General features: G+C 43.0%; 3 protein-coding genes across 13 annotated transcripts; all 3 read right to left on the reverse strand.

Moving 5' to 3' along the window:
• Positions 1 to 351: 351 nt before the first annotated feature.
• Positions 352 to 73,523, reverse strand: LOC140738483 (sodium- and chloride-dependent GABA transporter ine-like). Its single transcript, XM_073065809.1, has 13 exons — positions 73,107 to 73,523; positions 60,484 to 60,618; positions 35,637 to 35,847; positions 32,956 to 33,088; positions 29,578 to 29,712; positions 26,228 to 26,331; positions 23,912 to 24,036; positions 19,835 to 19,947; positions 17,349 to 17,489; positions 15,253 to 15,352; positions 11,993 to 12,093; positions 8,246 to 8,416; positions 352 to 3,917 (listed from the first exon to the last, which is right to left on the reverse strand). The coding sequence occupies exons 1-13, from the start codon at positions 73,321 to 73,323 to the stop codon at positions 3,777 to 3,779; spliced, it is 1,827 nt and encodes a 608-aa protein (XP_072921910.1). The 5' UTR covers positions 73,324 to 73,523; the 3' UTR covers positions 352 to 3,776.
• A 71,008-nt stretch (positions 73,524 to 144,531) lies between these two features.
• LOC140738485 (rabphilin-3A-like) lies at positions 144,532 to 411,579 on the reverse strand. Of its 11 annotated transcripts, none has more exons than XM_073065818.1 (20): positions 411,467 to 411,579; positions 307,805 to 307,911; positions 263,694 to 263,837; positions 260,997 to 261,126; positions 241,604 to 241,687; positions 226,837 to 227,005; positions 216,032 to 216,064; positions 201,125 to 201,286; positions 195,020 to 195,103; positions 192,156 to 192,218; positions 191,834 to 192,031; positions 190,599 to 190,678; positions 189,689 to 189,763; positions 188,113 to 188,222; positions 176,150 to 176,276; positions 175,117 to 175,173; positions 170,904 to 171,058; positions 166,367 to 166,448; positions 163,589 to 163,685; positions 144,532 to 153,566 (listed from the first exon to the last, which is right to left on the reverse strand). In XM_073065818.1, exons 2-20 carry the CDS (start codon positions 307,879 to 307,881, stop codon positions 153,436 to 153,438), a joined length of 2,058 nt encoding a protein of 685 aa, XP_072921919.1. In that variant the 5' UTR covers positions 307,882 to 307,911; positions 411,467 to 411,579; the 3' UTR covers positions 144,532 to 153,435. The 11 variants fall into 11 exon arrangements, with proteins under 11 accessions (XP_072921919.1, XP_072921916.1, XP_072921921.1 ...); XM_073065815.1 differs by lacking the exon at positions 411,467 to 411,579 and adding an exon at positions 408,027 to 408,047; XM_073065820.1 differs by lacking the exon at positions 411,467 to 411,579 and adding an exon at positions 353,688 to 353,707.
• A 9,518-nt stretch (positions 411,580 to 421,097) lies between these two features.
• On the reverse strand, positions 421,098 to 492,092 carry ptpn11a (protein tyrosine phosphatase non-receptor type 11a). The gene is made up of 16 exons (XM_073065824.1): positions 491,875 to 492,092; positions 486,892 to 487,014; positions 484,342 to 484,536; positions 475,396 to 475,588; positions 463,696 to 463,812; positions 461,746 to 461,859; positions 459,339 to 459,435; positions 457,627 to 457,706; positions 456,921 to 457,079; positions 455,495 to 455,626; positions 455,226 to 455,380; positions 438,701 to 438,768; positions 437,171 to 437,322; positions 431,334 to 431,449; positions 427,517 to 427,621; positions 421,098 to 424,396 (listed from the first exon to the last, which is right to left on the reverse strand). The coding sequence occupies exons 1-15, from the start codon at positions 491,886 to 491,888 to the stop codon at positions 427,552 to 427,554; spliced, it is 1,785 nt and encodes a 594-aa protein (XP_072921925.1). The 5' UTR covers positions 491,889 to 492,092; the 3' UTR covers positions 421,098 to 424,396; positions 427,517 to 427,551.
• Between the last annotated feature and the right edge of the window lie 31,619 nt (positions 492,093 to 523,711).

A 523,711-nucleotide genomic window follows, 5' to 3' on the forward strand; every position in this document is an offset into this window, starting at 1 on the left:
GACCTTAATTCAGGGAAGCAGAATTAGGCCATTCATCCCATCTAGTTTGCCCTTCTGATTTATCATCCCTTTCAGGTTGTATCCTGCATACATACTTCGATAGTAAGTAAATCTGTGAACTCCATTCTGCTGGCTTCTCCCTGTAACCTTTGATACCCTTACTATTGAGAACCTATCAACCTCCGCTTTAAATATACCCAATGACTGGGCTTCCACAAATGTCTGTGGCAATAAATTCCAGATTCATCGCCCTCAGGCTAAAGAAATTCCTCCTCACCTCTGTTCTAAAGAGATGTAGCCTGAGGCTTAATGCTCTGATACAGCCATCAGTGACTATAGAGCCACAAAATGTATGTTGGAAAAGAATTTTTAATAAAAATACAATTCATTAAATATTCACATGCATGACTGCTTACATGGTACACATGTGACCATAAACAAAGCATTTCATTGGAGGTCAGTTTTGTTCTGGAATGTAAAGAAATATATAGTAAATACAGTCACTTTAAGCACAAAGATTATTTCGTGATTTAAAAAACTTGCACATTAACCAATCTGCTTCATTCCCACTCAAAAATAATCAATATGGATGGTGCCAACAACATAATTGCTAGTGTTTCCCCAACCATAACAAACTATCAAATAGATTATGGCAGAAAACATTGCTGAAAGCGCTGAAATAATGGAAAACGTTGGACACACTGAACAGGTCAGGTAGCATCAGTGAATAATGAGATGGTTAGATTCTCTCACAGGTAAGCAAACTAAAAAGCTAACTTTGATTTGCTCTCCACAGGTGCTGCCTGACCAGCTGAGTATTTTCTAGTTTCTGTTCTATTCTGAAAGTAGGAGTGTAACTTAAACGTTTTTTAAAATTTAAAAGAACTGGTGATTCTCATGTTGGAGATTTCTAATGTTTCACAAGAAAGCATGGAGACAGAGTAGACCAGGTGACTGTTGCGAAGCACCTGTGCTCTATTTGCAATTACCATCCTGAGCTTCTAATTGTATGGCGCTTTAACTCCCTTCCCATTCCCTCACCAAAAGGAGAGGCCAAAAGGAAGACTGGAAGACCATTGCATTTCTGCTTGGGCATCTCCTATCCCATTGGTGTGGATAGTGACCCTCTCTATTTACAAGTAACTCCTGCCTCCCCACCAGTGCTCTCCTCACGCACACTCACCTGTCTACCTAGGTGGCTTCTCCTATTCATCCCTTCCTCCACATGGTCTCATTTGCCCATCATCCCCTCTTCGTCTGCCTCCACCTATCTCCTACCAGCCTGTCATAACACCCCCCACCCCAAACCTAGTTCCATTTTACCTTCAATTCCTCTCCACCTAATTCTCCCTCTCAACCACTACCCTCTTCATACCTTCCTTATACTGAAGTATAGTGATGTATACTGTATATGTGTATTAGGTACAGAGTGGAACCTGGTAGGGGCTTCTACTGCTGTAAACCATCCATTTCAAGGTTTGACACGTTTCGCACTCAGAGATGCTCTTCTGCACACCACTGTTGTAACGTCTGGTTATTTGACTTACTGTCAGCTTGAACCAGTCTAGCCATTCTCCTCTGACCTCTCTCATTAATAATAACATTTCACCCACTGCACTGGCACTCACTGGAGGTTTCTTGTTTCTCGCACAATGCTCTGTAAACTCTGGAGACTGTTGTGTATGGAAACCCCAGGAGCTCAGCAGTTCCAGAAATACTCAAACCATCCCATCTGGCAGCAACAATCATTCCATGGAGAAGGTCATTAGATCACATTTCTTCCTCATTTTGTTGTTTGACCTGAACAACAAGTGAACCTCTTGACCATGTCTGCCTACTTTTATACATCGAATTGCTGCCACATGATTGGCCGATTATATATTTGCATTAATGAGCAGGCGTACCCAATAACATGGCCATTGAGTATACAATACTATATATATCCATCATTGTCTCCCTCAGTCCCGATGCAGGGTCTCAACCTCAGGTGTTGACCTTTTGCATTCACAGATGCTGCTAGATCTGCCAAGTTCTACCAATGCTCTGTTTTTGTTACACATCTGCAGACTCTTCTCTCCCCACCCCCCCCCCCCCTCCAACAGACTTCACCTGGGGAATCAGGTTTATAATGAAATGAAGGTGTGCTCTTTTGTTTACAAACCAAAGATACATATTCTTATATTCCATGTTCTTGATGTCTTGAAAATCTTCCAATTTTCATGAGTTGCAGGATGATTTCCGCCCAGTTTGCTCTAAGACTGAGTGACTGACACCTGATCCTTCTTCACACAAATCACTAACATCCTTTGTTTCCCATTCAGCCAATGCACACAAAAGTGCACAATTAGAAACTCAACAAACTAGTCTCCCACTAACCTGAACTTTCATCAAAGGCTCAGAACAGAATGTGGATTCACCTCACTGGATCAGAAAATAAAAATCACAGCGTTTGTAATTCAAGACAGCAAACACAAGTAGATTCTAGACAAAATTTAACAGAGATTGCATTTGATTTTTCAAATATGACATTGTCAACCAAACTTTTTCAGATGCCCATTGAAAATCCATTGAATGTAAGACACAGGAGCAGAAAAGGCCATTTGGCCCATTGAGTCTGCTCCATATATATATATATGAAAGACGTTGAATTGAATTGATTTTATTAAAAGGAGTTATCATAAATAAGCTGACAGGGTAAAGGTGGAATCAACAAACAGACAACTCTCCCATATTCAGAAGTTTTGCTATCATTGTTAACTATTTCTTCTTGGGTGTTAATTTCCTACGAGCCTCAATTTACTCAGTGTAAGGTCACCTCGGCACCATTCTAAAGTTGAATGGCAGCATGAAGTGAGAACAACTGAATTCAACGATGTTGAAACCAGTAGTTCTGGGCTGGACCCATTAATGTTAGAGATTGGTTCTTCTGTGTAGTTGCTTCTCCTTAATGGTAGCCAAGTTCCTCCCCACACCAACCTGGTGCATCAGGCGGCAACTTTTCCACTTCTCTAGCATTTGTCTGTTTTACAAGGCAGAGGTGCTAGTTTGATGCTCAACCCAGCACAAGTAGAACTCGTGCAAGGAGCCGGCTGGATTCGAACTCTGAAGTCTGGTGTGCATGCCACTACACCACCAGCAGAGACTAATGATAACCAGTGAAAACATTTCTATACCATCACACACAGCAGCTTGTGAAGCAGCAGGAGGTATCAGTCAGTAATAATGGTGAGTCTCCGAGCATTTTCAATAAGGCTTCAAATAACAGAATGGCAATTCTACTTAATACATCGGGACACTGGGTACCGCATAGAAAATCAGTCATCAATTTTGAATGTAGATTCCTTTCACTGCAGCATATCTGATAGTGAATTTTTACAAAGTATTGAAATCAGGCAGTTGGACTGGTCATGGTGGTCTTTAGTGGTGATGCAAAAGGCCGCTATTCTACCCACATGTTTTGTGTGATCATCTCCAATACAACTTTTCAAATAATCCCAGCACCAACATAATTTCATCAAACATTGATGATGCCCTCCATTCCTTGACATTGACTGTTACCTATTCTGACTAAGCTCTCTGCCTGGGTTACTTAACATTCTGGAAACCCTTTAACACGGGGACAGAATGGTTAATTAAACACAATTAAGATAAAGTGATAGTCTGTCATCAGGAAATTTTGTTTCAGTGTCACTACTGAAAGCAAAATACAATCCCATAAAACCAGTTTTCCCAATACTTCATCCATAATGGTTCTTTCATTTAAATATATAATTATATTATGCTTCTCCAGCAAGGTTAATCTTGTCAGTGTAGATGGAATGTGGAGGCGTATGCATTTCACATTTCAGTTTGATCACCTGGTCCTGGCTTCCTGCTGGCATCATCTCATTGACTGGAGTAACTGAAGATCGAAGACGCTGGAAAACAAAAAATGAGAATCTGGTTTATTTGTGTTGATGGACCTTGCAGAAATTTCCCAGTACAGTGGATTCCGGTTAATTGGAGCAGCCATTTACTTGGGACAACTCTTAAAGAATAAAAAGCAAATTGAGTAAATAGCTGGAATTCCCTTCGTTTATTTGGGACATTATGTTGTGTAACTGAGCTAGGCGACTGCAACCAAATAGTTTCTAGCTAGCATCAGTCACACGCACTTGAGTGGCCGTTAGACACCACACCGTGTTTAGAGTGAAGTTCTTTTAAATAGCATCAACTGTGTGTTTCTGTTCAAAAAGCGGTGATTTTGTCACTGATAGTTGGCAAGAAATAAACAGTAAGACAATTCAGAACTGTTTTGCTCTCTGCAGTTTCAAGCATTCAGGCTTGGAGATGCCAGAAACAGCCGGGATTGCAAATGAAATGATTTTACTGCTCAAACAAGTTAGGAATTGCAAAGAATTTGAAGGTATCAACAATAATCTTGAATGTTACAATGAAAATGAAGATTTGAAGGATCCAATCATCAAAAGTATTGTATGAAGGCAGTCCATTACCTGCACTGATTTTGTTGATTTCAGACAATCAAATGAACACGGCAAGATACAATGGATGTTTTAAAAAAATTCTCTTTAACTACTTCCATGAAACTTCAGCTATTTGGGGCAGCTGCTTAATTGGGCCCAAATGTACTGGTTTCCAATGTGTCCCAATTAAGATGAATCTTCCACATTTGTGACCTGGATTTTCATTCAGTTGACTTCACCTAATGTCATATAATACCCAGAAAGTTGGTGAAGCTCCTGAATAAGTGCAGTGAAACAATATTTTTGGCCATTACACCATTGCTGAGGGAAGGTGAGATTGGAGGCCGCAGTTTGTCATGGTATTCCCATCCTCCTGTAATGGAGGAGACACCAGATCACTTGGAAAAGTTGGAGGGAGAGAGCTGGAAGAGATTTGTAAAAAGCACATTTGGTTTGACTAATATTAATACATAACTGTGAGAGAGACGGCAGTAGAAGCAATGCATTGGATTTTATTCATCTTGATTTTCAGAAGGTGCTTGATAAAGTCTCACGTAAAAGGCTAGTTTTCAAAATAGACTCAAGGAACAAAAGGATCAGTAGCAGAACAGGGTCAGAGGCAAGAAGCGAAAGGTTTTGACAAATGCTAGTTATTTACACTGAGTGGTGTTCCCCAGGGACACTTCTGAGGTACTAATGTTTCTATGAATGGTAGCTTCACATTATTGGCCCCTCAGGCAAGCACACACAGCAAATATCTGAATCTATGGTTTTTCTTGTACCTTAAGGCTTGAATGTGCAGGGTAATGTTCCCACACTTGGAATTACACCAAGCATTGACATGCAGTAAACCGTGATAGACTGCACAAAGAGGCAGGCTGGGAGAATGGGAGGACAAGTGGCAAATAATGTTTATTAGAGAGGCTAGAAGTGATACACTTCATCAGAAAGAACAATGAGATACAAAGGAACAACGAGAGTAGTGCATAAATTATTGAGAACGGCAAGGTAAGTACAGAGCGATTGCTAAGGTAAGTGACGTCCTGGGATTCATAAGCAGAAGCACAAGACAACACGAGCTGTAAGATTATGCCGAATCTGATTAAAATACTGATGGCTCACCAAAGGAACTTCACTTCCCATTCTGTTCACCTTGTTTAGGAAGGACAAGTAGTTTCCAGAGAAGGTATGGATAGGATTTTCCAGAATGGCTTCACTGCCCCGCTTCGTGTTACTATTGATGATGAGGACGTGGATGTGGTGAGGACCTACAGGTACCTGGGGGTGCACCTGGATGACAGACTTGAGTGGAGCACCAATACAAAGGCTGTGTACAAGAAGGGCCAGAGCCGCCTCTACTTCCTGAGGAGACTGAGGTCCTTTGGAGTATGCAGGCCTCTCCTTCACATGCTCTGCCACTTTATTGTTGCCAGTACAATCTTCCGTGCGATGGTGTACTGAGGCAATGACATCAGCTAATAAATTGATTAAAAAGGCTGGCACTGTTATAGGAGTCAAATTGGATACACTGGAGACTGTGGTAGAACAGAAGGACCCTACGGAAAATCCTGGCAGTTTTGGACAATTTTTCACACCCTCTGCATGCCACCCTGGCTGAACAGAGGAGCACTTTCAGTGAAAGACTAAGACAACTGCGCTGCTCACTATGTGAGGTCATTCTTACCCTTGGCCTTTAGGCTCTGTAATGGGTCAACCTATAGCCGGGGAAATGATGACCCCCTTCTGTCAAGGTAACTTGTTATTTTTTTAATTCTTTCTACTTCTAATATTTATACCTGTGCACTTGAAATGCTACTGTGATACTGTAACTTCCTTTGGGTTCAATGAAGTATCTGCCTAATAGAGGGATACTGGCTACAAGGTTAGACTGAAGGAGGTGGATGGTCCTTGGAGCAGAGGAACCCAAGAACACGTGGTTTGGGTAAGAGAAACAAGGGGAAGCAGTCCCCATTACTGTGCGCTTCAAGAGCCAGGTTCAATCCTGTCTATATAGACTGGGCATGTTCCCCTGGTGGGCTGTTTCTGCGCTCTATCACTTCCAAGGACACAGATTTACAGTCCTGCCCACATAAATGTCAAGTAATGCAAGGAACTGCATGAGCTGTTACAATTTGGAAATGTTTGCCTGTGAAGGGGCTGGAAACATGGGAATTGTTTAGGAGCTTGGAGGGAGATAATTGGCTGGGATCCAGAGATAGAGGAGAGGTGATGTCCTTCCTGTATCATCAACTTGATAAGTTGCTTCGCCTCCTCCAGCGCTGGAACATGATCTGACATGGCAATTCGAACAGGCAGGAAAATAAAACTCGGCAGAGAGCTGTAGACTCAACCCAATAGCCAACAGGCACACTTCTCCCCAACATCGGAAGTACCTAAGAATGCACCACTGATCATCAAGATCCACACCATCTGGGTCATGCTGTCTTCTCGCAGCTGCCATCGTAGAGGAGGTACAGAAGCCTGAAGTCCCACATCACCAGGTCCAGTGACAACTACTTCCCTTCAACTGTCATCACTACATCAATACAGTCACACTATGACACTTTGCTCTGTAATAAATTTCTGTTCTAATTGTGCTCTCTCTTGCATAACCTGCATTTTTCTAGTGAGTGTGATTGATGCTGCTACAAGCAAGTTTTCTCATCGTACCTCTGCTTTTGGGTAGGACAATAAACAAATTGACTTTTGAAGAAAAAGTCTCCTGCAGACCATTGACAAATAAAACCTTCCCTGTTCATCTCATCTCTGCTGCAACTACACAAGTGAATTTTAATTGAGCACATGATTTTCTGCCCTTTTGGTTAGGCCATTCATACAGGAAGATAGTCTTTTATGAAAAATTTGACATGAACACCAGGGAAGGGAATGTAATGGCAGAAAATATATTTTAACTGCAAGACCATAAGACATAGGAGCAGAATTAGTCCATTCAGCCCATCGAATCGACTCTGCCATTTGATCTATTATTTCTCTGAACCCCATTCCCCTCCAGGTGGGTCACAACCTTGTCGTAGGGTTTGGAGGCTTGTGTGCCTCAGTGACCTGGAGAGCTATGTTGGCTGGAGTCCGGGCTTTATGCTTTGGCTCTTGGTAAGGTCATCCGTGCCAAATAGGCCAAAGGGTACAGGCCAGGGTAAGAGTGATCCACCAGCTTTCTAGGTTCAGCTCAGGGCTAACAACCCTGACCGGTCAAACAAAATTGTTATGGAAACAGCAATGAAGAATCCTTCAACATCTGAGTGTGACGGTATTCCTGAGTCTCCAGCCGGGACTTGCTTAACTGACAGTAGTGAGAACTGAGAGGAAGCTACTGGCATGATGAAGGAAGCCCTGGACACTGGAGGACTTAAAACAGCAGCAGTGTAATGGACAGTAAGTAATTAAAAACTCCATGTCTCTGCCTTCTCCCTGTAACCATTGATGGCCTCGTAAACCTCCGCTTTAAATATACCCAGTGATTTGGTCTCCACAGCCACCTGTAGCAATGAATTCCACAGACAGACCACTAGCTAAAGACCACTTTCTTTTCCAGCTAAAGAAATTCCTCTTCATCTGTTTTAAAAGAATGTTAATTTCTTTATCCTGGTCAAGGTTAAATCTGCCAATTTATACTTTCATCTGTACAGAAAGGTGGGTAGGCTAACGCTGCAATTATGATTTGAGAGCATTGGTTCAGTTTGATCAGCTTCACAGAAACTGTGAACTCTCACGTGGGCAGCACACTGAAACAATCTCTTCCCCCCTTCAACCATTCCTCTTACCTGAATGAAGGAGCCTTTGCTGGTGTACAAGGTGTGCACAGCTCCGAGTGGGATCCAGATGATGGAGCAGAGGGAGATGATCCAGCCAAGGCCCTCAGCCCAAGCTGGATACGTGTATGTTTTACCATAGCGAGCAGGAGTGTAGTGGATTATGCTGGACACCAGGATAACCTGCAGGGTATCAACACAAAGTCCACTTGAAAAACAGAAATAAAAAATTGTAAATGAAAATGTCACAACCATTTGTATGAATTGCACTTTTTTGGAGAGATGTAATTCATGATAATCAAGATGCTGGAAATCCAAAGCAACACACACAAAATGCTGGAGGAACTCAGCGGGTTAGGCCGCATCTATGGAAATGAATAAACAGTTGACGTTTCAGGCTGAGACCCTTCAGGACTGAGAAGGAAGGGTGAAGATGTCAGATTAAAAATGCGTGGGAGGGGAAGGAGACTAGCTGGAAGGTGATTGGTAAAGCCAGGTGGGTGGGAAAGGTCAAGGGCTAGAGAGGAAGGAATCTGATAGGAGAGAAGAGTGGACCATAGGAAGAAGGGAAGGAGGACTGGACCCAGGGGGAAATAATAGGCAGGTGATAAGAGGTAAAAGGTCAAAGGGGGAGGAGGGGGGTATTTTTCCCCAGCTCAGAAGAAATCGATATTCAAGACATCAGATTGCAGGGTACCCAAAAGGAATATGAGGTGTTGCTTCTGTTACGAATGATGAACAACTCTGATGAGCAGAAGGGTACAGAATCGCCAATGCCCCCCCCCCCCTTTTTGGAGAATCGCAAATCGCTACTATTCCGATGCTGTTATCAAGGAAATGAGAGAGACACAGGAAAGCTGCCAGGGCAGTTGTTATTGATAACAGCTCATGTCAGTTAATGAGAGAGAGACAGCTCAGAGATACACAAGGTGGAATGTCTCCAGCTAACAAAAGAGAACGGAACCATTGATTACTGCTATTGTCTTTTGGAGAAAGTTTGTGTACTAGGTACTGTTCTATTCATTAAAACCCCTCAGGGGGCAACCAGAGTGGGCTGGTTTGATGGGTTGCATCATCTCAACCTGATTGACACCTGAGACCCCGTGAGTGGGGATAAAAGTGAGGTCTGGGGAACACCCCTCAGACGCACCAGGAGAGACACTACGAGACCGGTGGGGGCTTGTGTGTGTGTCCACCATAGAACGGTCTAGCTAAAGGATGGAGGGGTCATACGTGAATGGCCACAACAACAACGCATCGATGGATCAAGATTGTAAAGGAAAGTCGGCAAGTCAATAACTGTTACTGTTCTCTCTCTCTCCAACCATTGAAACACCGCGACCAACAACTACCGCAGCCTGCATGAACTGAACTGAACTTTATATTTCCATCTGACAATTCATTATCCCCTAGACAACGATAGAGCTTATTTCTTATTATTATTATACCCGCACTTTTAGGTTTAGTATTGATGACGTATATTATCTGTATATTTGCATTGATATTATTTTTGTGTATTTTTACTAATAAATACTGTTGAAAATATTATCACCAGACTCCAAAGGACACTTCTATCTTTGCTGGTAAGACACCCAGTTACGGGGTTCGTAACACTTCTCCATCCTGACAGTGGCCTCATCTTGGCTCAAAAGGAGGCCACAGTATGGGATATTTTCATTCACTAATTTTTGCCTTTTTAAAAAATATTCATTGTCCAGTGGTGTCTAAGTCCACTGAAGTCTATTCTTACAATGTCAAATAAGAGAACAAAGTGAATTTCATTTTTCTGTTAAACCTGAGTGCAAGTTACGGTAATTGGCTGAACCCATCTGTGTAGCTCGAGCTTAAGCAGTGAGCGAGAGACAGAGAGAGAAAAAGAATCTGAAAGTCTGGTGGAACAGATGCCGAACAGCGTTAATCCCAACATGATTCAGCTCCAACCATGCATTAAGTAGCTCGCTCCAATAATACCAATCATAATGACTCGTCTATTGAGTGCAACAGATGGAACAATGGCTCTGCCCAAGCAAAGCTTGTCTTGGACCACTAGAAGAGAGTTTGGATCCTGCGGCACCCCTCACTCTGAGGACAGTTAAGTGCCAGACCAAGATGCCTGCCGGTCGTTAATGATTCGTCTTCATTCCTCAGAACCTCACCACGTCACATCACCTTCCCAGGAAGATTGGCTACCACCCAGTCACTCACCGTCTCTGTATTGAGACTGCCAGTCCCCAGGCCACAGATGTATTGTTCTTTACAGTCCCAATCTTTTAAATTTTTCCACCCCATGCCATCTAATTCTAAAATCCCATCAAACACAACATCAGTCCTGATACTTATACCCAATCCTTAGTCCCCATCTATCTCCTTCTTTGACTCACTGCCTCCTTCAACATCCATGCTACCGACAGCAGAGGGCCATCAACCAAACCAGGTTGTCCACTGAAGGTACGCCAGAACTTCAGGAACATTCTTCAAATTCTAATCCTCTCAGCATCAGCTTCTCCACACATCAAAACACCTCTGGTCAACATTCATGAGGTGGTAATACCGTGTCTCCCGTAGGGTTATATTCACAAAGTGCACACAATGTCAGGAAGAACAACAAATTAATTCTGGACTTTGGGAGAACACACAACAGTCCTCATCGAGGAGTCGGCAAAGGAAATCCATGTGTCTATGGGGAGAACACAAACTCCTCACAGGGAGCGGTGGGAATATGCAACATCAGCTAAGGACCCACAATGCAGCCCGAGTATGGCTGGAACAAGGCTCCAGACACCAGGGGTTGGGATTGTGGATGGGTTCCTAGCGTGAGCCATGGCATAGGATATTTTTGCATAAACGTTTATCCAGATTCACCGGGGTTTCTATTCAGATCTTCTAAATAAACTGCTACTTCTTTCTAAGTGCTTCTCGTGAGATCAGTCGTTATGTGCCATGTCGTATGACATGCATTGCCATTGGCTTCTTCTGGGCATTGTCTTTACAAGGTGGGTGACCCCAGCCATTATCAATACTCCTCAGAGATTGTCTGCCTGGCGTCAGTGGTCACATAACCAGGACTTGTGATATGCACCAGCTGCTCAAACGACCTGCTCCCATGGCTTCACGTGACCCTGATCGGAGGCTAAGCAGGTGCCCAAGGGTGACCTGTAGGTGGCGGAGGGAAGGAGCACCTTACACCTCCATTGGTAGAGACGTATCTCCACCCCACCACTCTGGCGAGTGCATGATGCTTTCGTATTCTCATTGCAGCGACAGGAGACAGGCAGGATCGGAGCTGCAGTTTTAGCAGACAGCTGGGCACGCCCTGTCCCACTTTTAACCAGCAGGGACAGGGATGCCACTGAAGATGCCCAGCATACCGAGGCAGGAGAAACAAGCACTCTCTCCCACCTGCAGAAAAGTAAGGCGGGGCTCTACTTGCCAATTCACTTCAGTGGGGCTAACAATCGACGGTGGGGAGTTTCCCAGTGTTGTGCTGGTTTGAAAGCAGCAAACTCCAGCAGGCTTCCAGTGTGTGTTGGGGAGGGACGGAGGCCTGAATCCAAAGCCAGGATTTGCAATGTCCACGTCTCCTCCGATGGGCTTCAGCGATCAGCCCTTCATACCCCTTGCATTCACCAAAAGTTAAAAGTCAATCCCTCAGGAGCTGGTTTTATCAGAGGATAAGGAGCCAATTTCACTGTGACCCCTGCCTCCCTGAATTTTCCTTTCTACCACAGGCAAGAAATTTATTAGAAAACCAATACTCACTGTGACAAGTAGCGGCGAAACAACCCACCAGCACAGCTTGAAAAAGAAGTTTAGAGGAGTCCCCAGCATCTCCTTGTAGTTGGCAGATAGTCTCTGGACACCTACAACAGGACCCAACATACAAACCAGTGAGGACATTGCTCCGTAAACAGACGTGGGCTCATAAATAGTGTCTTGTTTTAAAGAGGGCTTGTAGATCACAAAATTATGATGCAAATTCATTTAAATTCATGTTTTTTTTATTTCCCCTAGGTTTCTAGCATCTGCAGATCTTTGATTTTCACATTGAGTGGATGCTGTTAAAGTTTGTTGTGAACAAACACATTCTGTTCTTGATGTTCCTTCCAGTATAAATTTACTTGACTAATTTGCCATTTATTGCTATTTATTTGAAGAAAACACTTTGTAAGCATTTCAGGGGATTTCTACAAAACGTTGTGTTGCTTTGGTGCAATGTATATCAGATTTTGTATTTATAAATGCTGCATAATGTAAATTAAATCACTTATGAATAATACTTGAGTGGCAAGGTAGAGATATGTCTCTACCAAAGGAGGTGTTAGGCATTCCTTCCCTCTGTTTGCCTGCAGGTCCCCCTTGGTTAAGGTGTAGCACCTGCTCAGCCCCTGATCAGGGTCATGTGAAACCACGGGAACAGGTGGTGGATGGTCGTATGAGCAGCTAGTGCACATCACAAATCCTGGTTATGTCTCCACTGACACCAGGCAGGCAAACTCTGAGGAGTATTAATAGTGACTGGGGTCACCCATCTTGTAAAGGCTGTGCCCAGAAGAAGGCAATGGCAAACCACTTCGGTAGGAAAGTTTACCAGGAACAATCATGGTCATGAGAGCATGATCGCCCATGTTATACGACATAGCACGTGTGATATTGAGGAATGATACTTGCACTTTTCTTCCTTGCCCAAACCAGTGAAAGTTTGTCAAGAGCAACACACTATGCTGGAGGAACTCAGCAGGCCAGGCAGCATCTATGGAAAAGCACAAAGTCGACGTATCGGGCCGAGACCTTTCTCAACTGTACATTTTCCCCACAGATGCTGCCTGGCCTGCTGAGTTACTCCAGCATTTTGAGTGTGTTGTTTGGATTTCCAGAATCTGCAGATTTTCACCACATACACAATCCTCCACCCGTTTGAATAGAACGATGACTGGCTGGATGGAAGCACTTAACAAACGTTTATTTATTTAATGACTGAGATACAACACTGAGTACACCCTGCTAGCCCCAACAGCTCCCACCCAACCGATTTACCCTAACCTAATCATGGGACAACTTACAATGACTCTGTACGTTTGTGGACTGTGGGAAGAAACCTGAGCACCTGTGGGGGGGGGGGGGGGGGGGCAATCTCACGTAATTCACGTTCAGACGTACAGACTCCTTACAGAATGCCGCCGGGACTGAACACCGCTACACTACCGTGGCCCTGTGACACTAGGATTGGGAGTAACAGACTGAGGAGTAAACTGCATCCTCACTCCCACTCTGCCCTCCTTCACTAGTTTGAAAATCAATTCCTTTGGATGTAGATGCTCCTGGAATCTAGGAATTCTGATAGCCAAACAGCACACAGGCTCTCTGGACAAGATATACTTTTAAAATGATGGGAGGAAAGTATGGGGGGGGGGGGAGGGAGAATGTTAGAGGTAGGTGTTCCTCCCCCCCCCCCCCCCAAGAGAATGGTAACTATATGGAATGCAGTGCCAAAGGTAGAGACAGATACATTAGGAACATTTAAGACAGGCACATGGATTATAGAAAAATAGAGGGCAATGTTGGATTGATCTTGGAGGTTAGCACATCATGGGTCAAAGGGATTGTACTGTGCTGTACTGTTCTATATTAATGATGGTCAGATAATCGGCATTGGTGAAATCTATCACTGCCTGTTAGCCACTGGCATTTAGGATAACAATGAAGGTCTCCATCTCTGACAGTGTTCAATGCTTCCTTCATCATGTCAGTAGCTTCCTCTCAGTTCTCACTACTGTCAGTCATGCAAGTCCCAGGTGGAGACTCAGGAATACCATCACACACAGATGTCTCTGGAACAATTACCATTCAGGGTTGTTGGCCCTGAGCTGAATCCCCAAATCTGGAGGACCGGTGGACCACTCTTAGTCTGGCCTCTACCCTTTGACCTGTTTGGCATGGGTGACCCTAGCAGGAGCCAAAGCATAAAGCCCCAACTCCAGCCGACGTAGCTCTCCAAGTCATTGAGGCACACAAGCCTCCAAACCCAACAACAAGGTTATGATGCTCTTGGAGGAATGAAATCTATGAATTGATAAATGTTAGCCAAAAAGAACAGGGAGAACACAATCAGTTCTTTTTTAAATAGTATCAGTAGCACTGGGGACTCCTGTTTTAGGTCCACCTCAGGAGGTAGGCAGCTCCATAATGTAATACTGCATCAGAAAACCAACAGGACAGCACACACCACTGGCTCTGCACTTCAGTGTCAACCTAAACCCTGCAGCACAAGAGGCAGTTGCCAGTAAAGTGTTCGGTACCGACTGGCGTGTAGGACTGTTGGATCTTCACACAGAGGTCGGTGGGACAAGGTCATAAAGGAATTCATGGGTTATGGACCATAGTTTTGACAGATTCTGGATCAATGTCTCCTTGTGCTGTGCTGTTGCTTGCATGGTGGGGGGGGGGGTCAATACTTTTGCAAAGGGTGGAGCTTCAATGTTTCTACCATTCATTCTATGAGGCTTCGTGGATGTCTGTGAAGATTACAAATTTCAGGTTGTATACTGTAGACATTCTTTAATATTGGATGAACCTTTGTACAGGAAAGGCCCTTCAGCCCACATGTCATGTACATCCCTTGCCTTCCACTCTCCAACTGTCTGAGCCCATATTAAATCTTGTCACAGTGTCTGTCCACCATAACAATGTTGTGCTCCTCTCTTGGAATGAAGATGGTGCAAAGATTATACCTGGAGTCCAGCACATGCCCACGCTCGTGCAATGGGATTGGTTCAGGGCCAGGCAAGGCTAGAATACACGAGAATTCTAATGACGGATACATTGCTGGTTTAAGGCTTGCTCACAATTCATCCTCCTCCTTCATTCTAGGACAGTAGCTCATCTGTGCTAGTGTAAAGCGCTTGAGGCAGAAAGAAGAAACAGTGGAGCTAGACTGAAACTGGTTGAAGCTGAGGGCATGAGCAAGGGGGAGAGCGCGGCAAAGGCTTATCGGTGTCAAGAAGATAAAATGGAGACTGTACCGTAAAGCCAGCATATGGCAATGACTTCGAAAAAAGCCAAAAACATGAGGGACACGACGGCTGTGTAGTGATCCATTAGTTGGAAGAAATAAATTCCACCCTTTAAAAAAAAAACACAAGCACAAGAGTTAATCTTTTTATTTAGAGATACAGCACGGTAACAAGCCCTTACCACCCAATTACATACAGGTGACCAATTAACCAAATAACAGTTACTACCCCTCAACCATCAGGCTCTTGAACAACAGGGAATAACTACACCCACTTGCCCATCATTGAAATGTTTCCCCAACCAATTACCTCACTTTAAGGACTCTTTATCTCATGTTCTCATTATTGTTTTGCTATTTATTTATATTTACACTTGTACAATTTGTTGTCTTCTGCACTCTGGTTGATCTTTCATTGATATAGTTACTATTCTATAGGTTTGCTGAGTATGTCCACAAAAAAATTAATCTCAGGGTTTATGTGGTGACATGTGTGTACTTTGATAATAAAATTACTTTGAACTTCTGAATGTTTAACCCGTACGTCTTTAGAACGTGAAAGGACCTGGAGTTTCTGGAGCAAAGCCACGCAATCAGGGGGAGAATGTACAAACAGCAGTGGAACTGAACCCGAGTCACTGGCACGGTAATAGAGTTAAGCTAAATGCTACTGAGCTGTTTAGTCGTACAAAAGCAAAGTTTAACACACATTTCAGCAATCTCACAGCTACTACACTACAAAAGCGAAATAGGAGAAGACTGGAAATACAATGGTGTATTTGGTAGTTTCAGTTTTCAGTCTGGCCAGCTGCGTATGGATCACTGCACAGCTGCTACCTGCACCATTTGTGAACAGGGTGAATTCCAGCTTTGCCGCTGGGGTAGAGCTACATTAGGTAGCAGGACAGTGTCAGAAAACACACGCAGGATTGAGGACTTAATTAATACAAGAACGGTACACAACCAAATAAGTTTTGTGAATTAAAGACTGGTTCAGGCCCAATGTTGGCCATGCACTTCAGGACAAAAAGACATTTTTTTTTCCCTTTTACACAGACAGAGGTCGTTATCTGGAGCCAAAGGTGCTGTTGAAATAAGATACAATCTCTAGGTTTAAAAAGGCAGTCCAACAGGCAAGGTGCAGAAGGATACTGACCTAATGCAAGAAAAAGGGATTAATGTAGATGGACAAATTGGCTGGCATGGAGATGGTGGGCCGAATGGCTCGTTTCTATGCTGTACAGCACCATGAGTGCGAAGGACAGGGTGGCTGCCTGGCCAGCCAAGCACAATGGATTTATGCTGTGCTGGCATGGAGATGGTGGGCCAAATGGCCATTTTCTATGATGTACAGCACCATGAGCGTGAAGGAGAGCCCAGTGAATTTATGCTGTGCAGAATCACAGCCAGGAAATAAAAGGGGAAAACTGCTCTGTTGCAGATGAGGCTGGAAAATGGAACAACCTGAATTACTCTTACAAAAATCCAGCAGTGTATTGATGGGCCAAATAGATTCCTGTTCTGCAACTGTTCCAAAAGCTCTAGACAATATGTGCCGTTCTGGCCAGAGTATAGATTAACTGCTGGTCTGTGTGGATAAAGATCGCATCCAATATCCAATCCCAGCAGATTCCCTGCACATCTACTAAAGTAATCCATTTTATGATTGTTATTGACAGCAATAACAATTCTTATGTCTCAACCATCAGGAAGAAGCTACAGGAACCTCAGGACTCACACCACAGGGTTCAGGAGCGGTTATTATCCCTCAACCATCAGGTTCTTGAACCGAAGGCAAGAACTTCACTTGCTCTATGACTGAAATATTTCCACAACTTGTGAACTCACTTTCAAGGACTATTGATCTCATATTCTGTATACTAATTGTTTGTTTATTTATTAATTATTATTGTTTCTTTTTGTATTTGCATATTGTTGTCTTCCACACTCTGGTTGAACACATCAAGGTGGTTCAGTCTTTCATTGATTCTGTTATGGTTATTATTCTATTATGGATTTATTGAGTATGCCCACAAGAATCTCAGGATTGTATATGGCAACATATGTGCACTTTAGTCTTCATGAATTTTGAAGAAAGAACGGTACCTTGGTGACATTCGGAATCCCAAGCAAAAAGGCTACAAAACAGACAGCAAGAACCACCAATTCTTTACGTCGGAAAAAGCGGAGAAGACTCTTTCCCCAGCTGTCCATTAGACTGACCACCATCACCTCCACCATGGCGAACTACGAGGAAAGAATAAAGAGGTTTATTAACACAAAGAAGATGCACAGATTCAAAAACATTCACAGCAAAGCTGTTTACAGCAGGAAGAATCTGCATTAAATCTACAAACCAGAACCCTCTGCATCTCTGTGTTACACTCGGAGCACTCTGCAGTTCAGATATGTGGACATTTTGGTAAACGGAAACGTCTCTGCTGGTTTACATACAGAAAACGGCCATGATGATAATGGCCTGGTTACCATGGAATGACATTCCCAGCTTGTCTTCATGGGATCTCTTGGCTTAAAGCTTCAGTGGTAAGATGTGTACACTAAACAGGATGCCCGAGTTTGATGCTCAGGTATGTACAGTGGGTCACAAACCAAAATACTTAGATTCCAGGCAGGAATGGATGGGCTGATGCTCTGATGTTCACCTGTTGGACTGGCATACTGCACTTTGTCGTGGCCCACACAGAAGTGAGAGTCTGCCGCTGATGCATGTATGGACTTGCGTCAACCGGGGGAGAGAGGGCAGTCGGTGCCAAAAGATTACTGACTTAAACTGGCATCACCATAAGACATAGGAGCAGATTTAAAACAATGGCCCATAGCCATTCCATCATGGCTGGTTATCCCTCTCAACCCCATTCTCCAGTAACCTCTGACCCCCTTATCAACCTCCACTTTAAATAGACTTGGCTTCCACAGCCGCCTGTGGCAATGACTTCCACAAATTCACCATCCTCTGGCTAAGGACATTCCTCATCATCTCTGTTCTAAAGGGACATTGCTCATTAGAAGGACATCTCTCTGTATCTGCCACCTGTCCCACTGAACAGCCTGCTTATAAAAGTGATGAATAATTTATTGATAAGTTCCAAAGTGAATTCCGCACTCATTAATCTGCCATTGTTTTCTGACCATTGTCAGCAAGGGGAATGGAAACAGTAACATGCAGCTACTGTATCACAACACCAGCATCCTGGGTCCAATATTCACTTCCAGTCTGGTCTGTGCGGAGTTTGCACTCTCTCCCTACGGATCCCTGTTTTCCTCCAAGTCCTCTGGTTTCTTCCCACATCCCGGTCGTATGGGCTGGTTGGTTCATTAGCCACGGTAAGTTGCCCTTTTGGGTGGCGAGGTGCAGGTGCGTCTCTACCAAAGGAGGTCCTTCCCTCTGCTAACCTGCAGGTCTCCCTTGGGCAAGGTGTAGCACCTGTTTAGCCCCTGATCAGGGTCAATTGAAGCCATGGGAACAGGTGGTGGATGGTCGTATGAGCAGCTGGTGCATATCCCAAGTCCTGGTTATGTGACCACTGATGCCAGACAGACAATCTCTGAAGAGTATCGATCATGGCTGGGGTCACCCATCTTGTAGACACATTACCCAGAAGGCAATGGCAAATCACTTCTGAAAAGTACAATCATGGTCATGGAAAGACCATGATCACCCTCGTTATATGACATGGCACATAATGATGATGAAATTGCCCCAGTGGCTGAATCTGGGGCGGGGGGGGGGGCAGTTGAGGAATACTGCTCTAGATTCACCAAGATTGCTCTAGATATTTGAATTTGCCTTGAACAATCATGGTCACGTATAGACCATGATGGCTCATTCGTACTGTAATGATGATGATGAAATTGCCCCGAGTGCGTGGGTGAGTGGCAGAATCTTGGGGAAGGGGGCGTGGGGGTGGAATTGAAGAATACGGCTCTAGATTCCCCCGATTCACAGTTGTGAGTCCTTCTCCGAGCTGTACGCAGCAACGAAGCAAGGCCTTTAGTGTAACGCTTCACAGCACCAGTGAACGGAAGCAAGGCCGTTAGTGTAACGCTTCACAGCACCAGTGATCGGAAGCAAGGCCGTTAGTGTAACGCTTCACAGCACCAGTGATCAGAAGCAAGGCCGTTAGTGTAACGCTTCACAGCACCAGTGATCGGAAGACCGGGGTTCAAATCCTGCCACTGTCTGTAAGGAGTTTGCACGCTCTCCCCGTAACTGCAAGGATTTGATCGTGTGCTCCGCTTTCTCCCAAATTCCAAGGGCGTACAGATTAGGATTAGAAAGCTGCGGGCATGCTATGTTAGTGCTGGGAGTGTGGTGCCCTCAGCTCATCCTCAGGCTGTGTTTGTCATTGACACAAAACAACCCATTTCACTGACAAAGGATCTCGGCCCGAAACGTTGACTGCTCATTTCAACGGATGCTGCCCGACCTGCTGAGTTCATCCAGCTTGTTTGTACGTGTTGATTTGACCACAGCATCTGCAGTGTACTTTGCGTTTACGACCCATTTCACTGTATGCTTTGGAGTACAATACTTGTGATACACAAATCTAATCTTTATTCAAGAATCTTACCTGGCTGTCCACTCCTAAGCAGAGAAGCATGAAGAAGAAGAGTGTGGCCCACATTGGGGCAATGGGCATCGTTACAAACGCTTCCGGGTAAACGACAAACACTAGTCCCGGGCCTGCGGGAGGCAGTAAGACATGAATTAGACAGAACATTGCATCACAGACACTCCCAAACATTGCCTGCTCTTTTGGCATTAATGTAACAGCTACTATATTTCTCTGCCCAACTACAGTGACCATGAGGCCAAGAAGGCTTGTTTAAAAATCCTGCCAGTCCTGCAAACGGAACTTTCCCTCTGACCCTCCCTGAAGGTGTACACTCCCTCCTACCTTGGCCTGATTACCAAAAATCAGCCCCAACTGACCCTGGTTTTTCACCTGTCCTGTACCTGCATCAGTTCAGTGAACCAAGTGTCAGCAAAGCTACAGTCTGAGTCAGGTTACAAAGTTACAATTGTCGTCATGGAGTTAAACTTTTAAACGTTAACTCCCAACACTTTTCCTCCCTGCTCTCTCCTCCTGACTCTATATTGTTGCTGAAGTGGTCAAATTCCACCACATTGTTGCTACTGATGAAGTAACATTCTAAAAACAAAAAGACCTTCAGATATGGCAGGAAAATGAAGTGGAGTTATTCTCTGTTTACATACAGCTCTCATTATTACCTGACAGACTTTTAATCATTTTGCATTTTCATTTCATTTTTAATCTTTTTTTTATTAATTTTATTAATTTTTATTAATTTAAAAATATATAAAGACAAATACAAATCAGATAAGTTATATCAAATACATATTCCAATGGAAGTACAAACAACAAAAAAGGAGTGTACACTGTCAAAATCATATATAGTATAATACTGAGCTCCTCAATATCCACAACTCCTCTTAACAATTCAAAAAAAGATCAAAAATTACCATTATTAAGAAAAAGGAAAAAACCTACTAAACTAACCTAAAACAAAAAAAAAGACTGGACATTCCATTTGAGGATATAGTTACAAAAAAAAGGGGAAAAATCCTTCTGGTCAAATCTGAAAGGTCACAGAGAAGAAGAAAAAAGATTACCTAAAAAAGTGAAAAAAAAGTTGAAAAAAAAGTTGGAAAAAAAAAAGAAAATTTAAATCATATGAAAATATTGAATGAAAGGTCGCCAGGTTTGCTCAAATTCAAAAGATGTATCAAACGTCCGATTTCTTATTTTCTCCAAACTTAAACACAACATAATGGAGGAGAGCCAATAAAAACAGTAGGTGGATTAGGATCTTCCCAATACAACAAAATATCTCTCCTAGCCAATAAAGTTGAAAAAGCTATAATACATTGAACAGGAGCAGAAACATTTCCTGCTTCCTTCAGAGTGATCCCAAAGATTGCCGTAAGTGAATTAAGTTGTAGGTCCAAACCGATCACTTTTGATAACGTTCTAAAAACACCCCTCCAAAAGTTATTTAATTTTATACAAGACCAAAACATATGAGTTAAGGTAGCCAGCTCAGCATTACACCTATCACAGGTGGGATTTATATTAGAAAAAATATGCGCTAGTTTATCTTTTGACGTATGCACCCTGTGAACCACCTTGAACTGAATCAAGGAGTGATGGGCGCAAATGGAAGAAATGTTGACTAAATGATAAATTTTATTCCATTGATCATCTGAAAGTGACTCCCAAAGTTCCAGTTCCCAAGCACGTTTAACCTTATCATTAGATATCATTCGTAAATTCATTAGCCATTTATATATAATGGCTATCAATTCTTTTTGCGATGGTTTAAGCTGAAAAATAACATCTATCATATTTGGTAAATGAGCAAATGGATAGTTTGGTAAATCTCGTAAAAAATTCCTAACTTGTAAATATCTAAAAAATTGTGCGTTAGATATATCTTATTTATCCACTAGCTGCGAAAAAGACATTAAACGGTTCTCTAAAAACAAATCTAAAAGTTTTTTATTCCCTTAGTTTTCCATATTAAAAACAACGTATCCAGAATTAATGGTTTAAAAAAATAGTTAAGATGGATATTAGAGAGAACAAATTTATTCAAATCAAAAAACCTGCGAAACTGAAACCAAATATTTAATGTATGTCTAACAATGGGACTAAGACCTTGTCTACCAATGCTAGAAAACAAAAAGGGAAGAGGAGCTCCCAGTAAAGAAGCCAAAGAGAACCCCTTTACCGAGTTCTCCTCCAAGTCCAACCATGAAGGACAATCTTTACCGTAAATCCAAAAAGTAATATAACGAATATTAATTGCCCAATAGTAAAATCTAAAGTTTGGTAACGCCAATCCTTCATCCTTTTTTGATTTTTGCAATAAAAGTTTACTCAATCTGGAACTCTTATTATTCCATATATATGACAGGATCATAGAATCGAGTCTATCAAAGAACGTTTTGGGGACAAAGGACGGAACAGCTTGAAACGTAAATAGAAATTTAGGTAAAATTACCATTTTTATAGCATTTATTCGACCAACTAACGACATCTTCATAGGCAACTATTTAGAAAGCATTTGTTTTGTATATTCAATTACAGGAAGAAAATTATACTTATATAAAACCTTAAATTTTTTTTGTAATTTTAATACCAAGATAGGTAAAATAATTTTTAGCAATATTAAAAGGTATTTGATTATAATAATCAAAATAATTATTAATAGTTAATAATTCACTTTTATGTAATTTTTTTATATCCAGAGAAAATACCGAACTCAGTAAATATGGATATCATAGAGGGAATAGATTTCCTAGGGTCTGAAATATAAACTAATAAATCATCTACATATAACAAAACCTTTTACGAAGTCATTTTCAAAGACTATATATTGGCAGGTGGCGGGGTGAAGATGTGTCTCTACCAAAGGAGATGTAAGGTGCTTCTTCCCTCCGCTAGCCTGCAGGTCACCCTTGGGCAAGGTGTAGCACCTGCTCAGCTCCCCCCCACACCCCCAATCTGATTAGGATCGTGTGAAGTCATGGGAGCAGGAAGTGGATGGTCGTATGAGCAGCTGGTGTATATCACAGGTCCTGGTTATGTGACCACTGACACCAGGCAGACAATCTCTGAAGAGTATTGATAACGGATGGGGCCACCTGTCTTGTAAAGACACTGCCCAGAAGAAGGCAATGGCAAACCACTTCTGTAGAAAAATTTGTCAGGAACAATCATGGTTGTGGAATCATGATCGCTCAAGTCAAACGAAAGGCACAAAATAATGATAGTAAGATTTGTTTTATGAATTTCAGTTTTTAAAATCGATTGTCAAGAATCACAGGGGATCTGTGATAGTTACTTTTTATAAATACACATCTGTCTTCTCACACCTTGTTCACTTCCAAAACCTTGAGTTCTCACATCTTAATTTACTAACACCACTGGCCCTCCATCTCTGTCTGTCCTTGGCCATCTTCTCTACTGACCCCCAGGTGTGGTTCAGGGTCCTCACTTCTGCCTGTATGGTACGGTGCCCAGCTGTCTTTGGTCTCCCGTGTTTCTAGCTTGCTAGTGTTGTACATGGATCGTACATTCCAGGAACCAATTTTAGTCTTGGTCTTGGCGGTGTTCAGGGCTTCCTTCACAATGCCAGCAGCTTCCTCTTGGTTTTCACTGCTGTCAGCCGTGGAAGACCCGGCTGGAAAACCCATCGCGCTCAGGTGTAGAAGGAATCTTCATTGCTGTTTCCGTAACAGTTTTGTTTGACAAGTCAGGTTTGCTGATGAACCCCCAAACCTGGAGGACCAGTGGACCATTTTTGCTCTGTTGTCTACCCTTTGAGCTGTTTGGCATGGCTGACCCTAGCAGGAACCGAAGCATAAAGCCCAGACTCCAGTAAATCTAGCTCTCCATGTCACTGAGGCATGTACGCAACCAAACCCAATGACAAGTTTGTGGGCCTCTTGGAGGTTAGTTCTCACATGGGATAGACTGGAATATTAAGTTGGCTTTGGCCCCCCAAATGCTTATATAATAAATCTATTTAGCCTCGTTAATGTGGATGAAGTCTGCAACCTATTCTACTGCAGATAACGCTGCACGAACAATCCGAGACCCAGGGCTGATCTGGAGACTCACCGTCAGTGGCAATGTTCTCAACGGGCAGCTTGTGAAGGTGGCTCATGTATCCAATAGCAGAGAAAATAACTAATCCTGCAAAGATACTTGTCAGCGAGTTTATCACTGCGACGACAACTGTGTCCCTGGGAGCAGAACAAAGCCAAGTTCAGTCATGTAATGCATGCACGAGGAGAAATATCCATGAAAAATAATTTCCCATCTGTTGTTATGTGCAGAGCTGGCAATTAAAGTCACAGCGTTGTATCAATTCAGAACTGGGCAACTCTTACAGGTCCTCACAAGTCGCCACCCCTGAAAATGAGTTCCCTCTGGATGTTCTGAGATGTTACTATTCTAATATTATTGAAATATTAAATACTCATTGATACTCTTGATGAAGGGTCTTAGCCTGAAATGTCAGCTGTGTATTCCATAAGACATAGGAGCAGAAGTAGGCCATTCGGCCCATCGAGTCTGCTCCGCCATTCAATCATGGGCTGATCCAATTCTTTCAGTCACCCCTACTCCCCTACCTTCTCCCTATACCCTTTGATGCCCTCATCTACCTCTGCTTTAAATGCACCCAATGACTTGGCTTCCATAGCTGCTCGTGGCAACAAATTCCACAGATTTACCACCCTCTGACTAAAGTAATTTCTCCACATCTCTGTTCTAAATGGATGTCCTTCAATCCTAAAGTTGTGCCCTCTTGTCCTAGACTCCCCTCCCATGGGAAATAACTTTGTCATATCTAATCCGGTCAGGCCTTTTAACATTCGGAATGTTTCTATGAGAACCCCCTCATTCTCCTGAACTCCAGGGAATACAGCCCAAGAGCTGCCAGACATTCCTCATACGGTAACCCTTTCATTCCTGGAATCATTCTTGTGAATCTTCTCTGAACCCTCTCCAAATAAGGAGCCCAAAACTGCACACAACACTCCAAGTGTAGTCTCATGAGTGCCTTATAGTCTCAACATCACATCCCTCCTCTTATATTCTATACCTCTAAAAATGAATGCCAACATTGCATTCGCCTTCTTCACCACCGACTCAACCTGGAGGTTAACCTTTAGGGTATCCTGCACAAGGTCTCCCAAGTCCCTTTTGCATCTCTGCATTTTGAATTCTCTTCCCATCTAAATAATAGTCTGCCTGTTTATTTCTTCCATCGAAGTGCATGATCATACACTTTCCAACATTGTATTTCATTTGCCATTTCTTTGCCCATTCCTCTAAACTATCTAAAGTCTTTCTGCAGGCTCTCTGTTTCCTCAACACTAGCCGTTCCTCCACCTATCTTTGTATCATTGACAAATTTAGCCACTAATCTATTAATCCAGTAGTCCAAATCACTGACATCCACAAATCCAACAATCCCATATTCCTATCCACAGGTGCTGTCTGACATGCATATTGTGTGCATTGTTCTAGATTTCCAGCATCTGCAGTACCTCTTGTGTCTATGTTCTAACACCACTGAATCTCTGCCAATTTATTGTACACTCATTCCCTTGTCTGTTGTACCTCTTCAAATGGATGCTCTCATACATCTTTGGATTGAACTAAATTGCTCACATTTCTACCCAAGTGACCTGCAGATTACAGTCCCCCCCAAGTCAAATGCTGTCTCCTTTCTTCATTAAGTGTGCTTTCAATTATCTTGTGCATACACAATCCATTACAGAATTGCAAATCGATTTCTTGAACCCAATGTTTGGACAACGATTTAAGTGGCGGGCCAAATTGGGCAGGTTGGGTTCAGGCTGATTAAGGGGGTGGGGTCCAGGCCCCAGAGCATATTGAAGCAGCTGAGCCTGATGTTTGGACCACGATGATTCAGGCGCTGGGCCAGATTGAAAAGGTCAGGGTGTCGGGGCCCAAGGCGAGAGATGGATCTCACTGATCTGCTCTGTGCTGAACTGAGGGTCTGTGGACAGATTGACTTGCTTTGTGCACTTCAGTTCAGAATGCTATTTGCTTACATTTATTGTTACTATGATTCATTCTTTTTTCTCTCTGCACATTGGGTGTTTGAAAGTCTTCTGTTTTTTTAAAATCGGTTCTTTGTTTTATGGCTGCCTGCAAGGAGACAAATCTCAAGGTTGCGTAATGTAGACATACTTTGAACTTTGGTATCATTCACTGTTTAAATATTTAACTCTGCTGTCAGAACCCCTTCAATGGCTGCAAGTTCTGACTACTTTACCCATTCATTACTTGTGAATCCCTCACAAAGAAGCTTCTTTCATCACATTTGACTCTGCTGGTGTTCCTAACATACAAATGCTACCATTTTTAATATAAGCACTGATCAGAAATTCAGTTTCTTACTTAAGGATGTTGTTATTGAACTTGTTGTAACTGGCCAAAGACACCATGCTACCAAACCCAATGCCGATCGAGTTAAAAACCTGTGCAGCAGCATTCACCCATACCTGTGGCAAGAGTGCAGACAGTTAAGATATATAAATATATACAGAATATATAATACAAACAACAAATTTCACGACATTTGCCAGTGATGAGAAACTCGATTCTGATTCTATGGAGAAAGGTGGTGGTACATTAGCATCAGTCAGCAATCATGGGCAAAATATTGCAGATGCTAAAATTCTGACATTAATTTTCTTTCTTTCTCCATGAAGGCTTTGGCATCTGCCAAGTCAACATAGGAAATAAAAACAGGCTATTTGGCCCTTTCCTCCAGGAGGTCCAGATGTTGTCGTGAGGAACCTTTTTGGAGGCTTGCATGCCTCCACGATCCAGAGAACTATGTTGGCTGGAGTCTGGGCTTTATGCTTTATCTCTTGGTAGGATCACTCATGCCAAATAGGTCAAAGAGTAGAGGGCAGACTAAGAGTGGTCCACCGGTCCTCCTGGTTCAGGGGTTCAGCTCAAGGCCAAAAAGCCTGACTGGTAAAAAAAATTGTTATGGAAACAGCAATGAAGAATCCTTCTACATTTGAGTGTGATGGTATTCCTGAGTCTCCACCCGGGACTTACATGACTGACGGTAGTGAAACCCGAGATACTGACATGATGTAGAAAGCCCTGAACAACACAGAGATGTAGGAATTCCATCACTGCCTTAAACACCAGCCACATAATGGGCAAAGAAAAAATCCTGCCCTTCAAGCATGCACTGCTATCAATACGATCAAGGTTGATCTGGTTTCTGTTTCCTGTTCCCTGATCTCTTTTCAAGACATTCATCTGCTTCCTGCTTTAATATATTCAGCATCACAGCCTCTGCTGTCCCATGTGGTGTAAATTCCCTCACGTTACCACCCTGTGCTGTCCCATGTGGTGTAAAATCCCTCACGTTACCACCCTCTGTTGTCCCATGTGGTGTAAAATCCCTCACGATACCACCCTGTGCTGTCCCATGTGGTGTAAATTCCCTCACGTTACCACCCTGTGCTGTCCCATGTGGTGTAAATTCCCTCACGATACCACCCTGTGTTGTCCCATGTGGTGTAAAATCTCTCACGATACCACCCTGTGTTGTCCCATGTGGTGTAAATTCCCTCACGTTACCACCCTGTGCTGTCCCATGTGGTGTAAATTCTCTCACGTTACCACCCTGTGCTGTCCCATGTGGTGTAAAATCTCTCACGTTACCACCCTGTGCTGTCCCATGTGGTGTAAAATCTCTCACGATACCACCCTGTGTTGTCCCATGTGGTGTAAAATCTCTCACGTTACCACCCTGTGCAGTCTCACTTGGTGTGACATCCCACACATTACCACCCTGTGCTGTCCTTAACCTGAGACTGTGGCAGCTCATTCCTAATCAAAACTAACCCCATTCCTATCCATAGGGAATATTCCCTGTATCTTGTCAAAACTTAGCAGTATTTTATAAACTACAAGGGAATGTCTCTTTTTGATCTAAACTGAAGTTCATGCTGAAATGGTCAACCCAGTCTCTCCTCATGCAAAACCCCTGCCATATCACCAAATTTCTAAGCACAAATTCTTTTACTACCAAAACCAATGTTTTCACTTGACATAACCCTCATTAGGAAGGTGCACCTAGCCCGAAGTGTTTCATGTGCCTTGTAAATCGTCCTGTTATTTGATCTGCTCACTTCCCTCCTGCATAACATGAGATGCGCACCAGTTTTCCTTTCCTTCTCTCTCATGTATCCAACTTTCCTTCTCCAGGGTGGAAGGCATCCACAGACCAAAGGGTGACGAGGATGCAGCAGACAGTGACCTTCGTAACTCTAGTAACCAGGTTTGATCCTTACAGTGCACAGTTTGCATGTTCCGGCAGCCACTACACTTCCTTCACGTTCTCTAGTTTCCTTTCAAATGCCTACAGCGTGCTAGTTGCTAGGTTACTCGGCTACTGTACATTACTCCCAGGGTTCAGTATGAAAGAGAGTGGGAACAGAGTATGGGAATACTCAGTGAGTTGGCACAGGGCAGCACGGCTAGCACAACGTTTTACAGTATAAATGATCCAGGTTCAATTCCCACCGCTGTTTGTACGTTCTCCCCGTGACCGCATCGTTTCCTCCGGGTGCTCCAGCTTCCTCCCGCAGTCTAAAGGCCTACGAGTTGGTAGGTTTATTGGTCATTGTAAATAGTCCGTGGTTAGGTTAGGGTTAAATCGGGGGTTACTGGGTGGTGCAGCTCGAAGGACCAGAAGGACCTGTTACGCACTGTATCTCAATCAATCAATAAAAGATTCATGGCAGACTGAATGGCCCCATTCTATAGAAAAAAATATAAAAGAAAATGAAATATAAATGAAATATATGGTCTTCTACTAAAGTCCTGGTCCTGCCATTTTAAAATACAGCTGTTCCCCGCTTTATGAAAGTTCACTTTACGCCAATTCGCTTTTACAAAAGTCCTACATTAGTACCTGTTTTCGCTAACCGAAAGAAATCTGAAGAGGATTTTCGCTTTTAACTTGTGTTTACCCCGAGAAAGACTACCATGACAGTGAAGACTTGCGTGGGCAGGTGTGTGCGCATGCGTGTACAATTTTTTTCTACAAATCGGTTTTGGCTATATCTTCCCGATTCTGGTAATTGAAACTACACTGTACATACATTATTTCTACTTCATATAGTTGTGTATTTATCATATCATTTCTGCTTTTACTATATGTTAGTGCTATTTGGTATGATTTAGTAGGTTATATTTTGGGTCTGGGAACGCTCAAAAATTTTTCCCATATAAATTAATGGTAATTGCTTCTTCACTTTACGCCATTTCGGCTTACGAAAGGTTTCATAGGAATGCTCTACCTTCGGATAGTGGGGGAAGCCTGTACAGTATAGGCACCATTGTCCTCCACACTTCCTTCCTCCTCACAACTCTGAAAACAAAAGTCTACCGGAGAATAATCAGAATAGGGGCCACAAGGTCTTTTGGATGGACAAATGTAATCACAAGGCTGCAGCAAACCGCACAAAATGTTGGAGGAACTCTGCAATTCTGGCAGCATCTATTGAGGGGAATAAAGAGTTGACGTTTCAAGTCAAGACCCTTCCTGGTAACTCTTTATTTCCCCTTCATAGAAGCTGCCCGACCTGCCGAATTCCTTCAGCATTTTTTTTACATGCCAGCATCTGCAGAATCTGTCAAGGCAGCAACCCAGTGGACAACTACAGAGCTTTCTAGTGCTGGCAATATCAAAATGCAGCGATCACTCTGGTAGGTACCTGGACATCTAGCAGCCTGCTCCAATTAGGTCTGAGGAAGAAGAGGATTCCATCCTTGGCTCCTGGTAGTTGGACGTTGTTGATCAGTAGGATTATTAAGATGAGGTATGGAAAAATAGCCGTAAAATACACAACCTAGGAAGATAGAGGATAGAATAGGTTGGTTCTAACCTGATTCACAACAGGGTCCTACATTAATAATAAAAACACTTAATATCCTTTTACATTCATCATCACTATGTGCCATGTCAAATGACATAGGCGATCATGGTCTCATGACCATGGATGTTTTTGGCAAATTTTTCTGAAGTGGTTTACCTTTACCCTCTTCTGGACAGTGTCTTTACAAGATGGGTGACCCCAGCCATTATCAATACTCTTCATAGATAACCAGGACTTGTGATGTGTACCAGCTGCTCATACGACCATCCACCACCTGCTCCTGTGGCTTCATGTGACCCTGATCTGGGGGGGGGGGGGGGCGGGGGGGGGGGTGCTAAGCAGGAGCTACACCTTGCCTAAGGATGACCTGCAGGCTAGAGAAGGGAAGGAGCGCCTTACACCTCCTTTGGTAGAGACACATCTTCACCCCATTATACATTCCACTGTATTTAACAATTAGATTTAGCTTAACGAACTAAATTGAATACTACTGGCAATACACACAAAATGCTGGAGGAACTCAGAAGTGCAGGCAGCATCTATGGAAAAGAGTACAGCTGATGTTTCAGGCTAGTCCTGCTGAAGGCTCTTGGCCTGAAACGTCAACTGTAATCTTTTCCATAGATATTTCCTGGCCTGCTGAGTTCCTCCAACATTGTGCGTGTTGCTTGGACTTCAAGAATCTGCATATTTTCTCATTTGTGGGTGAGCACTACTGGTTTGATTTGTGATATTCTATGTGTTATTTGCTTGCTTTTTGCTGTTGCTGTGAATTGTTTTTTTTTCCTCTGCATGTTGGGTTTTCCTGAACAGGTTCCATGGCGTTTTTTGTTTCGTGGCTGCCTGTGGGAGGAGGAATCTCAGGGTTGTACTCTGTACGTACTTGGACAATGAATCTCTGAAAGGTTGGGATTAGATTTTTTTTGTATAATAAAATGATCACATTTCAATATTACGATTTAATTTAATTTACATGAATATAGGGTAATGAGATTACAAGTGTGATTCAAATATAATGTATTCGATAATATTTAATCCTTTTCTTTGACTTGTATATCTGATTGTAATCTGTATTCTTCTACATAGAAAATTAATAAAAATATTGAAGGAGAGTCTCTGAATGGTAGGGTCATTCCCTGGTGTGCAAAATGTTGCTCTGCCAGCATGCGAGAATATTCATTCAGCGACTGTAGAACGACTGTTCAGTCCATATTCCTGACACAGGAGGTTCCTCCAAAGGGAGGAGATGGTGGCTGGAAGCAGACAAATTCCAAAGGAGAGTAGGGTAAATGAAGCCAAAGATTAACGCTGCTCCCTCTCCTGAAGGGCCAGCCAGCTTACTCAGTGAACAGGTATGTTGGGAACACGAGGAAGCATCCACGGTCAGGGTCTTAGTATGTGCTGCACTAGCTGCCGCAGGAAAGGGCACATTTGCAGCACCAGCGACCCAGGTTCAACTCCCACTACTGCCCGTATGTAGTTTTGCTTGCTCTCCCCGTGACCGCATGGGTTTCTTCCGGGTGCTCTGGTTTCCTCCCACAGTCCAATGACGGCTGATAGGTTAATTGGTCATTGTAAATTGTTCTAGGATTAAATGGGGGGATTGCTGGGCAGAATGACTCAAAGGGCCGAAGGGTCTGTTCTGCACTGTACCTCAATTTTAAAATAATTTGGTCTGAACCCAGTTTCAACAGTTCCTAGGGATGCTAACTGATGAATTTGCTTCAAGGGCTGTTCCTATCCCAACACAGATCTTCAGACATTGCTTGAACCCTCTCAAGACTAAGCTGAAGATTGCCCAGAAGCTCGAACAGCAGCTTTCCTGAGAGTTGTCATCCCAGGTGACCTGCCCACCCCACCACCCCAGGTCAACCACAGACCACTTTGGGGAAGGGCTAGAGTTAGCTAACCAGGAGGTTAAGCAGGTCATGAAGATGATACAACATAACTTCACGTTAAAAAGTCAGTCAATGGGAAATGATGATTCCTGAAAAAACACTTTAGATGAATACATTTTTACCAAGTAAACATCATTAACACTAATATGCTCATTTCCATACAAATTTGGAATATTTGGGGATCGTACAATTTAAAGAGTTAAAAAAATGCAACTTTCTGCCAATTTTATTAGGAGTTTGCTGTGGTGTGTTGACTTACCATGGAACAAAAAAAAACACCATCATTACGTGCCAGGTCGCATGACAGGAGTGATCACAGTCTCAGGACCATGATTGTGCTTGGCAAATTCTTCTTACAGAAGTGGTTTGGCATTGCCTTCTTCTGAATAGTGTCTTTACAAGGCCACAGGCATTATCAATACCCTTCAGCGATTGTCTGTCTAGTGTCAGTGGTCGCATAACCAGGACTTGAGATCTGCACCAGCTGCTCATACAACCATCCACCACCTCCCCCAATGGCATCACGGGATTCTGAGCAAGGGGGGTGGGGTGGGCTAAGCAGGTGCTACACCTTACCCAGGGGAGACATGCAGGCTAGCAGAGGGAAGGACCGTCTCACATCTCCTTTGGAAGAGACATATCTCCACCTTGCCACCCAACAACAGCAACATTCCACTTATAAAGAATAAATAATTATATAAAAATAAAGTGAGAAGGACGGGTATGGTATAAAATGTGTATAAACACCAGCAAGTATTTACAATGTAAACAGCGTTACACAGAGTGTTTTAAAGTGTTTACATTGCTGTGACTGAGGTAACTGTTAAACGAGAGTGGGGGAGCCAACTAGAATATTTGATCAGATTAACTACCTTTTAAGATGGGGGTGACATTTTTGTTTTAATAGCCTGATAGCACTCTCCCGAGGGGAGCTTTTGGGAAAAGCACTTTGCAGGTTGGGTAGTACGGGTAATGATCTTTCCTGACTGCATCACTGTCCCGGAGGCATCCAAGTCCGACAGCGATGGCAGACTGCAGTCCTGACAGCTCACTTAAGTTTTCATACGTTGCGAGAAGATGCTGCACCAAACCAGACAGTAACGGCTGGCCTGTTGACATTATTTACCTCTGTGCTATTTAAGCCCTTGTTTATATAATGAAGATTAAACAGAATTGCTGGTCACACAGTAGAGTCAAATTAGACGTGGGACGATGGACTTTCACCTGGCGTTCAAATAAAGAATCACTACTTTCCGTGAAATATTCACTTGCAAGCTTTTAAGTTGAAACAATTCCATTCTCTTTAGTCCTTTCTCACCTTTCCAGTTGATTTCACTCCTTTGAATATACAGAAATAAACAATGATCCAAGCCACGAGCAGGAGACCAAACAAGTTCCAGCGGATGCTGCCAATCTCTTCAATCCCATTACTCATCTCCAGCAATCTGTAACTGTCAATGTGTGGAGCTTTTAGTTAATTCTGTGGCATTCATTTTAACATGTGACAGCATATTTATTGTTCAGGACGTTGTGATGAACCAGCCTACCACAGAGACAGAATAGGAAGGTGTGTCACACTTCACACACAATAAACACCATCTAGGAAATACATGCCACTATTTTAGGAGTTACAGTGGAATTCTGCCATACACGACCTTAAGAGTTTGATGACAAAACAACATCTTAACCCCACTTTAAACTCCATGGCCTTCAGCACCTTGATAACGAGGCTCAAAGCAAGCTTCTGATACAAACACCTTATCCTCTGCCTGGAGATCTTGTAGCCTAGAGGATTCACTATTAAATTCTCCTACTTTAGGTAATTCCCTCTCATACCTTGGGTGGTAGAGTGCATTTCTGTCTCTACCAAAGGAGGTGTAAGGCACTGCTTCCCTCTGGTAGCCTGCAGGTCACCTCGTAGAAAGACAATGAACAGGCAAAACAAGTAATATCGATAATCTCTGACAGAGGGATTGGATTATAGGGAGAGGCAAGTTTTCACAAATATGGAACGTGGAATATCTATGGAATGAGCTGCCAGAGAAAGGTACAATTTATTTATTTGAGATACAGTGTGGAACAGGCCTTGCTGGCCCCGTGAGCCACATCGCCCAGCTTAATCCTGCCCTGTCCATTTACAGTTAGTCTACCAACCAGTAGGTCTCTGGACTGTGGGAGGAAACCCACGCTATCACACAGGGAACATACAAACTCCTTGCAGGCAATGGCAGGAATTGAACCCAGGTCGCCCATACTGTAAACCATCATGCTAACCACTATGCTACAGTGCAACCCCCAACTTATAGGAAACTCATGGTCAGGGACACAGATAGGAAAGGTTTAGAGCAGGGCTTCTCAACACTTTTTATGCCACGGACCCCTACCATCAACTGAGTGGATTCCAAATTGGGATCCCCTGGGTTTAGAGCATATATGTCAAAATGAGTTTGACACCCCTGGTTTAGAGGGCTATGGGCCAATGCTCGCAAATGGGACTAGCTTGAATGGCACAGATTAAGTTAGGCTGAAGGTCAAGCAATAGCAGGGACAATGAGCTGGTACAATTATCAAAGAGTAACTAGACAGATCATAGATGGCACTATAACTGTCCAGAGTATTTGCAAATAACATGGGATAGAAAGTCACCAATCCAAATTTGTAAATCACACAATTATAATTTTTTAAAAAAGTTATTGAAAGATTACACAACTGGCCAAAACAGATCACAATGTAAGTAAAAGTAGGTTATCCACTTTGGATTTATCAGGATCAGGTTTAATATCACCGGCATATCTTGTGAAATTCATAGTTATGCAGCAGCAATACATTGCAATACATTATGATAAAAACTAAATTACAGTAAATTTATAATATATATATATATATTAAACTAGTTAAATTAAATATAGTAATGTAAAAAGAAGGAAAAAAAGTAGTGAGGTAGTGTTCACGGCAGAGGGAAGCTGTTCCTGAATTGTTAAGCCTGGAAGGAACTGTACTCTGTCCAAGTGTCCATGTACATTAATTATTGAAATAAAAGAAATCCTTTCCCCTTTTATTGTGCTTTAGTGCCCTGTACCGTTGAAAGTCCTCACATCAGGGTGATTGGTAGGTGTGACGCCTTGTGTTCAGGACAAATACACACTGGCATTCTATTAGCCTTTCTGATTATTAAGCATCAAGCACAGAAAGTAATCAATGCAGGCAGGAATATCATGGTTCAGAAAATAAAGTTCCTGTTGCTTCTAGGTTAATTGTTAACTTTTAAATTGGAGATTGATAACCAAAGTCATTATAACAATAAGACAGATATATGGATATAGGTCACAGAGCTATAACTACTTCACTGAATAATGGAAGTGCGAAGGTCTAAATTCTCCGTCTCTTTCTATGCTTCTGCAATGGGGTTTGCCACCAGGGGTCTGTGGACCCCTTGATAATGGTACTGGTCCCTGTTCCACATGAAGCTTATACACATACACATGTGTGTATCCAATGCAAAATAGTCATCAAGATGTCAGATTCATGGAACAAAACTGCACGGAACAGTCCCTGAGGCCCACTAAGTTCTTGCCGAACAGTCATGGAAGTGGGAAATCGTACTGGAGATTTGCCATTCCAGAACCTTCCGAACATCCACAATGCTATTCTTAGAAGTCAAGTGTTAAGAAGACAGATAGAAGGAAGAAAAGAAACAATTGGAAAAACATAACTATTGGCGATGTCCTGATTTAGGGGGAAACAACATTGCAGGCTTGTAAGGAAGTCAGAAATGTCTCTAAACAACATTGAGACTAATGCTGGTGCCTTGGTGGCAGACATTTGGGTGGGGTGAATGAAAAGAAGAAAGGAAAGTTGAAGCAAGGGTCACTCCCATGTTGGATATTTATTCAGCAGATACATTATAATGAAAGACACACTCATAACTGGAACTACACATCTTACCATAGTCAAACAGTTCCTTTTTTCCCTACTTTAACATTTCTGTGTTGTACTTACTCAAAAAATTGTTGACTGGCAGATTTGAGGTAGGTGGCATTCCCAGGAAATCCATTGGAGCAATTTTCCACCACGTTCCATGTATTGTTGCAGCTTTGCCAGGGCAGTGTTGATTGAAAGGAGTTGAAGAGGTAGTACAGAGCCCAGGTGATAATAACATTGTAATAAGTACAGAGCAAGAATGAAATGACAACTGTCGCCACGCCGACACCTGCACAACATTAGAGAGAAGGTTATTAACAAGAATGGCACGTTGAACATTTGAGTCACGGTGGGCTTTAAGTTCCAATACGGAGCCTTGCTCATGGATGAAAACCAACTTCATTAACCACATGAGGACTGCGTGGCTTCTCCACACCTAAATGTTGTTAGTGGAAAGCAGTACAGGTAACAAACACTCCAAATGAAAGCTCTCCTCCCCCTTTTCCACCCATGGCGGATGATGAAAGGAGATAAAATAATTTAGACAATACTTTTGAAATGTCTGTTTGGTCTTCTTTTCTCTCATGCTCAACTGTCCTTGCCCAAAGGCAATCTGTTCAGAGGTTTTCTACTGAAAGGAAGTGAATAATTGTAAATTTTAGTGAGTCTAGTTCAAGTTATCATCATCGAATGACTGCTTTGGATAGGTCCAACTGCACTGTGCTTTCAGATCAATTCCAATTCTCAAAATTTGGCTCACTTGGATCACAAAACAGACACTAGAATACCTCAAATATTCAGCCACGTCTAATGAGCCTGTCTTGTACATTAGGTAGTAAAACGGTCAAGAGACAGAGCAAGTGTCAAATGAAGCATCCATGGATTGGTGTCACTAATAAATGAAGACTCAAATATATGCAAAGCTCAAATGAATCATGCACAACCCTCAACAAATCAATCAAATCTGTCTTGCTACAGTAAAACAGGGTTATGTTCTTCCAAAGCAACACACACAAAATACTGGAGGAACTCAACAGGTTAGGCAGCATCTATGGATAGGGAATAAACCACCGGAATAGAAAGGTGGGGGGGAGGGGGGGGGAAGGGGGATACATGTTCGAGAAGTTGGAGAGCAGCAGAGATGACAGTGGGGAGTAGTGAGAGAGGGTCTCATTGAAGAGAAGATTTAAATTTCTTCAGAGTAGGCATCCCTCGAAGAGAATCTTCTCTTTAACGTGAGCTCAGTGAGGCCCTCTCTCACTGCTCCCCACTGTGATCTCTGCTGCATTCTGACTCCTCGACCATATATCCACCTTCTCCTCCTCCACCTTTCTATTCTGGCATCTGGCTCTCCCCTTCCTTTTCAGTTCTGAAGAAGGGTTTCAGTTCGAAATGTCCACTGTTTATTCATTTCCATAGATGCTGCCTGACCTGCCGAGTTCCTCCAACACTTTGTGCTGCTTTGGATTTCCAGCATCTGCAGAATTTCTTGTGTTTATAATGTTCTTCCATGGACTTTTCAACAGGGTATGCAAAATCGGTTGGATCATTGTTGCTTGAAAAAATAGACATGGGCTTTTCTTCTATAACCATGACATTGTTTTTGACATATTCTGATGAGAGACCATAATTCTGGAATTCTTCCTGGCCACAAACACATTAAGAACAGAGCTCTGCTCCACGTCAGAATGAACTCTGTCTTGGGTAGCAAGTGCAAGGGAATGCATTCTCCAGGAATTTCTCAACATTGGAGGGCACAAGGTTGGGATGTGCTGCCACTGCCCTCTACAAGCTACAATGGAAGTGGTCAGATCTGGAGGTTCAATAACATGCTGGACTCTGAGGACAAAGATGCTCTTGGAAGTTTCTCCTCCTGTAGTTCACTTACTCATCTACTGTACAACATACATAACTTAGACCAGGGTTTCTCAACCTTTTCTATGCTTCAGACCCTAACATTAACCAAATGGTCCATGGACCTCAGGTTGGAAACTTCTGGTCTGGAAGCAGGGTCACAGATTTGTAAGACTGATTAGCTATGTCACATTGGTCCCACATTGACAGTTATACAAGACCCTCCTTTCTCTTCTGTACTCTTCACTGAGCACACAAGTTCATGGAAATGAAGTAGTGATTCATGTATGGCAGGTCCTGCTTTTGGGTTTGAATTCTTGAACCTGTTCCTTTGATCCTACCAGACGTAGCAGTAATGCCACACTGCATGGAGAGAATCGCTCGTCAGAGTACATGACCTTATATCAGTGAGCACTGTCATGTCAGCGACACATACCACTGCTGAAAAGGACAACATCTACAATAGGTAGGTTATGAAGGTTTCCAACTGGTTTTTACTCTGTTTTAAGCAAAATCGAGCAGCAACAATCTCAAGGATTTAGCTGGATCAGGCAACACTAATTTCAACTCCCACATAATAAAGGAATGCTGATACACTTCTGAGATAGCACAGCAGAAATGAGTAACAATGAGAGACAATCAATACCAACAAATCTCCAATTTAATGCAGGTCGTTGGTTCTTCCATCAGCTCTCTTCACATGGAAGATAAAAAGGTAGCCAATTTTTTATTTCCATTGATCGGCTGGATTCTGCTTCACATTTCTTAATAAGAGCATCTTACTCTCATTACAGCAGCGATATAATCATTTAGATTGCTTACAGAACAATCCATGAACTGACCACAACGGCAGTTACAAAGTATGGCCTTTTGGGGTTGATCAGCATCAGGCATTCAAACCCAGCGAGATGGTCCATCTTTACCCGGCATCTTTATGGTCCTCGGCATCAGAATCCCAAGTCACAACTAAATTAGCAAGTTCTTTGAGATATAGCTTCAACAAAAGTTTTTCCATGTGATGGCCTTGTTCCAGTCATGAAACACATTCTGTAAGATATTATCAGTATCATGGCACATTTCCTACAACACAGGAGACCAGATGGACCATCAAATCCATGCAGTCCCATTCTCCCACTCATTTCTACGTAACTCACTCTCTCTTACATCTTAATCACTGACCACTACATCTGCTCCTGCCACTGATTTGCACTGGACGAATTTAAGTTAGTTACTGCCTGTTATGCCACTGGTGTTTAGGGCAGCAGTGAAAGTCCTCCATCTCTGGTGGTGTTCAGGGCTTCCTTCATCGTGTCAGTAGCTCCCTCTCGGTTTTTACTGTCAGTCACGCAAGTCCCAAGAGGAGACTCAGGAAATCCATTGTACTCAGATGTACATTTTGTTCCGTAACAATTTTGTTTTACCAGTTGGGTTGTTGCCCCTGAGCTGAACCCCCAAACCTGGAGGACTGATGGACGATTCTTAGTCTGGCCTCTACCCTTTGACCTGTTCGGCTTTGGTGACTACCAAGAGCTAAAGCATAAAGCCCTGACTCCAGACAACATAGCTCTCTGGATCACTGAGGCAAGCGAGCCTCCCAACCCAGTGACAAGGATGCGGTCTTCCTGGAGGGGGGTAATTTAAGGTAGCCAACAATTAATGTACTAACTTGCATATTTTTGAGATTGGAGGAAAATGGAACCCACAAAGTCAGAGTGGGAACCTGCAAACTCCACTCAGAAAGCACCAGCAAGTCAGTACTGAATCTAGATCACTAGAGGTGTGAACTACAGCACCATTCCGATGTTACGACCAGCCAAGTTCCTCTTTGACCTAGTGATGCCATGAAATCTTATAGAAAGCAGCGTCAGGCTGCTTGGTCATCCGCTTGGACTTTCATTATAATGTTAGAGTCATCGATCTTTTGCAGTAAGCACCGCTTTATCTCAGAAATACTGGGCAGCGTACAAGGTTTTCTTGGAGAGGCTAGAGCAGGACCTCCACCTGCTTCAGTGCAAAACCCAGGCACTGATGGCTTGGTATCGTTTAGGAGGTTCTCCACCAAGTGACAAGAGATCAACAGAGATGGAAGACACCTAAACAAGTCCCTTAGGCGTCTGAGGTTCCCCCTGTGCCTGCCAGTAATTGTGCATTAGGCTTTCATTCTGAAGCATGAGGAAATGATTAACCAGTTGTTGGCAAATGGCTTCTCTCCTTAGTCAGATTTCCTGGGATCTGGAGCTAATGTTAAGGTATCCCATGAGCCATTTGCACCCGAATGGTGTGCAGTCCAGATTAGCTCAGTAGCTTTGACTATCTGAATGCATCAAAGTTCATTGTGCACCGTGTTATATGCCACAGTTGATCATGGTCCTCTATCCGTGAGCATGATTGTTCTTGGCAAATTTTGCTACTGAAGTGGTTTGCCATTTGCCTTCTTCTGGGCAGTGCTGACACCAGCCATTATCAATACTCTTCAGAGATTGGCTGCCTGGCGTCAGTGGGTCATCTGACCATCTACCTGCTCCAATGGCTTCATGTAATCCTGATTCCGGGGAGCTAAACAGGTATTACAGCTTTCCCAAGGGTGACCTGCAGGCTAGCAGAGGGAAGGAGGGCCTTACATCTCCTTTGGTAGAGATGCATTTCCACCCTGCCACCGCATCGAGTAATACTCACAGATCTCCCAGATTTGACAGCTGTCCCCTGAAGTTGCTTGGGAGAGATTGCAGGTTCAACTCAGAAAGATAGGCCTTAAAAAGACCCAATAAACCATTCACAGTAGAGTAGTTTGTTTTGAATCTTCTTATTCTTTCTTGTCGATTGTATGCTAAATTACTTTCAGAGTATGATTATTCACCAGGAGTGTTGGTATGAGACAACAGGCCAGGGAAGATGTCTGGTTTCTTCTTAAAGAACAGTAAAGAAACTGTTGAGATTTTAAATCATCAGAAGGCATTCTGAGAATTCAAAAAAATTATGTTTGATGGAATGAGTCAAGTAAAATAGAGAGAAATCTCGGCATCCACTGCTCTGTACTTCGGAATTAAAGCTGGATCTTCAATTTGAGCTTCACTGTAGTCGAACATCAAACTGGCAGCTCCAGAGAACTCGAGGCTTAAAAAGAAACAACACACAATTTGCTGGAGGAACTCAGTGGGACAAGCAGCATTGTTGAGAAGAAAGAAACTGCAAATGTTTTGGGTCGAAACCGTTTCTCAAAAATAACTTCAAATTCCAGCATCTGCAGCCTAGTGCTTCCTTCCTAAAAAGAACTTTATCACAAGTTTACAACAGATCCAAATCAGATACACAACAGCTCTCCAACTGATATCAACTGACACTGCCCCAAAATAATGATAAAACCTCAGAGATCAACATTACATCCACCCTCCTGGTGGTTTCCTATCTAGCTGCTCAGTTACTTTAGTTTTTAAGCAGATTTCTCAGTGGCATTTATTCCATTTCTGAAGCTTCCCTGTCTATGACAGAAATTCACCTGTACCCCTGCCAGCTCCTCAGTTTCTCCCAGGAAGTTCTGTTGTAAGCATTGTGCTCCTTGCCGGCAGCCCGCGCTCCGCCTCTCATCATTCCGAACTCCAAGAAAACTGTATAATCTCTTCCTTATTCCAATGGAGCTTCCATCACAACCATCTGCATTCATCTCTATGCTGCTTTCCTCACTGCGCCCTTACCCCAGCAAACCCTTCCCACACTTGGCCATCAAAACCATTACATGAACATGCTTTGGTCCAGTACACTCCAGCAGTATTTGAAAGGCTGGTTTGCTTAATGTTTCACTAGGATTCTGACCCATCTAAAGCTGACTACTACAACTCTGCCTTCTTCCCACTCCAGATTTCAGCTTATTCTTTGCCTTGCTCAATAAAGTTCAAAGAATTATCTCTCTCCAGTCACCACTTTGTTACAAGCTTTCCATTCATATTCTATCCCTCTTTTTGAAGCTACAGCTGAGACACTCTTCCTACAACCTATTTGCATTGGCAGTGTTCTGAGGATGAACAAATGTAAATCAGTAAGAAGATCCAGTCTTGTCTTCTGGGCGACGTTCTTCCCTTGCCATCTACTTGATTCATCTGAAATAAAAACGTGAAGACTACAAGCAATGATTTTTGTATTAAATTGAAGCCGAAATCGAACTCAGTACACCACTCAATACTCAAAGCATTAAATGAAATGAAATAATTTCTGTTTCTTTTCTCAGGCTTGGGGTTTTCCTTATTTAGAACTGTTTTAAGGTAGCTATCATCCTGTTTACCAACCAGAGATTGATAAAATAAAGCTTTTCAGATTCAAGTAAATGTCTGCTTAACTGATTTAAAAAGTACCGAACAATGACATAAAGACTCAGTTATAAGCCGAGCTTCCCCTTTCATTCTAAAGTAAGGAAATTCTGGATGAGAAACAGAAATACTTCTGATTGGCAGTTAACAAAACTCAAATTGCTGAGGTCTAACATGGTCCACAAAACTCTGTCACTCACTATCAGGAAATGGATTTAACTACCATTTCAAACACAAACAGAAAGAAACACCATTTACTGAGGTTACAGTCCAGGTCCAGCTGATCTTGCATCCAACCTCATTTCCTAAAATGTGTTGCGAGCCTGCCCTGATAAAATTTGGCAGCTGTATTGGTGTGGTAAAGGAGAGAGAAAGAAAGAATCAATCAATCATTAGGCTGCAATGGAAGCCACAAAATATTATCAGCACAATGCAGATGAGAAAGGACAAATATGTACTCTTTCAATAAAGAACAGATGCTTTCTAAGAAAAAAAATTAACAAATGTAAACAAATCAAAGGGGCACAACAGTGTATAAATAGCTAAACCATTGATATATCACTGGGAATGCAATCGGTATCATAAAATCAAAGAATAATGCTGTGATGTCACTCAATATTTAAGACAAAATACATTAAGGTATCAACAAGCTATAGACAATTAAAAAAGTTCAATTATTAATAAACAATTGAAAAGCAAAAGACAGAATGGCTTTGTGGCAGCGTTTCCCCCCACATAGATAACACTAACGATTACACCCTATTAGTAACAACATTTAGTGATAAAAGATTTCCACGAGAATCACGGGTATTGGCAAATTCTTCAGATCTTTTTTTTAAATCAATAGCTGAAGAGAAATGTATCTTCTCTACTCAATAGCATTTTGGCAAAGGGGTAAGGAAATGCAATATTCTCAACATCAAATAGATCTGTCAGGAAACCCACTGAAAAAAGATATCAGAAATAGAAATAGATCTGTTTGAGATGTTAATGCGTGATTGAAATGATTTCATATCTAAAGATGAAATTGTAATATGGATATCAAATTATAAAGCAAAGTAAGAGTTGCTCTTTTTCTCTCACCCAGGTGACACTTGTTTGAAAACAACTTGCATCAGATAGAAAATACAGATATTTCACATTTTCATTGCTTCATTTTTGAAAATCAGATCATAAGACCATGAGATATAGGAGCAGAATTAGGCCATTTGGCCCATCAGGTCTGCTTCACCACTTCATCATGGCTGATCCATTTCTCCTCTCAGCCCCAATCTCCTGCCTTCTCCCCATATCCCATCATACCCTGACCATCCCATCAATTTATCAGCCTCTATAATAAATATACGTAAAGACCCGATCTTCATAGCTGCCAGTGTTGATGAATTCCACAGATTCACTACTCTCCAACCTAAGAAATTTCTCCTCATCTCCAGTTTAAAAGGACACCCCTCTTTACTGAGGCAGTGTCCTCTGGTCTGAGATTCCCCCACCATAGGAAACATCCTCTCATGATGAGCTTGGAAGCAACACCTCTGAAACTGGCAGGGTTTGCAGCAAGAACATGGAATGCCAGTTGACTGAATGACATTGGACCAGAGTTTTCTACCATCTGGCAAGTACTTGTGGATCCATTGGCAAATGGCATCCCCAATCTTAAACAGCAAGGCCCTGTGCAGAGCAACAAGTTGCATAATGTAATAATGTCCACGTTGTAGGGGTTGGCTATGTGGAAGGAGCATACTCTACACTGGATAAAAAACAGAAGGAAGAACACATTGAGAGCATGCTCAGCCATATCCCTAATCTTAACTGACTGTCAGACCTATCTAAGGATTTTGAATGTTTCTGCACATCCATTCAAAAGCCATTTAACAAATTTCATTATATAATTAAGCATAAAAACGTAACAGCTTAAAAGCACAAAACCATTAAAATCATTGAAAAAAAAATCATTAATTCAAAAAAAACGGAACTCCTTAAGCCTCGTCCCTTGCTGGCTATTCTTCTATTCTTTTCCATTGACAGGGAGCTGATTCTCCATCTTTGTGCTGGGGTTCCTACCCTAAAGCGCAGTCAGCAACACCCCAGGGAATGAGAGGCCAGCAGGTTTAAGACTTCCACCACTGTACAGATATGCCAAATATAAGAGTGCATACACACAGAAATATCAGGAGTTTTGCACAGCACGACAGCAATTTCCCAGTACATTCTGGCTGGTATTCCAGAGAGAGGATTGCCATGGATTGGAACTCAACTCTCAAGCCAAATTCTTCCTGTCGATTGAGTTATAATGAGAATTATTTAAACCACATTAAGGGATTTGGGTTGAACAAGTGGCCAGCTCTATTCTGTAACATCTCCATGGTTACAGGGTAGTCAGGGCAGGGGATTTACAGAGAAAATATTTTAGATGCAATATACAGACCCAAACAAATTTATGCACAATCTACCACAACCAAAATATCTAGTCGTTCTCCGAGTCCCTCTCACCTATCATTTCAGTCTTTGTTGACTATATCGGCTTCTGATATACTGAGGATCAACAATTTAAAACCTTGTCACGTTGGTTAATCCTTCTACTGAATGATCCACGTGAAACATCTCAATTTCATGCAGTTATACTGACTGCTGCTGTTCACCCAGACTTCTCAAAGCCCCCTTTTACCTGAAAGACATTTACGTTACAGGTTTTAACTCAATTTTGACCCTTTATTTTATTCAACTATTAGAGACACTTGCTTTCCACATAGGGGACAAGGATCTCTTGTTCCTGCTATCTTTGGATTTTCCTTGTTTTTGGTGTATTTAACTGAAGAGTCCTCTAAACATGCAGATTGTTGTGTCAAGAGATAGACAATATTTTATGTAAGTGATTTGGTTAACCTGATATGTTCCACTTCTGCGCGCTTGCATTTTAAAACCAAAGTTTAAAGGCAGATTTCATTTTTTGATGCCTGAGACAAAGAATTCTGTCATAGGCTGTGTGTTTAAAAGTATTCGGCTGCTTCCCTGTATATTGTTATGAACCAACAAAAAATAGCTGCAAAAATCTATATTAAAACATTAACCAAAAAATACATTAAAGACCAGTGATCCTCAACATCTTTTGATACAGTGGTGGGGGGTGAATAATAACCACTTTAAAGCCCAAATCCCCGATCCTCCATAAAGTGCATGAATACAGGTGTCAGCTCATTGTGTGTATGCGTTTTGGAGAAGGCACCCCTAACCCCAGGTGTTCAGTTGCTATCCTCACGTCATGATCTAAGTGGAAGGAATGCAAAGATATACAAGCGATAAGAAAAGGAAACACCACTTGCAGATTTAAGATATCTAAAGAAACAAACTTCAAACTTTCCTTTTTTTTTGGAAAATAGGGTGAAATGCTGTGGCAAAGTCAATCCCACACAGATTTGGAGACAGTAAATATTACAGATTGGTTGTTAACCACTGAGACAGAAAATTCTGCTTCATCTTCAGCACGCTTTAAAGATTTAATTTAAAAGATTTCAACACAGGAGCAGTAAATATCATTTCACTTGAGAGGCTGTTTAAAAACCTCTGTTTAAATAATCAGGATAATCCTCTGCCCCACTTCTTCAAAGAAAGACACACACCTGTTCCTGCCCTTCCCATGAGACCAGAGAGCAGATGCGTGGCCCATCTCTGGGGTAGTCACAGCAATACCCCAGGTTGTTGGGTCAGATCAATGCCATGATAATGGTATCAGCACTTGCTGATATACAGGGACCACATACACCATCGCATGGTGGAACCGTTGGAAGTTACATCATGGCGTTAAACTCAGATGATCAAACTTTCTGAGTAACATTGAGGATGAGAAACAAACAAGAGTTTATTAATTCAGTACTGTCTCTTTGGTGACTAGTCTCTTAGGAACACATTACCAATCTACTTCTTTATTGAGATGCACTGGAGAATAGGCCCTTCAAGCTGTAACCCCCGATTTAACCCTAGCCTAATCACAGGACAATTTAGCCAACCAACTGATATGTCTTTGGACTGTGGGAGGAAACCGGAGCACCCGGAGGAAACCCACGCAGTCACGGGGAGAACGTACAAACTCCTTACAGATAGTGGCGGGAATTGTGAAGCGTTGTGCTAACCAACTACACTACCCGTGTAAGCAAAAATAAATGGGAGTTTTTTTTAAATCTGGAAGGACGTACATCAGCACAAATATTGGCTAATTCCACCTAAAAACAATGGTGATTTGAGCGAGGTCTGAAACTGGCTGCGGAAGGTTCAAAAGCGATTAGTGGCAGCCAGTGGTTAGTATGGGGCATGGGTAACACATGATGAACCAAATGAGGTGGAACATACATACACCACATGGCAAGCTACACAACCCAAGAACAGATACAACAGAACAATGAGGCCAAAAATGAGAAGAATTGGATGGAGATGGAGCCAAGAGACATGGAAAGCTAAGGGAAGAACATCAGGAAGTGTAGCAATGATGTCATCGTGGCTATCCCTCGAGGTGGAGAATGATGGTCTTCATTCCATTTCCACAGAGTGAAGACGCCTGTGCGTGTACTTGTTTAACGTGTGCTTAATGCTGCACTCCAAGAAGCACAAGATACTTCACAAATCAACCAACTGATTCCAGTGACATGGAAACAACGATTAGAGCTGATGGATTTGTTGCAGCCTATTCCACCGTTGAGGTCTTGTTTGGATTATTCTTTGTCAGGGACCTCACCCTCGACCTTACCATGATGGATGACCCTACCAGCAGCATAGCTCCAGACGGCATCACTCTCGGGATCTCAGGACCACACAAGCTTCTCCACCACGACAAGGTGACAATCCACGGAGAAGCATTTAAGATGGAGGAGCTCCAGCAATAAAAGTTACACTATGGTCACACTGGGAAACTGTTTGAAAATTTATACTGGACAATACTATGGGATCACAAAACAACTTCCACTTGTTAAAATGAATGAAAAATTCCCACAGCTGACTAGATCTCACCCTTTCTGACTGTAGGATCTGCCAGATGCTCATCAAGGCATTAACATCCACCCAAACAGGCAGACAGTCTCAGAAGAACATTTCAGTCTTCTATGAAATCAGCAAGAGTTCATCCCTGCAGTGCACATCAGCTTACATCAGACTCCAGCACTCTGGGATAAGACCATGAGAACTTAAGACACAGGAGCAGAATTAGGCCATTCAGCCCACTGGGTCTGCTCCACCATTCCATCATGGCTAATCCCAGATCCCACTCAACCCCCTCTCAAGGCAATAAAACCCTGAAAAGTTATTGAAGGCAGAGCCCAAGTTTTCAAAACCAGCACACAGTTTTTGTTTTCCTTTTATTGAGTCTTATTCTCTGTATTTCAAAATGCTATGCACATAATACTAGTAACAATTTAGTTGCACTTTATTTTTAATTATATTAAAGCTTCTAATTATTCTCAGTTGGAAATTATAATCCTCTTTCCAGACTCTAAAGTCTTAATTTTACTTTACAATAAGCTCTTTACTCCTGGTGGAAGCTATGTCCTTGGAGATAAATAAACCTTTGCTTATTTTGAGGCAGAGAGCTGTTAATTGAACAACACAAATGGGATAACATTACTAAAGAGATGTCCTGATGTTAGGGTATTGGGAATAAAGTACAGGGGAGGATGTCAGTGGTCTTTTTTTATACACACGGAGTGCATGGGTGCATGGAACACTGCCAGGATGGGGGTTAGAGGCAGATACATGTGGACATTTAAGAAACTCATAGATAGGCACACGGATGACAGAAAAAATAGAGGACAATGTAGGAGGGAAGGGTAGGATAGATTTTAGAGTAGGTTAAAAGATTTGGCACAACATTGTGGGCTGAAGCCATTCTTCAAAAGGTGCCCGAAAGACATTATTTTGCATTTTGGAGCTGCTTAAATAAACCCTCACTGAGTAGGCTGCCAAACTTCACAGGTTCAGAACTGTTTGTGGCTGTGAACAGTGATGGGGGAGGGAAGAAGAGGAAACGGGACTTGACAGCTGTTATAAACCCAAAATAAGCATTTCTAAAATTTTAGGTCATTAAGACAAAATGCACGGCAGATATTTCAATTGAGTAGTCTTGCTACTAGTTAACTACCACATTCAGGAATAATTGAATGCAGAAACCACTGTTTGTTCTCAAGCATTAAAATGACAAGCAACTCCTCCAGATTTGCTAATGTGCATTGCAGTCACATAACTTGTAGAGTTAAAGTCTTTTTCCCCCCTCCCCCAGCAGATTTGCAATTCTGAAATTGCTTCACACTGGCCCCCTGCCCTTCTGCAACCTACATGGTTCAGCCTCTGGGGTAGTAAACTGAAGCAGCCTACTACTACTGACTTCCCTGTGGGGAAGAGACTGGACCTCAATCAGCATGTCAATTCTCTGAAAGGCAAGTTTCAAAATACACATCCAATTCAATGTAAGAAAAAAAACTTCAAATTGAATTAATGTTTCTTAGTTCTATTATTTCAGTGGGGGGGGGGGTGATGGGAATAGAAAATTTCTACTCAAAAATACTTCAATCCAGTATACAAGAAATTCCTGAAATATCTCAATCTCATTAAAACTAGCCTCAACTTCTGAGCAAACATTGTAGGAACTTTGTCCATTGAATGAAGAGAGAATATAATATAATGATTATAACCATATAAATCAGGGGTTTCCAACCTGGGATTCATGGACCACTCGGTTAATAGTAGGGATCCATGGCATAAATAAGGTTGGGAACCGCTGTCATGGATGAAGGTAACAATGTCAGTGAGCAGGACCTGGTGCTTGGAAATGTGGACTGGACAAGTATGGATTTTCACCATCAGGAGGAACTTGTGTTCCTTTGCATGAAACACTAAGATGCACTTTTAGCATATAGCTCATCAGAAATGGGGTCAAAATCAGAACTATTGAACAAAAATAAACAGTGGTTTCACTGAGAACTGAGTTGTTTCAGATAGTCTGTTCTGACTGACAATTTGCTGAGCCTGAAGCGAAATGGGGCTACTTCACTGAATTCGTCAATATGGGTCACATGCAGGAGCCAAAAAAATCATGGGAAATTTAACAACAGTGTGACTTGCAATCGGGTGAGAAAAAGATGTGGTTTCACTACCTGTCTCCCTCTGTCCAATTAGCACAGACGTGAATGATCAAGCGATTAACAGATTTGATCGGGTAGACTATCTCTGTCTCAACAAAAGAAACTGAGGAGAAATTCTTCAGGTTAGAATTGGAAAATATAGCAGCAACCCCCTTGAGAAAACACAATAAGGTTAAAGATAAAAATCAGTTTCTGCCAGTGACTGAAAACCAGGTCCTTTTGCTTCCATTGTATTACTTAAAAACTCAGAACAGGGAGATTTCCAAATGATTAGGCTCACTTGGGGCCAGAACCCAAATTTGATTTCCAAGCAATACATAAAGAAATCATTTCACAAATTTATTAAAAACAAAGCTGAGGAACTTCACCTGGGAAAGGTCTGTTAGTTATCCAAAGTAAGGGAATCTTGGATTTTGAGAGAAGCTGTGAATTCAGGCAAGAAGAAAGCATAAGGTTCAGGAAGTTGAAATCAAGCAGAATCCTTCAGGAAAATGAAGAAATCGGAAAAACAAACTCTAAAATAGAACAAGCAAAGCCAGTGGAGTCTATGAATCAGTGGGAAGTAGCTTAAGGAGAATTCAAAGGCCAAGAGGATAACTAGGGAAAGGATAGGATCACTCAAGGACATGTGCTTCGAGGCAGAAAATATGGGTGCGGTTCTAAACATGAACTTTGCATCAATATTCACAAAGGAAATTACTGCTGTCAGCATGGAGCATGCCAAAATGCTAGGACATTGAGATAAAGAGTTCTATTGAAGAGCAAGGTGGATAAGTCCCCAGGGCCTGATCTCTTTGCCCTCTCTAGCACCCAGCACTCTCCTGCAGATCTGCCAAATCACTAATCCTTCCTTTGTTTAAGTAAGGAAAAGGGATAATCCTGGAAATTGTAGTCCTGCGAGTCTCAAATCTGTGGCACACAGAACATAATAAAGGAAAGACAGTGCCAGGCAACTTCTTCCAGTTCATCCACGAAGCAGCTTACATCTCTCCTTGTATCTTTCTTTTCAGTGTTTGTAGTTCTGTTGGAGCCCATGATCTACAGTTCAAGCTACGGTTCTTTGCAAGTGGTGGGTTTTCGGGCCAACCGTGTGGCTTACCACTTTGCTGTCTTCGTGAGAGGCCCGTGCTCTTGGAGCTGGAAGGCCAGACGCCAGGGAGCGGTCCTGTTGGTGACCTGGTTCCTCACCGGTTTTGCCAACTGAAGTGAACACCGAGACAGCGGGCAGTGTGCTTGCTAAGCGCCAGCTGACAATGGAAGAAGGGCGCTGTACTCCAGCGATCCCTCTCTCTCGCTCGATGGAGAGGGAGCCTGATGGTCCCCAAGATAGGGGGTTTCAGGTTGTATACACTCATTAAAGGGAACCATTTGAATTTGAACTTCCTGTGATGAAAGGGCGAGTACAGAAAAGAACAACAAAAGAGAAAAGGGCCCATTTTAATTAAATGTCAAATGTGCGCAAGTTGGAGCTCAAAGCTTCTCCATAGTCACTGATCCTCAATCGATCTCACCCTTGGCTTTGTTGAATCATAGTCCCGCCCTGGGTCGAATCCTATTACCTCTTCTCTTCATCTCCTCTTAAACAAAAGCCCCAAGCCCAACCATAGTGTCCCTCACCAGAGAAACTTCCCCTTAATCCAACCATCCCAATGGATGGCACACATTGCTCCTCATCTCTTATCTTCAACAATAACCCAAACAGCACTACATCAAATACAGTTAACTCCAAAGAATAAAGAAAAACTTGTAGGGGCCTTTTATGTTGGTCTAAAGATCATCCACATGTTAGTCAGGGTAAAAGCTATACTAGCATTCACTGGCAATTCTGCCACATATTAAATCATGCTTTAAAGCTGCCATAGGTTCCATTGGCAATGGGGAAAGAAGTGGAGATGTGGAGAAGACACCCCAGGAGGTGGAACAAAAGGTGACAGCCCAAGCAATAGAAAGAATAGTGCAGAAAACAGAATAGAGATCAAATGTAAAAGCTGATGAGTGAACAGTTGATTATCATTGTAATACCTCCTGTTGATCTCATCTGCTGAATTGATTTTAGACAGAGTGCTTTCAGTCACTGGCAGTGTATAGAATAAAACAGGGATATCAAACATCTTTGCAAGTATGCATCTTTTTGCCCCAGTACCACCTGTAGTTAACCTCAAAACACAAGACAACATTAAGTCCTCAGAGGCTGAAATTCAAGTGTTATTTTTAGAGTATGCAATATTAATACAATATTTTAAAATTAGCATTAAATGCTAATTAAAAAAGATGACCAAACGAGCTTTTTCCCCTCTTGACTGCATCAACCAGCTTGCTTACAAAAAAAAGGTTCAGGAAATAACCCCACAAGGGTTAAATTACTCATTCAATTCAATTCATGAACAGAAGAAATTCAGAACAGAATTTTGAAAAATTTAATCTGTACTTGACAGCAGAATGATGGAAAAAGATTTTATTCCAAAACAAAAAGTTGCTCATGGAGACTGTCACAGCATGTACCAGTTAACCATTCCTGATCCACCATTGTTTATTAACAATTGAGAGTCAGGGCAACAGGTTGAAATCATTGCAGAACGAGTTTCTTCCCTGGAGATGTAGAAGAGTAGCAGAGTTTGTTATCAAAACATCAGTTCAAATCACTACCTGTACCTGACTGAAAATCTGGGAAGAGCGTATTAGGCTCTGAAGTTCCAATTGTTTCCAAGTTTGAACAGGCTCTAGAGAATTATTGAGCACTCAGCTTCTGAAAGTGGTATTAATGGGGTATTGCGAGTGGGGGGTGGTAAATGGACAGATGGAGTGGCTGGATAGGTACCAGGTGCTGAATAGTTTGCTGTGTTTCTATTTCTTATGAGCTGACCAAATACAATTAATGGGAAAAAAAAGTATATTCAGCTGAACCTTGTAACGTCACAGGGACAATATCTATCAGTCAATACACAGATGGTGTCACTGGATTTCTACAATTTTCCCCACTGTGGATTGACTTTTCTTTTAAAACGCACCAAGAATTTTACAGGGATCACTTACACCTTCAACTCTCTTCTCTTCAGAGAGAAATGTGCAGACCAGAATTGTGGTACTTCCAATTAAAGCGCTTCTCCATCCTGGATTATTCAACACAACCAGATCAATACCCATCAGCTGGGAGGAAAAGCAGGCTGGAACAGTTTAAAGCAATGTCAAAGGTGAAAGGTACAACTTGATTTCAAATACTGCTCCCTTTAAGTAAATCCAGAAAATAAAACTTCTCCAAACAAAATCCAATTTCAAATGAAGACCAAGCCTGAAGAAATTCTTCTGGTGCCTTTGTTTTTGCCTCCCCATTGCTGGCAGCATCCTTTTATTGGTGTTTAGAGGCTGGAAGTGTAGTGAAATCTGCTCACAAGCAACAGAGTAGTGGTCATCTACATTGCTGTGTGAATGGTGTAATGGTAGAGCAGGACAGACAGAAAGGATCACATCAGCCGAGATTATTTGGTCCTGCACTACCCTTTTCCTGGCCCCGCCGGGCACATACTGAATTAGAATACTTCTGCAAACTTTTAATTTAGTCTCTTTTCTTGGGCTGCTCCGCAGATTTCACTTCAGCACCGCTGGTTCCAAGGTGGCTGGTTGGTGTAGAATCCAGAGATTGGTGGGAATGGGGCAAGTCAGCAGATGGGCAGGAGGCTATCAGCCTGCTGGGTAGTGCTCCCCATTCAGTTTACACTGGATTGAGAACTACCATCACTTGATTCTGGATTCCTTCCTCACTGAGTGGTCACAGGAAGGAAATATTAGTCATTTTCCAGGCAGTTTTGTGAACTAATTCCCCCTTCCACCCAACAATCGTTTGCCTTCAGAAGAGCAAAAGCCCATTTTGGGAGATGGGCACCAGGAATGCCACTGTGACCACTAAAGACAAGTGAAAATAACTAGGGCCTCTGTGCTGGACAGGGGAAAGATGTCAACCTTGGCTCATCCTGCCAGAGAATGGAAGATTTTTCAGAGAAAATGCCAGAGCTACCTCTGCAGTGCTTGCCTATCATTCTGAAGTATCTGTAGAATGGTGGGGATCTGTGAAAATGGATGCTGTATTCTTCATGATGGATGAAATGGCCTGTGCTGTTCTATGTCCCAGTCAGGTGACCAAGCAGTTTGAAAAACTCAAACAAATAAATAGAGGGGTAGCTCAAGTGGAGCAGCCTGTGGAAAGTGACCAGCAAGTTGGTGGGCCAGTGAAGGAGTGGAGATTTGAGGCTTCGACGAGAAGAGGCTGAGGACGAGCTTCACTCCAAGTGAGGTAAGGCAGGGTAAGTTCCTTTCAAAGGAGAAAGTTTCAAAAGTTGAGGCAAGTATTGGGTAGGTCATGGCAGCTGAGATCGGCCCAGTGGTTTGTTCATCCTGCAGCATGTGGGAAATCAGGGATACTTCCAGTGTCCCTGACGACCATGTGTGCAGGAAGTGTGTCCAACTGCAGCTTCTGGCAGACCGCATTGAGCGTCTGGAGCTGCAATTGGATTCATACTGGAGCATCTGCGATGCTGAGAAAGTCGTGAATAGCACATTCAGTGAGTTGGCCACACTGCAGGTAAAGGCTACACAGGCAGAAAGGGAAGAGGTGGCCACTGGACAGCGTAGCAGTAGGCAGGTAGTGCAGGAGTCCCCTGAGGTAATCTCCCTCCTAAACAGATATACTGTTTTGGATACTGTTGGGGGAGATGTCTCATCAGGGGAAGGCAGCAGCAACCGAGTTCATTGCACCATGGGTGGCTCTGCGGCACAGGAGGGAAGGAAAAGGAGTGGGAGAGCTATAGTGATAGGGGATTCGATTGTAAGGGGAATAGATAGGCGTTTCTGCGGCCACAAACGAGACTCCAGGATGGTATGTTGCCTCCCTGGTGCAAAGATCAAGGATGTCTCTGAGCGGCTGCAGGACATTCAGGAGTGGGAGGGTGAACAGCCAGTGGTTGTGGTGCACATAGGTACCAACGATATAGGTAAAAAACGGGATGAGGTCCTACAAGGTGAATTTAGGGAGTTAGGAGATAAACTAAAAAGTAGGACCACAAAGGTAATAATCTCTGGATTACTACCAGTGCCACATGCTAGTCAGAGTAGAAATTGGAGGATATTTCAGTTGAATACGTGGCTTGAAAAATGGTGCAAGAGGGAGGGATTCAAATTTCTGGGGCATTGGAACCAGTTCTGGGGGAGGTGGGACCAGTATAAACAGGACGGTCTGCATCTGGGCTGGACTGGAACCAATGTCCTGGGGGAGTGTTTGCTACTGCTGTTCAGGAGGATTTAAACTAATGTGGCAGGAGGATGGGAACAAGTGCAGAGAGACAGAGGGGTGTAAAATGAGGGTAGAAGCAAAAAGTAGTAAGGTGAAAAGTAAAAGTGGCAGGCAGGCAAATCCAGGGCAAAAAGCAAAAAGAGCCACTTTTCAACATGATTGTACAAGGGCTAAGAGTGTTGTAAAAACAAGCCTGAAGGCTTTGTGTGTCAATGCGAGGAGCATTCGTAACAAGGTGGATGAATTGAATGTGCAGATAGTTATTAATGAATATGATATAGTTGGGATCCCAGAGACATGGCTCAAGGATGGGAGCTCAACATCCAGGGATATTCAACATTCAGGATGGATAGACAGGAAAGAAAAGGAGGTGGGGTAGCATTGCTGGTTAGAGAGGAGATTAACGCAATAGAAAGGAAGGACATTAGCCTGGAGGATGTGGAATCGATATGGGTAGAGCTGCATAACACTAAGGGGCAGAAAACGCTGGTGGGAGTTGTGTACAGGCCACCTGACAGTAGTAGTGAGGTTGGGGATGGCATTAAACAGGAAATTAGAAATGCATGCAATAAAGGAACAGTAGTTATAATGGGTGACTTCAATCTACATATAGACTGGGTGAACCAAATTGGTAAGGGTGCTGAGGAAGAGGATTTCTTGGAATGTATGTGGGATGGTTTTCTGAACCAACGTGTCGAGGAACCAACTAGAGAGCAGGCCATTCTAGATTGGGTATTGAGCAATGAGGAAGGGTTAGTTAGCAATCTTGTCGTGTGAGGCCCCTTGGGTAAAAGTGACCATAATATGGTGGAATTCTTCATTAAGATGGAGAATGACATAGTTAATTCAGAAACAAAGGTTCTGAACTTTAAGAAGGGTAACTTTGAAGGTATGAGATGTGAATTAGCTATGATAGACCGGCAAATGATACTTAAAGGGTTGACGGTGGATATGCAATGGCAAGCATTTAAAGATCGCATGGATGAACTACAATTGTTCATCCCAGTTTGGCAAAAGAATAAACCAGGGAAGGTAGTGCACCCGTGGCTGACAAGGGAAATTAGGGATAGTATCAAGTCCAAAGAAGAAACATATAAATTAGCAAAAAAAAGCGGCACACCTGAGGACTGGGAGAAATTCAGAGACCAGCAGAGGAGGACAAAGGGCTTAATTAGGAAAGGGAAAAAAGATTATGAGAGAAAGCTGGCAGGGAACATAAAAACTGACTGTAAAAGCTTTTATAGATACATGAAAAGAAAAAGATTGGTCAAGACAAATGTAGGTCCTTTACAGTCAGAAACAGGAGAATTGATCATAGGGAACAAAGACATGGCAGACCAATTGAATAACTACTTTGGTTCTGTCTTCACTAAGGAGGACATAAATAATCTTCTGGAAATAGTAAGGGACCGAGGGTCTAGTGAGATGGAGGAACTGAGGGAAATACATGTTAGTAGGGAGGTGGTGTTAGGTAAATTGAAGGGATTAAAGGCAGATAAATACCCAGGGCCAGATGGTCTGCATCTCAGAGTGCTTAAGGAAGTAGCCCAAGAAATAGTGGATGCATTAGTGATAATTTTTCAAAACTCCTTAGATTCTGGATTAGTTCCTGAGGATTGGAGGGCGGCTAATGTAACCCCACTTTTTAAAAAAGGAGGGAGAGAGAAACCAGGGAATTATAGACCGGTGAGTCTGACATCGGTGGTGGGGAAAATGCTAGAGTCGGTTATCAAAGATGTGATAACAGCACATTTGGAAAGAGGTGAAATCTTCAGACAAAGTCAGCAAGGATTTGTGAAAGGAAAATCATCTCTGACGAATCTTATAGAATTTTTTGAAGATGTAACTAGTAGAGTGGATAGGGGAGAGCAAGTGGATGTGGAATATTTAGATTTTCAAAAGGCTTTTGATAAGGTCCCACACAGGAGATTAGTGTGCAAACGTAAGGCACACGGTATTGGGGGTATGGTATTGATGTGGATAGAGAATTGGTTGGCAGACAGGAAGCAAAGAGTGGGAGTAAACGGGACCTTTTCAGAATGGCAGGCAGTGACTAGTGGGGTACCGCAAGGCTCAGTGCTGGGACCCCAGTTGTTTACAATATATATTAATGATTTAGATGAGGGAATTAAATGCAGCATCTCCAAGTTTGCGGATGACACGAAGCTGGGCGGCGGTGTTAGCTGTGAGGAGTATGCTAAGAGGATGCAGGGCGACTTGGATAGGTTAGGTGAGTTGGCAAATTCATGGCAGATACAATTTAATGTGGATAAATGTGAGGTTATCCACTTTGGTTGCAAGAACAGGAAAACAGGTTATTATCTGAACGGTGGCCGATTAGGAAAAGGGGAGATGCAACGAGACCTGGGTGTCATTGTACACCAGTCATTGAAAGTGGGCATGTAGGTACAGCAGGCGGTGAAAAAGGCAAATGGTATGTTGGTATTCATAGCAAAAGGATTTGAGTACAGGAGCAGGGAGGTTCTACTGCAGTTCTACAAGGCCTTGATGAGACCACACCTAGAGTATTGTGTGCAGTTTTGGTCCCCTAATCTGAGGAAAGACATTCTTGCCATAGAGGGAGTACAGAGAAGGTTCACCAGATTCCTGGGATGGCAGGACTTTCATATGAAGAAAGACTGGATCGACTAGGCTTATACTCACTGGAATTTAGAAGACTGAGGGGGGATCTTATTGAAACGTATAAAATTCTAAAGGGATTGGACAGGCTAGATGCAGGAAGATTGTTTCTGATGTTGGGAAAGTCCAGAACGAGGGGTCACAGTTTAAGGATAAAGGGGAAGCCTTTTAGGACCAAGATGAGGAGGAACTTCTTCACACAGAGAGTGGTGAATCTGTGGAATTCTCTGCCACAGGAAACAGTTGAGGCCAGTTCATTGGCTATATTTAAGAGGAAGTTAGATATGACCCTTGTGGCTAAAGGGATCAGGGGGTATGGAGAGAAAGCAGGTACAGGGTTCTGAGTTGGATGATCAGCCATGATCATACTGAATGGCGGTGCAGGCTCGAAGGGCCGAATGGCCTACTCCTGCACCTATTTTCTATGTTTCTATGTTTCATGAAGTGGATAAGATGGAGAACAGTGGAACATTTCTTTAAAAAAATCTGTTGGACCACAGTCTTTCAGTTAACAGTCAAAAGGTTTAGAGATGTGAAAATAGGAGTAGTGGTTGGTGCTGATCTTTTGATTCTATTTTGAGCTTCAGTGAAATTCAAATCTACCAACTCTGTGGAGTCTATACTATGATCTAAAAAGCAGGTCTTCCAAGTCACTGGGAGGAGGCAGTAGATGAGAATCCTGGTGATAACATTCCCTGTTGTAGACAGAAGGCCCCTCTTAGATTTGTCTCCATTTTAAAAAAGACAGATATGATTCGATCCCTGGAATGCCCGCACTTGGATGAAGAGGTCATGGAATTCTCCACCTATGCTTCTAAGAAGCAAATTCATCTCTTATGCAGCTGAATATAAATGGTATCAGTGTCAGACTAAGCACTTCACATGAACAAACAGGGTGTTAGCTATAACAAGGTTGCTGTATTTGTACTAACAAGCAAGTCTTACTATGGCCAAAAGGCATTTTTGTTGGGTTTTTTTGGCGTAAAAATGTGTATAATTTGTTGTACTGTGGGGGGGAGGGCCACTAGTACGTCTCTAACAAAAGAGGCAGAAGGCACTCCCTCCTGCAGGTCACCCTTGGGCAATGTGCAGCACTGCTTGTTTCATTTATTCATTTGCAGGGTGTGGGCTTTGCCTGCTAAGTCAGCATTTACTGCCCATCCATAGTTGCCCTTGAGGAAGTAAGTGGCAATGAGCTGTCTTCTTAAACTGCTGCAGGCCCTGAGGTGTAGGTACACCCACAGTACTATTAGGGAGGGGATTCCATGATTTTGACCCAGCGACAATGAAGGAACGGCGATATGTTTCCAAGTCAGGATGGTGAGTGCCTTGGAGGGGTGTTCCCAGGTATCTGCTATCCTCATCCTTCTAGCCGGTGCTGGTCATGGTTCTTGCCACCCCCCTCCCAAATTCAGGGTCACATGAAGCCATGGGAGCAGGTGGTGGATGGTTGTATGAGCAGCTGGTGCACATCACAAGTCCTGGTTATGCAACCACTGACGCCAGGTAGACGATCTCTGAAGAGTGTTGATAATGGTTGGGGTCACCCATCTTGTAAAGACACTGCCCAGAAGGCAATGGCAAACTGCTTCTGTAGAAAAATTTACCAAGAACAATCATAGTCGTGATCACCCACATCATAAAACATGGCACATAATGATGAGCAAAAGTCCCAGGTCAAGACTTTTGCGTAGTACTGTATGCCTGCAGGTCCCATGTCAAGTCATGGCATGTCCTCCTAGACCACAGGGGAAGTTGCCCAAATGCCACACGAGCTGGTGCTCAGCTGCATAGAATTAGAATCAGGTTCATTATTGCTGACATATGTTGCAAAATGTGTTATTTTGAAGCACAAGAACAGTGCATATTAAAATTATAAGTTACAATAATATAAAAATAGCGCAAAGTAGTGAGTAGTGTTCATGGATCATTCAGAAATCGGAAGGCAAAGCGGAAGGAGCTGTTCCTAAAACTTCAAGTTCACATCTTCAGCCCCTGCATCTCTTCTGATGGCAGTAATGAGAAAGGTCCATCCCTCATGGCAAGGCTACTTAATGATGGACACTACCTTGAGATATTGCCTTTTGTAGATGTCCTTTATGGTGGGGAGGCTGATGTCCACAGAACTGGTCGAGTCTTCAACCTTTGCAGCTTTTTCCCGATCCTGTACATTGGCACCTCTATAGCAGATATTGAAGCAACCAGCAAGATTAATCTCCATGTTACATCTGCAGAAATTAGCTCGAGTCTATGGTGACTTACCAAAATCTTCACCAAATTCTGAGCACTGTCATTACATCAATATGTTCCACTCAGGATAGATCTTTTGAGATGTTGACACCCAGGAACTTGGAAGGCGACAGCTTCAAGGTCATGACAGCTGACTAAAGCAGTTTTCCTAATTTGCTCTGCCGGAAGCGGCATCTACTGCTTTGTTCTTTGAACTGGGGTGAGAAAATGTCCTGGTGCCTGGGTGATGACACCAGAGCAACCTACATCTGTTGCCCCAGGGGGCCTAGAATTTCTAGTCCTGAACCTCAAAGCAATGAGTAATTGCAGTTACCATGGGATAGGTTTTAGCTAACTACTGGACAGGCTTTCAGAGCAATGTCTTGGTCCTATGGCAGAAGTCTAAGACAGATAAAGACTAGGCTTTGCTGAATAGATGCTAAAAACATACAAGTAGTTAAGAGTTTATAAAGGGACCTAGACCAGCTTGGAAAGTAGTTCAAGGAATGGCAGATGGAATTTGTTGCAGACAGGAGAGAGGCATTGCAAGTTAAATTAGGGCAAAGCTTGTACCTGAAAGTAGAGGCACAGGAAGACAGAGAGACTGTTTGGTATACTGGTCTCCATCAGTCTGGGTATTAAGTATGTCAGGGATATTATGTTGCAGCTGCACAAGATATGGGCACAAGACAAAGGAAATGGGATCAGCTCAAGTTTAAAAAACAGGTCAGCATGGAGAAGTTGGGCCAAATGGCCTATTTCAATGTGGTGCAATTCTAAATGAACACATGCGGTGGAATGTCATGGCAGGGTTTCCCAACCTGGGGTCCACAGACCCCTCTGTTAACAGTAGAGATAGATGGCATAAAGATGGTTGGGAACCCATGTTAGAATTTACAGAAAAACACCTGGAGTCTGGCCATAAACTGCAAAGGAATTACACCACTTAGGATTGACTAAAAGTGTCATTAAGCCGAGAGCACAAGATTAAAGTGTGTTGATGCTCAGAGTTCTACTAGGAAAGAACTAAGCAGCTTTATCCTCAAACTTTAGCCAGGAAGAATGCAAGTGTTCCATTAATGGAGCAAGTCACTGCAAAACCCCATCAACCTTATGCTAACCAGCTCCTGTGGCAAAATAACCAAGTTGCTCCCTGGTTCAATATGTCAAATTACAAATGATGGCTCAGTGATTTGGTGGCACAAGGGACTCGCTGCAAGAGCAAATTATTGAAAATAATGTTGACCAGATCAGTTATGAATAAATGATTTTAAAAAATCATTGACAAGGTATCAGCTGGCTGAGCAGTTGAGCTCACTCCCTCTGAACACATTTGGAACCTTTTATACTGAAGGAGGCTTCAAAATACTTCATGGAATCAGCTGTCAGAAGAGAGTGTGCATAACTCTACAAATAAGACTGAACCACGGTTCACAATTTGACTTTTAGTCCAACTGAGGAGTTTCAGTGATCTGCAGTAATAATTATCTACAAACCTTTCAGAAGAGGGCAGAGTTTAGCCAAGGCATGCACAGGTCCCATACTTGTATACTGTCCAATAGTGTATTCCAGGAGGAGCAGTGGGATTCCACACAGCAAGATCATAACCAGATATGGGATGATGAAGGCACCTGTCAGACAAAAAAAATAAAATCATAATGAATAATAAGAGGAACATTCTTCTCATACAGTGTACAAATTCATCTTGAATTATCTTTGGATATTATAGGATGGGGGAAAAAGAAAAAAAAAGCCAACTAGACTTCAAGTCTGCCTTGTTATTTAACAGGGTCACAACTGAGCTAATTTCAGTCTTGTTTCTTCAGTCCTGGCAGCTCCCTACAACCCTGACCTCACCTGTAGATAAAAGCCCAAAACCCTGCTCATCTCACCCGTGATTACAAGTTGAATTGTTATTCAGCCATACACATGCATACAGCTAAATGAAACAGCATTCCTCTGGGAGCAAGCTGCAAAAACACAGTAGCAGCAGTCATACACAACACATCGTTACGATAGCAGGGACACATCCTAGGCTCATCAACACAAATGAGACATTTCATTGTGCGTCTCATTGTGATAAATAAAACTCAAGAATCTTGACATTCTAACAGTAATTATTACCCTCCCCTATAATCTTTTCATAAAACACAATTGGCCAGAATTAAAACAGCCTGTTCATTAATTCCATGATGCAATGCTCCAAGACTGTCTCAAATGCCCAAAGGTAACATTGAACCAAGGTGACGGGTAGTCTACACATCTAGGCAAATCATTTTAGTATGGTTTAAGATGGTGCTGTGACTTCTGGCTAGAGGATAACAAAACAACCAAATGTGTTCACCACTTTTTCTGGCAAATGATCATCGTAAGTGTGTTGCCTTTATGGCATTTGTTTAGTTTATAATATTTTCGCTTTAGTAATTCGTTTGTTAGCATTTTTTAGTTAAAGTTAGGATTGTTTAAAGTAAATTCGTTGTCTGTGATATATCGCGGCATGCGATGACGTCACATCCGATTTCGCCGCGTCTTGTGGGAAAATACCGGTTTGGAGAAACGGGAAGGAGGGGGCTCACATGTGCAAGATCAGCGCAAGAAAAGTTGTCTTTCTACGCATTAGAAACATAGTGAAGCAACGCCGTAAGTTCATGAGATAATCGATATGTTGAATTAAAATGTTAACGCTGATTCTGTTAAAAGTAATGACGGTTGATAAGGTTTATGTTTTCGTTAGTTAAAGAGTTTCGGATAGTTTGCGTTGAAGTGTATTTAAAGCAGTCAATGGCGTAGGTAGATTCTGACTGCTGCATTTTAATGTAATGTAGTTGTTGTAGTTTACTTTTACAAGTATTTACGATGTAAATGTGATATCAAGAAGGAAACAAATACTGTACAAATTTTGTATTGTTTTATCAACAGTTTTCACCATACGTTAATGTAGAAGAGTGAACAGTAAACGGTTAATCTTACTGCGATCCTGTTTTCATTGACTACGGTTTATCTCGGTGTTTAGTTCAACGTTCTCTTACACCTGAGCAAGAACACTATAGTAAGCAATAGTCTGCAGTTTCCCTTTAGACTTGGAGGCAGTTTGATGTGGCAGAGCCGAAGCAGCCGGCCCCATTGCCAAGAGTGAGGAAGACCAAGGTTCAATCAATTTAAGCACTGTGTCAAATCAGAAAGGTCAGGTACGGGCCAGATCGAGGCAGCTGGGTCCAGGCCCCAGAGCACATCAAGGCAACAGAACCTAATGTTTGGACAATGATTTAAGCACCAGACCAGATTGAAAAAGTCAGGATGTTGGGGCCAGAGGAGAGGGACATGCTGGTACAGCTCGGTGCTCCACGATGTTTCAACTCTGCACTCAACTCAGACTCTTTGGGAAGTTCAGTTCAGAATTGAATTGAATTGACTATTTCTTACATCCTTCACCTGCATGAGGAGTAAAATACTTTACATCTAAATGTGCAATCATAGTAATTTATAATAGATAGAACAATCAGTGTAATATAGAGTACCCTCAAATTCAGCACAAGTTCATCAGTCTGATGGCCTGATGGAAGAAGCTGTTCCAGAGGCTGTTGGACTGGCTTATGCTGAAGTACCATTTCCTGGATGGTAGCAGCTGGAATAGATTGCAGTTGGGGTGACTCGGGTCCCCAATGATCTTTCGGGCCCTTTTTACACACCCGCCCTTGTAAATGTCCTGAATCATGGGAAGTTCACAACTACAGATGCGCTGGGCTGTCCGTACCATTCCAGCAATTTCATACAGTTATTATTTGAATTACTTTTTTTCCCTTGCACATTAGGTGTTTGATGGTGTTTTTTTTTTAAAAAATGGGTTCTTTTGGGTTTTTTTGTTTTGTAGCTGCTTGTTAGTAAATGAATCTCAATATTAATTTACTTCGAAATTAAAGTCACCCGTGAATATTCAAGTACAAGTACATATTCAAGTCAATAGCAAATCTGTAATCTCCCAGGTTTGCTGCTCTCAGCATACTGTAGACCAGCAGTTCCCAACCTGGGATCCAGACTTCTGTTAATGGTAGGAGCCCAGGGCATTAAAAAAAAGTTAGGACCCCTGTGTAAACTATTCCTACCAGTGGCTCAGTTCCCTGCCTGTCATTTCCATCAGAAATAGACAGAAAACACCAATACTCACTGGATTTGGCAGCATCTGGAGAGACACTAAATTTGATGTTGGATCCAATATCATACCCACTTACTCTTTATTGGCAAGCTCCTCGAGGGTCAGTTTGCAAAGCATCCTGGTAACACTGTATGCCAGCAGATTGCTTTCCCAGCATGCTATTCACCACTGCAGTTATCTTGCCTCTAACCAAGGGGAACGTTAAAACACAACCTTTCCTATCAGCTCTATACAGTCACAGGCTCAAGTGAAAACAAAGAAAAACTGATGATATATGACCTGAAGTTTGGTTCCATTCCATTTTCCAGCCATCTTAAACAGAATCTCCCTCCCCCACCCTGACAACAACATAGAATCTCCCCCAACAAAGTTTTATCTTTAGATTCAATTATTCCATGCTTGAATAACTGGACTCCCGTGTCAAGTTGCAGTTGGTCCCAAATTTTGCTGCTGCGACTTAAAAAGTATCAACTCTTCAAATTCTTATTCTGCTCTTCACTTCCCACCCAAATGGATCCCAGCTTCCTTAAACATTCCAGGCTACCACCCTCTATTACATCTTCTCTTTTATGTAGTAGCTCAGGGTGCATTTTGTCTCCACTTTGCACTGTGTCCCATCATTCAGAGTTCCTCATGGTTGTTATACGGCTTCAAAAATTTCCTCAGAAACATCTTTCCGGTCAACACTCCTTTAGAATACCACTTCTTTCCTCGTGCTTCTCACACATATGCACATGACCATTTTTCCCCTCAGCCAAAAATATTAATGGCCACCTCTGGGAGTTTGCTATACACAAGTTAATTGGTATAATTATGAAATGTAGCAATCACCACACTTCACATTTAATTGACTTTTCAAGAAGAAACAATACAATTGAATGATGTAGATGCAAAAAGATTGTGATTCACAATTAAAAACATGGTGTTTTTTTCCCCTCCCCAAGATACATTTAGCTGAAAAAGTTCATGTGCAGTTTTTGTTGCAGGGAGGTTTCAATGATAATTCCCCATTATTGAACAGACACTTTTCCTAAAAAAACACTAAAATTGGGAAAGGTGCAGGACAGTTACCAGAGCATAAGGGGTATAAATTGCAGAAAGTTGAAAAAAAACAGTTGGGTCATTCACGTGTTGAAATAAATAGGAATTCAAATTTCATATTAACAAAGCTTCAAAGGCAAGAGTCCTCCCATTATCATGAAGTGACTTGGACCGGAAAGGTAACTCTCTCCATAGATGTTAGTCAACCTGCTGAATGGCTCCCATGGTTTTCTATTTCATTTCAGATTTCCAGGAACAGCAGTTTTGAGATTTGAATTAATTTACTCAGGAGCCAGCCAGCGGTGTAGCGGCATCCGCACCCGTCTTTGAGCAGAGTTTGAATCCTGCGGGCTCCTTGCACGCCTTCCATGCTGGGTTGAGCATCGAGCTAGCAACTCTGCCTTGTTTAAAAAAAAAACGAGAAAATGCTAAGAAATGGCAAGATGCGCCACAAGAAAGGAACAACTCAGGAGCAGGACGACAATCAAACCCAACGACTGGCTAGCAGTCCAACCTCAACTTCCACACATACACTCAGAGGCTACTTTACCAGGTGCACCTGCTCATTCATACAAATATCTAGCAACTCAATGCACAACAGCAAGCAGACATGGTCAGAGGTTCAGGTGTTCAAATGTAACATCAGAATGGAGGGGTGGGGTGGAACAAATGTGACCCAAATGACTTTGACTTTGTGGAGTAATTATTGATGTTAGAATGGGTAGTTTGAGTAATCTCAAAAACTGCTGATCTCCTTGGAATTTCACACAGGCCAGTCACTAAAGTTTAGAGAGAATGGTGTGAGAAACAAAAAAAAGTCATCCAGTGAGTGACAATTCTGTGGGTGAAGTGACATGTTAATGAGAAAGGCCAGACTGGTTCAAGTTGACAGGAAAGCGACTCATAGTATACAAGAAAGTCAGAAGCTGGAAACCCAAAGCAACTCAAATCACCACGTGTTACAACAGTGGCATCCAGAAGAGCATCTCTGAATGTAAAACACATCAAAGCTTGAAGTGGACGGGCTACAGCAGCAAAAGACCATGAACATACACTCAGTGGCCACGTTAATAGGTATAGGAGACACCTAATAAAATGGCCACCGAGTTTATCTAGGAACGGATTACTCCCCAAAACAAAAGACCAAATCTCAGGAGATTATGATAATCTTTTAAAAATCACTTTGAAAACAGTAATACTGAAACCATTACCCAATGCAGTATAAAAAGCGCATCATCCTTTCTGAATCAGTCTCCCCTTTCACCCACAATCTACATCAAGGGAAACTTTAATATATTCATGCACCATGAATCACAGTTCATTTTGCAAGTCACTGTGGGAGTGGCCATTTCATTACTAACAAAACACATTACACTTGTTCCTGCAGAGATACTCCAATCTTACATGTATTTGTTGGAAAAAGTATGTGAATTTTGTTTTCAATAACTGGTGTGAACCCTCCCCCCTTGTATGGCAATACCTCCCACCAAACATTTCCAGTAACCATTGATCAGTCCTGCACATCGGCTTTGAGGAATTTTAGGCCATTCCTCCTTACAAAACTGCTTCACGTCTGGAATTTTGGTCGGCTTTCTTGCATGAACTTCAGGTCCTTCCACAATGTTTCAGTAGGATTAAGATCAGAACTTTGACTCGGCCACTCCAAAACATGAAATTTCTTCTGCTTTAACCATTCCTGGATAGACTGACTTGTGTGTTTAGGATCACTGTCTTGCTGCTTGAACTGAAGCTGAAGAGAAAGTGGGTCATGGACAGATACACTGACATTTTCCTTTAGAATTTGCTGGTACCATTCAGAATTCATCGTTCCATCAATGATGTCAAGACATCCTGAAGTAGCAGAGCAGGCCCAGACCGTGTCACTGCCACCACCGCGTTTCAGTTGGGATGAGGTTCTTATGCTGGAATGCAATGTTTGCAGAATGCTTCTCATTTAAGCCAAAGATTTCTATTTTTGACTCATCCATCCACTGAACATTCTTCCAAGAGCTTCCTGGCTTATCCATGTGGTCTTTAGCAAACTTTAGATGGGCAGCAATGTTCTTTGTGGGAAGTAGTGGCTTTTTCCTTGCAATCTTGCCTTGCACACCATTGCTTTTCAGTGTTTGCCTGAAGGTTGATTCATGAACATTGATATTAGCCAATGCAAGAGAGGCCTGTAGCTTCTTAGATGTTACCCTGGGGTTCTTTGTGACCTCCTGGAATATTACATGCTCTGCTCTTGGGGTGATTTTTGTTGGTTGACCATTTCTGGTGTCAGCAACAACAGCATTGAATTTCCTCCATTTGTACACTATCTGCCTGACTGTGGATTGCTGGAGCCTAAACTCCTTAGAAAAGGTTTTGTATCTTTTTCCAGCTTGGTCAGCATCAACTTTTGCTCGGAGGTCCTCAAATCTCCTTCGATTGAGGCATGGGACACTTCCAAAACCCCTGTGCGATGAAGATCAGACTTTGATGGCGAAGACCAGGTTTATGTTCTTTAGGACTTGCGTGAAGATCTGATCACATTTTAGGTCACATTTATGCAGAAATAGAGAAAATCCTAAAAAGTTCACAAACTTCCTAGCACCACTGTAATAGACACCAGCAACAAACAATTCAGAGTGCCTCAGCCCTTTCACGGAACGTCTTCCAGAGTAGCACTGCGCCTGCATTTTTTATGATCGCACCAACTTACATAATGCAGGTCCACCTCATCAGCGAGTTGCTTGTTGGTAGCGAAAATGAAGGAGCTGTGCGTCGTGCTGCTGCCTGTGTCAAAAGGACATGTACAATCTAATAGCAAGTAACCATCTAGGCCACTTTTCTTGTGATCACAAGACCCTTTTAGACATTGTTAATGTGGAATGCCACAAGTTTGATTCACTGATTTATTGGCTGAGAGCAGGGGAGCTGCGTGGTCTCGGTCATAGGGAGGATTAGGCCTCAAGCTATGGTTTCACCTATCTACAGCCACCAGGAGAGAGGCGAGCCTACTGTGCTCCACCGGGAGCAGTGTGGTGTTGCATCTAGGCTGGTGACAGAACTGCCACCCCCCTCCTCCACTCCCAGTGCTCACTTGGCAAAAGACAACCTCTGTCTTAGTTGACTGCAGATTTTTGCCACAATTAATGGACTCAGGGCTTTGAGCTGCAGTGTTGACCATTGACAGCTGCCACTGGGGGTGGCCAGGTGCTGACCCCTAGTGTTCATTTGGCAGAAGACAAGCTGCATTGTGGTCAAAAGCAGATCTCTGCAACTCAAGTCTGGACTACTTTTTTTTGCACAGCTGTATCTCACTGATACCTTTGTGCTTGCTATCTTGTCCCTGCTGTGCGCTTTGTGCTGGGTGATTGTAGGTGCTGTGTTCTGCCTCATGGCCCCAGAGAAACACTATCTCATTTGGCTGTATTCATGTATGGTTGAATAACAAACTTGAATTGAGATCCAACCCTTACTAAAATGTCAAACCAGATGTTTGAAATAATGATTTAGCACCATAGTTACAAAGTAGATTATATAAAGCAACTCATCTTGTGCAAAAGAATGTTGCATATTATACTTCCACAAGTCTCTGAATTACAGGTAGTCCCCGAGTTACAAACGCCCGACTTACTGACAACTCGTACTTACGAACTGAGGAAGGAGAACGCCATCCGCCATTTTAAGTTGTTGCCGTTGACACTGTGTTGAGTGTTTAACTTTGTACTTGGCTTAAATTTTTCTTAGTAAGATACACCCTGACCCCACCCCCCTGGTGGCGCAGTGAGATCAGCGTCAGGCTGGAGTTCGATCCAGTGACAGACCACTCCCGTGCCGGGTTGATGTCAATCCAGTGACTCCCGTACCATCCGTGCCGGGTTGATGTCGAGCTCGAAACTTGACCTCGTAAAAAAAAACACTGCCACCTCCAGTTTAAATTCCCACGCGGAATATTGTGGAGGATCAAATACCCAAACCCAGCACAGCCCCCACTTGTCCCATTTAACCTGTCTCAGTGCGGTGGTCCTTAGGACCCAGCGGACTTTGGGAGCTGGAGGAGCTCGGGACCCACCGCCCGCAGTGTTTCTGTTCCGTTGACGGGAAGCGATAGCAATTGAAAATAAAGTGGAAATAATAAAGTGTTTGGAAAGAGGTGAAACGCCACCAGTCATTAGAAAAGCATTAGGCTACAATCCGTCAATGATCGGAATAATTTTAAAGGATAACGGGTAAAGTGAGAATAATGGAGCATGTGAAACACCCTGCCCCGATGAAAGCTACAATTATTACTAAGCAAAGCAGTGGTTTAATTATTGGAATACATACGTTTAAGTGTTTTATATGATAGAAAGGTAAACTATATACTAAGACAAACGTTTGACGAACTGACACTAAATATGTACCGATGTACTTGTTCCGACTTATGTAAAAATCTGACTTAAAGACGGATTCAGGAACGTAACTCGTACGTAGCCCAGGGACTGCCTGTAAGTCCATCTAGTTTTGTGCCAATGATACAACAGTGCATTACATTGTTTCCATAATTACAGTGTAATTGACCAGGCACTAGTATAATCACACAAGATTACAAACATTGAAAGCCAGAAGACCACCAACAACCCCCCACCCCCACCCCACACATGGTGCACGAGGTCGGTTTGCCCATTGTTAATATCACTATTTGATGTACCTCACTTTGCCATCCAATCACAATAAGGTGGACATAGGCCATGTTTTACAAAGTTAGCTAAGAATTGAAATAACTTTAAACAAGCTCTGGTTAAATCAACCCATAATAAGCGTAACAAATGAATACATGACCTTAGAACTCAGTCTGTTGGACCAGTTAGCTCAACAGAAGCAGCCTGAATTCTCCCAGAGAACCAGTATCAGTGGTTCTGCTCTCTCCACTGTGGACCTACCTAAACCCTTCCAAGTCTCTGCACAAGAGGCAGTTGCAGAGTAGGGATCTGTACAGTAGAAGTGGAGTAAGTTGGCTGCCAGCTTACTATGTCGAAAAAGTTTTTCATAAAAAGCAACAACCACTCATTACACAGTCTAAAATAACATCTGGCATGATTGAGATTGCAAGCCCTGCACAGTGCCCTCTATGGGATTTGAGTGAACATTACAAGCATCTGTGCATCTCTAAATATAAAGATCAAAGTTACATAGATTGAATAAAATCTGCAAAAACAAATTAAAATACGTAACATTAAATTGAGACCAGAAAGCAGAAAGGCAAGCCTGCAGAAATTCACTAAGGTGTCAACAGCTGCAATGCTAGACTAGATCTTCTTGAGATAGCAAGATCTCTAGTTGACTTTTTTTTGGGGGGGGGAGGATGGTGTTTCAGGAATTGGATACTCACAATCCAATTGGTTCACAATGTATCACTAGGTCATTAAGGCGTGGGCAGATTAAATTATAAATTTACCTAAAACTTGGCCCCTCCACCCTTCCTCCACACTGTCGAAGGAAAGCAGCATCCAAAGATCCTCACCACCCAGGCCATGCTCTTTTCCCACAGCAGTCATCAGGTAGAAGGTACAAGTGCCTCAGGACTCACCACCAGGTTCAAGAACAGTTACAACCCTCAACCATCAGGCTCTTGAACTAGAGGATAACGACATTCATCTATTGAAATGTTCCCACAAACAATTTTTGCCCTTTAAGGTTTCTATCTTGTTATTTCATGTTCTTATTATTTATTGCTATTTATTTATATTTCCAGAGTTTGGCACATTTACTATTCTACAGATCTGCTGAGTATGCCTGCAGGAAAAGGAATCTCAGGGTTGTATGTGGTGACATGCATGTACCCCAATAAATTTATTTTGAACTTTTCTTGTATCAGTTCATGTTGCCTTCCTCCCAATCCCAGCCCTCCCACTTTGCAGCACCTGTTTTCAGCCACCCAATACCAGTTGCAGCCTCGTTTAATTCCTGGTATCACATTTCTCTAACCCACTAATTTGTTATTAAAATGAGATTCTGTAGCTGCTGGAATTCAGAGCAATACACACAAAATGCTGGAGGAACTCAACATGTCAGGCAGCGTTTACAGAAATGAATAGGTATTTAAGTTGTCTCAAAAAGGATCTAGTGCTTTCCTGGCGATTATGACGAATAACTCTTCTCGGGTTTTCAGCTGGGTACAGGTATTGTTACGTACCCCGTAACTGGGTGTCTGACCAGCAGAGAAAGAAGAATCCGTTAGAGTCTGGTGGTACCAAACTAAAGGTGTTTATTAGTAAACTACACAATACAATATCAAAAATGCAAATATACATATAAAACAAGTTAGCAGTAATAAACCTAAAAATGTAGGAATAATAATAATCAATAATAAACAAGCTCTATCGATGTCTAGGGGTAAATGAATTGTCATAGAAAAGTATAAAGTTCAGTTCATAAATGCTGAGGTGGTTATGGTTGTTGTACTGAAATCGTTGGAGAGAGAGAGAGCGAGCGAGCGAGATGTAACAGCAACAGCTGCGGCAGGCAAACCTTTTGTGGCTTTCTTAATCCATCGTGTCGTTGTGGCCATTCAGTTATGACCCCTCTGGTCTTCAGCTAGACCGTTCGTCTGTGGTGGACTCGTCACTCTGGCATGAGTGGACACACACACAAGTCCCCACCGGCCCTGCTGTAACACTGTGAGCTTTACTGACCGATCTCCTGATTCGGTCTCCGAAACCCCCCACCTTTCTGTGGGTTCACAACACTCAGTCAGTGTCCACTGGTGTGTCTGAGGGGTGTCTCCCCAGACCTGTCTTTTATCCCTACTAATGGGGTCTCCGCTATCCATCAACTCTGAATGACTGTGTCCATCACATCAGACCACTCCTGCTATCTCCTGAGGAATGTTAACGAGCAAAGTAAAGTCCTTGTAGTGGAAGATAAATAATCCAGGAAGAGTCAAAATACAGTAAACCAACAGTCTCTCTCCCCCTCTTATCTGTAGCAGATGTTCTTGCCTGGGCTTTATCTCTCTCCCTCATGAGCAGCATAACAACAGCAATAGTTCGCAGTTCTCAGAAGGGGGGTTGGGAATGGTTAACTCTGCACCCCATTGTCCATCAGGTCTGTTCATCACTCATAACAGTATCGATTTTAATTGATGTTTCGATGGCAAACTCTCATCTTCATTACGGAAGATGCCTGAGCATGTCTAGTCTAGTTGTCCCTCCCAATCGGTTAGTCCTCATCCAACAGGTGTATTTTCCACAGAATGAGGACCTTCGTTAGGTAGATACTTATGCACCACAATTCTTTTTTTGGACAGCATTTCAAACAACATGCCTCATGATACAGAATACCTACAAAAACCCCTCCATTTTGGAGTAATTCACTAGCTGAACTCCACCGCTCCCAACACCATTGCTTTCCTTTGGCACAACCCCTTGTGGTTTAAGTGCTGATAAAGTCCGATCTGGAGGGACAACTCTCCCTCAACTGCCTAGTTCTCTTAGAGCAGAACTCAAAGTAATTTATATCAAAGTGTGTCAGAAATGCAATCTAGAGATTCATTTTCTTCTGGGCATACTCAATAAATCTATAGACTAAGCTCCATAACAGAATCAATGAAAGGCTGTAGCAACCAGTGTGCAAAAGACAACTATAAACTGGAAGTGATAATATTAAGAGATCATCAACAGATGAGATGAAGAGTCCTTGAAAGTGAGTCAATTGGTTGTGGGAATGTTACAATGATGGAGCAAGTGAAAGTTAACTCATGAAAACTGCCTTAGCTATTTAGTTAACTTGCTGACAATTGAATGTTTCCAGTACTATTGCATGCAGCATTCAGAAATCAAGATTAAATCAAAGTAAATACAAAGTCTGGACATCTGACATTTATCAGAGTGTGGAAAGGATTGTTAGTTATTTGCCTGTTTTCTGTCAAGTTTTAAATTCTGGTGGATATTGTCCCATGATCAGGCTAGCTTTTTTAAAATTTTGTTGAGACAAGTGCAGAATAAGCCCTTCAAGCCACGCCACCCAGCAATCCCCTAGCCTAATCATGGTACGATTTACAATGACCATTTGTGGAACGCTGGGCAGCGTGGTTCAAAGGGCCAGAAGGGACTGGACCTCAATAAATAAATGCCCAGCTCATCTGCTACCAGAGTCAGTTATAGCGCCATTAAACACCTGCTCGTGTTCATTTTCCATTATTATTGAAGCATTCAGCATTGCCCTACCAAGTATGGGCAGCTTTAACCATTTTGTCAATCTTCCAGATTGATAAAACAGAAAAACAAAGCTGGAACAGTTCAAAGCTTTTGAGTTAGATACAACATATAAAAATTTTAAACCCTGCCGTTTCCCTGGTGGCCTTATTTACATAAGGCCTTCTTCCATACACCCTCCAAAGCACAAACATCTATCTCGTGGTTAGTCTCTACCCTGATAAACCAACTCAAGGCTCTTCAGATGAGGTTATTAAACAAAATTTGACATGCTCATTGTAAAGAGATACTGGAGGAAATATCTAGAAAAGGCTAGTTTTTAAGGAGAAGGAGAGGATGGGAGAGAGAACGATCGTGTATCTAATTCAAGGAAGACCACGAGGCCAGAATTGGAGGAGAGCAGATGGCCTGGAGGTCTGCGAAAGGCCGGAACATAAAGAGTCGGCCAGTTCATCCCCCCGCCCCCACCGCACCGCTTTCAACCCCACGTACACATGGTTGGTTCAACTCCCAGCCACTTTAGTGATTGCTTCTTTGATACTAGTCATCACAATACGGTGGATGAATTTCTATTGGTGTTCGTGTATTTTCTAATTTATAGGCAAAATCTACTTAGTCACTGCCCGGGGTGTGTGTTGCTCTGAATTTCCAGCATCTGCAGATTTTCTCATCTTTTGGATCACAGACTGTACCTCTGACCCAAAGGCCTCCGACCCGGCCCTTCAGCCCGCAGCGCCGTGCTTACCTCCGCCACTCCTGTAACACAGATAGGGGAATCGCCAGATGTTGCCCAGTCCCACCGCATAGCCGACACAGGCCAGCGTGAACTCCAGCCGGCGGCCCCAGGTCTCCCTGCCCCGGCGCAGCAGCCGGGGTTTGATGCCCGAAGTCTCGGCTCCCCACTCGCTCTCCACATCGACCGGCAGCGGCTCCTCTCCGGTGATCTGCGCCCCGACCCCCATGCCTGCGTTTGCTCGCTCGCTGTGTGCTATAACCGCTTGCTGAGCCTTTTATTCATCGATCGCCTCGTTCAGCTCCTCCCACGGCTCCCATCACCTTCCAATGCCCTCCTCAGAAATCCTCCGATCGCAATCCATACTTAGAGCTAGTCAGTTATCGCTTTCCGCTCACTGACTAACTCCACCCCTCCCTCCAAAAGGCGGGCGCCGGTACGGGTGCAGCCGATTAGATCATGTGTGAGTTCTTCAAAGCGTTTCCCCGTACCGCTGAGCTCAACGTTATGTAAAACATTATTTTATAACATTACATTACATAACGGATGTTATGTAAAATCGGCAGGCCGGGGGCAAGGGAAGTGACAGTGATGTGGGATTTCTGTAGAAAGGAGATTGTGGGTGCTGGAATTTAGGGGAAACTCGCAGGTGTGCCCAACCCTTTTTAATCCACATGGAGCAATACCATTAAGCAAGGGTCCGTGGACCCCAGGTTGGGAACCCCTGACAGGGACCCAGGAGGTCAGGCAGCATCTGGGGGGATGGGGCAGAACCGGACAGTGCAGGTTTCAGGCTGAAGACCACACACCTGAATGAGTCCAGAGGCTAGTAGTAACGGGGTGGCCCGAAGGTCCGCCTTCTGCGCGGGAAGATTTTATGACTGCAGCTAACATCGCAGGTAGAAGGCCCTTGGTTCTGAGGGCGCTCGACCTGAAACTACGCAAGCCCGCATCCGGATGAGGTTTCTGCTTGTGTTGGTTTGGTCCGTGATCGGAAAAAAACACACCAGCCTCTCTGGAAATGATAACCACCACGCCCCCATTTAGGCATCAAAGTCACCCAAGACTAATAATTACTACAAGTGGGGAGAGGAAACTAACTTCGTCTTTCGTAGGAGCAAGCTATGTACAGACTTTACAATTTAATACTATGGGAGTTTGTTGGTCTGTAGGGGCGTCCATAAACAGGATGGTTGTAACCACGGAATAGCCTATAATCCGGCTTTCTAACTCCGGGTACTGCTGGGCACTGGACTGTCAACCCGAGTTCTGAATCACTTCACACGACTTTAACTTGCACCAAGGCAGCTGCCCAAAGTGCAGTAATATTCTCGTGAGAAGGAAATCTCTGGTGGGTGCCTAGTCTGGCTGGCTTGTAGCTCCAGGTCCATGAACTGAGGCAATCAGAACTGGAGTAATAAAACTGACAACTGGTGAATGCTTTAGAAAAATCAGGTGGGCTAGACAGGCAACTGCACAGCTTGGGGCCATGAATCTGAAAACACTGCAGTGAATGGAGCCCTGGAGAGAACAGGAGTCTAGAACTTGAGTGCAAAGATCTAGAAGGGTTCTAAGGTTGAGTCCTTGGAGGGATTTTAAAAGCAACACACACAAAATGCTGGAGGAACTCTGATGAGGCAGCATCTATGGAAAAGAGTAAACAGCCGAGACCCTTCTTCAGGACTGGAGAAAAAAAGACGAGGAGTGAGAGTAAGAAGGTGGGGGAGGGGAGGAAGAAACACAAGGTGACAGGATTTTAAAAGCTAAGGATGAGAACCTTAAACATTAATGGGCGAGTAAGAATGTTGAGGATTTTCTTTTCCTTGTGTTAATTTTACTTCTGATTTCCAGCCTCTTGTTTCAATCCCTTTCCTTTGTCATAATGCCACAATGTCTGGTTAATGAATCATTTTCCCTCGCCTGATCAAAGACCCTGGCAATTCAGCATTCTGCATTGTTGTTGTTTCTCTCAGTGCGTTGTGGCACATCAGCAACCTTCCCGTTTCTTTAGCATTTGTCTGTTCTTGTTCTGCAAGGCCAGGTTGCTAGATCGATGTTCAACCCAGCACACAAGGAGCTGGCTGGATTCGATCCCGGGACTACTCGCCTCAAAGATCGGTGCGGCTGGCTAATTCCGCATCAAATTTCCTCTTATCCCTGCTCAAAGTACAATGAACTCGATGCAGCGGATGTCTAATCTGATACTTATTAAGCTAGCTGATCTTTCTTGCACTTGTCCTGATCTTCAATTATTTAAGGACTCCAGGATGCTCATGTGTGGAGAGTAGCAGCTCTTTTGTTTAACCAATCAAAGGTCACATCCTTCACCAGGATACTGGAAATAAAACAAAAACGAACAGCAACAGACCTTCCTTGCTTGCTTTGTCATTCAGATTAGGAAATGAATGTATTTACCACTCAGTGACTCAGCACATTTCTCTTCTAGGCAACAGCACAAAAGCCTGTGTACCATAAAGCATTTCATAGATTATCAACAAGATAGGTAAACCACTTTTTAAATTTATCGTTCTGTTTTACATTACAGAATCATATTTTTCTTGCCTTGTCCTCTTGTGATTTAGATTGCCTTATTCTGCAATACAGAATTATTTCTAATAATTCCTTGGTGGAGAGTTTTTATGAATTAAAATGAGTATTTCTGTACATATCTGTACAATGACATGTTTCACTATTTGTTTCCTTTACATTTGATCGATCTATCTGAATCTGAATCGATATGCAGATGGGCCATCTAGAGAAGGGGTAAAATTCGATCTCTTCTTGGGAAACAAAACGCGGACAAACTACTTGAAGTGTTAGTGGGGGAGCGTTTTAAGATCAGTGACCATGACTCTATTAGTTTTAAGCTTGCTGATGAGACTACTGTTGTAGGCTGGATCAAAGGTGGTGATGAATCAGCATATACGAGGGAGATTGAAAATCTTGCTGAGTCATTCCACAACAACAACCTCTCACTCAATGTCAGCAAGACCAAGGAGCTGATTATTGACTCAGGAGGAGGAAACCAGAGGTCCACGAGCCAGTCCTCATCGGAGGATCAGAGGTGGAGGGAGTCAGCAAATTTAAATTCCTCAGTATTACCATTTCAACAGCTTTATCCTGGGCCCAGCTTGCAAGCACTATTATGAAGAAAACACAGCAATGCCTTTAATCCTTAAAAGTTTGCGAAGGTTCGGCATGTCATCTAATTCTTTGACAAACCTCGATTATATGTGCAGTGGAAAATACATTGAGTGGTCACATCACAGCTTGTTATGGAAACACCAAAACCCTTACCCTATCACTGCACTGTTTTCACAACCTATGGACTCTTCATCTCATGTTTTTGATATTTACTGTTTATTTATTTGTTATTATTGTTTCTTTTTGCCTCTGTGTTTGCAGTTTGTTGTCTTTTGCACATTGGTTGTTTGTCCATCCTATTGGGAACAGACTTTCCATGATTCTATGTTGGTTCTTGGATTAACTGAGTATGGCCACAAGAAAACGAATCTGTTGTTGTAAGTGGTGACATTTATGTACATTGATAACAAAATTACTTTGAATTTTGAATTCTGGAAAAGATTAGGACTGACTGATCCATATGTTAAAGTCCCAACCAGGGTTAAGGTACTAGATAAGAACTTTCAAAAGTTGATTGTGGCTGGTTTTACAGGTGGCAAGTGGGAGGCTTTTAAAAGTAAGTCAGCGGGAGCTCTTGTTTTCGTTGGAGTGAAGGACAAGGGTGTCGGGAGTAGGGAACTCTGGTGACAAGAGGTATTAGGTCAAAAACGAGAAGGAGGTTTATGTTGTATCGGCAGCTGGGATAAAGTGAGTAGTAGAGGGGGTGCACGAGTACCAGAGGGCGGTCAGCAGGGGAAGGAAAAGAGATATAGAAACATAGAAAATAGGTGCAGGAGTAGGCCATTCGGCCCTTCGAGCCTGCACCGCCATTCATAATGATCATGGCTGATATCCAACTCAGAACCCTGTACCTGCTTTCTCTCCATACCCCCTGATCCCTTTAGCCACAAGGGCCATATCTAACTCCCTCTTAAATATAGCCAATGAACTGGCCTCAACTGTTTCCTGTGGCAGAGAATTCCACAGATTCACCACTCTCTGTGTGAAGAAGTTTCTCCTCATCTTGGTCCTAAAAGGCTTCCCCTTTATCCTTAAACTGTGACCCCTCGTTCTGGACTTCCCCAACATTGGGAACAACCTTTCTGCATCTAGCCTGTCCAATCCCTTTAGAATTTTATATGTTTCAATAAGATCCCCCCTCAATCTTCAAAATTCCAGTGAGTATAAGTCCAGTCGATCTAGTCTTTCTTCATATGAAAGTCCTGCCATCCCAGGAATCAATCTGGTGAACCTTATTTGTACTCCCTCTATGGCAAGAATGTCTTTCCTCAGATCAGGGGACCAAAACTGCACACAATACTCTAGGTGTGGTCTCATCAAGTCCTTGTACAACTGCAGTAGAACCTCCCTGCTCCTGTACTCAAATCCTCTTGCTATGAATGCCAACATACCATTTGCCTTTTTCACCGCCTGCTGTACCTGCATGCCCACCTTCAATGACTGGTGTACAATGACACCCAGGTCTCGTTGCATCTCCCCTTTTCCTAATCGGCCACCGTTCAGATAATAATCTGTTTTCCTGTTCTTGCAACCAAAGTGGATAACCTCACATTTATCCACATTAAATTGCATCTGCCATGAATTTGTCCACTCACCTAACCTATCCAAGTCACCCTGCATCCTCTTAGCATCCTCCTCACAGCTAACACCGCCGCCCAGCTTCATGTCATCCGCAAACTTGGAGATGCTGCATTTAATTCCCTCGTCTAAATCATTAATGTATATTGTAAACAACTGGGGTCCCAGCACTCAGCCTTGCGGTACCCCACTAGTCACTGCCTGCCATTCTGAAAAGGTCCCGTTTACTCCCACTCTTTGCTTCCTGTCTGCCAACCAATTCTCTATCCACATCAATACCATACCCCCAGTACCGTGTGCTTTAAGTTTGCACACTAATCTCCTGTGTGGGACCTTGTCAAAAGCCTTTTGAAAATCCAAATATACCACATCCACTCTACTAGTTACATCCTCAAAAAATTCTATAAGATTCGTCAGACATGATTTTCCTTTCACAAATCCATGCTGACTTTGTCCGATGATTTCACCGCTTTCCAAATGTGCTGTTATCACATCTTTGATAACAGACTCTAGCATTTTCCCCACCACCGATGTCAGACTCACCGGTCTATAATTCCCCGGTTTCTCTCTCCCTCCTTTTTTAAAAAGTGGGGTTACATTAGCCACCCTCCAATCCTCAGGAACTAATCCAGAATCTAAAAAGTTTTGAAAAATTATCACTAATGCATCCACTATCTCTTGGGCTACTTCCTTAAGCACTCTGGGATGCAGACCATCTGACCCTGGGGATTTATCTGCCTTTAATCCCTTCAATTTACCTAACACCACTTCCCTACTAACATGTATTTCCCTCAGTTCCTCCATCTCACTAGACCCTTGGTCCCCTACTATTTCCGGAGGATTATTTATGGCCTCCTTAGTGAAGACAGAACCAAAGTAGTTATTCAATTGGTCTGCCATGTCCTTGCTCCCTATGATCAATTCACCTGTTTCTGACTGTAAGGGACCTACATTTGTCTTAACCAATCTTTTTCTTTTCACATATCTATAAAAGCTTTTACAGTCAGCTTTTATGTTCCCTGCCAGCTTTCTCTCATAATCTTTTTTCCCTTTCCTAAAAAAAATGAGATAGATTAGAAAGATAAAGAGAATCCAATGAAGTTCCAAAAGTATATTAAGTGCAAAAGAGTATCTAGGGAGAGAATAGGATCCTTTAAAGATCAGTGAGTCCAACTATGGATTGAACCACAGAGGTGGACAAAATCTTAAATAAATCTCTCTCATCTATATTTATTGTGGAGAAGGTATGACTGCTGGGGAACTTGGGCAACTTGGAATGACTATCTCAGTGTCTATAGACTACAAGTGTGTTTGGAAGAGAATGTTAGTCCATGAACTATCTGAAAAAGTTTCTCTCCACAGGTGCTGTCCGATCTGTTGAATATTTCTAGTTTCTTACTTCTGATTTCAAACCTCCACTGCATTTTTTCATTGTAATGACTTGCACAAAATGTGTGTAAGGTATAAATAGTTTAAAAATTAATGTAAGCAAAAAATGCAGGAAGTGCACGAGGTATCTGTGAAAAGAGAAGCAGAGATCCAGTATGTTGTCAGGCAGATGATTGAGTCATTGGGTAATACTACGTCGACTCTTTGTCAAAGTTCACTTGTACTGAGCCCTTGTCTGAGTTCACTGGCACTGACCCTTTGACCGAGTTCACTGGCACTGACCCTTTGACCAAGTTCACTGGCACTGACCCTTTGTCCAAGTTCACTGGCACTGACCCTTTGTCCAAGTTCACTGGCACTAACCCTTTGGTCAAGTTCACTGGCACTGACCCCTTGTCCAAGTTCACGTGCACTGACCCTTTGGTCAAGTTCACTGGCACTGACCCTTTGACCGAGTTAACTGGCACGGACCCTTTGTCCGAGTTCACTGGCACTGACCCCTTGTCCAAGTTCACGTGCACTGACCCTTTGGCCAAGTTCACTGGCACTGACCCTTTGGCCAAATTTACGTGCACTGACCCTTTGTCCAAGTTCACTGGCACTGACCCTTTGGCCAAGTTCACATGCACTGACCCTTTGGCCAAGTTCACGTTCACTGACACTTTGTCCAAGTTCACTGGCACTGACCCTTTGGCCAAGTTCACGTGCACTGACCCTTTGTCCAAATTCACGTGCACTGACCCTTTGTCCAAGTTCACTGGCTCCGACCCTTTGTCCAAGTTCATGTGCACTGACCCTTTGGCCAAGATCACTAACACTGTCTCTGCATTCCCATCAGTCCCCCTACTCCGTATCCTACACACTAGGGGTAATTCACAGTGGGCATTGCATCAGTCTGCCTGCCTTTGTTCTGTGGGAGAAAACTGGAGCATTAGAGTCAGGAAAAGTTAGAAATGTAAACAGTTGTGTGTTGCAGACCCTGAAGGAAAGTTAGAGCATACAACGTAGAACGCAAAGGCCTTTCAGCCCACGAGGTGTCAACCTTTAAAACCACCTTCAGATCAACCTAACCCTTCCCTCTACATACCTCTCCATTTTCTATCATTCATGTACTTGTGTAAGAGTTTCTTAAAACTCTCTAGCGAACCTGCGTCTACCACCACCCCTTGCAGAGTGTTAGTATTAATATCAGCTTTGCTTCCATGCTTTGGATGGGCATTTCAAATCTTAAAATCTTCAAAGGTAAAAATAAATTTATTATCAAAATGGAAACATGTCAGCATAAACAAAGCTGAGATTCATTTGCCAGCGGGAGTACACAGTAAATCCAAGAAACTCAAAAGAATCGATGAAAGACCACATCCAACAAGACAGCAAATCCCCCAATGTACAAAGGAACTGTCCTGGGCCCAGCACGTTAGGGCAATTCTGAAGAAAGCATGGCAGTGTCCGTACTTCATTGGGAGTTTGCAAAGATTCAGCATGACATCTAAAACTTCGACAAACTTCTATAGACGTGTAGAGGAGAGTATATTGACTGGTTGCATTACCTCAGGGTTGTATACCTTGACAGATATGTACGTCGATGTCAAATTCCTTTCGTCTTTCAGTTTTGTAAAAGGTTAGGACTGGTCCATATGTTAAAGTTCTAACCAGGGATGAGGTATTAGGCAAGAACTTTCAAAAGTTGATTGCGGCTGTTATTTTTGCAGATGAAGGAATGTGTGGCAAGAGGGAGGTTTTTAAAGGTGAGTTAGTGAGAGCTCAGGTCTAGCTTGTTTTGGTGGGAATGAAGGACAAGGCTGGCAGGGGTAGGGAACTCAGGGTGATATTAAGGCTCTGGTCATGAACAAGAATCTCGTAATGGCAGCTGGAATCAAGTGAGTAGTGAAGGTGGTGCTTGAGAACCTAAGGGCACAAAATAGCGAGATACTAGATATTGAATTGAATTGACTTTATTACTTACATCCTTCACGTACATGAGTAAAAATCTTTACGATATGTCTCCATCTAAATGTGCAATCTGCAATTTATAGTCATTTATAATAAATATTATGTACAACAGGACAGTCAATATAACAGAGAAATACAATTGTATCAGCTTGAATTAATCAGTCTGATGGCCTGGTGGACAAGCGGAGCTTGTTGGTCCTGGCTTTTATGCTGCAGAACTGTTTCCTGGATGATAGCAGCTGGAATAGTTTGTGGTTGGGGTGACTTGGGTCCACAATGATCTTTCAGGCCCTTTTTACACATCTTTCTTTGTAAATGTCCTGAATAGTGGGAAGTTCACATCTCCAGATGCTCTGGGCTGTCCACATCACTCTCTGCAGAGTCCTGCGATTGAGGGAAGTACAGTTCCCATACCAGGCAGTGATGCAGCCAGTCAGGATGCTCTCAATTGTGCCCCTTGTTAAACAGGTGAGAAACTGCTAGAAAATCCAGCAGTCTAATGAAAAAGGAGGCAATTAAAAGAGAGAGAGGACTCTGACTTGGTTTTGATAACACTTTTAATTGTGACCTTGAGAGAGAGAGTACGGCGCCAGCTGAGACACGAGCTGGGAAGTCGCCATGGTAACAGCTCAGAGCGGTTGAGCTAACGGACGGCTGGAATTTCAAATGGATTATAAAAAGTTGAGGCTGTTGGTCTGATAACGGCAGAGGAGACACGACATGGGAGAATTGCAGAAGTTACCTACGAAACCACTGGTAGAGTTTAAGACCAGCATGAGGGTGGAGGCCATGGACCGATTAATTTCAACCCGTGATTACCAGTGCGGGTAAGAGCTTGCCTGTGGGGGTCTTCTGGTGGTGAACTCGTGCCATGGGTTAGTAGACCGTTCCCTAGAAGGGGCTCTGTCCATCTGTGTCTGTGTGGGGTTCATACGAAGTGACTCTAAAGACTTTGGAAGCAAGAACAACTAAAGCTGCCAACTTAAACATCAACTCAATTAACTCTCCCACTCTCTCCATCAATTCAACTTGACGCAACACAAAGTGAACTGAACTGCTTAAACTTACCTGACACTGTAAGACTGATATCTACCTCCGGGACTATTATCTTTGAATCCACACACACATTTACAGAGATATATATAATAGTTTATAACCTGTATGGTATTATCCGGTTTTAATGATTCGTAGTAGTAATAAATATAGTCTTAATTTATAGTAAACCAGACTTCAGGTGTGTTCCAATTCTGCTGGTCCTTTTCAACTTGTCACGGGATTCGTGACACCCTGTAGAAAGTTCATAGGATTTGGGTGCCCACACCAAACTTCTTCAACTGTCTTGAGGTGAAAGAGGCACTGTTCTGCCTTTTTCACCACACAGCCGGTATGTACAGACCACGCGAGATCCTCAGTGATGTGGATGCTGAGGAACTTAAAGCTGTTCACCCTCTCAACCCTGATCCATTGCTGTCAATAAGGGTGAGCCTGTCTCCACTCCTTCTATAGTCCTTTGTTTTTGGGACACTTGAGGGAAAACAATTCTTGACACCACTGTATCAGGGTGATGACCTTTTCTCTGTAGGCTGCCTCATTATTATTTGAGATTAGGCCAATCAGTGTAGAATCACAGCAAATTTAATTAGCAGATTGGAGCTGTGGGTGGCGACACAGTCACGGGTATACAGGGAGTAAAGGAGGGGGCTTAGGACACAGCCCTGTGTTGAGGGGCGGAGGTGAGGGAGCCCACTCTTACCACATCCGGCAATCTGACAGGAAGTCCAGGATTCAGCTACACAAGGCAGTGTGAAGACCAAGGTCTCTGAGTTTCTTGTCAAGCCTGGAGGGAATTATGGTGTTGAATGTTGAGCTGTAGTCCAAGAACAGCATTCTCACATAAGCATCCTTATTCTCCAGATGTATAAGGACTGTGTGTAGAGCTGAGGCTATTGCATCATCTGTTGATCAGTTGTGTTGGTAGGCAAATTGTAGGGAGTCCAGTGTGGGTGGCAGCATGCTGCAGATGTAGTCCCAGACCAGCCTCTCAAAGCATTTGCTTATTATTGAGGTGAGTGCGACAGGACACCAGTCATTCAGGCATGATTTTGCAGGTAAAGTAAAGGGAATCCAATGAGAAACTACAAGTATGTTAAGGACTAATGAGTAATGAGGGAGAGAATAGGACACTTTAAAGATCAGTGAGATCATCAATGAGTGGAACCACATAGGTGGACAAGCTCCTACAGAAATATTTCTCGTCTGTATTTAGTGTGGAGAAGGCATGAATGCTGGGAAACTTGGGGAAGTTAATTGTGATGTCTTGAAAAGAGTCCAGATTATATAGTAGGACATGCCAGATAAAGGTAGGTAACCCCACTCCCCATCCTGCCCCAGAACCTGATGACGTGCATCTTCTACACTGTGGGAAGCCAGAGAGGACATTGAAGCCCCTACCAGAAGCCTTTGTATCATTGATGGTTGTGTTTGAGGTGATGGAAGCCTGGAGGGTAACGTGCCTTTATTTAAGAAATATTGCACAAAAATTCTTGGCAGCTACAGGCTGGTGACCTGAATGTCAGCGGTGTGGAAGCTAGCTGAGGGGTTCTGGGGGACAGGATCTCCTGCTTTTGGAAAGGCAAGGACAGATTAGGGATAGTCAGAGTGGCTTTGTGTGTGTGAGTAACCATTGTCACGAATTTGACTGAGATTACTGAAGAGACAACCAAGAAGAGAGATGAGGGCACCACAGTTGATATTGTCTACTTGGATTTTAGCAAGGCCTTTGGCAAGTGACTGTTTGGTAGGCTTATTTGGAAGGTTAGATTATATGCGATCCTGGTGAGCTCACTAGATGGAGATGTAATTGGCTTGAGAGAGGGAGACAGAGCAAGTGCTGGAGGGTTGGGGAGTGTTGTAGAACAGAGATCTATGGGTGCAGATTCATGTTTGATTGGAAGTAGCAATTACAGGTAGACAAGATGGTGAGGAAGACACTTTGCACACTTGCCTTAATCGCTCAGGCTTGTGGTGACCTTATGGAAGTTTATGAAATCACAAGGGGCAGATAAGGTGAATAATAATCGTAGCCTTTTCACCAACGTACGGAAGTTTAATAGGCTAGTACTGGACGTCAGGAGAGAGAATTTGTAGAATGTCTAAGGGATGGCTTTTTAGAACAGCATGTTCTGAGCCCACTAGGGGATGGGGTGTGTTGGGTTGTGTGGTAACTTCGACTTTACAAAAAGACCATTCGACAACTTGATGGCCAAAAGAGCATCTTTATCTGGGACGGCAAATGATATTTACAATACAGAGGCTTCCAAGTACCTCGTGCGGCATGGGTGGAGGAACTATATACAATGCATACTGGGAGTAAAAAGAGCAGAAGTAAAGACCCCACCAACCCCGGATCCCGCCTCTTGCTACCAACAGCTTCCCGATTAGTACTAACTTACTTTTAATAATACTCACATTACAACACTTCTCCCCCTTTAAAATCCAACATTCCCCAAATATAGAACTGGGAAATAAAAACAGTGGTATCATTAGCACCAGGTTACCAATACAAAAACACCTAAAAAAAACATGGCAAATTCAACATTCAATCTAACAACAAAAGAAACTATCCAATCAAAGATTCAGTCTGTTAGGAGGTTTGCGAGGGCGCTGCGATCTACGCACTACCCCCTGGTGACCCAGCAGGCACCGCTGGTGAGGATGTTTTGGGTGGATCTAGTGTTGGGGACACGAGAGGGGTCTGTGTGTCTGTGTGAGAATATCCATCCTCTTCAGGGGACTCTGCCCCCTCTGCCAGTGTCTCTCCCTCTAGCAAAGTCACTGGTGGACATGCTTTCCTGGTATGCATTAAGTGGTCATTGCTCCTTAACTGTTTTGGACTACTGAGCTTCTTTGAAATCGGTGGCAAGCTATTCTCAGCATTCTTGGGATAAACGGCATCTGCAGGTTTGCCACCTGGCTTGGAACGCACTGAAGAAGGAACTTTGGTTTTTGAACCATCGTCACGACCGTGGCTCAGGATAGACCCAATTGCAAATTTTTCATAGAGTTACTTGTTATAACTTGGAACTATCTGGAGTTCAACAGCAGGAAATCACAATGCATTTCGGAAAACCTCTTGTGCTTGAACAAAGGACTTGTCTGTTAAATCACAGTAATTGATTTTGATGATACATTCATTCTCCTGGAGCAGGTTCTCTTTTCTTGAACGGCTGTTCTCTTCAATACCACGAATACTCAGGCCAAGGAATCTTCCACTCAGCGTAGAGTTAAAAGGCACCACATGGATTCCCGGGGGCCACCACCTCCAGAAAATTCTACTTTCTTTGTCAAATCGCTTTCTGAGTGCTTGTCCGGTGGTCTTGGAGGCTCTGTTCTTACATTGTCTGCAGGTGCCCTGTTTGCTACTGTTACGATTGGCTTCACATGCAGGTTCCTGTTAGCGGGATCATCAGGCTGAGATGCACCTTGCTGTAACTGGGCAGGTGGTACAAGAGCTGGGTCACTGCTTCGCCATACTAGAAGTGGCGTGCTGGCTTTCAGTGCCAAGGGGGTAACTTCAATTGCTCCTGTGATAGGCTGAAGAGCCGCAAGCTGCGCTGCGAGCTCACTCTCAAATGTGTCCGGACTATGTCTGTCACTCACATTGCCATCGGTGACTTCATCTGCACGCTGCACCTCATGCTCTTCCGTCATGTGTGCATATTTAAATTCATGCCAGTTGAGCCGGATTTTGTGAAGCCAATCGCGGCCCAGAAGACTGGGCCCACTGCCCTTAGCTATCACCAGCCTGGCTTCAGCCTTCTGGCCCCCGGCTGAAATATCCACATATAACACCCCTGAATGAGGTATGGGCTGCCCCATATAGGTCCTGAGTTGGAGCTTAGATGGTCTGATTGGAGGCAGGTTGGATCCCCATGTCCTCCCGTAGGTTTCTTCACTAATGACCGATGCAGTAGCCCCTGAATCAATCTCGAACTTAATGTCATTACCCTTGACAGTGACTGTGGCATAATTTGGTTCAGGTGGTCCCTCATCCATTTCCACCCCAAACACGTTGTAGGCACACGCTGCCTCTTCGTCTGCTTCTCCTAGGTGGTGTGTGGCTGCCTGAGTCTGTTGAGCTTTCCCCTGTCCAGGCTTAACCTTACCCCTTATGCTCCTCACGAGGAAATCTGCAGATGCTGGAAATTCAAACAACACACACACAGAATGCTGGTGGAACACAGCAGGCCAGGCAGCATCTATAGGGAGAAGCACTGTCGATGTTTCGGGCCGAGACCCTTCGAGGAGTGAGGTTGGAATTGGAACAGGGTGTGGTGAAGTCGAGACGGTTGATGTCCCGTCGGCAATTAGCAATAAAGAGATCCAGAGCAGGCAGAAGACCAGAGCGGGGTGTCCATGAAGAGGAGGAGGATTGAAGACGGGGGAAGGGGCCATCGGTGGGGGTAGGAGAGTCCTTGTCAAAGAAGCAAGCTCGGAGACGGAGTGTCGTGGCGTATGCGGAACTCACTGAGGTGTGGGCGAAGGGGGACAAAGGTGAGGCCCTTACTGAGGACAGAGCGCTCTGCCTCAGAGAGTTGGAAGGTCGGAGGGAATGGTAAAGACCCGGCACGGATGAGAGATGGGAACAGAGGGGGGAGGGAGGCTGGTAGTGTCAGTGGAGAGGGAAGGGTTGGGGTGAGAGGAAGATGGAGCCTCTGGGGGCCCAGGAGCTGACGATGGGATCTGAGGGAGAGGGGATTGCAGAGTGGTGGAGGGGGAAGGGGAGACGGGAGTCGCAATCACAGCATGTGAAGACCCGGCCTGGAGTTCAAGGCTGGAGTCACAGTTGGTGGTTGCACATGCTCCTGCACTTTTTAACTAAATGTCCCTTTTTGCTACAAGCATGACAGGCAGTATCTTTGAATTTACAAACAGTTGCATAGTGCATTCCTCCACCCGCTTTTCCTGTCTACCAGTCTCCATCCTGACTTGGAGCACTGCCATCGACTGCGACCCCCCCATATCTTTTCTGGATATCCTTGGCATTATCAGCAACCATCTCCATGCCTTGGGCAATCTCTAGGGCTGTCTTGAAAGTCAACGGTGGGGTTTCCCCCAACAAGCAGCGTTGTTCGGCGTCATTATTAACGCTGCATACTAATCTATCACGGAGCATGTCATCCAACATGGCTCTGAAATCACAATACTCCGACAACTGCCGAAGCTCGGCCACAAAACCGCCCACAGACTGATCTGGCTTCTGGACATGGCTGTGAAACTTGAACGGTTGAACTATCACTGAAGGTTTCAGATTGTGGTGGTTCCCCACGAGCTTGACCAGTTCGTCGTATGGAATTTCTCCCAGTTTCCGCGGTTTAGCTAAGCTCCCTATCAGCTTGTACGTCTTTACCCCACACATACTCAGGAGAATAGAGCGCTTCTTAGCCTTCTCAGTAATTCCATTCGCACAGAAAAAGTGGCCCGACGTTTCCTCGTACTCCGGCCACTCCTCGATTTGCTCATTGAACACACCGACCGTTCTGAATGCAGCCATCCGAACACGAGGCTCCTCGCCCGCTCACAGCTCCTGATCGATAACGGGGCCGACCCGTCCACAAAACCAGTTTACCTCATTGCCAAAAATATGTGGTAACTTCTACTTTACAATAAGACCACTCGACAACTTGATGGCCAAAAGAGCATCTTTATCTGGGATGGCAAATGATATTTACAATACAGAGGCTTCCAGGTACCTCGTGTGGCATGGGTGGAGGAACTGTATACAATGCATACTGGGAGTAAAAAGAGCGGAAGTAAAGACCCCACCAACCCCGGATCCCGCCTCTTGCTACCAACAGCTTCCTAATTAGTATTAACTTACTTTTAATAATACTCACATTACAATAGGTTGGATGTTGTGCAATGATCTGGAGATGATAAGAGAGTTTAAGGTTAAGGAACACTTGGGAAAAGTGATCACAATATGATAAAGTTCACTTTGAAATTTGAGAAGGAGAAACGAAATTCCAATGTGTTGGTATTTCAGTGGAGTAGATTGGAAAGGGACACTGGCAGGAAGGACAGCAGAGCAGCAATGGCTGGAGTTTCTGTGAAAAATGAGGGAAGTGCAAGACAGATATATTCCAAATAAGAAGAAATTTTCGAATGGAAGAAGGACACTACCGTGGCTGACAAGTGAAGTCAGAACCAAATTAAAAGCAAAAGAGAGGGCATACAAGGAAGCCAAAGCTAGTGGGAAGATAGAGAATTGGGAAGCTTTTAGAAACTTACAGAAGGAAACTAAGAAGGTCATTAGGAAGGAAAAGAAGAATTCTGAAAGGAAACTGGCGACTAATACAAAGAAGATACTAAAAGCTTTTTAAGTATATACAGGGCAAAAGAGAGTTGAAGGTAGATATAAGACCAATACAAAATGATGCTGGAGATATTGTAATGAGAGGCGCAGAGACGGCAGAGGAACTGAAAGTGTATTTTGCATCAGGTTTCACAGTAGAAGACAACTGCAGTATACCGGCCATTCAAGAGTGTCAGGGAAGTGAAGTTTGTGCAAGGAAAATTACGACTGAGAAGGTGCTCAGGAAGCTTAATGGTCTGAGGGTGGATAGATCTCCTGGAGCTGATGGAATGCACCCTCGGGTTCTGAAGGAAATAGCTGGAGAGATTAGCTGGAGGCATTAATAATCTTTCAAGAATTGATAGATTCTGGCATTGTACTGGATGACTGGAAAATTGCAAATGTTACTCCACTATTTAAGAAGGGTGGGAGGCAGCAGAAAGGAAACTATAGACCTGTTAGCCTAACATCAGGCTAGGGTAGTTGTTGGAATCGATTGTTAAGGATGAGATTACACTGTACCTGGAGGCACATGACAAGATAGGCCAAAGCCAGCATGGTTTCCTGAAAGGAAAATCCTGCCTGACTAACCTAATGCAATTTTTTTGAGCAAATTACAAGCAGGATAGACAAAGGAGAGGCAGTGGATGTGGTGTACTTGGATTTTCAGAAGGCCTTTGACAAGGTGCCGCACATGAGGCTGCTTAGCAAGGTAAGAGCCCATGGAATGACAGGGGAGTTACTAGCATCGGTGGATTGGCAGAAAACAGAGATTGGGAATAAAGGGATCGTATTCTAGCTGGCTGCTGGTTACAGTGGAGTTCCACAGGGGTCGGTGTTAGGATCGCTGCTTTTTACGATGTATGTCAATGATTTGGTCTATGGATTAATGGAGTTGTGGCTAAATTTGCTGATGATACAAAGATAGGTGGAGGAACGGGTAGTGTTGAGGAAACAGAGAGCCTGCAGAAAGACTTTACATAGTTTAGCGGAATGGGCAAAGAAGTGGCAAATGAAATACAATGTTGTAAAGTGTATGGTCATGCACTTTGGTGGAAGAAATAAATGGGCCGACTATTATTTAGATGAGGAGAGAAGTCAAAATGCAGAGATGCAAATGGACTTGGGAGTCCTTGTGCAGGGTACCCTAATGGTTAACCTCCAGGTTAATGCAATGTTGGCATTCATTTCTGGAGGTATAGAATATAAGAGCAGGTTATAAGAGAATATAAGATGTTGAAGCCGTGAGACCACACTTGGAGTATTCTGTGCAGTTTTGGGCTCCTTATTTTAGAAGGGCTATACTGACCTTGGAGAGGGTTCAGAGAAGATTCACGGGAATGATTCCAGGAATGAAAGGGTTACTGTATGAAGAACGTATGGCAGCTCTTGGGCTGTATTCCTTGAAGTTGAGGAGAATGAGGGGGATCTCATAGAAACATTCTGAATGTTAAAAGGCCTGAACAGATTAGATATGGCAAAGTTATTTCCCATGGTAGGGGAGTCTAGGACAAGAGGGCATGACTTCAGGATTTAAGGATGTCCATTTAGAACAGAGATATGGAGAAATTACTTTAGTCAGAGAGTGGTAAATCTGTGGAATTTGTTGCTACGAGCGGCTGTGGAGGCCAAGTCATTGGGTGTATTTAAGGCCGAGATTGATAGGTTCTTGATTAGCCAGGGCATCAATGGTTATGGGGAGAAGGCAGGGGAGTGGGAATGACTGGAAGAATTGGATCAGCCCATGATAGAATGGCCTACTTCTGCTCCTATATCTTATGGCCTTCAGTCCAACACTAGAGAGTGTATATGAAAGGGGAGAGCACAAAGATTTGGAATGGACCCGAGGGCAGAGGTTACATATAGAGGGTGCTGCATATATGGTACGAGCTCCCAAAAGAACTCATAGAGACAGGTACTATTAAAATATTTAAAATATTTTGGGATAAGCAAGGAGTTCCCAACCTGGGGTCTAAGGCTTCCTTGTTTAAAGCTAATGGTCCATGGCATAAAAATGATTGTGAACCCCTGAGGCAAATCGGACTAGCCCGGTTGAGCCAACTTGTCAACATGGCCAAAGGTCCTGTTTCTGTGTTCTGTGGTGTTGTGTACTGTAGGATTAGCCAGGAGCAATCCAAGAAGTCGGGAGGATCTCAGTGCCTATAGACCGCAAGTGTGTCTGGAAGAGAAAGTCAGTTCCATAAACTCCCTGAAAAGTTAATTATTTTTCTCTCCACAGATGTTGTCCGAACTGTTGAATATTTGTAGTTTTTTAGATCTGATTTCAAACCTCCACTGCATTTTGTCATTACAATGACTTGCACAAAATGTGTATAAAATATATAACTAGTTTAAAAAGTAATGTAAGCAAAAAATGCGGGAAGTGCACGAGGTATCTGGGGAAAGAGAAGCAGAGATCCAGTACATTGTCAGGCAGATGATTGAGTCATTGGGTAATACTACGCTGACCCTTTGTCCACGTTCACGTGCACTGACCCCTTGTCCACGTTCACATGCACTGACCCCTTGTCCACGTTCACTGGCTCCAACCCTTTGTCCACGTTCACGTGCACTGACCCTTTGTCCACGTTCACTGGCACTGACCCTTTGTCCAAGTTCACGTGCACTGACTCTTAGTCCAAATTCACGTGCACTGACCCTTTGTCCACGTTCACGTGCACTGACCCCTTGTCCACGTTCACGTGCACTGACCCTTTGTCCAATTTCATGTGCACTGACCCTTTGTCCAAGTTCACTGGCTCCAACCCTTTGTCCATGTTCACTGGCTCCAACCCTTTGTCCACGTTCACATGCACTGACCCTTTGTCCACGTTCACATGCACTGACCCTTTGTCCACATTCACGTGCACTGACCCCTTGTCCACGTTCACGTGCACTGACCCTTTGTCCACATTCACGTGCACTGACCCTTTGTCCACGTTCACGTGCACTGACCCTTTGTCCATGTTCACTGGCTCCGACCCTTTGTCCAAGTTCACGTGCACTGACCCTTTGTCCAAATTCACGTGCACTGACCCTTTGTCCAAGTTCACTGGCTCCGACCCTTTGTCCAAGTTCACGTGCACTGACCCTTTGTCCAAATTCATGTGCACTGACCCTTTGTCCAAGTTCACTGGCTCCGACCCTTTGTCCAAATTCACGTGCACTGACCCTTTGTCCAAGTTCATGTGCACTGACCCTTTGGCCAAGGTCACTGGCTCCGACCCTTTGTCCAAGTTCATGTGCACTGACCCTTTGTCCAAGTTCATGTGCACTGACCCTTTGGCCAAGGTCACTAACACTGTCTCTGCATTCCCATCAGTCCCCCTACTCCGTATCCTACACACTAGGGGTAATTCACAGTGGGCATTGCATCAGTCTGCCTGCCTTTGTTCTGTGGGAGAAAACTGGAGCATTAGAGTCAGGAAAAGTTAGAAATGTAAACAGTTGTGTGTTGCAGACCCTGAAGGAAAGTTAGAGCATACAACGTAGAACGCTACAGCACAGCAAAGGCCTTTCAGCCCACAAGGTGTCAACCTTTAAAACCACCTTCAGATCAACCTAACCCTTCCTTCTACATACCTCTCCATTTTCTATCATTCATGTACTTGTGTAAGAGTTTCTTAAAACTCTCTAGCGAACCTGCGTCTACCACCACCCCTTGCAGAATGTTAGTATTAATATCAGCTTTGCTTCCAAGCTTTGGATGGGCATTTCAAATCTTAAAATCTTCAAAGGTAAAAATAAATTTATTATCAAAATGGAAACATGTCAGCATAAACAAAGCTGAGATTCATTTGCCAGCGGGAGTACACAGTAAATCCAAGAAACTCAAAAGAATCGATGAAAGACCACATCCAACAAGACAGCAAATCCCCCAATGTACAAAGGAACTGTCCTGGGCCCAGCACGTTAGGGCAATTCTGAAGAAAGCATGGCAGTGTCCGTACTTCATTGGGAGTTTGCAAAGATTCAGCATGACATCTAAAACTTCGACAAACTTCTATAGACGTGTAGAGGAGAGTATATTGACTGGTTGCATTACAGCCTGGTATGGAAACGCCAATGCCCTTGAACAGAAAGTCCTAAAAAACGTAGTGCATCCAGCCCACTCCATTTCGGGTAAAGTCCTCCCCACCATTGAGCACATCTACACAGACTGTTGTCACAGGAAAGCAGCATCCATCATCATGGATCCCCACCACCCAGGACACGCTCTCTTCACACTGCTGCCATCAGAAAGATGGTACAGAAGCCTCAGGACTCTCACCACCAATTTCAGGAACAGTTTGTACCCCTGAACCATCAGGCTCTCGAAGCAAAGGAAATAACTTCACTCGACTTCACTTGTCCCATCATTGAAATGTTCCCACTGCATTTATTGCTAATTTATTTATTGTTACTATTCCTTCTTTTGAATTTGCACAGTTTGTGTCGTCTGCGCTCTGGCAGAACACCCAAGTTTTTCATTGATTCTGTTATGGTTATTATTCTGTTACGGTTATTATTCTGTTATGGTTATTATTCTGTTATGGTTATTATTCTGTTATGGATCTATTGAGTATGCCCACAAGAAAATGAATCTCAGGGTTGTATATGGTGATGTATATGTACTTTGATAATAAAGTTACTTAGATTTAAAAAAAATAAATACCAAGAACATGAGATTAAAAGTTCTTGAAAGTGAGTCTGTAGTTTGTGGGAAAAGTTTGGATCCCAAACTACTCCAGTTGAGATCTACTGTGCAATTTTATTAGAAATTAATCTAAATTTCTTGTTGCATTTAATGTACTAAGGATCTCATATGCTTTTTTTTTGCAGCCTTACCTGCCTGTTAGTAAGTTGTGATTTAGCAGTTCAACTGTAACAAGAAGTGTTTTTAAACAGTGGCAAATGAGGAGGCCAGTGTTGTGTGAGACTCCACTGCATCAAAACTCCATTACGTGCAAGAAACAAAAGTCATACGCAGCAGACTAGGCCTTATACTCATGTTGTGCCTTTTTTCCAATGCTGTTAGATGGAATCACAAGGCTGGGTTGGGGAAAGAAGCTGTAGAGACCAGACCAGGTGAGTAGAATCATAATCAGTTTAATATCACCGGCCTGTATTGTGAAATTGTGGCAGTAGCATCAATAACTCACGCTGAGACGTAGGAAGCGAGGTATCGGCTTTTATTGACTGGAAGAATGAACAACACTACATCCTGGGGAATGAGGCAGGACAACAGGTCACAGTCGCCTTTATACAGGGGTCTGTGGGAGGAGCCACAGGAGCAGTCCAGACAGGTATATCTAGTTCACCACATTCACCCCCCCTTTGTTTTAAAAGAGTCCCCAAGAATATTTACAGGTTAAGTCTATCAGGTGGTCGAATCTTTCGCTGTGATCTACGTAGCTCCGGCTGCAATTGCACAGGTGCCGGAGGTGGTGATGGCACAGGTGCTGGAGGTGGTGATTGCACCGGAGACGGAGAGTGGGTTGGTTCTGTCCCAACTGGAGGTGTCAGGGATCCCTCGCGTGTGAGCGAGGTCCCTGGAATAGACGCGTACGAGATGCCCGGTACATGAGCGTCGTGAGGAGTCTGGGTGTGGCACGGTGTGCGCGGTGTCACCTCGGGTACAGGGTTCATAGTTACCGTGGAGTGTACGGGGTAGTGGTCTGCTGCTCCGGCAGGCGCCAGGTCGCGGACAGAGACCGTGTCCTCCCGCCCATCAGGCAAGACCACGTAGGCATACTGGGGGTTAGCATGCAGGAGGTGAACCCTCTCGACCAGCGGGGAGTATTTATTACTCCTCACATGTTTTCGTAGCAGCACTGGCCCCGGGGACGTCAGCCAAACTGGTAGGGTGGTCCCAGTGACAGACTTCCTGGGAAAAGAGAATAGGCGTTCGTGAGGGGTGGCATTAGTGGACGTACACAACAGGGAGCGGATAGAGTGGAGTGCCTCAGGGAGGACCTCCTGCCATCGGGAGACCGGCAACCCTTTTGACTTAAGGGCTAAAAGTGTGGCCTTCCACACTGTGGCATTCTCCCTCTCCACCTGTCCATTCCCCCGGGGATTATAACTCGTGGTTCAACTAGTAGCAATGCCCCTAGCTAGCAGGAACCGACGCAACTCATCACTCATAAAGGAGGACCCTCTATCACTGTGGACATAGCAGGGATATCCGAACAGAGTGAAGAGCTGGCGCAGGGCTTTTATGATGGACGTGGTAGTAGTGTCGGGGCAGGGAATGGCAAAGGGGAATCGCGAGTACTCGTCAATAATACTGAGAAAATAGACATTGCGGTCAGTGGAGGGAAGGGGGCCCTTAAAGTCAACACTCAGTCGCTCAAAAGGGCGGGTGGCCTTGACAAGCTGCGCAGTGTCAGGACGGTAGAAGTGCGGTTTGCACTCAGCGCAGATCTGGCAGTCCCTGGTCATCGTCCTGATGTCCTCCAGGGAGTACGGCAGGTTCCGGGCTTTAACAAAATGGTAAAATCGGGTGACCCCCGGATGGCAAAGATGTGCATGAAGGGCATACTGCTGGTCGAGCTGTGCGCTAGCACACGGTCCCCGGGATAGGGCATCAGAGGGTTCATTGAGCCTGCCAGGCCGGTACAGGATATCATAATTGTAGGTGGAGAGTTCTATTCTCCACCGCAAAATTTTATCATTTTTGATTTTGCCCCGCTGTTGGTTGCTGAACATGAACGCAACTGAGCGCTGGTTGGTCAGCAAGGTGAACCTTTTGCCGGCGAGATAGTGCCTCCAGTGCCTAATAGCTTCCACTATGGCCTGGGCTTCTTTCTCCACCGCGGAGTGCATCAAGCGCCCCTTCGTAGGTCGAGAGGTCCCTGATGAATGAATAAACTTTTGGGGTGTCTCTCGAGAGGAGAAGTCTGTGCCTAACAGCGGGGTCAGTTGCACAAACCTCCTCCAAGTATGATTGGAAGCATGCAAGCCAGAGTTCAAAGGCAAGAGCTGCTTCAGGGTCCTGGGGGTCCCAATCCAACCATTCCGGGCATAAAACGGTTTCCATGCTTTAACTTCCAGTCAATAAAATTGATGCACCATCAATAACTCACGCTGAGACGTAGGAAGCGAGGTATCAGCTTTTATTGACTGGAAGAATGAACAACACTACATCCTGGGGAATGAGGCAGGACAACAGGTCACAGTCGCCTTTATACAGGGGTCTGTGGGAGGAGCCACAGGAGCAGCCCAGACAGGTATATGTAGTTCACCACAAGCACAATGCAATACATAATAATAAAAACATTATTATTGTAAATTACATAATACTGTCATATGGGGACAGGAGGCTGGACCCAAGTGTAGGACGCAGGCACTGAAGTACTAGGAGCAGGACAGGAACAATTAAAAAATAGACAAGACATGGTGACCGTGGTGTGCGTGAGGGATGTGACATTCAAGGTGATTCTGGGGTTCCGGAAGAGTTTTAGAGTTCAGGCATGGCAGGATCCCAGAGTTCAGGCAAGGCAGGATCCTAGAGTTCACTGGGCGGGCTGCATAACTCCTGGGCAGGGCCCGGACCTCCCAGGCAGGAACACGGGGGCCTGGGCAGGTCACGGGACACCTGGGTAGGTAGCAGGGCACAACCCATCAACAACAAGGGATGGGAAGGGGCAGAGTCCCCCACCGGGCAACAGCAGTCCAGCCAGGCTTGCCTGACAGAGGCAAGGGATAGAAAGGGAACTAGGTCCAGGGTGACTGCCAGACCTACTCAAAGAACTCATCTTTAACGAGCCAGGGCAACCAGATAAGCAGAACAACCCCCCAACACCACTCAGTCCCAGAGCCCCCTATATACACCGTCAGCCAATGGGCATCAGGTGCGCCTCCTTGAGTCCAAACAAGCCACAATGATCCACAGGTGTGACTACTTGGGCTCAAGGGTGAAAGGAGGGACGGCTACAAGACCTGGAGCCTGCAAGACCGGATCAAGAACTGGAATGCGGGCTCCGGACCGGACCATAACAAATAAGTACATACACATAGGTTTAACAAGTTAAATCAAATAAGTAGTGCAAAAAGAGAGGGAAAAAAAGTAGTGATGTAGTATTCATGGGTTCAATGATGGATGCCGCCTTTTTGAGCATCACTCCTGGAAGATGTCCTGGATGCTAGGGAGGCTAGTGCCCACGACTGAGCTGACTGAGTTTAAAACTTCCTGCAGCTTATTTCAGTCCTGTGCAGTGCCTGCCCGCCCCCATACCAGATGGGGATGCAACAAGTTAGAATGTTCTCCATGGTATATCTATAGAAACTTGCGAGTGTCTATGGCGTCAAACCAAATCTGCTCAGACTCCTATAGGTGATGTTGTGCTTCTGTTGGGCCCAGGATAAATCCACAGAGAAGTTGACACCCAGGAACTTGAGATTGCTGACTCTTTCCATTTCTGCTCCCTTTATGAAGACTGGTGTGAGTTCCCTCCTCTTACCTGTTCTGAAGTCCACAATCACTTCTTTGGTCTTACAGACATTGAGTGCAAGGTCCTGCAAGAGTGCAATGACATAGGCAGGAAAAGGGAGGAGGTCCTGAAATCAGACTACAGGGAGTTAGGAAGGAAGTTGAGAAGCAGGATCTCAAAGGTAGTAACCTCGGGATTACTGCCTGTGCCACGTGACAGTGAGTATAGGAATAGAATGAGGTGGAGGATAAATGTGTGGCTGAGGGATTGGAGCAGGGGAAGGGATTCAGATTTCTGGATCATTGGGACCTCTTTTGGGGCAGGAGTGACCTGTACAAAAAGGACGGGTTGCACTTGAATTCAAGGGGCACCAATATCCTGGCAGGGAGGTTTGCTTAGGCTATTGGTGAGAGTTTAAACTAGAATTGCTGGGGGTGGGAACCGAACTGAAGAGACTGGGGAAGAGGCGGTTGGATCACAAATAGAGAAAGCTTGGAGACAGTGCAAGAGGGAAGATAAGCAGATGATAGAGAAGAGATGTGCTCAGACTGATGGTTTGAGATGTGTCTATTTTAATGCAAGAAGTATCATGAACAAAGCAGATGAGCTTAGAGCTGTTATGATACCAGCCCCCTCCTTTGTGAGAATCGCAAGAGCTCTAGTGAAGGGGGGGGGGGGGGTCAATGACCCAAGAGAAGAGAGAGACGTGCTGAATAGACACAGGAAATGGGAGAGAGAGACGTGCTGAATCCCGCGTTCCACCGGGATGCAGAACAAGGCGACCTTGACTATTGTCTCATGAAGACCACGTGTAAAGCCCTCGGGCAAAGTGGGCTGTTTGAGAGAGAGATTGACACCTGCAACCTGATTGACACCTGCGATCCCGTGAAGAAGTATAAAGGAGGGTCTGGGGGGGGACGACCCCTTCAGACGCACCAAGGAGACACGATAGCGATCCCGTCGTAGCGGGAAGCCATTCTGAAGGAAGCCACGTGCGTTAGATTCCGAATCTGGAGTCTGTGGCTGGAATCACGGAAAACCGCTTTTAACTAACAACAGGGAAGCCTGCTCCCCTGATTCCACGGCTTTGCTTCGTAAGGACCCGGGCAAGTGTTCCTTTTCTCACCAATCTCTCTCTCTCTCTCTCCAACACGGGAAACCCAGCGGTTCCCAAAAGGCTGAAGCCTGCAGACTTCTGAATGACTGTTATATTTCCAAATGGACAATATCTTATCCCCTAGACAACGATAGAGCTTATTTCTGATTGATTATTACTATACCTGCACTTCAGATTGAGTATTGACGGCGTATGTTATCTGAATGTTTGTATTAACCTTACCTTTGTGCCCCTTTATAAATAAAAACGTTTGAAAATGGTACCATCAGACTTCAGCGGACCTCTCTATCTTTGCTGGTAAGTGATCCAGTTACGGGATACGTAACAACGTGGGGGCTCGTCCGGGATTTGAAACCAAATTGGGAGGGCAGTGAATTGGGTTTGTAAGTCAAAAAAAAAAAAAAATTGGATCTGGTACGCAGGTAGCCAGACGGGAAACCAGCAAAGATGGACGTGGATGAATTTATGAAAAACCCGACTGTGGAGGCGCTAGAGGCGGCCACCAAATCAGACTTGTTAAATTTGGCGAAGGGATTGGACCTCACAGAAGTGAGGTCGTCCATGAAAAAGTGGGAGGTGCGAGGGGCCATAACTCGGTATTACATTGGGAAGAATGTGTTCGAAGCTGAGGTATTGGAAAATATCCCTGAAAAAGTACCAGCTAGTGGGATGGATCAGCTAGAGTTGGAGAAATTAAGGTTGGAACATGAATTTAAAATAAAGCAGCTGGAAGCGGCTGAGAGAGAGAAAAAACGGGCTGAGAGAGAGAAAGAATGGGCTGAGAGAGAGAAAGAACGGGCTGAGAGAGAGAAAGAAAGGGAGCAGGAGCTCCAACTAAAGGGGTTAGAGGTGGAAAAAGAGCAGGACCAAGCTGAAAAGCAAAGACAGCATGAAATTCAGCTAAAAGAGCTAGAAGCAGCCGAGAAAGAGAAGGAACGAGCCGAGAAAGAGAAGGAACGAGCCGAGAAAGAGAAGGAACAAGCCGAGAACGAGAGGGAACGAGCCGAGAATGAGAGGGAACGAGCCGAAAAGCAAAGAGAGTATGAGGAGAGACGAGAACAGAGGGAACATGACTTGGAGATGGAGAAGTTAAAGAAAGAGCGAAGAGATCTAGGGTTAGATCGAGACGAGAGGTTTAATATTAGTCGGGAGTTGAGGGTAGTACCTCCATTCGAAGAGTCGGATGTTGATAGTTATTTCTTGCTTTTTGAAAAGGTGGCAGTAAATCAAAAGTGGCCCAAAGAGCAGTGGGTGGCGTTGTTACAAAGTGTGTTAAAGGGGAAGGCACAACGAGCATATGCGGCATTGGCCGTCGAGGAAGGGGAAGTGGAGAATTATGCCAAAGTAAAGGAGGCCATTCTCCGGAGTTACGAGCAAGTACCTGAAGCTTATAGACAAAGGTTCAGAAATTTACGGAAAGGGTGGAATCAAACGTATACCGAGCTAGCCTATGAAAAGGATGTGCTCTTGGATCGTTGGTGCACCGCAGAACAGGTGGACGGGGATTATGGGCGTATCAGGGAGTTATTTCTGATTGAGGAATTAAAAGGGTGTGTTCCGGAGGAGGTCCGGATGTATTTGAATGAGAAGGCGAATAAGTCCATCTCAGAAATTGCTAGGTTCGCAGATGAATATGCCCTAACCCACAGGATAAAGTTTTCCTCGCCAAAAGGTTACCTGAGAGACCGTCAGAATGGTAGGGAAAGTCCGCCGGCTGAGGCAGAGGTCCCGCCGGGAGCTAGTGGTAAGGTTGAGGGGGAAAGGCCAGGCAGCCCGAGATTTCCGGGCTTGACCTGTTTTAATTGTGGGAAGGGAGGACATATTGCCTCTAGGTGCTTTGCTCCGAGAAAGGAGCCAGAAAAAGGGAAAGCAGCGGTCCCTATCGGGTGTGCCGTGGTAATCAGTAAATCGACGAGAGAGCCCCGGGTAGACAGAGTACAAGAGGGGTCAGAGACTTGGCTGTCACCCGGAACCGTGTCTGTGAAGGGGGGGAGTCCCACTCATTCCCATCCGAATCTGGCGAGACACCGGGGCGGAGCTGTCGTTGATCCGCCGTGAGATACTAGATTTCAGTCGGAGAAGGGGAGTGGTCGCCGTGAAGGGGATAGGTACAAGAATAGAAATGGTGCCCCTACATCAGGTAATTATGGATTGTGAGCTGGTATCTGGACCAGTCGAAATAGGGGTGCCATCAGAATTCCCGAGAACTGACGCGGACGTCCTCCTCGGAAATGATTTAGCCAGGGGGCAGGTTTGGACAAGGGTGACACGGCTCAAACAGCCTGTGAGGATTGCAGCCCCGCCCCTCGCATCTCCAGTCTGTACCACAGGCGCGAGCATTCGCAGCCTGTCGAGAAAGGCAGCTGAGAAAGCGAGCAGTTTAAATCTGGCCAGTATTGATTTGGCCGAGACGGTCCTACTGACCCTGTACCACGAGGGTTCTGAGGGTGGTAAACCGAAGAGTAGTAAAGTGAAAGGGGTTAAGGGAGAGGAGCTAGATCTGCCCTTAGCGAAGAGAAAGGTCCTAGAGGTAGGAAATAAAGATGAGAAATGGAAAAAGCTGTTAAAAGGTCCAGAGTTGGACATGGATGATCTGTCGGGGGTGGCAGCCCTGTTTGAAGAAGTTGAGAGTTGTCAAGGTGTTCCCGATAATGAGATGAAGGCAGTTCTAGATGAAAAGGATGCCATTACCTTGGAGAGGTCTGCTGGGTTGGCAGACGAGGTTATTTCAGCCTGGGGGGTTGAGTTTACTCCGGAAGGGAGTTGCCCAGAGAGGAACTGGGAGGATCAGGGGAATTTAGAATTTGAAAAGGGTACGGGTATTGAAAGCCTGGAAGAGGCAGATGTCCCGTTTGAGTGTGTCCAAGATGTGGATGCACGTGGTACTGAACCTAGTAATGGAGCTCAGAAAAAGTCTGAGGTATTTGATTCAGTTGAAAAGGAATGCAGTCCCTGTGGGTCAGATGGACTGGGTTCAGTGAAGACAGGGTTAACCCTGGTAATTGGGGGAAGGGAGGGTTCCCAGGTGTTTGTACACGAAGGGGTGGTGAACCTTAAAGTGGAACTCGACCATGGGGGGATAAGGATTGTTATTGAAAGAAACGGAAAGTCTGTAGTTCCCAAATCGAAGGAAGAAATCTTAAACCTGGCAGCTCGCTCACAGAGTGAGCCGGGAGATAGCGGGGCCCCCCACACTATTGTTATGCCAGGGTGGGGTGGGAAGAGGCCGCATTCGAAATGCTACTTGAACGAAGAGTTCGAATTAAAAACCGATAGTCTGAAGGGTCCTGACAAAAGGGCTAGCCACCTGGGTAAAATTAAAGAATTGGGTGGAAATGGTCTAAGGGGTGTTGATAAAATGACCCCGATGAACGGGACGGGCGGGAGTTCACCACGCCAAATTACTCAAGTTCCCCACGGGGGGACTCACCGGAAAAGAGGCGACGGTTAATGGGGATGCCATTTTTAAACAGCAAAGCAGGTCGTACGGGTTTGCGCCAAAGCCTGTGAATAATAAAGACAGCCCCTTTGGAGACCTGCCGGAGAAGTGAAATGACCAAAACGATTACTATTCGCATAAACTTTTGTAGATGCACCTAAGCTAAGATCACACCCCCTTAGTTTTGTTGCTGAAGAAAAAAAAAATAGGTGGTTATTGAATTGAAGTCTGATGCTACAAGATTTTAGTACGGTACGCGATGTTAAGATATTAAAGAAAGGGACACTGTCATCGTTAACTGTTTAGATACTGACTTGAATGTATAACAGTAGTACTCTGTGAAAAGAAAAGCTTGTGTATTGTGGTAGATTCAAAAAAAAATCCTGTAAGACTATGTACCACTGTTTTTAACCGCTGGTAAAAAACGTTTAAGAGGGGAGGTGTTATGATACCAGCCCCCTCCTTTGTGAGAATCGCAAGAGCTCTAGTGAAGGGGGGGTCAGTGACCCAGGAGAAGAGAGAGACGTGCTGAATAGACACAGGAAATGGGAGAGAGAGATGTGCTGAATCCCGCGTTCCACCAGGATGCAGAACAAGGCGACCTTGACTATTGTCTCATGAAGACCACGTGTAAAGCCCTCGGGCAAAGTGGGCTGGTTGAGAGAGAGATTGACACCTGCAACCTGATTGACACCTGCGATCCCGTGAAGAAGTATAAAGGAGGGTCTGGGGGGGACGACCCGGCCAGACGCACCAAGGAGACACGATAGCGATCCCGTCGTAGCGGGAAGCCATTCTGAAGGAAGCCACGTGCGTTAGATTCCGAATCTGGAGTCTGTGGCTGGAATCACGGAAAACCGCTTTTAACTAACAACAGGGAAGCCTGCTCCCCTGATTCCACGGCTTTGCTTCATAAGGACCCAGGCAAGTGTTCCTTTTCTCACCAATCTCTCTCTCTCTCTCCAACACGGGAAACCCAACAGTTCCCAAAAGGCTGAAGCCTGCAGACTTCTGAATGACTGTTATATTTCCAAATGGACAATATCTTATCCCCTAGACAACAATAGAGCTTATTTCTGATTGATTATTACTATACCTGCGCTTTAGATTGAATATTGACGACGTATGTTATCTGAATGTTTGTATTAACCTTACTTTTGTGCCCCTTTATACATAAAAACGTTTGAAAATGGTACCATCAGACTTCAGCGGACCTCTCTATCTTTGCTGGTAAGTGATCCAGTTACGGGATACGTAACAGAGCGTGGATCAGTATTTGGAGCTATGATGCTGTGGCCATTACGGAGACTTGGATGGTGTATCCAGAGATACCAGCCACGTGACAGACGCACTGCCACCTGGCTGGTCGGAGGACACACCACATGCCAATCAACATTTGGGCCCTCCCAACTAATCAATGCACACCTAAATTATTGGTCACCTTAATTGGATTATCTCGTCCAGCCCCATGCTTTAAAATATGAGACTTGGCCTTGGCTCGCCCTCTCTTACAGACCACCTCATTGAAGGTAAGTGCATTGATTTATGTTTGGGAAGGTCTATCGTTTGTCCTGGTAAGGGAGCCGCAGCTATCCAAGGTCAAGGGGGATAGCTGTCGTAGTGCTTTTCCCTTGTTCTTTGTTTGTGTAACCGTACCCTGTCCCCACACCGCTTCCTGTGTATTGTAATTGCTTGTGTTGACCCAACTTCCCCTTGTAAATAAATTCCTTATTATTAAAACTGTGTGTGTCCAGGCCTCTACTGTTGAGGCTCAAAGAACCAGTTATTTTCCATCACAACATTTGGAGCTGTGAGCAGGGTCTCATAGGTTTTGGCTGGACACAAGCACAGGGGATAATGTTCTGGAATAAGGGGAAGAAAGCCAGTGCAGGCACCCAGGATAAGATCCCCGGGTGGGCTGATGAAAGGGAGGGATTTGAGAGTCTGGCCAGCATGCTGGCAGTCTATGGAAAACCAGTGGACTGGTCTGAGCAGTTAGAGCCCCGTGGAGAGAAACTGGGCCATCATGTGGTCTCCCTCCTGAAGGAATCAGGGTTCCCCAAAGCCAAGGGGAGTCAAAGGGGTGCCTTCTGGTTGTTTGCGTCCCTGCTGAGACGCCAGGTTAGAATTACTGATCACCTGCAGCACTTGTGTGGTCGGAAGGACAGGGAAATTGAAGACCTCAGTCAGCGTCGTTGCACGCTGAAGGAAGCAGCACAGGCTGCCCAGGCCCGAGCCAACGACCTTGAAGTTAGGGGAACTGAACTTGCCTGTCGCCTCATAAAACTTCAGCAGGCCAGGGCAGCCCGTCGGTCTGGCTGGCAGCCGGACCCATTAAAGATTCGAGCCTTAGTCCAGTGTGGCGACAAGCTGGACGCATGGCTGGGGGATGGGGACATCTGGCTGGATAGTGATGACGAGGGGGTGCCCGAGGAGCCAAGGTCCCACAACCACCCTTCCCCCTTCTCACCCGGGCTCCAACATGCCCGACCCGTCACCATGCGGTCCCAGGTTCACCGCAGGGAGGAAGGGAACGAGGGGGAGACACTCGGACTTTCCCCTTGTCACTCCGAGACCACGGAGATCCGGGACTTCTCCCCCAAGGAGCTGACCCAGTTGGCGGATCACTACCGCCAACGACCAGGCGAGCACCTCGCGGCCTGGCTGCTCCGGCTGTGGGACGAGGGGGGGCCCAACCTCAGCCTCTCCCATCAGGAGGCAAGTGCCCTGGGAAGCCTCTCTGACCAGCAGAGCATAAACAATGCGCTGCGGGCACCACAAGCAGAAATCCGCGACGGCACAACCCTGTGGGATCGGGTAGTGACCGCGGTACGAGCTCGCTATCCCACACTTCTGGAGTGGGATCTACACGGGCGCCCGCAATGGGGTACAGTCAGTGAGGGCACTCGGGTTATCAGGGAATGGGCACTGGTCAACGGCATCTATCAAGGTGCCTGCGACCGTAACTTCCTTGAAAACACACGAGTGACCGGTGCCCTAGCGGGATACTTGGTCACTACCGCACGCCCCGATCTGAAGTCGGTAATCCTGCCCCTCATGGCACCAGCCAGGGGTAGGACCGTACGGGATGCCATCACCCTCCTGGAGGGATTAGAATATATGCAGAGGGGGGCACCTACGCAGGTCCGCAAGACCGAGACAAGGGCCCTAGACACTATCCCTCTCAGATACACACGCAGGCAGCTGTACACGGACCTGCTGCGTGCAGGGGTGGATCGTAACCAGATATATGGCATCCCCACCCCCAACCTATATGACCTGTGGAAGACCACCCACACCGCGCCACCCTCCGCGCCTCCCTTACCTGAAACTGTCTCGAAGGCCCTCAAAGCAGAACTCAGGCAGGAAATGTCCCACCTCCACCAGCAAAGTGCCTCACCCCGGCGTGGCAGCCTCTTCCCCCCTCCCATAGGATGAAGGCCAGGGCCCCCGGCACATTTGCTCTCTCGCCCTTTCCCGCCCGGGGGACCTGAGGCCACATATACCCGTCACAGTACACTGGGGAAAGGGAAACACACAGACGTGGATGGTGCTTGTCGACACAGGCGCCCAGCACACGATTATCCCAGGTAATCCTGCCTTATGGAGGGGTACGGACATGCAGATAGAGGGATTGGGGAGCTCCCTTTTACCAGCTAGGGAGGTCACCCTTCGCCTAGCCATAGGCAACCATTCCCCCAGACGTGTACAAGTCCTTATTGCCTCCTCCCCGGAATGTATCCTCGGGATCAATGTTTTAAAGGGACAATCACTTGAAACAAACAGGGGCAAGTTCACCTTCGGCATCGCGTGAGCCACTATTGTCGTCGGGGCGGCTAAGTGGGAGCCAATTGTCATTCCCCCTCCCTCCAAGATCATCTGTAACAGTCAGTACAGAGTGCTGGGGAGGCACCAAGAAATCGCAGACTCCATTCAAGCCCTGTTACGGGAAGGAATTATTAGAACCGCTGCCTCGCCTTTCAATAGCCCCGTACAAAAGAAAAATGGCTCCTGGCGGATGACCGTTGATTATAGGCATTTGAACAAGGCTGCACCCCCCCCCCCTCGCTGCCGCTGTACCTGACATTGTCACCCTTATTGAAGACATCGCAGGCCATCCCCATAAACCCTGGTATGCTGTTGTCGATTTAGCGAATGCATTTTTCTCGATTCCCCTGCACTCAGATAGCCAAGACCAGTTTGCCTTTACTTGGGATAGCAGACAATACACATTTTGTTGCCTGTCCCAAGGCTACATTCATAGCCCCACAATCTGCCATGGCCTTGTCTCCCGCGATTTACACAACATCCAATTCCCGCCGGAGATTTCGATTGCACATTATATAGACGATATTCTTCTCCAAGGTCCTTCTGAGACCATTGTGTCAAAGGCCCTTCACATGCTAATCGAATCCCTCAGGGGACGGGGCTGGGTCATTAATACGGAAAAGATACAGGGCCCCAGCCAGGGTATCATTTTCCTCGGAGTACAATGGAACTCCGGGCACAAAAGCATACCCGATGCCGCCAAAAATAAAATTTTAAATTTTGCCGTCCCCTCGAATGAAACTGACACACAGAGATTCGTGGGGCTCCTGGGCTATTGGCGGCAGCATATACCCCACTTGACCATGCTTCTCCGGCCACTCTATCGGATCTCCAGGAAAAACTCCACATTTCTCTGGGGCCCAGTGGAACAGGCTGCCTTTGATACGGTGGAACAAGCCACGCCACTTTCTTCCCGCCAGGCGGGTCTGCCTTTTGAGTTACAGGTCTCAGCGAGCGAGACGGTCGCCGAGTGGAGCCTCTGGTAGAAGACCCCAGGGCGTAGAGTCCCCCTCGGTTTCTGGACTAAGTCCCTACCTGAAGCGGCAGTGCGCTACAGCCCCTTCGAGCGCCAGCTACTAGCCTGCTACCTGGCCCTTCTCGCCACAGAACACCAAACAGGCACTGACCCTGTCGTCCTTCGCCCCCATCTCCCCATAATGCGATGGGTCAAGTCCCCCGATTCTACCCACAAGGAGGGCTGTGCCCAGAGCTCCTCCATTGTCAAATGGAAGTGGTACATTGCGGATCGGGCTGAGCCCGGTCCTGAAGGGGTCAGCCGCCTCCATGAACAAGTCATGGCTTTCCCCCAGTCACAGGACCCTGCCCCGGACATGCCTGAGGTACAACCCTCCCCAGCATGTTGGGGTCAACCCTTCGATTCCCTCGACCCCGGCGATGCCGCTAAGCTGGGAGCTCCCTGGACCCTGAACGGGACCCACTGGATCTGCGGCCGCCGCGCCTACCCGTGGCTGCCCACGAGCTGGTACGGCTGCTGCTTTCCAGCATATGTGGTGCCCTTCATCCACCCCCGAATGACCTTGGGGAGCATCCGGCGTACAGCGGCCACCGGGACAAGCGGGCCATTACAGAGGCAGAGAGGATCTGGATGATAGCCTTTCCCAGTTATGTCCCGGGAGGTGATCCAGATGACCAGTGTGCTTGAGACTCTGGCCAACGAGACGGCAGTGGCACTGCAACACACGGAGGATGCCCTCACCTGAACGGCGGCAGAACTGACAGCTGTCAGGATGGTCGCCCTGCAGAACCGAATGGCTCTGGACTACCTACTCGCTGCTGATGGAGGAACGTGTGCGGTGGTTGGTAAGGAATGCTGTACCTTTATCCCTGATGAGTCCAGCAACATCACTCACTTGGCCGCTCACATTCGGGACTCGGTGGCTAAAATTCAAAAATCAAGGGACCAGCTCCTCCAGCACAACACCTCATGGGGCAATTGGTGGCCGTTTGGGTCCCTAGGGTGGTGGTGGGCAACTGTCATTCACTGGTCCATCGCACTCATTCTTGTACTCATAGCCATTTCTATACTATGTTGCGCATGCCAGCTGATTAAGAGTGTCTCTGCATTTACTTAGCTGCTCAAAATTGGTTATTTCTGGTATGTGATATTGTTCCACCCTCTTATGTGTATTGGCTATGTGGTGCGTCTGCCGAGGGGTGGAGTGTATCCAGAGATACCGGCCACATGACAGACGCACTGCCACCTGGCTGGTCGGAGGACACACCACATGCCAATCAACATTTGGTCCCTCACAACTAATCAATGCATACCTAAATTATTGGTCACCTTAATTGGATTATCTCACCCAGCCCCATGCTTTAAAAGGTGAGACTTGTCCCTGGCTTGGTCTCTCTTACAGACCACCTCATTGAAGGTAAGTGCATTGATTTATGTTTGGGAAGGTCTATCGTTTGTCCTGGTAAGGGAGCCGCAGCTATCCAAGGTCAAGGGGGATAGCTGTTGTAGTGCTTTTCCCTTGTTCTTTGTTTGTGTAACCGTACCCTGTCCCCACACCGCTTCCTGTGTATTGTAGTTGCTTGTGTTGACCTGACTTCCCCTTTAATAATAAATTCCTTATTATTAAAACTGTGTGTGTCCAGGCTTCTACTGTTGAGACTCAAAGAACCAGTTATTTCCATCACAACAGATGGGTCAGGGGCAGGAATGGCTACTTAGAGTGCCAGGCTTTAGATGTTTCGGAAAGGACAGGGAAGGAGGCAAAAGAGGTGGGGGCGTAGCACTGTTGATCAGAGATAGTGTCACGGCTGAGAAAAGGAGGAAGACATGGAGGGATTGTCTACAGAGTCTCTGTGGGTGGAAGTTAGGAACAGGAAGGGGTCAATAACTCTACTGGGTGTTTTTTTTATAGATCTCCCAAAGGTAATGGAGACATCAAGGAGCAGACAGGGAGACAGATTCTGGAAAGGTGTAATAATAATAGGGCTGTCATGGTGGGAGATCTGAATTTCCCAAATATTGATTGGCATCTCCCTAGAGCAAGGGGTTTAGATGGGGTGGAGTTTGATAAGTGTGTTCAGGAAAGTTTCCTGACACAATATGTAGATAAGCCTACAAGAGGAGAGGTTGTACTTGATCTGGTATTGGGAAATGAACCTGGTCAGGTGTCAGGTCTCTTAGTGGGAGAGCTTTTTGGAGATAGTGATCACAATTCTATCTCCTTTACCATAGCATTGGTGAGGGATAAGAAAAGACAAGTTAGGAAAGCGTTTAATTGGAGTAAGGGGAATTATGAGGCTACCAGGCAGGAACTTGGAAGCAAAAATTGGGAACAAATGTTCTCAGGGAAATGTACGGAAGAAATGTGGCAAATATTCAGGGGATATTTGCATGGCATTCTGTTGAGTTACATTCCAATGAGACAGGGAAAGGATGGTAGGGTGCAGGAACAGTGGTGTACAAAGGCTGTTGTAAATCTAGTCAAGAAGAAGAGAAAAGCTTATGAAAGGTTCAAAAAAAAGGTAATGATAGAGATCTAGGAGATTATATGGCTAGCAGGAAGGAGCTTAAGAATAAAATTAGGAGAGCCAGAAGGGGCCATGAGAAGGCCTTGGCGAGCACTACTACTACTACTACGTCGACTCAGGCCTAGGGGGCCAGCGTCGGGCACGATGATGGACTCTCCACTCCTCCCTCTCCCTCATCAGTGTGTTCAGTTCATCTACAGTAGCCACACCGCTATCTTCTGGGAGCGTGTTGACCATAGTCTTGGGAGGGTTCCAGGGTTCATCCTGCCATGCTTGGGCTCCCATGTGATGACTAGGCTGGCAGGTAGCTCAGAGTGGCGTAGACGGTGTCCCGCTAGTTGCAGTCTTCTCGCCTCGATTTTAGTAGTGAGCAACGGTAGGTCTCATGGAGCTTGTCGTTCGTCATGTGCTGTTGCCAACTGACATCAAGAGCCATCCGGAGCGTTCGTGTATAACAACCATCTAGTGACTTTCGCATGGTCTTGGTGAGTGTCCATGTCTCACATCCATATGTGAGAATGGACTCTGACTGCTATGAAGATCCTCTTTTTGAGCCCTCTGGTCAAGTTCGACCTCCAGACTTCCTTCATGTCGTTCATAGCCCTCCACACCAGCGCCTTCCGTATCTTTATGTCCTTCTCCAAACTCATCATTTTTGACCCGAGGTACTTGAAGTCTAAGACTTTCCTAATGGTATCATTCTTTATGATTTTGAGAGTACTTTTGTCACCTTTGAACACCATGTACTGTCTTTTTAGCGTTTAGGTGAAGTCCAACTTTATTGCACTCAATTTCCACTTTTGTCAGTAGCTGCTGTGCTTCCTCCATCTGGTCAGAGAGCAGGACTATGTCATCTGCAAAATCGAGATCTGTGAACGTAACTGGTTTGACCCTTTTGGTTCATTCTTGTTTTATGGTAAAACCAATAAACCAACGTCATGATCTTGGTAGCTTGACGTAGAGCGTAATCAAGGATGATTATAAAGATGTAGGGTGCCAGAGTGTCTCCTTGCAGCACACCAGCTAGGAGCTCGAACACTGCTGTTTCACCGTCTTGTGATACAACTTTCACCATGGTCTCAGTACAGCTGGAGTCTATTGCTGTCAGTAGACGGTCTGGCACTCCGTAAGATCCCTCTGATCCTCCACACTGCCAAGAGTCTTACCATTAATACTATATCCTGCCATCATATTTGACCTACCTACTATATTTGGCAAGCAGGATTAAATAAAACTCTAAGGCATTCTACAAGTATGTGAAGAGCAAGAGAATAACACATGAGAGAATAGGACCAATCAAGTGTGACAATGGAAAAGTGTGTATGGAACCGGGGGAGATAGCTGAGATACTTAATGAATGTTTTGTTTCAGTATTCACTACAGAAAACATTCTTGGCAATTGTAGGGATGATTTAGAATAGATTGAAAAGCTTGAGCATTTAGACAATAAGACAGAGGATATGCTGGAGCTTTTGGAAAGCAATAATTTGGATAAGCCTCCGGAATGGATGAAATGTACCCCAGGCTACTGTGGGAGGCGAGATTGTTGAGCCTCTGGCAATGATCTTTGCATTATCAAAGGGGAAGGGAGAGGTTCTGGAGGATTGGAGGGTTGCAGTTGTTGTTCCCTTATTCAAGAAAGGGAGTAGAGATAGCCCAGGAAATTATAGACCAGTGAATCTTACCTCAGTGGTTGGTAAGTTGATGGAGAAGATCCTGAGAGGCAGGATTTATGAACATTTAGAGAGGCATTATATGATTAGGAATAGTCAGCATGGCTTTGTCAAGGGCAGGTCATGCCTTACGAGCCTGATTGAATTTTTTGAGGATGTGAGTAAACACATTGATGAAGGTAGAGCAGTAGATGTAGTGTATATGGATTTCAACAAGGTATTTGATAAGGTACCCCATACAAGGCTTATTGAGAAAGTAAGGAGGCATGGGATCCAAGGGGACATTGCTTTGTGGATCCAGAACTGGCTTGCCCACAGAAGGCAAAGAGTGGTTGAAGCCTGGTCATATTCTGAATGGAGGTCTGTGACCAGTGGTGTGCCTCAGGGACCCCTGCTATTTGTCATTTTTAAAAATGACCTGGATGAGAAAGTGGATGGATCATTTAGTAAATTAACTGATACACAATTGTTGGGAGTATTGTGGATAGTGTGGAGGAACTGTCAGAGGTTACAGCAGGATATCGATAGGATGCAAAACTGGGCTGAGAAATGGCAGATGGAGCTCATCCCAGATAAGTGTAAGGTGGTTCATTTTGGTTGGTCAAATATGATGGCAGAATATAGCATTAATGGTAAGACTCTTGGCAGTGTGGAGGATCAGAGGGATCTTGGGGTCCGAGTCCATAGGATACTCAAAGCTGCAGCACAGGTTAACTCAGTGGTTAAGAAGGCATACGGTGCATTGGCCTTCATCAACTGTGGGATTGAGTTTAAGAGCCAAAAGGTAATGTTACAGCTATGTAGGACTCTGGTCAAACCCCACTTGGAATACTGTGCTCAGTTCTGGTCACCTCACTACAGGGAGGATGTGGAAGCCATAGAAAGGGCACAGAGGAGGTTTACAAGGATGTTGCTTGGATTGGGGAGCATGCCTTATGAGAATAGATTGAATGAACTTGGTCATTCCTCCTCAGAGTGGTGGAGGATGAGAGGTGACCTGATAGAGATGTATAAGATGATGAAAGGCATTGATCATGTAGATAGTCAGAGGCTTTTTCCCCAGGGCTGAAATGGCTAACATCAGAGGGCACAGTTTTAAGGTGTTTGGAAGTAGGTACAGAGGAGATATCAGGGGTAAGTTTTTATGCAGAGAGTGGTGAGTGTGTGGAATGGGCTGCAGGTGATGGTGGTGGAGGCAGATACAATAGGGTATTTTAAGAGACTCCTGGATAGGTATATGGAGCTTAGAAAAATAGAGGGCTATGGGTAACCCTAGGTATTCTCTAAAGTAAGTACCTGTTCAGCACAGCATTGTGGGCCAAAAGGCCTGTATTGTGATGGAGGTTTTCTATGTTTCTATGTTATTGCTGTGACACCACTCAACCAGCTGATCTATCTTGCTCCTGTATGCCTTCATGTCACCATCTGAAATTCTGTCGACAATAGTTATGTGATCAGAAAATTTGTAGATGGCATTTGAGGTGAGCCTACCCACACAACCATGGGTGTAGAGAGTGTAGAGCAGTGGGCTAAGCACAAATTCTTGAGGTGCACCAGCGTTCATTGTCAACAAGTTGGCTGTTTTATCTCTGATCTCCACAGACTGTGGTCTTCCAGTGAGGAAGTTGAGGATCCTGTTCAAAGTCAAACTCAAATTGCTTTTTATTGTCATTTTGACCATAAACTGCTGGCACAGTACACAGTAAAAACAAAACAACGTTCCTCCAGGACCCTGGTGCTACATGAAACAACACAAAACTACACTAGACTATGTGAGACAACTCAAGGTTACACTAGACTACATAAAACACTAGACTACAGACCTAAACAGCACTACATAAAGTGCACAAAACAGTGCAGTACAATAATTAATTAATTAATAAACCAGACAATAGGCACAGTAGTGGACAAATTACAATACAATAATAAATGTAGATGTCAGACCAGACTCTGGGTATTGAGGAGTCTGATGGCTTGGGGGAAGAAACTGTTACATAGTCCGGTCGTGAGAGCCCGAATGCTTCGGTACCTTTTGCCAGACGGCATGAGGGAGAAGAATTTGTGTGAGGGGTGCATGGGGTCCTTCACAATGCTGTTTGCTTTGCGGATGCAGCGTGTAGTGTAAATGTCCGTGATGGCAGGAAGAGAGACCCCGATGATCTTCTCAGCTGACCTCACTATCCGCTGCAGGGTCTTGCGATCCGAGATGGTGCAATTCCCGAACCAGGCAGTGATGCAGCTGCTCAGGATGCTCTCGATACAACCCCTGTAGAATGTGATGAGGATGGGGGGGTGGGAGATGGACTTTCCTCAGCCTTCGCAGAAAGTAAAGATGCTGCTGGGCTTTCTTTGCTATGGAGCTGGTGTTGAGGGACCAGGTGAGATTCTCCGCCAGGTGAACACCAGGAAATTTGGTGCCCTTAATGATCTTAACAGAGGAGCCATCAATGTTCAGTGGAGAGTGGTCGCTCCATGCCCTCCTGAAGTCAACAACCATCTCTTTTGTTTTGTTCACATTAAGAGACAGGTTGTTGGCTCTGCACCAGTCCATTAGCAGCTGCAGCTCCTCTCTGTAAGCTGACTCATCGTTCTTGCTGATGAGACCCACCACGGTCGTGTTATCGGCGAACTTGATGATGTGTTTCGAGCTGTGTGTTGCATCACAGTCGTGGGTCAGCAGAGTGAACAGCAGTGGACTGAGCACACAGCCCTGGGGAGCCCCCATGCTCAGTGTGATGGTGTTGGAGATGCTGCTCCCGATCCAGACTGACTGAGGTCTTCCAGTCAGGAAGTCTAGGATCCAGTTGCAGAGGGAGGTGTTCAGACCCAGTAGGCTCAGCTTTCCAATCAGTTTCTGAGGGATGATTGTGTTGAATGCTGAACTAAAGTCTATGAACAGCATTTGAATATATGTGTCTTTTTTGTCCAGGTGGGTGAGCGCCAAGTAGAGGGTGGTGGACGAGACATGAACTGCAGGGGGTCCAGCACAGGCAGGAGATGTTATCCTGTAATTGATGATGTCCTGAATGCCCTTCCACATGCGCCGTGGTCCTGGAAGTGGCTGTGGATTAGCTGGGCGTGTGCACGCTTTGCCCCTCTGATGGCTCGGGACAGTTTGGCCCTCGCTGTTGTTAGGGCTGCCTTGTCACCTGCTCTGAAGGCGGAGTCACGAGATCTCAGCAGCGCACGCACCTCTGCGGTTTTCCATGGCTTCTGGTTAGCGCGTATAGTGATGGTCTTGGACAGAGTAACATCATCAATGCACTTGCTGATGTAGCTGGTCACTGATGCTGTGTACTCCTCTCAGTTGGTAGAGTCGCCATCGGTTGCAGCCTCCCTGAACATGTGCCAGTCAGTGTTCTCAAAGCACTGGGAGGTACAAAGGCCTGGGGTTTGGAGCTTTTGGATCAGAACTGTAGGAATAATTGTGTTAAACACTGAGCTGTATTCAATAAACAGCATCCCGACTTAAGTATTAGTCTTGTCCAGATGACCAAGGGCCGTGTGAAAAGCCAGTGAGATCACAACCGCTGAAGTGGTGATAAACAAATTGCAGTGGAAACCGAAGTTAATTCTAATAATAACCAACCACTGTCCAGGTGTTCCAGGGTTGAGCGAAGAGCCAATTAAATGGCATCTGTTGTTGACCTGTTTTGATGGTAGGCAAATTAGAGGAGACTCAAATTGCTTCTCTAGCGGGAGTTCTCAAAGCATTTCATCACTGATACTGGAAGATGGACATTGAGGCAGGTCAGCATTTTATTCCTGGGCCCTGATATCATTGAAGACTGCTTGAAGCAGGTGGGTATCTCAAACTGCCAACCCCAACACTTTCACAGACTAGACAGATGCACAAATCGAAAGCTGACATTGCAGATATCTGGCACTGATGGTGAAGGATTTCTGTATGAGGGGATCATTTGCTCCCTAATTCTATATTGGAGTAATAAACTGTTACTCAAAGGTTCATTTTCTATCAAAGTATGCAAGTACATCTCTGATATTTGTTTATTTCCAGATAGCCATGAAATACAGAAAAAAACATAGGTGTCGATGAAAGAAAAGACATCAACTCCCAACCCCCGGACTGGCATGAAAAAGAACTAACCAAAACTTGCAGAACCCAAAATCCCTCCTCACAAAGAGCCACAATAACAATCCCCGACCCCCTCACTCACAGAACAGAACAGTGACAATAACAATCCCCGACCCCCTCACTCACAGAACAGAACAGGGACAATAACAATCCCCGATCCCCTCACTCACAGAACAGAACAGGGACAATAACAATCCCCGACCCCCTCACTGACAGAACAGAACAGGGACAATAACAATCCACGACCCCCTCACTCACAGAACAGAACAGGGACAATAACAATCCCCGACCCCCTCACTGACAGAACAGAACAGGGACAATAACAATCCCCGACCCCCTCACTCACAGAACAGAACAGGGACAATAACAATCCCCGACCCCCTCACTGACAGAACAGAACAGTGACAATAACAATCCCCGACCCCCTCACTCACAGAACAGAACAGTGACAATAACAATCCCCGACGCCCTCACTGACAGAACAGAACAGTGACAATAACAATCCCCGACCCCCTCACTTACAGAACAGAACAGGGACAATAACAATCCCCGACCCCCTCACTTACAGAACAGAACAGTGACAATAACAATCCCCGACCCCCTCACTCACAGAACAGAACAGGGACAATAACAATCCCCGACCCCCTCACTCACAGAACAGAACAGGGACAATAACAATCCCCGACCCCCTCACTCACAGAACAGAACAGGGACAATAACAATCCCCGACCCCCTCACTCACAGAACAGAACAGGGACAATAACAATCCCCGACCCGCTCACTCACAGAACAGAAACAATAACAATCCCCGACCCCCTCACTTACAGAACAGAACAGGGACAATAACAATCCCCGACCCCCTCACTCACAGAACAGGGACAATAACAATCCCCGACCCCCTCACTGACAGAACAGAACAGAGACAATAACAATCCCCGACCCCCTCACTGACAGAACAGGGACAATAACAATCCCCGACCCCCTCACTGACAGAACAGAACAGGGGCAATAACAATCCCCGACCGCCTCACTCACAGAACAGGGACAATAACAATCCCCGACCCCCTCACTGACAGAACAGAACAGTGACAATAACAATCCCCGACCCCCTCACTTACAGAACAGAACAGGGATAATAACAATCCCCGACCCCCTCACTTACAGAACAGGGACAATAACAATCCCCGACCCCCTCACTGACAGAACAGAACAGTGACAATAACAATCCCCGACCCCCTCACTCACAGAACAGAACAGGGACAATAACAATCTCCGGCCCCCTCACTTACAGAACAGAACAGGGACAATAACAATCCCCGACCCCCTCACTCACAGAACAGAACAGAAACAATAACAATCCCCGACCCCCTCACTTACAGAACAGAACAGGGACAATAACAATCTCCGGCCCCCTCACTTACAGAACAGAACAGGGACAATAACAATCTCCGGCCCCCTCACTTACAGAACAGAACAGAAACAATAACAATCCCCGACCCCCTCACTGACAGAACAGAAAAGTGACAATAACAATCTCCGGCCCCCTCACTTACAGAACAGAACAGAAACAATAACAATCCCCGACCCCCTCACTGACAGAACAGAACAGGGACAATAACAATCCCCGACCCCCTCACTTACAGAACAGAACAGGGACAATAACAATCTCCGGCCCCCTCACTTACAGAACAGAACAGGGACAATAACAATCCCCGACCCCCTCACTGACAGAACAGAACAGAAACAATAACAATCCCCGACCCCCTCACTCACAGAACAGAACAGTGACAATAACAATCCCCGACCCCCTCACTCACAGAACAGAACAGAAACAATAACAATCCCCGACCCCCTCACTCACAGAACAGAACAGTGACAATAACAATCCCCGACCCCCTCACTGACAGAACAGAACAGGGACAATAACAATCCCCGACCCCCTCACTCACAGAACAGAACAGTGACAATAACAATCCCCGACCCCCTCACTTACAGAACAGAACAGAAACAATAACAATCCCCGACCCCCTCACTGACAGAACAGAACAGTGACAATAACAATCCCCGACCCCCTCACTCACAGAACAGAACAGTGACAATAACAATCCCCGACCCCCTCACTGACAGAACAGAACAGGGACAATAACAATCCCCGACCCCCTCACTCACAGAACAGAACAGTGACAATAACAATCCCCGACCCCCTCACTTACAGAACAGAACAGAAACAATAACAATCCCCGACCCCCTCACTGACAGAACAGAACAGTGACAATAACAATCCCCGACCCCCTCACTCACAGAACAGAACAGTGACAATAACAATCCCCGACCCCCTCACTTACAGAACAGAACAGAAACAATAACAATCCCCGACCCCCTCACTGACAGAACAGAACAGTGACAATAACAATCCCCGACCCCCTCACTCACAGAACAGAACAGTGACAATAACAATCCCCGACCCCCTCACTTACAGAACAGAACAGTGACAATAACAATCCCCGACCCCCTCACTCACAGAACAGAACAGTGACAATAACAATCCCCGACCCCCTCACTTACAGAACAGAACAGTGACAATAACAATCCCCGACCCCCTCACTTACAGAACAGAACAGAAACAATAACAATCCCCGACCCCCTCACTGACAGAACAGAACAGTGACAATAACAATCCCCGACCCCCTCACTTACAGAACAGAACAGAGACAATAACAATCCCCGACCCCCTCACTCACAGAACAGAACAGTGACAATAACAATCCCCGACCCCCTCACTTACAGAACAGAACAGGGACAATAACAATCCCCGACCCCCTCACTCACAGAACAGAACAGTGACAATAACAATCCCCGACCCCCTCACTCACAGAACAGAACAGTGACAATAACAATCCCCGACCCCCTCACTCACAGAACAGAACAGTGACAATAACAATCCCCGACCCCCTCACTTACAGAACAGAACAGTGACAATAACAATCCCCGACCCCCTCACTCACAGAACAGAACAGTGACAATAACAATCCCCGACCCCCTCACTTACAGAACAGAACAGTGACAATAACAATCCCCGACCCCCTCACTTACAGAACAGAACAGAAACAATAACAATCCCCGACCCCCTCACTGACAGAACAGAACAGTGACAATAACAATCCCCGACCCCCTCACTTACAGAACAGAACAGAGACAATAACAATCCCCGACCCCCTCACTGACAGAACAGAACAGAGACAATAACAATCCCCGACCCCCTCACTCACAGAACAGAACAGTGACAATAACAATCCCCGACCCCCTCACTCACAGAACAGAACAGGGACAATAACAATCCCCGACCCCCTCACTCACAGAACAGAAACAATAACAATCCCCGACCCCCTCACTTACAGAACAGAACAGGGACAATAACAATCCCCGACCCCCTCACTCACAGAACAGAACAGTGACAATAACAATCCCCGACGCCCTCACTGACAGAACAGAACAGTGACAATAACAATCCCCGACCCCCTCACTTACAGAACAGAACAGGGACAATAACAATCCCCGACCCCCTCACTTACAGAACAGAACAGTGACAATAACAATCCCCGACCCCCTCACTCACAGAACAGAACAGGGACAATAACAATCCCCGACCCCCTCACTCACAGAACAGAACAGGGACAATAACAATCCCCGACCCCCTCACTCACAGAACAGAACAGGGACAATAACAATCCCCGACCCCCTCACTCACAGAACAGAACAGGGACAATAACAATCCCCGACCCGCTCACTCACAGAACAGAAACAATAACAATCCCCGACCCCCTCACTTACAGAACAGAACAGGGACAATAACAATCCCCGACCCCCTCACTCACAGAACAGGGACAATAACAATCCCCGACCCCCTCACTGACAGAACAGAACAGAGACAATAACAATCCCCGACCCCCTCACTGACAGAACAGGGACAATAACAATCCCCGACCCCCTCACTGACAGAACAGAACAGGGGCAATAACAATCCCCGACCGCCTCACTCACAGAACAGGGACAATAACAATCCCCGACCCCCTCACTGACAGAACAGAACAGTGACAATAACAATCCCCGACCCCCTCACTTACAGAACAGAACAGGGATAATAACAATCCCCGACCCCCTCACTTACAGAACAGGGACAATAACAATCCCCGACCCCCTCACTGACAGAACAGAACAGTGACAATAACAATCCCCGACCCCCTCACTCACAGAACAGAACAGGGACAATAACAATCTCCGGCCCCCTCACTTACAGAACAGAACAGGGACAATAACAATCCCCGACCCCCTCACTCACAGAACAGAACAGAAACAATAACAATCCCCGACCCCCTCACTTACAGAACAGAACAGGGACAATAACAATCTCCGGCCCCCTCACTTACAGAACAGAACAGGGACAATAACAATCTCCGGCCCCCTCACTTACAGAACAGAACAGAAACAATAACAATCCCCGACCCCCTCACTGACAGAACAGAAAAGTGACAATAACAATCTCCGGCCCCCTCACTTACAGAACAGAACAGAAACAATAACAATCCCCGACCCCCTCACTGACAGAACAGAACAGGGACAATAACAATCCCCGACCCCCTCACTTACAGAACAGAACAGGGACAATAACAATCTCCGGCCCCCTCACTTACAGAACAGAACAGGGACAATAACAATCCCCGACCCCCTCACTGACAGAACAGAACAGAAACAATAACAATCCCCGACCCCCTCACTCACAGAACAGAACAGTGACAATAACAATCCCCGACCCCCTCACTCACAGAACAGAACAGAAACAATAACAATCCCCGACCCCCTCACTCACAGAACAGAACAGTGACAATAACAATCCCCGACCCCCTCACTGACAGAACAGAACAGGGACAATAACAATCCCCGACCCCCTCACTCACAGAACAGAACAGTGACAATAACAATCCCCGACCCCCTCACTTACAGAACAGAACAGAAACAATAACAATCCCCGACCCCCTCACTGACAGAACAGAACAGTGACAATAACAATCCCCGACCCCCTCACTCACAGAACAGAACAGTGACAATAACAATCCCCGACCCCCTCACTGACAGAACAGAACAGGGACAATAACAATCCCCGACCCCCTCACTCACAGAACAGAACAGTGACAATAACAATCCCCGACCCCCTCACTTACAGAACAGAACAGAAACAATAACAATCCCCGACCCCCTCACTGACAGAACAGAACAGTGACAATAACAATCCCCGACCCCCTCACTCACAGAACAGAACAGTGACAATAACAATCCCCGACCCCCTCACTTACAGAACAGAACAGAAACAATAACAATCCCCGACCCCCTCACTGACAGAACAGAACAGTGACAATAACAATCCCCGACCCCCTCACTCACAGAACAGAACAGTGACAATAACAATCCCCGACCCCCTCACTCACAGAACAGAACAGTGACAATAACAATCCCCGACCCCCTCACTCACAGAACAGAACAGTGACAATAACAATCCCCGACCCCCTCACTTACAGAACAGAACAGTGACAATAACAATCCCCGACCCCCTCACTTACAGAACAGAACAGAAACAATAACAATCCCCGACCCCCTCACTGACAGAACAGAACAGTGACAATAACAATCCCCGACCCCCTCACTTACAGAACAGAACAGAGACAATAACAATCCCCGACCCCCTCACTCACAGAACAGAACAGTGACAATAACAATCCCCGACCCCCTCACTTACAGAACAGAACAGGGACAATAACAATCCCCGACCCCCTCACTCACAGAACAGAACAGTGACAATAACAATCCCCGACCCCCTCACTCACAGAACAGAACAGTGACAATAACAATCCCCGACCCCCTCACTCACAGAACAGAACAGTGACAATAACAATCCCCGACCCCCTCACTTACAGAACAGAACAGTGACAATAACAATCCCCGACCCCCTCACTCACAGAACAGAACAGTGACAATAACAATCCCCGACCCCCTCACTTACAGAACAGAACAGTGACAATAACAATCCCCGACCCCCTCACTTACAGAACAGAACAGAAACAATAACAATCCCCGACCCCCTCACTGACAGAACAGAACAGTGACAATAACAATCCCCGACCCCCTCACTTACAGAACAGAACAGAGACAATAACAATCCCCGACCCCCTCACTGACAGAACAGAACAGAGACAATAACAATCCCCGACCCCCTCACTCACAGAACAGAACAGTGACAATAACAATCCCCGACCCCCTCACTCACAGAACAGAACAGGGACAATAACAATCCCCGACCCCCTCACTCACAGAACAGAAACAATAACAATCCCCGACCCCCTCACTTACAGAACAGAACAGGGACAATAACAATCCCCGACCCCCTCACTCACAGAACAGGGACAATAACAATCCCCGACCCCCTCACTGACAGAACAGAACAGAGACAATAACAATCCCCGACCCCCTCACTGACAGAACAGGGACAATAACAATCCCCGACCCCCTCACTGACAGAACAGAACAGGGGCAATAACAATCCCCGACCCCCTCACTCACAGAACAGGGACAATAACAATCCCCGACCCCCTCACTGACAGAACAGAACAGTGACAATAACAATCCCCGACCCCCTCACTTACAGAACAGAACAGGGATAATAACAATCCCCGACCCCCTCACTTACAGAACAGGGACAATAACAATCCCCGACCCCCTCACTGACAGAACAGAACAGTGACAATAACAATCCCCGACCCCCTCACTCACAGAACAGAACAGAAACAATAACAATCCCCGACCCCCTCACTGACAGAACAGAACAGTGACAATAACAATCCCCGACCCCCTCACTCACAGAACAGAACAGGGACAATAACAATCTCCGGCCCCCTCACTTACAGAACAGAACAGGGACAATAACAATCCCCGACCCCCTCACTCACAGAACAGAACAGAAACAATAACAATCCCCGACCCCCTCACTTACAGAACAGAACAGGGACAATAACAATCTCCGGCCCCCTCACTTACAGAACAGAACAGGGACAATAACAATCTCCGGCCCCCTCACTTACAGAACAGAACAGAAACAATAACAATCCCCGACCCCCTCACTGACAGAACAGAACAGGGACAATAACAATCCCCGACCCCCTCACTTACAGAACAGAACAGGGACAATAACAATCTCCGGCCCCCTCACTTACAGAACAGAACAGGGACAATAACAATCCCCGACCCCCTCACTCACAGAACAGAACAGAAACAATAACAATCCCCGACCCCCTCACTTACAGAACAGAACAGGGACAATAACAATCTCCGGCCCCCTCACTTACAGAACAGAACAGGGACAATAACAATCCCCGACCCCCTCACTCACAGAACAGAACAGAAACAATAACAATCCCCGACCCCCTCACTTACAGAACAGAACAGGGACAATAACAATCTCCGGCCCCCTCACTTACAGAACAGAACAGGGACAATAACAATCCCCGACCCCCTCACTCACAGAACAGAACAGAAACAATAACAATCCCCGACCCCCTCACTTACAGAACAGAACAGGGACAATAACAATCTCCGGCCCCCTCACTTACAGAACAGAACAGGGACAATAACAATCCCCGACCCCCTCACTCACAGAACAGAACAGAAACAATAACAATCCCCGACCCCCTCACTTACAGAACAGAACAGGGACAATAACAATCTCCGGCCCCCTCACTTACAGAACAGAACAGGGACAATAACAATCCCCGACCCCCTCACTCACAGAACAGAACAGAAACAATAACAATCCCCGACCCCCTCACTTTCAGAACAGAACAGGGACAATAACAATCTCCGGCCCCCTCACTTACAGAACAGAACAGAAACAATAACAATCTCCGGCCCCCTCACTTACAGAACAGAACAGAGACAATAACAATCCCCGACCCCTTCACTTACAGAAAAAACAGTGACAATAACAATCCCCGACCCCCTCACTCACAGAACAGGGACAATAACAATCCCCGACCCCCTCACTCACGGAACAGGGACAGTAACAATCCCTGTCCCCCGATAGTAGCACCGACCCCCCCCCACCCTGTCCTCATACACATAAAACATTTACAGATCAGCCTCGTACCAATCGTCCACAAGAAAGAAAACACTGAAAAACTGAAGGAAACCAATATGAAGTCCAGGCCAATAATCACATTAATGTCAGAATCGTCTGTATACGAGGAGAGCAGCCACACAAACTCAGTCCTTCTGTAAAGGGTGACCACGACCCGGGTCCTAACGCCTCCGATCCGGCTGCTGACCATCTCTGTTGGGAGCCATTGCTAACACCCACCGCATTCGCCTTGATGTTTCAATCTTCCTCGCTGCTTCGAGATGGAGTCGTTCACGACCCCGTGCCTCATCACTGGTCTTTTCCTCGAGTCAGCTTGAGTTCTTGGTGCTTTTCACTCGCCCCCCCCCCCACCTCAACTATCCCTAACCTCCATGAGGCAGCTCTCTGGGCACAGTATAGTGCTGGATGCTTTGAATGTGTCCCAAACTCTAGGCTCTAACAGTTTCCCTAACAGAAACAAGACAGAAAGAGCAAGCAGAAGGCATGGAAAAAGTGAAATAATTGGACAGATTTGCTGATGCCCATGAAATCATTGTCCGCTGACTGCATGTCCTTTACCAATTCAATCTCTTACTTTCCACTGAGCCATGGAACTGTTTATGCAATTGGAACTACAACTGCCTCTGTCCTATTCCTTTGATGTTTTCAGGAATTGAAGGGAACATTTTGACCTGATGGTAGCATAAACTGGGTGGTGGGGTGGAAATACGTCTCTAACAAAGGAGGTGTAAGGCGTTCCTTCCCTCTGCTAGCCTGTAGGTCACGCTTGGGTAAGGTGTAGCACTTGCTTAGCCCCCTGATCAGGGTCATGTGAAGCCATGGGAGCAGCTGGTGCATATCACAAGTCCTGGTTATGTGACCACAGACACCAGGCAGACAATCTCTGAAGAGTATTGATAATGACTGGGGTCACTTATCTTGTAAAGACACTGCCCAGAAGAAGGCAATGGCAAAGCACTTCTGTAGAAAAATATGCCAAGAATAATCGTGGTCATAGACAATGATTGCCCACGACATATGACATGGCACAGAGGGATGATGATGGTGGCATAAACATTCCAATTTAGTCAAAGTGAGGTAGAGATACCAAAACACTTCACCCTTTCTACTGCTTCCTGTGCTGATCAATGTCCATTTGGAGAAACATTAATAAAGGTTGGGCCTATGATCGATGGATCTCATTGGAAGCAATCATGATGACTTGCTCGCATATCAACCAATCACGTTATCTGATCATGTGCCTTCTTGCAGTTGCCCATGCATGTTGGCCCATTGCCGCAGACCAGGTCACTGTGGCTAGCTCTGAGGCCCAGCAGGGACGGGAAAAGTCAGGCAGAATGATAGTGAAAGGAGGCTGGACAGGTAGGAGGACAGAGATTTGGTGTGCTGTGTCCTGGGCACCAGGATGGAGGGTGTCTCAGAGCCGCTGCAAGTTATTTTCTAGGGGAGCGTGAGCAGCCAAAAGTCATGGTGTATGTTGGCATCAATGAGATAGGCAGAAAGGGGAAGAGATCCAGCACAGTGAGTATAGATAGATTTTTTAAAAACCTGAAAAGCAGAACAGATATGCAGGCAGATTAGGGAAAGATGTAAAAACAACAGTTGTGTAATGTTGAGTAGGGAACTTCAACTTCCCTAATGTAGTCTGGGAACTTCTTTAGTACAAGAGGTTCAGATGGGGCAGAATTTGTTATGGTTTCGTAAATCATTACGTCGATAGTCCAACGAGAGTAGTGGCCATACCAGAGTGTTAAAGAGGTGACTGACCTTTTGGTGGGAGGCCAGCTGGGAATGGTGAGCACAACTTCTTAAGTTCCAAGATAGCTACAGATAAGGATATGTACAGAGTGTGTTAAATTGGAGCAGGGAAAATTACCGGAGTTATTAGACAAGAACTATGGAGAGTTAATTGAGAACTGCTGTTTATCAGGCACTTCACATTTAATGTGTGGAGGGCATTTAAAGACTGACTGGACAGACTACAGGACAGGTATGTTCTAGTCAGAAGGAATGGCAAGAGTGGTAAGATCAGGAAACTTTGGATGTTGAGAGAGGTGGTGAATTCAGTCAAGGGAAAAATATATATTGTTTAGGAAGCTAAAATCAAAGTCTTTGAGGATTATACTGAGGCCAGGAAAAAAACTCAAGAAGGGAATTTGGACAGCCAGGAGGGGCCATGAAAAATCCTTGGCAAGTAGGATTAATGAAAATTTCAAATCATTCCACACATCCATCAAGAGCAGGAGGATAACTAGAGATGAGGTCAGACCATTTAAGGATAAGGGAGAGAATGTGTGCTTGGAGGTGGAGGATGCGGGAGAGGTCCTAAATGAGTACTTTGTATTAGTGTTTATTATGTGGGATAGGGAGACCGGTGTGGAGTGTGCTAATTTGCTAGGCTATGTTGGAATAAGTAAGGAGGTAGTGTGGGTCTCTTAAAGAAAATTAGGGTCGAAGTGTGTAATACCAGGGGGCATGCATTTAAGGTGAGAGGGGTCAAGTTTAAAAGAGATTTGTATGGCAAGTTCTATTTTAACAGAGTGGTGAGTGCCAGAAATACACAACCCAGAGTGATAAAGATAATAGGAGAGTATGAGAGGCTCAGATGGCACATGTGTGTACTGGCAATTGAAGGATGTGGATGTTGTGCAGTCTAGGGCATGAATTTAGTTGGTCATTTGATACTGATTTAATTAGTTTGGCACAATATTGTGGGCTGAATGGCCGGTTTCTGTTCTGTAATGTTCAATATTCTGAAGTCAATGGGTGAATATATTCAAGACAAATAAAACTCTTTTTGGGATCCAGGTTGTTAAAGGCAAAAGGCATTAAATTGCAGTTGAGCTAGCTCAAGATTTTGTTACGTGGTGGAATAAAGTACTGTACTATTCCTTCATTTGTTGTCTGCAGGGGTTCCCAACCATTCTTATGCCATGGACCCCTGTCATTAACCAAGGGGTCCGAGGACTCCAGGTTGGCAACCCTTGGCCTGGTGTAAAGATTAAATGTGAATAACTACTTTGAACATTGCGATGAAGTGCTTCATGTGCAGAAGGCAATACAGTACAGTCTTGTTTTCAGTCCCTAGAATGTTTGAGGTGATCATGCGAGCTCTTCAGAACACTAGAGCATGAAAGATGCAAATCGGTGGATTAACAGATACTGTTGCTTCTGATGGGGATTTCAGAAGAAGAGGGGATGTGTGCCACGTTCCTGAAATCATCATCCAACAAAACTGGATCAAGAAAGCTTGTAGACAGTGTGAGAGGGAGGATGGGCAGGTGATAGAGAAGGGATATGTTCAGACTGATGGTTTGAGATGCATCTATTTTAATGCAAGGAGAGTTATGAACAAAGAGGATGAGTTTAGAGTGTGGATCAGCACTTGGAGCTATGATGTTGTGGCCATTACAGAGACTCGGATGGTTCAGGGGCAGGAATGGCTACTTGCAGTGCCAGGCTTTAGATGTTTCAGAAAGGACAGGGAGGAAGGCAAAAGAGGTGGAGGCATGACACTGCTGATCAGAGATGGTGTCACAGCTGCAGAAAAGGAGGAAGTCGTGGAGGGATTGTTTGCTCAGTCTTTGTGGGTGGAAGTTAAGAACAGGAAGAGGTTAATAACTCTACAGGATTTTTTTAATAGACCACCCAATAGTAACAGGGACATCGAGGAGCAGATAGGGAGACAGATTCTGAAAAGGTGTAATAATAACAGGGTTGTTGTGGTGGGAGATTTTAATTTCCCAAATATTGATCGGCATCTCCCTAGAGCAAGGAGTTTAGATGGGGTGGAGTTTGTTAGGTGCTTTCAGGAAGTTTTCCTAACACAATGTGTAGATAAGCCTACAAGAGGAGAGGCTGTACATGATCTGGTATTGGGAAATGAACCTGGTCATGTGTCAGGTCTCTCAGTGGGAGGGAATTTTGGAGATAGTGATCACAATTCTAATCTCCTTTACCATAGCATTGGAGAGGGATAGGAACAGATAAGTTAGGAAAGTGTTTAATTGGAGTAGGGGGAAATACAAAGCCATCAAGCAGGAACTTGGAAACAAATTGGAAACAGATATTCTCAGGGAAATGTATGGAAGAAATGTGGCAAATGTTCAGGGGATATTTGCATGGTGTTCCAATGAGACAGGGAAAGGATGGTAGGGTACAGGAACCGTGGTGTACAAAGGCTGTTGAAAATCTAGTCAAGAAGAAAAGAAAAGCTTATGAAAGGTTCAAAAACTAGGTAATGATAGAGATCTAGAAGATTATAAGGCTAGCAGGAAGGGGTTTAAGAATGAAATTAGGAGATCCAGAAGGGGCCATGAGAAGGCCTTGGCGAGCAGGATTAAAGAAAACCCCAAGGCATTCTCCAAGTATGTGAAGATTAAGAGGATAAGATGTGCGAGAATAGGACCAATCAAGTGTGACAGTGCCAAAGTGTGTTTGGAAGTGGAGCAGATAGCAGAGGTACTTAATGAATGTATTGCTTCAATATTCACTACGGAAAAGGACCTTGGTGATTGTAGGGATGACTTACAGCTGATTGAAAAGCTTGAGCATATGGACAATAAGAAAGGATGTGCTTAAGCTTTTGGAAAGCATCAAGTTGGATAAGTCTCTGGGACAGATGAGATGTATCCCAGGCTACTGTGGGAGGAGAGGGAGGAGATTGCTGAGCCTCTGGTGATCTTTGCATCATCAATGGGGACAGGAGATGTTCCAGAGGATTAGAGCATTGCAGATGTTCCCTTATTCAAGAAAGGAAGTAGAGATAGCCCAGGAAATTATGGACCAGTGAGTCTTACCTCAGTGGTTGGCAAGTTAATGGAGAAGATCCTGAGAGGCAGGATTTATGAACATTTGGAGAGACATAATGTGATTAGGAATAGTCAGCACGGCTTTGTCAAAGGCATGTCGTGCCTTATGAGCCTGATTAAATTTTTTGAGGATCTGACTAAATACATTGATGAAGGTAGAGCAGTAGATGTAGTGTATATGGATTTCAGCAAGGCATTTGATAAGGTACCCCATGCAAGGCTTATTGAGAAAGTAAGGAGGCATGGGATCCAAGGGGACTTTGCTTTGTGGATGCAGAATTGACTTGCCTACAGAAGGCAAAGAGTGGTTGTAGACGGGTCATATTCTGCATGGAGGCTGGTGACCAGTGGTGTGCCTCAGGGATCAGTTCTGGGACCCCTTCTCTTCGTGATTTTTATAAATGACCTGCATGAGGAAGTGGAGGGATGGGATAGTAAATTTGCTGATGGCACAAAGGTTGGGGGTGTTGTGGATTGTGTGGAGGGCTGTCAGAGGTTACAGCAGAACATCGATAGGATGCAAAACTGGGCTGAGAAGTGGCAGATGGAGTTCAACCCAGATAAGTGTGAGGTGGTTCATTTTGGTAGCTCAAATGTGATGGCAGAATATAGCATTAATGGTAAGACTCTTGGCAGCGTGGAGGATCAGAGGGATCTTGGGGTCCGAGTCCATAGGACACTCAAAGCTGCTGCGCAGGTTGACTCTGTGGTTAAGAAGGCATATGGTGCATTGGCCTTCATCAACCATGGGATCGAGTTTAAGAGCCAAGAGGTAATGTTACAGCTATATAGGACCCTTGTCATACCCCACTTGGAGTACTGTGCTCAGTTCTGGTCACCTCACTACAGGGAGGATGTGGAACCCATAGAAAGGGTGCAGAGGAGATTTACCTGGATTGGGGAGCATGCCTTATGAGAATAGGTTGAGTGAACCTGGCCTTTTCCCCTTAGAGTGACGAAGGATGAGAGGTGACCTGATCGAGGTGTATAAGATAACGAGAGGCATTGATCGTGTGGATAGAGGCCATTTCTCAGGGCTGAAATTGCTGACACAAGAGGGCATAGTTTTAAGATGCTTGGAAGAAGGTATAGAGGAGCTGTCAGGAGTAAGTTTTTTTTTATTACACAGGGTGGCGAGTGCGTGGAATGGGCTGCCTGCGTAGATGGTGGAAGGGGATACAATAGGGTCTTTTAAGAGACTCTTGGATAGTTTATATGGAGTTTAGAAAATTAGGGGGCTATGGGTAATCCTTAGTAATTTCTAAAGTACATGTTCAGCATAGCATTGTGGGCCGAAGGGCCTGTATTGTGCTGTAGGGTTTCTTGCGACAGGGACGTGGCAGGAAAATGAACCCAAGTGCAGGACTCTGATGCGGAGGCAGGATCAGGAGGCAGAATCGGGACCAGGCTGAGTCAGGACCTGGGAAACTTGGTTTGAGAAGAGATACGGGGTTGAAGACTTGGAGCGCGCTCTCTCTCTCTCTCTCTCTCTCTCTCTCTCTCTCTCTCTCTCTCTCTCTCTCTCTCTCTCTCTCTCTCTCTCTCTCTCTCTCTCTCTCTCTCTCTCTCTCTCTCTCTCTCTCTCTCTCTCTCTCTCTCTGTGTGTGTGTGTGTGTGTGTGTGTGTGTGTGTGTGTGTGTGTGTGTGTGTGTGTGTGTGGACCAACATATCTGGCAAGGGCTGACCGGAGCTGTCAGAGTCTTATCCTCTAGTGGCTAATGGAAACCAGGTGCTGGTGATTAAGAGGAATTGGGAAAGATTGGGAATCAAGCGTGAGGATTAAGGACCAATTAGGGAGGAAAGGGAAAAGGTGGGGATGCCAACCAGGACAATGACAGTACCCCCCTCCTCAAGGGGAGCCTCCCGGCGACTTTCCCAGCTTGTCGGGATGGTCTCGATAAAAGTCCTGGATGAGGGAAGGGTCTAAAATAAAGGAGCAGGGAACCCAGGAACGCTCTTCTGGACCATACCCTTCCCAATCCACCAAGTACTGGAACCCCTGCCCCTTCGGCGCACATCCAATAGCCGTCGGACAGTGTAAGCTGGATGGTTGTCAATGATTCGGGCTGGTGGGGGAGTATCGGACGGTGGACACAAGGGGCTGACCGAGACTGGTTTAACTTGGGAAACATGGAAGGTAGGGTGGATGCGTAGGGAACTTGGTATCTTCAGTTGGATCGCCGTAGGATTGATAACCCGTTCGACCCTGAATGGTCCCAGGAAGCGAGGAGCGTGTTTTCTATGCTCATTCTTGAGCGGAATGTCTCTGGAGGACAGCCATAACAACTGCCCAGGTTGGTACTCCGGTGCCGGGGTCCAGTGTCGGTTGGCTGCTTCCTTGTAGGGATCTGTTGAACGGGTTAGGGCCGCGTGTGTCTCCTCCCAAATCCTGCGGCATCGGTCGATATGATCGCGGACGGATGGTACTGCAATCTCTGCTTCCTGCACGGGAAACCACGGGGACTGGTACCCCAGTGAGCACTCGAACGGGGACTTTCCTATGGCGGAACTCACGAGGGAGTTGTGGGCATACTCGACCCACGGGAGTTGGTCACTCCAGGTGTCTGGGTTGTTTCCGGTCACGCAACATTGTTTCCAGGTCCTGGTTAATCCGCTCCATCTATCCATTAGTCCGGGGGTGGAAGCCGGATGATAGGCTGACTGATGCACCCAAAGCTCGGCAGAATGTTCTCCACACCTTGGGAACGAACTGGGGACCTCGGTCCGAGACGATGCCGGCGGGGATTCCGTGGAGGCGGAAGACGTGGCGGACAAGGAGGTCAGCGGTCTCTTGGGCCGAGGGGAGTTTAGGTAGGCCTACAAAATGCACAGCCTTCGAAAATCTGTCTACCACTGTGAGGATGGTCGTATTTCCGCGGGATTTGGACAGACCCATAATGAAGTCCAGGGCGATGTGCGACCATGGGCGGCCAGGAACGTGCAGGGGGGAAGCAATCCCGCAGGCGGCCGATGCAGGGCCTTTCCCCGGGCACAAGTGGGGCATGCCGCCACGTAGGAGTGGGTGTTTGCCTCCATGGAGGGCCACCAAAAATGTCTTCTCAGGAGTGCCAGGGTTCGATTACTTCTGGGGTGGCAGGCAAACCGAGACGCATGCCCCCACTGGAGGACCTAAGATCGGACGTGTTTGGGCACATAGAGGCGGTCGCTGAGTCCCATACCTGGGTCTGGGTCATCTCGTTGGGCTTCTTTTACCACAGACTCGATCTGCCAGGTGAGGGAAGCCACCGCGCAGGACGGGGGTGGGGGGGGGGGGGGGAAAGATGATCGTTTCTGGGCTGGAGGTGTCCTCCCTGGAGACATATTGGCGGGAGAGCGCGTCCGGTTTTCCGTTCTTGGACCCTGGATGGTAAGTGATGGTAAACTTGAATCGCCCAAAGAATAATGCCCAACGGGCCTGGCGGGAGTTCAGGCGCTTGGCGGTCTGAATATACCCCAGGTTTTTGTGATCTGTCCAGACAACGAATGGATGCTCTGCCCCCTCCAGCCAGTGCTTCCACTCTTCCAACGCCAGTTTGACCGCCAATAACTCTCGATTTCCCATGTCATAATTCCGTTCCGCGGGGGTCAATTGGCGGGAAAAGAAGGCACAGGGGGGAACCTTTTCGTCCGTACCCGACCGTTGGGACAGGACTGCTCCTACCCCGGAATCTGAAGTGTCTACCTCCACGATGAATTGTCGGGACGGGTCCAGATGGATCAGGTGGTGAAGCTTCTCTTTAAGTTACTGAATGCCACTTCCGCTTCGGCGTCCCAAGAAAAGGGTGTGGAGGGCGAAGTAAGCCGGGTGAGGGGGGCGGCCACCCAACTGTAGTCCCTGATAAAATGGCGGTAGAAGTTTGCGAACCCCGGGAGTTGCTTGCGGGTCGTGGGCCTAGGCCATTCCTCCACCACACGGATCTTCTCAGGGTCCGCTCTCACCTGCCCGCCTTCGATGATCTATCCTAGGAAGCTGACCGAAGGGACATGAAACTCACATTTCTCCGCCTTCACAAACAGTTGGTTTTCCCACAGCCTCTGAAGGACTGTACGGACATGATGAACATGTTCTTGCAGGCTGCGGGAAAAGATCAGAATGTCCTCTAGATAGACGAGCACGAAACGGTTAATGAAGTCCCTTAACACATCGTTGATGAAGGCCTGGAAAACGGCGGGGGCATTCGTAAGGCCAAACGGCATTACCAGATATTCAAAACGGCCCAGAGAGGTGTTAAAGGCTGTCTTCCACTCATCCCCTTCCCGTATCCTAACGGGGTGGTAGGCATTCTGTAGGTCTAGCTTGGAAAAGATGGTCATTCCATGTAGCGGGTCGAAGGCTGAACTAATGAGAGGTAAGGGGTATTTGTTCTTAATGGTGATATTGTTCAAGCCTCGATAATCGATGCAGGGGCGAAGCGATCCATCTTTCTTTTCCACAAAGAACCCGGCGCCCACGGGGGAGGAAGAGGCCTGATGAGGCCCGCTGCGAGGGACTCGCCCAGGTATTTCTCCATGGCGATAAATTATAGAGGCGACTGGTGGGCAGCGGGGCCCCAGGGAGGAGGTCGATGGCACAGTCACAAGGGCGGTGCAGAGCCAGGGCAAGTGCTCGTTGTTTGCTGAACACCTCTCCCAGGTCATGGTATTCAGCAGGTACTCAGGAGAGGTCAAGGTCTTCGGAGACCGGCGGGGTTGCCGGAGCCTTCCTGGGAGGTGGGTCCGACCATAGACAGTGGGCGTGACATGCCGGACTCCACCTGGCTATCCTCCCGGTGGTCCAGTCGATCTGGGGATTGTGGTGGACCGGCCATGGGTATCCTAGTACCACCAGGGCTTGAGGCGAGTGGATTAGATCGAATCTAACCTTCTCTTGGTGGTTACCGGACAGGACTAGTGTTAAGGGTGGAGTGCGGTGGGTTACCTGAGCCAGCAGCCTACCGACCAGGCCCCGGGCCTCCAAGGGGGTGGTGAGTGGTTCCTGAGGGATTCCGGCCGGGGCAGCTACGTCCTCATCCAACAGATTGCCCTCAGCGCCGGAATCAACTAGGGCCGATAGGGGCAAGGACTGTTGCTGGAAGATCAGTGGCCGGGATCTGCATCTGGGTTTGGGGGGCTGCAGGGAGTATTGTCCAACCCAGCTGCATTGGTTCTTCCTCCAGGACGGTGTGGACAGACGGAGCAGGAAGGAAACTTGGGGGAGCCGGGGAAGGCAAATTGGTGGAAGGTAGGGAAATAGGGCGTGGATTTACCCGAGGAGCTGGGTGACTAGTCCTTTCCCTCCGACGCTCCCACAACCGGTCATCCAGCCTAAAGAGATTAACGCGTCCAGGCTGTCCATGTCATCTTTCACTGCTAGTTCGTCCTTAATCCTTTCTGCGAGACCCTGTGGGAACACCTCCCGTAGGGCCTCGTCGTTCCATCCTGAGTCGGCTGCTAGGGTGCGGAATTCGATGGCATATTTATCCACACTGCGTGGACCCTGACACAGGGTCAGCAAGCGTCTAGCGGCGTCCTTTCCGCAAAGGGGCTGTGCAAAAACCTTCCGCATCTCCGAGACGGAGGTGGGGAAGGAGGCGCAAACCTTGGGTTGGTTGTCCGAAATAGATGTAGCCCATACCAGGGTATCCCCTCGCAACAGCCCCATGATGTATGCGATCTTCGACTTATCTGATGCGTATGTTCGTGGCTGTTGCTCGAAAACCGGGGAGCATTGTAGGAGGAATGCCCTACACTTCCCTAGGTCCCCCGCATAGGGTTCTGGCTCCGGAACATACGGCTCTCGAGGGGATCTGGTTGCCGGTTCCAGGGGCACAGACGGTCCAGGTTGCCCGGATGGGTCGGCCGGAGTTCTCGGGGGGTGTGGCGGACTAAGGATGACGGACATCCGGTCCACCTGCTCATTGACCTTCCCCACACTTGTGGCCAGAGTATGGAGGTGTCCCATAACTTCCTGGAGCAATTGGTCGTGGGTGCCCAGTAACTGGCCCTGGCTGGCGAGGGCCTGTTGCACGGGATCTGAGTCCGCTGGGTTCATGGCTGGCCAGATTGTTCTGCCACACGGACGTGGCGGGAAAACGAACCCAAGTGCAGGACTCTGACGCGGAGGCGGGATCTCTGTAGCGAGTGTAGAATCGGGACCAGACTGAGTCAGGTGCTGGGAGACGGTTTACAAAGAGATACGGGGTTGGAGACTTGGAGCAAGGACTCTCTGAGAGTCAACCAACAACCTGGCAAGGGCTGACCGGAGCTGTCGGGGTCTTATCCTCTGGTGGCTAATGGAAACCAGGTGCTGGTGATTGAGAGGAATTGGGAAAGATTGGGAATCAAGTGTGGGGATTAAGGACCAATTAGGGAGGACAGAGAAAAGGTGGGGATGCCAGCCAGGACCATGACATTTCTATGTTCTTAATGAAACAAATTGTCAACTTCTCAGAACAAAGCTATCCCCTCAGATCTACTGGAATCCCAAGGAAACAAGAAAGACCAAAGTCTGTAATTCACAAACATTGAATATGAGTTGATGTTTTGTGGAACCAGTTGAACTGGCCACCTCCATCGTGGATATTAGCCTCCCCAGCACTGAGGACACCTTCAAAAGGAAATGCCTCAAAAAGGCAGCATCCTCGTCACCCTTCTCATTACTACCATCAGAAAGGAGGTACAAGAGCCTGAAGGCATACACTCAGATGTTTTAGGAACAGCTTCTTCCCCTCTGCCAGCAGATTTCTGAATGGACAATGAACCCATGAACACTACCCCACTGTTATCGAAGAACAATACACACAAAATGCTGGTGGAACACAGCAGGCCAGGCAGCATCTATAGGGAGAAGCGCTGTCGACGTTTCAGGCCGAGACCCTTCGTCAGGACTCCTGATGAAGGGTCTCGGCCCAAAACGTCGACAGCGCTTCTCCCTATAGATGCTGCCTGGCCTGCTGTGTTCCACCAGCATTTTGTATGTGTTGTTGTTTGAATTTCCAGCATCTGCAGATTTCCCCGTGTTTGCCCACTGTTATCGCTCTCTTTTTGCTTTACTTATTTCATTTAATTTTTAAATATCTATTTCTTATTGTAATTTACAGTATTTTCTATTGCAATGTACTGCTGTCACAAAACAACAAATTTTACAACATACAGAACGTCAATGATATCAAAGCTGATACTGATTCTGTTGCATTGCCTTTAACTCTGTTTGTCTCCGTTGAGGAAGCACACGAAGGTTTGTGAAAAGGCCCAGAAATGATTCTAGGCTAGTAGGATTTCATCACCAGGTTTATCATGAACAAAGTGATGATAAACTTTGTTTATAAACTTTGTCCTTGGAGCAAAGAAACACTGAGGAAGAATCTAAAAGACATATGTGAGGTCATGACTGATTTACATAGGGTGGAGGAAAGCTGGTCCAATTGGTAGATGGTTTGAGGACTTGGAATTACAGGTTTAAAACTTTGTGGAAAGTTAAAGAGGGTTGTGAGGAGAACCTTGTTACGTGTCATTTTGTTGCATTAACTGCCTGTTTAGGATGGAAAGAACAGTTAAACATTCTCATCTGTAATGAGAGGGTTAAAAACATTTCTTTTCATTTGGAATGGAATTGTCTGTCCAGTACTCATAATGAGCAAGCCTGTTAATTAGAAAGATATAATCAAAACATGAGGCCTTTTAGTGTTCAGATGTAAAGCCATTAAGGAATGGGACAATTTACTTTTCAGAGAAAACAAAAATTGCTCTTGACTGAGGAGAGTTGGGAAAACAAGTGGGATTAGTTTAAAGGAAAATATTAAATCCCCACTGTGCACCTATAATTGAGAAATGGTTATTTTTAGAATTGTAGCTGACTGGTATGGGCAGGTTAGAAATGAAGTGATGGCTTTCTTGATGATGTAAGCGTGAACAGTGAGCAAGCTTATTGGATTTTTGTCCTCGGAATTGCGATTAGTGCCCAAGTCTTCTAAGGGTCTCCAGGCCAGACGTCATAAATCAGATTCCCCAATGAGCAGATGAGCATGAGACTTGCTACTGGATCAATTATTCTGTACTCTCTTTTAGACTTGTTATTGTGTTAATCCTTTGCATCACTCAGTACAAGGGAGTAGGGCTTTTATCAATTATTTACACATTGTTTTAGGCTGCAGCATGGTAGTTTAGCGGCTAGCATAATGCGATTACAGAGCTAGCGACCTGGGTTCAGTTCTGCTGCTGCCTATAAGGAGTTTGAGTGTTCTCTTTGTGACTGTGTGAGTTTCCTCCAGGGTGATACAGTCTCCTCTCACTTTCCAAAGACCACAAGATGTAAATATATGGGTTAGTATGTTAATTGGTCACATTGGTGTAATCAAATGACATGGATATCTTGGGCTAGAAGAACCTGTTACTGAGCTGTATTCTGAAATTAGGGATATTTAAAAGACTCTCAGATAGGGCCATGGATGAAAGAAAAAATTGGAAGGCCATGTGGGAGAGAAGGGTTAGGTTGATGTTGGGTTAAAAAGTCAGCACCAAATTGTGAGCCCAAGGACCTGTACTGTAGTGTTCTGTGCTCAGTGGCTGCTTTATTAGCTGCCTCCTGTGCCTAATAAACTGGCCACTGAGTGTATGTTCTATGTTTTAAAACAAAAAAAAAAAAAAATTGCTGGCAACACTCAGCTAGTCAGGCAGTATGTGTGGAGAGAGAATCACGGGGTTTAGGTTTCAGCTTGAAAATCCCTGGTCAAAACTGGGCAAAGAATAAATGAAGTTAATTTCAAACTGGGCAGCTGGGAAAGGGATGGATAGGGCAAAGGGGTTCTCTATGTGAGGACAAGGCCAGGATTACCATGGGGTAAACTGTAAACCTGGTAGATAGGGTAATGAGGGTGCATAGGCAGTGGGAACATGCTCTTTCATTCATATTTTTTAAAACTATGAAATAAATGTAGATAGTGTGAGAACACACAGGAGGAATGTAAAATATGTGGAACTGCTTTTCAGGTCAGTCTATGTTAAGGGAGAGGGAACAAAACAGTCAATATAAGACACTAATGATCTGGGCACCTTGGGTGCAGTTATCTGAAGTTGCAGAATTCAACATGGTATTTCAAAGGTTCCAATGGAAAATGAGCTCCTGAAGGTGTTGGGTTTTATTAAAACAATGCACGAGGTCACAGACTGGTAAGTCAACGTGGGAGTGAAGTGGAAAATTACAGTGACTTGTAACAGAAAGGTTATGGGTGCCCCTGATGACTGGATGCAGGTTTTCCACAATGCAGTCATCCATTTGTGTTTACTAGGAAAGCCACAATGTCTACACGAAGTGAACAAAACTAGAATGGAAGATGTGCTTCACCTGAAAGGGCTGTTTGGGTTCATACACAGTGGAAATGTAAGTCTGAGGAACAACACCTTACCTACTCTGTGGACATATCATAACTCCTTTCTGTGTTCTCAACCAGATGACCACTTTCACCCTTAACCCTAGTTTCACCCTATCAGAGATAATTCCTTAGTCCAGTCCATCTCTTTCCCACCTTCCCATTGAGTAAGAGTTGCCCTGGTCATTACTTTTCATCCTACCAGCTCTCTATCCAGTATATCCTTCTCCATTTAGGCCAGCTGCACCAGTCACATCTTCTCCCTTCACTCCCTTTTGCTTTTCATGGGGAAACTCTGTGACTCCCTGGTCTGCTCATCCTTCTCCACCTACCTCTCCCTGCTTCCTGGCACATTCCTCTGCAACCACAGGAGGTGCGACATGCTTCCTCCCCTCACTACCATCTAGGGACCTCAATGGTCCTTCCTTCACATGCACATCCACCAACATCTTCTATTGTGGTCACTACTCATGATGTGGCCTCTGCATCAGCAAGACCAGCTGTAGACCAAGTGACTGTGGACCATCTAAGCTCTTTCTGCAACAACTATCTTGAATTTCCTGTTATCTGTCATTTCAACTCCACATCCCACACTGACCTGTCTGTCCCTGGCCTTCTCCACTGCTGTGGCGTGGCCAAGCACAAATGGGAAGAACAGCTCCTTGTATTCCAGTTAGTCTACAACACAATGGTATGAACACTGAATTTTCCATTTCAGGTAACCCACACTAAATTATTTATCTCTTTGTTCACTTTTTTTGTTTCCCATTACCTGGATTCATTACAGTCTCCCACTTGCTTCCATCTACCCATCACCTACACATCCATATGGGTTTCTACTCCCTTGGCCTACCTTTTCTTCACTGGGTTTCACCTGCTAACCATCCTTACCTTTTCTGGTCCAACTTACCTCCTTCCAGCCTCTCTCTTGACCTTACCCACCATTCCCCCCCCCCCACACCCAGCTGCCTCCATCTGCCCAATATTCTCTTATTCCACCTATCACACACCACCTTATCCATAAAGTTCCCTCTCTTCCTCCCCCATTTAGGTTCTTGTTCCATAATCTCTCACCTAACATGGTTGCACCTGACCCTGTCTCACCACTCCCCCCTCACCTCTTTACATATAGGGTACCTTTCCTCTACACTCTGTCCTGATCTGAATCAGTACCATCTCTACAGATGCTGTTTGACCTACTGAGTCTCCTCAGTAGGTTTTGATTGGGATGTGAGAAAAAAGTAACAGTAGGAATGTGATTTCTTTAAGAACTGCCATAATTTCAATGGGCCAGAAAGCCTATTCCAGTTAACATTAAGAAAGTTGATAGAAGTAATCTTGACCTTGGTGGAGAGATGTCCAGATATCAGAACATGACTGAAGGTTCTCCAGTAGAATGTCACATCTCATTGGAAACCTAAGCCTATGAACATATTCTTCATTGGTGTCTCTGAGAATTAAGTGCCACATTGTCTGGTGTGGTATGGTGGGGGTGGGGGGGGGGGGGCGTGCTACTGCACAGGACCAAAAGAAGCTGCAGAGAGCTGTAAATTTAGTCAGCCCCATCTTGGGTACTAGCCCACAAAGTACTCAGGACATCTTCAAGAAGCGGTGTCTCAGAAAAGCAGTGTCCATTATTAAGGACGTCTAGTACCCAGGGCATCTATTAATCTATTCAATATACGTATACTGTTATTTATTTATTTATTAATTATTATTTTCTTCTTCTATAGTATGTATTGCATTGAACTACTGCAATCAGACTTCCAATATAACTCGGCCATGTGCAGAAGTTCGCTGATGACACGGCCATAGTGGGGTGTGTCAGGAATGGACAGGAGGAGGAGTATAGGAAACTGATACAGGACTTTGTGATATGGTGCAACTCAAACTACCTACGTCTCAATATCACCAAGACCAAGGAGATAGTGGTGGACTTTAGGAGATCTAGGCCTCATATGGAGCCAGTGATCATTAATGGAGAATGTGTGGAGCAGGTTAAGACCTACAAGTATCTGGGAGTACAGTTAGACGAGAAGCTAGACTGGACTGCCAACACAGATGCCTTGTGCAGGAAGGCACAGAGTCGACTGTACTTCCTAAGAAGGTTGGCGTCTTTCAATGTCTGTAGTGAGATGCTGAAGATGTTCTATAGGTCAGTTGTGGAGAGCGCCCTCTTCTTTGTGGTGGCGTGTTGGGGAGGAAGCATTAAGAAGAGGGACGCCTCACGTCTTAATAAGCTGGTAAGGAAGGCGGGCTCTGTCGTGGGCAAAGTACTGGAGAGTTTAACATCGGTAGCTGAGCGAAGGGCGCTGAGTAGGCTACGGTCAATTATGGATAACTCTGAACATCCTCTACATAGCACCATCCAGAGACAGAGAAGCAGTTTCAGTGACAGGTTACTATCGATGCAATGCTCCTCAGACAGGATGAAGAGGTCAATACTCCCCAATGCCATTAGGCTTTACAATTCTACCGCCAGGACTTAAGAACTTTTTAAAAGCTATTATTAATGCTTTTTGAGATAGTGATTTAGATGCATATCATATTTTTTACTGAGTTAAGTATTGTATGTAATTAGTTTTGCTACAAGAAGTGTATGGGACATTGGAAAAAAGTTGAATTTCCCCATGGGGATGAATAAAGTATCTATCTATCTATCTATCTATCTAAGTTAAACAGATTTCACGACACATGCTGGTGATAATAAACCTGATTCTGATTCTTCACAGGAACCCTGAGGTCCCCAACCCACCCTAAGGATCAGTCATGGCTAGGATGATTTTGAGATGTTCCCACAGCCAATGATCTCACTTTAAGGACTGTATCTCATGTTCTTGTTATTTATATTTGCATTTGAACAGCCGGTTGTATTCTGCACTCTGGTTGATCTTTCATTGGTCCTGTTATAGTTCGTATTCTATTGATTTGCTGAGTATGACAATAGACAATAGACAGTAGGTGCAGGAGTAAGCCATTCGGCCCTTCTAGCCAGCACTGCCATTCACTGTGATCATGGCTGATCATACACAATCAGTACCCCGTTCCTGCCCTCTCCCCATATCCCTTGACCCCACTATCTATAAGAGTTCTATCTAACTCTCTCTTGAATGCATCCAGAGACTTGGCCTCCACTGCCTTCTGGGGCAGAGCATTCCACATATCCACCACTCCCTGGGTAAAAAAGTTTTTCCGCATCTCTGTTCTAAATGGCCTACCCCTTATTCTTAAACTGTGGCCTCTAGTTCTGGACTCACCCATCAGCGGGAACATGCTTCCTGCCTCCAGTGTGTCCAATCCCTTAATAATCTTATATGTTTCAATCAGATCCCCTCTCATCCTTCTAAATTGCAGTGTATACAAGCCCAGTCGCTCCAATCTTTCAACATATGACAGTCCTGCCATTCTGGGAATTAACCTTGTGAACCTACGCTGCACTCCCTCAATAGCAAGAATGTCCTTCCTCAAACTTAGACCAAAACTGCACACAATACTCCAGGTGAGGTCTCACCAGGGCCCTGTACAGCTGCAGATGGACCTCTTTACTCCTATACTCAATTCCTCTTGTTATAAAAGCCAACATGCCATTAGCTTTCTTCACTGCCTGCTGTACCTGCATGCTTGCTTTCATTGACTGATGTACAAGAACACCTAGATCTTGTTGTACTTCCCCTTTTCCTAACTTGACTCCATTTAGATAGTAATCTGCCTTCCTGTTCTTGCCACCAAAGTGGATAACCTCACATTTATCCACATTAAACTGCATCTGCCATACATTTGCCCACTCACCCAACCTGTCCAAGTCACCCTGCATTCTCATAACATCCTCCTGACATTTCACACTGCCACCCAGCTTTGTGTCATCAGCAAATTTGCTAATGTTACTTTTAATCCCTTCATCTAAATCATTAATGTATATTGTAAACAGCTGCGGTCCCAGCACCGCACCTTGCGGTACCCCACTGGTCACTGCCTGCCATTCCGAAAGGGACCCATTAATCACTACTCTTTGTTTCCTGTCAGCCAGCCAATTTTCAATCCATGTCAGTACTCTGCCCCCAATACCATGTGCCCTAATTTTGCCCACTAATCTCCTATGTGGGACTTTATCAAAAGCTTTCTGGAAGTCCAGGTACACTACATCCACTGGCTCTCCCTTGTCCATTTTCATAGTTACATCCTCAAAAAACTCCAGAAGATTAGTCAAGCATGATTTTCCCTTCATAAATCCATGCTGACTCAGACCGATCCTTCTATTGCTATCCAAATGTGTCATAATTTCCTCTTTTATAATTGACTTCAGCATCTTTCCCACCACTGACGTCAGGCTAACCGGTCTATAATTCCCTGTTTTCTCTCTCCCTCCTTTCTTGAAAAGTGGGACAACGTTAGCCACCCCTCAATCAGCAGGAACTGTTCCTGAATCTATAGAACATTGGAAAATGATTACCAATGCATCCACGATTTCTAGGGCCACCTCTTTAAGTACCCTGGGATGCAGACCATCAGGTCCCGGGGACTTATCAGCCTACAGACTCAACAGTCTATCCAACACTGTTTCTTGCCTAATATAAATTTCCTTCAGTTCATCCTTTACCCTAGTTCTTTTGGCCACTATTACATCTGGGAGATTGTTTGTGTCTTCCCTAGTGAAGACAGATCCAAAGTACCTGTTCAACTCATCTGCCATTTCTTTGTTCCCCATAATAAATTCACCCGTTTCTGTCTTCAATGGCCCAATTTTGGTCTTAACTATTTTTTTGCTATTCACATACCTAAAGAAGCTTTTACTATCCTCCTTTATATTCTTGACTAGTTTACCTTCGTACCTCATTTTTTCTTGGCGTATTGCCTTTTTTGTTATCTTCTGTTGCTCTTTAAAAGTTTCCCAGTCTTCCGGTTTTCCGCTCATCTTTGCTATGTTATACTTTTTTATTTTTATACTGCCCTTTACTTCCCTCGTCAGCCACAGCCGCCCCTTACTCCCCTTAGGATCTTTCTTCCTCTTTGGAATGAACCGATCCAGCACCTTCTGCATTATTCCCAGAAATACCTGCCATTTTTGTTCCACTGTCTTCCCTGCTAGGGTATTGTTCCATTGAACTTTGGCCAGCTCCTCCCTCATAGCTCCATAGTTCCCTTTGTTCAACTGTAATACTGACACATCCGATTTTCCCTTCTCCTTCTCAAATTGTAGGATAAAACATATCATATTATGGTCACTACCTCCTAATGGTTCCTTTACCTCGAGGTCCCTGATCAAATTTGGTTCATTGCACAACACTAAATCTAGAATTGCCTTCTCCCTGGTAGGCTCCAGTACCAGCTGTTCTAAGAATCCATCTCGGAGGCACTCTACAAACTCTCTTTCTTGGGGTCCAGTACTATTCTGATTCTCCCAGTCTACCTGCATGTTGAAATCCCCCATGACAACTGTATCATTACCTTTGCGACATGCCAATTTTAACTCTTCATTCAACTTACATCCTACATCCAGACTGCTGTTTGGGGGCTTGTGGGTAACTCCCATTAGGGTCTTTCTACCCTTAGAATTCCTCAGTTCTATCCATACTGACTCTACATCCCCAGATTCTATGTCCCCCCTCGCAAGGGACTGAATATCATTCCTCACCAACAGAGCCACCCCACCCCCCTCTGCCAGTCAGTCTGTCCTTTCGATAAGATGTATACCTTGAATATTCATTTCCCAGGCCCTGTCTGCTTGAAGCCATGTCTCAGTTATTCCCACAACATCGTACTTGCCAATTTCCAACTGAGCCTCAAGCTCATCTACTTTATTCCTTATACTTCATGCATTCATATATACTTTTAATTTGGTACTCCCCTCTCCTTTCATATCAATTCCTATTTCACTTGGCCATACTGTATGATCTCTTCTTGAGCTTTCTACTCCATTGATTCTGTTGTCCTTTTTAACTTTTCTTATTTTCACTATCCCTTTAACTCCATCCTTATATTTCCAGTTCATCCCCTCCCCCCCACTACTTAGTTTAAACACATCTGTGTTGCAGTGGCAAACCTGTCTGCCAGAATGCTGGTCCCCTGCATATTAAGGTGCAACCCGTCCCTTTTGTACAATTCATCCCAACCCCAAAACAGATCCCAGTGGTCCAAGAATGTAAATCCTTGCTTCCTGCACCAGTTCCTCAGCCACACATTCAGATCCATTATCTCCCTGTTCCTGCCCTCTCCAGCACGAGGAACTGGAAGCAAACCAGAGATAACCACCCTGGAACTCCTGCTTTTCAGCCTTCTTCCGAGTTCTCTGAAGTCCCGCTGCAGAATGTCCTTCCTCTTCTTCCCGATGTCATTTGTGCCGACATGCACTACCACTTCCGGCTGTTCACCTTCACCCTTGAGGATTCCCTGCAATCGGTCCGTGATGTCCTGGATCCTAGCACCAGGGAGGCAACACACCGTCCTTAAATCTCGCCTGTTGCCGCAGAAACCCCTTTCCGTACCTCTTACTATGGAGTCCCCTACTACCACGGCTCTTCCTGATGTCTGACTCCTCGGCTCTGCTTCTGCACCAATTTTCGGCTCGCAGACCTGTCCGCCTCTCAGACTGGCAGTATCTTCTGTCCTGACAGCTTCCAAGAAGGTGAACCTGTTTACGAGAGGTACATCCCCTGGGGTCTCCTGTACTTCAAGCATCCTTTCCTTCCTCATCGTCGCCCCCTTTCTCTCTTCTGGTATCCTCGGTGTAACGACCTCACTGTAGGTCCTGTCCAGAAAACTCTCGTTTTTGCGGATAAACCTGAGGTCATCCAGTTCTTTGTTCAGTGCTGCAACATGCTCCTTCAGAAGCTGAATCTGGACACACTTTCCACAGCTGTAGCAGCCGGGGCACCATCAGTGTCCCTGACCTCCCACATCATGCACGTAGCACACTGAATCAGCTTAGCGGTCATGTCTTCACCCTCTGCAATTGTGCCTGGCGTAGTCTCCTCGCCGAAGACTCTCGAGCCAAAGACTAGCACTTTTCACACCAGGCACTTCCCTCGACCAGGCCACTTCCCGCAGGAAAATGAGTTTCACAGTTGTATGTGGGGACATATATGTACTCAGATAATAAAATTTACTTTGTATTTTATACAGTACTGGATTCATGGAATGAGTATCTCAAGTGTTGAATGTTGGAGCTGATTTAGTTGTAGCACACTCTGTGGATCCTGGGAGGCATTTGAGTCACCTGTATTGTTTTAACATCTGGCCTTCTGATATCAACAGAGATCCTATCAATAGATATAGATGTAACAAGGTAGCACACTTAGAGAGTAAATGGTTAATGAGGGCTCTAGGTTGTAGCCAAAAGTTCCACTCTCTGTTGGTGAGGGCAGAAATGAACAGTGCTTATTGGGTGCATGAATCAGCCTGGAAAACCCAGAAATGTCTCAGCCATTTTCCAGATGGCTGCAATTTTGTCCAGAATTGCATAACTTAACCTAGGTTAAATGTAACTTGTGCGTGCTAATGAGTCCGATTTCTGGGCTGCAATGATTTTGCCCACCAGCAGCATAGATAGAACTTCAGACTTGTAATACGAAAGGAAGGGTGGATGCATAAAACAACACAGTGAGGCAGTAATGTGTGGTATCTCTTTATATGCATCATTAGGACAAAGTGGTTAATAGAGCTTTATATCTGCATGCACTGGAAGACAGTCTCAGTATTGCGGGCACCTCAATACAAAATCAAGTTTTGCTCCCTTAATGCATACTCGAATCTAAATTCACTCCAATTCATCATGCGGATTCCATGGCAATCAGTTTGAACATGCTGATTAAGAAGGTATCACATGCTGCTTATATACAGAGCTAGGAGCTACAGTGTAACAGACCATTTCTAACATCTTTTGGTGACCACAGATTTTGTTTTACCCAGAAGCACATTTTTGGATTTAATACCTCCAAAATATTAGCATCAAATTAGATTTGATTACTATTGCCACTGAAGAACTTTTTCTCGCCCAATTTCCTTTAAAAGCCCCAAATTTAGGTGGTTGTTGAAGTGCCTGATATAGAGCAACATGCACTGCCTTAATTCATAGCAGGAAGTAGATTACAGACAGATGAAGAAAAGCATGGAGACAGAGATTACAGGGTCTGTTAGAGATCTACCTCAAACACAAAGGTGTAGATGTGGAAAAGATGTTTTGTGGATTAGAGAACACTAAAAAGCAAAGGCCAGAAGACATTTTGCAATTAACAATTCCCTTTTTTCTAATTATCTCTACCCCCAAACAGACATATATGGAAGACAATTAGCAAAGATTTGGTAACAATGAACGGGACCTGCTCACTATTTGAGGGAACCATAAACTGTAAATCCATATATTCAAGCTTGCAGGGAACTCCATGCAATCTTAGACTTCAGTAAGTCTTGGGGTCTCCACACAGAACTTCAGTGGGTCTCTGTTCAATTGGGCAGCAGCACAGCATGTATTAACGTGCTATCAGCAAGTCTTGGCATGTTTTCTTGAAAGCTGAGCGAGTCAGAGTTAGCCCTGAAGCCTCACAAAGTGGGAATGAGAGTCCCCAGACCTAGACCCAGGATCAATCTCGACCAGATTACCTGTGAATGATTAACAGAGGACGGTGCTGATCTTTGACAGGGCTGTTGTTAGCAGCTACAAATCTAAATGAGTTCCCGTAACATTACAATAAGTTTTTGAGAAATGTATGCACAATGCCATTTGTAAAAAAAAAGATCCAACTTCAGACTTGGGATTCAAAGACTGGACATGTAAAGCTCTAGAAGCAGGGTTCACAATTGAAATGCTGTTCCCACTACCATTGCTGCATCGTGCTGTAACACTGTAATGTTAATTATGCCAACTTACTCAAGGACATGCACAGTCATATCTACTACAGTGCACCAGACTGTGTTATGTACAAAAATAGACAAATTCAGATGTAGGGTAAAGTTATCCCAATAGCACATTGTAAATGCCATGACAAAAGTCCACAAATGCACTATTCTAGACAGCATTCACCTGAAATGTCAACTCCAGGGATGAAAACTAAATTGGCATTTAATCAAGCAATCAGCTCAATGGAGACTTGCTGCTTCATGAAGCACCAGAGAGAATATCAGAACTGTTCAAACTGTATGGCTAATTAATACAACAGAAAGAAAATCTAATTATGTTCCTCTACCAGAAATTCCTGTCACATTTGATTAAATACTGTATCGTATCCTTTTTTCAGAGTCACCTTGTGGTTCAAGATCGATACAACTCCCTTTGTTTCTCTCTAGTTACTCCTCAGATTCAGCCCAACACTCCAGAGAGTGGATAGGGGATCCTCATAGGACTAACAGCTTCCAATCACTATCGATCTAACACTGGCATAATCAGAATTTTAACTGGAAGACAATGATTATTTGATAAATGTCTTATTTGGAGAGGATGCATATTTCTTATAAACAAATATTCATGGAAATATTGAGTAAAATGCAAATTTTCTTCCAAAGGCTTCTCCCCCCCCCATCCCCCATTTTTAATGAAAATATATGTATCAGGCAACAATTCTTACATTATGACAGAGCAAACATACCATATTGTAAGATGTTGCAGGGAGGTTTCATGCAAAAGACCTGAACATTTATTACACTGCAAATGTAGTCAGATTGTTCAGTTTTAACTGTTAATACTTGGAATTTGTGTCTCTATGGTTGTATGTGAAAAAAGGCTCAGGTGTTATTTTCACCAACAGAACTGCTAGTACAATTTCTCTATTATTGAAATTGAAGTTCACAAATTAGCCTTTGAAGAACAAAACTAATTTTGCTTGTCATTCAGCTGTCCAAAAACAGCTCTGGAATACTCCTTCTAGGCCTTTCTACCCCTCAATACCCTAATTCAAGATGTTTTTAAACATCAATTTATTTGACTGTCATATTTCCTTATACGACTTATTGAAACATTTGTTCCCATGAAATGCATTGGGCTGTTTCATAGAAACATAGAAAACCTACAGCCCAATACAGGCCCTTCGGCCCACAAAGCTGTGCCGAACATGTCCTTACCTTAGAAATTACCTGGAGTTACCCATAGCCCCTTATTTTTCTAAGCTCCATGCACCTGTCTGGTAGTCTCTTAAAAGACCCTATCGTATCTGCCTCCACCACTGTCGCCGGCTGCCCATTCCAAGCACTATTCAAGAGCCATTTTATTACATGGAGCTGTGCTGTTATATTTAATTGGTAGGTGGTGAGTGCATTGAAATGATGAAGGCTTGAAGAATGATGGAAGGAACTCTCACTTTTATCTTCAATATCTATCACATCCAGCTTCAATATCAAGCTCAAGTAAAATCATTCTGCATTCATCAGATTATCTTTACAATTAGTGCCTTACTCTGAAATTTTAATTTGATAATGTTGAATAGTGTTTGCTTTTTCAAGGAGCGATGCCTCAGAAAAGTGGCATCCATCGTTAAGGACTCTCATTACCCAGGACATGCCTTGTTCTCACTGCTACCATCAGGGAGGTACAGAAGCCTGAAGGCACACACTCAACGATCCAGGAACAGCTTCTTCCCCTCTGCCATCAGATTTCTGAATGGACATTGAACCCATGAACATGAACACTACCTTTTTACTTCTTTATTTCGATTTTGAACTACTTATTTAACTTTTTAATATATAAATACCACTGTAGTTCATGTTTTTTTCTATTATTATGTATTGCATTTTACTGCTGCTGCAAAAACAACAAATTTCATGATATATGCCAGTGATATTAAACCTGATTCTGGTTCTTTTGGAGCAAGATTTTGACATTAGGTGAATTAAAAGCCATTACTGCCCCCCAACTCAATATAGTCAGGGCCATCCAAAAGGAGAAGCCATTGTCTGTTTGCTCTGGCTGGTTTTATTCATTTTCCAAGATGTAAGTACACGATGATCCACGCTTTCTTCCTACATATAACCTGAAATTTTCCCAAGAGTTTGCAGATGCTGGAACCTTGAGTAAAAAAGTGATTTCTGGAGCGCCTCAGCAGGTCAGGCAGCATCTGTGGAGGGAAGCGGGCAAGGCCCTTCATCTGAACTGACGAACGGTCTCAATCTGAAACATCAACTGTTTTTTCCCTCCACAGATATTGCCTTACCTGCTGAATTTCTGCAGTAGTTTGTTTTTTATTCCACTCCCATCTCAAAATTAGTAGCTTTCAGTTACAGGAAAGTAACATAATCAAGGCAGGTAAACTGAGCTAAAATTCTAGTCGGCCAGCTTCCAATTTAATGGCTAAAGAGATTCAATGGCCTCTTTTATATTAATATCACTATGTTCGCACAGGATGGAGGGGTGCCCTTTCAAAAGAGAGATGTGGAGAAATTTCTTTAGCCAAAGGGTGGTGAATTTGTGGAATTTGCTGCCACACGCAGCTGTTGAAGCCAGGTCATTGGGTGTATTTAAGGCAGAGATTCATAGGTTCTTGATTGGACATGGCATCAAAGGTTACAGGGAGAAGGCCGGGAATTGGGGTTGAGGAGGAGATAGAGAGAAAGGACCAGCCATGATTGAATGGCAGAGCAGACTCGATGGGCCAGATGGCCTAGTTCTGCTCCTATGTCTTATGTTTTATCACCAACCTTTGTATGCTGACTGATACACTCTTTATACCCACTGACCCATCAACTAACAGACCTATTTTTTCTGAATTGGTGGCAATGTTCAGCTTCTTACCATGTCCATGACTGGAGATTCTGCTTAAAATTCCCTTCTCCAGGTCATGCATACCCATTGAAATTAACAGAAGGTCCCAAGATTTTCTACCCATTACTAAAGAAATGCCTGGATGTGAGCATTCAATTGTGCTAGCAGATATTGTTATTGAATTGGCATTATCACACCAGGCAAAATTAATTTCCACAATACAAGTGACTGAATTAGTCAGGGTAATAATTGGGAATGTCTCCATGGATGATGCAAAGAGCCAAGCCCAGTAACCAAAGCAACGACCTATCTATGGTGACCCTAGTGTATTGATATAATGATGAAGGCATGCCAGCATCTATATTTCATTAGGAGTTTGAGGAGATTTTGTATGTCACCAAAGACTCGAGCAAATTTCTACAGATGTACCGTGGAGAGCATTCTAACTGGTTACGTCACCGTTGGATGTGGAGGCACAGGATCGTAAGAGGCTTCAGCGAATTGTAGACTGAGCCAATTTCATCATGGACACAAGCCTACCCATCATCAAGGACATCTTGAAAAACTGGTGCCTCAAAAAGCTAGCATACATCATGAAGGACCCTCACCATCCCGGACATACTCTCTTCTCACTACTGCCATCAGGGAGGAAGCACAGGAGCTTAAAGACGTACAATTCAATGTTTTAGGAACAGTTACTTCTCCTCTGTCATCAGATTTCTGAATGGTCTATGAACTCATGAATGCTGCCTTGTTATTCCTTCGTTTTTAAAATTATTATTGAAACTTTGGAATTTGTTATCCCTGCACTGCAACACATTTCATGACTTATGTAAGTGACAATAAACCAGATCTTGATTCTGTTTCAGCTGAATGTGAATGCTTTGGACTGAGTCACAGATCCATGAGAAGGCCGTGCACCGAGGTAGGTCTGAGTGGATGCACACCAACCAGCTATCCCGTGAGGCCTCACCCCTCTGCCAGAATCACTGCTGTGCCTAACCACCCCACCGTGCTCCAGTGCAGAGGTCCCCAGCAATCCTGACAGAGCTGCAGTGTCGGGAGAGGGCGGGGTTTGCTGCTGACGATGGCCCTGCTGCCGAGCGCCACCCATCTCCCAAGTGGTGCGAGGAGTTCACATCCCCGTGTGATGTTAGATATTCATCAGCAGCAGCCACTACCCTTTTCCGAGTTATCCCCACATTTCTAGTAACCAACTGTTGTCATTCCAACTGCCAATGGGCCCACCGATCTTGGCAGTGCGTGGAAACATACAGTAAGCTTCAACTCCCCCCTTGCACAGTTAACTTACAAGCTGATGAATCAATCGCTGGATATAGGAGTGGGCTGGGGTGGGGTGGAGGGAGAGGGCTGTGCACTGTAACTACAGCTTAGCATTCCTGAATCTTCCATGTGGCAACTGTGCTAATATTAATTTTTACAATTAACCATTTGGAAACAATTATTTACATTACTTATAAATCAATTCCACAGAATTGTCTCATATGGATAAAAAGATACCTTTATCTATACCGGGGAAATAAGTACATATCATCCAAACCAGGACCACCAGAGTCAAAAATAGCTATATTTGACTAAGCAGTAACGCTGATCAACACCTCTACCCACTAACTCACCTCTCCACATCCCCAGCTTTATCACTTCCTGTTAGTCAACTTATGTACAGACACTCCTCTGTCTAGCATCACTTTATGGATGATCTAAGTGTCCAAGCTATCTTGTTTATTTATATTTATTGTGTTTTTGTATTATTTTGTGTTCTTTATTTTATTGTGTTATTTTTCTGCTGCATCGGAACCAGAGTATTTTGTTTTCCTTTATACTTGTGTGCTGGAAATTACATCAAACAAGTTTGAATTATAAGGAGACTACATTAGCAGAAGAGGAAGAAGTAAGTACAAAGGTATATTGATAGGATTCGATAAGCTGGGAGTATACTGGTATAGCACATATCACCAGCCTGACTTGGTGGTCCCAGTACCCTGCTTCTCTGCCTCATATCCCATGTATTCAGGGTAGTTGTCCTTCATTTTAATGTTGTGCTTTATTATTATGATTAGAGGCAGCCTGAGTGCAGAACTCCCTCCCATTTACGTCATGTCCTTGCTTCCAGTGATTTTGTGATCAGGGTTACAGAGATAAAAGAGCATTGCAAGATTACCCATTGCAGCTTCACACACCAGAATGGAATATATTTTACCTTTGAGTTTGGTCTGTTAACCTAGCCTGGGGTTTGATTAAGGGAGGTCTAAGCCTCAGTAAAAATAATAATTTCAGAAAACTGGTGATGTTTTTTACACAAGGTGAGATCAATGCTCCAACTCTTGAGTGTTAGACGCAGGAACTGGAGATATTTCCAAAAGATTATTATTAGCCTGGACACCAATATTGTTTAATTAAAGTCTTTTCTGGGCAGTTTGGTCAATACTGCCTTTGCACTGGAGATAATCATCAGATTCTGCAGATGCTATTCTGGGAGTAAAACTGTGATATGCTAGAAATGCCTCCTCGTTCACCAGGTGGCTGAAGGAGAGCTGCTTAACAAGGCTGGAGAAGAGAAGGAAAAACAATGTTTCTTTGAAATCATCCCACCACCTTCTCAACAGCGTTGCTCCTGACTTGATCGCCTTTCCATTCTGAGCTGATGGGGCCTTCCTTAGACTCTGATTCAGACTTATATAGCTTTTAGACTAAACATATCAGAACAGGAGTGTAATATTTTATCCCAGAACCTGTTCCACTATTCAATGTAATCACGATTTATTTGTGATCAACTGACAGATACCCGCCAGAGAATTTACACTCAACTAACTTATCATTCTCTAAATCCAAGATTAACAAATGATGGTGGTATACATCATTAAAGACCCCCATCACACAGGACATGCCCTCTTCTCATTGTTATCATCAGGGACGAGGTACAGGAGCCTGAAGGCGCACACTCAACGATTCAGGGACAGATTTTTCCCCTTTAACATCCGATTTCTGAATGTACATTGAACCCATGAACACTAACTCACTACTTTTTCATTATTTTTGCATTGCTTATTTAACTATTTTACATATATACTTTAATTCATGTTTTTGCTCTAATATTATGTATTGCAATGTACTGCTGCCGCAAAGACAATACTTCTACTACTGCTAAATTCAATGGATTATGACCCCGGTTTGTTTATTTGTTTATTGAAGCTCAGATAAGAAATGGAGTACCTACATCAAGCCTATATGCCCTTCCTAAAGGATGGATCCCAGGACTACCCAACTAAGGTTTTGTACAGCTGTAGCTTAGGAGATAAAAAGATATCTTCACTCTCCACCAGACCTCCAAACGTAAAAACCAACCTTCCATTGGCTTTTTAACCTTTCCATGATATTTTCATTATATGATTTCATTGATCTCTCCCTTAATGCTTACAATGGATATCCATTGCCTACAGTTTTTCAATATTTTGGAAGTGCTTTATTTTTTTAATCTCCAAAATGGGTGTCCTAGTGTTCTTCCATGCTGACATTTGACACAGTTTTGTCCTGTGTTCATTAAGATCTCTTTGAAATCTAATGCTTCCATCTATACTGCTTATAATCTTCTATGATGTCAGTAAATTTAAATAAAAGGTTTTTAAAAATCATTTAAGTAGTTTATAAATATAGTAAATGGTTCTCAACTCAACCCAGATCCTAGAGGAACGCAGTGTCAGGCGCTGCCAATTTGACTCCCTGCTGATTATCTTGCTGTTGGAAAATTCCTTAGCTTGCTCAATAAATTGCCTTCTGTTTCCAGAGTTTCAATTCTAGCAAATAATCTCAACAACGGGCTTCATCTAATGACCATAGATGACCATTAAGATGACCTACAAGACAATAGAAAGAACATCTAGAGACATTCCCCAGTCACTATCTTGATATCTATTCAATAAATCTTCAATCAAAGGCATTAGTCACACATAGGTTGATCAACTGAAAATTTACAAGAGATTCATGACTCAGTCATTAGCTACAGATTCTAGAATATAGGCTGACTGGTATCTAATTCCCTGAAACTCTTCTGTCATCTTTGATAAAGAGTCATACATAATTTTTCAGTTTAATGAATCTGTTCCCAAACTGACAGCTTTGGCAGATTATGTTGAGGGTATTTGTAATATCACTTCCTACTTCCTTCCTTAAAAACTCTGAACAGAAGCCATCTCACCATGAGGACTAGTCACACTTCAGAAGCACTTTTCACTACATGTGCAATTTAGAAAATAAGGTCAGAAACCAGATGGATTATTTCCCAAAATTTGCTTTCAATGGGAAGATGTATTCTGGTTAGTGTAGTTAGCACAAGAAGTTGGAAATTAGGGCTGCTTCACCCAGGCTGTAGTTGGATCTCCTGTCACAATGTGTGTATCTGTAGCCATGGGCAAGAATTGTGGAAACTGATAGTCCCTTCAGGTCAATATGTAGTTGAACAGGTTTTTACCAGAAAGAATTTAAAGATCTTGATAGAGACACGAATCCATGTAGTAACTTAATGGGACAGAGTATTTCCAGTATATAATTTGACACCCATTTTTATGAGGTGACAAAAAAGAAAATGCATAATTTTTCTCAGGGCAATGGGTTAACATGTCTGGCATGATGGTGTTCCATAGGGATGATGGCAGCATATATCTAGCATGTAAACAAAACGTTGGTTAAACAGGAAGATGGTGACCCTTCATCAAAGTATTTTGAGCAGAATGAGAGGAACAGAGAAGAGGAAGGAGAAGGGAAATGAGAAATGTTGGGAGAGTAAATCATAGGCTGTGGCGGGTATTTACTCAGTCACTGGGAATGGGATTTGCATTATATAGGGTATGCCAGCGCTCAGTCTTCTTATCCTTGTTCTTCAGGCACTCGTACCAATGCTTCAAGCAGTCTCCTTTGGCGTTAATGCCCAGAATAATACTGCCTAATACAGAGGGGAGGAACAAGGTGTTATATGCATATACCATCAGAGACAGAATCAAACAAAGAATAAAATAAAAGTTGCTCTCCAATCACAGCAGCTGGACTACCACTACTCTTGGACAAGATGAACATTTCTATCCAATACCAGGTCCAAGATCTGCAGCTAATCCCTTCACATTTCTTCTTTGTTAACCGTAAGGGTCAGGCTATGTTTTTGTCTGCATACATAACTCAGATAGGAAAGCTCTGAAATGAGACCCTTTATCAAGAAAGAATCCATATTTTTGCTCAGTTCAATATGCTCTAATTTGAACATCCTGATAATTTTTACAATGTTTTACTTCTCAAAGATGTTGAGAAATAAATGTATATTGTTGTTGTAATGAGTGACTTTCTTAGGACAGGTTTGGTCCTGGATCTCATGAAAACTAGTCTAAAACTAGGTTGACAATGGAACCAATCAACTGGCTGTCACACCCCTTATTGAAACTATAGAAAATGTTAACTGTCAAACCATAACTGGAAAAATATATATACATACTGACCTCTGACCTGCTGTCTGCTTTTGGTATTTTCTTTTTATATAAGGAAAATACGAAAAGCAGCCAGCAGATCAGTCTTGATTTGAGGGAATTTCGTCCGCTTTCTGCTTCAGACATGTTGTGAGACACGCCACCTGAAGGTATCAGAATGAATATGCACCTTGGGGAATAGCCCAGTACGTGAATGCCTATTGTAAATGAGTGGCATTTGAAATTCAGAGAGGGAACTTCAAAATAAATAGTTCCTGCAGAAAATACTGATAGCTGTGTTTCTGATTTTCCACCTGTCTGAGTAGCAATAATATGCTGGGGCTGGGCTTGATGGGCATGGGTGTTTATTGGAGATGGTGTATGTTGGGGTCTGCAGTGTGTTTTTGTGGATAAGAGAATGGTGATGTTGGGGAATAATGGAGGTGGTGATGGTGGGGGTGGATAGTAGGAGTGGGAGTGGCAGAGATAAGGTTGGGATGGTGGGATAGACGAGGTTGGATAGAGTCGTGCTGATGTTGGGGTGGTGGGAGTGAGACTGGGGTGGCTGGAGATGGTAATGGGTGTAGTGGCTGGTGGAAGATGGAGGTGGTGGGGTGAGGTGGGTGTTGGTAGGGATGGTGGTGGGAGTTAAGACTAAGTGGGCATGGGGAATGGTGGAAATGAGGGTGGGGGGAGTGAGGTTGGGATAGGCAGAAGTGAGAATGGGCATGGGGATTGATGGAGGTGCAGTTGTGGTTGGTGAACGTAAGAAGACGGCTTGGATTTCTTGCTGGAGCCTTTGGTATTCTCATGTTTCCCTGTCTCTAGCAGTGGAATGATTGACCTTTTTTACGTTCTCTATCCTGATCCTTCAAACCCTTAAACCTCTGAGTTCTGAACAACCCCTCAGCCCTGCACCATCCTATTTTAAATAAAACTTCAAACCACATAATGATTCTGCTCCTTACAGTAACATTTATAAAAATAGTTAAACATCATAGTCATATCAGAATGAGAGCAATTTACAAGTCTGTACTTTTAACTTCTATATTTAAGCCTTTTTTTCTCCTGCTCGATAGATCTGCTGCTCACCCAAGCTTGTAAATAGGATGTTTCAGTTAGCAGAATCTGATGCTCAATTGGATTTCTAGCTTTTCAGGTTTTCTCTTTTTTGTAGATTCCTTTCATATTGTTTTTATTTTGTTTTTTTTCCCCACTGAATTCCAAAACTTGTGACAAACACAATGATGAGGTCATAACATGGATATAGAAGTGAGGTAGGAACACGGGGTAAGGAGAGGAGGAGATGAATGTCCTGCTGGTCACAGAGGTCCCCTCTAAACTCAGTGGTCCAGAAAGATCACAGAAGTTCTCAGACTCTCAGCTTTGCCGTTCCTAAATGACTTGCTTTCCCCATTTCAAACTCTAGGAGTTGTTATTGTGATTATTTTCATTTGGAACCAACTGAGGGTTTATATGATGGAAAATTATTTTACAAACTCACTCCGTCCTTGTGTGCACTGCCAAGAAACTGAAGACATTGTTGAAAAGGGGGTTTCTGTGAGAGATGGATGTCGTACTCAGGGGATGAGTTCAATCAGAGATCTTTCACTCTGGCTCCTCTGAGGAGTGCTAGACACAGTTGCAAGGGATAAGAATCTGGGCCTTCCTCCTCCGCTCATTGGACTCAAGAGGGAGAAGTTTATTCCATTTCAGGCACATCAGTGATGAAGTTCCTCTTAAGGACCTTGACTAAATATCTAATGGTGATCAATTTTGTTCCTCAGCATAACTTTAGAACATCAACAGCACTGCGTAAGTTGCTTGGCATGGCTCTTCTAGCGTGTCAAATAAAGAGATCTACAAGATACCAAATGCTGACATTCTGATACCTGAAATAATGAAATAAGTTGCAGCTAAGCGAAAATACCCGATGCTACTTTTATGGCCTTAGACCACTGTCACTGGTTTAGAGAGAGGCAAGTTATAGAATTCCAATTAGGGATCCACCATCCACTAAATGAGATCTGACATGCAATACAACCCTACTAATGCAAGATGATTTTTATTTAGATTTCTTCCTGAAATATAAATACTATTTATTGCCCTTCTCTAAGCTTTCAGCACTCTTTCAGCCGATTGGCACAATGTCATGTGTAGTTAGATAAGAATGACAGATTACTTTCTCCAAGAGAAAGAGTGAAACTGTTGTTTTTAATACAGCAAGCTAGTAGTTTTGGGGTTACAATTACATGGTAACTTCAATGAAGGGTCTTCGCCAGAAACATCAACTATTCATTCTTTTCCGTAGATGTTGCCTGACCTCCTGAGTTCATCCAGCATTTTGTGTGTGTTACTCTGGACTTCCAGCATCTGCAGAATTGCTTGTGTTTACCATTTTGTTAACTAGCTTTTGTTAACATTCCACATTTGTTGAATTACTTGAATTTAAATTATGCAGCTGCTGCGGTTCAATTTAACTTTCTCTCCAGATACCAGTCTAATGACTTGATCATTATGAATAGTAGCACTGCCTTTCACACCTAATGATGATTAATACCACTCACCTCAGCTAGAAACGTCTTCAGATAAATAAGCAACATATGAGGATCAACCAAGTACAGCGACCACACCAAGGTGAAGCTGTACCCGAGCTGTGTTCTGTCCACACTCCAGTATGGGTCAGAATGTTGGCACACGACAGATAGCGACCTTGCCAAGCTGCCATCATTCTAGACCAAGAGCCTCCAGAAGATCCTCTGCATTTTATGGCCAAAATAAAACTCCAAACCACCTTCTACTCCTTCAATATCATCAAGAGGACATGGCCGCAATCACCAAGAGGAACTTTTGTATATGGATTGAGCAGGTAACAAGAAGAGAGGCCAACTCCATCATCAAGACAGCACTCCAATAGACTCCTGAAGGTGGAGGAAACGCGGGAGACCAAAGACAACTTGGCACTGTACTGTAGAGACAGAAGTGAGGACTCTGTACCACACGGGTGCACAATAGAAGATGACCAAAGACAGAGAGAGATGGAATATTGTAGCGATGTGCTACACACAGCGCTGAAATAATGACACGGAGTCGGTAAGTCATTTCGAGACTAGTTTATTCAAACTTCGCGGCGCTGGCATTTAATCCCTAGCGCCCACCCTCTCTGGGCGGAAATGACGTCAGAGGTGCATTACCAAAGTCTCCCCCCGCGCGCTGGCTATTTGTGAGCCAGTTCACCTGCGCAGAAAGTGGGTCGCCACATAACCCCCCCCCCTCAGAACCGGCGATACACCCCCCAATGTCCTCAGTCTGGATCAGTCTCTGTTTGGGAAATCTGCCTCTGCGCCGCGATGCCTGAACCTCCACCGGCTGCGCCAAGTCCACATGGGCTGGTTTGAGTTGGTCCACCATGAAATCCTCCTCTTTCCCCCCAATGTCCAGAACGTACGTGGACCCATTGTTGCTGATCACCTTGAACGGCCCCTCGTACAGCCGCTGTAGTGGTGCCCGGTGTCCGCCCCTTCGTACAAACACAAACTTACAGTTCTGCAGGTCTTTGGGTACATGAGTCGGGGTCCATCCGTGCTGTGAAGTCGGTACGGGGGCCAGGTTGCCGAGCCTTTCGCGTAGTCTGTCCAGGACTGCTGCGGGTTCTTCCTCTTGCCCCCTTGGGGCTGGTATGAACTCTCCCGGGACGGCCAGGGCGCGCCGTACACCAACTTGGCCGACGAGGCGTGCAGATCCTCTTTGGGCGCTGTATGAATTCCAAGCAGGACCCAGGGAAGCTCATCCACCCAGTTAGGTCCTCTCAGGCGGGCCATGAGAGCCGACTTCAAGTGATGGTGGGAGCGTTCCACCAGTCTGTTCGACTGTGGGTGGTAGGCAGTTGTGTGGTGTAGCTGCGTTCCCAACAGGCTGGCCACAGCCAACCACAGGCTGGAGGTGAACTGGGCACCTCTGTCGGAGGTAATGTGGGCCGGTACCCCGAAGCGTGCTACCCAGGTTGCGATCAGTGCCCGGGTGCGGGAATCGGCAGATGTGTCGGTGAGCGGGACCACCTCTGGCCACCTCGTGAACCAGTCTACCATAGTTAGGAGGTACCGTGCTCCTCAGGACACTGGTAGGGGGCCCACGATATCCACATGAATGTGGTTGAACCTCCGGTGGGTGGGTTCGAACTGCTGCGGCGGGGCTTTAGTGTGCCGCTGCACCTTGGCTGTTTGGCACTGCGTGCACGTTCTGGCCCATTCACTGACCTGCTTGCGAAGTCCGTGCCACGCGAACTTGCTGGAGACCAGCCGGACGGTTGTCCTGATAGATGGGTGCGCCAAACCGTGTATGGAGTCGAAAACTCGCCGTCTCCAGGCTGCCGGGACAATGGGGCGAGGTTGGCTGGTAGCCACGTCGCACAGGAGGGTCCTCTCACCTGGGCCTACGAGAAAGTCCTGCAGCTGCAAACCCGAGACTGCGGTCCTGTAGCTGGGCATCTCGTCGTCTGCCTGCTGCGCCTCTGCCAGTGCTGCATAGTCCACCCCCAGGGACAGGGCCTGGACAGCTGGTCTGGAGAGTGCATCCGCCATGATGTTGTCCTTTCCTGAGACATGCTGGATGTCCATCGTGTACTCGGAGATGTAGGACAGATGTCGCTGCTGGCGAGCCGACCAGGGATCGGACACCTTCGTGAACGTGGTGAATGGCCTGCCTTCTAAGAAGTACCTGAAATACCGGATTGCCAGATACAGTGCCAACAGCTCCCAGTCGAAAGCACTGTACTTGAGTTTGGGTGGTCGTAGGTGCTTGCTGAAGAACGCCAGGGGTTGCCAGCGCCCCTCGGTGAGCTGCTGCAGCACCCCACCGACTGCTGTGTCAGATGCGTCCACCGTGAGGGCGGTCGGAATGTCTGTGCTGGGGTGCACCAGCATCGCGGCATCTGCCAAGGCTTCCTTGGCTTTAACGAAAGCGGCCGCGGCCTCCTCGTCCCAAGTAATGTCCTTGCCTTTACCCGACATCAGGGTGTACAAAGGGCGCATGATACGGGCTGCTGAGGGGAGGAAACGATGGTAGAAGTTCACCTTACCAACGAACTCCTGCAGGCCTTTAACCGTGTTGGGCCGGGCAAAGTGGCGGATCGCGTCTACCTTGGCGGGCAGAGGTGTTGCCCCGTCTTTGGTAATCCTGTGGCCCAGGAAGTCGATGGTATTGAGACCGAACTGGCATTTGGCCGGGTTGATCGTGAGGCCGAAATCACTCAGGCGGGAGTAGAGCTGGCGGAGGTGGGACAGATGCTCCTGACGACAACTGCTGGCTATAAGGATGTCGTCCAAATAGATGAACGCAAAGTCCAGGTCGCGTCCCACCACGTCCATTAGCCGCTGGAACGTCTGTGCAGCATTCTTCAGGCCGAACGGCATTCGGAGGAACTCAAACAGGCCTGAACGGGGTGATGAGTGCTGTTTTGGGGATGTCTTCAGGGTGCACCGGGATTTGGTGGTATCCCCGGACGAGGTCTACTTTGGAAAAGATTCTTGCCCCGTGCAGGTTTGCTGCAAAGTCCTGTATGTGCGGCACGGGGTAGCGGTCTGGAGTGGTAACCTCATTCAGTCTGCGGTAGTCGCCGCATGGTCTCCAACCCCCGGCTGCTTTGGGCACCATGTGCAGGGGGGAGGCCCATGGGCTGTCGGACCTCCGTACGATCCCCAATTCCTCCATCCTCTTGAACTCCTCCTTCGCCAGGCGGAGCTTTTCCAGGGGGAGCCTTCGTGCACGGGTGTGGAGGGGTGGTCCCTGGGTCGGAATGTGGTGCTGTGCCCCGTGTCTGGGCATGGCTGCCGTGAACTGCGGTGCCAGAATCGATGGAAAGTCCGCCAGGATTCTAGTGAATTCATTGTCCGACAGCGTGACGGAGTCCAGGTGTGGGGCCAGCAACTTGGCTTCACCCAGGGAGAACGTCTGGGAAGTCTCGGCATGTACCAGTCTGTACTCTGTGTTGTGTGCCGGGCCTGGTCTGGTCCGCTGTTGGGCACATGGCCTGGTAATCTGACCAACGGACGCCACGCTCTCCCTCTTGGCTTTCCACAGCACGTCTGCCCGGGCTGCCACCTTCCGGGGGTCGCTGAAATCTGCGTCGGCCGGCAGCAGATGTATGTCCTTGGGCAGTTGCTCTAGGAATGCTTGCTCGAACATGAGGTAGGGCTTGTGTCCATCAGCCAGGGACAGCATCTCGTTCATCAATGCTGACAGCAGTCTGTCTCCCAAATCGTCCAGGTGAAGCAGGCGGGCACCTCGCTCATGCCGGGAGAGGCCAAAGGTCCCAATGAGCAGCACTTTGAATGCTTCATATTTGCCTTCTTCCGGGGGCGATTGTATGAAATCCGCAACCTGGGCGGCCGTCTCCTGGTCAAGGGCGCTCACCACGTGGTAGTAACGCATGGAATCAGAGGATATCTGCCGAATCTGGAACTGGGCTTCTGCTTGGCTAAATCACACGCGTGGTCGCAGCGTCCAGAAAGTCGGCAGTTTTAGTGAAACTGCGTGAACAGATGAAGAGTCGGTCATCTTTGGTCCAAATCCCGTTTGGACCGTCGGGGTCACCAATGTAGCGATGTGCTACTCACAGCGCTGAAATAATGACACGCAGTCGGTAAGTCGTTTGGAGACTAGTTTATTCAAACTTCACGGCGCTGGCAGTTAATCCCTAGCACCCACCCTCTCCGGGCAGAAATGACATCAGAAGTGCATTACCAAAGTCTCCCCCCACGCACGCTGGCTATTTGTGAGCCGGTTCGCCTGTCCAGAAAGTGGGTCGCCACAGTATCTTCATTGCTGCTTGAATCACCAGCGGCATAACAGGCAGTAACTAACAAACTAACCTCATTAGTCACGGGAGTTCCCATTTCTGCAGTTTAATAAGACTTAACTATGTGGTTAATAGTGGCTGGTGTCTATTAAAGAACTTGGAGAGGTAGAGACACCAGAGGCTGCAGACACTGTAATCTGGAGTGACAAGTAAGTGCTGCTGGAACCTAATGGATCAGGCAGTACCTTGAAGGGAAATGGACAGCTGACATTTTGGGTCAAACTGCATTAAAAGCTATCAATCCAAAATGTTGACTGTCTATTTTCCTTCGGAGAAACTGCCTGGTCTGTTGAGCACCTTGTCTGATGTTTGGAGGCAGGTCTTTCAGACAACTCCAAGTCACTATCCAAAAGAAAGATCTAGAGGATAGGTCTTGCCTGTACAAAGAACAACAGTGCTTTGGACTGTTAAGCTGCATGGATTTAGCATGTTAAACTTCAGCTGTATTCCATGCAAAGATGGAATAAACACAATTATAAGGCCAGAAAGTAGAAACAGGAAATGAGGTAAGAAGGTAAGGACGGGTGACCTGCAGCATATACCTGAGACATCATAATATCTAGATGGGGCTCTCTAAATTCAGCTGTACTGGTTCAGTGATATTGGTTGAAGGAAAGTTATTGGTTGGACCCAGAGATAAATACTTCTCCTTTTTACAGTTAGCCTCCTGGAATCTTTTTCAACCTTTTTACTGGACAGATAGAATCTCTGCGACAGCACTTTTGGCAGTGTGGGGCATACTCAACACATTGGAATTTTAGCCTTGACTTTTGAACATGGTCCTCAAATGGGACTTGAACCTACAACTTTCTGATTTGGAGATGTGGGCCCATCCTTATGAAACTGTTCACCTGGACAAACACACTAACACCAACGTGCTAGAGATATTTTATTTCTTCTGAAACACAGTTCATTAAATTACTCCATTTAAACTGCCTCTATTTTACTTAGACTGAGACTGTGAGCTGTGTTTGGCAAAGCAAAAGCTGTTCTGCAACAAGGAAACTTTCAAGTGACTTGCTTTAGAATTTCCTTCATGTGACAAAGAATCATGTGATTAAGCAACAGGACAGAGATACAGCTAGTAGAGCCACAGCTTCATGGCTCCAGTGCCCCAAGTTCAGACCTGACCTCTGATGCTGTCTTTGTTGGGGTGAGCATGTGGTTTTCCCTGGTACTTCAGTTCTTTCCCACATCCCAAAGACATGCACGTTAGTTGGTAAGAAGCCTCCAAATAAGGGACATCCTTGGAAATAATTTGGAAAATGTGTAACTCGGGTGATTAATGGTTGGGTTGAGTTGTTCTCCGATCTTGGCAAGCCATCTGCAAACATTTCGTCACCATATGAAGAGACATCATCAGTGCACTGTTAATTTGTGGTGTGTCCTCTGATGTCCTTTTAATACTGAGATGAGGAGGATTTTCATTGTCTCAGAGGGCTGTGTAGCCTAAGTCATTGGGCGTATTTAAGACATAGATTGATAGGCTCTGATTGATAAGGTGTTAAGGCAGGAGTATTGTCAACCATGACTGAAAGACAAAACAGGCTTGATGGGCCAATTTTGCTTCTGTACAGTACATCATGACCTTGTAAATTGGTCACTGCGAATTGATCCTTACTTTGAGTGATAAAATTGGAGGGGGGGGGGGGTGGTGGAAATTGATGGGAGCACAATGGATTCTGCAGATGCTGGAGATCCAGAGAACAACTCTGGCTTCTTCCACCTTCCTTTACAGTCCTGCTTAAAAGTCATGACCCAAAACATTCACTGTTTATTCCTCTTCATTGGTACTGCCTGACCTGCTGAGTTCCTTCTGTATTTTGTGTGCAATTGATGGGAATGTGGAGAGGATAAATTGGGTTTAGTGCTAAATTAGTTTAATTGGGTGCTCAGTAGCGGAGGCAGACAGATGGGCTGAAGCTCGGTTAGTTCTGTATGACAATAACTCAATTTCATGGCTTAGATGACTAAGTACCTGATACCATATGGCGACTAATGAGAGGAACACTTTATGATTCATCTAGAGTCAAGTACAATGTCTGAAACAACTAGCAACTGCCCCCTAAGAAAAAATTAATAAGAACTCTTAAACAGTAATCGGGCTCTTCTTTGATTAAAGAAATAAATAATCCAGGAGCATTTACTGCAAAGGGGGAGCTTATCAGGGCATTTTTAGGAAGTTATTTTCTGTAGTAATTCTCACAGGGTGACAGAAAGTGAGAGTGCTAAGTCAGGCTGAAGGAGCTAAATTAAAACAGCCAGATCATTAAAGCAAAAAGAACACAATTTCTTCAATCCCGAGGTTTAAAATACCTGAGGAAATCAAGATGCTTTAGGCCAGTTCATAAGTTACCTGTTCAAGCCTAGTGGGTAGTATCTAACAATAACAGAATGAGATGAAATTGTGAATGGATATATTGAAAGACATGGACTGGATCATTGCATCTGTCACAAAAAGAGGAATTGAATGTGGAACTGCTCATATTGCATCAAATGTCAGTGTCCAGAGAGAACTGTGATAATTGTGAAAACCTCAAATATATGGATTTTGATTCCACAGGAATTAATCTATAAACTAAAAACATTTAAATGCTAAAGTCTAGAAGCTGAGCTATACTCCCTTCAGTAAAATCAGTCCAAGTCATTACTTACCAATATAATCATTGGCTTTGCCAATATCGTAATCCCACACAGACAGCTCCAAGGTTTTCTTGGCCAAGTCGCTGTGCTTAATGTCGTAGAAGAATTCCTACAAAAACAGGAATCACGCTGATAACCACAAAGATTCTGTACTTCTGAATAATAGGGAAAGTCAATAAACAGTGAAAATTGAAGACAGTTGAAGTCTGAATAAAGGAAAGGATTTTTGTGCTGCAATCCTTACATCAAATTAACAGCAAAATGCACAGATCACCCAGAGTCCCATTCTGCCAGTAAACCCTGGCATCCAGGCAGAGGCCAAAGTTACTGTAGATCCTTTACATTAAGGTCTTATTGTAATAAGAATGACGAGTCAGCTTACAGAGAGGAGGTGCAGCAGCTAACGGACTGGTGCAGAGCCAACAACCTGTCTCTTAATGTGAACAAAACAAAAGAGATGGTTGTTGACTTCAGGAGGGAGCGGAGCGACCACTCCCTGCTAAACATCGACAGCTCCTCGGTAGAGATCGTAAACAGCACCAAATTTCTTGGTGTTCACCTGAGGGAGAATCTCACCTGGTCCCTCAACACCAGATCCATAGCAAAGAAAGCCCAGCAGCGTCTCTACTTTCTGCAAAGGCTGAGGAAAGTCCATCTCCCACCCCCCATCCTCATCACATTCTACAGAGGTTGTATTGAGAGCATCCTGAGCAGCTGCATCACTGCCTGGTTCAGAAATTGCACCATCTCGGATCGCAAGACCCTGCAGCGGATAGTGAGGTCAGCTGAGAAGATCATCAGGGTCTCTCTTCCTGCCATCACGGACACTTACACTACATGCTGCATCTACAAAGGAAACAGCGTTATGAAGGACCCCATGCACCCCTCATACAATCTCTTCTCCCTCCTGCCGTCTGGGAAAAGACTCCGAAGCATTCGGGCTCTCACGACCAGACTATGTAACAGTTTCTTCCTCCAAGCTATCAGACTCCTCAGTACCCGAAGCCTGGACTGACACCTTGCCCTACTGTCCTGTTTATTATTTATTGTAATGCCTGCACTGTTTTTGTGCACTTTATGCAGTCCAGTGTAGGTCTGTAGTCTAGTGTAGCTTTCTCTGTGTTTTTTTTTATTACGTAGTTCAGTCTAGTTTTTTGTACTGTGTCATGTAAACCATGGTCCTGAAAATTGTTGTCTCATTTTTACTGTGCACTATACCAGCAGTTATGGTTGAAACGACAACAAAAGTTGACTTGACTTGACTTGATTCTGGAAGGGGACTCCACTTCCTTTTAGCCTGCTGAGGAATCCCCAAGCATTACATCTCACCATAAAGCTGTCTTGAGTTTCCTCTCCCAAGGCTATGGCAATTGTTCACCCCTTGTTCCCATCACTAAACATGTCGGGTCTCCAACTGCAGTGGGTTGCAGTCCAGCTGTCCCTCTCAACACCAGCTTGAAGCCAGAATCAGCACAAGGAGTCAACTGGTGCTGATGCAGCATTTGTACCTATGTTCTGGCCTCTGCTTTACAAGTCCCATCTCCAGGTCTGTAATGGGCCTCCTGCCCTGGCTGTGGTAATGCTGAATGGGGTAGTACACTTCTGCCTCACCACATAGCTTTGTTAAACCGATAATGACATTTAACAATAGTAAGGGTTACCTAGTATTGGTGCTATATTGTGGCAGATGAACTCAGCTTTGAAATAATTATGAATTGGAGTACAGTAGAAGACAGAGGGATTAGTGTCATGATGTTATGACAATAACCTTTTTTCTGAATGTTATCAAAACCAAAAAGAGCTGGTGATTGACTTCAGAAATGGGGATGGTGTGTAAGTTCCAGTCTATATCAATGGTGTAGAGATTTGGAAGGTTGGCAACTTCAAGTTCCAAGGTGAGAACATCACCAATAGCCTGTCTTGGTTCAACCACAATGACGTCACAGCCAAAAAAATTCACTACACCTCTACTTCCTCAGAAAGCTAAAGAAATATCCCATTGACTTACCAATTTTTATGAATACATCACAGAAAGCATAGGGAGTTGTGGACACAGCTCAGCACATCACAGGACCCAGCCTCCCCACTAAGGACCCTGTTCATACGTCTCACTGCCTCATCAAACCCCAGACATTCTCTCTTCTCCTCCCTCCCATCGGGCAGAAGATATAAAAGCCTGAAAGCACGTACCACTTGGGTTGAGGACTGCTTCTATGCCACTTATCAGACTCCAGTACGGTAAAATGTACTCTTGGCCTCACAATCTACCCGGCTGAGATCTTGCACTTTATTGTTTACCTACACGCCACTCTTTCAGTAGCTTTTACACTTTATTGTTTTGCTTTATTTTACTCAATGCACTGTAATGATTTCATCTGTATAAACAGTATGTAAAACAAGCTTTCACTGTATCTTGGATATGTGACAATAATCAACCAATACCAATATTAGGAGATGGTCCTGGAGAAGGATCTCGGACTGAAACATTGGTTTCCATAGATGCTGCCTGTCCTGCTGAGTTCCTCCAGCATTTTGTGTGTGTGTGTTGCTTAGGAGATGAATACTTGGCATCTTTATACCATAACTATTTACAAGAAATATTAATCAGGGTTAAGTATTGAGCATTCATCTGACCCTTTTGGCAGCACTCTAGGAAGACTATGCCAGGTGCTATAAGTTGTTTAAAAATTATATGTCAATTGCGTCCATTAGTTTTAAGTTTTTTTTCTTAATGAATTACTAAAAGATCTCATTTCCTCGGAACGTTTATGTAAGATTTGTGCATCTCACCTCATTAAATTCAGGGTTCAGTGTCTTTTTCTTGATCTGTGTTTTCTGTTTGGCCTTTTTACCCATGTCAGGCTTGAGACAGCTGAAAGAAGCCAAAAGATATTGTTGTCAAGCTTCTAAATAATTGCCCAGAAGAGCCAACACACTTGTCACTGGAACAGAAGGGGGCATTCAGCATTGCTTTTGCCGTTCAATTAGATCAAGATGGTGGATGAAGTGATGCTTTCTTCATCCAGCCACTTCCACTTCATTTTAATTTACCCCTTGCTAGGCAAAATAGAGTTATTGTTTCACTAGAATTTTTGCTATTTACAACAGAGAGCCCAACATTTCTTCACAGTTCACATGAAGAAGTTGTTTATAAACCTTTTTCTAAAGACTATACAGTACAAAGCAGATTTTATTAGAGATTGTTAGTTCATTAATTTCTTTGTTTCTGGAGTCTCCTGCTGCCACTTAATGCCCATCAGCTAAGTGCCCCCTGCAATGCCACTCTACAGCAGCTGTTTGGGAATGTGGGAAAACTCTGGTTCTGCATTTACCTGATCTCAGCCACTGTGAGAAATTTCAAGCGTTAACCCATGTCTCTTTTACACATTCTGTTGGGATTTCAATGCCTATGAGTGGATTTATTTTTCATTCTTTCACCTCCTAAAGGTGCTGACTTGTGTTGGGGTGCACCCCAACCAACTACCTTAACTGCTTAGTCCCTCCACAGAGGGTCAGAGAGAAAAGAGGACCTTTGACTTACTGAGTCTACATGGACTAATCTTGCATCATCCCCTTTTGTGGTGCTCTCCACTGTCTTATCAATCTTCCCCATTCACCTACACGCTGGCATACTGGGGAGGGCAATGAAGCTATCAACCAGATGTCTCTGTGAGCAGCCTGAGAAACCCATGTGGGCATAAACACAGACAGGACCGAGTTCCGGAAAGGACCTGCATCACTGGAGCTGAAAGGTAGATGCTCTATAATAAGCCCTGGATCACTAGTCACATCAAAGGCCTCCTAAACCAGAAGAAGAGGGCCTTTAAAGATGGTGATCGGTTGGAGCTTAAAAGAGTTCAGAAGGAACTCAGAGTACAGATAAGGGGGGCAAAGGAGCAGTATAGGAGGAAGCTAGAACAAAAGCTGCAGAAAAAAAGCATGAAGGAGGTGTGGGATGGGATGAAGATTATCACCGGATGCGGTGCAAAGCGGGGGGCGAACATAAGTGGAGATGTGGAGAAAGCGAACCAGCTGAACAACTTCTTCAACAGGTTCGACAGCTCAATCTCATCCTCACCGCAGAAATCCACACCAGGCTTACTTCCCTCTCAGGAAAATAGCCACTCACAGGAGACCTTGCCCACGCCCAGGATTACGGCTGCACAGGTGGAAGGTCAACTGAGGAAGATCTGTACCAGCAAGGCGGCTGGACTGGATGGAGTTTCCCCACGATTACTGAGGGCCTGTGCGACTGAGCTGGGAGAACCACTACAGCGCATCTTCAACATGAGCCTGGAGCAGAGAAGAGTATCCAGACAGTGGAAAACATCCTGTATTGTCCCGGTACTGAAGAAACCACAACCAAAGGAGTTGAATGACTTCAGACCTGTTGCCTTGACGTCGCACGTGATGAAGACCATGGAGCGGCTGATAATACAGAATCTGAGGCCACAAACCAGGCACGCCCAGGATCCTCTTCAGTTTGCGTATAAGGAGAAGGTGGGAGTGGAGGATGCTATCACGTATTTGCTGCACAAATCACTCTCTCACCTAGAGGGGGTCAGTTGTGCTGTGAGGATTACATTCCTTGACTTCTCTAGTGCCTTTAACACCATCCAGCCCAAGATCTTAAGGCACAAACTAACGGAGATGGGAGTAGACTCTCACATGGTGGATTGGATAGTGGACTACTTGACAGATAGACCTCAGTATGTGCGGTTGGGAGACTGTAGGTCTGACACGCAGGGAACTGTACTCTCTCCGGTCCTGTTCACCCTGTACACATCAGACTTCCAATATAACTCGGAGTCCTGCCATGTGCAGAAGTTCGCTGATGACACGGCCATAGTGGGGTGTGTATGGAATGGACAGGAGGAGGAGTATAGGAAACTGATACAGGACTTTGTGATATGGTGCAACTCAAACTACCTGCGTCTCAATATCACCAAGACCAAGGAGATGGTGGTGGACTTTAGGAGGTCTAGGCCTCATATGGAGCCAGTGATCATTAATGGAGAATGTGTGGAGCAGGTTAAGACCTACAAGTATCTGGGAGTACAGTTAGACGAGAAGCTAGACTGGACTGCCAACACAGATGCCTTGTGCAGGAAGGCACAGAGTCGACTGTACTTCCTAAGAAGGTTGGTGTCATTCAATGTCTGTAGTGAGATGCTGAAGATGTTCTATAGGTCAGTTGTGGAGAGCGCCCTCTTCTTTGTGGTGGCGTGTTGGGGAGGAAGCATTAAGAAGAGGGACGCCTCACGTCTTAATAAGCTGGTAAGGAAGGCAGGCTCTGTCGTGGGCAAAGTACTGGAGAGTTTAACATCGGTAGCTGAGCGAAGGGCGCTGAGTAGGCTACGGTCAATTATGGATAACTCTGAACATCCTCTACATAGCACCATCCAGAGACAGAGAAGCAGTTTCAGCGACAGGTTACTATCGATGCAATGCTCCTCAGACAGGATGAAGAGGTCAATACTCCCCAATGCCATTAGGCTTTACAATTCTACCGCCAGGACTTAAGAACTTTTTAAAAGCTATTATTAATGCTTTTTGAGATAGTGATTTAGATGCATATCGTATTTTTTTACTGAGTTAAGTATTGTATGTAATTAGTTTTGCTACAACAAGTGTATGGGACATTGGAAAAAAGTTGAATTTCCCCATGGGGATGAATAAAGTATCTACCTATCTATCTATCTATCTATCTATCTATCTACAAACAGCACCACTAGGCTGCCCAAACTTGTCATCCTAGGCCATTCCAATGCCCGCTGTCCCTGAATGTGGAGAAAGGTGTTTGTTTCCCATGGAAATGGGAACCTTGACTAGAGGACACTGAGGGTGCAGTCACCTTTTGTCCCAGGCTACAGACTGTGGACAGATCATGGAGCTCAGGTCGAATGAATCTTTGGATTGGATGGCAACTGTTTTTCAGTTTGAGATATGAGCGAGAATCTGTCAATACTGGACACTCTGCAGTGGAGGTGGGTTGAGGAGAGAGTAATCCTGTTAATTTTTCATCTTTCAGCAACAAAGGACATTACAAAAGGTTAAATCCTTGACTTGAACTTCCCATGATTCAGGACATTTACAAGGGCGGGTGTGTAAAAAGGGCCCGTAGATCACTGGGGACCTGAGTCACCCCAACCACAATCTATTCCAGCTGCTACTATCTGGGAAACAGTACCGCAGCATAAAAGCCAGTCCAACAGGCTCCGGGACAGCTTCTTCCACCAGGCCATCAGACTGATTAACTCACACTGACTTGAGTGTATTTCTATGTTACATTGACTGTTCTATTTATATAAATTACTATGATTGCACATTCAGACGGCGGCATAACATAAAGATTTTTACTCTTCATGTACGTGAGGATGTAAGAAATAAAGTCAATTCAATTCAAACGCTCTGCTCCTAAGGATTAAAAGGTACACAGGGCATTGTAATTCTTACAGCAACCATCCAATTCAGCCTTCACACTGGTGCATCATTCTAACCAGCTCAGGAGACCTTCACCCACGTCTCTGAGTTAACAGCAATAGCCCTAGATCCAGGTGATGAAAACATCTCAGCCTCTGTCACTTCAAGGAGAAATAAGTGAAACATACCCTCCGCAGGCCAATGCCGTTTTCTCATGGTCTGGTGACTTCTAACTAGTAGTCATTAAAGAAATCATGGAGATATCATTGCAGAATGGTATGTTTACCATGTCTCCTCTTGGAGAAACACCCAGGGGAAAGGTAGACACTAATGTAAAAAGAGTTGGGGATCATCTCCCTGAGAGAGAGAAAAACTGGTGGGGAATGAGAGCAGGGGAGAGGGAGAGTGGAAGAGAGAGAGGGGAGAGTGGGAAGAGAGAGAGGGGTGAGTGGGGAGAGGGAGGGAGGGATGGGGATGGGGAGGGGAAAGTGGAGGAGAGAGGAGGGAGGGAGACGGGCAGCAGGAGGTAGAGGGAGAGGGAGTGGGAGTGAGTAAAAGAAAACAAAGACATTGAGGAAGTAATTCATAAAGACCATAATGAATCAGGGAATGGATTTATTTTACAGAGTTTATACCATCCAACAGAGGTGATTGTGACAGTGCATGATTGACAGAAAGCAGAGTAAAGCTTTGAAAGGAAGCAAGGCCATCCTCCGTCGCTCCAAGGAGAAAAGGCCAAGTTCACTCAACCTATTCTCATAAGGCATGCTCCCTAATCCAGGCAACATCCTTGTGACTGCTGTTTGTCAGCAGAACAGGGAAATAAACAGACATTTACAAATAAACTATTCTCTGCGATGTGAAGAAGGGTGCAGCAAACAGCATCAACTACAGGCTTACGTACATTTTGACGAAGGGGTCAGAGTAACCATTGGCATCCATGGCAGCCAAATGAACGCAGCGTATAATTCCCACAATCAGGCCTCCCTGCTGACTGCTGTACAGGAGTGAGATGAGGATTCGACCCCGCTCCTCAATATCACCACAGTGCTCAGCTTGCTGGAAGAGGGCAGAGAATCTGTTAGTGTGGGTTGCTATTAGAATCTGTCAAACTAGTCCAATTATTTATTTATAACAAGTGCTCTCAGACCAACTATGAATATTTTAAAAATGGAATATTTTAGATTCATAGAGATCTTTGCCTCACTTGTCCGTGCCAACCGTATCTACACTAATATCAATTGCTGTGCTTGGCCAGTACCCCTCTAAACCTTTCCTATCCATGCATTTGTCCAAATGCCTTATAAAAATTATAACTGTACACACCTCTACGATTTCCTCTGGCAGACTGTTCTATGAAAACACAATCCCCTGAGAAAACCTTGCCCCTTAGAACCCCTTTACAGGCAGTCCCCGGGTTACGTACGAGTTCCGTTCCTGAGTCTGCCCTTAAGTCGGGTTTGTACGGAACAAGTACATCTGGTATTATTTAGCGTCAGTTAGTCAAACGTTTGTCTTAGTATATAGTACATATTTTACCTTTCTATGCATATAAAGCACTTAAGAAACGTATGTGTTTCAATAATTAAACCACTGCATTGCTTAGTAATAACTGCAGCTTTCATCGGGGCAGGGCCTTTCACATGCTCCGCTATTTTCACTTTATCCGTTATCCTTTAAAATTGTTCGATCGTTGACCGACTGTAGCCTAATGCTTTTCCAATGACTGATGGCGTTTCACCTCTTTCCAAATGCTTTAGTATTTCCACTTTATTTTCAATCGCGATCACTTCCTGTCAATGGAACAGAAACACTGCGGGCGGCGGGTCCCGAACTCCGCCACACTGAGACAGGCTAAATGGGACAAGTGGGGGCTGTGCTGGGTTTGGGTATTTGATCCTCCACAATATTCCACGTGGGAATTTAAACTGGAGGTGGCAGTGTTTTTTTTTATGAGGTCCAGTTTCGAGCTCGACATCAACCCGGCACGGATGGCACGGGAGTCACTGGATTGACATCAACCCGGCACGGGAGTGGTCTGTCACTGGATCGATCTCGAGCCTGGTGCTGATCTCACTGCGCCACCAGGGGGGTGGGGTCAGGGTGTATCTTACTAAGAAAAATTTAAGCCAAATACAAAGTTAAACACTCAACACAGTGTCAACGGCAATGACTTAAAATGGTGGATGGCATCGCGGTCTGACTTAAAATGGCGGACGGCGCTCTCCTTCCTCGGTTCGTAAGTATGAGTTGTTCGTAAGTTGGACGTTTGTAACTCGGGGACTGCCTGTAACTTGTTTTTCCCTCTTAAACCTATGCCTTCCTGGTTAAGACTTCCTTACCCTTAGAAATAGACTGATTATCTGCCCTGTTTATGTCCTTCATAATTCTATAAACCTCTATAACGTTACCCATCATCCTGTGCTCCAGGGCAAATAACCTCAAACTATCCAAACTCTCTTTTTAACTCAACTCCCACCCCGCCAATTCAGGCAATGTTCCTGTGAACTTCTTCAGCACTCTCTTGAGGTTAATCACATCCTTCCTATAGCATGGTGACTAGAACTGCACACATTGCAGTTAATTATAACCTGACATCCCTATACGTATACCCAAAGCCTTGACCAATGAAGGCAAGCACAGCATACATCTTTCTCAACTCTCTGTCTACTGGTATTGCCGCATTCTGGGAACTATGTACTTGTACCCCGAGGTCTCATGTTCCACAGCATTGAACAGGAGCCTGCTATTCACTGCACATAGAAACATAGAAAACCTACAGCACAATACAGGCCTTTCGGCCCACAAAGTTGTGCCGAACATGTACTTACTTTAGAAATTACCTTGGGTTACCTCTCATCATCTTATACACCTTTATCAGATCACCTCTCACCCTCCGTCGCTCCAGGGAGAAAAGGCCAAGTTCACTCAACCTATTCTCATAAGGCATGCTTCCCAGTCCAGGCAACATCCTTGTAAATCTCCACTGTACCCTTTCTATAGTTTCCACATCCTTCCTGTAGTGAGGTGACCAGAACTGAGCACAGTACTCCAAGTGGGGTCTGACCAGGGTCCTATATAACTGTAACATTACCTCTCGGCTCCTAAACTCAATCCCACGATTGATAAAGGCCAATGCACATCCTGGCCTGGTTTAGCTTCCCATTTTATTTAGAACAAACCAACTTACAGACTGCATTTTCTTACTGGGGAGTAGTGTTCCCAAACAGAGGACACAATCCGACTGTATGCTGCACTGGAAGAGTCAGTTTAACTCCAGAGTACATTGAGAGACTGTATCATAGAAAATGAACTTGGTATCCCTCATATGGATTCCGTACTGAGGAACTGTGCTATGGGAACTTTGCTGGAAAATTGTACCACAGATACATAGAGGGGAAAGGTAGAGTCATACAGTCATGCAGCACAGAAACAGGCCCTTTGGCTCACCTGGCCCATGCTGAGCATGCTAGTCCCATTTACCGTGTTTGCCCCATATCCCTCTAAATTTTTCCTATCCATATACCTGTCCAAGTGTCTCAAATATTGTTGAAGTATCTGCCTTAACAATTTCCTCTGGCAGCTCATTTCACATATAAACTATCACTCTCTGGATGAAATATCTCCGTCCGTTACGGAGGGTGGAGCTTAAGATGATGGTGCCTAACAGTGATACCTTTGCTTGCATTTTCAGAAACAGCTCTATTTCTATTTTTAATATCTCTTTTATTTTCCTTTTCAGAGTTGTTTTGAAGACTCTGACCTGGAATTACATGCTGACTTTGGTTCTTTGTGGGAATGGGACCCACTCTCGGGGCCTCATGACCGGCCGGTTTTCGATATACCAAGGATGCGGCCTAGAAGACGAGTGTGCCGGATTTTCGTGGCTCTGGAGGTGAGCAGATTTGAGGTTGGTGCCGCTGCCTGATGTGTCCCGGGAGTACACAGAAGATTGAAAGCAGCGAGTTAGCTGCTCGCTGCGTGCTTTGGGCACGAGTTCGGAAAAAGCGATGCAACAGACTTTTAACACCCTAAATCGGTGAGTTGTTTGTTATGTCTCCCTCTCACTATGAAATGGGGATACATCTTTTTCCCTTATTAGTGAGAGAGCGAGAGCCTGTGGTATGTCGAATACCAGGTGAACGAGTAGTCTTTGGGGTTCTGCAAGTTTGTGTCTTTACTGATGTTTTGCTGCACGTTTGAGTGCTCGTTGGAGGGTGCAGATGCTTTTTCTGCTGGTGGGAGGGGGTGTTGTCACTTTGCTGCAGCTTATGTGTGGGAGGGGGGACCTGGGGGGTTTTGGGGTTCTAACATTTAACTGTCAGTCATTCTTTGGGGCACTCCTCTGTTTCCGTGGATGTTTGCAAAGAAAAAGTATTTCAGGATGTATATTGTATACATTTCTCTGACATTAAATGTACCTATTGAAATCTTCAAAGTTTAAAGTAATTTTTATTATCTGTGTACGTATTTGTCACCATACACAACCCTGAGATTCATTTTCCGCTGGGCATGTTCAGAATAGCAACCATAACAGGATCAATGAAAGATCAGCTAGAGTGCAGAAATCAACAAACTGTGCAAATGCAAATATAAATAAATAACAATAAATAATGAGAACATAAGGTAAAGAGTCCTGAAAGTGAGATCATTGGTTGTGAGAACATCACAGTGATGGGGCAAGTGAGTGTAGTTATCCCCTTTTATTCAAGAGCCTGATGGTTGTGGGGTAGTAGCTGTCTTTGAACCTGGTGGCGCGAGTCCTGAGGCTCTTGTACCTTCTGTCTGATAGCAGCACCGAGAAAAGAGCATGGCCTGGGATATTAAGCCTCTCCCCTCTTGCCATAAATCTATGCCCTCTGATTTTTGAATACTCAACCCTGGAAAAAGGTGTGTGCAATCATTGTATCTATGCCCCTCGTGATTTTAAACACCTCTATAAGATTAGCCGTCAATGAAGTGCTAAGTGAACTCTGCCAAAGGTACTTGGGGAACTATAGGAAATTGTACCAGGCTAACAAGGTTGCCAATGGGAGGGGGTTAACTGCCCTCCTCTCTACCCAAACTGCTAAGTGTGAACAAAGCACAGTATAGAAAAGCAATGAAGCCACGTTTACCTCATCCTCGTAAAGTGACATTCCCCGTGTGGATCCAACTGTAGAACCTCGTTTTACCTGTGGGAATATTCACAATATATTAAGGATGAAGCTTAGCAACTGGATCAGTGTCGGAATCAGATTAGTTTATTGTCACTTTCATATACACCAGGGTGCAATGAAATTCCTTGCTCTGGGGCAGCTTAGGAAGTAAGCAGTATACAGAGTGATAATAAATTAGTTAGTTACTGCCTGTCATGCTTCTGGCATTTAGAGCAAACAGTAGTACAGAGTGATAATAAATGCACCAATAAATACAGCCAAGGGTGCAATAAACAATGGAACGGGGTAACGTAGAGTACTGCAAACCAAGGCAGTGCTCAAAGAAGTCCTAAGGTGACAATAACGGAAGAAGGAGCATTAAGGGTTTGAAAACTTGGCGGCACCACTGGGAATGGGGTGATTAGGTCAGGAGTCTGATGGCAATAGGTGAAGAAGCTATTCTTGAGTCTGGTTGTATGTACAGACGAGCTACTGCATCTTCTCTTACAGAGTAGATGAGAGAAAAGGGAAAGACCAGAGTGTTTGGCATTGTTAATGATACTATTGGCCTTCCAGATGCAGTGCACCATGGTGACGGACTGGGTGGAAGGATGTGATGAAATAAGCAGTGTTTGTCACTCTACACTGGTTCTAATTGTCAGTTCAAATCTACATAAAAGGTATTCCTAACATGCCTCTTGTTACAGTCTAAATATCAGGCCGTCCCACCCTTTCTCCAAATGAAACAGTTATGGAATGGGGATTGGCCTTCCTGCCCTGAAATGTCCTGGCATCCTCTGAATCCGCGAGCAAAAGAATAAGCTACACATTACCTACACTATCAGCACCCTTACTCTGCTGCTTAGTTACTGCACCCGCTTAGTTCTTAATTGTGCCACATCCAGCATATTCTGGAGAGGTGTGCTCACCATCAAAGCTGCCTGAAGCTGATTTTGGACTCCAGCTGTAATCCTGAATAAGCCCTGAAGAGTAATCACAAGGAAACCCTTACCGGTACGACTCTCTCCAGACAGATGTTGAAGTTCTTTACTTGGTTAGGTTTGAGTTTCTTTAGAGAAACCCTGGTCTCTCCAATGAATTCATTATGACCAAATTTATCTTCATCCAGGACAGAGATCCTGTATTGGGGGAAAAAATATCAATTCAGGTTGAATAGATCAAACAATTTGAACTTATGCGCGGTCTTCAATGCAGTAAAATGTTCTGAAATACTTGGCAACAGCATCAAGAAACAAAATTTGACAAGAATATATTCCTGCGCCTGACCAAATGTTTGTTTAAAGTAGTCTTTCACAAACTTTTTTAGCCCAACGCCCCCAAAGCACTTTCAAACTTGTCAATGCCCCACTAAAGCATCTTCATCCTTGTCAATGCCCCCGTTAGGCACAATATACTTTCCAGCATCCCCATAGTGTAAACATGTCTACCATATGCTAACATGAGAAAAGTTATCCTGTTTTAAATTTTTGTTTTTAAACCTAGCTTACAAAGCACCTGTGTGCTGTACAGCAGCTTCGATATCAATGTGATCCTTGAGGTTGATGGTTTTTAGTAAGAGTTGAAATATCTGGTTCAAGTCATCACAGCGAAAACTTTAAGACCCCACACATAACAATGTCCAAGTGGTTTCTGGTTTCTGTGAGTATGTGGTTCACTGCACTGAAACCTTTTTCAACAAGGTAGGAGGATGGAAATGCAATGAAGAACAGTTTGGCTCTTCTCCAAAGACCAGGAAACTTCATATGACAGTTAGCCACATACCACAAAAGCCAACATTTTTGGAAAGCATTTTTGCTACTTCATCATTCTGAATTTTGATTATTTCTTCTTGCAAGCTCCCTTCCTGTTCTTCCACCTTGCAAAGAAATGGGTTAATTACCCAGTCTGGAATTTCCAGATCGATCAAATCCTTGAATCAATTCTGAAAATCTTTCTTCAGTGACTACAGGTATAAGCAGTTCTCTTGCAAATCACCATCTGTGAAAGAGAGTGCCATACTTTCATGCAGAGAAATTGTGAGAACATTCTTCTCCCAATGTTTTGCTTATATATTTCCAGTTTTCTGATGGAAGTGGACACTGCACTTTTGCCTGGATTAAACTGAAATCCTCACTCTGCAGTTTCATATTTAGAATGTTAATTTTGTCATACATATCGGCTAGGTATGCCACATCTCCACGTATAACTTCAATCTTGTTCCCCAAGCTCTTGTCAACTTTGAGTAAAAATTCAACCAGTGTCAAACAGATCAAAGAAACGCTTTAAGCAGCAGCCTTTTCACAGCCAACACACTTCAGTGTGAAGAAGCAAGCATTATCTTGGCATAATTGTTGTGTTATTACTCAGAGGAATTGATTTTAAAATACTGGTATCCATTTTGAGAACATGGTGAGCACTTCTGATACAGCAGGTGTTATCAATTGTATGAGATTTTCCACACTTTGCAATCATTTTGGAAATGTTATAAGAAGCAATGAGACCACTATCAAGATAATTTTTAGCTTTCTTGGCAATTGATTCGAGTGTTCAAACGCTTCTTTCATCTTCTGGAACTGAGTAATACCATAAGTAGCCTTTTCAGGGAGTCTTTTACAGAAGTGTTCCTGCAATCTTGATGGTTTCATGGCTTCATTAGACAATACAGCATTACAAATAAGACACATGGGTCATCACTGATCTGACGGGAATGGAATAATATCATACTCCAGGTATGTAAAATTATATTGGTGCACTTTCTATAGTTTCTGTTTCTTAGCAGGATTAGAATTCCAGGTGTCACCACCTTCAGACTCACAGAAATCGCACCATATGTACTTATCCGTCATTAATGGGGCTAAATTAAAATTAAAAATTAACACAAACTGGGAATGCACATTGGCGATAGCAGCATTGACATGGATGGAACAATGATAATGGCATGTAAAGGAACAGCAAGGTGAAGATGAAGACAATCACAACAGTGAAAATTATGTTGACAAGGATTCAGATTGGAATCTGAATGTTAGTCAGGACAGAGCTGGTGTTTGACAAGCTACCTTTATACTATTTCAGTTAGCATGATTGACCGAGCATGTAAAGTCTCATAATCCCCAAAGACTGTTCTTGACTGCACATATGAAGCCAAGGTCACTTTGAACACCTCAAGAGGAATCCTTGGGGTCTGCAGGTTCACTGATTGGCTCTAATTTCACTGTTTAGTTCCGGCCAGCACTGTGTTGTTGCGCGACCTGTTTTCCATAGATCCGTAGAGAAAGTTGAGAGGATGTACTCGACTTACCAGCTGTTACATTCCATGAACTCATTCTGTGCTAAAAGTCAAGGGGAACTGTTGGGCAACACACACAAAATGTTGGAGTTACTCAGCAGCCCAGACATAATCTATGGAATAAAATACAGCCGAGCACCCACACTCCATCCACCAGAAACAGCGGCATCTCCCAGTGGCCACCCATTTTAGTTCCACTTCCCATTCCCATATGTCCATCCATGGCCTCTCTACTGTCACAATGAGGCCACACTCAGGTTGGAGAAGCAACACCTTATATTCCATCTGGGTAGCCTCCAACCTGATGGCATGAACATCGATTTCTCAAACTTCCAGTAATGCCCCCCTTTCCCTATTCCCCATCTCCTTTTCCCTCTCTCATCTTATCTCCTTGCCTGCCCATCGCCTCCCTTTGGTGCTCCTCTCCCTTTTACTTTCTTCTGTGGTCATCTGTCCTTTCCTATTAGATTCCCCGTTTTTCAGCCTTGTATCTCTTTCACCAATCAACATTCTAGTTCTTTACTTCACACCTCGCCCCCCCCCAGGGTTTCACCTATCTGCTTGTGTTTCTCCCTCCCCTCCCCTCACCTTCTAACTCTGACTCCTCATCTTTTTTTCTCCAGTCCTGCTGAAGGGTCTCGGCTGTTCACTCTTTTCCATAGACGCTGCCTGGCCTGCTGAGTTCCTCCAGCATTTTGTGTGTGCTGCTCAGATTTCCAGCATCTGCCAGATTTTCTCGTTTGTGAACTGTTGGGCACCCTGGTTGCTAATTTATGCATCCCAGTAATGTCTGTTTGGTTGATAAGGTCGGTTGAGATTGCCAAGTTTCAGATGTGTTGTAACAACATGTGCTCACTGCCTGCGGAGCGATGGTCTTTCCTGTGTTCCAGTGCCTCATCCTTTTATTTGACCTAACTGTCAGTCAGATCTCATGCCTCAAGTTAGGGTGCTGCTTAGCCCCCCCAAGAATCTTGAACATCTCCAAGACTTCTATTTCCCATAATGCCCCCTTAAGACTCATTACTGTCCCCTTTGGGAATCACTGATTTAAGAGGAAGAGAGATAGGGAGGAAGAATTGTCTACGAAGGGAATTTCATTGCATAGCTGGGGATATAGCTACCAGTGGTAGAACAATTAAATTAAATTCAGGGGTGCATGAGATGTCAGAATCAAAGGAATTGAAAGAATTCAGGCAGCTGGAATGCTAAACGTAAGATTACTGGATCAGTCCTGCACCAGAGACTACAGCTAAAAACTGCTGATTGACACGCTAGTTTAGTCCTGCAGGGCAGTGGCATTGCTCAAGCACGTTATCTTCCAGTCAAGATGACGCCTGCGTACAACGCTCCTTTAGTCGACATCTTCTGGATAGATCACGAAATCATATATTTCACTTCTTTTATGTCTTTGCTTTTCGCCTTGAATGCTTTTCTGAAACCATTGGAGCCTGTGACTTGCAGTTTGGAGATGGTCTGGATATTTTAGCACTCAAGTCTCCGAGAGGATTCTGGGAGCAGAGGCAATGTGCGCAAATCTTGTGGAAGAAGACTGCGTGACAGGGTGCAAGCCAATGTTTGACTCGATTTCACTGATTAAAGTAACAAGGGAGATTGAAACATCTAGGTGAATGCACAAGGTGAGTGCTGCCTGCCTGCCTTTTGATCACCGGTGGGATCACTCTGCTACGGAGAGGGGGAGACTGCCTTTTGATCACTGGTGGGATCACTCTGCTACGGAGAGGGGGAGACTGCCTTTTGATCACTGGTGGGATCACTCTGCTATCAGAGAGGGGAGACTGCCTTTTGATTGCTGGTGGGATTTCTCTGCTATCGGAGAGGGGAGACTACCTTTTGATTACCGGTGGGATCGCTCTGCTACGGAGAGGGAAGATTGCATTTTGATTGCTGGTGGGATCGCTCTGCTACGGAGAGGGGAGACTGCCTTTTGATCACCGGTGGGATCACTCTGCTATCGGAGAGGGGAGACTGCCTTTTGATCACCGGTGGGATCTCTCTGCTATCGGAGAGGGGAGACTGCCTTTTGATTACAGGTGGGATCACTCTGCTATCGGAGAGGGGAGACTGCCTTTTGATTACCAGTGGGATCACTCTGCTATCGGAGAGGGGAGACTGCCTTTTGATTACAGGTGGGATCACTCTGCTATCGGAAAGGGGTGACTCCCTTTGATCACCGGTGGGATCACTCTGCTATCGGAAAGGGGAGACTGCCTTTTGATCACCGGTGGGATCACTCTGCTATCGGAGAGGGCAGACTGCCTTTTGATCACCGGTGGGATCACTCTGCTGCCAGAGAGGGAAAAGCCTGCTGCTGTGCCAGAGAGTGTTACCCGGCTTTCCTGCATTTTGATATGGACTTGGACTATAGACTTCTTTTTCAGTTTTTTACTTTTTCATATTCTGTGTTTTTCACCCGATCTTTCTTGTTTCTTTGTGTGCGGGGGAGGGGGATTGGGGAGTTGATGTGCCTGTTGCATTTTTGTGTGGAGAGGAGTGTTGATGATTGTGCTGCTAATCTTTTCTTACTTGGTTTCATGGTTATCTGGAGAAAAAGAATTCCAGAGTTGTATACTTTGATAATAAACGAACTTTTGAACCTATTTCATGGATGAAATTGTCTGCCCAGTCTACCCTCTCTCATTTTAAGGTAAAACATCCCATGGTTGAGAAAGTTATCTCCAGTGTCCCGGCCAATATTTATCCTACAATGTGCCTTACTCTCAGTGGCCACTTTATTAGGTACATCTGCTCGTTTATGCAAATACCTAATCAGCCAATCATGTGGCAGCAACTCGATGCAGAAAAGCATGCAGACATGGTCAAGAGGTTCAGTTGTTGTTCAAACCAAACATCAAAATGAGGAAGAAATGTGATCTAGGTGACATCGACTGTGGAATGAATATTGGTTTCAGACGGGGTGGTTTGAGTATCTCAGAAACTGCTGATCTCCTGGGATTTTCACTCACAACAGTCTCTAAAGCTTACAGAGAGATGTGCAAAAAACAAAAAAAACATCCACGAGCAGAACTGCTGTGGGCAAAAATTCTTGTTATTGAGAGATGTCGGAGGAGAATGGCCAGACTGGTTCAAGCTGACAGGAAGGTGACAGTAACTCAAATAGCCATACATTATAACAGTGGTGTGCAGAGGAGCATCTCTGAATGCACAACATGCCAAACCTTAAAGTGGATGGGCGGGGAGGACGTCACGTGATGACGTAGGATCGAGACGCAGAAATCCAGCTCTCCCGTAAAAAACCAGTAATTTAATGTTTAAGTGAAGAAAAGTTAGTAAATACTTCCTAAAAGTTACTTATAAACTACTCAAGATTGTTCAAAAATATGTCTCATAAGCAGAAGCAGAAGAAAACTACTACCTTGAAGAATACACAAGTCGGAAAAGAATCAAGGCCTGCCGCTATGAAAGAGCCGCGGGCTCAAATGCATTTTACCTCCAGCGATACAGAACAGGAAACCGCGGCAACATCAACCGTCTCCAAAGAAAAAGAGCAACAAGAATTGCTCATGCGTGAAGGAAGGGGCATGCGCAAACACGAGCAACCTGAACTACAAATCCCAGCTACGATTGGAACTGGAAGTGAAAGTGAATCTGAGGTAGATTCAGATTCTCTGGATAAATCAGACGAAGATGAAGGTAAAAGTTTTTCTGGAGACATAGGAAAAACTTTGGTGCAACTAATGCATGAATTAAAAGCATTAAAAGTAATTTAAAAAGATATTAAAAATATGAAGATTATGTTTGACAAAATGATGAAAAAACAGGACAAAATGGTTAAGAAAATTAAAGACTTGGAAGAAACAACGGGAGATGTCATTGAAAGAATGAATAAAATGGAAGACAATATTTCTGCCTGGACATCAGAAAGAAAACAGTTGTTGGAAAAAGTGGATGTGCTTGAAAATTTTAGCAGACGAAATAATATTAAGATTGTTGGACTTAAAGAAGGTATAGAGGGAGAGGATCCAATAAATTTTTTTCAAAAATGGATCCCGGAAAATTTGGAAATGGAAGAAGGAACTCAGTTAATTGAAATTGAAAGGGCTCACAGAGCCTTAAGATCAAGACCTCAAGTTGATCAAAACCCATGATCAATCTTGATCAAATACTTAAGATATCAAGATAAAGAAAAGATCCTGAAGGCGGCTGCCCAACGTGCCAGAAAGAGAAACGGGCCATTGATGATAGAAGGGAAAACAGTTCTTTTCTATCCTGATATAAGTTATGGCCTTTTGAAGAGAAAGAAGGAATTTAACCCAGCGAAAAATTTTTTATGGGAAAAGGGTTATAAGTTTATAATGCGTCACCTGGCAACACTGATAATTTTTTTGGATGATGGAAAAAGAAGATTTTTTACTGATTATCGGGATGCCGAAGAGTTTGTACAAAAATTCCCAAATATTCGCTAACCATAGCCAAAGATTTAAAAGTGAAACGGATTAAAGATGAAGACAGGGACAGTGAATGGAATTGATGGACATTTAAGGACAGAAGAATATTTAAATATATTCTTAATTATATGATACGGGGAGAAAGGTAAAAATTTGAGAAATATTAATTGAGAGTAGTGATATTTTTTCTTCTTCTTGTATATATACTTTTTTATGTTACAGGGGAGCTGGGGAAACTTCGGATCAATTACTATGGGATTCACGTGTGTAATCATGGCGATTGCCAAGACCCGTACAATGGAGGGGGGTATTGTTGTGTTTTTTATCCACAACATTAGTAGGGGGGTATTTTGTTACTTTTTTCTTTATAATCTATTTTTCTTCTATCTTTCTTTCTTTGCCTGGATGATTGGGGGGGGAGACACATAGCAACATGAAGAATTTTAAAAAGATTCCCCAAGGTACTACGAAAGTTGAAAGATTAGGTATTATTATAAATTGGAGTAACCCTATTAAAAATAATGACTAATTTACCGAATTTTTTAAGTTTTAATGTTAATGGGCTTCATGGACCGGTGAAAAGAAAAAGAATTTTAACATACATTAAGAAAATGAAAATAGATACAGCTTTTTTACAAGAAACACACTTAACAGAGATAGAACATCAGAAATTAAAAAGAGATTGGGTCGGAAATGTTATTGCAGCTTCACTTAATTCAAAGGCGAGGGGAGTTGCAATTTTGGTTAATAAAACTTTACCAATTAAAATACAAAATGTATTAATTGATTCGGCAGGGAGATATACATTGTCAAATTTTTTCAGAACTATGGACTCTTATGAATATTTATGCACCAAATGAAAATGATGTAAAATTTATACAAGAGGCCTTTTTGAATTTGGCTGACGCACATGACAAAATATTAATAGGTGGAGATTTTAACTTTTGTCTAGACCCAGTTTTAGATAGATCAACAAAGGTTGTTACAAAATCAAAAGTATCAAAATTAACTTTATCATTGATGAAAGATTTAAAGTTGATTGATATATGGAGAAGAATTAATCCAAAAGAAAGAGATTATTCATTTTATTCAAATAGACACAAAACTTATTCAAGGATAGATTTTTTCCTATTATCAATGAATATTCAAGACAGAGTGAAAAATATGGAGTATAAAGCAAGAATATTGTCAGATCATTCCCCCTTGATAATGACAATGATAATGATAGATAAAGAGGAATCGATTTACGGATGGAGATTTAATTCAATATTATTAAAATGTCAAGATTTTTGTGATTTTATGAAAAAGCAGATTCAGGTTTTTTTAGATACAAATTCACATTCAGTTGATGATAAATTTATATTGTGGGAAGCAATGAAGGCATATTTGAGAGGCCAGATAATAAGTTACACTTCTAAAATTAAGAAGGAATATATGGTAGAAATAGATCAATTGGAAAAAGAGATTACAAAATTAGAAAAAGAATCTCAAAGATATATGACAGAAGAAAAACGAAAACAACTTGTTAACAAGAAGTTACAATATAATACACTTCAGACATATCGAACAGAAAAGGCAATTATGAGAACTAGACAGAGATATTACGAACTAGGTGAAAGATCACACAAGATTCTTGCTTGGCAGTTAAAAACAGACCAGACTTCCAAAACGATAAATGCAATTAGAACAAGTGTAAATAAAATTACTTATAAACCTTTAGAAATTAATGAAACTTTTAAGAATTTTTATTCTGAGCTGTATCAATCAGAATCACAAAATGATAATGTCAAAATAGAAAGGTTTTTATCACAAATAACTCTTACAAAATTGAATTCGGAAGAACAGAAGGGATTAGATTTGCCTTTTACATTAAAAGAGGTCGAAGAAGCTCTAGGATCACTTCAGAGTAATAAATCCCCAGGAGAAGATGGTTTTCCGCCCGAATTTTACAAAAAGTTTAAAGATTTACTAATTCCTCCTTTTATGGAGTTAATACACCAAGCGGAAAGAACGCGTAAACTTCCAGAATCTTTTTCGACAGCTATTTTAATAGTATTGCCAAAAAAAGATAGAGATCTTTTAAAGCCAACATCATATAGACCTATTTCTTTGTTAAACACCGATTATAAAATAATAGCAAAAATTTTATCTAGTAGATTATCTAAATACTTACCAAAATTAATACATATAGATCAAACAGGATTTATCAAAAATAGACAATCGGCAGGTAATGTAACCCGGTTACTTAGCATAATTCATTTGGCACAAAAGAGGGAGGAAATGAGTGTGGCAGTTGCTTTAGATGCAGAAGAAGCATTTGATAGATTGGAATGGGATTTTTTATTTAAGGTATTGGAAAAATATGGATTAGGAGTATCCTTTATAAAATGGATTAAAATCTTAAATACAAATCCCAAAGCTAAAGTAGTGACAAATGGTCAAATTTCAACATCATTTCAGTTAACAAGGTCAACTAGACAAGGTTGTCCATTATCACCTGCTTTATTTGTGTTGGCGATAGAACCATTAGCTGAATTAATTAGAACGGACCCAGATATTAAGGGTTTCAGAGTTAACCAGGAGGAATACAAGATTAACTTATTTGCTGATGATGTTCTGCTTTATTTAACAAACCCATTGTATTCACTATGTAAATTATCTTCTAGATTGGAAGAATATGGGAAAATATCAGGCTACAAAATAAATTGGGATAAAAGTGAAATTCTAACTCTTACTAAAGGAGATTATAGTCAATGTCGATTAATAACTTTAGATGGCCGATAAATGGTATAAAATATTTAGGTATAAGAGTTGATAATGATATAAAGAATTTATATAAATTAAATTATTTACCATTATTGAAAAAAATTCAAGAAGATCTTGATAAATGGATGATGTTACCAATAACATTAATAGGCAGAGTAAATGCTGTAAAAATGAATGTATTCCCTAGATTACAATATTTATTCCAAACACTACCAACACAACTACCCCAGAAGTTTTTTCAAGAGTTAAATAAATGTGTGAGGAAGTTCCTTTGGAAAGGTAAGATGTCAAGAATATTGTTGGAAAAATTGACATGGAAATTTGATCTAGGAGGGTTACAACTTCCAAACTTTAAGAATTATTATAAAGCATATCAACTTAGATTTATTGCATCTTTTTTTGATGAAGATAAGCCGGCATGGATTAGAATAGAACTAAATAAAATAGGAGAAAATATACCAGAAGATTTTATATATAAGTGGGAATCTAAATGGATACAGGAAAAGAAAGAATCTCCTATATTAAAACATTTGATTGATGTATGGAATAAAATAAATGTTGACGATGAGATAAGGAAATCTTTATTAGCAAAGGGACCTTTAATTCAAAATAAACTTATTCCTTTTACAATAGATAACCAACTTTTATACAACTGGTTTCAAAAAGGGATTAGATATATAGGAGACTGTTTTGAAGGAGGTATATTAATGTCATTTGATCAATTAAAGAATAAATACAAAATATCAAACAACACTCTTTTTTGTTATTTCCAATTAAGGGCTTATTTAAGAGATAAACTGGGTCAAACAGTGTTATTGCCGAAACCTAATGAAATAGAAACTTTAATTAATTCAAAAAGGAAAAATTAAAAAATTTATTTCTTGTATGTATAGTTTGAATCAAAAACAGGCAATTAAACAAGGAATTCATAAGTCAAGACAAAAATGGGAAACTGACTTGAATATTAAAATTGAAGAAACAAGTTGGTCAAGACTACGTCTTGACAGTATGACAAATACAACAAATGTCCGGTTAAGATTAGTGCAATATAATTTTTTACATCAATTATATATTACACCACAAAAAATAAATAAATTAAACCCAAATTTATCTGATCAATGCTTCCGATGTAATCAAGAAACTGGTACTTTTTTACATTCTACTTGGTCTTGTTTTAAAATTCAACCTTTTTGGACAAATTTAAGAGTTTTACTGGAACAAATTATTGGAACACAACTTCCACATAACCCAATATTATTTTTACTAGGCGATATTGAAGGGATAAAACTGAAACCCAAATTGAATAAATATCAGAAAGAATTCATAAAAATTGCATTGGCAGTAGCCAAAAAGGCTATTGCAGTTACTCGGAAATCAGATTCATACTTAAGTATAGATCGTTGGAAGAACGAAATCTTCAGCTGTATTCCACTTGAAAAAATTACTTATAATTTGAGATAAATATGAAACATTTCTGAAAATTTGGCGCCCTTATTTACAAAAGATAGGATTAAATATATAGGTGCTCCGAAGATAAAATTACTGGTTATTTGGGGAAAGAAATAAATATATATACTAAAGCTATTATGAACTCCATGGAGCATGTGGGGATCTTCCGATATCCAGGCATTCTTTCTTTCTTCTTTTTCTTCTCTTTTTTTCCCTTTCTTTCTATAGGGATATGTTAGGGGGGAGGGGTTAAGGGGAGGGGGGAAGGGTTGATGACTTTTTTCCCCCTTCTGTAATCATTTGAAAACTCAATAAAAAAAAAGTGGATGGGCTACAGCAACAGAAGATCAGAAACGTGCACTCCTTGGCCACTTTACTTTATGGGGGTGATGTTTAAATTCAATTGAATGAAGAATATAGCAACAGTATATACCTGTCAATGTGATATGCCCTATAAAAATTGTACAAAGAACATAATAATGTTACATCATCCAGGAGGTCTCATAAAAAAAACTATTTACAAAGCAACTTTCATTCCCCTTTCAGAACCTGTCAAAGTACTTCACAGGCAATTAAGCCCTTTTTTGTAATCTCAGTTATTATTGAAAGGGCTGTGACAGCCAATTTCTTTACGGCAAATTTCCCTAAATAACAATGTAATGGTGATTTCTTTCTACCTGTTTAAGTGATTTTGGTTGAGGAGTAAATACTGACCAGGAGTGCAGGAATAACCCTCTCACCTTAGGACATTTTTTGTAAACATCTGCCTTAAAAATGCTGACAGGCCTGTTTTATGTCATCCTCTCAATCTTGGCAACTCTGACGGTACAGGACTCCCTCTGTATTGGAGCATCACCTTATGTTTCTGGAATGAGACGTTAGATCTACTAACTGAGCCACAGTTCAGAGTTTGTTGAGGAAGAGCACCTCATATTCTATCTGGGCCATCTACAAACCAACATCATGAATAGTGAATTCTCCAAATTTGTGGGTTGAATGCAGGAGCAGGTCTTTCCTCAAAGTTACAGCTGTATCCATATTTCTTACCTGAGTGTTTTCCTCTGCATATCATCCTCGGTGATCCCGTGGTACGTTAGCCGTTCATTCCACACTGGGTTTCGGGTGTTGCGCAGAGTTTTTGTACGCAGCTTGTTTGACTATGTGTTTGAAACATAAACAGATCTGGTGTCAAGTCCTTCAACTACTCAGGTTATTATTCAGAGTGACTTGGGGATCATCGACAAATCTGAGAGTTCTTCTGGTTAAATATATCTCCTGGTGCACTTCCCTGTCACCATTCCTAGAATCAATGGTTTATGAGAAAAATGATTTTCTACATGTTTTTGTGTATGGTCACTTGTGTACCATGTCAGTAGCTATGCATGAAAATATATAATGAATTGTATTTTTGTTAAAGATTCTTTTCCAAGGTACATCTTGTAGATATGTGGTTATTGGAGGCCAGTTCAGGGAATCCAGCCTCAGGATAGAAGGACTTCCCTTTTGAATAGAGATGCGGAGGAAGTTCGTTCACCAGAAGGTAGTGAACTGTGGAATTCATTGTCACAGGTAGCTGTGGAGGCAAAGTCACTGGGTGCATTTAAAGTGGAGGTTCACAGGTTCCTGATTACTAAGGGCATTGGGAGAAGGCAGGAGAATGGGATTGAGAAGAAAAATAAATCAAGACATGATCGAATGTTGGAGCAGACTCGATGGGCTGTATAGCTTAATTCCGCTCCTATGTTTTATCATCTTATGATCTAACTCATGGCCCTATAAATTAGGTGTTAGGATTAATGTATTTTCATACAGCTGCTCCAGTAAGACCAGCTGACTACTACAAACCACTGTAACCCTGAGACTGTGTCGTAGGTACAATAAATCAGATATATCTGAAAGTAAGAGGAATATCATGAGATAGAATTTGACTGTGCGGGAGTTTAAGTCTGGCCTCCGACTCACTATCAGATAAAGTCCATCTCAGTGTGTTCCTGCCACTGAGTATATGCATTTCAATGTCTTCCCCCACATGTTTCTACAATGGGTCTTACACTGAGCTGGTGTTCCAATTGGCTAATGGTGCCTTTCCCATCATATACGGTGGAGTATTTCATTTTTTTTTAGGTAGATATTCCTGTTTATTTTGTAATATGACTGCAACTACATTGTGAGGTGCACTGTATTCTAATTCATGTGTAGTCTTATGTTAACTTTGTTGGCAATTCATCACCCTCAGTGAGAGAGATCAGGGCTGCCCGGAGTTCACACCGGACAAAGTATGGAGCTATTATTGTGTTTTCTGATAGATATCTTTCTGTAAATATCGGCAGCTTTCTTTTCACTAACGTTTGTAGGTTTGACGCACCTAATAAACACCCTTGCACTAAAGTGCTAAGCAACTTCGAGACATTTTTTCTTTGGTCATAGTCCATGTCATTTCTCAGAAGCAAAGTCAGTATATCAGAAACAGACCTGTGAGATTTTGGAAAGCCAGGTTATGGTGATATCTCATTAGATATCACAACATAGAAGCTTCCCTTATATCACAGTGGTTAAAGAGCAGAGGGGTCACATATCTCCAGTGGGACTGATGGAGGACAATAAAATGTGCTCACAATCTCACCTTGCTGGCTCCAGGCAGGAGGTGAACTTTCACATATGGATCAGCCAAGCCGTTAGAATCCATGGGTTTCAGTCCCTGGAGGACAGGAGTCATAAATGTCCAGTCAGTACATTGGCTGAATTCATAAAGTTGCCACAAATAAACAAAGTGGATGCCATTGCTTTCAGGAGGATATCTACTTTGACATCAGGATAATCCAAATGACAATAGATCTTTGATAAACCAGTTCTGAGGGTTGGCTTAATCCAGCAATCTGAAATAAATGCTTCAATCTCTGAAGTGACAATCCAAACCTCCCTCAGAGCTCAATATCTCAACTGGCCCTATCATTCTGTTCGAACGCACCAACCACCACATCCAGTCCCCTGTAGGCCTGTGCTTATACCAGACTATAGGATTCCAAGTCTCTCTTTGCAATGAAAGCAGTTAAAATCATTGTATGGAAATATAAAAACCTATTTGCACAGAAGCTGGTTATTCTGCATTTAGGTACAAAAGCTGAGTGCTCAGTTAGTGCTTATAAAGGACTTTACATATATGTATTGTGTGGCTGTGTTTTTTACTAATATTCTATATGTGCTTGTATATGCAACGACTGGCTCTCAAGCCGCGGTGTTGTCGGGCAGTGGGGGGAAGGCGTAGGGAGTCTTGTGACAGTGATCCTGTGTGCCATTGTTGGTAATATGTTTTGCACCTTGACCTTGTAGTAAAGCTGTTTCATTTAACTGTATTCATGTATGGTCGAATGACAATTGAATTGATTTTTTAAACGTATTGAGGGTTTCTGCCTTCAGTGATAATGAGTATACGCCGACTTCTATTCTCTTGGTGGAAGAAATTTCAGAATCAACTGGATATTGCTGGAATCTTCCCAGTCTTATTGGAAAATGGGGAAATGATGCCAGCTCACCTTTGCTTTTACGATGGTGCAGTGCAAAGCATTGTTGACCTGGTCGTATATCAGACTGAACTCCAGCGCTCCCAGTGTTGCTGTGAACACAACCAAAACCATCTGAGCAAATGATTGCCAACGTTAGGATGTAAGGAGCACTTTTATCAATCATTGTTTGTTTTGCTTTAAAGACAATAATCCACTCTGGTAAGTGTCACATCACCAGTGCATGAAGAACTGGTGAGTTGGAGTGTACTAACATTCTGATACCTTTCTACTGATGAAACAGCTGACATCTCACAAGCAAAATTGGCACATATGGTTTGCTTGTATTCCACTGAGAATATACTGACTGCTTCACCAGAGTGGAATAAACCTGAACTTCTTTTATAGCATGCCCCTGAAGCCCTGCAACAGAACTTGCACTTATGAAATACCAGTTAAACGGCAAAGCTGGGCCAAGGTGCTTTACCTGCCAAGTCCAGAACCAGGTCACTTTGAACGATTGTGGGGCAGAAGGGCGGAAGTAACTCCCCCCAGAATGAACTGCTCACCTACACAGCAGCAGAAATTTAAAGTGGTAGAACTAAAATAACCGACCTGCATGCCTTTGGGACACAGGAGGAAACCGGAGCATGCAGAGGAGACCCACACAGGCGCAGGGAGAGCTGATAGAGGGTTACCAGGTTATGGGTGGCATAGATGGAGTGGACAGAGAGCAGCTGTTTCCCAGGGTTGAAATGGCTGAAGGGCATACATTGAAGATAAGAAGGGGTAGCTTCAAGGGGGATGTGAGGGGTAAGTTTTGTACTCAGAGTAGTGGATAGCTTTAATGCGCTGTCTGCTATGGTAGTCAGAGGCAATTACATTGGAGACTTTTAACAGACATTTGGATGTAAGGAAGATGGAGGGATATGGAATGGTGTAGGTAGAAGGGATTAATGATTGGGTGTTTTCTGATTTGCTTTTTAGCTGGTTCCACACAACATTGTGGGCCCAATGGCCTTTTCCTGAGCTGTTCTATGTTCTAACTCTACACAGACAGGATTTGATGTCAGGACTCAGGGTCTCTGGTGTTGTGAGGCAGTAGATCCACTAACTGTGACACCACCCCTCCTACCCCCCCCCCCCCCCCATTCTGCCAAGCAGACACAGATTGTAGTTTTGCATCTCCTCCCTCATATTGACTCTCCCACCACAGGTTTACACTCACTGATAACAAACCCCTTTGGATTTCCCCAACTATCACTCACTGGGCTCATCCGAATCGTAAGCCTCCTCGTCCTCCTCGACCTGCTGCTGCTCCTGCTGGCGGGAGAGGGGCATTGCAGGGGCCACACTGGGCGCCACAAACTGGCCTTGCTGACGGGAGCCTCTCTCCTCCCTTGATGGGTCCAATGATGGGGGAGGTTGACTAGACACAGAATGCGACAAGGCTGTTGATCCTACCACTGTCACACAGAGAGAGAAAACAGACAAAAGTCATTCCTTCTTCAACCCTGGTTGATGGCCCAGTGTTCGGAGATGTAAAAGAGGACACAGAAGTGGGGGAAGGGACATGGGAGCTGCTCTTACTTGGCTTTTGCTCCGGGTATCTGGGAGTCACTCCTTGACCTGGTCGATAGGCTCCAGGGACATCTGTAAACACAAAGACGAAAACAAAATGCCAAATCAACAAGTCCACAGCTCTCCAATAATGAGTAGCAAAATGGAGTTCACAGGGAATGAAGCCTTCCTCTTAAAATACAGGCCTATTTAACATACAGCTAATATTATGATATTACTGCCTAGGCCCTACAGTGGTTCCCAACCTGGGATTCACAGATTCTTTGCTTAATAGTATTGGTCCACGGCATAAAAAAAGTTGGAAACCCTGCCCTAGGATGTGTTTGATCAATATAATATTATAGTGTCGTCTATGGGGATCCATTAATCTATTGTGATATAGTGACTGGGGAAGGTTCACATCAATTTGAGAGTGGAGGGGTGAATGGAAAAAAAAACAGTATTAGGATCATTCAATCTGTAATCAAAAATATTGGTTGTCAGAGTTGTGGGATTCGGAGGAGGTACAGCCCTTGTGCTGCTTTTCCAGGATCTACGGCAGTCATCTTGATTTACAGAATACTGGGATACTCAGGCAAGAAGGCAGATCCAAGGCAAAGTGCATTTCTGCAAAACAAGTGCCTTCATACATGGAACTGAATGAAACAGAACTTTTCATGAACCTTCCTTTCACTTGAAATGAAATAGGTTAGGAAGGCTCTGTATGTTTCTCAGGGACACTTATTGACTGACAAAACACATTTTATAGTGAAGTTACCAGTTAGTTGCTGGGTTGAGAAGGGGTAATATCTAGTGGGCACTGTTCAAATGAAATTGAGTAGGTGAAGGCCACATGCAGATACAAGGAGCAATTATGAGGGAAACTGGTACATTAGCCTTTCTCAAGAGAGAAACTGATAGGGGAATAAGGAAGTCTTTTTACAATTATTTATGGACTTTGTGAGACTGCACATGGAGTAAAGTGTGCAGTTATAGTCTCTTTATCAAGGAAAGGATGGAATACCATCACTGGATTGATTCCAAGGATGGTGGATTTTCTTGTATGAGGGGATAAGCAGATTGCCTATATTCTGTACCGTTTAGATTAGTGGTCGCCAACCCGTCAATCGCGATTGACTGGTTGATCTTTGAGATTTTCCCAGTAGATCCCAAAAAAAAAGAAAAATAAATACACAAATACTGTTGAGAGATTGTTTCCGGGTTGCGGGGTTTTAGTCCCGTTCTTTTTGCCCCGTGCACATGCGTGTAGCTCCCCCGCCACGCACTACACAGTGTTCTTCAGTGGTCCCCAACCACCGGGCTGTGAGGAAACAATATGAGTCAGCTGCACCTTTCCTCACTCCCTGTCACACCCACTGTTGAACTTGACCTCACGTGAGGTCATCAGTCGCCTAAATGCAGTGATACCTTCGCGCCAGTGATCACTGGTTGGCCTCGGGCAGCCGGCGGGAAGTGCCGTTGCTACTGGCCTGGAGTGCTGCCTCTAAACCTGTTCAGCACACCGAATGTTGGTGGGGAACCCAGTGCCAAAATATTCGCAGACAACCTAATTCGGGCTCAGCGTTTCATAAGTAGCAGAGCAGCTACCTCACTGCGATCTACTGAAGCAAACTTTTGTTGGCTGATAGATCCTACAAGGGGGTGGGGGGGGGGCGGGTGCGCGTCCTGTCGCACTCCTCGCTCAGTCGGTCACTCTTTTCGGACTGCTACCCCTGCGGACCCGGCATGGAGACCTCCGGCCCTGACCTTGTCCTCTCACCCCACCCACGATCAGCTGCACCTGGCCAAGGCATCTGGCGGTGGGCGGGTGGGAGTCTGGGGTTCGGGCCTGGAGGCTGTCTAATGAGGCAATGGAGCCCTCAAAACTGCTTCGGCACCTTGAGTCCAAGCACCCTGCACTTAAAGACAAACCCGTTGAGTTTTTTTCAGTGGAAAAAACGTGAGCAAGCGGGACAGCAGCTAAGTGCCGAGAGCCGTGAAAACTAAATTGCAGAATAGACTGGACGTAAGGAACCCCCTTTGTGTATCGCTGTATTCTCGTTGTGTTTAACACACCCCCCTCCCCCGTCAGCCGGTCCGCAAGGATATTGTCAATATTAAACTGGTCTGCAGTGCAAAAAAGGGTGGGTACCCCTGGTGTTTATACATTATTTCTACTTCCAGGTTACGGGGTTTTACTTCCAGTCTTTTCTGCCCCAGTGCGCATGCATGTAACTAATTGATCTGGGGTTGGTCTTGCCTTTCGCTAAGGCCGAGGTAGGGGATCTTGGGCTTAAAAAGTTTGGTGACCATGAGTTTAGATGAATGAGGGGACATCTGATTGAAATGTAAAGGGTGATGTTCCTATTAGCTAAGGAGTCTAGGACTGGGAACATTGCTTTAAATAAACTATGACAGAGAGGAGAGGGTGGTGAACCTTTGGAATTCTCCACCTCAGTGAAGAGATCAGCTTTTTTCTGGGAGACAAGAGAAATGGGAACATTGATGGAAAATGGCGCTGAGGTATAAGTGCAGCCATGATCTTTGTCAATGGCAGAAGAGGATTGGAAGAGTGGATGGCCAACTCATGCTCCTCTTACTGCTTTTTTTTTCAGCATAGGTTTGCTGATCTTCCACCAGAGTTTACTGCAAGCCCTACAGTGGGCATAAATGCCACTTGCTGCAACTGTAGCAGCAGATTCTGGGAGGTTGTTACTGCAAGATTTTTAAGGGCTGATTCTACAATGCTTCCCCAAAGCTCTTTCCCATCTGCCTTCAATAATTCCCTCACTGATCTGAACTTCTCTCCTGTGCATTGAAACTGTTCCAGTTTCTCACTCAATGGGTCATGGACTTTTGCCAAGAGTCGCCTCATTTCCTCAGGAGGTACGTACTTGCTTGAAGTGCCTGTGGTACAGCAGCTTGGTGGAGGGCTGCAGGAGCTCGGGAAACTGGAGCTGAAGTATGACGTCGTCCAGCTGGGAAAAATGGTTGGAATTAAAGTTAGTGGGGTCATAGGAATAAAACACAAAACACTGGAAACATCAGCAGTCTGGTGGCATGTACCCATGTCAGCATCCCCTTCAATCTGTTTCTCCACCTATTTTTGCACTGTCATTATCTTCCTGATTAATTCTGTGTCTATTTCTGGTATGTTTACTTTCAAGCGCACAGTAACATCCTATTTTGGCCTCTGTAATTCAGATTGGAAGTGAGTATTACAATCCCTCTGGTCTTTGATGCTGTCTGACTCTTGTGAAATCAGCCCAAGGAGACAAAGCGGGTGGCTCTAGGTCTAGGGGTATGATCCCTGCTTTGGGGATAAAACAGGACCCAGTTCCAAATCCTGGACCAGCCCTCTGTTTAGGGGCAGCAGTTAGTGTAATGCTATTACTGTGCTGGTGACCCAGGTTCAATTCCTTTCCATACCTCCCTCATTCTCCCTACAGCTGGTTCCCTTTCTTTCCCAACACACAAAACACTAAGGAACTCAGTGTAAGGAGCTAGTATGTGAGTTTCCTCTGGGTGCTCCGGTTTCCTCCCACATTCCAATGATGTACAGGTTAGTAGGTTCATTGGTTACATGGGTGTAATTGGGTAGTGTGGGCTTGTTGGGCTGGGAAGGCCGGTTACCATGCTGTATCTCAAAACATTAAACTGAACAACATTAACTCACTCCTCATTTTGGGTTGGAACTCTTCAAACCCGCTGTGTTTCCCGTATTTGGGGCTTTTTTTGGCTCCATATTCCAGCATCTACTATCTCTTGTGTGTCTCTTACAATTTTAATTCATCTCTTCTCTCTTCATAAGCCCAGCCTGACCATTTGCTCACTTCTTTCAGCTTTTAATTTCACTCCTTTAACTTTTTCCTTTGTGCTCTCTCTTTAACAGCCCTTATTAACTTTTGGGCCTGATGCTTCATCGATAGCCTGTCCCCACAGTAACCCTAGCCATACCCTATGTCCTTTCCACATCTCCCACACCATCTCTACAACTCATGCCCTCTCTTTCCCAACACACAAAACACCTGAGAAACTCAGTGGGTCAGTGACCATCTATAGGGGAAAATGAACAGTCGGCGTTACTGGTCAAGACCTTTCATCTGGACTGGGAGACCCTTCACCAGTCCAGATGAGGGTTCTCGACCTGAAATGGCGACCACCCATTTCCCTTTGTAGATCCTGTCTGACCCCCGACTTTCTCCTGCACTTTGTGTGATGCTCTAGACTCCAGCATTTTCAGTCTTTTGTGTCTTCCTCTCTTTCCCAGTTTTGGCGAAGGGTCTTTGACCTGAAACATGAATTGTGTTTCTCTCTCCACTGATGCTAACTGACCTGCTGAGTGTTTCCAGCATATTTTGCTTTTATTTCAGTTTTCCAGATTCACAGCATTAGACCAAAGCATCACAATAACTGTGCTCTGATGCATAGGAAAATAGGTAATCTCACATGTTGAAATATTCAAGATGATAAGGATTTCACAACCCAGTATTCAGGAGAATAAATCATTTACAAGACCAACCTGTGCTCTGTGATCTTTTTCAGTGCTTAGTACTATATCGAAACACCATTTATATAGTGCTTTTCATATTGAATCTTCTCCAAATGAATTACCGTGATGTAACATCTACTGTTAAATAAGCAAATGCATTAACTATTCTGCATGAGTGCTTTCTGAACAACAATAATAATGAATGATTCATCGGCTCTGTACAGTTTGTATGTATTGTGCAATGGGTTTGATCTGTTGGCTCAAGAGGATGTGGGTTGGTCAGGTTATTAACTGTTCAGATAGTATCAGGGAATATTTTAAACAGTTTCAGTGTTGGTATTCACTCAGAGATAAAAAAAAAGAAATTCTGTATATTTTGGATTGATGATTGGTACCTGGTAATATGATGTTGTTGCGATTAGTGAAACATGGTTGCAGGAGGGGTGTGATTGGCAACTAAATATTCCTGGATTTCATTGGAATTTGGCAGGATAGATGAGAGGGTTTGTCTAGGGAGGCTATTTGTGTGGAATTGAGGAATGGGAAAGGTGTAGTACCACTTATAGGGGTGTATTATAGACCACCTAATGGGGAGCGAGAATTGGAGGAGCAAATTTGTAGGGAGATAGCAGATATTTGTAGTAAGCACAAGGTTGTGAGTGTGGGAGATTTTAATTTTCCACACATAGACTGGGGAGCCCATTCTGTAAAAGGGCTGGATGGTTTGGAGTTTGTAAAATGTGTGCAGGATAGGTTTCTGCAGCAATACATAGAGGTACCAACTAGAGAAGGGGCAGTGTTGGATCTCCTGTTAGGGAATGAGATAGGTCAGGTGACGGAGGTAGGGTTGGGGAGCACTTCGGGTCCAGTGATTACAATGCTATTAGTTTCAATATAATTATGGAGAAGGATAGGACTGGACCCAGGGTTGAGATTGTTGATTGGAGAAAGGCTAACTTTGAGGAGACGCGAAAGGATTTAGAAGGAGTGGATTGGGACAATTTGTTTCATGGGAAGGATGTAGAGAAATAGAGGTCATTTAAAGGTGAAATTTTGAGGGTACAGAATCTTTATGTTCCTGTTAGGTTGAAAGGAAAAGGTTAAAAGTTTGAGAGAGCCATGGTTTTCAAGGGATATTGGAAACTTGGTTTGGAAAAAGAGGGAGATCTACAATAAATATAGGCAGCATGGAGTAAATGAGGTGCTCGAGGAATATAAAGAATGTAAAAAGAATCTTAAGAAAGAAATTAGAAAAGCTAAAAGAAAATATGAGGTTGCTTTGGCAAGTAAGGTGAAAATAAATCCAAAGGGTTTCTACAGTTGTATTAATAGCAAAAGGATAGTGAAGGGTAAAATTGGACCCTTAGAGCATCAGAGTGGACAGCTATGTATGGAGCCGAAAGAGATGGGGGAGATTTTGAACAATTTCTTTTCTTCGGTATTCACTAAGGAGAAGGATTTTGAATCATGTAAGGTAAGGGAAACAAGTAGGGTAGTTATGGAAACTATGATGATTAAAGAAGAGGAAGTACTGGCGCTTTTAAAGAATATAAAAATGAATAAATCTCTGGATCCTGACAGGATATTCCCTGGGACCTTGAGGGAAGTTGGTGTAGAAATAGCAGGGGCTCTGACAGAAATATTTCAAATGTCATTAGAGACAGAGATGGTGCCGGAGGATTGGCGTATTGCTCATGTGGTTCCATTGTTTAAAAAGGGTTCTAAGAGTAAACCTAGCAATTATTGGCCTGTAAGTTTGACGTCAGTGGTGGGTAAATTAATGGAAAGTATTCTTAGAGATGGTATATATAATTATCTGGATAGACAGGGTCTGATTAGGAACAGTCAACATAGATTTGTGCGTGGAAGGTCATGTTTGACAAATCTTATTGAATTTTTTGAAGAGGTTACCAGGAAAGTTGTCGAGGGTAAAGCAGTGGATGTTGTCTATATGGACTTATGGACTTCAGTAAGGCCTTTGACAAGGTTCCACATGGAAGGTTAGTTAGGAAGGTTCAATTGTTAGGTATTAATATTGAAGTAGTAAAATGGATTCAACAGTGGCTGGATGGGAGATGCCAGAGAGTAGTGGTGGATAACTGTTTGTCAGGTTGGAGGCTGGTGACTAGTGGGGTGCCTTAGGGATCTGTACTGGGTCCAGTGCTGTTTGTCATATACATTAATGATCTGAATGACGGGATGGTAAATTGGATTAGTAAGTAAGCAGATAATACTAAGATAGGTGGCGTTGTGGATAATGAAGTAGGTTTTCAAAGCTTGCAGAGAGATTTAGGCCAGTTAGAAGAGTGGGCTGAAAGATGGCAGATGGAGTTTAATGCTGATAAGTGTGAGGTGCTAAATTTTGGTAGGACTAATCAAAATAGGATATACATGGTAAATGGTAGGGCATTGAGGAATGCAGTAGAACAGAGTGATCTAAGAATAATGGTGCATAGTTCCCTGAAGGTGGAATCTCATGTGGATAGGGTGGTGAAGAAAGCTTTTGGTATGCTGTCCTTTATAAATCAGAGCAGGGAAGTTGGGATGTAATGTTAAAATTGTACAAGGCATTGGTGAGGCCAAATTTGGAGTATTGTGTACAGTTCTGGTCACCGAATTATAGGAAAGATGTCAACAAAATAGAGAGAGTACAGAGGAGATTTACTAGAATGTTACCTGGGTTTCAGCACCTAAGTTACAGAGAAAGGTTGAACAAGTTAGGTCTTTATTCTTTGGAGCATAGAAGGTTGAGGGGGGACTTGTAAGAGATATTTAAAATTATGAGGGGGATAGATGGAGTTGACGTGGATAGGCTTTTTCCATTGAGAGTAGGGGAGATTCAAACAAGAGAACATGAATTGGGAGTTAAGGGGCAAAAGCTTAGGGGTAATACGAGGGGGAACTTCTTTACTCAGAGTGGTAGCTGTGTGGAATGAGCTTCCAGTAGAAGTGGTAGAGACAGGTTCAATTTTGTCATTAAAAAAAAAATAAAATTGGATAGGTATATGGACAGGAAAGGAATGGAGGGTTATGGGCTGAGTGCAGGTAGATGGGACTAGGTGAGAGTAAGCGTTCAGCACGGACTAGAAGGGCCGAGATGGCCTGTTTCCGTGCTGTAATTGTTATATGGTTATATTTTGGCTTCACAGCTCTAGCAACCCATATTCAGTCCTGACTTTTGGTGCTTCCTGTGTGGAGTTTGCTTGCTCTCCCTGTAACTGTATGGATTTCTGCAGAATGCCCTGGCCTCCTCCCATACCCATTTGGTGAACTGATCACCGTGAATGGCCGCTAGGAGCAGGTAAGAATTAAACAGAAACGTTGATGGGTGTTTGAGAGAAAATAATATGCAGGGAAATAAGGAGAGGGTGTGTAGGGATGACGCTTTAATATGTTGGGAGTCACTAGACTAATAGCCTCCTTCTGTGTCACAAAAAAAATACAGGCAAACAGGAGTCATCCTTGAGAAGATGGAAGTGTCACAGATGGCTAAATTTATTAACTTTCCACAGAGTCTGGTGAATGTATAGAATGGACTGTGAAAGTTTATTGAGAACAGAGTCAATGCTTGAAGGAATGGGTACCACTTTCAGATTCTTCCAATGATATTCACAAGCTTTTCCAGTGCGGCATTTTCATGTGCTTCTAATTACAGGGATAAAATCCCTGTTTGAAGGAATTTCTGATCTTATGATGGAAGAAGTTATTGGATGAAGCCGAAGAAGATAGCTGGGCCTGAGATAATATCTGAGGTGGGATGATTGGCCTCCAATATTTATAACATCTTCATTTAGGTGAGGTACAGCTCCAGGCACTGGAGTGTGTTCCTTGTGATGCCCATTAACTTCCGTTTCACTAGAGCATCTTGATATTACTCTCACACAAATGTGATTTCAAGGTCAGTCACTTTCACCTTATTAGCTCTTTGGTCCATGCTTGGACTAAGGCTGTGATGGGTGTTGCCAGTTACACTTCCAAGAGAACACAACTTTGTCATTGGGTTTGGAGGCTTGCAGGCCCCAATGAGCCGGAGAGGGCTGAAGTCAGGGCTTTATGCTTTCGCTCTTGGTAGGACCACTCAGGCCAAACAGGTCAAAGGGCAGAAGCCAGACTAAGAGTGGTTCAGTTCCGGGCTAGCAACACTGACTGGTTAAACAAAATTTTATGGAAACAACAATGAAGAATCCTTCTACATCTGATTGTGATGGTATTCCAGAGTCTCCACCCAGAACCTGCATGACCAACAGTAGTGAAAACCAAGCTACTGACATGAGGAAGAAGCCCTGAACATCCCCAGTGATGGAGGACCTTCATTGCTGCCCTAAATGCCAGCAGTGTTATGGGCAGTAGAGAGTTGACAGTGACAGGCAGATTCAAGAAATGAAAATATAAAAAAGAAAGAAGGGAAAATTTGAAAGAGAGCAAGACAGAAAGAAACAGAAAAGGATCGCAGATGCAGAGGATCAAATGGAATCACATACCAGCCATTTTCCAGGGCAGAACTGACCTGCTGGGCTCCTTCTGGTGTCACCTTCCACATCACCACTGTACCCGTCTTGACTCTCACCTTCCCCACTCGCACTAGCTTCCACCGTCTGTGGTTCTGTTGGCCGATGCCTCGATGAAGTGTAGCTGGGAGGACCTCCACCTGCAAGCTCACACTCAGTGCCTGAGGGAGAAGAGAAGGTACATTGGAGCTCCAGAGAGAACAGCAAAGTGCAGAAACTAAGAGGACTGCTCCACAGGGAAGGGGACACTCTTGTTAGCCACTGTCACTCACATAGGTCTTTGTGCCTACCAACATTTCCAGTATATTTACAGTAAAACTCCAATAACCTGACACTCTCAGACGCTGAAGGACTTAGACACTGAAGGGCTAATGCATTTTCTTAACTATTTGATGTCCATCCTACTTATTAATTTGGAATCAAACAAAAAAACAAAAAAAAACTAGGCTCATTAAGTAGCAAACACGAGGAAATCTGCAGATGCTGGAAATTCAAACAACACACACACAGAATGCTGGTGGAACACAGCAGGCCAGGCAGCATCAATAGGGAGAAGCACTGTTGTCGTTTGGGGCCGAGACCCTTCGACAGTGCTTCTCCCTATAGATGCTGCCTGGCCTGCTGTGTTCCACCAGCATTTTGTGTGTGTTGTTAGGCTCATTAAGTATTAGATTGAAGGAAAAACCCATCAGGTCCATTAATATCCTTACCTGGGCTGGCCTACTATTGTGATTGAGTAACCAGGTTCTCAATATTAGAAAATACAGGGACAGAGATGAACAGAAGTGCCAGTTATATTCACACTTAACTCTGGGAATAAGCTCACAAATAAAAGCTTACTTTCTCTCTGTGTAAGCTCTTTCATTTGGCAGAACATATTTTTGGTTTAATTTACCAGCATGTTCAGAAGAGATGCTGAAAAAACCTAACTGATCTTCCTTCCTTCCTTGTCAGATAAGATGATAACCCAGATGGCCTTGCAAGTTTCCCCATTTCAAAGTAATTTCTACTTGGTAAAAGACAAGTCCATTGATGAAGTCATTTTTACTTTCACTTGGTGAAAGATTTTTCATGAGAATTGGGCAGGTTAAAGGTAATAAAGAAATGGAATTAGTATAGATGGGTAATTGGTGGGAAATGGGATTAGCGTAGAAAGGTAATTGGTGGGAGACTGGCCAGTGTAGATGGGTAATTGGTGGGAAATGGGATTAGTGTAGATAGGTAACTGGTGGGAGATTGGCCAGTGTAGATGGGTAATTGGTGGGAAATGGGATTACCGTAGATGTTGTTTATCAGCATGTATATGGTGGGCTAAAGCGTTGTTACTGTCCTGAGTGTCTCTAACTTTTAAGATGTAGTGATGTGCTATGGAGGAGGAGGAAAGGCAAGCGAAAGTCTGTGAGAGTGTGGAAGAAAGAACAGGTTAAATTACAAAAAAATGTCAAAATTTTGGGAGTGATGAAAAGGTGATGGTCTGAAATGTTGCTTTTGCTTTTGTTGTTTGAGCTCCTAAGTATTTTTTTTTGAAAATAAAGAAAAGGTCAGGTTACGATCATATGCTACTTTCTATTGCATCTCTTCTAACAAAACCTAGTGTTCAATCTCACACCCCCCCCAAGATTTTCCTGGCCATTGCTCACTATCAACCCTAACTGAAGTAATATAGACTGTATGTCTCTTGCAGAGTGTCCTTCTCCCTTCTATTGCTTGTAAAATGTTCTACCTCTACAAGTCTTGATACACTGACCTAAGTTTAATTAAAAGTTCAGTTTAATATCACTGGTATATGTTGTGAGATCTGTTGCTTTGTGGCAGCAGTACAAAATATTTTTAAAAAACCTATAAGTTACAATAAGGAATATATATATATAGATACAGTATTTATAAATTAAATTAATTAGGCAATGCAAAGAGGTGTCCTCAATGCTGGGAAGACTTGTGCCCATGATGGAGCTGATTGAGTTCACAACTTTCTGCAGCTTTTGCCAATCCTATGCAGCGGCTTCTCCATACCAAATGATGATGCAGTCAGTTAAGAATCATCTCCATGGTACATCAGATTTGCAAGTAAGTGTCTTTGGTAATATTCCATGTCTCCTGAAACTTCTAATGAAACATAGCTGCTGTCATAACTTTTTTGAAATTTTCATCAATATATTGGACCTAGGATTGATCTTCAGGGATGATGACACTCAAGAACTTGAAATTGCTCACCCTTTCCACTGCTGATCCCTTGATAAAGACTTCCTCTTCCTGAAGTCCAATCCTTTGGTCTTATTGATGTTGCATGTAAGGTTGTTCCAACACCACTCAACCAGCTGATCTATCTTGCTCATGTATGCCTCTCGTTACCATCTGAAATTTTGCCAATGAGAGTTGTGCCACCGGCATATTTATAGATGGTGTTCGAGCTGTGCCTAGCCACACTGTTGTGAGTGTAGAGAAAAGTACAGCAGTAGGCCAAGCACTCATCCTTGAGGTGCACCAGTGTTGATGATCAGCGAGGAGGACATGTTATTTCTGATCTGTACTGAATGTGGTCTCTTGGTGAGGAAGCCAATGATCCAGTTGCAGAGGGAGATACAGAAGCTTGTAGATTAGAACTGAGGGTATGATTGTATTGAACAATGAGCTGTAACTAATAAACTGCAGTTTGAGGTAGGCATTGCTAACATTCAGGTGTCCAAGGCTAAGTGGAAAGCCAGTGAGATTGCATCAGCTGTAGACCTATTGTGTTAACAGGCAACTTGCAGCGGGTCCAAGTCCTTGCTTAGGCAGGAGTTGATTCCATCCATGACCAACCTCTCAAAACACTTCATCATGGTAGATGTGAGTGCACAGTCATTGAGGTAGTTAACCCTGCTCTGCCTGGGCACTGGTATGATGGTCACCTTTTTGAAGCAGGTGGAAACCTCCAAATGCAGCAGTGAGAGATTGAAGATGTTCATGAACACTCCCGCAAGTTGGTTGGCACAGGTTTTCAGAGCCCTATCAGGTACACATTCAGAGTCTGATGCCTTGTGAGGGTTCACCCTCCTGAAAGACGTTCTGACGTTGGCTTCTGAGATAGAGATCACAGGGTCACCAGATGCTGCAGGGACTCACACAGGTGTAGTTTTATTCTCCCTTTCAAAATGTGCATAAAAGGCATTGATCTCACCTGGGAGTGAAGCAACATAGCCATTCATGATGCTAGGTTTCACCTTGTAGGACGTAAGGGTCTGCAAACCCTCCACTAGAGCTGATGTGTATCCAATTCCATCTCTAACTTCAGTTGGAACCTTCCAAAGGTTCCTGGACTTTTTGTATAGTTCTGAATCACAGGTCTTAAATGCTACAGATCTAGCCCAGAGCAGACTATGAATTTCCAGGTTCATTCACGGCTTTTGATTTGAGGGTATATCTATTATGACCTCGAAGGCTCACACTCATCCACACAGGTCTTTCTGAAGGTGGTGACAACTGTGGCTTATTCGTTCAGATCTGAAGATGATTCCCTGAATGTTGTCCAGTCGACTGACAACGCAGTCCTGTAAATGCTCCTTCTTGATGCTCATCATTGGTGCTATGCAGTGCCCAGAGTCTTGGATCTCATGCAGTGGAACAATGTTGGCTGGGAGCAGTTTGTGTGCAGTACATCATTTACCTTCAGTTTCTTACCAGTCCAACATAACATTTGAAGGTCTGCACTCTTGTCAGCTACTTTATTTAAATTACTATACAAAAGCAGGATGTTATACATTTCATAAAAAACAGTTACTGGTGTCAGATAATGACTTTTTAGCTCATGAGTTAGATTTATCAGCATCCTTAAATGTACACATTATATTTTACATTCTACAGAATCTCATCAATACTGATCGATTCTCCACTATAACAAACTAAAATCTATTTCATCTGATTTTGGGGATTTGTACTGAGGGCCTGTGCGACTGAACTGGGACAACCACTACAGCGCATCTTCAACATGAGTCTAGATCAGAGAAGAGTACCCAGACAGTGGAAAACATCCTGTATTGTCCCGGTACCGAAGAAACCACAACCAAAGGAGTTGAATGACTTCAGACCTGTTGCCTTGACGTCGCACGTGATGAAGACCATGGAGCGGCTGATAATACAGAATCTGAAGCCACAAACCAGGCACGCCCGGGATCCGCTTCAGTTTGCGTATAAGGAGAAGGTGGGAGTGGAGGATGCTATCACATATTTGCTGCACAAATCACTCTCTCACCTAGATGGGGTCAGTTGTGCTGTGAGGATTACATTCCTTGACTTCTCTAGTGCCTTTAACACCATCCAGCCCAAGATCTTAAAGCACAAACTAACGGAGATGGGAGTAGACTCTCACATGGTGGATTGGATAGTGGACTACTTGACAGATAGACCTCAGTATGTGCGGTTGGGAGACTGTAGGTCTGACACGGTGGTCAGCAGCACAGGAGCGCCACAGGGAACCGTACTCTCTCCGGTCCTGTTCACCCTGTACACATCAGACTTCCAATATAACTCGGAGTCCTGCCATGTGCAGAAGTTCGCTGATGACACGGCCATAGTGGGGTGTGTCAGGAATGGACAGGAGGAGGAGTATAGGAAACTGATACAGGACTTTGTGATATGGTGCAACTCAAACTACCTGCGTCTCAATATCACCAAGACCAAGGAGATGGTGGTGGACTTTAGGAGATCTAGGCCTCATATGGAGCCAGTGATCATTAATGGAGAATGTGTGGAGCAGGTTAAGACCTACAAGTATCTGGGAGTACAGTTAGACGAGAAGCTAGACTGGACTGCCAACACAGATGCCTTGTGCAGGAAGGCACAGAGTCGACTGTACTTCCTTAGAAGGTTGGCGTCATTCAATGTCTGCAGTGAGATGCTGAAGATGTTCTATAGGTCAGTTGTTGAGAGCGCCCTCTTCTTTGTGGTGGCGTGTTGGGGAGGAAGCATTAAGAAGAAGGACGCCTCACGTCTTAATAAGCTGGTAAGGAAGGCGGGCTCTGTCGTGGGCAAAGTACTGGAGAGTTTAACATCGGTAGCTGAGCGAAGGGCGCTGAGTAGGCTACGGTCAATTATGGAAAACCCTGAACATCCTCTACATAGCACCATCCAGAGACAGAGAAGCAGTTTCAGCGACAGGTTACTGTCGATGCAATGCTCCTCAGACAGGATGAAGAGGTCAATACTCCCCAATGCCATTAGGCTTTACAATTCAACTGCCAGGACTTAAGAACTTTTTTTTTTAAAGCTATTATTAATGCTTTTTGAGTTAGTGATTTAGATGCATATCATATTATTACTGAGTTAAGTATTGTATGTAATGAGTTTTTGCTACAACAAGTGTATGGGACATTGGAAAAAAATGTTGAATTTCCCCATGGGGATGAATAAAGTATCTATCTATCTATCTATCAAATCCCCATTAACATTGCCTTAGGCAAATATATATCTAAGTCTATTTGGATATAAGTGGTAATGCAGTAATCGGATAGCAAATAACATCCTCTGCTGAAAATAGTGTCAGCAAATACTCATATACTATATGCATGTTATTTCCATAAACTTTGTAATTTAAAGTTCAAGTTTCCCTTCAGTCTGATAATGAATGCACTGCCCAGAACAATGTCTACAGACCGTGGGCTATGATGAGTGAAGAGGTGAAATCAATTTAAAAATTTGTTCAGTTTAGGTCTAGTGTTGGAGTTATGCCAGGCAACCCTGGCGTATGGAATTCACATTTTGTACCACGTACTCCTAAGGGATGTTATAAACCTTCATTTAGAAATTATGGAACATGAATTGTTAAAATAAAATCACATTGGAATGACGATTGAGTTTTCTGAGGAAGGAATAAGGCATTTCTTGTGATCCTGTGTACATAGAATTCCCAAAGTTTGTGTTAAGTCTAGTTTTAAAAGTAATAATCCTCGAGAGTCTGGTTTAGAAAACAGAAAATTGGAGTGGGAATATCCTCTGATATCCTCAGTCTAATCGAGTATCTAATAAGGAAGCTCTGTTGATCAGGAATATCTTAATGGTTTAGAGTGAGTTTTACTCGTGATTCCTAATTCCTTCTCATTGATTCAGGTTTCAGTATCTATGTAAAAACAATCAGGTGTGAACAGATTTAAGAAACAGATACGAACAAGAAACTTTATTGGGTTTCCAGGAGAGTTCTGCTTACACCGTCAGGGGTTCATTCTAACAGATTCAAAGGGTTGATTATGCAAAGGAGTGTGACAGGACAACATTGGAGCCTCAGGCTGCCTCTTCATCTCCACCTGCATTTCAAAACTTGGAGCTTGAGATGAAAGTAAGGAAACTCTACAGTTACTAGACAATTTTTGCCAACCGTCGCGTGAAGGCAGCAGCTTGCGGCTCCTGTGTGTCTGCCCCATGTTGAGCTGGCTGAAGCCGCAAACTCTGATGTGGGGTTGGAGATGCTGAGCCAGAACCGAGACCCCAATGTGAGCCTGTCGTCCCTGTTTACATATCACTGCGAAGTAAAATTATAGACTGTAAATGACTCTGTGCCTATCAGGTATATGAAAGCGTTGGGAATTCCTGACCCTTAGTATTTTGATGCTCAGCAGCCTTGAAGATGAGGGCATTATTCTTGCAGCTCTGCCTGTAATGGGAGCTATGCCAACCAGGGGGACACCAGAGAGTTGGCAGCACAGTAGTGTGGCTATGAGAGCTGCTTTCTCATAGCACAAGAAACTTTGATTTCATCCTGATCTTGCAAGCTGCCTGAGTGGGGTTCACGTTTCCCGAGACTAAGTGTATTCTCTTGGGTCCTCTGGCACAGGTTGACGGGTCAATTGGGTTCAGTAAATTCCCCTTAGTGTGCAAATATGTAAATCTGGGGGTGGTGGGTAGGCGAGGTGATGGAATTCTGGGGGGAATAAAAACGTGATTAATGTAAAATTAGTATATAAGTATACATATTAGTATACAAGCATAAATTTGCTGATGACACGCTGTTGTTGGCAGAATCTCAGACGGTGATAGGGAGGTGAACAGGAGTGAGATAGGTCAACTGGTCGAGTAGTGTCACAATGCAACCATACACTCAGAGCCAGTAAGACCACAGAACTGATTGTGGACTTCAGGAAGGAGAAGTCAGGAGAACACACACCCGTTTTCATTGAGTGGTCAGTGGTGAAAAGGGTGTGCAGCGTCAAGTTTGTGGGTGTCAACATCTCTGAGGATCTATCCTGGTCCTAACATATTGATGCAATTACAAAAAAGCCACACCAGTGGCTATACTTCATTAGGAGCTTGAGGAGATTTTGTATGTCACTAAAGATGATCAAATTTCTATGGATGTACCGTGGAGAGCATTCTGACTGGTTACGTCACCGTCTGGTATGCCAGTGCACAGGATAGGAAAAAGCTACAGAGGATTGTCAGCTCAGTCAGTTCTATCGTGGGTACTAGCTTCCCCACCATCAAGGACACCTTCAATAGGTGATGCTTTAAGAGGAGGCATTCTCTTATTAAGGATCCTCACCATCCAGGACATTCCCTCTTTTGATTGCTACCACCGGGAAGGAGGCATAGGAGCCACAAGACAGACATTCAGCGTTTTAGGAACAGATTCTTTCCCTCTGTCATTTGCACTAAGTATCCACTTTGTTATATAGTGGCGGTCCACACACACGGGACTCGAACCGCCATCGGGAGCCACAGGCAGACATGCGGCCCACTCGGCACAGACCTTCTGGGGATGGTCTGACGTCACGTCCGCCCCGCTGGACGCAGGGACTCATGGGAGGGGAGATTTAAGAGCGCGTTTGAATCAGTAAAGTCATTCTGAGTTCAGCTCTCTTGGCCTCCATATGTTCCTTTCGTAGTGCTTTAAGCGCAACTACAATATATATTAATTTAACTTACAATAATTTTTTTAATCTATTGCACTCTACTGTTGCCACAAAACAATAAATTTCACAACATATATCAGCGATAATAAATCTGATTCTGATTCTATGGGCCAAAAGGCCTGTTTCTGTGATGTATGTATTTTTGACTCTGTGGCAGTGCTTGGGGATCCTCCTTCTGTGAGAAAAGGTGTGAAGTTTGACAGTGGTAATCCTGCTTGGATGATCCTCTGACTTTGGAAAGCAAATCCCATGACGACTGCACATCTCACAACTGTTACCGGGCCCCAGAATTTGCCAAACCTGTGGGAGCCTGCAGCATTAGAAGTATCTGGCCTTCCTGTTGCAGGTGTTGACAATCACTGTTTGGATGCAGACGGAAGTTGGGCCCCAAGGAAGTCCCCTGGAAACAGCAATCAGCTTTGGTTTGGAAGTTAACTCCATACCAGTGTGTAGACTTAAAATGATGGATATTGGGACAAATGCCTGAATTTTGACATTTCTGTGCTATATATTTTTCTGAAGGAATGTACACTGGTGATCTATATATACAATGAAAACGATGACCTTTATCCTGAGGAGACAGTCTAAAACTATAGGTGTCCTCCGGATGCTCCATATTCCTCCCACATTCTAAAGATGTACGGGTAATTTTTAATTTTATTTATTTAGAGATACAATGCAGGACAGGTCCTTCCAGTGCAACAAGTGGCACTGCCCAGCAACCCACCTATCTAACCCTAGCCTAATTTACAACGACCAATTAAACTACTAACTGGTCCTTCTTTGGAATGTGGGAGGAAACTGGACCATCCGGAGGAAACCCATGTATTCCACCCCTGAACTCCAAACTCCAATGCCTCAAATTGTAATAGTGTTGCCCTAACCACTATGCTATCAAGTTAGTAGGTTAATTGGTCATAATATCAGGCCAAAAGGGCCTGTTACCATGCTGTATCTCTCAATAAAATAATCTTTCAATTGCCACTGGCCATGGAGCCTGGATCACCAGCAAAAGTCAGTAATCAGTACAAAAGACGGACAATCTATATGGGTGACAAGCAAGCCTTCAGATACTTCCAACTACACACCATCGCTGAAGTTGCAAATTCCACCCCAAATCTGTTGAATAATCTGATCACACCTTCAATACCTGGTGCCAAAGCTTCAAAGCAGCAATTACCAGTTTTGTGGCCCATGTATTTTCGGGATGGTTTTGTATTTCTGAAATCTGTGAAGAAGGCTGCCACAGTGGTGGGCAAGGTTTCCATCTCAACAATGAGCAGCAATCAGAATGAAATTCACATCCACAGCAAAAACCAGACTTCCCAATGTCTGAGGGGCCCTCCAGCCTAATGACCTCACTGGCCAGCAATGACCTACCAAGCTGATTGCTCCTCTGTGACTGCCAGGATCCATCCTCATCACCACAGGCACCGAAGGTTAAAGGGTAAAAACACAGTTATGGGGTTATTTATTCATGTTCTCACTGAATGACAAACAGACTTGAGTGGAGATGATCTTAAAGCCACTGTTCTCTCCTTCTTCACATCAGTGCTGCAAGTGACAAGACTTGCTGAAAGCACTGAAACTAACTAAAAGAGGCATGGAAGGGCCCTATTTGCTGTGTCACACTGTTCACACGTTCAGGCAGCACCAGTGCAATGTCAGACAGACAGACAGACAGACTTTATCGATCCCGAGGGAAATTGGGTTTCGTTACAGTCGCACCAACCAAGGATAGTGTAGAAATATAGCAATATAAAACCATAAATAATTAAATAATAATGGGTAAATTATGCCAAGTGGAAATAAGTCCAGGACCAGCCTACTGGCTCAGGGTGTCTGACACTCCGAGGGAGGAGTTGTAGAGTTTGATGGCCACAGGCAGGAATGACTTCCTATGACGTTCAGTGTTGCATCTCAGTGGAATGAGTCTCTGGCTGAATGTACTCCTGTGCCTAACCAGTACATTATGGAGTGGATGGGAGACATTGTCCAAGATGGCATGCAACTTGGACAGCATCCTCTTTTCAGACACCACCGTCAGAGAGTCCAGTTCCAACCCACAACATCACTGGCCTTACGAATGAGTTTGTTGATTTGTTGGTGTCTGCTACCCTCAGCCTGCTGCCCCAGCACACAACAGCAAACATGATAGCACTGGCCACCACAGACTCGTAGAACATCCTTAGCATCGTCCGGCAGATGTTAAAGGACCTCAGTCTCCTCAGGAAGTAGAGACGGCTCTGACCCTTCCTGTAGACAGCCTCAGTTTTCTTTGATCAGTCCAGTTTATTGTCAATTCGTATCCCCAGGTATTTGTAATCAATCCTCCACCATGTCCACACTGACCCCTTGGATGGAAACAGGGGTCACCAGTGCCTTAGCCCTCCTCAGGTCCACCACCAGCTCCTTAGCCTTTTTCACATTAAGCTGCAGATGATTCTGCTCACACCGTGTGACAAAGTTTCCCACCGTAGCCCTGTACTCCGCCTCATCTCTCTTGCTGATGCATCCAACTATGGCAGAGTCATCAGAAAACTTCTGAAGATGGCAAGACTCTGTGCAGTAGTTGAAGTCCGAGGTGTAGATGGTGAAGAGAAAGGGAGACAGGACAGTCCCCTGTGGAGCCCCAGTGCTGCTGACCACTCTGTCTGACACATAGTGTTGCAAGCCTCTATTGACAAAAGTTGGGGGTTGTTTAATGAACAGCGGTGAGTTAAATTTACTCTAGATTAATGGACTTCCTGTACTATTGTGAAAGAAAGAGCAAATAGGGTGGGTCATTGCTAAATATTGGCTTCAGGCATCCATCCATTTAATGAAAACAAAACAAACACAGATGCTGAAGATCTGAAACACCCTGCGGCTCAAGCAGCTGAGGATACAAATACTTTGCATTTCAAGTCAAAGACCTTTGTCAGAACTAGGAAAGAGAGAATGAGATGCAGAAATGGTGGGGGAGGAATAGGTCAGGGTTGCTGTATTGATAAACTGTTGATGAGTTGTCTGATAGGATAATGAAGGCAGTCATCGTCGTCATCAACTAGACAATCCATCGAAATTGATCACCACAGCAAGCCTGACCTTACTCAAGACAGAAAGATTCCCTTTATCCTTGCAAGCAGAACAAGTGCTACACCTCCTCCCTCACTACCATTCAGGGCCCCAAACAGTCCTTCCAGGTGAGGCAACACTTCACGTGTGAGTCGGTTGGGATCATCTTGGTGTGGTCTCCTGTATATCGGTGAGACCCAATGTAGATTGGGAGACCACTTCGCCCAGCATCTACACTCCGTCTGCCAGAAAAAGTGGGATCTCCCATTGGCCACTCATTTTAATACCACTTCCCATCCCCATTCCAACATTTCAGTCCATAACCTTCTCTAATACTGCGGTGAGGTCACACTCAGGGTGGAGCAGCAAAACCTTATATTCCATCTGGGTAGCCTCCAACCTGATGGCATGAACATCAATTTCTCAAACTTCCTGTAGTGGCCCTCCCTCTCCTTCACTATTCCCCATTCCCATTACCCCCTCTCACCTTATCTCCTTACCTCCCCCTTCCCTTTCTTCCATGGTCTTCTGTCCTCTCCTATGAGATTCCCCCTTCTCCAGCCCTTCATCTCTTTCACTAATCAACTTCTCAGCTCTTTACTCCACTCCTCCCCCTCTCCCAGTTTCACCTATCACGTACTACCAAACCCTTTCTTTGACCCAAGGGAAGACTGAGCAATATGCTGGATTAGGTTTTAAAAGTTAAACAGGAACTGGATGGTGTAGAAAAAAACGTCTCCACTGAGGAAGCGGATTATATTTTAATCAGAATTACATAGGGAACCAACTTTACTGAAAGTGGTTGGAATCTTACTCTTCATTCCACAGGGAGTGGTTAAGGCAGACAACGTTTAAAGGAAAGCAAGGGGAAAGTAAGAGCATTTAAAGAGAAACAGGAACACAAGGTTACATTGATAAGTTTTGGATGAAGTAAATGGAGAAAGCTCTTCTGTAAAGACTAATTCCAAGAATTACTGTATCCCCTTCGGACCAGGAAGAATTAATTCATGACTCTAGAATCTTTCTGAAAATCTCACCAGCTCAGAATTAACCACCACCTCTGGCATTCTACTCAGCGAGCCACTTTTAGAAATTTGCCAGTAAAAAATCGCCAGGCTTTCCCTGTCTTTTACCCACAACAAAACCTTACCCTTACCGGATCCAATCTGGAGGCGATGAAGAAATGTACCTGACTTTCTGCTGAGTTTTCCCTTCTCATCCATTTTTCCACAAAGGGTCAGGAGAATATCTGTCCTTGCCAGGGGTGCTGGGGTGAAGATGCTCTCAGACACAATACATAAGATGGACCCTCATTTACTACTTTGGGAATTACCCACCCCCAACCTCTTCAAGGAAGTTTGGGGATTGCCAAACGTTATGTGGATTTTCTGGTGTAGTCTGTTTTGTCATGTGCTTTTGTGATAGCATTCTGGAGGAACGTTGTCTCATTCTTTAACTGCATTGCATTTGTGGTTTCTAAATGACAATAAACTGAAATTCAATTCATTTCAGGGCAATTTATTACAAAACTGTTAGAGAATCTGGCAGGGAGAGCATTTATTCATTGTAGCAAAAATACTCAGTAGTCTGACAAGCTCATGTGAACTAGACATTTTCTACCCAACTTTGTCAATTTCTCTTCACTATCCTCTGATATCACTCCCTCATTTTTTTTGATTTATTAAACATCCTATTCTCCTTCTATTATTTTAAGTCCATATCTACAGTCTTACTTAAATGATGCATCAGAGCACAATTTAAGCGAAGTCCATCACAATTGAACAGCTCTCTCTCTCTTTCCCCAATAATGGTGCCAGTGTTCCATGAATTGGAACCCATTGCTGCCCCATCATATTTTGAGCCAGTACTTACCTTTTTAATTATTTTTACCCTTGCCAATTTTCACCTGGCTCAGTTAGTAATCCAGAGCTTATCACTCTTCACTTTCTGCTTTTCAATTTGACCATGAGCTGCTCAAAATTCCTCAGCAGAACCTCCATTGCTGGTCCTACCTGTCATCAGTGCTTATATGGACCATAGCAATGGATTTTTCCCCTCTCCCTCCTACAGGGAAAGAAAGGCACACTCGTTATTACCTTGGATGCTACAAAGGTCATCACATTGATGACTTACTTATTAGAATGGAATCACTGATCTACGATGGGAAATGTACCAGTTCATTTGAAGATGAACAACAAAGTACAGTAATGTTTTTTTTCAAAAAGTAGAAGTCTGAAATGGAAATTTAAAATGTTATCAAACAGCATCTGCTGGGACAGGAAAAGTACTGTAATTGCTTTGGGTTAATGACCCTTCATCAGAACAGTAGCGTTGTGAAACCAAGCATATTTTAAGTTGCGGAGTGTGAGAAGGGTGTGGAGAAAAACCAAAGTCTGTGTCTGTGATAGGATTGAGGCCAAGGGTAGCCTGATGATACAACTGATATCAGTAGAGTCTAGGAGGTGGCAACAGAAAGCTAGTTACTAGTGAATAAATGGAGGGAGAGGGACAAGGGCAATAGAGAGAAGGTAACTGTGTTGGAACTGTGGTGCAGAACCACAGTTGGATCGAAGGGTTCGGAATGCTGCTGCTGCTTGCTTCTATTGCTTGCATGACTTGTTTTGTTTTTTCTCTCTTTCTCAGCGGATACTGGGGGGGGGGGGCAGGATTTGGTCTTGTTTTTAATTGGGTTCTTTCGAGTTCCTTGCTTTGCAACTTGCCTGTTAAGCAAACAAACCTCAAGGTTCTATAATTTATACTTTTGTTGATAATAAATGCACTTTGAATCTTTGAACACCAGAGTAATATACATTTAAAAAAAGAAGCTGGAAACTATCAGTAGACTATACAATACACATAGTGAGCTGGAGGAGCTCAGCAGGTCTCATCTGTTGAGTTCCTCCAGCACATTTTGTGTATTGCTCTGGATTCCCATCCTCTGCAATACCTCTTGTATCAGTGGACTATACATTTATTTAGAGGGGCAAAACAAGTGCATTGCCTCTTCTCAGAACTAGCCAGTTCTGATATGGTCAGGAAAAGATGATTTCCATGACATTCTTACAATACAGTGCTACTGTATATGGTCCTTGTGCTTGGTGACAGAATCAACAATGCAGCAGCCCCTCACAACCAGTTGCTGCCAGAACACATCCCTTTAAAATCTAGAAAACTCAATCCATGCATTTATTTTTAGTAGGCTTGACCACTGTAATGGCATTTTCACAGGTCTCTGTAAAAAATCCCTCAGACAGCTGCAGCTCATTCCAAATGCTACTGCTAGAGTCTTCACTAAGACCAAGAAAATAGAACATATCACTCCAGTTCTCTGATCACTACACTGGCTTCCTGTCCATCAGAGGATTGACTTTAAAATGTTACTACTGGTTTATAATGTCTAGGGCCAAAATACAATTCCAATCTCTTGCTGCATTATGAACCTTCCCAAGCTCTCAGATCATATGGGGAGGGTTTGCTTACCATCCCCAGGGTCAAAACTAAACATAGTGAAGCAGCTTTTAGTTACTCTGCTCTGGAATAACTTTCCAGAGGATCTGAAGCTGCCCCATCTTTAAGCTCTTTTAAATCAAGGCTTAAAGCTTTTCTTTTTGTTATAGCTTTTAGTTAGAAAAGCTGCACTGTAACTTCTATTTATCATATCTATTTTTGTGTGATTTTATTCTCTTATATATTGTCTGAAATTTGATGCTTGATTTTTATATCTTGTTCTATCTTGCCTTGGATTTGAAAAGTGCAGTACAAATAAACTTGTTTGCTTTAAAATGACAGTTGAAACTACAGCACTGTCTGTTTTACCAGAACAGAGGAAGACAAGTTTCAGAAAGAGGATCCACACAAGCAGTCACATAAAACAGTGATTGACCAAACCCTTGTGAACATGGTCAGATTGACTGGAGACAGAGTTCGCATGCACACAATTCAATGCTCCATATGCTAAGTGAAACTTACCACGGCCAGCTGGGATGCCACCTTCCGCTTGACCTACAAAACAACAGAATGAGAGAAAACTGAAACTCAACTTCAGCTTCACAGACTGGCGACAATGCAGACAAAGGTGTTGAACAAGCAAACTGAACATAAAGCGTCAGTGGGTTATGCTCTGCCAGATGCAAGCTGAGTCAAACACGTACATGAAAAGAAGGCTGGAAACACTCAACAGGTCAGGCAGCATCTGTGGAAATAGGAAGAGTTAATGATTCCAGTTGAAGACCCTTTCTCTAAACCTCAGCAGGAGGAATGGGTTAGTAAATTTGCTGATGACACAAAGGTTGGGGGTGTTGTGGATAGTGTGGAGGGCTGTCAGAGGTTACAGTGGGACATTGATAGGATGCAAAACTGGGCTGAGAAGTGGCAGATGGAGTTCAACCCAGATAAGTGTGAGGTGGTTCATTTTGGTAGCTCAAACGTGATGGCAGAATATAGAAGACTCTTGGCAGTGTGGAGGATCAGAGGGATCTTGGGGTCCGAGTCCATAGGATGCTCAAAGCTGCTGTGCAGATTGACTCTGTGGTTAAGAAGGCATACGGTGCATTGGCCTTCATCAATCGTGGGATTGAGTTTAAGAGCCAAGAGGTAATGTTATAGGACCCTGGTCAGACCCCACCTGGAGTACTTTGCTCAGTTCTGGTCACCTCACTACAGGAAGGATGTGGAAACTATAGAAAGGGTGCAGAGGAGATTTACAAGGATGTTGCCTGGATTGGGGAGCATGCCTTATGAGATGATGACAGGCACGGATTGTGTGGATAGTCAGAGGCTTTTTCCCAGGGCTGAAATGGCTAACACAAGAGGGCACAGTTTTAAGACGCTTGGAAGTCGGTACAGAGGAGATGTCAAGGGTAAGTTTTTTACAGAGAGAGTGGTGAGTGCATGGAATGGGCTGCCAACAGTGGTGGTGGCGGATAAGAGACTCCTGGATAGGTACATTGAGCTTACAAAAATAAAGGGCTATGGGTAGCCCTAGGCAATTTCTAAAGAAAGTACATGTTCGGAACAGCATTGTGGGCCGAAGGGCCTGTATTGTGCTGCAGGTTTTCTATGTGTTTTATCTCTGCACCCTCCATCTAGTGGACTGTGGACGTCAACTCTGCTTTTCTCTCTATAGAACCTGCTGTGTTTCCAGCACTTCCTGCTTTTATTTCAGATTTCTGGTATCTGTACATTTTAATCTTCAGATGCAATCAGATTACCCACAATCCACTGACCAGATGGCATTTTGCAACTTCCCGTGGATATAATGACTCAGTAACCTAGGCAGCTCATATGGGAAATGACTGACTTGAAGGATTCTGAGGTTTTCCTTACTGCTAATGCTGTACTAGACTTTCCCAACTGGGAAGTGGGGCAGTCTGCTGGGCTCAGACACTGCTGGAGGAACTACCTGGACTTTCAAGAATAACCTCTTTCAGTTCCCCTTTCCTCACATGAAGTGCCACGTGGGACCTTTGTCAGGTAAGAAAGGGAGGGGTTGCTAGGAAGAAAGAGTGTCAGAGTTTCAGGGCAAATCCCCAACAAATGTTGGTGCTCATACATCGTATGTGATGTGATTTGCCCAAACCAGGCTGGAGGGCTGTGAAAGGTACAAACCAGAGGTACCTGTGGGTTTTCAGCTTCCACATATAGACAAGTCTTTACTGTGAGTTAGCTCATTAGAGACAGCACACTAATTGTTTAATTGGCTGAGTGAGGAATGAGAAATTTCAAGTTTAACTGTTATTTAACCATACGCATGTATATCTACAAACAAAGCAGCATTCTCCAGGGCCAAGGTGCCAAACACAGTACCACCAGTCACACCCTGCACATAGCACATACAGTTAGACAGCAGACAAACTTATAACTAGATAGTAGAGGAACATACAGTCAACACAAAAAAATATATAGCCCAAGTCCCTGAGTGGCGTGGCCTGAAGACTGACGGTGATTGGATGTTGTCCTAGAGCTATGGTTCTGCAAGAACAAGCATGCAGCATCTCATGAAAACTCTGAGACTTAGAAACACTTAAAACTATTAAACAAATTAAGGCAGTAAAAGAAAAGAAGCCAAATATAAATAATTAAAAATATAAAACATTTAAGAATCTTTCAAACAGTGTAAGTTACATTAGAGTCTGAAATCTGTTCCCCCCCCCCCCCCCCACCAAAACCAATGGAGGTGCTGTTCCTGTACAAAGCTCAACTGTGCAGGTCCCCAGCATTAGTATTTAATAACTGCTACAACTTTATAGACCGATCCTGGACCCTGGGAACAGTCTGCCAGCAACTCTTGGATATTCCAGTCTTGCTGGCAAGGAATATGATGGATCAAATTTTCCAAATGCTAGACTGAACCATTGTTGGATAACTGCAAAGTCCAAGTTCAAAAGCAGGAAACCCCAGCGTTTACAAGTTTCAACTGCACATTGCAAATATTCTTGGGGGCTGATCACTCCATGAAATGGTATGAGTTATCACACAATAGGGCAAAGCAGCCGACCAAGTTATAGAGTAGGAAATCCCTGAGGTGCTGAGATCCCCTCATGAACTGAACTCGTTAATGGATGATGTGCAAGTGCCCCGATGTTTGCACTGGCAACCTTTCCCAGGGTGAACAGAAACATTTACTGAGACAGTTAGGAATAAATCATATCAGGGTCAGCAACTTAATGTGCAGAGTTAGAGTTCAGGCAGATTCCACACTCTCAATCTCTCTTCTCAAAAATGGAATAAAAATATCATAAAATATTTAATTACTCTGTGAATGCTGGAACACTTTCGAATTCATCCCTTTGCAAAGCTGCAAAATGCAAAACTTGTGCCCTAGTTTCTTGTCCAGAATGGTCTTGCAATTTCGACTTCATCCCCGTAGATTCACTGGAAGCTTATTACAAAGATCTTCTCTTTAGGTCTGAAGACCATTGGTTGATCCTAAAATCCAATGGACCTTCGCTGTAAATCTGGTCCTTGCTGCATCACTGAAACTGGACACCTCTGAGAGTCACAAACAAGAGGAAATCTGCAGATGCTGGAAATCCAGCAACACACACAAAATGCTGGAAGAATTCAGCAGGCCGGGCAGCATCTATGATAAAAAGTACAGTCAATGTTTCGGGCCAAACCCTTTCAGCACCCTTTTAAAAGGTGGGGGAGGGGAGAGAGAAACACAAGGTGATAGGTGAAACCTGAAGGGGGAAGAAGATGAAGTAAAGACTTGGGAAGTTAATTGGTGAAAAAGACAGAAACGCCTTGGAAGAAAGAAAAAGGGGGGGGGGGGGAACGGAAGGAGCACCAGAGGGAGGCAATGGGTGGGTAAGGAGATGAGGTGAGAGAAGGAAAAGGGGACAGGAGATGGAGAGGGGTGGGGGGTGGGGGCATTACTGGAAGTTTGAAAAATTGATGTTCATGCCATCAGGTTGGAGGCTACCCAGACAGAATATACGATGTTGTTCCTCCAACCTAAGTGTGGCCTCATCACAACAGTGGACGAGGCCATGGATAGACATATCGGAATGGGAATGGGAAGTGGAATTACAATGGGTGGCCACTGGGAGATCCCACTTGTTGTAACGGACGGAGCGCAGATGCTCAGCGAAGTGGTCTCCCAATCTACGTCAGATTTCACTGATATACAGGAGGCACTGAACACAGTATATGACCCCAAAAGACTCACAGGTGAAGTGTCGCCTCACTTGGAGGACTGGGAAGGACTGAAGGGTCTTGAATGGGAGTGATGGTGTAAGTGTAGGGGAAGGTGTAGAACTTGTTCTGCTTGCAAGAATTAAGGTCCAGGAGGGACAAATAGACAAGAGAATTGTGTAGGGAGCGATCCCAGTGGAAAGTGGAAGGTAGTGGGGAGGGTAAGATGTACTTGGTGGGGGAATCCCTTTGGGGGTGGCAGAAGTTTCAGAGAAATATGCGCTGTATGCAGAGGCTGGTGGGTGGAGTGGTAGGTAAGGACATGAGGAACCCTATCCCTGGTAGAGTGGCGGGAGGATGGAGTAAGAGCAGATGTGCGTGAAATGGAAGAGATGCGGTTAAGGGCAAAGTTGATGATGGAGGAAGGGAAGCCCCTTTCTTTTAAAAAGGGGGACATCTCTTTCATTCTAGAATGAAAAGCCTCATCCTGAGAGCAGATGTGGCAGAGATGGAGGAATTGAGAAAAGGGGATGGAGTTTTTACAAGTGGTAGGGTGGGATAAGGTGTAGTCCAGGTAGCTGTGAGTGTTCATGGCTTTATAATAGACACTGATGGATAAACTGTCTCTGGAGGTAAAGACAGTAAGATTGAGAAAGAGAAGGGAGGTGTCGGAAATGGACTATGTGAATGTGAGGACAGGGTGAAAGTTAGACCTCTGAGAGTCTAGACTGGAGGATCTAACTCGTGCAAGGTGACCTGGCATACCTGTGTAACGCCCTGGTTCATAGTTTTAATGTTATACTGTATGTACTTCATTTTGTCAGTTCTGTAAGAGCAGTCTGTTCTGTTTTCATGCTTGTTTGGGTTACTGTTGAAGACAAGAGATGAGGAATGTGTGCCATCCCATTTGGATGGTTGGATTAACAGGAGGTTTTTCTGATGAGGGGTACTAAGGTTGGGTTGGAGCTTTTGTTCGGGAGGAGATGGAAGAGAGAAGACACTGGGGAGAACCGGTTGTAGCTGTGTTGGAGATGGGTTGCGAGTGACGTTCGGAAGGTGATGTGTGCTTCCACATTGACTGAGGCCCCAGTGTGTGAGTGACAGAGAAGTTCAAGATGAACTCCAACTTGTGCACATTTGACTATTTAATTAGAATGGGCCCTTTTTGTTTTGTTATTCTTTACTAACCTTTTAGTTAAGATTCATAAATATAATTCCTTTAATCATATGTCTGTTATTTCATGGCATTAATTTGTAACAGGGTAGCAAATGACACAGCATCCACACAAACCGGGGTTTGGGGTGGGATCGAGTGTGCTTCAATCTCATGAGTTTGGCAGGGTCGGAGGCTCTGCCCTAGACTTACACAGCCAAGGAAACCAGGGTGTCTTCATCTGCACTAGACATTAGGTGTGAAAGAAGGCATGGGAAATCTGATACTCTAGTACTTGCAATCTGCCTTATGTCCTCACTATGTCAATGACCTTAGGCTACATCCACACTAGACTGGATAATTTTGAAAATGCCGGTTTCGTGAAAGAACGATAGGCATCCACACTATGCGTTTTTGAAAATATCTCTATCCACATTGAAATGGAGATTTTGGCGAATCTCCTCCTATTGGGCATGTGCAGGACACATCTACTGAAAACAAACGATGTGTTTGGCGTTGTATCTCGCCGTAAAAGTACGCATTTGTGTAGTTACAGACTAGAAAAACTTAAAACGACGGACAGCTGTTGGCTCTCGCGCAAGAGAACTTAAAACTAAAAAAAAACAAATACTGGAGAATACGGAGGCAACCGACAGGGAGTTCACAGACAGATTGACCAGGCTGACGATGAACATTGAAAAACTGACTAACTCTGTTGCATTAATAAAGCACCTTGTTAACTGTATAAAACACGTCTGCATCAGTGTTATCTTGTACTTCCATACAATGTTACATTAGGCTGTTACACATCTATTGTCAGAGAAGTACTTGCATAAATAGGTAAACCACCTTCATACAAGCAAGGACAGAAAACAGGGCAAAGTGAGTATACTTATTTATTCAGTAAGTTATGGGTCAAAGTATTTGGTGAGTACATTACTAACTCTTCTGGCTTCAGTCTCGTTGCCGTCTGTTCTGAAATTGTTAGGTTGCGTTCAAAAAAACAATGAAATAGCGCGCTGCCGTCTGACAGCGTTTTCAGAAGTCTCCGGTTACTCCGTCCACACTGATCTGCCCGAGCAGCGTTTTCAAAAATACCCACCCTGGAAAGCATTTCTGAAAAGCTCCAGTTTCAGGGGACCAAAACGCCGTTTTAGTGTGGACGGAGGATAAAAACAAAGAGAAAAAGCTTCAGTTATGGATTTATCCAGTGTAGTGTGGACGTAACCTTAGAAGGAATTGGCAGCTGGTCAAAGCTCCACAAAACAATGGAGCATTGGAATGGGATTCAGTAGCTTTGAATTTCAGCTGGAAGTCTTCATGATGAGCGATGTCAATATTCTTAGGGGTGGAGAGAAATGGCAGACCCATTCTAAAATAACTTAATTTAGAACAAGCTGTTAAGCAGAAACTTAATAAAACAAAAGTTTCCCCATGAACCACAAAAAGAGTATAATTTACTTGGCTAATGTGTTAAATGAAGTTTACTTTCCATTTGGCTATCTTTCCACAATTAGCTATCTTTGAAGAAATAAATCAATATCCTGCATGATCAGCTTGTCACTTTCTGCTACAGATATTAAAATTATCATATATATAATTAGGTAAACATTTTTATCAGCAGTTTATAATATGCAAATGCACTGCTGACCCTTGCAAGAGTTTTTACTGCATTGCTTTGAGCAAACTGGCACAGGTTAATCCAAAATCGTGCAGCTCATTTATTCAAAAAAACTAACTTTATTTCTGTCTTAGACTAAAACAGTTTGGATAAGCAGAGAGTCTTTACTGAAGGTTTTGAACTACCTGGAATTTGAAGAAATGGACTTAGAAGAGAAAAAAAATTACAGCCAATCATGAAGGATAATAGCAACTACTGTCTGAAAAATCTGGCTCAGTTTTCTGGAGTGCATCCAGCAAATAATAATTCATGATGACACATCTGCACCAGCTGCTTATGTGAGACATGCACAAATGATTTTATATACAACAGATTAGGAAATGTAAAATTCTTTCCTAAACCTATTACTAGGATGGAGATGCTTACAAATAAACACCAAGTGACACACAAGCAGATGCCAAATCAAGTAATTAACAGATAAAACAAGATTACAAGGAAGAGGGGATGAACAACAGGACTAACTGATGTATTGTAAAGCTATTTCATTTTTTAAAAAATCCTATTATTTGTTAATGATGTGGTTCATAAGAAAGAAAAATCACACTTCTAACTTCGTCAGATGTTTTAGATCGGGGTTCCCATCTTGGGGTCCATGGGCCCCTTGCTTAATGGTAGGGGTCCATGGCATAAAAAAGGGCTGGGAACCCTTGTTTTAGCATTAGTTTCTCCCTTGAACCTACTCATCCTCTTGCCCTTCTGCTCAGATCCTAAAGAGACATAACACTGGGTAAATGGTAGGCTATTGGACTTCTTGTTCAAGAACACGTCACTGCAAAATTCAGTAGCAGTAGTGTGATTGATCAGGCCCAATCCATCATGTGCCATAGCATAGGTCTTTCCAAATCAAAGGCTTTTCCACTCCTGGCAAAAGGAAGACATTTTCACTGCAGTTATTGCTATATTTCTGTTGGAAGCCATCTTGGAAGTCAGAGCCAAGTGATGTTGCTTTGCTGCTGACAAAATCCAGGTCATATTCAGCCCAATTGTATTTCTAGCACCCTGGACACCCCCTCAAGAACACTCACCTTTGAGGAAGCCCTTTGATATACTTTGCACTAGCTGGACAAAACGTGCTTTTATAATACAAATCTCATCTCTGATGTATTTTATAATACAAAACGACATCTCTGTCATTTCTAGTGGTAAAACAAATGCCTATCTACACAGTGCATGCTTCAAACCTTTCCAGAATGAAAGATAGCAAATATCAGATCTGCCATAAATCATTTCTCCAAGTTGTACTTTGTCCCAATTACCATCTGCCTTCTGTTCCACTATCATTAGCATTTTCCTTGTAACCTCATCCTTCCTTTCATTTAATCTCTCCTGCACTCCAATCTTTCACAGACTTCTTTTACAGTCATTCTTTCTCTTAATATTTTCCAACTGTGACTAAAGGACTTGGCTCAGCCTGTTTCTGCTCCTTGAATACTGTCTGACTTACAGTAGTGTTTTGTTTCCCCCACTCCTATAAATGACTCACACTAACTGGTGCAACCAGTAAGCTTCTAACATAGAGAGAAAAACAAAGTTCTGGAAGGACTCAGTGGGTCAAGCAATGGTTGGTTGACATGTTGAGGTCCAGCTTCAGAAGTGAGCCTGCAGAGTTCCTTGAACGGCTGTTTATTTGCTCCTGATAACAACCTGAAGGGAGATGGAGGCGGAGTTAAGATGGCGTTAAACGGCGACTCCTTTGCTTGCATCTTCGGAAACAGCTCTATTTCCACCTTTAATATCTTTATTTTTCCCTTTCAGGGTTCTTTTGAAAATCCTGACCTGGAGTTACACGCTGACTTCGGTTCTTGGGGTTTCAGGACTGGCCGTTATTCGGCACACCAAGGGTCTGGCCTGAGAGTCCGGCTTGTACTTGGAAGCCTAAGATCTCGGGGCTCCAAAAATGGGCGGAGCAAGGGTCAGTGTCACGGCAGGAGACCCGTGTGTCGTCGGGGAGTTGGAAAATCTACTGCAGTGTGCCCGAAAACCCGAGATCTTTGCGATCTTCAGGCACAGAGCTCGAAAAAAGTGACATAACGAACTTTTAACATCTTAAACCAGCAAGTTGTTTGTTATGTTCCCCCGCTCGCTGGACACCTCCCTCTCTCTTATTAGGGAGAGAGAAAACCTGTGGTGTGTTGCCAGATGAAACGCAAAGTCTTTGGGTAACTGCAAGACTGTGACTTTGCTGTTGCTTTGCCCACACTGAGTGCTCGGTGGTGGGGGGGGGTGCCGATGCTTGTTTTTTTTTGCCGGTGGGGGGGGGGAGGATTGTCGCTCGCTGCCGCTTATGCATGGGAGGGACTTTGGGGTTCTCACATTTAACTGTCATTCATTCTTTGGGGCATTTCTCTGTTTTTGTGGATGTTTGTGAAGAAAAAGCATTTCAGGATGTATATTGTATACATTTCTTTGACCTTAAATTGGACCTTTGAACCTTGCACCTTTGCAGTCCCTGGATTCTCCAAGCCGCTAATATGAATGAGTAATTTGTTACACTCACTATTGCATTGTGAAGAATGCACACCAATAATACTGGGCATTTTAAGGATCAAAGTGCATACAGTATTTTCAAAAAAAGAAATTCAAAGATTCAAAATACATTTATTATCAAAGGCAGTATACAACACTGAGATTCATCTTGCCCACAGACAGCCACGAAACAAAGAAAACCATTGAACCCGTTTAAAGAAAAACATTAAACCCCCAAAGCACAAAAAAATCTTGCAAATGCAAAAAAACCAGCAAAAAAACCCAATATAAAACACCAAATCATAAGACATCAAAAGATATCTATTAATATTATAACATTATCTTTTAGCCCAACAGCATCTGTATCCAGATCTGCAATCTGGTGTCTCTAACATCATACCCTATGTTAATTCAAAAATTCATCCTACTCCTTTCAGTCTTTATATTCTTGAAATTAATATTTTATACAGTATTCTATAATATTATGTGATCAATTGCATATCATTTTTATGTTACATTTCTCTATAATGCCACAATTTTTCTATTTCCACATTTCTGGCTGCGAAAGCTTGGCTCTTATGTCAACTGAAGCCACACAAACAATTATTCCATTTAAGCCTGTGACGTTTTGTGGTCCTTTTCATTTGGTATGTGCTGCATTCACTGCTCAGGTCCGCTTTACATTATGGAGACAAAGCAGAGACTAGTTTCATTCAGTCAACAAGTGTGATCCTTACCTTCCAGTTATCCAGCCTCTTCCCACTCTGTCGTCTTCCCTCTGTCTCCTACACTATTCCAAGGAAGTTCATTGTAAATTTGAGGGGCATGACCTCATTTTCTAACATCTTCAGGACTGAATTCAACAATTTCTAGCATCCTTACGTTAGATTTCCAGCTTTCCAATAAGTTCACAGAGTTACTGAGTTACTTACCATGGCTGTGCCAGTTATCATGTTTATCTGTATTAATCCTGTTTACCTGTACTAATCCCACTTATCTGCATTAATTCCATACCCTTCTATGTCTTGCTCTTTCAAGTATCTATCCTGTCTCTTAAATGTTACTGTTCCTGGCCCCGCCACCTCCCCTGGCAGCTCATTTTTAGATTTTAACTACTTTTTTCTGTGTAGGGTTTTCAGATCCCATTAAATCTCATCTCTCACTCACCTTAAACCTAAATCTAGTTTTGACGTGCCTACTAAGGGCAACAGACTAGTTATCTACTCTGTTTGTGCCTTTCATGATTTAATATTCCTCTATCCTGTCACCTTTCGGCTCCCTTTGCTCCAGGTAAAACAGTCCATCTTTCCAACTCAAACCCTCTAATCCAAGCAGTATCCTTGTGGATCTCATCTGCACCCTCAAGCTTCATCATGTGTGTGGCAACCAGAATTGCATACAATACTCCAAGTGTGACTTAACCAACATTTTGTGCAACTGTAACATTCTATTCCAAACCTTACACTTAGTTCAATGACCGACTAAGGCAACCGTGCCACGTGCTTTCTTCACCACCCAGTATTGCCACTTTTAAGGAACTACCTACATGTACCCACCCCCAGGTCTCCCTGCTCATACATGAAGACTGATGGCATGAACAAAGACCCGGGGCACCAGTTTGTTCTGCTCACGCACGTAAGTCTTCATGCGTGAACCACGGTGAAGTGACCACAGCAGCACAACTGCTGAAGGCAATAGCATCCTCACTCAGTGTTCACAAATCCACAGCTTACAGGGGCAGCAAGCTTGGCCAAGTGGGAACCAAACCTGAGATGACCATCTAGACACCAACCCACCCAATGAACACTCTCAGCTTTGCTCTGCTCAGATTTCACTCACCTCTGCTCTGAGTCCAATTGGGAGAAGGTTTCTGCTCAGGACCAGGAGGCTCCTGTGAAGGATGTTCTCCTTTGACCATCTGTAGACTCTGCTTAATAATAGGGATTGGTTCTGGCAGGATCTGTTTTGGTAAACCCTTAAAGAACCAAGCACCTGAACGTTTCCACACCTGTATTAGGACCAGTGAAAACATTTATTTAGTAGGCACAATGTATTCATTCTGACAAATTCAGTTCAAAGAGAGAAACATAACTAGCTTGCCAAGAGAAGCAATGGGAGCACTGTACCCAGAACCTCCATGAGGCATGAGAAATGAGCAGACCAGGTGTGGTTTGAGTAGAAGCATTGTGACCAAGATGTACACCTCTGAACGTGATGGTTTGTCATTCAGAGTCTACAGCAGATTGTGTCTGTTGTTAAACTCAGCAACATACAACAATCCTAATTGTGTGAAAACCAAAAGAAAGCTTAAGGAGATTAAGGAGGCTTTACTCAAGGGATGAACAAAGTATTCTACAGGGAAATCATTGCTAAATATGTGGGCAAGACAGGATGGAGAGGACAGTGTATTAATAAAGAAATGCAGGAAATGGGTGAAAGGTGTGTGGGTTGTGAAAACACAAGCTCTGAAATGATCACCAGGAAATATCTACTAGCAGCACAACAGGGACAGGCACTAGGCATGTAAGAGGAAGGTTGGCTCATAAAGGCAGTGATTTTAGCTCCAGGCTTAACCCACCACTCCTAACCCTATACCTAACATTGTCACAAAACACCATGGTTAGCCTCACAATCTCAGGTGGAAGGAGTCCACTGTTGGGGCTAGCCAGTACGTTAAGTGATCCAAGGGCTCTGCCTGTGGGATAGCTGATGGGAGTCCCAGGTAAAAGAAGTCAAAGGCTTTCTCACAACACCTGGAGAAATTCTCCTGTTTAGTTTAAAACTGCATCACATCCAGATCAGGAGAGGGACGGATTAAATCCCGGCTCCAATTAACAACCTCCCTAGCTGATTCCTTGAGCATTAGTAAGGGTTGTTGTGTACCAAATGACGGGGAAGTGAATGATGTAATATTTTTCAAAGAGACAGACGAAGTTAGCCTGGCTAATTGCAAATGAATATAACTGTTACAGATTTTTACAGACTTTCTGAAAGGCTTTGCAGCTGTTGTAGATGATTGAGGAATACTGAATTACACAATGAGCAATGGACAACTTAAAGTCAATGCTGAAAGTTTGGAATTTCTGGTCAGTTTCTCAGAGTAGTTAGAAGTGGGAGGCTGGATATGGGGAGTAAAGTCAAAATACACAGGTACACAGTAGATACTTCTGAAGAACAAAATAACCCGCAAAAGGATATGAATAAGTGAATTGAGTGACAATACTAACTTATTGGAACTTGGTGCCAGTATTTGTGAAATGGTGCTTGGTAACATAATACAATTCTACTGTGAATGGGGCTCAGATGTTGAAGAACATTCCAGGTCCGTGAGGTATTAAATGCAGCATACCAATTAGATATCAACATAAAAATGCTATTATGTGAGTGTACAAATAGGATTTTTAATATCAAGAGATGATCATGATTGAATGTCATACCACTGCAAAACTCTGTGCTCCAGGTTAAGGACAGCACATAACAACAGAAGAAATAGAAGCAAGAGCAAGGCACTTGACCTCTCAGTGCCTGACCTTTTACCTCATGCCACTTCCCTGCACTAACCCATATTCCTTTATTTCACTGACATCTAAAAACCTACTGTCCTCTGCTTGAATATACTTAGCAACTGAGCCTCTGCAGCCCTTATTTGCAACGAGTTCCAAAGATGCACCATCATTGGGTGAGGGTTTCTCTTCTCTTCTCCGCTCTGAATGCCAGCCCTTTATTTTGAGACTGTGAGATTTAGTTCTAGACACTCCATCTAGAGGCAATGTCAATTCCACATCTACCCTATAAAGCCTGTTTATGCCTTTTACACATTTCAGTAAGAATCACACCCTTTCTTCTAAACTGAGGGGAGAACAGTCTGTTCAATCTCCTCTCATGCAAAAAATCCACAATCCCAGGAGAAGATGCTGCATTCCCTCTATTGTAAATACATTCTTCCTTAAGTGTGGAGATCTGTACTCAATGTACCAGATAAGGGCTCTACGTAATTGCATCTGCCTTCATTTTTGTCCTCAAGTTCCCTTTCAATAAGAGCCAACGTATTGTTTCCCTTCCTAACTATTAGTGGTTTGAATACAAAAATACTCAGGCCCCTACAATACCTGTACGTAATACTGGGCATGTAAAAATACTCCACCTTTTTCTATCATATTGGATAAGATTATGTTTCCATATCAGAGTGCAGTTCTGAAGTTCTTACCCATTCACTAAGCCTATCTATATCTCCATAATATATATATTACAGCTCACAATATGCTGAAAGATAAGACAGTAAATTATCCATAGCTAACTTTAAAAACTACATTGTTAATAATAGGTATTCCCTTCAAGGAAAAAAATCCAATAGAATTTTTGGTCCAGTGTACCTTTCAAAAGATGTCAAAGCCAGTAGAAGATCAAAGGAAAAGGAATAGGCAATTGTCAAAACAAAATGAGACATTTACATGGTCATAAATATAGGAGTAGGAGTAGGACACCAGACCCCTCAAGTCAGCCCCTCTGTTCAATATAAACATGGATGACCCATGCTGACTACATCTCATTTTCTCTGCTCATTCCCCAGAACTCTCAATTCATAGATTTTATCTGAACCATAAGGCATAGGAGCAGAACTAGGCCACTCGGCCCATCAAGTCTGCTTTGCCATTTCATCATGGCTGATCCTTTTCCCTCTCAACCCCATTCTCCAGCCTTCTCTCCGTAACCTTTCATGCTCTGAGGAATCAAGAACTTATCAGCCTCTGCCTTAAATACACCCAGTAACTTGGCCCTCACAGTCATCCATGGCAATGAATTCCACAGATTCACCACCCTCTGGTAAAATAAGTTCCTCCTTTTCTCTTTTCTAAATGGATGTCCCTCTATTCTTAGGCTGCACTGTCTGGTTCAAGGCTCCTCCACCACAGAAAACATCCTCTCCACATTTACTCCAGCATGGCCTTTTAACATTCAATAGATTTCAATGAGATCACCCCCCCCCCACCATTCTTCTAAGTTCCAGTGAGTAAAGGCCCAGAGCTATCAATTGCTCATTGTACAATAAGCCCTTCATTCCTGGAATCATTCTCGTGAGCTTCCTCTGAACCCTCTCCAATGTTAGCACATCCTTTCTTAAATAAGGGGCCCAAAACTGCATATAATACTCCAAGCGATGCCTTTGAGATTGATTAGATTATTTATCTAAGTTCACTTTAAATATACCTAACTGTCTGGCTCCACCAGCTCTGGGGGCATGGAATTCCTGTGATTCACTGAGAGAAGAAATTTCTATGCAGCTCAGTGTTAAAAGCCTAGTCTATTATTTTGCAGCCATGTCTCCTAAGGACTGGGAAACTGTTAACAAGCAGTATCAGTGATTTAGTTGAGGGGATCAAGTGTGATATATCCTAATGATGTAACACTAGACTTTAAAAGTTTTCGAATCTACTACCTGTTGAGGCAATAGAGCCAGATTCACTAAAACGGTTCTTGATTAACAAAATTACACAAAGAAAAAAATTTATTGTTATGAAAAGCCCTTCCAACCATTGAGCACATCAAAATGCCGTAGGAAAGCAACATCCACCATCAGTGATCCTCACCCAGGTCATGTGCTTTTCTCGCTGTTGCCAACAGATAGAAGGTTCAAGAGCTTCAGGACCCGCTCCACCAAGTTCAAGAACGGTTACTACCCCTCAACCATCAGGCTCTTGAATAAAAGGGGATAACTACACTCACTTGCCCCATCACTGAGATGTTCCTACAGCCAATGATCTCACTTTAAAAATTCTTTGGCTCATTATCTCGTGTTCTTGTTATTTATTACTACTTATTTATATTTGTACAGATTGTTGCCTTCTGCACTCTGGTTGATCTTTCATTGATCCTGTAAAAGTTACTTTTCTATAGATTTGCTGAGTTTGCCCACAGGAAAATGAACCTCAGGGTTGTATATGGTGACAAATATGTATGTACTTTGATAATTAAATTTACTTTGAACTTTGAACAAAGTGTTAATTTGATGGAAGTGGTGACAGTTATCAAGGCAAGAACATATAAACAGACACCTTGTGTTTCTGGGTTTGGGGATTTATTATTATTTATTAAAATTATACACTTTAATATGCTATCAATAGAGGATTAGAGCATGCAGCAGCAGTGAGCAAGCACAGACACAGTGCAGAAGCAGGTTCTTTAGCTTCCTGTGTCAGGGCTGACCATGAAGCACCCATCTACGCTCGATCACTAATCCTCTTCTTACTCTTCTAATCTATCAAATATCCTGCTATCCTCCTCTCCGTTCATCAGTTCTCTTGCCATCCACTATGGTAGGGGCATGTGGGAAGAAACCCGAGTATCCTGGATAAATTCTCAAGGTCACAAGGGGAATGTGCGAATGCCACATAAACAAAATCAGGATCAAGCCCAGATCTCTCTGGAGGTGTGAAGCTCTTCCGTGCTGCAAACCATTCCGTGATTCAATGAGCTTAACAGCCTTGGGAGCCTTAGCAAGGCATTGCCAGAGTTACCAACATGAAGAGCTTACCAACATTTAAACAGATTAGAAGAAAAGGGAATTACTGAGACTTGGAATGGGGAACACAGGATGAAGGTTCCTGTTGGTATGGGGAATACCAGCCAACATGGAGTGGTGGCCCAGACAGCCTGCTTCCATGCTGAGATTTCTATGTGTATGGTTTTGTGAAACACACTGCACCTAACTTGTGATACCCAGGCAAACCCTGCGTTATGGGGGTGGGGGGCTCTGTTCCTAGAAAACGCCATCTTCTGTCGTGCGAACATGCATTACCTGTGCATGCTTTAAGCCTGATTCCGATTCCGAAAAATCACAACTTTAAAAATAATAAATTTGATATTTATTTATTTACAACTTTTCATACAAATTCTGTGACTGTGCATTTTATTGTGTGCCTCAAATTTCTGGGAAGTGATTTGTGAGTTTTATAAGGGAATGCATCCCTTAATCCTTTATAAGGGAATGCTATCCCACATAAATATTACACCGCATGTGTATTCTGCAGTTTATTGAGCCCACAAAGCTATTCATTCCCTTTAAAGGGTAACAAGATCCAAAGCACATTTGTCATATCAATGAAGCACCACTGGTGTAATGAATATATCCTCATACACATGATGAAGTAACAAGCAATGTAGGCATTAAATTTCATCATACAGTAACATATAGCATATTGCAAGGTTCATTCAAATTTAAATTTATACAGGTCTGGAATATGCTTTGGAAGTTCCCTTTATAGGCTGTAATGAGATTTAACTCATAAATATCTGCAACACCTTCTGACTGTTAATGTGGCAGCCATTCGCTGGGGAACCCAGGCTGTGCTGCAGTTTTTATTTCATTTGAGTCTAACTCAAGTCCCCTTGGCTGCCCTATACCAAAAGACCGAACATCCTTACTGTGTGTGACAAGTTTTTGCAGTGTTTTGATGTCCTGGTAAATTTGATTTCCATCTTTACTCAGTGGCCACTTTATTAGATACACCTGATTGTAATTGCAAATAGATAATCAGCCAACCATGTGGCAGCAACTCAACACATAGAAGCACACAGACGTGGTCAAGAAGTTCAGTTGTTTTTCAGGCGAAACATCAGAATAGGGAAGAAATATGATCCAAGTGACTTTGACTGTGAAATGATTGCTGGTACCAGATGGATGGGAAATACTGGTCTCCTGGGATTTTCATGAACTACAGTGAACTTACAGTGAATGGTGCAAGAAACAGAAAACATCCAGTGAGTGGCAGTTCTGTGGGCAAATGTGCCTTGTTAATGAGGGAGGTCTGAGGAGAATGGTCAGACTGGTTCAAGCTGACAGAAAGGTGACAATAACACAAATAACACTGAAGTGGATAGACTAGAGCAATAGAAGACCACAGACATACTTCTCCAGCCCTTTATTAGGTACAGGAATCGCCACTGTGTGTGTACCCTGTTGCAGAATCACACCATCCTGATCTCAACATGTCCCCCCACCTATTCTTCTGTCAGCACCATCAGCCTCTCTAATCTAACAGACAGGTAAGGTCCTGTCTCTAGGCTTTTCTTTCCAGGACATTAGAGATATCCTCCTTCTTCAAAGAGCGGGGTTTCTCTTCCTCCACAATTGATGCTGCCCTCACCCGCATTTCCTCCATTTCTCGGACATCTGCGGTTACCCATCTTTCTGCTGCCTTAACAGGGATAGAGTTCCTTTTGTCCTCAGACACCATCCCTGAGCCTCCACATCTAACACATCATTCTCCATAACTTCCACCATCTTCAACGGGATCCTACCACAAATACATCTATCTCAGAAAGGATGTGTTGTCATTGGAGAGAATTCAGAGGAGGTTCACAAGGATGATTGTGGGAAAGAAGGGGTTAAGATATGAGGAGCGTTTGGCAGCTTTGGGCCTGTACTCACTGGAATTGAGAAGAATGCATGGGATCTCATTGAAACCTACCAAATGTTGAAAGGACTAGATAGGGTGGATATGGAGAGGATGTTTCCTGTGGTGGGTGTGTCCAGAATTAGAGGGCACAGTCTCAAAATTGAGGGGTGACATTTTAGAACAGAGGTGAAGAAAATTTTTTTTTAGCCAGAGAGTAGTGAATCTTGTGATAGATGTAATAATGGAGAAGCTTCACTAATCCATGTTTTGGACTTGTCCGAGTCTTGAAAAATATTGGAAGGAAGTATTCCAAACTTTTTCGGTGTTTTTTAAAGTAAGTTTTAAACCTCATCCCTTGACTGCCTTACTTGGTATTGTTGGAGTTAATGATATTATTTTGGAGACACATGATTTGCATATTTTGGCCTTTATTTCTCTTATAGCCAGGAGGGCATTGTTGCTCAAGTGGAAGGATGCCACTCCGCCTACTCATACTTATTGGCTAAATGATGTTATGTCATGTTTAAATTTACAGAAGATTCGCTGTTCAATTTCTGAACCTAGACAAGATTTTTAACATTGTGGGGACCTTTTCTGAATTATTTTCAAAATCTTTGATTTGCTATTAAGCACAGATATTGGCTAATAATATGTTTTACTATATGTTAATGATTTTTCTCTGTTTCTTTTTTGTAACCAAACGGCTGGGTTTTTTTCTGGTAGTGGGTTTAGATTTTTTGTATAATAATTTTTTTTTTCAATTTTATGTTTAAATTTGATCTATATGGATATGGGGTAATTACATCTGTGGTGGGAAAGTTGTTGGAAAAGATTCTTAGGGATAGGATCTATGGGCATTTAGAGAATCATGGTCTGATCAGGGACAGTCAGCATGGCTTTGTGAAGGGCAGATCGTGTCTAACAAGCCTGATAGAGTTCTTTGAGGAGGTGACCAGGCATATAGATGAGGGTAGTGCAGTGGATGTAATCTACATGGATTTTAGTAAGGCATTTGACAAGGTTCCACACGGTAGGCTTATTCAGAAAGTCAGAAGGCATGGGATCCAGGGAAGTTTGGCCAGGTGGATTCAGAATTGGCTTGCCTGCAGAAGGCAGAGGGTTGTGGTGGAGGGAGTACATTCAGATTGGAGGGTTGTGACTAGTGGTGTCCCACAAGGATCTGTTCTGGGACCTCTACTTTGCGTGATTTTTATTAATGACCTGGATGTGGGGGTAGAAGGGTGGGTTGGCAAGTTTGCAGACGACAGAAAGGTTGGTGGTGTTGTAGATAGTGTAGAGGATTGTTAAAGATTGCAGAGAGACATTGATAGGATGCAGAAGTGGGCTGAGAAGTGGCAGATGGAGTTCAACCCACAGAAGTGTGAGGTGGTACGCTTTGGAAGGACAAACTCCAAGGCAGAGTACAAAGTAAATGGCAGGTTACTTGGCAGTGTGGAGGAGCAGAGGGATCTGGGGGTACATGTCCACAGATCCCTGAAAGTTGCCTCACAGGTAGATAGGGTAGTTAAGAAAGCTTATGGGGTATTAGCTTTCATAAGTCGAGGGTTAGAGTTTAAGAGTTGCAGGGTAATGATGCAGCTCTATAAAACTCTAGTTAGGCCACTCTTGGAGTACTATGTCCAGTTCTGGTCGCCTCACTATAGGAAGGATGTGGAAGCATTGGAAAGGGTACAGAGGAGATTTACCAGGATGCTGCCTGGTTTAGAGAGTATGGATTATGATCAGAGATTAAGGGAGCTAGGGCTTTACTCTTCGGAGAGAAGGAGGATTAGAGGAGACATGATAGAGGTGTACAAGATATTAAGAGGAATAGACAGAGTGAACAGCCAGCGCCTCTTCCCCAGGGCACCACTGCTCAGTACAAGAGGACATGGCTTTAAGGTAAGGGGAGGGAAGTTCAAGGGGGATATTAGAGGAAGGAACCACTCAGAGTGGTTGGTGCATGGAATGCACTGCCTGAGTCAGTGGTGGAGGCAGATACACTAGTGAAGTTTAAGAGAATACTAGACAGGTATATGGAGGAATTTAAGGTGGGGGGGTTATATGGGAGGCAGGGTTTGAGGGTCGACACAACATTGTGGGCCGAAGGGCCTGTAATGTGCTGTACTATTCTATGTTCTAATTACACATCATCTGTGATTTCAGTATATTGTAATCGATATACATTATTTATCTTACTGTACCCTGTATTCTTTTATGTAAGAAATTAATAAAAATATTGAAAAAGAAAGAGAGTAGTGAATCTGTGGAAAGCTCTGCCAAAGACTGTGGTGGAGGCCAAGACCGTGAATATATCTAAAGTGAAAATTCAGTTTCCCAAATGGTCAGGCCATCAAAGATTATGGAGAGAAGGCAGGTGTATGGGGTTGAGTGGGATCTGGAATCAGCCATGATGGAATGGTGGAGCAGAGTCAATGGGCTGAATGGCCTATGTCTTTTGGTCTTATCATTACCTCCCACCCCACCACCCCCCGCCACTCTCTGCCTTCTACAGGGATTGCTGCCTCCATGATTCCCTTGTCCATTCGTCCCTCCCCACTGATCTCCTATTGCACTTAACCCTGCAAGTGGCAAAAGTGCTATACCTGCCCATTCACCCCCGCAGTCATCTCCATTCTGTGACCCAAACAGACCTTCCAGGTGAGACAACCCTTCATCTGCAAATCTGTTGGGGCAATCTACTGTGCTCCCAACGTGGCCTCCTCTACACTGGTGAGATCCAACATAAATTGGGGGATTTCTTTCTTGGGCACCTCAACTCCATCTGCAAAATGCAGAATCTCCTGCTGGCCAACTATTTTAATTACTATCCCCATTCTCATTCCGACATATCAGTCCAAGGCCTCCTCTTCAGCCATGGAGAGACCACTCTCAGGTTTGGAGCAACACCTCAAATTCCATCTAGGTAACCTCCACCTGACATGAACACTGAGCTCCTCAACTTACAGTAACATTACCCTCTCCCCTTTCTTCAATTCCCCACTCTAGCCTCTTATCTCTTCTCCTCTTCTACCCCCTCCTTTCCTTTCTCCAATTGTCCACTTTCCTATCAGTTTCCTTCTTCTCCAGCCCTTTGCATTTTCCACCAATCACCCCCCCCCCACTTCTTACTTCACTCACCTGCCCCACTCACCTATCACTATCTAGCATGTCCTCCTCCCCCTCCTTCTTATTCTGGCCTGCCCTCCCCCTTTCCAGTCCTTATGAGGGTCTTGGCTCAAAATGACAACAGTTTATTCATTTCCATAGATGCTGTCTGACCTACTGAGTTCCTGCAGCATTTTGTGTGTGAGAATCACCTTCAACCCCCCTATGTCTCCACTCATTGAGTCCCCATCATGACTCAGGAAGGAAACCAAAATGGATCTTGTTGTCAGGTACCTCTCATCTCACTCCCGAAAGGGATTAGAGCAGGAGAGACCAACTAACCAGCAGCATTCCTCCTCTTTCATACCCGAAGGAACTTTTGAGGATTCTTGGGTTACTCTGAATTCAGTAATGTGGATCCACATTTTGGTTAGAATGGCCCAGGAGCCATGTTTGGCAGCAAGTGGGAGGTTGTGTAAGAACTGGTCCCAGGGATCATCCAAAAAGGTTATAGAATTGGTGACGTGGTTGGAGGTACCTCAAAATGTTTCCAGAAGGAGAGAGGGGAGAGAAAACAGTGAAGGTGAAAAAATAAAACTCTCCTGCCATATGCCTATCCCAGCAGATTTCACTGGTGAGTTCTGTGTCTGTAGGGTCTCCTGGTTTCTCCATTAAAATGGAACAGGGGCAGCTATGCCATATAAAAATTAGGAAGGACAACACAGAAAGAAGCTAATCATATGATGCAAGAACATGCTCTCTAGGGTATCCACATTTCCATTGTTTGGTCTTGCAGATCAGGGTTTTTTGTCCCATCACCCTTGCAGGTAATAGGTCCAGATGTCCTCTGCTGAATGCATGTAAATATTTTTGCTCAGCTCCCCTATAATCCTACCACAACTTTTTTCCGATCCATGTGCCTTGTTTATTGATTTCTCAGCTAAGAAAACAAATCTTTCCTGTTTACTCTGTCTAGTTTACATAGTTAAATACATCATGATAACATCTTCTGTCAGTTCATTTTTTCCCAAAGAACACAGCACGAGTTGAAGCAATCACTCATCATAACTAAAATATTCAGCTGTGATAACATCTCCCTAAATCTGGACACTTTCTGTTGTTATTGTATTTTTCTGGATGGGGGGGAGATGACAGGAATTGTAGAAAACACTCTTCTGGTTTAAGATGGCACTGGGGTGAAGCACAGTGACAATTTGCCAGTAGCAAACAAGACAAACAAAACTACTAGTTACTTTATTACTCACACTTTTTCTCAGATCTGATCACTGCAATCAATAGCCTGTAACTTCCCTTTTGATGTTGAGGTTTTGGATGGCCTGTACGGGCTGGTATTTTTGCAGTGTGAACTGAAGTCTCGAAGGTGCAGGAGAGTTGCACCATGGTGTGTATGGGCCAAATTGAGGTGGCAGGGCCCGGGTCCGAGAGCAGGGAATGAACCAATGTTTGGTCATTGCTGGAGTGGACTGGGAGAACCAAGGCAAGGGAGGGTCAAGGCAGCGCGGCCTAGGCCCAGGCCTGAGAGCGAGGAAGGACCCAAAGTTTGATCAATTTGAATACTGGGCTGAATTGGAAGGTCAGGTATGGGCCAAATTGAAGCATCAGGGCCCAGGTCTGAGATCAAGGAACTATCCAAGATTTGATCAATTTCAGTATCGGGCCAGATTTACTCATCTCTGCACTGAACTAAGGATGTAGCCTGCAACTAACAGGCCCGCAAATTGGCTGTAGTGATGGCTGGCTACGTGGCTGTGGACTCACAATGGTAGCTGCTTCTTTTATTGTTTGTACGATTTGTTTTCTCTCTGCGCATTGATTGTTTGAGAGTCTTCTTTTATTAATGGGTTCTATTTGGTTTCTTTCATTTGTGGCTGCCTGTAAGGAGACAAATCTCAAGGTTGTATGTACAGTCGGCCCTCCTTATCTGTGGAGGATTGGTTCTGAGACCCCCCCCCCCCCCCACAGATACCAAAAAACACGGATGCTCAAGTCCCTTATTTAACCTGTCTCAGTGCGGTGGTTTTTAGGATCCAGCAGAACCCCGAACATTATTTAACATGTTTCAGTGCGGTGGACATTAGGACCTGGCGGTGCAGCTCTGAATCTGCAGTGTTTCTGTTCACGAAAACAATCACGATCACGATTGAAAATAAGGTGGAAGTAATAAAGCGATCGGAAAGAGGTGAAACACCATCGGTCATTGGAAATGCGTTAGGCTACAGTTGGTCAAAGATCGGAACAATTTTAATGGAGCATGTGAAAGGCCCTGCCCCAATGAAAGCTCCAATTATTACTAAGCAATGCAGTGGTTTAATTATTGAAATACGTATGTTTCTTAAGTGTTTTATATGCATAGAAAGGTAAAATATATACTATATACTAAGGAAAATGTTTGACTAACTGACGCTAAATAATACCGGATGTATCTGTTCCATCTTCAAATCCGACTAAAAGACGGACTCAGGAATGGAACTCATTCATAACCCGGGGACTGCCTGTACTTTTAAGTCATTTCTAGATTACTTATAATACCTAATACAATGTAAATAGTTGTTATACTGTATTGTTTAGGGAATAATGACAAGAAAAAATAGTCTGTACGTGCTCAAACAACGAGTGCTGGAGAGAGAACCTCTGGGTTTTCCTGATCTGCGGTTGGTTGAATCCGCACATGCGGAATCCGCGGATAAGGAACGCCGACTGTATATAGTACACATACCTGGATAATAAATGTACTTTGTTCTTTGTACTGTGGCCTAGTTTTAATAGATTTGTAGGATGACCACCCTGCTCTTGTATTCTATTCCTGGCTGTAAGGGCAAATAACTAGAGAACCTTCTTAATTACTTTATACATCTGAGAGGAACCCGCCCATAAAAACTCTCTGTTTCTTTCCACTTCTCAATGTCTTGACAGTTATTGTGTGTGCTCCCAATGTATCATCTCACCTTTCTCGGGACTGTAATCTATTTGGTGCTTGCATGCCCATTGACCTTTCTGCAGCCTATATCTTTCACCCTCATTGGTATCATCTGGGAACTTATCCTGATACTGCCCAGATAGAGTAACTACAAAACACCCCCAGTCTCAAGCCCTCCAAATCCCCAGATCCATCCCACTGTCCACTCGGAGATGACTTAAGAATAAGTGGTGCAGTCAGAAGGGGTGCTGAGAACATGGGCAACCCCCATCCAAAGTTCAAAGTACATTTATTATCAAGGTATGTATACAGGACACAACCTTGAGATTTGGCTTCTTGCAGGCAGCCACAAAACAAAGAAACTCCATAGAACCTGTTTAAAGAAAACCTCCACACAGTCAGACACATGGAAAAACAGAACAAATCACGCAAACAGCATAAAGTGAACAACTAACACACCAAACATTAATCATCAAACCATCAGTCCCCAAAGTGAGTCCACAGCAATGAACTGTCGAGGTGAGTATAACCGGTCCAGGAGCCGATGGCTACGGCTCAGTTCAACGCTGTCTCAATGGGATGGAGGGATGTGTGGTTAAAATCAATGCTTTTGCTTAATAGAAGAGAAATTCAATCAGTTGTAAAATATAAACTGAGTAAGAATGTATTATAAATGGAAACATTCAAAGCTTCGTCAAAGACTTGTTTCTAAACAGCATCAGCTTATCTGAGGCACCTAATCAGCGATGGCTGCTTTCCTGGTTTTGTAAACCCGCCTACCAAGCTTGCACTATCACAAAGAGCTCATTCCAGTGTTTCCACTTCACCACTTTGGCAGTGGAATAGAAAGCAAAATAACTGTAACTCTCCCACTCTAAAATCAATCCCAGTGTGTAGAAAGATCGATCTCACAAACTGCCTAAGAACCAGAAAATGCAAAGTGCAATTAGTTGGTGGGTGCAAACTAGCGGAGAGCCTGAGCAAGGTGGAGCAGAGATCATTAGGATTCTCTTGAAAGCATGGGAAGGATGGTGGAGAATGATAAAGCCAGGCAGATGTGGTTGTCAGGGTAACAGACCCCTTTAACCACTTTTCTTCCTAAGGAAGGGAAGCTGCAGTGTGACTGCAAGAGAACAGTACCAACTCCTGCACTGTCTGAAAGCAGTAACTGTGGCTGCTCAGCTCTGATGTGAATGTGTCTTCTCAACAGCAGCAGACAGAAACTGTAGGTAAAAAGCTACCTGTGGAATCAGGGAAGTGATGATGACGCACTCACTGCCTAATTGTTGATTTGTTGAAGCACTAATCTTTAACTCCTCACGCCTGAATTAAATGCTGTGGCACAATTATTCTGCTGACTACAAAACTTGTCTTTTTCAATCACTGTTCAGACCTCATTTGTCTGCTTCAGCTGACCCCACCTTGAAGCTAGTAGCTGGATTATGTACACGCAAGCTGAAAGAAATGTGGCCAGTTTCTCCTTCGTAACATCGCAGAGCTACACAGCTCAGAAACAGACCTCTTCACCCAACGTATTCAAGCTGATCAATTTGTTTAACTGAAGCTAGTCCCATTTACCTGATTTTGGCCCATATTCCTCTGAACACTTCCTATCCAAGTACCTGCCCAAAGACTTTTAAACATTGCAATTCCACCTATCTCTACTACTTCCTCTGGCAACTCATTCTATCCACCTCTGAGAAAAGTATTCACCTTATCTATGCCCCACATGCTTTTATAAACCTCAGTAAGGTCACCTCTCCTATGCTCCGGAGAAAACAGTCCCAGCCTATCCAATCTCTCTTGATAAATGAAGTAACAGCATTGTGAATCTTTTCTGCACCATCTCCAGCTTAATTATATTCTTCCTACAGCTAGGCAACCAGAACGGCACACAATAATCAAAACACCGTCTCACCAATGTCTCATATAGCTGTAACATGAAGTCCCAACTCTTATAATGATCACTCTGACCATTGCCTTCACCACACTGTTAACTATGTCAACTCTGCCCTCTCCTTCCACTTCCATCCTTAATCCCACTGGGACACAGCCTGGCTACTGCCAGGAATCTTCCCACAGCAGCAGATTATAACACAATTTTAGTGTACCAGAACCAAAGCATGAACTCTGCAATCTCTGAGACGATGCACATAGAGCTTACCTCTCGTTGCTCACTGCAGATCTTACACAGCCACACAGGTCGGGGCCGACTGGCTGTTTCAATTCCGCACTTGGTGCAAACATTCTGGAGGTGAAAAAGAGAAAGGATTGGTGTTAGCCAAAAGTTTGCTTTCCTCGACTCACTGCCAGCTTTGAGTGAATAGAACACACTAATGTAATTTATAAGAAAAGATAACGGACGACTTCACGTGACGGTTAAAAACAAGCAACAGGAGATGTCATGGCAACTCTGCTTTTTCACTTTTGGGATGTGTGGTTCACTGCCGTTTGTTGACCAAACCTAATCAAGTTGCCATCTGGAACTGCTGCAGTCCTTCCAGAGCAGGGGTCCCCAACCTGGGGTCCAAGGCATAAAAACGAATGGACACCCTGATCTAGTCATACAGCAGAGAAAGAGGCCCTTTGGCCCATCCTATACATGCCAACCATCAAGTACCCATCCAAACCACGTTCACCTACCTGCACTTGAGTCATAAACTTCAATGCCTTGGTGATTCAAGTGCATGTTCAAATACTTCTTAAATATGTGTGAGTCTCTACACCCACCACCCGTTCAAGCCGGGTGTTCCTGATTCCAACCACCCGCTGGGTGAAAAAATTCAACCTCAGATCCCCTCTAAATCTTTTACTGCTATATTTATGTCGAATCAGATTTATTATCACTGGCATGTATTGTGAAATTTGTTAACTCAGCAGCAGCAGCTCAATGCAATACATGATAATACAGAGAATAAATAAATAAATAATTTATTCAATTGGAAAATTATATTAAAAAATAGTGCAAAAACAGAAATATATATTAAAAAATGAGGTAGTGTTCATGGGTACAACGTCCATTTAGGAATTGTATGGCAGAGGGGAAGAAGCTTTTCCTGAATCACTGAGTGTGTGCTTTCAGGTGTTTGTACCTCCTTCCTGATGGTAACAGTGAGAAGAGGGTATGCCCTGGGTGATGGGGGTCCTTAATAATGGACGTCTCCTTTCTGAGGCACCGCTCCTTAAAGATGTGTTGGGTACAACAGAAGTTAGTATCCAAGGTGAAGCTAATTTTATGACTTCCTGTAGCTTTTTTTCGGTCCTGTGCAGTAGCACCCCCACCCCTGCACATCAGACAGCGATGCAGCCTGTCAGAATGCTCTCCATGGTACGTCTATAGAAGTTTTCAAGTGTTTTAGTTGACAAACCAAATCTCTTCAAACTCCTAATGAAATACATTCAACTGTCTTGCCTTCTTTATTGCTGCATCAATATGTTGGGACCAGGTTAGATCCTCAGAGATTTTGACACCCAGGAACTTGAAATTGCTCACTCTCTCCACATCTGATCCCTCTATGTCCTCCAGTGTTAGACATTTCATTACTGTCTTTCACCCACAATGGTTCACAACCGGGTGGAGTACGGAGATCTCAGATTTAGATGGAGGCAATGAAGAACCTCGTTGGTGTTCAGTGTTCCCATTTGCCTCCGTCAATGTGGGACAGGTGTTGATTTCTAGAGGTCCTGTCCCAGTAGACTTGGCAAGATGCTTCATTGGATTTTGCAGTCATGGCGTACCATTCAATAGACAGTAGGTGCTGGAGTAGGCCATTCGGCCCTTCTAGCCAGCACCACCATTCACTGTGATCATGGTTGATCATACACAATCAGTACCCCGTTCCTGCCCTCTCCCCATATCCCTTAACCCCGCTATCTATAAGAGCTCTATCTAACTCTCTCTTGAATGCAACCAGAGACTTGGCCTCCACTGCCTTCTGGGGCAGAGCATTCCACATATCCACCACTCTCTGGGTGAAAAAGTTTTTCCGCATCTCTGTTCTAAATGGCTTACCCCTTATTCTTAAACTGTGGCCTCTAGTTCTGGACTCACCCATCAGCGGGAACATGCTTCCTGCCTCCAGTGTGTCCAATCCCTTAATAATCTTATATGTTTCAATCAGATCCCCTCTCATCCTTCTAAATTCCAGTGTATACAAGCCCAGTCGCTCTAATCTTTCAACATATGACAGTCCCGCCATTCCGGGAATTAACCCTGTGAACCTACGCTGCACTCCCTCAATAGCAAGAATGTCCTTCCTCAAATTTGGAGACCAAAACTGCACACAATACTCTAGGTGGGGTCTCACCAGGGCCCTGTACAGCTGCAGAAGGACCTCTTTACTCCTATACTCAATTCCTCTTGTTATAAAGGCCAGCATGCCATTAGCTCTCTTCACTGCCTGCTGTACCTGCATGCTTGCTTTCATTGACTGATGTACAAGAACACCTAGATCTCGTTGTACTTCCCCTTTTCCTAACTTGACTCCATTCAAGAGCATGTTAGAAGAGAAAAAGGCTGAGAAGGTTAGATAGGAAACTTATGTTCTTGATTGTTGAAGCACAACAACCGATAGAGGCCAGAAATGGAAGAGCACGATTAAATACAATGCCTTGTAAAAGTATCCAGCCCAGCCCCCAATCCTTTGTTCACATAAATGAGTTTTACAACCAGGAATTTTGGTCAACCTAACTGAGAATTTTTAATTGTGAATCACATGCTCCTTTTCTTTTCACAGTAGAGCCCCCTAAAAACAGGGGAAAATGTAAAGCATAAAAAACTAAAAATTCAAAAACCAAAATGTCAACAGTTCAAAGGTATTCATCCCTGTTTACTCAGCACTTAGTTGAACCACCTCTCACAGCTATTATAGCCAGTAATTTTGTTTTAGATAAGCTCTATCAGCTTTGCACATGATGGAGCAAGATTTGCCCATTCTTCCTTTGCAGAATTGTTTCAAGTTCTGCCAGGTTCGGTGGGGAGCAGCAGTGGAGAGCCATCTGTAGGTCTTGTCGGAGAGTTCGATTGGATAAAGGTCAGGACTCTGACTGGACCACTTTGGGACATCAACTTTCTTCATTTGAAGCCACTCCATGGTTGCTCTGGCAGTGTGCTTTGGGTCGTTGTCCTGCTGAAAGATGAACTTCCTCCCCAGTTTAAGCTTTCTGGCAGAGTCTAGCAGGTTTTTATCCAGCATATCTTTGTATTTAGCAGCATTCATCTTGCCATCAATCCTGACCATATTTCCAGTCCCTGCTGCTGAGATGCTACCTCCACCATACCTTACAGTAGGGATGGTGTTACCTGGCTGATGCACAGTAATCAGATTTATGCCACATGTACTACTTAGTGTTGAGGCCAAGAAGATCCACTTTAGTCTCATCTGATCACAAGATCTTCTTTCACATCTTTACAGTATCTACTAAGTAATGCTTTGCATAGTCTTAATGGATGAGGATATGCTCTCTTTTTTTTAGCCAGGGCTTCTTCCTTGCCATTCTTCCATAAATACCTTTTCTGTACAAGGCCTTAGAGATTGTGCGCTTCATCTCCAATTGCAGCCACTGACTTCTGCAGCACATTCAGAGTGACTGTTAGTGACTAAGTTTAGATGAGTGGCCTGATCTAGGCAGTATGGCTATGGTTCCATATTTTTCCACTTTTTCATGACAGTATGCACTGTCAGTTGACACTGAGGTGTGTCCAGTGCCTTTCAGATGGTCTTACCCAATTTCCCTCGGGATCAATAAAGTACGTCTGTCTGTCTGTCTTGTACCCTTTCCCCAGATTACCTATGATCATTTTCTTGACTTGTCTTGAATGCTTTTTTGTCTTTATTTCGGTTTGGTCTGATTAATATCTACCATACTGTTACAGAGAGAAGGGGTGTTCATTCTTATGAATTCATTGAAAACAGGTGATCCTCTAATTTTCTACATCAATAAATTGGTAAGGTAATATTACATCTAAGAAAAGCCAACATAGTAATTACAAAGGAGACAATACTTCTTGAACCTCACAATTTTCAATTTTAATTTTTAGCAAATTGTTGACAGGTTTTGGAATTTTTCTTTTGAACTTGACATGATGCACAATGTTTTGTAGATCCCACTTCATTATACCTGTTAAATTTAGAAAATGAGACAGTAAAGTGTGAAAGTAGTTGTGGGGGCTGAATATTTTTTCAAGACTCTGTACCTGGGGGATTTGTAGGGCTGGAGAATTTTGCAAAGATAGAAAGCGAGGGTGAGATGTGAATAGATTAGGAATTTCAAAATGGATAAAGAATAGGAATTTTAAAAATACTTAACTGATTAATATGCATGATGAATGTAGGGTGATGGGTGAACAGAATTAATTTTTTAAAAACTATCAAAATAAACTTTATTCATGATAAAATTTACTTCCAAGAGTAAACCGCACAATGTCTTTTTATTATTACGCGATAAGTAGTGTTTTATTACATTCCTTAAAACCAATAGGACTGTTGCCACTTACTGGCTCCCTGGGGCATTATAATACTACAATAATTGGAGGCTTCCTCACCCAACCCAGCCCCTCCGTGTGCAGTAGTGGAAGAACCCTACACTGTGGTCCTCCCCCACCGAATACCTAGGGTAGCTGCACCAGGCTTCAACATGTCCCTCAGCGCGTACTCCTGCAGCTTAAATGTGTCAGTCGACAGCATCCTCTACGGACATCTCAATGTGCTGGCAGACCAACAGGTTTCGGGTAGACTGAAGACTGGCTTTCACCGAGTTGCTGATATGCCAGCAGCATGATGTCTATCTCTATATGTGCCCCTGGGAACAGCACGTAGATCAGAGAGTCAGTCCTCTGTCACAAAGTTGCTCAAGATGAATTGTGACACAGGCCCTTGCATCTTTTCCCCACACCCTCTTCGCAAATCCACAAAATTCAAGGATTAAAAAAAATAAACTTTATTCATTATGAAAATAATATTTACAAGAAAATAATATTTTCATTTTTTATATCCATAGTCAATTTTTCTGTACTGTTCTATTGTATTCACACACATCAATAGCACTGCTGTCACTTATGTGGCACTCTGAGCTGGTACAATAATTGAGGGGTTGCCTCCCCCCAACCCAGCCCCTCCCTCTCCTGAAGGAGAAGAACCCTAGATGATGGTCCTTACCCAAAGAGCCCTTGTGCAGGCTGCACCAAGTTTAAATGCATCCCTCAATATGCACTCCTGCAGCCTGGAAGGTGCCAGTTGGCAGCCTTCCTCCACGGACACCTCAACGTGCTGAAGACCAATAAGTTTCCGGCAGATCAAAGAGCGTCTTTCACCGAGTTGGTGATCTGCCAGCAGCACCTGATGTTTGTCTCCGTGTGCATCCCCGAGAACAGTCTGTAGATCAGAAAGTCCTCTGATATGCAGCTGCTGGGGATGAACCATGACACAAAGCCCTTTCATCTATCTCCACACCCTCTTCACAAACCCACAGTCTGCAAAGAAATGAGCCACTGGCTCTTCACCACTACAGTAATCCTGTGGGCACTGTGAGGTCAGTGTGATGCAGGAAGAATCTGACTGGGAGGGTTTCTCTCAGCATCCACAGGCAAGGTCTTGGTGCCTGTGGTAAGGCCTGGCAATGAGGCATTCTGCCAGATGGTCTGGACAGTCTGCTCAGAAAACCACCCCAATGTGTCCATCGAGTCCTCCTCCTGCAGTGCTTGCAGGACGTTCTGTGCTGACCACTGCCCGATGGCCTTATGGTCATAGGTGTTGGTCTGGAAGAACTTTTCAATGGAGGACAGGTTGCACAGCAACGTCCAGCTAATTGGGACGTTGTAAGGCAATGAGGCCAGACCTATCCTTTGCAACACTGGGAACAGATAAAACCTCAGCATGTAGTGGTACTTGGAGCCCACAAAGATGGTCATCAGGGCGACGGCAACATTGGGTACAATTTTGCCCCACCCACTGTTTTTTAGGGATGTGCATTGTGACCCATCTGACCCACTACATCTTGGATCCCAGATGAACCTAAAGACAGCTCAGATGATTCCCGAGTGGGAGGAGCAGAGGATGGGCCACCAAGTACAGCAGCCTGAGAGCACCTCACACCTGTTCTTCCCTAAGTGCCCTCCTCACAATCCAAATTTCTGTTTTACCTTCCTAGTCTGTTCCAGCCAATTCTTGTTGCACACCTTGGCCCCTCTGAACCAGACACCCAACGGCTTCACACAATCAGACCTGATGGAGAAGGGGACATTGGATGGGTCGGGCCAGTTACTGAAGAGCAAGGCCTCGCTCTTTGTGTGGTTAACCCTGGCCTCTGATGTCAACTCAAAAAGATGCTGATCAATCTATGAACTGACCTTCCGGAAAGGTGAAAGATGGAGAACTGTTCTCCATCTCTTTCTGGTGCTCTCCTCCTTCTTCCTTTCTCCCTAGGCCTCCCGTCCCATGATTCTTTCCCTTCTCCAGCTCTGTATCTCTTTTGCCAATCACCTTTCCGGCTCTCAGCTTCACTCCACCCCCTCCGGTCTTCTATCACTTTGCATTTCCCCTCCCCCTCCTACTTTTAAATCTCTTACTATCTTTCCTTTCAGTTAGTCCTGACGAAGGGTCTCGGCCCGAAACGTCGACATTACTTCTCCCTATAGATGCTGCCTGGCCTGCTGCGTTCCACCAGCATTGCTTGAATTTCCAGCATCTGCAGATTTCCTCGTGTTTGCAGTTAAATATCCTGTCTGGATCCTCTCTGACCCGATAAATGCTTATAAAATTAGGAGGGGCATGATTAGAATAGATGGTCAAGAGTCTTTATTCCAGAGCAAGAGAGGCTAGAACTAGAAGGAGCAGGTTTAAAGTGAGAGGGGAGAAACTTAAGGGAGATCCAAGGGTAAAGGTGAGGGTGGTGGATATCTGGGATGGCTGTGGTGGTGAAGAAACCTCTTTGCAGATTGTAGGTTTTTTTGAAGAGTGTGTGGACACAGATGCAAGGGTCCATGTCCCTGTTCATTCCCAGCAGCTGAACCCGGGGACACTGACCAAGATAAGACTTCAAGTGCTGCTGGAAGGTCAGAAACTTAGTGAAAGATCTCCTTTGGTCTGCCTGAAAATTATTGGTCTTCCAGCAGAGAGAGATGTCAGGAAGGGAATGCTGCAGTCTAGCTCAATCACATGGAGTGGCAGAGAAGGGTGAGGAAAGCCTCTTAAACAATCAAAGGGTGTATCAGCTCAGGGAGCCGAGAGAGTGGCAATGGTGCTGTTTGTGTTTTTTTCTCCCTTTAAAATTTACACTACTGACTGTTCCGAACAAGATGTTATTTTGCACTGTTTCTCCTCTTATCAGCATTTTTATCGTGAATAAAGTTTATTTTTGAAATAAAAAGGGAGTTTGTAGAGGCAGATATAGTTACAACTTTTAAAAAAGCATAAATATGATTTATCTAATGTACATTTTTTTAGTTATTTATGAATTAGGAATTTTTTACTTGGTTTGCTGCCAAATTACCCTTCTGCTTATCTACAAACGTTTGTACCTAATATGACAGATGCTCTTTTTCAGCTTAAACCACTTCAAAAAGGGTTGATAGCTATAATTTATAAACGGTTATTGAATTTACCATAGAACCATAGAACACTACAGCACAGTACAGGCCCTTCAGCCCTCCATGTTGTGCCGACCCATATAATCCTTAAAAATAAAAGTACTAAACCCACACTACCCCATAACCCTCCATTTTTCTTTCATCCATGTGCCTGTCCAAGAGGCTCTTAAATACCCCTAATGTTTTAGCCTCCACCACCATCCCTGGCAAGTCATTCCAGGCACTCACAACCCTCTGTGTAAAAAACTTACCCCTGATGTCTCCCCTTAATTTTGTACATATGCCCTCTGGTGTTTGCTATTGGTGCCCTGGGAAACAGGTACTGACTATCCACCCTATCTATGCCTCTCATAATCTTGTAGACCTCTATCAAGTCCCCTCTCATTCTTCTACGCTCCAAAGAGAAAAGTCCCAGCTCTGCTAACCTTGCTTCATATGACTTGTTCTCCAAACCAGGCAACATCCTGGTAAATCTCCTCTGCACCCTCTCCATAACTTCCACATCCTTCCTATAATGAGGTGACCAGAATTGAACACAATACACAAAAGTGTGGTCTCACCAGAGATTTGTAGAGTTGCAACATGACCTCTATACTCTTGAACTCAATCCCCCTGTTAATGAAGCCTAACATCCCATAGGCCTTCTTAACTACCCTATCAACCTGTGCAGCGACCTTGATGGATGTATGGATTTCAACCCCAAGGTCCCTTTGTTCATCCACACTCTTAAGTAACTGACCATTAATCCTGTACTCAGTCTTCTGGTTTGTCCTTCCAAAATGCATCACCTCACACTTGTCCGGATTGAACCCCATCTGCCATTTTTCTGCCCAACTCTGCAGTCTGTCTATATCCTCTTGTAACCTTCGACAACCTACAGCTCCATCCACAACTCCTCCAATCTTCGTGTCATCCGCAAACTTACTCACCCATCCTTCCGCCTCTACATCCAGGTCATTTATAAAAATCACAAATAGCAGGGGGTCCCAGGACAGATCCCTGCGGCACTCCACTAGTCATTGACCTCCAGGCAGAATACTTTCCTTCCACAACTACCCTCTGCTTTCTTCCTTTAAGCCAATTTTTTATCCAAACAGCCAAGGTTCCACTTATCCCATGCCTCATGACTTTCTGGATGAGTCTCTCATGAGGGACCTTGTCAAATGCTTTGCTGAAGTCCATGTAGACCACATCCACTGCCCTACCCTCATCAATTTCTTTTGTTACCTCTTCAAAAAACTCAATCAGGCTCGTGAGGCACGATCTTCCCTTCACAAAGCCTCAATCAGGCTCGTGAGGCATGATCTTCCATTCACAAAGCCTCAATCAGGCTCGTGAGGCACAATCTTCCCTTCACAAAACCATTCACGAATGATATCTAATGATAAAATTAAATGTGCTTGGGAATTGGAATTTCAAGAGTCACTTTCAGATAATCAATGGAGTAAAATTTTTCATTTCGTTAATAACTCATCTATTTGTGCCTGCCATTCCTTGATGCAGTTCAAGGTAGTGCATCTGGCACATATGTCAAAGGATAAACTAGCACATATTTTTTCCAACATCAATCCTATTTGTGACAGATGTAATATTGAGGTGGCCACTTTAACTCATATGTTTTGGTCTTGCATAAAGCTAGACAATATTTGGACAGATGTTTTTAAAATGTTATCAGAAGTCTTGGATCTGGACCTACAACCTAACTAACTTACGGCAATCATTGGAATTATCCCATCGGAAGCAGGAAATATTCCTGTTTCCACTCAACGTATGATAGCCTTTTCAACTTTATCGGCTAGGAGAGCCATTTTACTGAATGGGAAGGATTCTAATCCACCTACTGTCTTTTATTGGCTTTCCTCCATTATGTCCTGTTTAAGTTTAGAGAAAATAAGAAGTCGGACATTTGATACATCCTTTAAATTTGAACAAATCTGGCGACCTTTTATTCAATATTTTCATTTGATTTGATTTATTACTCTTCCAATTATTTTTTTCAAAGTTTTAGATTTGATCAGAAAGTCTTTTTTTTTCGGTCATATCCTCAGAATGGACTTTCCTGTCCCTTTTTTTCCATTTTCTTGTACAGTGCAGTGGGATTTTTTTTCATTTAAAAATTTACTGTTTTGTTTCTCTCCATGAATTGATAAGAGAATTAGCTGTCTTCTTTTTTATTATATACTACATATTAGTTTAATACTATGTATGATTTTGATAATGTCTATTTCACTTTGTTTGTATTGTTATTGAGGTATATATATATATGAGATAATTTTCTTGTTTGTATATATGCTCTTTTTAAGTCAATAAAAAGATTAATAAAGAAAAAGTTAAAAAAGCATTTGGACAGGTACTTAGACAGAAAAGGCAAAGGAATAGAGGGATATGGGCCTAACACAGGCAAAAAGATTAGTATCATGGTCAACCTGAATGAAGTGGGCTGTACACTTCTAAGATTCAACGAGTAGTACAGCCAAGTAGTCTCGGGGTTAAGGTGTCAGTCTTTGTTGGGGTAGATTCATGAATCCCCACAGACAAAAACTAAGCCAATATTTATTTGAAGTAAAGGATATTATCCATGCCAAGATCTTTATGCAGACAGCAGCTCTGTCAGGAGAGGATGTAGGTTTACAGGAGCAGCTGAGGGAGATCGCCCCTCTGAACTCACAGCCTAGTGCAAGCACTGGTATGTTTAGTTTCTGTATTATGCTATTTTTAGCAGCCTAGTAACACACTGAGTGAGATCACTGTGATATTTTACCAAAGTTGTGAACTTATTTATTACCCGTGTTAAAAAAACAGCAGGATTAAGAATTTAACATCATTAGCAAATCCCCTAAAAATAATACTCAGAGGATATTAAGCAAAGATCTCCCCCGCAGAAAGACACAACTGAAGACTTTGCTTCATTCTGGCTCATCGACCCTGGAACTTAAGTTACACAATACAGCACTGTTGGTGAGCACACATTCCTTCCAAACTCAGAGCCTCTTACAACCTTTCCCTTTCTTCCCAGAAGGCACTGACACATGCTGCTGAACGGTTCAGTGACTGACAATCTGCCTTCTCTTTCCCTCTTGGCAAGACAACATTTAATGCTCACCTGCAACTGCCCGTGAGAAAACATTACCTAACTGAAGGAATGTTTCCAAGACTGATTCCAATTTGCAGAAGGGGCTATAAATGATGTTGTTCCCTTATGCCTGCTGCCTTTCACGTTGATGAAGATTCGGAGGTCTGGACAATGAAACAAAGACTTCTAGCAATGATCATTGACATCGTCAAGGAGTACTGCCTTAAAAAGAGCGAAGCCCTCTTCTCACTGCTATCATCAGGGAGGAGGTACAGAAGCCTGAAAGCACACACTCAACAATTCAGGGACAGCTTCTTCCCCACCGCCATCATGGACATTGAGTCAATGAACACTATCTCGCTCCTTTTTTTGCACTACTTATTTAACTTAACTATTTAATACATATACAGTGCCTATAAAAATTATTCACCCCACCCCTTGGAAGTTTTCATATTTTAAAACATTGAATCCCAGTGGATTTAACTTGGTTTTTTTGACACTGATCAACAGAAAAAAGACTTTTTTGTGTCAAAGTAAAAACAGATCTCTACAAAGTGATTTAAATCAATTACAAATATAAAGTGCAAAATAATTGTTTGAATAAGTATTCACACCCTTCACGCCAGTTAGATGTACCTTTGGCAGCAATTATAGCCTTGAATCAGTGTGGATAGGTTTCTATCAGAATTGCACATTTGAACACTGCAATTTTTCCCCATTCTTCTGTACAAGACTGCTTAACATCTGTCAGATTGCATGGGGATCATGAGATCATGAGACCATAAGACAAAGGAGCAAAAGTTAGCCATTCAGCCCATCGAGTCTGCTCAGCCACTTTATCAATGAGCTGATCCATTCTCCCATTTAGTCCCACTCCCCTGCCTTCTCACCATAACCTTTGATGCCCTGACTACTCAGATACCTACCAATCTCTGCCTTAAATACGCCCAATGACTTGGCCTCCACTGCCGCCCGTGACAACAAATTCCAAGGATTCACGACCCTTTGGCTTAAAAGGATGTCTTCGCATCTCTGTTCTGATTGGGCGCCCTTCAATCCTTAAGTCATGCCCTCTCGTACTAGACTCCCCCACCATGGGAAACAACTTTGCCACATCCACTCTGTCCATGCCTTTCAACATCTGAAATGTTTCTATGAGGTCCCCCTCATTCTTCTAAACTCCAAGGGGTACAGTCCAAGAGCGGTCAAACGTTCCTCATATGTTAACCTCTCATTCCCAGAATCATTCTAGTTAATCTTCTCTGAAACCTCTCCGAGACCTCTCCAACGTCAGCACATCCTTTCTTAAATAAGGAGCCCAAAACTGCACACAGTACTCCGTGAGGTCTTACCAGTGCCTTATAGAGCCTCAACATCACATCCCTGCTCCTATACTCTACTCCTCTAGAAATGAATGCCAACATTGCATTCGCCTTCTTCACCACTGACTCAACCTGGAGGTTAACCTTAAGGGTATCCTGCACGAGGACTCCCAAGTCCCGTTGCATTTCAGAACTTTGATTTCCCTCCCCATTTAAGTAATAGTCTGCCCGTTTATTTCTTCTACCAAAGTGCATGACCATACACTTTCCAACATTGTATTTCATTTGCCACTTCTTTGTCCATTCTCCCAATCTATCCACGTCTCTCTGCAGACTCTCTGTTTCCTCAGCACTACTGGCCCTTCCATCTATCTTTGTATCATCAGCAAACTTAGCCACAAAGCCATCTATTCCATAATCCAAATTGTTGATACACAAAATAAAAAGAAGCGGCCCCAACACGGACCCCTGTGGAACACCACTGGTAACCGGCAGCCAACCAGAATGGGATCCCTTTATTCCCGCTCTCTGTTTCCTACCAATCAGCCAACGCTCTATCCACGTATGTAGCTTCCCCATAATTCCATAGGCTCTTATCTTGTTTAGCAGCCTCATGTGCGGCACCTTGTCAAAGGCCTTCTGAAAATCCAAATACACAACATCCACTGCATCTCCCTTGTCTAGCCTACTTGTAATTTCCTCAAAAAATTGCAATAGGTTTGTCAGGCAGGATTTTCCTTTAAGGAAACCATGCTGAGTTCTGCCTATCTTGTCATATGCCTCCAGGTACTCCATAACATCATTCTTGACAATCGACTCCAACAACTTCCCAATCACCGATGTCAAGCTAACAGGTCTATAATTTTCTTTCTGTTTCCTTGCCCCCTTCTTAAATAGCAGAGTGACATTTGCAATCTTCCAGTCCTCCGGAACCATGCCAGAATCTATCGACTTTTGAAAGATCATTGCTAATGCCTCCGCAATCTCCACAGCTACTTCCTTCAGAACACGAGGGTGCATTCCATCTGGTCCAGGAGATTTATCTACCCTTAGACTATTCAGCTTCCTGAGTACTTTCTCTGTCATAATTGTTACTGCGCATATTTCTCTTCCCCGACACCCTTGAGTTTCCGATATACTGCTGATGTCTTCCTCAGTGAAGACTGACGCAAAATACTCGTTCAGTTCCTCCGCCATCTCCTTATCTCCCATTACAATTTCTCCAGCATCATTTTCTATCGGTCCTATATCTACTCTCACCTGTCTTTTACTCTTTATATACTTGAAAAAGCTTTTAGTATCCTCTTTGATATTATTTGCTAGTTTCCTTTCATAGTTCATCTTTTCCCTCTTAATGACCTTCTTAGTTTCCTTTTGTAAGCTTTTAAAAACTTCCCAATCTTTTGTCTTCCCACTAATTTTTGCTTCCTTGTATGCCCTCTCCTTTGCTATTACTTTGACTTTTGCCTCTCTTGTCAGCCACGGTTGCATCCCTTTTCCATTCGAAAATGTCTTCTTTTTTGGAATATATCTGTCTTGCATCTTCCTCACTTCTCGCATAAACTCCAGCCACTGCTGCTTTGCCGTCCTTCCCGCTAGTGTCCCTTTCCAATCAATTTTGGCCTGTTCCTCTCTCATGCCACTGTAATTTCCTTTACTCCACTGAAATACCGGCAAATTGGATTTCAGCTTCTCTTTCTCAAATTTCACAGTGAACTCAATCATGTTATGTTCACTGCCTCCTAAGGGTTCCTTCACCTCAATCTCTCTAATCACTAATGAGTGAGCAACCTTATCAAGTCCAGCCACAAATTCTCAATTTTAGTGAGGTTTGGACTCCGACTTGGCCACTCCAGGACATTAACTTTGTTGTTTATAAGCCACCCTGTGTAGCTTTGGCTTTATACTTGGGGTCATTGTCTTGCTGGAAAACAGATCTTCTCCCATGTCCCAGTTTTCTTGCAGGCTGCATCAGGTTTTCCTCTAGGATTTCCCTGTATTTTGCTGCATTCATTTTATCATCTACTGTCACAAGCCTTCCAGGGCCTGCTGCAGTGAAGCATTCCCACAGCATGATGCAGCCATACCTTCACGGCAAGTATGGTGTGTCTCTGGCTTACACCAAATATAGCATGTCTGATGGCCAAAAAGCTGAGATTTCATGTGAGTTTCTTCAACAGTGGCTTTCTCTTTCCCAGTCTCCCATAAAGCTGTGAACTATGAAGCTCCCAGGCAACAATTGTATGCACAGTCTCTTCCATCTCAGCCACTGAAGCTCGTAACTCCTCCAGAGTTGTCGTAAGTCTCTTGATGGCCTCCCTCAATAGTCTGCTTCTTGTATGGTCACTCAGTTTTTGAGGATGGCCTGCTCTAGGCAGATTTACAGCTGTGCCATATTCTTTCCATTTCTTGATTGACTTAACTGTACTCCAGGGATACTCAGTGACTTGACAATTTTCTTGAGTCCATCTCCTGACTTGTGGTTTTCGCGGAGTTGCTTGAAGCGCTCTTTTCTCTTCATGGCTTAGTTTCTGCCAGGATACGGACTCACCAGCAGTCGGACCTTCCAGATACAGGTGTATTTTCACTATAATCAATTGAAACACCTTGACTGCATACTGATTTCCAAAAACAGATCTCCATTTAACTGAATATGTGAATTCTAAATCTGATTGGCTGCAACAGTGATGATTTGATGTGTCATATTAAAGGGAGTGAATACTCATGCAATATTTTTTGATATTTGTAATTAATTTAGATCACTTTGTAGAGATCTGTTTTCACTTTGATAGGGAAGAGTCTTTTTCTGTTGATCAGTGTGAAAGAAGCCAAATTAATTCACTGTGGTTCAATGTTCTAAAACAATAAAACAAGAAAACTTCAAGGTGTGGGGGGGGGGGGTTGAATACTTTTTATAGTCACTATATACACACACACACACACACACACATATATATATATATGTTTTACTGTAATTCATAGTTTTATTATGTATTGCAAATCATTGCTGCCACAAAAACAACAAACATTTAATGACATATGCGGGTGATATTAATCCTGATTCTGATTTGTGCATGCAGTGGGTATGACAGTGGATGCACTAATTAACCACCTACGCTTTTTTTTGGTAAAGGTTATATATTATAACCACACACAGAAACAAAGTGGGGGAAGACTAATATCATTCTTATTAAGTAATTGTGTGAAAGTATTTTCTAAAAGTTTAGATAATTTTAAAGATGGGGTACATGGATATGGGTCTAGTGCATTCATCCAGAGACTTTTTGGGGGGTCAAGAACTTTCCATTGGAATGAAGACTGAAATTTGGAGCTGCTCCCAGTTAGTTCACTGATCAGAGTGGCAGAGAGTGGCCTGCTAATGTTAAAACGAGAGTAACAGCACGCTGGAGGTTACAGAGCTGAATTGTTGTCCTTCAGACAGAGAAGGTTACAGAGGAATTTAATAAAGGCGTTTAAAAGTCTGAAGGCTTCTGATGGATAAGAAGCAACTGTTCCAAATCTAGGAGGGGCTTAAAAAATAAATCAGTGGTATATAGTCCAGAATTCACTTACAGAATAGAAATGGGAATAGTTTCAGCTCCAACCTGGAAGAAAGAATTTAAGTGCAAAGTGATATATTTTGGAAGATCAAATGAGTGTAGGACATAAACAATGAGTAACAGAGGGACGTTGCTTTACCAAGCCAAAGGTGGCAACACAGATAGACTGGGTAGTAAAGAAGGCATAATGGAAAGCAAGCCTTAATTAATGTGTGGTAAAGTGTGCAGATGGGTGTGGAATTAGCTCAAAAACAGAAAACAATGAGTATGGTAAGAGGATCATTTTCACACCTAGAAGATGTTAAAAGAGGGATTCTGCAGGGATCAGTCTTGGGGCTGCTGTGTTCTTAGTTTACATTAATGATTTGCATAAACACATAACAAATAAGCTAGTAAAGTTTTTTGGTGACACAAAATTAGGGGGATAGGCTGATAACATTTAGGCAGCAGAATCATTCCAGTTAGATCCTGATGTCAGCAGATTAATGGCAGATGAAATGTAACGTAAGTAAATTTAAAGTATTACATATAGAAAGTAGAACTATTAGATATAAATATATAATGGGGTGGGGGGAGGGGTTCTTGAGTTAGAAAAGTGTGCTGTATGAGAAGGATTTGGGTGTCCAGGTAGACTCATCACTATCAACATCTAGACAAGGTACAGAAACGATTAGGAAGGCTAATAGAATGTTGGGCCAGATAATGCTCTCAGTGGAGTCAACTCTAGAGATGTTCTCAAACTTTATAATGTGCTTGTGAGGCCACACCTTGAGTACTGTTTTATATTTTATGAAGAATGTGAAATCACTGGAGATAGTTCAGTTAGTTCAGAGAAGGGTGACGAGACTCATTTCAGGTCTACAGGGTATGAGCTATGAAGAAAGATTGAAAGTATTAAATCGTTTTAGAAAGAGAGGAGACATGATAGAGGTGTACAAAATCATTAAGAGTATAAGTAAGGTGGATGCCAGCTACTACTTCAAAACTAATCCATCAACAAGATCACGGGGCCATTGGTGGAGATTGGTTAAAGGGAGATTTCAGAGTAACATCATGCAACATTTCTTTACCCAGTGAGTTGTATACGCATGGAACAAACTACCTAGTTGTGTAGTTGAGAGTAGTACCTTAGAGACTTCCAAATCTAAACTCAATAGTTACTTCAACATACTATGTGAATAGGAGTTTGGCAAGCTTTGCTGGGCTGAATGGCCTACTCTCGTCAAAGCCTTTCTAATGTTCTAACTAGATACTGGAATATAAGAAGAGTGAGATTATAGTATAACTTTCATAAAATATTGGCAAAGCTGGAATAGTGCATGTCATCACAGTATAGGATTGCTCTGGAGAGGGTGCAGAGGGGATTCACCAAGATGTTCCTTTTAATGGAGTGTCTTAGTTATGAGCAGAACTCAAATGGTTGGATTTGTTTTCCTTGGAGTGGAAAAGGCAGAGGGGAGGGGCAGAGCTTATAGAGGTGCACAAAGTTAACAGGAGCTTAAGGGGGACAAAATAAAAGGGCTGACAGTAGCAAACATTTTCCCTTAGCACAGATAGCTACAATATGGGGCATCGGTTTAGGTAAGCAGTCAGAGGAGGATGGACTTCCCTGAAAATGAGTGATAATGTGGTGAAGGGGAGAAGCCCAGAGAGAAGTTTCACTTCATGTGACAGATCCACCTGTAAAGAATAAGACCTATAATACAAAACTATAATGCATGCTCACAGAGGAAAACAATAAACAGAGCAGGGATGGCCAACCTATGGCGCATGTGCCAAAAGTGGCACATTGGATGATCAGAAGTGGCGCATTGCACCCCAGCGATAATAATAAAAAAGTAAGCCTACTCATGCAAAAAGCATTAACCAAAAACCAATTTGTAGAGAAAGAATCTATAACAGGAATTCAAGTAGCTTAGAGCTAGAAATGGGTTTTACTGAGAATAAATCTAAAACTTAGCAATCATTTTTAGCGATTTTATTATTTCATGCACATCTTTTGGCGAATGTCATCTTCTTTCACATTAATCTGTTTTTAATTTAAAAAAATGTTCAATGAGTCAAAGTAGGAAAGAAGGACTTTTGTTCTGCAGTCGTTCCATAACTGTTCAGTACACGTTTGATACTTGTTTGATCCTGAGGTGCCAGGTGTCTGCACCAGCGATGCGTCGCAGGTTTTTGCCAGTCAGTTTACAATTGACACTCGTGCACTATGGAGTTGTGCTTTGTTCGCCCTTTGTGAACATTTGCAGTTTTGTACTTTTTCAAAAATTAAGTCTTGTTTTTACATTCAGTTACCCATCACAGTACAAAAGTAAATGAGCAAAAGCAGAAAATGATAGTAAGCGTGAATTCAATGAACAGTGGGAAACTTATTTATAGGCTTATTTATAACGGGTCCGTCAGGAAAACCGTTGTGCATTGATTGTGAAAACACTTTCTCACATAGTAGAAGACATGATCTTAATAGACACTATAAAACACAACATCAGACTGAAATAGAAGGAAAACTGAAGCTAGTGCTTGGGTCTGAGTTACGGAAAGAATATGTGATTAAGAAAAAGGAAGAAATCAAAAGAAGACAAAGTATATTTGTTAGAAATCTCATTAAGGTAGATAATGTTTATCTTGTTTTTATATTAAATCAATATTTTAATATTGATTTAATATAAAGTGTTAAAAGTGTAAAAGTGTAAAAGTGCTAAATATGTCTATATTAACATAATTTTACAAGAATTGAATGGGGGTACAAGAGTTGTACGGTGCATCTGAACTCGTGCGTGAAAAAAATTGACGCATGGAATGTAAAAGGTTGGCCACCCCTGAAACAGAGCATAAATAAATAAATGCTTATTTGTTTCCCTATCAGGAAGCAACAGGGCTGAACTAACATGGATAGAAAATAATCATCTTAGGAGTCCCATCCATATCAGAATGCTACTTTATACACATCTGCTTTCCCAGAGGCTCAATGGGTCACTTAGTCACTATGTAAGTAGAATCCATGTCACGTACAAGAATGCAGTTTTATTTGTAGTTGCAGTTGTCTCATGCCCTTAGGAATAGACCCAGAAGAAAAAAATACCAAAATGAGATCCTTTTCAAGTAAATGCACAAGACAAATTTCTCCATATAGCGCCAAAGAGGAGTGGCATATTTTTTTGAGAAAAAAATTTACACAAGGATGCAAACTGCATACTTCCCTTTTTGGCAGTTGGAGTCAGTCCTGAGACTGTCTGAATTGCAGCTGAGTTTTTTGTTTACTTGAATACTTCTTCTCCTATGCATTGTCCGTGGTATCAGACAACTAAGCTTAAGAACAATTTCCTGCTGGCTCTAAAATTGTAATCACATTTTAAAACAAGGTTGAAGGCACTAAGTGTTTCTCTAATGTTGCATCAATGTTGCAACCCCCATGGCTGCTGACACAGTCTGAGAGAGAGTACTTAAGCTTCAACTTGAAGCATGTCTCCAAATTTGACTGCATAGTAATGGATATTATCCTCAAAGCATTTCTGCTGCTTTGTCACTTCAGAAGCCAGAGTTGATTCTACTGCTTCACAAAATCCACCCCAGTACAAGTCATCCTCAATGTCTGCACTTCCTTTTAAAAGTGATGGGAAATTGGTCACCCAGATGATGTGAAGTGATGTTGATAAGACAATTTTTAAAGTTCTCATCTAGCGTACTAAAAGAGCAACTGAATTTGGCAGGAAGCCTATGATAAAGTAAACTTTATCCTGTTAAATTTAAAAGCAGTTAGTTTGGAAGTGGTACGTGCTGGCAAAATCCCTTCTGTAAAGAGCGTGCTTTACCCTCTAGCCACAACCAGCCGCAGGGGTGTGCAGCTTCTCAAAGGGGAATGTAGCAGGGGCATGGCTCCCTCAGTAATGATTTAGCAGATTAACGATGCATGAGTGTAGATGAATGCAAATGTTTTTGTTTGAAGTGCTGCTTCAAAAGCAATCAAATTCAAATTGCTGAGCTACCCCATATCCCGCAGGCACGTCCGTTACCTTTTTACAGTCCTCACACACCACAGAGTGAGATCCCAGCAGCCCAAGCTGTTCCCCGCACAGGATGCAGCGGGAAAGGCCATCCCCCAGAACATTCTTTCGCATGTTGTCCAAGCGATCCATGAGTCGCCTGAGGATGAAACAAAAATAAGAGAAAGTTAAATCAGATAGAGCAGCCCCAACCTTTTAAAGTCCTGCTGGATGGTTTGGGCCAATGTTTATCGGTAAATTAGAAAACCAAACTTTATTCGGGGAGTGGGGGCTGCAGGGTAATCACAGCCAGTAATACTTCAAGACCCTTCCTATTATCCTTTATAGGAAATTGCGCTTCCCCCAATTTAAGAGGTTTATTTCATGTCTATTCCTACTTTTTTCCGTAACCACTTTAAAATGAATGGAGTTACGGTCACTGGTTCCAAAATATTCCTAGCTGATATTCCCACAGTGGTGCTCTTCCCGTGTCAAAAAAATCCCCTGGGCATGCCTCAATGATGTTGATCCCAATCTGATTAAGGTGTAATCCATCCTACTTGTACAAATTCCACCTTCCCCAGAAATGGCTCCAGTGATCCCAAAACTTAAAGTCATCCCCTGACCCAACCTCAGTCAAACATTCATCTAATATCTCCCTCTACTCCCATGATTAATACATTTGTGGATGACATGAATATTACTTCTGATGTTCACAGGGAGGAGAGTAATTTTCAGTTACAGAACCTTATTGCTCAGTTGTTATCATGGGCAGTGCAATGGCAGATGGAATTTAATCCTGAAATGTGTGATGTGATGCTTTTTGAGGGAACTACTAAGGGTAGGATGGGTGGCGGGATGGAGATACGTCTCTACCAAAGAAGGTGTAAGGTGCTCCTTTCCTCTGCTAGCCTGGAGGTTACCCTTGGGCAGGAAGTAGCACCTGGTTAGCCCCCGATCGGGGTCATGTGAAGCCATGGGAGTAGGTGATGAATGGTTGTATAAGCAGCTGGTGCATATCACAAGTCCTAGTTATATGATCACTGATGCCAGGCAGACAATCTCTGAAGAGTATTGATAATGGCTAGAGTCACCCGTCTTGTAAAGACACTGCCCAGAAGAAGGCAATGGCAAACCACTTCTGTAGAAAAAATTGCCAAGACCAATTATAGTCATGGATAGAAAAAAGAACAAGAACAATAGGCAAAGACAGATGGAAGACCATAATCACCCTTGTTATATGACATGGCACATAATGATAATAATGATGAATAAGGTTATGAGAAACACAATGGATGGTAGGCCCCTGGACATACTAAGGAACAGAAAGATGTTGATGTGCATGTCCATTGGTCCATGAAAGCTACAGCACGTGTATATATGTTGGTTAAAATGTCATGAGTTACGTGACATCATGAGCATAATAGAAGATAAGACCAGGGAGATTCACAAAATGAATACTGTACATAGGGAGGTTATCGTACAATTAGATAAAACATTGGTTAGGCCACAGATGGAGTACTGTATGCATTTCTTGCAGCCACACTACAGGAAGCATGTGACTGCATGTAAAGGGCACAGGACAGTTTCACTAGTAAGTTGCCTGGGATGGGGCAATTCAGCTATGAGGAGAGATTAGATAGACTTGGCTTGTTTTCCTTGAAGGGAGTAGGCTGAAGAGGACATGATTCAGGCATGTAAAATTATAAGTAAGCATAAATAGAATGTATAATAGTGAGAAACTTTTCCCTGCAATAGAGTTGCCTACAACCAGACAGTGTAGGCTTAAAGCAAGAGGTAGGACGTTATGATGGGATTTCAAGAAGAATTTTTTCACCCGGGGCAGTTAAAATCTGGAACTCAATGCCCAAGCGGGTGATGGAGGCAGACACTCTCGTGTATTTGAAATACTAAGCACGAAAGGCTTCAGGCAACTGCTGGGAAATGGGAATGATATAGATCAGTACTTGATGGCAGGTACGGGTGTGGTGCGTCTGTGTTGTATAACTCTATGATTTATAACTTCTATTGTGTTTATTCCTAGTGGAAGTGTGAAGGGATTAAATGAATGAATAACTCTGGAATTTTACAATAAAACCCCAGAAACTGCAGTAATAATCTTGTACAGATACAATGTGCCACATTTTAATGATTGCATTACTAACTACTGTAAACTGAAGATATTTCGTTGGACGTGCGCCTTTGAGAGCAGCTTGCCATACAGTGACAATGTTGCTCCCTTCTTGAAGAACATTCCGAAATCCAACAAGGTCACTCAGCCCGAAGGGTTAACTGCAAATTCTCTGTGACAAGCTTGCTGTGTGTGTGTAACCTTATGGTATGAGGAAAGGCCATTCAGCCCCATAATGCTTTACAGTGCCAGAGATCTGAGTTCAATTCCTGCTGTTGTCTGTAAGGAGTTTGTACGTCCTTCCTGTGATCACATGGGTTTCCTCCAGGTGCTCTGGTTTCCACTCATATTCCAAAAGACACTCAGGTTAGTAGGTTAATTGGTCATATGGGTGTCACTGTGTGGTGTGAGCTTGTTGGACTGAAGGGGCCTGTTATCTCAAAATACCTCCATGTGTCAGTACCCAGTTTTGCTTGTTTAGGTGTCCATCACTATCAGGAATTGAATACAACATGCGGTGATGCACCGTCCAGCAACTTCTGTGCCACAACATCTGCTCCCTCCCAGCAGCTACCCCCACCATTGCCTGGACTCACCCGATTCGCTCTTGCTCCATCTCCTCCATCTTCTCTGCCCGGGCGATCACTCTGTTGATGATTTCCTTCTCCTCCTCGGTCAGCTCCTCATTCTTCCGCTGCTGCTCGGTTTTGTTAGTGTGCACCGACCAGCCGGCTCCCAGCCTGTCATAGGATTGCAGGCAAGGTTTAAAGGCACATGAACCAACTCACACTGAACGTCCCTAACTGCCAAAGTCAGGCCCACCAAACGAGCACTGGGTGAAGCTCATCACTCTCACTGCTGTGAAGTAGAGGCGATTCCTCCAAAAACAGCCCACTCACAACAGACAACTTATGCTCCACCTTTCTGAATGTTCTGACATCTCCAACGCTATGATTTCTTGGATATCAAATGCCATTCAGAATTTTACTCAGGTTCTACCTGTGTCCCCAGGCAGTGTTGACTCTTGAGTTTTCTCCAACAGAAAAGCTCATGGTTAACACAAACACAAAATGCTAGAGGAACTCAGTAGGTCAGGCAGCATCTATGGAAAGGGATAAACAGTCAACAATCAGGCTGAGACCCTTCCTCAGGCCTGGAACGGAAGGGAAAAGAAGCCAGAATAAGAAGGTGGCTAAATTTGACTCTAATTCCACATTAGCTCTTGACTGCCGTCTAATGGTAGTCGAGCAAGTTGATCAGTTCAAATTAATCAGAGAAGTTCAGTTTCCAACACATCGAGGAAGAATTAATAAATTTACAGGAATACACTGGTCTTATTCTTTCTTTTTACCTCTGTGTTTCTTTTATCAGTTAACTGGAAACTTAGTATTTCATAATTTCTTTATCTGAATGCATAATAATTTATGAAGCAACATCTTTATTAATATTTTATAGGAACATACACAACTGTTATGCAAACATTGCAAGATTCCCTACAATGACAACAGATAACTCTTCAACAATACCACCATTTTCACATCATTAGGAGCAGAGAAGGCTGGTGGGGAGGGGGCCATGATGAGGAGTGAGTGGGATTGGCCCTGGATTCTGAGAGTATTTGTAATAACATGCATAATTAGTGCTATTAATTCAAATTGCAAAGAAAGTATGGCAGCGCCTCTACTTCCTTAGGATCTGCAGAGATTTGGCATGACATTTAAAACTTTGATAAAGGTCTATAGATACGTAGTGGAGAGTATACTGACTGGCTGCATCCTTCGAATGGAAAACCCTACAAAAAGTAGTGGATTTACATCACAGATGTACATCACAGATAAGGCCCTCCCAATCACTGAGCCCCTGAGTGCAGTCACAGGAAAGCACCATCCTTCATCAGAGATCGCCACCGGCCAGGCCATGCTCTTTACTAGCTGCTACCATCAGGGAGAAGGTACAGGAGCCTCAGGACTCACACCACCAGGTTCAAGAACAGTTAATACCTCTCAAACATCAGGCTCTTGAATAAAAGGGGATAATTACACTCACTTGCCCAACCATTGAAATGTACCCACAATAATGATTTCACTTTAAGGACTCTGTGTTTCATTATCCCATGATCTTGTTACTTATTGTTTTTTATTTAAATCTGCATTTGCACAGTTTCATTGACTTCTGCACTCTGGTTGATCTTTCACTGAATGGGTTATAGTTACTATTCTTATTGAACGTGCCCACAAGAAAATGAACCTCAGGGTTGTATATGGTGATAGAAATGCACTTTGATAATAAAATTAACTTTCACCTTTCAGTCATCTGTATTGTGGATCCAACAATCTATCTGGCAAGTTGTGCAGTGGTGATGCACATTACAGTGTATGTTGCAATGTAATGGCATACAGAATTATTACTGGCTCAAGTGCCAGTAATATTACTGGCTCAATATGTAGTGTAGTGTCACTAGGTCTAAATCCTGGAATTCTCTCTCCTCAGAACTGTGGAAAATCTTCACTAGTGGTTCAAAGAGGGAACTCACTAACATCATGCAAGGAGTTTTAGGGTGGGAAATAAATGCTTGACATTATATGGGACATTGCAGTGCACTTGATAGGCTCTCCATCCAGAATCAGTATTACTATCAGTGACTTATATGACATGAAATTTGTCATTCTGTGGCAACAGTACATTGTAAAGACATAAAAGTTACTATAAATTACAAATAAATAAATAATGCAAAAAATGGAACAAGACACTACTTTACCAGCCAATCTATTTTACTCCTGTACACCTCCTTGTCACCATTTCATGCTTTACCAACAATAGTGATGTTTTCTGCAAACTTACAGATGCCATTTGAGGGGTGCACAGCCACACAGTTATGAAGCAAGAGAGACAGGAGCAGTGGGCTAAGCATTCATCCTTGACATGCGTCTGTGTTGATTGTCAGTGAGGAGATTTAATTTCCAATCCTCACTGACTATAGTCTCCTGAAGAGTAAGTTGAGGGTTTAGCTGGGAGATATTGGGGTCCAATTTTGCATCCACATCCACTCACTCACTCCGCCACCAAAGCAGAGTAGAGGTAGTCAGTACCATCTACTAGACACACTGCAGCAACTTGCCGAGACTCCTTAGACAGCACATTCTAAACTCAGAACCTCTACAAGGGCAGAACAAACACCCTGAAAGTTGCCCTCCAAGCCACTCGCCATCCTGATGTGGAACTATATCACTGCTCCTTCACCATTTCTGGGTCAAAATCCTGGCATTCTCTCCAGAACAGCACTGTGGCTGCAGCCACAGTTCAAGGCAGCAGCTCATCACCCCCTTCTCAAGAGCAACCAGGAACAGGCAATTAAACACTCACCCAACCTGCACAGCTCACATCCTTTCAACTAATCCACTGTCGACATAAGAGGTACTGCAGATGCTGGAAATCCAAAGCAACACACACAATGTGTTGGAGGAGCTCAGCAGCCAGGCAGCATCTATGGATGGGAATCATCAGAAGGGTCTCAGCCAGAAATGTTGACTGCTTGTTGCCATCCATCGATACTACCTGACCTGCTGAGCTCCTCCAGCACATTGTGGATAATTGATTGTATCCTTAGGAGAAGGCAGTTGAAAGGTTCATCTGACAGGGAATAGCTTGTTTCCCAGGGTGGAAAAGTCTAATTCCAGAGGCCCTGCATTGAAGATGGGAGGGGGTAGGTTCAAAGGGGAGATTTTACTCAGAGAGTGGTGGATGCCTGGTGTAGTGGTAGAGGCAAATGCACTAGAAGCTTTTAAGAGATGTTTGAATACAACATAATTATGAGGAAGATGGAGGGATATGGATATGGTGTAGGTAGGAAGGATTAGTTTTTGGGGTTTAAAAAAATTGCTTTCTAGCTGGTTCAGTACAAGGGCTTCTTCCTGTGCTGTACTGTTCTATGTTCTCTTTACTCTATTTCCTCAACATCCTAAAGATGTGCCATTGGGCAGGTTAGCTTGGCTACTGTAAAATTGCTCTTAAAGTGAGTGGGTGGTAGGAACATCAGGGGGTGCTAATGAGCAAGAGAAAGGGTGGTGGAATGGATTGATGAAATGCTCTAATGGCTGGTATAGCCTTGATAGGCCAACTGGCCTCCTACTCTGTCATAAGAAAATGTAAGAAATAGGAGAGAAAATACTTTTCTCCAGGAATAAATCTCCAAAATCATCCTATCTTCATTCCCAGGGAACTAGTTCAGTTCTTAGAGATGAGGTTCTGCATCCCGCCCAGGGACCCCTCAATACCCCCCAAAAGAGCACCCAGCATGGTGCTGTATCTCCACACCCCATTCACCAACCTGGGGTACCCAGTACACGACCTTGCCTATGGTACCTCGCACACTATGACCCAGTACACAGCAGAGAGGAGAGTCTCCATAGCCCTTTATTGGTCCAAACACCCAATACCCCTGCATGCTGAGGCCACATAGTATCTTCCCTTCCCAGAGCACAGAGAAACGCCCTGCTCTGTCTAGGGCACTAAGAACAAAGCCCCACATTTTCTCCTCCCCCGGGATATCCAGCACGACAATACTTAGTTCTACCCCTTGGGCAGCTATTATTTCCCTCCACTCTCCCAGTACCCTGTCTACCTAATGTGACCTGTGCACTGTGTGCAAAGCAGAAACAAACTGAACAAGGATAGAGATTGAACAAACTCTCGGTCACATTTTGGACGAGAGTAGGCAGCTTGAAACAGTTTTAAACAATTTCATTCCAAAGATGTGAGTGCCACTGTCAGCACTAGCTAATCGGGGAGGCAGTGGAGAAGTAGTTACAGCAGTTGTAACCAGTTACTGCTCATCTCCACAGCAACCCTGACTTCATCCTATCAGAGACATTCCCTTTATTCTCTCCACCACCACCACTCTCCCTGCAGCTTCACATTAATTAGTTTTCTCTATATCCCTGCTCTTGGGAAAATCAGACTTGAAAGATAACTTGGTTTGCTGCCTGACCTGCTGAATCTTTCCACTATTCTGTTTTTATTTTCAGATAATCAACTCATAATGTGAAACGGTACGTGTCCTTGCAACACACACACACAATGCTGGAGGAACTCAGCAGGCCAGGCAGCATCTATGGAGAAGTGTATAGTCGATGTTTTGGGCCGAGACCCTTCAGCAGGACTCTGGTCCTTGCCAAGGTTAGGATAAACAACCCACCGTCCAGCAGCTCTCTGGTAGGGAATTACACCGAATAACAAACTGCTGAGCAAGGAAATTGCTCTTTTACTCAGCTTTAAGTGTCTGTCTTATTCTGAGACATTGCCCCATAATTCTAACCTTCCCCAGGAACTCCCAACCCTTTTTAATGCCATGGAACCCTACCTTTAACTGAGGTGTCCATGGACTACAGTTTGGGAACCCCTGTTTCCCCCCCACCCAAGTCTTGAAAATGACTGCCAGCAGATTTTACGAAACTGTGCTTTGATGCTAGATCTACATTGTACCTCTGCGGAATGAGGTGTTCACTGTCATTATTGTTCAGCATTGTGCTGTGAACGGAGGGGTAGAGTGAGGGAAGTGTACGCAGTGAATTGCAAATTGAGTGAGAAGGGGGAGAGAGTGCCACAGAGAGGCAACGATGACAATGAGCAGAGAGAGGAGAAAGCTGACTGAATAAAAGGAGAATTAAGAGGTAAAAAGTGGGCAAAGAAAACAGTGTGGGTGGAAGAGGGAGAGTAAATGGTAAAAAGACAGAACGAGTTAACAATACACTAAACGAACGGGCACAAAACTATGCAGACTGCAACAAAAATAGAAAGTGATTGAGTCTGAGAGTGTCTGAAGTTGGCCGGACTAAGACAAATAAACAGTAAAGAGCAGACGTCCCATGCTTTCCTCTCATTAAATTTTCACCAGCATCAGCCGATATAAAAAGCAATCCAATCAGGAACGTGTGTTTGTGAAACGCTGCAGCAGCTCCCCAATGAACGTGCTGTTAAGCTCATCAGATGCAGTGCCGAGCGACGGGCCCACCCCTGTGTGTGTGGAGCCTTTGATCAGTATTTCGCTGCCGCAGCGCTACTGTGTTAAAGGAGCAGATTTGTGTGTGTGGGGGGGGGGGGGGGGGGGCATGCTGATCTCGCCATCTTCTTCACATATTACAACCTCATCAAGCCTCCGGCATACCAGTGCATGAATCACGCTGTGCCTTGTATTAAATGACTGATACCAACGATGCATAACAAATAATATCACCAAAAAGCTGAGGACACTGCAACAATATTTCATAAAGGGATGGGTTTTGGAGGTTAGCAACGTCTATGGGAAGGGCGGGTTGGGGGTAGAGGGTAGAGAATATTACAGCATGGAACCTTCTGCCCAGCGAACCCTGCAAACCTATCAGAGAAGCCAATGTTTTACACTAAGGAGACACAAGAGAATGCAGATGCTGGAATCTGGAACAACAAATAATCTGCTGGAGGAGCTCAGCAGGTCAGCTGTCTAGATGTAGGGTTCCTACCATTCACACCCCTCACGCCCAAGAAGCCTCTGAACTCCTCCAGCAATTTGTTGTTCCTTTCTAATCACTAATCTCACTTTATTCTCCTCGCATTCCCATCAACTCTCCTTCCCCAGAATTAATTACTCACTCATTCATTCACTCAGGGCAATAGACAGGGGCCAGGTCAGCCTCGCTTCTCCTCAGGGGGTCTTTAACCAACTGCTTCACACCCTCCCTCAACTCCCTCTGAATATGCACCCACTCACTACCCACCAGCCTGTGGCACGCATCACTGACATCAGTCGCTGTTTGCCAGTTCTCCCTTTGCACTGCCTTCTCTGCAGCACCAGGAGGCTATTGAACTATGGGAGGCATCACAAGCAACCACTGATAGCATCAGGGATCAGCAGAGATCAGTGGGGAGTCAGGGTTCTGGCTGGCTTCAAGTCACTTGCCATCGACTGGGCTCTGGGTGGTGGTGGTGAGAGATCTGACACAGGCTGTTAAGGAGCTGAGTAAAGTAGGTGACGCATCTGAGCGAGAATGTGAGAGGCCAGGGGGTGTGAGGGATCTGTGGTAGGAACTTGAACAGATTGTGAGACAAATGAGGGAGAAAGTGTACAGGGTCTGTGAAGTGGACTGATGAAATAAGGTTTTAATGTGGGGTTGTTGTCCTCTGGATACACCATTGTTCATTAACATTTCAGTTATAAAGGTAACACACAAACTGCATTGACAGGTTATGAGACAATAAATTTGCTGTGATGCTAATCAACAAACAGTGATGCTTCCCCACTGACTGTTGGCAATTCATGAGCCATCCTTGGCTGTGGTTAAAAAACCTTGCATCTGTCATGCTGGAAAGGTGTGTGTGTGTGTGTGTGTGTGTGTGTGTGTGTGTGTGTGTGTGTGTGTGTGTGTGTGTGTGTGTGTGTGTGTGTGTGTGTGTGTGTGTGTGTGTGTGTGTGTGTGTGTGTGTGTGTGTGTGTGTGTGTGTGTGTGTGTGTGTGTGTGTGTGTGTGTGTGTGAGAGAGAGAGAGAGAGAGAGAAGATGGACAGGGTTTTTGGTGGAATGAAGGTTTCGATGGAAAGAGAAAATTATTAAGGCAGAAATCCTGGAAAATAGATCCTGGAGAGTTTGTGTAATATACACTTCTAAAAAAATGTCTGGAAAAGAGTAAGTACCAGCAGATGCCTCCGTGCTAAAGCCCAACCCGGTGACCCATTTAAGCAGGAAAACACTTCTTACATTGTGTAAAGATAACCTGTTCGATCAAATCCAATTGCAATTGCTACCGTTGACTCTCTGAAGACGAGAGATCTGCCCTGAGCCCAGTATACTGATGCAATTACAATGAAGGCAGCCCAGTGGCTATATTTCATTAGGAGATTTGAATGTTAACAAAAACACTTGCAAATTTCTATACATGTACCTCATAGAGCATTCAGACTGAGTGTATCACCATTTGGTATGCAGGCGCCAATGCAAAGGATCAAAAGAAGCTTCAGAGGGTTGTAATCTCAGCCAGCCCCACCACAGGCACAAGCCTCCCCCACCATAGAGGACATATTCAATGGTTGTGCCATTAGAAGGTGGCATCCATCAATAAGGACCCTCACCATCCAGGACATGTACTCTTCCTATTGATACCATCAAGGAGGAGTTACAGGAAACTGAAGACACACACTCAATGTCTTAGGAACAGCCTCTACTGCTTCACCATTAGATTTCTGAAGGGTCTATGAACTCATGAAGATTACCTTCCTTTTTTTGCTCTCTCTTTGCACTACTTAATTTATTTTCTGTATTTCTTTTTGTAACTTATAGTAATTCTTTTATGCATTACACCGTACAGCTCCCTCAAATTTCATGACATATGTCATTAGAAACAAGCCTGATTCTGATATGTGTATTGGCACCTGGGACTCACTGGGTGTCCTGACTGTCTCGAGTCAGAAAGTGATGAAATATGGTCCCTCTCTAGAGAGGTAAACATAAAATCTAGAGACGAAATACTCTCGTGCGAGAGTGTTGTCCTCTTTCAGGAGTCAATGTATGGATGAGATGGTAAACAGCCCAGAGTCACTACCTGCCCTCCAGTCATTATTATTTAAAGAGCAGGGTAGTCATAACCAGTGTCGTGGTTAGCATGATGCTATTACAGCTTGCATCACTAGAATTCAGAGTTCCTTTCCAGTACCCTCTGTAAGGACTGTCTGTGCGTCCTCCCCATGGGTTTCCCTGGGTCCTCTGGTTTCCTCCCACAGTCCGAAGATGTACTGGATAGGTTAACTGGTCATTGTAAGTAGCCCTGTGATTAGATTACGGTGAAATCGGGGTTGTTGAGGGTTGCTGGGTGGTGCGGCTCGAAGGGCTGGAATGTTTATTCCGTGCTGTATCTCTAAATAAAATGAAATAAACGAACGTAACTGCCAGGGACAGCTTCCCTGCTCTTTAAGTTGTGATGTTTACTGCTAAACATCATGATTAAAATTGATTATTCTGTTGCTGTTGGTGAGAGCTTCCTGTGCATACATTGACTGCTGCATTTCCCACATTAAGGCAGTGACCACACTTGCAAAGTATTCATTGGCAGTAGAGTGCCTTGGGATATCTTGATGAGAGGTGTTACCTTTTTGCAATTACAGTGAAATAAATCATCCTATTGATTCATAATTAGGCTTCACCTTACCCTGTATTTTTGCAATCAACCTTTGGGATGTGCAAAGAAATGACATGAATATCTGGTTCAAGTCACAAGGGGGTACTATTGTTACATCCACAGGTTACACTATCTTGCAAGAGGATGTGGGGCAGCGTGAGTTGCCTCACTCAAGATGCTTCAGCACGGCTGGCTATGATTGATAACACTGAACTGGAAAAGGTTTCTACAGCAGAACCGAAGTGAATTCTAATTATTCGTTCCTCACAAAAGACCAATGAATTTCACAGCTTATGATTCTACAAGTTTGGAATCTAAATTCCTTCCCACTGACTTCTCATTCTGTTTTGCTCTTTAATGCCTGGATTTTTGATTTGCTTCTGTTTTCTTCTATTTTCTCCATGGACTTAAGGGCAGTTGGAAGGACAATGAGTGGAAAGTCTCTGTGAAAATTTCTTTAGCTGTTGGATCAATAGCCACAAACCTCAAGTCTCCAGGGAAGTGCCTGAATATTATGACCCAACTTTAGACTCTGGCAGCACAATGAACTTAAAGGAACAACAGAAGAGCAAGCACATAGTTAAAATGCAATGATAGAACATACCATAATTCATACAAATTAAAGTATTTAATGTAATGAGTAAAATTTTTACCTATTCCTCAAAATGAGAAAATAATAAATGGCTTGCAATCTCAAAGATCTCTGGTTAACAATGAATTTGTTAAACTACATCACAATTACAAGAACTAGGAACAAGGGAGTTAACAAGTCTGACCAACTCCATTGAATATTCCCCAGCTCTCCGAGCTAATTAAATACTTCTTAAAGCTTTATAGATCCAGAGAACTGTCAGCAGTGTTCAGAAGGAATTGTCTGTTAGGCACACAATTGAATATGTTATGAACTTGTTTACACTGCAGTTTGTAGATTAAAACAACCTACTCATCCCACACCACTGAATTTAATTAGGGTGTTGACAGCATTCTGCCTATATTCTGATTAAATAAAACATTCCCAAAATTTAAAGCATCCAGAATTAGAAAAGATTAACACCCACCCCCACTTCTACTCGATCGTCCTATGGGGTTCATACAGACAAGATTCGAATCGATGGAATTCCTATTCACTTGAGTGAAATTCCTGGATCTTGACAGAAAATGGCATGATTCAATAAGAAATAAGAGCTTTGGAAGCAGGAGCTAGCCTTTTGATCTCTTGGGTCTCTGATTTCCTAAATATTTAAGCACCTACTATTCTCCGACTTCAATATACTCAATAACTTTAGCTCTACAACACTTTTGGATAGAGACAGGATACCAGAGATTCATTATTCTCTGTGTGAAGAAATTTCTCTTTAATTCAGACACTCGAAATCTGGAGCAACACACAAAATGCTGGAAATAACTCAGCAAGTCAAACAGTATCTATGGAGGATAAAGAACTGTCTGAGACCCTTTAACCAGGCCTCAGTCAGGTCAGAAGCCTCTTCATTTTGGTCCAGAATGGCTAATCCTTTATTCAGAGACCATAAGCCTTAGTTCTAGACAAGTTAGTAAGAGAAAATGTAAACTTTGCATCCGTTATGTCCCAGATTATTCCCAAGTATTAATCAGTGTTTGCAGCTCAATGTGGTAAATCAAGTTAAACTGCTGCCCAAGTAGTTGCTGGACACAATTCAAAGCATAGAAGTTAGTGCAACATTATTACAACTTGGGGTGTTCAATTCCGGTACCAACTGTAAGGTGTCTCTGTACGTCCTCCCCATGGAATGCGTGGGTTTTCCCTGAATGCTCCAGTTTCGGGTAGGTTAATTGGTCATTGTAAATTGTCCTGTGATTAGGTTGGGGTTGTTGGGGGTTGCTGGAGCGGCATAGCTTGAAAGGTGGAAGCACCTGCTCCGTACTGTATTGCTAAATACAAATAAGATTAAAATAACTCAAATTATTTGTGCATCGGTTCTGGCTTTTAGTTGTGTGTTTGCTAGTGGCTTTGTTTCATCCAAGTACTTCAGGAATTATTGAACAACCCGTGGGCCACAGTTCAGCAAATGCCAGTTGCGATCAGACGGTCAGTGATCTGCAATTCATGACCCAAGTTCCCTTTTCTTGGCAAACAACAGGTTTCTCAGGATTATTGCAATTTTCATAGAATATTTTAAAAAAAACACCTCCCTGAAGTTAATTAAAGCCAAGGGGCTGGATGAGTTGTAAAACTTTTTCTAGAAGTCTGCAACTTTGCTCAAGGCAGGATTATATCCTGTCTGATGCCTTCTACTGCAGAATGAATAGATAGACAGGGCTCTCAGTGGAATCATCCCATAGTTTGTGATGGGAGTAACTAGAAGTAGTGGAAGTGCCTACCTCAACCGGCAAACATTTCAATTGATTATGGCTGCAGAGAGTGTGCCATTTCAATATGAACTCCAGCAACCAAAGGTTCTTCGACAGCACTTCCCAAATCCAGGACCTCTGCCATGTAGGAGGAAAGGGCAGCAGCTGCAAGGGAACTTGTGAGCCTTTGTTCTAGTCACATACTACCCTTCATTCTTTGCCCTTCCTTTATTGCTGGTTCAGAGCCTGGAGCTCCATTCCCAGCAGCATTGTAGGAAGAGCACAATAACCACAATATTTTAAGATGCAGCTCACCACCTTTTGGAACTAAGGATGGGCAATATATGCAGCAATGCCCACATCCCATAACTAAGTATTGTAATATAAAATAAAACAAAGGATGAAGACTGTTCATTAGATATCACTTTTGAGGTGCCACCATCTTCATCATCATCATGTGATGTGTTGTATGACATTGGCAATCATGGTCTTCCCATAAGCATAATTGGTCTTGGCAAATTTTTCTGCAGAATTGGCTTACCATTGCCTTCTCTGGGCAGTCCTCCAAGAGAACCACAGTCTTGTCATTGGAGGCCTGTCTGCCTCAATGACCCAGAGAGCTATGTTGGCTGGAGTCTGGGCTTTATGCTTTGTCTCCTGGTAGGGTCACCCATGCCAAACATTTCAAAGGGTAGAGGACAGACTAAAAGTGGTCCATTGATCCTCTAGGTTTGAAGGTTTCAGCTCAAGAGCTATCAACCCAAACTGGTAAAACAAAATTGTTATGGAAACAGCAACAAAGAATCCTTCTACATCTGAGTGTGATGGTATTCTTGAGCCTCCACCCGAGACTTGCATGACTGACGGTAGCAAAACCAAGAGGAAGCTACTGACATGATGAAGGAAGCCCTGGACACTGCCAGAGATGGAGAATCTTCATCGCTGCCCTAAATCCCAGCAGAGTAATGGGTAGTAATTAAGTAAGTCTTCTCGGCAAAGGTTTTACAAGACGGGTGACCCCAGCCATTAGCAATAATCTTCAGAGATTGTCTGCCTGGCATCAGCAGTCTCATAACCAGGACTTGTGATCTGCACCAGCTGCTCATATGAGGGGCGATTGATAAGTTTGTGGCCTAAGGTAGATGGAGATGAGTTATACAGCTCTCGTTACATGCACGTGCAGTTCAACTCTTTGAGTGATTATGCAGAAAGTTTGAAGTTAATAACTCATCGGGGTGATTGAAAAGTTTGTGGCCTAGGGGAGGAGATGAGTTATTAATTTCAAACTTCCTACATAATCACTCAAAGAGTTGAGCTGCATGTGCATGTAACAACAGCTGTATAACTCATCTCCTTCTACCTTAGGACTCAAACTTATCAATCACCCATGCTGTGGACACTTTCTGGGGGTCCAAGATCCGCATTCTCATGACCTCTGGACTAAGTGTGTAAATGTAGGAGGGGACTATGTTGAAAAATAAATGTGCTAGGCTTTCTAAAATTGACTCCTTCTACCTTAGGCCACAAACTTATCAATCACCCCTCGTATGACCATCCACCACCAACTCCAATGGCTTCACATGACCATGATTGGGGGGCCAAGCAGGTGCTACACACCCAAGACTGACCTGCAGGCTAGCAGAGAGAAGGAGCACCTTACACTTCCGTTGGTAGAGACGTAGCTCCACCCTGCTACCCCTTTGAGGTGAAGCATTTATTACAGTACTGTGAGGGCAGGCCATGAAAACATACTTACTTCATTCACTTTCCCCCTTTTTTGTTTTGTTCTCTGGTGGTACCAATGTCTTTGCTGGTTTTTACATTATTTTATATATTCTTTTGTTGTTGCCTCCCCAGTGCTATTACACCTCACTTCCCAAAGGGAATGTGTGATTTCACATGTCACACGTGCAGACACTAGACAGCAAAGATTCTGGAGTCTGGAGCATCAAACAACAATCTGAAGGAAGTCAGCGGGTCAGGCTGTACCTATGGAGGGAAATGGACAGTCGACGTTTCAGGCTAAGACTTCCATTTGGATTGAAAAATGGTGAGGATCATAGTTCAGATTCCTCAAGAGGTCTCCTGTACACCAGAGGGAATCAGTTCTTACTTTATTCAGAGGAGTTAGTGAGTGCTTTACCCAGGCACACAGCAATATCACTCAACAACATGAGTGACTAAGTATACTGGAGGCCTTGGGGCTTCCTTTACCGAGTGCTATTTTAGGTGGCTCTAGATGGACGAAGACAGGAGAAGGCATGAACCTGTGTACCCTGACTGAGCTCAGCACTGATGCTGCCCAACAAGCATTTGTAGGCTTAATTTTCTATAGTCTGTTTCAGCAAAGCCACTCATACCAAGTTGAGCCATCAATTGGCATGCTTACCATGGCTGACATGTACCACTGGGATGGCACAACCAGCAAGAGCAATGGGCATCCAGAGCCCAAAAGTTGGCTACAATGTTGATTTGCAGACGAAGCTATTTGTTGGCACAGAGGGTAACTCCCGAGCATCAAGAATTCTGTTCAGTGGTGTATAGGGCTGGACTGGGTTCCTGTATCCTACAGCCTTTGCCGTTCCTTCACTTTTCTGTCTTAATCTGTGTTCCTTCATCTCTAAAAAAAATGGATGAACCTCAAAGACATTGAGAATTTTTGTCACCTTATCAGTTCCATCCCTTCAAATTTCGCTTCAGTTAAATTTTCCAATTCCTTCACTAAGTCTTGCATGTCCTAATGTTAATTTGGGAAGACAGACTGTGACTGTGCAGTTTTTCATTCTATTCAATTTCTACAGTAGGTGAAGCCTCAATTTTGTTCTGAAGTAGAGGATATAAGACATGAACAACACTGTTGTGACATGGGTGCCTTCCCTTGCTGTAAGTGTATGGCATCTATGGAAGGAAAAAAAATGGTGTGATCTCAGGGGGTGTACAAGCAGAATACTTTCTTCAAGAAAGCTGCCAGTGCTTTCTTTTCTCAGAATTTGAAAACTGAGGCTTCATTGACTGCAGAAATTGTGTAGCATGAATAAAGAGGATTAACTGCACAGTGTTCTCTGTCTTCAGCCAGGCTGCACACTGATGCTGGAAATCCAGATTAATACACACACAAAATGGTGGAGGAAATCAGCAGTCAGGCAGCATCTATGTAGAGAATCAGAATCAGGTTTAATATCAAGACGTACAAACAAGCTGGATGAACTCAGCAGGTCGGGCAGCATCCGTTGAAAGAAGCAGTCAACGTTTCGGGTCGAGACCCTTCGTCAGGACTAAAGAAGGAGTGGGCAGGGGCCCTATAAAGAAGGTGGGGGGAGGGTGGAAAACCAATCAGAGGAAAGATCAAGGGGTGGGGGAGGGGAAGCAGGGAGGGGACAGGCAGGAGAGGTGAAAAAGGAATCTAAGGGGAAAGCACTATGGGTAGTAGAAGAAGGCAGAGTCATGAGAGATGATAGGCAGCTGGAAGAGGAGACAGAGTGAAGGTGGGATGGGGGAAGGGAGAGGGAGGGAATTACCGGAAGTTGGAGAATTCGATGTTCATACCAAGGGGCTAGAGACTACCCAGACGGTAAATGAGATGTTGAGTCCTGACGAAGGGTCTCGACCCGAAACGTTGACTGCTTCTTTCAACGGATGCTGCCCGACCTGCTGAGTTCATCCAGCTTGTCTGTACGTCTTGATTTGACCACAGCATCTGCAGTGTACTTTGTGTTCAGGTTTAATATCACTGGCATATGTCATGATATTTGTTAACTTTGTGGCAGCAATACAATGCAATACATAATAATATAAAAAAGGTGAATTGCAGTATATATATCAAATAGTTAAATAAGTAGTGTAAAAACAGAAATAAAAAAGATAGTGAGGTAGTGTTAGTGGTTTCAATGTCCATTCAGAAATCTGATGGCAGAGGGGAAGAGGCTGTTCCTGAATCGCTGAGTGTGTGTCTTCAGGCATCTGTACCTCCTTCCTGATGCTAACAGTGAGAAGACATGTCCTGGGTGGTGGGGGTCCTTAATGATGGAATAAATGGTTGAGTGAAACCTTTCATCAAGACTAGAAAGGAAGGGGAATAAGCAGGAATGACATAAAGGAAGAGGAATAAACAACTATAGACCAGTCAGAGACTTCTAAGAATTTAGGGGAAGGCTAGATAAATAGGGACTTAGAAAATTATTGGCTAATAAATAATAAATAGACAGTTCTAGTTTGCATCTGTGCAAAGCAGCCATTAAACTTACAAACAGCGGCAATAAAATCAGAAGTCAGATGGGTCTACCTGCTGTATATTATTGCACACAGCCAGGATCTGCTCCCGACAGTCAGAGGCAGGACAACCCTCATCTGTGGTCATGACTTTTTGGAAGTGAACTGATCACTACCCTGAGTTAGTCATTAGTTCCAAAACCAGCATGTTGATATACATTTCAACAGGAAATAGAAAAGGCATGTAATGAGAGCAACATTATCTCGGGATTACTGCCTGTGCCACGCAACAGTGTGTATAGGAATAGTGAGGTGGAGGATAAATGCGTGGCTGAGGAATTGGAGCAGGGGGCAGGGATTCAGATTTCTGGATTCAGCTTGGGACTTATTTTGGGGCAGGTGTGACCTGTGCAAAAAGGACAGATTGCACTTGAATCCCAAGGGGCCAATATCCTGGCAGGGAATTTGCTAAGGCAAATTGGGGAGAGTTTAAACTAGAATTGGTGGGGGGTGGGAACCAAACTGAAGAGACTGAGGAAGGGGTGGTTGGTTCACAAATAGATAAAGCTTGGAGACAGTGTGAGAGGGAGGATAGGCAAGTGATAGAGAAGGAATATGCTCAGACCAATGGTTTGAGATGTGTCTATTTTAATGCAAGAATCATCATGAACAAAGCAGATGAGCTTAGAGCGTGCATCAGTACTTGGAGCTATGATGTTGTGGCCATTACAGAGACTTGGATGGCTCAGGGGTGCCAGGCTTTAGATGTTTCAGAAAGGACAGGGAGGGAGGCAAAAGGGGTGGGGGTGTGGTACTGCTGATCAGAGATAGTGTTATGGCTACAGAAAAAGAGGAAGTCATGGAGGGATTGTGTACAGAGTCTCTGTGGGTGGAAGTTAAAAACAGGAAGGGGTTAATAACTCTACTAGGTGTTTTTTTATAGATCACCCAATAGTAACAGGGACATCAAGCAGATAGGGAGACAGATTCTGGAAAGGTGTAATAATAACAGGGTTGGCATGGTGGGAGATTTTAATTTCCTAAATATTGATTGGCATCTCCCTACAGCAAGGGGTTTAGATTGGGTGGAATTTGTTAGGTGTGGTCAGGAAGGTTTCGTGACACGATATGTGGATAAGCCTACAAGAGGAAAGGCTGTACTTGATCTGGTATTGGGAAATGAACCTGGTCAGGTGGCAGGTCTCTCAGTGGGAGAGCATTTTTGAGATAGTGATCACAATTCTATCTCCTTTACCATAGCATTGGAGAGGGATAGGAACAGATGAGTTAGCAAAGCTTTTAATTGGAGTAAGGGGAAATATGATGCCATCAGGCAGGAACTTGGAACAGATTTTCTCAGGGAAACGTATGGCAGAAATGTGGCAAGTGTTCAGGGGATATTTGTGTGGAGTTCTGCATAGGTACATTCCAATGAGACAGGGAAAGGACGGTAGGGTACAGGAAGCATGGTGTACAAAGGCTGTTGGAAATCTAGTCAAAAAGAAAAGCTTATGAAAGGTTAAAAAAACTTGGTAATGATAGAGATCTAGAAGATTATAAGGCTAGCGGGAAGGAGCTTAAGAATTAAATTAGGAGGCCAGAAGGGGCCATGAGAAGGCCTTGTGAGCAGGATTAAGGAAAACCCCAAGGCATTCTACAAGTATGTGAAGAACAAGAGGATAGGGCCACAGAAGGCAAAGAGTGGTTGTAGACAGGTCATATTCTGCATGGAAGTCGGTCACCAGTGGTGTGCCTCAGGGATCTGTTCTGGGACCCCTACTCTTTGTGGCTTTTACAAATGACTTGGATGAGGAAGTGGAGGGATAGGTTAGTAAGTTTGCTGATGACACAAAGGTTGGAGGTGTTGTGGATAGTGTGGATGGCTGTCAGAGGTTACAGTGGGACATTGATAGGATGCAAAACTGGGCTGAGAAGTGGCAGATAGAGTTCAACCCAGATAAGTATGAAGTGGTTCATTTTGGTAGGTCAAATATGATGGCAGAATATAGAAGACTCTTGGCAGTGTGGAGGATCAGAGGGATCTTGGGGTCCGAGTCCATAGGATGCTCAAAGCTGCTATGCAGATTGACTGTGTAGTTAAGAAGGCATACGGTGTATTGGCCTTCATCACTCATGGAATTGAATTTAGGAGCCAAGAGGTAATATTGCAGCTATATAGGACCCTGGTCAGACCCCACTTGGAGTACTATGCTCAGTTCTGGTCATCTTACTACAGGAGATTTACAAGGATGTTGCCTGGATTGGGGAGCATGCCTAATGAGAATAGGTTGAGTGCACTCGGCTTTTTCTCCTTGGAGTGGCGGAGGATGAGCTGTGACCTGATAGAGTTGTACAAAATGATGAGAGGCATTGATTGTGTGGATAGTCAGAGGCTTTTTCCCAGGGCTGAAATGGCTAACACGAGAGGGCACAGTTTTAAGGTGTTTGGAAGTAGGTACAGAGATGTCAGGGGTAAGTTTTTTTTAACAGAGAGAGTGGTGAGTGCATGGAATGGCGATGGTTGTGGAGGCGGATACAATAGGATCTTTTAAGAGACTCCTGGAGAGGTACATGGAGCTTAGAAAAATAAAGGGCTATGGGTAACCCTAGGTAATTTCTAAGTAAGCACATGTTTGGCACAGCATTGTGGGCCAAAGGGCCTGTAATGTGCTGTATGGTTTCTATGATTCCATGTTTCATGGGGGATTTCAGTATGCAGGTAGACTGGGAAAATTAGGTTGGTGCTGGATCCCCAGAGAGGGAATATGTAGAATTCCTACGGGATGGCTTTTTAAAGCACGTGGGCTCATTAAGGGAAAGGCAATACTAGATTGGGTGTTGTGTAATAAACTAGATTTAATTAGAGAGCTTAAGGTAAAGGAACCCTTGAGAGACAATGATAATATGATAGAATTCACCATGCAGTTTGAGAGGAAGAAAATAAAGTCATATGTCGCAGCATTATAGTGGAGTAAAGTGAATTACAGAAGTATGAAAGAGTTGGTCAAAATTGTTTGGAAGGGATGATGGCAGAAGAGTTTTTGGGGGCAACTCGGAAAATGCAGTAAAGATACACCCCAATAATGAATAAGTATTCTAAAGGAAGGTTGAGGAAACTTTAGGTGACAAGAAAAGTCAAAGCTAGCATAAAAAAAGCAAAAGAGAGGGCATAAAATTAACCAAATATTACTGGGAAGTTAGAAGATTGGGAAGCCTTTAAAAACCAATAGGCAACAAAAAAAAACACAAGGAGAGAAAAGATTAAATATGAAGGTAAGCTAGCCAAAATATAAATGAAAATACCAAAAGTTTTTTCAGATATATTGAGTAAAAGGGAGATGAGAGTGGATATTGGACTACTGGAAAATGACATTGGAGAGGTAGTAGTGGGGGACAAGGAAATGATGGATGAAATGAATAGGTATTTTGCGTCAGTCACCACTACGGTAGATGCTAGCAGTGTGTCAGAAATTCGAGAGTGTCAGGGGGTAGAATTACAGTTGTAGTTGCTATTACTAAGGAGAAGGTGATTGGGAGCTGAACAGTCTAAAGGCATACAAGCCACCTGGTACACTCCATGGTTATGTAAGAGGTAGCTGAAGAGATTGTGGAGGCATTAGTAATGACATTTCAAGAACCACTAGAATCAGGAATGGCTCTGGAGGAATGGAAATTTGTAAATGTCTCTTCTCTCTTTAAGAAGGGAGGGAAACCCAAAATCTATGGTCTTATTTTCTAAGGGTATTTCACATTTAAACATGTCTTGTAGGGCATTATGTATACCACTCCAATAGTCTTTGATAATGGGGCATTCCCAGGAAATATGATAATGGTTTACATTTTGACTTCCATAATTTCTCCAGCAAACGGGGAGGTTACTATCATAATGGGATTTCAGAGAGGGTGTAATAAAATATCTTATCAAGTTTTTCCATCCAAACTCCCTCCATTTCTGTGAACTGGTACACTTCCATTGATACCTCCATATTATTGTCCATTCTTCCTCAGATAAAATTATCCCTCCTTCATTCTTCCATTTTGTTTTAATGTATGACGTCAAATGTGTTTTAAGATTTGACAAACCCTTATACACGCTTGAAATGATTCTGCTACCATTATCTGAATTATATGCTTTTCTAAATAGCTCTATCAAACATGTTCTTGCCTTGGTTACATTTTTAATCCTCCTATTAACATACTGTCGCATCTGTAAATACCGATAAAAGTCTTGTTTTTCTAATAAGTATTTCTCTTTAAGCATTACAAAACTGAACAGTGTTCCTTCTTTCATTATATTACAAAGAACTGTTATTGCTTTAGCTGACCAGTCCTTAAATCTAGCATCCAGTTTATTCGGCGTAAAATCTGAGTCATATGCAAGTCATATAACAATAACGGTTGAAAAGAGATGAATATTTAATGAATATACTGTTGGTGGCTGGTAAGAATACTCTTACCAGGAAATGGCTATCACAGGAGAGCCCAACTTTAAACGCATGGATGGAAATTACAATGGACATTTACAAAATGGAGAATAGCATTTGTTAATCATTAGTTGGAACAATTTGATTCATACTAGGAAAATGGTTTAATTACATAATACCTCATAGGCCTGATTTTATTCTCACAGATCAATGAATATGTTGTAAAAAAAAAGATCACTCCCTACTTGTACATAGTTTTCTCCTTTCGCTTGTTCTTTCTTTCCTTTCTTTTCTATAAGTGTATATCTCAGATAAATATTAAGTGGAGATTTGTGGCAAATATAACCATATGATATATATGTATAGTATCTGAAATACATCTTATGGAAATGTTTGTTTGATGATGGACTTCAATAAAAAATAAATTACAAAAAAGGGAGGGAAACTGAGAAATATAATTATAGGCCAGTTAGCCTGGCTTCAGGGGTTGGGAAGATGTTGGAATCTATTATTAAGGATGAGGTTTTGGGATACTTGGAGGTGCATGACAAAGTAGGCCAAAGTCAACATGGTTTTCTTCAGGGAAATCTTGCCTGAAAAATCTGTCGGAATCCTTTGAGGAAATAACAGGCAGGACAGACAAAGGAGAATCAGTGTATGTTGTTTGCTTGGATTTTCAGAAGGCTTTTGACAAGGCACCGCACATTAGGATGCTTAACAAAATAAGAGTCCATAGTATTACAGGGAAGATATTAGCATGGATAGAAGATTGACAGGAGACAAAGAGTCGCAATAAAGGGGGCAATTCTGGTTGGCTGCTGGTGACTAGTGGTGTTCCACAGGGGTTGGTATTAGGGCCGCTTCTTTTTACGTTGTAGGTCAATAATTTGGATGATGGAATTGATGGTTTTCTGGCCAAGTTTGCAGATAGTGCAATGAAAGGAGGAGGGGCCGGTAGTGTTGAGGAAGCAGAGAGTCTGAAGGAGGACTTGGACAGTTTTGGAGAATGGGTAAAAAATGGTAAATGGAAAATTGTATAGGGAAGTGTATGGTCATGCATTTTGGTAGAAGGAATGGAGTTCAGAAGAATGAGAGGAGGGGGATCTCATTGAAATGAGAACAATTCCAGGAATGAAAGGGATACCGTATGAGGAACATCTGGCAGCTCTTAGCTATATTTCCTGTAGTTCAGGAGAATGAGGGGGGATCTCATAGAAACATTCCAAATGTTAAGAGGCCTGAACAGATTAGATATGTCAGTGCCTCCAGTTGAACTCTGTCTTTTTGTGTGTTTCTCCCTTGCCGTCATTCTGTGGTTTTGTATTGCCATGTGCTCGTTTGTTTTCATGCCCCATGTGCTTCTGTCCCCGCTCCTGCTCTACTCCGGCCCCTGTATCACTGAGTACTCCGCTCCTCACCGGTTTCTCATTATTACCTATATTGCTGCCATCTGTGTCTCATTGTGCTCCACCTATCATCTGCCTCTCTGTTTATTGCTCAGTGTATTTTAGTCCTGTGTTTTCACCTGTTTGTTGCCAAATTGTACCAGTGCGTTTTCCTGAGCCTTTCCAGCATTCAGATCTAAACTCTGTCCTTCTGAGTATCAACTCTGCCTGTTTCATGATTCTGATTTTTGGACTTCTCTGGATTTTTTGATCTCTGCTTGAACTTTGACACTGATGTTGTTGCCCCTCTGGATTTGCTACTCAATAAATATCACAGTGTGCACAGTACTTGGTATGTGATTGGGTCCCTGCTTCAGTGTCCTGACAAGATATGGCAAAGTTATTTCCCATGGTAAGGGAGTCTAGGACAAGAGGGCATGTCTTCAGGATTGAAGGATGTCCATTTAGAACTGAGATGCAGAGAAATTACTTTAGTCAGAGGGTGGTAAATCTATGGAATTTGTTGCAACAAGGGGCTATGGAGGCCAAGTCACTGGGTGCATTTAAGGCAGAGATAGATAGGTTCTTGATTAGCCAGGGCATCAAAGGGTATGGGAAGAAGTCAGGGGAGTGAGGATAACTGCAAGAATTGGATCAGCCATGATTGAGTGGCGGAGCAGACTTGACAGGCCAAATGGCCTACATCTTATGGTCTATATAGAATATTGAAAGACCAAGACAGAGTGAATGCGGAGAGGATGTTTCCTATAGTGGGTGAGTCTTGGGGCAGAGTTCAGTCCTCTGAATACAGGGATGTCTACTTAGAGCAGAGATGAAAAGGAATTTTTGTAGCCAGAGGGTAGTGACTCTGTGGAATTTATTGCCACTGACATCTGTGGAGCCCCTGTCATTGAATATATTTAAAGCAGAGGTTGCTAGGTTCTTGGTTGGTAAGAGTGTTAAAGGTTATGAGGAGAAGGCAGGAGAATGGGTTGAGAGGAATAATAAATCAGCCATGGCAGAGCAGAATCCAAGGGCCATGTGGCCTAATTCTGTTCCTACGTCTTATAGTCTTATGGTCTAATGTTTTGCTCAATTGCAGATTTGATACCAATGGGGAGGCAACAGAAAATAAAGATTCTTTCTTATTGCACAGCTATAGTGGGTTCCCTGTTAGGAGCAAGAAATTTTTATATAAAAAAGGTATTCAAAGGCTTGGATGCTCTTTAAAGTCTGAAACCAACACTGGGGCTAAAGATAACCACCTTGTTTCAGGTTACCTGGTGGGTTCTCACTTGAGTGCACATCAGGAACAGAAACACATTTTCCCTCAGTTTTTGAGATTAACTGCTTCCATTTGCTCACATCTATGGCCACTGCACCACAGCTACTGCTGACACCCTAGGATGTAAAATCATTTAAAATTTGTCATTGGCTGTAGCTGATATAATATTCTACTTGTATGCTGCCAGCTGCTTTGAGCATTTTAGAATGCTGGTCAGCTTTTGCTCCTTTTCTAGGGCATCGGATGTAAGCAGTCAGACAATTCATGCCCTGCCAATGGACAGCAGCTCAATTCAGGGATGAAGCTGCCTCAGAATTCTCTGCAATGCTGTGGCTGATGTTTCAGCACAGTGTGGCTTTATTGATGTATGACGTCAACTCCCTGTACTTTGTGCAGTGGACTCAACATTTCTGTCTTCTACCTTGCTCCTCTAAGTAATGCAAATTGCACCAGTTAAGAGAAGCAGGTTTAAATGGAAGGCATGTTATGACTGGAGCAGGTACTAGTGTTGAATATACAAATGAATCTAACTTGGATCTAGGGACACATGGTGCAACCCAGAAGAGGACGTCAAGGTTTGTAGAAAGGCTTCTAAAATGCTCTCCAAGCCACTCCTGGATAATGAGCACGTTCTGTTTTACAGATGTCTTTAACTTGATGTTGTCCATATATGGTTAAAAACACAAGGATCACACAACATAGTAACTGTACCTCCACAATATTGTAATGAATGGCATCAAAAAAGGAAACTACTCCTGTTATTTAAAGGAATGTGCATATGGAAATGTGTCTAACTTCTGAATTCATTAATACTATGGCAGCTCGTTCGTATCTTGGGATGGGCATTTATAACTTATAATTTTAAAGTCCAATTTATAATTGGACTTTAAAACAATATCACCTATTTCAGGAGACATAAATTCTTTATAATTCAGGTATGGTGCCAGTGGGAGTGCTGCACTGATCTTGGAGGAGTTGGTGTAATACAGGAAGTCAACCTCCATTGGGTCCAGAGGCAGAGCAGAAAGCAGTAGCAGCAAAAAGCCATCACAGTCAATGCAATGCAAAGACAATGCAATACAGAAAAAATGCAATGTAACGCATTGCGAGGTTCAGTGACTTGATACACCTTGTTAAGGTAAGTCAATGTCTCTTCAAGTACTATATCCTACCTCTGCACCATTTTGATCAAACACCGCTTAAGGAGTCACATGCCAAACACTAATCTTTACTAATCAAGGCTCAACCCAAATTCCTGCACTGCACCATATTGACAGTACAGCTGCAAGTATTAAATCCTCTTCTCACTGTTGCACACACTGTCAGCTATGCAACCATAACAAACTAACTGCATGACACACCCTTCCCTTGCTGGCTAAGGAGGCATCGAACCAGTCTTATCACTAATGAAAGGACAGCACACTTACTGGGAGGAGCTGGCTTTGGTTTTGACTGAAATTATGTGAGGTTCTACTGTGGTAAACTATGTATACCTGTCTGGACACGCCCCTCTGCTGACAGCTCCTGTGGCTCCTCCCACAGACCCCTGTATAAAGGCGATTGGGGCACTGCTCCTCCCTCAGTCTTCGAGATGTCGTGCTCCCTTTTCGCTGTTAATAAAAGCCTATCGTTTGCTTCCAGTCTCCTAGGGTTATTGATGGTGCATCAATTTTATTAACAGTGATTTTAAAACATGGAGAGCATTTTACGACCTGACAGATTGGATCTCGACCCTCAATCCCAGGAAGCCGGCGACGCTTTCGACTCTGGATAGCATGCTTCGAATCGTACCTGGAGGAGATTCAAGTGACTGAGCCTGCAATGATGCGCGGAGTTCTCCTCTCCAGGGTCAGTCCACGGATATACTCCATGATCAAGGACAAACCGAGCTACCAGGGCGCGATGGATGCCGTCAAAAGACAGTACCTGTGGCCGGTGAACACCGTCTACTCAAGACATCGCTTAGCGACACGGCGGCAGCGGGCCGGAGAGTCGAGCGCTGAGTTTGTCTGGGCCCTACAGACACTCGTGCGGGCCTGCGACTGCAGGGGACTGACAGCGGAACAGCATGTGGAGCTCCTTGTAAGAGACGCCTTCGTTACGGGGATCAGGTCAGTGTACGTGCGCCAGTGGCTGCTGGAAAACGCCGATCTTACCTTACAGTCGGCAATCGAGCTGGCTGACACGCTGGAGGCCGCTCTGCACAACGCTGATGCTCTCCAGACGCGTGATCTCCCAACAGCCTCATGGACACCGCAGACCCTGCCACCCGTCGGCGAATCGACCTCGGCTGCTGCCAGTTGCAAGTCCGCGAAGTGTTACTTCTGCAGACTCAAGAAGCACCCCCGAAAATGCTGCCCGGCCCGAGAAGCTACCTGCTCCAGCTGCGGAAAGGGCCACTTCGCCAAGGCCTGTAAGTCCAAACCACGAGTGGGGTCAAGCAGTGCTGCGTGTGAGGCATGGGGGTCGCCATCTTGGTCGCCGCCATCTTGCCTGCCTGCCACGTGCGAGGCATGGAGGCAGTCATCTTGGTCGGTGCCACCTTGCACTGCCTCCGACCCATGGGTGCTTACCGGGCACCCCACCGCGCCGGACCAAGATGGCAATTCAACTCTGGCCTCCGTGACCCTCAATCACAGCGCTCCACACCAGCTTGCAAGGTCAATGATGGACATCCTGGTGGAGGGGCGCAGGACTAGCTGCCTGTTTGATACGGGCAGCACTGAGAGTTTTATTCACCCGGACACGGTGCAACGCTGCGGACTCGTGACACGGCCGGTAAGCCAGAGGGTCGCCATGGCTTCTGGGTCGCATACAACAGACATCCGGGGGGGTTGTGTAGCGACACTAGTGGTGCAGGGCACAGAGTATCGGGACTTTGTCTTACTGGTCATGTCACAACTGTGTGCCCCCGTGCTATTGGGGCTCAACTTCCAGAGCCACCTGAAAAGTGTGACAATGGAGTATGACGGGCCCCTCCCACCAATCACTGTCAGAAATCCTCAGTTCTGTGGGAATTCATCATATACCCCGCTACTGACCACACACACACACCGAACCGCACATCCCACCCAGCACCATGCCGACAGCTGCGCTACTGACACCACTTGCAGCCTCTCCACCCTCAAGATCCCTCCCCCACTGCTGTTTGCCAACCTGACCCCCGACTGTAAACCTGTGGCAACTAAAAGCAGGAGGTACAGCGTGGGGGACAGGGCCTTCATTAAGTCGGAGGTGCAGCGGCCGCTCAGGGAGGGGATCATTGAGCCAAGCACAAGTCCTTGGAGGGCCCAGGTGGACGTTGTTCGGACTGGGCAGAAAAATAGGATGGTCATGGACTATAGCCAGACCATCAATAGGTTCACGCAGCTTGACGTGTACCCCCTACCCCGCATCACGGATATGGTCAATCAGATAGCTCAGTACAAGGTGTACTTGACCATAGACCTGAAATCCGCTTAAGATCAGCTTCCCATCCGCCCAGAGGACCGCCCCTACACTGCCTTTGAGGCGGGCGGCAGGCTCTATCATTTCCTGCGCGTCCCCTTTGGTGTCACGAATGGTGTCTCTGTCTTCCAGAGGGAAATAGACCGGATGGTGGACCAGTGCCAAATGAAGGGCCACGTTCCCATATCTGGATAACATCACCATCTGCGGTCAAGACTGGCAGGATCACGACACCAACCACCAACAATTTTTCCAAGTGGCCAAAGCTTTTAACCTTACCTATAACAGGGACAAATGTGTGTTCGGAACCACCTGACTTGCTATCCTTGGGTATGTCGTGGAGAACAGAGTCATTGGCCCTGACCCCGACCGTATGCCCCCTGTTGGAACTCCCTCTTCCCAACACCCTCAGAGCCCTCAAACGGTGCCTGGGCTTCTTTTCCTATTACACCCAATGGGTCCCTCACTACGCAGACAAGGCCCACCCCCTGGTCAAGTCCACCGCATTTCCCCTCTCAGCCGAGGCCCGCGCGGCCTTCAGCCGCATTAAAGGGGACATTGCCAAAGCAACGATGCATGCAGTGGACGAGAACATTCCCTTCCAAGTAGAGAGTGACGCCTTCGACTTTGCGCTGGCTGCTACCCTCTATCAGGCAGGAAGGCCAGTAGCATTCTTCTCTCAAACCCTTCAGGGCCCTGAAATTCGGCACTCCGCGGTGGAGAAGGAAGATCAGGCCATAGTGGAAGCTATTAGGCACTGGAGGCACTATCTCGCCGGCAAAAAGTTCACCTTGCTGACCGACCAGCACTCAGCTGCGTTCATGTTTAGCAACCAACAGCGGGGCAAAATCAAAAATGATAAAATTCTGAGGTGGAGAATCGAACTGTCCACCTACAACTATGACATCCTGTACCGGCCTGGAAGGCTCAATGAGCCCCCTGATGCCCTATCCCGGGGAACATGTGCCAGCGCGCAGCTCAACCGGCTATACACCCTCCATGCAGATCTTTGCCACCCAGGGGGTTACCCGGCTTTTCCATTTCATGAAAGCCGAGAATCCTGCCTTACTCCCTTGAGGACATCAGGACGATGACCAGGGACTGCCAAGTCTGCGCTGAGTGCAAACAGCACTTCTACCGTCCTGAAAAGGCACAACTTATCAAGGCCACTCGCCCCTTTGAGCGACTGAGTGTCGGCTTTAAGGGCCCCCTTCCCTCCACCGACTGCAATGTCTACTTTCTCAACATCATCGATGAGTACTCACGGTTCCCCTTTGCCATCCCCTGCCCCGATACCACTACCACATCCGTCATAAAGGCCCTGCGCCAGCTCTTCATTCTGTTCGGATACCCCTGTTATATCTACAGTGACAGAGGGTCCTCGTTTATGAGTGACGAGCTGCGCCAATACCTGCTGGCTAGGAGTATTGCTACTAGTAGGACCACGAGCTATAATCCCCGGGGGAATGGACAGGTGGAGAGGGAGAATGCCACGGTGTGGAAGGCCACACTCTTAGCCCTTAGGTCAAAGGGACTGCCGGTCTCTTGCTGGCAGGAGGTCCTCCCTGAGGCACTCCAATCCATCCGCTCCGTTATGATAGATAGATAGATAGATAGATACTTTATTCATCCCCATGGGGAAATTCAACTTTTTTTCCAATGTCCCATACACTTGTTGTAGCAAAACTAATTACATACAATACTTAACTCAGTAAAAAAAAATATATGATATGCATCTAAATCACCGTCTCAAAAAGCATTAATAATAGCTTTTAAAAAGTTCTTAAGTCCTGGCGGTAGAATTGTAAAGCCTAATGGCATTGGGGAGTATTGACCTCTTCATCCTGTCTGAGGAGCATTGCATCGATAGTAACCTGTCACTGAAACTGCTTCTCTGTCTCTGGATGGTGCTATGTAGAGGATGTTCAGAGTTATCCATAATTGACCGTAGCCTACTCAGCGCCCTTCGCTCAGCTACCGATGTTAAACTCTCCAGTACTTTGCCCACGACAGAGCACGCCTTCCTTACCAGCTTATTAAGACGTGAGGCGTCCCTCTTCTTAATGCTTCCTCCCCAACACGCCACCACAAAGAAGAGGGCGCTCTCCACAACTGACCTATAGAACATCTTCAGCATCTCACTACAGACATTGAATGACGCCAACCTTCTTAGGACGTCTTATGCACGTCCACCAATGCCACCCCTCATGAGCGACTCTTCTTTTCCCAGGAAGTCTGCCACTGGGACCACCCTACCGGTTTGGCTGACGTCCCCAGGGCCCGTGCTGCTCCGGAAACACGCGAAGAGCAATAAATACTCCCTGATGGTCGAGAGGGTTCACCTACTTCATGCGAACCCCCAGTATGCCTATGTGGTCTTACCTGATGGGCGGGAGGACACGGTCTCCATCCGTGACCTGGCGCCCGCAGGAGCACCAGACCCCTACCCCGAACACTCCACGGTGACTATGAACCCCGTACCCACCGATGTATATACCCATGAGACACCGCGCACGCCGAGCCCTACACAGATTCCTCACGACACTGCCATACCGGGCGCCATGCACACATGAGGGGTTACTGATGCCTAACGGGTTGGCACCTCAAGTCATTCCGGAACCAGCACAACCACCGTCACCGGTGCAATCACCACTGGTGCTACGTAGATCGCAGCGACGGACTCGACCGCCTTTAGTCTTAACCTGTAAATATACTTGTCAGAAACTTCGCCCCGCGGGACTCTCTTTTAAAACAAAGGGTGGGGGGGGGTGAATGTGGTGAACTACATATACCTGTCTGGACACACCCCTCTGCTGACAGCTCCTGTGGCTCCTCCCACAGACCCCTGTATAAAGGCGATTGGGGCACTGCTCCTCCCTCAGTCTTTGAGATGTCATGCTCCCTTTTCGCTGTTAATAAAAGCCTATCATTCACTTCCAGTCTCCGAGAGTTATTGATGGTGCATCATCTATACTTGGGTGCTGCAGTGGTCTGTGGCAGCAAGGCTCCCCCCACACCTCCCTTCCTCGCTCACGAACCGTGTGCAAGTAATGCAGTTGATACATGAGGCAAGCTGTCAGCTGTGGCAAACCGTGACAAAGGTGTGGGAGCGATGATAATGACAGCAGACTGTTGCAGGATAAAGGAACACTATCACGTTTACAGCTCTCTATTGTGGAATGTGCATGAAGGAGGAATGATATCTGTTTTGGTTGTGGGATGATCTATGGCAAGCAGTCAATGGCATCTGGGCCTGCAGGAAATCCTGCAGCTGTGGGCTCTCTCTGCCACTGTTCGCCAGCCAGAGAGAAAGTTCTCCTGTAAGGAGTTCTCCCTGTGACCGTGTGGGTTTCCTCCAGGTACTGCTGTTTCCTCCAACAGTCCAAAGACATACCGGTTGGTAGGTTAATTGGTCATTGTAAATTGTCCCATGATTAGATTAGGATTAAATTAGTGGATTAGCATGGCTCGAAGGGCCACAAGATCCTCTTCTGCGCAGTATCCCAATAAATAAAGAGTCTCAGTGAATACTCAAACACGACAATGAAAGGCAAATGATGAGATGCTATAAACATCTTCATCTCTGCTCTGAAAGGGGCTACAGCAGATGCAGAAAATCTTTGTCACAGTGGGAACTGCAGTCCTTGCCCTGTTCTGACTCTGGAAATACGATCACAGGAGCTGCAACTCTGAAGGCAACGTCTTCATTGAATCCTTGGTACCTCACTTGTGGTTCCTCATGGAGGTTCAGCGGGGGAAATACTTCTTTGTCACCCAACACAGCTAGGGGCTAATGCTAAGAATGCTTTCATCCCTCCCTTTTCCAACAACTTGTTGTGTTCTCCTTGCCTTTTATTCTTTCTGCAGTCATACTGTATTCATGTAATGCACTAGGGAGAGCAGAAGCCTTGAAGTCATGAAAAAAATTCCCCCAGCACCCTGCCTTGAACTCTCTGAAGACTTTGCAACTTGAAACTGTAGTGGAATAATCCAAACACTTCACAAGAACTCTAGCAATAGCCAAAAGCAATCAGCCAGCAAGTAACCAGTAATACTGGTGAAAGCTGCTTTCTGTTGCAGACAGGTGAGAGAAAACCTTAACTGGAGTGATGATCTCCACCATGACAGTCCTGGGATCAAGCCACTGCTGCCATCTGAATGATATCAGGCTGTGCCTTACTTCTGGTAGGACATTTATTCAGTACAGCAATGCCCAAAGGCACCAGCATGGCATGGCCAACAATCCTCACCGCAGATCCGATTCCAATGTTTAAGGGTGTTTGCAATCCTCATCATGCAGATGCTAACAATCCTAATTTTGTGGCATTTGTTTTCAGTTAAAACCAACAAGTTAAATTTCCAAGATGGCGGCACGACGCAGCTTGCAGCGGCCACTCCGGGGCTGATTATCTGTTATTTGTGAAGCGGGATGCCGTGCACAATCATAATCGATTGAAAATGGACGTGGGAGCACAGAGGAACATCGGGAAATCTCCAGGAAGACCTTCTTCATTGCTGCTGCTGCTGTGAGGTCCGGGTCTCTGCTGGGAAGAACAGGCCCCCAGTCCTCAGGGTCGCGTTGCCGATGGCCGTTGGTGGGGCCGCCTTAATACGCTTGGCAGAGGATGGTGCTCGGAGAAGCTGTGCCAGAGGAGATGGTCGTCGGTTCGGAGGTTCGACGGACTCAGAGTCCGCTGAGGTCAGGTCGTTTTCGGTGTCTGCGAGGCTGGGTTCGACGGAGCTTTCAGTGTGTGCCGTGTCTGCAAGGCTGAGTCCGACGGAGCTTTCAGTGTGTGCCGTGTCTGCGAGGCTGGGATCGACGGAGCTTTCAGTGTGTGCTGCGTCTGCAAGGCTGAGTCCGACGGAGCTTTCAGTGTGTGCCGTGTCTGCAAGGCTGAGTCCGACGGAGCTTTCAGTGTGTGCCGCGTCTGCGAGGCTGAGTCCGACGGAGCTTTCAGTGTGTGCTGCGTCTGCGAGGCTGGGATCGACGGAGCTTTCAGTGTGTGTCGTGTCTGCGAGGCTGGGATCGACGGAGCTTTCAGTGTGTGCCGTGTCTGCAAGGCTGAGTCCGACGGAGCTTTCAGTGTGTGCTGCGTCTGCGAGGCTGGGATCGACGGAGCTTTCAGTGTGTGCTGTGTCTGCAAGGCTGGGATCGACGGAGCTTTCAGTGTGTGCCGTGTCTGCAAGGCTGAGTCCGACGGAGCTTTCAGTGTGTGCTGCGTCTGCGAGGCTGGGATCGACGGAGCTTTCAGTGTGTGCCGTGTCTGCGAGGCTGGGATCGACGGAGCTTTCAGTGTGTGCCGTGTCTGCAAGGCTGAGTCCGACGGAGCTTTCAGTGTGTGCCGCGTCTGCGAGGCTGAGTCCGACGGAGCTTTCAGTGTGTGCCGTGTCTGCAAGGCTGAGTCTGACGGAGCTTTCAGTGTGTGCCGTGTCTGCGAGGCTGGGATCGATGGAGCTTTCAGTGTGTGCTGTGTCTGCGAGGCTGGGATCGATGGAGCTTTCAGTGTGTGCCGTGTCTGCGAGGCTGGGATCGACGGAGCTTTCAGTGTGTGCCGTGTCTGCGAGGCTGGGATCGACGGAGCTTTCAGTGTGTGCCGTGTCTGCGAGGCTGGGATCGACGGAGCTTTCAGTGTGTGCTGTGTCTGCAAGGCTGGGATCGACGGAGCTTTCAGTGTGTGCTGCCTCTGCGAGGCTGAGTCAGGTGGCGCCGTGGAAGTCCATAGCGGGGGTATTCCCTTCTGCCACCGGCGTGGGATGGCGAGTCTATTGGGACCCTGAGGACTTATGGAAACTGTGTGGTGATTTCTTTTGAACTTATAGTCCTTTAACATCTTTGGACTATTTTTACTGTGCCTATAGTCTGTTTTTTTTAAATCAATTATGCTATTGTTTGCACTGTTGTAACCATGTGGTTTTGTGCAGGTCTTGTAGCTTTAGTTTTTGCTCTTGTTTGTCTGGTGGATTTGGAGCTCCTAGACGGTAGCGCGATATTAATACGCAGCAACCTCTCCAGATTGGGGATTGCCAAACGTTATGTGGATTTTCTGGTGTAGTCTGTTTTGTCGTGTGCTTTTGTGATATCATTCTGGAGGAACGTTGTCTCATTTTTTAACTGCACTGCATTTATGGTTTCTAAATGACAATAAACTGAATCTGAATCTGAAGTTCTTTAAATTACTGATTAGGCCTACTCCGGCCTTCGAATCTGAGGACTCATTATTGGTTTGGAATGCTGTTCCTCACTGCAATTGTTTGCATGATTTTAACGTTTATTCTTTTTCTTTGTGTATCAAGTGTTGGCCTTTTATTTTTATTCTTTTCTTAAATCGGGTTCTTTCTGGTTTCTTGCTTTGTGGCCGCTTATCATCAAGCAAATCCCAAGGTTGTATAATTTATACTTTCTTTGATAATAAATGAATCTTGAATTTGGTGAAGTACTAAACACTTCAGATAGCCTCAATAGAGACTGCAGACACTGCAAACGAGCAACTAAACTGCAATTGTCCTCTTGAAACCATTCTAATATTTGATATTTGCTTACTAACATGAATGGTGTTATACTGATTATACACAAATATTGGAGATGGTGACAGCATCACTGCAGAATAATAATTCTACCATGTACTGAATGATGCTTCTTTACAATTGTTTTTTAAGATTTGAGAGAACGCATTTTGTGTCTTTTTTATTAGAGATTCTGATACCTTCTTTTCTTGAATTTAATAACTCCGAAATGAATGTTACAGCTCTACTTTACTCTAGGAGATGTGGCAACGTGCCAATCATAGTGACATGAAATAATATCTATCAACTCTTGTCAGGCATTTAACCTGTCACCAACTGGCTATAAATGAGAAGTCTATTTACATAAACATTATTTTTATGTGGATGAGGCCAAAATTTCTGAATAATAAATCAATGCCAGTTCAATAGAGCTCAGATTCATGACTCTTGCGATGTGATTATTTCCTTTACAGAGCAATACTTTATATTTAATGATGCTATGGAACTTGAGATGTAAACTCTCAAACTGGACCAGTAAACGCTGCTGACTTGGGCTATACATTGACTGCCTTTCCAGCCAGCTGAAAAACAGCACTGGAGCCTATCTGCCAAACGTGTAAAGAAAGTCACTGCACAGAGGGCAACTATTCAGCTTGTACATCGTGGCAGTTCAAATGCACATTGATTCTCTGAATTTAAATGTCCATTTAGAAAGACCTGAGTGACTGTTTACACTGCGCTCATGATCAGATTATGACTACAATTTTTTAAAAATTCCCTTGCATCCCACCATGCTCTTTTCTTGTCACTTTAACTTTGAATAACTTGGTCTTTAAACTACTGCACGACAATGCTAACAGCTTCTTTCCAACCTATGTACACAATTCATGAACTTTTTTTATTAAGTGCAATCGTGAACAACAGCCAGATCAGAAATGCTGATCAAGTCAACTAGTTCCCAAAGAGAACTCTGATAGGCCAATCAGATGGTTCACTGCTGCTCAGCGATAAAACACAAAAAAATCATATGTACAATCAAGAAACATTTAAAAATAGTAGAAATCCTGGAGTCATGATGATCATGATGAAGTCTGATGGAGAGAGACACATATACATGCTGTCCTCCATAATTCAGAGAGATTGAAGGATAAGGTTGCAGGGTGACAAAACGTGACAGGAGAACTTGGAACTAAAAACCAATCCCTATTGGGAGAAAACAGCACTGTTCTCCAGCAGTTTAAGGACTAAGTCCAGCCGGAACATAACTCACAAGTGCTCTTGAAAGTCAGGTATTAACCCTACCTACCAACAACCAAGCATTGCCATCCGGGTCCCCTTCATGATAGCTTATGAAGAAGCATGTGACTTCCCTCCCAGAGACGATAGGTGTTTGTGCACTCGACTCTTGAAGGCTTGGACCCCATCGTTGCAGGATCTTTCCAACCCCAGCATCTGGAAGGCTGTTCCAAATTCTGATAGCACAGTGAAGGAAGTTTCTATCCAGTGTGTAGGTTCTCGCATCAGGCAGAGAAACAGCATGAGCAGGCATAGATAAACTTGATCGTGTGGTGCGCCATCTCTCATCAGATAACTTGTACAAACTGACTAGTTTCCACAAAAAAGCACTCTGTGATGGCCCTGGAATTCCTTGTGGGCCAACAAACACCTTCCATTAAGTCCATCGGCAGAGGATCAACCTGAACCCATTCTGTGCACACCATCAGTGTCATTCCTCAGTGTGCTTCTGGCCCGCCTTCCCTTCTCACTCACCAAGTTGCACCAACAGTGTTGCAAAGAACAATTCCATCCATCCAGAGACCACAGAACCATAGGACAGTACAGCACAGAAACAGGCCCTTCAGCCCTTCTTGGCTGTGCTGAACCATTTTTCTGCCTAGTCCCACTGACCTGCACCTGGCCCATATCCCTCCGTACACCTCTCATCCATGTACCTGTCCAAGTTTTTCTTAAATGTTAAAAGTGAGCCTGCATTTACCACTTCATCTGGCAGCTCATTCCACACTCCCACCACTCTCTGTGTGAAGAAGCCCCCCCCCAATGTTCCCTTTAAACTTTTCCCCCATCACCCTTAACCCATGTCCTCTGTTTTTTTTTTCTCCCCTAGCCTCAGTGGAAAAAGCCTGCTTGCATTCACAAGTATGGACCATACTTCCAGATGGAATTCCTCACTCCACTGGAGAGCTTCCTTTGATTTGCACAAGTAATTCTTTATTAAAGGAGCATTCCAGCATGTCTTTCGGGTCCCAGAGATATTTGAAAGTGCTTTTCAACCAGCAGGTGACTTCTGATGATTATGCCCTTATTTGGCAAGTTACCCACAAAGGGGATCTACATTCGGTAACAGAATAAATCATATAACCTGTTTTGTGCATTTGTTGGGAGATTAATGTTGGCCAACACACTGGTAGAATTTCCTTAGTCCCATCAGATATCATGGGATATCTTACATCCGCTCAGGAGGGCAAATTTAATCTCATTTTAACATCTCAATCCAAAGATAGTTTCTATAACCATGTGAGGCTCCTGCATTGGTTTACATACCTGAATCAATGTAATTAGCAATTCTCTACAGGTGTACCGCGGAGAGCGTTCTAACTGGCTGCACCATTGTGGGGAGCGGGGGGGTCCACTGCACAAGATCAGAAAAAGCTGTAGAAAGTTGTGAACTCGGTCAGCTCCATCAAGGGCACCAGCCTCCCCAGCATCCAAGACATGCCCTGTTCTCATTGCTACCATCAGGAAGGAGGTACAGAAGCCTGAATTCACAACTTCTCTTAGTATATATTGCGCTGCACTGCTGCCTCAAAAACAACAAATTTCATGACATATGACGGTAATATTGAACTGGATTCTGATTCTGACCAGCTTTTGGCTTGGAATGCAGAATGGTACTTTGAGCAAAGGTTCTTTGTTAAGGATTTAACAGTTACTTTTGCTATTTTTAACCCAAGTTAAACACAAGTAAAAAGAGAAAGTATTGGAAACTAAGGACAAGTTGTAGTAAAGAATCAAAGTGAAATTTAGTACAAAACTCTTTACTTCAAGCGTGGTTTAGAATGTGGAACTCACTGCCATTTGAACTATTGAGGTGAATGGGTAAGGTAAAAAATAAGCATACCACTTTGGATACTGTTGTGGAGGATGACCTCCCAGGGGAATGCCACAGAGACCGGGCTACTGATACTGAACATAGGTCTGTGGTGCAGAAGGGAGAGAGGGAGAAGAGGGGAGTGATAGTGATAGGTGACTCGATAGTGAGGGGAACAGACAGGAGATTCTATGGACGTGAACGGTACACCCGGATGGTATGTTGCCTCCTAGGAGCCAGAGTCAGGGATGTCTCGGATCGCATCCACAACATTTTGGAGAGGGTGGGAGAGCAGCCAAATGTCTTGGTATATATTGGTACCAATGACAAAAGAAGGAAAAGCTAAGAAAATTTAGATAGCTAGGTAGAAAGCTAAGAAGCAGGACCTCCCTGGTAGTAATTTCTGGATTGCTGCCTGAACCACACACGCCAGTGAGGGTAGAAACAGGATATGTGTGGCTGAGACGCTGGTGCAGGGGGCAGGGCTTCAGGTTCTTGGATTATTAGGATTTCTTCTGGGGGAGGTATGGCCTATTCAAAAGTGATGGGTTGCACCTGAACTCAAGGGGAACCAATATTCTCACAGGCAGGTTTGTTAGAGCTATTGAGGAGGGTTTAAACTAATTTGGCAGGGGGTGAGAACTGGAGTGAAGGGACTCAGGATAGGATGGATGGTAAAAAAGCGAAGTTAGTGTACAGTCAGACTGTCGGGAATGGCAGGCAGATGATAGAAAATAATTGCAGCCAGTAGAGTGAGTATCGGTGCATTAGGGATGCAGAATTAATACAATACTCAAATTGTTATATCTCAACGCATGGAGTATAAGAAATAAGGTGGATGATCTTGTTGCACTTTTACAGATTGTTGGGTATGATGTTGTGGCCATCAATGAATCATGGCTGAGGGATGGTTGTAGTTGGGAGCTGAACATCCAGGTTACATATATCGGAGGAACAGGAAGATCAGCAGAGGGGGTGGCATGGTGTGGCTCTGCTGGTAAAGAATGCCATTAAATCAGAAGAAAGATGTGATATAGGATTGGAAGATGTTGAATTCTTGTGGGCTGAGTTAAGAAACTGCAAGGGTATAAGGATGTTGATGAGAGTTATATATAGGCCTCATGTGGACCACAGACTGCAATAGGAAATAGAAAAGGCGTGTCAAAAGGGCAATGTTGTGATAGCCATGGGAGATTTTAACGTGCAGATCGATTGGGAAAATCAGGTTGGAAATAGATCTCAAGAGAGTGAGTTTGTCGAATGCCTAAGATATAGATTTTTAGAGCAATTTGTCGTTGAGCCTATTTGGGGATCAGCTATACTGGATTGGGTGTTATATATGAACCGGAGGCGATTAGGGAGCTTAAAGTAAAAGAACCCTGAGGAGACAGTGATCGTGACACGATTGAGTTCAGTTTGAAATTTGATAGGGAGAAAGTAAAGTCTGACGTTGCAGTATTTTAGTGGAGTAAGGGAAATTACAGTGGTATGAGAGAGGAGTTAGTCAAAGTAAATTGGAGGGAGATGCTGGCAGGGATGACAGCAGAGCAGCAATGGCGTATGTTTCTGGGACAAATGAGGAAGGTACAGGATAGATGTATTCCAAAAACAAAGAAATACTCAAATGGCAAAATAGTACAACCGTGGTTGACAAGGGAAGTCAAAGCTAATGTAAAAGCAAAAGAGAGGGCATAAAACAAAGCAAAAATTAGCAGGAAAACAGAGGATTGGGAAGCTTTTAAAACCCTACAGAGAGCAACTAAAAATCATTAGGAGGGAAAAGATGAAATATGAAAGCAAGCTGGCAAATAATATCAAAGTGGATAGTAAAAGCTTTTTCAAATTATGTAAAAAAATAGAGATGGGAATGGATATAGGGCTGCTAGAAAATGAGACTGGAGAAAAAATAAAAGGGGACAAGTAGATGGCAGATGAACTAAATGAGTATTTTGCATTGGTCTTCACTGTGGAAAACACCAGCAGTGTGCAAGATGTTGAAAGGAGCGAGGGAAGAGAAGTGAGTGCAGTCACTATTACAAGGGAAAAGGTGCTCAAAAAGCTGAAAGACCTAAAGGTACATAAGTCATCTGGACCAGATAAACTGTACCCTAGGGTTCTGAAAGAGTTAGCAGTAGAGATTGTAGAGATATTAGTAATGATCTTTTAAAAATCATTGGACTCCGGCATGATGCCAGAGGACTGAAAAATTGCAAATGTCACTCCACTCTTTAAGAGAGGAGGGCAGCAGAAAGGAAATTATAGACCAGTTAGCCTGACCTCAGTGGTTGGGAAGATGTTGGAGTCAATTATTAAGGATGAGGTTATGGAGAACTTGGTGACACAGGTCAAATTTAGCATGATTTTCTTAAGGGAAAATCTTGCCCGACAAACCAATTTGAATTCTTTGAGGAGATTACACATAGGATAAATAAACAGGATGCACTGGATGTTGTACATTTGGACTTTCAGAAAGCCTTTGACAAAGTGCCACACATGAGGCAAGTTAAGAGCCCAAGGTATTACAGGAAAGTTACTGGCATAGTTAGAGCATTGGCTAATTGGTAGGAGGCAGTGAATGGGAATGAAAAGATCCTTTTCTGGTTGGCTGCCAGTGACTAGTGGTGTTCCAGAGTGGTCTGTGTTGGAACCGTTTCTTTTTATGTTGTATATCAATGATTTAGATGATGGAATAGTTGGCTTTGTTGCAAAGTTTGCAGATGATACAAAGGTTGGTGGAGGGGCAGGTAGTGTTGAGGAAACAGGTAGGATGGAGACAGATAAGGAGAATGGGCAATATGATGTTGGAAAATGCATGGTCATGGGCTTTGGTAGTAGAAATAAATGTGCAGACTATTTTCTAAACATGGAGAAAATCCAAAAATCTGAGCTGCAAAAGGACTTGGAAGACTTTGTGCAGAACACTCTAAAGGTTAACTTGAAAGTAGAGTCGGTAGTCAGGAAGGCAAATACAGTGTTAGCATTCATTTCAAGAGGTCTAGAATACAAGAGCAGGGATGTGATGCTGAGGCTTTATAAAGCAATGGTGAGGTCTCACCTTGAGTATTGTGAACAGTTTTGGTCTCCTCATCTAAGAAAAGATGTGCTGACATTGGAAAGGGTTCACAAGGATGAATCCAGAAATAAGAGGGTTATCATACGAGGAATATTTGATAGCTCTGGGTCTGTACTCACTGGAACTTATAAAGATGAGAGGGGATCTCATTGAAACCTTTCAAATGTTGAAAGGGCTAGACATAATAGATGTGAAAAGGATATTTCCCATGGTGGGGGAGTCAAAGATAAGAGGGCACAGCCTCAGGACAGACGGGTGTCCATTTAAAACAGAAATGCAGAGAAATTTCTTTAGCCAGAGGGTGGTGAATTTATGGAATTTATTACCACAGGTAGCTGTGTAATAGCCAGGTCATTGGGGGTATTTAAGACAGAAATTGATAGGTTCTTGATTGGACACAACATCAAAGGTCATGGGAAGAAGGCTGGGGAGTGGAGCTGAGGAGGGAAGAAAAGGATCAGCCATGATTAAATGGTGGAGCACACTCGATAGGCCAAATGGCCAAATTCTATTCCTATGTCTTATAGTCTTATGGAACATTTAGGAAGAAAATTCAGAAACAAAGAATGAATGGAACAAGCAGAGATTAAGATCAGATTAGATTTAACAGGATGCATGGATTTTTAGGCTGAATGCCTATTTTTGGATATCTTTTGTAATTCTATGTAAACACATCCATAATTTAGGTTCTCAGTAACCAACAACCCATTTCTGTCCACTGTAAGCTTACAGGACATTGGGAGAAAAACAAATCTGATTGTCTTAGGTCATGTATGGTTACTCTGGACTATAATCTAATCACAAATAATTTAATATTAACAACTTTGAATACCAGATAAAAACTACTATTTTCTTGTCAAACTCTTGTGTTAGTAGCCTCAAACAGATTTATTCTTTAATTAGCGGAAAAACAGAACAAGATGCAACAGAGGCTGACAACTCATACTCCACTATAAACCTTTTTGATCCCATTTTAAGCTAAATGAGACAGGTCCTCTTTTGAACCAGTTTCTAATTTAGTTGAAAAAACTGGCAGACGAGTAAAGACTATGGGTAAAGTCTAATTTTGTCTCTATCAGGAGCTGGTGACTTGCCATTCAATCTAGTCCTTGACATATGGCTGCCGGATCCTGGCACCTGAACTTGGATCAGCACACCAACTAGAATTAGAACTCTAAATCCACAAACAATGTGTGGTTTTAATCATAACAAGGCCTTGATGTACAGGAGCCATTGTCATATTCACCCGCACTTTCATACATTATACCACTAGGATTCTCAAGTAATAACCGATTATAGTTGTGATTTGTTTTGTAAGTACTTGATTGGCATTAATAAAGCATTTTTTTTAATTAGTTGGTGTCAAACAGCTGAATACAATTATCATTGTTGCTGAAAGAATAAAGCAAAAGGGAACCTGCGTGCCTTCCCTATACCCCTTTCGTCAGGGCTACTTCTTAGTTACTTCTCATTACTTCTATCTTCTAAAGCAAAAGCTACTTCTCATTACTTGCTATCTGCAGCCCCAGATATTAGAGAGAGGGATGTTTCACATCTGCTGTGATTGATTTTTTTTTGGGTCACTTTTTATGGCTTTTGTCAAATTACTAAGCAAAAGGTAGCTATAATGCATCAAACTGACTCCCTGTGAATCACAGACTGAGCTAGAGACATGGGGAATTTATCATCCAGGATCTCACAAGCCACAAATGGCATTACTGGCAAAGTGTTAAGTACAGGAACTAGAGACTGAACTCTGTGCAAATGTATACCAACTGGACAATTAAAACCAAACGCACATGGAATTAGTAAATAATGAATAACGGTCTTAAGTTATGAAGCTTAAGGTATCATTTCCTTTTCAATAACAGTGAATGGGAATCTGTCTGCCTGCTCACTGGTATATTTCACTTTCACATTTCTGCATTGACTGCTGAAAATGTGATGGGACTCATCAGGAAAGTTCACATAAAAACAAGGAATTAAGATAAAATCTTTCAAAAGAAATTCAATGTGGTTTTAAATTTTGAAAAATAATCTCAGTCAAACCTGGGTGAAAATAACTTGACTGACTTCCTGCATCACAAACACTGATGGCTTAACCCATTTCTATTGTTGTATCAACCACTTTCTTACCAACACTCTGTCCTGCCACACTGACTTAGTTTCATCTCTGGTCCTCCTAACAGGCTACCTAAATTGTGACATTAATTTTTAGGTAAATTCAAGTAGTGGCTCTCTTGATTTGGACACTGAAAACAATCCACAATCATTACTAGCTAAGATGATTCTTTGGGAGGATGGACATTCATCAGGATGTGTCCAGGACAGGCACACATGCAGGTCAAAGTAACAAACAGTAAAACATTACTAACAAAAACAAACAGGAAACATTTTTATGGTCACGTTAAACATAGTCTCTGTACTCCTGAAAATATGAAAGAAGTGTCTACATTGAGATGTGAGTCCCTCGGCTCTTTGGCTACAATCAGTGCCCACCCAATGGACTCGCACTGTGGCCAAGACTGAACAGAATCACTACAATTAGTGATCAACAAGGTTAGAATGCTACTTATTCTATGAAGCAGAAGGCAAAGCGAGGGAGGAAGTTTGTCACAAAGAGACCTACTTTGTACTGTGTGGCAATTTTGTAGCATTGGCAGGAGTGTGTGGAGATGTCACCCAACTCAGGCTTGTGAACTGGGTGAAGGGGATATGCTCCTGAATCGTCCCTCATGGTGCTATACTACCATAGCCTCCACTAAAACTGTAGAGATTTGCTAATAAGTACTTTGAGTGGAAATCCCTCTGGAAGCTGTAATCTGGCTGGTGGTGCGTGCCTACAATCTGGCTCAAACTTGGACAGATCTAAGAAATTATCCTTCTGTGAAGGTTATCTCACAAGCAGACATAATCTACTATGGAAACACTCACATTAGTGGTCTTACTGGGTACCATTTTAGAAATTTGGGGTACCTTCTTCCTGCCCTAACTTCCCTGTGGATGGTGATTCCTCAAGTCCCTGAGATCTATCAGTTCTGGCAAAATGACAACTTGATTCATGTACTTCCCATCCCACATGGCTTAGCACAAACTGGGAAGTGAAATGAACAACTGAGACATTGGCCAGGCTTTGGAGCCTGATTTCTTATCTGTGTCAACACATAATTTACACTTGCTTTTACTTATTCATCACAGCTTTGCATCAAGTGTGACAATTTTATAAAATACCAGGAAAAATAGCAGAGCAAGAGAGAAGAAATATTACTTACTGTTCATTCTCACTAGGCAGAGGATTAGGTGAAGATAAAAGTGAAAAATTAAAATAAAATTCCATTTCACATTTCATTGTCACTACTATAACAGCAGATTGAGTAAAAGCTCAGGATTATTAATATCCATCCTCTGTTTAAGACTGACCCAGCAGGAACCCATTATAAAGAGAACAGAATTCACCTTACAAACCAAGCACTACAAGCATCGAGCCCTGATCTCAGAGCCTCAGCAAGTGTAGTGACAATCTAGCTTTGCCAGACTGGCTTCCTTACATTAATTCTTAGTGTGTTATTAGTTACAATGACCCTGGGTATTTTTAGAGTAAGCCAAACTGAATTTATAATGTGCATTTTACACAGTATTTGCAGTATGAATTCATAGAATATTTGAATTAAATTGAGTGCACACTCTAGTTCAGTTTGCAATACATTCTCAGGAGATGTGGGGGTGAGTGTTGGGGTAGATAAGGAAGCAGTCTGTATGTGTAATGACGCAGGAAGACCTGCGCAGCCTGCATTTGTCCACCAATCATTATCCACAAAGTTGCCTTGAGGTATTTTTGAGTATTTCCCACTGTTTGGTGCACTGGGCCATGTATGGGGATAGATCACCAAGGAATAAAAGAACCCCAAACATCATTAAGCATGCTCCCTTATCTGTGCGCGCATTAATGTGTCCCCAGTTTACTGATAAATCAATATTGCAAAGGCAGCAGGCACTGCAGCCATACCTTGTATGCCTAGTCTCATTAGCAGCAAATCCAGACTGCTGCCAATGATGTCTCCATTACCAACAGCTGCTAATTGGCTGGACACAGATGATCAGCCACCCATGCACTTCTGCTGTTTTCATTCAAACTTTTACCATCCAATCTGTAAATCTCCCCAATTACTTTAAAGAAAGCACTCATTTTCAAATTCATTTCCACACCGAACTTCAGATCCAGTACTTTGGCCTGTCTTTTACTCAATGTCAGGACTCAACTCCCCAATCCAAAACTGGTTTTATCTTAGTGTCAGGCACTAAAACACACAAGATCATGCAACATTGAATACATTTATGACTTTTGATTAAATCCATGCAGCATGGTTGCAGGATTAGTTTTAATGGCAATACAACACTGGTGACTAAACAGGCATGACTGTGCTTACAACCATGCAGTACAATTTTTTTTGGGTTAACAAACATGAAGTCCATGTGCAATCAAGTATCTCCCAGTCACTGATCATCTGGAATCTATTAAATAGTGAATGGGATTATCCATGGTCTTGCTGAGACATCAGCATGCACTAATTATGGAAAGGTTACAGTCACAACAACACAAAGATCCCCATCTGCATTAAAATGCCAATGTAGTTAGAAGAAACTAAATGCTGGCCTGCTAAAAATGGCAGCAGTCATTTCTGGGACACGTGTCAAAATTAGCAGTTCATGTCTTTGCATCCGCGTTAGGTTTTAAAGCAGATCTGAATCCTCAAGTGTAGTGAAGCAGTGGTGTGAATCAAATATGAATCCATTTCTGTACAAGCTGCAGGAAAACGTCCTTACCTAAAATGGAGTAACACAAACCCTCGCTTCAAACCTTTCTGGAATATAAAATTGAAAGCATGCAATCATCTGCCCTCTCTATTTCGTATCCCAGAGGAATTAAAACAGTCTGACCTCTAGGTGGTGTTAACCATTCTAGAGATATAGTGTCTTCTGTGTTAGGATCCCAGGAGATCTGCTATAACACTATGAACAGTTGCATAGAGACCCAAATGTATTTATGTCTTGTATCTGAGGGAAATTACTGTCCTAGGGAAGTATTGCAGATGTCCAGTAGATCTACTGTCTACACCTCAAAGAGCTTATATTCAATAACCCAGAGATCTGGGGTAGCCTGCACCCAATTTTGTGAGGGGCTTACTGTATATTTCTTGACCTGAAGTTCTCAGTGGAACTGAATTCCCAATTTGCCAGCTACTCACTCTTAATATATCACCAGAGTTCAGCACTTTCCCTCTTCAAGCCGTCCTACAGCACAGTGTGGGGCCAGACCAGTCATCAAGGGAAGTGGCTGCTGTATCACTGTGGCTAGGGAGGAGCCGGCTTAGTGTGAACAGCTACTGAGAATCTCAACCCACAATGACAGGAGCACAACTGGTAACAACTTAAAAGGTATGCTCAGTACCCACAGCCTGAAGCTCTTTAGTGTTTTCACATAACTGTAGAAGGCAAAAGAAATCTGCCTGTTAACGGTTGCCCTGTAGCCTACAAATCTGAGGCTGTGCAAGGAATGGATTCAGATTTAGAGATAACCACAGGGCAGACTGAAGTAGAGGTATGAAAATGGCTTAGAGCATTACAGCTATAATGGACTGATGCACAGGGTATGAGCTGGATTTGATTATGATAGTTTTGGGCGCAATGCAACCAAATAATACAGCAGAAGCAGGGAAGATGTTTAAACCAACTCGCTTTATAATATTCCAAGGCTTACACATGCATTTCCTTAAGACTGAGAAAATCTTGAAGCTTACTTTGCTCTGAGAGTGAGCTGTCGGTCATTAGGGCAGACCCAGCGGGTTGTATTGTTCCCAAATACAGTGTTAGTCATGGCTGGAAACTTGCTGAGAGAGAGCTGTGCCTGCAAGAAACAAATAAAAGAAATCTATTTAGAACTTTCATCCTGTCGATATTACACACATAGCTCAAATTTAACTCATATTGGAGTTAGGTTGGACTGCACTTGAATTGTGTGCATTTCTAGTTGCCACACTACAGGAAAGATTAAGTAAAATGTGATTAAGCTAGAGAGGGTGCAGCGAAGGATGTTACCTGTGATGGAGGCTTGAGTTGTAAGGAAGGATTCAATAGGCATAATCCCTTACCCTTACCCTGGTGCAAGGGAGACTTATCACATGATAGAGGTACAATACATAAAATTATATTTATAGCTAGCCTGTTTCCCATGGTAGGGTATTGAAAATTAGAGGACATAGGGAGGAGGTTAAAAAGGGGCATAAGGGATAATTCTTTCACACTAGAGTAGTTGATATCTGTAATGTGTTGCCAAGTGAGGTGGTGGAGGTAGAAACAGGAACAACATTTAAGAGGAAACACAAAAGACTGCAGCTGCTGGAATTTGGAATAAACAATCTGCTGGAGGAACTCAGCAGGTTAAGAAGCATATGTGGGAGGAAAGAAACTGAAGCTGAAACCTTGCATCGGGACAGGTACTTGAACAAGCAAGGCACTGAGGGATTAGAGCAGGCAAGTGGGGTCAGTACATGGTTGGCAAAGACACAGTGGTGGAGTGGATATCATCAAGTTGGAACGCTTCATAGGAATTGAGATGAATGGGGTACATGGATTCTACAAAAGAAAATCACAACTCCAAATCTCAAGAACACAGTGAGATGGGAGGGAGTTTTACAAAATTCAACCAGACTCAGTAAAACAAAGTGTCCTGTCATCACTGACTGGGAAGCTACCATGCATTATAATCAGAATTTTACAAATGGATGTCTCAATCTTCAGTCTTTTATGGTTCTGTTTTATGACTGGAAGCTATTCCTTTCATTTTTCTTTCTCCTGATATGTAACTGTATTATTCTGCAATGGAAGCAGAAAAAAAAGTGCCTGTCAGTCTTTAATCCATTTAATGTCAAAAGGGTTTTATCTGTCTTTAGTGAAATTTTAATTTTATTGCGGATGCACAGCCTGACGACTACAAACATGAAGCTTCTGCATGGTGCTTATTGGAAAACCATTTGATCTCTGCTCCTGTACTGTATGATGGATGCTCAAGGAATTAGAGAAAAGACAAGAGGAAGGTGAACCTTTCCCTCAGCCCAGTTCCTTCTGTACTACTCAAACTAATGAACTGGTGAGGTGACAGATCTCTTAGGAGGCAAGCATTTTAGAGGTAGTGACTACACTCTTCGACCTTTAGCATAGCCATGGTCAAGGATAGGAGCGGGAGGATTTAATTGGGGGGGGACGACTAATGATTATGATATTATGCAGCCTATTTGATGTATGATTTGATGATTTAACATATGAGGAGCGTTTATCGGCTCTTGGATTGTATTCATTAGAGTATAGAAGAATGAGAGGGGATTTCATAGAAACATTTCGAATGTTGAAAGGGTTGGACAGAGTAGATGTGGAAAGGCTGTTTCACTTGGTGGGTGAGTCCAGGACAAGAGGTCACAGACTTAGAATTAGAGGGTACCCATTTAAAACAGAGATGAGGAGAAATTTTTTTAGCCAGAGGGTCGTGGATTTATGGAATTCATTGCCACGTACAGCTGTGGAGGCCCAATCATTGAAGGTTTTTAAGGAGGAGATTGATAGGTATCTGATTAGTCAGGGTATCAAGGGATATGGGAAAAAAAACCGTAAATTGGAACTAGACGGGAGAATAGTTTAGCTCATGGTGGAGTGGCGGAGCAGCCTCAATGGGCCAAACGGCCTACTTCTGCTCCTTTGTTTTGTGATCTTGTGATTTGGAACATAAATCGGGAGCAAATGTTCTCAGGGAAATGCCTAGCAGAAACGTAGAGGTTGCTTAGGGAGCACCTGCATAGGATTCTGGATAGGTTTGTCCTACTAAAACAGAGAAAGTGAAGGAACCATGGTTGACAAAAGATGTGGAACATTTAGTTAAGGGGAAGAAGGAAGCATACTTAAGGAATAGGAGTAAAAATCAGACAGGGCACTTGAGAGTTATAAGGTAACCAGGAAGGAGCTTAAGAAGGGACAGGAGAGAGCTAGAAGGGGACACGAAAAGGGCTTGGTGAGTACCTTTAAGGAGAACCACAAGATGTTTTACACATACATGAAGAACAGATGGATGACTAAAGTGAGGATAGGATGCTCAGGTACAAAGGGGGAAACATGTAGCTGGAATCAGAGAGAGGTGGGGGAGATCCTTAATGAATGTTTTGTTTCAGTGTTCACCTGTGAGAGATATCTCAACAAGCTGTGAGAGTATGTTGAGGTTATACAAAGAGGCAGAGGCTATTGAAAAACATTAGGATAAGTCTCTAGGGCCAGATAGGATATATCCCATGTTACTACGGGAAGCAAAGGAAGAGATGACTGGTCTTTGCATCCTCACTGGCCACACAAGTAATACCAGAGCACTGGAGAATGGCAGAAGTTGTAGCTTTGATCAAGAAAAGTAAACAGGATAATCCTGGTTATTATAGACCAAACAGTCTTACATCAGTAATGGGCAAACTCATGGACAGGATTTGGAGAAGTACAGTCTTATTGGGGACAGTCTGTAGGTCATGCCTCACAAGCCTGATTGACTTTTTTGAAGAAGTGACAAAACAAATTGATGAAGGCAGAGCGGTGGATGTGGTATACATGGATTTTAGTAAGGGTATTTGACAAAATTCCTCATGGAGTGCTTATCCAAAAAGTCATAAGGGATGGGATTCATGGAAACTTAACAGCACGCTTTCCAAATTGGCTAGCCCATAGAAAGCAGAGGGTGTAGTAGATGAAATGTATTCTGCCTGGAGTCCATGGAGGTGTTTCACAAGGATCTGTTCTGGAATCCCTATTCTTAAATGAGGAACTGGATGACACAAAGGTTGGGGGCATTGAGGACGGTGTAGATTAGTGTTGTAGGCTACAACGGGGCATGTGGAAACTTTAAAGAAGGTGCAGAGGAGATTTACCAGGATGCTGCCCAGATGAGAGAACATGTTTTATGCATAAAGGTGAGCTAGGGCTTTTCTCTTTGGAGAGAAGGAGGATGAGAGGTGATTTGATAAGAGTTGTGCAAGATGATAAGAGACACAAATCGAGTGGACAGCCAGAGACTTTTTCTTCTGCAAGGGCAGCAAATGGCTAATATCAGAGGACATCCCTTTAAGGTGTGTGGAGGAATGTTTATGGGAGATATCAGCAGTAGATTTTTTTTTAAAAACACAGAGAGTGTTAAGTGCCTGAGATGGTGGTTGAGGCTGATGCATGAGAAACATTTGAGAGTCCCTTAAGCATACAGATGAAAGAAAAATGGAGGATTATGGGCTATGTAGGAGGGAGGGGTTACATTGATCATGGACCAAGTTTATATAGGCTGCCACAACATTTTGGGCTGAAAGGCCTGTACTGTGCTATATTCTAATTGCTATAGTCTGGTTTCTACCCAAACCATTATGGTACCAGAGGAAATTACAGATTTGCCTGTTAATAATTCCCTAGAATGGAAAATACCACAGATATGAAGTATTTGCCTCAGTTAATCAGTTAATCTCACCAGGGCAGCAAATACTAAGCACACTAATAGCAAGCTGGAGACAATGATCAAAACATCTCATTACTTGTTTTAATTTCCCCATAAACATCCAAAATAATAAGATCAAGAACACATTGTTAGAAACACCTACCTCCCCCTTGACCGGTCTTATAACATGCAGGAAATCCAATAGGAAAAAGGCACAGGAAATAAATCATAACATTGAAAACAGTCCCATCTCCACATCTAAATGAGTCTATGCAATCCCATTGGACACATTTTGAACATTGAGTTGACAGCTCTACACTGCGGAACATTATACTGCTAGTTCCACACACTGAGATTGGATTCAATTCTCCAATGAATTCAGTCCTCAATCTCCAACAGCAGAAGAAGCAAATCTCCTAAATAGAGTTTAAATCTCTGGAGAAATGTGTACAATGCACAATGGGAAGAAGAAAAAGATTTTATTTAAAACTGGCACCTAATCATGTGGGTACAGTGTTCTTGAAAATTATTTATTTAAAAATGTAAACACAGTTGAGCTCCATCTCTCTACCTGTTCCTTGCAAGCATCTCCTCCTCTGTTACTATAGTATACACTGGAGCCAAAAGTCTTGTCGTTGCTAATGCATATTCCTTTAGTATTGGAAAGGGCTGCATCACATCCTTATTTCCCTCCCACTCCTCTTCCTTTCTAGTGTCTCTCAGCCAGAGGCCTCCCTTATTTTGGCAGTCCAAACATACTAAAAGATCTAATCGCTTCCTGGTTTGGTGGTTGCAGAAGCAGGAGATTCTGCAAGAGCTCAGTGAGGAACCAGTTTCAAAACTGCACCACATGTAGATAAATATGAAAGTTGTATGGATGATCTGGGCAATTATGTCAAGAAAAGTGACAGAAAAGCACAAAGCAAGATCCCACACATTGTAAATAAGCCTGTTACTTGATGGAAGAATGTTGGCAGGACTGTGGAAGATCTCATGCCTTGCCAATAGTACCACAAGATCTTTTACACCCACACGGACCCAGTTTGATATCTCAGAGATGATGCCTCCAGCAATCTCCGATTTGGACATTACCTGCTCAGTTTCAGTTAAATTTATAACTGGAGAACATTTGACCATCAGGTCAAAACCACCCAATAGAGGAGCTATGTATTTGATTATTTGATCAGTTCCCAGCTCTTGCTCCATTCTCATGTTAGGTTAGGACTCTTCACATGTATATCCAGGCATATTTTATATGTGAGGTGTCCTGGAAATTTACAGGACTTTAATTAGGTTATAATGCTGCTATATAAACTTTCAATAACCATATCACAGGAAGATTGTGATAGCACCACAGAAGGGATGTACAAAGACGTACAAGTAACAGTGCCACTTATGAAATCCACCAAACAATGATCTATGTCATATAATTTACCAATCTTGGTAAGTTTCGATGCATCATCAATCTTTCAGTCTGATTGTTCTTATCTCAAATTTGCACAAAATGATAGTGTTTCTATAAGACCATAAGACATAGGAACAGAATTAGGCATTTGGCCCATTGAGTGTGATATGCCATTCCACCATGGATGATTTATTATCCCTCTCAACCCCATTCTCCCCTTTGACACACTTACTAATCATTAAATTTAACCTCTCTTTAAATATAACCAATGTCTTGGCCTCCACAGCCATCTGTGACAATGAATTCCATAGATTCATCCCCCTCTCGCTAAAGTATTCCTCCTCATTTCTGTTTGAAAGGAACATCTTTGTATTTTGAGACTGTGCCCTCTGGTCCTAAACTCCTCCACTATAGGAAACATCCTTTCCACGTTTCATCATTTCTGCATTCAAGACTACAGGATTCTAAATTCAATACATTCCAAACCAAAGATAAATGGACTTAATATAATTGAACCCAACCAATATTGGACTCCCAAGATCATTCAAATCAAGAGATATTGCACAGGAACCCCTGAGCTACTGATATTTGACCTGATGATGACAGAAGTGTCTGTCTTAATCTATCCTAAGTTACCATTATACTGCTTACTGTTTAAACTTGTATTGTGTGTATACGTACCTTACTATTTGTGGTAATATTACTTAATGTCTTATATGTCAGTTATTTGAATAGTGTTGTGCACGTTGGTCCGGAGGAACGTAGTCTCATTTGGTGGTATACATGGGAACGGTTGAATGGCAAGAAATTGAACTTGAAGATCACTGAAAGCTCTCAATGTAGCCACAATCACTCCGCTCCAGCAACCCTCATTTCAGTCTTAGTATTAAAAATTTCATCTTTAAGACGTGTTTTTGGCAAGGTTGTGTGACAGGAAAAAAATTGCAGCAATAAAAAAAGTGTCACTCTGTGATTAAATCATTATTTGCAATAGAACAATGATTTTTTTATATAACCTTTAATGCTGCCGTGACAACTCTTGTTTCACAGAAAGCAGGAAAACTCTTGCTATCTTGACATTTTAGCAGTAAAAAGATGAAGAGCGTAATTACTTGGAACACTAATGGCACTGCAAGTCACTGGCCGAGAATCATATTCCAGGCACTCAAAGCAATATACTCCACTACTTACCATTTGTACTATTGGCCACTTACATTAAGAACAGGGGCTCTCAGCAATTTGATAGATGTTGTCATTCTCCATCATATATTGTCAGGTTAAAAACAAACTCAACTCATTTTTATGATGTCACATTGATTTCAAACTTCCAGAGCCCTGTTAGGTGTGGAGGGGGTTTTGTCTGGCTTATACTTGTAAGATCCACACTGCAAACGTGCAACAGGATATATAACAGCTCCAAGTGTCCTTGCACCATATCAGTAAATGGGGTCACAGTCTTGCACAGCATGGAAACAGGCCATTCGGCCCTCTAAGTTTACACCAACTGATTGGAACCTATTCATATGGGAAAAAAATGGTCTTATTTCAAATCAAGCATCTTGATCTTTCAATTTAAATGAGGTCCTGCTTATTGCTTGAGGATAGTGCAGTTATACTGCCCAGACGTAAATAAACAGCAGTATATGTGATGCACCATCACTAACTCTCGGAGACTGGAAGTGAACGATAGGCTTTTATTAGCAGCAAAAAGGGAGCACGAGATCTCGGAGACTGAGGGAGGAGCAGTGCCCCAATCGGCTTAATACAGGGGTCTGTGGGAGGAGCCACAGGAGCAGTCAGCAGAGGGGCATGTCCAGACAGGTATACATAGTTTACCAGAATATGTTAAGGTGGTGCTGTGTTTTTTGTTTACTAAGGGTTCGATCTCTTCTGTTAAACAGAGGTAAACATTCCTGTGATGGCATTCTGAAGGGGGTGGAAACTTATAAGTAGTTGAAAATGTAAACAGGAAATAAAAAGAAGCACTCAACAGGTCAGAAAAAGATTTAATGCTGCAGCCTGTCCTACTGAGTGTTTCAGGCATTTTCTGTTTTTACTTTGATTTCCAGCATCAACAGTTTTTGATTTTAGTGATCTGTACTCTCCTGGCCAATATTCACTGCTGATTTCTTTGTTCATTATCACATTGCTTGGTGTGCTCTATTGGCTCATGCTCTACTTACACTACAACATAGTTTGATTAACTCTGAAAGTGTCCGGCCTTTGTAAATGCAACCAGCAGAAGTAGCATTATCCATTTAGTTCAGTGAGACACCCCCTCCCCCAACTTCTCGATCATTGGGACTGGGTGAATCATCTAATGGCACCACAAATACATCTGACTAGAGACTTCCATCTGGTAGGTGCCTGAGGGAACACCGACTGGGAACAAGGTATCACTAAGCTGGGATCTTTCACTTCCCTGCTACGTGGCAGTCTATTAGGAGAACTCCCAGCAGCCATGGAACCCAGGCAAGAATGAGAAAAAGGGAAGAATACAGAAGTTCAAAGTAATTTTATTATCGAAGTCCATATATGTTACCATATACAACCCTGAGATTCATTTTCTAGTGGGCATACTCAATAAATCCATAATAGAATAATAACCATAACAAAATTAATGGTTGGCTGCACCAACTGGGCTTTCAACCAGTGTGGAAAAGACAACAAACTGCAGATATAAAAAGAAATAAACGATTAAAATAATAAATAAGCAATAAATATTGAGAGCGTTAGATGAAGAGTCCTTGAAAGTGAGCCCATAGGTTGTGGTAACATTTCAGTGATGAGGCAAGTGAAGTTATCCCCTTTGGTTCAAGAGCCTGATGGATCAGGGGTAGTGACTGTTCCTGAACCTGGTGGTGTGAGGCCTGAGGCTCCTGTACCTTCTTTTTGATGGCAGCAACAAGAAGGGAGCATGACCTGGGTGGTGGGTGTCCATGACGACGGATGCTGCTTTCCAGTGACAGCATTTCATGTAGATGTTCTAATGGTTGGGAAGGTTTTACCCATGATGGATTGGGAAGAGGAATTTGTCAGTAAAATAATTTGAAGGATTTTGTTTGAAAATTTTCATCATTAGACTTTCTGGCTTCACAAGGTGTCAGCATTATGTTGTGTTAATGCAAACCTGTTTTAGCTTGGGGTAGAGTGTAGAGTTCTTACAATTCATTGCTTGTCAGGGCACAAAGAGCTGTTGCAATTCCACTGTTTCCTATTCAAGGACAGCCAGCAAAAATTAAGACGTAAAATCAACTGATTGAGTAGGCCTGGGACAGGCCAGCCTAGAATTAGGTGCACAAACCCAATCATGGGCAAACACAAGGAAATCTACAGATGCTGGAAATTCAAGCAACACATACAAAATGCTGGTGGAATGCAGCAGGCCAGGCAGCATCTATAGGGAGAAGCGCTGTCGAGATACAATCTCTCAATGATGTGGGGGAGGAGTCCCCCATCTTCACCGAAGGAAAAAAGGTGAAAATAATTATCCAGCTAATTAGCTTAACACTGGAGCCTGAAGGCTGAGGCAGTGGCTGTATACAGATTGGACAGTACTCAGGGATTCGTTCATTCATTATGTGTCATGTTGCATGATGTGGGTAATCCATGACCATGATTGTTTTTGGCATCTGCACAAGCACGTTCATTGCCAAGGCACAGGAGACTACAGGCTAAGTGTTGTTAAAAGGGACCAGAGTACATGATGATCAACATAAACAGAATTTTCAACAGAAGTGGTTTGTCATTGCCTTCTTCTGTCAGTATCATTACAAGATGGCGACCCTTGCAATTATCAACACTCTTCTTAGATTGTCTGCCTGGTGTCAGTGGTCGCATAACCAGAATTTGTGATACACACCAGCTGCTCATATGAACATATACCACCTGCTCCCATGGTTTCACATGACCCTGATTGGGGGAGGGGGGGTGCAAAGCAGGTGCTACACCTTGCCCAAGGGTGACCTGTGGGTTAGCAGAGAGAAGGAGTGGCTTGCACCTCCTTTGGTAGAGACACATCTCCACCTTGCCACCCAAATTGAGGAGTAAAGGGGGAGGGACTATAAAATAAAAATAATAGAAAATTAATAATTTAAGATCTTGTGTCTCCACTTGTGGTACAGAGATTTATATGCAAGTAGAGATAATATAGTTATAATACAAGCAGAGATAGTTTGGGGAAACTTGCTGTGGTGTTAACAAGATCATTTGCTTGATCTGAACTCTCAGCTTCTTCTTCCTGCCCCCGAGCCTCACCAGCCTCTTCTCTTTCCATGTGTCTTACACCACCTACAACTTACCCTCAGAGAGAACTGGCACATGTGAGAAGCTATTTTTCCTCAGTCACCTCCAAGGCTCGGTAGTCATGATGTGGGAGTGTACAAGAGCCTAAAGTGTACAATGTTTTAGAACAACTTCTTTCCCTGTGTCATCAGATTTCTAAAGCTTTGATGAGCCCATGAACACTCCCTTCTGTATTTTGCTCTTTTTACACTGTTTATTTATTTATCACACTGTACTGCTGCTGCAAAACAACACATTTTACTACATACAGTCTGTCAAAGGTAATAAACCTGTTTCTGATTCCTTCACCGGGAGGGAAAATTTCGGTTGGAGGAGGTACAGAATAATTTTCTTCAAGCAGAGGGATGACCCGATGCAGATATACAATATTACGAGCAGTAGATAGGGTAGATGGTACAACACTTCTTCCTATGGCAGTGGTGTCTAAAACTTAGGTTTAGGGTAGATGGTAAGTTGAATCTGAGGAGGATTTTTTTTCAGTGTATGGTGACATTTGGAATGCGCTGCCCATGGAGAATGTGGAGGCAGGTACTCTCATAGCATCTGGACAAGCACGTTCATTGCCAAGGCACAGAAGACTACAGGCTAAGTGCTGTTAAAAGGGTCCAGGGTACTTGATGATCAGCATAGACATGATAGGCCGAGGGCCTGTTTCTATGTTCTATGCCAGTCCTGCTGAAGGGTTTTGGCTCAAAACATCGACTGTTTACTCTTTTCCATAGATGCTGCCTGGCCTGTTGAGTTCCTCCAGCATTTTGTGTCTGTTGCTTGGATTTCTGAAGATTTTCTCTTGTCTATGTTCTATGTCTCCATGGATGATACACTGTGGATAAATAGCCACTGACACTGACAAAAGGATACCCAAAAGCATCTCACAGTAAATCTAAACAACCACCAAACACAGAGAAAGCAGACACAGTTTACAGCACCTGCAGAAATTAGTATTACTGAGCAGGTTCCTCTAAACTCTTTTCCCAGTCCAACAGCTGTAAATATGTTAACACCTTCAGCCAGCTTCCAATCTTGCTTCATTACCGGGTGCATCAATTGTAGGGACACTTGTTTCAAGCTAATATTTGTTTACACGGGTTCAGAAATCTCATCACTGCTGAGCCTTTTCAGTGACAAATACAGTTCATTTTCTGTTGCCGGTTCATGCCCAGTGAGCAATTTGAGAGTATTTCTTATTTAAATCTGGCCCTTTATGGATTGCAGAGGAAACTTATAACTCGTCAGCCTGAGCCCAGCTCAAACCTGCGAGCCAGCCAGGGTGAGTGGGAGCTATGCCAATCCAAATCCTGAGGGTTTGCTATCTTCAAACTTCATCACTTCACGGTGAGCAGAGCCTGTTTAATGATTTAAAGTGTGCAGCACAGCAGTGTGACACAGCAACACTCCAATAAGCTTTGCCACCAAGAGCTTCGAGAATTGTTGTGGCAATTTTCAGACTGTCAAGTTTCCTAGCTGCTGCTTCCTGTCACTGGAGGAGAGGAATAAAATAAATACTGGTCTAAACATTTGCAGCCCAGTCACATACCTTCTTCTTTTGCAGTAATCTATTTTACCTTCATTTCACACAAATTAAAGCAGTTCCTAGAATAGCATTAACAATATACTGTAGAGTTATGTTATTCTAATAAACAAGTTATGTTGGTTGAGCCAAAATATTTTTTATTCATTTAAGAAGATCGGAAATTAGGAGCAGGCAGAGCCACTCAGACCCTCAAACTCAGTATAATCATGACTGCTCTGCTCAAGGCTTCATCAAGGATTATCCCACCAAGAAAGAATAAATTGTTTGGGCCTGCTTTCCTTGCAATATAGAAGAACGAGGCCAGATCTTATTCAATTCCTAAGAGGGATTGAAAGAATTTGGGATCTTTTGACTAGCAGCAGAGTGTCAAACAGCAGGATAGAACTACAGGATTAGTGGCCTCTTCTCACAGTAGGCGAAGCAGCTCTGCAATTTTCTGCATCTGAATCTTCTGCGCCAATTCCTCATAGCACTCAATCTCTCATCAACCTCCTTATTGGATCTCCACCGCAACTCCCCCCCCCCCCCCCCACCAAATCTTCTAACTACATTGCATCATGTAAGATTCTCCCTTTAGTGGAAATATTTCGACACCTATCCTACCATTCCACCTCAGGATCTTATCTGTTTCAATAAGATCACCACCATTCTTCCAAATTTTAAAAGAATATATATTTAATTTCTTTAGTCTCTCATGATAAGACAATCTTTCCATCCTGGACAGATGTTGCAAGCGAGGCCAGCGTTTAATACTCTTCTCCAATTGCCATCAAGAAGAGGCAGTGAGTCAGCTTCGTGAGACATACTGCTCTCTGAGAAATAGGCACATCAGCAGTACTGGAGTTTAACCCGGTGGTGCAGCTTCAAATTTCCAAGTGAGGAAGGTGTACAGTTCGGAAGGGAACTTGCAGGCTACAGTGGTCCATGCAACTGCTGCCTTGTACTTCTAAATGACAGAGGTCGTGGGTTTGTGATAGAGCCTTAGCAGCTATATCTTGTTGATGCTGTATCACAACAACCTTACAATTTTGCTGCAATGTTTTTAGAATAAATAGAAATCAGAATGCTGAGAATATACAGAAGGCAAGTCAGTAATTTGAAAGATAACAATAAGCTTGAGAGTGAGGCTACTCAGTAGGTGTGATTGTGATGGTGCTTCACTAAAATGTTGGCTCTTAACGGATCTTCGGTATTTTCAGAACACTCTTGGAAACCCTCTTTATAAACCGAACTGACAATTCCCACCGTTTTGTTAATGGCACATTTGTTCTGTTTACTAGCACCTTCTGTCATCCTCAGCCTGGAATGAAGACTCCAGAACACACTACCCATGCTAAACGTGTCAGCTGTTGTGAATTTAAAATGAATGCCACTCTTGGCTACTAGATTTAGACCTGTAATTCACCACTGACCGCAAGCCCCAGGATCCATAAATAAAACCGTCACCCAGGCAACAATCAGACTTCTAGTCTTCAGATTAATAGCAAGCAGGTCCCCTCTCACTCTCAAGCTATTCCTCTCACAACAAGATTTCCATTCTCACACACTAGACCAGGATTTCAACCATTCCTGTTTGGGGCAACAAGACATTCTCTCTCCATGACTACCATCAGAGCAAGATCCCCTGCTCTCCACCTCACCCACCAGTCAACCATGTCCTTTAGTGTGCTCCCTACCTTTTCAAATATTCTCTGTTAGAACAAGCAGCTCCCCAGAATGAAACCATTCCCCACCACAATAACCCTTACTCCAAACACTTCATTTTAGAACAAACTTCCAATATTCCTCATTGAAACAAGACCATCTGCCCAACAGAACAAAGATCCCCCCCAGAGTTAATCACCTTCTCCCAGTTCTCCTCATGAAAAAACGAATACAACCCCTTTCTGCAGCATTTCCCAGTAAAACAAGACCTTCCCTGTCTCTCTCAATTAGAAATAATCCTCTCCCGCCCCAGCCCTTACCACTAGACAAGAACAAATCCCAGTCTAGTTCACAGTGATTTTCTAATATCAACTTTCTCTTTGCTAGAAACTGCTTTAAACCACCTCGACACCACTAGGGACAGTAACAATCCGTCGGAATGAGCCAGGATACCATTGAACTGATCGGAGAACTGTAGCAAGATAAATAGAGTGATCAGAATTAGTTACAGTATCTCTCTTTGATTTATGCAGGTAAAATTCCCATTGCAATTTGAATTATGCAGGTGAAATACCCACTGCAAAAGGAGTCAATAATTATTTCAATCAAGTCACAAACCAAAATCAAGCACTTTATACACTGAACTGTCGCACCATCTCTCTCTCCAACTACCATAAAAATCAAAGTCTCAAAAATTTAAATTAAAATATATATCTACATCTGTCAGCTCAGATACTATTCCCCCATATGTTTTTCAAAAGCTTTAAAACTTAGGTTATTACCACAGTCCTCCTCAGAAGGCAGGTGAGTCCAAGTGTTAAAGACTTTCAGCAGATTCTTCTTTCAATTGCTTCCGTTAATACTGTTTGTTTCTACACCAGAGAGCTGCAGAGAGCAGCGGATCCCCGCAGTATGCAGCCTTGTGCCAGTGGTGCTTCAGCAGCAGTCAGCTCCTTATTATTCTGCAGCAGCCCGACATGCCAGGGACGCCTGTCGGACACAGCATTGCAGCTGGTAACAGCCTGCAATCCGCTTCATTACACAACTGGCCAAGCACGAGGAGCCCACTCACCAGCCCTCCAGAAAACAAAAGCACATCTCACAGTATGAACAAGCAAGCAGGTGGAAATTGTTCACTAACAGTTTGAATGCTCACACTCACTGAGAACAATTTACAACTGTTGTTCTACTGGTTTTATCTTTGTGTTCTGGCGTTAGACACCCAGACATGCCTAATTTACCTATGATTATTGAGTTATTCTCAATTAAGACTTTACCAAAAGTTTGGAACAAAGGAGACTGGATGAGGATTTATAAATGGAAGTGTAGAAAATTTAACAGGACGATCAGGAAGCAAATAATTATCTTCACAATGAGTCAAGAATCAGGGGAGATGGACTTAGGAGCGATGTTGGAAAGCCCGGAGGGGTTTGAGGAAAGAATTTTCACTTGGAAAGTAATGGGGAACTTGGAATTTGGTGTCTGAAAGGGTGGTCAGGTTGAAGCCCTCATCATCCAGATGAGCTCCTGAAAAGCCATAGCTACAAGGCTTTACAGCAGGGAGCAGGCAGTAAGAGCAACCATTGTTCAAGTCAAGCAAATGGACCTTGGAGCTCACTGCAAATTTCTAGGGCTCCACCATTAATGCAAATTGAAGCCTACAATAAACTTGGGCCCACTAGTCCACATGGCCTACTTTGTGCTGCATATTCTAGATTTTTTTTTTAGCATGTCGGCCCAGACAGTCGGCCATTCTTGTCTGGCGTGTGGTGTCAGGATTGGTCTCCTTTCGGATTAACTGGGTCACAATACGAACGTTCCTGACTCCACCCTTGTTTTTTTACTTACGAGGCCGAGTGGCTAGCTCGACGCTCAACCGGGTGGGAAGCGTGCTCGGGGGTGGCCAGACTTGGATTCGAACTCGGGAGCCTTCGCTCCGGAGTCCGGCACTGATCCCATTGTGCCACCAGCCAGCCATATTCTAGGTAATATTACAATTTAGTTTCAAGGACATGGAATGGAGAGACTGTTCTATTTTTTGTAATGGAAAGTGTTAGCAGAGCTGCTATCTGACAACTCCAGTGACCCAGGTTCAATCCTGACCCCCCCCCCCCCCCCTTGTCTCTGGGTCCCCTGGCTTTCTTTCACATTCTAAAGACATTTGGGTGGTTAGATTAAGCACTAAAAAAAAGGGTTTCCTACCTTTTTTATGCCATGGACCCCTACCCTTAACTGGGGGGGGGTCTGTGGATTCCAGGTTGGAAACCCCTGCACTAAAAGCTGCCCCCTAGTCTGTGGGTGAGTAGTGAGGGGAGTTGGAAGGAATGATAGGATAGTAAAATGGCGTAAGTGCAGATAATACCATTATTGTCGTGGTGAAGAGGCTTGCGAGTTCCTGAGATCCCAAGAATGATGCCGTCTGCAGCTTAGCTCCTGGTAGGATCACCCGTGGTGGCAAGTTCCAGACAAGCAGCAGTCCAACCAAGACCTCAAGAGTGGTGACGACACACCACAATCACAGTCACACACAGGCATTTTCCCAATAGGGGAATAACTCTATCTTGAGTTGAGTGATTGCACTGTTATTGCAAATGGGAGCTTAATGGATTTGGTGGTTTTCAATGCTGCATGCACTTTACATCCATTTCTTTGGATTAAATGCTTTGCACATTGCACCTTGAATTGTGGCCATAATTGTAGAGAAGAATTTTATTCACGGGTCACTTCTACAGATTTTATTGCAGGTTAGTTTAGATTTTGTCTTTATAAAACTCATGGATTATACACTGTGGATTCTCCTGCCACAGATAAAGCAAATCACCACTGGGTTTTATGCATATAAAGGTGATATAAGAAACTTCGTGTTTTTTAAAAAAAATTTCCATGGATGTGGGGATCAATGTTATTATCTTCCTTTTCCAAACTGCTAAACATACAAAATTCATTCAAATCTTTCTACAGCATAGAAATTCAGGGAAAAAGCACATTACACATTAGTTTGATATTCAGTGGAATAGTTTGAAGTCACAGCTGCCATTCCCCACCAAAATTACACTGAGAATGGGCCTCATGAATGGGGCTATATACAATCTATTCCATTAGGGACAACCCATTTATGAATAAGGTTCTACAAAATTCTTCAAGTAAAGCTTCACTTTACTTCCTGCACAATAAATTGTAGACCTTTCCTGACAGGGCAACTCCACAAGCCTTAAGAACTTTGTACTTAAAGAGGAAGATGGCTCAGCTGAATAGACATTGCTGCTGTGGGTAGTCTCCAGTTGACAGGTAACTTTTTCCAGGTATTTTGTTACCAGAGACAGATTTCCACTTCAACAGGAGATACTAATAAATAAGTGACACATTAATGCATACCAAATCTCAAAACATAGCTACTTGTCTGAACAATGCCTAGAATGGAACTTATGTCCAGTATTAAGGGCACCTCCACCCTCTGCTCCTATGTCACAGGTTAAAGATTCAATGATTAATGTCTCAACTGAAATAACTGCAAGGTTTCAGGACATGCAAAGTTACGTCTGGTTATAGAGACACCAAAAGATTACTCAATAATGAGGACAAGGCTTTGCTGGAAATATTATTTATTTATTAAGATACAGCCCTTTGAGCCGCGTCACCCAGCACCACCTGATTTAATCCCAGCCCAATCAAGGGGCAATTTACAATGCCCAATTAACCTACCAACCAGTATGTCTATGTTCTGTGGGAGGAAACCCATATGGTCATGGGAGAATGTACAAACTCCTTACAGACAGCAGCAGGAATACCACTATCATTCTGAGTATTGTAAAGTCACTCACATTTGAAAACAAAAGTTTTAAATAGATCCTGGAATCATTCACACAATTCTAAGATTTATGTATAGCCAAAGAGAGCACTTTAGTCAATTATATTCGACTACCTCTCAGATTTTATTTTGACTCCATGGATTACATTTGAAAGAGTCAGTGCTTTGATTCTATTATACAAGGGAGCTGAAATACAATGTGGAAAGTGTGGATTGTAAAATAATTTGGAGCACCCTCTAAAAAAAAGCCCACAGATAATCAGGCATTCAGGATCATCTAACCCAGCATCATACCATGGTTAAAAAGAACATTGATATTGATCTTTTCAGAAAATCCAAATCACTTTGTGGCCAGTTAAGGGCTTTGAAGATATAAAACATAACAAATGACAACAAACAACAACTTAGGATATAGTTAGCGCACCGCGAGAAGCTCTTGCTAAAACATTATGAAAATTGGGATGTAATTACTGCAGGAGGAACTCAAGCAGTTTTATTTGAGAAGTCATAGGGCTGAAATACTTTACTGAAGCCCAGACCGATGTTCCCCAGCCCTACAGGATACACTCTGAGCTCATGCTCACCAGTATCTAGGTAAAACTCCTCACTCAGAACAAGTAGTGGTATTGAAATGAGAGTGGGAGTGTCCCTAAAACCATTGGAGAGCTGATGGGCTTGGCATGCTGCACCTATCTCTTTGGCTCCCCTTATTCCAATCCAGTCTAAAGGTGCCTCCAATAACTGCAGCCCGGATCAAATGTCCACTGTTTGCTTTGAGAACGATGCACAAAATGGCCAAGGTAATGGGAGTGAGGGTACAGTACAAGCTGGTTCATCAGGCTGTACCCTGTTGGTAAAGGGCAGCACACATACACGATTCGGCACAGGCAGCAGCGCCTAAGTCCACAGTTGTAAATTGTCCTGTGATTAAGCAAGGTTTAAATCGGGGTTTGCTGAGCAGCGTGGTTCGAGGGGCCAGAAGGGTCTGTTCCCCGCTATATCTCAATAAAAACAGAATTTAAAAATATCATCAACCATCCTCCACTCCTCTGCGCAGAGAGCAACGATTGGGAACGCTCTCCGAGCAGTTTCAAGGACAGATACTAATTGGGCTGCTGGCGGAAATTAAGGGCCCCCACAACAGACCTCCCCTGCATTATTACCCACAGCGGGAGCAACTCAACCCCTGGGCAGGGATATATCTGATCCGTCGGTCCAGACCTGCATATGCAACTTCCCTCACGCCTGTGTTTCCGGACCAATTACAGAAAATTAAAGGCAGAAAGACATTCCATCAACAGCTCTGTTAAAATCGGCGAACCCAGCACACAATTTACAACTATTTATAACAGACGAACATTCTTACCTCTTAATTGGCAGTGGAGATTATGTGGTTTTAAATATATTTTTAAAAAGTATATCTTTAGCAATACCGCGACTCTCGGTGCTTCCGAGTACAGGTGCTGGTGTTAAAGAGTTTGTATTGAGTCGGGGTTCGGCTTCCTCATTGTTTCCTGCATTAAAACAGCCACCGTTCCTTCTGGCAGTCTGATCAAAACTGAGAGACAGCGATCAAGAGAAGTGCCATTTCAACCCAGCTCAGAGCGAGCGCTTTGATAAATGTGGTACCAAACAGCGATAATTTACATCGTTCCAGCAATGCAGTAACTTCGTTACAGATCACCAGGACGTGTTAATGTAACCCACAAGAGCGTGCATGCCTGAGGGCCGGCACACAGATACCTACCTGCCCAACCTCAATTAGGCGGACAGCACCCTTCAGTCCGGCAGACTCCTGCTCTCAGCCACAGAGAACACCGTCTACCTAACGCTTCATTATCTCTCCCTATCTCCCTTGCTACGGCCGGGGCTAAGTTATCAGCGCTGATTCTGGGCACAATTTTCACAAACCTTGGGCAGCTCAATACTATATTTTTTTGATTGCGTGTATTGCATATATAATCGAAAAGTTCTACCTGAGAACGTCGAGGGATGTTGCACAACCAGACTTCTTTCTGCCTGCTCGTTCTCCCTCTCTCTGCGCACTGTCTGTCTCCCAGCAGTTTAATTAAAGCCTGAAATATTCCCCCACCCCTCCAGCAAGGCTGTCCACCACTATGGCCAATACCTGGCGGCACGTGGTGTTGTCAATCAACACGTCTTCACCACAAACGAGAACCTTGCAACAATAAATAAATCTTCCTGTATGACAGAAGGGAGCTCCAAGGAATCAAAGGCACAACTGGGGACGATCGGTCAGCGTCGGGTCACAAGGTCCTCCGGGAGTACTTCAAACTGGTCTCTGGTCCATTTAATCCTGGCCATATAGGCTAATCTTTCACCCTGTCCAGAAGCATGAGTGGTTTGTAATACATTTCTAGTGGGTTGGAAATCTTCAAAGGCCATGTAAAAAGGAAAACAAGGCGGGGGGGAGGGCAAATGTGGGTTTCTAAGATACCACAATGGGAGAATTTAAAATGAAATATAATAAAGTGAGAGAAAGACACAAACAACTGCCCTAATTAGTAGAAAACAGGAGGTCTTGTAGATTGAGGATTGAGGAATAGAAGGAGATTTGTATTGGTAACAATACTACTGGAGAAGTTGTAGAGATTTAAGGCTATTATATCCCAAGGTTCCAATGGCATACATCTAAGTGTTTCTGAAAAGCAAATGATCTAGTAATCATTTTTCAAAATTCTATAGATCCCCTATGGATTGGAGGGTGGCAATTGTGACCCCACTCTCTGAGAAACTGGGATGGGGGGCGGTGGTAGAGAGAAAACAGGAAACTACCAACCATTTAGCCTAACATAGGAGGTTGGGAAAATGCTGGAATCTGCAATGATGAATGTAATAACGGAACTTAAAAAGAATAATGGATTTATGAAAGGAAAATTACATTTGACTATTTTACTTTAGTGATGTGATTAGTAAGGGCAAGCCTGTTGCTTTTGATAAGGGCTAGTCAATAAGCAAAGAGCAGGTGCAATAGGAAGTAATGTGTTGGCATGGACTGAGAATTGCTTAACAGATGCAGAGAGTGTAAGTAAACCGTTCTTTCTCAGATTAGGCTGTGACTATCATGGATCTGCTGATACTGTATCTCTACCATGATAAAGCAATACCAACTCTGATGGATAGGTTCAGAAAGGGAGCACATACCAATCCTCATAGAGGGATCAGAGGTGGAGAGAGTGAGCAGCTTCAAGTTCCTGGGTGTCAAGATCTCTGAGGACCTAAACTGGTCTCAACATATCAATGCAGCTATAAAGAAGGCAAGACAGCAGCTATATTTTATTTGCAGTTTGAGGAGATTTGGTATGTCCCCTAAGACACTCAAAACTTTCTATACAGTAGATGTATCATGAAGAGCATTCTAACTGTCCAAATCACCGTCTAGTATGACAGGGGTGGGGGGGGGGGGGCTGTTGTACAAGATCAAAGTAAGCTGCAGAGAGTTATAAAATTAGTCAGCTCCATCATGGGTACTAGCTTCCACAGTATCCAAGACAACTTCAAAGAGTGGTGCCTCAAAAAGGCAACATCCATCATTAAGAATCTCTACCATCTTGGACATGCCCTCTTCTCATTGTTAAAATCAGGAAGGAGGTATAGAAGCCTGAAGACACACACTCAGTGATTCAGGAACAGCTTCTTTTCCTCTGCCATCAGATTTCTGAATAGATGTTGAATTTATGAAAACTACCTCACTACTTTTTAATTTCTGTTTTTGCACTACTTATTTAACTATTTAATATACATATATACTTACTATAATTCAGTTTTTTCATAAATTTATCATATACTACATCGTACTCCTGCCGCAAAGTTAACAAATTTCATGGCATGTGTCAGCGATATTAAACCTGATTATGATACGAACTCACCTCTCCCCAAACAGATCATTACATCACCTCTCCCCAACTCCCAGTTGAAGGAAGGTCAGTGAGTCCCTAGTAGGTCAAAGACAGGTTTCAAAGATAATATCAAAATCAGCCTGAAGAAATTCAATGTCACATCTAAAACTTGGGAAGCCTTTGCACTCAGTAGATGCACTTGGAGGAAATCTGTTCAAGAGGGAACTGTGCTACATGAGAATGATCTTCATTGTGCCACAGAGAACAGTGGCAGCTATAAAAGGAGAGGATGAACAACCAAAAGACCCAGCCACTAACCACAGCTATTACTTACTCTTACCCACAATACACCAGAATATGTAGATCCTGGATCGATCAGCCTTTACAGCGACCTGTAAAGACCTGTAAAGGTGGGATCTGTTCCGAAGGGACGGTTTACACCTGAACTGGAGCGGTACTAACATTCTTACAGGGAAGTTTGCTAGTGCTTCTTGGGGGGGTTTAAACTAAATTTGCAGGGGGCGGGGATCCAGAATGTGAGAGAGGATAGCGAGAGGAAGAATAAAGGACAGGTGGGGACTACACGGTTCCGGAATATTAAGTGTGTAGTAGAGAAAGGTGAGGCGGAACAAGTGATAAGGAGGACACATGTACAGAGGGATGGTCTGACGGAACATGGAGTTAAATGTGTTGAAAGAATCAGTAAATTTAGGAAGGACAACAAAATTCTAGGGGCGTATAGCCCGATGGGAGTTCAGGGAGCTGGGTTAAGCACAATAGGCAGCGATTCAAACAGAGAGAGGAGAAATGGGCTAAAAATTCTATATCTGAATGCACGAAGTGTCAGAAATAAGGCGGATGAGCTTGAAGCCCAGGTGCGAATGGGTAACTATGATGTTGTTGGGATAACGGAGACATGGCTGCAGGGAGATCAGACCTGGGAAATGAATGTTCAAGGGTATACGTGCTATCGTAGGGACAGAAATGTGGGCAGAGGGGGTGGGGTGGCCCTGTTGGTGAGGAATGAGATTCAGTCCTTTGCAAGGGGGGGACATAGGGTCAGGAGAAGTAAAGTCTATGTGGATTGAATTGAGGAACAGTAAGGGCAAAAGGACCCAAATGGGTGTTGTCTACAGGCCGTCAAACAGTAGCATGGATATTGGGTGCAAGTTGAATAGGGAGTTAACATTGGCATGTGGCAAAGGTAATGTCGCAGTAGTTATGGGGGATTTCAACATGCAGGTGAACTGGGAGAATCAGGTTGGTGCTGGACCACAGGATAGGGAGTTTGTAGAGTGCCTATGGGATGCATTCTTGGAACAGCTTGTACGAGAGCCGACCAGGGACAAGACTATTCTGGATTTAGTGTTATGTAATGAACAGGATTTGATAAGCAATCTTGCAGTAAGGGAGCCATTAGGAGGTAGTGATCATAATATGATAAGTTTTTATCTGCAATTTGAGAAGGATAAGCACAGCTCGGAGGTGTCAGTGTTGCAGTTGAACAGGGGAAACTATGGAGCCATGAGGGAGGAGCTGGCCAAAGTTGACTGGACGGATAGCCTAGCAGAAAAGACAGTGGAACAGCAATGGCAGGTATTCTTGGGAATAATGCACAAGGTGCAAAATCAGTTCATCCCCCAGAGAAGGAAGAATTCAAAGGGGGGAAAGGGGCCACAATGGTTGACAAAGGAAGTCAGAGATTGCATAGCATTAAAAAAAAGGAAGTATGACAGAGCTAAGGTGAGTGGGAGGACAGATGATTGGGAAGTTTTTAAGAAACAATAGAACTTAATTAAAAAGACAATATGGGGAGAAAAAATGAGGTACGAATGCAAGCTAGCTAGGAATATAAAGGAAGATAGCAAAAGCTTTTTTTAGGTATGTGAAGAGAAAGAAGATAGTTAAGAACAATGTTGGGCCCTTGAAGAATGAATTAGGTGAAATTGTTACGGGAAACAGAGAAATGGCAGAAGAATTTAATGAGTACTTTAGATCTGTTTTCACTAAGGAAGACACAAGCAATCTCCCAGATGTATGGATGGGCCAAGGACATAGGGTAACAGAGGAAATGAAACAGATTGACATTAGGAAGGAAACGGTGTTGAGAAGACTGATGGGACTGAAGGCTGACAAATCCCCAGGTCCAGATGGTCTGCATCCTAGGGTACTAAAGGAAGTGGCCCTGGAAATTGCGGATGCATTGGTAATCATTTTCCAATGTTCCTTAGATTCAGGATCAGTTCCTGAGGATTGGAGAATGGCTAATGTTATCCCACTTTTTAAGAAAGGAGGGAGGGAGAAAACAGAGAACTATCGACTTGTCAGCCTGACATCGGTGGTGGGGAAGATGCTAGAGTCCTTTATTAAGGATGAAATAGTGGCATATCTAGATAGCAGTGATAGGATTGGGCCGAGCCAGCATGGATTTACCAAGGGTAAATCATGCTTGACTAATCTGTTGGAGTTTTTCGAGGATGTAACCAGGAAGTTAGACGGGGGAGATCCAGTGGATGTAGTGTACCTCAATTTTCAGAAGGCATTTGATAAGGTTCCACATAGGAGATTGGTGGGTAAAATCAAAGCTCAGGGCATCGGGGGGAAGACATTGACATGGATAGAAAACTGGTTGGCAGATAGAAAGCAAAGGGTAGCGGTGAATGGGTGTTTCTCGGAATGGCAGGTGGTGACTAGTGGGGTGCCACAGGGCTCGGTATTGGGACCACAGCTGTTTACAATTTACGTCAATGATTTGGATGAAGGCATTGAAAATAACATCAGCAAATTTGCTGATGATATTAAGCTGGGTGGCAGTGTGACATGTGATGAGGATGTTAGGAGAATCCAGGGTGACTTGGATAGGCTGGGTGAGTGGGCAGATACTTGGCAGATGACGTTTAATGTGACTAAGTGTGAGGTTATCCACTTTGGGAGTAAGAACAGGAAGGCAGATTATTATCTGAACGGTGTAGAGTTAGGTATGGAAGAAATACAAAGAGATCTAGGAGCCCTTGTTCATCAGTCACTGAAGGTGAATGAACAAGTGCAGCAGGCAGTGAAGAAGGCTAATGGAATGTTGGCCTTTATTACAAAGGGAATTGAGTACAAGAGCAAGGAAATCCTCTTGCATTTGTACAGAGCTCTGGTGAGACCACACCTGGAGTATTGTGTACAGTTTTGGTCTCCAGGGTTAAGGAAGGAAATCCTGGCTATAGAGGAAGTGCAGCGTAGATTCACGAGGTTAATTCCTGGGATGTCCGGACTGTCTTACGCAGAGAGGTTAGAGAGACTGGGCTTGTACACGCTGGAATTAAGGAGATTGAGAGGGGATCTGATTGAAACATATAAGATTATTAAGGGATTGGACAAGATAGAGGCAGGAAATATGTTCCATATGCTGGGAGAGTCCAGTACCAGAGGGCATGGTTTGAGAATAAGGGGTAGGTCATTTAGGACAGTGTTAAGGAAAAACTTCTTCTCCCAGAGAGTTGTGGGGGTCTGGAATGCACTGCCTCAGAAGGTAGTGGAGGCCAATTCTCTGGCTGCTTTCAAGAAGGAGCTAGATAGGTATCTTATGGATAGGGGAATCAAGGGATATGGGGACAAGGCAGGAACCGGGTATTGATAGTAGTTGATCAGCCATGATCTCAAAATGGCGGTGCAGGCTCGAAGGGCCGAATGGTCTACTTCTGCACCTATTGTCTATTGACCTGCGGACCCACCAGTTAGCCAACCCTTAGGGGAACATCATACTCAACTCAGATGATTGCACTATTACTACTACTACTATGATACTGCAGGGATTGCTGCATGGGTCCCAACTGTCAATGGATTGGCTGAGAGGACCAAATGTCATTTCCAAGTTATACAAAACTAGATGGGAGGCTACAAGAAGATTTAGCCAAGGGTGGGTCAGAACATGGTAAATAGAACGTAATGAGGAAAATTGTGAGGTCATCCACTTCAACGTATAAAACAGGAAAGCAAGGGTATTTTCTACACTGAAAGATTTCGAAATATTGATGTTCAAAGGGACCTGGGTGGCCTTATACAGGAAGTAGCCAGGAGTGTAAATGGTAGGTTGGTTTTATTTGTGAGGGGATTAGAGTCCAAGAGTAAAGAAGTCTTACTGCGATTAAATGGGGCCTTTGGTGAGAATGCATTGAATTACTATATTAGTTTTGGTCCGCTTACCCAAAGGAAACATTTGCCTTAGATGGAACGCAGTGACGACTCATTAGATTGACTCCTGTGTTTGCCAAATGAGGAGAGACTGAAAAGGCAGGTCTGTATTCTCTTGAGTTAAGGAGAATGAGAGGTCTCATTAAAACTTACAAATGATGTAATGGGCTTGACTGGCAGGATGCAGAGAAGATGTTTCACTTGGCTGAAGCCTAGAACTGTCACAGTCCGGTCCGTTAACTACTCTTTTCAGTTAATTTCCTTTTCCCTATGTTCCACTGGGCTCCTGGATTAGGGCACCTGATCCTCATTCGAACCGGCAAAATAAAAACTCCAGCTTACATTTACTGGCGCCTAGTTCATCTCCTCAGCAGTGTGGCTATCGTTCCAAGCCGCCAAGAATAAGGGACCGTCTTCCAAGCCGCCAAGAATAAGGGACCGTCTTCATGAGCTTCTCCGTGTCAAGATCCGTATTGTCTGTTGTTGTTTGTTTTTGTCGTCTTGTGTCCGGCTGAGTATTGCAGACCATTTGCCGCTGCTCCAGGCTGCGATACGAATTGTCTGATGTTGTTTGGTTTTGTCGCTCCGTGTCCAGTTCCAGGCTCTGTGTCCAGTTCCAGACTCCGAGTCCAGTTCCAGACTCCGAGTCCAGTTCCAGGCTCCGAGTCCAAGTCAAGTCCAAGTCCCGGCTCCGATTCCAAGTCCGTCTCCGTGCCTGTGTCCTGCACTTGGGTCCGCCTCCCGCCACACATTGCCAATTTGGTCTTTTTTCCTGTGAGTAAACTACATTTCCCGATCACTTAGAACGTTTGTTCTAAGTTTAGCTCCAGTTTCAAGGTTTACCTATGAGGCTCCGTTTCTCTGAGTCAGGGCTCTGTGTCAAGATCCCTCCTGCTTGCTGCTCGGCGTTTACGCCTGTGTACACATCCAAACTCAATCTCCGTGCCCGTGTCCTGCACTTGGGTTTGCTTCAGTCGCTCATTGCAACAAGAACCAATAGTCCAAGTTTTAGAATATAAGGCAGATATTGAGATGAACAGTTTCCTCACTCAGGGCATGGTGAGTTTATGGAATTCAATTCCCTGGACTGCTGTGGAGATTCATTCAGAGACTGATAGATATTTGGATATGAAAGAATCAAGAGTTTTGGGGAAGTGCTGGAAAACATGGCTGAGGTGAAAGATTGGCCATGATTTTGATGAATAGCCAGAGCAGGCTTGAAGGCCAGATGGTCTACTCCTGCTCTTAATTCCTTGCCCCCACAGTTCACTAATCCCATTATTCCCAGAGTAGATATGATAACAGATGAGAATGACGAACACATTCAGAAATCTGAAGTAAATTTGAAAATAAAGCACACATTTGGCGTGTTATCCGGTCTGCATACTCCCATACTGGACTTCATATAACATTTTTAACATTATCCTGGAACACTTTATAGCCAAGGATTCAATGTTACTACTGTCACTCCACTTTTTAAGAATGGAGGGAGGCAAAAGATAGGAATTTATAGGCCAGTTAGCCTAACTTCGGTGCTTGGCGAAATGTTACGAGCCCATTATTAAGGATGAAGTTTTGGTGTACTTGGAGGCACATCATAAAACAGGTCAAAGTCAGCATGGGTTCTTTAAAGAGAAATATTGCCTGACAAATCTAATGGAATTCTTTGAGGAAATAACAGGCAAGAAAGACAACAAAGAGTCAGCGGACATTATTTATTGGATTTCCAGAAATCCTTTGACAAGGTGCTACTCATGATAATAACATAAAACATAGAACATAGAATAGTACAGTACAGTACAGGCCCTTCAGCCCACAATGTTGTGCCGACCCTTAAACCCTGTCTCCCATATATCCCCCCCACCTTAAATTCCTCCATATACCTGTCTATGCTAAACAAGAGTACATAGTATTACAGGAATGATACTAGAATGGACAGAAGATTGAATGACTGACAGAAGGCAAAGAGTGGGAATAAAGGGAGCCTTCTCAGGTTGGCTGCCAGTGACTAGGGGTTAGTCCTGAATTTGTGGCCAATTTTGTAGAAGATACAAAGATATGTGGAGTGACAGATAGTGTTGAGGAAGCAGGGAGTCTGCAGAAGGTCTTGGATAGATTAGGAGAATGGGCTAAGAAGCGGCAGATGGAATACAGAGTATGGAAGTGTATGGCTATGCACTTTGGTAGAAGGAGTAAAGGTGTAGACTATTTTCTAAACAGAGAGCAAATTCAGAAATCAGAGATGTAAAGGAACTTAGGAATCCTAGTGCAGGATTCCCTGAAGGTTAACTTGAAGATTGAGTCAGTGGAAAGAAAGGAAAATGCAATGTCAGCATTCATTTCAAGAGGACTAGAATATAAAATCAAGGATGTAATGCTGAGGCTTTATAAGACAAGGTCAGATGTACTTTGGAGTATTGTGAGAAGTTTTGGGCACAACATCTAAGAAAGGATGTGTTGGCATTGGAGAAGGTCCAGAGGAGATTCAGGAGAATTATCCTGGGAATGAACATTTGAGGGACATTTGTTGGCTCTGGGCCTGTTCTTGGTGTAGTTTAGAAGAATAAAGGAGGAATCTCATTAAAACCTACTAAACATTGGAAGGCCTAGATAGAGTAGATATAGAGAGGATGTTTCCAATAGTGGGAGAGTCTAGGAACAGAGGGCACAGCCTCAGAAAAGAAGTACATCCCTTTACAGCAGAGATGGGGAGCACTGGTAGAGAAGACTCAATGGGCTGAGTGGCCTAATCATGCTCCTATATCTTATTTAGATAACATATTAGCCAATGTGTACAGTAAGTTCCTATTAACAGCAATGGGGCAATCTGTTTCTCCGAAATAGAGCAGGGAATAAATATCATGCAAGTGAGCAGAGAAAGCTCCCAGATTTGTCTGGAAATATGGTAATAATATGCAGAGAAAGATGCAGTTTGTTATCTCATCTGATAGTCAGCACCACAACAATGCTAACTCACATAGTACAACAACAGAGTACCAGCCTGTTTTTCTGTTTTTGTTAGCTTAAGTCTTTAGAGAAGGACTAAACACACACAGAGTATGGGTGGGCGGGGTGGGGGTTTAACTATAATACCATAATAGCTATACAAAGAACTGATGTGATTTGATGGGCCAAGTAGTAAGGAGCTGTCCATAACTGACTCGGGTAAACTGGGACATTCCAAGATGAGGGAAAGGTTAAAGCTGGTGACACCACTGCAAAGGTTCTCTGGGGAAAGTCTCTACCATCTGCGGACACTGAGTGGCTGCAACCTGTATACAGACATCTCTTAGACATATCTTTGATGGAATGTTAGTGGAGGGAAATTGATGTATGCCAATGCAATTTAAATCATATTAACCTGCTAATGTACTGTATTTTACATTTCCACATTGTATAAATGAACTACATTTTTGGGTTAAATTTTACAGAGTAAACATGATGGAAGATAGGCTCCCTTGTCTATCCTGCAACAATATTAGACTACAGGATGCTTTCTAGGAACAACATGAACAACCTTAAAGGGAAGGAAATAAAGTTCCAAAAGTTGCTGTTTACTTTCCACCAGCAGGAAGTGTGCTGATCAAAATGAAGGTCTAAGCTTCCTTGGGTATTACCTGGCATCATTGTTTTATTCTGTCATGTTCCCAGATGGGTTTTATCCATAAATATTGTCAGCTTCTTTTCTGTGGCAGCAGTTTACATGCTTTGAACACAATGGCTGTTGATTATTTCAGTGCAAATGTTGGTGTAAGCTTAAAATTGGATTTTCAACTTTTTAGTTGCATAACATCTTTAACCTAGAAAAGAAAATGTGCCAAGGCACTTCGCAGAGGAGTGAAGGGAAGCAAATGTGCATTCAACAATGAATAGATTAAACTCAGTCTCCCAGAGCTGGGGAAACATAAAATGTGTCAAATCCGTACCAGCAACCTGTCTAATGAAGCTCTACAGGGTAATGATTCTCTTTATAAACATTGAGAAATACCACACACAGCACATATCCCAGTGGTTAAAGCACATTGCTTAGGCTTTGTTCCTGCAGCTCAGCCTGTCTCTGGAACCAATGGAATAACATTTCCTTTGCTAATGGCAACTCAATAAATTAAACTCCTTTAAAATATGCAAATTCAGCAATGATCACCCACTTTCCCTTTATCACCAATCTAAACTCAGTGATCAGCTATGAGATCCAATTACATTGAAGTTGAACTCACACTCCCACTATGTTGTACAGTTCCTTGCACTGTCTTCATATTTTTAACTTCCTCATTCATTGACGTTATGTTGATGATGCAATGTCCAGACAGATTACATGAGCCTCTATGTTGGTTAATCTTCACCAATAAATCCACTGGAATGCCTCAGGCAGCCAATTTACCTCTGGGTCCAAGGAACTATCCTTTCTATATTTTGCATCAGTCGTCACTGTGGAAGACACAAGTAGCATGACAGAAATACAGGAGTGTTGGTGGAGGGAGGGCAGAAGTGAGTGTAGTCACTATTACATACCACGGTTCTGAATGAAGTAACTGACAAGATTGAGGAGGCATTAATGGGGATCATTCTAGAATCACTAAATTCTGGAAAGTTTCTTGAGCACTGAAGACTCACTAATGTCACTTCATACTTTAAGAAGTGTGGCGGGGGGGGGGAGGCAAAAGACAGGAAATTATAGACCAGTTGGCCTGACTTCAGTGGACGGCAAGATGTTACAGCCATTATTAAGGATGAGGTTTTGGGGTACTTGGAGGCACATGATAAGATAGGTCGAAGTCAGCATGGTTTCCTTAAGAAGAAATCTTGCCTGCCAAATCTGTTGGAGTTCTTTGAGGAAACAGCAGGCAGGATAGATAAAGGAGAGTCAGTGTATGTTATTTGCTTGGATTTTCAGAAGAACTTTGACAAGGTGTCACACATGAGGATGCTAAACAAGATGCCCATGGTATTACAGAAAAGATACTAAAGCATTGGTTGACTAGCAAAGGGGGGTCTTTTCTGGTTGGCTGCCCTGGTGTTCCACAGAGGTCGGTGTTGAGACTTCTTCTTTTCACATTATATATTAATGACCTCGATGACAGCATTGATGCTTTGTGGCCAAGTTTGCAGATGATACATAGGATGGTTAAGGGGCAGGCACTGTTGAAGCAGTGAGTCTGCAGAAGGCCTTGGACAGATAAGGAGAATGGGTAATGAAGTGGCAGACAGAATACAGTGCAGGGAATTGTATGATTAAGTACTTTGGTAGATGCAATAAAAGCAAATTTGTAAGTACAGGTGGTCTTGGGGGTCGTTTATAAGGAAGGCAAATACAATATTCACATTTATTTCCAGAGGACTAGAACAACAAAGCAAAGATATAAGCAAAGGCTTTATAAGGCGTTGGTCATACTACATCTGAAGTATTGTGAGCAATTTTGTATTAATATTGGAGAGGGTCCAGAGGAGGTTTACAAGAATGAATCCAGGATTCAAGGGCCAATGTATGAGGAGTGTTTGATGTCCTCGCTGGAGTTTAAAATAACTAGGAAGGAATCACATTAAAACCTACCAAACATTGTAAGGCCTAAATTGACTTGACATGAGAGGGTGTTTCCAGAAGGACAGTCTGTGACCAGAGGACACAGCGTCAGGATACAAGGATGTTCATTTAGAACAGAGATGAGGAGCAATTTCTTTAACCAGAGGGTGGTGAACCTGTAGAATTCAGTACTACAAATGGCTGTGGAAGCCAAGTTGTTGGGTATAATTTAAAGCAAATGTTGATAGATTCTTGATTAGTCGGGGTATCAAAGGTAATGCTGAGAAGGCAAGCGAATTGCATTGAGGGGAAAATAAATCAGCCATGATCAAATGGCAGAGCAGAGTTGAGATAGATATGCTGGTTGAGTAGTGTTATAACAACAACTTTGTACATTGTCAGTAAGACCAAGGAATTGATTGTGGGCTTCAGGAAGGGGAAGTCAAGGGAACACACACCAGTCCTCATTAAGGGATCAACAGTGGGAAAGGTGAGCAGATTCAAGTTCCTGGGTGTCAACATCTCTGAAGATCAATCCTGAGCCCAATATAATGATGGAATACAAAGAAGGCATGACAGTGGCTTTATTTCATTAGGAGTTTGAGGAGACTTTGTATATCATCAAAGACACGCAAATTTCTACAGCTATATCGTGGGTTGCATCACCATCTCATATGGAGAACCCAATGCTGGAAAAAGCTGGAAAGTTGTAAATTCTGCCAGCTCCGTCTTGGGCACTAGCCTCCCTAACATCGAGGAAACCTTCAAAAGCTGATGCCTCAAGAAGAAGTCATCCATCATTAAGGATCCCCATCACTCAGGACACGCCCTTTTCTCATTGCTACCATAAAGGAGGTACAGGAGCCTGAAGACACACAATCAATGTTTCAGAAATAACTTCTTCACCTCCACCATCACATCTCTGAATGGACAATGAGCCAATGTACACTGCCTCACTATTATTTTCTCCCTTTTTGCTCTACTTATTGCAATTTATAGTTTTTAATTGTGTTGCACTATACTGCTGCTGCAAAACAATATATTTCATGACATATGCCAGTGATATTAAACCCGATTCCGATTCAGATTCAATCCTCATTCTCTGATTGTTCCCTCATTCTGTGTAATCACAACTTCCTCCTACCTTTGCTCCTGTTACTCCTTGTAATACTTCTTCCCATCCGTTACTCTATAATTGGTCTCTCAGTGCTCACTCATATAGTCCTTGAGCTAATTGTGTCTTTACTAACTCTAGAATGGCCTAATTATGCTCTTACATCTAATGGTCTTCTGATCTCATCCATATCCAAAATGATGATAAAGACCTGAGTAAAAGTACTGTCCAAACACAGACCTCAAATGGCAACGCTCCCCGGGTTATTCCAGCCTCAAATGTCAAAGGTGGTTCTGAACAGTATTCAAATTGGGTCACTGCATGCACTGGCAGAGAATCTGTTTCTGTGAATGTAGTAACACAGATCAAACTGTAGGTCAGATCATTAGCCACAAGAGTGACTGCAGATGCTGAAAATCCAGATTAACACACACAAAAAGCTGGAGGAACTCATTGGGTCAGGCAGCATCCATAAAGGAAAGTAAATAGTTGATATTCTATTAAAACTGAATCCTGATGAATCTTCTGTCCCCTTCCTTTCTAATCCTGAGTAGCCTTCTGCCCCTTCCTTTCTAATCCTGATTAACCTTCTGTCCCCTTCCTTTCTAATCCTGATGAATAGTCTCCACTAATCTATAAGAATCAGAATCAGGTTTATTATCACCAGTATGTGACGAGAAATTTATTACGTTAGCAGCAGCAGTTCAATGCAATACATACTATAGAAAAAATAAAATAATAAAAAAACAAATAAGTAATCTTATTCAGTATACCTTATACAGTATACGTATATTGAATAGACTAAAAATCGTGCAAAAACAGAAATACAATATATTAAATAAAAGTGAGGTAGTGTGTGAGGGTTCAATGTCCATTTAGGAATCAGATGGCAGAGGGGAAGAAGCTGTTCCTGAATCGGTGAGTGTGTGCCTTCAGGTTTCTGTACCTCTTACCTGAAAAGGGCAAGCCTTGGGTGCTGGGGGTCCTTAATAATGGACGCTACCTTTCTGAGACACCGCTCCTTGAATATGGCCTGGGTACTTTGTAGGCTTGTACCAAAGATTGAACTGACTAAATTTACAACCCTCTGCAGCTTCTTTCGGTCCTGTGCAGTACAGCCCCACTCCCCCATTCTGACAGTGATATGGCCTGTCAGAATGCTCTCCATGGTACATCTATAGAAGCTTTTGAGTGTATTTGTTGACATACCAAATCTCTTCAAACTCCTAATATAGTCACCGTCTTGTCTTCTTTATAACTACATCAATACGTTGGGACCAGGTTAGATCCTCAGAGATCTTGACACCCAGGAACTTGAAACTGCTCACTTTCTCCACTTCTGATCCCTCTATGAGGATTGGTATGTGTTCCTTCATATTACCCTTCCGGAAGTCCACAATCAGCTCTTTCGTCTTACTAACATTGAATGCCAGGTTGTTGCTGCGGCACCACTACACTAGTTGGCATATCTCACTCCTTTATGCCCTCTCGTCTCCACCTGAGATTCTACCGACAATGGTTGTATCATCAGCAAATTTATAGATGGTATTTGAGCTATGCCTAGCCACACAGTCATGGAGAGCTGAGCAGTGGGCTAAGCACACACCCCTGAGGTTCACCAGTGTTCTTTGCCTTTTCAAACTCTGTAATTGTTCACTCATATAATCCTTGGGGTAATTGTGCCTTTACCCCCTTGTCACTCTGTATAAGCCCACTCATTACTATAATTGCACGTCTTCTCCCTCTGAATAATTGCTCCCTCTCTCTGGCATCTTGGTGTAATCTCACACTCATTCCTCGCACAACAAATTCCATAAGAAAACATCCCAAGAGGACTATCAAGTAACATTTGATATCAAATCACATAAATATTAGCACAGGTGATCAAAATTTCAGGGATGTTTTAAAGAAGTGAGTCAGATTTAAGGAGGGAATTGCAGAGTGTAGTATTCTGAAATCTCCATTAAAAAAAGCATCAAATTCTACTTTCTGTATAACAGATCCTGTCCTTTCCATCCTCGGTATAATATACAAAGTCATCTGAAAATTGGAAGGTCTGCTGGATGGAAAGTTGGGTGTGAGCTTACAGTGTAAACATTGCTAATGTCACAGAGCACGTACACAGCATACACAGGTAAAATAACAAAAAGGACTAGCACATTACACGCCAACCTCAAAACACTTTACAAAGTATGTAAGAAACGCCGTCCTCACTGCAGTAATTCAGGACATGCAGTGTTTTAAGGACAGCAAACTCCCAGAAACAATCTTAACATAATGTGCCTAGGTGATGTTGAGGTCAGACATCTTTAATGTCCAACTAGGTGAGCACTCAGAGCCTTTGTTTAATGTCCTATCCAAAGGCACCAGTGAAGATCTCCTTCAGTAATGCAGTGGGACGATGCTCTATATTTTCACTGGGAATCAGGTTTATTAACACTGACATACTGTATATCATTAAATTTGCAGAGTCTGTGATAATAAACCTGATCCTGATTTTGAGCCACAGGTCAGTGATTACATTTCTCTTTCCACAGATTCCACCTGCCCTGTTAAATATTTCCAGCATTTTTCTATTCTGATTTCAGACTTACAGTGTCAGTACATCTTGTTTTTGGTGCATTTTCTGAAGTGAGATCAACAATTTTTTGGGTTCTAAAAGAATAAGGAGATCTGTCAGGAAGGTAGAATCTATGCCACAGCCTTGAGGGACTGTATAGTTCGCTCTTACTTTTGTAAAGAAGAAATCAACGGTGATGGGTGTGGAATCCCTGCCAACCCTTGTCGGCTGTAAGTTGAAAGAGTATTGGCACAATGGTTGAATTACTAGATTAACAGACAGACTCAATGATATAAGCTTGAATCTCAACATGGCAGATAGGATAAGCATATTTGGCTCTACAGGGAAGGAAGTTTGACATCCTTTACCAAACCTACAATACATGTGATTCCAGATCCACCACCATGGCTGACTCCTAATTTAGGGGCAATTAAGGATGGACAATAAACAAGGACACTACCAGCAATTTCTCCATTTTGTGAAGGCACACATTTTTAAAAGCTGCAATAGGATAATGTCCAGTGGAGTGGAGTGGAATGCAGGCACAATTAAATAAACCATGAGGAAATAGATATAGCTATTAACTGAAAATGTGTTTAATTCCTTAAAAAGGTGCAAAAAACAATAGAAGGGAAAGGGCAAGAAGGTTTGAACTGCTCTTTCATTTTGTTCACTCTTTCTGGTTATGCAACCTCATTTCTTGATGTTTGAAGTTTTATCTGGAAGGACAGCTGGTTAGACTGGAGGAAGACTGCGGTACAGCCTCTGCAGCAGATGAAGAATATATAATTAGAATTTTCCATTTTCCACAGAAAATGAACCTTTTACATAAAAAATCTCATTAATATAATCATCACATAGCAAAATGTCTCTCTGGAATTTACACTGTTAAATAACAGCTAGTTCAAACAGAGCGAGAGAGAGGGAGAGTGAGAGTGAGAGTGAGAGTGAGAGTGAGAGTGAGAGTGAGAGAGGGAGAGGGAGAGGGAGAGGGAGAGGGAGAGGGAGAGAGGGAGAGGGAGAGGGAGAGGGAGAGGGAGAGGGAGAGGGAGAGGGAGAGGGAGAGGGAGAGGGAGAGGGAGAGAGAGAGAGAGAGAGAGAGAGAGAGAAACTCCTGTCTCACCAGAATTAGCTAATCATTGATAGGCAAGAACAGCGGGGGAGGGGGGTTAAGAGGGTTCACAACATGTATCAACATCTTGACATTAATGTGAGGAGCGTCAATTAGACAGGGACCCTGTTAAAACATAAGACCGTAAGACATAGGGGCAGAATTAATTATCTGGCCCATCAAGTCGGTGCGTGGAATGCACTGCCTGAGTCTGTGGTGGAGGCAGATACACTAGTGAAATTTAAGAGACTACTAGACAGGTATGTGGAGGAATTTAAGGTGGGGGGGATATATGGGAGGCAGGGTTTAAGGGTCGGCACAACATTGTGGGCCGAAGGGCCTGCACTGTGCTGCATTGTTCTATGTTCTATAAATCTGCTCTGCCATTCCATTGTGGCTGATTTATTAACCCTCTCAACCCCATTCTCCTGTCCTCTCCCCGTAACCTTTGACACCCTGACCCATCAAAAAACTATTAAACTCCACTCTAAATATACCCAATGACTTGGCCTCCACAGCCGTCTGTGGCAATGAATTCTGCAGATTCACCACTCCCTAGCTAAAGAAATTCCTCATCTCTGTTCTAAATGGCTATCCCTGTATTCTGATGCTGTGCCCTCTGGTCCTAGACTACCCCACTTGGGAAACATGTTCTCCACATCCACTCTATCGAGGCCTTTCAACATTCGATAGGTTTCAGTGAGATTCCCCCTCATTCTTCTCAACTCCTGTGAATAAAAGGCCCAGAGCCAAACGTCCTCATACCTTAACCTTTTCCTTCCTGGAATCATTCTCGTGAACCACTTCTGGGCCCTCTCCAATGTCAGCATATCCTTTCTTAGATAAGGGGCCCAAATTTGCTCAAAATACTCCAAGTGCTTCATAAAGCCTTAGCATTCCATCCTTCCCTTTATTTTCTCTGAGGAAAGACATTCTTGCCATAGAGGGAGTACAAAGAAGGTTCACCAGATTGATTCCTGGGATGGCAGGACTTTCATATGAAGAAAGACTGGATCGACTAGGCTTATACTCACTGGAATTTAGAAGATCGAGGGGGGATCTTATTGAAACGTATAAAATTCTAAAGGGATTGGACAGGCTAGATGCAGGAAGATTGTTTCCAATGTTGGGGAAGTCCAGAACGAGGGGTCACAGTTTAAGGATAAAGGGGAAGCCTTTTAGGACCGAGATGAGGAAAAACTTCTTCACACAGAGAGTGGTGAATCTGTGGAATTCTCTGCCACAGGAAACAGTTGAGGCCTGTTCATTGGCTATATTTAAGAGGAAGTTAGATATGGCCCTTGTGGCTAAAGGGATCAGGGGGTATGGAGAGAAAGCAGGTACAGGGTTCTGAGTTGGATGATCAGCCATGATCATACTGAATGGCGGTACAAGCTCAAAGGGCCGAATGGCCTACTCCTGCACCTGTTTTCTATGTTTCTATGTTTCTCATCCTCTCAAAATGAATGCTAACACTCCATTTGCCTTTCTTACCACCAATTCAACCTGCAAGTTATCAAAACCAGAATCAGGTTTATTATCACTGGCATGTGTCATGAAATTTGTTAACTTAGCAGCAGCAGTTCAATGCAATACATAAAATAGAAGAAAAAAATAATAAGTAATTAATATCAGTTACAGTATATGTATATTGAATAGATTAAAAATCATGCAAAAACAAAAAGTAATATATATTTTAAAAGTGAGGTAGAGTTCACGGGTTCAATGTCCATTTAGGAATCGGATGGCAGAGGGGAAGAAGCTGTTCCTGAATCGGTGAGTGTGTGCCTTCAGGCTTCTGTACCTCCTACCTGATAGTAACAGTGAGAAAAGGGCATGCCCTGGGTGCTGGAGGTCCTTAATAATGGATGCTGCCTTTCTGAGACACCGCTCCTTGAAGATGTCCTGGGTACTTTGTAGGTTAGTACCCAAGATGGAGCTGACTAAATTGATGACCCTCTGCAGCTTCTTTTGGTCCTGTCCAGCAGCCTGCCCTGCCCCCATACCAGACATGCTCTCCATGGAACATCTATAGAAGTTATTTGTGTTTGTGTTGACGTACCAAATCTCTTCAAACTACGAATGAAGTATAGCCATTGTCTTGCTTTCTTTATAACTGCATCAATACAAAGGGACCAGGTTAGATCCTCAGAGATCTTGATACCCAGGAACTTGAAGCTGCTCACTCTCTCCACTTCTGATCCCTCTATGAGGATTGGTATGTGTCCCTTCGTCTTACCCTTCCTGAAGTCCACAGTCAGCTCTTTCGTCTTACTGACATTGAGTGTCAGGTTGTTACTGTGGCACCACACCACTAGTTGGTATATCTCACTCCTGTATGCCCTCTCGTCTCCACCTGAGATTCTACCAACAATGGTTGTATCATCAGCAAATTTATAGATGGTATTTGAACTATGCCTAGCCACACAGTCATGGGTATAGAGAGAATAGAGCACACACCCCTGAGGTGCGCCGGTGTTGATCGTCAGCGAGGAGATGTTATCATCAATCCACATAGACTGTGGTCTTCCAGTTAGGAAGTCGAGGATCCAATTGCAGAGGGAGGTACAGAAGCCCAGGTTCTGTAACTTACTAATCAGGATTGTGGGAACCTTTAGGGAATGCTACACAATGATGTCAAAGTCACTTTACACCTCTGATTTTTCAATTTTCTTCCCATTTAGAAAATAGTCTATGACTTTATTCCTTCTACCAAAGTGCACGACCATACACTTCCCCACACTATATTCCATCTACCACCTCTTTGACCATTCTTCCAATCTGTCTAAGTCCTTCTGCACACCTCGTGCTTCCTCAACACTACATGTGCCTCCACTTACCTTTGCATCATCTGCAAACTTGGCCACAAAGCCATTAAGTCCATCATCCAATTCATTGACATATAACATGAAAAGAATCGGACCCAATGCTATCACGGCAGCACACCACTAGTCACTGGAAGACAACCAGAAAAGGCCTCCTTTATTCCCACTCTTTACCTTCTGCCAGTCAACCAATCTTCTATCTTTACTGGTATCAGCTTCTTATTTCCTCAAAGAATTCCAACAGACTTGTCAGGCAAGACTTTTCCTTAAGGAAACTGTGCTAACTTTGGCCTACTATATCATGTGCCTCCTAGTACCCGGATTTTGGTTCTTTGTGGGAATGGGACCTGCTCTCAGGGCCTCATGACCGGCTACTTTTCAATATGCCAAGGACACGGCCTAATAGACTAGCACACCTTCAGGGTGCCGGATTTTCGTGGTTCTAGAGGTGGGCAGATTCGAGGCTGTACCCTTGGATCTGCTGCCGCCGACTGATAAGTCGCGGGAGAACAAGGAAGACCGCAAACAGCAGGCTTGCAGTTGGCTGCATGCCCAGAGGCACAGAGCTCAGAAAAAACGATGCAACAGACTTTTAATACCATAAATCAGTGGGCTGTTTTGTTATGTCTCCCCTCTTGCTGTGAAATAGGGACACCTCTTTTTCCCTTATTAGGGAGAGGGAGAGCCTGTGCCATGTCAAATTCCGGGTGAACAAGTAGTCTTTGGGGTTCTGCAAGACGGTGTCTTTATTGAAGCTTTGCTGCACGCTCGAGTGCTCGGTGGGGTCACTGATGCTTTATTACTGGGGGTTGTTGTTGCCTTGCTGCTGCTTACACGTGGGAGGGGGGAGTTGGGGGAGGGCTTTGAGGTTCTAATGTTTAACTGTCATTCATTCTTTGGGGCACTCCTCTATTTTTGTGGATGTTTGCAAAGAAAAGGAATTTCAGGATATATATCGTAAACATTTCTCTGACATTAAATGTACTTATTGAAACTTCATCCTTAATTGTTGTAGTTGGATAATCCACGGCAGTTAGTGTGTTAGACAGCTTCCTTTTAATCAGGAGGGTAATCAAGATTTTAAAGGCAGAGTTTTGTGGCAGTTTCTCTTGAGTTGAAGAGAGACCAATCATCAAGAGGCAATGCAATCAAGAGCTACCTTTCAGTTAGGTCTGCGTTCAAGATATAAAAGCAGAGCTTCGCACCAGTTTTCTCCGAGTTGGACGATCGATAGTAGAGAGTGCATTAGAGAGTTACCAGTTAATCAGGGCGGTGAGCAAGATTTTAATGGCAGAGGTTCATGGCAATTTACGAAAAAGCTTTAACCAGTGACCCATCGGTGCTTGGGATTGATTAGCAAGAGCAAATTAATGAAATGCAGGGACAAGTGCAGCAGTCGTCATCTGAGTGGACATAGTCAGAGTGGTGATCTTGAGGCTTTAGCTCTTCGAGGCTTCTGCGAAGAGAAGCTTCAGTCAGAGAAAGCAAAGGAAAGAAAAGCTCAAGGTTAAGATTTTTTCTTCCCTCCTTTATATCTGCTCAGCTAGGATTGTAGAGATGCCAGGCAGGATAGTGGAATGTTCCTCTTGAGGGATGTGGGAAGGCAGGGAGACCTCCAGTGTCCCTGACAACTATAACTGTGAGAAGAGCATCCGGATCTATTTGGTAGGACATATAGAAAGGTAGTCACACCCAAGCTGCAGGACACAGGAGACTGGGTGACAGTCAGGAAGGGAAAAGGGGTTAAGCAGCCAGTGCAGAGTATCCCTGAGGCCATCCCCCTCAACAACAGACATATCACTTTGGATATTGTTTGGGGCAGGGGAGGAGAGTTGACCTAACAAGGGAAAGTCACAGTGGTCAGATCTCTGGCACTGAGTCTGCCTCTGTGGCTCAGAAGGGAAAGAGGGAGAAGAAACATGTGTGGTGATAGTGGATTTTTAAGGGAATAAACAGGAGGTTCTGTAGGCGAGAACGAGATTTTCGGAAGGTATGTTGCCTCCTGAATGTCAGGGTCCGGGATACCTTGGATCGAGTCCTCAGCATTCTTAAGTGGGAGGGTGAACAGCCAGAAGTCACGGTCCTTATAGGTATCAATGATATGGGGAGAACGAAGGATGAGGTTCTACATAGAGAGTTCAGGCAGTTAGGTGGGAAGTTAAAGGGCAGGTACTCCAGGGCTGCGATCCAAGGATTTCTACCCATGTCACATGCTAGTGAGGCCAAAACTAGGAAGATTATATAGTTTAATAGATGGCTAAGGAGTTGGTGTAGGAGGGAGGGCATATGATTTTTGGATCATTGGGCTCTCTTCCAGGAAAGGTGGGACCTGCACAGAAAAGACATTTACACCTGAAGTTTCAATGGCCAGGCAGGAGGGCAGAGAGGGCAGTGTTGCTCTGATGACAAAAAATGAAATTAAATCATTAAAAAGAGGTGACACAGGGTTGGAAGGTGTTGAATCTTTGTGGATAGAGCTAAGGAACTGCAAGGGTAAAAAGACCCTGATGGGAGTTGTATACAGATCCCCAAACAGTAGTAAGGATAAGGTCTACAAATTATAACAGGATCTAGAAAATGCATGCCAATAGGGCAATGTTACAATAATCTTGGGGGATTTCAATATGTAGGTAGATTGGGAAAATCAGGTTGGTGCTAGATTCCAGGAGGGAGAATTTCCAGAGCGCTTGTGCAATGGCTTTGTAGAGCAGCTCGTGGTTGAGCCCATTAGGGGATCAGCTATTCTGGATTGGGTGTTGTGCAATGAACCAGAATTGTTTAGACACCTTAAGGTACAGGAACTCTCAGGGTAAGTGAACATAGTATGACGAAACTCATCCTGAAATTTGAGAAGGAAAAGCTGAAGTCAAATGTATCAGTGTTACAGTGGAGTAAAGGGAATTACAGAGGCATGAGAAAGGAATTGGCCAGAATTGATTGGAAAAGTACAGAGCAGCAATGGCTGGAATTTCTGGAAGCAATTTGGAAGGCACAAGATATATACATTGCAAAGAGGAAGAAGTATTCTAAAGGACAGATGACACAACTGTGGCTAACAAGAGAAGTAAAAATTAGCATAAAATTCAAAGAGAAGGCATATAATAGAGTAAAAATTAGTGTGAAATTTGAGGATTGGGAAGCTTTTAAAAATCAACAGAAGGCAACTAAAAAAGTCATTAAGAAAGTAAAGAAGGAAGAAGAATGATGTTAGCCAATAATATTAAAGAGGATACCAAAAGTTTCTTCAGACACATAAAGTGTAAAAGGGAGGTGAAAGTGGATATTGAACCACTGGAAAATGATGCTGGAGAGGTAGTAATGGGGGACAACGAAATGGCAGTCAAACTGAATAGGTATTTTGCATCAGTCTTCACCATGGAAAACACTTGCTGGTAGAAGTTCCAGATGTCATGGTGAATGAAGTGTATGAAGTTATCATAACAAGAGAGAAGTTTCTTAGGAAACTGTAAGGTCTGAAGATAGATCAGTCACCTGGACCAGATGGTGTACACCCCAAGGTTCTGAAAGAGGTGGTTGAAGAGATTGTGGAGGCATGAGTAATGATCTTTCAAGAATCACTAGATCCTGGAATGGTTCCGGAAGACTGGAAAATTGCAAATTTTACTCCACTATTCAAGAAGGAAGAGAGGCAGAAGAAAGGAAATTATAGGCCAGTTAGTCTGACCTCAGTGGTTTGAACATATTGGAGTCGATAATTAAGGATAAAATCTCAGGGTACTTGGAAGCACATGATAGAATAGGCCACAGTAAAGGGAAAATCTTGCCTGACAAATCTGTTGCAATTCTTTGAAGGAACAAGGAGAATCAGATGATGTTGTGTACTTAAATTTTCAGAAGGCTTTTGACGAGGTGCCATGCATGAGGTTTTCTTAACAAAGTACAAGCCCATGGTATTACAGGAAAGAATCTAGCATGGATAAACCAATGGTTGATTGGCAGGAGGGAATAAAGGGAGCCTTCATTCATACAGGCAACCACTGGAACACTGGAACTTTTGCATTGGGACCGATTCTTCTTACATTGTATGAATGATTTGGATGATAGAATTGATGGTTTTGTTGCAAATTTACAGACAATATGACGATAGGTCGGGGAGGCGGTAGTTTTGAGGAAGTAGAGGGGCTACAGAGGACTTAGACAGATTAGGAGAGTGAGTAAAGAAATGGCAGATTAAATACAGTGTCAAGGAATGTATGGTCATGCACTTTGGCAGAAGAAAGGGTTGACTGTTCTCTAAATGGAGAGAAAATGCAAAAAACTGAAACACAAGGAGACTTGGGGATGCTTGTGCAATGCTAGCATTCATTTCAAAAGGACTAGAATATAAAAGCAAGGATGTAATGTTGAGATTTTATAAAGCATTGGTGAGACCTAGCTTAAGAGTATTGTGAGTAATTTTCAGCCACTTATTTTAGAAAGGATGTGCTGAAACTGGAGAGGGTTCAAAGGAGGTTCACAAAAATTATTCCAGGATGGAGTGGCTTCTCACATGAAGAGCATTTGATGGCTCAGTGCCTGTATTCACTAGAATTCAGAAGAGTGAGCGGTGCCCTCATTGAAACCTATCGAATGGTGAAAGGCCATGATAGGGTGGATGTGGAGAGGAAGTCTCCTATGGTGGGAGAGGACACAGTTTCAGAATAGATGGGTGTCCTATTAGAACGGAGATGAGGAGGAATTTCATTAGTCAGAAAATGGTGAATCTGTGGAATTTTTTGCTATAAACAGTTTTGGAGGCCAAGTCTTCATGTATATTTAAGGCAAAGGTTGAATTCTTAATTCTTGTTCGGTCTGGCATGAAAGGATACAGGGAGAAGGCAGGAGATTGGGACTGAGAGGAAAAGTGGATCAACCATGATGAAATGGCACAGCAGACTCAGTGGGCCAAATGGTCTAATTCAGCTCATATATCTTATGGTTATAGTCAATAGTGGATTGCAACATCTTCTCAGCCACTGAGGCCAGGCTAATTGATTATTAATTCCTTTTCTCTGCCTCCCTCTCTTCTTAAAGACGGGAGTGAAATCTGCTGCAAGAACAGGCCAATGTTTTTGTTAGAAGAAAGGATTGAGTTGTTTGAAAAGCAGTCATGGTAGAATAATCTGCAGATCCTTACTGACATTACCGACTCCGTCCGAGCATAAATGTTTCAAGGTTAGTGCCCATTAACCCTTGCATACCCAGATACAAATGGGCAGATGTTGTGAAGTTTGAGCCTCTCAGCTACTGGTCACCATATTGGAAGTAATGTTTGCCTGCTGCTTGTCTAGTATGGTCTTATGACTTTGAGGCTGCCTCTGATGCTGAGCTGACATCAGGTTGGGAATAGTTGTGGTGGCATCATTAAGAAAATAGTGGCTGATCAAAATCAGTGGTGGGCAGCCTGGAAGGCCCTAACAAAAGGCTCACAGTCCTGCCCCATGGTGTTGACTCACAGCCAGTTGTAAATGACGCCTGACACAGATTCACAGATTTCAAGGGAATCCTATCTACCTTGTGGACTTGTGCATTGTACCACCAGAATGCAGCTTAACAGCTCAGTCCTTCATTCAATTGAGCATGCACAGAGTACTTGCGAGGACAAGCCCAATAATCCAAGCCTCAATGTCAAATATTTCCAGCATTGTAGGTCTGGTGGACTCTTGAATGATATGGTCGTGTAAACAGACAATAGCTTTCATAGATCTCATTCATGTTGACTGAAATGCCTGTCTGCACTAGTCCCATAGCTTTTCAAAATTTTCATCCAAATGTCTTTAAACTTTGTAATCGTACCTGTCTGTATTACCTCTCTGGTAGCTCATTCTATATACTTACCACCCTTTGTGTGAAAAACCTACACCTCAGATTCCCTTAAAATCGCTCCCCTCTCCCTTTACATCTTTGCTCTCTACTTTAAGCCTCCCTTATCCCAGGGTTGCAAGAAGATTAGAGAACAAAAAGAAAAGGTATTCATGGAGGCAGAGGCCATGGCTCAGATACCACAATAAAATTTCACATCAATCTTTCCCAAAAAAGATGCTGTTGGAGTCTCAGCAAGGATGAAATTGAGATTCCAGCTTGGCAAAAGATTTACAAAGAGGAATGTGAAAGGCTAGCACCACATTAAGTGTATAAATTGCTTGGTTATGATAGGACATATTTTAGTTTGCTATGAAAGCCAAGGAAATTCCAGCAACCCTAGCATAACCTTACAATCATCTGTACATTTAATTATGGTGCCAGAGGAATGGAAAACTGCAGATCTTACACCATCATTCACGAAAAATAATGCCAGGATAAAGTTAGTAACTAAGGACAATTGAGATTAACATTCAAAGTTTTTGAAACAACTATCACCATCAGAATCTGACCAAGTTTGAATTGAATATCAGCTTTCTCTATAGGCAAATCATTTTTGTCATATTTAACATGGTAACTATAGTAACATATACATAATTAAATAATATATTTACTTTATACTTTGAATATATGGAATCAATGTCTCATTTTTAACTGCATTGTATTTGTGGTTTCTAAATGACAATAAACTGAAACTGAAACTGAACTGACATATGCTGGTGATATTAAACCTAATTCTGATTCTGATTCCAAGAAATGTTTGACAAAGTGCCCCATGACTATCTAGTCATCAAGACTTAAACCCGTAGAACAAAACAGGCTGGATCAGCTCAGATAGATTAACTAGAAAATAAGGAACAATAGGTTTCCAGATTTTGTTTTCCAGAGTGGAGGTTCAAGGTTCAAGGTGTATTTATCATCTAAGCACGTATGCAGTAAACAACTGCGATGAGGTAAGTATATAGTGGAGCTCCCCCGGGATCAGTACCAGAATTCATCGTTTTCTCTGATATATGCTAAGGACTTGGACTTGTGTGTACAGGGCACAATGTCCAAATTGGTAGATGATGCAGTGAACCATGAAGAGGATAGTTAATAACAGACCTCAAAAGAATTTGGGCTAGTGGAATGATGGGTAGATGGTGGATGAAATTTAGTACTGTGAATTGCAAAATATTACAATTTGGTGGAGAAAGTGACATGAAAGATCATTTTGACGGCACTTTTACAAATATGACACAATAACAGAGATGGGTATAAATGCATTACTTATTGAAAGTAGCAAAGCAGAATAAGAAACACACGGGACCTTGTTTTTTTAAAATATAAATAGAGACATGGAGTACAGAAGCAAGGAAGTCACGGTCAGTTGTAAAATATTAAAATGATTCCAGGAGTGAGAGAGGTTAGTTATGTAGATAGTTATTTGGAGATCCTATGGTTTTCCCCATTGGAATATAAAAGGTTACAAGGGGATTCGATAGAGGCATTTTACAGTGAGTGTACAGGCAGTGTAAATAAACAGCCGGTATGCTCACTATAGGCATAAACTGCCTGTGATTGACAGGAAGTAACATAAGGAAGAAAAAGTTTTTGTTACAGAGCAAGCTGTTAGGAATGGCTCATTGAGTGCTGCTGCTTCACCCCCAGGACCCTAGGTTCAATCCTTTCTTGGTGCGCTGTCTGCGAGTGCCCTGACTTGCTCTCACATCCCAAAGATGCGACTTCCATTTAACTGGCTACTGTAAATTACCCTTTAATATTGGTTAGTGGCAAAAAAAAAATTCAAAAGGGTGAGAGTGAGCAAGTTGCAGGATTATGGAGAGAAAAAAACGATGGGGAAAGAATCTAATAGGATTGCTCCCCCTTGAGCTGGCATAGACTGATGGGCTGAATGTCATCCTGTATCATAACATAATAAGGGTCTGAGTTGCATTTCCAGGAACAGTTGTACAGAGAAGATCAATTGTAATATTCAAAAGGGATCTGAAAGAAAAAAGTCCTCAGGGCTGTGGCGAGTGTGTGTGAGAGCTGAGACATAGTGGATGGCTTTCACTTGGAGCTGGTACAGAATCAATGGGATGAATGTCCAGCCTTTGTGCTGTGCTGATTTGAAAGACGGTGGCATACAGATACAGAGCAACTTTTACCAACAATGCTGCCAGCTTTAAATTCTTAGCTAGTGTTTCTTGAAAGTAACTATTCTCTGGTATGGTCACCACTGTGATTTATGAAAAGTTACTGTCACAGCTTTCGCTATTTGCCCCCTCAAACAGAATTTTGTTATTTGGCACTCTGTACCTGTGCCAGCTATTCGAAAGAACAATCCAATTCATCCCATTCCCCTGATCCTTTCTCAAAATCCTGCAATTTTCAATGTCACCCACAAACACTCCCACCTCCCAACCAATTCCCTTTGGTTAAGTTTTAACATAACTTGCTTACCCTTCAGATTGACTTGGTATTCTGTGAGTATTATGGGAGTGACTAAGTATTCTGTTAAAATTAATTATTATCCTGAACAAAACCTGGGTCTTTATGGAATTCAGTTACATGGTGTTCTAGTTCATTGAATTGCCCCCACCCACCACTCATCTTGCATATAACACAGAGTCAAATGGTTCAAATTGATTTGAATGCTGGGTACAGTTGCTGGATCTTGGGCTTTATTAATAAACTACTGTAGTGAAAAGACCAACCTCTGAAAGACTGGCCAAAGCTCCGTAGCAATCCTTGTGAAAAGGGGAATGCAGGCTTGAATGGGGAATAGGGTCTGTGTAGAAAACAGCAATTAATAGTGGGGCAAGTGGAAAGTTATCTGTGATAGGGAGGTTTGGAAACTGGAGGTGTAGAAATGGGAGTGGCGACCAGTGTCAGATTGATGGCCATGAATGGGGACGTGAAGCCAGCTCAGGTCAGGAGGCCGCTTAGCCTCAGGCTAAGCTAAGCATAGAAATGGAATTCACATATTTTTCCAACAAAACTAGAAAAAATAACAACCAAAACCAGACCCGTGTCTACTCAATATTCAAGAGTTTAACGCTTTGCTTCATTTAGGGATGTGTGCTTAAGTCTAACTCTTCTTGTTCAGGTAGCCCCTCTTTAAGACCTATCAGAATCCCACAGAAGGTTTGCGTTTAAAATGATAATTTGGAATCCAGGTGTATGGGGTCCCTGGAACCTGAATGGATATATCCAATATTAACATTAACTCTGGATTCCTGTCATGCTTAAAGAAATTTTAAAATTATTAAGGAAAACAGCTCACAAGATGAAGGTTAAGAGTTGGAATAATCCTGGAGAATTTTTAGAAAATACTTCAATACATTGGGGGCCAGTGTCAAGTCTGAGGAAACATAAGATTAAGATGTGCAGGTCAGGAAGTAGAAGTAGGCCCAATGAAGCAAGCACGAGGCAGAAAACAAATGAGAGCAAACACGAGGAAATCTGCAGATGCTAGAAATTCAAACAACAACACACACAAAATGCTGGTGGAACACAGCAGGCCAGGCAGCATCTACAGGGAGAAGCGCTGTCGACGTTTCGGGCCAAGACCCTTCGTCAGGACTGTTTTCCTCGTCATCTGGCCTTTGAGAAGTTTGAAGCTCTACTAATGCTTCTGAGCAGGAACATTCTCTGAGTCTCCCCATCCTATCTAGGTTGACAGCACTGCAACCTAGAAGGTACAACATGGGCCAGTTCCTGTATTCAAATAGTGCCAACCTTTAATGTGGTAAAGGTGGTTAGATTTTCCCTTTGAGTTAAGGCCAATTTCCCCTTTTTTGGCATTACAGCACAATCTGAGATTCTCTTGATCTCCCTCGAAATCAGAAAACCACACATGGTCATTTTATGCAAATCCAAGTACAGAGTCAACGTTAACAGGACTTTCAGTTATGAGATCTATGCTGCATTGAGTTCTTAAGCAACATATGGAAGTGTATTTGTCGAGTGGGATTAATTGGTGATGCCCCTCCAGACTGACTCCTAAATCCACTCTGCTTTTTCTGCTGGGATAATTACATTGTGCTCTCTCTTCTTGCTGTGGCAAACCAGAGGCCAGCACATGCAACTTAAGTTTCTCATGGTACTAACCTTGGCAAAGCAAAAACCACATGGCATCCTGTAGGAAATAAGACTGGATCCCTGTATATGTGTTAATGGTAATGGCTGGTTGTGTTTTCAAATTTCAACTATCTGCCAAATAATCCATGATTCTGAGATTCCATTGTTATTTTGGCCCTTCTAAGGATGTGTGTGTGTGTGTGTGTGTGTGTGTGTGTGTGTGTGTGTGTGTGTGTGTGTGTGTGTGTGTGTGTGTGTGTGTGTGTGTGTGTGTGTGTGTGTGTGTGTGTGTGTGTGTGTGTGTGTGTGTGTGTGTGTGTGTGTGTGTGTGTGTGTATATATTTTTTGGGATCATCTGCAGTTGTGACAGTTTGCACATTATCTTCATACTGAGGTTATTAATAAACCTGATGAATAGCGTTAAGTCTCAGATAAAGTTCCTGAGAGACTCAACTTGTCAAATAAGGGCCACCTGTACTAACCTCCGTTCTTCCTTCTTGAGGCCAACTCCCTAACGAATTAATAACCTTGTCTTTGAGCCCAGCCTTCACTATATCTTGTGATGAAAGTTTCCACATAATCTCTAGATAGAAGGATCCATCAGAAGTAAAGTTCAAAATAAATTTATTATCAAAGTACATATATGTCACCATATATAACCCCGAGATTCATTTTCAGCGGGCATACAAAAAACCCTACAGAATCAATGAAAGACCACACCCAACAGGATGGACAAACAACCAATATGCAAAAGACAACAAACTATGCAAATACAAAAGAAAAAGTAAATAAAAAAATGAGCAATACATTTCAAGAATATGAGATGAAAGGTCCTTGAAAGCGAGGGAACATTTCAATGATGGGCAAGTGAAATTGAATGAAGTTATCCCCACTGGTTCAAGAGCCTGATGGTTGAGGGATAATAACTATTTGTGAACCTGGTTGTGTGGGTCCTGAGGCTTCTGTACCTTATTCTTGATTTGCTGATCCAGTTTACCACACTGTGATCCAAATTATTAAGACAGATGTTAAACAACAATGGATCCAGCACTGATCCCTGCACCATACCTCTAGTTATAGACCTCTAGTCAGAGAAACCACCTACTACCACTCCCTGGCTTTCCCACTAAGCCAATTTTGGATCCACTTAGCTAATTCATCCTGACTGCCAAGTGACTTAATCTTCTGAACCTACCCCATGTGGATCTTGGTGAAAGGCTACATGGGCCTTTGTCACACCTTAACAGCCATTGTCTATGATAAAAGGAGGCAGACAAAAACAGTTGAAAGATGGAGACAATAGCAGGGTGGTGAAGTGAAAGTGGAGACTTCTATCATGTCTTCCATCTCCACCAATCCCTCTCCCCTACCTGATTCAATCTGCCTTTCATCCTTCAAATGTCACCACAGCCCACCCCCAGATCCATCAATCCATCTCTGGTCTCTGTCTTAACACTTCCCTCTTCTCTTTATATAGGCCTTCTTCCCTCTCGACTGGTAGTACTAATACAGGATTTTGACCTGCTAGTCTACATTTCCTTTCCCCTCAAAGATGCTGCTTGACCCACGGAGTTCTTCCAGCAGATGGTTTGTTGCTCCAGATTCCATCATCTGCAATCTCTTGTGTCTCTGTAGATTCAGTCATCCAGCACAATAATCCTACAATATCCCACACTAATCACATTCTACTCTCCCCACTTTCCCATCAACTGCTTGCAGATTCTGCACTCAGCTACACTGGACAATTTACAGTGGCAAATTAACCTGCCCATCTTTGGGATGTGGCAAAAACTGGAGCACCCGTAAGAATCATTGTCACAAGGAGAACGTACAAACTCCACACAACAGTCGATATCCAGATTGGACCGAAATCTACTGGCTGCCTCACTGTGCTGCTGTCACCCCATCAACACACACTCATGTGCATGTGATGCTTCAACAATTTATGACTGTGTCCTCAGAGGATGGTGTGGTGGTTCTCCTAATGTGAAACGATTGGGAATTCTCCAATAATGTCAAAGTGTTCTGATAGACCCTTCACGTTGGAAAATGATTTAATCTGAACTTCTCATCGACCACATCTCAGGACACAAACACGTTGATTCCATTATTTTCAATGGAACTATCCCTTTAAAGCAAGATCTGTGTGTCCGAGCAAAAGTCAATTAGTGAAGCACACTGGTACTGGCTCAGCAGGTTGGACTAACTGAGCTTTCCCAAGCATTACCCATTGTCTGTGTAGAGCTGATTTATCCGCAGCTGCTGTCAGCTGAACAGCCATCAATAGCTGTCTGGTTCTCTGTCACTGATGAGTCCACTCTTGTAATTTCTTCTTCTTCTCTACCAATCAGAGATCAGAAGCTGCTTCCAAAGTCTTTGGGGCAGCTGAACTCTGCACAGCATTGCAGAGAAATACTGCTGCCTTGACCTTAAGCCTGGCCCCAGCCTCTACCTTTAGCTTGACTGGAGACAGGTTTAACTCCTCAGTTGTTATGGTTTGGGTGATCCAGGTTTCCTCAATTTAAACATGCACTACCTCTGCAGAAAATGTTCCGGAAGCTACCATAATTTAAAAAAGGCAGCCACTATGACAATGAATTTTCTGGCAACTTCTGTTCCCACTACTAAATGTATTGTCCAAATAAAAGTAAGATGTAAAGTTTCTGCACTGCGTTTTTATATTTTGTATATATATTTTATTATGAATAAAGCTAATTTTTTGAAATAAAAGATGTTCAAAGTTCTGGTCATCTCTATGGTGGAGATTGATAGGAATTGTTGTCTGGTTTAATGAGCTGAAGAGCTCATTTTCATCCATTTTAGTGAAAAACAGTCTTTGTAAAAAACTGGTTTCTACCTTCTTCTTTTCCCATTAGTTCTCCCTTTATTCTTCCCTCACTGGGGCACATGCACATAGCTCCATAGACCAGTGATCTGAAATCCATTCAGAATACCTTTCCTCCATACAGCTAACATGGCCCAGACTTAACAGTGGGCCATGGTGCAGTATTTGACATTTATGCCACGCTTCTCCCAAATGTGGTGTGCATGGGGAGGAAGTAGTCTCTCCCCGTTTAAAGTCTCCACTGCTTTTCATTGGATTTTAAAACTTTAATTTGGAGATCCAGCACAGTAACAGGCCCTTCCGGCCCGCGCCGTACAATTACACCCATGTGACCAATTAACCTACTAATCTGTATGCCTTTGAACTGTGGGAGGAAACCCACACAGTCATGGGGAGAACTTACAAACTCCTGACAGACAGGAGCAGGAATTGAACCCTGGTCGCTGGTGCTGTAAAACAACGCGCTAACCGCTACACTATGTCAAGGGTTAAAATCCGACTGATATATTTGTGTGCTGTTTACAGGGAGATTGCCTGTAATCTCTTACATGGTGATTAATGTTTGTAACCAGTCTTTGCCAGAGAGGATGTTCAAGGTATTAGAGATTACTAAATGGATATCTAAAATCAGAAAGGGATTAATGAATCACCAGTTGCAGTGCTCCAGTCCAAGCATCCCAGGCAGACTGAGATGAGAGTAAAGAAACCATAGCTCATTCCCAGGTACCTTATGATGCCACATTGTCTCACTTACTACCTGACCTAGTCCACAATAAAAGCCCATCCTGTTAAATCTGTACCTAAAATTATGCTAAATAAATACACTGGAAAGAATATATGGAGGCGAAGGATGTATGTCGCAGTACAGAAGGAAACCATTCAACCTATCAACTATAGAAAAAGGAACAGGAGAAGACAGTTCAGCTCTTCTAGCCTGCACTACCCATTTTATAATACCACAGTCAATTCAACTTTCCTCATGTTCACTTTTCCACTCTCAGCCTTTAACCCTTGATGCCCTTACTAATTAAAAATTGATCTGAGGCCTCAATATGTTCTAGGATATATTTCCATAATTTTCTGGGCAAGGAGTTCTGAACTCCTTAGAGCACATGTGAGAAAGAAATTATTCCTCATCTCAATCTTAAAAAGGTAAATCTTATTCTGAGACATTGCCACCTGATCCTAGATTCTCCATGAGGAATATATCCCCTCAGTATTTATTGTGTACACCTCAAAAAAAGTTTTTTTTAAACTTTCCATAAGATCATCCATGATGATCTTCAAACCTAAGATGACCATCAAACCTAACCCATTCAACCTTTCTACATATGACATTATCTCCACACCGGGATTAAAATTGCCCAAGATTAATGCAGTATTCATTTTTATATTCATGGAGTTGTGGAACAACACTGAATGGATCCATGCCCTTTAGGCCAATGAGTCCATGCTGACCAGTGTTGGTCCACCTAATTCTAATTTCTTACATTCAGCCCATATCCATTCATATAGATAGATAGATACTTTATTCATCCCCATGGGGAAATTCAACTTTTTTCCAATGTCCCATACACTTGTTGTAGCAAAACTAATTACATACAATACTTAACTCAGTAAAAAATATGATATGCATCTAAATCACTATCTCAAAAAGCATTAATAATAGCTTTTAAAAAGTTCTTAAGTCCTGGCGGTTGAATTGTAAAGCCTAATGGCACTGGGGAGTATTGACCTCTTCATCCTGTCTGAGGAGCATTGCATCGACAGTAACCTGTCACTGAAACTGCTTCTCTGTCTCTGGATGGTGCTATGTAGAGGATGTTCAGAGTTTTCCATAATTGACCGTAGCCTACTCAGCGCCCTTCGCTCAGCTACCGATGTTAAACTCTCCAGTACTTTGCCCACGACAGAGCCCGCCTTCCTTACCAGCTTATTAAGACGTGAGGCGTCCCTCTTCTTAATGCTTCCTCCCCAACTGACCTATAGAACATCTTCAGCATCTCACTACAGACATTGAATGACGCCAACCTTCTTAGGAAGTACAGTCGACTCTGTGCCTTCCTGCACAAGGCATCTGTGTTGGCAGTCCAGTCTAGCTTCTCGTCTAACTGTACTCTCAGATACTTGTAGGTCTTAACCTGCTCCACACATTCTCCATTAATGATCACTGGCTCCATATGAGGCCTAGATCTCCTAAAGTCCACCACCATCTCCTTGGTCTTGGTGATATTGAGACGCAGGTAGTTTGAGTTGCACCATATCACAAAGTCCTGTATCAGTTTCCTATACTCCTCCTCCTGTCCATTCCTGACACACCCCACTATGGCCGTGTCATCAGCGAACTTCTGCACATGGCAGGACTCCGAGTTATATTGGAAGTCTGATGTGTACAGGGTGAACAGGACTGGAGAGAGTACGGTTCCCTGCGGCGCTCCTGTGCTGCTGACCACCGTGTCAGACCTACAGTCTCCCAACCGCACATATTGAGGTCTATCTGTCAAGTAGTCCACTATCCAATCCACCATGTGAGAGTCTACTCCCATCTCCGTTAGTTTGTGCCTTAAGATCTTGGGCTGAATGGTGTTAAAGGCACTAGAGAAGTCAAGGAATGTAATCCTCACAGCACAACTGACCCCATCTAGGTGAGAGAGTGATTTGTGCAGCAAATACGTGATAGCATCCTCCACTCCCACCTTCTCCTTATACGCAAACTGAAGAGGATCCTGGGCGTGCCTGGTTTGTGGCCTCAGATTCTGTATTATCAGCCGCTCCATGGTCTTCATCACGTGCGACGTCAAGGCAACAGGTCTGAAGTCATTCAACTCCTTTGGTTGTGGTTTCTTCAGTACCGGGACAATACAGGATGTTTTCCACTGTCTGGGTACTCTTCTCTGCTCCAGGCTCATGTTGAAGATGCGCTGTAGTGGTTCTCCCAGCTCAGTCGCACAGGCCCTCAGTAATCGTGGGGAAACTCCATCCGGTCCAGCCGCCTTGCTGGTACAGATCTTCCTCAGTTGACCTTCCACCTGTGCAGCCGTAATCCTGAGCGTGGGCAAGGTCTCCTGTGAGTGGCTATTTTCCTGTGAGGGAAGTAAGCCTGGTGTGGATTTCTGCGGTGAGGATGAGATTGAGCTATACCTTCTTAAGTAAAATATTGTATCTGCCTCAGAACTTCTTCTGGCAGCTCATTCTATATATACACTACCTTCTTTGTGAAGAAGTTTTCCCCTCAGGTCCCTTATGAATATTTCCCATCTCACCCCAAGCCCATGCCACCTAGATTTGGTCTCCACTGCCCTGGAAAAAAGACTGTTAACATCAATATTATGTATGCCTCTCATAAGTTTAAACATTTCTATAAGGTCATCCCTCATTCTCCTATAGTCCAAGGAATAAAGACCGAACCTGGCCAACCTCTCCTGATAACTCAGGCTAACTCATCCAGCAAGCAACATTGTAAATCTCCTCTACACTCTTTCCAGTTTAAGAACATCTTTCCTACAACAGGGTGACCACATCTGGAGAAAGAACTCTTAAATGCGGCTTCACAGATGACAACATAACGTCACAAATTTCATACTCATCATCATCTACAGTCCTTCCTACAGCCTGACTACTGCTTGTGGGTCTGTGATTACTCCTTTCCTTTTTCTTGTCATTTTTACTTCCACTCATTACTCTCAATGTCTCACTAGAATCTGTGTCTTCGGAGCCCGATCACCTCTCACAACTTTCTCCTATCAGCAGAGTTGACCTGTCCTCCCCAAGTTTGCAGCTTTAATTTCCTTGTAACAATATCTCTGTAATGGCTATTGTATCATACCTATTTATCTCTATTTGTACTGTTGGTTCAATGATTCTGGGACCCACGTACATTAGATAGGCAGTTTTCAATTTTACCTTTCCTTACATTAATCACCATTTTTTTTAGTCTTTTATGGCTTAATTTTCTTCTTGACCTACTTTTCCTTCCTTTGTGCTTTGCTTTTTATGTTTTTCTTTTTCATTTCTATTGTTGTTTCTGTTCCTTCTAAATCTATCCTCAGGTTCCCGACAAAGATTTCAGATCTGGTTTTGCCTGGCTGTAATATATCCAGCTTATGCATATACTATCTTCTGAAAAACTGATCCTAAAGCCTCAGAAATTTCTGAGAATATCCCTCTTGCCACATGTTCATCTCAACCATCCACCCAATTCTCTTGTCACCCACATGTGGCACTGGGAAGATTACTACCTTTGGACTTGTGCTTTCTAATTTATCACCTAATTCTACTTGCAGAACACGGTCACTTTTTTTCCTTATGTGGTTAGTATCAATATGCATCATAACCACTTGCTGTTCACGGTCTCCTTCTAGAATGTCCCAAACTTGCTCAATAACAACCTTGACCATAGCACTGGGGAGGCATCATGCCATCAAGGAGTCATACTTTTGGCCACAGAAGTGCCTGTCTGCTACCCTTATGATTACTTCTCCTATTACTATAGTTTTCCCACTTTTTTCTTCCTGTGAGCTACCCATTAACTTGACTCTTACTGCCTTCCTCTGAGAATTCATCTCCCCAAGAATCCACAAAGGCACATCTTTTTGAGAGAGGACAACCCCAGCGATCTCCTGGTCGACCTGCCTTCTTCTCTTCTGCTTGCTCTTTGTTGATAAAATCAGTCTGTTCCTTCTGCCCTTTCCCACATAAATGCTATTCAGCTTCTCCTGAAATCCCTGACTCTGTTTCTACCAACTTGGCACTAAGTTTCAGGTCATAATCACAATCAGTGTATAAATGATTTTCCTCACATGCAATTGTTTCATTTGGAAATCACTTCGAATTGATGTCCCTTGGTTCTTGGATCGTATTCAGATCTTCTTTATTCCTCCCATCTAAACCCTACCTCTATCAAATCTCCCCTCAACCCAGATTTCTGTTTAGTCTTGTAGCTAAAATCCCTCAACACTGCAACAATTTTGAAATTCTTTTTGTGTCCTCTCTTAGACCTTCACATCCTTCCTGAAGTGCAATAACCAGAATTGAAAGCAATACTCCAGCTGTGTTCTCCCCAAATATTTGGAATGTTTTAAACATAATTCCCTGCTTTTCTACTTTTTGTCTCTATTTATGAAACCTAGGATCCATATGTTTTATGAACCTTCTCTCAACATGCCCTGTCACTTTCAATGATTTATGTATTTATACACCCAGGTCCATCTGTTCCTGCGCATTCTTTAGAACTGTGCCATTTAGATTGTCTACTCTTTCTGCTCATATGGCTAGATGTTTGTATACCACAAGACACTGTTAAAAAGGAGGCAATGGCAAATCACTTCTGTGGAAAAAATTGCCAAGAATAATCATGGTCATGGAAGACCATGATCACCTCCATCATACGATACGGCACATAACAAACAATAGTTCTTTCTTCATTCTTCTGCCAATAGATCTTACTTCACAGTTCTCTGTATTAAATTGTATCTGCCCTTCTCTGTCCATTCAGCCAGCCTATGTCCTCAAGCAGTCTTCTAGGTCTCCTCATGCTCCACTGAACATCGATATTTTGTGATATCGGCTTATTTGGAAATTTTGCTTATCACACCGTTTACAAGACATTAATACAAGTCAGTTGTCTCAGCACTGGATCAAACAATTGCCTACCATCTACCACTCCGAACAACCACTATCTATCAGAACTCTTTGCTTTCTTCTTTTAAGCTTATCCATAGTCATACAGTCATTTAGCAACTTTGGTCTACTATATCCATGCTGACCATCTAATTGTCACTTACACTAATCTCATTTACCAGCACTTGGTGTTTAGCCTTCTGCACCTTGGTGATTTTGGTGATTTACCAAGATTCATCTAGATTTCCTTCAATGTTAAGAACAGAAGCCAATAATATACAGGAGCAGAATTAGGCCGTTTGGCCCATTGAGTCTGCTCTGCCATTCAATCACGGCTGATCCTTTTTTCTTCTCCTCAGCCCCACTCCCAGCCTTCTCCCTGTAACCTTTGATGCTATGTCCAATCAAGAACCTATCAAGCTCTGTCTATGGTACACCCAATGAACTGGCCTCCACAGGTGCCTGAGGTAATAAATTTCACAACACCAACACACACACACACACACACACACACACACACACACACACACACACACACACACACACACACACACATACACACACACACACACACACACACACACACACACACACACACACACACACACACACACACACACACACACACACACACACACACACCTCCCCCCCCCCCATTAAAAGTATTCACCACCCTTGAAAGTTTTCATATTTTATTGTTTTACGAAATTGAATCACAGTGAATTTAATTTGGCCTTTTTTGCCACTGATCAAAAGACTCATGTCAAAATGAAAACAAGTTTCTACAGATTGGTCTAAATTTATTTCAATTATTAAACACAAAATAATTGATTTCATAATTTCTCGCCTCCTTCAAGTCTGAATTTAATAGCTAGATAGACAGACAGATAGGTACTTTTATTGATCCCAAAGGAAACACCTTTGGCAGCAATTACAGCCTTGAGTCTGTGTGGATAGGTCTCCATCAGCTTTTCATGTCTGAACACTGCAAATTTTCCCCATTCTTCTTTACAAAACTGCTCAAACTCTGTCAGATTGCATGGGGATGGTGAACGAACAGCCCTTTTCAAGTCCAGCTATAAATTCTCAATTGGATTGAGGTCTGGTCTCTGACTTGTCCACTCCAGGACATTAACTTTGTTGTTTTTAAGCCATTCCTGTGTAGCTTTGGCTTTATGCTTAGGGTCACTGACTTGCTGAAAAACAAATCTTCTCCCAAGTTATGGTTCTCTTGTGGACTGCATCAGGTTTTCCTCCATGACTTCTCTGTACTTTTCTGCATTCATTTTACCCTCTACCTTCACAAGCCTTCCAGGACCTGCTGCAGTGAAGCATCCCCACAGCATGATGCAGCCACCACCATGCTTCACGGTAGGGATGGTGTGTTTTTGATGATGTGCGGTGTTTGGTTTACATCAAACATAGTGTTTAGTCTGATGTAAAAAAAAACTCAATTTTGGTTTCATCAGACCATAGAATCTTCTTCTAGCCGACTTCAGAGACTCCCACATGCCTTCTGGCAAAATCTAGCCGAGATTTCATGTGAGTTTTTTCACCAGTAGCTTTCTCTGTCACTCTCCCATAAAGCTGTGACTGGTGAAGCACCAAGGCAACAGTTGTTGTATGCAGAGTCCCTCTTATCTCAGCCACTGAAACTTGTAACTCCTCCAGAGTTGTCATAGGTCTCCTGGTGGCCTCCCTCACTGGTCCCCTTCTTGTATGGTCACTCAGTTTTTGAGGATGGCCTGCTCTAGGCAGATTTACAGCTGTGCCATATTCTTTCCATTTCTTGATGGTTGACTTAACTGTGCTCCAAGGGATATTCCGTGACTTGGAAATTTTCTGACTTGTGCTTTTCAATAACTTGTTTTGGGCAGTTGCTTGGAGTGTTCTTTTGTCTTCATGGTGTTGTTTTTGCCAGGATACTGACTCACCAGCAGCTGGACCTTCCAGATACAGGTGTATTTTTACTACAATCAATTGAAGCACATTGACCGCACGCAGGTCTCCAAAAACAGATCTCCATTTAACTAATTACATGACTTCCAAAACCAATTGGCTGCAACAGTAATGAACTGGTGTGTCATATTAAAGGTGGTGAATAGTTATTCAATCAATTATTTTGTTTTATATTTGTAATTAATTTAGATCACCTTATAGAGATCTGTTTTCACTTTGACAAAAGTCTCTTTTTCTGTTGATCAGTGTCAAAAAATTAAATCCACTGTTATTCAATGTTGTAAAACAAGAAAACATGAAAACTTCCGGGGAGGGGGTGGGTGAATATTTTTTCTAGGTACTGTATGTGTGTACCTATGAATGTATGTTTCCCTGCTTGGCTGCTTGGCAGGTGAGACTTGTGGCTGTGAAACCACCTCAGGTCCTGGGGCCTCCTCCGTGGTGGTTGTAGGAGTTGACTCTGGAACTACAGAAAGTGGTTCTGCCAGCTCTACACAACCAAGTACCCACTTTTGATCATCTCTGTAGTCCATCACCAGGGTGGTTGTCCGGAAGTGAAACATCATATCTCCTTGTTTGAGGAGCTCTCAATTTGTCTCAGCTGTTTGTCCTTCATAATCCTTCTGAGAATGGGTCTGAGGAGATCTACGCGTGAGCACAAGGGACGACCCAGGATTAGCATAGCTGGTGATTTCTTGATTTTAGAGTATGCTGCATTGCAATATGCAAAGAGGAAACTGATGAGAAGTGTGTTCTGCTGACATTGCTCGTAGTGTGTTCTTTAGTCTCTGAACAAATCTTTCTGCTAGGCCATTTGTAGCTGGGTGGTATGAAGCAGATGTAGTAAGTCTTAATCCATTCATTTTCAGATTTTCAGGAATGACTGAAAGTGTTCTGCAAAAAAATATGGTCAATTGTCAGTCGATCTGTGTATCTAGCCCAGGGCACTAGACAACGCTCTGAGCCTATACTTTCATTTTGACCACACCTAGATGATTGCAGTGTAGCTTCTCCAACACTTTAGCTCTCAGCTTGGATGGTACAACAACTCTCAATCCCCACATAAGGCAACCCTTGTCAAGGGCAAGTTCATCCAGCACTGGTAAAATTGGGGGAAACTGGAATTTCTGCTACACAGTACAGCCATTTTGGTTGGCCATGTAGACCTGAGACAGTGTGGAGTCTTTTCTGGTTTCCCTTTGGATCATCTCTGCCGTAACACAGAAACTATACCCAGAGGAGTGTCCTCTTTTGTAAATTTTTCAAGTATTCACTTTTAAAAGGGTAAATGGGACAATTCATCAGCATTTCCATGACAAGCCATCCTTTTGAATTAGATCTTGTAATTGTGTCCTCCAAGAAACAGAGCTCATCTCTGCATTTGTGCTGCTGCTGTCAGTGGAACACCACCTGAATTGAAAATGGACAATAGTGGTAGATGATCAGTAATGAGGCTAAACTCCCATACAGGTACCAGTTGAAACATTTTACACCCCAAACCAGACTCAGGGCTTCTCTGTCAATCTGTGCATAATTTTTCCCTGCAGCAATAATGGAACATGATACTAAGGCTATGGGTGTGTCACTTCCATCACTCATAACGTTACATGATTGCACCTATACTATAAGGCGAGACATCACAGGCAAGCTTCAATGGATGATGTGGATCATATTCTGTGAGTGAAGTGTCTGCCATCACCATTTTCTTCTGGAAAGCCACCTCGCACTGCTTTGTCCATTGCCATTTTTCTCGATCTGTAGCATGATTTCAAGGGGTGAAGCACAATAGCCAAGTTTGGCAGGAACCTGTTATAGTAATTGACAAATCTCAAAAAGGACTACAACTGTGACATGTCCTTTGACCTTGGGGCATCCACCACTGCTTGAATTTTCTCAGTACACTCATGTAAACCTTGTGCGTCAATGGTGTGACCACAGTAACTGATGCTTGGTTTAAATTATTCACACTTATTGTATCATGCTTTGAGCCCATAATTGTCTAATCTTTTTAACACTGTCTTGAGATTTTGGTAATGCTCCTTGTCATCCTACTGGTAACAATGATGTCATCCAGGTAACACTAACTTCCTGGCCAACCTTGCAGTACCTGGTCCATAGCTTTCTGTCAGACTGTACGTAGGTGCAGATGCTACTCCAAAAATAAAACTATTATAGCGATAAAGTCCTTTGTGAATGCTTATATTAAGAAACACTTTGGACTCTTCCATCTCCATTGGTAGGTAGACCTCAGCTAAGTCCTCTTTGCTGAAGTGTTTTACTCCAGAAAGGTTTGCAAAGATAACTTCTATCCTGCACAGAGTGTATTGATCTACTTTCAATACTGGGAATTCATGGTGACCTTAAAATCACCGGAGAGCCTGAAAAATATACTCTTCTTAGCTACTAGGTCCAATGACGTTGTTGCCCATGGGCTCTACTCAACCTTGGAAAGAATTCCATCAGCCTCCATGTGATCTAGCTTTCTGACTGCTTTATCATGGATGGTATAAGGAACTGGAAGGGCTTTGCAAAATTTGAGTGTGGCATTTTCATTTAACACTATCTTACCCTTGATATGTTTGAGTTTTTTTTATGCCATCCTTGAACACTGTTGTGGCATTATCTGGTACCTTTCTTAATTTGCTTTCAATTGGCTCTATTTGCAGGGGATGTGCCATGCAAATGGTGGATGAATCTCCAATCAAGTTGTAGTTGTCTCAGCCACTCATGACCACACAATGCTGGCCCTCCTATTTTTACCACATACAAGCCCTATGTGTGCTTGTTGGTTGTTGTATTTCACTGTTACGAATGTCATTCCCACAGTAGTCAGCTTTTCTCCAGGAGAAGTTCTTAGTTGGATAAGTTCAATATCTTTGAAATGCCATTCAAACCTTTTTTGTGGAATGATTGAAACGGCTGAGCCCGTATCCAATTATATTTTAATTAATTTGCCGTTCACTTCTATTGTTTGGGTGGATGTTGCGCGATGTGTCCCCTGTTACAAATCAGTACCCCGAAATAACAAACAGTACACAATATGCGATTAAATGGTTAAGCTTTATAACTCTTACTTTGACTATATGGTTAGTAGAGAAACAAAATATAAAAGAAAAAGGGCCCAAATCATAAGATTTAATAATAAACAGTCTGTGCACAAAAGTTGGAGCACACACAGTTCAATAGTCCTTCTCCCACCATTGGTCCCCTCCAAGCTTCACTGACCTTCGGACCCCCGCATCCAGTCCATCCCATCCAGTTGTCTACCAAATCTCTCCAATTGCATCTTCTCTTTTCATCTCTCCCTCTCCATCTGGCAAAAGCCCACGAAATCAACTGCTTCCAGAATCACAAGACAGGGCAACAAACTCCTGATTGGCTAACCCCTGGATTCCAAAGCCCCGTTATCTCTAGTCATAACCCCAACACAGAGAAACCATTACCTTAACAGTGGAACATTACATAGAAGCCATTACAATAGCCTTAGCAGTGAAACCTTACAGCGTGTTACATTACTATCATCTATGAACCAGTGAATTTCAATGATTTTCTGCTATTTCTGAAACTCAAACATCCTTCTCCTCTTGCGAAGAAAAGTTCTGTGCTTTTTAAAAAATTCAAACGTTTTGCTGCGATTCAACAGATAGGTAGTCATCTCGGGTTTGTTTTAAAACTTACTCGTCACCAATGTTATACAAGACCATAAGACATAGGAGCAGAATTAGGCCATCTGGCCCATTGAGTCTGCTCTGCCATTCAGTAATGGCTGATCCTTTTTTCTACCTCCTCCTCAACCCCAGTTCCCGGCCTTCTCCCCGTAACCTTTGATGCCAGGTCCAATAAAGAACCTATCAATCTCTGTCTTAAATACACCCAACGACCTGGCCTCCACAGCTGCATGTGGCAACAAATTCCACAAATTCACTACCCTTTGGCTAAAGAAATTTCTCTGCATTTTTGTTTTGAAAGGGCGCCACTCTATCCTGTGGCTGTGCTCACTTGTCCTAGACTCTCCCACCATGGGAAACATCCTTTTCATATCCACTCTGTCTAGGCTTTCAACATTCAAAAGATCAATGGGATCACCCCCCCCCCCCCACCCATCCTTCTGAAATCCAGCGAGTACAGACCCAAAGCCATCAAACGTTTCTCATATGATAACCCTTTCATTCCTGGAATCATCCTTGTGAATCTCCTCTGGACCCTCTCCAATGCCAGCATATCTTTTCTAAGATGAGGGGCCCAAAACTGTTCACAATACTCAAGGTGAGTTCTCACCAGTGCCTTATAAAGCTTCAGCATCATATTCTTGCTCTTGTATTCTGGACCTCTAGAAATGAATGCTAACATGACATTTGCCTTCCTCACCACTGACACAACCTGCAAGTTAACCTTCAGGGTGTTCTGCACAAGGAAATATTTATTTCAACTACCAAAGTGCATGACCATACATTTTCCAACATTGCATTTCATTTGCCACTTTCTTGCTATTCTCCTAATCTGTCTAAGTCCTTCTGCATCTCACCTGTTTCCTCAACACAACCTGCCCCTCCACCAATCTTCATATCATCTGCAAACTTGACAACAAGGCTATCTATTCCATCATCTAAATCATTTATATACAGCATAAAAAGAAGTATTCCCAATACCAACCCCTGCGGAACACCTGGCAGCCAAACAGACAAGGATCTTTTTATTCCCACTTGCTGTCTCCTACCAATCAGCCAATGCTCTAACCATGTTAATAACTTTCCTGTAATACCATGGGCTCTGAACTTGGTAAGCAGCCTCATGTGTGGGACCTTGTCAAAGGCCTTCTTAAAGTCCAAATATACAACATCCACTGCATCCCCTTTATCTATCCTACTTGTAATCTCCTCAAAGAATTCCAACAGGTTTGTCAGGCAGGATTTTCCCTGAAGGATACTATGCTGACTCTGTACTATCTTGTCCTGTGTCACCAAATACTCCATCACCTCGTCCTTACAATCGACTCTAACATCTTTCCAACCACTGAGGTCGCACTAACTGGTCTATAATTTCCTTTCTGCTGCCTTCCTCCTTTCTGAAAGAGTGCAGTAACATTTTCAATTTTCCAGTCCTCTGGCACTATGCTAGAGTCCCAATGATTTTTGAAAGATCATTTCTAATGCCACCACAATCTCTAACACTACCTCTTTCAGAACCCTAGGGTGCAGTTCACCTGGTCCAGGTGACTTATGTACCTTTAGATCTCTCAACTTTTTGAGCACCTTCTCTCTTGTAACACAGACTGCACCCACTTTTCTTCCTTCACACACTATAACATCAGGCATACTACTAGTGTCTTCCACAGTAAAGACTGGCACAAAATACTCATTTAATTCAGCAGCCATCTCCTTGTCCCCCATTATTATTTCTCCTGCCTCATTTTCTAGTGGTCCTACATCCACTCTCATTTCTCTTTTATTTTTAACATAAAAAAACTTTTACTATCCACTTGTATACAGTATCTAATATCTCATAACTCCAAAACATAAAACTAAGTGAAAGAAAAACACGGAGCCGGAAAGAATGCATACGCTTGACTTTGTATTAATTCTGGTGAGGGACACAAATATGATGTGGTGGTGTAATGATGTATGCCATTCACGTACTTTTACATATAACCTGTACTGAATTACTTTACCAAACAAAGAATGCTTTATCAAAAATTATGTTTACAGCATTACTCAAATATTACTGAAATATTAAATACACAATACTTCCTACCTCTTATCCTACACCTACGGTCTCTAATTTTAGACACTGCTTCTATGGGGGAAATGTTTCTACCATCAACCACATCCACGTTCTTCATAAGTTGATATCTCTCAGATTCTAACTCAGCATTCTTTACTGTTCAAACTGTCATTAATCTTTCAGTTCAGTGAGCCACAATTCTGTAACCCAGCATTTCTGTGGAACTTTGTCAACTAGAGTCATAGAGACATATCACCCAGAAACCAAGTGCACATCTATCTCTGACCACTCAATTTGATAATAATCGTCTCCTAACCCTACTTATTCTCCTTGCGTTCTCATCAACTCTTCACCTGCACGTTAGGTGTAATTTACTACCAACCTGCACAGCTTGTGGGAAGACACCAGAGCATCCAGGGGAACCCACGTATTCACAATAAGAATGTACAAACTCCAAACATGCAGCAACCAAGTCTGGATTGAATCTGGGTTGATGAGGCTGTGGTGAACTACATATACCTGTCTGGACTGCTCCTGTGGCTCCTCCCACAGACCCCTGTATAAAGGCGATTGAGGCCTGGGTCTGGCATCATTTCTCCAGGATGTAGTGTTGTTCATTCTTCCAGTCAATAAAAGCCGATATCTCGCTTCTTACGTCTCAGAGTGAGTTATTGATGGTGCATCAGAGGCATTGACTCCAATAGTCACTCTGTCATCACAGTCTCTTCATCCTGAAGATTCAGATTTATGACTTCTTTTACATTCCCTTATTCAGCCTTCTCTGTTACTACAACAATTTTTTTCAATCAAGTTAACCAAACACTAATTGTCTTTAACATTGCTGCTTTCTTTTTATCAACTCAAGTTTTGTTAATTTTGCAGCTGATTGTTTCTAAAAGCTTCTGCATCACTAAGTAATGCAGAGGTAAACACATGTAGACTTTAATCACAAGCACACACTCCTAGTATTGAATTGCGCATTTTTTTCATTGAGGCAAAGAAGTTTGCCCACATTTCAGACTAGGACTGTATATATGCAGCATTTGGATCAGTGAAGATCTGCACTAATGGATTCTAAGACATTGACTGGCATCATTAAAAACTTCAGCTTTAGACGCCTTGAGATCTTCAGGTACGGACTACACCTAGAACCTGCAGGAATACAAGTAAGAACTTGTGTGCATTTTTGTCTGCATTAACCTGGAATTCATTCAATAATCTACAGAGACCCATTAATCTTCATAAATTACTGCAGATTCCAGGCCAAATGCTCAGTTCCTGTGCATTCCAATGCTGCGGTCATCGGGTAGGGAGGGCCACTCTGTTTACTGACCTGGTTTAATGAATCCGGTAGAATTGCAGCTAGACCTTGATGTATTGAGAGATAGATTTTTGTTAACCTGAAGCATTATGGGAGAATAGACAATGACAGATAAACCAGAGGTTAGTGACACGCCTCCCAGGATGGTGAAAAGAATACAGAGCTCTCCTCAACCCACTCCTGTTTTTATGTCTATGCTGGTTACATATTTATAGACTTTTATTTCTATGGCATCTTTTATAATTTCAGAACATCTCCCTCTCTCTCCCACCACCTCATAGTCTCAGAAACTATTAAGCCTTCTTGAAGGATTGTCATGGTTACAGGACAAGAAAAGCCAAATATTTCTCCTCAAGGGCCACACAACGATGTAATATGAAGACTATGAGCAAGATAGAAAATACAGAGTCCCCATTAACTGGCTATTTTGCAAATCGCTGATATTGGCAGATCTTGGTGACGTAACTGAGGGTTTACCCACTAATGGCGGAAGTAGCTGCTTCAAGCCATTATATCTCACTCAATTCAAACAGGTCACAGCACCGAACAAATAGGATTGAGATGGTTAGACACTGAGGAACCAGATGGGTTCTGACCTCACACAGAGAACACTATAGTTCTGGGCTCCTCTGGTAAATGCTCTTCTGTTCTGGTATGAGCAAGGTGAAGAGGGTTTTTAGTACCACTGAACTACCAGGGATACATGGACTGCATTCCATAGACCAGTGGCTTCACAGTTCCAGCAATGAAGGTTCAATCCTGACCATAGGTTCTGTCTGTACGGAGCTTGCACATTCTCTTTGTGACCATGTGGGTTTCCTCTGGGGTGGGAGTGGGGGTTCTTGTTTCTTCTCACATCCCAAGCATGTGAGAGTTGTTAAGTTAGTTGGTGATCGTAATTTGCCTTTAGTCTGTAGGCAAGGGAAAGAGGGTAGATGAAGTGCTTGGGGAATGTGCAGAGAATAAAAATAAAGTAAGTAGCTGTTGATGTTCAACCTATTTCTTCCTGCATGGGTCTATGACATCCATTCCCTTTCTCAGTTATATTTTCTATGTAACAATGACATTGGGATGTTTAGGAGAGACTGCCTGCACACTGGACAGCTTTCTTACTTTATCTCCAATTGAGCTCATCCAGCTGAGATCCCTGGCTACAACCTCTGCCCTTAACCACTACCTGCATAATTGCTTTTCCTCATCTACTTTTTTAATCATGTTCCCTTAACCTACTGGTTCCATCAAAACTGCAAGTTGGATCAAGAAGTAGGGAGATTTATCTGGCTCCAGATTGCAGATGCTGGAAATCCAGAGCAACACACACAGAAATGGAGGAACTCAGCAGATCAGGCAGGAGGGAAATCAGCAGTGGACATTTTGGGTCGGATCTGGATAGAGCGTCCAACCTAAAGTATCGCTTTCCCTTCTTCAGATACTGCCTGACCTGCCGAGTTCTTCCATCTCTTTCTGTGTGCCTCTACTGTGTCACTGATGATCCTCAGGGTAACAAGAGCACCTGAAAACATTTCAACACCTCCCGCCCCAATCTGCAGGGAAGCACCAAAACACTACAGTGTTTACTTTTGGCCAAGGTGATGCATATCTTGGGTATGGGAAGATCAGTGGACAACTTGACCCTATTGGAGTCTGCCAGCATCTCTGGGGCATGTTTCAAAGCTAATAACTAGGGCTTGTGCTTTCAGGGTTTAAGTTACAGGGGCAGCAATTCCCCCATTGAAGATTCCAATCACATCTGTCAAGCAGTTTTCACATACCTTATTTTTCTTGTTACCTTTTCTTCCACTTCATTCTACATGACCTACAGAGTATCTAAAACAGAGATCGCTGCTAATAATCCCTCTAGCTAATCTTTGCTGATCGGTCAACATGTTGCCAGCAAACAATGCTTCCTCAGGTGACATCTTCCAGATAGTCCACTGAAGATTTGTAATTTATGATTTGGACTGAGAACTAGTTCAAATTGGTCTCTTTCAGTGCTATTCATTTTACATTGTTTTTTTCCGCCCATTCTTTCCTGTTACTATTTGGTAGGATTTATTAGTTTTTTGCGCAAAGGGGAGATTGGGGGTTTGGGGTTTGATGTTCTTGTTGCCATGTGCACAATTATTTGTTCGTGTGGTGGGGGCATTGATAGTGATGCTGTTTGAGAGTTTTTTTTGTACAGGGGTGGGGTTTGATGTTTTTCTTTGAATGACTACCATGGTTTTGTTTCATGGCTGTTGGAGAAGACAAATAGCAGAGTTGTAAACTGCATACATTCTTCAAAAATAAATGAACCTTTGAACCTCACCCTCAAGTCACCTTCTTCTCTGTTATCTACACACCCCTTGATAGGCCAGTTAAAACAGTACAAGGTGAGTGTTAAGACTTATCTTGTTGTGAAGTAATGACCCTGAGACACCTGGTGGCTCATGGGTTTACAACTTTTATTTTAGTGTGCAACAAACATTCACGCAGAGTGTGGAATCTCTTAAATTAACATCAGGGTAGAGCAGGAAGCCCTCTGTATAGACACTGGTAAGAAGCAAGATGTACAGAATACACCACACTGTTAAAGTAAAGAACATTTTACTTTGCTGGATATCCAATAAGGCCCCTGGACTTTTTGGTTGGCATATATTAATCATGGAATACATTCCTTTGGACTTTTTGACATGTATGGTACACTCAAAAACAAATAATTTTCATAAAACATGGCAACCTTTTCTGCAGTATGTAGATGTAAACCTGTCTGCTATACTAATAAGGGCTTTTGTATAGGATGTTGTGGTGATGTCTAGATTTTGATGGAAGTGTTCTGATACCTGATATCTGTGAGGAGAAGAAATGTAAATGCATCTGGAAATTGAAAGTTTTGTTAAGCTGAGCAAAAAAAAATTAAATAAAAAAAAAACAGTGAATGTTTGATTATACATCTGTTATGTTGTCATCAACCACTCCAATTTATCGAGAATTTTTAAGGAATCACTTCAACAACTGAAGATCCCTGTGATACACCACCATAAACCCTCCATCATTAACCTATTTCTTGCTGAACAGCAGAAAAGTAAAAGCTTTACGAAATTAGCTACTAATTAAAAGTGGATTTTAATCCTGACTCAGGCCTCATTTGATAATGAGTTGCTCTTATATTTTGCACCCAGCTAATATGGTTGCAGCATTTTTTTAATACTATTTTGTCATGTGCCAGTGAGCATTTGGCTAAAAATTGTTCCATTATGGCACATCAGGACAGATGAATCAATATTGGACTTCTCTGTTGATCCCAAAGATGCTGATGCAACTTTTAAGAGGTTGAGGGAAAGGGAAGAAGGGTCTCAGCAAGAAACGTTGACCGTTTATTCTTTTCCATGGATGCTGCCTGGCCAGCTGAGTTCCTCCAGCATTTTGGTGGAAAAGGGAGCTAGGTGCAGGGGAACTGGAGAGAGAGAGGACTCCCACCAATATAACTTAAATTCCACAAACAGTTCCACCAAAAGGATGTGGCAGTGCTATCTGAATCCTGAGTATGTTCAGAAGACTACAGAAGTGCCGCAAATAAACAAGGATCACTCTTTCATCAGGGGAACATATAAGCGATTGAGTGAGAATAATTTACAGGATCATGGAGTAAAAACTGAGGTAAAGGGCTGACTGATTGCCAGTTTCACTTGATGTGCACTCATTTATGTAACAGCTGGGACAATGATATTATCTGAGTATGAGCATCCTTCATATCCTTGACAAACAGCCCTTAGGGATAGGACTTACAGCTTGAGGGAATCACTCCAAAATCAATTATTCAAAGGTGATTAATGTTCAGATTAGATTAATGATTCTAAATCTGTATGAATTCAGTAACTATGCAAGTGGAATGTTAAATAGCTGTAAATGGAAGTGAAATGAAGTTTGCTAAATATACAGTGAGTGATTATGAAAGTGTGGATTATGCAGAAAAAGTGGGGTACACCATAGTGAACATTAATTTAAGGTCAATGGGTAATCTGGTGTGGATTATCTTGAACACTAATGGGGTGTGTTAATAAAGGAACTTAGACACAAGCTGTAGATGAAAAATTGGATTTAATAGGGAAACTGAGGTAAAATATTTTGAATATTAAGGTTAATAAGAAATGCATGCATTGTTGATTAAAATGGGTTAGTAAATAAAAAGGGATACGATATGTTAGATAGGATTAATGGGGAACAGTGCACTGAATATTAATCTGTGATTATTGGGGGAACTGGGATACAGTATATTGAAATAAGAACAGAAAATTCAGAACAGCACACAAAATGCTGGAGGAAGTCAACAAGTCAGGCAGCATCTACTGATGTTTTTCTCTCAGGATTGGAAAGAAGGGGGCAGAAGCCAGAATTAGAAGGTAGGGGAGGGAAAGGAGTACAAGTTAGCTGGTGATAGGTGAGAAGAAAGGTGGATGGATGAAGTAAGAAGCTGGGAGAGGTTAGGTGGAAGAGAAAAAGAGCTGAGGAGAAGAAGCCCGATTAAGAGAGAACAATAAAAACACTGGAGATATGAGGTAGGTGAGGCATCAGATGGAAATTTACCAATGTAAAATGTTAAATCTCCAAAGACGCTGTCTGATTTGCAGATTATCTCCAGTACTTTATGTTTTTATTTCACATTTTCAACATTGCATTGAAAGAAAAGACAGGTAAGCGGGGGGGGGGGGGGGGGGGGGAGGTGGCTCTGTTGGTAAAAAATGAAATCAAATCATTAGAAAGAGGTGGTAAAGGATTGGAAGATGTAAAATACTCATGGGTAGAATTAAGGTAGAATTATGTACAGGCCTCTCAACAGTAGTCAAAATATGGAATACATATTACACTAGGAGATAGAAAAGGTATGTAAAAAGGGCAACGTTACGACCATCATGAGAGATTTCAACGTGCAGATAGATTGGGTAACTCAGGTTGGTGCTGGATCCCAAGAGAAGGAATTTGTAGAATGCCTATGAGAAGGCTTTTTAGAACAGCTGGTGGGGCAATTTTGGACTGAGTGGTGTGTAATGAACCAGATTTGATTAGGGAGCTTAAGGTAAAGGAACCCATAGGAGACAGTCATTAATATACATTAGAATTCACTCTGCAATTTGAGAGAGAGAAGCTAAAAACAGTTGATTGGAAGGACGTTTTAGCAGGGATGACAACAGAACGGCAATGGATAGAGTTTCTGGGAACAATTCGGAAGCCACTAAAAACCAACAGAAGGAAACTAAAAAAACAATAAGTTTAAAAATTAAGGTAAGGTAGCCAATAATATAAAAGAGGATACTAAAAGTTTTTTTCAGATATATAAGTAAAAGAGAAGCAAGAGTAGATATCGGACCATTGGAAAATGATGCTGGAGAGGGAGTAATGGAGGTGGGGGAGAGCAGAGAAATGGTGGACAAACTCAGTAAGTATTTTTGCATCAGTTATCACTGCAGAAGACACCAGAAGGTTTCCAGAAATTCATGTCAGTCAGGGAGCAGAAATTAGTGTACTAAGAAAATGATGCATGGGAAGCCGAAAAGTCTGAAGGTAGATAAGTCACCTGGACCAGATGGTGTACACCCCAGGGTTCTGAAAGTGGTGGTTGAAGAGATGGTGGAAGCATCAGTAATGATCTTTCAAGAGTCACTAGATTCTGGAATGGTTCCAGAGGAATAGGAAATTGCAAAATTGACTCCATGCTTTAAGAAGGGAGGGAGACAAAATAAATCATAGGTTAATTAGCCTGATTTCAGTAGTTGGGAATGTGCTGGAGTCCATTATTACATAAGAGGTTCAGGGGAACTTGGAGGTGCCTAATAAAATAAGCCTAAGACAGTATGGTTTCCTTAAGGAGAAATCTTTCCTGAGAAATCTGCTGGAATTCTTTGAGGAAATAATAGGCAGGATAAAAAAAGAAGAGCCATTGGATGTTGTTTACTTGGAAACTGCTGAATAGCTCATGATATTACAGGAAAGATGCTTGCATGGATGGAAGACTAGCCAACTGGCAGAGGCAAAGAGTGGGATAAAGGGGGCCTTTGCTGGTTGGCCGCCAGAGACTAGTGGTGTTCCGCAGGGATCAGTATTATATTTCACATTATATCTGAATAATTTGGATGAAGGAATTGATGTCTTTGTAGCCATGTTTACCGACAATAAAAAGATAGGCGCCACGCAGATAATGCTGAAGAAACAGGGGTCTACAGAAGGACTTAGGCAGATTAGGAGAATGGCCAAAGAAGTGGAAAATGGAAGACAGTAGAGAAGTCCATGGTCATGCACTTTGGTAAAAGGAATAAAGACATAAAATATTTTCTAAATGGGGAGCAAATTCAGAGATCAGAGGTGCAAAGAGACTTAGGAGTCCTCGTGTAGGATTCCCTAAAGGTTAACGTGCAGGTTGAGACAGTGGTAAGGAAGGCAAGTGCAATGTTAGCATTCATTTCAAGATGACTAGAATATAAAAGCAAAGGTGTAATGCTGAGGTTTTATAAGGCACTGGTCAGACAGCACTTGGAGCAGTGTGAGCAGTTTTGGACCCATTATCTAAGAAAGGATAATCTTACATTGGAGAGGGTCCAGATGAGGTTCACAAGAATGATCCTGGGAATGAAAGGGTTAACATTTGAGGAGCATTTGATAGCTCAGGGCCTGTACTCACTGAAGTTTAGATGAATGTGGGGGGAATCTTATTGAAACCTATTGAATACTTAAAGGCCTAGGTAGAATAGACATGGAGAGGATTTTTTAGAAAGGGTATAGCCTCTGAATAGAAGGACGGACAGCCCTTTAGATGAGGAGGAATTTATTTAACCAGAAGTGGTGAATCTGTGGAAGTCAGTGCCACAGATCCCTATGGAGTCAAGTCATTGGGTTTTTACAGCGGAGGTTGATGGGTTCATGATTAGTAAAGGTGTCAAAGTTTATGAGAAGGTAGGACAATGGGGTTGAGCAGGATAATAAATCAGCCATGATGGAATGGCAGAGCAAATTCATTGAGCTGAATAGTCTAATTGTGTTCTTATGTCTTATGGTCTCATGGTCCTCTGAAGTTTCTTTTGCTTTTAGATTACTATACGTGTTGATACAGAAAGTGGTTAGTAAGAGAACTGAGATACATTTTGACCTTGGTTCTGCAATCAGTAAAACTATGGCTGATCATTTACCTGTGGCATGTTACTATACAATTTCTAATTGTCCTGACTCCTGTAATATTCAAAATATATGTCTTTGTTTTCATTATACTCAGTGACTAAGTTCCTCAACCCAAAGAATTCCAATTTCACCACCCTTTGAATTCACCATTGGAGCTCTGAATGGCAAACCTCTTTCTTTCAATTAGTGAGTTCTCTCAGGCAGGGCAAATATTATCCCTCCATTTGCGCTTCCTGATCCCATAACAATTGGAAGCTATCACTGAGGATATCTCTCATTCTTCTAAAATCTGTAAATCTGGGCTTAGAGTATTTTAATCTCTTTTCCCAGGACAACTCCCCATTCCAGAAATAAACCTGGGGTGAATCTTTGTGGCACGTCCTCTATCTCCAGCCATAAACATGAGAAATCCAAAGCAACACACACAAGATGCTGGGGGAGCACCTCATGTCAAGCAGCATCTATGGAAATGAATGAACAGCCAACATTTTGGGCTAGAAAGGAAGGCGGAAGGTACCAGAATAAAAAGTTGGGGGGAGGGGAAGGAGGATAGCTAGAAGGTGAAAGGTGAACAAAATGGCAGTGATGACGATTCCCAGGGAGGAGCTGCCTGACCTGCTGAGTGCCTCTAGCATCTTGTGTGTGTTGCTCTATCACCAGTGTCATCTTCCTTAGGTAGGAAGATTGTACACAATATTCTGCTTACAGAAAAGCAACACACATAACAGACAACACCCCGACAAACGGTCTTGGCTCAAAACGTCGACTGTTTACTTTTTTCCATAGATGCTGCCTGCCCTGTTGCATTCCTCCAGCATTTTGTGTGTGTTGCTCGGATTTCCAGCATCTATAGGTTTTCTCTTGTTTGTGATTCCACTTGCAATTTTTCCAGCGTAATATAATTACAGTAAAATGTCTTTATTTTTGCATTCAAATCCACTTGCAATAAAGGTCAGCATTCCATTTATCTTCCTAATTACTTGCTATCCATATATTCATTGATGCATGTGCCAGAACATCCAGGTTCCCCTGACACCAACACCTTTCAATCTATCATTTTTTAAAAACATACTTTGCTTTTCTATCTCCTTCATCAAAACAGAGCTCAAAATAGAACCTTGCTTTTTGCACATTATAGTTCATCTGTCATGTCCTCACCCATTTACTTGCCTTTTCTATATCCCATTGCAACATTTTCATATCCTCCTCAATTCACTCTACCACCCTGCTATGTATCATTATCAAACTTGCAAATATTATTCTTGATTCCCTTTATCAAATCACCGAAAAAGACTACGGAGAGCTTGGGCTCCCATAGCATCCCCCCAGCTAGACATCCAACCCAAAAACAACTTACTTATTCCAATTCTTTCCTGTCTGTTACCATGCTAATATTATTCCTCAATCCATGCCACAGTTTAATCTAAATCTGGCAAAATACAATATTCTTTAATAAGTTCTTCAGTGGCACCTTATCCAAAGCTTTCTGAAATTCCGGACACACTGTAGCCATTGGTTTCCTAATTATCTCCTGCTACTTACAACCTGCTGCTAATGAGGTATCTTGGATATAACGAGATGAATATTAAAGCAGGTCAATGGGATACTCAAGGCTCAAAATGTTGACTATTAAAGAAGATTAATTAGAGTCCTGGGAAAAGTGGTATTCAATATTAAAGGGTTATTAAGGTACCTGGAGGCCAGCATTATTAAACTACTTGGCTTTGTGATAGTGATGATGAGTTGCCTTCCTGAAAGACTTTAATCCTTCGACTGAAGAACTCTGGGAATGCTACAAGGGAGTTAAGTCTGGATATAAAGTGATGAAATTGAAGGACCGAGGATTTATTTCCAAATCAGGATGTTGTGTGACTTGGAAGGTAACCTACAGACGGCAGTACTCCCATGCACCTACTGTTCTTGTACTGAGATTGCAACTTTGGAGGTTGGCAAATAACTACACTGCATTTTGTTGGCAGTATACACTGTAGCCATGGTCCACTATTTAGCATGGTAGATGGGGTGATATACAACATGACTATATTCTGCAGTGCTACTGGAGATGCCCTCTATATTTATGTAGTTTATCAATTGTGTTCTTTTGGGCAGGTGGGGCTCATCAGCCTTGGACAGCAGCCCACCTAGGAGGAGGAAAAGTCTGATTTTAAACCTCGGCTGCCTTACGGCCATACCCACCCATGAGAAAGGATTCGGGAGTAAACCCCGAGGAAGAAATCCAGAGCCGGGGTCCCTAAGGCAGTTTGATGTTGTTTACAACTTCACTCTGGCAACCTCTACGACGACATTGGTGCCAAGCTGTATCAGCGCTTGCCCTTCCCTTGAACTACATCAGTGACGTGGAGAGGGGGAACCCACTGTATGGGCAACAGCCGGTTCTTCAAATCTTCCCTCCCAGGCTTGCGCCCTGGAGAGGACACAGTCCACGAGAGGGGCAAACCCATGATTCCCTGGGATTTACGGCTGCCTACCACAATTGTGTTCTGGTCAATAATGACCCTCACTGTACTGATGATGGGGATTCGGCCATGAGAATATCCTTGATTGTTAAGAGTAGGTATGTGACACAAATTTCACTTGATAATTATCAACCCTTATCCAGCTGTGATACCTTTCTTCCGATTTTTTTGTGAATATAATTGAGCACTGATATTACCATTACCAAGTCCTCCACGTTCAACATGCTTGTATTTGGGAGGGAAGGGAAGGGGAATTACCATTGGTAAGAACACAACTGGACCAACCACATAAATACCACAAGGCTAGGTATCCTATGATAAGTAATCCAACTTTTGGTTTCTCAAGGCAAAAATTAAGAGTGTTAGACAATACTCTTGCAGTGACGGAGAGGGATACCTGACCACAAACAACCACAGCCATCTTTTCTTGTGGCTAGTAAGATCTAAGTGTTTTCCTATTGACACCAAGTAACTTTAGTTTTACCAGAACTCCATGGTGCCACACCTGTTCAGTGCAACTTTGATGTCAAAGCTGATCACTTGCACCTCTAGAATTCAGCTATTTTTTGGACTAAGGCTCTTCCGAGGTCTGGAGTCAAGTACTCCTGGTAAAATCCAAACTGGACATAAATGAGTAAGATGCAATGCTAGTACTGTTAACGACACCTTACATAAGTTTGCTAACTTCAGACTGATTGCCTGATAAGCTTTATTGAGCTTTTTGTGCAAAGGACAAACCTAGGCAGTTTTCCACATTAATGGAAAATATGTTGAATATTTAAGTGCGGCAAATAGGAAATATGTGGAATAGTTTATTGAACACATGCCATGTTATTTGCAGACCAGGGCCATAGTGTGTTGAATATTAAAGTGGGATTAATAGATAATGTGAATACAGTATTACACACCAAGCCCCAGGGAAGCTGAAAAGTCGACAAATTCAGGGCTGTTCAAATTTTACTCTATGTTCAATCAGAAGTGACTTATCTGGAATCAGCCATTAGCAGAAGACCAGGAGGAAGGGAAATGTAATTAAAGTTGGCCTTTTCTGACACATTTGATATTGAGCAATGCATTTCCCAATTCTGTCTGTGCAGGTCCCAGACATTATATGATATTAGCTTCTGAATGAATCTAATTGCTCTCTGCAAAGCAAGGGAAGTTTATTATTAGAGACTAGGGTGGCAATTATGTTGGACAATTTATTGGTTCATGATTATGCTTGAATCGTAAAGACATAATCAATGACTGTTTTGTGGAGCTGTTTGAGAGGTTGTGATTTATGACAGCATTGTTGCAATGGACTAGTCTTCCTACAGCTCTGATTTAATTAGCATTCACACTATCTCCCTAGAAAGCAGAACATCCACATCCACAGGTTTCCTTCAGCTAACACTGAGAAAGGAAAATACTAATCTTCCATCCGTTTCTCCCTACACCAAAGTGCATACTTTCTCCAAAGAGACAGATCAATATTCTGGCAAATTCAACTATAAACATACAGTATGTTTCATCAATACTAAAAGAAGTTCCAACTAATACTGCATTTGGCTCACATACTAGAGGAACAGCAGGACACCATGAGTTTGAGATTGGAGGTTGAAGAGGCCCGAATGAGAGGGGACTGGGAGCTGGAATAGAAAACATTCTGGAAACTGGAGATATCGTTCTGGGAAAGCGAGATTACAGAGAGCTGGGAGAAAAGATTAGCAGAAACCAGGAAAGTTCAGGGAGATGGATTAGGAGGGTTTCAGCAGTTGGAATGAGATTATGGAGAGCTGGGAAAGAAGATTAATAAAATTCATCTTAGGTTTGTTAAGAACAGTCGGAACTTGGGACTAGAATAAGACAGAAAACAAGGAGTAACCTCACCCCACACCAGTCACAAAATAATAAGATTAAAATACAAATTCTTTAAACAGAAACACTGCCTCTTGTTTTGGAAGAGGGAGAGGCTAGCAGCATTGGGATGGTGGCGATTGAGAGAGAACAGGTTCTCCTCTAACTGCAGTTCTCCCAGTAGGAAACCTAATTGTCCATTTGCCACTATGTTCTCTCCTGTCAACTCTGCAATGGGCAAAAGACTGGGCAAGCTGGCTTGCAGACCAGTGTTACGGTTTAAAGTTGAAAACTGAGATCCACAGATCACCAAGGTAGGTTCACAGCCACAAATGTAAAGGCTGGATTGGGGAAACAGGTTGAATTTAGTCAGTTTCCTCATATACCAGATAGTTCTCCCAGGCACTGGAGGACAAGCTGTCAGGAATTGCCTAATATAATCATTAGATCAAGGTCTCCCATCTCACAAGCACCTTGGTATTTAGTTCATCAGGAACTTAGATACCATGTTGGGAACAGTGATCCTGCTACACTTAAGCATTGTTGTAGGGCCCCCCCCCCCGATGTACTGAATTTATTGGAGGCCATAGCTATCTTGCTTGGTTGCATTGAGAGTCCTGCCAGCCAACTATCAATTCTGTATCAGCTGAATCAACTGATTCGGTACATGCACATGGCCAATTTAACCAGGGTTATATCACCCACAGTTTGGATTATTACACTAAAAGCAACTGAAGGATGCCGTTTATGATGGGGATATTTATTTCATAGTATTGACGTTAAGCCACACTTCTGATTGCACACATAGAGAGTATACAGCTCCTTCCATGGATCAGGACGTCTTAGCTAGATGTCTTTGGAGAGACACCTTAATATTCATGAGCACCCTTGAACTAAGAATGGAACAACACACTCTTTCACCAGGATTTACTGCAAGAAGTTATTAGTTCATGTTAAGGTGCCAACAATTCTGGACACAGAACTTCTCTTGGGATTCAATAACTTGGACTGGTACCACTGAAGTAGCGTTTTTTTTTTACAGTACTAATAAATGATTGTCTTGTCTGAACACATCCTTGATAAATTCTGCATACTGGGATTGAGGCTCTCATATAGTTGTAATAGCTGTAGTTATTTGTTATTGCAAAGCTTTACATTAGACAATGTACTCAATAGGCATTATAATCAGTGGCATAGCTGTACAATATCCACCTCTACAGTGATCATGATGTCATGTTTGGTGAGATAGGAACACGCTGACAAAACATACAATACATGTAATTTGATGCCCTCACCTTCCAGGACTATAGCTGATATCCACGGCCTTTAGACATTTGTCCTATCCAGGACTATAGGTGACATCCAGGACCTTTACCATATGTCCTATCTAGGACTACAGTTGATATCCAGCGCCCTCTTCTTTGTGGTGGCGTGTTGGGGAGGAAGCATTAAGAAGAGGGACGCCTCACGTCTTAATAAGCTGGTAAGGAAGGCGGGCTCTGTCGTGGGCAAAGTACTGGAGAGTTTAACATCGGTAGCTGAGCGAAGGGCGCTGAGTAGGCTACGGTCAATTATGGAAAACTCTGAACATCCTCTACATAGCACCATCCAGAGACAGAGAAGTAGTTTCAGCGACAGGTTACTATCGATGCAATGCTCCTCAGACAGGATGAAGAGGTCAATACTCCCCAATGCCATTAGGCTGTACAATTCAACCGCCAGGACTTTAAGAACTTTTTAAAAGCTATTATTAATGCTTTTTGAGATAGTGATTTAGATGCATATCATATTTTTTTTACTGAGTTAAGTATTGTATGTTATTAGTTTTGCTACAACAAGTGTATGGGACATTGGAAAAAAAGTTGAATTTCCCCATGGGGATGAATAAAGTATCTATCTATCTATCTATCTATGTCTTATCCAGGACTATAGCTGATATTGTATTATGGCTTGTATTCTGCATGGAGGACGATGACCAGTGGTGTTCCATGTGGATCTATTCTGGGACCCCTCCTCTTTGGGTGGGTAAGTTTGCTGATGACACAATAGTTGGGTGTGGTGGATAGTCTGGATTTACATCAGGACATCGATAGGATGCAGTACGAGGCGGAGAAGTGGTAGATAAAGTTCAACCCAGATAAGTGTGAAGTGGTTCATTTTGGTAGGTCAAATATAAAGACAGAATTTAGTATTAATGGCAAGACTCTTGGCGGTGTGGAGGATCAGAGAGATCTTGGTGTCCATATCCATAGGCCACTCAAAGCTGCTACGCAGGTTGATAGTGTTGTTAAGAAGGCGTATGGTGTGTTGGCAGTCATCACCTGTGGGATTGAGTTCAAGAGCCATGAGGTAATGGTAAAGCTATATAAGACCTAAGTTAGACCCCACTTGGAGAACTGTGTTCAGTTCTAGTCACTTCACTACAGGAAGGATGTGGATACTATAGAGAGAGTGAAAAAGAGATTTACAAGGATGTTGCCTGGATTGGAGAGCGTGCCTCATTAGAATATGTTGAGTGAACTTGGCCTTTTCTCCTTGGAGCGACGGAGGATGAGAGGTGACTTGATAGAGGTATATAAGATGATGAGGGGCATTGATCGTGTGGATAGTCAGAGGCTTTTTCCCAGGGCTGAAATGGCTAACACGAGGGGGCATAGTTTTAAGGTGCTTGGAAATAGGTATGGACGGGATGTCAGAGGTTAGTTTTTTTACACAGAGAGTGGTAGGTGCTTGGAATGCACTGCCAGCAAAGGTGGCAGAGGCAGATACAATAGGGTCTTTTAAGAGTCTCTTAGATAGATACATGGAGCTTAGAAAAATAGAGGGCTATGCGGTAGGGAAATTCTAGGCAGTTTCTAGAGTGGGTTATATGGTTGGCACAATATTGTGGGCCGAAGGGCTTGTAATATGCTGTAGATTTCTATGTTCTATCCAGGACCTTTAGCCACTTGTCTGCTCCAAAAGAATTTGTTCAGTTCATGGTCAGTTGTTGGATAATTGTGCCCATGGATGAACTATATCAATAGTTTAAAAAAACTCATTCAAAGGGCCACCTCCCACACGTGCACTCACTGTTAGAAGGGATGATACTGAGTTTTTCCAAATTTCATCAGCTGGCTTGGCCTTCATCCTAAGATTTTCTGCAGGTGGTTAGTAGGTGTCATTGACAAGAGTACTATTAAGTGTCAATCCTGCTACCTAATGAGTAGAGTACATTGAAACTGACAGAGTTACTGAGATGCAATAAATTACCCAACAGAATGACTGACAGCCACAAGAGGGGGCAGATGGTGTGTTTTATGCAATTTAAAATCTTTTCATATCTTCCCCATTGATCCTTCAAGTCTTATTTCAATAACTCCCTAACTCTATGATGCAGAGTTCCAGATAGTAGTGTACTTGGTACCTTAATATCCTCCAGCAGAGCAGGGCTTTATTTTTTCCAATGGAACTGATGGTGAGACTCTTTCCACATTAGTGCATTAAAGATGAATATGAGCCAACCAGCTAGTGTTTGAAGCATTTCCTCCAGCCAACCCCACCAAAACCTGTCCCTCCTAAGCTCCATATAACTGAATCATAGGAATTTGCAGCACAAAAGCTGGTTGGTTTTGCCAGGTGCAGAACAACCAGCCCTGTCTCAGGCTCCCCCATCTGAAGCCTCAAGAATAAACTGCACAAAGCCACAACTTTTGACTAGATAGCAAATCCAGAGGAAAGCTTTTCCATCAGCTGTGGCTACACTAAGAAAACTTTAATAAGAATATTGCGACAATCCCTTCAAAAGTACTGAAAAGATTGCTGGGAGAATATTGTCACCAATATTGACAGCACCACTGCACATTAAATTAATTACGGTTTCTCAGTGCATTTGCCTCCGTATCTCCCACCTGATTGGTCCTACATTTGACGGCTTTCTTCTTCTCTACAAATTAAGGAACATGGTTCCTTAAGGTTGTGAAAGCTGGAGGTGGTAATGGGAAAAAGCTCCCACTACCCATTAAATGCTCCCAATGGTGTACATCTCAAATGGCATCTGACAGCCAAGTCCAGCTCCTGGCCTTCATGTGTGGCTTCGCTACTAACCCCAGCAGAACCAGAGCCAGTTCATCTAGAAGGAAAACTCAGATCTCAAACTTCCCTGCCTTGCAGTTATATCCACTCATGGGGAAAGCTACGGGAATGAACCCTGAGGGAGAATTCTGGAGCTGGAGTCCTACGGCAGGCAGACCTGTGTTAAGTTCAATGCTGTCTGACAACTCGTGAGACACTGCTGGTGTGAAACTGTATCAGTCTCTGCGATTCATTTGGGTTCATCAGATGTGTGGAGAGGGATTGCTTGCTACATGGATAACAGCCTGCTCTGCATATTGTATGGCCCTGGCTTATGTATCTAGATGGCCAGCACACAACATCCATAGTAACCCTGATCAATGGAGGCCTCAGACAAATCATATATTCAGGGCTCGTACCATCTGCGAGAGGTTCCAAATATGGCTCCCAAATTTAAATCTAAATCATTAATACAGACACAAAGAAAAAGCTGTTTATATCCATTTTGGGCTAAAATCAAGATCTGGTTTCCTTTAACTATAGTTTTTCTCAGTGGCCCTATTTTGCAGAACTTCCATTCTCTCTCAGGTTTCCTTTAGTCCTACATTCTACGCTTTTCATATCGAAGATTTTGTTAATCAAGTCACATCTGGATTTATTTTTGCCGAACCTTTCTGCTCCCTTTGCCGAACCTTTCTGCTCCCTTTGCCAAACCTTTCTGCTCCCTTTGCCAAACCTTTCTGCTCCCTTTGCCGAACCTTTCTGCTCCCTTTGCTGGAACCTTTCTCAAATGGATGTTGCCTTTTATCTATTTGCAGTGGAATATACAAACAGCCAACATAACTCATTAATGGTGCAACAAAAGGTTTTTTTTTGTCATTTGAATTGTTCCTATTACTTGTTTTCTATTGAAATTGTCTAAAACACAATTGACTATACATAAATGAAACTATGTTTATGTGAAAGAGAATGGAATGCAATCAGAAACATATTTATCATTGACAATATCTGGACAGATTACAGAGCAAGTCTGCAGTGAGGTCCCAAACAAAACTAGTAAATTTAAGTGTGTTTAATCAAAGCACAAAATTTAGGTAACTCTGTGTTCTGCTTTAGATGTATTAGTGGAAAGGAAATTAATCTTTTTATGCTGTCTTGGCTCACTATAATACCCTGCAGGCTCCATAGATTTGCTTTTTTTAATATACCCATGGTAATTGATGGGTAGTTTTATTGAATGCAAAAGTGACAGCCTTTTCAAAATAGGGAACAAATCATTATTCTAATTTGCAGCTCTCCAGTTGCAGCAGGTAAAGTTATCATTTCCAGAAATTATTCATAAAGCCCTTACCTCTGCGAGCAGATGATGTTTAGCAGGTCCTGTAAAAATCCTTGGAGTGTCTGTGATTTGAGATAAAGATTCCTTTCTGACTGACAATATGATGCCTTCTGTCCAATATCTGCATCTAGTTGAGATACACAAGAAACTACAGATGCCACAATCTGGAGCAACAAACAGTCTGTGGGAGGAACTCAGCAGTCAAGCAGCATTTGTGGGAGAAAAGAAACTGCTGACATTTTGGGTTGAAATCCTGGTGAAATGTCCCGACGTAGGATTATGACCAGAAACATCAACAATTGCTTTCCTCCCACAGATGCTGAGTTCCTGTAGCAGATTGTCGTTGTGCCTATGTGAGTCAATCTTGTCCCATGCAGTGAAGTCAACTCAGATCCAGCTCATTGTTAGATTGGCTGCCTGTGGACTGCTCTGGAGGTACCTTGTCCTTGCTGTTTGGCCAATGGAAGCTAAAGAAAAACAATGTGGTACACTGGCACAAAATTAACTGCAGAATGCAGAGGAACATCCAACTTCCAGTCTTCCACACAGAACCATAAAGGCTCCTACTCATGATGCATTTATGTCTTTAACATACTCTCACACAAGCTGCAAACAATCTTTCAGTATTCAGTGCTCCTCCAGCAATGAAGAGATCTTCAGCCTCCACTCAATGTACAACACTGACCATTGTGTGTTGACTTTACCTTCACTTTCAGTCATTAACAGAAACCTGTTTGCTGCAATATGGAACAGATCATGAAATCGCAGCACAAAAGGAGGACTTCACTCCAACGAGCCCATACGAGCTCTCTACCAGACAGATTCACTAGTTCCATTTACCAGCCATTTCTCTGTAGCCTTGCAAATTTTGCATAGCATGTATTTGTTTAATTGCCACATGAACATAACAATAGAATATGCTTCCACCCCACCTGGAGGCAATACATTCCATCCACAAATAAATATGTCTTTCCTCATGTCAGTCTTAACTCTCTTCCTCTTTATTTCATACTCATAACTTCTGGTCTTTGACCTCGGCCACCAGAGGAAACAGCTTCCCACATTCCAAGTTGTCCTTAACCCTCAGCAGATTTCAGGTCATGAGCAACAGCCATGATGGTTCCCATTTTGCGTTCTGTCTCTACAATCTGACATCAAAAACAGCTCTGCACTACTAATTACACAGATCAGGAAACTGACACTATCCTGAAGTCAGAATATTGTGCTCTGTGCGTATCTGGCACCCAGGAATCATCAGAATGGACTGGGTCCGGGTTAAAGAGAATTACTCACTAAGCACAGAGTAAACACAGATCCTCAGTAATCAACGCTTAAAGCCTCTCTGAAACTTGTAAAAAGCTTCACTCTAGCTAGTGGGAAATTAGAGGATTGGGAAGCTTTTAAAAACCAACAGAAGACAATTAAAAAGTTATCAAAAAGGTAAAGGTGGAATACGGAAGTAAGCTAGCCAATAATATTAAAAGAGGATACCAGAAGTTTCTTCAGATACATAAAGTGTAAAAGAGAGATGTGAGTGGATATAAGACCGCTGGAAGATGGTATTGGAGAGGTAGTAATGGGGGACAATGAAAGAGCAGATGAACTGAATAAGTACTTTGAATTAGTCTTCACTGTGGAACACACTAGCAGTATGGTGGAAGTTCCAGGTGTCAGGGGACATGAAGTTACCATAACTAGAAAGAAGGTTTTTGGGAAATTGAAAGGTCTGAAGGTAGATAAATCACCTGGACCAGATGGTGTACACCCCACAGTTCTGAAAGAGCTGGCTGAAGAGATCGCAGAGGCATCAGTAATGATCTTTCAAGAATCACTAGATTCTGGAATGGTTTCGGAAGAATGGAAAATTGCAAATGTCACTCCAATATTCAAGAAGAGAAAGAGGCAGAAGAAAAGAAACTATAGGCCAATTAGACTGACCTCAGTGTTTGGGAAGATGTTGATGTCGATTATTAAAGACAAGATCTCAGGGTACTTGGAGGTACATGATAAAATACGCTGTATTCAGCATGGTTTCCTCAAGGGAAAATCTTGCCTGACAGATCTGTTGGAATTCTTTGAAGAAATAACAAGCAGGATAGACAAAAGAGAGTCAGTGGATATTGTGTACTTGAATTTTCTGAAGGTCTTTGACAAGATGCCACACATGATGTTACTTAACAAGCTACGAGCCTCCATGGTATTACGGGAAAGATTCTAGCATAGATAAAGCAGTGGCTGATTGGCATGAGGCAAAGAGTGGGAATAAAGGGAGGCTTTTTCCTATGGCTGCAGTGACTAGTGGTGTTCCACAAGGGGAAACACAAGGAAATCTGCAGATGCTGGAAATTCAAACAACAACACACACAAAATGCTGGTGGAACACAGCAGGCCAGGCAGCATCTATAGGGAGAAGCACTGTCAACGTTTCGGGCCCTTCGAGACCCTTCGTCAGGACAAGGGGTCTGTGTTGGGACTGATTCTTTTTACACTAGTTATCAATGATTTGGATGATGAAATGTATGACTTTGTTGCCAAGTTTGCTTACGATATGAAGATAGGTGGAGGGACAGGTAGTTTTGAGGAAGTAGAGAGGCTGCAGATAGACTTAGACAGATTATAAGAAGTGACAGTTGGAATACAGAGTTGGGAAGTGTATGGTTATGCACTTTGGCAGAAAAAATGAAAGGGTTGTCTATTTTCTAAGTGGACAGAAAATACAAAAAACTGAGGTGCAAAGCAACTTGGAAGTTTATGTGCAGGATTCCCTAAAGGTTAATTTACAGGTTGAGTCTGTGGTGAGGAAGGCAAATGCAATGTTAGCATTTATTTCAAGAGGACTAGAATATAATTACATGTAAGTACATGTTCAGCATGGCGTTGTGGGCCGAAGGGCCTGTATTGTGCTGCAGTTGTTCTATTTTTCTATAAAAGCAAGGATGAATATTGAAACTTTGTAGAGCACTGGTGAGACCTCACTTGGACCATTGTGAGATGTTTTGGGCCCTTTATCTTAGAAGGGATGTGCTGAAACTGGAGATGGTTCAAAGGAGGTTCATGAAAATGATTTTAGGATTAAAAGGCTTATCATATGATGAGCGTTTGATGGCTCTGGGCTTGTATTCACTAGAATTCCAAAGAGTGAGGGGTGACCTCATTGAAACCTATCAAATGGTGAAAGGTCTTGGTAGAGTGGATGTGGAGAGGTTGTTTCCTATGGTGGGAGAGACTAAGACTAGAGGACACAGCCTCAGAACAGAAGGACGTCCTTTTAGAATGGAGATGAGGAGGAATTTTTTAGCCAGAGAGTGGTGAATCTGTGGAATTCTTTGCCACAGGCACCTATGGAGGCCAAGTCTTCACGTATATTTAAGGCAGAAGTTGATAGATTCTTGATTGGTCAGGTCATAAAGGGATACAAGAGAAGGCAGGAGATTGAGGCTGAGAGGAAAATTGGATCACCCATGCTGAAAAAGCAGAGCAGATTCAAAGGGCCAAATGGCCTAATGCTGCTCCTATATCTTATGGTCTTATCTAGGCCTTTCAATATTTGGTAAGTTTACGATCCCCCTCATTCTTCTAAACTCCAGTGAGTACAGACCCAGTGTCATCAAACTCTCTCATACATTAACAATTTCATTCCCAGAATCATTATCATGAACCTCTTCCGAACTCTCTCCAATGCCAGCACATTTTTTCTTAGATAAGAGGCCCAGAAATGATCACAATACTCCAAGTGTGATCTGACCAATGCTTTATAAAGCCTCAGCATTACATCCTTGCTTGTATTCTAATCTCTTGAAATGAAAATAGTCTATGCCTTTATTCTTTCTACCAAAGTGCACAACCATACATTTCCCCACACTATATTAAATTTGCCACTTCTTTGCCCATTCTCCCAATTGGTCTAAGTCCTTCTGCAGACTCCTTACTTCCTCAATACAACATGCCTCTTCACCTATCTTTGTATTGTCGGCAAATTTGGCCATAAATTCCATCATCAAATCATTGACATACAACATGAAAAGAAGCAATCACAACATCAATCCCTGCAGAAAACTACCAGTCACTGGCAGCTAACCAGAAAAGAACCCCCTTCTTTTCATTCTTTTCCTCCTGCCAGTTAGCCCATCTTCTATCCATGCTAGCATAGTTCCTGTAATACCATAGGCTCTTATCTTATTCAGCAGCCTCGTCTGTGGTACCTTGTCAAAAGCCTCCTGAAAATCCAAGTCAACAATATCCACTGATCCTACCTGTTACTTCCTCGAAGAATTCCAATAGCTTTGTTAGGCAACATTTCCCCTTAAGGAAACCATGCTGACTTTGGCCTATCTTATCATGTGCCTCCAAGTACCCTAAATGCTCATCCTTAATAATGGGCTATAACATCTTGCCATCTATTGAAGTCAGACCAAGTAACCCATAATCTCCTGTCCTTTGCCTCCCCACCTCACTTCTTAAATAAAATAGTGACATTTGTGAATTTCCAGTGCTCCAGAACTGTTCTAGAATCGTGATTCTTGAAATATCACTATTAATGTCCTCAATCTCTTCAGCTATGGGACTCCAACATCTTCCCAACCACTAAAGGCAAGCCAACTGGCTTATAATTTGCTTTCTTCTGCCTCCCTTCCTTCTTGAAGAGCGGAGTGACATTTGTAATTTTCCCATCCTCCGGAACTTTAATAGAATCTAGTGATTCTTGAAAGATCATTACTAATTCTTCCACAATCTCTTCAGCTACTTCTTTCAGAGCTCTGGGGTGTAGTCCATCTGGTCCAGGCGATGTATCTGCTTGGACCAATGCTTCCCAAGCTCTTTCTCCTTAGCAATAGCAACTGTACTCACTTCTGCTTCCAATACTCTTGAATTGCTGGCTTACTGCTAGCGTCTTCCACAATAAAAATTGACACAAAATACTTGTTAAGTTCATCTGCTATTTCTTTGTCCCCATTACTACCTCTGCAGTGTAAATTTCCAGCAGTCCGATATCCATTCTCACCTCTCTTTCACTCTTTATATATTTTAAAAAATCTTTTGGTATCCTCTTTGATATTATTGGCTTAGTTACCTTAATTTTTCTTCTTTTCTCTCTCTTTGATTTTTAGTTGCCTTCTGTTGGTTTTTAAAATCTCCTCAGTCCTCTAACTTTCCACTAATTTTTGCTTTATGTCCTCTCTTTTCCTTTTATGCTGTCTTTGACTTACCTTGGCAACCACGATTGCCTCATTCTCCCTTTAGAATATTTCTTCATCTTTGGGATGTATATATCCTGTGCCTTCTGAATTGCCCTCTGAAACTCCAGCCATTGCTCTTCTGTAATCATCCCTGCTAATGTCCCCTTCCAATCACTTTGACCAGCTCATCTCTCATGTCCCTATAATTCCCTTTACTCCGCTGTAATACTGATACATCCGACTTTATCTTCTCTCTCTTAAACTACAGGATGAATCCTACCATATTATAATCACTGTTCCCATAAGGGTTCCTTTACCTTAAGCTCCCTAATCAAATCTGGGTCATTACACAACACCGAATCCAGAATTGCCTTTCCCATGGTGGGCTCAACCACAAGCTGTTTTAAAAAGCCATTTCAAAGGCATTCTACAAATTCCCTATCTTGAGATCCAAGACTAACCCTATTCTACCAATCAACCTGCATATTGAAGTTCCCACGACCATTGTTAAATTGTCCCTTTTACATCTTTCTTCTTGCTCTTGATTAATTTACAGGCATCAATAGCTTTGATTGGCAATCCTTAATTGCCTTTTAGAAAGCGGTGGCAAGCCCACCACTGTCCTTGTTGCCTCGGGGCTGCTATAAGTGCTGTTGTGTAGAATGCTCCAGGACTTAGACCACGTGACAATGGATACATCTCTAAGCTAGGATAGCATGCAACTTGTAAGGGTGGAGTTCCCACTTACCTGCTTTCCTTGTGTAGGAATTCATGGGTATAGGAAGCACTATTGAAGTAGAATTGCTGAGATATGCAGTCTTTCTTTCAGTTAACATGCACTGCAGCCTGTGTATTGACAGCTGAGAGAGGGAATGGAAGGTGGATGGAATGCCAATCATGTTGAGCAGCCAAATTGTTTGAATGTTGTTGGAGTTGTAATCATCTAGGCAAGTGGAGAATATTCCATTGTGCTCCTAAATTGTGCCTTGTGGATGTGTTTTTTTATCATCTCCTGTAGAATGCTCTGATTTCTTAATCAGTGAATTAGCGGTCCACTAATTTACACATCAGGACACTTCATACTTGTCAAGGATGAGCTTGTCTCATCTCCGAACTCCTATTCCTCACCTTTCACTCTCAATCAATGCCACTGAGAATTTCACTTCAGATCAGTCCAAGCTCTAAAATCCAGATATTCTACAGACCCAAAACAATTTGTGGATTTACACTGTATAGGCAGAATACTGTGTACATACTCTTTCAGTTAGATTTTAACACTCTATCATGTAATAAAATAGCTGTTTCCCAAGTTCTGTGTCCTTATCCCAGGTGTAGGTTAGACTTTACTTCACAGATTTATAAGAAGAGACTTTTCCTTCAGACAACATCAGAATCAGAATCACCAGAATATTCATGAAATTTGTTGTCTTTTCGACAGCAGTACAAGGCAATATATAATAATAGGAAAAAACTGTGAATTAAAGTATATATATATAAATAGTTAAATAAGTAGTGCAAAAGTAAAAATTAAAAAGTAGTGAGGTAGTGTGCAAGGGTTCAATGTCCATTTAGGAATCGGATGGCAGAGGGGAAGAAGCTGTTCCTGAATCGCTGAGTGTGTGCCTTCAGGCTCCTGTACCTCCTCCCTGATGGTAGCAATGAGAAAAAAAGCATGACCTGGACCGCCTTTTTGAGGCATCGGTCCTTGAAGATATGCTGGATATTACAGAGGCTAGTGCCCAAAATGGAGCTGATTAAGTTCACTACTCTCTGCAGCTTATTTTGATCCTATGCAGTAGGCCCCCACCGCCCGTACCAGATGGTGAGAATGCTCTCCGTGGTACATGTTAATGTGATCAGTTCAATTTTTGGTCAACAATCCTGATTTTCCTAATTTATTAAATTCATAAGACAGACTATTAAAGTCATAGACTTGTACAGCTTAGAAACATGCTCCTTGTCCCACTGGTCCTTTATGAAAAGGGTCTGTTCCTCTGCTGCACTGCAGTCACTGAATAATTTTGTGTGATACTGGGAGTACTGGGTGGGCTTGAGATAATTTTAATTGCTCTGTTGCAGAACCAATGTGACTGAGTTTGATGTTTAATACCCTGGCTTATTTTAATCTTCAATTAACTTAATGCAGCAGATTGTAAAGTTCTGCACAGCATTCAGGCTGTGTATTCTCCACCAACCCACCAATTCTCCCTAAATGGCTAAACACTAAAAGTCCATCATAATGCTGCTTCAGAGCTAAGCATACAGCTGCAGTAGACTCCTTGCAAACATAAGAGCTTATTTCAGTGCTCCCACCACCCTCTCTTCTCATAATTTTGCTTTAGATCCCTGACTTTGGTTCTGGTGGCAGATGCTCAATGCAGTCTTCATTCAGTGCTACCATTTAACAACATGAGCCACTGGACCTGGAGCAGGAAACTTGGCTGTTATTGTCCATGATTCGGCAGAATGTCTTAGAAAAACTGAATCAGCCAGTACTGCTGCAGGATAATTAAATCTGCTGTCCAATCAGCAATTCTCACGTATTACAATTTAATATTCCTAGCCACATTTTTAGGCAGAGATGAATCATATTTCCTTCCAATATCTGTAAAGTACAGAAGACAAAAAAGCAGCCACTCTTTGAAACTCTCCCTGTTCCATTGGTGACATTTTTAAGAGAGAAAGCAACAGGGCCACAATTACAAACAGACAGCCATTCTGATATATTGCTATTGTTCTATGTTGCAGAGACTGAACATCCCTTCTCATGACTCTCAAGAGGTCAAGAGGCCACCCTTGAACATCAAGGCACCTGTAGAACTGAGGAGCTGGAATAAGCAAAGGCAACTGGTCTTGAAAACACACATTTGTTGTAGTACTTCCCTTTGGGGAAGGGGATTCGCCATCTTTATCTTTACACAACCACAGATGCACAACAGAAGGCAGAATCTTAGCTTCCCTCTGCAATGGCGAATAAAACCATTCAATTTCAAGGTCAATTACAGTTGTGGAATAAATGCAGGGTTTACAAATGGTGGCCATGTCTTGTGAAATACTTTAAAAAGATTCTCTCATTGTTTCTTGCCAATTAACTCACATTAATATTAAAAGTTCTGCTGAGTGAGGGAACAAGGGCTGAGAGAGTCTTCAGGAGATGAAGGCAGAAAAATCAATTTCACAGCCCCAAGAGCTGTAGTGAGGGGAGCGAGAGCCCAGGCATTAGAGTGAATCATGCTTCAGTTTCCCACAATCAGCAGAACTTAATGGTGGCAGGAAGGGAATCAATAGCCCACTGGCACAAAGAACAGCGCATAGCTTTGACTGATTCCAGAGGAGCAGGGTCAGACCAAGTGCGTTCACATCTCTAAAACAAAAAAACACTCCAGTTAGTCCACAACTTTGAAATCCAGTGTACATTCTATTAATTGTGCATTTAACTATCTTGTCTATCAGTATATTGCTGTATCAGGTGAGAGATCCTTAAAAGCTTCATTGATTGTGGTCTAAACAGCTTCATCAGTTTTGTGAAATTTATACTTACTGGTGTCTGGTAAATTAACCCCATCTACAAAATTTACCACCACTTAACAAAAAGCAATAAGAGCCATAGTCTCCGAAGGCCCTAGGCACGATCTCCTGCATCAGTTGTGGAATGTAACAGTGGTAGAGAGTGCTGGGAGGCATGAGTAGAGTCAGCTGTAACAGGGTACTCCTGGGTCCAGAACTACTGTTCAGTAACCAATGCACATCAGCAGTAATCCGACTGCTAATTCGCTGAGTGTCAGGGAGATTCAGTTAAATGGGAAAAACATGGAACAGGGGACAAGGTGGTGGAGCAAGGGTGGATGGGGACACAGATCCCACAGCAAAGGTACATTGTGCACACTGTGATGTAATGCACAGACTGATGTGCAGGGTGTCACGTGGCACACAAGGCTTGAAGAGTGGTGCACAGCGTGGGAAAAAAGGTTGCATTTATATATAACCTTTTCCCAAAGCATCTTGTACCCTGCCCTTCCTCAGTGTAGTGCATTGTAATCTTGCACATTCAATGGAGGGCATAGATACAACCTCAGTTTAAACACACAGCCAAAAGACAGCACCTTCGACTGCAGCACTCGCTCAGCAGATCAACCTCGATATTTTTGTACACAAGACTCTGTAACTCAGGCTCAGAAGCATGAAGTGAGCAACGAGGCTGAGGGCCAGTGACTGAGGGTCAAAGCCTGGCATAGTGCCTGACATGGGCTGACTGGATCATCAAACCCAACCACCTGCACTGCAAGTATTAAGTATGTGCATCAGACCAGTCAGGGAGTGAAAGGAATGAACCTTCAAATGCAGACTCACTCATTCTGCTGGACACAGTATAGTAACAAACCACATTTATTGCTGCATTCCTGCCAAAGGTCTCGTCCAACCTGTGAAGACTGTGAAATTCTTTGCCATTCCTACTTCAATCCTTTAAGCTCCAGTAAATCTGCTGTCTCTCAAATCTATATATTTATTCCATTTGATACCATCTTTGTGCAGCACACTCATTCAGTTGTCTAGAGAATCTTAATATATCCTAATCCAATAGTTATTAGGCTTGAAGTTTGAGCCTTGTTGTCCATGGTGATCCTGGATCATCTAGTCTTTGTGTGATCCTGCTAACCTTAGACCAAAAGACCATAAGACATATATGTCAAACTCAAGGCCCGCGGGCCAAATCCGGCCCACGGTGGAATTATCTTTGGCCCGCGAGATAATATCTAATTACTATTAAAACTGGCCCCTGTAATCGAAGCGCCTATGGCGTATGATATGGCTAATGCTGAGTTTATTCAGGTACCAGGTTTTCAGGGTTTTTAGTGTTTATTCGGCAGTCTTCTTCATAAGAAACGGAATTTGTAAAGTGAAACACTTTGTAGTTATAGCAGAGACTGAGACACATGAGAGCAGGCTGAAAAAACGGAGGCAACGAAAGCTGCGTTCGCACGCGTCCGACTGATCCGGCCCGCATGAAGCTGCATTTTGCTCAATCCGGCCCGTGACCTAAAATGAGTTTGACACCCCTGCCATAAGATATAGGAGCAGAATTAGGCCATTTGGCCCATTGAGTCTGCTCCACCATTTCATCATGGCTGATCCATTTCCCTCTCAGCCCCAATCTCCTGTATTCCCCTCGTATCCCTTCACACCCTGACTAATCAAAAATCTATCAACCTCTTCCTTAAATATACTCAGAGACTTGGCCTCCACAGCCACCTGTGGAAATGAATTTCACAGATACATCACTCTCTGGCTAAAGAAATTCTTCCTCATCTCTGTTCTAAATGGTTATCCCTCTATTCTGAGGCTGTGTCCTCTAGTCCTAGGCTCATCCTTTCAACATCCACTTTATCGAGGCCTTTCAACTTTCAATAAATTTCAATGAGATTCCCCCTCATTCTTCTGAACTCCAGTAAGTAATCTTGTTAAACTAATCTAATCTTGTTAAAATTAGATCTAAGACTAATCTTGTTCAACAGTCAGGCCCTGCCTGCACATAAAAGAGATCAACCCTCTTTCAGTTACAATCCCATGCTGCCATTGCAAACAGTAATCTTATTGTAGAGATCTAATATTTGAGAATATGCTAGTTGAAAATTTTTATACAAATTAGCATGTCACAGTGATTTTGCTGGTACATTGCCATCACAATGCTGTCCAATATTGCTTGAAATCACCTACTTCACTAGATGGGTGCACATCCTTTCTCAACTACTCAGTGGTAAGCAGTGAAATAGTGTTGTTTTTATTTATAATTTTGAATTATTATTTAATTTAACTATTTAATATATATATATTTACTGTAATTTGTTTTTTTCTATTACTATGTATTGCATTGTACTGCTGCCGCATAACAACTATTTCACGACATATGCTGGTGACACTAAACCTGATTCAGATTCAGATTTGAAAGGGCGATGGGTATTCACTGAGGAGGTTGTCGATCAGATTTCTTTCAAGTTCAGCTAACTGTGAAATCGCTGTACAGAAATAGAAATGCTGACAGAACCCAGGTCAAAGAACTCTTCATAAGAACTCTTGATTAATAGTCCTTGACATGAAACATTAACTGGTTTCTCTTTCTACAGATGCTGCTTGAGTGATTGAATTGAATTCTTCCAGTATTACTGTTTGTGTACACATTCTAGCATCTGCAGTGTTATTTGTTTACCAAAATCATCATACTGTCTGAACACTATCTGCATTATTGATCATGCATGATAGAAAGGTTTAAATTTTTGTATAAGTGTCTTCATAACATTTCTGAGTTGTTTTTAAAAAAAGGTTTTCAGCACCCTAAGCATTTCTTTTACATTCTCAGTTTAACTATATCTTCACTTAACATAACCATCATTGTTGTTCCTTTCTGTGCCTTGTGGTGCATTGGGTAGGCAGCCTTGCCATTTCTTTAGCATTTCATCTTTCACAAGGCCGAGTTGCCAGCTTGACACTTACCCAGCACGGATGGAAAGTGTGCAAGGAGCTGGCCAGGTTCAAATCCAGGACCGCTTGCCTCAAAGTCTGCCCTTATACCACTGGCTAGCATTAACATCACACAGGAATCAGCCAGAACTTGCAAGTTACAAGCAACGTATCCGCAGAAGTGATTTGGCATGAAACTTAACGAATTATATTTATTTAAACAAATAGAAGTGGTCATAAAATGGTCTATTTTGTAAAACTCAAGGAACACTATATTTTCCTGTGAAAAGTTCATTCTATTCATGACATTATCAGAGAACGATAAATTGATTTAAATTGTACATGCAAATTATACACATCAAATGTAAGTATTTCCCTTTATAATTCATTAAATAGCATCATAAATCTCAACTCAGAAAGAATGTGTTCCTTTAGAAGTATATATTAATTTGATCTAATCTATTTATACAAGAGCAATCAGAAAGTGTTCAATGTTCAAACCTTAAAAGTAGCCTCTGTGAAATTGAGAGATTATAACTGATACTGCGGCAGATGTGCAAGGCAGATTGCTGCCTTTTGTAAACCAGACTCATTTCACAAATGTAAATTAGCCCCATTACAGAACAGATTCCAATGTTAAGCTTGCAAGAGTTTAGAGAAGTAATTCCTGGTGGCAATAGAGACCTACTGAAAAATTAATTTAAGTGTTTACAAGCCACACATTATTGTATGCAATATGTGCATTTTATAGTTCACTGTGCTTACAGAACAGTGCTTAAATGCACAGGAAACTGTCAGTGGTGGAACAGAAAGCTGCACAGAGAAGGGTCAGAGATAACCAATGAAAGTTGTTCTTGATAAGATGAAGGCAGAAACATCCTTGTCATTTTCACTTTAAAACTGGGTTTCATATTCAACAGTCGATGCTTTCTCATATTTTCCATTTCACAATAAGCATAAGAGATGCTGCAGATGCTGGAAATCCAGAGTAACACACACAAAATGCTGGAGGAACTCAGCAGGTCAGGCAGCGTCTATGGAAATGAATAAATCGATGCTTCGGGCAGAGACACTTTGCAAGACTGGACAGGAAGGAGGAAGAAGACAAAGTAAGAAGTTGGAGGAGGGGGAGAAGAACAAGCCAGGTGAGTGGGGAGGGGGGTTTGAAGTGAGAAGCTGGGAGGTGACAGATGGAAAAGGTAAAGAGCTGAAGAAGGAGGAATCTGACAGGGGAGGAGAGTAGACCATTGGAGAAAGGGAAGGAGGAGGGGCACCATGGGGAGGTGATAGACAGGTGAAGAGAAGAGGCAAGAGAAGAGCAAGAGCAGGGAACAGAAGAAGAGGGAAAAATTACCAGGCTTTAGAGAAATCAATGCTCATGCCATCAGGTTGGAGGCTATCCAGACAGAATATGAGGTGTTGCTCCTCGAACCTGAGAGTGGCCTCACTGTTACAGCAGAGGAGACCATGGACCGACCTGCTGAAACGGGGACAGAGAGTTCCTTCGCTCTATCAGCAATGAGCAGGATTTCATGGTGACCAGTCATTTTGTTTCCAGTCCCTAATCATGTTCCACCATGTCGGTCCATGGCCTCCTAGCTTCTGACCCCTTTCTTTCCAGTCCCGAAGAAGAGTCTCACCCTGAATCGTAGACTGTTTATTCACTTCAGTAGATGCTGCCTGATTTACTGAGTTCTTCCAATATTTTATATGTGTTGCCATGATTTAATTTTGAGATCACAGAGCCCAGCCACTCAGGCTATAAGATAAATGAATGAGAGTGAATGGCAAGTGAATTTCTTTGAAACCCAATCCCTTTGTCCTTCACCTTAGCTCCATAGATTTACCCTAAAATTGAGCTCACTTCTAGATGTCAACTAGAATCTGCTGAGCTAACAAACATCAGGTCATACTAAAAGGAAGGAGGACAGTTTAGAACCACCCTTAGATGCCAACTAGTCACAACTAGGACTGAGTTCTGGACTCAGTTTATTGTCTAAAACAATGGGAGATAACCTGCAACCTGGTCATCTCTGAGGCACGCAGATGTTTTCAACGAGTGGACAGTTGCAAGGCTGCGGGATCGGACGGCATCCCAGGGCGAGTACTCAGAATGTGAGCAGCACAACTGGCAGGTGTGTTTATAGGCATTTTTAATCTCTCCCTCTCCCAGTGTAGAGTGCCCTCTTGCTTCAAATTATCTGCCACTGACCCTGTACCAAAAAAGACCAAGGTAAATTTCCTGAACGACTGGCGTCCTGTCGCACTCACCTCAATAATATGCAAATGCTTTGAGAGGCTGGTCAAGGACTTTATCTGCAGCTTGCTACCACCCACACTGGAACCCCTACAATTCGCCTACCAACACAACCAATCGACAGATGACACAATAGCCACAGCTCTACACACTGTTCTTGCACATCTGGAGAAGAAGGATGCTTATGTGAGAATGCTGTTCTTGGACTACAGTTCAGTATTCAACACCATAATTTCATCCAGGTTCGACAGTAAGAGACCTTGGCCTTGACCCTGCCTTGTGCAGCTGGATCCTGGACTTCCTGTCAGATCACCGGCAGGTGGTAAGTGTGGGTTCCCTCACCTCCACCCTCTGACTTTCAACACAGGAGCCTTTCAGGGCTGTGTACTAAGTCCCCTCCTTTTCTCCCTGTATACCCATGACTGTGTCACCACACACAACTCTAATCTGCTAATTAAATTTGCCGACCACACTACATTGATTGGCATAATCTCAAACAACAATGAGGTGGCCTACAAGGGAAGAAGTCATCTCTCTGATACAGTGGTGTCAAGAAAATAACCTCTCCCTCAATGTCGCAAAAACAGAGGAGCTGGTTGTGGACTACACAAGGAGTGGAGACAGGCTAATCCCTATTGACAGCAATGGATCTGGGTTGAGAGGGTGAACAGCTTTAAGTTCCTCAGCATCCACATCACTGAGGATCTCACAAGATCTATATAAACCAGCTATGTGGTGAAAAAGGCACAACAGCACCTCTTTCACCTCAGACGGTTGAGGAAGTTTGGTATGGGCCCCCAAATCCTAAGAACTTTCTACAGGGGCACAATTGAGAACATCCTTACTGGTTGTATCACTGCCTGGTATGGGAACTGTACTTCCCTCAATTGCAGGACTCTGCAGGGAGTGGTGCAGACAGCCCAGAGCATGGGTAGATATGATCTTCCCATGATTCAGGACATTTACAAAGATAGGTGCGGAAAAAAGGGCCTGAAGGATCATTGGGGACCCAAGTCACCCCAACCACAATCTATTCCAGCTGCTACTATCTGAGAAACAGTACCGCAGCATAAAAGCCAGGACCAACAGGCTCCAGGACAGCTTCTTCCACCAGGCCATCAGACTGATTAACTCATGCTGACTTGAGTGTATTTCTGTTACATTGACTGTTCTATTTATTATAAATCACAATGATTGCATATTGCACCCTCAGAGTCATAACGTAAAGATTTTTACTCCTCATGTATGTGAAGGGTGTAAGAATTAAAGTCAATTCAATTCAATTAATGAGAATTCCAAATCATCTTATATATACATTATGAGCAAGAAGATAACTAGGGAGCAGGTAGGACCCTTCAAGGATAAAGGAGGGAAACGTGCTGGGAGGCAGAGGATGTGAGAGAGGTCTTAAATGAGTACTTTGCATTAGTATGTACCTCGGAGGATAGGGAGATCAGTGTGGAGCATGCTGATATGCTAGGACATTCTGAGATAAAGATGGAGGTAGTCCAGGGTCTCTTAAAGAACATTAAGATGGATAAAACCTGGGGCCTGATGGGATATACACCAGTTATTGAGAGAGGCAAGTTTTGAGATTGCTGGAGCCTTGACCAATATTTTTGAGTCCTCACCAGACATGGGGAAGGTCCTGGAGTAGCTATCTTTGTTCCATAGTTTGAGAAGCGAAATAGGGATATTCTTGGAAACCACAGACAGACGAGGCTTGCATCAGTGGTAGTAGGGAAGTTACTGGAGAGGATACGTAAGAATAGAAGTTATGAGCCATAGGAGGGCCATGGATAGTCAGCATAATTTTGTGCAGGCAAGTCATGTCTTACTAACTTAATTAGTTTTTGAGGAAGTGACAAAATGGTCAGGCAGTGGATGTTGTCTAAGGCGTTTGACAAGGTCACTTATAGTCAGGAAGTCATGTTTCAGTTTATAAAACTTTAGTTAGGCCGCATCTGCAGTACTACATTCAGTGCTGTTAAGGCTGTTAGAGCATTGTTGAGAGTGCAGAAGAGGATTACCAGGATGCTGCCTGGATTAAAGGGTATGTGCTATGAAGAGAAGTTGAACAAACTTGGGGGTTTTTTTCTGGAGTCGCAGAACTAAGAGGATATCTGATAAAGGTTTAGAAGACAATGAAAGACATAGATAGACAGCAAACATCTTTGCCCTGGGGTGAAATATCTAATACTAGAGGACACAAATTTAAGGAGAGAGGGGGTAAATTCAAAGGAGATGGTAAATTCAAAGCAGGTAGCTGAAGAGTCTGTGGAACTATTAGTAATGATATTTCAAGAATCACAAAAATTCTACAATAGTTCTGGAGGACAAGAAAATTGCTAATGTTACTCCACTCTTCAACAAGGGAGGGAGGAAGAAGAAAGGAGACTATACACCAGTTAACCTGACCTCAGTGGTTGGGAAGATGTTGGAGTCAACTGTTAAGGATAAAGTTTCCAGATACTTGGAGGCACATGATAAAATGGGCCTAGGTCAGCATGGTTTACTGTTGGAATTCTTTGAGAAAATAATAAGCAGGACCGCTAAAGGAGAATTAGTGGATGTTGTGTACTGAATTTTCAAAAGGCCTTTGACAAGGTGCCACATGTGTGGCTGCTTAGCAAGATAAGAACCCATGGTATTACAGGAAAGATGCCAGCATGGACAGAGCATTGGTTGATTGGCAGGAGACAAAGAGTGGGAATAAAAAGAGCTTTTTCTGATTGGCTACCAGTGACTAGTGGTGTTCTGCAGAGGTCGGGGTTGGGACTGCTTCTTTTTACATTATATATCAATGACTTGGAGGACGGAATTGACGGCTTTTGACCAAGTTTGCAGACAATACGAAGATAAATGGAGGGGCGCGTAGTGTTGAGGAAGCAGGGAGGCTGCGGAATGACTTACACAGATTTGGAGAATAAGCAAAGAAGTGGCAGATGGAATACAGTGCCGGGAAGTGTATGGCCATGCACTTTGGCAGAAGGAATAAAAGCGTAGACTATTTTCTAAACTTGGAGAAAATTCAAAATCCCAGGTGCCAAGAGACTTGGGGGTCCTCATGTAGGCTTCTTTAGAGGTTAACTTGAAGGTTGAGTCGGTGGTGAGGAAACTAAATGTAATGTTAGCATTCATTTTGAGCAGACTAGAATATAAAAACAAGAATGTAATGCTGAGGCTTTATCAGGCATCGGTGAGGCCTCACTTGGAGAACTGTGAGCCACTTATCTAAGAAAAGATGTGCTGACAATAGAGGGGGTTCAAAGAAGGTTCACAAAAATTATTCCGAGATTGAAAGGCCATTCATATGAGGAGCATTTCATGACACTTACTGCCAGAATTTAGAAGAATGAGGCATGACCTCAATAAAACCTATTAAATGTTGAAAGGCCTTGATAGACTGGCAAAGATGTTTCCAGCAGTGGGGGAGTCTAGGACAAGAGGGCACAGAGATGACGAGGAATTTCTTTAGCCAGAGGGTAGTGAATCTGTGGAATTCATTGCCATAGGTGCCTGTGGAGGCCAGCTCATTAAGTGTATTTAAGGTGAATGTTGAGAGACTCTTGAAAACCAGGGTGTAAAAGTTTATGGGGAGAAGGCAGGAGAATGGGGTTGTAAGGGAAATTAATCAACTATGATAAAATGGTGTAGCAGACACAATGGGCTGATTGGCCTAATTCTGCTCCAATGTCTTATGGACTTAAGGTCTTTTATTTTTGAAACCAGAGTTATTGGTTTTAGATTGTAACAGCAGCTGACAATGGCCTGATGGATAAAGTCTTTGAGTTGTATAATGGGTTGAAATACCAGCTTTGTTTGAGTTAAAATTTTAGGCTGAGATGCTTGGTGGAGATTACATAGGTAACAAGGGTGAGGATTTTTGACAGTTGCCCCGTTTAACACTAAAGCTTCAGGTGTAACTCCTGTGGAAATCAGAGTAGAGGCTTAATTGTAAAAGAAAAATGTTAATGCCTGCTTAAACTCTCTAAGTGAGACGTTAAGAGTCCAGGCCATTATTTGCTGAAGGGCCAAGGAGACTTGGAGTGAGCTGAATGCACCGAATGAACCATGAGTGAGGCAACAAAGAGAGTCTGTGTGCAGTCCCCGAGGATCTGACAAACTTTCCATAAACAAGGCAAATCCCACAGACATTTGTGGTTATCTCCGGAGAGAATTCATTTGTTAAGAGATCAAAAACAAAAAAAAAGCAAAGGCTAAATGGTTCACCTATTTGTTAAGAAGGTGACTAATCTACTGTAGCAACTTTCCTCACATCCTGCCTTACCCCAAAGTGTCTTATTCCCCAAAAACCTGTCAATAGCAACCTTGAAATTATTCAATGATTGAACATGGAGTATCTGAGCTGGACAATTCCAGAGGTATAACCTTAAAACAGAAGTGATGCTATGGAATATCAGGCAATCAGGAAAATAGTTTGGAAAGCACCAATAACATGACAGCTCTTTTTACTTGTTTGAAAATTCATTGTGATTATACTCACCACAGTGTTCATGCATTATTTACAGCCAAATATTTTAAAAATGTCGCTCCCCACTTGCCTTGATATTTCTTTTTCTCCCCGAAGACTAAATCTTAGAATGGTGTCCATCAGCTGACCATTCTTCAGGGATGCTTAAGTACTGACAAAGAAACAAACTGGTAGAGGAACTCAGAAGGTCTCACAGGTGATGGGCTTTGTTTTACAATGTCGATTGTCCACTGATGTTGCCTGGTTATTGAGTTCTTACAGCATCTTGCTTGTAGCTAAAGGAACTCAGCAGTCCAATCAGTCTCCACAGTGGTAAAAAGATGCACATGTCCTGATGGATTTTGATCTGACAAATCAAGTCAAGTCAACTTTTATTGTCATTTCGACCATAACTGCTGGTACAGTGCATAGTAAAAATGAGACAACGTTTTTCTGGACCATGGTTTACATGACACAGTACAAAAAACTAAACTACGTAATAAAAAAAACCACAGAGAAAGCGATACTAGACTACAGACCTACACTAGACTGCATAAAGTGCACAAAAACAGTACCGGCATTACAATAAATAATAATTTGTTTGACCCAAAGATATAGGAGCAGAATTAAGGCATTTGGCCCATTGAGTCTCCGCCACCATTCAGTCTGCCTGATTTATTTTTGTTCATCCCTATTCTCCCAATAACTCTTAAACCAAGAACTCTACACTAAACACAAACAATGGCTTGGCACACCCCTCTATGACAACAATGTCCACAGAGTCACCATCTTCTGATTTCGAAAATTTCTCCTCATCTCAGCTTTAATGGAATGTTCCTTTTTATTAGGAGGATGTGGCCTCTGCTCAGATTCTCCCACTATTGGAGAGAATGCCTCCAGGTCCATTCTATCCAAGCTTTCAGACTCTCTGGATTATCCACAGTTTGTATTTTTTAAAATCCAGATTCCAGTATCTGTTGTCTTCTGTGCAACCCCAGACAATATCTCCCCTAGTGCCTGCCTGCCTGCCTTCCTTCAGAAAACAGCCATGAGGACAACTCTCGGGTAGGTTATTTACGATTGAAACTGACACCACCAATCTCCCTGCCTGTCTTCCTTCCTTACCCAAGGAGGTGAAGAGGAATTTATTTTCTCAGAAAGCCCTTCCTGAACTGTCGACCTCAGGGAGGGGAGGGGTGGCGGGCTCACCATGGACGGACACGAACGGCCATTTGACCGTTTCGGAGGGCGGGAAACCCGGGCTCTGAAGCCAACATTGGGCCAGCAGCAGCGTAAGAAGGGCCGATTGGCTCCCCGCCTTCCCCTGTCCTACTCACAGTAAGTGTGCCTGGACACTGACAACATTGTTAGAGGCGTCGATGGCCGTCGGATACTCGGATTATAAGCGGCAGATCTTTCCCTGCTGTCGATACCAATCAATGGCGGGCACACAAGATATTCTGCAGAGGCTGGATGTTACAACACATACAAAATGCCGGAGGAACTCAACAAGTCAAAGTTCAAAATAAATTTTATTATCCAAGTACATATATGTCACCATACACTTGAGATTCATTTTCCTGTGGGCATACTTAACGAACCTATAGATTAACAACAACAGAATCAACAAAAGATGTCAAAACTAAGGCGTTCAACCCAGAGTGAATAAGACAACAAACTGTGCAAATTCAAAAGAAGAAACAAAAAAGATGCAGCATCTACGGAGGGGATTAAAAGTAGACGTTCCGGGCTTTCGGGCCGAGACCTTCCATCGCGATCCTTATGAAGGGCCTTGGCTCGAAACGTCGACTATTTATTCCTCTCCATAGATGCTGCCGAATTAATGGCGGGCGCTTTCCGACCCGACCTGTAACCAAAAGGAACGGTAGGAACTGCATGGATCAGCTCAGTCGCACCACACCCTATGGCCGGTGAGGGGCAAGAGAGATGAATACCGTGTAGTTGCCCATCCCAGGACAGGCTCTCGTTTCTCCGTCACGCAGTGTCTGATTGGGACCTCCTCATCCCCTCGTCCAGGCTGCTGTCCCCCATCGGCTGGCCTCAGTACATTAGGGGCTATCCAAAGTCTCAGACTACACCCTCCCTTCCCAACCCAACCTCTTTCCCCCTCACCTTTGACAGGTACCCCACGCCCGCTCCCCCCAACCCTTCCATCACCCCTTACAGAGATAAACTGCCCCTCGTACCTCTCCCCAAATCCCAATTTCTGCCCCTCTACTCAACTTTTTGCCCACACTTATCTCTTCTCTTCAACCCCCCCCCCCCCCCCACAGCTCTCCCACCGTCCCCATAGGGTCCGGTCTGCTCCAACATGTGCTCTCCCAGCACGAGTGGGGTGTGTGTGTGTGTGTGTGTGTGTGTGTGTGTGTGTGTGTGTGTGTGTGTGTGTGTGTGTGTGTGTGTGTGTGTGTGTGTGTGTGTGTGTGTGTGTGTGTGAGTGAGTGAGTGAGTGAGTGAGTGAGTGAGTGAGTGAGTGTGTGTGTGTGTGTGTGTGTGTGTGTGTAAGTGAGTGAGTGTGTGTGTGTGTTCGTTCCCGTCCTTCCCCGGGACTCTAGGCGATCTCCTCACATGTCTGGCCAAAATGCAGAGCTCAAGCGAACCAGTCAGCATTCGTGGAGACAAAAGCCACAAGTCAAACTGCAGGGATTCTGGAGCACTTAAGGGTCCACACCCTGCAGAAGGCTGGTGTACAGAGGGGGCAAGACGGAGCGGTGTCAGGTTCGTGGAAGTGTCTACAGGCACGTGGGTAAGGAGAGGAGGCGAAGGAATGCTTACATCGATTAGGAGAGTGAATATTAGATCAGGGAGTAAGCGAGGGAACGCGTACTATTACATTCCCGCACGCAGGAGCTGAACACTGTTTGCAGGTTGTTTGAACTGCAGACAGCTGCATTGGCTGTCTCTCGCATGTTCAACAATGAGACGAGTCTGCAGGTGAAGCCGGGACACACTTGGACTGGTACTGTACTTTTGGAGCCGCATCCCAGTGGGAATCTCGACTCAAGTTCGCTCTTGGGAGCCCAGGTTTCTCAGCAGCAAATACACCCACAGCCTTTACAGACGGCTTTAAACGTTGCTGCGCCTTTCTCCGAAATCTGCTATGAATTCTCACTGTTGGAGGGTCTGGGTCTGGGTCTGGAGATACTGAGCTCCCTACTAGAAGCCAGCAGAAAGGGAGACAGGTGGTGACCAGCCCACTCCCGGTGTTGTCACTTAACTGGGATAGAAGTCGCCGAGAGTAACACCAGCACTGGGAATAATACAGTATTTACTACAGCTTTGTTACATCAAAGTGTAGCATGCAGCTTGCAGGTATCCTGCATTGCACTAAATGTTGCTCATGGAAAGTGCCCTACATACCAAACTGACATCTGCCAACCGTTTCTCTCTCTCCCACAGTAGAAAATTAGCAGCGACGCTGACCGTTTTTTTTTAAATTTTGTCCGCCCTACCTTCCCCACTCAGTGTGAAGTCGCAGCTTCCTCCGCCCCGCTCTCTGACACGCTTTCGGTTGGTCCCGTCCTAGATTTTCTCCTGTGAGTGCTAAACAGTGGAGAGATTGCCCACAGCTAAGAGCATGCTCACTGAGTGACAGGTCCCTGCTGATTACCCCGGAAACCCTGTGCCACACATTGACAATACCTCCTCCCTATAAACCTCCTTACCTTTTCGCTGGAATCTCTTGCAGGTGGATCTAAGAAGTCTTTTTAACGTTTAATTAAACTACAATGATTCGTAACAGTTAATCAGTTAGGATATGAGTTTAAAAACAGGTTAATGGGATGTAGATGGACACAGGAATCATTGTATGCATTTTGGAAGTTATGATATTAATACTCATGTTTAATGTGCAATTACGTGAAATTCATTCATTGAGATACAGCATGGAATAGGCCCTTCCTAACCTTCGACCCACGTTACCCAGGATTCACCAGATTTAACTTAACATTGACTTTGGACTGTGGGAGGAAACTGGAGCACCCAGAGCAAACCCACACAGTCAAGAGGTGAACTTACAAACTCTGTACCGGCAGCAGTGGGAATTGAACCTGAATCACTAGTACTGTTGTAAAGTGCAGAACATTGTGCTAACCACTATGCTACTGTGCATGTAGGTAATGGTGATGTGTAAGTTAGAGGGAAATAGAGTAACTGGTTTCCATGGCTATAGTTCTTAGTGATGCACTTAACTGACCCTCATCTCACTTACCTGTTCTGTTTACATAGGATGTAAAGCTCCCAGACAAACCAGCCATTGTGGATGACCTGTGGAACATTTGATCAAATAGCCTAAGAAGAGGGTTCATATTGGGCTTGTAGCTCTATCCAAGGTGAAGCACTGATGTGCAGTTGATGCATGTTGAAGGATAGACTTTGAGACCTTGTGTGGAGCCTTTCTTAGATAATCAGAACAACCATTAATTCAGTTGTTAATGAAACTTAACATTTAATGTTAACATTTAACATGTTAATGAAACTTAACATTTAATTTCCCAAAGAAGCATCTGAAAGTGTCTCTCTGGCCCTTTGTCAAAGATATATAAATATAACAAATATAGTACTGTGCATAGGTCTTAGGCACATATATATATAGCTAGGATCTTAAGACTTTTGCAATGTACTGTATATTGTTTAAGAGCATGGCTGAGAAATAAGACTACTTAGCTTTGTATTGGCTCAGTTGTATTAAATGTTATTTGGTAAATGGAAAGATATATAGTATTGTGCTTAAGTCTTACACACCCTGGCTATATATATGTGCCTATGACGTTTTGCACAGTACTGTATATAATATAAACATCTCCTCCTCCATTGATGTTGCCCTCACCCACGCCTTCTCCATTTCCCAAACATCCACACTCACCCCATCTTCCCACAGGAATAGAGCTCCATTTGTCCTTATCTACCACCCCATACGCCTCGCATCCAACACATCTTTCTCCGCAACTTTCATCATCTCCAAAAAGATCCTGCCACCAAATATATCTTTACCTCTCCCACGAGTGAATCTGCAGATGCTGGAAATAAATAAAAACACAAAATGCTGGCAGAACTCAGCAGGCCAGACAGCATCTATGGGAGGAGGTAGTGACAACGTTTTGAGCCGAAACCCTTCATCAGGAGTCAGGGTTTCGGCCTGAAACGTCGTCACTACCTCCTCCCATAGATGCTGTCTGGCCTGCTGAGTTCTGCCAGCATTTTGTGTCTTTACCTCCCCCACCCTTGTTTTCTGCAGGGATTGCTTCTTCCATGATATACTTGTCCATTCGTCCCTCCACACTAACTCTCCCACCCACCCCCCTGGTACTTATCTGTGCAAGTGGCCAAAGTGTTACCCCTGCCCATTCACCTCAATTCTGGGCCCCAAAGAGTCCTTCCAGGTGAGGCAACACTCCACCTGCAGATCTGCTGGGGTTGTGTATTGTGTCCGGTGCTCCTGATGCAGCCTCCTCTACACTGGTGAGAACCATGATAAACTGGAGACCACTTTGTCGATCACCTCTGCTCCATCTGCCAAACATTTTAATTCCCGATCCTGTTCCGATATGTTAGTCCATGGCTTCCCTTTGGACCCCAATGAGGCCACCCTCAGGGTGGAGGAGCAACACCTTATATTCAGTCTCAGTAGCCTCCTACCTGATGGCATGAATATTGATTTCTCTTTCTGGTAAAAAAAAACTCCCCCCCTTCTTCTATTCCCCACTCTGGCCCCTTACGTCCTCTCATCTGCCTATCTTCTCCTCCCTCCTCCTTCCCTTTCTCCTATGGTTGACTCTCCACTTCTGAGATTCCTTCCTCTCCACCCCTTTATCTTTCCCACCCAACTGGCTTCACCTATCACTCTCTAGCTATCCTCCTTCCCCTCCCCCACTTTTTAATTCTGGCATCTTCTTTCTTCCTTTCCAGTTCTGAAGAAGGATCTCAGCCCAAAATGTCAACTGTTTATTAATTTCCATAGATACTGCCTGATCTGCTAAGTTCGTACAACATTTTGTGTGTGTTGCTCTAAATATAACAAACTTCAGAACATCTTGATTGGCTACCTCTCTTGGCAGGATATCTTGTTAATTCCTGCAGTTCTAAGTACTTTGTTTCACAGGTGCAGGATCTCCTGTAAGGAGTCTGATGCTTAAACTGATTTTGCTTTGCTTCTACAGTGATGCATATTTTCATGTCAGAAAATATGAACCAAGAGTTTAATTATGTTCAATTTCTTAACGTGGATAGCAAACGACTGAGTAGAAAGTAGCAGAATGGAGGAAATGTTTGTGATTGGACTAATTACATACAATAATGAATCTGCACACAAAGAGGAGGTCCGGTTAGTGCAGGAACCACAACCTATCATTCAACATCAGGAAGACAAAATAAATGATAATTGATTTCAGGAAAGCAAAAGGTCCCAAACAAATCCCCCTATTCATTAATGGTGAGGTGGTGGATCCAAGGAGAACACCAAGGAGCTCTCTTAGTCCATTGACACAACCTTAATAGGAGGGAAGACACAATAGCAACTATACTGTCTGAGGTGCTTAAGGAGAGCTAATCTGCCTCAAACATTGCTGCAAACACGAGGAAATCTGCAGATGCTGGAAATTCAAACAACACACACAAAATGCTGGTGGAACACAGCAGGCCAGGCAGCATCTATAAGGAGAAGCACTGTTGACGTTTCGGGCCGAGACCCTTCGATAGTCCTGTGCTTTTGTGTGTGTTGTTCAAACATTGCTGACCAACTTCTATCGATGTGCAATAGACATACAGAATGACAGTATGGTACTCTAGCTGCAGCAAGACAAATAACAAAGCTCTCCAAGGGTGATTAGGACAGTTCCTCACATCATTGGGACTCAACGACCAGATCTGGAGGCAATCTACAATTCTCAATGCTTATGTGTGCTTGTAACATGATTAAAAGACTCATCCTGCCCAAGACACTGTCTGTCAGACTCTGCCATCTGGTCGGAGATGCAGAAACATATTAGCCAAGACAGTAAAACTAAACAACAGTTTGTTTGCAAGGGTTGTTGTGCCAGCCTGCCATTGGCCTTTGAGCATCATGGACTATCAAAGTCACTTGTTGCAAGTAAATATGGGAATTAAGCTGTACCACACGCATTATAAATATCTGCTTTGCATGGACTGGAGTAGCACAGCAACCTCATTGTCTTGAGCAATGACAATGAAGTTCTATTCTATGTTCAGGAATGTTAAGAATGTTAAAAAGAGAAACCAAGAATCTGAGAAAATGAAGCATCAATGGAACTAACTATATATAGGGGCAACATTAAGACTAGAAACACTGACAAACAGTGGGGTGGTCAAAAGAAGACACTAAGTAATGGGAGTTTTATACACATTTCAATATATACTGTATATGCAAGGTAAATAAATCATATTGATCTCACATCATGTTTTTAGGTTATTGAGGGATTCAATTTACCAAATATCTGCAGAATTGACAAGTCTGATTGAAGAAGAAGCATATCAATATGTTCCTGTCTAAGATAGATCATTATAGTGAAGTTTTAGCTGGAAAACATTACTTCCTTCCTGCAACTCCTTAATCTAGGGTAGTGATTTCTAAAAGTCCTAATTATTTTTATTACTTGACAGTGTATTAAATCTATATCTTCAATATTTTCAGACATCTATAAGGTATTTTATTTCATAGAACATGGGCATCACTGGTGAAGCCCGTAATTAGATGGCCTTGAGATGGTTCTGAAAACTGCTTTCTTGAACTACACAAACATGAGAAAATCTGCTGATACTGGAAATCCAAGCTATGGTCCTGATGAAGGGAATCAGCCCAAAGCGTCAACTGTTTACTCTTTTCCATAGATCCTGCCTGGCCTGCTGAGTTCTTCCAGCATTGTCTGTGTGTTTCTTGAACTACAGAAGTTTTTGTGAAGAGACTCTCATACAGAGCTGCTGGTTAAGATGCTGAGGCTTTGACTCAGTAGCAATGGCAGAATAGCAGTGTATTCCAGCCAAGGCAGTGCAAGAATTTCAAAGTAAATCTGAATTAATAGTGATGTCATGTCCCTATAGACCTTGTCCTCTTTGATGGTGGAGATTGAGAGTTTGGGATGTAGTTGAAGAAACTCTAGCAAGTTAATTTGGTACTCAGTAAATAATACAGTCACAGTGCATTGTCAGTGGCAAGAACCAATGCTAAGAAATGTAGCAAGTGGACTGTTTTGTGCTGGATAGCACTGAGTTTCTTGAGTATTGTTGAAGCATTGGTCTGGAAAAGTGAAGTGTTCCTCACCTGATCCTTGTGGAAGGACTCTGTGGAGAAGTGGCAGGAGAGATCCCAGATTAGAAAGTGTAAGCAAAAGGTAAAAAGAAAATCAGGAGCAAGTTGGTTAGTTGGCACCAGAGGGAAAATGCTAGAATTTATAACTAAGGAGATAGTAACAGGGTGTTTAATTATAGGATTGCACAGAATTTACATAGACTTATGAAGAGGAAATCACTTAAAAAAAAACTGTCAGATTTGTTCAACAGTGTAACTAGCACAATCAACGGGCTGGAAGGGCCTATTCCCTACTGTATCTCAATAAACAAGAATGTCTCCTGATGTGGTATATTTGGACTTTAAGGCTGTCTTCAATAAGAAAATATTAAGCAAAATTAGAGTGCATATTATTAGGAAAAAATACAAATGTGGATTGAGGATTGATTAATGGTCAAGAAAACAGCAGGGATACATAGCTCACTCTTTGCTTGGTGGCTGTAGGGATCAGAGCTGTTAAGCATTGATGTCAATATTTTGGATCAAGTGTAATACATGTAGAGTTGCTTGATACAAAAGCTGGGTGACAGAATGGTTAGTGAGAGGAATGCTGAAACACTTAAAGGAAATGAAAACTAAATATTGAAAATACTCAGCAGGTTAGGCAACATCTGTGGAATGGGAAACAGAGCTAATGTTGAACAGTTCTGCCAAAGAGCCTCCAACCTAAAACTTTGTTTATTTTTTCATGGATATGCCTGACCTACTGAATGTAACCAACATTTGTAGCTTTTTTTCCATTTAGCAGATGCAACTGAACTAAGTGAAAGATAGATGGAAAATAGGGAAGAAATATGTGGCTTCTCATTTTGAGAAAAAATTTATTTTTTAAAATAGCACGTCATAGAAAAGTGTTGATCAAAGGGATCTACACTCAGTGGCCATTTTATTAGACACACCTGCTCATTAATGCAAATATCTCATCAGCCAATCATGTATAAAAGCCCAAAGACATGGTCAGACAGAAAATCAGAATGGGGAAAAAACATGATCTCAGTGGCTTTGACTGGGGAATGATTGTCATGCCAGATAGGCATGTTTTAGTGTCTCAGAAACTGCTGATCTCATGGGATTTTCACTCTCAGGTCTCTAGAGTTCACAGAGAATGGCGTGGAGAGAAAAAATAGACATCTAAAGAATGACTTCCTGTGGGCAAACACTTTGTTAATAAGAGAGATCAGAGGAGAATGGTTCAAGTGGACAGGAAGATGACAGTAACTCAAGTAAACCACATGTTACAACAGTGGTGTGCAGAAGAGAATCTCTGAGTGCACAACACGTCGGACCTTGAAGTGGATGGGCTGTAGCAGCAGACCATGAAGATAAGCTCAGTGGCATGCCCTATCCACTAAAGAAAATGTAATGTCATTCTTTAATGAAAAATAATCTGAGAACAAGAGAGACTGAATGATCTGCTTTTATTTCTAATGTTTCTGATATTTAGAACTAGCCTTAGGCCTTGCAGGTGGCACAGGACAAATCGATGTCAAGGGGCTCCTCCAATCTCAGTTTGGAGGAGCTACACCTCATATTCCACCTAGGTAGCTTCCAAGCTGACAGTATGAACATCAATTTCTCTAACTTCGGGCAATTTCCCCCCCCTCTCTTTTTTTCCAATCCCCATTCTGGTTCCTCTCATACTTCTTTTCACCTCCTTCCAATGCCCCTTTTCCCCATAGTCCACTCCCTTCTCCTATCAGATTCCTTTTTCACCCCTTTACCCTTTTCACTTATCCCCTCCTCCAACTATCTACTTTCTCACTCACCTATCACTGTCTAGCTCCCCCCTCCCCCACCTTCTACTGGCTTCTTCTGCCTTCCTTTCGAGAGTGAAGGAAGATCTTGGCCCAAAATGACAACTTTTTATTCCTCTTCATAGATGCTGCCTGACTTGCTGAATTCCTCCAGCATTTTGTGTTACTCTGGATTTCCAGCATCCGCAGAATCTTGTGTTAAGGGGCAGACCTGGTCAACAGTTGAGTACTTCTGCGCTCTCAGCTGCCACCCCACTCAAACTGCTCATTACGAAATTAATTACAGGTCTATTCCAATTTGCAAAGAGTTCTAAATCAAGGAGGGCAATGGTTGGTGCAGATAGAAGAATGGGGCAGAAAGTCATGCAGGCAACAGTGCACTTGGAATGCCGAAAGCGGATAGGAAGGTGTCTGGTGGTGGACTGTCATTGAACATTGTAGAGATTGTGAAGGATATTCTACTGAATACAGAAACTTTTTCTTTAAAGTTCAAAGTAAATTTAGTATCAATGTCATCATATTCAACCCTGAGATTTTTTTTGAGGGCATACTCAAAGTTCAATAGCCATAATAGAATCAATGAAAGGGGTGGGGTGGGGAGACAACCAATGTGCAAAAAACAGACTGTGCAGATACAAAAAGAAAAAATTAAAATAAATAAGCAATAAATACTGAGAACATGAGATGAAGAATCCTTGAAAGCAAGGCAACTATGGAAAGGAATAAAGAGCTGACATTGTTGGAACAGTTCAGTGTTGGGGCAAGAGAAGTTGAGTGAAGTTATCCCCTTCAGTTCAAGAGCCAAGGTTGAGGGGTAATATCTGTTCCTGAGCCTGGTGGCGCGAGTCCTGAGGTTCCTGTACCTTCATCTGGAAGGCAGCAGAAATAAACGAGCATGTCCTGGGTGGTGGGGGACCCTGATGATGGATGCTGCTTTCCTGCAAAAATGCTCCATGTAGATGTGCTCAATGGTGGGGAGGGCTTTACCTCTGATGGACTGGGCCATATTAACTACTTTTTGTAGTACTTTCTGTTCAGAAGCATTGGTGTTTTCATTCCAGGCTGTGATGCAGCCAGTTAATATACTCTCCACTACACATCTGTAGAAGCCTGTCAAAGTTTTAGATGTCATGCTAAATCTTCATCAACTCCTAAGTAGAGCGGCTTCTGTGCTTTCTTCATACAGGGCTCGGGACAGGCCCTTTGAATCTGCAGTGTAGGATGAGACCAGCTACATTAAAACATTTCTAACACCTATTGTAACTATTTTATTAACTTGAACAGTGGAGAAAATGTACAGATTCTTCACAAATTATTAAAATGAATTGATGAACTAAAACTGATAATTAAAACCAGTTCAAAAGAATTTTTGAATTTTTCCCACAATTCGGGTCGTGGAACTGAAACACTTTCCCCACACACCCCCACCAAGGTCAGATGAGTAGCTTTTTTGTTAAGGACATTAAGGTTTTAGGGATAAAATGCAGTTCAGACACTATCTACTTAGAATGACTCACCAGGTTTGAGGGGCTATATGGCGCAACTAAGGAATACAATCCCAAGCTGGAGTCAACAACACAGGCTCTATTGTTCTTGACTGTGCATTGATGGTACAAGTTTTTGGACCCTTATTGTATGATTGTGATACCATTTGTGCTTGCTATCATGTGTGTGTGTGAGACTGTTGATACAGTGTTTTGTATTTTGACCTCAGAGTAATGTTGTCTCATTTGGTTGTATTCATGACTATTCATATATGGTTGAATGACAAACTTGAATTGAATTGAAATTGTAAAATTATTTAGCAAAATAAAACCAACAATTGGGGGTATATGCACCTGGAAGTTGGAAATCTAGTATCGAGTTTAAAAAATGCAATTACTGCTTCTTTCAAATAGTTTAAAGAAAGTGAGTGAAGACTGCAACACTGTAGTGTTAAGGCAATTTCTACCCCACTCCTCCCCTGAAAGCTATAGTTCTCCTGTGCTGCAAGGGTGAAGAGTGTTGTGGTCTTGATAACCTGCCCTAATACCTTTCAAATGTTTGCAGGTTATACAGTCACACATGGGTAAACACACAGCATCAAAGGTCACTAGCTATCCTTGAGTATCACTTGCTCCATTTCAAAGGAGCAAGGCAGACAATGGGGTTGTTCCCAGTCATTCATACAGTGCCAATACATACTGAACAGATTCACATAAGCTCAGCAAATATAAAGATAATTTAAACATCAATTTATCAACCTTCAGCGAAAATTATGAGCATGAAAATATTGTTCCTTGTTAATATTAAATAATCCAATCCAAAATTTGAGTACAGAGAATCAAAGAGTTAAAGCAGGTAGCTATCTAAATTTCAAACACGAGAAAATTTGCAGATGCTGGAAATCCAAAGCAACTCACACAAAACGCTGAAGAAGGGTCTCAGCCCAAAAGTTGACTGTTTACTCTTTTCCACAGATGCTCTTGACCTGCCAAGTTCCTCCAGCATTTTGTGTGTGGGGAGGAATTCAACTTGAATTCAAAATTCAACTATAAAAATTCAACTTGAATTTTTCCCTTCCAAGTGACCTTAGAAAATTTAGTTCATCAGGCAAGATCTATCAAACTCAGTTGGAGCTGGGCTCAACAACACAATATATGCTTGGATTAAGATCAAGTCAATTGATATGTCCCATAAGATTCTTCAGCAGAGATGACAATATTCAGTTTTAAATGGTTGTAGTAGAAAAGACTGAGGAAACAAAGTTTTACACTAGGTTCACGTGTGGCTAAAACAAAATTTGCTCCAGTCTTGATTAGAATAGTGAATGGAAGTTGAGTATAATAAATGCCTTTGATCCTATCTGCATTGTTCATTACCTACGTTCAGGTGGAAGGGCATTCCTTGATTTGGCATGTCTTTGCTGAAGGCCCATATTCCTACCAATCTGAAACAGACAGCTCCCAGATCAAATCATAAAAATATTCATTTTAATGATTGCAAGGCCAAAACTAGAGGAAAGAAAATGACAAGCAGATACTCAGCTTATATAAAATGACTTTATTCCTAATTTTAGATCTGATACATTACAAATACATTTATTCTCGATAATCAGTTTATGTAGCTTTAAAATCACAGCATGACTAGCAAAAAGAAATCAACTACCACCCATATATACTTTTATAAATATAGGAAAATCATTTACTGTGTCTGTACATAAACTAGACATCTGAATGGTATGAATTTTGACAAAATGTGAAATTACAGGATGGATAATAAAAAGCAGATGTCATTTGATAATCATTGCACCATTATTCTGATTGTTTATGATGGATTATTCAATTTGAAATTCTGCAGATAAACAACCAGCCCATGTAATCACCTGACACATTAGAGCAGTTCAATTCACATTAACAGGCCAACTGGTTACATCCAGGACTTTCTGAAAAAAAGTTACTTCTTCCCTCTTAGTTTGTCGATAGAAATGTTAGGAGTTGAAAGCTCATTCACAATACAATTCCAAATTAATGCAGTAATGAACCAAGTGCAGAATTCTAAATTCATGCAGACTTCCCAATTAATACTCAAAGAGAAAAGCTGAATGAGCTGTTTCTGATTTTGTGTATTAGAAGTTCAACACACTGCAGCTGGGCAATATGGGTTCATCCCCAGCCAGGAATCCTGCTCTCAGAGTAAGACAATGAGCAGAGGCCATGATCCTCCACATACATGAAAGGAAAGAAAGTAATATCTTATGGAGGAAAGAGATTAATTCCTGGGATGTTCTCAGGTAGCTTTTCCCAGCTGGGTGACAGACCAACATCTGAGGTCTGGTAACAAATCACAACCCATTCTTCAGCTTAAGACATAACAAGCAATGTGGAGCTAAAAGAATTTTAACCTCACAAAAATTACAAAATTCTGATTCAAGCATAAAATCCTTCAGACAACAGTCATGCTTAGTAAATAATAAAATCCATCACACTTTAGACATTTAAATAGTTCTGGCATGAAATGGTTTAGGGAAATTTTACTCAGTCTAGCTTACTCCAAAGCCGTAACATTTAGAGTTCCATTTCAAGGTCTTAAAATTCTTTTGATATCTTCAATACATATTTAGTAAAGTCTGATACTACAGCTTCATGGAAAAAGCCTATCCAAGTCACAGTATCATTGGAGAAAAGCCACCTGCAGTATGACAACAGCAGAGGGCATGGGGAACTTGCCACTGAGCTCTTCCACTTCCTGCTGGATTTAGTTACCCAGTGGCTTTGGCACATAGGCTAAAACACTTGTGGTTCAAGATAAAATTAGTACATTAAAAATTCTAACATACTTCATTGTTATGATTTGAGTAAATCATATGCCCGATCCTGTTCCTGACCAAATATAAGCATTGTTTTCTGTAAGGATTTGCCAAGTGTTTGATTCATTATGATGGATACTACAACTATTTAATGCTTTCCCACAAAGGAAATGGAGGCGATGTGAACAGTCTTACGGGGCTTCACTTTCACTTTCAAGGATGCTTCAAAGATATTGATGTGTAATGCAAGGACTAATGCCATCTAATCATTTACCAATGCACCACAAACCTGGAAATCTATGCAGGAATTTCTGTTGGTGTTGGAATATGACTTACTGTCCTATGTATGGTTCTGAGGGTAGGAAGGGACAAAAAAAAGGGAACACTGGCTCTACCAAGGGCTGGTCACAGAAGGTCCAGTGCTGATGTAGTGGGGAATGCAAACATTGCATATTCCTAACTTAGGGTATAGGCAATTGCTGTTTGGAATGGACATGCAGAGATCTAGGTCAATGGCTTATTTCACTCTACTGATGCCAGCAACACTTAGGTTGAAATAGTCCTGGTTTCTACGGGCTCTATCCTCACCTCTCTTGAAAGGATGTGAGAAAAACAACATCCTGTACATTCTTCCTACACTTGGTCTACACACTGTTCTGTGGTGTAACTTCCTCTTAAAGTGGCTCCAGTACCACAACTACTAGAGAAATGTATCCTGGAGAAGCCCCATCCTGTGCTTCTGCTGGTTTTAAGGAAATGCCAGACCAGGGTGATACTGGCTTCAAGATTCAGTTTCAAAATGATAGGCACCTGATCCAAAACCTTCTGGAACACTAGGAATTTAACCTGTTATTGAAGATATCATCAATTGGTGCCGACTTGAGGACTGAAAACGGCAGAACATGTAAATCTACAAACAAACTTTAAATCATTCATTGAGTCATATATCCTGTAATTAATACCAAATGGCAAAGAATTCAGGAACACAGCTGGCTGGGAGTGGGAGTGGTGGAATATAGGCAGACATCAGGTTTCAGAGGCACATGGGAGCAAGATCATTCTAGGTGGAAATCTGTACACCTTGAGAGTACCCCTGACTTGAAGCTTACCACATGATACACTGAATACTAAAAATGAATAGTAACAGGATGACTTCAGGCAAACTGTCCATTTATAGCAGTGGCTTGGGATATAACCTAAACTCTAAACCCACTGGCAGCCTAACTGTATCATAATCCCTAGTGAGCAGACTTGTGTTCATTAGAGTTCAACTGTACTGAGGCTGCTGGTTTCTCTCATTATTACAAGGGAGATGAACCTTGTTGGCACAGAATGAAAATTAAAATATTTGATATGAAATGCAAACACATTAGCACACATCTCCTACACGATAACAGCAAGGTTATGCCCAGTGAATTATTTTTCTTACAGACATTTTAAAAAGCCTCAATACATCCAGCAACTTAACAGGGAGGGAGGAATTTGAGGGCAAATCCTGTGCATAATTGCCAACAATCCCTCTTATTAAACTGTTAATTGAAACAAGGAAAGCAAAAGGTACCGCACATGACACTTCTATGGTCTACATTAACGTCACTGAACATGTTAAAGGCAAACTATTTTTAAAAAAATCCAAATTAATGTATGTTTTTCTACTTGACCTTACTGGATTAAAAAAAAAATCTATTCTGCATTTAAACAAAAATTTTAAAATAAGTTCAAGTTCTCAAAGAATTGTGTGAAGTAAATGACTGCAAAGAGGCGATGACTGTAAAAAGGCACTTGGGTTCCACATCAGTAAAATACTGAAAAGCGATGCAATGGATGCATGAAGTATGATGTAGCTTTATACACTAGCACAGAGTATCTTCTGAATTAGGGAGGCTACTCATCACTTTTAGTGTTTAAATGGGAAGGGATAGGGAAAGAAAGAAATTCCACAATACTCTGAACTAAGCCTTCGATGGTCGTTTTTCACTTTACTCACACCAAAAGTGTTTTCATCTCTCCTCTGCTTTTCACAGCCACCTCAATGCTCCTAAAGGAAATGGGGTTGGGGGATGGGACAGAATATAAAAAGACAACTTCAAACATCAGTCCCAACATACTGGAGAAATATAAACTATTTTACAACACTTAATTCATTTCTTTAGGATGTTTACCCAGTAATATAATAAATTTCTCTGGGGTCCTGGCAGGTAAAGAGTGTGAGAACTAGTAAACAAAGTAAGCCAGATGTTGAATTATTGAGATTTTGGAATACAAGATAAAGGATTAATCCAGTTTTACTGCATTCTACACTTATAAGACAGACCGCAGTTCAACTTCACAGCAATTTGATTTCTAAGTAAATCTATGTATGTAATAAAAAAAGTGCACTTAACAAGATTATAGAGTTTTGGAATCTGGAACATTAACAGTGTGCTTAGCAAGCAGATACAAACAGACTCCAGAAATGCACTTAAAAGAGAAACCAAACACTATATAATGTTGTTGAGAAAATTGGGACCTGTGAGACTGCAAATTTCTTATCAATGATTTCTCCTTCCAAGCCTGCTATCCTGGTGCCATGCCTTATATTATGACCATGCTGGACAGGGGAATCTGCTCCCAGACGAGTTGAAAATTCCAGTTATTAACCAGGAATCCACAAAAGGACACACACAGAATGCTAGTGGAACACAGTAGGCCAGGGAGCATCTACAAGGAGAAGCACTGTCGACGTCTCGGCCCGAAACGTCATCAGTGCTTCTCCTTATAGATGCTGCCTGGCCTGCTGTGTTCCACCAGCATTTTGAGTGTGTTGTTGAATTTCCAGCATCTGCAGATTTCCTCCTGTTTGATCCACAAAAGGATTCAGTTCCCTTCAATTCAGTCATCATATATCATCTGGTCCACGTATAAATTTCAACTTCCTTATTTCAAATCTCCCTTCCTGTTAATGGAAATATAACAAGTGAACAGTAGTGTCTATAGAGATACAATGGAATAGGATTTAAAAATCCTTGCACTCTTCACTGGTTCAGCATGTACCTGTACTTCATGATCAGGCTTGATCAGAAGGATCCAGTTTTAGTGTTGGTTAAATTAGCTTTTTAGCAATACAGGAACCCTATAATTGATCTGCTTCAGAGAGAAGGAACAGGTTCTTGACCCACATCTCTACCCAATGACACCACTAATAAAGTGCTTGTACAGTTAAGACTGTTGGGTGTGATATATGTCACAATGGGAAATAAGCCCTCCTAGCTGATATGATGGATGGATGAACCTGACCATGAATCTTTAACCCAAACAGAAGTCAGTATCTTGAGAAAAGATCAACAAACAATCTGGAGGAACTCAGTAGGTTGAGCACCATCAGTGGAAGAAAAGTTTCAGGTTGCAGGTTGAAACCCTGCTTCGGGGCATGAATTATCAGCAATTCTTGTGCTTCCAAAGATGTTATTCAACTTCAAGTTCCTCCAGTCTGTTGCTTACTGCTCCACATACCAGTATCTACAGTCTCTTGCATCTCTTGAAAAGTCATTTTTAACACGACAGAAGATGAAGGTAACAGACAAGAAAACCTGCAGATGCTGGAACTGCAAGCAACACACACAAAATGCTGGAGGAACTCTGCAGGCCAGGCAGCATCTATGGAAAAGAGTAAACAGTTGACGTTTCAGGTCGAGACCCTTCATCAGGACTGGAGGTGTATACGGACTGGAGTTCCATGTTGAAAATGAGATGCTTGGGGCCAAGGAACTTTAAGTCATTGAAAAGATCCAAGCATGTGAAGTGTCATGGATGTAGGTTTTAAGGGACTAAACCAGAGGGATAACAGAGAATCCAGATATGCACATACAAGTTTGGTGGCGCAGGAACAAACAGAAACAATGGGTCTACCTGGACATTCAGGTTTGTGGATCTTAGGTAGAAGGTAGAAACGGGAGGTGTGGAGTGAGGGAATTAAGAATATGCTGGCAGAGGATGGGAAATCCCCAGAGTTATTAAGGTCAGTGATGGTGCAGGTGACAATGTCCTTCTCTTTAGTGGGATCCTGTTTGATGGGTAAGGGAAAGTGTCTGAGAGTTGTTGCCTGGCCTCAGCAAGGGAGAGGACAGTTCACCAGATTACTACAGCATCTCCCTTATCTGCGGGTTTGATGTTGAGATTAGGATTAGTGCAGAACATTCGAAAGGAGTGAGGTTGGGTAAAGTTGAGACGGTTGATATCATGTCAGCGATGAAAAGATCCAGAACGGGCAGAAGACTAGAGTGGGGTGTCCAGGAAGCAGAGGAGGGCTGAAGATGGGAAGAGGGGTCATTGGTGTAGGGTGGAGAATCCTTGCCAAAGTAGGCACAGAGATGAAGGTGGTGGAAGAACAGCTCAACATCATGGCGGGCCCAGAACTCACTGAGGTGTGGGCGCAGGGGTACAAAAATGAGGCCTTTACTGAGGACAGAACATTCTGCCTCAGAGAGGGGAAGGTCAGAGGGAATAATGAAGGCACAGCATGGATGAGAGCTAGGATCAGAGTGGGGGGGAAGAGGGTTGGTAGTGTCTGAGGAGAGGGAAGGGTTGGGGTTTTCAGGGAAGGTGGGGTGGAAGGAAGATGGAGTATTTGAGGACCCAAGAGCTGACAATGGGACCTGAGAGACACAGGATTGCAGAGTGGTGGTAGCGGAAGGAGAGACTGAGGTTCCCATGGCAGTACATTAAGTCCTGGCCTGGAGGTGCTGTTGGTCAAGGTCCAGACTGCAGTCAGAGTTGGAAGCTGTGCAGTAAGCACTTTGAAAGTGTCTGGGTCATTGAAACCTGCATTGATGGCAGTGGAGTCCAGGTTCTGAAAATGAAGGCCATGTTAGAATGTGAAACTGATCTTCAAAAACTGAAACAACTGATTCTCAGTCATGGCCACGTGCTTTGGATATTGAGGGAATAGACAGGAAGGTTAAAGGGCAGGATAAACTGTAGTCAGACCTTATGACACAGAAGGGACTGTTATGAAATGTTTCTGCTTCGCCTGCTTATAAAACATCCTTTTACTCACAATCACAATTTGAGGTTAAAGTTTAAGAGAAAAGTGAAACTGGATGACTGATTATCAACAGCCTTCAGGAAACATGGCTCATTTTTCTTTTAAGAACTATGGTGGTTAAGTAATAAATCTTACCTTTTCTTTCCATTCTGCTACAAACTGGTACACTTTCATCTATGGCCCTTTTGCTGCTGCATCAAGCCAACATTTTCATATATCCTGCCACCCTCATCTTTCATCCTGCAACGCAAGACCGCACAAGAACATTAAGGAACAGAAACAGGAGTTTGTCATTCAGTCTCATGCCTGCTCTGCTGCTCTAGGTGCCTGTGGCTGACTTTTTATTAATCCCAGCATCATTTTCCTGCCCAAGTCCAATGTCTCCTGATTTCCTTAATGTTGTTAAACTGAATATGTCACTACTATAGCCAGCCATCTCTTACTCTCCATATACACTCCACCTACATGTAGGGTTCTCAGTAATGTTAACTGCTAAGGATAATGAAATGGCTTCTCTGTAATGCTAACTGCTGATGTAATGGTTTCTCTGTAGCTGCCATGTTTGGGTTATAACTTCAGATAACGGGGAACTAACCAATGGGAGACATGTTATTCTATCTTGTATGTCTGGGAACCGAACTGGGGGAACACGTTCCTAGCAATGTACCAAGGAACCCCCGAAAGCAAAAGACCCTATTCCCGACAGATTAGTGAGACCCCGCTCCAGCATGTCACTACGGATATAGGGAATCTATGCTAAAGCCATACTCGACACCGCGTCGCAGGTCACGTTACTCTACCGTTCATTCTACAACCGGTATCTGAAGCATTTGCCCTTGACCCCGTTCGATGCACTGGAGATTTGGGGTATCAGTGCTGGTGATTATCCGTATGATGATTATTTGTCAGTGAAATTGGAGTTTGCGGAGGCCAATGTGGGAGTGTCTGAGGTTCTTGAGATGTTGGTGCTGGTTTGTCCAGATCTGGTTGAGATGGGCGGTGTTTCCATTCTGGTGGGGACCAACACCTCTCTGGTACGGAGGCTTATGGGGACCTTCAAGAAGAAGGTGGGTGAGAGCTTTTTGGGGACCCTGTCTGTGCACCCAGAGTTTCGAGCTGCTTTTGAGGAAGTGCGTGGCTGCATTGGGCTGGATACTGAACTTAAACGAGGGACTGTGTGGTGCACCCAGTCAAAGCCTAAGGTAATACAGCCTAGGGAAGAAGTGAGAGTGATGGGGACATCCAGATTTCCTGGAGTGCCTGAGGGCGAGGCCCTTTTAGTGGATGCTCCGGAAGACCTCGAAAGGGAGTCGCGATTTCCAGCTGGGGTGCTGGAGAGGCCCGAATTGTAGAGGCCTTCAGTGGTACAGGCGAGCAGGATGGCTGTGATTGTCAGGAACACTACGAAGAGAGAGATCACCTTTAAGAGAGGGATGCCCCTGGCACATTTGTTCCCAGTGACAGTAATGTCTAGCGTGAGGCCTGCTGGGGAGAAATCAGTGGAGAAAAGGGAAAAGTTGACCGCGGAGTCATTCAACTTCGGGTTCTCCTGAGCCACTGGGTTGGAAAAGGAGGCTGGTGGAGAAGATGTTGAAGTTGGAAGGTGTCTTTTCCCTGGGCAAGTTTGATGTGCTGATGTAATGGTTTCTCTGTAGCTGCCATGTTTGGGTTATAACTTCAGGTAACGGGGAACTAACCAATGGGAGACATGTTATTCTATCTTGTATGTCTGGGAACCGAGTTTGTTCATGGGCTTTCGGTCGAGGCGAGTGAAGAGGAAGGATGAGTGCAGGGAGCGCCTGGTGATCACCGTACGGAGTATACGGGAATTCGAGGGTCCAGAGGTTGGCAGCGTTTCAGCGGAGGTCATTTAAGGAGGAACACCGGAGGCGTGAGTTCCAACGATTTTTGTGTGCGCATTGACTGTTACCTTTAATAAGAGTGGCGTCTTTGTCTTTTATATTTTGTTCTCTACTAACCACACAACAAAATAAGAGTTATAAAATATAATCGTTTAATCGCTTATTGTGTACTGTCTGATATTTGTGCTGAGTTTGTGTTGGGGTACATTACACAGCATCCCCCCCAAACTTGAATGCTCTATTTGGCGGGGGCTGAAAGCTGATTTCCCTAGACAAATGTGTGGGCAAGGCTAGTGGGCTATATACACAAAAACAGTGCCCCAACTATTTATCTTATATGGTTGGCAATGAATTAGTTGTAGCTGTGAACACAGTCCATGGCATAAAACAGGTGGGGAATCCCTGGTCTAAAGAAAACAATTCTACTGACAGATAACACCACATTATAGTCATCACATCCTGCAACTACCAATAAAAGTGCATTTTGAGAGATGGGGTCAGAATCAGGATTTTCACCAGTATATGTCGTGAAATTTGTTAACTTTGCGGCAGCAGTACAATGCAATATATAATAAATATTAAAAATGAATTAATGCATATGTATATTAAATAGTTAAATTAAAATAAGTAATGCAAAAACAGAAATTTTCAAAAAGGCAGTGTTCACTACCTCTGTAGTGTGAGTGAGGGAAGAACTTAAGACAAGGCTTTCTTTCTTTCTCCCAAAATGTTGGGATATTAAATTTAAGATTATGAATTTGAAGGCTAATTCACTGCTGCTCTAATACAATTAATGCTTCCCTGGCCACTGATTACCTGCATGCCCATTCCTTATTGCTATTAAATGCATTGTGCATGCAGCAAAGTTAGCCACCATAACTTCACAGTACTGAATAACTACAGCTGCAATATTTAAGTTCTTTTAGTTACTTCTCACAAGTGACAAAGTTTTAATTTACATATTTTTAACATTGCTAAATGATAACTCTTTATTAATGTCTCTTGTAAGAAAAAGCAAATCTGTAGCTGCTCCCAGAAAGGGAATAAATGCAGACATCTCTTACAATAACTCACATACAAAGGTTCAGCAGGTTAACATTAAGCATTTTATGATAATCTAGCAATTTCATTAAAAACGTCTCAATTTCACTCTCAATAATTGTCCAAATTGATCACAGAGATTAATTTTCAGTTGATGTATTCTGCACAGCTCAACACCATTCATGTTGGTAAGAATCAACAAGCAGGAAAGTGCTGTTTCTAAGAGAGTGAACTTTAACCTTGTGAGAGTGACCATTATGAATGTTTAATTAAGTATGCTCCCTGCAGGATTCACAGAACCTTTTGCATATTAGAACAGAATATGATTAATTATCCTTCACCAGTATAGTGCAAAAATAAATCATAGTCAATAAGGAGGCAGAGCTAAGTTATATAGAGACCTAAAGCAAACAAATAAAATTTGCCCAGCCCCAAATGAAATAGAGTGCTAGTGACACTTAGGAGAGGTCCAATAAATTACAGGTAGCATGGCATCATTACTTGCCTCCAGCAGCTTGTCCACTTCCAGCACAAGTAATGATCTTAAACTCTAAATGAACCCAAAATCAATGTTGCTTTTAATACATGCCAAAGGAACAAATGGTCAGAACTTCCTGCAGCAGACTTGCCCTTGTGCCTTTCAGAACAAAATATTTTTAATTCACACAGTTCTTGGAAGTGCTGATAAACATGCAGCAAGGGAAAGAGTAGATCTGGGTCTCGAATAAGAAAAACACATCAACATGGCATTTCCTTAAATAACAGTGATCAATCAACAGAGGACAGGTGGGAATGGAGATGGGGGAGTGTGAGGGATGTGCAATGGGTGGACAAATACCAAGCCAGATACAATTGAGAAAGTTTAATAACAACAGTGGACAAGCGAGAAAGAAAAAGAAAGACATTTAAAATTCACCATTTTTAAACATCGCCCCAAAAAGTTTGATACCAGATGGAATGAGAATGCACACTAAGTATATTCAGTAGCAGAAGTCACATAGTTACAGATATATATTTAAAGCTAGATCAATGTGAAGGACTGTACTTACTCTGTACACACTTGATTGGGTGTGCAAGGAGGGAAAGGACTCTGATCTCCTCCACACGTCAGGTCTGATAAGGAATATTTTATGTTTGTATATTCACGGCCCTTTATCTTGCTTTTCTGGAAGAGAGGCAATGTCCTTGTTAGAACATTTATGGAGAACTGTGTACACATGAATGTGTTCAAGCACAAGCAAAGTCACTTTTGGGGTTTAAAAAATTCTGAAAATAAGTGTGTCTGTTTTTTTCCTTATAGTGCCCAGCACATACTGCCAGGTCCACTCCACCTGTCTAATGACAATAAATGGTTGTACGGGACAGGATTTCATTAGTGAAACTGTTATGTGGAGAGTTCAACATACTAGATGTAATTTTAGGAAATGAGCCAGGCCTGGTGGCAGACCTGATAGTGGGTGAACATTTTGGAAATAGTGACGATCAATTATGCTTTAAGCTGGTAATGAACAATGATAACATTGAATATTGTGGAAAAGTACTAAACAGGGGGAGGAGAAATTATAACAGGATGGGACGGGAGCTAAGGGGCATTGATAGGCAGGAGCTGCTGTTGGGACATGTCCAAATCTGACAAGCAGGGGTAGTTTAAAGACCAGCTGACAGTGTTCAGTATCAGCATGTTCTGTAAGGAGCGAGGATAAAGATGGTAAGGTAAGAGAATCATGGATGTCCAAAGAAGTCCTAAATTTAGTCAGGAAGGAAAAGGAAGCATACACAAAGCTTAGAAACCTAAAATCAGACCGAGCCCCTATGGAATATAAAGATGGCAGGAAAGTGCTCATGCAGGCAATTAGAAAGGCTGAAAGAGGCCATGAATTGTTCTTGGCAAAGAGGATCAAGGATCATTATAAGGAATTTTATACTTATATTTATGAGGATAACTAAGGGCAAGTCCACTGAAGGATGTGGGGGGGTGGGGAGTTTGTGGTTGGAGATGAAGCAAGTGGCCTTGGTGTTTACAAAGGAGGAGAAAGTGGGGGATATTGAAAGCAGAGTGGGGCATGTTAATATGCCGGGAGATTCTGAGACTGAAGAGGTCTGGATAAACCCCAGGGCCTGATGCCGTATATACTGGGATACTGAAAGAAACAAGTGAGGAGATAGCAGGGTCTTTGACAATAATCTCTGTATCCTGACTAGCAACAGGGAAGGAAGGCCCCAGAGAATGGGAGAGTAGCAAATGTTTTGTCTTTGTTCAAGAAGGGAAATAGGGATAATTCGGGTAATTTAAGGTTAGTGAACCAGTGGTAGGCAGGGAAGCTATTGGAGAGGAAATTGAGGGATGGAACTTGTAGTCATTTGGAAAGGAATAGCCTGCTTAGTCAGCATGGCTCTGTGCAGGACAGGATATGTCTTATAAACTTGGAGAGTTTTTTTTTTGAGGTGACGGAGCTTGATGAGAGTAAGGCAGTGGACATTAGTACATGAATTGTGGTAAGGCATTTAACAAGGTTCCTCATGGTAAGGTTATTCAGAAAATAAAGAAGCCTATTCAATCTCTCTCCAGGACTAAAGTCCTCCAGTCAAGGCAGCATCCTGGTAAATCTCCTTTCCATTCTTTCCAGTGGAACTACATCCTTCCCAGTATGGCAACACAATATGTCAAGTGTCGTCTAACCTCTGCTTTGTGAACTTGCACCACAACATCTCAATTTTTATAATCTATGGCCTAATACATGAAAGTACACATGCAACTTAACTCCTATGTTGCCACTTTGAAACAACAATGGATTCGAACCCGGAGGCCCCCCTACTTAACAACATTCCATGGCATTCTACCATTTACTGGACCCATGCTAATTCTGTGACTTCTCAAAATGCACCATTTCACACTTGTCAAGATAAAAGTCCATCTGCTAATCCTCTGCCCAACTTCCATTTGATCTATATCCAGCTCTAGCCTTCCTCGCTATCCACAGCACCACCAACCATTTTGTCATCGACAAGTTTATTGATCAGAACTCCTTTGTTCGCATGTAAGCTGGTAATACATATCCCAAACAAAAAAGGATCCCAGCAACAATCCATGTGATACATTGTTGATCACCATCTTCAATCAGAATAACATCCTTCCACACTAACTTCTCCCTATCACAAAGCTGATTTTGGATACAATCAACTAGTTCACCTTTGATCTCGTACGACTTGATCTGGATAGTCTGTCATGTGGGATCTTGTCAAATACCTTGCGCAGGTCCATTTAGATAACTTCTGCCATCCTCCTTTCAATCTTCTTCAAGAAGTCATGTCGACTGTCCTTGATCAGTGCCTCAATTTCCAAATGTATTAAATCCTATCCCTCAGAATTCCCCCCAATAATTCCCCTAGCGTTGATGAAAGGGTCACCAGCTTATAGTGACCTGGCTTATCCTTACTGCCAGCATTACCTATCTCGCAGTCTTCTAGCACTTCACTGTGGCTAACAAGATGTAAAAATTTCCATCAGCTATTGCCTCCCTTGAATTGTATAACATTCCAGGACAGATTGTAACTGGTGCTGCGGATTTATCAACCTGTGTCCCATGATATCTAACACTCCTTCTTCAGATTTCAGATACATTGAAACATACAGTGAATTATGTCATTTGCATTAACAAAAAACATAACCTAAGGATGTGCTAGGGACAGCCCACGAGTTATATGTAATACTGATCCTGCTCCAGCTCATCACTGAACTTCCTAATTTCCAAGACCTTTTCCTTGGTGAGTATAAATGAGAGGTATTCATTAGACCCTCACCTATATAGCCTGGGCCCACACTGATTATGTCTTTGGCTTCTACAAAGTTTCCTTCTTTCCTTGGCTGCACTCTTGCTTTGGAAATGCTTCAAAAATATCTTGTCATTCTCCTTAACCTTACATGTCAAACATAATTCACGACTCCTTTCTGTCTTAACATAGAAGCATAGAAATCTACAGCTCATTACAGGCCTCTATGGCCCACAATGTTGTGCCGACCATGTAACCTCCTAGAATTTCCCTACCACATAGCACTCTATTTTTCTAAGCTCCATGTACCTTGCTAAGAGTCTCTTAAAAGAGCCCATTGTGTCTGCCTCTACCACCTTCACTGGCAGTGCATTCCACACAACCACCACTCTGTGTGGAAAAACTTATCTCTGACATCCCCCTTGCACCTATTTCCAAGCACCTTAAAACTATGCCCCCTTGTGTTAGCCATTTCAGCCCTGGGAAAAAGCCTCTGGCTATCCACACCATCGATGCCTCTCATCATCTTGTATAGCTCCATCAGGTCACTTCTCATCCTCCGTTGCTCCAAGGAGAAAAGGCCAAGGTCAATCACCAATTTTTTGCCAGGGCCTCCTACCATTTACCGACGGGTCGGTGGACACCAGGTTGGGAACCCCTGCTTTAAGGGGACCTTGACTTTGTGGTGCAGTTGTACCAAACTGGGCCCATTATTTATGCAGCCAAAGCCAGAAGCAAAATTCCTACATATGGCTGCAAGTAAATTCAGTGGCACAGTGGATTCCGGTTAATTCGACACATCAGGACCAGTACATTTAAGCAGCTGCCCCAATTAGCCAAAGTTTCATGGAAACAATTTAAAAGGTATAAAAAAAGAAACTGAGTAGCAAACATTTAAATGAAATACAGAACAAATTAGAACACTACCAGTACTACTGGCGGTTGTCCGTCATATCTGATGGTGACAGACCAATATGAAATTGGAGAAGCTGTTGCCCTGGGGCAGTTCCATTCTCTCGACCTCGGAAGTCCAGGTCCAGTGGTGCAAGTAGCTGTTACAACTGGGGTCTTCCTTGGCTGCAGTGGATGACCATGACTTCTGTGCCTCATTATGCCCTTCACTCTCCCTGGAGCATCACAGAACTCCCTTCCTGGCCACGACCTCACGGTCAATCTCATCCACCCAGTTTGCTGGAGCTGATAGGACAGGCATGTCCCCAGCTCTCCAGGGAGGGAGATCCGCTGGCTAACCTCACTTGGTTTAGCCCACCTATCGAAGCGGTGTACTGGGGTGTGGCTGCTGTCACATGCAAACAACTACTTGGAGCCACAGGTCAGAGCTGAGTGCATAGTGAGACACAAAGGTAACATTAAAAATAATTGTCAATACCTTCAAATTCTTCATAGTTCCTAACGTGAGGTGGTGAAATTGTTATATTTTCACTCCCAGCCATTTCTGGTGTTTCCAAGCCTGAATGCTTGAAACTGCAGTGAGCAAAACAGCTCTGAATGGTCTTACCACTCATTTTTTTGCCATTCATCAGTGATTAAAAATTGCTGATTTTTAAAAAAAATCACACACACAATTGACGTTATTTAAAAACTGTTGTAGTATCTAATGACCACACAAGCACACGCAACTGACACTAGTTTGGCAACAGGCTCCTGTCCCAACTAAGTGGCATAAGGTCCCAAATAAATTAAAGGAATCCCGGCCATTTTCTCAATCAGACTTTGTTCATTACAAGTTGCCCCAAATAAATGCTGCCTGATTAACCGACAGGCCAATTAACTGGCATCAACCGTAACCAAATTAAAATCCTCCTCCTCCAAATTCTTACTGGGATCTCAACCACACAACTAATAATGAAGCACAAGTACATCAGGTGGGAAAAGCACAGCCTGAATTCAACACATCCAAAATACACTTTTTTTAAGGAACAGTCACTGAGCAACCTGGGTTGGAAAAATGATTTTTAAAAATATTTCAGGAGCAGTACAACAAATCCAATATTCCACATCTCACAATAGAGATCAGTTAGCTCTGGAGATTCAAACTGTAATGCTAATCATATGTTTAGCTCAGTTTCACATTGGGAAGTGTACTGCCCATGGACATTATACTTTTCCATGCAATTCATACTTACAGATATACACATATAGAGCAGGATGATAATGAAGAGTTAAGGAATTAAAACGAGGTAATGGGCTGAGGATTGGCCAATGACATTCAATCCACATAAGTGCAAGGAATTGCATTTTGTGAAGTCAAACTAGAATAGGACTTGTACAACAAATGTTGGCACCAGGGGAGGTCTGTGGAACAGAAGGACCCAGAAAAACAAGTACACAGTTTGTTGAAAGTGGAATAACAGGTAGATTGGATGGTGAAGGTGCTGTCGGGCACACTGTTCGTCTTCTGGGCATGGAGCTTTGATGTAATGTTGCAGTTGTACATGATGTTGATTCACTTGGAGTATTGTGCATAGTTTTGGTCACCCTGTTATGGGAAAGGCATTATTAATCTGGAATGCATGCAAAGATTTATGAGAATGTTGCCAGGACTCAGGGATCTGAGTTGTAGAGAGAGGTTGTGTAAACTAGGATGTAGCAGACACAGAGGTGTGACCTTATAGAGATGTAACTAGGGTGAATGCACATTTCCCAAGGAAAGGAAACCAAAAACTGGAGGGCACAGGTATAAGTTGGGAGGGGGAAGATTTAAGGAGCCCAAGGGGCAACTTCTTCTCACAGAGAAGTTGAATGAAGAATGAGAATGAAGTGCATGAAGAATGAGCTGCCAGAGACAGTAATTGATGCAGGTACAATTACAACATTAACAACATCTGGATATGCATATTAATAAGGAAGGTTCGGAAGGATCAAGGAAGTGGGACTAGCTTAGGTGAGCACTGTGGTTGGCATGGAGAAGTTGGGCTGCTTCTGTACTGTATAACATACTAAGCTTCTTTCCTGAGCAATAGCTGGGCAGAGTGGCCAAAGAAATTAAGATACACGTCCAGCTCAAACTAATTTGAAAAACAAAGATGAAAAGACAGTTTGTAGAACAGAATATCTGAAACAGAACTTGTGTTAACATTGCTGCATGTTGTACCTGTTCCTCTTCGATCCGACGCTGCAGTGTTTCGATGTAGTGCTGAACAGCCATGTAAATGAATCTGTACTGGGCTTCTGTCTGAACCATCCCTGAACGCTGCGACCTCACCATCTGGATACTCTTTGGAACATCGATGTCACAGTCCACACCTAAAGTGTGCATTCCACATTACAGAGTGTCCCAGAGAAGGGTTTATATAACAAGTCATTCCCGAAACACATATTTGCAAAATATATTGTAACAGATTCCAGTGCAATATTCACACAAACCACTCATAGCCACATTCAAGACTTGTCTTTCATACACAGCTCCAAATATACACCACAGTGTTATTGCCTTTCACCTACACAAGGAACTAAATTTATCTGTTGAATAAGAAAACTTGTAGGTTTTTCATAATAGCATGGCACACAGGACCTGCTTTAAACCTGCTGCAGACTAGATTCAAGAGCAGCAAGTAAGTATAAAGTTCTTATTTTGGGGTTTAGGTTTTACTTGATGCAAAACATTTGGTAACCTGCAGTAATAAGCACTTTGCAGTCAACTTTGCACATACAGTCAGCCCTCCTTATCCGCAGGGAATTGGTTCCAGGAACCCCCCCCCCCCCCCCCGCGGATATCAAAAAACGCGTATGCTCAAGTTCCTTATATAACCTGTCTCAGTGCGGGTGGACTTTAGGACCCGGGGGAGCTCCGGACACCCGCCTGTGGCTGCTGCTGAATCCGCAGTGTTTCTGTTCCGTTGACGGAAAACGATCACGATTGAAAATAAAGTGGAAATAATAAAGCAATTGGAAAGAGGTGAAACACCATCGGTCATTGGAAAAGTGTTAGGCTACAATCGTTCAACGATCAGAACAATTTTAAAGGATAAAGTGACAATAATGGAGCCCCGATGAAAGCTACAATTATTACTAAGCAACGCAGTGGTTTAATTATTGGAATACATACGTTTCTTAAGTGTTTTATATGCATAGAAAGGTAAAATATATGCTATACAGGTGTCCACCGCTTTACAAATGTTTGCTTTACGCCACTTTGCTCTTACAAAAGACCTACATTAGTAACCTGTTTTCACATTACAAAAAGGATTTTCGTTTTTACGAAAAAATTTTCTATATAAATTAATGGTTCTTCACTTTACGCCATTTCGGCTTAAGAAAGGTTTCATAGGAACGCTCTACCTTTGTAAAGAGGAGGGAATACCTGTATACTAAGACAAATGTTTGACTAACTGACGCTAAATAATACGTACCAGATGTAACTGTTCCAACTTGCGTACAAATCTGACTTAAAGACTGCCTGTACTTTAAATCATCTCTAGATTACTTATAGTACCTAATACAATGTAAATGCTATGTAAATAGTTGTCGTACTGTATTGTTTAGGGAATAATGACAAGAAAAAATAGTCTATACATGCTCAAACAACGAGTGCTGGAGAGAGAACTTCCGAGTTTTCCTGATCTGCGGTTGGTTGAACCCGCACATGCAGAACCTGTGGATAAGGAGAGCCGACTGTACGCACCTTTCTCTCTGATGATGTCAATCAGGATGTCAATCACAATGAAAGTTCCTGTGCGTCCAATCCCTGCACTATTGGAAGAACAGAGGAGTTCAGAATCCAATACACAGTTTAAAAAGCTCAAAATTTAAAGTAATTTTTATTATCAAAGTACATATATGTTACCACATACAATCCTGAGATTCATTTTCTTGTGGGCATACTCAATACATCTATAGAATAATAACTCTATAAGAATCAATGAATAACCACCCAACTTGGGTGTTCAACCAGAGTGCAGGAGACAGTAAACTGTGCAAATACAAAAAGAAAGAAACAATAGTAATAACTACTAATAAGCAATAAATAACAATGATCTAACTTGAAGTTAAGATGTAAAAACGTCAACCAATCCAGTATCAGTGACGCAGACTTCATAATTTAACATGTACTTGCACAAATTTAATAATGTGGTATTGCACAAGAAAAGCTTTACTTGCAAAGTGCAACATTAATCTAAGGAACAATTGATTCTTAAAATTACAACAACTGATGAGTCATCCATGTCCTAATGCCAGCACTTTGAAGCTTAACTTTCAGAGACATTACTTGAAGAGAAGAGGTGAGGATGGATGGAGATTTTGAGGAGGAGTGGGAGAAGAGGTTGATGGTTTAGTGGTGAGGGGATGGAGAAAGAAAAATGGATGTGGAAGGAGCAAATGAGGAAGGGTGGGTGGGTAAAGAGAATACTGAAAACACAAAAAGTGTGTTCTTATTGCACTGTTCGTCAGAGTGCTGATAAGCAAGGACAGACTGGGCCCCCTTGTTTGTGCAGCTCACTGTTATTCAAATGTCCAAAAATATATTTCATGTAGATCACAAAAGCTGCAAATTTTGCCTTGGGTTTGTCAGGTATATTACATGCTTGTGTACCAAGGCGTTAGGATACACATTTACAAGTCACACCTGGCGTTGTACAAACTTCATTTGGTTATTTGTAACTGCAGACCGAAAAGGGATAGTAACACACAACCAGTCTTCGGCAATATCTCCATCTGATCAATGGCCGTGCTGCCTGGAACATTGACCCCTTTAATTCTTAGCCCTTGGGGAATTTTACATCCTCCCCGATTCTAAATCTTCACCAATACATGAGATCATCATCATCATCATCAATGTTTTTTGGCCAACTCGATCATTATTACCCAGCCTGATCAGCATTTCTGACCCTCACACTGTCATTCCCCCCAACCCAAAGCTCATAAGCCCCCACTCCACATCATCAAATCTAATTGGATTCCAATCCATCCCCATTTCCTCTTCTCTCTGCTGCTGCCACCACCAAGGTCCCACGTCACCTGCAGTAAAAAATTACTAAGCCAGCCATTAGGGATAGAAGACCAATGGCACTAGTGGGTCAGCATCCTCAGAAAAGGCAAAAAAGTATTTTAAAAAACCAGTTTAATCAACTGAGCGAGTCTGCAACGTGATCATTGTTCTGAAGGTTTATAAACCTATAACGAAGCTCATTTTTGTTCAGTCTTCCTTTGAAATTAAGAAAACTAATATTTTATAATTAATTACAAATTATTTATGTTTACTAGCCTTATCACAATGTCCGTTTCTTTTCTTAAACTGAAAAAGATACAAACTATTTCACTTTCCTCAAAACATTGCTTTCAATATATAAATGGCCATGTTCCAAACACCTACACACCATTCTACACACAATTCCATGATCAAGTGTGACCCAGTGACGTGCTATTAGCAAAGCATCAAATTCACGCAAAGTGCTGAAGGTGCTCAGCAGGCCATGCAGCATCTATGCAAGGGGTTATAAACAGCTGACATTTCAAGCTGAGACCATTCATCTGGACTCAGTCTGAAACTTCAACTGCTTAATCCCCTCCATAGATGCTGCCAGACCAGATGAGTTCCTCCATCACTGTGTGTGAATTGCTTAAGATTTCCAGCACTTGCAAAATCTTTTATGTTTATAACAAAGCATCAAATCTCATTTCTTCTTACATACATACAGTTGACTCTCCCTTAGAACTGTGGTTTCAAACCCTATCAGCGATAGCATTCCTGACCATAGCCTGGTCAGGTTGCTGGTCAATGACAAATAATTCTCAGGCTATCAAATGGATAGTGCCACAACAGATCCAAAGGAAGTGGAGGATTAGCTGTAGTTACACCCTGCTGAATTTGCCAGAAATTCAGTGTTATGGTGTGTTACTGTTGGATATTAAGAGCATCCAGTACGGCAGATCTATCCAACTAGTGAATTACCGGAAAGCGATGACCCTGGACTCATGTGCACCATGTTACAGCTTGCTTCCACCACCCAGGCGGTACATGATCCAATAAACAGTGGAAATGATTGGCTCTGTCATTTTTCTTGAGTTTGCAAGAAAGACCCTGAATATAGAACGCAGTGAGTCTGATTTACTGGTTCATTGGCAAGGCTGACAGCAGGGGAGCTGTGTTGTCTGAGTGTCTTGGGGGCGCCTGTTGTAGTCAGCAGAGGAGATGCTGGAGCTGGCTGTGTGTTGCTGGATTCTAAACCGGGTTGGGGACTTGGCCACTCCTGCCATTGCTGCCCTCCAGTGTACACGCCGAAGAAGATAAGCATCGATCTATAGGCCACGACATTCAGGGACTTGGTCTATATTATTATTCTTCTATACATTTTAAACTATGTTTTTCTGCGATCATAATGTTTTGTGCTGTGTGACTGTTGGTACTGTGTTTTTAGCACAATGGCACCAGAGGAACACTGTTTTCTTTGGCTGTATTTCTGTGTGGTTGAGTGACAACTAAATGAACTTGAATTCACCAGCTTCACAATAGGCGAGCTGCAGAGAAGCTGGAATTAAGAATTAATGGATTCACTGGAATTAGGAAAAGAATGGCCACAGGGAAATAAGAGAAAGAGCTACACTAAATGAAACCATTTTTCATTTGTCTCTCAGGTGAAAAGAAAAGTTTTATGTGAACATCCATCATGTTGGCGAACTAGTTCCTTCATTTCCAGTGGTTTGCCTGTGCTACTTTACAAAGTCTGGAGTACAAAATGCAGAAAGTTAAAATGAAGTACATCAAGCAAAAAGACAGGCAACTAGTAAGTTGTATTTCATTACGTGCTTGGAGATATGGACATAATGCTGTAATTGTACAGCGCTTAAGCAAGAACCCAACAGAGTGCTGTGGTGCCACTTTTAACCTACATTCTTAAGGAAGCATATTCTTGCTAGTTGCTCTGCAGCTGAAATTGACTTGGTTCCTAGGATCACAGAGCATTGTACATGGAGCAGAATAAGCCTAGACTTCTTTAGAGCTTAAAGAGGTAATCTATTTGATTATTAAAAGCAATAACAGAGCAGATATTAAGAGGTTCTGGCTAAAGGAAGCAAAGTCAAAGTAGAAAATTCATAACTTCAGGGTGAATGCAACTATTTTACTTTTCAAAAGGAAATTTCATTAGAGAGTTCGGAAGCTTTAGAATTCTACATCCTGGAAGACTGTGGATGAGCAAAGTTTGATATCCACATATTTTGAGCATGCAGGAGACCAAATGAGGCAGTGAATCTTATTGGTGGGCCTAGAAAACTTGAAGGGCCACTTTGTTTTGATATTTCAACATTTTATAAAGTGGCTGCTATAGAGCATTGGGTAGCTTGATGAATCTCTCTACTTGATGAATCTGGTGAGAGAGAAGAGTGGACAGTTACCCTTACCAAGAAAGTTCAAGTTAACTTCTGCATCCTCTTTCTATGAATCCTGGGTGACACATCTTTGCTGTTTTACAAACTCCTTTACAATACGCAGATTGTGTTATTAGTATGTGGGTTCAGACTCTTAGGAAATACTTTGCAAATTAAGTGGGAGTGGAACATCTACGTGACACTATCAAAAACATTCACCTCTCTTTGCAGGTTCTGACAAAGGCTCTTTGAAAGGAAAAACATTATTCTTCTCTTCCCAGAGATGAGGCCTCATTCTGAGTATCTCTAGAATTTTTGGTTTTTATTTAATCCAGGCAAGTTATGAGTACTTCATCATACTCCTGATGTGTACTTTAGAGTAAAGAGATGTGAAAAACTGCCTCTGTATATCCAAACTCTGACCTGCTCTTTTGGCCGCAGTATTTGTGATCAGTCCAAATAGATTCCTGGTCAATGGGAACGCCTAAGATATTGATGATGGGGTACTTAATTACGACCATGTCTATGGTGAGACTTTTCTTGTTGCAAAAAGGTCATGGCCTGGTACTTACAAAGCAAGATTTGTAACTTCCTTCAATTTCTTTGCATATCCTCTATGTCCATCTTGCCCAATCCTCTACCCTGCTTGGGCCTAGTGCACTACACTGAGGAATGGCTTGTTACAGTTATGGCATGCTTTTGTGTTTGCTTTCCCCACTCAGCTAAGTTTTCCCACTGGACCCAGTCTGTCCACCAGTAGTATATGACATTGAATGAATTGTATCAGCTGAAAAACTGGCTTCAGCAATTCATCACCTATCTCCTCCATTAGCACATAACATTATGCTGCTCTACATTCCAGCCTTAGGAAAACAGCTTAATTAGCAAGCTGCTTTTCCTGTCTACTGAGCACAGAAATAGCAGAAGGACTCTGAAGGACCAATTTTTTTTAAATGCATGTTAAGATCATAAGCAATGCTTTATTTCAATCAATTCAGGAAACAGCAAGCAAAGCAGACATTTCTTCACTCCAATGACGTACGAATTTAAAAAAGCACCTGCTTGTAATATTACTAAGTAATCTCTTCAAGGTGTAGTAGTAAATTTGTGATTACTTCTAATTTAAGCAGAAAACAGGGAGGTTAAGGGATTCAGCCTTCAATTGAACAACTTCCCTCAAAGCACTTTGTAACTTGAATAATTCTGATCTTTCTACTCTCCAGCAGACAAGACTGATGTCATGCTTTCTGTTCTTTCCTTTCACAAATTTCACATTTACCTGCTTGATCAGTTTCAACCACTGTTCCAAAATAAACTATTCTATGCAATTTGTCTTATACAAGAAGACTGCATATTAACCGTCTTTCAGGACTTAGAAGTCCAATTTTTTCTAACCTTTCCCAATAAAACCTGGTTTTAACCACAAGGATCCTTGGTTGAATTAAGTAGTTCTCGGATCTTGGCAATTTACTTGCAAACATTTTGTCACCATGCGAACAGACATTGTCAGTGCGCTGTTAACTGCGGAGTGACAGTGCACTGAATGTCTCTTCGCATGGTGATGAAACATTTGCAAGTAAATTGCCAAGATTCGAGATCAAGTCAGCTCAACTACCAACCACCTGAGCTACACATTTTCCAAATTATTTCCAGCAAGGATCCTTATTGCGGCACATATTTGTACAACATCCTGGACATTTTATTACTGTTTCATAAAATGTCAATATTACGCAGCAATAGCTTCACGCTGACAGGTTTATTGACTGCTCTGGAAACGCAGCTCAGTTTGGTTTGTTTTCTTTAATGGTGTTCTGCAATAATTGGAGTTGGCAAGTATAGCATCACTCCTTCAGTCTCATTTTCCAACACTATTAAGATTAAATAATTGGTTCTTGGCAGCAGAATCCACAGTTTGGGTCTAATTGAATGTTTGAAACAAAGTTAATTGTAAATTATTATCCACTGAATACATGTGCAGATGTATTTTTACTGCTGTGACTCTTCATTTGAGATGCAGGGTTTTGCAACTAATGTAAAATTAAATAAAGGATTGTTACAGAGATGTAGGGAAGAGCGTGTAATTGGATCACAAGACAGGAACTGCACTTTAAGGCATTGGTCAGACCATATTTGGACTACTGAGTGGTTTTGGATCCCTCATCTAAGAAAGGATGTACTGGCATTGGAGAGGGTCCAGAGGAGTTTGATGAGAATGATCCCGAGAATGAAAGGGTTAAGGTATGAGGAGCATTTGATATCTCTGTGCCTCTTCTTGCAGGAGTTTAGAAGAATGAGGGGGACCTCTTTGAAAACTATTCAACATTGAAATGCCTAAATAGAGTGGACGTGGAGAGAATGTTGCCAATAGTGGGGGATTCTAGGACCAAAGGGCACAGCCTGAAAATACAAGGGTGGCCCTTTAAACAGAGATGAGGAGGATTTTTTTTTAGCCAAAGGGTGATGAATTAGTGTAATTCATTGCCACAGATGGCTGTGAAGGCCAAGTTATTGAGTCTATTTAAAACAGGTTGACAGAAAATTGATTATTAAAGATGTCAAAGGTTATGGGGAGAAGCAGAAGAATGGGATTGAGAGGAAAAATAAATCAGTCATAATCGAATGGGCTTATTTGGCTCCTATTTCTTTGCTCCAAAAGTATGAATAAAGATAACTTTGAGATGTAAACTTAATGGTGAGAAATAAGCTGCAATATTGCAGACTGTAAAACAGAGCCAGGAAGGTCACACATTTGATTCTGGATTTCTGTTCATTAGATGAGAGGCAATGGAGACATTACAAATGGATAGCTTGATGAATGGAGACAGGCAAGTCCAACACACAAATACATTAAATATTGAGAGGCTGCAGAAAAGAACGCTAAAATCCATAGCCTCATTGAGAAGGCAGTTATAAAAAAACACATGCAGATAAAAATCCACAGGTACAGTGGAACGATTTTTTTCCACAACCAGTGCTAGTTAACTTCTTAAAGGCAAAGAGACTACAGGGAAAAGAACATTTCAAATCAGAATCTCAAATTCATTAACAAGCTCAATTTTTATCATGTTCAAGTGATCCTTGGCCTCCTGGATACTACAGACAGGAACTAACTACAGCAAGCACTTCAAAGCAATCTTTCAAAAAACTCCTTCAAATTCATTGACAAGATAAGCAAAGTTAACATTTTCTCCTAGGCTAACATCCCCAACACAGGCTCTAATTATGCTCAGCCAACTCCAATGGGCAGATCACATTATCCACAGACCGAACAGCAGGCATTTCATGTCAAGCTCCACCATTGCAAGGGATCTCCGGGTGAATGGAGAAAATGCTTCATATTCATTATAAAGATCATAACCTTCTCATCAGCCCCTGGGAATCCCTGGCCTGTCACTGCTTAAAATGGAGCAGCAGCATCTGGAAAGACACTGAACACCTGAAATCTCTTTCAGCTAGAGCAGACTGAGGCCAAAGTGATTAATTTGCTGTCAGTAGACTCCACACAGACTTTCTTCAGCTATCTCAAAACACAGATCTACCGTGTAAGGATGTCATCCTAAAGACCATTAGACAAAGGAACAGAATTAGGCCATTCTGCTCATCGAGTCTGCTCCGCCATTCAATCATGGCTGATTTATTGTCCCCCTCAACTCTGCTCTGCCATCTCCCCATAACCTTTAACACCCTTATTAACCAACAATTTATCAACCTCTGTTTTAAATATATCCAACAACTTTGGCCTCCACAGCCATCTATGACAATGAATTCCATATATTCACTACCATCTGAATGAAGAAATTTCTTGTCATCTCTTTTCTTAAGGAATGTCCTAGTATTTGGAGGCAGTGCCCTCTGATGCTAGACTCCCACACTATAGTGAACATCCTCTTCATGTCCACTCTATCTAAACCTTTCAATTTTCAATAGGTTTCAATGAGATCACCCCACATTCTTCTAAGCTCCAGCGTTTACAGGCCTAAAGCCATCAAATGCTCCTCAGAAGTTTAACCTTTCATTGCTATGATCATCCTCTGGACTGTCTTCAATGCTAGCACATCCTTTCTTAGATAAAGGGCCTAAAACTGCTCACCGTATTCCAAGTACAGTCTGACCAATTCCTCAGCATTACATCCTTGCTTTTATATTCTCGTCCTCTTGACATAGAGCTTGTAATAGAGCTTTAACCAGCAGTCAATCCAGACATCGGAAATTTGGAGAGGAGGGGTCCTCAATCAGGTCCACCGCCCAATGATAAAAGACAGGAGTGGATCATGGCAGTATAATAGAGCTTTGACCAGCGGCTAATTGGTATTTGGGATTAATTAGAGCAAATTAAGGGAAGGCAGCAGTAAGCGCAGCAGCTGTCGTCTGAGTGGACATAGTCAGAGTGGTGATCTTAAGGCTTTAGCTCGTCAAGGCTTCACTCAGAAAGAAAAGGAAAGAGAAGCTCATGTTTTTTCCTTCTCTTTTTATCTGCTCAGCTAGGTATAAATGTCAGACGAGATAGTACAAAGCTCCTCTTGTGGGATGTGGGAAGGCAGGGACACCTCCAGTATCCCTGACCACTATAACTGCGAGGAGTGCATCCAGCTGCAGTAACTAACAAACACATTAAGGAGTTGGAGCTGGAAATGGATGAACTTCGGATCATTCGGAATGCTGAAGGGGTGATGGACAGGACATATAGAGAGGTAGTTACACCCAAAGTGCAGGACACAAGAAACTGGGCAACAATCAAGAAGGGGAAAGGGTTAAGGAGCCAGTGCAGAGTTCCCCGGTGGTCATCCCCCTCAGCAACAGGTATATCACTTTGTATACTGTCAGGTGGGATGACCTAACAGAGGAAAGTCACAGTGGCCGGGTCCCTGGCACCGAGTGTAACTCAGATGGGAAGGGGGAAGAAAAGGCACGCTGTGGTGATAGGGTATTTGTAGTTAGGAGAACAGACGGGGGTTCTGTGGGCGAGGACAAGATTCCCAGATGGCATGCTGCCTCCTAGGTGCCAGGGTCCAAAATATCTCGGATCAAGTCCTCAACATTCTTATGTGGGAGGATGAACAGCCAGAAGTCGTGGTCCATGTGGGTACATGACATGGGTAGGACTAGTGACTAGGTTCTGCACAGGGAGTTAGGTGCTAAGTTCAAGTGCAGAACTTCCAGGGTTGTGATCTCAGGATTGCTCCTTACGTCATGTGCTAGTGAGGCTAGAACTAGGAAGATTATACAGTTTAATACATAGCTAAGAAGTTGGTGTAGGAGGGAGGGCATAAGATTTTTGGATCATTGGGCTCTCTTCCAATAGACAATAGGTGCAGGAGTAGGCCCTTCGAGCCAGCACTGCCATTCAATGTGATCATGGCTGATCATCCACAATCAGTACCCCGTTCCTGCCTTCTCCCCATATCCCTTGACTCCGCTATCTTTAAGAGCTCTCCAGAGAAAGTAGGACTTGTACAAAAGGGACGGTTTGTACCTGAACTGGAGGGGAACTAATATCCCAGTGGGAAGACTTGTTAATGCTGCACGGTGGGGTTTAAACTAGAGTTGCAGGGGGATGGAAACCAGAGTGCCAGAACCGTTAATGGACAGGATGTGGAGGCAGTTGTTGGTAAGACCTCAGACAAAGTTAGAGATCAAAAGGTTGAGCATAGAAACATAGAAAACCTACAGCCCAATACAGGCCCTTCAGCCCACAAAATTGTGCCGAACATGTCCCTACCTTAGAAATTACTAGGGTTACCTATAGCATTCTATTTTACTAAGCTCCATGTACCTATCTAAAAGTCTCTTAAAAGACCCTACCGTATCTGCCTCCATCACCGTTGTCGGCAGCCCATTCCATGCACTCACCACTCTCTGAGTAAAAAACATACCCCTGACATCTCCTCTGTACCTACTCCCCAGCACCTTAAACCTGTGTCTTCTTGTGGCAACCATTTCTACCCTGGGGAAAAAGCCTCTGACTATCCACACGATCAATGCCTCTCATATCTTATACACCTCTATCAGATCACCTCTCATTCTCCGTAGCTCCAAGGAGAAAAGGCCAAGTTGACTCAACCTATTCTCATAAGGCATCCTCCCCAATCCAGGCAACAACCTTGTAAATCTCCTATGCACCCTTTCTATGGCTTCCACATCCTTCTTGTAGTGAGGCAACCAGAACTGAGCACAGTACTCCAAGTGGGGTCTGACCAGTGTCCTATATAGCTGCAACATTACCTCTCGGCTCCTAAATTCAATTCTATGATTGATAAAGGCCAATACTCCGTATGCCTTCTTACCCACAGAGTCAACCTGCACAGCTGCTTTGAGCATCCTATGGACTCGGACCCCAAGATCCCTCTGATCCTCCACACTGCCAAGTCTTACCATTAATACTATATTCTGCCATCATATTTGACCTACCAAAATGAACCACTTCACACTTATCTGGGTTGAACTCCATCTGTCACTTCTCAGCCCAGTTTTTCATCCTATCAATGTCCCATTGTAACCTTTGACAGCCCTCCACACTATCCACAACACCTCCAAACTGTGTCATCAGCAGACTTACTAACCCATCCCTCCACTTCCTCATCCAGGTCATTTATAAAAATCACAAAGAGTAAGGGTCCCAGAACAGATCCCTGAGGCACACCACTGGTCACCGACCTCCATGCAGAATATGACCCGTCTACAACCACTCTTTGCCTTCTGTGGGCAAGCCAGTTCTGGATCCACAAAGCAATGTCCCCTTGGATCCCATGCCTCCTTACTTTCTCAGTAAGCCTTGCATAGGGTACCTTATCAAATGTTTTGCTGAAATCCATATACACTACATCTACTGCTCTACCTTCATCAATGTGTTTAGTCACATCCTCAAAAAATTCAATCAGGCTTGTAAGGCATGACCTGCCCTTGACAAAGCCATGCTGACTACTCCTAATCATATTATACCACTCCAAATGTTCATAAATTCTGCCTCTCGGGATCTTCTCCATCAACTTACCAACCACTGAGGTAATACTCACTGGTCTATAATTTCCTGGGCTATCTCTACTCCCTTTCTTGAATAAAGGAACAACATTCACAACCCTCCAATCCTCTGGAACCTCTCCCGTCCCCATTGATGATGCAAAGATCATTGTCAGAGTCTCAGCAATCTCCTCCCTCGCCTCCCACAGTAGCCTGGGGTACATCTCATCTGATCCTGGCGACTTAACCAACTTGATGTTTTCCAAAAGCTCCAGCATATCCTTTTACTTAATATCTACATGCTCAAGCTTTTCAGTCTGCTGCAAGTCATCACTACAATCACCAAGATCCTTTTCCATACTGAATACTGAAGTAAAGTATTCATTAAGTACCTCTGCTATCATACACACTTTCCCACTGTCACACTTGATAGGTCCTATTCTTTCACGCCTTAGCCTCTTGCTCTTTACATACTTGTAGAATGCCTTGGGGCTTTCCTTAATCCTGCCCGCCAAGGCCTTCTCATGGCCCCTTCTGGCTCTCCTAATTTCCTTCTTAAGCTCCTTCCTATTAGCTTTATTATCTTCTAGATCTCTAACACTACCTAGCTCTCTGAACCTTTTGTAAGCTTTTCTTTTCTTCTTGACTAGATTTATTACAGTCTTTGTACACCATGGTTCCTGTACCCTACCATAACTTCCGTCTCATTGGAACATACCTATACAGAACTCCACACAAATATGGTGCAACAAAATCTAAAAGGGTGAATACTGGACTGTAGGTGTTATATCTGAATGTGCGCAGTATATGGAATAAGGTAGATGAACTTGCAGATCGGCAGGTATGATGTAAATCATGGCTGAAAGATTATAGGTTTGTCTAATGTCTAAGGATACACATTGTGTCAAAGGATAACCAGGAAGGCAGAGGGGGCGGCATTATTCTGTTGGTAAAAAATGAAGTGAAATCATTAGAAAGAGGTGACATAAGGTTGGAAAGTGTTAAATCATTGTGGAATGAGCTAAGGGACTGCAAGAGTAAAAAGACCCTGATGGGAGTTGTATACAGACCCCAAACAGTAGTAAGGACGTGGTCAACAAATTACAACAGGAGACAGGAAAATGCACGCCAAAAGAGTAATGTTACAATACTCATGGGAGATTTCAATACACAGGTAGATTGGGAAAATCAGGTTGGTGCTGGATTCCAGGAGGGGGGATTTCTAGAGTGCCTACGAGATGGCACTTAAAAGAACTTTAAAGGGCACGTGATCATAACATGATCAAATTCACACTAAATTTGAGAAGGAGAAAGTAGGTCAGGTGTATCAGTATTACAGTGGAGTAAAAGGAATTACAGAGGCTTGAGAGAAGAGTTGGCCAGAATCGATTAGAAAAGAGCACTGGCAGGGATGGCAGCACAGCAGCAATGGCTGGAATTTCTGGAAGCAATTCGGAAGGCACGAGATATATATATTCCAAAGAGGAAGAAGTTTTCTAATGGAAAGATGACACAAACAAGAGAAGTCAAACCAACATAAAAGCCAAAGAGAGGACATATAATAGAGGCAAGATTAGTGGGAATTTAGAGGATTGGGAAACTTTAAAAACCAACAGAAGGCAACTAAAAAGTCATTAAGAGGTAAAGATGGAATACGGAAGTAGGCTAGCTAATAATATTAAAGAGGATACCACAAGTTTCTTCAGATACATGAAGTGTAAGAGGGAGGCAAGGGTGGATATTGGACTGCTGGAAAATGATGCCAGAGAGGTAGTAATGGGGGACAGTGAAATAGCAGATGAACCGATTAAGTATTTTGCATCAGTCTTCACTGTGGTGACACTAGCAGTATGGTGGAAGTTCCAGGAGTCAGTGGGCATTAAGTGTGTGAAGTTACCATAACTAGAGAGAAATGTTCTTGGGGAGCTGAAAAGTCTGAAGGTTGTTAAGTCACCTGGACCAGGTTACCCAGGGTTCTGAAAGAGGTGGCTGAAGAGATTGTGGAGGTATTAGTAATGATCTTTCAAGAATCATTAAATTCTGGAATGGTTCCAGCCGACTGGAAAATTGCAATTGTCATTCCACTCTTCAAGAAGAGAGAAGGCAGAAGAAAGGAAACTATAAGCCAGTTAGTCTGATCTCAGTGGCTGGGATGATGTTGGTCTCAATTATTAAGGATGAGGTCTTGGGGTACTTGGAGGCACAAGATAAAATAGTCCACAGTCAGCATGGTTTCCTCAAGGTAAAATCTTGCCTGACAAATCTGTTAAAATTCTTTAAAGTAGTAACAAGCAGGATAGACAAAGGAAAATCAGTTGATGTTGAGTACTTGGATTTTCAGAAGGACTTTGACAAGGTGCCACACATGAGGCTGCTTAATAAGCTGAAAGCCCATGGTATTACAGGAAAGATTCTAACATGGATAAAGCAGTGACTGACCGGCTGGAGGCAAAGAGTGCGAATAAAGGGAGCATTTTCTGACTGGCTATAGGTTACTAGTTGTATTCCACAGGGTTCTGTTTGGGACCGATTCTTTTCATGCTATATATCAATGATTTGGATATATGATTTTATATATGCTGTATATCAATGATTTTGGATAGTGGAATTGATAACTTTTGTGCAAAGTTTGCAGATGATATGAAGATAGGTGGAGGGACAGGTAGTTTTGAGAAAGTAGAGAGGCTGCAGAAGGACAGACAAATTAGGAGAATGAGCAAAGAAATGGCAGATGGAATACAGTGTCGCAAAGTGTATGATCATGCCATCTGGCAGAAGAAATGAAAGCATTGACTATTTTCTAAATGGAGTGAAAATACAAAAAACTGAGGTGCAAAGGGACTTGGGAGTCCTTGTGCAGGATTCCCTAAAGGTTAATTTGCAGGTTGAGTCTGTGGTGAGGAAGGCAAATGCAATGTTAGCATTCATTTCAAGAGGACTAGAATATAAACGCAAGGATACAATGTTGAAACTTTATAAAGCACTAGTGACACCTCACTTGGAATATTGTGAAATTTGTGCACCATATCTTAGAAAAGATGTGCTGAAACTGGAGAGGGTTCAAAGGAGGTTCACGAAAATGATTCCAGGATTAAATGTCTTGCCATATGAAGAGGGTCTGATGCTCTGGGCCTGTATTCACTAGAATTCAGAAGAATGAGGGGTGACCTCACAGAAACCTATCCAGTGGTGAAAGGCCTTGATAGAGTGGATGTGGAAAGGATATTTCCTATGGTGGGAGAGTCTAAGACCAGATGACACAGCTTCAGGATGTCCTTTTAAAACAGAGACAAGGAGGAATTTCTTTAAGCAGAGGGTGGTGATCCTCCAGAATTCTTTGCCATAGGCAGCTGTGAAGGCCATGTCTTTATCTATATTCAAGGCAGAGGTTGATAGATTCTTGATTAGTTGGGGCATGAAGTTATATGGGGAGAAGGCAGGAGATTGGTGCTGAGAGGAAAACTGGATTAGCTGTGATGAAATGGCAGAGCAGAATCGATGGACCAAGTGGTCTAATTCTACTTCTATAGCTTATGGTCTTACAACAACCTGCTCCAGCCATTTATAGTGTAAACCTTACACAGCAACTTCTTTGACCAATCAATCACCAACCTCACCTATAAACAGAAACATTACAGTTTAAAGCGGAATAAGGAGGAGACATTGTAAATTCAGTTGCATTTCCCCATGTCATGAAAGCCCATGAAGTCAAGTGAAGAATAGCTTTATTATACTTAGAACATAGTAGAGTACAGCACGGGAACAGCCGTTTGGCTCACAATGTTCTGCCGAACCAGCTACAAAGCAAATCAAAAACACCAACACTAATCCCACCTGCCTACACCATGTCCATATATCCCTCCATCTTCCTTATATCCATGTGGCTGTCCAAACATCTCTTAAAACCCTTCTACATATGCCTATGTATCCCCTTTGGGATCCAAGGGGATCTTGCTTTGTAGATCCAGAACTGGCTTGCTCACAGAAGGCAAAGAGTGGTTGTAGATGGGTCATATTCTGCATGGAGGTCAGTCACCAGTGGGGTGCCTCAGGGATCTGTTCTGGGACCCTTACTCTTCGTGATTTTTATAAATGACCTGGCTGAGGAAGTGGAGGGATGGGTTAGTAAATTTGCTGATGACACAAAGATTGGGGGTGTTGTGGATAGTGTGGAGGGCTGTCAACGGTTACAATGGGACATCGATAGGATGCAAAACTGGGCTGAGAAGTGGCAGATGGAGTTCAACCCAGATAAATGTGAGGTGGTTCATTTTGGTAGGTCAAATATGATGGCAGAATATAGTATTAATGGTACGACTCTTGGCAGTGTGGAGGATCAGAGGGATCTTGGGGTCCGAGTCCATAGGACGCTCAAAGCAGCTGCGCAGGTTGACTCTGTGGTTAAGAAGGCATACAGTGCATTGGCCTTCATCAACCGTGGGATTGAGCTTCAGAGCTGAGAGGTAATGTTACAGCTATATAGGACCCTAGTCAGGCTCCATTTGGGAGTGCTGTGCTCAGTTCTGGTCACCTCACTACAGGAAGGATGTGGAAACTATAGAAAAGGTGCAGAGGAGATTTACAAGGACATTGCCTGGATTGGGGAGCATGCCTTACAAGAATAGGTTGAATGAACTTGGCCTTTTCTCCTTGGAGCAGCGGAGGATGAGAGGTGACCTGATAGAGGTGTATAAAATGATGAGAGGTGTTGTTCGTGTGGATAGTCAGAGGTTTTTTCCTAGGGCTGAAATGGCAAACACGAGAGGGCATGGTTTAAAGGTGCTTGGAAGTAGGTACAGAGGGGATGTAAGGAGCAAGTTGTTTTTTTTATGCAGAGAGTGGTGTGTGCGTAGAATGGGCTGCTGGCAACGGTGGTGGAGGTGGATACGATAGGTTCTTTTAAGAGACTCTTGCATAGGTACATGGAGCTTAGAAAAATAGAGGGCTATGAGTATCCCTAGGTAATTTCTAAGTAAGTACATGTTCGGCACAGTATTGTGGGCCAAAGGGCCTGTATTGTGCTGCAGGTTTTCCATGATTCTAAACCAGGCAGTGCATTTCAGGCATCCACAAATGAGTTTTAAAAAACTTGCCCTCACATCCCCCTTAAACCTACCCCCTCTCATCTTGCAATACATACTTAGTGGAAGCCAATAGTTAAAGTCTTGTGAACATCTCTCATGGCTGATAGGTACACCAATGAACACTACACCAAATTCACTTTTAACTACAGCAAGTTTCCAGCATTAGTTTAATGTGTATGTTTCAATGGTGTTTTATGCAAGAAGAATTGAGCATCATTACCAACGTCAAATCAAAGTTCAAGTTCAAAGTAAATTTTTCATCAAAGTAGGTATGTCACCAAACAATACCCTGAAGATCCATTTTCCTGCAGGCATTCACAGAACAAAGTATTACAACAGAATCAATGAAAAGCTACATAAAGCTGACAAACCATGCAAATACAGAAAGTCTGCAATGTTTACTCAGATCGAGGCTGAGGCCGAGGCCCACTCCGGGCTTCATGTCTACGGACTGACTTTCATTCTGAATGCTATTTGCTTATTTTTATCGTTCGTATGATTTGTTTTTTCTCCTCCCCCTCTCTGCACATTGGGCGTTTAACAGTCATTTTAATATGGGTTCTTTGGGTTTCTTTGCTTTGTGGCTGCCTGTAAGGAGACGAATTTCAAGATTGTATAACGTATACACACTTTGATACTAAATGTACTTTGAATTTCAACTTTTAAACCTGGAAAAAACAAGTAATAATAATAATAAATAACACTGAGAAGGTGAGTTGTAGAGTCCTTGTAAAGTGAGTCTATAGGTTGTACTCAATGACCACTAAAGTCTTCTATTTCAAAGCCATTTTTCCCCCATACCTGCAGTGGACCACGACTGGCCCAGCTTCTGGGATATTCTCCTGTTTGATATTAACTTCTTCAAGGAAATCCAGGACACCGCCTGGATCACTAGGAACACCGTGATCAGGCCACGTTTTGAAATGATATTGCCATACTGTCCTTTCAGTGCTCCCCTAAAAGCAGAGATGTATATTTAAACCAGCCAACTGACAGCAAAAAGAGGACACATTTAATACAAAGAAACACTTCACACTTAAACAAACATCAATTTCAATCTGCACTCTTACCTGTCCTACTTTAGAAAGTTTGAGCTCCCTTAAAATATAGTCATGTGCTGGGTTCTCACGAACATTCTTAACACGCATAGCACCATATTCCTTCGAGGACATCTCATCTGGCCAGTATTTCACACATTTGCTCTGAAATAAGTCATTCAATCATTAAAAAAAATTAATATACAAATCAAAATATAAAAGTACATCAGGCTGTTATGGAGAAGAATATGCTAGGAAGGACTGAGCTGTGAAGTAAAAACAATCAAGCAATTTTATTTCCAAGGTTCATGTTTAGAGCCATGTTTGTACCCTAACTATGAAGCTATCTTCCCACAGCCTTGCAACCATTCTACCTCAAAACCAACAGGCTCTGTCCCCAACTACTTACGGACATTCTACACAATTCTCATTCTACACAACTCCTGCATGTATCCAACTAAGAATAAAGCAAGTTACTACATCCAAAAAAGGAAGAACATTTTTGCATTTAACTTAGAGAAAAATAAATTGCTCAATAGATTTCACAAACTTAGGTAGATAAAGATTAAATTCAGAAAAGATGTAACCAAGGGCTACAAGAATAACTATGTTACTATAAACAAACAATAAGCACTTATCATCATGTGCTGTGTTGTATGATGTGGGTGATCATTGATGATTGTTCTTGGCAAATTTTTCCACAGAAGTGGCTTGCCGTTGCCTTCTTCTGGGCAGTGTCTTTACAAGACGGGTGAACAAGATCATTATCAATACTTTTCAGAGATTGTCTGCCCGTGTCAGTGGTTGCATAACCAGGATTTGTGATATGCACCAGCTGCTCATACAACCATCCACAACCTGTTTCCATGGCTTCACATGACCCTGATCGGAGGGCTAAGCAGGTGCTACACCTTGCCCAACAGGTGACCCACAGGCTACTGGAGGGAAGGAGCACCTTACACCTCCTTTGGTAGAGACATAAATCCACCCTACCACCTATAATAAGTACTAGGGTATCAATTATACCTAATTGAGGAAAAAATGGGATTTTAAAATGGGAACATGCAAGGGCATGTAATTACCACAGCATTTAGTGGTATAAATTCAGAGCAGCCAGCAAAAACAGGAAATTGCAGAGAGAAGATAGAAAAATTCTATTCTCATCCCCACCCCCCGAGCACTGTCTGAGTTGGCAATATTCACCAGGGATTGAATGATTACTCCAGTTCGCTGAATCAATGCCTTCAGTAGGGAAATAGTTTAAGTAGATGCAGAAAGATAATACTATTAGCACTGTGATAGGTGTGCAGTGCTTGATACAAACTGCTGTTGAACTAGGACCGAGCAAATACCAGATGCTGATTACCAACATGTCTCCGCCCAACTTATTACATTCAACGACAGGATCCCCAGATTAGCCAAACATGATTTAAAAATCCTCATGTTCAATAAGACTTACCTTTCCTCTTTCCACTTCTTTCGTTGTCATGACAATTACTCGCGAGTTTTCTTGAAAAACCATCCTCCAGAAGTCATTCACTGTGTCATGCAAACATCCCTGCGTGGCAATGTAAGTCTTTTTTGGCTTGGTTGTGGTTCGGTTGCTCTCAATGTCATGCTGCGTTAGACAAATGAATACAGCATATTAACAAGTCAGACCTGATTAATAACTGTTAAATTAAAGAGAAAGAAATAAAGTTACATTTACTGCTTTCCCTTTAGCTATCAAAAATCAGTCAGTGTGGTTCGCTAGAAACAGATCGGCCAGCTGTTAAATTATTCCATGCATTTCTAAAATTCAAATTCAATATCAAATTATAAATTTTTGGATGTGATTTAGACAGCTCATGGTAGATTAACAAAACTAATTTAACCCCAGAGGTGTCATAGTGACTGAATAATTTGCTTTTTGAAAACTGAGATACAGGTAGAGCCTTTCATTTTCTCTTTGTTCAGCAACAAGATCAAGACCCAGTTATTTATCTACACAGTTATACTTCCATAAGACCAAATCCTTTCCACAGTGATTTATCTTAAGATTACTGCTTTTCTGAACTTCAACATTCTCACTACCACCAATTATAAACTCACACAAAATCTGTCATATCTCTTTCAAATCTTTCAATATAAATTCCATGTGAAAATAGAAAGCACGAAATACTCACCATAATGAAATTAGCATTGATGTAATCAGAACCAGGTTCAGTCACATCTCCATCATGTAGGACTACTCGAGTATGGTCAACTATAAGGAAAAAATGATTGGTATTGTGTGCCAAACAACTTAACACAGAGACATTGAAAATGCAGTTTAAAACTCCCACTGGGAGAATTAAACCATTAGAACAGCACAGCACAGTACAAGCCTTTGGCCATAATGTGCTGACCTTTTAAACTACTCCCAAATCAATTCAACCCTTCCCTCCCACATAGCCCTCCATTTTTATTTCTTTCACATACTTATGAGAGTCTATTAAGTGTCCCTAATCTATCTGCCTTTCCCACCACCCCAGCTGTGCATTACACACACCCATCAGTCTACATGTAAAAAAAACTATGTTTGACATCCTTCATGTAATTTCCTCCGATCATCTTAAAATTATGCCCTCATGTATTAGCCATTTCTGCCCTGAGGAAAAACCTGCTGGCTGTCCACTCTATGCCTCTTTATCAATCTTATATACCTCTATCAAGTCACTCTCATCCTCCTTAACTTCAAAAATGAAAAGTCTAGCTCACCAAACATATCCTCAAAGGACAATTAGATCACAAAATATGGGGGCAGAATTAGGCCATTCAGCTCATCGAGTCTGTTCCACTATTTCATCATGGCTGATCTATTTCCCTTCTCAATCTTATTCGTTTGCCTTCTTTCCATAGCTTTTCACACCCTGACTAATCAAGAATCTATCAACCCTCACCTTAAATATACCCAATGACTTGGACTCCACAGCTGCTTGTGGCAATGATTCACCAACCTTTTGCTAAAGAAATTCTTCCTCATCTCTGTTTTAAATGGACATCCCTCTATTGAGGCTGTGCACTCTGGACCTAGATGCCCCACCATAGGACATATCCCCTCCACATCCACTCTACCTAGGCCTTTCAATATTCAATCGGCTTCAATGAGATCCCCCCCACCCTTCCAGATTCCAGCAAATAAAGGGCCAGAGCCATCAAACACTCCTCATATGCTCAGCCTTTCAATCTCGGAATCATTCTCAGGTAATTCCTTTGAGCCCTCTCCAATGTCAGCAAATCCTTTCTTAAATAAGGTGCCCAAAACTGCTCACAATGCTCCAAGTGAGACCTCACCAGTGCCTTATAAAGCCTCAGCATTACATCCTCACTTTAATATCCTAGTCCTCTCAAAATGAATGCTAACATTGCATTTGCCTTCTTCACCGCCGACTCAACCTGCAAGTTAACCTTTAGGGAATCCTGCACGAGAATTCCCAAGTCCCTTTGCACCAGGAATTTTTGAATTTTCTTCATTTAGAAAATAGTCCATGCTTTTATTCCTTCAACCAAAGTGCATGAACGTACAATTCCCAGTATTATTCCCTTTAGCACCTCTTCACCCATTCTCCTAATCTCTAGAATGAACAAAATCTTTAGAACATCTTTATTCTCCTAGACCTATATTCCACGAATCCAAATGCTGTTTGCCACCCCTACCACTTATTTGCCGTGTCCCAAAATGGATGAAGTCAGCTGTGAAGCTATCCAGCCAGAATTTATAGTTCAAAGGCAACCACCAGTCACCGATGAAGGTTAAGTAGTTACAATGAAACTTGCACATAGGAGAACGGAGGGGCCGGGGGTTTGAGAGAGAATATGAAACTTGCTATGACGGGTTGGGTGACTCCATACTTACAAGGCAGGATGTTCTTGTACCGGTTCTTATATTTATTTTCTTGCCGTTGCCCATCCTTTCGACTATAAAGAAGCTTGCACTCCTGCTGCTGTAGTGTCTACAACAGAACACCAGGTCAGGTAAATAGTCAGACTTTAAGTGATGCCACTGTCCTTTGACTTGGTCCTGCCGTAAAACTTATTTTGTAATATCCAGCCGAGGGTAAATTGAGATGTGGCTGTGATTTTCCGCAAAGTCAGATTATACAAAGACCAGAGATTCTGCAGATGGTGGAAATCTTGAGCAACAGAGACAAAATGCTAGAGGAACTCAGCAAGTCAGGCAGCATCGATAGTCAATGTCACAGTGTGGGGCCCTTGATCAGGACCATATAGGAAGGGGACAGAAGTCAGAATAGGTGGGGTAAGGGGAAGGAGTATAAACTGGCAGTTGATAGGTGAAACTAGGTGAGGGGTTAGAGGGTGGATGAAGATTACACAAAATAAGTCTCCTTGGTGAAGAGCTACACAATGACTGCCATTAATAGGAACATACTGAGAAATGGACAGGGAAAAAAAACTCTGTAAAATCAGTCAGGCTTTGAAGCTTAAGAGATGAAGATTCTCAGCAACATTATTAATAATGGCAGTGTCTGACAGTAGTCTATCAGTTGGATAGGAACCAGAGGATTTAAACACAGTGAAATGTAGTGGCAGGAATGCAGATAGTTTGACTGAGGACACAGCTGGCTGTCATTTTCATATCACTCCAGGGATTTATGAACATTGACAGAATCCACAGAACATTATGATCTTAGTCAGAAAACATCTGCGCTTTCTGTAATGTCAACCAAAATATACACTAAATGGCATACTGCTGTTCGAAAACAACTTAAGTTATCCTTGGAATCAAGAAACATTTTACACCCAAACGCTAACCACTCTTTTTTTTTGGCAAATCTGCTGGGCAGTTCCAGAAACTTCTATATTTACGATCTCCTGTAACCAAATCTTTTGCTAGTTATTTCCACATATTTTTAAAATTATACACAGAATTTGGGCAATTCTGGCAAAGGTAGCATTTACTGCTCATCCCTAATTGGCCTGAAGTGAATAATGGCAAATTAATTTCTTAAACTGAGGTAGTGTGACAGACAAAGGCATACTTGTGATGATTCTGAGTGGGGAGCTCGAGGATTTACAAACTTCTTAAAATGAAGATCACTAATATATACAGTGCCAGCCAGTGGTGTAGTGGTATCAGCACCAGACTTCGAGGCAAGTGGACCCGGGCTTGAATCTGGCTGACCCTTTGCACGCTTTCCAATCCTTGCTGGATTGAAAGTCAAGCTAGCAAATCATTACAACAAAGACAAAACTCTAAAGAAATGACAATCTTGTTGCCGAATGTGCCACAAGGTGCAGAGAGGAATAACAATATCTACAATATTAATACCTAAATCAGAAAGGACTGTGACATTGACATTTCATGTTACAGGCACTTTATTGTTTCATGATGTGTTTTGGTAATAAATGAAAAGGTACTAAACCCCACAGAATTGATATTATCTACATGGCACACCAGTGTAGTGGTTGGCACAACGCTCTACAGTACCAGTGATCCGGGTTCAATTCCTGCCGCTGTCTGTACTTCCTTCCCACGACCACGTGTGTTTCCTCCGGGTGCTCCCGTTTCCTCCCACAGTTCAAAGATGTACCAGTTGGTAGGTTAATTGGTCATTGTAAATTGTCCTATGATTAGGCTAGGGTTCAATCAGGGTTTGCTGGGCAGCGTGGCTCAAAGGGCTGGAAGAACATGTTCTGTGCTCTTCAGTAAATAAAAAATAATTACTAGAACCAAAGTAAAGGGGTTGCTTCCTTATACCTGAAATGCTTGTTGTGAAAGACAGAACAGAATGAATACTTTACAAATTTACTTTCCTTTCCATCAGTTCTGATTTATTTTTCTCGTGTTATATTGCAAAAGAATTGATGGACCTACTAACCCCTACAAATCAAGGGTGCTGAACTGACATCATAATGACAAAAAAACTCAATTTCAATCCAGCATGCAATTTTAACGAGCAATTCATTTCCCTGCTCTGATGAATTCAGTGACCTTCTTATCAACTCTGATGAAGTCCTCCATCTGGAGGCCTAATAGCATTTAAGCACTTAAACATGAAGACAAAACAAATAATCAAAATGATTTATTTTACACATTTCTAAAAGGAATCATGATGTTTGCCAGTATTTTTATATGTAAATGGGCAGGTCTGGATTTTAATTCTCTGAAACCTTTGATGTTACCATTACACCAAACCCTGTTCTCAGAAATGAATGGAGAGTCCATGGATCCAATGAAGATGTCACTCATTCCCAGTGCAAGCTGTTCTCTCTCAGAATGGCATGGTCAAAAAAAAACATACCTCAAATTCTTCCCAGAATCCCTGCTTCAACTTGTCCATCATTTCAGCTGGCTTGCTCAGTTCCCTCACTCGACTTTCAATCTCAGCTGCATTAATTCGTGTCGTATTGAGTGGCTGTGGAGATGGGGAAAAGCAAATTATAAAAGCTGTTCCTGCATTCCCCGACACCTTGATTCGCATGCCCCTCCTCCCATTTTCTTTGACTCTTCAACACAGGGACATTTCAATATTGCACTGACAGGTATTTACTTTGTAGTCAAATACCCTGTGGAGAAGAAAGGCACTTCTTTCCAATCTTCGTAAGCTTACGGAGGACATGCTCATATCTCTACGGAGATTCAGAACAGACTTCCACAATCTAATTACACTGTAAACTCTTCCCTGTAGAAGATTAATCACAACTCTATTCCGAGCTGGTTGCATGTTTCAGTTTAAAAAGGTAATAACAATGTAATACACTGCAGAAGCCTGTGTGGGAGCAAGCCTTCAGGGAGAGTGCAGCAGTAATCTCATGTTTGAAGCAATGTGACACCAACAAGCACTGCACTGGCCCTGCAAGCAAATCACAACAGGACACAGAATGTCTTATTAGGAATCAGCCTGTGTAAAATTTCTGAAGCAGTGCCTTCATTATATTAAATCCAAGCTTTAATTGGGAATCATTGGTGCTTCTAATACTGTACATCTATTCATTTGGATACTAAACAAAGTGAGAAGAAAATACTAACAAAGGGCTCATTATTTTCTGATGGACAGTACGTGCCTTGGCTCTGCTAATACAATTAACAGCAACTGGGAGTTTAGTTGTTGCAGTACCCTGTCCACCTTTCCCCACTCTGCTGTCACAAGCCATTTTTCCAGAAATTGCAGCAGCTTGCTCTCAAAACACTGCCACTGACATTCATTACCGTGCAAGTGTGCCAGCTGCGTCTACTCTTCTGACTTTAACCCCATGTTCCACTGAGAGCAAAAGGATAAATACTTCAACTGTCCTTTGGATGAGATATTAAATCGAGGCTCCATCTGCTCTCTCAAGTGCATTAAAAAAAAAATCGACAAATACAGTCGATTCTGCAGATGCTAGAAATCTTGAGCCACACACTTAATTGCTGGAGGAACTGAGCAAGTCAGGCAGCATCCATGGAGGGGAATAAACCATCAATATTTTGGGGCAAGATTCTTCATCAAGTCTTATACATACAAAATGCAGGAGGAACCCAGCAAGTGTGTATGCACGCGCGCACACACTCACACACAAATGTCATACCCCTCCACAGATGCTGCCTGACTTGCTGTTTTCCTCCAGCATTGTGTTGATAAAAAATTCTCATGACATTGCTTTGTAGAGTTTCTATATCTTGGCTAGTACATCTCACTTAATCAATATTACTAAAGCGGAGTTCCTGCCAGTAGAAGAGTGAGTATGGTAGAGGTGCTGCTGTATTTACCACGTTCTAGGCCAATTACACTTCAAAATACTTCATTCTCTTTAAAGTGCTGCAGGAGATCCTCAGAACTTGAGAAATGCTGATAATAGGAGTACATCTCTAAGAAGGGTTTACAGATAAAGAATTTAAATATTGCTCTGGAATGGAGCCTTACATCCCACTATCTTGCACCATTTTACATAGCCAATGCACCTTTATTATTGGACCAAGATCTTAAATATTGACTCTTGGTTCCCTCTAGTGGTAGAGCTTCAACATTGCTATTGAGCAGAGTTTTCAATGACTAGGATTAATGACAAATCAGAAAACAAACTGCAGATGCTACAAATCTAAATTCTGGAAATACTCAGCAAATACTCTACATCTGTGGAAGAGACACAGAGTTAAAGTTTCAGGTGCAAGACACCATCGAAGTCCAGTTTAATCTCTCCGAAGTGCAATATTACTCATTATAACAATGCTTCCTTCTCATGTACAATAGCAATTTTATTTTGTTTCTCACCTGTTTGAGCTGCAAGACAGTGCCCAGGGTCTCTACCATTGGATTCTTTTTGTAGTGTTCCACCAGATCTGTGAGGGAATCAAACTTTTCTCCTCCACCAACATCATATTTTCCATCCTAGACAAAGTAAAACGAAAAATAAAGTACAGATCACGGGGAGGCTAATCATTTCTTGTGATTGACCTTTGTGGGAAAACACATTTTTATCTGGTTTCCACAGATGCAAATAATCCTGTGAAGAGAAGGAACACACTATTTGAAATCTGCAATAAAACCTAATAGTACACCTCCTTTTAAATATGATGTGGTGGTGGTCACAAGCTTCATATGGAAGTGCACTGAAGATACTGTTTCCCAAAAATCAATCCAGGTCTACCCAAACTGGAAGCCTTGGTTAAATAGTTCAGTGCATGTTGCTCTCAGCGCAAGGGATAAAGCCTTCACCTCCGGAGATCAACAGGAGTTCAAAAGATGCCACTACGATTTATGTAGAGCCATCAAGATGGCAAAGCAGCAACACAGGGACAAAATCCAGTCACAATTCTGCGACAATGACATATGCAGCGTATGGCAAGGACTGCACACCATCGCGGACTTCAAGAGGAAACACAGCAGTACAGCCAACATTGCTACCTTGCTCCCAAATGAGCTAAATGTTTTTTTTTTCCCAAATGCTTGATTCGAGGTTGATAGGACTGAACCCAAGGAGAGCCGTCGACAAGACCTGTACCTTGGTCATCTCCAAGGCTGAGGTACATAGAACATTCCAACGTGTCAACAGCCACAAGACAGCGGGGCCGGACGGCATCCCAGGGCACTGAACAGCTGGCTGGTGTGTTTATGGACATTTTTAATCTCTCCCTCTCCCAGTGTGTAGTGCCCTCCTGTTTCAAATCGTCCATCATTGTCCCTGTACCTAAGAAAACAAAGGTAGCATGCCTGAACAATTGGTGCCCTGTCGCACTCACCTCAATTATAAGCAAATGCTTTAAGAGGTTGAATAAAGACTACATCTGCAGCATGCTACCACCCACACTGGACTCCCTACAATTTGCCTACCAACAGAACTGGTTTACCAATGGCACCATAACCACAGCACTACACACTGTCCTCACTCATCGGGAGAAGAGGGTGCATACGTTAGAATGCTGTTCCTGGACTACAGTTCAGCATTCAACACCATAATTTCCTCCAGACTTGACAGGAAGCTCAGAAACCTCAGCCTGCACCCCACCTTGTGCAGCAGGATCCTAGACTTTCTATCGGATCGCCGACAGGTGGTAAGGATGGGCTCCCTCACCTCTGCCCCTCAATACAGGTGCCTCCCAAGGTTGTGTCCTGTCTCTTCCTCTAATCCCTTTACACCCATGACTGTACTGCCACACACAGCTCCAATCTGCTGATCAAATTTGCAGATGACACGGCTTTGATCGGCCTTATCTCTAAAGGTAATGAGACAGCCTACAGAGGAGAGGTTGACACCCTGACAAAATGGGGCCAGGATAACAACCTCTCCTTCAATGTCCAAAAAACAAAAGAGCTGATTGTGGATTACAGGAGGAACGGTGACTGACTCGGCCTGATCAACATCAATAGGACTGCAGTTGAGAGGGTGAGTAGTTTCAAGTTCCTCACTATACCCCTCACCAATGATCTCACCTGGACTGTACACACTGGCTTTGTGGCAAAAAAAAGCACAACAGTGTGTCTCCCTTCCACCTCAAGGGACTGAAGTAGTACAGCACGGGCCCTCAAATCCTCAAGACCTTCTAGAGGGGCACCACGGAGAGCATACTGACTGGCTGTATCACCGACTGGGAAGGGAACTGAACCAACCTTGATCGCTGGGCACTGCAGAGAGTGGTACGGGCAGCCAAACGCATCTGTGGTCTGAACATCCCTCCATTGAGGACACTTAAAGCAGCAGGTGCAGAAAGAAAGGCTGGAAGATCATCAGGGACACCAGTCACCCCGACCATAAACTGCTTTAGCTGCTTCCATCTGGCAAATAGTACTGCAGCATTAAAACCAGGCCAACAGGTTACAGGACAGATTCTTTCTACAAGCCATTGGACTTATAAATTCACACATCTGTACACTGCGACAGAATCATAACGCAAAGATATTTACTCCATCACGTTGTGGGAAGGATGTAAGATTTAAATAAATTCTAAATGATGTCATTGGCAGAGTAGGATTTTCACTTTAAAATACAATAGGAATTATTTCATGCCTAACACTTTTACAAGAAGTGAAAATAAAGCAAAATCCTGGATTGCCTCTGTGTTGGGTTTCTCCATATCTTAAAAGACAAACTTGTAAGAGTCCACTCTTGATGAAATGTGATGATATTGCTAGTGGTGTTTTATTGTGTGTGGGATAGGAAACAGAGGGCAACTTGAAAAAGAACTGGCAGGGTTGAGAGGCTCCAGATAACTTTGATGCACCACATCACAGTGAAACAGGTATTTCAGCCTTGGGTAATACTTTTGCATCCAAGAGTGCATCCATCTCATGCAGATCCAATCCTTAAAGAAATTGCAAATGTTGCAGGATGGGAAAATGAATTCTTCAAGTTAAATCTGTAAATTTACTCGTTACCACCAGGAAAACTGCAGATGCTGGAAATTCAAGCAACACACACAAAATGCTGGTGGAGCGCAGCAGGCCAGGCAGCATCTATAGGAAGAAATACAGTTGATGTTTCGGGCCGAGACCCTTTGTCAGGACTAACTGAAAGAAGAGATAGTAAGAGATTTGGAAGTGGGAGGGGGAGATCCGAAATGATAGGAGAAGACCGGAGAGGGAAAGATGAAGCTAAGAGCTGGAAAGTTGATTGGCAAAAGGGATACAGAGCTGGAGAAGGGAAAGGATCATGGGATGGGAGGCCTAGGGAGAAAGAAAGAGGAAAGGGGAGCACCAGAGGAAGATGGAGAGCAGGCTAGGAGTTATTGTGAGAGGAACAGAGAAAGAAAAAAAAGAGAGGGACAGAGAGAGAAGGAAGGAAGGAAGGAAGGAAGAAGAAAGGGAGGAGGGGCATTAATGTAAGTTAGAGAAGTCAATGTTCGTGCCATCAGATTGGAGGCTACCCAGACGGAATATAAGGTGTTGTTCCTCCAACCTGAGTATGACTTCATCTTGACAGTACAGGAGGCTCGTCTGCTGTTTTAGCAATAACCCAAACTATGAAATATCTTTATTTTGGTGAGTACACCATCACGTAGCTGAATAAAAGCAGATAGCAAGAGACAATCAGCCGCAAGAAAACAACGTTAACAAGCAGAATTAAGATTCAATCCTGCACTCATCTATGTGCAAGGTCCATCTAATCCCATAGTTCAGATGTAACAGGGTTTATTAATTATGGTCAACAATGCAGCTAGAGACACCATGACAATGGCTGCTCACCAGTTGTAATTATATTGATACAACTTACTTAGAATGATTATAAATTATTGCTTGGAAACAAACTTAACAAAATTAGGGTGGGAGGCAAAGACTGGGGCAGTGAGAAAGTCCATTTATGCTTTTGAGTGCAAGCAATTAAGCTTGCTTCTTCACACTTCAAATACTCCCATGGTACTGTCTAGAGCACAATATGATTTTGATGGCTGTCACATAAAAGCAACTGCAGTTTACATGAATCTTTTATTGTACAAACTTCAGGCTCCAGAACAATGAATTTCTCTCTTCCTCTGAATACCACTGCACACCAACATGTGAAGGTCCTGCAATAAATACTTTAAAAAGAACATTATTTTCTTGAACAAAGTTTTGTGAAGCTATTATATAGACAATGGTAGGGAATCACAGAATAACACCACAGAAGCAAACTGATACGCAGTAGACCCACAATCCCTGTCACCCCCAATTTTCCTCAAGTATTTTCCTCTCTAAAATCTATTAATTTCTCTTTTAAAATTTACCACTGAACTTACTTCTATAATCTTTTGATGTTGTGCATTCTAGGTCACAATACATTTGGTGGAAGTTTCTTTATACCACATCTGGAACTTTGGCCAAACATTTAAAAATCTGATTATTGGCCCTTCCTGCCATGAGAAACAATTTAATTTTATCTACTTCACCACAACCCTCATGATCTTCAAAATCTGTACTTAATTTCCTCTGCTTCAAGAACCATCATAGCTTCTTCAGTCTAAGTAACTTTGCTATATCATCCCTGGGATACTTCTGGTAAATATCAGCGTCTTCCATAAAATGATTGAACTTGCACTCTAGATGAGGTGAAACTAATGTTACTTGAATCGATAAAGACAAGCATCCCTATGGATATTTCTTTTAATCTTCAAAAAAAAAATTAGATGCACCGTCTTTGCTTCTGCATCCTCATTACAATTATACAACTTCTAATGTCACTCTTCAAGCCACAATCATGCATCAGTTAATACAGCTCAGCATTAAACTTTGTCACTGTACATCTGACCAGTCAGTCCCTCCTGAAATTTGCTACTGCCATTTATTACATTTCTCCAAATATCATGCATCTACTCTGTTTGAAATTGTCTCCTCCATTTACTATTATGCATATTTCATGAAATTACAGGAAAATTGAAATTAACCCCTACTTTTACTGTTTAGATGTACAATCACATATTTTCAGACTGTGCAGCCCATTAGAAGTTCACCACAGATTATCTGCATTTAAACTATCCAAGCCTTTCCTTTGAAAGTTACTTCCTCCAATTTCCTCACGTAATGTACAATTAGAGCCAGCTATTATTTATTATTTTATTATCAATAAGCACTGGCAATGTTTTTAAGCTGTGCACTTCAGAAGTTATACCAAGACCAGATCTGCCATGAAGCTTAATTATTCTTATCCATTATCCTACAATGAGATTACAAGTCATTAATTTAGTTAAGTATTTGCTGAATGCTGTGCCTGAAGCCCTCTGTCTGGATAATAATTACTTCAATAGTAGACACTGAGATCAAGCAATTGTTACATTCTTTACAGTACTGATACACTTCAACATTGAGGTTGTTACCTACGTGCAGGCCCTTCAGAACAAATTACCTATGCCTACCAAAATGCCCATTTAAACTAGTCCCATTTATCCGTGTTTGACCCACGCCTCTCTAAACCTTTCCTATCTATGTACCTGCTCAGATGTCTTAAAAGTTGTTTTGTACTTGCTTCTGGCAGTTCACTCCAAGAATGAAGAAGTTATCCCTCACGTCCTTGTTAACTGTCCTTTTAATAGAGAATATCCATTGTGCTCCACACACATGTAGAAGGTCTTGATCCTGTGCCCAGATCTGGCTTGGATCACCTAGACAATAGTAATGCAGGCTGACCACCAGAAATCCAGAATGATTGAGACCTGCACAGTGCCAGATTAGTGATTTTGCTGAATCACTGGTGGTTAGGTTAGGGTTAATTAAATTAACAGCTCTAACCCACTTGATTACCTCATCCTTGGACAATAAAGAAAAACAGAAATGACAAATGAAAAGCAATTCTTTCTCAAATTCTTGTACTGGTCTGCCAAAGTCAACTGCACTCAGTAGCTGCTTCATAAACAGGGAGCAACATTTAGCCTTCAAAGAGCATAACATGCCATTGTCCAGGGGTTGAATTAATGACGTCCAGTTAGGTGTTAGGTAGATAAAAACCGTTAACATTATTCTTTACCAAGAGTTCTGCTTTAAGATGCACAAAGCAGTGTTAAGGTAATGTAATTGGTGGATACATACGTAATTCACAACCACTGACACTGAGTTGGGGTTTATTTTAAGAGCAGATCTAACATGATAATGTATTTATGTAAAGGGTTTTTAACACGCTTTGTGCTCAAGTTTTGGAATTCAATGAAATGTTTTATAGTTTTTCCTTAAACATAAAACTGTTAGAGCAGTCCAACACAGAGACAAGATCTTTATAACTTGTTGGTGATTCTGCTTCCTCTGCAGTCAGTGTTTCTCTTGGAGCATAACACCAATTTAAGGTGATTTTATCCACTTTGCAGACCTGCTCAGAATGTAAATTTTCATCAGAAGCTAACGTAGCGAGCTCATCAACAAACGCAGCAGCTGCTTCTTTGTCACCACACACTTCACGAAACTTTATGCCATGTCGCTGCTTGAAACGCATAAACCACCCTTCACTATAATCACACTCATAATCCAGTCATAATTTGTCCTGAAATAATTTTGTTTGCTCCTTCACCATCTCTCCAGACAGTTCTACGCTTATGCAGATACAGAATTTAAACCACTTTATGATAAATCTAGTTGTGAGTATCTTCCATTGTTTTCCTTATGCACAGCTGTTTTTTTATTATTATTTTTCACTGCCAGCAGCTTTTCTTTTTGTTTCTTTACATCATAAACTGTGGAAGAGCCAATGTAATACAAGATGCATATGCTCTTCACTGTTGAGCTTTCTCAGAACTTCTGCCTTATCTTGTACAGGATAATGCACGGTGCTTGCATTTTACACTAGGAGAAGCACTTCCTTTATTCGACGAAGACATGACTGGGGTTAGATAAACACAGGCTATACGAATAAATGCAGATTAACACAGAGGAATGACTTGCTTCTTTTAAAGACTCTGCTAACAGCTGATTCTGTTAATGGTGCCACCAAAGTAGTGGCGACGGGTTAGCTCAGCGATGCATGAAATTTGAAATTAGGTTGGCAAAACTTATGTCTGAACCAGAGGTGGAACCAGATTACTGAATGCCAAATTCAAGTTGGTCGGCCTGTACCTACGTCAGTCTGCTGTTTATTGACTACAGCTCAGTGTTCACCACAATCATATACTCAGTTCCAATCAACAAGATCCAAAACCTGGGCCTCTGTACCTCCCTCTGCAACTGGATCCTTGACTTCCTTACTGGGAAACCACAATTTGTGCAGATCAGAAATAACACAGAAAACCTACAGCACAATACAGGCCCTTTGGCCCATAAAACTGGGCATAACATCTCCTCCTTGCTGACAATCAACAGTGGCACACCTCAAGGATGCATGTTTAGCTCACTGCTCTACTCTCTCTACATCCACAAATGTATGGCTAGAGGCACAGCTCAAACGGCATTTATTGTTGGCAGAATTTCCTATGGCGACAAGGAGGCATACAAGAGCGAGACAGATCAGCTGGTTGCAAAGTGTTGCAGCAATAACATTGCACTCAATGTCAGTAAGACCAAGGATTGATTGTGGACTTCAGGAAGGATAAGTCAAGGGAACACACACCAGTCCTCATCAAGGGCTCAGCAGTGAAAAGGGCAAGCAGTTTCAAGTTCCTGGGCGTCACATCTGAAGATCTATCCTGGGCCCAACATATTGATGCAATTACAAAGGCTTGGCAGTGGCTATATTTCATTAGGAGTTTGAGAAGACTTGGTACATCAACAAAAAAACTTGCAAATTTCTACAGATGTACTGTGGAGATCATTCTAACTGATTGCATCACCACCTAGTATGATGGGGATACTGCACAGGATAGGAAAAAGCTGCATAAAGATGTAAACTCAGCCAGTTCCATCTTGGGCACAGGACTCCCCAGCATCCAAGACACCTTCAAAAGGTGATACTTCAAAAAGTTGGCATCCATCATGAAGGACACCCCCATCACCCAGGGCATGCCCTCTCATTGCTACCATCAAGGAGGTGCTACAGGAGCCTGGGAGATGCTCTTCACATTTTGAAAACAGCTTTTTCCCCTCTGCCATCAGATTTCTGAATGGACAATGAAGCCATGAACACTACCTTAGTTTTTTCTCCCCCGCTCTTTTTGCACTAATTATTTTCAGCACGCACAAATAAATAAATAAATAAATAGATACATGTATATATACACACACACACACACACACACACACACACACACACACACACACACATACATACATATACATATATATGAGGGATTTCTCTGTGAGGCTTAAGGATATTATTTAAGGGCCTGTAGATCAACACGGGACCACCTTAGAAACTGTGTTGAGTCTGTAGTCATCCACACAATACAGCCAAAGCTGCAATGTGCTGTTTTCCACTGTGCTGCCATTGACTTTTTGAATCTGAGTTCATTGCTAATCAATTGGTGGTGCAGAATGTGTTCTTCCTCTCGGAAAGACACACCCCATGACCAGGGACCAATGGCAACATGCAGCAATAACTATTATGTTCTCATGATTTTAACAAAGATGACAGATGGCACTTAATGTGCACAAAAGACATCAATATAGGGACAACACCATAGCATTGAGTTAGTGTGACACTTTACAGCCTCATTTGGAAGATTAGGTTTCAATTCCTTCCGCTGCCTGTCAGGAGATTGTATGTTCTCCTTGTGACCAGGTGAATTTCCTCTGGGTGCTCTGTTTCCTCTAACATTCCAAAAAGACATAAGAGTTCAAGCTTAATAAGGTGTGGGAATGCTATGTTGGTGTCAGAAGCACAGCTACACTTGTGGGCATTCCAGAGGACATATTCATGTGAATTGTTCATACAAACGATGTATTGATGGTGCTGAATGGGTTCTTCCTCTAGGGAAGACCATGCAGCAATAACCATTATATTAACTCATGTTAACTAAAATGGCACTAAATATGCACTAAAGATATCATTAGTGGGCGGGTTGATAGTGTAGAGGAGCAGTACTGTGTTTCAATGTACCTGTGAACCAAAACAAGTTTATCTTTATCTTTCAATTATTTATGTGCCATGTTGTATGACATGGGTAATCATGGTCTTTCCCTGAACACGATTGTTCTTGGTAAATTTTTCAAGTGGTTTGTCATTGCCTTCTTCTGGGCAGTATCTTTACAAGACGGGTGACCCCCGCCCCCCAGCCATTATCTATACTCTTCAGAGACTGTCTGCTTGGTGTCAGAACTTGTGATATGAACCAGCTGCTCATACAATCTGTGGCTTCATGCGACCCTGATCGGGGTGGGGGAGGAGGGGGAGGCTAAGCAGGAAATACACCTTGACAAAGGGTGACCTGCAGGCTAGCAGACAGAAGGAACACCTTACACCAGGGGTCACCAAACCTTTTTGCACTGCGGACCAGTTTAATATCAACAATAATCTTGTGGACCAGCCAATGGTGGGGGGGGGGGAGGGGGGTGTTAATCACGACAGGAATATAGGTGATAAGTCAACTATAAGTCACTTGTAAGTGGCTAATACACTCAATTTCGTTTCTAAAAGGGTTTATCTAATGAATTTAATATTAAACACACAACGCATATTTTCCTCATATGAACATGTAAAATCATTGCAACACACCAGTGAGAGGACCAGGTAAGGGCCGGAGGTCCCCGTGCCGGGGCTGTGGAAGTCGCAGTCCGGAGAAAGCGACTGACCAACCGAGGATGCCCGCCCCCGTAGGATCTATTGGCTAACAAAAGTTTGGCTCAAGGGATAACTTTCAGTAGATCTCAACGCGGTAGCTGCTCTGCTACTTATGAAACCCTGTGCCCAAATTAGGTTGTCTGCGAATATTTTAGCACTGGGTTTCCCACGAACATTCGGTGTGCTAAACAGGTTTAGAGGCAGTGCCCACCTGTCAGCGCTCCAGGCCAGTAGCAACGGCACTTTACGCCGGCCGCACGAGGCAGTCGGTTACCCGAGGCCAACCAGTGATCCCTGGCACTAGGGTATCGTAATGACCTCGCATGCATTCAAGTTCAACAGTGGGCATGACAGAGAATGAGGAAAGGTGCAGCTGACTCATATCGTTTCATATCGACAAATCATATCCTCACGGCCTGGTAGCACATGCTTTGCGGCCCAGAGGTTGGGGACCACTGCCTTACACCTTTGGCAGAGACGTATCTCCACCTCGCCACCCAGTTCCATAATTAGGACCCCAGTTAATTATAATTAAATCGCACTTGATCAATCCAGGTTGGTTGTAACTCTTTGGATGCCACACACTGAAAATGAAGCACTCATAGACACAAAAGAATTACTGAGCTGAAGGTCTGTCATTCTTTCTTGAGATCTTCACAGCTAATCTTCAGGTAACTTATTTCATTTTAAACAATATCAACAAATGGCTGAGGGCACTGGATGTATGAAAGACCAGACAATATCCCAGCTGTAGACCGGCACCTGAGAACTGGCTGTCGCTCTTTAGACAAACTGCTTCAGCACTATTATAACTCTGGCACCAACCTGACAAGTGGAAAGTTGCCCAGGTTTCTGCTGTTCAAAAAAGCAGAACAAATCCAATCTGCCTAATTAACACCCAATTAGTCTCTTAGTTATTAACAAAGTCATTATGAGAGTGTATTAACAGTGTTATGTAGTATCTGCTCCCAATACCCTGTTCACTGAACACCAATCAGGATTACTGAAGTCAGAGATAGGTATATTTACTTATGACTGCATAATAATTCAATTCTATCTGCAACGCCTCAGAAAATAAACCAGTCCATTGCTGCAAAATCCGGACAATAAATTTAGGCATGGGCAAGTAACATTCTTCAAAAAGAAAGAAAGGCTTAGATATTGACCACCTCCAGGAGAGAGTCTAACAAGTCCCAAAAGCATCTCCAATTGTTGAATCCCCATCAACATCAGGGTCAGCACTGATGAGAAATGTCCTAAAGGGCCAGAGGAGCCACGTTTCCTGCAACAAGTGACTCACCATCTGACGCCCTGACAAGTGGTGCTAATGAAGAGCGTAAAATACATTTCAGTGTAGTTGCGATAACATTCAACGTGACACAGTTCAGTACAGCGTAGCCTGCTTAACTGGCACTGCGTCCATCATCCTAACCATTCATTACCTTCACCCTGACACACTACGCCATAGGGCCTACCATCTACAAAATGCACTTTGGTTGTTTAAACTCCTCCAACATCACTAACCTACAACCTCTACTAAAGGAGGTGTAAGGCGCTCCTTCCCTCTGCCAGCCTGCAGATCACCCTTGGGCAAGGTGTAGCACCTGCTTAGCACCCCGATCAAGATCTTGTGAAGCCATGGGAGCAGGTGGTGGATGGTCATATGAGCAGCTGGTGCACATCACAAGTTCTGGTTATGTGACTACTGATGCCAGGCAGACAATTTCTGAAGAGTACTGATAATGGCTGGAGTCACCCACCTTGTTAAGACACTGCCGAGAAGAAGGCAATGTCAAACCACTTCTATAGAAAAATTTGCCAAGAACAATCACGGTCATGATACCATGATCGCCCACATCATATGACCCAGCACATAATGATGATGAAAGATAAAATGAAAAGTTTATTTTGCATACTATTTATACAGATTAACAGTGGATTGAGCCAGAATAAGGTAAAACAATATCAATGCAGAATAAAGTGTAAAAGCTACCAAAAGTGTGCAACATTTGTGAATCTTTGGAATTTTCCATCTCAGTGAACTGTGGATGAGATTTATAGTGATGGATAGTTACTTGATGTATGGGGGAATCAAGTGTTACAGGGTACAGGAAGATGGTCGAATTGAGACCAAACAGCAGATCAACCATTGCATTGAAAGGTAGAGTAGGCTCAAAACACTGTACAATCTATTCCTGCTGCTGATTCATTTTGCAAACTATTTTAAACAGGGCAATTTCATTAGTCACAAATCCATCTCTCAGCACCAACACTCTAACTCTTTACAGCATTAGTTACAGTTAACTACAGCACAGAAAGACCCAAATTAACATTTGTTATATGATACAGACCACTTAAACTTCACTTACCTGGCATCGGATCATTACATGAGTGACTTTTGGTTTCCCCTCACTGCTTTCCCCTTTATCGTCCCCTGTCCGCACAGACAGAACAAAATCTCCTGGGTGGCTTTGACTCTCTCGTACAAGAAAACTTCCTGGCTTTCCTTTCTCCGTCAGCAGCTTCTCTGCCTCTTTTCCTGAGAGGTGTCCATGGAACCACCTTTTCCAAAAAGACATTTTTAAAAGAATAACTAAAAAATCATAATTTAATACATTAACCAATTAACTGTGGCAATTTTAAGTCCCAAGAATAATCAGAATCAGATTAAGGGCAACCAGAAAGCCAGTTTCTCAAAGCTCAAAACTAAAACTTGAGCTAGATGTCAGAAACAAACCCAAATGTTTCATTATACAATAGATTTTAGGTCCTTCTGGCTGTGTCGCAGCAATGATTACAAATAAGTTACTGAGAAACCTGGCATATAAACTGTATACAGAGAAGTGGAAAATGGTCACATTTTCATTATTTGATGATATCCAACAATGTTGACAGATTCCTAGAATAAAGTTGACTATTTACATCTTAATTATAAATAGCATATCTACACATTAACAAATCAGAAATACAAAGAGGGGAAATGTTTGGACAGGTCTGAGATATAAGAGAAAGGTTGTGGGACAGTCTATAAAGAGGTTAAAGATGAGGTCCCATAAAGAGGTTCAAGATGAGCTCAAGAGATTAGAAGACCGTTAGCCTACTGTAGCTCATTTTAAGCCCTGCCCTAGACAAATAGGTGAAGTTGTTACATCACTTATGCATTGCATGTGATGCTGCTTTTCAGATGAAGTATTAAACAAAGATGCTATTCCTTCAAGCTAAATATTATACCCCCAATTACCCTTAGGAGAAAAACAAAGGAAAATTTTTTTCTCAGCCCTTAACAAGGAATTTAAATATCCAGAGACTCTCCCTCCTCTGTTCATTGAGGAATAGAGTTCCAATCACTCGCCAGCCTCTGAGAGTAAATTTCACCTCACCTGTCTTAAATACCAACCCCTTATCTACACATCAAGATCCCTCATGATCTAGTAGGTTCCAATCAAGTCGTCCCTTGTTCTTATAAATTTCACTAGGTACAAGCCTAATGCCCAACATTTTCTCTTAAGACAACCCACCTATACTGTATCAGGTATTAGTTTAGAAATTTTTTCACTTTGTTAAAGAGGTTGTTGGCTATCGCCATATTGAAACTTCCTTTGCTTACTACCAATTTTCCCGGTATGATATAAAGAGCCAGGTCTTAGGAAAGACCAAGTCTAATAGGGTCCTTCTGACAAAAAGTTTTGTCATCATCGCTGGAGACAAACACATCTTGGCAATTCAAAGGCACAGCCAAGTCAAACTGGCACGAAACAGAAACTCCATTGCTTGTATCTTTGGAAACAGCTCTATTTCTATCTTTGATACGGCTTCTTTCCCTTTTCAAGGTTCTTCTGAAGACCCTAACCTGGAGCTACACTCTGACTTTGGTTCTTAGTGGTTCTCAGGGCCTCACGACTGGCCACTTTTTGATATCCCAAGGACACGGCCTGGAAGGCAAGTGCGCCTTCAGGGTTCCGCGTTTTCGTGGCTCTGGGGCCGTGCTGATTCTAGGCTTGTGCCCTGTCTTGGGAGAACACGGAATATCGGGAGCAGCGTGTTACTGTCAGTGGTTGTGTGTCCGGAGAGTTGCACCTTTCTGGTGCCGATCCTCTGGGTGCAGAGCTCAGAAAAAGAAACGCAACAGACGTTTAACATCATAAATCAGCGAGTTGTTTGTTAGGTCTCCCCTCTCGCTGTGAAACAGAAACACCTCTTTCTCCCTTATTAGGGAGGGAGAGAGAGAGAGAGAGCGAGCCTGTGGTATGTTCAATGAATAAGTAGTTTTTGAGGTACTGCGTCTGTGTCTTTATTGATGCTTTGCTGCACACTTGAGGGCTCAGTGGAGGGTGCTGATGCTTTTTTGTGGTGGGGGTGGGGTTGTTGTCTTGCTGCTGCTTGTGTGTGGAAGGGGGAGCTGGAGGGAGACTTTGGGGTTCTAACATTTTAACTGACATTCATTCTTTGGGGCACTCCTCTGTTTTCGTGGATGTTTGCAAAGAAAAAGAATTTCAGGATATATATTCTATACATTTCTCTGACATTAAATGTACCTATTAAACCGATTGAATTCCTCAATCTAGAATGTCACTTGTTAGATTATGACATCGTCTGAGGAAGGGACGCAGGGTGACAAGATTAACCATGCCGTGACGTACTAACAGACCATAAAGACCATAAGATATAGGAGCAGAATTAGGCGATTTGGTCCATCTTGTTTGCTCTGCCATTTCATCATAGTTAATCCATTTTCCCTCTCAGCCCCAATCTCCCACTTTCTCCCTGTATCCCTTTGTACCCCGACTAATCAAGAATCTGTCGACCTTTGCCTTAAATAAACCCAATGACTTAGCCTCAAAAGTCATCTGTGACAACAAATTCAACAGATTCCCCACTCTCTGGCTAAAGAAATTCTTCCTCATCTCCATTCTAAAAGGATGCCCCTCTATTCTGAGGCTGTGTCCTCTGGTCTTAGACTCTCCCACCATAGAAAACATCCTCTTCACATCCACTCTACTGAGGCCTTTCAACATTAGGTTTCAATGACTCACCCCTCATTCTTCTGAATTCCAGAGAGTCCAGGCCCAGAGACATCAAACGCTCCTCAAAACATTTTTGTGAACCTCCTTTGAACCCTCTCCAATATCAGCACACCCTAAGGGGCCCAAAACTGTTCACAATACTCCAAGTTAGGCCTCACCAGTGTTTTATAAGGGCCCAATATTACATATTTGCTTTTATATTCTGGTCCTCATGAATTAATGCGAACATTGCATTTGCCATCCTCACCACCAACTCAACCTGCAAATGAACATTTAGACAATCTTGCACAAGGATTCCCAAGCCTTTTCACCTCAGATTTAAATTTTCTCACCATTTAGAAAATGGTCTACCTTTTTATTTCTTCTACCAAAGTGCATGACCATACACTTCCCAACACTATATTCTATCATCCACCTCTATGCCCATTCTCCTAATCTGTCTAAGTCCTTCTGTACCCACTCTACTTCCTCAAAACTACCTGCCCCTCCACCCATCTTCATATCATCCACAAACTTTACCACAAAGCCATCAATTCCATGTCATTGACATAATCTCTTTGGACAGAAACAGATAGTCTGTGAGAAACTAAGCTAATAGAAGTATTCACAGCAGATGAACTGCCAAGGTCCAGTCTAACTGGCAGTTGTGGAGAGAACTATACTTGTTCTGATTAAAATGAGCTAAATAAACAAATACAATCCTCTGGAAAAGAAACACCCTACAAAACATGACGGTCAAAGCCCTCCTCTAAAACTAGCATGTTAAAGAACAAACAGCATGGGAATGTCGACAAGACCAACAACTCACTATCAACTGTTAAGGCCATTTGTAATCCAAACATACAGACAGACAGACTTTATTGATCCCGAGGGAAATTGGGTTTCGTTACAGTCGCACCAACCAAGAATAGTGTAGAAATACAGCAATATAAAACCACAAATAATTAAATAATAAATAAATAATGCCAAGTCCAGGACCAGCCTACTGGCTCAGGGTGTCTGACACTCCGAGGGAAGAGTTGTAAAGTTTGATGGCCGCAGGCAGGAATGACTTCCTATGACGCTCAGTGTTGCATCTCAGTGGAATGAGTCTCTGGCTGAATGTACTCCTGTGCCTAACCAGTACATTATGGAGTGGATGGGAGACATTGTCCAAGATGGCATGCAACTTGGACAGCATCCTCTTTTCAGACACCACCATCAGAGAGTCCAGTTCCACCCCCACAACATCACTGGCCTTACGAATGAGGTTGTTGATTCCGTTGGTGTCTGCTACCCTCAGCCTGCTACCCCAGCACACAACAGCAAACGTGATAGCACTGGCCACCACAGACTCGTAGAACATCCTCAGCGTCGTTCAGCAGATGTTAAAGGACCTCAGTCTCCTCAGGAAATAGAGACGGCTCTGACCCTTCTTGTAGACAGCCTCAGTGTTCTTTGACCAGTCCAGTTCATTGTCAATTCGTATCCCCAGGTACTTGTAATCCTCCACCATGTCCACACTGACCCCTTGGATGGAAACAGGGGTCACCGGTGCCTTAGCCCTCTTCAGGTCCACCACCAGCTCCTTAGTCTTTTTCACATTAAGCTGCAGATGATTAAGTCTTTTTCACATTAAGCTGCACACCATGTGACAAAGTTTCCCACCATAGCCCTGTACTCAGCCTCATCTCCTTTGCTGATGCATCCAACTATGGCAGAGTCATCAGAAAACTTCTGAAGATGGCAAGACTCTGTGCAGTAGTTGAAGTTTGAGGTGTAAATGCAAAGCACCATCTCACTGACAGCCAAGGGTGGTAAACAGGGAGGACAGACATTCAGTCAACCCTCAAAGGAACACTTTAAAAGATCTCATCTACAACCTGACATGAGTACTGTCTACCTGCCTGTTTCCATACTTAATGGACAAGAATTCAGAAAACCCAGTTTTAAAAAAAATGGTTTCAGGAATGCTAGGCTTTGCTAATGAAGCTCAAATTTAGCAGCAAAGAGTGTTAGTTACAAATCCATAACCTGATCATTCACCTCTGCCGCAAGTGGAGATTCACAAGGACCTGAGAAATGCTATAATTGTAACCATCTTTAGGAAGGAGATGGATCTAACAGCAATAATTAGAGGAATTTTCCTAATCTCCACCATAAAAACTGCTTCCCAAATTCTAAAATGGATTCTAGCTGCCTAGTATAGGGGTTCCCAACCTTGTTTATATCAAACAATGGACCAATACCATTTAGCGGGAGATCTGTGGACCCCAGGTTAGGAACACCTGAGCTAGAAGCACAATTCACCATTTGAAAACTTCCAGAGAAAAGCAGGAAGCAGCACGAGCCAGCACAGCAAGTCTTTCTCAGCCTCTCCAAGGTCTTCAGCTCTCAAATCCGGCGTCACCAATTTAGGTTCGCTTCATAACAGCATGGAAGTCATCTTAACCAATGGCTACACAACACAGCTAATCTCATTGAATATAAGTTTCCAAGCAAGGCTAAGCAAAGTGATGCTGCTGGGCTCATGTTGTGATGTGTAATTGAGGATGATACTAACAACCTAAAAGGTTTGCTTTAATCTTTCTTGCCACAGTGTTACGATTAACCTCCAACAGATTTCCGGATGATGTAGAGTTAATGGAAAACCATTCAAACTATGTCGACTTTATTCCAGTACCAGGGTCACCCTAACCTCAGCAGTCGAACTGCAGTGTGCACAGCCTCTAATTACATATATATACAAGCATTTGAAAACTGAGCATCAAATTGTGGTTAACTCATTCACTAAAGTGCATGAAAGCTTGGATATTACAACTTAACATCTCCAAGCCAAAAGGTCTTATACTAAACTGACCCCACTGTACAATACCACTGTCCAAAATAGGTCATGGAGAAACCTTAGAAAATATGTACCATTTTCCACATCTCAGAGACTTCTTTTGGACTGATAAGGGTGTTCAAGAATTCAGAGCACAAAACACATGGTCAACTAAACAGCAATAATTTCTTCCATAAGCTTTTGGCACATAGGACTATGTATAGCAGGCACCCTATGGCACAAGAAAAATACCAATGTACCATCTCAACAAAATCATTTAAGCTCACGAAAGGTACAAGCAAACCTGCTAACGTCTTTTCCGAGGCTCTCTGTTGAGACCATAGGTACATTCAGTCACTGAACATCTTTTTGTTTAACATGTTGCTACTATGTTGTGGGAAAGGCAGTCACAACGCCTCCTTGAAGAAAAGCAACATTGTCATCACTTCAAATGGAAAAAGAGCTTTTAGGATGACATTCAGAACCTCAAATGCATGCCTCAGGCACACAAGCCTAGTAACATCACCTTGGTTACTACCCACCCACTGGTACCCCCTGTCTTATCAGGGTGATGAGTTTGCAGTACCTCCAATGGGTTCATTAATCACTCTGGAGCCAGAGGGACATCCTCAGAACTTCATTTTCCCAAAGCATTCAATAAGGCTATAAAAGACATGACACATATGCAACATTATATTCCCCTTTCTATTTTGGTTTTGTGTTTGACTTTATACCTTGGAGATGAGTGTCTTTTCTCTTTGTGGCTACAAGACTTGCCTACAAGTTTAGGACCATTCCAACCTTAAACAAAAAAGGAACTCTAACAATGATTAAAGATACAAGAGTTCCTTTAAGATTAGATGCAGCAATCCCACTTAGTTGGGCTGCTCTTCAAACATTGATTGCCAAGATAGATGCATGGAAAACTTGATTGGCATTTACCTTTAACACAGCCAAATATTAGGTGCACAAAATATTTAGGTGTACAGGAAAAAAAACATTCTCCTGTATTCTCACTTTTTGTCTCCGTTGCAGCAGGAAGCAAATTGCTTTACTAGCCTACAGTCGAGCTCACTCATTTAAGTGAGCAACTGACAAAGAGATGTTATGCAAACGGTGATGTTCTCACAGCTTTAGTGCCCCTCGCAGCCTCTTTGCAAGTGGGTATTGACTGATGGGAATGTGCTTGTGTTGTGAGTGCTCTTGATAATCAAGATTCCAACAACACTTAAAGCATGACAAGCAATATTCCACACAGTCACTCCATTTCACCAGCTGAGGTGCATCATACACTGGTAACAAATTTCAAGCAACTTATCAGGGCTCTTTAATAACACCTCCCAAATCTATAAGTTCTACCACCGAGAGGCACAAAGAAAGCAGGCATTCAGGAACACCACCACCTGCATATTCCACTGCGGTTTGCAGATCACCCTAACCTGGAACTGTATCAAAATTTCTCCATTGTTTCAGAGTCAAAATTTTGGAATTCTCTCTCAGCAGCACTACAGAGAAATACTTACCAGTCAAGCAGTTCAAGAAAAAAAGCTCACTACCATCTTCAAGGGCACATAGGAATGAAAGAAATGCTGGACCTGATACCCGCATCTTATCAATGCTTTCTTCTCTAAGCCCTCTTCCCCTTTTAAGATGCTCCTTAAAAGCTATCAGTTCAATCAAATATTTCACCACTGCTCTAATATCTTAAGTGGCTCAAAGTCAATTTTAATGTGGTAAAGTTTCTGTAAAAATAGTCAAAATGCCACACAACTTCAGATGTTATTGATCAGAGCTAATCTCTCTGTCTCTTTTTGTCACATGTACATGTCGAAACAACTTTGTGGGCCGAAGGGCCTATATTGAGCTGTAGGTTTTCTACGTTTCTATACAGTGAAGTGACACAAACATGAGAAAGTCTGCTGATGCTGGAAATCCAAAGCAAACACACAAAATGATGGAGGAGCTCAGCAGGTCAGATAGCATCTGTGGAAAAGAGTAAACAGTCAACATTTCTGGCTGAGGTATCGACTGTTTACTCTTTTCCACAGATGCTACCTGGCCTCTAAGTTCCTCCAGCATTTTGTGTGTTAAAATGAAATGCATTGTTTTGAACACTACCAACACAGTCCAAGGAACGTGCTGGAGGAGGGGGGCCGCAAGCAGCCCATAAATGATACCATACTTCCATTGCCAACATAACATGCTCACAACTCACTAATCCTAATCCCACCTCTTTGGAATGTTGGAGAAACCGGAACACCCAGCGGAAACCTATGTGATCACAGGGAGAATGTACAAACTCCTCACATACAGAGGTGAGAATTGAAACCTAGTTAGTTACACTCCAACATTGTTAGGGGAATATACAGGTTGAGTATCTCTTATCCGAAACTCAAATTCTGAAAACCTCCAAAGTCTGAATTTTATTTTTTGACTGCTGACATGATGTCACAAATGGAAAATTCCACAAGGTGCTGGAAGGTTCCCAGGCATTGCCCAGATCTCTGCGTGCGACACACAGTTCTGAGAATTGAAGTCATATGTAATGAGCAGAAGTTAATGAAAAATAGTAAAACACTGCTTAAAGTGAAAAATGAAGATCTTAATTGTGTATTGAAAGAGTGGATTTCTCAGAGTCAGAGTGAAAATGAACCACTTAATGGTATGCTGATCATGAAACAAACAAAGATCTATCACAATGAACTGAAAATTTAAGGTAATTGAGAATATTCAGCAGGCTGGTTGCAAAGGTTTAAGTAAAGGCATGGCATTTCAGTTTTAAATATTTGTGGTGATCAAGTATCTGCTGATCACAAACCAGCAGAAAAATTCATTGATGAGTTTGCCAAGATTGTTGCTGATGAAAATCTAACACCAGAACAAGTCTACAATACTTGTTTTTATACCTTACATAAAACCTAAAAAAAAGTAAAATACATTGTACACTGTAACCTTTTAATCAAAACAAGGCATTATAGGTGGAGACTGAAGGCCTGCCATTGTTTGTTGTTCAACAGCTGATTCAGGTATTCTCCCAATGCTGTTGAACTGCTTTTGTTACCCTACACAGATATTTTCATTATCTTAATGGTCTGTAATCATTTTACTGTTAAATACATGTGTGTGATAAAGACTGCTTATTGGTAGCACAAATTTTGGATTATACTCCAAAATCTGAAAAAATCCAAAATCCGAAACACTTCTGGTCCCAAGCATTTCAATCTGTAATACCTCTCCCTTAATCTGCATTCTACTCTTGGTTATAACTCTTTAGTGGCAAATTATAATTCATTCCTTTATATCTTGAAAAGGATTACTTTAGTGACCTTTTACAGATTTTCAGAATAATCTGAGTAAGCATTCCAGACTGAAAAGCATTTGGCACTAAAGTGAGGTTCAATTTTAGTTTCCCTAAGTTACTGCCACAGCCATCTTCAAGGGCAACAAAAATGATTTTGTGCAGCGTTCAATGTCTGTTTCTGGCTCACCTCTCAGAGGTAGGATCTGCACAGTTCAGTGGGTATTTCAGTTCAATGACATCACCATTCTTCTCCTTGAGCTGTCCATGATGCTCCATGTAGTACTGCACCAGCTCAGCCAGCGTAGCAAACTTTTCCCCTCCGTACAAATCATAGTAATCACCTGTATTCTGAATTTTAATGTGTGTAACGGCCCCATTTCGCCTGTGAGAGATTAAAGCAAAGTACATCACAACCAAAGAAGTTACTTATAATCTACCTTTCATTGTCCCCTCAACACTACGAAGGATTTTTATTGTTTTCAATTCAACTCCTCCCCATTTCAGTACTTCCTCCTGTTGCCTTGGCCAACATTTACATCTCAGTCACATCAAAAGACACGAGCATGGTACTGTTAATAATTCAGCTTGTAGGACTCTGTCATGCACAAATTGGCTGCCATATGTCCCCCTTTGGAAGAATGAACAGCACTTCAAACCAATTTGCTGGTTATGAAGACATTGCTGTCTGCTTGCTTTTTTTTTTCTTAAATTTTTTTATTAGTTTTTCAAAACATTTTACAAAATTAAAAACCCCAAATCCCAATGAGGAGCATTAATACAGTGCAAGATTAAGCATACAATAACAATATGCTACAAAGGAAGAGAATTTAACAAAAAAGCACCTAAATTAAAGACAAGTGAGCTTAGTGTCCTCCCCAAGCCCCACAACACAAGAAAAAAATAACAACAACTCCAGACCAACCACCACACAGTATAAAGAGTATAAGTCCGGACAGTCAACCTCCCAGACTGTGAATACACTTAGCAACAGAGGATAATAATGCCTGCTACCAGAAAAAAAAGGGAACTGAAAGCAAGGGACCAAAAAGAAGAAAAAAAAGAAAAAAAAAAACCCTAGTCAAGAGGAAGGTTATGAAAGTACTCGATAAAAGGTCCCCAGACCTTATGGAACTTTAGATCCAAATTAAGAACTGAATAATGAATTTTTTCGAGGTCCAAGCAGGCCAAAATGTCGTTAAGCCATTGCGCATGAGTGGGCGGGGCAACATCTCTCCATCTAAGGAGGATCAAGCGTCTCGCCAGGAGAGAGGCAAAGGATAGTATTCGGCATTTGGTCGGACCCAGACATAAATCTGTCTCGCCCCAAAAACCGAACAGAGCAATTAAGGGGTTAGGTTCTAGGTGCTAATTCAGAATACCCGATAATGTAGTGAAGACATCTTTCCAGAATTTCTCCAAGCTAGGACAGAACCAGTACATATGGATGAGAGAGGCCACGCCCCTCTTGCATTTATCACAGAGCGGACTAATGCCAGGGTAGAATCGAGATAGTTTAGATTTAGACATATGGGCTCTATGAACAATCTTAAACTGTAAGAGGCAATGGCGAGCACAAAGGGAGGTTGAGTTAACCGATTTGAGAACTAAGTCCCAGCTCTCCTCGGATAAGGAGATATTTAAATCCTGCTCCCAGGCCATTTTAATTTTATCCACAGGGGCCCGTCGTAAGGCTGCTAGTTTATCTCGGATAATTGAAATTAAACCTTTACCTAGTGGATTAATGGAAAGAAATAGGTCCATAGCATTTTTCGCAGGCATTTCAGGAAAGTTAGGAATTAAAGGAGCAGTAAAGTGTTGGATTTGGAGATATCTGAAAAAGTGAGCGTTAGGCAGGTTGAACTTAACGGAGAGCTGCTGAAAAGAAGTGAAGCGATTATCAATGAAGAGATCTTCAAAATGTCTAATGCCCTTCCTGTACCAAACATGGAATGCTGAATCGTGCTGTCTGCTTTTTAGGAATGTAATATACAGAGAAGCACAGAGGGGAACTGTTGAAAGAAAAGCTATCTAATTGTGAAATGTAACTGGGTCCCAGTGAAGTGATACAAAGTGCATCAAATTCCCAGATTATTTTCAAATTTCAAATATTCTCAATATTTATTATATTTAACATCCACTTGTCGCTGTGAACCATTAGGAATAGTTTGCAACAGCAAAAAACTTTTGAAGCATGCAGATTAAACTTGCATGCAGGGAAGACTAGGTGGAGCTGTGCATTTTCTTGTTGTCCCCAACCTCCCTTGAAGCATATTAATGAGCCAGCTTTGAGAAATTTTTATGTCACTGGCTACTAATGATCAACTTGATTAAGTTCAACTTTATAACAAGACTTCATCTCTCAGCCTGCAAGCTGCTGATTCAGAAGCATCGCACTATCTTACTTTTAATTACTTCAAAGGCTCATTTGGAAACTTCCTGTGGCTTCCTTGCATCACTTCAGGCAACTCCTACATGTCTGGACCTGTAGTGGCAATAACCTTAGCTAATTAACTGGTCAACTGCTTATGTGCCCCACCCATTAAGAATATGTGGTACACATCATGAAAATTAATAACTATCCTACGACTGGCAACATGTCGCGTTTAACTCTACACCTCCTCCGAGATGAAAACTGCATTCCTATTTAACCAGTGATAACCTACGCCTGCAGGCGAGATTCCTTTGGCACAGCAAGGTAACATTTGCTTTCCCTCCTCAGATAATACCCCTGACTTACCTCACTGAAAGCGTGAAGTCACCTGGATTGCTCTTGCTCGGTCGGGCCAAGAAACTTCCATCAACCCCTCTCGTCAGAAGCAAGTTCTCTGCTTCCACTCCCGTTATATTGGGGTGAAACCACCTAGGTTAAAAAGAAAAGCAAGCCATCAGGAAACCATTCCATGAACAAGAGATGCTGGAAATCCAAAGCAACTCACACAAAATGCTGGAGGAACTGGGAGGGAAGAAGCACCTTACACCTCCTTTGGTAGACATATCTCTACCCAACTGCATTCTAGTTTCCCCATAATAGAATTTATACACATACCTCCTTGTATTCACATTAACCTACACCTTTCAAAATCAGAACCCCAGATGATCACAAGTGAGCAACAATTGCAGTCAAATATACAGTATGCATCCTCCAACAATCTTGAAAGGAACTTACGTGGCTTCATTCAATTGTGAATAAATTCACTGACCTCACACAAGGAAATCACAGCTATATTTATGGTAGCTGCAATTGGCCTTGGTACCTTGGTTAACTCAGCTAAAATCTACAAGAGCTCATATACTCAAGGCTTTTGTCAACATCAATTGGTCAACTGGTAGTAATCATCATAATCTTCTTGATCACTGAATTTTCTCTCTCTCACACACACACACGCACACTCTCTCTCAGTCTTGTAGTTTCACCTGCTCAATTTGTCTTATACACCCTCTCCTGTAGCTCTCGTACAACTCTGTTCGGTGGTCTACAGTATCCTTTTATCTCTGAAACGTGGGTGCCTTCAGCAAAACCCTGCAATTACAGTCGGCCCTTCTTATCCGCGGGGGATTGGTCCTGGGACCCTCCCGCGGATACCAAAAAACACGGATGCTCAAGTCCCTTATTTAACCTGTCTTAGTACGGTGGTCTTTAGGACCCAGTGTAACCCTGGACCTTATTTAACCTGTATGAGTGTGGTGGACTTTAGGACCCGGCGCAGCTCTGAATCCACAGTGTTTCTGTTCAAGAAAATAATCACGATCACGATTGAAAATAAAATGGAAGTAATAAAGCAATTGGAAAGAGGTGAAATGCCATCGGTCATTGGAAAAGCGTTAGACTACAGTCGGTCAACGATCGGAACAATTTTAATGGAACATTTGAAAGGCACTGCCCCAATGAAAGCTACAATTATTTTTAATTATTGAAATACATATGTTTCTTAAGTGTTTTATATGCATAGAAAGGTAAAATATATACTATATACTAAGACAAATGTTTTACTAATTGAGGCTACATAATACTGGATGTAACTGTTCTGACTTCAAATCCGCCTTCAAGACAGACTCAGGAACGGAACTCATTCTTAACCCGGGGACTGCTTGTACTTTTAAATCATCTCTAGATTACTTATAATACCTAATACAATGTAAATAGTTGTTATACTATATTGTTTAGGGAACAGTGACAAGAAAAAAAAGTCTGTACATGCTCAAACAAAAACTGCCGGAGAGAGAACTTCTGGGTTTTCCCGATCCACGGTTGATTGAATCCGCGCATGCCGAACCCACAGATAAGGAGGGCCGACTGTACTATCCACCCCTATAAAAAATGAGAAAATGATAGCAGGCCATTCAGCCCTTCAGGTCTGTTCTACCATTCAACACAATTATCACTGGTCATCCCATTCTGGACCCACTCCCTGATTTCTTCCCATGTCCCTTTACCATGAAGAAATGTTTCTTTATTTGCTTCAATATAATTAGGTGGCCTCCACTGATAAAGAACTTTGGTTCACCACCCTCCAGCTGAAGAAATTACTCCTGATATTAGTTCTAGATTTACATAACCCATCTGAAGCCGTGGTCCCCGGATTTGGACGCATGGACCAATGGGAATATTCTCCCTGCAATTAGTCCATCAAGCATTGGTGGAATTTTATAGATAACACCTCTCATTCTTCCAAACGCCAGTGAATGTAGGCTTAGTCGGCCTAATTCCTCCTCACACGCTAGTCCCGTCATTCCAGAAATTAGTCTGGCAAACATTTGTTGCATTCCCTCAATGGAACAACTTCCTTTTCACACCTTATAACCAAAATACATACAAAAATTCCAAAAAAGGGCTCCATAAAAGCCCTTTAAAGCTAAAGCCAGATTATATTGATAGAAATCCTTTATCAATAAGAGCAAACAAGACAATTGGAGATGGTTATAAGTCAATCACATTGCATTGGGTCTGCTGAAATACATGTGATTTTATGGAAATAATTTGGAAAATGTGTAGCTCAGGTGTGCTGTTGACTGATGCACTGACAATGTCTCCTCGCATGGTGACAAAACGTTTGCAAGTAAGTTGCCAAGAGTGAGATCAACTCAACCCAACCATAGGATTTTGTGTCAATCTATTGGTTTCATGGTTACCATTATCAATAAATTTAAAATTTTGTAATTATTACGTTAACTGAATTTAAACTGACCAGCTGTCAAGATGTGTTTTGAACATGCTTGTGGATTGCTGGTCTGGTAAAATAACTCTGCAGTACTGCATTCCTTTATATAAGGGCTATTTTTGTTCAGTGTCTCTGCTCCTGTAAATCACGCTATCATTATTTCTCAGAACTCTTGCTCTCAAACACGGATCTGCTGAATGAGACCTTTCATAATGAGACATGGGGATGCTGTATCTGCTCAGTCATGTCGCCACATATTTGTACAATCATTTTTTTTTTTTTTTACGGGCCTTCTCTCCAGTAATGTCCAATGTCCTATCAGCAATTAGCAACTGTACCAAATTCACAGGAATGTACAAATGTGGAAAGCTGAATCAAACCAATAACTTCCACTCAAAAGTGTCTAGCATCAAACTTCTGCCTAATTGCCCAAAAGATTCTATGGCAGCTCTTCATAACCACAGATAATATTTTTCATCCTGATGAAATACAACGTTTATGATGAGTACAACTAACTTTGTCAATCCACTGCAAACCTTCACCCAATTTAAGTTTGAAGAGACACAGCTGGTAAGATTTCTACTGCTCTCAACAACAGTGACTGACCTTTAGGGGCAAAGGAGGAAAGAAAGGTTCTTCAAACTACTGGTCTCATTGAAGTCTTGTTAACTTTCTATTTTTGACTTCCAGTCCCAGATTAAGCTGTATAAGCCTCTTAAACCCATTCTATCCACCAGTGCCAGGTATTATAATGACTGATCGTGATTTATTTCAATCTTCTTCCCACCACTCATCTCATATACAACTTAAGCCTTGGAATCATTCCTGTTCATCTTCTCTGCAATCTACCCTGTTAATCTACATCCTTTTCTGAAAACTAAACCAATGTTCTATTCAAATTAATTATTTCTGTAATAAAAAAACATACCTGATAGAAATGACACAAAAAGCATTTCAATAACTGCATTGGTAACTGGACACATTCAGCAAATCCCAAACAAAATATTTTAAAATCTTTGCCCTTTCTATGGGTTTAAGTTAACAGATCATTTCAACAGTTATTTTCTTGCATCAAGTGCATGTTTACACTATTCCAGTTTGAAGAGCTTGAGAGCGGCTTCAGGATGAGTGTCAATATCTGGGCCCAGAGTGAATTGCTGGGCGGCGTGGTCTAAGCCCAGAGCCCTTCACATGTCCTAGTGTGAGGTACGATATGATGTTTAGACAATTTAAGTGCCAGCCCAGATCAGAGGCTAGAGCCGATTTTGCTTGCTCTCCGTGATCTACACCTCTCTTTCCAGGTGGAGCCTGGAGCCTTTCGCTGGTCAGATAGACTGAAAAGGCAGGGCGCAGGCTGGGACAAGAGCCGATTTCACTTCCTCTCCGCGATGATCATCTCCATGGCGCTGAGGCTATGAAGACTGTCCCGGCTGCTGTGCTCCATGCCTGATGAACTGATAAGCGAGGCTTTGGGCCTACTCTGGGCTGCTCCGGAGTTCGGATCTGAGTTTTGGTTTGGAACACTGTCGTTTGCATGATTTGTACTTTTTTTCCTTCTCTTGTGCATCAAGTGTTGGCTTTTTAAAAAAAATTCTTTTTGCCTCTTTAATTGGGTTATTTCAGGTTTCTTGCTTTGTGGCTACCTGTGGGCAAGCAAATCTCAAGGTTGTATAATTTATACCTTCTTTGATAATAAATGTACTTGAATGAATGTGTGAATAAAATCTGATTTGGCCTGCACGTTCAGGATATTAACCTGTCAGTTCCACACATTACTTTCCTTGTGACACATAGCAACAGAGCTATAAACCACTATGTAGTTTGTGAATTTCAAACTTTGGAACAAAGCACATTTCAGAAGAAATCTCACTCTCTAAGGCACTTGCTTCACTTCACAACTTTTAGTATGTGTCTCTGTGATTCTGCACCCCTTCCTGTCCTTGGGTGTCATAAATGTGAGTAAGCACCACTTATCACACAGCTGACTTTCCTGCTGTAAAACATCACCTCAAAGTGTACTGGATTGATAACTGCCTGGCAAAAATTAGCAAAACGGAGATGGCGAAATTTGTATGCAACGATCTGAATGCCTTGCCAGACATTGCGATGGAGGCAGAATCGATTATGATTTCAAAAGAGAGTTGGATAAGTACCTAAAATTTGCAGGGAATAACTGCATTAGTCATGAAGATAGAACATGACAATAAACTCGACTTGACTTGACCTGGGCTAAATGACCTCCTCTCCGTAGTCATTCACCAAAAGTGTGTGATATGTGTTGAAGGCAACAGACCTTTTTGACACATCGCGGGTAGATTCAGGGATATAAAAGCCCGAACTCAGGGAAAAGAGACTTTGCTTCAAGGGACTGATTGCACAGTTAAGGTCAGTCCCTCCACCCAGTCTTTAACAGGACCAGTACAGACCAAGGAGACCCGTCCCCTGGTTTGTGTATCCCTCCCTCACCCTCTCCGGTTTCCTTGACCCCGGGGCCTGGTGCCGGCTCCCTCCCTTCCAGAGTGTGGAACAGCTCCGTTACCCTCACACCCCCCTCGGCTCACCTTCGCGATGTCATGGTGATCCCGGGCACCCGTCGCTTCGGAGAGCCGGGAATGACAAACTCAGATTAGCGACCCTTGGTGAGTCAGCCGGAGACCACTCTCTGCGCCAGGCCACTCCTGTCCGCCTGTCCGTCCGTCCGTCCGCCCGCCCGGCCGGCCGGTCAGAGCTTCCCCCCCCCTCCCCCCGAGCTCGGCCAACGAATACCGCAGAGCTGCGGCGCGGGGGGAAAGACGTCACCACGGTCCCGCCCCTTACCGGACAGCGGCGCGGCGAAATGTCGTCATCGGCCTTCGCCGCGCGCGAAGTTGGCACCATGGAGACCTTGTTCTGGTAAATGGCCACATGAGTTTAACAAATGAGGTTGGGAGGGGGGAGTGGAGCTTTTTCTGGCCGCTGAATCACCAGACCGCAACTCCAATAAACATTGCTAAAGGGCCCGATCGAACCTGAAGCATAACTGAGGGAAGACAGCACTTAATGGAATGTGGCCCTGGAAGTAAAACAATTTTTCATTCCCGCGCCTGCCTCAGGGACAAACGGGACTGTCCGGGTAGGCCTGCTGTCTTTGCCTGCTCCTGCCCCCCTGAATTCGTGTCCTTGTAAGTCAATTCCATTCAGTCCCCTTGTTTTAGTCCCTTCTCATCTATATCCGTGACTCTTATGTTCTTGATCACCTCTGGAACTTTCAATTATCTGGCCCTCATTGCCTCATTTTCACCTACACACTTATATTCCCCCATCAAGAAGGCCTCAAAACCCTTCACTTCTTTCTTGGCTAAAGAACCAAGCTCTGTCTGGCAGAACTGGTTCATCAATTTATACTTTGGCTCATCCTACTTTCTCCAAACTCGAGGGATAACCATAGACACATGCATGGGTCCCAGCGATGCCTGCCTTTTTGTTCGCTATGTAGAACAGTCCATGTTCCAAGCCTTCCCTGTTAATGGTTCCCAACTCTTCCTCCACTGAATTGGTACCACTTCATGCAACCATTCTCATCAATTGTATCAACTTTGCCTCTAACTTCCACTCTGCCCTCAAATTCACTCCATCCATCTCTGCCTCTTGTCAATCTCTCTCTGTCTCCATCTCTGGAGATTCCTACCCTGTCTCCAGTAAAAATGCCGTTTCTTTTTTTCATTTCTTCACGTTTGCTGCATCTGTTCCCGGGATGCGGTTTTCCATTCCAGGACATGTCCTCCACCATTGATGCTGCTCTCACATGCATCTCCTCCATTTCCCAGACATCTGTGCTCATTCATCTTCCCACCACTTAAACAATAATAGAGCACCTTTTGTCCTCACCTATCACCCCATGAGCCTCCACATTCATCAGAATATCTTGTGCAACTTCCACCATCTCCAAAGCGATCCTACCGCTAAACATATCTTTAACTACCCCCTCTCGGCTTTCCACAGGGATCGCTCCCTCCACAATTCCATTGTCCGTTCATCCTTCCCCACTATCTCCCCTCCGGCACTTATCCCTGCAAGTGGCCTAAGTGCTACACCCGCTCATACACCTCCATTCACAGCCCCAAACGGTCTTTCAAGTTCATCTGCAACTCTGCTGAGGTTGTCAATTGTGTCTGGTGAGACACATCGGAAACTGAGGGACCACTTCTTCGAGCACCTCTGCACCACCTGCCACAAGCTGGACTTCCTGGTGGCCAAACATTTAATTCCGGTTCCCATTCCTGTCCCAGTATGTCGGTCCATGGCCTCCTCTTATACCAAGCCGAGGCCGCCCTCAGGCTGGAGGAATAACTCCTTATATCCAGTCTGGGGGCCTCCAATCTGATGTCATGACTATTGATTTTTACTTCCAGTAAATCAATTTCCCCACCCCCTTCCTCTGTAACGCACTCTGACCTTTTACCTCTTCTCACTTGCCTATCACTTCCCCCTGCATCCCCTCCTCTTTCCCTTTCTCCACTGGACCACTCTCCTATCAAATTCCTTCTTCAGCACTAGACCTCTCCCCACTCACCTGGATTCACCTATCCCCTTCCCTGCCCCCTCCCCCAACCTTTTTATTCTGGTATCTTCTTCCTTCTTGGTCCTGGTGAAGGGTCTCGGCTTGAAACGTTGACTACTCGTTCATTTCTGTAGATGCTCCCTGACCTGCTGAGTTCCTCCAGCACTTTGTGTGTGTTACTCTGGATTTTCCAATCATTTTTATTGAATATTTTCCACATGCATCAGGATGAAATATCTGTTTTAGCTACTAAGAAATATTTTCTGCGGTTGTGATAAGCTGCCATCAAATCTTATCAGGCAGAAACTTGATTACAGGTAGGTTTGAGTGGCAGATGTGATTCAGCTTTTGTACATTTCACTAAGTATTCATCCACAGTTACAAGGATGGAAGAAGATGGACCTTCTCCAGTCCTGTGGATTCTGAGGTGTCTGATGATCCCAGTGGGTGTTCCACAGACTAGCATGGATGGGGCGAGTTCTTGGGCAGAAGTCAAGGAGGTGGTCTGTGCTAGCTGCCATTGCCAGCTGATCCCAGCGGATTACATATTTTATAACTGTTCTGCTTTTTAAAATCTCTATTTAAATGTTAGAAACACAAGAAATATTCTGAAGATGAAATGTTGTTGATCTTCCAGTCTACCCCATCGTGATGCTTGCACCCGCACTGCAGTCTCCCAGTAACTACTGCACAACATTCGGCATTCTATTTTCCTCAATATACTTATGAATGGCAGGATCTTCCTGGATGTTTCCTCCTTTTGCCTTGTTTAAAGTATCGGACGGCAACCTTGCCATTTCCTTACCATTTGTTTTATGAGGACAAGTTGGTAGCTCGATGCTCAGCCCAAAGCAGATCAAAAGCTTGCAAGGAGCTATGCAGATTTGATCCCAGGACCTCTTGTTCCAAAGTCTGGGTGCAGATGCCACTGCAGCACCGACACAGACTTCCTGGACAGCACACAAACAAACGTTTTTCACCGTATCTCAGTGCAAGTGACAATTATAAGTTAATATCCATTTCCATTGGATATCTTCTCCATTTTGGACACAAGGAAATGCCAGGGATTAGGGACTTCCACAAGATGTTTTCAGGGTGCTTTAAGAATGACTTTGCACCATTTTATGTTTCTTCTTGTCAAAATCATAATTTGATGGAGGACTACCACACGGAGTCTGTTACAAAGGACTTGAAGGATTTTGTAGAGGCAATTACAAAAGAGAAAATTACAAAACATTGCCCTCCTAAATTTTAACAGGCCCTTCCAGCCCAACAAGTCTGCACTGCCCAATCACACCCATGTAATAATTAACTGGAGTTTAGAGTTCAATTCCAGTGTCCACTGTAAGGAGATTCGTATGTTCCTTTCCGTGTGCACGTGGGTTCCCTCTGGGTGTTCCAGTTTCCTCCCACAGTCCAAAGACATACCATTTAGTAGGTTAATTGATCATTGTAGATTATTCCGTGATTAGGCTGGAGTTAAATTGGTGGGTTGCTGGGTGGCACAGCTCAAAGGGCAAGAAGGACCTGTTCCATGTTGCATCTCTGAATAAACCAGTCAAGTACCTCTTGATACTATTTATCAGTAATGGTCCCAAGCCTGCTTATACCTCGGCCGTCCAGATGTTGTGAGAGTATGACCACCTAAGTCTCTTAATCTGAATTGATAGCACTGCAATGGTAAAAAAAGTTTCCTACCATCCATCCTTTGCAGGCTTTCGTAATTATGTTTTATCATCATCATTATGTGCCGTGTGGTATAACGTAGACAATCAATGGTCTTTGACTATGATTGTTCCTAGCAAATGTTTCTACAAAAGTGGTTTGTTCTCAGCAGTGTCATTACAAAATGGGTAACCCCACCCATTATCAGTACTCTTCAGAGGTTGCCTGCCTGGCATCAGTGGTCACAGGGCTTATGCACCACCTGCTCCCATGGCTTCATGTGACCCTGATTTGGGGGGGAGGGGCTATGTAAGTGCTACTCCTTGCCCAAAGGGTGACCTGCAGGCTAGAGGAGGGAAGAAGCACCTTACACCTCCTTTTGGTAGAGCATATCTCAACCCTGCCACCTACTATTTATACCTTTTTTGGAAGCCTCTCCTGTTCTGAAGAAAACAAACCTAGCCTATCCATCTTTCCTCATAATGCAAACATTCCAACCTAGGCAATATCCTGGTAAATGCCCTGCACCCTCTCCAGCACAATCACATTCTTCCTGCAGCATGCCAGCTAGAACCGCACACAAGATTTCAGCTTTGCCAACCAATCTTTTATAAAGTTATGGAGATACATAAGATTGCAGATGCTGGAATCTGGGGCAACACATAAGATATTGGAGGAACTCGGCAGGTTAGTCAGCATCTGAGGGGGGAAATGGACACTCTTGGGTGGAGACTCTTCATCTGCTGGAAGATAAAGGAAAGATAGCCAGTGTAAAGCAGAAAGAGTGGTGCATGTGCTGGTAAACAATCGGTAGATTTAAGTGAGGAGTGGTTATAGGCAGATAGAGGAGCCAAAGGTAGAAATAGTGACAGAGGCTGGGGAGGATTTGTGCTCCACAGCAGATACTTTAATATGTAGCCTTAGTTGATCCGACAAATCCTCAGAGATGAGACGGAGTAAAGGGCTAACCCCTAAAGCCAAATATTCAAGCTGCATGCATCAAGCTCTGGAAATAATTCAGCTTTAACATCAATCGTAATATTTTAGCTGATCTTCAGTACAAACATTTTCTATTAAAAACTCTTATCATTCTTATTAACTCATGGGATTCTCAATGTGGCTGCAAATTACTTGGTCTTTTCCATCTTTATAGGCAAAATTTTGGATGCAATTTTCTACTTTTAAGACTCATGCATGTTTTAGCTGTGAGTATATTGTACACATTAAAGCTTCATACTTCATTTAACATCAGATCATCTGACTGGAAACTTGTGGCAATCATGATGACCTATTCAAACACCACTCAAAGCTGGCCTTTGCTTTAACCCACAATGCATGAGTTAAATTTAGCAGATCAAATACCCATGCAGTGGTGAGCACACCAATGAGAAATTTAATAAATGGAAAAATAGACATTGTAACATTTGACCACACAAGGGTAAGGAACTTTCCCCCAGGTGGAACACATGTTCCCTTAATATGCTTTGAATTGGTGGACTACAATATTCAGGGATTCATCTTCAAGTCTGAATGAATACACCACAGTTGTCGTCGACTTCAACAAGTCCTGTGTAAATGAGTGTGTACCTTTGAGGACATAGCAGACATACCTAAACCAAAAGTCGTGGATGAACCAGGAGATTCATAGTCTGCTGAGGGCTTTCAGACCAGTGATCCAGAACAATGCAATACATCCAGGTAGACCTGAGGAAGGCAATTTTGAAGGTGAGAAAACAATTCCAATTGAGATTGGAGGTGAAGTCAGATGCACATCAGCTCCAGCAGGGTTGGCAAGCTATTACTTCCTACAAAGTGAAACCTAACATCATGAACGGCTGTGATGCTTCACTCCTAAATGAGCTCGACACCCTTGCACACTTTGAACGGGAATTAAAACTACACCTGTGTGAATTTCTGCAGCACCTGGTGACCCCGTGGTCTTTGTCTCAGAAGCTGGTGTTAGAACATCTTATAAGAGGGTGAACCCTCGCAAGACATCAGGCCCTGATAGCGTACTTGGTAGGATTCTGAAAACTTGTGCCAACCCACTGGCACAAGGACATCTTCATTCTCTCTTGCTGCAGCTGGGGGTTCCCTCCTGCTTCAAAAGGGCAACAATCATACCAGTACCCAAGAAGAGCAGGGTGAGCTGCCTCAATGACTATCACCCAGTGAGACTCGTATCTTCTGCGATGAGGTGCTTAGAGAGGTTGGTCATGGCTAGGATCAACTCCTTCCTAAGCACGGACCTGGACCCACTGCAGTTTGCCACAATAGGTCTACAGCGGATGCAATCTCACTGGCGCTCCACTTGGCTTAGGATCACCTGGATAACAGTACTATCTATGCCAGGCCGCTGTTTTTTGATTACAGTTCAGCATTTAGCACTATCATACCCTCAGTTCTAATCAACAAGCTCCAAAAGCTGGGACTCTGTACTTTTGTCTGCAATTGGATCCTTGACTTCCTCACCGGGAGACCACAGTCTGCAGATTGGAAATAACAACTGATAATCAACACTAGTGCACATCAAGGATGTGTGCTTAGCCCACTGCTCTACTCTGTCTACACCCACGACTGTGTGACTAAATGGAGTTCAAATGCCACCTAGATTTCATTAGGAGTTTTTGGAGAATTGGTATATACCAAAGACACTCGCAAGCTTCTACAGTTGTATCATGGATAGCACTGGTTGCCTCACCATCTGGTATGGAAGGGCCACTGCACAGGATTGGAAAAACCTGCAGAAAGTTGTGAACTCAGGTCCATCATGGGCACTATCTCCCCAACACTGAGGTCACCTTCAAAAGGCGATGCCTCAGAAAGGTTACATCGTTAAGAACCCCTATTACCCATAACATGCCCACTTCTCATTGTTACCATCAAGGAGGCCTACAGGAGCCTGAAGACACATACTCAATGTTTCAGGAACAACTTTTACCCCTCCGCCATCAGATTTCTGAACGGACATTGAACCCATGAAAGCTACTACATGATTTTTCCCCTCTCTTTTTGTAATTAATTTCATTTTCTTTTCTAATATATACTTACTGTAATTTATAATTGTTATTATTATGTAGTGCTGCTTCAAAACAACAAATTTCACAACATATGTTAGTGTTGTTAACCTGATTCTAATTGTGACGAAGTCCTGACAAAGGGTCTCGGCCCGAAACGTCGACAGCGCTTCTCCCTATAGATGCTGCCTAGCCTGCTGTGTTCTACCAGCATTTTGTGTGTGTTGTTGTTCTAATTGTGATCCTTATTCCAAGGTGTACACTTTCCCTAGCCAGTCTGTAGAAACACTGTATTCTATCTAGAACTCTCTGAAGAGCAAATCCTCCACTGGCTCAAATCTTTAAAAGCAGCCGGGTTTTCTAGCCAGAGCTAGAAGTGTCTCAACCTAAAATGTCGACTGTACTCTTTTCCATAGATGCTGCCTGATCTGCTGATCTCCTCAGCATTTTGTGTTTGTTTCTTGGATTTCCAGCATTCTGCAGAATTTTCTCTTGTTTGTCAAGTCATTCCTTCATATCTTAATACCTTTTAGAATATAGAACTTTGGAGCACAATACATGCCCTTCAGCCGTAATATTGTGTCAGCCTTATAACCTACTCCAAGATCAACCTAACCCTTCCCTCCCCAGAGCCCTGCATTTTTTCATCCATGTACCTAAGAGCCTCTTAATTTTTACTGAAATATATAACCTCTCTCTGTCCATTGCTGTGGTCCCAATTATACCAATCCCAAAGCAGTCAGTGGTAACACGCCTCAGCAATTATAGACCTGTTACATCCACCCCCATAGCCAACAAGTGCCTGGAAAGACTGGTAATGTCCCACATTAAGAACACCATCTTTTCTACTCTGGACCAGCAAAACAGATCAACCGAGGATGACATCTCCATTGCTCTACACATTGTAATGGAACACCTGGAGCATATGGACATCTACGTCAGAATGCCTTTAATCGACTACAGTTCTGCCTTCAACACCATACTCCCCAACAAGTTGACTGTTAAACTACACAGTCTGGGACTCAATACACCAGTTTGCAACTGGATTCTGGATTTTCTTACCCATTGCCTCCAGGCAGTCAGACTAGGCAAGTACACATCAACCTGCCTGACCTGAACACTAGTGCACCACAGGGGTGTGTACTGAGCCAACTCCTTTACACTCTTTTCATCCATAATTGTGCCCCTGCCTATGCCACCAACACCATAAACACACTTTCATACAATACCACGGTGATTGGATTAATTGCAAATAACAACGAAGCAGCATATAGAGAGGAGGTGCAGAAACTGTTTGAATAGTGCAATAACTGTAATCTTTCACTGAACATAAAAGATACAATAAAATGGTTATCGGTTTCAGGAAGTCAAGAAGGTATGAACAAGCTCCGCTACTCAAAAGAGGTGAAGCAGTGGGAAGTCTCCAGCTTTAAGTTCTTGGGAGTGAGTATCACAGAGGAGCTCTCTTGGGCCACCAACACCTCCTTGATTTAAGGAAGGCTCAGTAGTGCCTTACTATCTTGGGAGTTTAAAGGGATGCAGTCTGCCCCAAAAGCTGCTGGTAAACCTTCATCAATGTGTGATTGAGAGCATACTGATCTATTGCATGACAGTATAGAACTAGAGAATCTACAGCACATTACAGGCCCTTCAGCCCACAATCTTGTGCTAACCATGTAACCTACTTCAGAAGCTCCCTAGAATTTCCTTACCACATAGCCCTCTATGGTACATCAGTTGCAACAAGGTCAACCAAAAAGCACTTAAGTGAGTGATCACAGCTGCACAAAACATCATTGGGTCACAACTACTGGATAAGGAAACCATCTACAACTCATGATGTTTACAGCGGGCTCACAACATCCCACTCCAGTAATCTCCTGTTCAACCTCTTGATGCTATATTATATTGAATCATTGTATTTTATAACAAGGGCAAGTGCAACACTTGAATGGAGCAGCCACTGTTTCTTTTAATTTTAGAGTGGTTTGTTTTTAATTCAGTTGTAACTTAGGTGTCATTCTAAATAACTTAGATGTTATTTTAAATGTATTCATTGTGTTTTTAGTAATTGAACTGCCAGTATGCTGTTTTGCACAGAATGGAGTAGCCCTGCAATCTTGTTGTCCTCAGCAATGACAATTAATTAAAGCTTTAAGCTTTAATTAATGTCCTTAATGTATCTCCTTCTACCACCACCTCTGGTAACATGTCCCATGCATCCACCATTTTCTGTAAAAAAAAAATCTACCTCTGACATCTCCCCTATACTTCCCTCCAATCACCATAAAATGATGTCCTCTTGTATTAACCAACTATTTCTTCCCTGGGAAGAAAGTTTCTGTCTGTCCATTCTATCTTCACATCTTTCAAGTCACCTCTCATCATCCTTCACTCCGCTGGGAATAGCCCTAGCTTGTTCAAACTATCCTCATTAGTCATGTTCTCTAATCTAGGTCGCATTCTTGTAAATCTCCTCTTCACTCTCTCTAAAACTTCCACATCCTTCCTATAATGAGGTGACCAGAACTGAACAAACTTTTACAAGAGTATCTTCCTCAGAAGATGCAATGATAACTAGAATGAGAGGAACAAAACATTATGGAGGAGGAAATAGCCATCTGCTTGGACTCTTTTCCATTTAGGTGTGATCCCAAGTGGGAAGGCATCATTCAAACAAGAAATGGCATGGAACAATGTCAGGAGGCATGCATTTATTTATAAACACAAGAGGTTCTGTAAATGCTGAAAATCCAGGGCAACACACACAAAATACTGGAGCAACTCAGCAGGTCAGGCAGCATCTGTGGAAATGAATAAACAATCGACTTTCCATCTGAGACCCTTCTTCAGGACTGGAAAGGAGGGGGGAAGATGACAGAATATGATGAGTTGCTCCTTCATTCTGAGAGTGGCCTCATTGTGGCCAAAGAGGAGGCTATGAACCAACATGTTGGAACAGGTATGGAGATAGGCATTAGAATGATTGGCCACTGGGAAATTCCACTTTGGGCGGATGGAGCAATGGTGCTCAACAAAGCAGTCCCCAATACTGTCACACCAATGTAGAAGAGCACTGGATACAATCAAGAACCCCACCAGATTCACAGTTGAAGTGTTGCCTCACCTGGAAGGACTGTTTGGGGCCCTGAATGGACAGGTAAATCATTTGTGTTGCTTGCAGGGATATGTGCCAGGTGGGTGATTAGTGTGGAGGGACGTATGGACAAAGGAATCACAATGGCAGAGATCCCTGTGGAGAGTGGGAGTGAGGTAAAAATGTCTTTGGTGGTAGGATCCTGTTGAAGTGGTAAAGGTCTCGGGGAATTATGTGTTGGATGCGGAGGCACATGGGCTGGACACGAGGAACACTCAAACATGAGAAAATCTGCAGATGCTGGAAATCCAAAGCTCCACACACAAGATGCTGGAAGAACTCAGCAGGTCAGGCAGCATCTATGGAAAAGAATTAACAGTCGATGTTTCAGGCTGAGACCCTTCTTCAGGGATATAGAATGGAATTGAGCTATGTAGACCCAAGTTGAGTTAGGCAGGAGCAGGCAGAGACAACGGGCCCACAGGGGCAGTCAGGTTTGTGGATCTTGGGTAGGAGGAAGGTTGCATTAAACTGGAAAACAGTAAAGTTAACTCTTTCATTTAAAAACATAATCAGGTTTGTGAATCTTGAGTATGAGTTTGAATTATTTATCAGACTTTCTAGATGAGGCACAGCAATTAAATGCAAGTATGCCAGCAGATGTCATCACATTGTCAGTTACACTGAGTGGATAACAGATGCAATGTTGCTTTCTACCTGTGGTTGTCTGCCCAACGCTAATGGCAGCATGAATTTAAAGTAAGTAAATGATCTATTAAACACTCTAGCGAACTTAGCATTTTCCATCATATATGTGGGATCACACTTCCTGGAACTATATTGCTATGTCCTGTGTGTAGTTGCATTCTACCTTCTAAAAGGCTGTTCCCAATCGGTTGAAGTCTGAATAGGTAGCCTCAAAGATCCATGTAAACTTCTACCCATAAGAAATTGGCTTTAGGCTGCTACCCAGTGTCAAATGAGGGAGCAGTCTGTAATTGCTGGCTTTGGGGCACAGGTGAGTCTGATAGTTCATTGTGTTAGGTGACTTGGAGCCTATTTAAGGGACTTATTAATATTCTAAGTATACACACCAGGTAAACTCTGAGAACTGGGTAAACAGTGGTGTGTCATGGCACTTAGCCCATACCGTTAACCATTGCTAAGCCAGATTCATACCCCCTATAGAAGTGTCGAGTAATACAAGCAATTATTGTTGGAACCAGATTTTATTTTATTTATTTTGTTTAGTATCTGCATGTCTTCCAAGAATTATAGAGTCATACAGTATGGAAGAGGCCCTTTGGCCCAATTGGAGCATGCTGATTAAAATTCACATTTAAGCTAGTCCCATTTTCCTACCTTTGGCTTATATCCTCTAGACATTTCCTATCAGTGAAGTTGCCCAGTTAGCTTTTAAATGTTGTTACTCTACCTGTCTCAACCATTTTCTCTGGCAGTTGTCCTGTACACTAACAACACTCAGATTGAAAAAGAAAAGCCCTCACCCGTAACTCTTTTATTTCCCACATGCCTGCCCTTACCCCATCTTCCCTAAAGTATAACAGGGATAGAGTTTCCCTTAGTCCTCACCTACCTACGCATACCTACCTCCAGCCTCCACATCCAACATATCATTCTCTGCAACTTCTGCCATCTCCAACGTGATCCCACCACCAGCCTTATACCCTTCCCTCCTTTCTATGATTTCTGCAGGGATCTCACTCTCCATGACTCCCTTGTCCTCCTATCCCCCTCCCCTTTGATATCCCTCCAAACACTTAGACACTAATTCCAGCAACCACGCTAATTTTTACACCAGCCCTACACCTCATCCCTTACCACCAGTCTGGGCCCTAAACCTTCCAGCTGAGGCAATCCTTCACATGTGCTTTCAATGTAGTCTCCTGTACATCAGAGAGGATCGTAATGACATATGCAGTTTACGTATTTATACATATAACTCCTAATGAATTAATTGAAACAAGTAAGAATGCTTAATCAAACAATATAATTACAGGATTACAGAAATGTTACTGAAATATTAAGTACACAATACCCATGAACGTGACCTGGTTAATCCTTTTTTTGCACTATTTATTTATTTTGTCATTTATAGTCATTCAATGTCTTTGTACTATACTACTGCTGCTGAATAACAAATTTCATGTCATACAGTATGAGACTGATAATTAATCTGATTATGATGAATATCGATTTCCCTAACTTCCAGTAACCACTGTCCCTTTTCTTTCTTCTCACCCACACTGGCTCACCCCTCCCATCACATTATCCCTTTCCCTTCCCACACCCTCTCCATTGGCCCATCACCCACATATTCTTCATACTGCTTCCCCTCCCCATCTCCTTCCCTTTATTCCTTTGTCCACTGTCTTCTCAGATTCCATATTCTTCAGCCTCTGTCACTTCCATCTATCACCTCCCAGGTTCTTACACCATCATTCCCACTCTCTCCCTTCCTTCAGCTGTCTATCACCTCTCTCACCTGGATCCAGCTATAACCACCAGCTCCACCTCTTTCCTCCTCCTTCTTTTATTGGCTAGCTATCTCCTCTCCCTCTTTCCAGTTCTGATGAAGGGTCTTGACCTGAAATGTTGACTGTCCATTTCTCTCCATAGATGCTGCCTGACTCACTGAGTTCTTCTGGCTCCTTTGAGTGTTTCCCTGGGTGAAGAAGTTGCCCTTCAAGTTCCTATTAAATATTTTCCTTTTCACTTTAACCTTTGCCCTGAATTTCTTCATTCCCCAACCATAGGGAAAAGACTTGTACATTGACCCTATCTATGCGCACCCCCCATGATTTCATACACCTTTATTTCTCATTTTCCTACATTCCAGTTTAAAAAAAGATCTCAACCTGCCCAAACTCTCTCCATAACTCAGTCCTCGAGTCCTGGAAACATCCTCGTAAATCTGTCCTTTCCAGATAAGCATTGGGATTCTGTTCACAGGATCATTGCTGAACTTACCCAGCAAGCACTCATCCACAATGTGTGTTTGGCCTGTACAACAACTGGTGGCTCCAGAAAATGGTTATTGAAGGCCCTTTGGCAAGATGGCAGCTGTGAGTCTAAGTTCTGTGATAAGGAACAAGTTAGTGGCTAATGCCTGAAATCCCCTCACATGGAGTGTGGAGGATGGATCATTGGAGATATTTAAAGAGGAGGTAAATCAGCTTTTGAAAGACTGAGGAACTGAGGGTTGTGGGGAACTGGCACAGAAAAGGATATGAGGCCTAGGCCACGATTATCGACAATCATATTAGAGGCGGGCTCTGGTGCTCCTGTTTACTCAACAATTCCTTTCCTCCCACGGATGCTGCTCCTCCAGCAGATTGTTTCTTCCTTTTGTGTTCTTGCGCCAGTCTTTCTGCCATGTGATCTTGTCTGATTCAATAACAGCTGTCCAAAATGGAAGTGTTGATATTTAAAAGAGGGATGCTTGCATAACAATGAGGGAAAAGCACAAGAGAAACTGACTGTTTTATTAGTCTTTGAACAATCCAGCATGGACATTGGGGGGGGGGGGGGGGGGGGGGCGGCGGTAAATGTCCTGTTGCAACTTTCTGTAATTCTATCTGATTTTCTTCAGGAGAAGTGTAACTGAATTCTGTAATTTGACCTGAAGGTGGTGTCAGTGCCTCTCCTATAGACCTGCAGCCACTATTATGTCAGATGGAGGTGGGCTGAAAAATGGTGACATTTTGCAAACTTTCATCAGATGATGCGTTGAAAATGGTTTTTAAATCATAATGAGAATGTCCATACTCTGCTTAGTTTAAAGGGGAACAAAAAAAGAGCTCAGGGCAATTTTTATTTGAAAGGGAAACAGTTCATTTTGGGTAAGTACTTTCAAACTGAAGAACTTCCCTATTTTCTATAAAATATGCAAATTTAAATACAGGGTAATTTTGACCTTCTCTGTGTGTAAAACCAATGGATCAGATCCTTCTGACATCAGGAGAAAAGTGGAATAGGCAAATGATCCAATATCTCTCTAGTTCAGGATTGATGCCATTCCATCCTTGAAGATTTAATTGTATCAGTTCAAGCTAAGTGGTCACTGGAGCTTGCACATTTATTGCTATGAGCAGCAGAACTAATTCAGCAATACATACAACTGATAAAAAAGAATAATTACTTAAAGTGAAGAAAGAGAATGTTGATGCCATTCATTACAATACAGAGGAAGGTATAGTTACCACTTCATGTGACTTTTGTGTACTTTCTAACTTACAGACAAAATTAAGTTGTGAATCTCTACAAAAATAGAACCTGCTTATCACACAGGGATACATGCACTCAGTTCTGACTCCTTTGAGTTGACTCTCTGATGGTATGAATGACTTTGGCTGTTTCTCACATAAGTTTAACACTGGAAACCATGGTCACATGTTTTCTTGTAAGATACAAATCTAGAGTGGAGACTAATTTGCTCAAGTGATTGCTAATGACCTCCTTCTAGCTGTGCATGACGTACTATATCAGTCATAGCCACGGGCTCACTCCTGTGAAATGTGCAGCTTTAACTGACGATCTAACGACTATTTACTTTAGCAGTCAAAGTCACAAGTGAAGTAGTCAGTAAATATACTCATTTTACGCAGCATATTTCGAAAAGGTCACCAAAACATTTCCTCCCAACCATTTCTCTTTGCTAATAAAAGTCAGAAAATGTTGGAAATACTCAGCAGGTCAGGAAGCATCTGGAAAAAGGAACAGAGTTAATGTGCGGGTTTGATGACCTTTCATCATACTGTACATGTTGAATTTTTCTCAATTTTTAGTTTTCCATAGTTCCTATATCTTGATTCCTCTCTTGCGTCCAAGGGATTTAGATGGGAGGCAGCAGATCAGACATGTCACCTGTGTCAAGGCTCAAGCTTGGTGTTGGATGACACCATGGAATTCAGAACCCTCATGGAGGAGTGTGGCTGAAATGTAGAAGCACAGCTGGCCTATTACTATCATGGCCTTTTGGAACACTTGAAAGACAAGCTGTCTACCTGAGAGATACCCATCGACCTCGAAAACCTCATCATTCTGGCCTTCTGTGTGGACAAGCATCTTGTGAAACAGCCTCCAGATCACCAGCCAGAACCTCAGTTCTGTTCCCAGAAACATTAAGGCTGCAGGACCCTCAACAATGCCTCCAGAACCTGTGTAGTTAGGGAGAGATCCCTTAACCAGACCCCCTCCCCCGTTCCTCCCTCCTCCCCTCCCCGAGAGTGCGAGCGTCGGCAGAGAAATAGCTCGTACGCCTACTGCAGAACTGCTGATCATCCACAAAACAAATGCCCATTGTGTCTGTGAAATGGCACCACCAGATAGAGATGAGGGACATTCTATCTGGTAAGCACCCCCCCCCCCCACCGCCCCTCATACCAGCACCATAGGCCGATTCACTCTCTCTTGCTTCCTCCACACCCCGATGGCTCTATGCACACAAGGGGGTCTGGTGGATTCCAGCCCAGCCGACAGCTTTCTGGACTGGACTCTGTGTGTGCAGCTTGGACTCGCCACCAAGCCTATCTCCCTCCCCTTCTGCATCACGGCCATTGACGGATGTTCCTTGGGGTCTGGGACAGTCAGAGCGCACACACAGTCTGTGCATTAGAGCATCAGAGTGCATCACGAGTACATCCAACACTGCTCTCATGTTGGGTTACCCACGGCTCCCTGCTCACAACCCTCCCTTCTGGTCATCTGCTTAACGACTGAGTTGGGGACCCACCTGCTGGACCACTTGTCTGCGTCTTCAGGTGACTTCACCCCGTAAATCCGTGGAGACCACCAGAACCTCATATCCATTCAGCAGACCAGCCAACTCAACCCACGTCACGCTTCTTTGAGCGATTCAACTTTATTATCTCTCACTGACCTGGCTCCAGGAACACCAAGGTGGACGTCCTAACATGACGGTTCGACCCAGCCCATCATTTCTTCATTGCAGATTCTCGCACCAATCATTTGAGATCTTGAGAACCAGATTCATTAGGCCCTACAGCACAAACGACACAACTAACAACCAGGTATACACACCGGCAAATGTGCTCGGAGGCATTCCAGTGGGCCCATTCCTCACCCCTGTCTGGCACGAAGGAACCTGGATTTTGTGCAATGCTGGTTCCATTTGCCCATCATGGTCACAGAAGTACATCAGTTTGTTGCTGCCTGCCTTCAACATGCCCAGTCTAAATCCTTCAACCAGCAGTCCCCTTGGTTCCTGCATGTCCCTCAACATCCATGGTCTCAATCCCCATGGATTTCATCACGGGTTTCCCACCTTATGGATTGGTTCTCCAAGGTGACCCACTTCATTGCCCTCCCCAAGCTTCTGTCAGCCATTGAGACAATAGGCCTGGTTCTCCAACATGTAGTTTGCATCCACGGTTTCCCTCAGGATTGTGTCAGACAGGGGTCCACAATTTGTCTCCTGCTCCTGGCAAGAATTCTGCTTCATTCTCCACACCAGAGTTTGTCCTCTGGCTATCTTCTGCAGACCAACAGTTGGTCAGAAAGAGCCAATCAGCAAGTGGAGATATTCTGTGATACCTCACTACCTCTAACGCTTCCACATGGAAGAAGTATCTGCTCAAGGCTGAAATGTCCCACATTCTTCACACCACCTCTGCCATGGGTATGTCACCATTCGAAGTGCTTCATGGCTACCAACCCCCATTGTTTCCTGAATAGGAGCCAACAGTGGAGGTCCTGTCCACTAGGGCTCTGGTTCACTACTGCTGGAATGCTTGGAAGAGGGCACAGAGGGTCATCCTAACTGCCAACTATGCCTACTGTTACCAGGCCAACCACTGGCAGTGCCCAGCCAGACTACTTCAGCCTGAGGTCTATGTCTGGCTGGCCACTTAAGATCTGCTTCTATGCAGTGACTCCCATAGAACATTACAGCACAGAAACAGGCCTTTTGGCCCTTCTTGGCTGTGCTGAACCATTTTTCTGCCTAGTCCCACTGACCTGCACCTGGCCCATATCCCTCTATACACCTCCCACAATCTGTTCCCCCAGTTCATCAATCCCTTCAAGATCACACATCAGTACAGTCACTTTCCATCTTCAGCTGTCACTGTTCCTCATGATGACACCTACCCTTCACTTGTCCTGCCTCAAGCCTGCTGTCCATGGACCACTCAACTCACCTGACCCTGCCCTTTGGAACCAAGAATGATGGAAGGTGGTCCAGTGTACACGGTTTGGCAGTTGGCGGAATCATGTTGACATGGATGGAATGTGCAGTACCAGGTCATCTGGGAAGGGTATGACATGGAGGAGAGGTCTTGGGTGCCATCCAGTTTCATTTTGGATCCATCACTCATTCAGGAGTTCCACTGGACCCATTTGGATTGTCCTGTGCTGTCAGGTGCAAGCCATGGGAGGGTGGTCCTCTCAGGTCTGCACAGGCAAGCACCTCACTGTCTCCACCTAGATGACGGGAGTCACCTGCCACTTGTTTCCAACTCATCACCTGCAGCCTATTTAAACCCAGCTCTCAACTACAATCTACTTGTTCAGTCATCAAACCAGCCAGCTGCAACCAGTTGCTCCTAGCCTTCAGTTACCTTATTGCCTTGTCACAGCCTCAGAATAGAGAGACATTTATTTAGAACAGAGATGAAGAGGAATTCCTTTGGCTAGAGGGTAGTGAATCTATAGAATTCGTAGCCACAGGTGGCTGTGGAGCCCAGGTTATTGAGCATATTTAAGGTGGAGATTGATAGGTTCTTGATTAGTAAGGGCGTGAAAGGTTACAGGCAGAAGACAAGAAATTGGGGTTGAGAGGAAAATTGATCAACCGTGATGAAATGACAGAGCAGACTCGATGGGCTGAATGGCCTAATTCTGCTCCTTCTCTATGTCTTATGGTCAAACCATTTAAATGAAGGATAAATATTGGGCAAAGCAACACAGGTAACATTCATTCTGTACTTCAAAATAGCACCATAGAATCCTTCTGAGTGAACAGGCAAGATCTCAGTCTTGCACCTTATCCAAAGACAGCACTTACAGCAGTGAACCCTTCCTTGAAGGGTCTGCCTAAAGTTTTGTGTTCAAGTTTCTGGAGAAGATCTTGAACTCAGGACCTTTGAATTTAGACCAACTGGGTCACAGCTGATACTAAAGGCTATAATTTCTTTGACAAATTGAAATAATGAAGCATATAAATTACCGTAATGGAGAGTCCTTGAAAGTGAATACATAGGTTGTGGGAACAGTTCAGTGCTGGGGCAAGTGAAGTTATTCCCACTGGTTCAAGAGCCTGATGGTTGAGGTGTGGGAATCTGACCAATTCCTTTAGAAAAGCTTAAATTTGTTTTGCATTACAATTTTACACACTTCAAAATATTTTGTGATTAAATGATTTTTAAAAAAATCTTTATTTTTCAACAGTATAAATTTTATGTAAACATTTTCCAAATCAAATGTTTACATCCACAGGTTTCCTCCTACATTCCAAAGATGTCTGGGATTTGAAAATTGTGGACATGCTATGTTGTTGCTGTAAGCATGTTGACACTTGTTGACTACCCCCAGAACATCCTTGCTGGGATGTCGTTGATGCAAATGTCTCATTTCATTGAATGATTCGATATTTCAATGTACATGTGACAAATAAAGCTAATCTTTAATCTTTTCTTAAAGGCATGTAGTTTCATAAGATATTCTTCCTGAAAACCAGCACTACTATTGTGACAACCAATGTGGACCTCTTTCCCCTTCACCTTCAATTTTACCCCTTTCTTCCCCATTCCATCTAGGATCCTACTTTGCAAGGCTTCTTCCCACACTGCATACAATAGCTAGCGTGGACCTCAATACCTTCTGTAGGTGTTGAAGAAGGTTTTACTTGCAAGTCCTGACATGAATATTATGGCAATGCAGCACTTTCTGGTTGTGGAAAAGTTGAATTAAACCATGTGTAAGCCCTAAATCAGCTCTATGTCCAAATAGGCTCATTAATGGTTGAGATAGTGAAATGGAGTTACATCCGGAGCAAGAGGCAGACCCAACTTGCGAGCTTCCCATAAGTAGAAAGGTCTTTGGCTTTGGTGAGCGATTATGTAAAGAAGATGAAGAAGTAGAGTTCCTGGATTCCATCTGCTCCATTCCTCTCATACCATTCTCTACACCGTTCCATGAAAATATAATTTAAATATTATGGGACAGATTTTAAAATGGCATTGAATTACTTTGGATTTCCTTGTTCAATTATCGTTATATTTGAAGACTGGAGCATTTTTAGGAAGTTTGAGGTAAGAGCAAGTGGGATAGTGCAGATGACCATGCTCAATATGCTTTATTATTGTTAATGGATGGAAGACCGTGTTCACTCACACCATACAGCATGGCACATAATGATAATGATGATTGTTGGATGGTCCTGCTGGCCAACAACTCCTGCACATGCCCGGGCCAGAAGACTACTCTTGGTCTGGTGACTTAAGCTCTGACCAAGTCACCTCCTCTTCTGTCCAGATGGACTGTTCCTGCTGAGATGTTGGGGCTCCCATTCTTGTGAGGAGTCCTGTCTCTGCTGATGATGGAAGGGAGAGAAGAGGAGAACCAGGGCATTTCTGATACGTCATCCCATAATGACTTGGGGTGGGCTGCAGAAGAAGGATGCAGTGTAATGTCAACTTATCCTGGATTACATGCAGAGGAATGGGAAGACAATGCTGAAAAGGCAGTCAATTGCATGCATGGTTGTAATTTTGTCCCTAATGAATATCTTTGAGGTCTCTGGCATGTCCAGGGAGAGGTAACACATCTGGTGAAGGGGCTTGTCATGTCCATTCTGGGACAGCTCACTCATATTTAGGCCCCACTGGACAAGAGCCTCTCACCTGTGGCTCCAAGTAGAGCTCTGCATGTGACAGCGGCCACACCCGGGCACACCACTTTGATTGGTGGGCTAAACCAAGTGAGGGTAGCCAGTGGGCCTCATGTGAGATAGGGACATGACTGTCCTAGCATGCAAAGTCAGCTCTGGTGGACTGTGTAGATGAGATCAACAGTGAGATCCAACAGCCAGGAGGATGGTCCTGAAAAACATTTGTAGAGAGCAAAAGGCATGATAAGACACAGAAGAAGTCCTGGTCATCCACTGCAATCAAAATAGACCCCAGGTGGTGATGACATCTTGTGCCACTGGACCCGGACTTGCAAGGCTGAGAGAATGAAACTGTCCCAGTACAACAGCTTTTCCACTTTAAAAATTCTCCTGCACAAGCCTCTTGTCATTGTAGTATATGCCAGACAACCAACAATGAATGATTGGTGTATCAAGTATATTAATAATGAAACACACACTCTTGCCTTAAATATAATCTTCAGTTGTTCAACTCTAGCTATACACAGTTCCCACAGTCATGTGCAGAGGTACATTTAGGTTTTCAGAATGCAAGATTGAACCAACACATTCCTCAGATGTCTTCTGGTCCAATGATTGTTCAGCTTTACTAAGAATTCAATGATTTCTCAGCCATTGACTACTTGAATTTCCCCCCAGTTTTTTTGAAATCAGAGTCAGTATCCATATTCTGTTGAAATACTGCTTTCTGAAACAATCTGCTTGGCAGTCCAGCAAACTAATTTTCAAAATCTGTTAAATTTTGCTATTAACATTTGATTTTCCCACTAGGCTTGCAAACATCAAACCGCATTAAGCACATTTGTCCCGATACAATGCTGGCCTGATGAAAAATAGAAATTCAAAACACTGCAGATCCTAGAATCTGGAGCCAAGAATATATTGCTTGGTCATGCAGTCTCTATGGGGATAACAAGGAACTTTTGATGAAGGAAGACAGTCAGTATAAAGAAGATGAAGGTGAGGAGGGTTGGACCTGAGGTGTGAGTGACACAGGGGCCAGAGCCTGGTAGGTGATAAGTGTGGACCAGCCAGGGTTTGTGAGCAGCTTGTGAGGTGTGTTGTGGTAGGACCTGCTCGTACAGAGGGCTTGACTGTTAGGATCACAGCTTGTTGGTACAGAGGGTTTGATTAGAAGGATCCCATGTCTCTTCTTGATGACATCTTTTGGCATTGAGGCATGGGACAACACTGCGGAAAGTTATACTATACTTCTGCAGAACTTCCGAAGTGGCCTGACCCCTCCATAAATTAAGGCAGAGAAAATAATTTTCCAATGGGATTTTGCAATTATTCCACCAATATCCTTCCTCTACTCGTCAAGCCATAGATTACACATTTCTTGATCTATCCTGGTAAACTGAGATGGTTTTAATTTGTTATTCCATTCCTATCTCCTAACTGTACCATTGAACTGTCCTGTATATATACTACTCAGTATATCTAGATGATAGTTTTAACTGGGGGTGTGTGTGTGTGTGTGTGTGTGAATATGAATTGCACATGCACAAGCAGCTGTGCATGCACAGACAACAGATCAATTTGTAGTGCTAAGGTTGGGAGGTTGGTCATTATTCTAAAGGAAATAAATCCATACATTAAACTTCCTCCTCCTTTAGATTAATGGAACATGAACTGTAATGTACAAAACATTCAATTTCCCTTTCGTAACCCATGTTCCAAATAAACATGCTTTCACAATAACAGTTCATAACTAATTTCACAGTTCTAAATATTCAGTCTTTTGGGTGGCGCTCTGCTTCTTTCAGGATTAGAACCCCTGGACCTGTGGAGTGGCATCAGGTTTGGCAGATATCTTGTCAATAATAACGTTCTCATCACGCCTCTGGACCTGTGGAGTGGCATCAGGTTTGAAACATAGAAATCTACAGCACATTACAGGCCCTTCAGCCCACAATATTGTGCCGACCATGTAACCTACACTAGAAGCTGCCTAGAATTTCCCTACCGCATAGCTCTCTATTTTTCTAAGCTCCATGTACCTATCTAAGAATCTCTTAAAAGACCCTATTGTATCTACTTCTACCACCTTCGCTGGCAGTGCATTCCACCCACCCACCACTGGCTGTGTGAAAAACTTACCTCTGACATCCCCTCTGTACTTACTTCCAAGCACCTTAAAACTATGCCCCCTCATGTTAGCCATTCCAGCCCTGGGAAAAAGCCTCTGACTATCCACACGATCAATGCCTTTCATCATCTTATACACCTCTATCAGGTCACTTCTCATCCCCCATCACAACAAGGAGAAAAGACCAAGTTCACTCAACCTATTCTCATAAGGCACGTTCTCCAGTTCAGGCAACATCCTTGTAAATCTCCTCTGCACTCTCTCTATAGTATCCACCTCAATGAGGAGTGGAAAAATTGTAGGACAGATGTTAACAAACCAAAATTGAACTCATTTTGGGTTGCTGTATTTTGTGGGAAAATGTAATTTCTACTGCATTGGAGTAATATGCCTTTTGACATCTCTTCCTACATTGCTCAACTGAATTTTGGACAGTTGATAGAGCAAAATTGATCTTATCAGTATGTATTTCCATTGAAGCCTTCAATTTGAAGGTTTCATTGACGAGTCCCAAAAACATTTAATTGCCTTACCTTAATCATGAGAGAAATGCAGAGTACAAATGTTTATTTGACAGCTCTAATCTAACTTGTTTTTGGAAACTGGTGTTATAGGAGAAGCGTTTGCAAACATTGTTTGATGTTGCTGATGTGTTGACTTGTATAATTGTGACCTCTTATGAAGCCTTCTGAACCTTCTAGAAATGTCATTCCAACCCACAGAGCACATGATGATGTCTAGGGGCAAGAGATCAAAACACAACTGGCATACAAAAACTAACCATGGAAGATAATTGATTCTGTTTGTTCTTGTTGGAAAAGTGATTAAACTGAACTATTCTGATGGGTTTAGTAATTTCCCTGACAAAAGTTATGTAGTTTTGTTTTATTGCTGTTAGTTTGAATAGTTACAGGAGCTCTGCAGTCTTATGAGTTTCACTTAGAGGTGGGTTGGTTTAGTTCACTGCATTTTATGTGTTTTTCTGGAGAAGTTTCCTTGAAAATGCCATTTTTCTATTTATATCAATTGGAAAAAAAATTGGAAGCTTGCTGATGATGCTGTTAATTTTTGGTATTTGTTAGCAGAGTAAATATATGGAAAAAAGACTTAATTGCAAAAAATGCTCTTAGAACAATTGTGGGCTTTAATCCTACTGTTTTGGGTCTATCATATTTTAATAGTGTATTCTTTGGTGGAAATGAATAAGCCACTTACTTTAGAATTCCCTAACTAAAATTTTCCATTTCCCTCTTTTTAAATCTCCCCAGAAATGTGTTCTAACAACCTAGATTATGAATGAAATCTAGTTGCATGGAGCACTGTTGCATTTTCAACAGCACCTCCAAATCTTTCAGCCTCTGCTGCGTAGAAGGACAAGGGCAGCAAGCAATTCAGAACAAAAACAGCTGCAATTACCACTACAAATAGTATACCTTTCTAATTTGAACATGACTTTATTACTTTATATTTTCTGGCTCAAAATCCTTGAGCTCTTTACCGTAAAAGCACTATAAAAATACCTTAACTATACAGATTACAGCATATCAGAATGATGGCTTACCACCAACCTCTGGAAAAATTTACAATAAGCAATAAATACAGCCCTTGTCACTAACACCCGCATTTACACATGAATAAAAATATTGACTGTTTTCTGCTTAACATCTACTCTATTTTTGATTGTTTCCTTGTAATTTTCAAAGTTAAGCACTATATACCTGCAGATTGCTCTATTTACTAGCAAAATCTGCATCTTATCAAAATTAATCAATACTTTTCCGTGTGGGACTTTTGTACCTTCTGCCTGATGGTAGGTGTCCTTTCTACGACAATGTTCTCAGTTTCCGGTGTCATGTTGCCGTCAGTGACATCATAACTGAGTGGTAAGTCTGGTAACTGTAATGTGTTCATCTTTTTGTGGAAGCAGTCGACTCGTGTGTTCTTCAGTTGAGCATCCAGTATTTGGTCCACATGACATCTCCGTATCTGATCTCCAACATCTACTGTGTACATCAGTGGTCCGGTTCTTGTAGGTATCCTGTTGGGTCTCTACTTGTCTTCTCAGTAAATACATGCTAGGATTTCCTGTCCAGTCTCGAAGCTCCTTGCTGTTTCACTTGGCTACTGGCTGAACTGTTTATAAAGTACTTCTCTCCAGAGGTCTGGTTTCAGGAGGTCTATGTGAAATCTCAGATTCCTGCTCATGAACAGCATTGTAGGTATTTGATTTGTTGTCATATGAACAGAGTTCCGATAGACAAGAAGTAAGTTGTCCATCCCTTTAATGGACTTCTTGAAGGTCTGGATAAATCTTGAATCTAACCCATTCATTACTGGGCGGTGAGGAGTGCTGACTAGAAATGTCTGATGCCATTTTTCTTCATGAACAGTCAGAATTCTTCTGACATGTATTGTGGTCTGCTGTCACTCACAATTTGTTCGGGTAAGCCATTTCTGGTGAAGATAGTTATCAGAACAGAGACAGTCTTTGCTGAAGTGGTTGATTTCATTGGTATAAGTTTCAGCCACTTCAAATGAGCATCCACAGCAATCAGAAACATGGAGTCCATGAATGGCCCAGCAAAGTCAAAGTGTACTCTTTGCCATGGTGATGACAGCCACTCCCATGGAAGTAATGGTGCCAGTGGGGGAGAATTTTCAATTTTTTGGCATCCACGAACAGCTTTTGGTCAAATCTTCAGTTTGTTTATCTGTTCGCAGCCACCACGTGTAGCTCCAGGCGACACTCTTCAACTTGACGGTACCCAGGTATCCTTCATGCAGATATTCTAATACTCTGGTGTGCAGTTTAGAGGGAACCACAACACGAGATCCACACATCAGCGTTCTTTGACATGCTGACAGTTGGTCTTGTCTCGCTGAGAACTCTGGAAACATAGGGTTACCTTGAGATGGCCATCCTTGCATGGTGATTTCATTGACAATGTTGGGTCATCGCTTGTTTCCTTTTGTATTTTGAAATTTGTTTCTGGCAACTGGTCCATCAATGCTGTGTGGAACACGTCTGCTGGGTGACAGTATAAAGACTTTTCTTCTTTAGTTGCCAACAGTGGAAGATGTGACGAGGCATCAGCATTGTTGTTTTGATTGGTACCCTTGAGCTCTAGTCACAAGAGTAGGCTCCTAGGCAAGGTGCGCAACATTAAAATGGCCAGTCATCACTGAAATTCCCTTCCTGAGATTGTAAATGGACACAAGGAGCCGGTGATCTGTCACTAGAGTAAATGTTTGTCTGTAGAGGTGGTGGTGGAACTTCTCTATTCCCCATACTAGATTAAGGGCCTCTCAGTCAATCTGACTGTAGTAGCATTCTGCGTTTGTCAGTGATCTTAAAGCAAACACACTCAGGTGTTCAGATCCACCTTTCATAATGTGTGACAAAATGGCTCCAATGCCATAAGGAGACACAGCACACACCAGTCTGATTGCCAGAGATGGGTAATAATGAGTGAGCAGTTCATCTGATGTTATTAGTCCCTTTGTTTACCTGAATGCTCTTGCACACCTTTCTGTCCATTCCCACTTTGCTCCTGTCTGCAACAGTGCGTTCAATGGATGCAGCACTGCAGCAATGTTTGGGAGAAACCAGTGGTAGTAGTTTATATGGCTTGAGATGTGACACATTTTCCAGTTTATGCAGCACTGCTTCAGTCTTTTATTCTGACTTATGTAAGCCATGCTTGTCAATGACATGTCCAAGATATGAGATTTCCTGCTTGAAAAACTCACATTTCTCTCTTTGCACGCAGACCATACTCACTCAGCCTGGTAAGCACTTTACCAAGGTTCTGGAGGTGCTCTTCATCATTTTTGCCAGTCATGATGATGTCATCAAGGTCACATTATGTTCCTGAGATATGTTGGACACTTGGTCCATTGCTCTTTGCCAAATTGCTGGAGCTGATGCCACCCCAAAGACGAGGCGATTATATTGGAACAATCCTTTGTGAGTGTTGATTGTGAGGAACTTCCTGCTTGACTCCTTAGTCTCCATTTACAGATACGCTTGTGACAAGTCAGTCTTTGAAAACCTCTCCTCACCTGCTGAAGATGCAAAAATGTCTTCTGTTCATGGCAGGGAATTCTGGGATGATGCTCACCTGGAAATCCACACAAATGAGAACGGCTCCAGCCTTCCCTTTCTTGATCCCTGAGACAATGAACATGCCCCAGTTGCTCCAATCAATCTTGGAGAGAAATCCAGATACCTCCAAGCTCTGCAGTTCATCATCCACTTTAGGACGTACTGCATAAGGCACTGGATGCGTTTTATGGAATTGTGCTGTTTCATCCAGTTCAGTTCTGGCCTTCATGCCTTTGAGTTTACCAATCCACTTCTCAAACATTTTCTCATTAGCATTAAGGAGCTGTGCCAGTCTCTGGTTAGTGCTACCATTTGGACTGCTATTGCCTGTTGATGCTACACTGAGAACTTTGATTGAGTGCCAGTCTAGTTGGATTTTCCTCAACCATTCACATCCAAAAAGTGCTGGCCCTCCACTTTTCAATGCATAAAACTCTGACTGTTGTGTTTAGCCTCCATACTTTCAGTTTGCCTTTGGGAGACACTTCTTCACCTGTGTAAGTCTTTAGTGTCACTGTGGTTTTCTCTAATGGTATCTCAGGAAACAGTCTGTTGTAGTCAGCTTCTGGAATTATGGACAAAGCTGTCCCTGTATTCAGCTCAATTTTCAGTTTTACACCAGACACTTCCATTGTGATACAGATAGTTTTGTGATCTGCTTCAGTTATACTATGCAGTTCTTAGGCATGACAGTTCACCTTTGTCAGACTCTATGTTGTCTGATTCTGTTTTACATTCAGTAACTTTATGCTTTTGCCTAGTTTTGTGTTTGAGACTTTTCAGCCAGTTCTGCTTTTTGTCTGCCTTGCACACTCTCTCTATGTGACCTTGTCTGTAACACTTCCTGCAGACTTTTCTTTGGATCAACACTTGTCTGCATCATGGGAGGACTTGCCACATTTTTGCACCATTCAGGGACGGTTTGTGCATTTCACATTCTAACCTCTTTTTTTGGAGTTCTCTGCATCCTTTGCTGCAGTCTCTAATGACAATGCAATGGTTAATGCCCATTCTAAGGTTAGGTCTCTTTCTGCCAGTATCCTCTTTTGAGTGTTTTGACTATGCATGCCACATACAAGCCTGTCCCTTAATGCATCAGTAGGTCCATCTCTAAAATCACAGTAGAGTACTGAGGAAGTTTGCACGGTTCTGCAATGTACTCAGAAAGGCTTTTATCTTTTGACTGGTTCCTTTTGTAACATCTAAATCTCTCAGCTATTATCAGCAATTTAGGGCTCAAGCAACACACACAAAATGCTGGTGGAACACAGCAGGCCAGGCAGCATCTATAGGAAGAAGTACAGTCGACGTTTTGGGCCAAGACCCTTCATCAGAACAGGGTTGAGTGCATAACTACATATATATTAAATAAAACCATGCATGCGGAAGATGGTTTTAACTTGTGTATTCATATTGTAACGAGAGAGAGAGAGAGACAGAAAGAGTATTGTGCATGTGTAAACACCAGCACATGCACAGACAACAGATCAATATGTAGTACTAAGGGAGGGTCATTGCTCGAAAAGAAATAGATCCAAACATTACAATCCTAACTGTATATGTGTGATGTTTATCAACAATGAGGCAAAGGTTATTGAGAGTGTGATGAACTAAATAACATTTTTGAACAACAGCCCTGAATCCAAGTGTTTGATGGCTCTGGGCCTGTACTCACTGGAGTTCAAAAGAATAAGGTGAGGGAGTGTGGGATCTCATTGAAACTTATTGAATATTGGAAGTCCTAGATTTAGTGGACATGGAGAGGATGTTTCTAATCATGGGGGAATCTAGGATCAGAGCGCACATCCTCAGAGTACAATGGTAGAAAAGAGCAAAGAGATGAAATCTTAGAAAAGAGATGAAAGAGGAATTCCTCTAGCCAATTGATGGTGAATCTGTGGAATTCATTGCAACAGCTGTGGAGGCTAAGTCACTGGGTATATCTAAAGCAGAGGTTGATAGTTTCTTGCTTAGTAAGGGAGTCAAAGGTTACACGGAGAAGACAGGAGAATGGGGTTGAGAGGGATAATAAATCAGCCATGATTAAATGGCAGACCAAAGTAAACTGGCCGAATGGCCTAATTCTATTCCTATGCCTTATGGTCTGGATCCAATGCTGTTTTTAAAACAATATTCTTCTACTGGCATGGACGTCATCGGCAAGAGCAATATTTCTTTACAACTGTGCGGATCAACCATTGCTCAATGCAAGATATTTTTATACAGCCTGAAAACTGTGGTGCACTTTAAATGTTTTCTTTGTAATAAGCATACTATGAATATTTAGAATAAAAATTGAAAAATCACACACTTTGATTTTATTTATTAATTGAAGGGTATAGCAAAATACAGTACAACAAAAAAAATCTTACACGTTTTATACACTTTTTCTAGCTGTGTCCAATTTCATCTGTGCAGTAACAAAGGCTATGTGTGTGGGAGCATTTTAGTTACTGTGCAGCCATGCACCCATGCAGTTTAGAGAGAACAGTGGGCAAGAGAGCCATTCTTAATTACTCTTGTGAAGATTTTTGAGATAACTTTTTCAACAAATCAGGACATATCCTTAGCCAATTATATTATCAAGTTATCATGACATTGTATAAGACATGACCAGAGATATTCAGCCATGTCAGCTCACAAGCATCAAGCAGACAAGGGAGCAGAGTGTGGGGAAAGAGTTTTCGTTTTTCACTAATTGCTTTTAACGCTCATCTAAGGAGTAGACAAATGTATGGCAAATAGAGACTTTAGTAGGCTGTGCAAGACCACAAACCCATTCCACCATTCAATAATCATGACTGATCCCCTATCTCAATCTCTTATTTCCCACTTTCTCCGTGTTTTGCCCCGTGTATGCAGCTTTCCTGATAAATATCTCTAACGGGTGGAAGAGAGACTGCAGTGATCCTCTCGGTGGTCTTCGCAATCCTTTGTAGGTCATGCGGTCAGATGCCTTGCACTTCCCCTGGCAGAGACAATGCAGCTGTAATCACCATAATCTTAATCAGCGACTTGGCATCTACAACCCTCTGTGCTACTAAATTTCATAGCTTCACCACCCTGAATGAAGAATATTCCTTTCCACTCAGTCCTAAATCAAGGAGTAGTTACAGAGCAGTAGGAGGCCATTCAGCTAATCATGTCTGTACCAGAGCAGCTCTTTAGTTTCATACCCTGGCCCTTTCTCAGTAGCTTTCCAATTTGCATACATGCTCTCCTTTTTCCTTTTATCCTATGTGCTTCAAATTTGCTGATAAGCCTGTCATGTGGAACCACATTAAAAGCCTTCTGGAAGTCCATGACACTACATCAGTTGCATTACCCCCCCCCCCCCCCATTCCATCTTCAACCTCAGCATAAGGTCCAATCAAATTCGCTAAACATGATGGACTCACTTTCAAGGACACTTCATCTCACTCTTCATCTCTTCATCACAATATTGATTGTGTATTTATTAATATTATTGTTTCTTCTTTTTGTATTTGCACAATTGGTTGTCTTTGGCACTCTGGTTGAACACCCAAGTTAGATGGTCTTTTATCGATTCTGTTATAGTTACTGACTATAGATTTGATGAGTATGTCCACAAGAAAATGAACACTAAAAATCCCATTGTAATATTTGAAGAAAAGCAGGGAGGAATGGGAGTTTTTCCTGGTCCCAACCAATATTTATATTCTGTAGCAGGATACCTGTCACCATGTTGCTGGTTTTCCGATTTGCTGTGTGCCAGCTGTTTGCTGTATTCACCTGTATTGCATCAATGAATAGATTTCAAAAGTACTGAGATTCAGAGAGTCACACAGCATAGAAATAGACCCTCTGCCCATTAATTCTGTGTTGATTATCAACCAACCATTTACATTAACCTTATTTTTAAAAATTCTGCCTCATTCCCATCAACCCCAACCCTAACCCCCCACCAAATATTCTCCAACTCACTAGAGGCCAATTAACTTATCAACTCACATGTCTTAGGGGTGTGGAAAGAAATGGTTAATTGGTCGCATGGGAGTAATTGGGTGGCGCGGGCTCAATGGGATGGAAGGGCCTAATACCGTGAATGGTGGAGCAGACCCAATGGGCTGAATGGCCTACTTTTCTCCTATGTCTTATAGCCTTATGGTCATGCAGTCACAGGGAGAATGTGCACACGCCACACAGGCATTACACAAGGTTGGGATTGCACCCAGCTCTCTGACACCGTGGGGCATCAGCTCCACTAGTGGCATCACTGTACTGACCTTGTGACTGTAAAATCAATTGTGAGTTCATGTTCTTTACCTCTAGACCTTTACAGTGCAGAAATGTGTCAACAGTGTAGAATCGGCAATCCTGCTGAGTCAAGCAACCACTCACCACCTTATTGATGGTGGTCCATTTCAGAGTGATATTGTTGGAGAATACTGCAAACATCTATTTCCCATCTGCTTTCTGGATGAAGAAGAGAAAGCATCCTTCACAACTACTACAAGAGTACATTCCATCACATAATATCTCAGTCTGAAATGATAGAGCAATATCACACTTCATGTATTTACTTTTATTTTTCAACAGAAGGATGGTCAGAGAGATGAATTATCTTATACAGAGAAGAAATACCTCTATGAGGTAGTGTGGAGTGTAGTCACTATTGTACAGAATCACGATCAGCTGGTTGAGTGGTGTCACAACAACAACCTTGCACTCAACTTCAGTAAGATAAAGGAATTAATTGTGGACTTCAGGAAGGGGAAGTTAAGGGAACACACGTCAGTCATCACAGAGGGATCAGCAGCGGAAAGGGTGAGCAGTTACAAGTTCCTGGGCATTAATGTCTCTGAAGATCTATCCTGGGTCCATGATATTGATGCAGTTAAAAAGAACTGGCTATGAGGAGACTTGGTATGTCACCAAACCACTTGTAAATTTCTACAGGTGTGCTGTGGAGAGCATGCTAACAGATTGCATCACCATCTGGTATGAAGGGACCACTACACAGGATTAGAAAAGGCTACAGAAAGTTATAAAGTCAGACAATCGTTGGCACTAACCTCTCTAACATCGAGCACACCATTAAAAGGTAGTGCCTCAAAAAAGGCAGCACCCATCATTAAGGACTCCCATCACCCAGGTCATATCCCCTTCTCATTGTTAGCATCAAGGGGGAGGTACAAGATCCTGAAGACACACACAACATTTCAGGAACACCTTCTTCCCCTCCGCCATCAGATTTCGGAATGGACATTGAACCCATGATCGTGACCTCACTATATTTGATCATTCTTTTGTCCTCTTTTTGCACTACTTAATTAATTTTTAATGTGTTTTCTTATAGTAATTTATAGTTTTGTTTTATTACTATGTATTGCAATGTACTGCTGTTAGAAAACAAAAGTTTGGTAGTAACTGTTATACACCATGTTACCATAACTAACAGATAATTATTAAGGAATAACTCTTTGAAGTAGTGTCACAGATTCTTTAAATTGACCTCTGAAGATGGAGCCTAGTTTTAATGTTCCATCTGAAAACCAGCATTTGCTGTTGTGCAGCACTGCCTCGCTACTGCACTGGAGAGTCAGCAGGAAGTTCCATTCACTGTCCTCATCTTTACCCACTGAATAATGGTTGACACTTCAGATGAAATGACGTGTAATGTGAATTGAGGAAGGAAAATGCAAGCCTTATGTTTTAACAAAGATCTGGTTTGGAATCAGCAAATCTAAACTATGTTGGTCTGAAGACTTCAAGCTGGAAATAAACACAAAGCCAGATAGTTATGGTGGCAGTATATCTTATTTATTATAATTCAGCAGAACTGCCAACATGCTGTAATATATTATTCTCTAAGGCAACTTAAACAAGAATAACTTCTTAAGCCAATGGCATTCTAATATTCTGTATAAATAGCTCAACATAATTTACGAGCTGTAATGAGAATTTCCATTGCATTAAGCCAAAAAGAAAACCAGCTTCAGATTACAGCT

This window comes from Hemitrygon akajei, chromosome 14, assembly GCF_048418815.1.
Source record: "Hemitrygon akajei chromosome 14, sHemAka1.3, whole genome shotgun sequence".
Taxonomy (NCBI): domain Eukaryota; kingdom Metazoa; phylum Chordata; class Chondrichthyes; order Myliobatiformes; family Dasyatidae; genus Hemitrygon; species Hemitrygon akajei.

Excerpts from the sequence above, each read along its gene's own strand:
- LOC140738483 (XM_073065809.1), bottom strand. The coding sequence starts at position 73,323 with ATGGGGGTCGGGGCGCAGATCACCGGAGAGGAGCCGCTGCCGGTCGAT. Across the intron at positions 60,619-73,106 it reads GTGTTACAGGAGTGGCGGAG|GTGCCTTCATCATCCCATAT; the intron begins GTAAGCACGGCG and ends TTTGTCTGACAG. Across the intron at positions 3,918-8,245 it reads GCAAAGGCTCCTTCATTCAG|CGTCTTCGATCTTCAGTTAC; the intron begins GTAAGAGGAATG and ends TTTGTTTTCCAG.
- LOC140738485 (XM_073065813.1), bottom strand. The coding sequence starts at position 336,505 with ATGAAGACAGTGCAAGGAACTGTACAACATAGTGGGAGT. Across the intron at positions 241,688-260,996 it reads TGTGTGAGGACTGTAAAAAG|AATGTTTGCACCAAGTGCGG; the intron begins GTAACGGACGTG and ends TTTCACCTCCAG. Across the intron at positions 189,764-190,598 it reads GCACCATCGTAAAAGCAAAG|GGACTGAAACCCATGGATTC; the intron begins GTGAGCTGGCAT and ends CCTGTCCTCCAG.
- ptpn11a (XM_073065824.1), bottom strand. Across the intron at positions 457,707-459,338 it reads GTACAAGAACATCCTGCCTT|TTGACCATACTCGAGTAGTC; the intron begins GTAAGTATGGAG and ends TTTTCCTTATAG. Across the intron at positions 438,769-455,225 it reads CCAGTCGTGGTCCACTGCAG|TGCAGGGATTGGACGCACAG; the intron begins GTATGGGGGAAA and ends TTCTTCCAATAG.